Here is a 576716-nt window from a genome sequence, read left to right as displayed (position 1 = left end):
CATAGCTAACATGCATGTGGATATAATTCAGTCATACAACACTGGACTGAAAGTGATTATGGCATAAGCTCTGACAGAAAAACATCCTTTGTTCCACATGATGGATGAAGCAGTGATGTTTACGTTGTATAAGCCTTGTATAATCTTCATAACCCTGTTGTGTTATATTAAGATGAAACAAACCAACCAACAAATATTAAATGTGTATTTACTCTAACAGTTGAATTCTCCATGCCTCTAAAAAATATTACACAAAGGAGCTCTTTATAGAAGCATAGGATCACATGGCTATAACTATGCATTAATGTTGCATTTTCTTCAGAACATATTTCTGTCATAAGCTGTAAAAAAAGTGGTGGAAAAGTAAAAATCTTCACATAAACTACAGTCATACTGGGCAGCTTTACAGCTGAGGTGCCACTGCAGTAACAGCGAGTGCTTACTTCCACTTAAAGCCCAGATTAGTCTATAAATTGTCTTTTACATACTCAGCAACTGCTCCTGCTAAATAAAGTGTTTTGTGCCGTCAATATAAACTAGCAAAGCGAAGCACATATAAATCCATTTCCTTAGTAATGGCACCAAGCAATTCATACCAAACCAGCTCTAAAACTTCCAGTTACAGTTGTGTTTTTAGGCTGACTTGTCCCTTTAACCAGCTACTGTGATCTTTCTGCAGCGTGTATGTGAGGAATCTGGGTTACAGCAGTAAACATAAATACAGCTGCTCCGAGAAGGTGAGAGCACGAGAACAGGAGCTGTGTCTCCAATTAGAGAGCATGATCCATGGCCGTGAATACACACACACACACACACACACACACACACACACACACACACACACACACACACACACACACACACACACACACACACACACACACACATACACAGCTGGGACGGAGTGTGTCTCTAAAAGAGAGAGAAGCTGCACACGTGTGACCTGAGCAATGAGCAGGTTTCTCACTAATGAGGCCGAACTCTAGTTTACCTCCCACAGAGATTCACCTTCTGACGGAATGAGGCCTCTGTTCACACACACACACACACACACACACACACACACACACACACACACACACACACACACACACACACACAGCCACACACACAGGTGAGCAACAACAAAATGGAGCGACAACAACAGCAGCGCAGTCCCTACCTGTCAGCCCGACTGGACACAGATGCGAAGCAGACAACTTGTGTGTTTTTGTGTGTAGGTGGAGATAAAGCCCGTTATGGTGTGATGTTGCAGTGCAGGGCGAAGGTAGAGCAGTGCCACACCCAGCCCTCCCAGCCATTCACAAACAGATTCCAGCAGCACTAAACACGGGGTGGCAAAGTGCTGAGTCAACAGTGTGCATCTAAGAGAGATGATCGGGGAAACAAGGCAAGGTTCACAGAGAATTAAAAACCACAAACACCACTTCATTTCAGGAATCAGAAAAAATGCCCAAACAGAAAGACTCTTTCACTTCAGATTTTGCACCTCTAATCTGAAACAGAGATAGCTAGAATATCCTGTTAGCTGATACACCATCCATCGTTTGCAGCAAAACCAGTCTGTAGCTAATTACACCACTATAAAACTGTGCAATTTCATTTAGGTGCAACATAACTGCTGCGTGGATTACACTACCATTCAAAAGTTTGGGGTCACCCAGACAATTTAATGTTTTCCATGAAAACTGTGCTAACATAACTGCACCAGGGTTTTCTAATCCTCAATCAGCCTTTCAACACCATTAGCTAACTCAATGTAGCATTAGAAGACATAGTGATGGTAGAGGGTGGCTAGCTCGTGATTGACGAGTGATGATCATATGGGTGTGCATAGTGTACACTGTAAGCTGCAACGTCTAGTTTAAAAAGAGCACCACTGGCCAGATTCCACAGCCAAACCTCCAAAATAGTGGCCCATAAATCAATCTGTCACATAACAATGGCTACATCCATCTTTTATATACAGTCTATACTTACTCCGCTAAGGAGTTATGTGACGACCGGCGTTGGTTTGTCTGTGGCGGTGGTAGGAAACACCCGCAAAATTTAATCAGTTGTTCTTTGTTTGATTTCCAACCGATAAGTCCCGATGGGTCCACAGCGGTGGATCACAATCATGTGATCATCAGCAGGCAGCTGACATAGTGTTCACTTGCTGTCATGGTTACAGAGACGCCGTGCCGCTATTTCACAATGATACAGAAATCTTTAACAAATCTGTGGATCCAGACTATGAGCTGTATCACTGCCAAAATCTAATCACTTGGTCCTTGTGTCATTTCTGACCTTCCCTGAAAATTTCATCCAAATCCGTTTTGGATTTAATCTGTTTTTGAGTAATGTTGCTAACAGACAGACAGACAGACAAACCAACACTGATCGTCACATAACTCCGCCATGCTCCTTGGCTTGGAAACAAGTTCATTAAAACAAATTTGAAGTCCATACCGTAGTCTGATGACATGACATACACACGTGGACAAAATTGTTGGTACCCCTCAGTTAAAGAAGGAAAAACCCACAATTCTCACTGAAATCACTTGAAACTCACAAAAGTAACAATAAATAAAAATTTATTGAAAATTAAATAATCAAAATCAGCCATCACTTTTGAATTGTTGATTAACATAATTATTTAAAAAAACAAACTAATGAAATAGGGCTGGACAAAAATGATGGTACCCATAACTTAATATTTTGTTGCACAACCTTTTGAGGCAATCACTGCAATTAAACGATTTCTGTATTTGTCAATGAGCGTTCTGCAGCTGTCAACAGGTATTTTGGCCCACTCCTCATGAGCAAACAGCTCCAGTTGTCTCAGGTTTGATGGGTGTCTTCTCCAAATGGCATGTTTCAGCTCCTTCCACATATGTTCAATGGGATTCAGATCTGGGCTCATAGAAGGCCACTTTAGAATAGTCCAACGCTTTTCTCTCAGCCATTCTTGGGTGTTTTTGGCTGTGTGTTTTGGATCGTTGTCCTGTTGGAAGACCCATGACCTGCGACTGAGACCAAGCTTTCTGACACTAGGCAGCACATTTCTCTCCAGAATGCCTTGATAGTCTTCAGATTTCATCGTACCTTGCACACTTTCAAGACACCCTGTGCCAGATGCAGCAAAGCAGCCCCAAAACATTACTGAGCCTCCTCCATGTTTCACCGTAGGGACAGTGTTCTTTTCTTCGTATGCTTGGTTTTTGAGTCTATGAACATAGAGTTGATGTGCCTTACCAAAAAGCTCCAGTTTGGTCTCATCTGTCCAAAGGACATTCTCCCAGAAGCTTTGTGGCTTGTCAACATGCATTTTTGCAAATTCCAGTCTGGCTTTTTTATGAGTTTTTTTCAGCAGTGGTGTCCTCCTTGGTCGTCTCCCATGAAGTCCACTTTGGCTCAAACAACGACGAATGGTGCGATCTGACACTGATGTACCTTGGCCTTGGAGTTCACCTTTAATTTCTTTGGAGGTTGCTCTGGGCTCTTTGGATACAATTCCAACGATCCGTCTCTTCAATTTGTCATCAATTTTCCTCTTGCGGCCACGTCCAGGGAGGTTGGCTACTGTCCCGTGGGTCTTGAACTTCTGAATAATATGAGCCACTGTTGTCACAGGAACTTCAAGCTGTTTAGAGATGGTCTTATAGCCTTTACCTTTAAGATGTTTGTCTATAATTTTTTTTCGGATGTCCTGGGACAATTCTCTCCTTCGCTTTCTGTTGTCCATGTTCAGTGTGGTACACACCTTTTCACCAAACAGCAGGGTGACTACTTGTCTCCCTTTAAATAGGCAGACTGATTGATTATGAGTTTGGAAACACCTGTGATGTCAATTAAATGACACACCTGAGTTAATCATGTCACTCTGGTCAAATAGTTTTCAATCTTTTATAGAGGTACCATCATTTTTGTCCAGGCCTGTTTCATTAGTTTGTTTTTTTAAATAATTATGTTAATCAACAATTCAAAAGTAATGGCTGTTTTTGATTATTTAATTTTCAATAAATTTCTATTTATTGTTACTTTTGTGAGTTTCAAGTGATTTCAGTAAGAATTGTGGGTTTTTCCTTCTTTAACTAAGGGGTACCAACAATTTTGTCCACGTGTGTACCTGTACAGGTATTAGCCTGTACAGAACAGTCTAATAATGACAGATCAATAATTAACACTCACTAGAGAAAAGCTGGAAGGTGCCTGCTGCCTTTGTGGTCCACTTTGTTCTCTTCCCTTCAACACTGAATATCTCTGTGTCCGTCACACTGCCACTGGAGACTAATCTGTGTGTATGTGTGTGCATCATAATTCATAAAAAAGGGTGTTTTCAGAAAGCATGTGTGTGAAAGCAAAACAGCTTTACACTAGCACACACTATACACAAATATCATCGCTTCTCAAACCACAGAACACCACACAAAAACATAAAACGCATGCCTGTGGTTTACCCAAACACACTGCGGGTTGTTGTGTAAGTGGGTGTGAGTGTGCATGTGTGTGTATTTGACAGGTGCTGGTGCACCAAGGGAAGTGAGTTAGAGCTCAGGAATTCAGAGAGGTGCCTTCACTTTCGATGGCGGGAAAAGGCAATTTGCACGAGCGTACACAGACACACACACAAACACAAAACACGCTCAAACCCATCATGATGTGGCATGAATAACTCTGTATGTGGGTGTGTGTACATGTTGGTGTTTGTCCTACCGCCCTCCTGCTTGTGGTGAACCTTCACCCAATTACGCATCGTTTCATCATCACCCCAGGTCACCTGATACCCTCGTGGTCCCAACTTTTTACCCACAATCCCAAGCTGCCAGTCAATATTTTACTACCATGTGTTTCTCAAGGCTTATATTAAAATGAAAGGTCTCCTATCCACAAAATATTAACAGATTGACGTGTTGGTCACAGATGGAAACATGAACCATATGTTGTGAGCCTTAAGATCTGAAACATCTCACCAAGCCACAAGTAATAGAACCATACCTAAACACTAAATATTTACCACTAGAGCTCTATGACGAGTATTCCTTTAGATTTTTCTCAAAAATAGCTCCAGTCATAGCTTACTTAGTACTCAATGACATTTAGTAATTCTATATATATTTATTTACAGCTGCCTTTATTACAGTGTAAATCTAGGTTGTCTTTTCGTGCAGTTGTTCTTTACTCAAATTTCACACATTTTTGAAGGAGATAATCAATTACTAGCTGAGGCAGATAAAAAAATATCCTATGCTTCTTGTTGTGAGGTATTTAAATTACACTTAATCATATGAATAACACCACAAAGGAAGAGTCATGACAGCAACAATATATTATATGCAGTGTATCAGAAATACCACTAATAATAAGGGAGATGCAAATACAATCTGCTACTTCAGATACGCTAAAAAACTGATTTCCCAGTCTGTGGTAAGAGTAACTATAAAAGCTGAAAATTTAACATTATAAATGTAAACATAGCAAAAAAATATAGCAGCAAAAAATACCTGCCACGTAGCGATGCAGAGAAATAGTGGCATCCTTAGCAGAGAATGAAGGCAGACTAATGTGTGTATGTGTTGTAATCTGAGTTTCTCTGTTCTATGTTCTACCAGCTGTCTGGCTACTTGTGCATATTAGTGCATGATAGTGCATGTGAGTCCCTCCCGTTGAAACTACTGGTCCCCCTTGCATTTACAGACAGAATAACCTTCCACTCTGCACTGTAAAAGGGAACGTGCGGTTTAGTGTTCAGCCTGTACCCTAAAAAAACTCCAAAATGAAAATTGAAGCATTGTATTTAAGTTATTTTTTTTTATTATAATCAGAGTATTGCAGTTCATGCATAATTCAAAAGCATACATTCTTACAGCTGTCTGTGTTTGATGTTAATAATCTGGGTTGCTGAACAGTTTCAACAGTTACCTCCCATCTTCATTACCGTAGACCACAATGCTCCTCTTTTTTTTTTAAAATAACAGTTAACATATAACATAGCATAAGAGGGATGTATAAAACCAAAACGAAAGGAGTGAAAAAAGAACACCAACGAGGAAAGGAAGGTAATAGTGGAAAAAAAAAAAAAAAGTGGCTGTTTGAAAATATTGCTGTCAAGACGAGCAAATATCTATTCTTTTCCTTTTCCACTAACAGGTAAGACATGTTTTTAGTCAATCAGATGTGTTCTGGATACTGTTCTGTGTCTTTTCATAAAGGAAACCCATTTCACCCACATCTTTGTAAACTTGTCCTTTTGTAAATTAAATGAATATGTAATTTTTCCATTTGATATATTTCGTTTACAGTATCTACCCGTTCGCTTATTGTAGGAGGTTCTGGGTGCGTCCATCGCCTTGTAATATTTTTCTTAGCTGCCAATATCATTATTCTAAATAGATGTTTGGTGAGACAGCCCATCAAAATCTCATTAAACATTTCCATGCAAACTCTCGCCACAGGTGTGAGCTTGTGCTTTTCCATAAATGTTCACAGTAACTGTACCATTCTTCTTTTGTTATTTTAACAGCTCCTTCTTTTTCCCATTTGGTCTTAACATAATCAGTGGAGTATATTTTTTTGTCTGAAAAGCTTTGTACAATCTTGAAACGGCACCTTTGCTGGATTCCCCTGTATATGCCCTTAGTACTTCTTTTAATATTGGGTCCTCCAAGTCAACAGAATACTTGCTTTCACATTTTTCAAAGTAATTACGTAACTGTAGGTACCTGTAGAAATCCTGCTGTTCCAAAGGGAAAACTTGTTTAAGAGTCTGAAAATCCTTTAGTTGTCCATCCTTTATTAGTGAAAAAAAAGTTGTGATACCCATGTCTGTCCACTTTTTAAATCTATAGTCTAGCTGATTGGGTTTAAAGTCTGGATCATGTGCAGTTCATCGGATTATCCAAAATTTATCTAACATTTTATATTCCATTTTGATTTTATTCCAAGTTTTAGTTTCCCAAGACTGCCTGTATTGGAAGGTCCTCGAATAAAGCATTTTCTAAGTCCTTCCATCTAGCATTATAATGCTGATTACATAAATTTAATAGAGGTTTGATCTGAGTCGCATAATAATAATCTTTTAACTTTGGGATTCCCATTCCACCTTCTTTTTTTGTAAGCTGTAGTGTTTTATATTGTACTCTCGGTTTTTTCCCTTGACAGATAAATCTGGAAAGAATTTTATCCCATTCCACAAATTGCTTTGAGTTAATATCAACTGGGAGAGCTGAAACAGAAACAGAATTCTGGGGAGGACATTCATTTTAATGGATTCTATTCTCTGGGTTAAATTCATAAATGGGTTAGAGTTCCGTCTTGATATATCAGTTTTTAATTCATGGAAGAGGAGGTCATAGTTCATGTTTTTGATTGTGGCTAATTCCTTTGGTAACCATATCCCAAGGTATTTTATTGCTTCTTGATTCCATTTCAGTTGATATCTGTCTTTAAGATCCTTTGGTGGGATATAGTTCAGTTGTAAAATTTGTGTCTTTCGGACATTTAACTTATAACCAGAGTAGTTACCAAACCGTTCTAATGTTTTAAATAATTCAGGAAGAGATTTAGAAGGGTCATTTAAATAGACCAAAACATCGTCAGCGTATAGCGCCACCTTGTGTTCATCATTTTTTATGCATATTCCCTTATGGTTCAGCGGCCCGCGGGCAGGCCGTTTTGATATCTGCATAAGCATTTTTCGAAATAGAACGACACTGCCAACTTGATGATAGAAACATTATACACTGATGGAAACTTAGATTCTCATGAATCCGCCGGTATAAACCACTTTCAGATGTGATTACCACAGCGGGTAATATAAACACATTTGTCCGACAAACAACGAATATCCATCCATCCATTCTCTATACATGGATTTAACGTACACAGCGCGACTCACATTTGCGGGTTCATTACTACACACAGATGAAAACATTCCACAAAAAACGGCCATAATCCAACCTTGGACATCCAGACGAAACAAGCCAGTAAACTATTTGTCCAAAACATGTCTTGAAGTCGGTATATAATCCACGAATAGGTCATTTTTGAGGAAATGCACCTCGCGATGCGCGTCCAATATTCCCTGTATTTCTCGTCATATTTTTATTCACAAATAAAATATTAGCGATTTTTTTGTACTGAAAATGGCTGGAATTGACTGTACCTTATAGGGCTACTACATTCTTTTTGCCTAATCCACTGAGCAAGAGGCTCAATAAAAAGTGCAAATAGAAGTGGTGACAGCCCACAACCTTGCCTAGTACCACATTCCAGGATCAAGGTATCTGATAAGTGTCCGTTAATTTTAATTCTGGCTGTAGGGTTACTATACAAAGCCTTTATTGCATTAATAAAATTTTCGTAAAAACCATACCTTTGTAAAACTCCATACAAGTATCTCCAGCTCACGGAGTCAAAGGCCTTCTCTGCATCCAAACTGACTACTGTGCCTTGTAATTTTTGTTCTTGAATGTGGTTTAGTATATGTAAAGTGCATCTAATATTGTCATGTGTTTGTCTTTGAAAAACAAAACCAGTTTGGTCAGTATGGATGAGATGAGGGAGAATTTTTTTCTACTCGTCGAGCAAGGATGGATGTATATAGTTTATAATCTATGTTTAGTACTGAGATTGGTCTAAAGGATCCACAATTTAATCTAATCTATCTCTTCCTTCTTTAGGTATGATTGATATTGTGGCCTCCTTCCATGTTTGAGGCATTCTTCCTTCTTTTAAGGCCTTGTTTAATATGTGGAGAAGATTTAATTTCAATTCTGGCTTGAAAATTTTGTACCATTCAGATGTGAATCCATCTGGACCAGGTGATTTATTTGTTTTTAATCGAGAAATTGCATTACTCAGTTCTTCTTCAGTTATATCTGCGATTAGTGTTTCATTTTGTTTCTCTGTTAGGATAGGTAGATTAAGAGCATTTAAGAAGTTTCGGGTATTTTGTTCGTCTTCTAATTGCGGTTGAGTATATAAATGTTTATAGTATGTTGGAAAACCTATTTGTATTTCCCCTCTTTTATATACTATATTTCCTGTGATTGGGTCTATAATTTTATGTATAGTAATATCTGCCTTTAATTTTCTGGCTAGTAATTTTGCAAATTTTGAGCCAGTCTCATAATATTTTTGTTTTGTATAACTCATCTTTTTTTGTATCTCCTGCATGTACAATTCATTAATCTCTTCCCTGATTTCCTTTATTTTAGAAGTTATTTTTGGGTTTAAACCTTTTTGTGTTTTGCCTCAAGCTCCCCCAGTTTTTTCCCCCAGTTTTTTATTAAGTTCATTTAATCTCTGTTGTCTTTTCCTTTTTTTATTTGCACAGTAGGAGATTATTTTACCTCTTATGACTGCCTTTAAAGTATCCCATACAATTTCTGAGGCAACCTCATTATTATTATTCTCTTTAAAAAAGTATTCTATTTCTTTCTTAATATATTCTTTAAATTGTGTATCATTAAGAATACTTGTGTTCAGTCTCCACCGAGTATTACCTGAGTACTTGTTTATTTGGATTGCTAGTTGAATGGGGGCATGATCTGATAAATCGATATTCCCATGTTCACAGTTAAGCACTCTATGACGATCCCTCTTAAAATAAAAAAATAATCAAGTCTTGCGTAATCATCATGAGTACAATCCCGATCCGTTGGATGCATGTCTCTCCAAAGATCTATTACTCCTAATTCTGATATGAGTATCTTTAATTTTTTGTGGAGTGGGGTTTGTATACACCATTTAGATGAGTCCAGCCTTGGATTAATTCTTTTTTCCAGTCCCCCCCACATATTAGAATACCAGTGGCCTCTGACATCAAGTCAAATATTTTCCTGTAAAAGGAAATATCGCTACCTGGGGGGATATACACATTAAGTAATGCTATTTCAATATCCTCAACCTTGCCTGCAACTAAGAAAAACCTTCCTTCTTTATTTTTCCCCTCCCTTGTTTTCTCAAAGGGAAGCTTCTGAGAAATGAGAGTGGCCACTCCTCTTCTACGGCCAGTTTTATATGACGAAAAATATACTTTTGAAAACCACATCTTACCCAATTTTTCATGTTCTGCTAAATTTAAATGTGTTTCCCGTAACAGTGCAATATGTGCTTTTTCTTTTTTAAGTTTACTCAAAATTTTACTTCTTTTATTCTTCATTTATATTATATGATATAATCTTAAGATTGTGACTGTCTGTCATATTTTTTGTTATTCGTGCCTTCCTTCACCCTATATCGAATTATGTTTTGTATGAACGTATACATCCCAAAAACAATCAGAAACTTAAAGAACAAATCTGAAAACAAATGTACTGTAAACATAGAACTTGTGAAATTGTCTTTAGTGTCTTTTGTTTCCAACAGTGAGACTCGATCTAATCGAGCCTTCTCGGTGCTTGTGTTGTTTTGGCTCATGAGGATAAAAACCTCTCCTCATCCAGAGAGGGGTCCTAACAGATGGACGCATATCCTCAAATGGCATGTCCTCTACATTTCCGTGTCCCGACTACACTGTATATTTATATTCAGAAGTCCTCAGGTCCAACTTAAAAACAGGCAGGTCGTCTGCCATCTTATTTATCTTTTTATATGGTAAATCAAAAGTGATATCCCATTTAAAAAACAACATTCACAATTAAATATACATACATACCTGAGGCTTTACAGCTCTAAACTAAGAATCAGGAGTTTACTTGGTTGTATATGGGGCTCGCTTAAATTCCTGCAGCTTTTCTTTGAATGTTTTTTGCGTAGTTGTCCCGTCCTGTTGTTTTCCTCTGGTCCCGTCCGGTGCTCCTTTTGTACCTCCAGCCATCTGCCATGTTAGGAGTAGTTGAAGCTCTCGGTGGTCTTTGTCAGTTGAGGCTTGAATGATGGGAACTGGGATTCCCTGTGAGACCATGTCCTTCATAGCCTCCGTTGCACTGTGGTACATCTGGATACCGTCTTCGTAGTGGACTCGGAGTTTAGCTGGATAGGGTGCCTGAAATTAAATTTTCCGCTCCCTTAGCACTTTCTTCGCTTCTGTGTACTCCAAGCGTTTTTTTGAGGATTACAACTGGATAATCATGGTCTACGAAGAAGCGGTTGTTGTTATAATACACTGCTTTCTTCTGCCAGGCACAGTTGATCACTTCCTCCTTTACCCTGTAACTTGCAAACTTTGCAATGATGGGTCGTGGTGTCCTCCGGGCCTTCTCTGTGTTAGCCGTCTGGATCCTATGTGCACGCTCAATCTTCAAGTCGATGTTTTCAGGAATGTCCAGTGATTCTCCCAGTAGTTTCTCAAGAAAAGCACACATGTCATCCCCCTCTTCTTTTTCCGGTATTCCATAAATCCGTAAGTTGTCTCGGCGAGCTCGCCCTTCCTGGTCAGTCAGCTTGGCTTCTAAGCTGTCCTGGCGAGAGATCAACCTTTTCATTAACGTAGCCAGGGCCTGCAGTGCTGTCTCCACTTCCTTGATTCTTCCTTCCGCTTCTTCGAGTCTATTGTTCGTTTTTTGCAGTTCATTCTTGATCTCTGCCAGTTGTTGGTTGTTATCTTGCCTGAAATTCTTTATCTCATTTAGAATACCACGCAGTGTAGCATCCTCAGCTTCACCATCTTCATTAGGTCCGGTGAGCTAGCTGGGCTAGCACCAGTCAACGGGGGCCATTCTTCTTCATTCTCAGACGCTTCTACATTCTGAGTTCTTCCTACTGACTTCTTATTAGCCCTACTCCGTGTCATGATGATTTAAGTACGCTGTTCTACGTATTTTCAGTGTAATAGGGCTATTTTCTGTACCTGTCGGAGAACACCGAAATCAGGCTGCCATCTTGTAGGTGACCCGGCTGTATTTAAGTTATTTATCTGATTTATGTGCACTTCACTTCATTTCTGCTCAGTGTCCCAAATGCTGTTTTGAGGCTCTCCTCTCCGCTTTCTCCACGTCTATTTTGCAACAACATATTATGGCCACACGTCTCCAGTGGATGTTGGACTCCACCAGGGCTGTCCCTTGTCTTAGATACTTTCTGTGGTCTCCATGGACAGGATCTCAAGGCGTTGCCATGGTGAGGAGGGTCTCTGGTTTGGGGACCTCAGGATCACATCTCTGCTTTTTGCAGATGATGTGGTTCTGTTGGCTTTCTCAGACCTTCAGCACGTACTGGGGAGGTTTCCAACGCGGACCAACTCATGCTTCACTTCACCCGTGGTATTAAACAGAAGACATAAGCTGAAGACGGAGATACACATGCTAATGCCGTTGGACTCTGACAATAAACACTCTGAGAAGCAAGATTAAAGTCCCCAAACCCTAAGCTCAATGACCGATGAGCCAAATATTTGGATATTGGTCATTAATTGGGCCTGAATATCTGGAGCCCAAAAATTGCTATTCGAACCAGCCTTAGTTTCAACCCTCACCTATAGTTATGAGCTCTGGGTAGTGACTGAAAGAACATGATCGGTGATACAAGTGGCCAAAATGAGCTTCCTCCGTAGGGTGGGTTTGTTTGCGCTACTGTTCCACTTCAGTTAGTAAGCTAGCATCAACATTTTTATTACACCAATGTTTTTTGGCAGAAAACACAGACTTAACAGATTGTATGTGCTAACAGGTTAAGGACAATTCATGCTTTCTGAGTATGTGTGACAAAAATTCTGTCATCCACCAAAGTCCATAATGGTCTACACAGACCTCCCTGTGTATGTGTTAAGTCCAAAATTTGTGACTCTGCGGCTGTTCGCACTGCACATGTTTAAGGAAAACAAATAGTGCTTAAAACAAATCCATGTTGTGAGGAGACACCATGTGAGAAGATCCACACCTTTATAATTCTTCATTAAAAGATCTGTAAGTGTTGAAGCTATTGCTGCTTTGATTTGTAGCTACACAATTTCCATCAATGGAGCCTAAACACACGTCTATCTGCTCTTCAGAATCCATACTGGTCGTGACAAAACCATGAATTAGTAAGTGATTCACTTAATTTATAACTTTACCAACAGCCCAGCAGAAATCAAAACTTCCTGAGTGACCCACAGTGATCAGGGTGCATCCACACAGATTCCCTGAGCAGCAAGTCACTGCTTCAATTCCCAGATGATCGAATTATTTGCTGCATGTCGTGCCCACCGGTTCCTGTTTTCCCCACTGTCACTATCAAAAGATGGCATAAAATGTCCAACAAATATTATATGAATCTCTAAAAGAAAGAAATGCAAAATTTGTGACACATTTGGACCAGCTCCATTGTTTCAGGACAAATCTAGGGAAACACCTATTAAAACAAGACCTCTGCACAATAGGCTTCATGCTCCTCATTTCCTCCTCTCACTCATCTCTCTCCGTCTCAACACTTTCATCCTCACATCCCGCTCGTGTGCCTGTCAGCATACATCAACGTCAGGTGACTCCTGCCAGAAAACACACACACCCAGGATGAGGCTGTAAAGGCCACGTGATGCAGTTAGGAGGCAAAGTTCACAGCGAGAGGGAGCGGCTCGGTGTGGAAGGGCCAGAGAAAAACCACACACTCAGTGTTTCACAACAGGTAGGATCACGCTGTTCGCCCACACACACATTCTTTTCGTTCCACAGCCAGGTAAACAATTCGGTCCAGCACAAAGAGGATAAACCGTACGCACTTCAGCTTTATGCTTTTTTGCTTGAAATCTGGATTTACGTGAATCAGAAATGTGAATACAAAGTTAAAAAGCACAAACACACTCACACATATAGATGGAGAGATTCAGACCTTTTTGCCAGTGGTGTGTCATTCCAATGCTGCCCGCTAATTTGAAGCCCATAGGCATCTGCAGCATACATTAGCTTCCAGGACAGCCTGCAGAGAGAGAGAGAGAGAGACCACACGGTTACATAAGAAGTCGCTGTGAAATGGACAGCATCTCTTTACTGCCTGCCCTTGGTGATCAGCATCCAGCCAGCCTCGCTGTCCCGGCACAAAAAATAAAAAGACGTAGACGTTACATAAATGGCATTCAACATAAATAAACACAGTGAAGCCATGAAATACACACACGCCTGCTGTAAACAGATTAATAGGATCATTTATCTGCATTTCTCAGATTTGACTTTCAACTCTGCTTCCTCAGTGCTGCTCTCCTACAAGATCCATCTCAGTCCAAAAGAATGCAACCATCAGCTCTGACCTTTAACCTTTTTTATGCAACTCATAAAGCAAGGATGTTGTTTAACATATGTGCACACTAAAGATGGAATACTGATGAGATGTAGAGCATAGCATGTTGCTCATAGAGACCTTTGAACAGGCTGGACAGATTAAGTTAAAGCCAGCACGTGAAAATCTGTTTTCACAGAAAATGTGTTTGATCATTTCATTTCAGTTCAAAGCAGAATATTTTCCTGTATAGTTTTTCTCCAACTAGAGGTTGAACAGAGACAGCTCAGTCAGACGGACTCAAACTCAGACAAGTAAATGATCTGTTCTTCTGCAACACAATCAATCTTAATCGCTTTGGCAAAAAAAAAGAAGTAAGACTAAGAAAGTTTGGCACAGTGCTGTGTTTATGATAACAGTACCACAGGTGGATGTTTAATAGGTACAGCTGTCTGACTGACACTTTGCCATTCAACATCAGCAAAACCAATCATATGTAAAATAGATGAGATAGAAATAGAAGTATTTCATTACTCTTTTTTATTACTCTTAGAAAGGAATATATGTCTTTATTTGTTCACATTTGAGTTGATGTTTAAGGAGTAGATTTTGGAACAAATGACTGATTATTGCGTGTTGCATTTGTGGTTGGACTGTACCATCAGCAGCCAGCAGGGAGCGACTCCTCCAGACAGACAACGACATTAGGTTATATAGAAGTCTATGAGAAAATGACTCTACTTCTCTCTTGATCTGTTACCTCAGGCAGTATTTTGCTAATGAGTTCATGGTCTCATTGATATTTCCATTGATAGCCTCCTTCAAAATAGCATGATGCACACATTTGGGGGAAAAAAAAACTTTTTTTAAGGCGAACTTGTGATCTGCAGGTTACTACTGTGTTGCCATTCATTGTGTCCTTAGGTTCCCCAACCAGATCAACGTCTTCTTCATTACATCCAGTTTCAAACCAACATGATCTGATTCAGCACAGCTCTGTTCTTCTTCCTCCATTATTGGAGAAAATACAATGGGCCATGAAATGTAAAGACCTACTGCCTTGTATTCCACCTACTGGAGTACAAGGCAAGCTACTAGTCCCTCATTGGACAATTGTCTCCTGGGTTTTCACTCACTGTTTACCTTTGCTGTAGGCTGCTGTTTGCTTCTCTTTATGCTACAAACTAGTTGGTTAAACTTCGGCACAACAATAACCGGGTTAGATGTAAGACTGTGGATGCTGGAGAACCTGGAGAAAAACCACACATGCACAGGGAGAACATGAAAACTACATGCAGAAATATCCCGGACAGGCCATGATGCGAACTGGGGATCTTCCAGCTGCAAGACGATGATGCCAACCACCAAGACACTGTGCAGCCCCGAAAATAATATGTTACGTATTAATAAAAGCCCAGGCTGACGCTGATATCACTAGAGCCATGCTACTAAGACAGATTTTTTTCTTTTAATTGGTAACTAGAAGCTGTCTTCTAGTGCCATCCTAAGGCTAAAGGATCATCCACATCTTGGGAATATGATATCTAACACAAGATACAATGTTTGATGTCAAACTGCTCCATATGTCAATCAGTAGCCAGCACTCTCGTAATATGCTGCCAGCTTGTGTTAAGTGACAAACAGATGGATTAAATTCCCTTTTACCCAGGTCAACCAAAGTGCAGCTGTAGACACACCCTCTAGTGGATGGTGCAGGAGAATTGTACTGTTCCTCCTCCATTAAAGGCCTACTTTCTGGGTTGTCAGTACAGGCTCTGCATAAAGACATCCTGTTGGGCTCTTATCATGGGCACTGATAAATACCACATTATTTAAGAATGTACTATGTGGGCACATGGGCACTCTACAACACACAGCCACAGCATTAGCTGATACTGCAAGAAATACCTGTTGCTATTGTAAATGAGTAGTTTGAATTCTTGTGAAATTAATCAAATGATCCAAAATGGATGAACAGTCGGAGTCTGCTGAAGGGGCCCTGGGTTTTCTACGGCTCCTAGTACAGATAGTCTCCTATCATTGGCTGCTGATGGTTAAAGCTGCACCACAATAGAACTGTACGTAATCTTGTTTTACATTTTAAGAGTAAATACAAACAGCAGTTACTTCTTGCAGACACCAGAGGTCACTAGTTTGCAAACATCCCTTGTGCAGCTTTAAGTGTCTCACTATCAATCACTTCTAGCTTCCTTTTACTCTTGATTTGATAAGAGTTTGAATCAGGCACCTTCTTCTGTGACGTATGGTCCGTCAGGGCATCATGGACATATATCTCGTCACAATAAGCTGACAGAGCTTTCATGGCCAAATGTCATCATAATGATGATCTGCTGAGTAATTTGCGTATTTACCTCAAAAGCCTGAGAAATGTTTTGTATGCAGTTTCCCTAAGCAGTGCAATCTAAGCAGCAGTGCTTAGGGAAACTGCAGAAAGCACTGTCTGAGCTTCTGCATAATGGAAACACAGTGTGTGCATTCACACATCACACAGAACTGTAGAATACACACAAATGCGACCAACTGGATATTTATTGATATTCATTTTGTAATATTGCAGAGCTAGAGACAAATAGGAGCTGTTTTATGGACTCTATAGAGGCAGTAGACAGAAATATGTTCTTAGACACAGTGACATGTTTTATGCAGCTGCAGTGACTTTATTTGTACTTTTATTTAAGTACATTGCTAAATGAGCAATAGTTGGAAGCCAATAAATTCTTAAACTACAAAAACACCTGTGTTGGTACTGTGTGGAAGCATGTGGCTGACATTTCATTGCTGACTTTCTGTCATTCCATTTCTCTGAACAACGGTTAGCAGAGGTACCAGAACGTCCAGAAATGTGGAAATGCAAGGAAGAAGAAGACTACTAGCTAAGGAACAAGGATGTAAACGAGGTCTGCAATGATTAATCAAAGAATTAACTAGCTGTCAAATATTAACTTAATCACCAGAACTTTTGATAATAGATTAACCAGTTAGGAAACAATGACTGACATTTTTCACCAATTTGTGACATGTAAAAGATCAAACAGCTTACTGATTAATCAAGGAGATAAGAGACAGTATAAGTAACAATGACACAGATTTTTAGTTGCTGACCAAATGTAAAAACTGATACAAATAACTTTTTGTTACTATTATTGACAATACTGATTATGATATTTGAAAGCCCATTAACATTTCTTCTACATTTAAATGGAAACTTGAGTCTAACTGCTCTCCATGGCTTTTCAAAAGTGCCATGAAATAGCACAATGGAGATGCAGTTTTGGAGTAGATCTGCCCTTTAAACAGTAAATAACACTCGCAAAATCTATATACAAAATGCAATATGAACAAGACACTGGTTTGTTTTCAAAGTGCGTGAAGTGTGGACAGTTTAATTTCAGACTGCGTCACCAGTAGGTCAGTCCGTGGGACAGTGGCACATGGGATTTTAAAGTCAGTGTAAAGTCAGCCATGTCTGCCCACTACTGGCTGCTGGTTTCCTCACTGAGGGGACAAACCTGCAGAGTGTGACTGACAGACAATGAGGGGAAGCGGGGCCAGCAGGGAGCACATAGGCCCTGGATGTGGAGCCACACAGTGGTGGCGTTGTTCCTGCTGCCCTTGGACTCAGAGACATTTATCCCCTGGGTCTGACAGACAAGGACCAGAGCCAGGGGAGCGTGAGAGTATCCCATTGGCTGAGGGAACTGTCACGGCTCGAGTGACTCTTGAGCATTAATGCAATGCAACAACTGCACTGTTAACACGATTGCAAACAGGAGGGCAAAGTCAGCATCTCACTGGCTGGAGGGAGACATCAATCTGCACCAATGCTAAATAAGGCACTACAGTTTCCTTAATGATGTAACCGCAGCGCTGTGACACGGCAGCTTTTCTGCCAGCCACGTCACAACTGTGTGCATGTCTGTATGTGTGTGTGTTTGTGTGTTTTAATCTCCAGGCGCTGGTGTTGCTGCATCCAGAGCGCCGCACATCGTGTTCCTGAGTGGCGTCTGACAGCAGCTGTGGATGCTGCCAAAGAATGTGCTTCCTGGCATCGACCAGCACCTCTGACTGCACAAACACACACATGCGCACACACACACACACACACACACACACACACACACACACACACACACACACACACACACACACACACACACACACACACACACACACACACACACAGACGTTGGCATCTCCTTGCTGTCCCTGCTTTTTCGCGTTTGTGGTTATTTGATTTGGCGAGAGAAGAAGAGCAGCTCGGTCTTTGATACACACAACAACAATCCTCTTCACAGATTCATCTGCTTTCTGTTATTCCCCAAGTATGTTTCATAACTTCCTTTAAAACTGCGTCACCAACTTTTGTTTCCAGAGTGGATTGTACTCCATTTCCCAGAATGCATTTGAAAGCTTTGCTGTCTTGGCTGAGAGATAGTGTGCATAACAAGTGTCGAGGCTGTTCCTCTAATGCACTCTTGATTAAGCCTATTCAAAAACCCTGCAGCTGTACTGAAGTGAAGGGGGAAAACCCATGGCTTGTGTCCTAACATAGTCCACATGTTTTCACTAAGCAGCTACAGTTTGCTGAGAATGCTGGAGAATGGTTAGCTTCTGTACAGTGACAAAACATTTGATCCAGTACTTCAGATTTGACTGGCTCGCTCAAAAAGTGGGTCCAGCTTAGCAAAAACGTCACGTCTCACAGTCTAAGCTGTAGATAAGGCTGCCTGCCTTACTCTACAATAAATCCGAGGATTTGACTGCTAGCTTGCCACGCAAATGAGGTGCGCTAGTACAAGTGGATCAAAGTTAACTGTAGAGCTTCTTCTGACTGCCTACACTTATTAGCACCCTCATCCTCACAACTCTCGGCTGAAGCTCGAGAAAAGGGCAAAGCAAGTATCGATAAGATGGAAAGATTTAAGGTTTAGCAGGACTATAAGGTCCAATTATATACCACCTCAAGGGAAAACACACAAACTGTACTGAAAGATACATTTACTCATTATGTGCCAGTTCCCATTCATTTGAGTCGATTTTTGTGAAAATGAGAGCCTAACTTCAAAAGGTTTAGAGCCCATAGCTTGGTGCAGTCACACAGAAGGTAAACACAGCGTGTGTCAGAACATCACCAACATCACTGCTGCCTGTGATGGAGCATCTTCAGGCTTATTTCAGATGAACTGGACGGTGGACGGCAGCATCAGAGACAAACAGCTGCTGTGACGTCAGACAGTTTCTTGCAGCCTTCTGTCTGTACAGGACATCACACTAACACACTGTTCCATCTGATTGCAGTTTGTAAAGCATTATCAGATCCACATATCAGTTTGTATTCTGTCTGCGATAGTTTTATTCTGACAGGTTAGCTTTTTAAAATGTTATACTGTACAGGTGATCTGGGATTTCTGTTCATGGTTGAGTCACCAGATCGGTTCAGTTTCTACTACATAAACTACACAAATACACTGAAAACACGAAGAAGAATATCTTTCACTTTTTTCTATTAGATGCTGTTACACTGTAAATTGTCCCGCTGTGGGATCAATAAAAGTTTAATCTATCTATCTATCTGTCTATCTATCTATCTATCTATCTATCTATCTATCTATCTATCTATCTATCTATCTATCTATCTATCTATCTATCTATCTACACCACTTAATCCTCATTAGGGCTGCAGAGGGCTGGAGTCTATCCCAGCTGACTTAGGATGAAGATTCACCTGGACAGGTCACTGTTCTATCACAGGACTACATATAAGGCACTTTTCCACTAGCACCTTCTCAGCTCGACTCGGCTCAGTTTAGGTCGTTCTCCATTACAATTGAACATCACCTCATCATGGATGGAGACCCAGAAGTCCCTTAATGTCATTTGTGTGCAACACAACAATGGAGGACATCGAAGTTCAGACTATGAAGCTCAGACTATGAATCCATCCATTTTCTATACACCGCTTTATCCTCACTAGGGTCGCAGGGGGAGCTGGAGCCTATCCCAGCTGACTCGGGCGAAGACAGGGGACACCCTGGACAGGTCACCAGTCTGTCGCAGGGCTACATATACAGACAAACAATCAGACTCGCATTCACACCTACGGGCAATTTAGAATAGTCAATTAACCTCAGCATATTTTTGGACTGTGGGAGGAAGCCGGAGTGCCTAGAGAAAACCCACGCATGCACAGGGAGAACATGCAGAAAGATCCCAGGCCCACCCCAGGATTCGAACCGGGATCTTCTTGCTGCAAAATGAAAGTGCTAACCACTAGGCCACTGTGCAGCTCCAGCTCAGACTATGCCTTTTTATTTTGCCAAGTTAGGTGAAGAGCAACGCGCACCATCGCTGTTGCCAGTTTTTTGTAAAAATGGCGGGTTTGGTTTCGTGAAGGAGTCGTTCTTGTGTGTCGTCGCTCCCTGTCCAATCAGTGGCCTGCACTCTGTAGACGTCACATTACCGGCTCGACTCAGCTCGACTGGAAGCCTGGTCGAGTAGGCACTAAAATAATAGCTGGTGCCAGGTACTGGGAAACCTCAGAAACCCGAGCCGAGAAGGTGCTAGTGGAAAAGTGCCTATAGAGACAAACAATCACACTCAAATTCACACCTACTGACAATTTAGAATCACCAGAAAACCTCAGCATGTTTTTGGACTGTGGGAGGAAGCTGGAGAACCTGGAGAAAACCCAACATGAACAGGGAGAACATGACAACTAGCTGCAAGGTGACAGTGCTAACCACCAAACCACTGTGCAGCCTCCTTCAAAATCAGACAAATTAAATCAATATTTCTCCAATTCAAATTAAAAATTCCTATTAAATGTCTTGTTGTTGAGTCAACATCTAAACCAATCAGCTGCTAGATCCGTTGAGAATTAGGTGTTTCTGTCATGTCCCAAAGCCTTGTCTTAATCCAGGGAGGTTATTGTTGTCTATTTTAGCATAATGTCAAGGTAGATCTGTAAGGATTAATTGATTAGTCAATTAATCATCAACTATTACATGAATTGCCAAATATCTTTTAAAATCGATTAATCTGTTTAAGTAGTACTAAACAAAACATTTGTCATGTTGGATTTGGTAAACACTGAACCCCACTTTTCATCATTTTCAGACAATTTATAGACCAGACACGCAATCAGTTAATTCAGAAAATAAATGACAGATTAATCAAACAATGAAAATATTCATTCTGCTCTTTATCAGAGCAGGTTGGACATGAATCTGTGCAGGTTGGCTCACCTCAAACAAGCCTGTCCTTTAACATATCCATGGTTGTGTCACATACAGTATACTAGGTCCAAAAAATCTGCTATCAGACTCCACTGAAATAATAAAAATAGCTGACTCATTGGATGATGACACAAAATCATCACACAAAATACGACAAAATAATTGTGTAGTGTAGATTAAATCCAGTCAGATGAAAGTCTCTCATCTTGCTGGGTGTGTCTACATACTGCAAGATCACGGTTGGGTATAGTGCAACAGAACTGAAACTTTCATTCAGAAGAGGCTTTGGGTCCCCACCTCAGCCCCATTCAGACCCCAACCTGGTGAACAAATTGTGGCTTTCTGGCTCCAAAGCATCAACCACATGCTGGTTCAGTGACGTTGCATATACTAAGTCCAAACTGAAAAATATGCTCTCCAAGTTCACTGAAACTACAGAAGATATCTGATTTATTGCATGATGATAGATTTATTTTAAGAAATATAAATATATATATATATATAAATATTTTACATAAATACAAAATATATACATGTATCTACAGAGAGAACAGGGAGAAATTACCAATTTTGGTTTGAGTAATCGTGGAATTTTCTTTAAATCTAGTCTGATGAAAGTCCCTCTACTAGGGTTTTTTTTCTTCTTTTTTTCTACTAATATGTGAGTTACGAATTAAGATGCAGAGAAACATAGTACATAGATGAGACCGAGAGGTCAGCTGACCACACTATCACTAAGTGTGACAGTTGAGTGGAAAGCTGACCTCTCGGTCTCATTTACGCACAAACTGTTATTTTCATAATGACGTCAGAGTAGAGTTTTGACTGAGGTGAACACAGTCCAAGCGGAGAGCGTGGCCTCATGTACGTTCTCCCCGAGGAGGATGGCTGTGAAAGGTTTGATAAATAAATATCTGTGTATGTGGTTCCAGATCATCACACACCACTACTTGCAGGTGAAAACCCCAAAGCAGGCAGTTGATCTGCTGACACGGAGCACAAGAAACAGCACAGCAGCAGTTTGAGTCATAGCATGACAGATACTCATTACAATAGTTCTCTTATGGCTATCTTGCTGCTTGTGAAAGTTCCTCGCCCTGGAAGGTGCTAAACTACTAGAGAGGAACAAGTCAAGAGAGAAAAAAAACTATTCTAAGTTTCATTTTAGGATTTTACAGAAGGATTGTGAGAAGCCAAATGAGATCAGTTGAATTGTTCAAGGTCAATGAAGTAATTCAGATTTATCACAATTCACTTTATACACAAAACTATTCAAATATAGGGTTCTAATTTCAGTGACTTTCACTGGGATTCCATAGCTAGCCTCTCAACCCATGCCAATTTTGTTTTGGAATATAATCTTATCCTGAAACTTGTAACATGAGATTATCTTTGCTAGTGGTCATTTTAACTCCTTTAACTCATCACAAGAAACATCATACTTATGGTCATGCATGAGCACAGAAAAGGACTTAAGAACCCACAAATGCACAGTCGTAAACACAGTTTCCATAAACGTGTAAAGACCATGTATATCGTGGCAGTCTTGAGTTTCCAATGACTCCTATAACTCAGAATTTTCTATGATGGAATCATTGAAATTAATCTGTTTGTCACAAACAAACAAACAAACAAACAAACAAACAAAAACATCATGCATTTTGGTTCTTTCATAGATTGATTATAGGTTTTCTGGAAATGTAACAAAATCTACTCTGTCAAAAACATAAATTCAACAAATTGAATTATCAGCTTTGGTGATGTAAAAAATGTTCTTATTGGCATGACGTCTTAACTTCTTGAGAGTGAATATGATTGACCACAGCTGCTGATTCCTTTGAGTCAATTTAAATGGAACCTATTGGATAGCTCATTAGACACGGCCACAAACATTACAGTGGGAATGTCTGAGAAGCTCAGCAAAGATCTGAAAACACAAATCATTGACTTAAACAAGTCAGGAGTCATTTGGAGCCATCTGAGAGCTGCTACAGATCCCCAAATCAGCTGGGAAAACCATTGTTTGTAAGTATGAAGTGAATGGCATAGCTGTGTCACTGCCATGATTAGGATGAAAACACAACCCGCTGCTGAGAGACAATTGGTCAGGAAGGTCAAGCGTCAACCAAGAATCACCAAAAAGCGGCTCTGCAGTACCACGTGTGCCAGTGTCCACAGTGTTTTATATCACCATGGGCTGAAACTAGTAGGTCACACAGACCAGAAATATAATTAGAGTTGAGAAAGTGAGACCCAAGCCCAAGAACACAATACCTACCATCAAGCAGGGTGGTGGAAGTATTATGCTTTGGGGCTGTTTTGCTGTCAGTGGAACTGGTGCTTTACACAAAGCAAATAGAAAAATGAAAGTAAATAGAAGGAGGATTACCTGCACATTCTTCAGCATAAGTCTAAAATCATCAGCTAGAAAGACAGCTCTCGGATGCAGCTTGGTGTTCTGACAAGACAGTGACCCAAAACACACAACAAAAGTGGTGCAGAAAGGGCAAAGTCAGGTTGAAGGTTTAAGACTGGTCTCCCCAAAGTCCAGACTTCAACCCTATCAAGAAGCTGTATACTGTGCTGAAGAAAGAAGTCGCTGTCTGAAAGCCAACAAACACCTAAACTGTGTCTATTCTTCAGGAGGAGTGGTCAAAGATGAAACACGAAGCTTGTAGGGACATGTAAATGTATATTAGCATATTTCCAGAAGGCCTACATTACAGTATATCTGTGAAAGAACAAAAATGCATGATGGCATTTATGATATATTTATAAATGTATGTAAATTTTAGTTCAATACAGTAGCTGCAGTTTGCAAGTCGCAGTCCTTAATCAAACAGGATGCTGGCGTCGTTTGTGATCAGCGTAAAAATAGCTATCGCAAATTTTGTGAAACTGCCCTGAAATCTTCAGATTATAGCTACAGCGTGTCAGCACTAAGGAGTCAGTATACTACAAGTAACGTGCTAGTCAGATTGGTAAACGCTTTGACTCTGATATAATTCGACGCTCACGGCTATTTCATGCAGTAATGGTCTTACAATGAAGAGGAGAAAAGGTAAACAGGGTTTGAATTTTCTCTTTTTTTCCACTCTTTAATTGATAACTACATCACTTGCTGTAAGCAAGACTATGTGATTCTTTCAGGGGCAAGGTCCTAATCAGCCCAGTCTATAAGATGGCAGGCATTTCACACTGCAGCTATACCTGGCTGCTCAGGACACATGTAACAATTTTGTCTTACATACAGGCATAAACTGGATTCCACATAAGGTTCCCTTACAGTATATTGATAGAAATACGGTGCTCCCTACATATTTGAACACACCAGGACACAGAAGTAGGTCGAGTAAAATGGTACTTCAAGCTAGACGTTACGGCGCAGCAGTTGAAAAGATGTACCCTAAGCCCGCCAGTGGTCTTAACTGCATTGTTAGGACTAAGCTGTTGCGGGCTGTACGCAGCATAGAAGACTGAAGAGTCTGGAGGCCCCATTCAGAGGAAAGATCTGCTGTTTGATAGCAGTATGTGTTGTAATATCACCTGTCGTGAGATGACGGACTACTCTATCTCGTGACAGGTGTCGAAGAAACTGTGGACACATCATGTAGTCGAATCCTGAAGATGATAAGCAGTCAAATTTGAAGTATAATCTTTATTCATATGGCTAATAATGACTTTATTTTTGCAGGTTCATAAGGGAAGTGCCACCATAGCAACCTTCCACCTACAGTATGCTGTTGTTTACGTATATTGATACCATCTCTCCTGAGTCTCCAAAATGCAATAACTGATCACATTGAAAAGGCAAAGCAAGATTCAGATCAGTTAAATCAAGAGCAAATGACAGTTTTTCCTTAATAAAGAAACAAAAACAATTTGACTGGCCTGACAGGACCCAGAGCCGCCATCACTGGTCAGTGCTGTTTGTGGTTCTAGAGAAAGGATGAAGCTCCGCAGCACCGTTTTTCAACTGGTGGAACAACTGGTCTCATGCTAAAGTACTAAAAATTTAGCAAAAACCTTTGTCTCATTGATACAGATAGCTGAATTTATACACTTACCAAGTAAAACAACACTATAGCATTTAAATTGTTTCCGCAAAGAGAAAAAAGAAGCTATAATGGCAACTTCCTCCCTTTTGCAGCTTATTAAGAAGTAAAACCGCATGATGCTACAATGAACCACGTGAATAAAACAGACTAGGCTTCAAAGTAAGGGCAGTGTGTAGGAGCCAAGGGCAATAAGCCCAACCTGAGATCATGCACAGATAGCTAAAAACCACAGAAAACTCCTGCTTCAGCCAACTGATCTGTGAAGACGCATCCTCCCAACACGTGTGCTCTTTGACCCTGAAGCCCTGCTCCCATGCTGCCTGAGAGGGACAAAAAAACACAGTCCAGCACCAGACGAGACACTTTGATCTTTAAATAACAGACTGAGAAAGAGCCACGAGGCAAACAAAACAACCTGCGTGGTCTCAGGGTACTCACAGCGGTGTTTTTTTTTACCCAGCATGCAGCAGAGAGGGAATAAAGACTCCATCAGCTGTGATGTTCTCCCTGTTCTCTTCCAATCTTGTCCTCTGTTTTAATCTCCTCTCCTCGCTGCTTTGACATCACAGTAGCGCTTGCTGTGCCTCCATCATGAATGAAAGAGGAACATGACTCACAGATAGTCCCACTCAACAACCACAAACGCACACACAAACACTTCCATGTAACCCAGTGTGCTTGCGTATACGTATATATATATATATATAAACATTTTTTGTGTATGCATGCAGTGTTCCTTTGAAATGTTACCCTGGGTGACAGGATGAGTCACAGCAACGAGGCAGAGAACAGATGACTGTTCAGAGGACAGGGTCGAACCCTTGCTTTAACACAAAAACACACTCAAACATAGATTTAAAAACAAGCAGAAAGGAGACACTGTAATTACCTGGATGGCTCAGTGTGGTTGGCATCACAATAAACCCCTCAAAAGATTTCACGACAAAGTGAAATCAAATTAGTAACTGAGAGGAAGACCAGTGGAGCTCATCAGCACGACCTGAACTTGACAAAGAAGGAAAGTCCCACATGCAGTCAAAGTTTCTTCTCAGAAGAACTGCTGAGAGCATCCTCCAAAATCACGCTATGAAAAATGTCAACAGCCACAGCGCCACATCTTATTGGATCAGGACAGCCAATGAGCAGAGGGCAGGGTGGAGCCTCAGCAACCTGTCAGTCATATTACCCAACTTGTTGTTCATGCAGAGGATGGTGCAATCTGGTTTTATTACAGTGCACAGCGAAACAGGAGATCACACAGCAGCTCAGGGCTACACAACATGAAAGCACCTGTCACTACATTCAGGTATCAAGCTAAAAAAAAGGCAAGGGACGACCAGCGACGAGGAAGGAGAACATGAACAGAGATGTGTTTATGTCGCTGCTTCTGCTAACAGGAGGCTGACACCAGCAGAAGAGAGATGACAGGACACGAGGGCAGAGAGAGGTGGAGCCAACATGCACAAAAAGATAGGTTGATGGTTGGTACCTTAACCCTCCAACAGCCAGGTCTCCATCACTTCATATCCACTCATGAAGGCAGCCCAACATAAAAACATACATTGCACATCTGTGTGACAGGATGAAAAAGGCTCATGGAGTTTACTTCAAGTTCAGGTTCATTTCAACAACTAATTACATCCTTTATTCCAGATGGAGTACCTGTGCTGCAAGTGTGGTGTTTCAGCTACACTGTGTTCACATGAAAAGAGTGTTTCCTCCAACATAAGCTGGTTATTTCATTAATAAAACGATTTTTTCCTGTTGTGGCAATATGTTTCACCTCTCATCTAAGAGGTTCATCAGCTAGAACTGAAGTCACAGAATGACAGAGTCACAGTCAGGGCATCACAGAAACACAATGAAAGAGTCACAGAGTCACAAAATAACACGTCACAGAATCTGAGTCACAGAGCACATTAACAGAGTCCCAGAAAAGTCTTTTCAGACCCAGGATACAGAACATTACTGGCTTCATCAATCTGTTAAAATGATGACATTCTGCCATTCAGAGATAGACTACCGTTCAAAAGTTTAGGGTTACTTGGAAATGTCCTTAATGTTGAAAGAAAAGCAGTTTTTGTCAATTAAGAGTGAATAAATCCAGTGTAGACGTTGTTAATGTGGTAAATGACTATTGTAGCTGGAAACGGCTGATTTTTAATGGAATATCTCCATAGGGGTACAGAGGAACATTTCCAGCAACCATCACTCCTGTGTTCCAATGCTACATTGTGTTAGCTAATGGTGTTGAAAGGCTCATTGATGATTAGAAAACCCTTGTGCAGTTATGTTAGCACATGGATAAAAGTGTGAGTTTTCATGGAAAACATGGAATTGTCTGGGTGCCCCCAACCTTTTGAACAGATGTGTATGTGACTTTTCCAATCATGAACACCACAGTGAGAGAGAGACCCAGAGGAGTCATGTGATACTTGTCATCCACCTTAGATTGAACTCTTCTTCTTCTTTTCCTTTCGGCTTTTCCCTTCAGGGGTCGCCACAGTGAATCAGTTGCCTCCATCTAACCCTGTCTGCTGCATCCTCTTCTCTCACACCAACTACCTTCATGTCCTCTTTAACCACATCCATAAACCTCCTCTTTGGTTTTCCTCTCGGCCTCCTGCCGGGCAGTGGGAAACTCAGCATCCTTCTACCAATATATTCACTCTCTCTCCTCTGGACATGTCCGAACCATCTCAGTCTGGCCTCTCTGACTTTATCTCCAAAGCCTCTAACATGTGCTGTCCCTCTGATGTACTCAATCCTGATCCTATCCATCCTGGTCACTCCCAAAGAGAACCTCAGCATCTTCAGTTCTGCTACCTCCAGCTCTGCCTCCTGTCTTTTCCTCAGGGACACTGTCTCCGGACCAAACAACATGGCTGGTCTCACCACAGTTTTGTAAACCTTTCCTTTCATTTTAGCTGAAACTCTTCTATCACACATCACACCTGACACTTTTCTCCAGCCGCTCCAGCCTGCCTGTACACGCTTCTTCACCTCTTTTCCACACTCTCCATTGCTCTGTACTGTTGACCCTAAGTACTTAAAATCCTCCATCTTCTTGATCTCTTCTCCCTGTAACCTCACTCTTCCACTTGGGTCCCTCTCATTCACACACAGATACTCCATCGTGCTGTGGCTAACCTTCATTCCTCTCCTTTCCAGGGCAAACCTCCACACCTCTAGCTTCTCCTCCACCTGTTCCCTGCTCTCACAATAGATCACAATGTCATCTGCAAACATCATAGTTCATGGAGACTCCTGTCTAACCTCGTCTGTCATTCTGTCCATCACCATAGCAAACAAGAAGGGGCTCAGAGCTGATCCCTGATGTAGTCCCACCTCCACCTTGAACTCCTCTGTCACACCTACAGCACACCTCACCACTGTCTTACAGTCCTCATACATGTCCTGCACCACTCTAACATACTTCTCTACCACTCCAGACTTCCTCATACAAAACCACAGTTCCTCTCTTGGCACCGTCTACACAAGATGTAGTCTATCTGTGTGCTCCTACCTCCGCTCTTGTAGGTCACCCTATGTTCCTGCCTCTTCTGGAAGAAAGTATTCACTACAGCCATTTCCATCCTTTTTGCAAAGTCAACCACCATCAGTCCTTCTGCGTTCCTCTCCTGGATACCAAACCTGCCCATGACCTCCTCATCATCTCTGTTTCCTGCACCAACATGTCCATTGAAGTCTGCACCAATGACAATGCTCTCACTTCTAGGGATACTCTGCATCACTTCATCAAGGTCCAACCAGAATTTCTCCTTCTCCTCCAGCTCACATCCTACCTGTGGAGCATACCCACTAACAACATTGAACATCACACCTTTGATTTCTAGCTTCAGACTCATCACTTGATCTGACACTCTTTTAACCTCCAGGACATTCCTAACAAACTCCTCCTTCAAGATAACTCCTACTCCATTTCTCTTCCTATCTACACCATGATAGAACAACTTGAACCCTGCTCCTAAACTTCTAGCTTTACTACCTTTCCACCTGGTCTCCTGGACACACAGTATGTCCACCTTCCTCCTCTGCATCATGTCAACCAGCTCTCTACCTTTTCCTGTCATAGTTCCAACATTCAAAGTCCCTACTCTCAGTCCTAGACGCTTGGTGTTCCTCTTCTCTCTCTTCCTACGAACACACCTTCCTCCCCTCCTTCTTCGGCCAACAGTTGTCCATTTTCCACCGGCACCCTGTAAGTCGACAGCACCAATGGCGGTCGTTGTTAACCCGGGCCTCGACCGATCCGGTATGGAAGTCATACATTTGATTCGCATGTTTGATTTGGCCAAACTTTACATCGGATGCCCTTCCTGACACAACCCTCTGTATTTATCCGGGCTTGGGACCGGCACAATAAGACACTGGCTTGTATCCCCTTGCGGCTACATTCCACCTTAGATTGGACAGAAGTTAATTATTGGTTTTTACTAGCGATGCTGTACTGTTGTTCCACAGACGGCGTGGCACGGTGCGGCAGCGGAGGTGCGGTAGTGGTGACGGCGGCGGCTTGTGACACAGACGGCCCAAAAATTCGGATCCGTTTTCATTTTTAGAAAGTTCTGGCCAACATTTCCTGATGACAGATTGAACCCAGTGTAAACCGACCTTCGTTGCCTTCATTTTGTCTTCAGCAGAGGTCTTCGGCATCTTGTCTTGTGTTTATGCAACGAAGTGAAGCGTGACGTCAGAGTCGGCAGCCACACGGCCATTCGGGTGGTGTTTACAAACACGAATGGAGGAGCCAAAATGAGCCGAAGAACATGGCGGGATGAGCTGAAGTGGGCCGAAGGCCGAAGAGACGAATATTTTCGTCTGGGGGGAGGAGGGAGTGATCACATAGACATGTGTGTATATGATATAGTCATATGTGTATATGTTTATGTGATCACATGATGAGATGAGCCGATGTGGGCCAAAGGCGGAGGGAAGACAGTAACGCGGCATATACTTTCTGCCCGGTAACGTCCGACGGGGGGTGGGGAGGGCGAATATTCGGATACCAAATTAATATCCGGATAGTGCCGTAGCGAACGAATATCCGGATATTCGGGATATTCGGGATATTCGGGTCCAGCCCTACTCTGTGGAGACGCTCATCCAGATCCTGCTGCAGGTATTAAATCAGAGGAAAGACTGCTACAAACAGCAGAAAGCAACAAACTTCAGCTCCTATTAATCTAAGCTTTTAGCGCCTGTTTTTGTCACGATAACATTTTATTTATACATAGATTTCAGCTTGTATCCTATCAGATTTAAAAGTGTAGAGAAAAAGGAATGAGAAAAGGCTTTTTTTTGTTTGCTCTGTGGTTTTTTCGCACCAATATTGTTCCTGAAATTAGAGGGAATCCCTTCACACAGCTTTAAGTCGCTTCTTGAGCATGTCTCCATTAATGTAATTTGGTGTATTTCAGACTTGGGCTGTGTTTAAAGAGAAACAGAAATGCAAGATTTCCTAGTAAGATTACCATCAAAGCTTCTATGGAAGTGTTGAGGGTGCTCATTCAGACATTAAGCAAGACACTTTCAGATGCTGTCAGATTAATGGAAAAGAGTGCATGTCTGAAAGGGCTTCACAAAGTCACAGAACAATTGAGTCAGAGGAACAAAGCCAGCATGATATAATGTTTAACATACTGTGTGCCATGGTGTTGGGACATAAACACATGACGGGAGATAAATCCCAAAGCAAACTTCTCACCACTACTTTTACTTTCCATTATGCTCCAGCAGTCATTAAAACAAGCATGTGCAAGTTTGCATGACAGTTTCTATGAACTTGAATTCTTTTTTTCTAAACCTGCTGCCTTACAGAAAGTTGGATCAATCAGCTGGATAGGCACTGACACAGAGCGTGTTGTTTTAGGAGGTGTAGGTACAGTTCTAATGGGATGGTACTAATGAACAAATGCATCAGTGAACTGTGCCAAGAATTAAACCAGGAAATTAAGATGAGCAATGAGCCAACATGGACATCACTAAGGGGAAAATCCAGTTGTGTCTTGAATACCCTACCAGTCAAAAGTTTGGACACAGCTTCTTATTTAATGTTTTTCTTTATTCTCATGACTATTTACATTGTAGATTCTCACCGAAGGCATCAAAACTATGAATGAACACATATAGAATGAGAAAAGCACTCAGAGAGTGCAGACCTCTGCCAAGGATAGAGAGGAAAACAAGAAACCCATGCAGTAAAGGATCATGAGCTGGAATCGAATCTACATCTCTGACACAGTTCTGTTTACAAATCACCTTCTTAACCAGTTGAGCTATCTGGACACCTTGCTCCAATTTGTTGGACGACATACTAACCTATGATGTTTTTGTTTTGGCCCACATACTAAAACATACTAGAAAAATTCAAAGTGATCCAGAATCCAGGATACTTTCCGGATTGCCACCAAAATTAAATCAGCTCTTCCTCTTACCATAGTCTACATACTCTCAAAATTTCATGTGAATCTGGCCAGGCGTTTTTGAGTTATCTTGGTAACAGACAGACAGACAGACAGACACACAAACGCCGGGTGTCACATAACCTCCTTGGCGGAGGTAATAATATAGTAAAGAAAAAAGTGTGAAATAAGTCAAAACATGTTTTATGTTTTAGATTCTTTTATATAGCCACCATTTGCTTTGATTACTGCTTTGCAAACCCTTAGCATTCTCTCGATTATTATTCTGCCAAGGAACGCAGAGTTATGTGATGATCGGCGTTGGTTTGTCTGTTTGTCTGTCTATTGGCAACATTACTCAAAAACAGACCAAAGGATTTGGATGAAATTTTCAGAAATGACACAAGGACCAACTGATTAGATTGTGGCAATGATGCAGCTTATAGTCTGGATCCATGGATTTGCTAAAGATTTCTGTATCATTGTGAAATAGCGGCATGGTGTCACTGTAACTATGACAATATGAGTGTGATCCTACTACAAATTCAGCGCTGCAGACTGATCAGGATTGATCCAAAATCATACAACTGAGCAGCCTTGGTGGAGTGCAGCGTTCTCTGAGTGCTTTTCTTGTTCCATATATGTTCATTCATAGTTTTGATCCCTTCAGTGAGAATCTACAATGTAAACAGTCATAAAAATAAAGAAAAAACATTAAATGAGAAGGTGTGTCCAAACTTTTGAAAAAGGAAAACAGGCACCCGAACATCTAAAATTAATGGACATCTAAAAGGTTCTAAGTAAAGGAAGCAACGTGAATCTGAGGAGTTTCTATATAAAAGGAAAAATGTACAAACCACTGATATCCTTTTAAGTGTAAGCAGTGATGAAACTCACACACACCCTCTCACACACACACCGGATATTCAAATCGAAGGGACTAAAATGGTGAGAATGCCCTTTAAAGTTTATAAAATGTCATTAAAAAATAATGTTGCAAAAACTCCAGCCATGAGAAGTAGTGGTTCCTCTTTGTGCATTCCACCGTTTTTACATCATTTCCTCTGATGTCCAAGTCAACGCTGACCAGACATTTTGGGTGAGAACACCAGGTGTGGAGGCTGAAGCAGCAGAATACGTTGGTAACACAGACGCTGCATCAACGGCTGAAAACGCATCTGAACTGAATAACACCATGAACTAAAAGCCACATCACAACCACCCTAACAGTCCACGTCAAAGCAGGGGCCATATCCTGATCACTTTATGAGTGGTGAAGGTCTGGTTGATCTGATCGTGATCACCAACAGGCAGTGAGAGGTTGAAAACAAAGACCTGAGCTTACAGGAAATGGTCTGAGGTTTCTCAGTTCTCTGCTCTTGGCACACGTTCCCAACTGGACTTCATTTTCTTCTCTCCGCATCAGCGTTTGCCAGACACCCTTTGATAAATCACAACAGCCTCTCTGATTCCCATCCTCTCTTCCAGATTTTATTCAATTTCCACTTACTTTTTCTGTTTCTGGCTTACTTCTGCCACTTCTTTCTTCAGTGATTTTTGTTCCAACAGTACTGTTGGTGCATGACTGACCATTTAGATCCCACTTATATGGTGTTAAAGTGTGATCTGAACCTGGATAACACAAGGCCACTGAGTGCATGCAGAATTTCTGAACCACCAAATTCAGAACTGCTTCCACTGACCTGGGTTAATTTAGTCAGCCGAGCTGAAGTATCCCGGATATCCTGCAAATTGCAGGAACAAGAATGCATTTGGTTCCACAAGAACACATTTTCAGGATTGTAAATACAAAGACCCTTAAATTGATCAATTATCCAGATAATGCATCCAGAATTATTAAAGCCTGAATGCCGTGAGCCAGTAGCCTAGCCGCGCTAGACAACCCACGGCAACGAATTTAATTCTCTGCCAGGGAGGGTCTAGTTACCCTCCATAAGGCTCGAGGCTGGATTCTCCTAAAACTGGCCGGACCAATCACCATGAAGTGTAGAGTCAGAAGGCGGCCGTAACGAAGTGACGACAGAGGCGTGACGATTCTGACAGAAACAACCAGCGCACAATAAACAGTTATCTTTCGACACGGCTTTGGCCACAGCCCTTAAAGATTTGAAGCTAAAATTCAACTTGAAAGATAAACAAAGGACGGCACTTAAGTGTTTCATTGAGAAGAAAGACATATTTGGACTTATGCCGACGGGATATGGCAAATCCTTAATATACCAGTTGGCTCCGCGGCTCCGCTGGTTGGGAAGCTAATGGGACTTAGCCACAATCCGCCGGTGCTCTCGGAACTACGTCAGCCTATTCATTGCGTTGATTGGTTGTATACCTACCCAATTGCTGCAGAGGGATTTGATAGACAACCTTTTAGCCCGCCTCCCTCCCCGTCGAGCTTCCCTAGACCCTTGTGCCGTCAGAAACATGGGTGTAGCATGGCTAGGCTAGTGAGCCAGCACAGTAAGCTGTAAACTCAAGGCTGGCATATTATCACTTCATACAGATGATATTAGTGACATGAACAGGAATTTGGAGTCATGCTTCTGGTATCCACTGAATGTAAGTTCAATATCCATTGTGCTTTAAAGTCTTACATTTGTTTGTTTGATGGTCAGTGCTGAATAGTCATGTTTTACCTTATAATCAAAACCTGTTTAAAACTCCAAATTAATGCTATTTTATTCATTACACAAAACATTTATTCAGCAATAGTTCTCTGAAATACAATGGGTAATATAACAAAATCACTCTGCTCCAAATTTTTTCCTTATGTAAAACTACAGATAGTTTTTCGTAGTTTATTCTTTCATTATGTGAACTGCAGGAGTGTAATTTGTATAAAACAGCATCTTTATAGCTAAAAATGCATACTCCCAAAAGATAAATTGAATACTAGCATACAGTTTTGCTATTTTTAACAAAATGATGATTCTGTGGTGTTCATCTAAGCTCTATTCTAGGTCCACTATTATTTCGAATTTATACACTTCAAAAGTTTGGGGTTACCTAGAAATTTTTTTTTTTCTAAAGAAAAGCATTGTTTTTCAATGAAGACAACATTAAATGAATGATAAATCCAGTCTAGACATTGCTAATGTAAACTATTCTAGCTGGAAATGGCTGATTTTTAAGGTAGTGTCTACAGATACGGACCGTACCCGTAGCCTGTGGCCTACGGATACGGCACTTTCCCTTACTATAAATATTAATGAAACGGACATGAATATTAATGAACCGGCTGATGAACGCGCTTTGTGATTGGCTGGTAATCCGACGTACATAAATATTAATGAGCCGGCTTGGTAATCCGAGTGATGAAGGCGCTTCCGTGATTCGAGGTGAATCTGCGTGCCGAGCCTGTCATGTCAGTCATCTGCTGTTCTCTTTTCTATCATGCATAATGTCTTATAAATATCATTATCTGACTTTTTCACGGACAGCGATTTGGGGGTTGAAATCAGCACTACTATTAAAAATAGCAAAACTTTTTATTCACGTGACCCTGTTCTAATAAAGCACAAACAGCAAACAAAACAAATGGCGGAACTAACAGCCAGCAAATTACAAGTATTTTTTTACCTTCAAAAGTAGCGACAGACTATTACATATTAACAACCTGAACAAAACCCTGACATATTTTCTACGTCTGTCAACACAGACACTGTCACAGTCACTTTAATGTTAGCGGACTCTGTTGAATGGCTAAATTACATAAGATTAAGATTAAGATTAAGATAGACTTTATCAATCTCACAAAGGAGAAATTTAACATTACAGGGCTCTTAGAAACAAAAACAAAAAACAGGAGTTCCATAACCACAAACAAATCTCACAATATCACAGTAAATCGAGTTTGTGGGTTTTTTAAATTCATGCCGAATTAAAGAGCTGCTCCTCACCATTCACGAGTGTTTGTTTCATATTCGACATCCTTAACTTTATCTTGTAAATTAGCGTCCGAAATTAAATGGGAACATTTGCAATGGAGTTCGTCAGCTGCTTCCACCACTGAACGCGGTAAACTAATTAATAGGAGCTGGACTTCAAACAATTTAGACGCGGCGTCTAAAAGCGTAAAAACTGCAATGTCTAAAGTGTGAGAGGAGACGGTGTATTTTTGGTTAAATTATACAATGTTCGCCGTCAAAGTCATTCATATAAACTGCCTGTAATGTGCAGCAAATAGTAGTTAACCGGCGCCAGCTCTTCAGTGACCTTAACGGGTCCGTACCTCTAGTATAGATGCTACGGGTACGGGTCCGTACCTGTAGCATCAACCGATTTTTAATGGAATATCTCCATAGGGGTACAGAGGAACATTTCCAGCAACCATCACTCCTGTGTTCTGGCAAAGAAAAAAAAAGAAAAGAAAGAAAAACTGTTTGCCAGACATAAGATTTTGTTAAAATACCAGCCAAATAAAATCTATCCTCTTTGACAACAGCTTCTAAAATGTTGTGGTATGGATGGAATCTAAAAAAAAATCACCTTTAAACATGAGATTATTTGAAGCAGGAAATCAATCATGCCTATTCTTCATACAAATTCCATGGTCATGATATTGATTTAGACTAATATCTGATTTAACAGAGGTAACTTTGCAATAGAATTTCTAAACTGAAGAAGCCTTTCAACAACATAAAGTCTTTTCCAGACTAGACTGGAGACTAAATTCTTCTGTTCTCCGTGTTCCCATCAGTATAAATGTGTTTTTGCTACCTCATCACTGACTGAAACCAAAATTCTTCACATGCTGTTTTCACATTCTAAACACGCTGATCTGACCAATTCCAACAATCTCGTTTCTGCAGAGTGAAATAAAACCTTCCTGCAACTACACTGACCTCTGAATCAGAACCAGAACCTCTTTTACATATTAAAAGAGGACGCAATGACAATAAAGGCCTACTGATGACACATTGAGGGAGGGAAAGAAACAAAGGGAGCTCATAATGGTCTTTTATTACTGACACATCAGACGTACTTTTTCTTTCAGTGCAGCAAAGAACAGAGAGTGAGCTACTGCTGTGGTTTAACCAGTAATTACCAGTTCAGGGAGGTGAATGTGAAGCTGGTCGACCGTTAGAGATGTTCTGAGGATAAGTTTCTGATTGACTGCAACCAGAGACACGTTCAGACTGAAACAGTACAGAACTAAAATGAGGCAGTTTTGCAACAAGAACAAGCTTCAACCTTATAACATCGCAAGAAGTAGAAGAACTAATTCTAATTCAAGAAGGATCCATTTCAAAAATAAAAGTACACAGACAAAGAGAGAGTACTCTACTAAATGAATTGGCTGCACTCAGCAAACGGCTTCACATTTGGACTCTACTTAATCCAACGTTTAATCAACGAGTGCTGCCTGATGCATATGATCTGATGTGAAGTATTCCACTTCAGCTGAAATATACCTGATGAGAGTCGAAATACAAATAATACATCAAAAAAATACCCAACTTGATAATGACTTAGGTTTCATTTCAGACGTGGCTGTGACATTATGACTCACCAAGGGAAACAAAGCTGTGTGAAAATATGTGAACAGTATTTCTAATTGACATCAGGATGGTAAATGTATACATGATGATGAAAAGGCTGGTAGGACTTTCACTCAATTCAGTTTAAATGCAGCACATGGTTTTCTGATCATATTAAATGGTTGTATTTATATAGCGCTTTTATCCAAAGCACTTTACATGATTCGTCACATTCACACACTGATGGTGGAAGCTGCCATGCAAGGCGCTAACCATGACCCACCAGAAGCAATTAGGGGTTCAATGTCTTGCTCAGGGACACCTTGACGGGCTGAGGATCAAACTGGCAACCTTCCAGTTACAAGACAGCCACTCTACCCACTGAGCCATGCCCCCCGGCCAGGTTTTACTGTTATGCTAATAAAATCAGCACAGCTTTTTACTGTCTTGATGGTGGGTGAAACATTTTTAGAACAGGATTCAATTCTATTTTATATCCAAAAAAATTGATTTTAGCAGGCTTTCTGACTTGAAGTTGGGTCTACAGGTATTTCTCTATGCTTCAACAAGCTCTTGTTGCTTGTATACAGTCTAAATACTCCCTGTCTCATAAAGCTGACGTTGCTCCATATCCTGTACACCATGTTGAAAGCCAGCATTTTCACACACTGAGCTGGCCTGCTTTTCATTTCTCCTGTGCTAGCCAGATCTGTAATTCTGACCCGAGTAATCAAATTGCCCTTTGACAAAAATAATCAGCTGTTAACGTTAATCAAATAACAGAAATTGTGAGGATTTGATACTCGGGTGGAGCATGAGGACAAACAGAATATCCTAACAGGGTCGACAAAGACTGGTTGACAGAACAAGACAACTGAAGACATCATTTTAGGTTGTAGGCAATTAAAACAGGAATATTCATGACATTTTCATACAAAAAAGAAGAATGCCTTCCAACCTGGCGGTCCATGTACTAGTGAAGGTCATATGTGTAACACAACCCTGGAGTTTTTCAAACCTCTCTTTGGCATGCTGACGGGGACACATTAACAGCACAAGGTTGTTCTTTGGCAGCTGTGGAGGTGTTACTAACTGAATCTGTGGGATGCTTTTCAAACGATCTGAACTTTTCTATGGAAATGTTGGTCTGACTAGATGCCAATATAGATTATTCAGATAAACAGAAAGAACATGTAATATATTTTTTTAAAAGAACTAAGATAATGGAAAAAATGATTTCAAAGCTAAAAGAGACATTAAGGGAAATGATTTAGTTCCACTTAAAACAAAAAGTGTTTGCTCAATTATACACGACCGTTCAAAAGTTTGGGATCACTATGAAATGTCCTTATTTTTGAAAGAAAAGTTTTTTTCAATGAAGACAACATTAAATTAAACAGAAATCTAGTCTAGACATTGTTAATGTGGTAAATGACTATTGTAGCTGGAAACGGCTGATTTTTAATGGAATATCTCCATAGGGGTACAGAGGAACATTTCCAGCAACCATCACTCCTGTGTTCTAATGCTACATTGTGTTAGCTAATGGTGTTGAAAGGCTCATTGATGATTAGAAAACCCTTGTTCAGTTATGTTAGCACATGAATAAAAGTGTGAGTTTTCATGGAAAACATGAAATTGTTTGGATGACCCCAAACGTCTGACTGGTAGTGTATTTCAGGGTCATGAACTTTTCTGTGTGTCTGCAGTCTACATCTGTGTCACATTTGTAGAGAGTTTTTAGAAGAAATTCCAGTCTGCAATAAACTCCCACAAACATGCTAGTAATGTTCTCAAAGCATTTAAAGGAATTCCCTTTAATCAGTCTCTTTGAGAATTCACAAGAAATTCACTTGAGCCCTTAGCGTGGACGCCTTGCCAAAACGGCCCCCATCAGTATCATTACTGGCTTCCTGTCCACGCATGAGTCAGCCCTATTCAAGCCAGACTTACAAAACAGCTGATGATTCATAGGTAGATTACTGTTTAAGGAGAAAATCGACTTGCGTTCCTGTAAAATTAAGACATAACCACAATAGTGACCTTCTTGTTTTTCTGAAAGAGGAATAAACAGTATGACTACTTTAAAGGGCAGGTCCACTATTTTGTCCAAAAACAACAATGAAACTCTTTTGGGTTTTTTTGGTTTTTCAGTTTTATAGAACAGATTCCTCCTGTTTCTACTAACTGTTAGGAAATGGGGGCCAAAAGAAACACAGCCCTTTTAGCACAAAAACACACTCATAGGTTTATCAAATGCTAATATAATGATAGAAGTCTGAGTAAGACAAATGTTTGTATTCATTTAAAAATACAGTAGCTGCTTGGCTCTTTTGTGTGTTTTCCTGTCATTACTCTGCCAAGGAATGCAACAGAGTTATGGTCGACGGGCCGAGGTCGGTCAGTCTGTCTGTTTGTCTGTCTGTTAGCAACATTACTCAAAAACGAACTAACAGATTTGGATGAAATTTTCATGGAAGATCAGAAATGACACAAGGACCAAGTGATTAGATTTTGGCAGTGATGCAGCTTATAGTCTGGATCCATGGATTTGATAAAGATTTCTGTATCATTGTGAGATAGCAGCACGGCGTCACTGTAACCATGACAGCAAGTGAATTCACTCTTTCACACAATTCACTCTTATTTTACCCATTTTTGTGATAGCATAATAAAATAACTTAAAAACATAGTATTTGCCGAGTGCAATAACTCGGAAGAAAATTAATAGAACCATAAGGTCCAGGTATGCTGGAGCATAACTTCAAAATGCAGGCCATCAGTGTCAGATTTAAAAACTCTTGATGGTAAAGTATCTGACAGTTTTAATTTTTTTAAACATCCAAAAGTACTATGAGGTAACATTTACTGGCCAGTTTGAGGAACCTTCATAAGTATGAATGAAGATACATTCCAGAAGATACCAGTGTAACCAGTTGGTGGAAACGTTCACAACTTTGTATAAGAAACAAACATGAACATGTTGAATTATGTTTGTTTCACACTAATCTGTTACTCTTCTGAATATATCTGTGGTACTGATTTATTGAAATAATATATATTATTTGGATTACAGACTTTTCATTTGTTTCCAAACTTTTGGGTCACCCTGTAATTGTAATTCTACTACAAATCCATCGCTGTAGACTTATCAGGACTTATCCATTGGAAATGACACTTGGCCAAATCCTTCTTATAAAAAGCTTCAAACACATCTTTTCCATGGATGAAGCGGAAGATTATCACAGAAAGATGGATGTAGTCTCTGGGTCTGAATACTGGCCAATTCTGAAGTGCCTTAAATTTGCATTATTTCCAGCAGCCAGCAGGGGGCGACTTCTCTGGTTTGATCATATAAAAGTCTATAAGAAAATGATCCTACTTCTCTCTTCATTTGCTACCTCAGCAGACATTTTCCTAATGAGCTTATGGTCTCATTTGCTAATTTCAAGTCTAATTCAGTACTGCATGGTGTTAATTTAGTAAATTCTGGTCTGATTTACAGTAAAAAAATGCAGGCTATATCTACCTTGTGATTGAGAGGTCAGTGTGGATTAGCATGCATGGTGTCTTTGAATTCTCAGTCAAAGCCACTGCTCACTCGTTACACTCGCTTTCAAAAGGTCAATATGGTGATGGCCAAGGGACAAACTGACGTCAAATTGTGCACACATGTCGACAAACAGCTTCAGTTGGTCGATGGGTTGTTGCCATTGGCGGCTTGCTTATTTCAGATTAGATAAAGGTTCAGACATGTTCCACCATGTTTGAGGAGCTTTTATTCCGCAGAGGCTGGCCAATCAGAGCAGAATGGATTCATCTGGTTACTGAGACAGGAGCTAAACTGGCCTGTCAGACTGAGAGATCAAATCAAATCAAATTGTATTTATATACACCCCCTGTCAAAAGTTTTAGGACACTTTCTCATTCAAGTAAAGTAGAACCTGTCGTACAACTTTTGGCAGGGGGTGTATCTACCAAATTTGGTACACATATGCAGCACATCAGGCTGAACAAAAAAGTCAGTGACAGCCACATTCCAAACCCAACAGGAAGTGAGCTACTTTGCGTTGAATGTCAGATTTTGCCCATTTTTCATTTTTTTCTAGAGCGAACTCCTCCTAGGGGGAAACTCCAATTCACCTCAAATTGGGCCAGTACATACAGGTGGCCTAAATGATCAAAAGTTATTAAAATCTTTTTCCAAAATCAAAGGGCGTGTCCGTGGCGGCTTCTGGAATTTTGATCCTTCGCCATGAAATTTCAAATGCTGTGTAAATGTCCTGAACATGCTCCAATCTGCCTGAAACTTTACATGTATGATCAGAGTCCTGCCCTGATCACATCCATATGATGAAATACACCCCCTGCCAAAAGTTGTAGGACAGGTTCTACTTTATTTGAATGAGAAAGTGTCCTAAAGCTTTTGACAGGGGGTGTAGCACTTTTTATACAAGAAATTGCGATACAAAGTGCTTTACAGATTAAAAAAATATAACCAAAGAGCTGCCAGAAGAGCTGGTGGATAGTGAAGACATCTCAGTAGAGCCCCAGAATAAAAATATAGACCCGAGAGTGATGCAGACTGAGCATCTACTGTAGTGCTGCAAACACATTCTGAGATCTTTCATTGGCTAATGTGAGCAAAAGAATTGTCACAACAACCTTTTTGAGTGTTTATATAAGCACCTAAACATCATTTTACAGCACACTGAGAAAAATAGTGAAGCAGTCCTTTAAGAAAAGGGAAACAGAACACGATGGAGGTAGATGGTCTATGTAACAGGTACATGCAATACAATAGTGATCGTGATAGATGATGAAGCGTCACCTGGAGCAGAGCGAGGGCGGATCAGATGGGGATGCAGTGAGTCAGATAAAGTTACCTGTTCTACTCTGATGACAAGAACAGCTTCACATGCCTCCACATCCCCGCAGCTTCAACAAATCAGGCATCAAGGAACTGTAAATTGAGATGGAAGCTGAACAAGAAAGAAGATTGCCTTATACACCTTGTGTCTTTATGAGGTGACTGAGAGACAGGTTAGGACAAACAGTCAAAAGAACTCCCACACAAGGGCATCAACACACAACGATCCACTGAACTCATGCACAGAAACCGTTGCCTGATGGTTCACTCAGCTGTATGATTCTCTCACAGCCTTTCTGCACAGTAGATCCACGTATACCCTATTATGTACTGTATCTTTGATCTGTGCTGTGAGGACATGTTGTGCTAAAAGATGAAGCTCTTATGACAATCACAGATCTTAATAACATCACTCCACTAATAGGATTTAGAAATTACTAATTGCCCAAAATATGAATCAACAAACTAGCAATAGTTGCACCAAGTACAGGTTTTATTCTTTTGGAATATTTTTAAAGGTTGTTCTTTAGTACAGAAAGTTTAGTACACGAAGTTTGGGGTCACCCAGACAATTTCATGTTCTTCATGAAATCTCACACTTTTATCCATGTGCTAACATAACTGCACAAGGGTTTTCTAATCATCAATGAGCCTTTCAACACCATTAGCTAACACAATGTAGCATTAGAACACAGGAGTGATGGTTGCTGGAAATGTTCCTCTGTACCCCTATGGAGATATTCCATTAAAAATCAGCCGTTTCCAGCTACAATAGTCATTTAGCACATTAACAATGTCTACACTGGACTCATCATTCATTTAATGTTATCTTAATTGGGGGAAAAAAACTGCTTTTCTTTCAAAAACAAGGACATTTATAAGTGACCCCAAACTTTTGAACAGTAGTGTGTGTAGACTTTTGTGTTACACAAAAGGGAAATACATGAAAATTGGTCAGTATATTTTCTTGCTTAAAGAAAGGCTGGACTTGTGCTTAAAAAACGATGGCAGCCTTTAATATATACTGTATTAAATAGGTCTAATTAGTGCACCTCAAATAATCCATCATTTGCAAGGTGAGATTAGTTCTACTGTTTGCATTTATACAAAAACATAAAGGGAAGAGATGTGTCATAGCTAGTAGCTCATTTCTGTCTGTAGTCCTTCAGTGGGCAAAGACGCAGCTACAAGTAATACTATCAGTAGTCACTTAAAGTTCCTCTCTGGTCATTGATTTAACCTCCAAAAACTCATCTATGTGCATCAAATTTTCATGTTTAATTTTCTTTTAACAATCCCTTCCTGCCTTAGCTCTGAGATGTAACTCTGTACTTCCTGTTGAATGTCTGAAGTCCCCGCCTCAATCTCTGCTTGCCCTGTCCACTAACTGCAGCTCAAGCACACCAGCTCACCTGCAACTTTACTCAAAAACTACTCTATGCCACTCAGCAGCGAGTGGTATTATTGAAGTAATTTGTCCACACATGTTGGAACAAGTCACTGATTCTGAAGAAAAGTAATGATACAGACAGATCCAGCTTGGAAGTTGTCAGAATTAGCGTCTTTGGTTTGTTACATATGAAACTCCGGAGGTATGAATCTGTGTTTTTGAGACCGTCATCAGTGCACTGCAGTTTCAACTTTGAAATACTCAGCCATGGCAGTGGCTACTAATTTCGATCACGATGTGTCTTGTAGCATATAGAAATACCATCTGGAGAGCTTAACAAGATAAGGAGTTTGTTTTTCCCTGTAGAGGGTCTTTAATATTAGCGGACTAGCCAACCTTACATCTAAATAAACTCCTTAAAGCAAGTAATTAAATCATAAATGATTAATATAAAACGGACAACAAGGAGGAGAACACTGAAGGGATTACAGGTAAATTATAAAATGCCATTGATTCAATGAAAGAAGATTCAACAGATTCTGTCAGAAAACGATGGCAGAAGGATATGAGGCTGGAAATTCCCAAAGAGGCATGTATGCAGGCCTGGAAGTCTCAGTGCTCCACTACTACACACGTGGACAAAATTGTTGGTACCCCTCAGTTAAAGAAGGAAAAACCCACAATTCTCACTGAAATCACTTGAAACTCACAAAAGTAACAATAAATAAAAATTTATTGAAAATTAAATAATCAAAATCAGCCATCACTTTTGAATTGTTGATTAACATAATTATTTAAAAAAACAAACTAATGAAATAGGGCTGGACAAAAATGATGGTACCCATAACTTAATATTTTGTTGCACAACCTTTTGAGGCAATCACTGCAATTAAACGATTTCTGTATTTGTCAATGAGCGTTCTGCAGCTGTCAACAGGTATTTTGGCCCACTCCTCATGAGCAAACAGCTCCAGTTGTCTCAGGTTTGATGGGTGTCTTCTCCAAATGGCATGTTTCAGCTCCTTCCACATATGTTCAATGGGATTCAGATCTGGGCTCATAGAAGGCCACTTTAGAATAGTCCAACGCTTTTCTCTCAGCCATTCTTGGGTGTTTTTGGCTGTGTGTTTCGGATCGTTGTCCTGTTGGAAGACCCATGACCTGCGACTGAGACCAAGCTTTCTGACACTAGGCAGCACATTTCTCTCCAGAATGCCTTGATAGTCTTCAGATTTCATCGTACCTTGCACACTTTCAAGACACCCTGTGCCAGATGCAGCAAAGCAGCCCCAAAACATTACTGAGCCTCCTCCATGTTTCACCGTAGGGACAGTGTTCTTTTCTTCGTATGCTTGGTTTTTGAGTCTATGAACATAGAGTTGATGTGCCTTACCAAAAAGCTCCAGTTTGGTCTCATCTGTCCAAAGGACATTCTCCCAGAAGCTTTGTGGCTTGTCAACATGCATTTTTGCAAATTCCAGTCTGGCTTTTTTATGAGTTTTTTTCAGCAGTGGTGTCCTCCTTGGTCGTCTCCCATGAAGTCCACTTTGGCTCAAACAACGACGAATGGTGCGATCTGACACTGATGTACCTTGGCCTTGGAGTTCACCTTTTCTTTGGTTTCTTTGGAGGTTGCTCTGGGCTCTTTGGATACAATTCCAACGATCCGTCTCTTCAATTTGTCATCAATTTTCCTCTTGCGGCCACGTCCAGGGAGGTTGGCTACTGTCCCGTGGGTCTTGAACTTCTGAATAATATGAGCCACTGTTGTCACAGGAACTTCAAGCTGTTTAGAGATGGTCTTATAGCCTTTACCTTTAAGATGTTTGTCTATCATTTTTTTTCGGATGTCCTGGGACAATTCTCTCCTTCGCGTTCTGTTGTCCATGTTCAGTGTGGTACACACCTTTTCACCAAACAGCAGGGTGACTACTTGTCTCCCTTTAAATAGGCAGACTGACTGATTATGAGTTTGGAAACACCTGTGATGTCAATTAAATGACACACCTGAGTTAATCATGTCACTCTGGTCAAATAGTTTTCAATCTTTTATAGAGGTACCATCATTTTTGTCCAGGCCTGTTTCATTAGTTTGTTTTTTTAAATAATTATGTTAATCAACAATTCAAAAGTAACGGCTGTTTTTGATTATTTAATTTTCAATAAATTTTTATTTATTGTTACTTTTGTGAGTTTCAAGTGATTTCAGTGAGAATTGTGGGTTTTTCCTTCTTTAACTGAGGGGTACCAACAATTTTGTCCACGTGTGTAACTCTCTGACCTGGAGCATGTCTGTTGGAAGTCATTGATAGGTGTCTTCATAACACCAAAGCAGAAATCTGAAATGGCTATGACTCAGTTACCGTGCTGGAGGCAGCGTGGGTCAATGCAAGTAGCCCATGCTCATGTATATTGGCTTTGTCCATATATTAGACCTTTGTGGGTAAATTTGAGTCATCTGCTGTCCAGGACTGGAAAAAATGCCCCTCTCAAAACAAGAAAAAAAAATGTATTTCAAAGAATTTTTACCTTGAAATAAGTGAAAAAATCCACCAATTGAACAAGTGAAAATGGTAAGATTTCTTGAAATAAAATATGATATTTAGAATATTGAGATCTTAACATTAGCCAGAAAACTTATTTTAAGCTTTATTTTACCAGGATTGTCAAGCTTAAGTGTCTTAACCCTGCTGTTGTCCTTATTTACGGCACCAAAAAATACTGTTGCCTTGTCTGAAAAAAAATCCAAAAATTCAGCAAAAAATTCCCTAAATTTACAAAAATTTGAAAAATCTTCATGAAGTAAATTCCTTAGAAGTTTTATTTTTTTAAAAAACAAATTTGACAAGAAATAAAAATTTTAAAAAAAAATGAAAATTGTAAATCTTTTCAATAAAATAGTAAAAATCTTCCAAAAATCCTAAAAATATCTAAATAAAGTTTTACTGATATTTAAATATCAGTAAAACTTTTAATATTTTCTTTAGGAACATTCGGGAAAAAATTAACATTTTTTCCAAATGTTCTTAAAGAAACATTTTTTTTTAACTTTTTTTTTCCAGCGAAAAATTTTCAAAAATTTTCCTGCAAAAAATTGAAAATGTGTAAGTTTTCACTATGAAATTTTTTCTCCCCACATTTTCAAACTTTAAAATGGATCAATCTGACCCGCAGGACGACACGAGGGTTAAAACAAGATCATTTCAAGATTGTTTGACTTAATGAGATATTTAAGATTCATTGTCTGAAAAAAGGCCCTCCATCTTGCTGAAATGTCACTTGTTAAGTCAATTTATCTTAAATCAAGTGAGATGAGACATTTTGACAAAAAGTAAGACAAACAGACTTGGTAAGATTTTGAGTTTTTGCAGTGAGGATTCTGAGAACCAGTATTCATGTGTCATTTTTGTCATGTGTCCCCTCTTACAGTTTCATGCAAAAAGCAATGTTTGCCCTGGAACATATAAGACATTCTCTCGCATTGATTATTTTTTAGTCTCTGCTACATTGATCTCTAAAATTAATAACTGTTTTTATGATCCTATACTATTGTCTGATCATGGTCCATGCGGCTTTATTTACATAGATGAGGCTCTTGCAAGAGATCCACCGAGATGGAGTTTAAATCAAAAGTGGTTACTGGATGATAACTTTATTGAATACATTGGAAAAGAAATAGATAACTACTTTAAAGACAATACAACTGAAACAACTGCTGCAGTTAGATGGGATGCTTTCAAAGCCGTTTTGAGAGGACATATAATAAGTTATACCTCATCCAAATCAAGAGATTTTCATAAAAAGAGATTATTATTAGAGTCAAAAATTAAAACTTCCCAAGGCCTTATGATTAAGGACAACACACCTAATACACAAAAGGAATTGTTAACCCTAAAAGCAGAATACAATTTAATGTCAGCAGACAGAGCGGCTGCGGATATTATTAGGCTTAACCAAAACTTTTATGAACAGGGCGAGAAAACTGGGAAACTGTTAGCATGGCAAATCAAACAATTAGAAACAACAAAGGCAATAACTTCAATCAGGAAAAGCAATGGAGACATGATAACCAATCCTGTTGAGATAAATGAAGAATTTAGGGAATTTTATCAAAAACTTTATAATTCAGAAACACAAAATGACTCTTATAGTCAAAATACTTTTTTAGACGATTTGGATATTCCACAAGTTCCAAATGATTTTTTGAACACTTTAGAAGTTGATTTGGAAGAAAAAGAACTTAGCAAGGCTATTGATGATATGAGGGCTGGCAAGACACCAGGTCCTGATGGACTCCCTATTGACATTTATAAAAAATTTAAATCCAAATTGCTAAAACCCCTTTTAGAAATGTTTATTGAGTCCTTTCAGAGTGGAAGCCTACCGCCATCGCTAACAGCTGCATTAATAACATTATTGCCAAAGCCTGGAAGGCCAAGTAATTCTTGTGGAAATACGTATGAGACCAATAAGCTTATTAAATGCTGATTTAAAAATTTTATGTAAAGTTTTGGCAAAACGACTTCAAGAAACATTACCTAGCATAATACATAGGGATCAAAATGGATTTATTCTTGGACGACAGGGTTTCCACAATGTTAGGCGTGTTTTGAATATTCTCCAAGGGTTGGATGAAACTACAGACAAGGCCTTTTTATCTCTTGACGCTGAAAAGGCTTTTGATAAAGTTGAATGGCATTATCTTTTTAATGTCTTAGAACGATTTGGATTTGGAAACAAATTTTTAAAATGGGTTCAATTACTGTATTTAAATCCAACAGCTCAGGTTTTGACAAACAAAAACATCTCACAACCAATTAAAATAAAAAGAGGATGTCGTCAGGGCTGCCCACTTTCGCCTCTCTTGTTCACTTCAGCAATAGAACCTCTGGCAATAGCCATCAGAAAAAATGCTAAAATAAGTGGAATATCGATCGGTATTACTGAGCACAAAGTTGCACTTTATGCTGACGATGTTATCTTATTTGTCTCACATTTGAGCAGGACAATTCCTGCTATCCTAGATCTGATTAGGGATTTTAGTAAAATCTCAGGTTACACAATCAACAATACTAAATCTTCTATTTTATTGCTCAATGAGAAAGAGGCGGAAAAACCAGCCCCACAAGCTCAATATTTTAAAGTGGTGGATCATTTTGAATATTTAGGAATAGAAATTAGGCGCAAACTAAATTTGATTGTTATATCTAACTACGAATCTTTAATGAATGATATAACAGGATTGGTGGATCAGTGGATGTCTTTACCTCTTTCTTTGATTGGTAGAATTAGTGTAATAAAAATGAATGTGCTCCCCAAAATGCTGTATATTTTTCAGAATCTACCTTTGCCCCCACCAACTGAATTTTTTGAACAGGTTAAAAAATTATTTACAGGATTTATTTGGAAAAATTCTAAGGCCCGAATTAGATTGTCTTTATTACAGTTACCATATAATAAAGGAGGACTAAAATGTCCAAATATAAAGTGGTATTATTGGGCAACTCAACTGAGGTCAATTAAATTCTATTTCGAGACAAAAGACATCCCGCAGTGGAGGGAGATGGAGTCGGAGGGTCTGATTTTACCATTACCACAATACCTTTATTCAGACAAAATTTTTAAACTTGTTAAAAAAAGTGAAAATCCGATAGTTAAAAATATGATTCAAATCTGGTCTAAAGTACGTAAATTTGTAAAGGAGTCTTGTGATTTATCTCTCTATTCTCCAATTTGGGGTAACCAAGATTTTAATCCTGGAAGGGCAGACACTGTTTTCCGAGAGTGGGCATTGAAGGGATTAAATACTATAAAAGATCTCTATAAACCAAATACAGATGCCTTAATGTCCTTTGAGGAAATAGCAAACAAATATAATATTAATAAAAAATACTTATTCAAATATCTTCAACTTAGGAGTTTCATTAGAACTAATCAGAATAATATGAACAAACCTCAAAAAAAAGTTTTAGAAAAAATTATTACTAAAAATAGTCTGAGTAGGGGTGCTATTTCAGAGATATATAATTTATTATTGTCTACTTCGACTGATAATACAGACTCCAAATTGAGAGCATGGAATGAGGATTTACAAACAAATATCTCAAAAGAGGACTGGGAATTGGCATGTGCCAGTGTACATAAACAATTAGTCAATACTCGATTTAGGCTTCTCCAGTACAAGTGGTTTATGAGAGTCTATGTTACACCAGTAAAACTGCACAGATATAATCATAATGTACCTGATATATGCACAAAGTGTTTAAATGATAAAGGAACATTGTTCCATTGTATGTGGACATGTCCTGAAGTGGAACTCTTTTGGGACGAGGTTAAAATAGCAGTAGAGTCAATCATATCAAAGGATATTCCAAAAAGTCCTGCGTTTTTCATTTTAGGAATATATCCAGAAAAACACAATTTTTCAAAAACTGAAAAAATAATGATTAATATGTGTCTGATACAAGCAAAAAGAATAATTGCAATATATTGGAAAAAAAGTAAGAGACCCAAACTGGTGCACTGGGTGAAACAGATGCTCACAGTATATCCTCTAGAAAGAATTACATGTTTTAGGAAAAAAAAGTTGTCTATATTTGAAGAGGTGTGGGGACAATTTAAAGATTTTGTGGGAAATTTTGATTTGACAGAAGATACTGATTAAATTGAAATTAATATTTTGCTGTGGACCTATACAATATAATTTGTGCATCTAAGTATGTAAATGTACCATTTGTTTTCATGTTTGGTGGCATGTTAAGGTTTTAAGCTCAATCAATTTCTGGCAAGGTAATGTTTTTGTTTTTTTGTTTTTTTTTTGTTTTTTTTTTGTTGCTGTTATGTTATTTGTTCTTGTGTGCATGTTTCTTTTTCTTTTTTTTAAAAAAAAATCTTTTCTAAAATCTGTGCAATATATAAACAAATGTTTTACCTGCAAACCTGGGACAGGAAAGGTTGGAATACTGTTCTTGCAGAGATTTTTATGTGAAAACCAATAAAAACATTGTTATATAAAAAAAAAAGCAATGTTTGCCTCCAAAAAATCTTCTGAGCTGCATTCAAAAAAGCCAAAACCAAATGCTGGTTTCAGAGAGACCTCCCAACTATGGACCTTTTCATAAATATTGTCAACCACATACACTCCATGGAATGACTTACACCCTTCGTCTACAAAGGGACAAAGGGAAAGAACTTTGGAAGAAATGGGGGGGGGAGGAAACGACTAAGAGACATGACCATCATTTAGGCCTTTTATGAATACAAATTACCACCTTTAATGCCAGCTACCCATTCTACGCATCTTTAAATTGAAAAGGCACTCTAGTGATTCTGTAATGTATTTTAATAAGGTCAGAAATTCACAAGAGATGTTTTAAAATTTTGCAAAAATCAAGACATCCTAAATTTTTTAATTTGGATTTCATCTAAGTTGCTATCCACAGACATGCCAGACATTATGCAATTGACCAGGCTGACCAGAAAAAGGGAACTCTATGCATAAAAATGCTCAAGTGACCTTTTAACACTGTGATGAGTAATACCAGTAGTAGTAATTCACAACTTTGGCACCTCCACATCAAAAGCGGAAACTGTGGCACATCACAATCACATCATCACTCATTTTCTTATTATTTCACTGGAATAAACCTTCTATATATAGCTGCTAAAAAAGAAACACAAGCTGCTTCATATTCCAGTATTAACATGAGGGCTTCTTTCGTGACAGTGATGCAAGAAATACAGAAGTCCTCCAGTGGCTTCAAACACCAGCATCTCATGGCACTGGATGCACCCACTGATCCACAAAGACACTCTGAACCTGTGACCTTAATCCCAGCAGCCAGCCTCCATCCCCAAACAAATGCTCCCAAATGAGAAAATGATATAAATTAGAGGCTTAGCAGATCATACCGGCAAAAACAATTTCCAACAGACTTGAAAATCGCCAGAGCGAGATGGTCCATCAGCCAACTTTCTGTTTTCTCATTATTCTGTCGTGCCTCGGTTGAGAGTTTTCATATCAGCTGCATTATGTTACGCTCTACTTCCTGTCAATCACTTGACACCCACAGGAAGAAATGAAAGTCGTCTCCACAAAAATAATCCCTTAATAACACACGGGAAACAAGAAAATGGCACATTTGCACTTAAATAGCGAAAGGACTGCTGTTTGGACTGAGATCAAATATCATTTCAAGGTAGACTTTAAGTCTGGCAGAAACTAAACAGATTTTCTTCTGCAGTGTTGAAAAGGCAAGAGGAAATCTTGGCAAAGAGCCCTTAAAACGTCATTTTCTTAAACTTCATTATTTAGTACTTTAACAGTAGCAATGTGACTAACAAACTCAGCATCAGAACTCAGGTTTTCTGAAAAGCATTTTTCAGGTGTTTAAGACAGTTTGAATGATTGCATTACAGAAAAAACCCAGTGTAAATAAACTGTAAAGCTGTTGCATTTAAAGGAAACATTAGCTACAGAGACCACAACCATTTTTGGTACCAGACTGCATACATGTTTATTTTGCTGTGATGTTGGACATCTTAACGTGGGGATTGATGGGGGTTGACTCACTTTTGGAAACAGCCCCTGGTGGACATTTGAGGCAGTTTCTAGCACCTAAATGCTGGCTTCATTTTTCAGCCCTGGAGGTTGCTGCCTGTTCATCCTTTGAACTTAAAATGTTATAATAATTAGTGGTGGGACGCCATTTAAAAATTAATCTAATTAATTTGAGGCTTCGTAATTAATTAATCACGATTAATCACATTTTTGTCAAACAGCAATATTTGACACAGTAAGCAAAGATTTTCAGTTTAAATAACTTTGAGTTGACTATTCAATGAATAGATGAACAGACATACCTGAACTTCAACAACAAAAATGTTCATGTTTTATATCAGTCCTTTGCCGTATCGTGGCTCACTTTTTGCAGTCACACTGTATCGTTGATTTTTAAATTGCATTTGGTATCACGGATGTTTCCCTATACAGTGAACCCTCGTTTATCGTGGGGGTTACGTTCCAAAAAGAACCCGCAATAGGCAAAATACGTGACGTAGTCAGCTTTATTTTTTGCAGTTATTATACAATACTGCCCTGGGGGAGCGCTGCAGCTGCAGCCAGGTGGACGCAGCGGCCTCCTCAGAGAGCGGGCCCGGCTGAATCAATTGGAGCAGTCGGGGGTGGGGAAGGCTCACGCCGGCGCTCTTCTCCTGGGGAACGCGGCTGCGGTGGTCAGAGACGGCTGGGGACCACGTCCACTGTCCGGTTGATGGTGGGGGGAAAAGAATAAGGCTGCTCCGTCGGCTCCATCTTTCAGGGTGTCTCACTACATGGAGACCAAGGAGAGAAATGATCCAGCAGGCAGCGCTGGCCTGTATGGCAGAGGAGACAATGGGTGGAGACCATTCATGTTGGTCAGTCCCTTAGCCAATCAGGATGCAGAACACAATGCACTGTTTAAAAAAAAGCATAAAAAACTGCACTAAAAAAATCTGTGAAACAGCGAAGCCGCGAAAGGTGAACCGCGTTATAGCGAGGGTTCACTGTATTGCAGAATTCTTCAGTATAGATATTATTCTATAGTGATTATTGTGGCAAGCTGGGTTGAAGAATGCACTATGCAACTGCCAGATGCTTTTATTTTGACACAGAGAAAACAGCAATATAAAAAATGTGGCAAGAAGTCATCAAACTCACTACACTTTACACTCACAGTTCTGAAAACAAAACACTGAAGCAAACTAAGTAGGCTGACTAAACCACAAAACACAATAAAATAGAAACACTAGTGACACTGGAACACGAACATAAACCACAATAATGGCATTTAAACCCCCAACAGCCTGAAATTCCATGGTGCATTGCAGTCATAGCGAGCGGCTCTGCAATCGCTACATTATTTGAATTATTTTTGCAGTAAAATAAGCATTTTCTACTGAAGTCTTGAAGATTAGTTGGTCATCAATCATGACACCCAAGGTTCTGGCAGACGTGACTTTTCTCATATGGAAACGCACTTCATTGGAATATTACTCACTTGGTGGATCCTGTGAACACGTATCTTGTCCATCTTCACAGCAACATGTTTTACATTGGGGTGATACCGTCGGTTTGAAGTGCTGCGGTGATCAGAAAACCTTTTTTCACGATTTGTACACAACCACGCTTTAATCCAAGCTGCCATCAGGAAAAGTTTTAAAAGAAAACTTTCCACCCAACAAGCTCAATGCTTCTCATCTTCCTTCACTGTTCACCAAACTTTCTTGTGCTGACATCACTCAATGTGTCCTGTGTATTTTCTTCACGACTGCAAACAGCCTTTAGGTTCATTACCGCCACCTACTGGACTGGAGTGTTCATCAATGTTACTGGTGTCCCAGAAATTTGGGAACTGACAAAGGTGTGATTAAATGTGTTTTTTAAAAGCATAATTTTTTCTGTAATTACTGAAAATTCACACGTTGAAGTCTCAGCCCTAGTAGTAACACATCAATATGTCAACTTGAACCTGCCGCCCCAAACAGCCCATTAAAATAGAATAAACCTTGCAGCTTTCTTGCATTTTCAAAGAGTTTTCAATTGTGAAATTCCTCCTGACCAAGCAGGCAGGTCATACGAAGAGTGGGATCCGTGGACAGAGGGGCAGACGACAGAGCAACATTTATAAAGTGAAGGACAGTGAATCTAACGTGTAAAAAAAAGTCTTCCTCCCTCCAAACACGCCTTCATGTCCCCTTTTCTGCCTTTCTTAGCTTAAGGCCCGTTTACATTTCTCACAGGGAAAACAGACGTAGAGACAATAAAACCCAGTTTATTAGGAAATGGCTTCTGTGTGCTTCACCAGCGCCTGACCCCCCCATACGGTTACTATGGAAACACGCCATAGGAGGCAGTACTTGTGCCTCTCTGAGCGAACTGAGTCACCAAGAAAACCTGTGGATCAGGGCCAATCAGAGGCAGCCAGGAGGACTGAGATCAGGAGACAGAGATTAGCACGTGGCAGCTCTGCTTTGCCTTTGACTTATTATTTCTAAGTATGTGCGGACATGGCATTTTCACTTTTTTCTCTCTTTTTCTGTCGCTGTTTCTCTAGTTAGCACCCGCCTCACGTCATCCTAACTCAGTGTCACCATGACTCAGGTTAAATGGTCCTGACAGCAGGCTCCTCAGCTCACAGGTCACTGCCACCTCCAACTCCCCGCAATGAGGAAGTGATACAAAAATAAATAGCTCTCTGTCACACGTCGTCTGGGACACATGAAATGTGACACCCGGAAGAAAAGTGTTTACCCATGAACCGTTCATATGTTGCCTTTTAAACAAAACCCTCGTTAACGGTCACAGTCAGATTTAATAAGTAATTCATTAATGGAGTTATTCGGCTGTAAACACAAACCAAATCCCAATTTTAATGGAAACACATATTGTACACAAATTTTCTGTTTTTAAAAAAGTGTGTAGGAAACTCACTGACATTATCTGTAACTAAACACCAGTCGTTTTATGTATTTATGCCAACCATGCAGAATCACATTCATCTTTCTTTTCTAAACACAAAATTTAGAATACTTTTACACAATCTGCTTTCTTAAATTACACAAAAATGGCACTAATTATCTGTAATTAAAGATGTAGCTCTTACAAAAAGGTTTACTTCTCCACTTCATGTGTCAGCCCACGAGTCAGGTCATACCACAGAGAAAGACTATTTTTATTTTTCAAACCTCTCCTCATGGGTTCTGCAGCACTATCCGTGAATAATTTGTTGATATTCTACATTTTCATCTGAATAATTTAAACAAATACACTTTGCGAGTACTTTGATTCAAAATAGGCTATTTCACATTCTAGAGCATGTTGTAATACTTTTCTATTTACTGATGGTGCTTGCGGCACAATCGGGACATGTTTACGAACGGAATATATTTGTACATTTACAGTTTTTGAAATTTAGTTGAATTACAGAACTCTAATTTTACAGCTTTTCTCTTGCAGCTGTTTTTCTCCAGTGTAGGGAGCTAATCCTGAGCCGGACTTTGAGATGTCATGCAGATGTTAGACCTGATATGTGCCCAAAAAAAGATAGAGCACAACAGTTTCAGCCTATTGACCTCAGTAAATTTTGAAAATCAACTGTCAGTGTTTAGAGACATTGGTGTGGTTACATTAAAGCAAATCCTTTTAAAGCAATCCACAACCATAAAATCATTTGAAAAATTTCCTGTAGTGGCTGTAAGGATAAAATTGTAGGAATAAACTAGAAAAGCACTCAGAGAGCACAGTACTCCACCAAGGTCGTTCATTCCTCCATATGGCATTGTCAGAAATGCTGCATTTTTTAAATGCTGCATTTGTTTATTAGTTATTGATGATCAGAAATTACAGCAACACAGAATGTGTCCATTTTAATACACATGTACCCACCCACGTGCCATTATCTCTCAATAATACAGAAATCTCTAACAAATCCATGGATCCAGACTATAAGCTGCATCACTGCCAAAATATAATCAGTTGGTCCTTGTTTTATTTCTGACCTTCCCTGAAAATGTCAACCAAATCTATTAATCTGCTTTTGAGCACAAAAAACTGCTGAAATATCTGAAATGAACCATATTATAAAATAGACCGTAATTTTTTATAATTAAAATACCATAATCAAGCCTTAATTGTTATACCCTTTGTTTAATGTAAAATATTTACATGTGTAAAAACAGCATGGATAGATAATCTTATTATAATCTTATTGTAACAGTTGGGCGTTAGACTGCAGAAAAGTGCCATCACTGGTTAGGTTTATGGAATAATTTTATGTAAAACACTTTGTATAAAGGGCTGTGGAGTGGTTAGCACTTTCGCCTTGCAGCAAGAAGATCCCCAGTTCAAATCCCGGAGTGGGCCTGGGATCTTTCTGCATGGAGTTTGCATGTTCTCCCTGTACATGCGTGGGTTTTCTCTGGGCACTCAGGCTTCCTCCCACAGTCCAAAAATATGCTGAGGTTAATTGACTATTCTAAATTGCACGTAGGTGTGAATGTGAGTGTGATTGTTTGTCTGTATATGTAGACCTGTGACAGACTGGCAACCTGTCCAGGGTGTCCCCTGCCTTCGCCTGAGTCAGCTGCGATAGGCTCCAGCACCCCCCGCGACCCGAGTGAAGATAAAGCGGTGTATAGAAGATGGGTGGATGGATGGATGGATGGAAATCACCATCATTAAACACTTATGATTGGAATTAAGAAGATAAATGGTTCATGTTAGATTATTTCCAATATGATATGAAATATGTAACCTTACTCAATCAGTCATATTTTTCAGGTTTTTAACATAATTCATCTGAATTCATAATCTACTTTTGTAATTATTGCTGCATTAGCCTCAGTAGAGATACGTGACAATCGGTGATGATTGGTGTCTGTCTGTTCCTCTGTCTGCTATAGGCCTAGGCTGCTGGGGGACTTTTCTTGACGCACTGAGCCCTTCACTGAAGGTGTCTCTCTCTCTCTCACACACACACACACACACACACACACACACACACACACATACACACACACACGCACACACACACACACACACACACACACACATACTATGTTTTTCTATCTTTGTGGGGACTTACCATTGACTCCCATTCATATCTAACCCCTAACCCTTAACCTAACCCTAACCTTAACCCAGACCAAAACAATGCCTAACCCTAAAGAAACGTTTTTGCACTTTTACTTTTTTCAGTAACAACAACATGACCAAGAAAACATTGTTTCCCCTCATGGGGACCCAAATGAGGTCCCCACAAACGACATTTCTTTTGGTTTTCCTATGGTTGTGGGGACATTAGGTCCCCACAACCCCTATAATTACCAGTCCACATACACACACACACACACACACACACACACACACACACACACACACACACACACACACATGCAAATATAGTCCCAGCCTGTCCTGAGTCAACATTTCAATGCTCTAATCTCTCATTTTCTTCCTAAGTTTTTTCCCAAGCATGAGCAAGCACTAAACATTCAGTTACATATCTGAACACAGGTCCAACATCTATCTGAATCACATATTTTACTAAAATGAAAACGCCCCCCTGGGACCGGTGTTTATGTGTTGATGTATTGCTTGTATTCATCTCTCATAAATATGAAATGAGCTCAATTAGGGCGAGCGCTGCGTGGGATCGCTCCTTGACATGGCTCTAATTGAAACGAACAGCAGCTTGGCCTCCCCTGCTGAGGCCTGGCTAATGCCATTAGAGGTGATCTGAGGGCACGGCTGTGTGTGTGTGTGTGTGTGTGTGTGTGTGTGTGTGTCCGTGTGTGTGCACTCATCTGACACCCCCCCACACACACATTCACCTCACTTTTTAATCATACACTAATCCTCATTCATACCACCAACAACAGCAAGGACGCGCAGTGAACGAAGTAGCACACACACACAACAATCGCACACACTCACTCTGCGTGGGAGAAGCTGTTAAATAGGAATAAGGAGTCAGCCATCAGCACCTTGGACTAACAGCCCATTACCCAGCATCCATCACTCATCTCACTGGACTCTAATAAGCAATAATAACAGCGAGAAACCGAAAAAGCACATGTCTTTTATCTACTTGCACATTGTTCCCACCTAGTGGAAATTAGACAGACTGCAGCAAGATGAAGTGAGAACACACACATACATGCACACACACATGCACAGAGCAGGCGGTGTGTGCAGGCTGCAATCAGTGTTAACACTATCAATAATGCAGTTGCATGAGCCCAAAGGCTAGTGAGCTGCATGTTGGTGTTTGATTTCCCAAGGCCAGGGGCAACTGCAGGGACACATACACACACACACACACACACACATATGTGCCGAGAGCTACTGTTATGTAACCAATAGCCACGTGTTGCCGTGGGAACGGGGAAGGAGCGGGGTGGAGGGGGAGAGTGGAGAGAGACAGGCCAGACAGAAAGAGAGAGAAAGGCTAAGATAGGCGTTGAATCAATACGATGACACTGTAACAATTTGGTGACAAAGTGAGCCGGCGCACTCCTCACTGCAAAAACACACTTTAATGTGCTCACACACCCCATGACCTGGTAGAGCTGTGGCTCTGAAAACACTACAGGGGCAACAACAGGGTTGAACATCACCTACTCAAGCACAAAAACAGAAAAAGGGGCAGACTGTTATTGGAAAAAGTCATAGTTTGTAACATATTCGACAGCGTTTTATATATATATATATATATATATTTTATAACAATGTATTAAATGTATTAAATTATTGTGCGTAAATACAACCCAACTCTGTACTTCCCCTAAGACGAGCATCTTTTAGCTTTTGGTTTCAGGGTGTGTGACTTTAACGTCTTGGTTCACTTTCCATGCTCTTATCTCGGCCTGGGCGATATTTACCCATGACAGACACTTCAGCAGGAGTTTGGGACTAAATGGCTGCAAATAGGCAACTCCACCGTAGCTACGACAATGTATAAGGAGATTATATGTCAGTATTGTGTTTTATTGATTATGCTGCCCCCAAGTGGCTATAAAATCCATTAAAGCTGCAGTAGCAGGAAAAGGCATTGTTTGATTTCTCTTTGCTTCAATGTGTCGTGTGCTCTTGGTGGAACAACCTGTGATTGGCTGGAGTCTCCCATCATAACCTAGATTTTCTCAAGTCTGAAAATAAAATTAGGGTGAGGTGCAGAATTACAATATGCTGAAAGGTTACTATAGAATATCTGCTTATACTCAGCTTTAACGCAGGTACTGGCTGTGCATCTTCTCAGCTCCAGATTTCATAGCTTGAAAACTGATTTGTCTGTGCTTTTTGAACACTGTTTTTAAACTGCCATTTCTCTAGATCAGTTTGTTAATATTTATCAGGCAATTCTGACATCCAACTGAAATCAGATTTTTGAGGTGATAATTTACATAATTTAATACTAATATCAGTATTTGAGACTGTTACTAGGGATCCCATGAATTAGTTTTTTGAAGAGAATAGGTTGACATTTAAGTAAATAAGCTTGTTTGCATCAGTCAGCAGACTAATTCGACAGACAGACATGAGGGAAGAATCAATGCTCTACATTAGCAAAAAAAGTTTTTATTATATAATCAAAAAGCAGCATCATTTGCAGTAGTAAGTGTGTTTATGTCCGCACAGCATAATTTAGGGAGTGTGTGGACTTCCTCTGAAAAACAGCGTGTATTGCTCTGAACAAGCTTGTTCCTGTGTCTCTGCTTCTTTGGCACAATGCTTTGAGTTGGTGCGCGTTACACAAGCAAACATAGTTTGTGGAGTCAAACTGGAAGTGTTTTGTTATTCAAGAATGTGCACAGATGACTGCATTCTCTGAATCAGAGGTAACATTTTACTTTTGGACAGAGTAGTACCCAGTGTGAGGCTGGAAAAGAACGGGCCTGGACTGTAAAGGCAGTCTCTTTTCTATTGTTCCGCATCTCGGAAAGGGCAGCAGAAGTTTTTCTGGGAAAGTCGTGCTCTGCTGTTACATCAGGGAGAGGCAGAGGAAAAAGGCTATAAACGGCAAGTGTTCCAGGTCCATTTTCAACAATCTAGGCCAGTCATTCTGACGTAAAAGCCGGCGAGGAAGAGGGGAACTGTTGCATCGTTCATCAACGTGTACAAGTGGAAGTGGTTGACAAGGGATGAACAACTGTGTGTATGTTAGTGTGTAAAAAACATTACAATGTCAGCAGCATCACCAGGCCCACATCAAGAGGCTTTCTGAGAAACCAAAGCCTTCTGCGTGCTGTTTGTTGTGAATTCGTAGGAACCAGAGATCTTGTGTTATCCCCAAGTAACCCTAGCACTTCCTCCTGCAGAGGGAACTGGTATGGCTGGTCTATTTGGTTCCAGTCACTGGGGAAACTGGTGTCTCCTCCTCCCTGTGCTGGACAAAGACAGATGACAGAGCAGAGAAACTCTTCCCAGAAGCGGATGTACAAACAGACAGGAATAAATCCATGAGCAAACAGCCATGTCAGTAGCAGGGTTCGATTGGTTTTCCTATGACCTCACAGCTGTTCCTCTAACCCTTCACACATATTTAGGTTTTTTTTCTCCCTACTTTTTTCACTCCCTTCAGGCCTGGAGTCGGCATCTCTTCTGTTGCCTTGGGGATGTATCTCACTTTAGTGGGCCTGCAGGGTGATGGCTGTGAGAGAGTGTCAGAAGAAGAGGAGGAGGAGGAGGAGGAGGAGGTGAAAGCCTGCCAGGCGGCAAACAGACCAAAGAGTTTTGTCACCACTGGCTGCTGTGACACTGAGTCCGGGTCAAACTTCCTGCGGCCCCCTTGACCTCAGTCAAAAGCTGGAGCCGGCCCAACTCGACTCAACCCAAAGAAGTTCCCCGGCCCCGCTGACCTTCAGCGCTGGTTGAAGTGGTTAAGCAGAAGGTCAGTGCGGTCTCCGGGCCGATGGAAATGAGCACTTCCCTTTACAGCAGTGTGGTTTTGGGTGTCATGCACAGACGTCAAGCAGCATGGGATACATGACGCATGCTAAGTGCTCCCTCTCCCTCTCTGTCTCTTCCCATCTGTGGCTGAACCAGACACTGGAGGATGGCTAACATAGCAGCGTTGGTTCATGTGACACTCTCCTGTGCCTTTGGCCTACTTAGCTGAGCCGACTCCACCTCTCCGAAAACGACCTCCTCTTCGTCTAACTCCTCACTTACTCAGCTGTCAAAGATCCAGGTAGCAGTTCATTATCTGACAAAACATCCCTCCAATTAAGTTTACATCTCCACAGTCAAATGTCACCTAAACAAAGTCTTATTGAGCGACCAAACTTTCAAGCTCACAAATCTGTAGCCACAAGGATAAGGTGAAAATCATTTTTAAATTCCACTGCAGCATCGTTAGCAACACCTCAAAAGCAGGAAGCAACAACCATTTCTTTGGTTAGGTAAAGTGAGTTTACTTCCTGCTAGAGCTCAGTGATATAACCACGGAAATGTTTATCTGTGATGCACTAAAGCACACAGTCTGCAATATCTATCAGCTGTTCGGTAATGTTAGCTTACGTCTGACCAGGTCAAGCTTTGTTTCAAAAGTGATTTAAATTCTGTTATAGACAGAAAGTTTACAAATTTAGTTGATAAAATGCCGTAAAAACCTTGCTGCAATGCTGGCACCTCATTTCATTTATTTTACATAAATGCATATATATGTATATATACACACGTGCATGTATTGTATATCAGTGAGCAAAAATGTGTTTTAACCCTCCTGTTGTCCTCATTTATGGCACCAAAAAATATTGCTGCCTTGTCTGAAAAAAATTTAAAAATTATGCAAAAAATTCCTCAAATTTATCAAAATTGTCAAATCTTCAGGAAGAAAATTCATTTAAAGTTTGCATTAAAAGTATTATTTAAAAAATCCCCAAATTTGGCAAGAAATAAAAATAAAATAAAAATAAAAAATTTGTAAAGATTTTTTAAAAACGAATACAAATCTTCAAAAAAAATCCTAAAAAATATCTAAAATAATTCCATATATATCAGCAAAACATCTAATATTTTCTTTAAGAACATTCACAAAAAATCTACCAAAATCCAGCGAAATTCGCTGGATTTTGGTTGGTTTTTTTTGTGAATGTTCTTAAGAAACATTTGTAACATTTCTTTTTTCCCACCAAAAAAAATGTTCAAAAATTTCCCAAAAATATTGAAAATGTGGACATCAGAAGTTTCACTGTGAAAATATTTTTTTCCCCACATTTTCAAGTTTTAAAACGGATCAATTTTGACTTGCAGGACAACACAAGGGTTAAAGTTTGCTAACATTAGCTAAAGCAAATGAATAGTCATGCCAGGCCAAAGAACTGAGAAAAAATGTTTTATTTCTTATTCATTTATCATTCTTTTTCATTTCATTCATTCAGTTGTGTTACTTCGCTTTTTAAAAATGGCACAGTTGAGTATAATTCGGTTAAAGATAGAAAATTGGCAAACTTGGGGAAAAAATGCTACCTACTGTCACTAAAATATTTAGACCTGCTGAAATGCTGGTAAATGTAAAAGGTAAATGCAATGAAATGGATATAACAAGTGTAATAATATACAGTGCCTTGCGAAAGTATTCGGCCCCCTTGAACTTTTCAACCTTTCGCCACATTTCAGGCTTCAAACATAAAGATATAAAATTTTAATTTTTTGTCAAGAATCAACAACAATTGGGACACAATCGTGAAGTGGAACGAAATTTATTGGATATTTTATACTTTTTTAACAAATAAAAAACCGAAAAGTGGGGTGTGCAATATTATTCGGCCCCTTTACTTTCAGTGCAGCAAACTCACTCCAGAAGTTCAGTGAGGATCTCTGAATGAGCCAATGTTGTCCTAAATGACTGATGATGATAAATAGAATCCACCTGTGTGTAATCAAGTCTCCGTATAAATGCACCTGCTCTGTGATAGTCTCAGGGTTCTGTTTGAAGTGCAGAGAGCATCATGAAGACCAAGGAACACACCAGGCAGGTCTCAGATACTGTTGTGGAGAAGTTTAAAGCCGGATTTGGATACAAAAAGATTTCCCAAGCTTTAAACATCTCAAGGAGCACTGTGCAAGCAATCATATTGAAATGGAAGGAGTATCAGACCACTGCAAATCTACCAAGACCCGGCCGTCCCTCTAAACTTTCACCTGGAACAAGGAGAAGACTGATCAGAGATGCAGCCAAGAGGCCCATGATCACTCTGGATGAACTGCAGAGATCTACAGCTGAGGTGGGAGAGTCTGTCCATAGGACAACAATCAGTCGTACACTGCACAAATCTGGCCTTTATGGAAGAGTGGCAAGAAGAAAGCCATTTCTCAAAGATATCCATAAAAAGTCTCGTTTGAAGTTTGCCACAAGCCACCTGGGAGACACACCAAACATGTGGAAGAAGGTGCTCTGGTCAGATGAAACCAAAATCGAACTTTTTGGCCACAATGCAAAACCATATGTTTGGCGTAAAAGCAACACAGCTCATCACCCTGAACACACCATCCCCACTGTCAAACATGGTGGTGGCAGCCTCGTGGTTTGGGCCTGCTTTTCTTCAGCAGGGACAGGGAAGATGGTTAAAATTGATGGGAAGATGAATGGAGCCAAATACAGGACCATTCTGGAAGAAAACCTGTTGGAGTCCGCAAAAGACCTGAGACTGGGACGGAGATTTATCTTCCAACAGGACAATGATCCAAAACATAAAGCCAAATCTACAATGGAATGGTTCACAAATAAACATATCCAGGTGTTAGAATGGCCAAGTCAAAGTCCAGACCTGAATCCAATCGAGAATCTGTGGGCAGAGCTGAAGACTGCTGTTCACAAATGCTCTCCATCCAACCTCACTGAGCTCCAGCTGTTTTGCAAGGAAGAATGGGCAAGAATTTCAGTCTCTCGATGTGCAAAACTGATAGAGACATACCCCAAGTGACTTGCAGCTGTAATTGCAGCAAAAGATGGCGCTACAAAGTATTAATGCAAGGGGGCTGAATAATATTGCACGCCCCACTTTTCAGGTTTTTATTTGTTAAAAAAGTATAAAATATTCAATAAATTTCGTTCCACTTCACGATTGTGTCCCACTTGTTGTTGATTCTTGACAAAAAATTAAAATTTTATATCTTTATGTTTGAAGCCTGAAATGTGGCGAAAGGTTGAAAAGTTCAAGGGGGCCGAATACTTTCACAAGGCACTGTATATACATAAAATATATATATAGCTGAAAAAAAGGATGTGCTGGATTTTTAATAATGTTTTCATGCATCATTCATTTCAGTTGTTTTATTTTTCTTTTCAAAAGGTGCACGGTTGAGCTTGTAAAGTTTTCACCAATAAAACTAAAGTTCTTGAATGCAGACACTGAAAATAGTTTGATTTGATGTAACTGTGTTTCTTAAGCCTCAGACAACAAAATTTATGTGACGTGAAACCATGGGAGAGTAGGCATCACCAGCTCTTTATTTTTGCAGATTTACTCAAAATTTTGTTAAAATTTGTGCCATGTTTAGATGCAAACCTAGTTAACATAATTTAGATGGTATCATTGTGTATCCAGTCACCCCACCAACCTCTGCTCTGTGCATTTGATAGCTGGGTGGTAGGGCTCTATCGGTCATGCTCTGTGATGCCTCGTTCTGGACACGAATCAAAGCAAACAAGTAGAGTGTGTATTTCATGTTTGTGCGCATGGGGTGGGGAGGTAGAGGGAGCTAAGCTGAAAACACACAACTATCAAGAGCTTGTGGTCTCTAAACCACATCTACGACCCAGACCATCATTTTATCGCTCTTCTTCTTAACATTTCTGTGTTTTCATCTCGCCCCCGCGATGCATTTCCTTTCCTCGTCTTATGGTTTAATTGCTGTGACCAGCAGACATATGGGCAGTGGGCTGCTGCCAGAAAATGTTATGTCTTTGTTAAAGCCAGACCTGATGTTCCCACAGTGCTGCAGCTTCACCAAATGAGACGTAGTAGAAGAAAATCACCAACATGCAAACTTAGTAGAAGTCAGATTCTGTAACTTACTTTCTAATCAAAGCTTCTTTTATTTGCCTTTGGTCTTTTTTTCTAATAAAGACGTGGGCAGTTTTCTCCTCCATTACCCATGTCCTGCTGAGGTTTCATTTCACGTCCTCCCCAGGCCGGTTGTATGCCAAGCAGCTTGGTGGCAGGCCAGACGCTCCCTGCCAACTCACCCTCCATCCTGCAGGCTGCTTAACAATGCAATCTGCCCCTCACCTCTGACCAGATCAGCTCTATTCACAGTTTTATCACAAAGCTTCAAAGAAGGCACGCAATGCAGTTAAAAACCTTCAGAAGTTTAGATACCACAGCAATGAAAGAAAAACCACGACAACACACTGGGATGTTTCACCTGTTTTTGAGGACTTTGGTCTATGAAAACATATCTCAACTGAAACTGTCCACATTGTCATGAAATTTGGTGACTCTTAATGATTTTAACATTCCTCATCACTAAAAGTTCATCCTTAACCAACTGTAATAAAATCTGAAAGTCCACATTTCATCAAATTTGTTTTAGACGTGGGCTACACAGTGGTTCAGTGGTTAGCACTGTCGCCTTGCAGCTAGAAGATCCCTGGTTCCAGCCTTCCTGGGATCTTTCTGACTGGAGTTTGAATGTTCTTATTCACACTCTAATTTACAAACGAAACTTAGCATTTCTCAGTTACAGACAGCTCATAAGTGTACAGACTGACTGGCATAAAAATGTACGGTAAGCACATTCTTGCTCCTCAGGAGATGACCCTGTTCCATCTTCAGCACTAAAAGAGCTCTCCTCTAATGAAATCCTGCAAATCCTGAGGCAGATTTGAATTTTAAAAAAAAACGGAAGTTGCTCTTCTTCTAAAGAGGATGCAGACTTTCCATTTTAGATCTTTTATGTGTTATTACAGTGCAAGGGGCCAAAATCTCAACTTGGGACATCAGACGTTTCCTAATCGGACATAACTTGCTGACCACCATGGAATTTGTCGAGCACATTCAGCCTCCAGGGAATGGACTGTTCCATGTGGACAGCAAATAGGCTGCCCTGTGTTGTCACCCTCAGGCCACAGTGTTAACATCGGTCATAAGATAGCTCATAATCTCACAGAAAGACTGTAATGAACTGTACTGAGCACATGCAGGCCAAACACGGAATAAATCCTTTCCATTTGGAGCTCTCTTCCATTGTAACTCTCAAGCTGCAATGTCTCAAAATCAGGCATACAGGGAGTCACCAAAGTCTGGACACATAGGAAATCTCATTAACTATCATTTATTTGCCTCCACAGATTAAATATGGCTTTGTTGAAAGAATAAAGAGCTGAACTGGTACTTCGTAGTGGATGTGAAGGATGGACATGTCAAAAGATAGCAGATTAATTTAATGCACGCCATCCAAGGAGGATTCCACTTGGCTTTTCCACGGTGGCAAAGGTGGTTAAAAAGTTTAAAGTAACGGGTATTGTCAGGAACAAACCCCGTTCTGGACGACCAAATGTATCAGCCCAAACTAAAGTACTGGTCATGGCTAAAATTCATGCTAGTCTCAAAAGTCACTTTCCTAACCCTAATCCTATCTTTTGATATGTCCATCCTTCACGTCCACTGAAAAGTACCAGTTCAACTCTTTCGTCTTTCAACAAAGCCAGATTTAATCTTGGAAGGCAAAAAAATATGGTTAATGAGATCTCCTCTGTGTCCAGACTTTAGTGGCACTCTGTAGATGGTGAACCATTTTATTTACTAGGGATCAACCAACAACTGGATCTGAAATTTTACATTTTTATTTAGTATCGATATCGTAATATGTAGAACATAAATAATGTGTCTGTGTTATTCTACATTCTGACAACAATATTTTCACTTTTACTGGAAAAATACACCAGTGCTAAATATCAATTATTGGTCTCCTTGACTACTAATAATTATCATCGTTATCAGCACTGAAAAAAACATCAGTCTAACCCTAGAATTTACTAAAGAAATTCATTCTTCTCGAAGAGGAGTTTTTAAAATTTGGACACCAAATAAACTGAAAATATGTCAACACTACCTGACATTTCCAGTGCACCTTTATGCTCTCAAGAGGTTTAACCCTGTTTGAGTTTGACAACCTGACAACCTTTACTTGCTAACATCACTAACAGGACAAAAGTTGAGGTTCTATGAGTAGCCAAATACTAATTAAAGGGTTTGTTTGTCTCCTGTAGCACAGTAGGAACACTAGCTTTCCAGTGTGATACTTAGAGAACCTAGAAGGGTCCAGTTTAAATAATATTAATGTCAGCCAAAGAAGGTGAGTACACTCTGAAGCTAATCACTGAGTAAACTGATTTTCGGCAGCTTTCTCCTTCACCATTTCTCTCAGATAATACATTCTGTCAGACGGATCATTGCGCCTTTCATGAGCGGCTCTGGGAACCCATCTCCCCATGTCCATTTTCCATCCCTTAGGAAGCACACAGTTTGCTGAGGAAATATTTGAGGAGTGTCCATTACCGAAGCTGTTATGAAAGTCTTCGAAACGCCAAGAAAGTTCGAGTCTGCTCCAGTCTGGGATGGCAGCTGGCCAGAGAGATGATGAGGTCACTTTGAATAGCAACCGGGGAGGCTGGCTCAAAGCTGGAACAGGCAAAGCACTGGACAAACAAAAGCCTGTGTCACTACTTTTATAGTGAGCGAAGGGTAAACACATTTCATAATCAAATGTGCACTTGCCCAGCCCACACGGACACTGACTCATTTTTACTGCATGTCTGTATGTGTTTACGGTGGATCCAGCAGCAGAGGCGGGGCGATGATCCTGCAGTAAGCAATCGCTCATTACTTTCTTTGTTCCTGTCGTACTCTTTTATCTGTCTGTGGTTTTCCTGCCCCTTCCCCTTCCCCCCCCCCCCCCCCCCCCCTCTCTCTCCCCCTCTGCAGCAGTGTAATGCCTGCCTCTCTCACCCCTCCGCTGTCTCCTGCGTCACTTCCGTTCCTGGTCGGCTGTCATGTAAACACAAGCACACCCCTGCTCACAGGCGTGCTCCAACACAGACACACACACTTACACCCAGTCACATGGGAGCTGCTAATTATGACCACATAAGCCCAGCGGAAACACAACTTTCACAGCTGGCTGTTTGAGCAGCCTTCACACTCATGCACATAATTCACAGACAAAAAAATAAAAAATGCACCATTTACCTCAATTATTCAGCAAGCGCACGGCACAGAAAAAGTGATAGGCTCATTTCTCAGATTAGCCTCCGATGCTGGGGCTGCAAATAGCAAAGATTGCTCAGTGACGCTGCTCATGGGGAGGAAGGACTGAGAGCCAGATACAGAGATTTAGCAGCAAGAACCAACGGAGGAAGGTCTGGCTGCATAAATCGTTGTCAGCGCCGGCCATTTACATGTGGTAGCAGAGGAAAGGATGAAAACAACACATACTCATTTATATCCAAATGAAACGGGTATATTTGTTGAGACAAGGCAAACACAAACATCTGACAGACGTCATGCATAGTCTGTGACGCAGGTTGGAAAGTCTGTCTTCACTAAGCACATGCATGCACCCGCAAAAACAGGCACAGATAAACAGGAACACACACAAACCAGCAGGCCATGTTATCACCGCTGGACTCCTCTGACACACTCCAGCCATTTCAGGCATGTCACTAATCTGAGGTTCAAGCTCATTGGTGGAATTCTGTGCATATAGGTTTGCCAAGAAATGCTCTCAAGGGCGGAAATAACAGCTTAGAGCTGTGAAAGCTTGCTTCAAAAGGCTGATGGATTTGTTTTCAGCTAATAAGGCCAAACACAGCAGGATTAATGCTGGTTAATGGTTAATGCCGCAGGATTATTGCAAATTTGATTATCATGCAAGTGCCGGAGAACAGCAAAGCTCATGTTCTGCCCTGCTTGTACTTGTCAGGGCACAGTTGTGGATTTGTTTACTAAGGAATGAGAGATAATTCCTACATTCAAAGTAAACACATTTGGTTGGTTTGGTTTCAAGCGAGGGGCGGAAGTGCGAATTCAAAGGTGACGCAAACCTGCGTGTTTCTACTGAAGAAGGAACCAGGGATCACATGAAACGTTCAAATACCAGCACAGCGCTATCAGTTCACTTTATGTAAGCACTTTCTTGATATAATTCATACTGAGAAAACATCGTGTCAGAGCTTTGTTGCTGGTTGATTGTGCATCACAGAGTTACTGTTTTTCTGTTATGTAACGTCTGTCCTGGACTCTAAAGCTCATACCACATATTTCACAGTGCATGCATTCAGTGTGCTGCCTACATTAGCACTAGCTGTAAGTGGGGAAACTGCTGACCTTACACAAGGGGCCCATAAAAAACAAGGCCATGGGTCATTTGTGCGAGCTGCTTATTATGACCTATAGTTACATTTTATTGTTATGTGACTTCTACTAGATGTTCCAGAAAAACATGTTTATGCTCTCGTGACAGCTCCCTCTAGTGGCTCTAGTTACTATGACAGGAGCGGACCGGAGACATCAGGTGATGTTGTTAAAGGGCCACAAAGCTGGCATAGATAGGAGGATGGGGTGGATGGATGGGTTAACAAAACAAGACTTGGACTTCAACATAGGAAACTGCTTTAGGGATAAATGGTAAATGGTCTGTATTTATATAGGACTTTACTATACCTGCAAGGTACCCAAAGCGCTTTACATGATACATCACATTCACCCATTCATACACTGATGGCAGAAGCTACCATGCAAGGTGCTAACCATGACCCATCAGGAGCAATTAGGGGTTAGGTGTCTGAGCACAACAGGCCGAGGATTGAACCGGCAACCTTCCGGTTGCAAGACGGCCACTCTACCCACTGAGCCATGCCGCTCAATATTGTAGTTTGTTTTAAGTACAATATTGAGCATGTTTATGATAGTAGCAGTGATGACAAGCATCACTTAACAAAGCCTTAACAAAGCATTTACTTTAACCCAAACCATGGGTTTTTGTGCCTAAACCTAAACAAACCTTTACTCTAGCTTTGCCACATCACAGTTAAATTAAATTACATTTTCAACATAAACTTTCAACCATTTATCTGTCCTGTTTCTTCTATGGCTTGTATCAAATGACGGGGTTATAGCACCATATGTTTATTTAGGTCGGAGCCTGTCCTCCGTCATGGGTTTAAATGACGATAACAAGTAGTTGGTAGGAAGGAGGTCTGGGTGGATGTGTGGGCCAAACAAACATTTGATTTCACAATGTTTGGCCACTTTTCATTTCCTGATTCAAATGAATCGTCAGCATCATTTCTTTTAAACAAGTCTGATCATGATTTATTTTTTTATTGATGACAAGGACCCTCTAACCTTAACGAATGATCGTTCCTTGAACCCAACAAAGTGTTGAAACCTAACAAAGCCTTTACCATAGCTCCGTCACACCATAATAGGAGAAGTTATTCAATATTCAACAGTGATTTTTAACAGCTAGTGTATAGCTTATCAGATGGTAAGCCACCTACATGCCAGAGGAACTGAGTTCATATGTAGACCACGAGTGCAAGACTGAATTACTGAATTAGATTGTTGACTGAAGTGTTACAGAAACAAGTGTGTGCTTGTTCTGTTGCTGTTCTGTTTTATTGAATCTTGTGATCATTTTTAAAGTTGATTAAAACTGCTTATAAGAAATTACTATATATAATGAAAGAAGATTTAGAAGCAAACTCTGCAGCTCCCCTCAGCTCTGAGAAACAATTGAAGAGTTCATTTGCAAAAACAGATAACTCCGTTTTGATAAATTTTCAGAAAACTTTTTTTTTATTGTTTACTTGAGATAATATCAATCAAACTGAAGTTGAGTGGATTTTCACTCAGGAGAAAAATACATGACAAAATAGAGAAAAAATAAATTATTAGTGTTATTATTATTATCTCAAGTAAACAATAAAAAAAATGAGTTTTCTGAAAACGGAGTTACCTGTTTTTGCAAATGAGCTCTTCAATTTAACATTTTTAGCTCATTATTTGGGTGTTAGGTTCCAAAAATTTGCTGTTTTTGTACAAATTAGCCCTCATTATCTGACTGTCCACAGCCTGCCTTCACCAAAGTGTAAACAGACAAAATCAGCCACCAGTTGGTGACATCTGTGTTGCATTGCTGTTCAATATCTAGCTGTTAAATATTTCCCTGCAGATTGGGTGAAATAAGAATAAATCTTGAGCTTGTATTCCAGCTATAAAGACAGTCCCTACTATATTTACATTTGCCAAATTACCTTAAACATTACATTAAAGTCTACTATGCACTAGAAAAATGCATAAATATGGAAATGTTTTAATAAACATGTTCATTTATACAGCAATAATGTGTTATTGTTGTAGGCAAAAACATCTCAGTTCAGCTTTAATTAACCCTCAGAAAATGATTACAGAAGCCTGTAAAGTCTTCACAGCCCAAATATATTGAATTGTATTTCTCATACAAAGTTAGAAGTGATTGATTATCATTATTATTGTTGTCAGTCATATTTCTTGTCAGCCAACCAAGTGATTAATTGGCTAACCTAATTATTTCAGCTTTGCAGTCTAAAATGGGTTTCCTCTCTCCTCCTGCTGCTCAGATCTGACAGGCTTTCCTATCAACTGGTGCTTCCTCCAGTTGGCCCAGTATGAGAGCAGCTCCGGATGAGACACTTGCATTAAAACAGTGAATACTTCCCCTCACTGCGGCCAGAATTAGAGGCTGTTTGAACTCTCTGTGTCACATCCACACACACATGTCTGACCTGTTATGAATCAGCAAAATGCTGGCTGGTGTGTGCATGTGTGTGTGCGTGTGTGTGTGTGTTTGCGCAATCTCCAGAGCAGCAGGCAGGTGGCTTTCTTGTTTTCTTCGCTGGCTTGTATTGAAATATTGAAGCGCTGACGGCACCACGGAGGCACGTTTCCAAACATCCCGCAGGATAAATGGACGGCTTTGTTCAACAAATAGGGACGCTGCTTAAAAGCCACACTAACATAAATTACATTTACAGTCTGAAAACTGCAGACACGTTTAATACGCAAGTTTGCAAAACGTAATTCCTCGCATCACTGCGCATTAAGACGCAGAACTACCAAACATTACAATCCTTTACTGTCCAACTTGTTTTAGAGATGGTAATAAAACTACATAAGTCTCTCAGACTTAGTCACTGCGATTCTTGCTGCTGACTTGCTGTAAATGTCGCACAAAATCATCAACAACTTGTACTTGTTCTTGGCATCCCGACGCAGAGCTCCAGGTTGGGCGGAATGTTTCCAGTCCTGCCTGGAGCGCCGAGCTGAACGTGAAAACGCTGTTGTCAGCCTCCAGAGTCTAGCCCTTATTCCCGCTTGTTTACTTCAACTTCAATTTCTATGTGCGCAACACCACCTGGAATGCAGACACTGGCGGACAGACAGTGCGCGAAAACGCACATGGCCCGTGATCAAGACTCTCCCCTGCAGGGTTACTGCGCTCTCTCCAACAAACACACTTTTCCAAAAGCACAGAGATGCGGCTCCAGTACAATACAGCACAACACCAGCGCGCAAACGCACCTGCAGCAGCAACACGGAGCCGATCCCACATCAGCCGAGCCATTAGACATAACTTCACTCACGCTGAGGCGCTCCTCCGCTGCTCCGGGACCACGGCGAGATACGCGCACTGACAGGCGACATTTTCCTCCTCTTTTAAAGTGCGTGTCAGAGCTGGCAGGTGCAGCTGCGAACACAGAGGTCCCGTCCGATGAGGCGCAGTGAGTCCGACTCGGCCCGCCCCGCTCAGGATCGGCCGGGCTCGGCCCCGCTGGCCTGCTCCCTGTCGGCAGACGGCTGCGTACATTTCTGCTCCATTCTCCATCAGCAAGAGCTCAGCGCACTCTGGCTGGCTGTTCCTGCCTTTTCATTATATCATGTCCATGTGACACGCTCAGGCCTCAGTCAATGGAAACTTAAAGGGACCTCCCACGTGATGGCGCTTCGTGCGCGCTCACGCCAACCCCTGCGCGTCCCGGACACATAAGATGCTGCGGCCTTCTAAAAAGTAAAGCAGCGAACTGGAACACTGTCCGACAGGTTTCTGCCGAGTTTTTACTGGACTGATGACGAAGAGGAATGTAATATTGATATGAGCAATGCTGGTGATCACTTAAAGATGTGGTGATGAAGATAACTATTGTAACTGTGATGATGATGATGCTGATGATGATGCTGATGCTGATGATGATGATGATGATGATGATGATGATGACTGGTAGTGGTTATGATGAAGATGAAGATAACTATTAGTGGTTGTGATCAAGAATATGACACAAAAGATGAAGATGGTGATTAAAATAACTGTTGGCCGCTGTGATGATGAGGATGAAGATATCTGGTTGTGATGATGATGGCGGTGATGGAGATGATGAAGATAACTGTTAGTATTTGTGGTTCCAGTTCCAGGAACAGTGATGAAGATGAGGGTGATGCTGCCTCTCTGTTGGCCCTTCCTTTCTTTATTTCTTTCCCAGTGAGATCATGCTGTATGTGACATCATCATAGGGTGACTAATGTTGCCAGGAAGCAGTGCTGATGTCATATCAGGGCTTTTTGCATTTGCTTCCTGTGTTTACACTGAATTTACATGTTGAATATTTACTCTTGCTTACATTAACATCTCCTGTGTGTGTGTGTGTGTGTGTGTGTGTGTGTGTGTGTTCTTGTACTTGCTACATTGTGAGAACCATTTTCTGCATTTAACTATCAAAATGAGGACATTTTTACAAAGTGAGGACATTTTGGCCGGTCCTCACTTTGAAACAGCCATGTTTGAGGGTGAACACTTGCTTTTAGAGAACAGGTATGAATTGAGGTTTGGTTAGGGTTAGGGTAAGGATTAAGTTTAGGCAATCAGTTGTGATGGTTAAGGTTAGGGTAAGGCTCTAGGAAATGCATTACGCCTATGGATGTCCTCACTAAGATAGAAGTACAAACATGTGTGTGTGTGTGTGTGTGTGTGTGTGTGTGTGTGTGTGTGTGTGTGTGTGTGTGTGTGTGTGTGTGTGTCCCTGAGGGATACTACAAATGTATAGTACATTTCCTGCCTCGTAAATAAAAAAAATATTGCATATTGCTGGGTAATGCCCTGCAGTGATAATAAATGAAAATTAAACTGCTGTTCTGCTGAACAGAAAAGACTAACATCAAAGTACAGCTGAGGCTGACTGGAATTTAGTCAGCAGTTTTAAAGGTACAACCCTCATGAACTTAAAGGTGCTCTAAAAATATTTTTCTTGTAACCTTGGATCAAATCAATATACAGTGGGTACGGAAAGTATTCAGACCTCTTGAAATTTTTCACTCTCTGTGTCATTGCAGCCATTTGCCAAAATCAAAAAAGTTCATTTTATTTCTCATTAATGTACACTCAGCACCCCATCTTGACAGAAAAAAAACAGAAATGTAGAATTTTTTTGCAAATTTATTAAAAAAGAAAAACTGAAATATCACATGGTCATAAGTATTCAGACCCTTTGCAGCGACATTCATATTTAACTCACATGCTGTCCATTTCTTCTGATCCTCCTCGAGATGGTTCTGCTTCTTTATTGGAGTCCAGCTGTGTTTAATTAAACTGATTGGACTTGATTCGGAAAGGCACACACCTGTCTATATAAGACCTTACAGCTCACAGTGCATGTCAGAGGAAATGAGAATCATGAGGTCGAAGGAACTGCCCAAGGAGCTCGGAGACAGAATTGTGGCAAGGCACATATCTGGCCAAGGTTACAAAAGAATTTCTGCAGCACTCAAGGTTCCTAAGAGCACAGTGGCCTCCATAATCCTCAAATGGAAGAAGTTTGGGACGACCACAACTCTTCCTATAGACCTGGCCGTCCAGACAAACTGAGCAATGGTGGGAGAAGAGCCTTGGTGAGAGAGGTAAAGAAGAACCCAAAGATCACTGTGGCTGAGCTCCAGAGATGCAGTCGGGAGATAGGAGAAAGTTCCACAAAGTCAACTATCACTGCAGCCCTCCACCATTCAGGGCTTTATGGCAGAGTGGCCCGACGGAAGCCTCTCCTCAGTGCAAGACACATGAAAGCCCGCATAGAGTTTGCCAAAAAACACATGAAGGACTCCCAGACTATGAGAAATAAGATTCTCTGGTCTGATGAGACCAAGATTGAACTTTTTGGTGTTAATTCTAAGCAGTATGTGTGGAGAAAAGCAGGCACTGCTCATCACCTGCCCAATACAATCCCTACAGTGAAACATGGTGGTGGGAGCATCATGTTGTGGGGGTGTTTTTCAGCTGCAGGGACAGGACGACTGGTTGCAATTGGAGGAAGGATGAATGCCGCCAAGTACAGAGATATCCTGGAGGAAAACCTCTTCCAGAGTGCTCAGGACCTCAGACTGGGCCGAAGGTTCACCTTTCAACAGGACAATGACCCTAAGCACACAGCTAAAATAACAAAGGAGTGGCTTCAGAACAACTCTGTGACCGTTCTTGACTGGCCCAGCCAGAGCCCTGACCTAAACCCAGTTGAGCATCTCTGGAGAGACCTCAAAATAGCTGTCCACCAACGTTCACCATCCAACCTGACAGAACTGGAGAAGATCTGCAAAGAAGAATGGCAGAGGATTTCCTCTCCTTTTTTTTGATTGCTTTAAACATTTTAGTTTTTGTGGACAGGGATATAAGGCTTTTATTTTTTCCATGTGGGGATGAATAAAGTTGTTCTGATACAAATTTTTCAGCATGATGATTGCATTTTTGGGATGCACAGTGACCTGGTGGTTAGTACTGTCACCTTGCAGCTACAAGATCCCTGGTTTGTGTCCCTGCCTACTCGGGATCATTCTTCATGGAGTTTGCATGTTCTCCCTGTGCATACACACGTGGACAAAATTGTTGGTACCCCTCAGTTAAAGAAGGAAAAACCCACAATTCTCACTGAAATCACTTGAAACTCACAAAAGTAACAATAAATAAAAATTTATTGAAAATTAAGTAATCAAAAACAGCCATTACTTTTGAATTGTTGATTAACATAATTATTTAAAAAAACAAACTAATGAAACAGGCCTGGACAAAAATGATGGTACCTCTATAAAAGATTGAAAACTATTTGACCAGAGTGACATGATTAACTCAGGTGTGTCATTTAATTGACATCACAGGTGTTTCCAAACTCATAATCAGTCAGTCTGCCTATTTAAAGGGAGACAAGTAGTCACCCTGCTGTTTGGTGAAAAGGTGTGTACCACACTGAACATGGACAACAGAAAGCGAAGGAGAGAATTGTCCCAGGACATCTGAAAAAAAATTCTAGACAAACATCTTAAAGGTAAAGGCTATAAGACCATCTCTAAACAGCTTGAAGTTCCTGTGACAACAGTGGCTCATATTATTCAGAAGTTCAAGACCCACGGGACAGTAGCCAACCTCCCTGGACATGGCCGCAAGAGGAAAATTGATGACAAATTGAAGAGACGGATCGTTGGAATTGTATCCAAAGAGCCCAGAGCAACCTCCAAAGAAATTAAAGGTGAACTCCAAGGCCAAGGTACATCAGTGTCAGATCGCACCATTCGTCGTTGTTTGAGCCAAAGTGGACTTCATGGGAGACGACCAAGGAGGACACCACTGCTGAAAAAAACTCATAAAAAAGCGAGACTGGAATTTGCAAAAATGCATGTTGACAAGCCACAAAGCTTCTGGGAGAATGTCCTTTGGACAGATGAGACCAAACTGGAGCTTTTTGGTAAGGCACATCAACTCTATGTTCATAGACTCAAAAGCCAAGCATACGAAGAAAAGAACACTGTCCCTACGGTGAAACATGGAGGAGGCTCAGTAATGTTTTGGGGCTGCTTTGCTGCATCTGGCACAGGGTGTCTTGAAAGTGTGCAAGGTACGATGAAATCTGAAGACTATCAAGGCATTCTGGAGAGAAATGTGCTGCCTAGTGTCAGAAAGCTTGGTCTCAGTCGCAGGTCATGGGTCTTCCAACAGGACAACGATCCGAAACACACAGCCAAAAACACCCAAGAATGGCTGAGAGAAAAGCGTTGGACTATTCTAAAGTGGCCTTCTATGAGCCCAGATCTGAATCCCATTGAACATATGTGGAAGGAGCTGAAACATGCCATTTGGAGAAGACACCCATCAAACCTGAGACAACTGGAGCTGTTTGCTCATGAGGAGTGGGCCAAAATACCTGTTGACAGCTGCAGAACGCTCATTGACAAATACAGAAATCGTTTAATTGCAGTGATTGCCTCAAAAGGTTGTGCAACAAAATATTAAGTTATGGGTACCATCATTTTTGTCCAGCCCTATTTCATTAGTTTGTTTTTTTAAATAATTATGTTAATCAACAATTCAAAAGTGATGGCTGATTTTGATTATTTAATTTTCAATAAATTTTTATTTATTGTTACTTTTGTGAGTTTCAAGTGATTTCAGTGAGAATTGTGGGTTTTTCCTTCTTTAACTGAGGGGTACCAACAATTTTGTCCACGTGTGTACATGGGTTTTCTCCAGGTTCTCCAGCTTCCTCCCATAGTTCAAAACATGCTGAGGTTAACTGGTGATTCTTAATAGTCTGTAGGTGTGAATTTGAGTGTGATTGTTTGTCTCTATATGTAGCCCTGTGATCAGTTGATGGATTGGACTTCTTGGATGAGAAATTTAATTTTTGAAATGTTTGAGCACCAAAATGATAGAAATCAGCTTGAGGGGGAATAAACTAATTAGGTTCAGGTGAGGCTCACTGTGACGGCACCATGGACTGTAAATAAGGATGGCCACCACCATCATGTCTGATTATTCCCAACTCCCAGGTAATCCAAGAATGAGTAAAGAGGCGGAGTCGGAGTTGAGTTGAGGCTGACCATGGACTGTCCTGTTATGACACTCACCTGTTCATCAAAGCACATAATCAAATATAACGTGATGCCTTAATACAATGTGAACATGTGAGTTATATAAAAAATCTCACCTTGTACAATTGTAATGAACAAGGACCAAAATAGTTTTTGTAACAGCTGTTAGCATGTGTATTGCCGCTGTAAAGTTGGACATTTGGACATGGGTGTCTCTGAAGATTGATCAGCTTTTGAAGCCAGCCTCAAATGGACATTCAAGGAACTGCAGCTTTTGGCTTCATTTTCAGCCTTGAAGGTTGCTGCTTGGAATGAACTCAATTTAAATCATCATCTAACCTACACTCAGACATACAATAAAACCTTTCTCAAACTCACATTATAGAACACTTGCCAGTGTTACTCAATAATAAAATAATTCTCGCTTGTGTCTGGGTTTACATCCCTACAAATGAAAATTGACCAGTGCCCTTCAATTTGCAGTAAGTGGAAACCAGGCTCTGCCAAGTGCTGGATGTGCACTTAAAAGAAACGCCATTATCATTCACTTCACGTCATCAAACCTGGAAGAGGTCCACTTGCAGATGATTCATCAAAAACTCACACTTCTACAGACATTTGGCAAAAATATCAAATCCAAAGTAAGGCTTGAGCATGCTGAACAGCTACTGGCTGCTACCTGAACTTTATCCACACTCTGTCCTCTTGGTGCCTTCATGTTAATTTCTACTTTTAGAAGTCCTTTACTATATAATTATCAACTTAAATCATCATTTTTCTTCCTGCTGTTTTGCAAACAAATGAATCCACTTTAAAACAAGCACAGTGACTGCTTTTATTATTATATCTTACACTTCAAAATGCCTGAAATGAAAGAAACTGCAATCATCTCAGCTATTTCTTAATTTTTTCTTTGGCTTTATATTTTGTAATGTTGGACTGTTGCCACTTTGACAAGGTTGTTGAACACTAGGAATATACGACCAATGACAAAATCTGTTATGCTGTATCAATTTGCATAAACATCGTCAACTAAATTAAAGCACAGTGGCTGCATTGTTTAAAGAAAAAACAAGTTTGATCTCTGAATATTAACCAAAATTACTTAACTGATGCTAAAGAATGGAACAAAGAGCCCAGCTCAAATGCAAATCGTTTATGGTGTCACAAAGTCAAAAGACATGCATGCAGTAAATAAAATTCATAAACTCTGCAATGAAAACTATTTGAGTCAGCGTGATGGAGGGGCTTGATGGCAGTCAGGACCGTGTGAACATACCAGAGGTCCGGGGGTCTCAGAGGCTCGCAGACCCCCTGTGGTTTGAATTAGAGCGGATTACAAGTCTCACCAACAAAAGACACCTCTCGGCTCCCCCTGCCTACTTTTCTTGTGCTGTCTGCTCTTCTGTTCAAGCAACATTGCCAGCTAAAAGTGGCTCCTTTTGTGCAGCCAACCCACTGTGCTGAGAAAGTCTAAAATAAGACATCCATCGCCCGAGTGTACAATGTACTCACTGGAGATAAATATTCAGACTCAAAGTAACACTCATCGGTTCATTTATTTTAATTTATTGATCTACAAGACGTTAAATATAAGAGACCACCACCACGTGTTGTCACACATTACACTGAAAAGTGCTCAAAATTCCAAAGCAACAACCTCTTGAGTTTGGGGGTTTTAGACTGGAACATTTCTTCAGTAGGAAAGAAAAAATGCAAGCCCTGTGGGTTTAAATGTTATTAATATAAAATGATACAGTGAACTAAGCTAATCCTGACCACCTATAGGTAGCAGGTGAGGGAGGAGGGGCTGGAGAGATTAATTTTTTTTATAAATATAATGCAGGGCACTGCAGTGGACTTGTGTCTGAGGATATTATAGGGCTTGTACAAAGTCTTTACAGTTTGAAAAATATTTCATTTTACCTAGTCTTCAATCTGTTTGAATTCAAATATAATCCTTGACAGTATGATTTTGTACAAACATTCTTTTAAAATCTGAAATGAAATAATCTTGTCCTCCTATTTATTGCCTCCTGCTGTTAACATTAGCAAGCTTTAAATAATCATGATCAAAACATACAAGAAAGTTAACATGAACAGCGAGTAAAATAAATGAAGTGGCAATACACATTAATAGCTGTGGATATTCTCTAAACTTTTGCAGTTTCAATTATAGTAACATTTTAGAGGTGACAATTAAGGCTTTGAGAGCCTGAGAAGGTGTGGGACCTTAAAAGTGCTTGAATTTTACTCTTAAAATCCATCTCTGATTGTTAATTCTACTGAAATAAAATACTAAAATACTCAGCTATTGCTTTGACTGCTTATTACTCCACCAAGGATCGCGGTGGAGTTGCCTGACAGTCAGCATTGGTTTGTCTGTCTGTTTTTCTGTTCGCAACATTACTCAAAAACAGACAAACGGATTTGGATGAAATTTTCAGGGAAGGTCAGAAATGACACAAAGACCATGTGATTAGATTTTGGCAGTGATGCAGCTTATAGTCCGAATCCACAGATTGTGAAAGATTTCTGTATCATTGCGAGATAGCGGCACAGTATCACTGTAACTGTGACAACAACACAATCCTACTACAAATCGACCACTACGGACTTATCAGGACTTTTCCATCAGAAATGATACAAGGAACAATTGATTAAATTGTAGGGGTGTTTCTGAGTTCCATCAATTCCTGCCACCTGCTACATAATTAGATCATGCAATTCAGTATCCGTACATAATATACATGTCTAACACACGCCTGTGTTCAGCACAAGGTCATTTTGTTTGTGGGTACATCTATATTAAATGGACACATTCTATGCTGACATAATTTCTGACCATCAATAATTAATAAATAAATGCTGCATTTCTACAACAAAATGCTGCATTTCTGACAGTGTCATATAGGGGAATGAACAGCCTTGGCAGAGTACTGCGCTCTCTGAGTGCTTTTCTAGTTTTACTCACGCTAAAACATCACATGGACATGTCAACAGGGTAAAAAAATGAGATTTTCACTGGATGGGGTCTTTAAAAGCTGTATGAACCCTACTGTGATTATGTACAATTAAAATAGGCTTGTAGTGACTACCTCTGCCTCCTGATTGAGTTTTTAATATGAGGTAAACGGAAGTCTGAGTAGGCACAAAGTTGAAATGTGTTTGTAGGAAAACTCACAGGAAATAATATTTGACTTTTCAACCACAAACCCAATCTTGTTAGTATAAGATGTAAGAATATAAGGGCAGCTTTGAAAATTCTCTTCTTGACATCAGAGTAAAAGCAATAACACTTATCCTTTAAAATGGATTTTAGCATCAATAAACTGTGAGGGAATATAGCTGTAACATAAATATATTCCTTACGAGCATAGATTATAGTGATAATTAAGAGCCTTAGCTTGCCTCCGGTTAACTGGAACAAAGCTACGCTCACATTACTCACCAAATGATTCATCCACCCTGTATGACTCTACATGTAGAGAAACTCTGAGGTCACCCTCAAAGTTGCTTTTAGATAAGGGACTCTGCAGTCATGCTGTTTTTGTTTCAGAGAGGAAACACTGTAATCTACAGTCTAGTAATGGCTATAGAGAGCAGATGATCGAATAATCAACTTAATGTCTAGACGAGGCAAGATTGGACATTCTATATAGCAGAGATAACTATGACTGTATGAAAATCCACAAATTTCGGAATGTACATAGATAAACATGCATAAAGACACAGTACAGTTGTACACTTTTAGTAGTACATTTAAATGGTTTTTATTTACTGTTAGATTTAGAGAGAAAACACTCAGGTTCTACGCATCACTGAAACATGATATAACATCAGCTGGCATAATTAGTGCCATAAGGCGGGGACTTCTTTACCTCCTTTTGAAGTCCTGTCTTCAGACCAGTTCATACTTTCTGTGTCTGCATGCCCAACAGGGTCCCCGAGGGTCCATGGCATGCAGCCCAAAATTTGTTACTGCACAGACTGAACGCACTGCAAGTGTGCCAGGAAAAGAAATGATGCCTAAAACAAGTGCTTGTTATGAGGAGAGACTGCACATGGAGATTTTCAGTCATTGATACCTTCAGAATTCTTTGTTTTTTTAATTCTTCATTTTACCAGGTAAGATCAGTTGAGAACAATTTTTCATTTACAATGATGACCCAGCAAGAGACCCCAGCAGGAAGAAAGATAACAAATATAACAAAGAAAACCCAAAAACAATACATATACAAAAAAGGACAAACAAGTGTTTAGACAGAGATTAAAAACAGCCTAAATTAATGCTAGCAATTCAGTAAAAACATCACTGAAACAGCTGTAACTGAAGCTGCTGGACTTTGGAGGAGCTTTGGTGTGTTAATGCTTTCCATGGACTGAGTTCAAACAGTCATCCATCTATTATCTTTACACTTCTTATTTCTCATTAGGGGCACTGGGGGCTGGAGCCTATCCCTTTCGGGTGAAGGCCGGGGACACTCTGGACACGTCACCAGTCTGTCACAGGGTTATACACAGAGTAACACTACTCACATTCACACCTACGGACAATTTAGGGTCTCTATTAAACATCCGCATGTTTTTGGACTGTGGGACGAAACTGGAGAACCTGGAGAAAACCCACTCATGTACAGGGAGAACATGCAAACTCCATGTAGAAAGATCCCAGGAAGGCAGGGACGTGAACCGGGGATCTTCTTGTTGCAAGGTGACAGTGCTAACCACCGTTCCACTGTGCAGCTCTCGAACACACTCAGAAGTTCTAAATTCTCCAGAAATCCTGTGCTACGTCTGCCCACTGGGCTTACCACACCTGAGAAATAAACATACTGGCATGCTGCTGCAGGCCAATCACGCTGTTACTTCCTGTAAAAAGAGCAAAGTCACAGTCTTTCAGAAACATGTCCAGGAACCCTGTATGTTTTTCTGGGACTGATATGGCAGACAAAGTTAAACAGGGTCTGTGTTGCTCATTTTTGCCCTGTAGGGCCAGAGGCAGATGTATCCGGCCATGACACAGGGAGATTTGTGAACTTATAGATATCACGTCATTGTTTCTGGAAAGAGAGCTGAGAAGTACAGCCCAAAGTACTGGAGTACACGCTTTCATATTATTTGGGTACTCCTTTAGCTTTGAAGTAGCACTTTGGCGGCTAAAGCTGATAAATTATTGGAGAAGATGTAGTAATGTAGTGTTTTATTACCTCCGCCAAGGAGGTTATGTGACACCCGGCGTTTGTGTGTCAGTCTGTCTGTCTGTCTTTTAGCTATATAACTCAAAAACGCCTGGGCAGATTCACATGAAATTTTGAGGGGATGTAGACTATGGTAAGAGGAAGAGCTGATTTAATTTTGGTGGCAATCCGGAAAGGATCCTGGATTCTGGATCACTTTGAATTTTTGGTATGTTTTAGTATGTGGTCCAAAATATGACAAAAACATCATAGGTTAGTATGTCGTCCAACAAATTGGAGCAAGGTGTCCAGATAGCTCAAATGGTTAAGAAGGTCATTCGTAAACAGAACCGTGTCAGAGACACAAGTTTGATTCCAGCTCATGATCATTTACTGCATGGGTTTCCTGTTTTCCTCTCTATCCTTGGCGGAGGTCTGCACTCTCTGAGTGATTTTCTAGTTATTATTTAAATGTATACATGCAGGCCGCTGTGTACAAACCAACCACAGGTGTAGTGTCTCTTTAAGGCTGTCACTGCTCGCTCCTGCTAGCCTCCTGCTGCCTGTTATTTTCTGCAACAAGATGGCTGTCGTTCCTGAGAGCAGGGTCCTCACTTTCAGCGTTTTTAAATGGAGCTCTTACTCCTCTACATATTTACCTGAGTGAGTACTGCGCACATAAGCTCGCCCAGCGTGTGCATTAGGTGTTGCGCCTATATGTGCTGTTTTATCGCCTCAGTGCAGTAGGGTGTTTGTTCCAGCCGGCCCGGCTGGCCTAGCTCGTCTGCGAGCCCAGCCAGCTAGCGCTAGCTTTGTCATCAGCGGGAGGGACGTTCGGTTTGGAGACTGTACCGCCCGTCTCGGATGTTGTTAATGCACTGTGGTAAACAGTCGTTGGTGAAGGATCGTATGTCCGAATAAACATCGTTTGGCTATTTCTGGGGAACATGTAGTTAACTGGCAGTGACGCCTGGCTAATACAATTAATTACTTGATTTGGTGCATTTACTTAATATGTAAACAAAGCAAAATGAAGTGATAGCATTTTCTTACCAAGAGCATATTTTGAATTCGCAGGCCCCAGTAATTATCATTGAAACTAGTTCGGCATATTTTATGCAACGCCCGACTAATAAATTGATTAAACTAGATTAGATTTTAGTGTTTCTTTCTGCTGAGTGCACTTCGGTACCCTATTGTATTAAAAACGAGCGCCCGCGTTAGCTGACTGGACCCAGAGCTAAAGTAGGTAACTAGCTGCTGTTATCTAACCAACGAGCCCTGCTTTAGCAGCTATGCTAATGAGGTTGTTTACTGGCTACGTGAGACTGGGGTTACGAAACATCATGTCCCACTTTGTGGCTCGCTTACACATGTTAACACCCCTAAATGTTGTAATTCATTGTGAGTGAAGTCACCTACAGTTTGAAAGCTCTCGCCTGTTGCTGGTTCAGCACTCAGGCTGCACTTAAGCTGTAGCTTGTTGGCGGGCTAACAAAAACAACAATTTCTTAGCGGTAATTAATTTCTTAGCAGTAATAATTTTCAAAATTGTCCTTCGAGCGCGATCTTGCTGGACTCTATACGCAGTAGTATTATTTTGTGATTTTTGTACAGATATAGCTAGTTTATATATGTATAGGAACACACATTTATTCTGCCTAATAACACATTGTGAGTCCAGGCTCCTAACTTTGATGCAGTGTTATATAGGTTTTATCATTGTGGTGCTGCTGTAATGCATTAAACTTGCACGGGTGTAAATAAACTCCACCTGTCTGTATGTGTGTTCTTTAGGAATATCTTGGTGGATAAACCTAATGATCAGTCTTCCAGGTGGTCTTCTGAGAGCAACTATCCTCCACAGGTAGGTCTAAACTGGGTCAGACAAGTTGTTCCCTTCACTGATGGCAGCTTTCCTTCAATGCCGTTTTTTAATTGATTTGTGTAGGCAAATATAGGTGGTTCCAAATAACTGGATGAGAGGTCAACAATCTAGCTCCATCTGCTTTTTTAAAGTTTAATAGCTGGTCTGTATGATGTCGAAAAGTGGCATGTTATATTTTCCCAAATTAATCAGAAATGATGTATTCATATTGTTTGCTGTATATAACAAGCAGTCAAAATCTGAGAACACAATTCTGCAGTAAGTTGTTACAAAGATAAGCATCACATCATCAGATCTGAGGTGTTTTAACTGGCAGATGTTTTAATCTTTTGTTTGAAACATGACAAAATAGTTATTGTTACATCTGTAGACAACCAAATACCTTGTGTGAGTAATAGACTGAGAACAGTGTACAGAAAGGCGGATGGGAAAGATCAAATGGTGAAATGCAGGGCGGTCTGTGCGTTGCTTTATTATACTACTGATTTATTCTCAGTCTTCTGTTGAAACTAATACGTGGGGAAAGCAATAAAGATGTCCCAATGACAGTTTCCTGGCTTCTTTGACAAGCTCTCATTGACTTTCTTTTATATTTGAATCGTTCAGATAAGTATGGGAAAGCTCAAGGCTCACTGGCTCTCTGACCTGTTTACATTTAACCTCGAACTACGGACAGCCTCAAACCCTGGGGAAAAACATCTTAGACTAATAGCAGCGATCAATTTCATGTCTCTGGAAAGTAGTTTCTATGAAAGTGAAAGTGTTGGGAGCTGTGGAGTGGTTTCTCTATGCACTGCAACAACTGCAATTTTGCAATATAGGAACATACCACCCAGTTTAACAGTATATTTTTAGTGTGTTTGGCAGTTTTTAAAAATACTTTACACAGAGGACTAAGCCATATCAGGCTTCATATACATAAAAGCTGTAAAAGATATAGAAAATAGGGGAACATTACACTAAACTAGTTCTGCAAATCCTACAAATGTAATCATATTTCAGCATTTAATAAATAAATGTGCACTCTGATAAATTAAAAACCAATGTTGATGTTAGATAGGTGGACGTCAGAGCTAAAGTAAGTAACAAGCTGCTGTTACTTAACCAAAGCACTCTGCTTTAGCAGCTATGATAATGATTTTGTTTATGGCTACCTGGGTGTGGGGTGATAAAATATTGTCCCATTTTATGGTTCGCTTACATAAGGGTTTACTTGCATTGAAAAATTTCTGCGCACCCAGAAAGGTTTTAGGTGCCCCACAAAAACATTTTATCCAACATCCAAGGAAAATCACCTGTGCCAAAATAATAACAATCAGAAATATTGTTTCTGAAGTCAGTTTAGTTGATTGGTGTTTCTTTTATTTAAGCATAATAGACATTATTGTTTACCACATGTTCAGAAATAACAATAACATGCTTAGATTCTGTCAAATAAGACCTTTTTTTTTTTTTTTTTACTGTACAGAGACCTATGACGCTTCCTGTTGTGTCTAATCATCACCCAAAGGCCCATTCTGAACCAGGAAACCCCTGTTGCATAAATGTTATCATATACTTGAAGTCACTTGAGTAACAGTAATAACTCGTATGTTCCTGGAGAGTGGATTTCGGGAATGGAAATGATGTTGTTATTAGTGTGTGTGAGTAAGCTACAATGCCCATATTTTTTTAGAATGAGGAGGAAACTAAGTGCAGCAGTGTGATTCCCTGTTGTGTTGTGGAGCAGAGGACTAAGATAGTTTTGGTGTTTGGATACATAGATAATACTTGTTTTTGGTTTGGTGCTTTTTAAGATTTATTGACTGTAGAAAAATAAGAGACAGTAACCAAAGTCCTCTTTTTTACTATATGCAGAAGTGCAGTGATAGTTTTGAATTGATTAAGGCTATAGGCATCCAATATCTAATCAATTATTGGTCCTTTAAGTGGCTGTGGATTGAATAAGGAAATATCTCACATACAGGCTTCCCCTTTGAGAGCCCATCTAGCAGTACACAGGACTGAATAGTTTACCTTCACACAATGAAACAACTTGAACTCATTGACAGACTGCAGCAGACAGCCAGAGTTTGAGATTTAATCTCAAAGTTTGCATTTTACAGCAAGAGGAAACGAAACAGTGCAAAAATCTGATGACATTAAACACACCAGGCTTAAAGCACAGGTAAAATGGGCTTCACAAATTAGTACTATTATACGACATGAGTATAATAACACAATAATTCATTAAAATTTTGTCAGTAATCTGCCAATAATTTCTGTTAGGATTATTTACTCTGCACATTCTGATAATTTGCTGATATCAGTTTTTTAAAAACAATGTTTAGGTGATGAATGGAATAGTCCAGCTACAGAAATATGTTCAGTAACTCATAAATAATTAAGTAAAATCAAGCAGAAATGCTAAACATCCCCCTAATTCCATCTACTGAACTTAAAATTAGTGGAATTTCTTTTGTTATGGGAAGATAAACTAAATGTTTTGAACTGTTGATCGGGGAAAAGCAAGTAATGTGAAGACGTCCTGCTGGGATGTAGGAAATGTTGATGGACATTATTCACTATATTTTGACAGTAAACAGTTAACAAACTGAGTCACTGTGGGAGGAACTTGATGTCTGTGAAGTTTTAACCTGCTGGGTCATTCCATGTCAAATCAACCATTATCCAAAAAAGTTCCAGCAGCACCACCTTTGATTTCCACCATATTCAGTCTGTGTGTGCCATTAGGTCCCAAAGGAAGGTAGGAAACAGGTTCTCTGTCATATGTGTATGCATTTTGCTTTTACACCCCATTATATGGGGGTAGGTTTAGGCCTACAATTGATAGCCGTCATTCTGGTAGGTACTTCACATTGCCATAATTCTTGAAATATAACAGCTAAAGGCCTGGAATTCACAGGATCATCTCATTTTTCACTACTGATTACAAAACAGTCAGACTTTTAGCCCTAGCCTGAGTGTGAAATTTTTTTTTGGAGGGTTGATTTCTTGAAAAAAACTGAAAATCTTAATTTCGCCCATGTCTTTATAGCTCTCTGTATGCCATTTAAATCAGTAAATTATGACTCATAGTATTTAATCATTGAGTGTGGGTCTTGACTGACATTTTAGAACCACTGTTGAAGTACTCAGCTGTTTAGTTTGTCTGCAATACCTATTTTAATTAGGGACGAATCTGGAATTTTGTGAAATTCAACCATATTTTTCACCATGTGTGATAAATAGCAGCACTCTGAAACTTTTAGCAGTGAATCTTCATATTCCAGTAATAAAAATTTCAAAATATTGAATTGGTGTTCTGGCTCCTTCATATAGAAAATCTATGTCAAATAGGGGCCTAAAAGTGCCCTCGAGCAGCATTTTTGCCATATATTATTTTGAAGTATCAAATGTGTCATATTGCACCTCAGGTATATCAGCAGATGTTATTTAACCACACTTATTACCTGTTGAGGCCAACACACCCAGTCTAGGGACACCACAACTATTTATACTGATGTTGTACTTTAAGGGGAGGGTTTGGTACAAGTTCTGAAAATCTCTACCTCAGTCTAATAACTCTCTGCTCTTCTGTGTCTGCATGTAGTCTGACACTAAAAAAAAAAAGCAAACATTCCCCATTCATTCAAGTCAACTCACTGCTCTTATGCATACATGTATATGCCAGGCTGAATTGATGAAACTGTTTTAAATATGTGTCCTTTGGCTAACATTAGACAAAAAGAATCTGATATGATGCAAATTTTTTCATCAATGAAAACTTCTCTTCTTTTTTGCTGCCACTGGTCAGTGACTCTGCATATGACAAGCTATAGATGTCTGTTTTCACAAAGGAATTTTGAAGTTTTATCTTTTATCTTTAGAATTTCGAAGCTTTATCTACTTTTCTTTAGGTGTAAGTTTTTCTTAAAAAAAAACAAACAAAAAAAACCCTGGAACAACTAGCCGGCCTTGTCGTGGCTCCAGGGCTTCATGGGAATGTTTCCATAACTAACAGGCTAGAGTCAGTGAGTGCAGTATTTCAAACTATCTCCATATAGGCTTAGATGGAGTGTTGCAACCATCTTATCATATATAAACAACAAAGAAACCTGTATCCTCTAAGGGCCTATGACACTTTCTTTGCCCTAAATCTGGCAAAAATGATGGCCAAGGGCATTTTAGGCCTCCTTTTGGCCTAGATTTTCAATATGAAGGTGACAGAACACCAATTCAATATTTTGAGTTTTGACAACTAGAACACAAAGATTCTTTGCAAAAAGTTTCAGAGTGGTGCTATTTATCACACATGGTGAAAAATGTGGTTGTATTTCATGAAATTTCAGATTCGCCCCTAATTAAAGTAGGTCCTGCAGCCACACTAAACAGCTGAGTACTTCAACAGTGGTTTTAGCATGTCAGTAAAGACCCATACTAAAGAAAGAAATGCTGTTTTAATATTTTTTTAGATTAAAATGGCATACAGAGGCCTTTCAAACATGGGCGAAATTAAGATTTTTATTTTTTTTTTCAGGAATTCCACCCTCCATAAAATTTTTCACACTCAGACTAGGGCTAAAAACATGACTGTTTTGCAACTAGCAGTGAAAAACGAAATGTTCCTGTGAATTTCATGCTTCTAGCTTGCACATTTCAAGAATTATGGACCTCTGAAGTATGTACCTGAATGAAGGCTATCAGATTTAGGCCGAAACCTACCCCCTTATAATTGGGTGTAAAAGCAAAATGTGTACACATATGACCAAAAACCTGTTTGCTATCTTCTTTTGGGACCTAATGGCACACTGAAACTGAATATAATGCAAATCAGAAATGGTGCTGCTGGAGCCATTTGTTGACTTAAGATGGAATGACCCTGCTGTGTGGCACCATTGATTTGTATTGACATACTTAAAAAAAAAAACTACATATTGTAGCTGATGTGACTGGAGAAAAAAATTACATGTTGGTTTTGGCTTCTGAAAATCATGCCAACTTAACATGATACTGAATCCCAGAGTGGAAGAACATTCACACAAAGTAAATACAGCCACAGTCCTTGAAAACGGCTCGTGTATCTTTTCTTCAAAGGGAAACTTCCACTGTTGGCTGGTTATTCGGCTCATAGTACACACACTGTCACTGAGCCATGACATTCAAATGACAGGAATAGTGTGTTCCCTCTCATCAACCAATTAAAACAAGATGTGGGTCAAATTACAGGCAAAGGGCTGTAAATATTGTGCTTGAACATGTGACTCATTGCAGGAGCTTGAAGGAAGGATCAGGCTGTTTTATTACATGTTGACTCATTACTGACAGGATCAATGCCTGACAGGAGATTCAAAAGTCAAGTCAGGAGAGCTGCTTTTAGTTTTTACTGATCACAAAAAGCTAGAAGGAAAATTCATGTGAATCTTTTAGCTCAGATGGATATTGATATACTCTGATGACATGGATTTATAGAATATTCACATCTTTTATCAGTGGATATCAAAATGTCATTCTCTGGGGTCTGTTAAGTGCCTGCTTTCCAGTGGCCCATTTAATCAATGCTCCAGCCTGTGGCCTCCACTCGTTCTGGCCAAATGGCTGCCGGCGATTTGTCATTTGATGTCCTGGCTTGTTAGAGTGCCAGTGACATGTGGACATGGCTCATAGATTGTATGTAATGCCACTTACCTGATGCAGTAGATTGACCCTGCTGTAGTCGTTTAGATAACGAGCAAATCTTTTCACAGCGCCCGACCTGCCATAATCACAGGCACTTTCCTGCTGTCCTCCACACACACTAAGTGCATCCAAACTCTGCTCTGTGCTTTCAGTGTAATTCATGCCTCTGTTTCTCTTTTCCTCCAGTTTTTAATATTGAAGTTGGAAAGGCCGGCAATTGTTCAGAGCATCACCTTTGGAAAGTATGAGAAGACTCACGTCTGTAACCTCAAAAAGTTCAAAGTCTTCGGTGGGATGAGTGAAGAGAATATGACAGAGCTTTTGTCCAGGTGAGACATCCCCATTGATGCAAATCCAATTTTGTGACTACTGCAGTCAGAAGTGACTGTGTTTGCAGCAGCCTTTACCACATTTTTTGAGGTAAAACAGTGATTATTTGGAACTCACTGCTGGTTGTACACAGCCTCAGAGTAAGCTCTGCCCACAAAGACAACTTCAGGGGAAATAAAGTCCCATAGGCAGTAAAGTTCCTGCAAGGAAGCTGGATTATTGATGTCTGGAATTGATTTTTTTTTTTGACCTGGTCTCAGATTCAGTTCTGAATCTGAGGCCGACAGCCAGTTGTTATTGGTGTCAGTGCTGACCCTTAAAGGCATTTCTTCATGTCAAGCACAAATGAATCCCTGTAAGGTGTTTGTTCTAGGTTCCGCCTCATTTCCAATGTATATCGAGCACTGCTATGTTGATTTCCTTTCATTACTTTTAAGCATCAGTGTACGTAAATCAATGAATTTTCACCAACTGCAGTAAAAGGTTGACAGAAAGAAGAAACGATAATGCAATGGTGGCAAACAGTGCGATCATTTTTCAAAACAAAATATGTAAAAATCTTTAAAAATTACCGTGAAAAAATATTTAATTTCCGATGATATTGATAATTTTATTTACATTTTAACAGTAAAACCAGCAGAAACTAGAGTTTAAATTGAATGTAAACACTTTATTTATCAAGGTACTCATAAGAATTTAAGTGCTACCACAACACATAAATAGGTAAATTTACTTCTAAATAAATGATGAATAGCCGAAAGACATAGGAATGATCTCACCTTGAAACACAAATACAATTCAGAAGCATATGCCTCGAGAAGATGCTGCACCACACTGAAGTGGATGCTGCTGGTGAGAAGAGCTCTTTATGATGCATTTGGATGTTTTTCTCCAAACACGTCAGTTCAATATTCACTGTGTTAAAGATGTAGAGAATTACCCCATGAGACACCATCAGAAGCGTGACTCTCGCACAAGAAGGTCGGCAGTAATTTGTAAAAGCACCTTGGATCAGGCGCACTGTGAAATGGACGAGGTGTGGCTATAAAATAATGAGTCTGGACTTATGTCAGTTCAAACCACAGTGCATGCCTGAACCACGTAGCGTACACTGATCAGTGGACAGCGGGAACGACCTTTGAAAGTTTTAAGTTGCCTCAGTGGAAAAAAATTCAATTTCAGTGTTCGAATCATTTTTAGTAGCCACACCTCATATACCCTAAAGTGCAGTCTTTGTTATTATTAATGATATAAAATTCTGATTTTACCCTTTGTTTACACATAAACGTCTATGATGCTGAGAAACAGAGAAGTCAAACTCAATCCACACATATGGTTCCCTCACCTCTTGATGCTGATGGTATATCTGTCTGTCTGTTTGGCAGCACTTCAGGTCTGTTTTTGCTTTAACATGTGGACAGATTTTTTTTGGAGAATGATGGAGCAAAAAGCTTGTTTTAAGAAATACTTTCACAACCGTTCCAAAGGTTGAGGTCACTTAGAGAAGTCCTTATTTTTGAAAGAAAAGCATTTTTTTCAATGAAGATAAAATTAAATGAATGATAAATCCAGTGTAGACATTGTTAATGTGGTAAATGACTATTGTAGCTGGAAACGGCTGATTTTTAATGGAATATCTCCATAGGGGTGCAGAGGAACATTTCCAGCAACCATCACTCCTGTGTTCTAATGCTACATTGTGTTAGCTAATGCTGTTGAAAGGCTCATTGATGATTAGAAAACCCTTGTACAGTTATGTTAGCACATGGATAAAAGTGTGAATTTTCATGGAAAACATGAAATTGTCTGGACAGTAGTCTGTTTCTTTTTGACTTGACTAAAATACCTGCACTGGGACATTTAAACAAGCAATCCACTTCCTCATACTATGCAAAACACACAAAAGCACACTTTACATGTCCTGAACCAGACAAGGAAGCCCAGGGGAGGACAGTTCTCCAGGGCCGAAGTTACTGTTGTTACTTCAGGGTTAGCCCCCTTCACTTCCTCAGCAGTCGTAGAAGGCAAAGACACAGGAGCCTGGCCTTATTGAAGAATATTGCAGCCTTTATTGTAAATTAACAGTGGCTGAACCATACAGTTGCGCTAACCCAGCAGCTACACACCTCTTTTTTTTTTCTTTTTCAATTTATTTTATTTAAGTATACAACGTATACAATGAAAGTAAACATAAAAATAAACATGCCAGGGGGTATGGGGTACAGTTACGTTACATCATTTATAAATAAATGGTATTTTTAGCCACACACCTCTTCTCTCTTCCGCCTTGAACCGACTGTGTCGTCTTCCTCGCTCACGCTGCATTCAGGGTAGCTCAGACATCTTGCTCTCCCCCTCTCTCACACACACACACACACACACACACGCTGCTCTGTCTCCCTCTCTCATAACGGAGCCACTCTCGGAACGCTTATCTCCTGTATAAGAGCATTGCATTTTTTTCATGACGGTATTGGAACTGATACCGCTGCTATTTTTAAACACCGGCAGTATACGGTATTACCGTAATACCGCCCATGCCTAGAATACAGTTTCTTTGTCCATATTTTAAAAGAAAACCATTTTACCTGTCATCACTTCCATTCATCCTCTTGTGGCCATCACAGCTGTGTAATGTCACCTTATGTACAGCTTTATGCAGTCTTAAATCAGTAGTCAGGTGGGGTATCACAGTGCCAATAATGTAGTAGTCAGTAACAGTACGGTTGTATTTCCATGGGCCCTGAGAACAACTTTAACCCTCGTGTCATCCTGCGGGTCAAATTGACCCATTTTCAAGTTTAAAAATGTCAAAAAATATATATTTTCTTAGTGAAACTTCTGATGTCCACATTGTCAATGTTTTTGGGAACTTTTTCAACATTTTTTGGTGGGAAAAAGAAATATTAAAAAAAAAAGTATCTCCAGAACAGTCAGAAAAAAATCAACCAAGAACCCTGCGAAATTCACTGGATTTTGGTTGATTTTTTTTTTTGGTGAATGTTCTGAAAGAAAATAGAAGTTTTACTGATATATATGTAATCACTTTAGATATTTTTAGGATTGTTTTTACTCCTCACATTCTGAGCCATTTCTACATTAGCCTAAATAAGCTAACATTGTCTTTGCGACCATTGTGTGTGGTGCTTCAAGAATCTGTGTCACTGTGTTTTCACACAGCAAAATTTTGATTGGTGACTCTCAACTTAAGATATAAAGTAGAAAAAGAATCGCTATATAGAGATAAAACAAAATACTCCAAAGATATAAACATGTAAACAGTGTAACATGAGCAGTGAGATTGGTGGTAAAGTACAGTTCAGTGCAAGACTCACTTCTTTATTGCACATAGTGTTTGTGTGCAGAGGGGAAATGGATTGGACAGCTCAGGGATAAAAACTGTTTTTCAGTCTGGTAACTTGAATTTTTATGTTTCTGTACCATTTTCCAGAGGGAAGCTGCACTACAGCACAATCACTACGACAGATACAGCTGCCAGCAATTCACAAACAGTGCTAACGTTTCTGGATGTACACATTGTGACGACATGTTATTATAAAGTATAAACTGAAACTGTGTCACTTTGAACTCTGTGAACAGATGTGGATGTCCGTCTTTTTGCTTAGCTACTTTAAGTTTGACTTGTTTACTCCTTTGTTCTAAATGCTCTGTGCTTTATTCAGCATTGAGTTCTTGTTAAGTCCAAACCCAATCTGAAAACCCATTCTAAAACTATTAATTATCCCCTTAGCTGACTGAAAAAAAAATAGCAACAGTTTATATTATTAGCATAATCGTCATCCGGTTCCATCTTCTTCATTGGCAAATTGTGTCCCGCGTTTTTCACTGTTTTCAGAATTTTTTTGTTTTTTTTTTTGTTTTTTTTGTTGGTGATTCACACCATTCAGTTAATCGTCTACGCTAGCAGACAGCCTGTTTGTTAAAAAGAGAACAGATCAGAGCTGCAGCTGCCAAACCCACAGATGAAGTGTGCTTAATTCCCAGAGTTAGAGGGCTGTCCAGAATATACCAGCATATGGATTGAGTTGGCATCTCAACACAGCAACGCAATTGGTAAAACAGCTGCATCATCCTGATTCTCTCTGTCTCCGTCTGCTAGTGGCCTTAAGAATGACTACAACAAGGAAACATTCACCTTAAAGCACAAGATCGATGAGCAGATGTTTCCCTGCAGATTTGTCAAAATAGGTAAGAGCAGATGCAGTTTGGCCAGCGTGTGTGCTTTGTTTTCTTTGCTGTGATCATGTTTTACATGTTCCTCATCTTTCTTCCTTTTTGTCTTAGTGCCTCTGATGTCTTGGGGTCCCAGTTTTAACTTCAGCATCTGGTACATTGAGCTGCACGGTATTGAAGACCCCGATGTGGTGCAGCCTTGCCTTAACTGGTACAGCAAGGTAAGAGCTAAGCCTGGAACTTGGAGACGTGCAGTAGAACTGGAAGAGTGGATTAGAGATACAGCAGGCTGAATCTCTCATTAGATGGATTAATCAGCTGGCAGGAGGGCTAAACTTCTACAAAAAGTACCTCTGAGGTGTCTGTTAGCTCGACAAATGTCCTTAAGTGAGGCTACCAGTGGCAGCTAGTTAATATGGGTCAAAACAAGAAAGACGACTTCAACATATTGAGCATAAATGATTGTATATTTCAAAATAGTCATGAAATTAAATTAAGTCCTGCTAGGAATGTAAGGATTTATTAAAAATAGGTTTCAAATTACATTTGTTTTGTGTTTCTGTGTGAATACATGTGCTTTGTATGTGCAGGATAACTGCTGAATGAATGTGTATGTAGCTCCTTCAGCTTCTGGAAAGAATGTGGATTGAGGCTTCTGCCTGTTTGGTTGCCTTGATTTTTCCTTGGGATACTGTGCTCTGCACCTCAGGCACGCCCTTTTTTCTGAGTAGCAAATCTGTTGTTGGACTTCCTGTGATTTGGACAACTCCTGATTCTGTCTCTCTCTCATCCACATCATAACATTAATTGTCTGCCTCCACTCTTGCTCTACTCAGCCAGATTTTGGCAGCTTCTCGGCTTTCAATCTTTACAAATTCTGTGATGGGTGATTTTAGCCATCACAAGACTTCTTCCAGATCTGCTGAGGTAGTATAGGAGGCATCAAGCTCCTCAACCAGCATTGCATATGGGATAGATGGAGGATTTTCATTCAGGAAAGTAGAGTTTGAAACCTCGGTGAAGCCACAAATTTAGGTTGACTATTTTGTGCTTTGTGTGCTTGTGCTTGTCTGTAGAAGGGTTTGTATTTATCAGACATGTTAAAACTGTAAAAACTGTGAAGAATATAATTGTGCCTAAAGTTGGTTTTCTTTCATTAAACTTGAGAGAACAAGGTATATACCGTTTTTTTTTGTAAATTGTAGCTTATTTACAGCTGAAAGCCACATAAACTCATATGTAGCTCAGTTTTGGACAGAGTTTCATAACTTGTCATCCCACCATTTCCTGTTCAGTCCTGTTACGTATTCAGCTAATCAAGATGAACTTAATATGAACTCCTGTCATGTAATTTACTGATACCACAGCTCACTGCATCACTACGTAGGACAGTTTGGCCTATGTTGTGTTCATGTTTGTGCTACACCTTCCAGCAAGGGCGTCAGTTTGTTTTTAAAAGTGGGGGGGGATGGAGACCACAGCACTTTGAGAAAATGTCAAAGAAACGGCGGCAAAATGCCACAAGCTAGGCTCGAACTCACAACCACCGCACCAAACACGAAGCCTCAACCTGTTAAGCTATTGGTACATACAGGTAGAGGGATCTGTGGGCCGCTGTAGTACTAATTCTCCCGGGCCGAAATTTGCACGCCTCTGGTCGGAGCTTCCACTTGGCACGGGCGCAAATTTAGCATTCTGCACGTTTTTTTAACCTCACGAAGGTGTTGCTGCATGTCTGTGCAACTCTCGCAGATGCGGATGGTGCGTTCAGGAGCGTCGGAATTTTCTATGCTTCTGAAAATAACTGGGTTTACAACGCTTACATGTGAAGAATTGATTGTGTTGGAGACAAATGACCCCTGACAAAAAGTGGGGGGGACACGTCCCACCGTCCCCCCCCTAAACTGACGCCTATGCCTTCCAGGCATGAAGTACTGAAAGGCAAGATGAATGAAAAGATCCATCTTCTTATGGGGGTCGTTCTTAGACGGCTAATGGCTCTCGTGAAAGTTTTAGCAGGGCTGGCTTTTATAGTCAGATATTATTTTCTTTACTGATGTAGAAGTACAAGTCCCTTTTAGCAATGCCAAAATGGAAACATTTTTGAAGCATCATTTTGCTAAATATTAGGGCTGTTGAAGAAGTAGGGATGCACAAATGCCACTATATTTGTAGACCAAGTTCAAGTACTTACATTTGGATACAGGCTGAAACAATTTCTGAGTAATTCGATCACCAAAATGCTCAAGGCTTCGTTTGATCCAGTACGTACTACATACTAGACCCCAGGTCACTAACTGGTGGGCCATGGTCTGAGTGTGGACCCAGACTTCATCCTATATGGACCCGGACCTATAATCAATAAATTATAAGGAGATTTTACATTTGATAGGACGCTTCTGTTTTGACTAAACACAGCTTTTCTGGTGTTTATGCTATTGGTTTAACAGAGCAGAACGCTGAACTATGAGGGCAGTTTGACATAATCAGACTTTCCTTAAGTCAGCTTAACAAAAACTAAACCCTCAGTCAGAGTTAACAGGTTGTAATGTGGTTTCAACTTTGTTAACTTCACTTGACAGGCTTCAAAAAAAAGGAGTGTTTAAACATCATTTGATTCATTTTCTGCAAAAAATAAACCAATGGTGTTCAGCTGCTCTCAGTCAACAGGTTGTTTTAATGGAGAACAATGAGGAACATAAAAATTTATGATGGAAAAAAGCTGCTACTAGAAATCATGCTGGACAAGAACGCTGGTAGAAAACTGTGTGTTATGTATTTAGTTTACCAATTAATGCCAGCTGATTATTGACAACAGACAGATTGCACAATAAAACTATTAAACTGCATACATTCAAACATGATGCTGTACTGAAGTACCCATACCCAAGTACCCATAATGAACAAAATCACTTTCATTTGTGGACAAGAGCTGCTGGTATTTTTACGGTGCACAGGTGGTCTCTTAACATTTTCTCTTGCTTTTCCAGTGTTGGTTGCACAGTTTGGTATTGCTATGTCGTGCTGGTATCTAGCCACTAGAGCTAGCAAACCAGAAAGCATCCAGATTTAAGAAACTGGAATCTGAGAATTTTTGCTTTACATTCTTAAACAAATACTCGACTGTATAATCTGATCATCAAAATCATTGATGAATATTTGACAGTCAGTTAATTGATTAATAGTTTCAGCTCTACTGCTAGCATGCCTAAGCTCCTTAAGGTCTGCGTTTGTTTGGATTTCAGATGTTGTAGTTCTTTGCTTGAGGAAAATGAGCTGTTTCTCAGTCCGCCTCCTGATCATTTACCAAAGCAGAGCTTGCAGTCTACTTTGTACTTTACTTTTGTCGTCTTAAAATATCTCCAGACTGCTGACATTTCTACTCCTCCACCTACCTGCTCGGTGTAAAGTGGTATGGGGTGGGCTGCATCACAGAAGTTGTAGATGAGAAGCTGTACAGGAGTCTATGTTTGTGTCAGTGAATCCTTATATAAAAGCCTGTTTTCATTTAGCTAAATATGTCAAACTTTTAAGCAATAAGTGCAGATGATTTTGGAGGATAAACTGTTCTAATTTTTTGGACATTATTCCTGCTGGTAATAAGAGCACCGTACTCACCAAGCTAACAGAGCATGCCAACAATTTTTAACATTGATGACTCTGTTTGTTTGAGGCCACAAACACATCAGATATCTTTTAATTCTGTTTGTTGTTTTGCCTTGTCACGACTAGATCCTGGGGTTATTCAGTTGCAGAATGACTAAGGTTTATACCACAGAACCACAACATCCACAGCTCAGCTCTAGAAACCCTAGCTCAGGGGTGTCAAACTCAGTTCCTGGAGGGCCACTATCCTGCATGTTTTAGATGTTTCCCTCTTCCAACACACCTGATTCAAATGATCAGCTCATCATCAAGCTCAGCAGAAGCCTGATAACGAGTCTGATCATTTGAATCAGGTGTGTTGGAAGAGGGAAACATCTAAAACATGCAGGATAGTGGCCCTCCGGGAATGGATCTTGACACCCCTGCCCTAGCTAATGCTAGCTCCTAGTGACATCACATTAGGACATTTATCACACTTTCCTTTTATATATGGTCTTCTTGAAAAACAATTATCCTACGTATATAATATTCTCTGCAAGTTTGCACTGTGTGTTTCTAATTTATTCTTGTGCTGCCTTTATATCTTTTCTTTTTGGAGCTGCTGTAACGGTGAACTTTCCCCACTGTGGGATCAATACAGTTTATCTTGTCTTATCTTTGATGATACTAAAGGCTTTGCACAGTTTTCTTTTCACATATACAGTGATACCACCTTGTAAACACTGATGTGTAAAACGTGATCCCTTTAAATACTGAGGTGCAGGAACACTGTTTCTGAGAATGTTTATCGTTCCCAGACAAAAGTCCAAAGTATAAAAAATCAAATTATCCTTAACCCTTTAAGCTTCAGTCAATTCCAGCCGTTTTCAGTACAAAAAATCGCTAATATTCTATTTTTAAATAAAAAAATTACGGAATATTGGGAATATTGGACGGGCATTGCGAGGTGCATTTCCTTGAAAACGACCGATTCGGGGATTTTATACCGACTTCAGGACATGTTTTGGACAAAATAGTTTACTGGCTTGTGTTGTCTGGATGTAAAAGGTTGGATTATGGCCGTTTTTTGTGGAATCTTTTTTTTTGTGTGTAATAATGAACCCAGGAAGTGAGTCGCGCTGTGTGCATTGAAGCGCGTGTATAGAGAACGGATGGATGAATATTCGTTTTTGTCGGACAAATGTGTTTTTCTCACCCGCTGTGGTAATCGCATCTGAAAGTGGTTTATACCGGCGGATTCATGAGAATCTAAGCTTTCCATCGGCGTATAGAGTTTGTATAATCGTGTTTGCAGCCGTCGGACATTCTTGAAATTCCTATGCAAATTAGTAGGTGTACCGCCGGCGGTACACTGAAGCTTAACGGGTTAAACTGTCCATAGGACATTAACCTAAATAAAGACCTGTAAATTACTAACACAACATTTTGACCAGTTTAGGGTCAACCTCATGAAGAGTCAGCAAGCACATCTCAGATGTTAATCAGGTGTTTGGTGGCATCATTTGGTGCTTTCCATATTTGGGTTCTTCTATTTACTGTCACCCAGGTTCAGAAGTTGCCTGTCTGACTGGTTTGGATTGTAAAAACTTTGTGTATTGATTTGAGCCCTCTGCTTCCTCTTCTTGGTATCCTTACAGTACAGAGAACAGGAAGCCATCCGCCTTTGCCTCAAACACTTCCGACAACACAACTACACAGAGGCCTTCGAGTCGCTGCAGAAGAAGACTCGGATAGCACTGGAGCACCCCATGCTCACCCACCTGCACGACCGGCTGGTGCTGCAAGGAGACTTCGACGCCTGTGAGGAGCTCATAGACAAAGCTGTGAGAGGTAACGTACTAAACATGAGCACCACTGCTGAGTGCCAGGTTGTTTAATGATTTTTTTGAGGTGTGGAGTACAAATAATTGAGTTAAGCTTGTTTCCTTCAAATGGCCATTTTGCAATATTTGAATCTCTTCTCTCCTTGTTAGATGGTTTGTTTAACCAGTATATCAGCCAGCAGGAGTACAAGCCCAGGTGGAGTCAGATCATCCCAAAATGCAACAAAGGTACAAGCGCCCAAGAAATCAACCGAGACGACATGAACAGTGAGATCATCTATTCACGTGGGAGATACTCCCCATTTGTGACTCAAACATTTCAGTACATTCTGAAGCCTCTGTGGCCTTGATTCTAAAACACTGCCTTCACCCTTTGTTTCCCTTCGGCTCCACCCATTTCACATTATCCATTCCTTCGCTTTCCTCTGCGTCATCCTCCACCCATCCCACGCTCACACGCCGTCCTTGTCTCCTCCCTCCTCTCCTCTTTGCAGGTGACGGCGATGACAACAGGCCAGGGATGAGGGGAGGACATCAAATGGTCATTGACGTCCAGACTGGTGAGACCCACGCAGCCAGTGTTATGACTTGGCTATGACTCACATCCTCCTACTCAGACTCAGAACGCAAAGCTCTATTGCTGTTTAATCAAATTAACCCTCCCTCCTCGTCCCCTCCACCTCCAGCCAATCGCCTTCAAAAGAAAGCCATCCAGAGGGCATTTCTCTTTTAAAAGCACATAAATCACAACTTTGCTTTGACAGAGACACATAACTATTGTTTTTTTTCTGTATCTGGCGACTGTTGGTGGTGTACTTCCCCGCTGGCTATCAGAAAAACAAAAGGCTGCATTGTGTGCTTGTGTATGTGAGAAAGAGTGATGCAGTGTCTGTAACTGGTGTCAGAGCTGGGAGAAAGCATTGCATCCCTCTGGTCTGTGTCTCAGGCCGCACACACTGACCTCTGTGTTTTGGTTGGAGGAGTCAATAGAACAAGTTGATACAGGAGACACCAAAGGATTTCTTTGTACTTTAACAGTCCTGCCCTGTTCCTCATCCCATTCAAATTCTCACATTTTTTTCCTTTTATGATTACTGTGGAAATTCTTGCCAAAGAGCATGTACATGTAACACAAGGAAGGCATGGCTTTAAATGTAAAATCATTCAAGTTGTTGCAAATGACTTCTTTGCCGTCATTCTGTCATTGTCCGTCCGGTTCTAATTTTGTTGCTTGTCACTTTGAGCATATTTTCTGAACAGTAATGATTTTACTGGACAAAGCTAGCATGTGTCACAACGCCTGGTTTGTCTTCCAAGTGCTTAGGCCTCGAGAGTGACTTGTTAAAAATAGATTTTGAGTGCAAAAGGAGAAATCGTCACATTAGTTGTGGTTGTCCGCAGGTTTCTGGAAGACTGAAGTGCTATGGTTGTGTGTAGCGATGTTGGTGTTTGTGGGGCTGATGTTATTTGATAAAAAAAAAAATGCACTTTCATGTCTTTCTGGCCTGTCATCATTGCATTTCTAAAAATGCAACTCAGGTTGTAGTTCTTCACCATACACTCAAGACATTAGCCACATAAAGATTAAACAAATTGAAGATGAAGTAAGCACTGCATCCCTACGTATTCACAGTGTGCGGTAGAAAACAATCACAATGCAACAATTGTAAAACAAGGCTTAGAGTGAACTGATTAGAACTGTGATTTCTTCATCTTCCCATAGTCAGGGTGTAACCACAAAGAAACTGTTGGGATTTATTATCTTTATCTTATTGATGCTTCTTACTCTTTTAGCCATTGTTGAAAATGTTAATGTTGAAATAAGATAATAAATTCACAGCATGGATGTCACTGATTTATATTTTGCTATCTCAGCCAGTATCTGTGATAATAAGAATTTGCCACATTTTAAGATATATGGCAAGCTAAGCCAGCAGCTCCCCTACACACACACTAGCTTGGAAAATCCAAACTGAATCTCCACGTAATCTCCTATCTCCATGTTAGGAGATACAGGAGAAACAGTTTGGCATTGGGCAATTGAATCGCGTTTCCCTCCTGGGAAAGTTTGGTACGACCAATCATAGCACGGGAGGTGGGAGTTAATGCTGCGTCATCTTCCGACGATGAGGAGGCAGTGGATGGCTCGTTACTTTCGGCTTCTTGCCATTGTTTGTACTGAGGAAAATCCCGTTCCAAACGTGTGAGTAAATTTAAGCAACTTTTACACATACGCACCGACTTGGTTTGGCTCCGATTTAAAGTTATTCCTAACACCGCTAATCGTTCGGAAGGAGTCTTTTGTTGCGTAGCCTTTTCAAAAATAAGTGTTGTACTTGAGAGTATCCCATGTATTCGCAGATTTTTGTGACAAAAACGGCAGTAATCATTCACCGCAATGCTTTCTCGGCTGCATCCGTGTTACGCTGATTGGTTCTTTCTCGTTCAAGCTGCATTCGTTAGCCCCTCCTTTTTGAAATCGTCTCCTATCATCACAATGCCAGACTGCCTTTATTTGTATTTATATTAATACATAAATAAAGTCAGTCTGGATTTTCCAGGCAACACACACACAGCTTCTGTTTGAGCTTGTATCAGTTCACAATTAACTGGTGTATTGTGTACTGGTGATGGATGGTAGACTGCAGTCAAAGCAGTTGAAAATGTCACTTTTCTATGTGTTGCTGCAAGGTTTTATTGCACTCAAAGTCCAGAGCAAAGTCATGTTTTGGTCATTTTCACTTCACCTTACCTAGGTTCACTGTCTCTACCAAAGACTCTTTTCTGTGTGTGGTGTGACTCAAAAAGAGAGGAGATGCTGCAGCTTGCTCATAATGACACCAGAAGAACATCTCAATGTAGTTTGCATGTTCATTTGGCTTACGCACTGTGAAAATGCTTAGAAACTGCATTTAAGAGTCAAGAATCTTTATTGTCATTATGTAATTACTTTTCACCAGTCACATAGCGCAATTTTGTTTGTATTACCAGCTTAAAAGTCAACATTAAAAGACGTGGACAGTAAAACATACAGTTATATGTAAGACTTTAAGTCTTATAATGGTGAAGAAAACACTACTAAATGTTTACAGAAAAAGAAAACAAAAACTAATACAGTCCTTAGGACATATGCAAAATGAAAACATTTTACATGCTGCATACTGTCCAAAAGAAAACATGCCTAGCTGATTATTTAATATAGTTGCGTGCTGTCAAACATTCCCAAACTGACGCCCTAGACTAGTTCTTTCTGGTGTGTAGACACGAATAGACTGCTGACGGTAATTCATGAAATTACTGAATTGAGGAAGCCTCATCTTGAGCTGAACCTCATGTTCTGAACATGTTTGGGACAAATACAGTCTTGTGTTTATGTGTATAATTGTATGAACTGAGGAAAGCATATTAACTAAATGGATGAGAGAGAGAAGGTAACCATTAAAAGAAAAACACAACCAACTACATAATTTGAGAAGTGAGGTTAAACTGATCCTTGTTGCCAAACCTGTTCTGCCCTGGTCCTGTCACTTTGGCTCCTCTTTGAAGTCTCAGTACAATGACAGTTGAACCTGTTCAGAATCAAGCATGTGTTTTGATGCCAGGTATGTTTTTTTTTCAAAGGTTTTCAAATCTTTATTGTTATTTCTTTAATAGTTCAGTCCCAAACCAATCACTTCTTGCTTGGTCCACTTTGATTCTCAGTAGTAATGTCCTGTTTTGGCTGTTGCTGAACCAAAGTCTGCTTTTAAACATTTAAATGCATAAGCTTGTCTACTGGGCTTATTTCAGCGATGTGACGTCAGCTTTGGAAAACAAGCCACTGAATTAGTGATTTCCCTTTATTGAGCCTTATACTTCATGATCTCATGCTGGAAATGATGCGGTCCATAGGACCGTTCATGATAAATCCCTGTACCCTTCTGAGACTATTTCCGTTCCTGACCATATCGTGCTCCGCAGGAATCGTTTTCATTCAGGTGTTTAATTCATGTAAGCTGCTAGGATCATTATCTACTACTGTAGGCCCAGCAGTCACACATGTGGTCCATCGCCCTCTTAGACGTCAAACATTACCAAAGCACTGATCACTGACAGGCACAGTTACAGCCATGCAAAAATGCAGTTTCTTGCTTATGCCTTAGCACAAATGGCCTCAGTTGTTGATCATTAGCCAGTCGGGCTCAGCAGATATACTTCAGACTTTACAGACTTGTTACTGTTTTGCGAATTTGCCTCAGTATTGGCATCACTTATTTCCCTACCTACATGAGTATCTGATACAAAGTCACAACTTTCCCAATCTTCCCATCTGCCCTCGAGCCACAGTGGCCTGTATTTTGGACCCAACAGTGATGTTTTCATAGCAGAGAGAGCAGCTTATTACTTAGAAGTAGTATATCACAATGCATAAACTGTTGGTTGCTTGTTCTCTTTTGCAACCTTATGACTTACCCTTTCTCAGACGTTCATATTTTAAAATGACAGAGGGTGGGGAGGGTGTGTTGCAAAGAAGAATCAGGATTTGAAAGGCAGAAGATCGTCCAAAAAGGAATGAACCAAGGCTGCTCATGGGATCGGGTTGGGGCTAGTCCAGGCATGTTTTATAGGTTCACAAACTGAAGTCTGCTTGATTGCCAAATTTCATATTGCTTAATTCTTTTTAATGGTACATTAGCTTTATATCAAATTCCTTAGTTTCCTTTCTGTTTGTCAGTCAAGAAGAGCCACATCTGGTTACCAAGAAAGACTCAATCGTTGCTTTATTTTATGTCGGTCTACAATAAAATTTTGAAGTATCCATTTATTCACATCCTATATTTCATGTCTAGTACAGTTTAGTTCCTTTGACGAATCTTGCTGGAATAATTTTTACCTAAATTATGATCTAGCTGTGTGCCTCATGTTAACCATCGTCAGCAGCCCAAAATGAACAACCATCATCATTCCTGCCTCAAAAAAAATTTTTCCTGCTTCACCACTAAAGGAATTCTTTAGTATTCTGTTTTCACATAACTTGATTGCAAAATGCTGTTGAAATATGCAATTATAAATTCAGGAAGTAGAAATAGGCTGTAATGAACATACTAATGTTCAAAGAATAAAAGCACTCAGAGGCTGCTCAGTCGTTGTGTGATTTCCGACGGATGAAATATTTCAAAAAAATTTGTGGTCCTCAGCTGTGGATTTGTAGCAGGATCACAATCACGTGATCATCAGCAGGCAGCTGACGTAGGGTTTGCTTGTTGTCATGGTTACAGTGACGCCGTGCTGCTGTCTCGCAGTCAGTGGATCCAAACTTTAAGTCGCATCACTGCCGAAATCTAATCACTTGGTCCTCGTGACATTTCGGACCTTTCCTGAAAATTTCTTTCGAATCTGTTTGTCTGTTTTTGAGTGATGTTGCGAACAGACAGACGAACGTATGCTAAGTCATATAACTTGGCGGAGTAATAAACCTACCTTCAACTGAAAATTATATAATTAAATAGCATACAATACACATACACACACACACAACACATACATACAATACAGCCATACACTTAAGCTTTTCAAAAACCTTTGGATCATCCCTTACTTGGACCACAGACGTGTATAAAAAATGGGCGTAGTGATGTCACACAGTGATTTGTAGGTGTTTGTGTTGAAGACTTAAGTTTGGATCTTAACTGTTGTCATTTTAGGCCACGTGACAGTAGCAGTCTGCCAGTCTTGAGATAGCCCCACCTTTAAGTGTTCCCAGAAAGTGGGTGTTGTATTCCCACCATTGGTCAGGATTTCTTTCTTAGCTCTGCTGTTCTGCCAGCTGCCTGCATCAGGACTGACCTCTGGTGACATGTCTCATGCAAAACAGTCTATAATGTCAATAGTGTCTCCGTAATGGATCTTTGGGATCTCTTAATAATGGTATAAACTATGACAATATGGTCCAAGCCTAGTCGCCTGTGTGGATGTATTGCATAAAACCCATCAGCAGGACAGGTATCTGCTCCTTTGAGCAAGGAGGAACAGGGTGAGCACTGCAATAGCTCTACAAAATGACCTCCAGCAGACCACTGGTGTGAATGTCTCTGACCAAACAATCAGAAAGAGATGTAATGAGAGTGGTCTGAGGGCCCAGCGTCCTCTAGTGTCCGCTGTGCTCGCTGACCGGCACCGTGGAGCTCGGCTGGCATTTGCCATAGAACACAGGAATTTGCAAGTCCACCACTGGTGCCCTGTGCTTTTCACAGATGAGAGCAGGTTCACCCTGAGCACATGTGACAGACATGAAAGGGTCTGGAGAAGCCGTGGAGAACGTTATGCTGCCTGTAACATTGTCTGTTAGCAAGATAAGTCAAAAACACCTGGTCAGATTCACATGAAATTTTGAGGGGATGTAGACTATGGTAAGAGGAAGAGCTGATTTATTTTTGGTGGCAATCCGGAAAGGATCCTGGATTCTGGATCACTTTGAAATTTTTTAGTATGTTTTAGTATGTGGTCCAAAATATGACAAAAACATCATAGGTTAGTATGTCGTCCAACAAATTGAATACTAGCAGATTTGTAGCATGTTGTACAGTAATAATGATACTTTATGTCTGAGGACATAGCTGAATTGTTGTGTTCTCTTTTAGTCCTGGACTGAAACAGAAGCCTCATCTACTTATTCAAAGTAGCTGCTTCAGTGTGTGACAGTTTCTGCTGACTTAGATAGTAGAGGTGTCCTAGTTTACCTGATTCTGGGAGTACTTTAAAAAAAAAAAGAAAGCATATGAAGGGAAAAGAATCATTGTTGTGTAGCGGCAGTCTGCCCTCTTACCAAGCAGAGTCTGTGCCCTGCAGAGACGGTGTACCTGTTTGGAGGCTGGGACGGCACACAGGACCTGGCTGATTTCTGGGCTTACAGTGTGCAGGAGAACCAGTGGGCTTGCATCTCCAGAGACACTGAGAAAGAGGTGAGGACGACTCAGGAAAAACATTTGGCTGTTTTTCCAAATATTGGTTTGATTGGTAGCCTCCATGAGCTGCTTAAATTGTTGGTGGTTTAAATATTTGTGAATAGTTCTTACAGTCTCCTCTTTAGACACTGACTCTTAACAGACACACTGCTCAAGATAGTCACTACTTTATGACACTAATCATATGTTCATAAAAGCTATGTAAGCCTGTTTGCTGTCTATGAATCAGAGTGGTCCTAGTGCTCGCTCGTGCCACAAAATGTGCATCGACTCGCAGCGACGTCAGATCTACACACTGGGCCGCTACCTGGACTCCAGCGTCAGGAACAGCAAGTCTCTGAAGAGTGACTTCTACCGCTATGACATTGATGCCAACACCTGGACACTACTCAGTGAAGACACGTCGGCTGACGGAGGGCCAAAGTTGGTGTTTGACCACCAGGTAGCTGCAAAGCCAGACCTCACACACACTTTTGACACACAGGCTGTGAAACTGGCACTAGCTGAGTACAGTTCATTACTGCGGTTTGTTAAGACTCTCCATCCAAGCAGGTTCCTCAACAGGTAAAGTGAAGTGATCCTATTAAATTCTAAATCCTAATTATCCGAAATGATTTTGATAAAGGACTCCTACAACCTTCAGGGATTGGAGACTGTTAGTTTTTAGTTGGTCTACCTTATAAACTTGAAATTATTTAAACTGCATTTGAAAAATTTGTGTCATTTGTTCATCTTCTCAAATGGGAAGGCAGCATGGTCAAACAAGTAAATGTCTGACACTGCAGATTAAATACATGCAAAAACACAACCAACCAGAACATGCTTGTGTCAAAGATGCTCATTTAGATAACTTAATCAGTGAAACATAAAGCATATGTAGAAACTATCACATATTTTTATACATATAGACAAATACTGTAATTAAGCAGTGGAAATCACAAACTCCTGCTGCTGTCTGTTACATCCTTTCCTCAGCTTCTCTCTGACCTGAACCTCTTCCTGTGTCCTCTGCTTCTTGCCCCTTTTGTCCTCTTCCCGCTCCGCTTCCTGCAGATGTGCATGGACTCAGAGAAACACATGATCTACACATTCGGCGGTCGGATCCTGACGTGTAACGGCAGCGTAGAGGACAGCCGGACGTCAGAGCCGCAGTTCAGTGGCCTGTATGCCTACCACTGCCAGGGCGGGACGTGGAGCCTCCTGCGGGAGGACTCATGCAACGCTGGGCCAGAAGATGTCCAGTCCCGCATCGGGCACTGTATGCTCTTCCACACTGTGAGTGTGAATGCAGATGTTGTGTTCAGATCTGTTACTTCTGCTGCTGAGTGTAATCCTGCCAGACTAAGTGTTTTCTTTATTTGACCACCAGAGAAATCGTTGTCTCTATGTGTTTGGGGGTCAGAGGTCGAAGACATACCTCAATGATTTCTTCAGCTACGATGTGGACGGAGACCACGTAGAGATCATATCTGATGGCACTAAGAAGGACTCAGGGATGGGTAAGAACACTGGACAACCTAAACCTCTCTGAACTGATGGGGTGCACTGACTTAGGATACTGCAGTTGTCAGTCTGATATTGTTGTTTTAGTTAAAGAGTTTACAATGAGTGGCTGTAACACACAGAAATTCAATTTCAAGTCATCTTTTTACTTGGCCTTATTAGTTATAGGATAGGATAGGATATTAGTGAAAGTAGCTTTCCTTGTGTTTGGCCTCGTTTTGAATTCTAGTTATGCCTTATTTGTGGCTTATCAGTTTTGTGAAGCACTTTGAACTGCACTGTAACTGTATCAAAAGGTCAGATTTATAAGGCAGATTAGACCATCAATAACTAACATAAAGGATACTTTTGTGTTCTCTGAAATTTTACAGTCATTGATAGAACTCAAAAACCGTGTTTTTTGAAACAAGATTTGAAACAATAAGTAAAGTTTTTCGATTCAAATTAAATTGGGGTTACTTCACAAAGTATTTTGCCAGCGTTGATCAGACCTCTCGGTATGGGGAGTTTTCTCACTTTAAAATGTGCCGTCTTGCGCTCTGATATGTTCCGACAGCGAGTCTCGTCTCCTCGGTTTTCAAAATCTGTAAACTCCAAAACTTTGAATGAAAACACGCCCACAACTGATGTTTAGATTTCCAGATGTCCGCCATCTCCTGGTGTACAGTACATGAGGCACATGAGGCAGTATATTTGAAGCTATGGCTTGTTATGTTCAGCAATGTTGCTTGTCGCAATATTGTGACTTTGGCGCTTAAAGGGTTAAATTGCAAGTTTTCCGAACTGACTAGTTGCCAATAAAATTAGCGACTAGTCGGTTCAGAAATTAGTCGAAATTCCCATCCCTAGTCCAGATAGCTCAACTGGTTAAGAAGGTGATTCATAAACAGAACTGTGTCAGAGACGCAGGTTTGATTCCAGCTCATTGTTCCTTTACTGCATGGGTTTCCTGTTTTCCTCTCTATCCTTGGCGGAGGTCTGCACTCTCTGAGTGCTTTTCTAGTTTGTTTCTGTAATTAATTAATCAAAATTAACGCGATAAAGTCCCAGCTCTAATGACAATATAAACAGTATGAGCTGTATAGCAGTATTGATAATGGATATACAGCATGAACACTTTGAAATAGTGAATAGGACATAAGATAAAGAATGTATGCATGAAGATGTAGAATAATTGTATTTTATTTATGTTATTTCCTTAATTTATGTGCATTCCTTTCATGTCCACATATTGTCAGTCCATACTGGTGTTTTGACGCTCGTAGCAGAGAGAAAGGGGTGTGTGTGTCACAAATGTTGTGTACCATTGCACGCCTAGAATTAAACTGTTACCTTGATTAAAGTGAGCTAACTTTACCTCTGTCTGCCCCAGACACGTTCAGAAACAAATCAGAGAACCAGTGATCTGTTTCTTCAGACATTATGCAGTTCACAGTGTTTGATGTGATTCCACACAGCTGTATGTGTTGCTTTCTGTGAAAAATCACAGTTAATGATGCACAATTAGCTCTCCAGAAGGGCAGCGGCTTCGCCGCATTCACTGCTAAGATCTTCAGACTGCTACTGCTCTGTGGGTTCACGTTATGCAAAACAACACTACTGGAATTTTGTGGTTTCCTTCACAAATGATACCTTTCAGTTATATTTTATTTACATAGCACCAATTTACAACATAATTCACATAATAAGGTTTAATATTATAGAGAGGAACCCAAGAAGTCCTTTTGAGAAGCACCTGGCTAGAGTGACTGAAAAATCTCTGGTCTGCATCATTTTACTCTGTAAACATGTTAAACATCAGTTAAATGAAATCCTTTCTTAATCTATAGCCTTCGTAAGATACTGCTGAGTCCAGTTGCTTCAGAAAAATCAAGTAGAAACCTGTTGTTTTACTACGAGTGTTTTACAAATTCACCCACAAGATGAAACAGTTTTTGGGAACCAACTACATTTGATTTAATTGACAATTCAACAAATAAGATTGATTTTATTCATTGAGGAACAAGGATAGACACTCTACAGTACAGTGTCTTGCTGTTTTGATTTTATACATCTTCAGATATTTATTTATTCAAGTGTTCATATCTTGGAAAATAGACACATTTTTAAATCACTCCAACCTAGCAGGAGCTGAGGATATTACTTGGTGCTTTCTCTTTGTTAATACCTTATCTGCTGGTTTGTCCTTTGGCTAGAACTTGTTTATTTCTCCCTTTTCAATTTGTGGTTAAACACAGACAATGACTAACAAGTGAATTTTTATCACTTTGTTGTTCTGTATTGTTTCTATCCTTAATGCTCTTTTTTCTTTTGTGAAACATGGCTGATTCATAATGATAGTCACTCCTTGAACATGCTTTCTGACCTCTGGTATCGGTGTATTTTGCGCTCATACATATCCAGTTTCACTTGGCATCACCTGACTCCTGTGGCTGTGTTTTTGGTTAGCTGAGCCATAGCCTTGTAGATATTGTTTTACTCAGCCAGTGGCTCCATCAGATAAAATAAATAACGGTTCATGATCATGGCAGACATCTTTTCTGCAGAGTCTAATGGGTTCTGTTGGCTTCTGCGCCTCTGTCAGAGGAGAGGTGACAGATTCTTTGGTTCAAGATCTCCGGCAGCAGTCAGACACTTCCTGCCAGATTGACTGAAATCTCTGCCGCAGTCCCAGCTCCACCTCAAACCCATTATAAATAGACCTCTGTCTTCCCACCACTCACCTCCGTCCTACCCAGGGAGGCAGGGAGGAGAGAATCTGGACCAAGTGATAGTAGGGGGATAAGAAACTGAAACAATTCAAATGGGTGTGCAAGTGAAACAGAGCAAGAAAGAACAGAATGTGATTTGGCAGGAAGGAAGCAGCAAGCCTGAACAGTTCTCTTTTCTTCTCTCTGCTTCATAATCAATCTGGTGTGCGGTTGTTGCTGAGGCTCAGGCCGAGCTCAGCACTGCAGCAGCAGCAGCAGCAGCAGCAGCTCGTCCTCTTGGTGCTCACATGCTGACCTGTAACCTCAGCCTCTGTCTAGGAACCCAGATGTCTGCCATCCAGCCTGGGCTCTGTCTGTCTGATCTCACCATATGGGTTTTGTTAGAACATCAAAATACTGAACCCTTGTTTGTCTTACTATATCATTGAACTAAATAACCCTAACTCTTACTCATCAATAATAGTTGTTCACCAATATGAGTTTTCAGTTGCCAGTGCTGATGTTTAAAGAACAGGGCGACCGATGTGCAGTCTGCCACAACGTTACAGCCCCCTTTAAGTTGAGGTCAATGAGACAGATTTTCTCATTACTATGGCACCTGTCAGTTGGTGGGATTACAGGGTTTCTGCAGGGCATTAAAAAGCATTAATAGTCATTAAGTTAATTTTACGAAAATTAAGGCCTTGTCATTAAAAATTATTCAATTTAATTCTCAGTGGCATTAAAAGTTCTTTCTGCAGTTTTCAAGAAAGGTTTTTGACAATAATAATATATAATTATAGACTGTGATTCGTCAGATATGTGCATCTGCATAAACATGCTGAAGCATTGCGACAATTGTTCCGGCCGGTGGGGTACAATGGCCAAAAACTGCATGTTTGGAAAGTGGCCGGAAGGCTGGACCAAGTGGAGGAGAGCTGGGGAATGGGGAAATGCAAAATCAAGCAAGAATGGCTAGAAAACATGGATTTCAGAGAATAACTGCAGCTCGTGAGTGGTCATGGGTGGTTTCCGGATTCAGAAATGTAAGGACAGTTTTCATATAAACATCATCTTTTACAACAAAAACAAACCCGTGTAATTTGTTGAGTTCACGGTCGTGACATAAAAATTTTACAGTATGGCATTAAAAAGCATTAAATCTGACTGGCTGATTTCTGCAGAAACCCTGTATTAATTAAGCATGAGACGAACAGTTCTTGAAGTTGATGTTTTGGAAGAAGGACCAAATTGTGATGCTAGATGAGTGGGTCAGAGAGTCTCCATAACAGCAGGTCTTGTAGAGTGTTCCATTATACACTGGTTCAAACCTAAAGTGGTCCAAGGTAGGACCACCAGTGAACCAGTAACAGGTTCATGGGTGCCCAAGGCTCACTGATGTTTGTGATGAGTGAAGACTGGCTCTTGTATTCTTATCCAACAGCAGGGCTACTGTACCACAAATGGTTGAAAATCTTAATGCTGATTGTGAAAACTGCTATGAAAGCCCCTCCAATGTGCATGTGAATGTCACAGCTGGACTATGGAAGAAGGTGCCTGTTCTGATTAATCTAGTTCAATGCAACAGCTTCACTGAATTCTAGTTTTATATTCAGTTTTCACTGTCAAAAACGTGATGATTATGCTTCATGTTTATTGTTAAGGTCAAAGTGGATCACTGCATTAAATACAGTACTGTTGAAAAGTTTGGGGTCACTTAGAAATGTCCTTATTTTTTTTAAAGAAAATCCGTTTTTTTTTTTCAATGAAGTCAAACAAAATCCACATATGATTCCCTCACCTCTTGATGCTGATGGTATGTCTGTTTTTGCTTTCATATCTTTAATATGTGGAATTTTTTTTTTTTTGTAGAATGATGATGCAAAACCCTTGTTTTAAGAAATGCATATACTGTTCAAAATTTTGGGGTCCCTTAGAAATGTCCTTATTTTTTGAAAGAAAAGCAGTTTTTTTCAGTAGAGATAACATTTAATGAATGATAAATCCATTCTAGACATTGTTAATGTGGTAAATGACTATTCTATCTGGAAACGGCTGATTTTTAATAGAATATCTCCATAGGGGTACAGAGGAACATTTCCATCAACCATCACTCCTGTGTTCTAATGCTACATTGTGTTAGCTAATGCTGATGAAAGGCTCATTGATGATTAGAAAACCCTTGTGCAGTTATGTTAGCACATGAATAAAAGTGTGAGCTTTCATGGAAAACATGGAATTGTCTGGGTGACCCCAAACTTTAGAACAGTAGTACCTTATATATGTCTCCCCATCCATCTGAGTTATTAGTGTAAAACCAACATTAATAACTTATTTTATCAAATAGCCTTACAGCTGTTAGATTCAGTCTCAATAGTTAGAATTTTAAATCATTATCCTGCATTTAAAGCAGTGGATCCCCACAGCAGCTCTCATGCTGAGTCAGTTGAGTGCCGAGCTGCTGGCAGCGTATCATGAATTTCATGCTCGTTGTGCTTCCTCCTCTGTGTGCACAATTCATGGGAAATGCAAAATGCACTGTTTCGGTTTGACTGCTGGAAATGGGTTCAGTCTTCAGCATTGCTGTGCTGAGCTATAGGAGCTGTCTGCACTTTGTTTTTGGTTTCTGATGAACCGATGTGGAGCTGGTCTGTCAGTTAAACTACAGGGAATTTTAGTGTAATTGGACACCAAAATGTGGAGTCCACATTTATAAATGCTGTTTAACATATTCAAGTAAGAGTCTCATGTACACAATGAGGGCCATGTTCTGCCGTTTTATTTGCACATCATTTGATAGTTCCACTTCCAGGACGGCCTTTGGTCTTCCCTGTTCTCCTGCATGTTTTCATCTGATCACTGACCACACAGACCCTCATCCCTGTTGTTTCAGTGCCTTGCTGTACCCACCGCCGGCCTCCAGTCTGCAGTAATCACGGCAGAACAACACTGTGTGTCTCTGTTTCTCATCACACCAAGCTGAATTTGCATTCTGTTCGCTCGTTCTGTTGGTTCTTGTTGCCATGGTGGCACGTTGCTATGTTATCAAGAAGTTTTCTCTGATAGCTTCGAATACTGCTGTCTGCTGCTTTACTGTTTTTTCATGTTGAGGACAAGAAAGTTTTATTATTAATTGAACTCGTCAAACTCATGTCTACATTTGCACACTTTTCCTCCCCCAAAGCCAATCAGAAATGCTGACATGCATGACTTGTACTCGGTGTTATTTCCTTATCGCAGCTGAATCAGACCTGTAGAGATAAATGTTTATATCTGAGTTGAGCTCCCTGTTGATTTATTTGTTGTTTCCTCTTTTGCAGTTCCTATGACTGGTTTTACCCAGAGAGCTACTATTGACCCCGAACTCAACGAGATCCACGTCCTGTCAGGCCTCAGCAAAGACAAGGACAAACGTGAGGAGAACGTTCGCAACTCCTTCTGGATCTACGACATCGCCCGCAATAACTGGTAGGAGGCAGACTGACAAATAAACACACACTTTGTGCTGCTGCGATGTTTCTCTGGTCGTAACCACAACAACACTCGCAGGAAGCACTTTCACACACGCCAGCTCTTTGTAGCCAAGCTCTTCACCACAACAGATAGCAAAGAGTACATGCATACGCACATGCTCCTCACACTCACAACATTTTTACACAAATGTCAGCACTGCAGACTGTGACATGTCAAAGCATTTCAGGACCTCCACACACAGCTGGTAATCCCTCAGCCATCTACCAGGGAACTGCTTGTTCCCTGTGTGTGTCTGTGTGTGTGTCATATGTGGATTGGTGTTTGTCAAAGAACAAGCTGTCATGCTGCAGCCGTCACTGTTCCAGTACATTGATTTCAGTTACTGTTCTTGTACTCGGTGTCCAGTCAAATAAGACTGTGAAACACTTAACAGCCTAATGTGAACCTGTGCTTCTTCTTTGTGATGAACACATTCAGTTTTAGACTGTGGAGTGGGAGCATTTCTGCTGATCCTCACTGTCTAAGATCGCTTCAAAGGGCTGTTTAAGGGTTTAGACTTGGTTTCATGATTCAGGTTTGCATCATGCTTAGATTAGGGTTTTATAAAGGGCTAATGAATGCATGATGACACAGATTGTCCCGACAAAGGTAAAAGTACAAACGTGTGTTTCTGTTTGTACAAACTGCATTTGTCGAATAGTTTTTCCTTGAGGGCTACAGGAAGTGCTCAGTTTCTTGTTGTCACTAATGTAAATCTGCTTCCTCCCTCGCTTTTCTCATGTGTGTTTCTGTGCAGGTCATGCGTGTATAAGAATGATCAGGCTGTGAAAGAAAACCCAAGCAAGGCTCTGCAGGAGGAGGAACCGTGTCCACGCTTTGCACATCAGCTGGTCTACGATGAGATGCACAAAGTAACATACACACACGCACTGTGTCACACAGTATTCATGTCAAAAAAATAAAACAGTGACACTATAAAATGCTCAAAACTGTATTCAGTTAGAGACAAGTAGCCATCTCTCTGTTACTCTTTCACACACCTGACTCTCTTCTATTGACAGCTAAAATGAGGGTGTTCCCCTCATTAGTGCTGCCAAATGATCATAGAATGAAGTACAACATGGTGGACAGCTTTGGACTTATCACTCTTTACAAATCACGGAGTACAGAAGTTGCAAATCAGAACGTGGAGGAAATGAAAAGCCTGGCTGTGGCTCAGCTTCTGTTGGAATTTGAAATTTTAACGTCAGAAACAAAAGCACAAATTCAATTATTCATGCGTTACAATGTTCGTGGGAGCTTCGTGAGAGCACAGTGTCCTTTTGAAAGGGCCAAATTAGAATTAACAACTTTGTCTTTTAAACAATTATTTTTTATTAAATTACCACAGTTGTTTGCAAATACTGAGGCCAGAAACGTGAGTAAGCGTTATGTGGCTGCGTTGTTCACAGTAAAACAGAAAAATTCTTTCTGGACAAACCACTGAATGTCACTTCTAGTGTTAAGGGGTACTCCCTAAATGTCAAGACTTAGAAGAATCAGTCTAAGACCCATCATATAACTTCTTTAAATGAAGCATTCTTTTATCCACGGGACAACATGCGCTAAATTTGTGGTTAACTTGTGAAACCTGAGGTGGAGTGATGCTCTTCCTACCACCCGAGCCTTTGCCTGCCAGGGACACAGTGTTGTGGGTGACTTGTGTGTCCTGTATGCCCTGTGGTGTGGGAAAGAAGCCACTCACGTGCATCAAAGAAGTACCATTACATGCACATGCATGCGAACAGGGCTTTGGTCAGACGTGAAGTGTGTAGATAGACTGACGGTTTAGTGTAACAGCTTTTCAATGTGTACGTATAGTGGTCGTTGCCCTAAAATGAAGCAAATGAGGGACTGGTCCATACGACGTTACTACGGTGCCTCTCTGCCTCCCTGTCATTATTGTAGAGGACAAAGATCACCATCTAGAGCTGGGCCAGAGGTCAGACAGAGCCACAAGTCTGCCAACTACAGAACAAAGCAAAAAGGAATAAATAAATGCTTGAATCATCCTGAATCGACTGACAAAATTCTGATTCAGGGTCAGTCCTGTTATGTTTATTACCTTACTTGAAATAGTCATTTCCTCTTTGCCACACATTTGATGTTAAACGACGTACAACAAAGCTCAACGCTTTATGATGTGTTTTTGGTTGTTTGATGTTAGAAACTGCTTTAAAATGAAGAATTTTCAAGTGCAAATTCTAAAGGAAGTATAAAGTTTCATTTCGTACTGTGAACGTTAGCTTGGCTTTGTTATGGCAACAGATAGACACAGAGAAAGTTTGCAGGAAGCCGGGGAAGCCAGAAATAGGCTTTTCTAGAATCTAATCCTGACCCTGGTGGTCTTTGCCGCTGCTGGGGTCAGTACTTTTAGGATAGTTTTTTTTCTGGCTTGCTTGCGTTGAGCTAGATCAGAAGATCAAAAATACTTTCATAGCAGAATCACTTGACTCTGTTGTAAAGTAACAGTAAATCTTCTTATGGTCAACCAATTATCACATCTGATATTTAGCTTTTTTCTGATTACTGGTATAGTGGTTTTTAACAGATAGATTAACCCTTTACGCTTCAGTGCGTAGTAGGTGTACCACCGGCGGTACACTTACTAATTTGCATAGGAATTTCAAGAATGTCCGACGGCTGCAAACCCGATTATACAAACACTACATGCCGATGGAAAGCTTAGATTCTCATGAATCCGCCGGTATAAACCACTTTCAGATGTGATTACTACAGCTGGTGAGAAAAACACATTTGTCCGACAAAAACAAATATTCATCCATCCGTTCTCTATACACGGCTTCAACGCACACAGCAAGACTCACGTTTCCGGGTTCATTATTACACACAGAAAAAAATGTTCCACAAAAAACGGCCATGATCCAACCTTTTACATCCAGATGACACAAGCCAGTAAACTATTTTGTCCAAAACATGTCCTGAAGTCGGTATAAAATCCACGAATCGGTCGTTTTCAAGGAAATGCACCTCGCGATGTGCGTCCAATATTCCCTGTATTTTTCGTAATTTTTTTTATTTAAAAATAGAATATTAGCGATTTTTTTGTACTGAAAACGGCTGGAATTGACTGAAGCTTAAAGGGTTAATGTAAATGCACTGTTTTGGCCTTGCTGCCTCTGTCTGTTGTCACCTCTCTGTGGTCTCAGTCTGATTGGTTACAGGTCACGAGCAATAGCCTAAAATAGGATAACTGTTTAAAAAGTCTCCTTTAAACATATGCACAACATAGTTTTTTTTGTTGTTGTTGTTTTTTTTAAAAAAAAGGCAGTATAAAGACATTTCATGTCATTCTGTCATTCTGAATTTTGACACCAATATTTTTTTCCTGCAATAAATTCTGTAAACTCACAGAGCCCGATGTGAGTGGTGTAAATCTTCTGCATTTTGTTGGGGATTTTTCAGTGTGACTTTGTGGGTATTTAGGGTGTGTGCAGCAGAAGATTTCATCAGTTGTTTTGTTTCCTGTGTGTCTCCAGGTGCATTACCTATTTGGTGGAAACCCTGGCAAGTCTTGCTCTCCGAAGATGCGCCTGGATGACTTCTGGTCCCTTAAACTGTGTCGGCCCTCCAAGGAGTACTTGCTCCGCCACTGCAGATACCTCATCAGGAAATACAGGTCTGTAGCCGCAGCCATGCTTCTCCCACCACTGCATCGGTTTGCAAAACTGCAGTACTGCAAATTGAGAAGGTACTTATTTTATCCATCATTCAAATAAATAAGGGCTCGATCACATTCTGTATAAGGAGTCCTTTAGGGCTGCACCCGAATAGTCGGTCATTAAGGTTTTATCAGAATATTTATTTTGAGATCCGAATATTTGGAGCTGGAAGAGCTGGAAACAGATCAGTGCTGTAGAGTTATGTTTGAGTAGGACACAATGAAACTTGGAGTACTCATGACTGTGTTTATGTGGACTTTAGCCTCCCGGTCATGATTTTTAAGTATATTGTAGATTTCCATACTTATGTAAACACCATTAGTTGATTTCTACTGACTACTTCCTCAGGTGTGGCTTCTGCCAAGTGACGTAACAGAAACACATACTGTCTGGGGAAGACTTCCTCTTGTCTTAGGCCTTCATGAAGCAGCTGATAACTTTGTCCCTGACAGCACATACATGCACTTTTTGTGGCTGTGCTTCTTTGAACCCCAAACCGATTAGCAAACAAGCAATATTCCCCACAGCAGCTGATGAAGTGGAGCCGGTTCTTGTACTGTTGTTTGATCTGTGCCACACAGCCAGTAGGAGTCTCTTCTACTCACACAGAGATGTTCTCTCCACTCTGGGTCACTGGACCCCATCATGATGCCTCTATCCCACCAGTCAGCTGCATATCTTCATCCACTGCTCATCCCTACATGGTGACAGTAACAGCCTGTAATATTTTTTGTCACTCTCTTTTCCTATTGCTGGCAGTGAGGTGGATAAGCCAAATTTCAAAGTGATGCTGGCATTTAATAGCACTAAGCCCCCTATGAGCCAAAGTGGCCTCATTTATATTACCCACATTCAGCTTAATTTAAGGTTAGGCGAACAGTCGTAGTAGGAATGTCAGATTAAATTGCTGGGTTGTGTTGTAAACATTCTAGGTGTGAACAGCACACAGTAGTCTGTAAGGTGCTGCTAGTATTTATTTTATATAGAGGGGTATGAATAACCAGATTTCTCAGTGTCTCCAAAACACAGTCAGAGCTGAGATGGAGCTCATAAAGAGGAAAATGTAAACTCAGTCCATGGGAGTTCACATTTCATTCTTCATTTGTTGTTGCTCGATGTTGTTTCCCTTTCGTACATTTGTCAGCAACGGTGCCAACTGTTGAGGCGTTGACCTTTTTCAGATGGAAAGTAACACCTTAGGGGAGAGTAATTTATCATGAAAAACCTTTGACTCGGCGATGGAAAGTCATGATGAAGCTGTAGAAGCTTCCATCAGGGTCATTGTTTCCTGCCTGTGGAGCCGTGGACATGTAATTGCCTTGCTGCTGTTGCCATCTAGTGGATGATAGTTGTAACTCCAGCCCCTCTTCTGGGTTTGTTTGCCATTGCTGTGCTTTGTTTGGGCAGGTTCGAGGAGAAAGCCCAGTCAGAGCCACTGAGTGCACTCAAGTACCTGCAGAACGACCTGTCGCTCACGGTGGACCACACAGACCCTGATGAGACCAAAGAGGTACTGCATCACACTCTAGCACGTTCTACTTATTTGAGAATCAGCTTCAGGTTTCAGTATTTCAGAAATATGCACATATTAAATAAAGCTGACCTTGTAGAAGAAAAGACAAGAATAGAGAGAAGCAGGGCGAGGATGAGAAGTGACACGAGCTCTAAATGAGGTCCTCCAGGTCAGAAAAGAATGGTGTGAATGTTGAGCATGTCTGCGTTTGTGAATAATGCAGGAAGTCCCATTAGGTTGGAGCTGAAACTGTAATTTGTAACCTCCATCTGTCCAGACAGATCTGTGATTAGAAGGTGTATTCTGCCCTCATCTGTATTCAGAGGGGCGCAGCAGCTACTGCAGCAGCAGCAGCTTCGTCTGCTCAGGCCGTTTGTTTGTTCAGCGCTGTTGAATGTTAAAGTGACTCAGGCGTTTGTGCTGTGCTTCAGTTCCAGCTCCTGCCCTCGGCGCTCTTCAAGTCCAGCTCTGACTTCATCCCTCTGGGTAAGAGCTTGATCACTGTTCATAATAACACAGTGCAGGTATACGTAGGAAAGCTACTTCAGCTAGCCTCAGGCTGTCTGCATGCCTGACATATAGAATGTTAAGCTGAAATCTGCTAAAAATTTCTCTAGTAGCTGTTGTTCCACAGTGTTTTCCTCCGTTTGAAATAAAGTTTAAATACAAAAATAGAATTAGCAAACTTAAATGATGCTTTGGATTCAAGCTGGAGAGCCAAACACTTCACTGTAGTGGAACCTCAGTGTTTGTTACAGAAGCTTCACTCTTGGTCTCAACTATGTGAAATGAAAAACATTGTGCATTGAAAATGTCAGCAAAATATCTCTTCATTTAGAAAATTACCCCCGAGTACTGCGCTGTATTTTCCTTTTGCAAAATAAACGCCTCATTGAGATTAATAAGAGATATCTGGTTCAAAATGAGTGTGAAAACTATAAATACAAACGACTGCCTCAACTTATCAGAATAAGCTTGACTCCTGATGAATTCATGTGGAGGCAGCATTCTACTGCTGTTGTTGGTCTAGATTTTGCTAATTTCAACTATTGTCTGTAGTCTTGTCCAGTAGACGAGGGGATGCATCACATTTAATCACCTCATCATAATTATAAGTATCAGCTGATATAAGGTAGAGTGAGACATTCAGTTAAGGCTGACAATGGGATGAAAATATGAAAAATAGAAGAGAGGACATTCTTTAGAAAACCTGATGATGATAATTCCAGCGTTTCATGTGATTCACTGTTTTCTTCTTCTACCAGATACAAAGGTTATGCCAACAGGGCTGTTGTGGGACAAACGCTCCATGCATAATAATTATTATTTAAAATATTATGTTGATTAAGAAAAATGTTCCCAGAATTACAAGAGACACCAATGAAATAATAATACCAAAAAATAATACACCAAAAAATACATTTTAACAGTTTTATTTGAGATTTAGTTTGGTCATCAGAGGGGTGGGACAAGAGAAAAATTACATTATAGGGGGAACTCCAGACCTATTACGTATTTTTAAAAACATTTTCAAACATTTATTTCTACCAGTTATTTAGATTTGGTCTCAGGACAAGAACGTTTACACAACAACTGCACGTTTTAGCATTTTGTACATGGATGATTTGAAACTTGATGAGTGGGATGTGAAATGTCCTCCATTTCTGGAATGACCCATAAACTGTATGATTAAAAAGAAAAAGACCCTTTCTGTCATTTCTATGTAGGGTTGGGCGATAAATTGAATTAATTCGATTAATTCGCCTTTTTAAAACCTGACGATTTGAAAATTTGCCAAATCGTAAAGTCGATATGGAAAATATGGAAGTGGTTCGGCTTTGACAAGTCTGACACAGAGCAAACTACAGTCATGTGCAAGGTTTGCAAAAGTACTGTAAAAAGGAAGAGTAGCAGAACAACTAAATTGATTAATGATGATTCTCTCTGTCAGGTTTTTCAGACGTAGACCAGACGTACGCTCAGCGGACGCAGCTCTTCGACACGCTCGTCAACTTCTTCCCGGACAGCATGACCCCACCTAAGGGCAACCTGGTGGACCTCATCACCCTCTAGCCCCTCCCACCTGTGACACCTCACCTGCTGGACTGACTGAACACCTGCCCCATGTGGAGACAGACACCAGTTATTTTTCTATTCCTGAACCCTGCTGGTGGGATTACACCTAATCCACCTCCACTACACTGACCTGCTGCTGTCATGGGCTGCGTTACCACGGCGACGAGGGTCATAAACACACACAGCAACACTGCGCTAGTTGGATACGAGCGCAATTCCACGACAGCCTGAGGTGTGTGTGTGTCTTTCCTTTTGTTTTTGCCGAGCACACACAGCCCTGCTTGTGTTTTTCATTTTCACTTGTTTTTTTCTTCCCAGAAAAGTTGAAGCCAAAAAAGAGGATTTGCACATTTGTTTGCAATCTTTTTTCATTGATTCTTCCTGTTTTTTTGGTTTTGTTTTTAAAGCTCTGGATTTGTGCACTCAGACTCCCACACAGTAGACCACAGGCGTCTATCCACATGTTTGGAGCAGAACAGATGAGAATGACGTCGGTTGAGGCCAGTTGTTGCAAAAGTTCAATTCAGATTCCCTTATTTATTTGAAGACAGGGCGGTGCCAAGCTCCCCTGTTTTTTTTTCTTTTCTTTCTGCATCTCTACTACAAAACATTTTTGGCTCCATTTCAGCTTCCTCATTGATGGTTTGGTTAGTTTGCTTTTCTGTAACATACCCTCCTATTTGTGATCGTGACAGCCACGCAGATGCAAAAAAAGTGAACCATTTTAATAGTGTTGTAGGAACCGTAGAGGAATGATTCTATGAGATAAAGTTTAATATATATTGAAATATACATTTATATTGGTTTTGGTTGTTATCCCTGTAAAACTGGCTGATACAAGTTGTTTCCTCAGTAATTATTGGACTGCTCCATGGTGTACAGAATATGTAAATATACTTTAGGAATTTTTTTCAAAGTTTCCTGGATTGAACAGATCCTCTGCTGAATCACATTCTTTCTCCACATACAGAAACTTTCTGGCTCTACATTTAACACTCATCGTTGCTGATGGAAAATAATTCCAAATAGTTGGTGTGTGGGTGAAGTGCTGCTGCCAGTTTTCCAGTTTGATCAACGTTAGAGCGGCAGAAATCTGTCTGAGCTGAGAGGAGGTTCCTCTAGTGTGATGAATTTTCCTGTTTTCTCCTCAAAGTTCCAAATGTCCACCTGAATAGATTTGTGAATTAGCAGGACTGAGAGGACACAGCCTGAAGCCTTATTTGCCTTCAGTCTGTTACGGTCCTATAACACCCAGTTTGCAGGTGTTATACGACTTCTACCCGAGCCGTTGGATTAGAAATGCTGGTTGGTTTTACTTTGAACAAGTATTGATCTTGCTTTTCAAAAAACAGATCTGTAACTAACTGTTAGTATTATCATTCCTGATTGATCTGGCCATAGTTTTTTAAAATAATCCTTTAGTTTTTCGATTTGTACAATATTAAAACGATAGTTTTAAAAAATACTGTTCACATTTTGCCACATCCCAAGAAATTGGAAAAAAAAACAAACAACTGTAGCAATTTTGCCTAAAAATGACTTGAACACCTGATCAGTTATCTTCTGTTTAACAGGCTGAATTCCACTGGGATCCTGAGGTCTCCTCAGAATTCCTGCTGCCACGTTTGTTACCACATTAACACAAATATGAAATGATAGAAGTGAAGTTTGTGTAATTTTCTCTGAGTCGCCAACCATCTACACTACCGTTCAAAAGTTTGGGGTCGCAGAAAAGCAGTTTTGTTCAATGAAGATAACATTAAATGAATCCAGTCTAGACATTGTTAATGTGATAAATGACTACTGTAGCTGGAAACAGCTGATTTTTAACAGAATATCTCTATAGGGGTACAGAGGAACATTTCCAGCAACCATCACTCCTGTGTTCTAATGCTACATTGTGTTAGCTAATGCTGTTGAAAGGCTCATTGATGGTTAGAAAACCCTTGTGCAGTTATGTTAGCACATGGATAAAAGTGTGCGTTTTCATGGAAAACATGGAATTATCTTGGTGACCCCAAACTTTTCAACGGTAGTGTTTGTTATTGATCAAACTCATGATCTTCAGCTGAGCCTTGTTATTCAGGTAAATCTTTCCATAGTCATCAGGGTGACAGGTGGTGGAGCGGGTTGTCCTCTAAATGTAAGGTTGGTGGTTCGATCCCTGGCCCATCATGCATCAGAGTGTCCTTAGTCAACACTCTAAAGATTATTTACTGTTTCTTATTCCTAGAGGAAATGTGTGAAACTGATGATTTTCAGTTCAGTTAAAGAAGTGGTACACGTGAATACAGTCCCCCTGAAACCAGATGTCAGATGCTGGGTGTGAGCTCACTGAAAAGGAAAAAACACGCGAGGTGGCAGCTTAAAATCAGGTTTTAAATTGATAAAATGACAGAAAAGTAGTTATCCAGCCCACAGGTGGAAGGTGAGACAGCTGTTTGAGAGTGGTGCTGGTAGCAAATTTGGGTTCTTGCTCAGACACAGTGAATGGTGGGAGGGGTTCGGCTGCAGGGCTGCTTCCCTCTTCACTTTTAGTCAACATGTTTACCTCTGCTGTCACCAAATCATGTTGGGCGGTTTGGGATTCATGTCCACTGGTGCTTACTGCTCACTGAAGGTCCCACCTGTAAGTGTTCCTGTTTGTTGTCTTCCATGACTCTCAGAGACAAACTGATTGTCTTTCATAGGAGACGCCGTCACTAACATCCCACTGGAGTGTCTGAAGGTCAGGTGCAGCAACACCTCCAGCACTATGTCGAGAACATCTGATGCATCACAACACTACATGAATTGTCACCGTTGGCACATCTGCTGCGACTGTTAGCTGGACTTTGTAGATAATCTGTGTGTATTGTACAGGATCAACATTTTTCTATCTCTGAGCTTAAAGAACACTGAGAACAGACCGAGCAGATCAGTGGGGCGGTTAACCAAGACGACAGAATGGGGTAAAAATGTAATTCGTAAGTTGTGTAACTTGTTTAAAGATTGTGTCATGTTCAACTGTTTTCTCAAACTAAGTGTTTGAGTGACAGACTTTAAGATCATACAGAACTAATTATTGTATTTAAGTCTCTCTTTAGCATTGTATAGGCAGTTGTTAACAATTAATGTGCTTATTCTGAAATTAAAGGACCATTCTGGGGTTTTGCAAGTTTAAACCCAAAACGTAATAACCTTATGTAACTTTTAGCCGTGTTTCCACTAACAAAAAAACAGTCAAACAAAACTGGAATGTGTAGTTGTAGGGGCTGCTTCTGGACATTTCCCATGACATTTCACTCAGTACTTCGTTATCTGCATTTACACCCTGGTATAAATACGTTGGAATATTAGGCATGTTAGTCAGCTGTTGTACTACCTCATTTATGAGCAACAGTATGAAACAATGACAAACGTCACATTTAGCAAGGCCTGGATTTTGACATCAATTTATCTACCACACTGTTTTTCCTCTAGTTGCACGATGTTGTGTCCAAACACAACCCCATGAACTTGGCTGCAGGTTTTTAAAATGGCTGCTGAGTATTCAACCTGTAACCAATACTAATTCAACAGTTCCTGAAGCTTGAAAAAGTAGTCACCCATCAGCAGGAACTTTATGCAGCCTGAAACAGTTTAGTTCCTGCAGTGGAAACACGGCTTTAGCTAAACAGCAGCCACCGTTGCCTTGAGTAGACAGGATATGTTTTCTCATCATAGTTGAGTCAGATCTAGTAATTGGTTTTTCTGAAAGATATATTTGTGTTTATCTTTGAAAACCCCAGAGGGTCTTTTACCAACTGCTGAAAATGATATATCTCATTGCTTTTGTGTAAAACAGAAAATCTGAACATGAAAATATAGAATAATGAAAGGCACAAACTGAGGAAAGATGAATTCTAAAATGCAATGTAACCATAGCTCTTAGACAGGAAGATTATCTGTTACACAGCAGTGTCTCTCCAGTGCTAACCAATGCTAACATTAGCCACCCTAAGTTATTGTTCATACCAGGCTTCAACAGTAAAACTACTGAGTACTGAACTGAGCGAGGGTGTGTTTCCTTGCTAAAGAATTGAAATTTTTGTTTGTATGAGTTAATATGTTGTTTCTTTGTTCTAAACTTACTTGTTCGAATGACCACTGACTGTTGATTTCTCAGTGTGTGCTGCTTTGCAGACAGCTGTAATGTTTATTTCATTATGCTGTGAAAATCAGCTGGCAGATACTTGAAACAGTACTGTCACTTCAAATCAGAACAGGTCGTATCTTCAGTGTAATGGCTCATCTGGACTTCTGCTTTCTTACTTAGTTAGCTGAGATGTTTGATACCACACTCATATAGGTACCTTCATTATGATGCTAGCAAGTTGTGAGCGTAGCTTAGCATATAGCCTGGCCTTTCCAGAGCGGATCTGGATCATTTGTAAAGCTCACCAAGAACCCAGTGGAGTCCACTGGTTGCAGACTGTTTGGAGGCTCTTGGCTAAGCTAAGCTAAGCTAAGCTAACCACTTTCCATTAGTGTCATTTTTAGCATGCAGATATTAGGGTGGTTTCATGAAATCTCTGCAAGAAGAGAGCATGCATACTATTAAATTACAAAGGATGTGACTTGTAGCAAATGGGCTGAAATGTACAGAACCAAACAAAAAGCAGCGGTGTCGTCCTTTAAACGTCTGACACGAGCTCTTCTCCTGCTTGACGGCCTTCGATGTGCAGTCTGTATCCGATGAATTCAGCCTCACTTCCTCATTTACTTGATCCTGTATTTAAATGAATACTGAGCACATTTACCCTGTGACAGAACGTCTCATTAACTGCTCTGGTGTAACATATAACCCCCCTCTGCTGCCCCAGAAGGCTGTTTACTGATTGTGAGTGCTCTGCTGCTGTTCCCATCATCCCTGTAAATACTGTTGTTGCTGCATTTCCCTAATTAGCAGATCCCATCCCTCTGCATTTACATTTATTCTTACTAATACTTTTGACAGTTTAGCATGAGCAGGAACCAACAGAAGCTACTTAGACATTTAATTCCCTAAATCCAGCAGTTGAGGAGAGTACAAGCTGTAAGACTTTATGCCAATATGTGGTCATTGGGCGGTTCACGTTTTGGTGGATGAGGATGACGGCATGTGTGTGTTCATGTATGCTTTGCCTCTGTTGCTCCGATAATGGAATCAATTATGGGATTACTTTTTTTTTTAAATCACCAGATTAAAGCAACACGAGGGATTATTTATGGCATTTTGATGATATTTAGGGCTTAGCACACTTTGCCGTAGCATTTCTGTTTGTGCCAGAAGAAAGATGTGTTGAAGAAACTGAAAGCACCTTTGTAAAAAACAAAAAGAATAAAATAAAACACACAATGCCAAATACTACTTTTCTTTTTGCTTTTTTAAGGTAAATATCCTCCACACATCGACATTGACTGTGTGGAAAGTTATTCCTTGTTTTCCTCTTTGTTTCGTCGTTAGGCCTGGGTGGGACTCAGGAGTCTAAAGGCTGGTACTCTCAGATCTGTGAGCACTACTCTGTGGATACAGTGAATGTGTAGAAAGCCTTGTAGTATTGCATTGTATGTAATGTATATAATGAATAAAGATTGTATTTTGTTCAAGTTTTCTTAACTGCTGTCTCTGTGGTGTTTCTGCCCCCTGGTGGCTGTGTGCAGGTACTACTGAAGAAAGCTGCACAATCAAAGTGGAAAACACTTCCTTTATTTGCAAATCTGATCAGATACAACAACACGACGGCCGCAGCCATCCACAATTTACAGCTTCCAGTGTGTCAGACCCCTGTTGTCTGCCTTCAGCAGCAAACAAACCATAAATACATAAAATACTGATAACGTACTTTGGTGAACATGGCACAACTATAATAAAAGTGAAACAGTAGACGCACACAAACACAAGAAGGAATAGGTTGAAGTGGAGTGCCCAGTGTGAGGGATTCACTTGTATATAGGTGGAAGTACATATATATTAACGTCTTAATTGGTTTAAATGGAAGAAAATGATTAGACAAAGTGTTCAGATCGTGCTGTGAGGGTTTTATTATCCAGCATCTTGAAAATGTCAGATGACTTGACCCCTCCAGCATCAGACACAATGAAACAACACAGAACTATTTACAGTGTGACATGATGTCTGCTCTTGAAAGCACAGTCAGCCTCAGTCCAGTGTTAGTATGAATGCTGAGCTGACTGAGGAGCAGGCTTTTACTGGTATCCATGGTAACAGTGGACAACGGGCGGAAGGTCTTAACCTGTCAGAGTGGAAAATGTTTGTTGGTGCTGGCCTCAGAAAATAATGTCACAGCAGTTAAAGGATCATTTGGGGTAGTTGTAGCTGGGGTGTTATGTCAGTAGTTTTCCTGTTTCTCCAATCAGCAGTGGTTATATTGTACAAACAAAAAGATACTTAAACTAACCCCAAATAAACTAGATTTCAGTTTCTATTATAAATCTGTTTAACTTGGTAGTAAAAACTCTGGTATTTGGAAAAAGTCTGTTTTATTACTCTGCCAAAGAACGTGGCAGAGTTATGTGATGATTGCTGTTGGTCTGCTTGTCTGTCTGTCTGTTAGCAACATTGCTCAAAAACAGATGAATGGATTTAGATGAACTTTCTAGGGAAGGTCAGAAATGACACAAGGACCAAGTGATTAGATTTTGGCAGTGATGCAGCTTATAATCTGGATTCATGGATTTGTTAAAGACCCCTGTATCATTGTGAGATAGCGGCACGGCATCACTGTAACCATGACAACGAGTGAACACTACATCAGCTGCCTGCTGACGATCACATGATTGTGATACTACTACAAATCTTGAATTGTTTAAAGACTTCATCTGTCTGAAATCCTACACTGACTGAGCAGCCTTGGTGGAGGACCGCTCTGAGTGCTTTTCCAGTTTTCAGGATGTAAAGTCTAGAGTCTCGATGAGAAGCTGTGGGAAGGTCAGCAGGTAAACACTGATGTAGTGGACTGCAGCATGCAGATACAAACTGGAAAGCTGAAAAACATTTGGTTTACGCAACAATGAACTATTTCCAATAGACAAATGCCATTTTTGAGTGCTGCATATGTAATGTAACTAGCTCTAAGTAGTGCTCCTGGTCAATGGGTCTCTGGTTCAATGCTGATGTCTTGTACCAGCCATACTCTTGTCATTTGCTTCACAGTGGGAGGCTGTTAGGTAGGTTTACCCCCAGTGCAGTGATTTAGCAGACAATGACTTCACCCATTGGTTTGTGGACTATCGTTTTGAAGCCTTGGGTCTTGAATGAATCTTGCTCTTGTGAAACTAGAAGTTGATGAGCAAGGGGTGGATCAGACTGAAAACTACACTGCCTCATCATCTATTTTACCCGAAATGGGACCATAGTTTTCTCAATGAGCATCATGCTGTAATTAATTGAGACCATGAACACATTAGGACAGTGATTACTGAGGTAACAAATCAAGTGAGAAATGTTCTCGTTTTCTCATAAACCTCTGTACAAGGACTTTACTGCTGGTTGTTACAAAGAATGCAGGTTTAATACTCTTCCATCTTTTACATCCATCTATTATTAGAACCTATCTGATTATCTGATTGCTCAAGCTTTTTGCTTTTTCTGTTCGACTTTAAGTGATTGTAATGACAGCAAAAAACACAAAAATCGGACTGAAGCTGTACTAAAGTCCTAATTACCCTTTATCTTCCAAAATGAGTCATTTCAGTGACACAGCCTTCTTTTTTTCACTGAATACTGAGAAATTTCCTCCATTTTCTACAAGTGTAGAAGCAAAGACCTTTTTCAAATGATGGAGCTTTTTCTTCACAATCCCAAGAAACCAGCTTCAATAAACAAAGAGGAACAGACACAACAAATAGAGCCATCCCCTCCGTTTTGGATGAAAAACCCTCATCTGTCTTCTTACTTTTGACCCATCTATCATCAGCAGCGTCTCTATGGGCATGTCCTCTCTTTCAGTAAGGTTCATGTACCAGTGTGGGATTTCTTTGACTTTTGCTGGCAGCTTCCTCCGAGCTGAAACACACTAGTGGAAAATCACCAGGATACCTTAAACTATCCTGAGGTCATCTGTCTATATTAGTAAATCTAGAACGGCCGAGGCAGCTGACGTTTTCGTTCCACCACAAGATGACGCAAAGTGATGAGTTTGCAACATCACCTGGCTCCTTTATCACTTCACAATAATATAAAAATACTCTATTTACAAGTGCCAATAAAAAAAAGGCACAGTCCTCTCAGGGTTTGGGACACTTTCTGAGTTTACATGAGTGTAATAAGTGATATTAGAAATTTGGAATTGTGCTCTGCATGAAGTCACATATCAAAGATTTGTATAAAAACTACAGTATAAACTCAGCAGTGATTGGTTTAGTGGTTTTTCTGAGCAGGCCACTGTGTCAGGTTTTACTGCTGTATCAAACTGCAGCAGAAATGCATCCATCAGAGCAGCTCAGAAACACCAGTGTTCTGTAGGATGTATTTCTATGTGAGACTGTCCAGGTGGCTGCAGGGACATGCTCCCAGGGTTGAGATTGTTTGGTTACTTTTGTCGTGGCCGGTCCTGTCAGCATCCTCTTCTCTTCTCTGTCCCTGTCCGTCCTTACAGGTGGGTGTCCTCTTCGTCAGGGATGTCCTCCTTCAGCAGGTTGTCGATGGGGATGATCCAGCTGTCGTTGAACTCTCCATTCAGCGCCATCTTCTTCTCCTGCATCTCCGGCTGCACCTCCATCACCTCCAGCGTGGGGTTGTCATGGTAACCGTTCTCCACCGTGTGCAGCTCCTCCGTCAGGTGTTGCTACAGAGATTAAGAGGTCAAAATCTCTAAAATGATCTGTATTTTCTGGAGCGGCTAAACTGAATGCGGTGTGGTTTTACAAAGAGTTAATATCTATTTTTAAAGGTTCCCGGTTTTCTCCTTGTTACTTTCAAATTTATCGCTTAACTGTGAAAATAGTGAATGGAAGCAATGTGGCTTTAAATTCATGTTGATTTACTCAGATCATCTTCATGAAGCTTCTAATGTCACCAAGGTGTATAAGCTCCAGTTTCATTCATACACTTTAGTGGCACTGACTGCAGTTCTTTGCCCTAAAAGAACTTCTGCTGACTACAAGCAACTGACACTAACTGTATCTGGCAGCAGGCAGTCTGCTCTGCATGGCATCAGGTTTGTGCCATCTGCTTTCCAGAGTTTCTGCAGGCTCACTAAGTTCATTTAAAGACCTTAGCTTAAGGCTTTTGTCAGTATCTCAGTATCTTTTTTTCATCAAATGACCAGAAATACCAGCCAAACGAAGCAACAGACACCCACTTCCTTCATGGAATATTGACTGATTGCGCAGGGAGGTCAAACATACGGCCCGTGGACCAAAACCAGCCCGCCAGAGGGTTCAAACAGCCCGTGAGATGACAGTTGTAAAAATTACAGAAGTGAAAATGAATACTTACTGTGAAAATATGTAAAGACATTGAACATTGTGCAGCATAATGTCAATCAGCAGTTTCACCACGACAGAGTTTGGTTTGATTTGAGCCCTGTTGTTGATGCACTACCACAACTTTTATGTGTTTTTTTGTATAAATTTTATACATTTTCAAGGCAGGAGAATAACTCAACCTTCTTCCTTAATAGTTCCTGTTTAGTTTATGTGGCGTGTCAGGATTACTACACAGATGTGGACATGAATGAGAATTTTAAATGATTTCTAGATCTTGACAAGTTGTAAAATACTATATTGTTCAGTTCCAGATGTGACTAAATGTTTTGTGCCTTCGTAGACACGCTGTGATCTGTAAGTTGTAATGTGTAAAAGATAAACTGAGGCATAATGTTGTCAAAATTTCTCCTATTTTTCTTCAGAAATTTCAGGTTGTTCATAATGTTCTGTAGAAAGATAGTTCATTAAATGTGAACATTTTCAGAATGTACGTTTGTTATTTATCAGTTATTATGTTATGATTTTGCTGGTCTGGCCACTAGAGATCAAACTGGGCTGAATGTGGCCCCTGAACTAAGATGAGTTTATGAGTTTATAGTCACCCCATAGAGGCCGTTCTGAGGCAGGTAAACCCTGGACAACTTTGCCTTCAATAAGGTGCTATCTGAGCAGGAAAGAATCATCAACTTTATTACAAATCATCATTAAATGACCATTTCTAAACCAAACTGTCAAATATGCTGTTGAATTCTGAATTTAAAAAACTGAACATGAGTGGGAAAGTAGCTGACTTCATAGTAATCACTTCAGGTACAGACTACTGCTGTCCCTGGAGCTGCAGCATCATACAGGAAACAGACCCCAAAAAACAGAACCACTAGTAAACTGCAGTGAAAAGCCTGAAGCCTACCTGGTTCTCGTTGTAGGGCTTGCGGTGGTGGGAGGCACAGACAGCCAGGATGACGATCATGATGAGCAGAGCGCCACAGGAGGCCAGGATGGCTATCAGGGTTTTGTTATCTGTTGGTTCCTTCAAGAGCAAAAGAAAAGGAGAGAATTAGTCAGAGCCACGCTGAAGCTCTAAATGTGGAACATGTCACATCCTCACCTTGGTGATTTCTTCATAATACTGCGCTGCGACGCTGGTCGACACTGTGAGATGAATTATAATTCATTAGTTTGCAAAACCAAAAATGAATGTTATTGAAATTGATAAATGTGCGTTTTCTGAAGGGAGGCTGCTGTTGTACCTTTTCCGCTTATCTCCACACTGTCAAACTGTTTTTTGCCCATGTGGTGCCTGTATGTCAGAGTGCATGTTCCATTTTGCCAGTTTTCCATCAGCAGCTTGCACACCTTGGCCAGATCCTTTTCTTCCTTAGTCTGAGGTCAAACAACACACAATGAAGTGATCAAAGCCACACGACATTTTCATTTTTCAGAACGATTAATGAGATGACAGGACTCTGCTGTGCTGCCAAACGGACAACAGGAAGGTCAGAGGTGGCGGCTGAGGCCGTTTCTTCCTGTGCTGTGATGTGTGGATTATTTGTGGTGAATTATGGAAGGGTACAGCAGTCAGAGAGAGAGAGAGGGTGAGTATATGAAAGAGGTGTGGGAACGAAGGAAACTGTGAAAGGCAGGAAAGGTTCCCACTAAGACACTTTTTCCACCCTGTAACTGGAATCCTTTATTTATTTTTATTTTTTTATGTATCAGGCTTCACAGCTTCCTGTCTTGCTGCTGGAAACACAATGTCTGGACACTCAGAGATCCACCCAGAGCCTCGTCCAGTGGTGGAAGTTTAGATGTCATTTTGTTGTTTTGTTTAACCTTGTACACTAATATGAACAATTTCTCATCAAACAAAATCCACTGTAAGGGTTGAAAGGCATGCTGTCTTCAAAAAAATGACCATAATGCTACCATTTGTCAGCCAGTGTGTCTGCTGCTGTCTTCCTGAAATGGATAGAGTAGCAGCTGAGCTACATCTGAAGCTACAGACACTGGAACAGAGCGGACAGCAGGGATATTATACTCTACCGTTCAAAAGTTTGTGGTCACTCATACAATTCCATGTTTTCCATGTAAACTCACACTTTTATTCATGTGCTAACATAACTGCACAAGAGTTTTCTAACCATCAATGAGCCTTTCAACAGCATTAGCTAACACAATGTAGCGTTAGAACACAGGAGTGATGGTTGCTGGAAATGTTCCTCTGTACCCCTATGGAGATATTCCATTAAAAATCAGCTGTTTCCAGCTAGAATAGTCATTTACCACATTAACTATGTCTACACTGGATTTATCACTCATTTAATGTTATCTTTATTGAAAAACACTGCTTTTCTTTCAAAAATAACAACGTAGCGAAGTGACCCCAAACTTTAGAACCGTAGCGTATCTACACTATCAGTCAAAAGTTTGGACATTCTTATTAAATAGGGTTTATCTCATTATTTTCTACATTGTAGTTTAACACTGAAGACATTAAAACTATTAAAGAATACATATGGAATTATGTTAAAACAAAAAGTGTTAATCTACAATGTAGAAAATAACACAAACTAGACAATTCCCGCTCACAGAAATCGCGTGAGGGCCCGACGGGCGCCCGGCCCGAGCCCCTCCCGCAACCCCCATCCGGAGCGGCCGCGGGAGAGGTGTATTTCGACGTTTTCCGGTCCGTCGCAGGCTTTTATTTTGAAATTGTGCTGTGCTTTTATTTTGAAAGGCAGAGACAGGAAGATGTAACCTGGTCAAAATTTGGATTGGAGTTACTGTAAAGGCTGTGTGAAGCTGAGAGGTTTAACTCATTTTCAGGCTGACATGCAGCTCCTGTGGAGGTATTGTATGGAAGCGAATGTGACTCAAAACTCAAATTCAAAAGCATTAGCAGAAATGCTTTTGCATTTCAAAGTCATGGCTGCACTTTTTGACTCAAAACTAAAATGAAAAAGCAATATTCCAAAATGCAATTTCATTTTCTTCTTCAACACTGCTCATTCTGTGACTAAATGAAAAAGCAAAAGCAAACTCAGAAATGCTTTTTCATTTTCAAAACATTCACCAGCAAAAAGGTAACAAAATTCAATTTGAAATGTCAAATTCGAAAATGCAAAAGCATTAGCAGAAATGCTTTTGCATTTCAAAGTCATGGCTGCACTATTTGACTCAAAACTAAAATGAAAAAGCAATATTCCAAAATGCAATTTCATTTTCTTCTTCAGCACTGCTCATTCTGTGACTAAATGAAAAAGCAAAAGCAAATCACATTTGGCATTTAATTTTCAAAACGTTCACCAGCAAAAAGGTAACAAAATTCAATTTGAAATGTCAAATTCGAAAATGCAAAAGCATTAGCAGAAATGCTTTTGCATTTCAAAGTCATTGCTGCACTATAGACCCTTTATTTGTTTACAAACATTGTGACGGTTTTTGTGGGCGGGGCTTATGCTGGAGGCAAAAGCGGAGCGAGAAGTCAAGCGGGACTGGGAGTTTGCGCTGCAAACTCGAGCATTTTTAACCTGTTAAACTTCAGTGTACCGCCGGTGGTACACTTACTAATTTGCATAGGAATTTAAAGAATGTCCGAAGGCTGCAAACGCGATTATACAAACACTATATGCCGATGGAAAGCTTAGATTCTCATGAATCCGCCGGTATAAACCACTTTCAGATGTGATTACCACAGCGGGTAATATAAACACATTTGTCCGACAAACAACGAATATCCATCCATCCTTTCTCTATACACGGTTTAACGTACACAGCGCGACTCACATTTCCGGGTTCATTATTACACACAGATGAAAATATTCCACAAAAAACAGCCATAATCCAACCTTGGACATCCAGACAAAACAAGCCAGTAAGATATTTTGTCCAAAACGTGTCTTGAAGTCGGTATATAATCCACGAATCGGTCGTTTTCAAGGAAATGCACCTCGCAATGCGCGTCCAATATTCCCTGTATTTCTCGTCATATTTAATGGGTTATTGTTTTTGATTGTATTTTTTTCTGTGTCTTGTTGTGTCCTTGTTCTTATGGTGTGTGCATTTGGACCCAGTGTCTGGAATAAAGCTGAACTGAATTGAATTGAATTGAATATTTTTTATTTACAAATAGAATATTAGCGATTTTTTGTACTGAAAATGGCTGGAATTGACTGCAGCTGATCATCTCTGTCCAGTCTTTTCGCCTCAGTGCATTTAACCACAACTGTCTTCGTTCCCTCTGAGCACGAGTGTTCGGTGGAATCCTACAAAACTTTAATTTGCGTTCGCCAATGTCATTCCTCCTATTCTGGCATCCAAAAACACAGCAGGACGACATTTTAGAAAAGTTGACAGAGCCTAGTCCCTCAGTCTTTCGCCTTTCGGTCACGGCCGCGGGCTTCCTCTTTTCCCTCCAGCTAAAGCTGTGATGTCATTCGTGACGTGGGTCATGAAAGGGTCTATTTGACTCAAAAATGAAATGAAAAAGCAATATTCCAAAATGCAATTTCATTTTCTTCTTCAACACTGCTCATTCTGTGACTAAATGAAAAAGCAAAAGCAAACTCAGAAATGCTTTTGCATTTTCGTGTTCCCCCGCAAAAAGTGTCTCATAATTCAAATGCAAATGCATTCTCAAGTGGCGCAGGAAAGTGACGTCACGGACCCCCCCTCGTTCTGGCCCCTTCTGCATTTTACGGCATTTTAAACAATGCCGGCTCATTGCGCTGCATTTAATTGCACATTACGTCGAACGTTGGAGACAAGGAAACTTGGAATAACTTTCCATAGGTAAGAATTTCTTTTGGTTCTTTTTTCATTGTTAAATCTTATTCGGAGTCTATGAGAGCTAACCAGTTAGCCGCTAGCAAAACACTAACGCAAGCTAACAGCTGGACAACCAAACACCAGACGATTATTAGTAGCTGTAGTATAGCTGTACAAGCAGTAGTAGTAGTAATACTAAAAGTACACGCAGCAGTAATAGTAATACCAAAAGTTCAAGCAGCAGTAGTAGTATAAATAGCCATTAGAGTAGTAGAAGTGTCAGCATTTGTAATAGTATTACAAGTTGTAGTAGCAGTGACAGTATCAGCAGCAGTAGTTGGTGTATTACTACTACTACTAGTAGTCGCATTACTATTAATACCACCAATACTACCAATAGTAGTTATAAAGCCTAACTCGTGTATATATATATATATGTATACATATATATATATATATATATATATATATATATATATATACAGAGGTGGACAGAGTAGCCAAAAAATCGTACTCAAGTAAGATTAATGTTAGTTCAGAATAATATTGCTCAAGTAGAAGTAAAAAGTAGTCATTCAAAAAATTACTCAAGAGTATAAAGTATTTGGTGGAAAGACTACTCAAGTACTGAAAGTACTGAGTAACTGTTTGACTGTAATATCTGATTTATATCTTTAGAAATGATGTGATCAGACAGACAAAAATGTAAAATAATGTGCAAATTCTGGTATTTCCAAATAATAAAATAAAAAAATAGCAAAATTAAATAACATCTTTAAAAAATGATGAGTTCAGGCACAAGAAACACAAATTTCCAAATCTTGGTTTTTCATAGCATACAGCCAGTCAAACAGTTACTCAGTACTTTCAGTACTTGAGTAGTCTTTCCACCAAATACTTTTTTACTCTTACTTGAGTAATTTTTTGAATGACTACTTTTTACTTCTACTTGAGCAATATTATTCTGAAGTAACATTACTCTTACTTGAGTACGATTTTTTGGCTACTCTGTCCACCTCTGTATATATATACATATATATATATATATATATATATATATATATATATAGAGAGAGAGAGAGAGAGAGAGAGAGAGAGAGATTAGCATCTATGTTCTTCCTCCAAACCCATTTTATGATTGGGATTTCAGGCAATTCTTTAGGACTGCTCTCACATAATTGAAATGTTACTAAACAATGTTATACTGATCAAATTAAATAACTTTGGTCTCCAGAATATTGACTACTTCTGTTCTTTGTCCTTAATTTAGTAGCATGATTTATTTTTAGATATGCTGTTGTGTACAGACATATTTACTTTTTTGTCTATTGTTTTTACTCCATGTAGGTTTCCCAAAGACTTTCGGCTGAGGAGGAAGTCACATAGTGTCATAGAGTCCTACCCACCCACTTACTTAAAAATACAGACAACTGAACATCTGACTGTAGAATAGTTTGCAAACAAGGTTATTCACAGTTTAAGCAGTTTTGGTTCATTATCTACAGATATGCATCAAAATAGGAGTTTTGTTGAAGAAAGGTTGTAAGAAATTTGAAGGAAGAAAACCTCTTGACCTCTTTTTCTGTTTTGATTTTGAAGGTGATGTGATGTGTGCCGTTCAAGCTTGGTCAGAGATGCTGTACCATCATTTAACGAAAGCTACCACCTTCTAGCTCTGAAAAACAATGGCGGCCTACTGATTCCATCACAAGGCACAGTGAAGGTTTGATTTTATGATCTTGTATTATTTTTTATCTTTGCATGTTAAAGTTGCTTTGTTCTTTGTTATTTTCTCTGTACTGTAAACTGTCTTTTAGCACTGTGTAAAGCGCTATATAAATATAATTATTTTTTTTATTGAGAGTTGCAGAGAGGGTGATTCGCCAGGCATCAACAAAACAAGCTCCAAAGGTGTCAACAGTCACACACATCGTCCGAGAGGAGATTGGAACGGAGGATGTTTTTCTGCTTGGGGAGCACATTGAAGAAACACATCATTCCAGCTTGTTGTCATTGGTTGTGTTTGCCAAACTTACCCGTACCTTGACCTGCAGAAAGGGAGCACGAGAAAGAAGCTCGGCAAAACAGTCCTCTTTCATCGGTTTTAGCTGTAAAACGTTTGTACATGTGTAAATGTGGTTTGGGGCAGGGATGTCATGTTCTTGTGTTAATACAATAACATCATCATAAAACAACCAAGCCATAAAAATTTCAGACTTGTTTATTAAAGTACTGTTTGAGTTCATTTTCAAAGTATTTTCCATTTGGTTTTTCTTTGCCCATTTCGTTTTGTGAATATGAAATTTGCCCAGCATGATGATAGTCTGCAACAAAAGGGAAAGGCTGGAAGGTATGGAGGGATTTTCAAACTGAAAGAGGATGTGGCTCTCCTGGAGGCTGATCCTGTGTCCAGTTTTGTTATGGATTAGGGTTTGTATATAATTCCAGAGGTTTTTACTGTATGAGCATTGATTAAAGAGGTGGATGATGGTTTCTGGTTCTGTTTGCAAAAGTCGCAGTTGTAGTCTATATTTAATTTAAACCTCTCCGGGGTTTTTTTGCCGGATATACATTGTGACACATTTTGTATGATATTTCTTTGACCTTATTGTGAATGAGCAGCTTCTCTCCAGTTTATTTCCCCATACAGTGAACTCCAGTAAGAGTCGGCTGCCGGTCGATTTGAAGGTTAAATGAGATTCCTGATAAATTTATTTGAGCAGACTTTGGTTGTTATGTCTATGTTATGGATGAATAATTTGGCATCATTTTTCTGAGTAAGAGGGTGGAATTGGGAACCTTTCAGGAGCTGCAGAATTTCTATTGGCATTGCGTTGGAAATTGTAGTGTATTCTATTTGTGAGATGGTATTTGTTAATAAATTGGTTGTACGGTAAGATTTGTCCTTGTTCATCGATTAACTGATTGACCCATAATACTCCCTGATCAAACCAAGATTTGTAAAATATGGTTTTGTTTCTGTGCTGTATATGTTGGTTGTTCCATATGTAGCAGCTGAATGGCGAGAAGCCGAGTTTGTAGATCAGCCCCCAGGAGAGCAACGCCTGTTTATGGAAGTTTGATAATTGAATTGGTATTTTGTCAATTTTATAATTACATTTAAGTAAAAAATGAATTCCTCCTAATTTTTTGAATAAATAATTTGGTATTGCATTCCACATATTAACATTTTCTCTTATGAGGCGACATAACCAATTAATTTTGAACATATTATTCATTGTTTCAAAACTTAAAACTTCCAGCCCTCTATTTCCCCTCTGGGTACAGAGAATCTCTTTTTTTAGATTATATATATATATATATATATATATATATATATATATATATATATATATATATAAATATATACATATAACAAGGAGCTAGACTAGAACAGGATAGAGTTTATTTACATTTACAATAAGCACAATTATTATTAACTATTTTTTTATACCTCTCTTTAGGATAATATATGCATATAACAATGAGAGACTAGAACAGGATTGTTTAACTTTTACAATAAACAACTTAAGTAATAATATTAATCAATTATTTAATTATTTCTTTCTCTCTCTCTAGGCTGTTATATACATCTAAGAAGGAGATTAGAACAAGATAGAAGCAGACTGGAACAGAATACAGTTTATTTACATTTACAATACACAGGTACATTGTTGTGTGTTTCCCTGAGTAAGTAACCCCACTCTCCTCAAAGCTGCTTCTTACTTTCTCCTCAGCCGAAAGTCTTTGGGAAACCTACATGGAGTAAAAACAATAGACAAAAAAGTATATGTCTGTACACAACAGCATATCTAAAAATAAATCATGCTACTAAATTAAGGGCAAAGAACAGAAGTAGCCAATATTCTGGAGACCAAAGTCATTTAATTTGATCAGTATAACATTGTTTAGTAACATTTCAATTATGTGAGAGCAGTCCTAAAGAATTGCCTGTAATCCCAATCATAAAATGGGTTTGGAGGAAGAACATAGATGCTAATCTGGATATATATGAGTTAGGCTTTATAACTACTATTGGTAGTATTGGTGGTATTAATAGTAATGCGACTACTAGTAGTAGTAGTAGTAGTAATACACCAACTACTGCTGCTGATACTGTCACTGCTCCTACAACTTGTAATACTATTACAAATGCTGACACTTCTACTACTCTAATGGCTATTTATACTACTACTGCTGCTTGAACTTTTGGTATTACTATTACTGCTGCGTGTACTTTTAGTATTACTACTACTACTGCTTGTACAGCTATACTACAGCTACTAATAATCGTCTGGTGTTTGGTTGTCCAGCTGTTAGCTTGCGTTAGTGTTTTGCTAGCGGCTAACTGGTTAGCTCTCATAGACTCCGAATAAGATTTAACAATGAAAAAAGAACCAAAAGAAATTCTTACCTATGGAAAGTTATTCCAAGTTTCCTTGTCTCCAACGTTCGACGTAATGTGCAATTAAATGCAGCGCAATGAGCCGGCATTGTTTAAAATGCCGTAAAATGCAGAAGGGGCCAGAACGAGGTGGGGTCCGTGACGTCACTTTCCTGCGCCACTTGAGAATGCATTTGCATTTGAATTATGAGACACTTTTTGCGGGGGAACACGAAAATGCAAAAGCATTTCTGAGTTTGCTTTTGCTTTTTCATTTAGTCACAGAATGAGCAGTGTTGAAGAAGAAAATGAAATTGCATTTTGGAATATTGCTTTTTCATTTCATTTTTGAGTCAAATAGTGCAGCAATAGACCTTTTTCCGAAACGTCATCATCGAACGTCACCGCCGGTCACCACCCCTAGCAACGCGAGTCCGCCATTTTAAGAGGGGTATGCTTTTGCCTTGACGACCATTACTTTCCCACCTTTCCCTCCCGATTTGAACGACCAAAAGCAGATATGCCCAAAACCTGCGCTGTTTTTGGCTGTAGTTCTCAGTCATGGAGCAACAAGAACATTTCCTTTTACAGGATTCCGACTGAAAAGGGCCAGAAAAGGACTTTATGGCTCAAAGCATTGAGGCGGATTAACAATAATGGAACCACATGGAGCCCACAGTCAAAATGGTCCTATGTTTGCAGTCAGCATTTCGTCAATGGTATGTTGTGTTTCATGAAATTATTACCCCTTAACTGATTTTCTGAAATTATTAATTAATAAACTTAACCCGTTGCGCTTCAGTGTCCCGTCCGCGGTACACTTTGAGATCTGCATAAGCAATTTGCTAAATGTCTGAAACTGAAAATGCGATTATACAAACACTATACGCCGATGGAAAGCTTAGATTCTCATGACTCCGCCGGTATAAACCACTTTCAGATCTGATTACCACAGCGGGTAATATAAACACATTTGTCCGACAAACAACGAATATCCATCCATCCGTTCTCAACGTACACAGCGCGACTCACATTTCCGGGTTCATTATTACACACAGATGAAAATATTCCACAAAAAACGGCCATAATCCAACCTTGGACATCCAGACGAAACAAGCCAGTAACATATTTTGTCCAAAACATGTCTTGAAGTCGGTATATACTCCACGAATAGGTCGTTTTCAAGGAAATGCACCTCGCGATGCTTAGGCTAGTGCAGCTGTGCTTCCCACAAAAAGTCAGGGGTCTTTCTACTCACACTGCTATTGTTAAACACTCTTAAACTCAATACTGAACAAACAAGTCTCCCTTCTCTCCTCCCTTTCGTTCTGCTAACTACTATGCTGTAATCAGCAGCATTGTCCTCATTATTGTTAGCACCTCATACCCTTGGGCCTGGGGTGGGTAGAGCTCATTTACAGGTATCTGACTCTTAGTTTTGATAATGCACATCTAACTAACATACATACACTACTTCCACTTGAAATTAAAAGGTGTAATGGCTCACCCCGTTAGCTTAACATTAGATTAGCATAGCGGAGCTGGTGTAGCCGTATCTTACAAGTCATTTATCATTCTGACATTGGCCTGTATGCACAAAAACATATAAATATAAGCATACCTCAACGAAAACGTATGAGTCCAGGCTTTTATAAGTCTTCATCTTCTCCATTGTGTGGATGCCTGGGCTGTTGATAAGGTACTCGTAAATGGAGTGCCATTGAAGATCTGGCCACGTAGTAGGGTCGTTTTCCCATGAAACCAGAGGAATTTGATACGGACATGATTGCAAACCAACGAGTTCTAATTTTTCTTGATACCGTACCTTTCCTTTTGGCTCAAGATTTCCGAAATAATCAGCAGACATTGTTCTCCTGATCAAAACTGCGCGGTTTCGGCGGTCAAATCGCGGTTGCTAATGACTTTGTTGCCACCTCTTAAAATGGCGGCGTGCGTTACTAAGGAAGGTATGGTCACGTGTCCCAGACTCTGACGTCATTGCGAAAAGGTCTATGACTTTGAAATGCAAAAGCATTTCTGCTAATGCTTTTGCATTTTCGAATTTGACATTTCAAATTGAATTTTGTTACCTTTTCGCTGGTGAACGTTTTGAAAATTAAATGTCAAATGTGATTTGCTTTTGCTTTTTCATTTAGTCACAGAATGAGCAGTGCTGAAGAAGAAAATGAAATTGCATTTTGGAATATTGCTTTTTCATTTTAGTTTTGAGTCAAATAGTGCAGCCATGACTTTGAAATGCAAAAGCATTTCTGCTAATGCTTTTGCATTTTCGAATTTGACATTTCAAATTGAATTTTGTTACCTTTTTGCTGGTGAATGTTTTGAAAATGAAAAAGCATTTCTGAGTTTGCTTTTGCTTTTTCATTTAGTCACAGAATGAGCAGTGTTGAAGAAGAAAATGAAATTGCATTTTGGAATATTGCTTTTTCATTTTAGTTTTGAGTCAAAAAGTGCAGCCATGACTTTGAAATGCAAAAGCATTTCTGCTAATGCTTTTGAATTTGAGTTTTGAGTCACATTCGCTTCCATAGTATTGGGTGTGAGTGGTTCTTTACAATAGGTCCCCATATTAATCAAATAGGACATTTTCTCTGTCTTTCTACATAAGCACAGAAGTATAATGTTACATTTTTGGTAAAAACACAGATACACATCATGGTATTGTAGTCTGGCCTTACCTCTGAGGAAATCCAACTGTGGTTACCTGCCAGCGAGCAGCCGAAGGTAGGTGTGGCACACCAATGAGTGTGTGTGTGCGACCACGCCTGAGTCCCGGTCGTGCGCGGTGATAGACAGCGTTTAGCTGCAGCTCCTATATGTGTGTATTGCACTGAGTGGACACAGTGGTGTGTATTGGGCGGTTGCTATGAGCCAGCATAGCAACGGTGCCTGCCACAGTGTAGTGCTTCTCAGCAGCAGCGCCCGACGTCGTGTTGTTGTGCTAATGACGGGCTAACCGTGAATGCTAGCTCAAAAGTAACCAGCTGGTAAGTGGCAGGATGAGTCACGGAAGAGGTCGGTATGTTTAATTTTTCTGTAGAGTGAAGAATGACCGAGAAATGGCAGTTTTCAAATCACTGTGTGTGAAGACGCAGGAGGCTTAAATTTGCATTGAGCCTTATGGGGCGCGATTGCGGATCCCACGTCAATTAAGGGCTGGCGCGTCACCAAACACTGTGCCAGGTGAATAATGTCGGACTCATATGAATATAGAGATTGTTTACTATAGTCTGTGAAAGGATTGTCCATGTAGTATGTACCGTTTGGCCAGGATGGCGATTTAACCCAAATAAAAGACAACTCTTTTCGTCCCTCTGTACACATTCTACGACCAGAGGAGCACACGCTCTAAGAGGGGCTTTTTTGCTCAACCCAGGGGTTTTTGGAAGCTTCTCTATGGAAAACCATAAATCCCATCGTCACAATATATATATGCCTGAAAAGAAGAGACTTGGGTTTTTTTAAGACTAAAATGAAGTCTGTAGGTGAAAGTATGGCGAAGCAGTAGCGTTGTGAAAACAGGTGACTTTTAAGTCTGAGTGATTGAGTCTCCCCATTCATTGTGTATGTGAAAATCAATGCAGTTTTTTGCTCATGACTCTTCCAAATATGAATGAATGTCTTTGAAAGGTCATAGCCATCGATTCCCGATAAAACCGCACGAGCTGATATATAATTTGTGTGTGTTTTCTGAAAGCCCTAGGAGGAGTAGCGAGCCAAAGTTTTAGGCGGAAGAAGAATAAGAAACCCCGCGGGAGAGCAATAGTGGCTCGGGGCATGTTCATGCCTGAGCCCCTAAATAAAATAAATAAAAAGCACTTAATAAGAAAGCGTGTCCAAACCGTTGACTGGTGGTGGAATGAAGGATCGATGCAGTATTGTTAGCTAAAATAAGCATTTTTGGGGACTTGTGAGACGCACAGTAACTTGTTAAAAAAGATAGAAAATGGGACCTTTCATTTTTAAAATTCTTTCTGCATGATATGATGCAATTATTCTATCCAGACAATAAGACTTTGCTATGTCTTTTCTTTTCTTAAACGTGACTTGAGGAGGTCACAGCGGACAAAGCAGAAATACAGACGTTTAGTATAAATGCTTACGTGAATGTAATGCAATGCTGTGAGCTAGTTTGAAGCGGTTAATGTCAAAGTAGAATGGAGTGGAAAGGGTGTGGACCGGCCTCCCTTGGACAGGACAATGGCAGAGGTCTGATGAGAGTCAGAAATGTGAATAGAAGTGGTCTGTATGTACGTTAACAGATTTAAAGATACACAAAACAAAATAAAGGAAAGTCTTACCTCCTGCTCACTGAGTAGAGAATACTGTGGAAAGAAATATGTGTCAGTCAGAGATATGATTGGCATGTATTTTCTTGTTAAAGTAAAAGCAAGTGGACCTACTGGCTATATCTGCTCCCCTTTGTTACTTACAACAAACTTCTTTGGCTGAGGTGGAGTGGAGCTGGTTGGACTTGTGGTGGTCGCTGCAGCGGTGGGTTGCAGAGGGGTGGTAGTGCCTGTGCTACCTACAGTCCCTGCTGAAGGTGCTCTGGTCTGGGTGTGGCTGGAGGGGATGCTGGTTTTCTCTACGTTCCCAGGGAGCTCTGTGGGCTTCGGTGATGTCAGCTCCTGACTTTGTTTAAATCCTTCCGTGGTAACTGCAATCAGGAATAACATGACAAACATAAACACATCAGCCAAGATTCTACAGTTCTACAGTTTCATTTAGCAAATGCTTTTGTACAATGAAATATACATTTAAGAATAGATAGAACACAAGCAAGGATCTAGTGAGAAGAAAACAACCTGGATAAGAACCAGAAAACAAGTTCAAGAGTGATAATAGGACCGTGGTGTTTAGAGGCAGTTAAGACGTAATAGGAGTTTGTTTTTTGCAGTCTGTCAAGTGCAAAGATCAGTCCCTCCAGGAATTCGCGATGTTGCGATCGCGTGAATTCACGCGAAATCTGTTGATATATAGCGTACTTTCATCAATAGAGGGCGCTGCTGGTCTACCTCTGCTTCTGCTACCTCTGCAAATCCTGTGTTACGTCACTGTTGTTGTGTTCCGGCACGTTGTATTCACGTTCAATGAAGCCCATTAAACTACAGGTTATGGGCCCAGAGCGTTGCTAAAAAGCTGGAGTACACGGAAAACGGTATGAGATAAACAGTATTGTGGGAATTCACAATGGAAGACAACCTGTTTATTGACAGGCTAAGCGGACCAGAGAATTGGGCAACATGGAAGTTTCAGATGGAGCACTTGCTAAAGGCTAAAGGACTGTGGTGCATGCTAACGGAGGAAGACGTGCTACTTGGAGATGCTAACGCAGCAGCACAGGCTGAGTTTACAAAACGGAGAGAGAAAGCATTCTCTATGTTGGTGCTGAATGTAAGTACACCACAGTTGTATCTGATAACAAGCTGCTAGACTCCTAAAGAAGCATGGACTACGCTGAAAGGCCATTTTGAGAGAGACACTTTGTCAAAAAAACTATTTCTGAAGAAGAAATATTTCAGATGTGAGATGAAAGAAGGAGATGGTTTAACTGAGCATCTTAAAAAAATGAAGGAGCTAACTGATCAATTAGCAGCAATAGGATCGGTCATTGAAGAGGAGGACCAAATTGTGACACTCTTGGGAAGTTTGCCACCAAGTTATGCAATTACTGTCACTGCACTTGAAACAAAGATTGACAACCTAACATTGAAGTTTCTTCAGCAAGCACTAATCAATGAAGAACAAAAGCGAGTTAATGCTAATGATAACAGTGGTGCTATGTCAGGAGGTGCAGCAGCAATGTCATCACAATTACGTGGAAATCTGCAGGATGTCTCCAAAGCAGTGGGAGCAGCAGGACAAAGCACGTGGAGATGCTGTAAGTGTGGGAAAGAAGGCCATATTAAACGTGACTGTCCAAGCTTGAAAAATAAACCAAAAAAGAAAACCCACAAGGCAAAAAAATATGATGCTGGAGAATGAAGATGACTCATCAGAGAGTGCATTTGTGACTAGAAGGGAAAACTCTGACAAACCACAACAAGGTGAATGGTTAATTGATTCTGGAGCATCAAAGCACATGACATATGATCAAGAAAGTCTTCAGGGATACCAGCAGTTCTCAAAATACAGTCAGTGAAACTCGGTGACGGCAGGGTGGTTGACGCACTAGGAATTGGAAATGTCAACATGAAGATGACTTTCAAGTCAAGTGATGCAAAAAATGTCACAATGTATGACGTGCTATATGTTCCAAAGTTGTCTGGGAATTTATTGTCAGTGGGAGCTGCTACCAGAAAGGGAAATACGGTTCAGTTCAAGAGGTCTCGCTGGTACATTCGTGGAAAAGATGGAACTCTTAAAGGAATGGGAACACAACGAGCTGATGGACTATATCAGCTGGATGTGGAAGGAAGTGAATCTGTCTTTCACAGTGCATCAGTAGCTGCTAGCTTGTGGCACCAGCGCCTTGGACACACTACCAAGCTGAAGGAACTAAAAGATTTGGTGAATGGAGTGGACTTCTCTGCAGATAAAGAGGTTCCCTTCTGTGAAGGATGTGTGGAAGGCAAACTGGCTAAAAAGCCATTCAAGTCGATTGGTGAAATACGTTCTAAGCGCAGGATGCAGCTGATCCATAGTGATGTCTGTGGTCCCATGCAGACGGAATCTATAAGTGGGTCAAAATATTTTGTCACTTTCATAGATGACTTCTCAAGATGCTGCAAAGTGTACTTCATGAGACAGAAGAATGAAGTGCTATGCAAATTCAAGGAATTTGAGAAAACTTTCACAAACGAGTGTGGGCTGAGCGTCTCAAGGCTGAGAACAGACAATGGTGGTGAGTACACCTCAAAAGAGTTTCAAGAATATTTGAAGGCTCAAGGCATCCACCATGAAATGACTGTACCCCACTCACCACAGCAAAATGGTGTCGCTGAAAGAAAAAATAGAACACTTGTTGAAGCAGCTAGGAGCATGCTGTTTCACGCAAAGTTACCAAAGATGTTCTGGGCAGAGGCTGTAGCCACAGCAGCCTACATACAGAACAGGCTACCCACTTCTGCTCTGAAGGGTGAAACACCATATCAGAGATGGTGTGGCAAAAAACCTGATGTGAGTCACATGAAGGTGTTTGGCTGTATTGCTTATGCACATGTCCCAGATGAAGAAAAGAAAAAGCTGGACAAAAAGGCTGTGAAGCTTCGCTTCATGGGATATGCAAACAATGCAAAGGGCTATCGCCTGTATGATGAAGACAAAAAGAGGATTCTCATCCGAGTGATGTCGTCTTTGACCAATCAAACTTCAACTGGAAGCAGGAAGTGAAAGTACCCTGCACAGAGAATGAGATAACCGTGACAACAGATGATGAGGTCCCTGTCAAGAGCACTGTCAGGAAAAGTGGCAGAAACAGAAATGCTCCAAGAAGATTTGGATACGATGAGTATGCTGATGTGTGACTGTTGATCATTATGCCAACATGTGTCGTGTGACAGAGCCACTCTCACTGAAAGAGGCAATGGAGAGTCCTGATGCAAAAAAGTGGCAAGAAGCGGCTGACTTGGAATACGAGTCTCTGATGGAAAATGAGACATGGGACTTAGTGGACTTACCAAGAGACAGAAAGGCAGTAGGATCAAGATGGGTGTTCAGAGTCAAGCATCATAGTGATGGAAGAGTGGAACGATACAAGTGCAGGCTCGTTGCCAAGGGCTACTCACAGTTGTATGGTGCTGACTATGATGAAACGTTTTCACCAGTGGTACGATTCAGCTCTGTTCGTACATTACTGTCCTTTGCTGCTCAAAACAATCTGCGTGTGCACCAGCTGGATGTTGTTACTGCATTCCTTAATGGGCACCTGGAAGAGGAAATATACATGGAGCAACCAGAGGGCTACATCAAACCAGGGCAGGAGCATCTGGTATGCAAACTGAAGAGATCAAGCTGTGGACTGAAGCAGTCTCCTCACTGCTGGAGTAAGGCTTTCACAGAGTTCATGATGGAAATTGGATTCAAACGGAGCACATCAGACCCCTGCGTGTTCGTGAGATCAAGACATGAGCTTAAGATACTTGCAGTTTACGTGGATGATTTGATTCTGATTACAGAGTCAACTGAGAGCATGAATGAGCTCAAAACGGCTCTCAAGGAGCGCTACAAGATGAAGGACATGGGTGAGCTGTCTTACATCCTGGGCAGCTCTGTGATACAAGACAAAGAAAAGAACTGTGTCATTCTTCATCAGAAGCATTACATTGAAGCCATACTTCAAAAATACGGAATGGATAATGCCAATCCTGTAGCAACTCCTGCAGATGCCAACATCAAGCTGAAGAAGAGTGATGGTGTCAGTAAGCCAGTGCACCAACACACTTATCAGTCAGTGGTTGGAAGTCTGCTGTATGCTGCAGTGGCCACACAACCAGACATAGCTCAAGCTGTGAGTGCTGTGTCAAAGTTCAACGCAAATCCGGATGCTTCACACCTGACTGCTGTAAAAAGGATACTTCGGTACTTGAAAGGGACAGTGAACTTTGTTCTCAAGTATGAGAAGTCAGACTCTGGAGTGTTAATCGGATACTCAGATGCTGACTGGGCTGGAGATCAGGATGATCGCCGCTCAACAACAGGCAACGTCTTTCTACTGAGTGGAGGAGCGGTGAGCTGGCTCAGCAAGGAACAGGCAACCGTTGCACTTTCAACGGCAGAAGCAGAGTACATTGCACTCAGTCAAGCGGCTCAAGAAGGAACCTGGCTGAGACGACTACTGCATGATCTCGGAGTGCAATCTATGTCAACAGTGATCCTGGAAGACAACCAAGGAGCCATCGCAATCGCAAAGAATCCTGTGAATCACTCCAGGACTAAACACATAGACATTTGCTACCATTACATCTGTGAATGTGTGCAGAATGGACAGATCGAACAGCAGTATTGTTCAACAACTGACATGAAAGCGGATATCCTTACCAAGCCACTGGCGAGACAGAGATTTGAATATCTCAGGGGAGAGATTGGACTTTTCCCTATGTAAAAATGCTTGACAGGTGTACGAAGAACGCTGCCTGGTCAAAGCTATTCTCTTAAAAAATGTGAAAAAGAGTTCCAGCATAATGTATGTAAAAAAAAAAAAAAAAGGGTTCCACAAAAACTATGTAAAACAAGTGAAGTTTAAAAAGGGGAGATTTTTTTTTGTTGTTTACAGATGTTTTGACATGACTTTTTTTTTTGTAAAGGAGAGCATGGCTCTGACATATTACTTAAGGGGACTTGTAAATCCTATTGTAAAAGTAAGTGGGAGTGTTGATTATATAGAGTACTTTCATCAATAGAGGGCGTTGCTGATCTACCTCTGCTTCTACTACCTCTGCAAATCCAGTGTTACGTCACTGCTGTTGTGTTCCGGCACGTTGTATTCACGTTCAGTGAAGCCTATTAAACTACAAAATCAACCAATTTCCACGAATTTTGCGCGACCTTGCAATTTTGTCCAATCACCGCAACTTTCTCGCAGTTTTGGCCCGCCTCCCGTGAGTTCCACCAATCAGAGCAGTCCCCAGCGCAAACCTAATGCATGTATGTCACCGAATTCACTTCCTTGTTTATGGTTTGAAGATGCAGACATGTGCGATACTAATGTCTCTCATTTACCAACAAAAATTACTGCTGAAGACCGTGATAAACAATTAATTCACTGATGTTCTTCACCAAAGCAGAGCTAAACTGTTTTACACCCGTGCAATACTGTGGTGGAATACAAAAAAAAGAAAAAAATCATCGATTGATACACTTAAAAAAAACCACGAAACATATTAGAACGGCTGAAATGATCAGAAAACAGACCACATAAATCATCATGATGGAAACTGTTGCATCCAGATCCATTAGAGCACTGAAAAAATTAAGTTAAATTGGATTATTTATTCCCCCTAAGAACATGGCGGAGTTATGTGACGATCAGCGTGTGTGAATCCTTCCTCTGTTACCAACATCATTCAAAAACAGACTCGGGGATTTAAATGAAGTTTTCAGGGTCGGTCAGAAATGACACAAGGACCAAGTGATTAGACTTCGGCAGTGATACGGCTTAAAGTTTGGATCCACGGATTTGTTAAGGATTTCCCATTGAGGTAGCGGCACAGCGTCTCATAGCGGCACGGTAACCATGGCAACAAGTGAATGCTACCTCAGCGGCCTGCTGATGATCACATCATTGTGATCCTACAACAAATCTACCACTGTGGACATATCGGAAATGACACAAGGAACACCTGATTAAATTGTGGGGGGTGTCTCTGAGTCCCATCAATTCCCGTCGCCGGCTACATATTTAGGTCACACGATTCGGTATGTACACATGCAGAACACACACCTGTCTTGGTGGAGTGTGATCCGGCACAAGGGGGTGTGGTATTTTATTCCTGTGTTTTTCTTTATACCTTTATTGTTTGCTGTGTATTTATTGGGTTTATTGGATTGCTGTGTGTTTTGGGTTTATTTGCATGTGTAATTAGTAGTTGCCACCTACCTGCCGTTGCCATGACCACCCTAAATCACATGATGTTTTTCCCCAATCACTGAGTCCCGGGCAATCACTCTCAGCTGTGTGTGGTTGGAGCCCAACCCGGTCTCACGGGGATTCGTGAAACTGTCACGTAAGTTTTAGTTTCGGTTTCGTGCGCACCAACACGATTTCGTCATGTTTTTCGTGCCGCTCACCACGAAATGTTTTTTGCTGTGGTAATCACATCTGAAAGTGGTTTATACCGGCGGATTCATGACGATCTAAGCTGTCCATCGGCGTATACTGCTTGTGTGATTGCGTTTGCGGCCGCCGGCCGCCGGACATTCTTGAAATTCCTATGCAAATTGGTAAGTGTACCACCGGCTTATGGTTAGGTTATGGTTATGGTTATGGTTAGGGTTATGTTTAGGAACGATGTCATGCAAAATATAGCGTTGGATTCGCCACGGTTTTACATTAAAAATATAATATACACATTCTTTTGAAATACGTTCTGAGTGGCACGAAAAGTCCGCCGTTTAAAATACATTGGTGCGCATTTCGTGGTGAGCGGCACGAAAAACATGATGAAATCGTGTTGGTGCGCACGAAACCGAAACTAAAACTTACGTGACAGTTTCACGAATCCTCGTGAGATCGGGCTCTGGAGCCAGGGACAATAAAGCAGCTAACCAGGAGCAGATGAAGAGAGCAACGGGAGACGCAGAGAGTGCCAAGCCACATTGCAACCGTGCTAAAGGGCTGAAGGAAAGGCACACGCACCGGGGACCTCGAGCCTGCAAGTGTTACGACGTGATTCACACGCAGCGGCAGGGAGAAGTCCCTGCCTGTCGTGTAAGTACTGAGAGAGAAAGTAGTGGCACTTGTCGGACACGAGCTAAGCTAACATTGATGTTGTATGAGAACGCATACTGCCGCTTGTTGTTGTGTCCACGTAAGGGTTCCCAGCGTGCCAGAGGAGAGGCCAGCCGGGTGGAATTCCGAGACGAGTGAAGCAGTGTCGTGAGCTGACACACATAGGGGCAGCGGTTTCCTTTGCCTCCTGTGCAACCTGGTGCGTGTGACCGAGGGGACCTCACCGACCTGGATCGGAAGGCTGCCTGCATCCCCAACTGCACTTTAGCCCCCCTGCTCAAGGACGGTGCCATTTTTAGCTTCTTTAAGCATTTTAACTTACATTGTGCATTTTTGGCCCACTTGTTTTTATTGAATTTTAATGGACTTTTAGTATAAAACTATTTTTATTCGTGGGCATTTTTTTATTTGATTTAATTGCATTCTGGATTAAATCCTGATAATCTCACGTCCCTGTCTTGTCCTCCTTGGCAATTTCTAAGTGTGCTCCACCCGGTCATTACTCAAGGTTTGCAATATTTGCTTCTCTGGTCATTTACTTATTTATCCCATAATTCAATTCTTCCCATAGCCCCCATTACAGGAGGACTGCGCTCTCTCAGTGCTGTTCTTGTTAGTTGACGTGACAAGCTGTGAGCTTGTGTGTGTGTGTGTGTGTGTGTGTGTGTGTGTGTGTGTGTGTGTGTGTGTGTGTGTGTGTGTGTGTGTGTGTGTGTGTGTGTGTGTGTGTGTGTGTGTGAACACGTGTGTGCCAGGATGTGAAATTAACTTTTTAAGCCACTGACAGATATGTCCGAATGTGATTCATTCTATAGTAAATTAGCATTTTGTGCCGCAAATCTACCAACCACGTCATGTTAAACCAGTATCTGGCTGCTGTTAATTTCCCACCATGGTGTGCCAGCTTTTATGGAAATAGGTTGGAACGCAAAATAATTAATTTCGGAATAAATATTGTCAATTACAGTGTTGAAACATGTTCTACAAGCTGGAAAAAATGCAGCTTTTTAGCAGTTGTCACTGTCTCCCGCAATTTCATCACAATAAATAAGCTTAAAACATCGCAACTTTTTTCGCAATTTTTTTAGAATAGCTGCCGCGAATTCAGGCATTTTCGGCCGCAACAATCACGAAAAACGCCCGCGAAATCCTGGAAGGACTGAAAGGTGTTCAGAGAAGAGCTGTTTTTTAGTCTTTCCTGAAAGACTGAGAGCGATTCTGCACATGAAACAGAGTTTGGTAACTCGTTCCACCACTGGGGAACCACAGAGGAGAAGAGTCCAGCCATAGATATACTAGATGCCTCACCGGCCAATGAGCGATGCGTCAGTGCGCCGCCAACTTGGAACGGGAGCAAGCGGGAGTAAACAAACCAGCGATAAGCGTGTTTATCACACACCGATTGCCAAAAAGCTCAAAATGCCACAGTCTTGTGCGGCCTGGGGCTGCACAATACAACGCAACCCAAACACAAGGGCACAAGGAATCACATTCCACAAGTGAGTATGCCCTTTCCATTGAACTTTTCACAGATTTTGCCAGATATTGTAGCAGAAACCCATGGTATGATATCAAGACATTGTCAGTCTGTGGCTATATCTTTGGAGAAGTGCACACAGAGATGGCAAATTGGGTTTCAGAAATAAACTCATACTGAACTTAGAAAAGGATATATTGTTTTTGATGAGCAGTTAGTGAAATCAATATTATATCTAGCTTTTTTTCATGCAGGCATGGAACACAAGTAAATTGAAGAATTTAGGCATGGTTCCAACTTTGTGCTAGCTATGTGCTGTTATTGTCGTTCCCTTTTTTCTGAGTGAGGAAAATCTATGCCTGTGAGTACTGAATTACTTACTGTTTGTGTTATTGAATTGAGCAAGTACGATGCTGTTGAGTTTGATCTTGTACTATTTTCCGCGACCGCAATGCTAACCGTTAGCATGTCAATGGGTTTTCCCATCGGAATTAGCATCAAGCTAGCGGACTTTGTTTATACGCATATAATTGTTCAAAGATGTTAATCCCATATGGAAATGCGGCACAAAAAAGGAATAATCAGTAGACTAAATAAATAAAACGTAGAAGCTGCTTATCATGGTGATCAGAGAAACCTGACATCACAACAGGTCAACACAACAAACAGTTGCAAGCGGCCACATCACCAGGCAGCATCACAAACAAATAAATAAATGGAAATATAAGGCGGAGTGGCCGCATCAATAGGCGGCAGCAAATGATTAGGCTAAATAAATAAATAAAGCGGACCGGCTGCGTCAATAGGCGACCGCAAATCAATAAATGAATAAATAAAAATAATAAAAAATAAAGCGGAGCTGAAGGCGGCCACAAATAAAGAGGGAAAAAAGCAAACAAAAAAAACAGCCTGTTAACTCTGACAAATAATAGGCCTACTCAACTAAACAATAATAATGACGTTTTTATTTTTCCTGTAAAGGACAAATAGCGTGAATTTATCTAATGTCTAATCTATTATAAGGTTTTTTGAAAGTTTTTCGATCGTCAGTGGATTTTCTCGCGATTGTTGACCTGCTGAGATGACGGGTCAAATGACAATTGAATGATGGGTAATGCGAGCAGGTCAACAACACGGAATGAAATAAAATGGATCGAGGAGGGAGAAAACGGGGAGTAGAAAAGGGTGGAGCAGAAAAAAAGAGAGAAGAAGCGTAAGGCTGTATTGGCTGAATCTGGGAAAAGTGCAAATATTGTGGAGTTATTCTCTAAAAAGCCTGTGCCCGACGATGTGCCCAGCAGCGCTCCTGCTGCTAGCACGAGTGATAAAGGTGAAATGATGGCAGACAAGAGTGGGAGCAGGTCTGAAGAGGAAAAAAGACAGGAGGAATTAGTGGAGGAAGAGTCAGCAACACAGACTGTAGGCCAAGAAATGGACGCTGCCGTCACACCTGCACCTGCTATTGCAGCCACAAGTAGAGAAACAGCTGCTCCAGTGACAGAGGTGATCCAGGATGAATGTAATTATTTCAAACGTCCAAAATCCAACGCACTTGAATTATTTTTCAAGTTTCACCCAAATCAGCCTTCTGATGCACAAGAATCTGTCAAGAAATCATACAGACATAAAGATGGAGCACAAAGAAAATGGGTGAGTTATGATGCTGAGAACCACTCATTATTTTGTGCAGTTTGCATGGCATTTTCTAAAAAGACAGACACAAGTGCCTTCATTCAAGGATGTTTCTGTTGGTTGCAGATGACGAAGAAAACGAATGTGGCCTCTCTCTGTCAAAATTGCCAGGGCCTCTTTTTGGTGCCAGTCCGCCACTGGTGCTACCTGAAATGTTCATTAAAAAAGCATAGCTCCGGCTAAAGAGTTAGAAGCCTCCTGAACAGTCATTTTACAAACTTCACTCCCGTTCCAAGATGGCGGCGCACTGACGCATCGCCAGCCTATGCTGGACAGTGGCGTGAGGCATCTAGTACAAGGGCATCAGTTTGTTTTTAAAAGTGGGGGGGATGGAGACCACAGCCATTGTCAGATGGAAATGCACACCCTGGGTGGTGTGCTGGGTAATTGGGAACACCGGGGATATCCCTGGTGGGCCGCTTTATTGTTGGGCCGCTCCAGTCATAAAATAATAATAATAATAATAATAATGCTTTAAATCATGGGTCTCAAACTCGTGGGCCAACTGCGGCCCGTGGGACGATATTTTGTGGCCCTCTACTTGAGATCCAAGTTTAGCATTGGTGCGGCACGCCTGCTTTTCTCATATGCTTCCATGTCGTTGGTAAGACAGCACTTTGAGAAAATGTCAAAGAACGGTGGAAAAATGCCACAAGCTGGGTTTGAACTCACAACCACCGCACCAAAGGCAGAGGCTCAACCTGTTGAGCTACCGGTACATGCAGGTAGAGGGGTCTGTGGGCCGCTATAGTACGAATTCTCCCGGGCCGAAATTTTGCCCCTGCATGCTTCTGGTCGAAGCTTCCACTTGGCACGGGCGCAAATTTAGCATCTGCATGTTTTTTTTAACCTCACGAAGGTGTGCTGCATGTCTGTGCAACTCTTGGCCGAGTGCGGATGGTGCGTTCAGGAGCGTTGGAATTTTCTGTACTGCTGAAAATAACTGGGTTTACAATGGCTTACATGTGAAGAATTTGAATGTGTTGGAGACAAAATGACCCCTGACAAAAAGTGGGGGGGACACATCCCCACCGTCCCCCCCTAAACTGACGCCTATGATCTAGTATATCTATGAGTCCAGCTATGGACTTATAGATATACTAGATCAGGAGGGAGAGTATATAATGAGCAGGAGGGAGAGTAGAGCTTAATGAGAGAGTTCAGGTAGGAGGGAGCTGTTTTCATTCTAGTTTTGAATGTGTCAGAGTTTTGAATTTAATGTGGGCAGAAAGACGGCTGCCTTTGTGGCTTCACATAATTCTTTAGTTTTAGACGTTATGTGAGAGCTGACAACTTGTGAGTTGTACTACGGCTTGAGTGTCAGCAGGAAGCCACTCTAGACCTTTGCATGTGCAGTGCTGCTGATGACATGAAATGACCTCATATATCCTGGAATACAATGAAGATGAAGCATGTCAAATAGGACATAAAGATTTATGGAATCAGCTGCTTTTTTTGATGTGTTCATTGTATTCTTCAGGTAATGTACCTTTAGTGGTACCAGGCATTAAAATGAACAAGAAATTGAAGACAACAAGGGTGGTCTAATAATTATTTCCATGACTGTATACATAGATACACCTAAATAGGTAGTACCATAATTGTATATATTTTTATGGTTGATGCTACGGGTACGGACCCGTACCCGTAGCATCTGTACTAGAGGTACGGACCCGTTAAGGTCACTGAAGAGCTGGCGCCGGTTAACTACTATTTGCTGCACATTACAGGCAGTTTATATGAATGACTTTGACGGCAAACATTGTATAATTTAACCAAAAATACACCGTCTCCTCTCACACTTTAGACATTGCAATTTTTACGCTTTTAGACGCCGCGTCTAAATTGTTTGAAGTCCAGCTCCTATTAATTAGTTTACCGCGTTCAGTGGTGGAAGCGGCTGACGAACTCCATTGCAAATGTTCCCATTTAATTTCGGACGCTAATTTACAAGATAAAGTTAAGGATGTCGAATATGAAACAAACACTCGTGAATGGTGAGGAGCAGCTCTTTAATTCGGCATGAATTAAAAAAAAACACAAACTCGATTTACTGTGATATTGTGAGATTTGTTTGTGGTTATGTAACTTAGCCATTCAACAGAGTCCGCTAACATTAAAGTGACTGTGACAGTGTCTGTGTTGACAGACGTAGAAAATACGTCAGGGTTTTGTTTAGGTTGTTAATATGTAATAGTGTGTCGCTACTTTTGAAGGTAAAAAAAATACTTGTAGTTTGCTGGCTGTTAGTTCTGCCATTTGTTTTGTTTGCTGTTTGTGCTTTATTAGAACAGGGTCACGTGAATAAAAAGTTTTGCTATTTTTAATAGTAGTGCCGATTTCAACCCCCAAATCGCTGTCCGTGAAAAAGTCAGATAATGATATTTATAAGACATTATGCATGATAGAAAAGAGAACAGCAGATGACTGACATGACAGGCTCGGCACACAGATTCACCTCGAATCACGGAAGCGCCTTCATCACTTGGATTACCAAACCGGCTCATTAATATTTATGTACGTCGGATTACCAGCCAATCACAAAGCGCGTTCATCAGCCGACTCATTAATATTCATGTCCGTCTCATTAATATTTATAGTAAGGGAAAGTGCCGTATCCGTAGGCCACAGGCTACGGGTACGGGTCCGTATCTGTAGACACTACGTATTTTTATTGTATCTTACATGTATAAACAGAAAAGCTATATTATATAAATACTTAGGAAACTGGAAATTATCAATCAATAATTTATGGAAAAGGAGTGGGATTAAATAAGTGTTTGTTTACTCCTTCTTTCTCCATTTCAAATATGTAGATCTAATCCAGAGTTGTGGAATATTTGTAGTGCTTTATGATTTTGTGTGTGTGTGTGTGTGTGCGTTTTAGCTTTTGCTACATTGTGGGGACCAAATGTCCCCACAACTGTAGGAAAACCGAAAACTATGTCACTTGTGGGGACCTCATTTCGGGCCCCACAGTGTTTTCTTGGCCATGTTGTTGTTACTGAAAAAAGTAAAAGTACAAAAATGTTTCTTTAGGGTTAGCCATTGTTTTAGTTAGGGTTAGGGTTTGGTTAAGGATAGGGTTAGGGTTAGGGGTTAGATATGATGGGGGGCAATGGTAAGTCCCCATAATGATAGAAAAACATAGTATGTGTGTGTGTGTGTGTGTGTGTGCGCGCGTGCGTGCGTGCGTGCGTGTGTGTGTCTGAACTTTCACTCATTAGGTTCACATTAGGTTAACTGACAGTAATTTTGATGTTAGAACACAGTGGATAATAGTCCTTACCTCTGATGCTGTCCCCCTGCCTCATTGATGTGATGGAGATGTGAGGCTGCTGGGACACTTGTTCTAGTGTAGTAACATGAACATCTGTTGGGACCACTGAGGTCTTGGAGGCCTCTACAGTGACAGAACTCCCTACTTCAGAGACTGTAGTGGGTACAGGCGCTGCAGTGAGCTGTACTGTGGTAGCCCCGGAGGTCACCCTCTCAGTTGCTGGATTAGTGGTCTTGGGTGGGACGGTGGTAGGAACAACAGGAGTAGTGACATCGTTCACAGAAAGAGGGTTTCCAGGAGCGTTAGTTACCGCTGGCGTTTTTTTTGTGACAATTGTTGCTTGTGGCTGAGTGGTTAGGACAGCAGCTTGGGTGGTCACAACAGCAGGTGTAGGTGTTTGTGGAGGGTCGCTGTTCTTTCCGACACCAGTAGCTGTTGGTGTAGCAGCTGGAGCTAAGGGAATTCCATCATTATTTGCAGTCGATACATCAACTTTGGTTGTGGGAGCAGCAACAGTTGGCCCAGATGTGGCATCATTAGCAGAGCCAGGAGGTTTTTTGGTCATAGGAGTGTCATACTCCGAACAAACACTGTAAAATAGGAAACCTAAAGAAAAAAAGACATGAACTATTACTGTCAGCACACAACTGTATGTGACATGGAAACAAACCAGTCACTGGCGAAGACTAATCTGGCCGAGGCATGGTAAGTTTGTTTCTATAACACAGCTCATGCACAAGGCAATTCAAAGTGCTTTACAGTGGCAAAGAAAGTAACTACAAAGAGGATTTAAAAGATAGACATTAAAAACATGAGTGAAAATCACAGAAATAAAATCAAGGAAATTAAAACTAAGATCAAAAGAGCTCAAATAAAATCACTTTGAAAGTTACAGAGCAGCACTGGTATTAAGACCGTCATTAATCAAATGCAGCAGTACATAAATGAGTCTTTAACCCTGATTTAAATGAGCCGAGAGTTTCAGATATGTGAAGTGTAAAAACTGAAAATTGCTTCTCCATTTTTGGTTGTGACTCTGGGGACAGAGAGCAGACCTGGACCAGAGGACCTCAGTGATCTGGATGCTTCATCTGGGCCCTAAGCCATTCAGAGCTTTGTAAACTAACAGAAGCATTTTAAAGTCTATCCTCTGAGAGACCAGGAGCCAGTGCAAAGAGTTACACTTTCAGCAAATACAGAGTAACACAGACAGTCTGAGTGTGTGTCAACTGTGATCAGCAGGCAGGTCCTATTTATCGCTGGGCATAAACTACCATTCAAAAATGTGGGGTCACTTAGAACGGTAAACGGTTGTATTTATATGGTGCTTTTATCCAATGCACTTTACATGATATGTCACATTCACCCATTCATGGCGGAAACTGCCATGCAAGTGTAACAGTGTACATGTGATATATAATTCCACTTGCTGGATTCTGCTTCTGGTTGTTGTTTTTGGCTCAGTGGCGCCCTCTCTGGAGCTGTGGTGTGCGGCTGGTGTTGGGGGCACGCCGTCAGTTCCAGAGAGACGTCAATGAGGTAGGTCAGAGAGCACAGCACGGGATCACAAATTGTTTCTTTCGTGTTATTATTTTGTTTGTATTTTGGGTATGTGTTAAATATGATCATCTGAATGTCGAGTGGGGAGTGTTTGCATATGTTTTATGCTTTTATGTGTTCTCTTATGTGTTTAGACATGAGACACTCGTTGAGCTAGCTATGTAGCGACCATTAGCTGAATGAACGTGCTCTTTTTCTTTAGTGTACCGTGCTTGAGATGACTGACCTGCTGACCAGTGGTTCTCTGTTTTACCAGGTACATATTGTGTTTTAGTAATTTGTTATATTGTATAATGTGTGGTATAATTGGTATAGAACGCCGTCAGTTCCAGAGAGACGTCAATGAGTGTACCGTGCTTGAGATGACTGACCTGCTGACCAGTGGTTCTCTGTTTTACCAGCATTAAATGGCACAGAGCAGACGATATTGGCCTTTTTGACTCCTTTATTAAAAATACACAACGCAGAGTCGAGGGGTTTGGACCAGCCAGTGATAGAGTGTTGCTGTGCATGGTTACACAAGGCACTAACCACTACCCACAAGGAGCAATGAGGGGTTAGGTGTCTTGCTCAGGGACACCTCAACATGAGCACAACAGGCCGAGGATCGAACCAGCAACCTTCCAGTTACAAGACGGCCACTCTACCCACTGAGCCATTTCCTTATTTTTAAAAGAAAAGCTTTTTTTTCAATAAAGACAACATTAAATGAATGATAAATCCAGTGTAGACATTGTTAATGTGGTAAATGACTATTCTAGCTGTAAACAGCTGATTTTTAATGGAATATCTCCATAGGGGTACAGAGGAACATTTCCAGCAACCATCACTCCTGTGTTCTAATGCTACATTGTGTTAGCTAATGGTGTTGAAAGGCTCATTGATGGTTAGAAAACCCTTGTGAAATTATTCTGGTACATATATATAAAAGTGTATGTACTGGTGGTTTCTTCAGGTTTTTTTGTTTGTTTCAAAAACAGTGGTCTGATGCTGGTGGTAGCAAGGTACAATAAATTATTAAAATAAACATCAAAGGTGCAGCTAAACATTCAGCATGAAGATTCTTAACCTGCACATTCGGTGATGATGCTCTTTGTCACCACAAACTCCACAGTTATTCCATCTATTCTTATGATTAAATTATTGATTGGTGCAGCTTTAATTTCAAAGCCAGGACCACTGTGAAGTCTGAGCTGTGGTGACCTCTGCTCCTGGACTTCCTGCTATTGGTACAGCTGTAAACTTCAGCCACAGCTCTCCATCTTCTTCTGTTCCTCTATTAATAGTGACCAGGACAGGATGCTGCACACAATAAACTTGGAGGCACCACACCCGTGACCGAGGCCTGCTCTGAGAGCCACAGTGAACAATCCTCACTGGACTCCACGGCCACAAAACAATGGCCTTATCCAGGCACACCACCCCTCCTAGTGACCTCCTCCCACCCACAGCACAGCCACACACAGCCGATAGATTTTCTGCATACATGTGTCATGACACATGCAGTCTTGCTAAAGAACACACAAATTATGTAATTCTCAAGATCATGCTGAAAATGTGTGTTTTTCCTAATTTCTAGGCATTAATTGCTTTCTTTTATTGCAGCAGAGCATGAAAATGCATGCTGTAAAGGCCTCAAACTCATCATTCATCACATCTATCACATCGTGTCCATTATTTTCATCACTAATTCGATTACGGTACTTCATGTCTCTATGACTATTTCACACACACAGCAAGTCTGGAGATAGATCTTTTCTTTAGTAAATTAAAAAGTGCAATCCTTGTGGTGCATAGTAGCATCATAATAAATAAGTAAAAAAAACGAATATAACAAACATACCACACAACATTCCTATCACAGTTTATCACCGTGTTTCTGTTATTGCTCAATTGTGTGTGTCTGTGTATCCAGTTTTGTCCGTTGAGTGCAGTTATGGCCCTGGCGTCAAAACTGTTTTTCATCCTGCTTGTTCTTGCTTTCATTGTCCTGAAGCGCCTGCCAGAGGGCAACAGTTCAAAGAGAGAGTGGCCTGGGTGAGATGGGTCCTTCAGTATTTTGTGTGCCTTCCTGAGACAGCTGGAACTGCACAGATCTTCTAGAGAAGGCAGAGGGCAGCCGATGATCTTCCCAGCTGTGGTGACGACCCTCTGGAGTGCTTTCTTGTCTCCAGCCGTGCATCTGGAGAACCATGCACACATTCAGTGCGTCAATATGCTCTCTATGGAGCAGTGTAAAAACACATGACAGTTTTTGATTTCGAACCCCATGGTGGCCGCGTGCATGGATGCAGCAGCTCAGTGTTATTCTTTTCTGTGTGTTTTTTGTTTGTTTGTGTGTATGTTGCTCGTACGGATGACAACCTGTGGTGCGAACAAAACTTTCAACCGGCGGACTGTCTCCACACACAAAATATTTCAGATTTCACAGTTTACCCAGCTACCAAGGGACACACGCTACCTCCTCACATGTCTGTGACTTCAGGTCATGTCAGTAAGTCTTGGATATTTGGGTTATTTTGGAGGATAGCCCCATATGAACTAACTTTTCAAGGACGAGCCTATTCTGTGTTTTCTTATTGTCAAATAATCCCATTAGTTCCAAGAGGACTAAAGCCACTGTGAAATTTTTGAGTTCAAAGTTTTCTTTCTATGAATTTCCACTTTAAACTTTTGCTAAAACAGTCAGAATTCTGACTTGAAACTAAGAATTTTGCTTTTTTTTCACTCGAAATTGCTAGTCAGCACACTGAGAAAAAGCTCAGAACTCTGAACTTACAGCTTCTGACACAATCCTTCATTTCAAATCACAGTTCTGACTTTTCTCTGAAAGCTGTAAAGGTCAGAAACATAAGAACAGGGGGCTGGAGTGTATTCCAGCTGATTTAGGGTGAAGACAGGAGACAGCTGTCCAGTCTATTACAGGACTACATATAGAGACAAACAATCACACTCACATTCACACCTACAGACACTTTAGAATCACTAGTTAACCTCAGCATGTTTTTGGACTGTGGGAGGAAGCTGGAGAACCTGGAGAAAACCCACACATGAACAGTGAGAACATGAAAACTCCATGCAAAAAGATCCCAGCAAGGCCGGGATGTGAACCAGGGATCTTCTGTCTGCAAAATGACAGTACTAACCACCACTCCACTGTGCAGCCCAACTTCCATACTCAGTTTTTTATATATATTTTTTCAAAATTCTGTACAGAAGAGACTCAAGTCAACAAGGTGTTTGTCCTTCTCTCACTGCTGTCAGACCTCTCTACCGTCCTGTAGCTAGAAACCTGCTTTTCCTACTGAAGATGAAAATATTTTAGAACAGTCCACATACACAGCATACAATCTTTTTGAAAACATTTTTCCCCAGGTCCAGTACTTGGTGCTGCAGCTTTTAACAAACACACAGTAACTCCAACTGGAAGAAGCAGTGATATTTATAAGGACTATTTTCAACATCAGAGGATTTAGTGTGTGGGGGATTAAATCCAAATAACTGCAGTGTGTGTGTGTTTATGGTCATGTAACTTTATAGTTTTTGGACCATACAGGCTCAGGAATATTATGTTCAGGAAATTTTGATTATCTCCAGACCTAAACCTCACATGTGGGGTTTTTTTACGCAGCCAAGTCACAAATACCTACAACAATTATTCTGACGAAAGCAGATTCTCCTGTCAACAATCATACAAGGTGTCATTTCACAATCACTCCAACATGAGCCACTCTTCTTTAGCTGCTTTACAAGAATCCCTAAAAAACTCCAGAGTTCATGCGTCTGGATCAAACATTGATGTGAGACTTTGATGGACAGCACGCAAACCAAGCAAAACCAAAGCCTTTAAAAGCAGAATTCCCAGCAGCAGATAAGAGCTGTAGCGGCTGGTAGAGACGAGCCTGTCCTGTCTCACTTTAACACATCACTTATCAGCTGTCAGCCTGCTGCCCTCAGCCCTGCTACTAAGAGAGAGTCATGTCAGAGCTGTCCAGGCAGAGGAGCCCCTTAGATGGAGCAGAGGGCACGGGTGCTGTTTGATGGCAGATACAATCCACCTGCATCTTCCTCCCCAATAGTCTCCAGCTCACCAGAATGACTCATGACCAGTTTGTTTACCGATGAGAGTGAAAACAAATGAGGTTTATTCCTCCAGCCTGTACCATGGCTGTACTGTTTGTAGGTTATGTTCTGCTACTGTCAGCATAGAAACAGATCCATAATACAAAATATATCTGTATTAGTTGTTTTAAAACTATGTTCATATGCAGTCAGAAACATCTTATACAGGGGATTTAGCTGATGGAGTTCAGTACACTAAAGAAAATCCAGATTTTACAGTACTTATCTAGTTTATTTTAATGTATGGGAAAAGTCTGTAAATTTACAGACATTATGTGTAACTAAACATCCCAGCAGGTACTGGCAAATTACATTTATTATTAATTTTCAGCAAAACGTTTACTATAAGGACTGCACAGTGGATTGGTGGTTAGCACGGTTTATGTCCTGGAGTTCATAAAATCTTTCTGCATGGAGTTTGCATGTTCTCCCTGTACATGTGTGGGTTTTCTCCGGCTTCTCCAGCTTCCACAGTCCAAAAATATGCTGAGGTTAACTGGTGATTGTCCAGGCCCCCATGACCCTAATGAGGATTAAGCAGTGTATAGAGGATGGATGGATAGATAATGGATGGAATGATGGATTTACTATATCACTTATCAGGTTTTTTTTTTTGCTTTAACTTAACTCTCTGGTGTATATAGCAGTCCCCAAGCCGGGAGGTTACAGAAAAAGGCTATTTCTATTCTTTCAGTTCCTCCTATGGGGCTGTACAGATTCATAAGAGCAAAAATTAGTCGATATTGTAAATTTTTACTTGGAAAAATTAAACAGAAGTGCATTAGAATCAGCAGTGGTTATTTTACTTCTTAAATAACACTGTTGACAAGCTTGAGCATGTCTTAAAATCTTATTAAAGGTGTCTAATCACAGTAATTTCTGTAAAAAAATGTTTCTCTGCAAAACATGTAATGAAAATGTGTGCTTTTTTAGTTTGCTTAAATAAGGATATTTCAGTGTTACAGTTTTGATATAACTGCAAATCAACATTCAAGTCAACATGGTGAGCAGATTTTTCACATCCTAAGCTGACAGAGTTTCACCGTTTCTTCTCAGATGTTTCTATTTCTCGTTGTCTCCGTCCACTCGATGCTTTCCACCCTCTCCTCCCAGGTGTGCCGTCCTGTTTGGTGTGACCCCCCTGGCCCCAGCTGTCACTGACGTATCTGTTTCTTAGCGACACACAGCACCCAATGATCCTGCTCTTATCAGCACCAAGGCTGTTTTTACCTCACCCACACATTCCTCTCTGCACACCCTTCTGGAAAACACACTTTCTCTCTCTCTCTCTCTCTCTCTCTCTCTCTCTCTCTCTCTCTCTCTCTCTCTCTCTCTCTCTCTCTCTCTCTCTCTCTCTCTCTCTCACACACACACACACACACACACACACACACACACACACACACACACACACACACACACACACACACACACACACACACACACACACACACCACCTGCAGTCTGTCAAACCCCCTTACAGTACACCCTGGTTTTGTGCTCTGTGTCCTTCTACAGAGACTTCCTTTGATGGGATCGGAAAGGTTCTCTTATTAATGTTTTAATTGCAACAGTGGAATGGGTTAAATGTACAGTACAGTGTGAAAGCTGCCATTCATAGTGACAAAATAAAAAGAATTATCTCCAAACTCCCCTCTAATGACCAAAGTCTTTGAGCCTCTTTCTTTGGTTTCTTTGGTTCTTGCTTTGGTTCTACAGACTCTAACTTTACTGCTTTGGTTCACTTTCACAGCTCTCAATAACCTTAATCCCAACAACAGCAAGCAGCTGTTTTTCAAATAAAAATAAAAATAAAAAAAGCTGTGATAAATCCTCTGTATACTCCAGACCCAGCACCAAACAGTAGACAGACGCAGCTAACAGTTAGCTGGTTCTTCACTTAGAGTTTCGTGAAGCACAGCTACAAGACAGGAAATTTCAACTGGGTGAGCAAACTGGCAACAGTTTACTAACCCTTTACTATAAGCGCAATTTAGGGTGAAAGTACATCAAGTTTGGGGCACCCTGCTAGCTCAACTGGTTGAGCAGGTGACCAATAAACAATGCCTATAGTCCCTGACAGTGGTCATGGGTTTGAATCCAGCGTGTTGACATTTACTACATGTTCTTTTCCCACTCCTCTCACCATGTTTCCTGTCTCTCTCTCTCTCCACTGTCCTATACAATCAAGGCTAATAGGCCCCCAAAAAATCAAGTTTGTTCCTTTTCCCTCTGGTCAAAGGGCTACAGTAATACAGAAGTGCTAAATGCACATTTTTCAGGGCCGGCTCTCCCTATTTTATTAAGCGGCTGCTTAGGGCCCCGCCGCCAATAGGGGGCCCCCGAATTAACTGTGTCTGATGGTCTGACCCACAGACTGCCATCTAACATTACTTGCTTCGGACTAACCTGGCAACCACCCAACACGCGTTGTAAGTTCAGTGTCGCTGATTGGGCGGCAGCCGCAGCCCCAGACATGTGTCAAAATATTTGGTTGGTTGATCAAAAACTGGTATCAAGGAGGATGTTTAGAAGAAGAACAGAAAAAAAACAAGATGAATCGCATTTATCCTTCAGGTGCGGAGAAAAAGGAAAAAAAAGAAAAAAAAAAGGAGGACGAACAAAAGAGAGATACACAAGGTAATTTTTGAAAACATCAGTTGATTGTTTTGTGGATACTATGATCGTGAATCTCATTTTTAAATGCACTTGTTGTCCTTGATATATTCAGCTCAGCTGACGGTAACCAAATCGTTGTTGCTAATGCTAGCGCTGTTTAGCTAATGGCGTGTCAATTTCTAGGTACAGACAGCTTCTATACTGATGTGTTTTCTTGTATTATAGATTAAGATTAAGCTCGGTTCCTGCAGCTTTCACATTGTTTATAGGATGAAGTAGAACAATATACTCACCCAGAAGGCTTTCCTGATCCAAACAGTGCTTCAGGAGACCATGATGAAATATTGGTGAAACTAATGAGTTTTTGGACGATTAATGCAGTAAGTGGCGCTATACATGCCATCCGAGCTCCTCGACTTTGGAGCGACCTGCCAGGGGAAATAAGGCGTACGGAGTCTGCTGCTTCTTTTAAGTCACTTTTAAAAACATGCTTTTACAGAACTGCTTTTATGTGATGTCGTCTTTTTAGTCTTCTATTTTATCTTCCTAATATATATATATATATATATATATATATATATATATATATATATGCAGTGCCTTGTGAAAGTATTCGGCCCCCTTGAACTTTTCAACCTTTCGCCACATTTCAGGCTTCAGACATAAAGATATAAAATTTTAATTTTTTGTCAAGAATCAACAACAAGTGGGACACAATCGTGAAGTGCATTTATATTGAGACTTGATTACACACAGGTGGATTCTATTTATCATCATCAGTCATTTAGGACAACATTGGATCATTCAGAGATCCTCACTGAACTTCTGGAGTGAGTTTGCTGCACTGAAAGTAAAGGGGCCGAATAATATTGCACGCCCCACTTTTCAGGATTTTATTTGTTAAAAAAGTTTAAAATATCCAATAAATTTCATTCCACTTCACGATTGTGTCCCACTTGTTGTTGATTCTTGACAAAAATTAAAATTTTATGTCATGTTTGAAGCCTGAAATGTGGCGAAAGGTTGAAAAGTTCAAGGGGGCCGAATACTTTCACAAGGCACTGTATATATATATTGTATTGTCTTTTATATTGCTTTGTTTTTGTTTTCTTTTTAACTTTTTATTTATTTATTTATTTATTTATTTATTTATTTATTTATTTATTTATTTATTTATTTATTTACTGTATTTGGTCCTCATGGTCTCATTTTATGTAGCAGTGTTCCTGTATTGCCTGGGTTCATATGGCATGTGTCTGTGTTTAGTGACTGGGCCTGGACTTATTTATGTGTTGGAGCCTTCTCAATTTCATTCTGTCATTGTGTTTGTCTTAAATGTTCTTTGATTTCTTGTGCTTTGCTTTGTTCTGTTCCTGTCTGCTGTCAAATGGCAATACTCTACTAACCACCGCAAGGCAGGGCCACAAAGTGATCCTGCTTAGGGCCCCCTGATGTCCAGAGCCGGCCCTGACATTTTTGTATGTTTTACAATCACATTCATCCTTTGACACATTCACTCAGCAGTGGCTCTAACATGCTGGTGTGAGTGTTCAAAGGCAGTTTGGCATGTGGACAGGAGTACAGGAGTACAAGCAAACACCTCCTGAGCACAGTATCAGACTAGAATGTAGCTATAACAAGCCTTACATCTGAACTTCTAACAATAGCGGCATGTTTTCTGCATATGATTTCTTATTTTTGAGGAGACTCTAGGACTGAAACATTAACTTGTATTTCATCCATCCATCACCTGTACATCACTTAATCCTCATTAGGGTCATGGGGGGCTGGAGTCTATCCCAGCTGACTTAGGGTGAAGACAGAGGACACCTGGACAGGTCACCAATCTATCACAGGACTATATATACAGACAAACAATCACATTCACATTCACAGCTACAGACACTTTAGAATCACCAGTTAACCTCAGCATGTTTTTGGACTGTGGGAGGAAGCTGGAGAACCTGGAGAAAACCCACACATGAACAGGGAGAACATGGAGACTCCATGCAGAAAGATCGCAGGCCAGGAGGAGATCTTCTAGCTGCAACAGTGCTAACCACCGAGTCCCATTGTCTAGTAATAAACCTTCCAACTGCATTCAAGTTTGTGTCCCTTTGGTGGTAAATCCTGCCCATAATAAAAACACTACCAACAAAAACTAAATGTAACAGTCTTCAAATTAAAACACAGACCTAGTAGAAGAAGTAACTACCACAAGAAGATGATGAGTTCACCAGCAGTGACTATTTCACTGCAGGGTACTCTCAGATTTAAGCTCAGGATCTCAAAATAGTGTGTTTATCTGTTGATGCTTTGTTCCTGCTTTGTGGCAAACCTTCACAGCTCTCTGACCCCTGGATGCTCACTGACCATCAGCCTGACTGTAGATCTCCTCCCTGCCAGCAGACTGAACACTCTGATGCTCTCAGCGAGGGTCAGACAGCAGCAGTGTGAGAACCGACCTGCTGTCCTTTCCCTGGCTCTTCTTCCTCCCTCTTGGCTCATGTCAGTGACGGGAAACGGCCCAGTTGATTCAGAACTGTGTTTGACTTCTAATTTTGATCAACATTATTATCTTTAGGTCAACATTATTATCTTTAGGATAGGAGGGCAGCGGTGTTCCAGGAAAACACGCAAACCGCCAAGTGTGCTGTAAATACCACATACCACATGCTGCTGGTGTCTGCCGTGTAAGTATTGATTTAAAAAATGTCTGTATTTAATCATTTAGCCTCAAATTATGAAATTAAAATCAGCTGCATTTGGACAAAAGCATTTAACAGTCACACAGTATGTGAAAACCTTTTTCTGACATGTGTCCAGCAGAATTAGCACCTCTTCCTCTGTTTGTTCCAAAGCATTCCAAGACCTGAGACACATTAGATCCTGTGTAAGAGACCTGGCTAACGGACAGAGAGTGTTCACAATAACAAATGTAAGATCTTACACAGACTGTCTTTAGCTTCAAGTATCAAGTATCTTTGGGATGGTTGCTGGAAATGTTCCTCTGTACCCCCAAGGAAGATATTCCATTCAAAATCAGCCATTTCCAGCTAGAATAGTCATTTACCACATTAACAATGTCTGGACTGAGAGTGACCCCAAACTTTTGATCTAACTCTGCCGCATTCCTTGGTGGAGTAATAATAATACAATAATGTTTGTGACTGTTTTAAGTATTATTATCATTAATTAAATTCCAAATTGTTTCAATAATTGTCAGTTTTGATCCACACACAGTCATTATGTAGTAGGATTGTAATTGTCAGTCAACTCATCATTTAATTCATTACTTTGTGGCACTAATCAGGTCTACAGGATTAAAGGACCGTTTGCACCAGAAGTAAAACATATCCTCAGATTGGTCTGTCCTCAGAGACCTGCTTTAGCTTTGAAGCTGCTGCTATAGTGACTCTGTGGAGCATGACGGTGTTTAGGCTGTATTCACCGACACTAAGGGGAGGATGGAGGAGGTCAGAGGGCGACTCTGTCTCTCTGGCCTCCCAGCCGGGGTCCCACTGTGTGAGTCCTGCTCAGTATGAGAACCACCATCATACGCAGTGAAGGAGAAAGGCTGAGCAGCCAGAGGGGGACACTGGCTGGCCTGTCGTCCCTTCCTGTGACTGCCATGTTGTAAACAAATGCCCAGAGGAACAAGGTCCCACACAGACAGAAACATGGAGAGGATAGGAAAGAAGAAGGGCCAGTTTTATTGCTTTGTCTCAGCAAATACTGCACACATCAGCAGGGAGTTCTCATTTGCTCCCATTCAGATACAACGCTGATATTAGAAGATAAGACCTTAGCGGTAGAAGTTGTGTTTCCATATGAAGAGCTCATTTGCAAAAACAGGTAACTCTGTTTTCAGAAAACTCATTTTTTTTTATTGTTTACTTGAGATAATAATAATAATAATAACACTAATAATTTATTTTTTCTCTATTTTGTCATGTATTTTTCTACTGAGTCAAATCCACTCAACTTCAGTTTGATAGATATTATCTCAAGGAAACAAGAAAATAAAAAGTTTTCTGAAAATGTATCAAAACGGAGTTGTGTTTTTGCAAATGAACTTTTCATAAAATTGTCAGCCACATCTGAAATGAACTTTTGAGATGCTGCAACGAGTTCTAAAAGGAAAATGTGAATTTGGCGTCTTTCCATGAACTGTTTTGTAGTGAATTAACTAGGCTGTGCAGTGTTATCAGACTGATGTAGACTACACTACTAATCAAAAGTCTGGACACACCTTCTCATTCAATGCTTTTTATTTATTTGTAATATTTCTACATTGTAGATTCATACTGAAGATTCACACTTTTTAGTTTACAACATAATTCTGTATGTATTCTTTTATAGATTTGATGTCTTCAGTATTAATCTATGATGTGTACAATACTTAAATAAAAACCAGTGAATGAGAAGGTGTTTCCAAACCTGTGACTGGTAGTGCATGCTTGCACATGGTTATAATGAACAGAGTAGAAGAAGCCACAAATAAAACCATTTGTCAACCTAAAAAAGGACAAGAAAAAATGAACAAAACTTTGTCCATCTATGACAGAAAAATGGAGCAAAATCTTCAGAAATGATTGTCAGTTGTTGTAACGTTAGCTGATATCGAAGACCTTGAAAGAAGCAGGAATCAGCCCAGCGGTCATGTTGCACGTCCGCTACGTCAGAAAAGCTGTTTACACCTCTAATCAAGTTTATTCACTCTTTTTGAAAAAAAGAATCAAACACCACCTTAAGAGAGCTTGGTAGCTGTTTTTGTGAAATTCAAGAAATTGCAGTTTTGCTGTTTCTGTGTTAACTTTTTCCAATTATCCATCCATCCATTCATTCTCTATACACCGCTTTCTTCTCACTAGGGTTGCGGGGGGTGCTGGAGTCTGTCCCAGCTGACTCGGGCGAAGGCAGGGGACACCCTGGACAGATTGCCAGTCTGTCGCAGGGATACATATACAGACAAACAATCACACTCACACCTACGGAAAATTTAGAGTAATCAATTAACCTCAGCATATTTTTGGACTGTGGGAGGAAGCCGGAATACCCGGAGAAAACCCACGCATGTACAGGGAGAACATGCAAACTCCATGCAGAAAGATCCCAGGCCCACCCTGGGACTTGAACCGGGGATCTTCTTGCTGCAAGGCGAAAGTGCTAACCACTACTCCACTGTGCAGCCCACCTTTTCCAATTAGATATTTTAAAATGTGCATAAAACGTGTCAGCTAGTGTTCCATTTCACTGTAAGGCTGAAGTCAGGACCCTCACATTTACATGCTGAAGCAGGAAAGACACAAACACAATCTCTTCCTTCAACATTTCAGGCACACGGCAGTCTGACATATGGTTTGCTGTAGAATTAAAGCAGCTGAAATCCTGCCAGATATTACTATTGATATGTGTGAGGGGGTTCTGCATCATAAAACACTGTTTTCTGCCACTTAGATTATTTCATAAATTTCTGTATTTGTTTTTTTTAAATAAGAGCATTAATCATTTTGGAGCATTTCGTTCAAAAATGTTGTCAAATAATTTGCTCACTAAAGTACAATATTTTACACAATATTGGACCAATGTACTGCTGAGCTGATGTCTGAAGAGCAGTAAGCTGTCTGTACATGGTGTCATTTGAGCTAAGTAATAAGATCATGTGACAGCAGCATTGTCAAGACATGTACTATCTGGCCCTGGTCTATCCATCCATCCATTCTCTCTACACCGCTTTATCCTCACTAGGGTCGCGGGGGGTCCTGGACCCTATCCCAGCTGACTCAGGCGAAGGCAGGGGGCCCTGGTCTAACATTCTGTCAATAGAGCAATATCGACAAATCGTGCCCTCTAGTGGCTGCATAGATGATGACATGAGGAGGAGGTCAGGGTTCATGGACAGGCAGCACATTATACGAATGTAACACAGGAGACCACCATTTGTTTTGTGTTTAATGTTTTTCTGTGAACCATGATTACTCTAGAGACTGTTTAATCCACCAAGGAATGCAACGGAGTTATGTGACGATTGACGTTGGTTTGTCTGTCTGTCTGTCTGTGAGCAACATTACTCAAAAACAGAATCATGGATTTGGATGAAATTTTCAGAGAAGGTCAGAAATAACACAAGGACCAAGTGATTAGATTTTGGCAGTGATGTAGCTTATAGTCTGGATCCAAAGATTTCTGTATCATTGCGAGATAGCTTCACAGTTTCACTGTAACTACGACAAGCGAACACTACATCAGCTGCCTTCTGATGATCACATGACTGTGATCCTACTACAAATCCACTGCTGTGGACTTATCAGTACTTATCCATCAGAAATGATACAAGGAACAACTGATTAAATTGTGGAGGTATTTCTGAGTCCCATCAATTCCTGCTGCCCACTACATATTTAGGTCATGCGATTCAGTATCTGTACATAGCGTAAACACACATAACACACACCTATGCTCAGTGCAATAATTTCTGATCATCAATAACTAAAGAATAATGTTGCATTTCTGACAATGTCATACGGGGGAATGAACAGCCTTGGTAGAGTACTATGGTCTTTGAGTGCTATTCTGATTTTGTTATTGTAATTGTGACGATGACTGTCTTATTATCTAAACAAAGTATGTACTTTAACACCCATCTATAAAATATATTTTCCTGTGACTTTTAAAGACTATACTGGAAACAAATAATACAAACTTGATAGTATCTATTGCTTTGGATTTCTTATGTTGAGGTGTTCCTGTTTTGTATTTCGCATTCGAAGGATGTATTATCAAACCACACAATGGATTCAGAGACACAGAATAACAGACTGACTGGCTGTGTGTGTGAGTTATCCAGCCAGTTATCCATCCAGCCTGCCAGGCCCTCCGACTGTAACCCGGATTGATGTGCGTCTGAGCGTGAACATGCACTGTGCGCGCCAAACGGAGGAGAGTAAATAAATAAATGTAGCTGTCGCTCCAAAGCACCAGCAGGACAAAGCTGCCCTGTTAGCTTGGTGACAGTCCACACAAAGGCCCCTCCAGCCCCACGTGCGGCCATGCAAGGATGGGCCACTCCCTCACTGCAGACCCCTGCTGCAGCCGGGGCCTTTCAGGGCTCCGGCCGCCCCCATCCCCATGGTGGGCTGCTGGGGGCGGGTGGGTGAGAAGGGGACGGGAGGCGTCTCTGCTTTACATTGTGTGCTGCAGTGGAGGGTGGTGAGGAACTGTGAATGTAAAAACACTCGGCGGGAATAAAAGAGAGACAAGTGAATGGGAGGAGAGAGGGGGGGGGGTGAGAGGAGAGAAAGTGAAGAGGGGTCTGAGGTGCTGTAAATCTAACGGCCACATGGGAACGACTGACCACACACACACTAACACTTTATCGGTACACAACACACTCCCTGTCCTTAGAAACCAGACTGGTATGTGTGTTTATACAAGCTGTGAGGCACACTGGTGGTAAAAGTTCAATGTTAGAGCTCCGTCACCTCCCATCACACACACACACACACAATGAATTAACAGGGCTACGAGAATTCAAGATACACGTTATCCACTGTCAGATTTACAGCACAAGTCAACATAAATTAGTGAAACCTCTGATTATTGAAGATTTCTGACACACTGCTGATTTTGCATGTCACTGGTGCTCACTGGTAAGTTGCCATTTAAACAACGTGTAGCTGAGCTGTGATTATTGCTACCCAACACCTAACCAAAGTTATCATGTTCCCTGCGTGTGGTCACTAAGTATTTGTGCATTTTACAGAGAACATTTCTGAGGTCAACATGGTCATTTACAGGAGTTCTGGTGGTGGGAGGTCAGTTTCTTCAAAGTCAACTTTGTTCTCACACAGTACACCACACATCTTCACCTCAGCAGCATTTACACACATGAAAGCATAAAATTTTTCCCTGTTTCTGCTCTGAAGTTTCGTTTTTGTTCATATATGATTCACAGTCTGATTTACACAACATTTTACTTCAGTAAACACATTTTCTGGGTTATGAACTGATAAAAAGAGACATTATAAACCCTCTGTGTAAAACACATGTTCTAATATGTCAGCTGTCTTTATTTATTGATCAGATTTCTGTTCTGAAAATAGATGCGAATTACATGTACAGTGCCTTGCGAAAGTATTCGGCCCCCTTGAACTTTTCAACCTTTCGCCACATTTCAGGCTTCAAACATAAAGATGTAAAATTTTAATTTTTTGTCAAGAATCAACAACAAGTGGGACACAATCATGAAGTGGAATGAAATTTATTGGATATTTTATACCTTTTGAACAAATAAAAAACCGAAAAGTGGGGCGTGCAATATTATTCGGCCCCTTTACTTTCAGTGCAGCAAACTCACTCCAGAAGTTCAGTGAGGATCTCTGAATGATCCAATGTTGTCCTAAATGACTGATGATGATAAATAGAATCCACCTGTGTGTAATCAAGTCTCCGTATAAATGCACCTGCTCTGTGACAGTCTTAGGGTTCTGTTTAAAGTGCAGAGAGCATCATGAAGACCAAGGAACACACCAGGCAGGTCCGAGATACTGTTGTGGAGAAGTTTAAAGCCGGATTTGGATACAAAAAGATTTCCCAAGCTTTAAACATCTCAAGGAGCACTGTGCAAGCAATCTATTGAAATGGAAGGAGTATCAGACCACTGCAAATCTACCAAGACACGGCCGTCCCTCTAAACTTTCACCTGGAACAAGGAGAAGACTGATCAGAGATGCAGCCAAGAGGCCCATGATCACTCTGGATGAACTGCAGAGATCTACAGCTGAGGTGAGAGAGTCTGTCCATAGGACAACAATCAGTCATACACTGCACAAATCTGGCCTTTATGGAAGAGTGGCAAGAAGAAAGCCATTTCTCAAAGATATCCATAAAAAGTCTCGTTTGAAGTTTGCCACAAGCCACCTGGGAGACACACCAAACATGTGGAAGAAGGTGCTCTGGTCAGATGAAACCAAAATGGAACTTTTTGGCCACAATTCAAAATGATACGTTTGGCGTAAAAGCAACACAGCTCCTCACCCTGAACACACCATCCCCACTGTCAAACATGGTGGTGGCAGCCTCATGGTTTGGGCCTGCTTTTCTTCAGCAGGGACAGGGAAGATGGTTAAAATTGATGGGAAGATGAATGGAGCCAAATACAGGACCATTCTGGAAGAAAACCTGTTGGAGTCCGCAAAAGACCTGAGACTGGGACGGAGATTTATCTTCCAACAGGACAATGATCCAAAATATTAAGCCAAATCTACAATGGAATGGTTCACAAATAAACGTATCCAGGTGTTAGAATGGCCAAGTCAAAGTCCAGACCTAAATCCAATCTGTGAGCAGAGCTGAAGACTGCTGTTCACAAACGCTCTCCATCCAACCTCACTGAGCTCCAGCTGTTTTGCAAGGAAGAATGAGCAAGAATTTCAGTCTCTCGATGTGCAAAACTGATAGAGACATACCCCAAGCGACTTGCAGCTGTAATTGCAGCAAAAGGTGGCGCTACAAAGTATTAATGCAAGGGGGCCGAATAATATTGCACGCCCCACTTTTCAGGTTTTTATTTGTTAAAGTTTAAAATATCCCATAAATTTCGTTCCACTTCACGATTGTGTCCCACTTGTTGTTGATTCTTGACAAAAAAATTAAAATTTTATATCTTTATGTTTGAACCCTCAAATGTGGCGAAAGGTTGAAAAGTTCAAGGGGGCTGAATACTTTCACAAGACACTGTATATAACCTCATCTACATATTTAAACCTGTATTTTCTGAAAAAGTGCAATACAAAAAAGTCATTACCTTCCTGTAAGTAGCAAACTGGGGAAGTTTCAAGATGACATTTATAGTTACAAACAACTCTATGTCTTGATCTCTCATTAAACATAATAATAGTAATTAAGTAATCTAAGCAAGCATGAACTAACAAATGAATTACTTAGCTTTATTTTCATTATTTGTGTATTAAAATCACTAAACTTCTTCCAATGGACAATACCCTCCACACCCTTACTAGATTTCTTTTTTTTTTCTTCTTTTTCGTGAGGAATAGTTTGACTCTAAAGCTTAGCAAAGTAGTTTCTCTGAGAGTTAAGGCTATATGGCTTCAGTAAAGCGTCATGAGTCTATTTGAATTGTAATTTGCACTGTATAAACAAAATTTAATTAAATTGAATAGAAAAGTAGAACATTCCCTTGCTTTGCTAAAGTAGCTAACTAGCATATTTTCCTACTTTCTAAAGTAGCTAAGTAGCATGTTTTTCTATGTTCTAAATGACCCAAGTAGCATATTTTGCTACTTTCAAAAGCAACAAAATGTGCTGCTATATAAAATAATACTTAACATCTTTATAAAGTAGCTAAGTAGCATGTTTTTCTACATTTTAAAGTAACTAAGTAGTATATTTTGCTATGCTTTAAAGTAGCTAAGTAGCATGTTTTGCTACGTTTTAAAGTAGCTAAGTAGTATATTTTGCTACGTTTTAAAGTAACTAAGTAGTATATTTTGCTACGTTTTAAAGTAACTAAGTAGTATATTTTGCTACATTTTAAAGTAACTAAGTAGTAGTGAGGCAGGTAGCTGGCTAACACCAAATTAGCTGCAAAATAATGTCAGTGCATCCAGAAACACTGCACACCTGTGCTATCTAGCTAGTGTTACTTCACAAGCACATGTGACTGTAGAAGGTGCTAACATAAATGGAAAATATAAAAAATAACACAAAATATAGATAATAATGTATCAGCTGGAAACACTGATCATTGAATGTATGGATGTTCCCATCCTTTGAGGTTTCTACAGGAAATGAAACAAAATAGTTTTCTGAACAAGTAAAAGTTTTAAATTATTTTTGATAAAAGTAATTTAGGAAAATAATAATTTAAATAAAAATCAGCCTGGTTGACCCAACAGCACAAATGGAAAGTGAGATGTTTTTTAGTAGACTCTAGCTGTTGTAGATTTGGATGAACTAGTCCTATAAAAGAATCAGGAGTGTATAAACATGCATCATGACACACACACACACACACACACACACACACACACACACACACACACACACACACACACACACACACACACACACACACACACACACACACACACCTACCTAGTGGAGCGACAGCCTGTGGTGTTTTCGCTGAAAGCTGAGAAGTGAGGGGAGTTCACTGAAAGTGATGAGGTACATGAAAAGAGTGCTGAGGCAGTAAGGAGGAGAAGATGAAGAGAGGTAAGGAACGAGGGGAGGAGAAGGTCCACGACGGTACCAGCCACTGGTCTGATTAATGGACACCAGGGTGTGCAGCATGGCATGCTGGGTAGAGGGAGGGAGTGTGAGGTTACAGTGGAGGTGAAGGCGAGCGGCTCTATCAGCAGCATTGGACAGTGATGAAACACTGAGCTTCACACAGAGCAGAGGTTCCTCCCTGAAGGAAACCTGTGTCCACATGCCAGCCATGCCTGGCCTTTAGAACAAGACACACTCCCTCTGGACAGACAGACCCTCAGGTCCTCTAGGGACGTTGATTATTTCAATTCCACAGTTATTTTGTTACTGAGGTGATTGAATAGCTTGAAAACAAATATTACTGTGAATAATGTTGCTGGTGTTATGTTTTCACAAGGCGGACAAACCAACGCCGATCGCCACATAACTCCGCTGTGTTCCTTGGCAGAGTAACTAAGTTGCTGATAACTACAACTTTACAAGAAATATGTCATCTAAATTTTGTGTGAGCATCATGAAAAGATATTGTGAAGTTATGTTTTAATGTAATCGTCTCCATTGTCCTTGATGGCACAGCACTGTTGGGAAATTTAACAAGACTACGATTAGCAAATATGTGCTGATAGTGAAATGCAGTAAGTGTTTTTTTTTTTTTTTTTTTTTAAATGCCAGTGTTTTTTCCCCCTGAGGTCTTCCTGGACTGTTTCACTAGCATCCACAGTCTTCAGGTCTAGTGAATTTTGTCATTTTTCCTGAGCACACTACAAATTCTGCTGAAAGAAGTTTTCTGCTCACAGCTAAACACTGTAACTGATCAGGATTTGTTTTTCTTTCCTTTGTCAGAACATTGGCACACCTTCAGTTTTTACTTTAAATGAAGGTTACTTGTGTTTGCAAATCAGAATACCTTCAGATAATCTTCAAACTGCTGTGAATTTTTCACTGAAAAGGGGTCTGTGGCTGAAGCAGCTCTACAAAGAAACGCCTGAGCAGGATAGGCAGCTCAAGGCCGTCTGCTGCCACCACACCCTCCTTGGGAACCGGGATGTTGATGAAGTTTTTTCCCTCCTATTGTTTCTCAGTTCTCCCTCATGTGCTGGCCTGAGCAGACAGCAGACGAGTGTGCCAGGCCGGCTGCTGGTGTCCGGACAGGACTGCCTGTTATCTTGTAGGAAACGGACAAGTCGTGAACCAGAGAACGCTCTAGAGAGACACTCTGCATAGAGGTTAGGAAGTCCTGGAGGGGACTGATAAGTGATGATACTGACTTTTCTTAAACTCCAGGATCCAACTGATTTATTTCAGCAGTGACATCATCTTGAAAGCAGTCAGTTGCAGTTAATAAGTATGCTGTTGCTGTTGAAATGGTATGTTAAAACCAGCTGAAGCAAGTAAAAACAAACTAAATACAGCCATTATTATATACATTTTGAATAGGTTTAAGGGTTTACAGTTTTTTTCGATTGCTAACACGCATTGGTCGAAACTGAAGTCACATGTTCAAAACTCTTAACACGGTCTGCAAAACTGTGAATCACTTTCCATTGCTTTTACACAAAATGCATTCAGTGACCACAGTCACCAAAATTCATGAACTCTTTTCTCAGTTTCTAGTTCACCACCTGCAAAACACTAGACTTTTACAGCACATTTTTCAAATGCTAACACTTCATTCGAAACAGTTAAAACCACAATCAAAACAGAATGATGGGGGGGGGGGGGGGGGCACGGGGAATTTCTGCTGCAGCCACGCTGAAATCTATTGAAAATCATTTCAAAATATTGAAAATTAAAATAAATGAAAAGATTAGGTAATTACACACAGCTGAGTGTAGTTGTCAGCTGAAACCCAATTCAGGTGATCTGTGTTTGGTCTCATCAGAAACCATACAGTTTTTTTTCGATTGCTAACACACATTGGTCGAAACTAAAGTAAAATGTTCAAAACTCTGAACTCAGTCTGCAAAACAGCAGTCCATGTGGACCAAACTGTGAATCATTTTCCATTGCTTTCACACAAAATGCATTCAGTGACCACAGTCACCAAAATTCATGAACTCTTTTCTCAGTTTCTAGTTCACCACCTGCAAAACACTAGACTTTTTTCAGCACATTGTTCAAATGCTAACACACTTTGTTCAAAACAGTTAAAACCACAATCAAAACAGAATGATGGGAAAAACATGGGGAATTTCTGCTGCAGCCACATTGAAATCTATTGAAAATAATTTCAAAATATTGACAATAAAAATAAATAAAAATATTATGTAATTCCAAACACAGCAGAGTGTAGTTGTCAGCTGAAAATTGATGATGGTTTGCTTTTACATAGATTTCTCATTGGCCCATACAAGACAGAGAGACTCATTTGTTTTTTTGATGACCTCCATATTCAACTTATGCCAGCAGTGGAGATTGGTCAGAGGGCAAGAAATACTACATTTGTTGTTGTGTGGAACAATGTAGCATTCCACCACTCTGCTGCAGTGACTGTGTGGTTCACTGCACATCTTAGGATGTCTGTGCTGTTTTTACCTGAGACTGTCCTCGTTGAAAAAACAACCACATAGGTCGTCTGTACACGCCCTTATTACGATCGAGTGTTACGTTTTGATGTTAAGCAACCTCTAGCGGTTGAGTAAATATCGACACTCCGGTTTCTCAGCTGAAACGTCACCATGAACAAACTTTGACCTAACACTAACTCTAACCCTAACCATAACCCTAAACCCGTCTTGCAAAAGTGAGGGAAAAGCCGTGTCGCAAGGGAAAAGCCGTTTCGCAAATTAAGTCTCGTAATGCCTTCCTGTCTCCCGCAGGGGCACTAACCTAAATACGCTCTCATGGGTCGTATTCAGGGGCACGTTACATACGACCTGTGTGGTCGTATGAGTTTGAGGGCTTGTTGTTTTACCTCCATACTCACCCTTCTTGAACCCCACAGAAGAATTGTAAGCATGGAGGTGGAAAGTTTATGATCACTCTCCACACAACCAGCTTTCCTTGCTGGATGCAATGAATGCTGGGTGTGGAGATATTTCTCCTGAGGCCTGCCAGGGGTGGATCAGACACTCAAAAAGGTTCTACCCACAGTGCATCAGAGAAGATCTAAGATGTGATAAGATGTGACGTGAATGGAAACATGAGGCCAAATGCAGACATCAGGAGGTGAATGTTTCAGTAGACATGTGTTGTTGGTTTTTGAGTTTTATCTCTTGATTTCTATTCTGCTCCCTGAATTCTGAGATTCTGCTTTTTTTTTTGTTGACAGTAAACTTTTTATTTTTTGTAATGTCCCAAAGTAGCGATGCAAACACAGAGAGAAAATATGTAAATGTTGTTGAAGTAAACTGCTGCATTCCCGATTCATTCTTGCTGCAATATATTACAATAATTTAGAAAACTCAAAGTGCAAGGATCTTATTTTATAATAAAATACTGATTTATCTAAAAAGAAATCATTCAAACTTTAAAGATTACAATTTATTTCATGTAATGCTCTCTGTTGTTAGTATTTTGCAGTTTTTGCAGTAAGACTGACAGCATTTGTTTCCAAAGTGAGACTATTTGCTAGTGCTGTGGTTGAATGAGCTTATTTTGAGACATGTATGAAGTGTTTTGTTGGTGAGAAACAGTTTTGGGGACAAGATTAACTGTTTAGCTGAGATACATGATGGAAATGCAGGCTGTGTTAAGAGTTTTGAACATGTGACTTCAGTTTGGACCAATGCTTGGAGGCTATGTTTTTTTTTTTAGCCCTGCTACAAGTCTCCATGCTAATCAAGCTAACTAAGCTGTGAGCTGAAGATATACATTTACCAGACATACTGACAGATGACAATCTAAAGGCAAACCCACAGTAAGGTGCTGTCATATATTCTCTACGTCTGGAACTCTACTGGGGGAATGAATGCCATTCTTCAACGAGATATTCCCTCATTTGATGTTTTGATGATTGCTCCTCTGTTTTTTCTTACATCTTGCGCTAATAAATGAGCATCAGTCATCAAATGTGTGCTGCTGACCACAAACACAGACCATGTTTACTGATCTCTTTTCCATACATGTAAATGTAGATGCCCTTTAGTCACTGTTGCTATTGAAACAGCAGAAAGCTGAACAGTCGTTACGCCTGAAGCTCCTGCCATCCGTGCACCAACGATGAGCATTTAAGGCACTGTGACCTTTTCCTTTTGTTTTCTTGATCAATATGAAAATCAACTCAGCGTCCTCAACTCTTTTAAAAATACATGGAGCATGCAATTCATCTGTGTGGAAGCATCTGCATTTGTTGGGCTTCTCTCCTTATTTATTCAGGGTTTTCCTTTAATGTGTCAGCTGTCTGTTTATGAGATTGGTTCAGCAAATGAATGTGTATTTGTCGAAATGCCTAATGATTAGTAGGTTAAGTAAAATACTAAACCTAATAAAGCGGTTGTTACTTTGAAGACTGTGAGAAACAATTGCTTCATGTAGCCATGTGAATAAACTAATGCTGCATCCGCACTTCTGGTGTTCACTGCTGACTGTTTTTTTCCACACAATCAGCAGTCTAATAGGAAAAATAAAAAATAAAAAATCAGAACTGTCCACTTTAAAAAGATGTCAAAAAGCACAAAAAATTGCAATACACAGCGCACATGTCCACGTTCACCTGTACTTGTGATGCCAGGGCGTTGAACAAACAGGCCCAGATGCTCGTTCACACGCACTAAAACATGCCGGGCTTTTATTTTTAGAAAACAGTGCTGACCGCCCTCACACGGACTTTTGAGGCTGTGTCACTCATTTTTGTTCACACGCTCGAAAAAATAAAAGCCTCCTGTCTGCATCCACCGACTGCAGTGGTGAGAGAGCGGCAGGTGCATAATTAAAGAAAAACACTTTCGTCGCCTTTCAGCCGGGGAGGGAGGTCAGGGGTGCACTTCATTATTCAGGCTCCTTCTGTCTTTGGACCAAGCTCTTGGCGGACTGTGTGTGTGTGTGTGTGTGTGTGTGTGTGTGTGTGTGTGTGTGTGTGTGTGTGTGTGTGTGTGTGTGTGTGTGTGTGTGTGTGTGTGTGTGTGTGTGTTTGAAGGGAGGGAGGCGCATCATTGGGGAGTCCTTCACTGTGGGATGGTGGATAGAGGGGCAGATGTTTCAGCTCTGAGTCTTACTGTGCCATTAGGAATGATTAAAGCGGCTTTCTTACAGGTTTTATGCAGAAACAGTGGAAAGAAAACAGCCCAGCAGAGGCACAGAGAGAAAAAGGATGGGGAGCTGTTCAGTTCAGAGATGGGATCAATCCGTGTACAATCTGAAGAAACCAAGTGGCCAAAAGATAAAAAATAAAAGCTGTTGTCTAGTTTTGTTGCAGTGAGTGTCATCCACCGTCATGTTTTTCACTTCTTTGATTCTGCATTTGTGCACAATTTGAGTTGGAATTTCTCCTTTTGCTTCTTTAAAAGAATCAAATTTGGCCCCACATGTATGGTAATGAGGGGGACTCAATATTAAGAACACGTTTAAACAGTCTAGCACACCACCAATACTCCCTTCATGGTGAACGTCAAGTAGAATCTGACAATGACAATTCATAAAAGTTGAATTTACGAAGATATTATACAGAGTATCCCATAAAGTGGCTGGATAGTTTTATCTTTTATATGACTGTATGATGAAAAATTTGGGGTCACTTAGAAATGTCCTTATTTTTGAAAGAAAAGCAGTCTTTTCAACGAAGATAACATTAAATGAATGATAAATCCAGTGCAGACATTGTTAATGTGGTAAATGACTATTCTAGCAGGAAACGGTCAATTTTTAATGGAATATCTCCATAGGGGTACAGAGGAACATTTCCAGCAACCATCACTCCTGTGTTCTAATGCTACATTGTGTTAGCTAATGGTGCTGAAAGGCTCATTGATGATTAGAAAACCCTTGTGCAGTTATGTTAGCACATGGATAAAGTGTGAGTTTTCATGGAAAATAGGAGATTGTTTGGGTGACCCCAAACTTTTGAACAGTAGTGTATATTTTTGAAATTATGTACATGACATCAACCTACAGCAAAACCATTAACTACACCCCGTCAAAAGTTTTAGGATGCTTTCTCATTCAAATGAATGAGAAAGCATCCTAAAACTTTTGACAGGGGGTGTATATAACATGAGAAAACTGCACCATTACTCACACAAAACAACACACATGGACAAACTGAAATCATTAAAGTGGAGATCACTGAATGCATTCAATGACCAGTACTTGAAAGTTCAAGACGTGTGTTCACTGAAGTGACAAGCTATTTCTGAGGAATGAACTAGACAGCTATTCTGTCAATGATGAAATGGACAAAAATCAAAATACTGGATTTTGCATAGAAATTATTATATGATCACACTGAATACAATGCAATTGTGGCTACTGACAAGTTTTAGAGGGATTCTGCTCACTTTCACCTTTCCAGGGCTCTAAAAGTCCCTTCAATCATACAAGCTGAAAACACTCTTCGACTAAACTACACACAATTGTTGCCATTCGGGGTCACAATCAGACAACCCCCACCCTCACAACAATTAATTACTTAATTAAACCACCTAAAAGTTTAGAAAGTAGTTGAAGTTATTCAAAGTTTAAATAAAAACATTGCAACTATTGTAATTTATGTTGTTTGTCACATTTTGTGTGTGCATCACACAATATGAATCATAATTTTGACAGTCTTCATATTATTGCTCTCGATGAGTCCTCAATCACAGCATAATGATTACTTGACTTGTTATTTTCTTTAAGAGAATTTTAAAATACATCATTTTAGTTTTTAGTATTGAGATACAGGAGGCTCGTTCCACCCCTGCCTACATCAGATGTCTGCCCACCTGTTGCTGCATCACTCTGTCTTTTTAAACTAGTTTAAAGTGAAGCAGCACAAACACAGACTACCACATGTCTTCTCTTTTATTTTACATTTTAGGGAATATTCCACCACCATCCCGAACCAGCAGACACATGCAGGGTCTCCAGTCCCAGGTGTACGTATGTGAAATAAAAGCTTACTCACTGAGTGAAAGTAGCAGCCACGTGATCCTCAGAGTCGCTCTCATCCTGTTTCTGCTCGGTTCTTCTCCCAGATGGATTTATCCTTCATGCAGCGCAGAGCTCCGATCCCTCACTTTGTACCAGGAGATGTTGCTGATGACAATCCTGAGGCTGTCACGCCTTTCTCCTTGAATTTGTATCTCAGAGTAAATGATCTCACCCCGGTGTATTGTTATTTTTCTTCTTCTTTTAAAACTGCAAGCCAAGAATGCTTTTGTTAGCCTTTGCTGCCTTTTTCTCTTGGTTGCCTCTGCAGAGTTGGGGATTTGGGGGAAGAGTGTTTCTGTGGTCTCCTTGGCTGCAGCGCTGATCCTCAGTCTCTCTCTCTCTCTCTCTCTCTCTCTCTCTCTCTCTCTCTCTTTCTGTCTCTCTCTCTCTCTCCCTCTCTGGGCTGTATTGTGCTCAGTCGGTCCTCACTCTCCTGCAAAGTTGTTCAGCTGTTTGCAGACCAGGAGCGCTGCCCTGCCTCCCTTATCATGAGAACACAGGGGCAGACCCAGCCTGGTCCAATCCCACAGCCCTGGACTCACTGCTGCTCGGGACACTTTGAATAACAAAGGAAGCTCTGAGACAATGTGTTCCCCTGCTTTTGATTCATTCCTAAAATGGTCCATGACTCAAGGACGTGGGGTGAAGTCACATCAGCACTGATGTGGTTTCATCAGGGGAAAGGCCTGCTCACATTCACAGAGTGGTAACTTCACGTCCTTCCACCGCTCAGCAGTTAACTCAGCTACACTAGAATACCAGACCAGACTCTTGTAGAGACCTGTCCCTGCAGTCACAAAAACTTTAAATGTAGAACGGCTCTAAGGTTGTTTTAACAGTGGGCAGTTACAGATTTACTCCCATTATTGTAGCCACTTCACTAGCTCAGTTGACGGTCGCCTCTGATTTCTGTGAAAATTAATTGACTACTGGAAAAACCATAGACTGTATTTAAAGAGTCTATGGGAAAAACCCACAAACACTTACTGTTTTTGCTCTGAAAGTATCTCCAGAAGTCACAAAGTCTCCTCTAACCATCTGCATGAAAAAGCCTTTTATCCACCAAGTGATAACAGTTTTTAAAGAGCCACATCGTTTTCACCTTGTTAATGTGTCCTTTCTGTGTTTTTTGATGTTCATGATGTGTATTATGACCAAAATAAGCAGTCAACACCATGGCTGAACTTTTCTACCTTAAAACTGCAGTGCAGTGATGACGGTCTCAAAAACACAAATTCAGACTTCAAGGGTTTCATATATATATATATAAAAAACCAACAGAGCCACTCCTACTGACCTGCAGAGTGAAAGCTTACAATGTCAGCCATTGTGTGGTGTAGAGTGGTTTTGCAGTGTTTGCTGGTGTGCTCGAGCTGTGTATATATATATATATATATATATACACACACACACACACATATACAGTGCCTATCATAAGTATTCACCCCCTTTGATGGTTTACCCTTTTATTGCTTTCATAAATCAATCATGGTCAATAAAATTTGGCTGTCTTAACAAAAAAATTATTGGAAAAAACTCTTTAATGTCAAAGTGAAAACAGATTTCTATAAAGTAATGTCAATGAAAGAAAACTATATAAATAAAATAATTGTTTGCATAATTATGCACCCCCTTTTTAATTTAATGGTCTAATTCAATAGAGGTCCATCAAATTGTTGCCAGTAGTCTCACAATTAGTGAAATGAAGATCACCTGAGTGGTGTGGGTGTGTTTCAAGTGATTGAGTTGTAAAACACCTGTGTCTGAAGGGTCCAGAGAGTGGTTGATCAGTATTCCTGGCTACCATTACACCATGAAGACAGAAGAACACTCTAAGCAACTCAGGGGAAGGGTTATTGAGAAGTACAATTCAGGGGATGGTTACCAAAAAATTTCCAAGGCACTGAACATCCCCCGGAGTTCAGTGAAATCAATTATCAAGAAATGGAAGGAATATGGCACTTGTGTGAATCTGCCTAGATCAGGCCGCCCTCGTAAACTGAGTGACCGTGCAAATAGGAGACTAGTGAGAGAAGCCACCAAGACCCCTACAACTACTCTGAAGGAGTTACAAGCTTCAGCTGCTGAGATGGGAGAGACTGTGCATGTAGCAACTGCTGCCCGGGTTCTTCACCGGTCAAAGCTTTATGGAAGAGTGGCAATGAGAAAGCCACTGTTGAAGAAAAGTCATATTAGATCTCGACTAGAGTTTGCCAAAAAGCACGTGGAAGACTCCATGGTCAAGTGGAAGAAGATTCTTTGGTCTGATGAGATCAAAATTGAGCTTTTTGGCCATCAGACAAGACGTCATGTTTGGCGGAAACCAAACACTGCACATCACCAAAAACACACCATCCCCACTGTGAAGCATGGTGGTGGCAGCATCATGCTGTGGGGATGTTTCTCAGCAACTGGACCTGAAAGGCTTGTAAAGATAGAGGGCAGAATGAATGTTGCAAAATACACTGAAATCCTGGGGGACAATCTTTTTCAGTCTGCAAGAGAACTACGTCTTGGGAGAAGAATTATTTTCCAGCATAACAATGATCCAAAACATACTGCAAAAGCTACACAGGAATGGTTAAAAAAGAACCAGGTAAATGTTCTGGAGTGGCCGAGTCAAAGCCCAGACCTCAATCCTAAAGAGAATTTGTGGCTGGACTTGAAAAGGGCTGTTCATGCCCGATACCCACGCAACCTGACAGAGCTTGAGCAGTTTTGCAAAGAAGAATGGAGCAAAATTGCAGTGGGCAGATGTGCAAGACTGATTGAGACCGATCCACACAGACTCACTGCTGTGATTGCAGCCAAAGGTGCATCTACTAAATACTGACTTGAAGGGGGTGAATAATTATGCAAACAATTATTTTTATTTATATAATTTTCTTTCATTAACATTACTTTATAGAAATCTGTTTTCACTTTGACATTAAAGAGTTTTATCCAATACATTTTTTTGTTAAAAAAGCTAAATTTTATTGACCATGATTGATTTATGAAAGCAATAAAAGGTAACTGAAACCTTAAAACATGCCATTTAAGAAACAATTACGGAATTTTCTGTAGATGGTGTCCTCCTGTACAAATGCATTCTTGAAATCTACCTGGGGCTATCTCAAGAGTAAAGTGTACATGACTCAACCAAGAACTCTGGATGAGTTAAAACAGCAGAGAATTCAGGATGAAATTCACAGTATTCCAGCTGAGATGTTGCAGTGGTCAATGAGGAATCTTAACAGCAGATCTCAAGAATGCATTCATACAGGAGGACGCCATCCAATGGCGATTTTAGGGGGTGGCCTGGGGTGGCCGGGGCCACCCCTGAAATCTCATTGGCCACCCCTGCGGCCACCCCAGATCTGATAGGTAGTTGGTCACATGGGCGTAACGGACGCGGGGTACGCGTGGGACATGTCCCCCGCACTTCCCACATCTGTCCCCTCTGTCCCCCGCTCTTTTTGTAGCCGTTACAACCATAGATATATACAAACGCTAGATGTCTCGAGACGGAGTCGGCGTCGTCGTCACTTGGCGGCCATCTTAGGACAGGGGACTGCTCTGGCGCACTGTACTGTAGTCAATGGTAAGGTGGATGATTTCCTCACTTTAACACTCATAACTCGCTCAATTCTTGATTGATTTACAAACGGTTTAGTTTATTACAAACCTTATTAACGTGGCTATGATTCAGGCTCAATTCCGAAATCGCAGCTTTTCGTTTTGAAAAATGCGGCATAGTTGTGTGTCTTTTCTGCCTGGCTACTCACATTGAAGATGGTGTTACTCACAATCTGATTTTCAATTATTAGGTTTTCCTGAGACCAACGTTTTTTGAGAACCGAATCTTTAGGCGAAATTACATTCTTTGTGGTTGTGGTTGTATTTATTTGCTTGTTAAGAGACTTTGATTGAGACCTTAGACTTATTGTTTGTATACATCTATGCCTGGATTAGTTAGCCTGCAGTCGAAATGCATTGTGGGTAATGTAGGCACCAGGTTCATGAAAAGAAAAGACATCATCTCTTTTTGTTGTGCATTGATTTTGGTTGAGCTTTGTTTTTATCTGTGCATTAGAAAGCTGATAGTAATAAAAAAGCGCAATGCTAAATCTTAAAATTACATTTACATCCATTTATGCTGAAAAAAGCTGATATCTGTGTTCATTATTATATGAATTCAATGGTTTTAATTATTCTTATGTAAGCAGTAAAACAAGTACATCTCTGACGTTTATAACAAACCAAGCTGTTGTAAAATCGGTTGAAAATTGAGCAATCTACAGTGATTTTAAAATCCATGCTCCATTGACTTTAATGTTATGAGTGATCGAGCAGCCCTGTCCCAAGATGACCGCCATGTGGCGACGTTGCTCCCCATAGGCTGACAGCGCTCATGAGCCATCTAGTGTTTGTATATATCTATGGTTACAACAGCTAAACCCGTTATTAGCATCCAGTAACGTGTTTTCCCGAGCCGTCTTTGAATGCACCATGAGCGCATGCTAACGCAGGTGTTCCACAGGAGACGTGCTGCTGTGCTGAGCAGTGCTGAACGTGCGTCTGGAGTAATGTTTAGCAAACCAGTCAGAGCTAGCAAGAAGCAAAGAACTTTACACAGTTCTTTCCAAACAAACCGTGTAAGTTGTGTGACCTTGTTGGATGCAAACAATGTTAGACTTGTTAGCTAAATGATGACAAGTTAAACGTGGCAATATATCAATATGTTATGCTAGTTAACAATAATTTAAATGTTGTTGCCTCTGTTACATTACTGCTAATTAGTTTATTCTTGGAATAAACCCAGTCCTCTTTAATTTCTGGGCAGAAGATGTGCTCACAATTGCTCTCCATGTATTTAAGTCTTTTGGTCCCAAAAGAGGAGAGTCAGGGAGGAGAAAAAAGAATAGGCTATCTATGGTATAAAATTACAACTATTTTTACTGCTTCTCTTTCTAATTCTATCTCAGAATTTTGATTTTCATTTTTTTAATGATTATTTCCATAACAAAGAGCAGAGTCAGACAGGAGATGGACCAGAGGCGGCGGCCAGCAGTAATGTTGACCATGCAGGGTCTGCAGAGGTGAAAAAAATATATAAGTGGCTGAGAAAAAAATATGTATCTATGGGTTAAAGTGATTTTGAGGTTAAATTCTACTGCAATTTTTACTCTTCCTAATGCTATTTCAGAATTTTTCTTACCACATTTTTTATGTTTATTGCCATAACAGAAAGAGCAGAGTCAGGGAGGAGATGGATCAGAGGCCAGCAGCAGGGACAAGAATGTAGGGTCTTTACAGGTAAGGAGAGATTATAACTTCCTGAAAATAAGATATCTATTGCAGGGAGAAACCAGGCAGTACTGATCATTTCATGTTCAGTGTTTGGCACCTTTGGCTACTCGTCCAGTAGATGTTCAAGGGACATTGTTGTCAACTCAACTAGAGTTTGGCCACTAAAACTTTAGATTTTATAGTTTAAAGTTTTATACTTTATAGTTTAAAGAACTAGCCTAGTTGGTCCCCTGGTATTGTACTGTGGCTGTTAGGGATTATGTGGTTCTTTAGCCACTAAGGACGGTGCAATTAAATGTAAGAGAATGATAAATCGCTCTGAAAAATTTGTCCCCCTCACTTCTGAGATGGTGGTTACGCCCATGGTTGGTCAAGTTCGTCAACACGAGAAACAAGAGAAATTCTGTCAATCAATGATAGAAACGTCACACGTGTAGTTACTATACAAGGTGCTCGGATATTTTTTTACAATGCTGGTTTTGCCACTCAACACTTAGATGCCGGACTTCTGTTCAGCCTATGGATGCTCTAATGAGCGCTGTAAGAAAACAAGAACTCGTGGGGTTACTTTTCACATATAAGATGTATGTAAGGAATAATATATTGTTAGCAGGTTGTCATAGCTAGAGTGAAATAAACGCCAAGAAGACGGATAGAACCCCTCAGCTCCGTGTCTGGCTTCTACTACCCATGATCTAACCAGCTCTCTACATCATACTGTGTATTACACAGCTGCTTACCGGTGAAATAACTAATCTGAGACAATTTTTTGTTTAAAATTTGATGTTATGAATCTAGCATTCCTAGCAACTTACTGCAGTAATTGGTACAAGATGGCGCTTCAGTTAGTAAAGCAACAGTACAGGTGACACAGTTGATGAGCTGATGACTGATAATGTTATTCTACAGGATGAGTTGAGAGCCGTTGAATTTTGCTAATCTAATCTAATTTGTGAAGAGATGAGGACTTTAATCCAAGGAAATGGCTCTTAGAAAATTTGTACCCTATCCTGAACATATTTTACTGATTTAGAGTAGTTAAAATAACCAGATATAATTGAGGACTGTAATAATGGGAAATGGAATTTAAAAATAAACCAGAATAGACACCTTTATTCAACACTTATGAGACAGGAAATCATGGGAGAAAGAGGGGATGTCACACGCAGCAAAGTACTGGGATTTGAACTGTGGTCGGCTGCGTACATGACATTAAACTCCGCTATGCCATAGCCACCCCACACTACCTTTGTGTCCCATCAAGGCCACCCCGGTAAAAAAGTCCTGGATACGCCACTGACGCCATCTACAGGAAGTAATTTTTAAAAAATGAAACACATGCCTGTGCTCAGCTCAAGATGGATAAGATTAGATAAAACTCAATTAATTCCGAAGGAAACTCTTGAGCTTGTCACAATTTTTAGGAAACAAGAAATTATGATACCAATTTACTGACCAAATGTGTTTGAGTTTTTTGAGCAATGAAAATTATGGGGTCACTGTCAAGTAGTACATTTCATAAGCAGTTAGCAAATTCAGTTGTAAAAACCACCTGACTCTGCACCATGGTCTGCTCAGCTTTGATATGTACTCTGCTACATGTGCTGCAGACAATGCTGAAAGTATTTTAAACAATCGAGTTGGAGTCACTCTGCTGGGCAAAGTATATGATGACACCATTTGTATATTACCCCAAACATCTCTTTCTGTGTTATGTTCTGTAAAGGTAACAGTTTATCTGTTACAAGCCAAGATCTTCTGATAACATCTGCTAACCAATATATTGATTAGACTCTAGTAGAGACTTTGGGAGTGGTTTAGTATCATGAAAGAGCACAGATACATTTCCAGTCTCCTGAGTAATTCTCATAACTTTTGCTGCCTAAAGTCCCAAATGTGTCTCGAGAGTCTCACGAGGTGAAAGCATACTATAATGGGACTGACTTGATAGATTGATATCTTTCAAATTCCATGTTCTTACACAGTCGACATATGATTGGACTTTCTATTAAGACTTTCTACCCTTCAGTACAGCAGCACATGCTGAAAATATAAATCCCTTTTATGGTTAATGGTAAATTTAGGATGTAGAGTTGAGACTTGAGCTGAAACGGTTTAAGAGACTGAAGACTTGACCTTCACTGGGGTCACGTTCAACATAGGGGTGCAAAAAAATATCGATATGGCGATATATCCCGATACTATGCCACCCAATACAATATTGATTTTTCAGCTCCTAGTATCGATTTTTAATGAAAGCAATGATTTGTGTTTCCGACGTCTTGTAAATACAGTGAGACTTCCGCATCTCCACTCCAGCAGAGGGCGCGGAAGAGTATCTGTGCGGAGTAGTGGCATTCCTGCAGTTGAGGCGCGCTTAGTGGATAAAGTATATGGAAATATGGCTAACAATATCACGACGCCTTCACAGTATAAAGCCGACGTTTGGAAGTACTTTGGCTTCAGATTTGTACATGGAAGTAAAACCGAGTTAGACAAAGAAAACGCTGTTTGCAAGCTTTGTCTGGCTGCCGTGAAATACTGTGGGAACACGACAAACTTGCGAACTCACCTAGCAAGACATCATGCTGAGGTACTGGCACAGAAGCAGCTCCCTAAGAGTCCTGAACCAAACCAAACTACGCTGGATAACTTTCTTCCATTTACCTCACCTCGAGCTCAGCGCATCACAGAGTCAATTGTGCATTTTATTTGTAAAGATTTGCGCCCGTACAGTGTGGTTGAAAACACTGGCTTCAGGTGGATGCTTCATACATTGGAGCCGCGTTACAAGATCCCGCAGCGCGTCCACATTGTGGATACAGCTGTGCCCAAAATGTACGACCAGGTAAAGAAAGCGGTGAAAACGTCGCTGAACGCTGCGCAGAGAGTTGCCCTGACTTGTGACGGTTGGACGTCCAGAGCTACCGAGTCGTACATTACCATAACATCTCACCACATCTCCAACGACTGGGAAATGGTTACGCATGTTTTGCAGACGAGAGCAATGCATGAGAGCCACACCGGCAATAACATCGCGGATTTACTGAAAAGGGCAATAGAGGAATGGGGCCTACAAGATAAGGACCCAGTCATCGTCACAGACAACGCATCAAACATGAGCATCGCAGCAGAGCTAGCCGGTATGATGCATTTTAAATGCTTCGCGCACACCCTCAATTTAGCTTCCCAGCGCGCACTAAAGTTGCCCGCCGTCCAGCGCTTGCTGGGAAGAGTGAGACGCATTACCAGTTTTTTCAGACGCAGCACCATTGCCAGCCACGTACTGAAAGAAAAACAAAAGCTGCTGAATCTGCAACAGCACAAACTTCAGACTGACGTTGTCACCAGATGGAATAGCGCACATGACATGCTCCAGCGCTTCCTCGAGCAACAGCCAGCCGTCACTGCTGCCCTCCTCTCAAATGAGGTGAGAAAGAATGAAAGAGACATCAGCACTCTAAGCGAGACCGACATTACAGCTGCAGAAGAAGTAGTCTATGCTATGAAGCCCATGAAGATTGCCACTGTCGCCATGGAAGAAGAGAAATCTCCAACATTGTCAGCAGTTGCACCAGTCCATGCCCAGCTGATTGAAAAACTCCAGGAGAGCCCAAGTGACTCTAATATGACAAAAGAGATCAAATCTGTCATATGCCAGGATCTTAAGAAGAGGTACTTAGATGAGCAGAGGGAGACACTTCATGTTTGTGCAGCTCTGGATCCCAGATTTAAGGCCTTGCCTTTTCTGTCTGAGGATGAACGCCAGGCCGTCTATGATAGAGTCATCACAGAGACCGCAAGGATCGAGGAGCTATTTCAGGTAAGCTAAATAATTTGATTAAACATTAGACTGTTTTCACATAGTCTTTCATTATTTTTCATAAAGAGGCCTCTGGTACAGTATAAATATTACAGAAATATTTTTAAAAGTGCAGAAATTTAACAGTGGTGAATGTTAGTAAACATTTCTGATCCATGAACAACAGATATTATTATTTAACTGTCATTTAATGCATTTGGGCTTATATAATTAACTAAATTTCATCTAATGTCGTTTTTCAGCAGAGAGGAACTGAAGAAGATGAGACAGTGAAGGCAGAGACTCAGGCTGATGGAGAAGAGGAACATGAGGATGCAGGGCCAGAGGTACTAGATGTTAAGGATGAAGGGAGCAGTCAAGATCCTGAGGAGGAGGATCTTAAGCAGTCAAGATCCTTTGCAGCCATGTCCACATCTAAGAAGAGATCCAGGGATTCTTGTGGCCTTGCTGACCTTCTTGGTCAAACATATGCTTCAGGTCAGTGGAGGAAATTTAAATGTCAAAAAATAGTTTTATTTCTGTTCAGTTGAATATTTGGGCCTCACTAAGCAGAGCAACATTTGTTCAGAATTTGCTTTTTTTGTGACACTGTTCCAGGGGCTGCAAAGAAGGTGAAGACACCAGAGAACCAGGCACAGGAGGAGATGGCAAGATTCAAGGACACTGCTCCGATGCCAATTATCAAAGGGTCCAATCCACTGAACTGGTGGAAAGAGCATGAATGCGATTTTCCCCTCCTGTCAAACCTTGCAAAGAGGTATTTGTGCATCCCTGGGACAAGTGTCTCCTCTGAGAGAGTTTTCTCGACTGCGGGGGACATTATCACCGCACAGAGGAGTGTACTTACCCCTGATCACCTTGATCAGATTCTTTTTCTAAACAAAAATCTAAAAACAAAAGAAGTAAAGTACAAGTACTAGGCCAATTCATTTATCAAAATGTGTATAGTTCCCACTGGTTAGTGTCCATGGACTTTTCAAGTCAGGTGATGTTTGTAACACCAAGTGTCCAACATGGACAGTAAATATTTTACTGTTAAACACTGCTGTTCAAAATCCAAACATAAAGTTACACAATTTTAATAGCACTGAATTTATTACAGTCATGAGTTTTACATCTAGCATCTTGTTTTCTGAGAGGTTAAATGTGATCATCTATCACTGTATCAATCCTCTTTTTTTATTTTTATATATATATATAAAAGTATGGTTTGTACAGATTGCTGTATTTTTTCACTCATGAAATGGGCTCTACACAAAGCTGAAAAAACATCTGCATATGCATTGCCAGTGTTTCAGACCACAAAACACTAAAGTGTGATAGCATTTTAACACTAAACATGTTGCAATTCTTTATCAATTCAAAGCACAAAGCTTAGAGCTCATTTTACTTGAACTGTTAGCATACTGTAAAACTATGATTGATGTTGCTTTTATAAGAACTAATGGTACCTTTGTCTTTAAAATGTGCCTTAATTCTATAGAAACAGATTACTGCTATCTTCATGCCCATTGTTGTTCAAACAACTTGCTTTGCACTGTATATGTTGCTGTAGTTACTGTTCAACAATACCAAATAAATTTTTTGTTTTATTGTTGCCTACAAATTTATGTATTGTGCTGCAAATCATCCAACATATACTCCTATTTTTGCCCAGTTGGTCCAGCTGGTAAGGTAAGGAGGCATGGAAAAGAGTACATAAATACATAAAATGCTAATATTTTGAATCAAACAGTTTGGACTCAATTTGTACACTGATCAATGTAATCTGATATACATATACAGCAACATGTGTTTTCATCTCCATTTAAAAATTTCAAGTTAATTATGGTAATATCGCAATATTGGGATATCGGGATATATCGTGATACTATCATATCGTGACCCAAGTATCGTGATACGTATCGTATCGTGAGGGGCTTGCCAATACTCACCCCTAGTTCAACATCAAGCACTGACCACTGACATTAGTCACACAAAACAAGACAATCGTTCTTTTTCTGTTTGTGTATGATAATGATGCTTCTCAACGTTCAAAGTATAAGAGCATCATTTCTACACATCCAATGGAAACATTAGAAACACATCCAGGCTGTGTCCTTTCTCATGCTGACAGTTTACATTGATGAATATTCATTGGTTTCTTTTTAGCCTACAATGACAGATTCATTTACTCTTGAAACTGGCACACTGGTCCAGCTGGCGTTCTGTTTGACTTTTGGATTAAAGTCAGGCAGTTGGCCGAATTGTTACCCTGCAGGAGCCACTGAGTTGACTCAGACGCTTGTAGCCACGACGACGGATATTCAGAAACGTTCCAGGAATGGCTTTCAGGTCACTTTTACTATGCCTCCATTCATTTGGCTCCAAATCTCTCTTGACTGACAGTGCACAACTGGATCTAATCCAGATCCTTCTCTCAATGCGAAAAGCATCAACTCTGAGCAAGTCCACTTTTTTAAGGAGACCTTGTAATCTAAAGGCTATTGTGCTTTTAGAGACGTAATAAGCTCCACCGGCTGTTGATGGGAAGTCTGAGGGAAAAACATAGACAGGAGAGATAAGATCAGGGGTGTGGAGCTTTTTGTGGGTGTTTCCTGCCACTGGAAACAGTTATGAGTCATTAATAAAAAGCTTTGGAGACTGAGCTTCAAAGACGCAATCACGATGTCAGGAGTCACGCTAGGACGACAGATCTGTGAGTTACACTCAGTGATCCCAGGATTAGAGTGTAACTGTGTGTGCACATGTGCATTAAGATCATTCATGCTAGTGTTGTGGGTGTGTACAGACACTAGGGATCTGCTTCACTGTTGTCATTAGCGTGTTCATTCATGGGGATCTGCCTGATTATAGGTAACAAATGTGTTCGTGTGACATTTCTCAGTCACAGTTATTTATTTGTTAAGTAATAAGGTTGTCAGCCTTTGGGACATCTACATGATACAGTGGCTGACGTGAAAAAAAAAGTGAAAAATTACAAGAAAAAGACTTGCATTTTAAATCCAAAGCAGATATGATCAATATTTTTCTGTGCATGTGAGGGCAGTTGATTTAGGTGGCAAAATGTAGAAAACAAGAAAAGCACTCAGAGAACACAGTGCTCTGCCAAGTCTGTTAATTCCTTGTATAATTTCTGACAGATAAGTCCGCACAGGCTGACATAGTGTTCGTCATGGTTACAGTGACGCTATCTAGCAATGATACAGAAACCTTTCACAAATCCGTGGATCCAGACTATAAGCTGCCAAAATCTGATCACTTGGTCCTTGTGTCATTTCTGACCTTCCCTGAAAATTTCAACTGAATCTGTTTTTGCGTTATGTTGCTAACAGACAGACAGACAGATGGACAGACAAAGACAAACATACGCCGATTGTCACAAAACTCTGCCGTGTTCCTTGGCGGACTAATAAGCCCCAGACTCTACGTCTATGACACGTGTTTTAGCATCCTTCAGCTCATTGTTTTGGTTTCTCTCCTTCCTCTCAACAGTCATGTCTCCAGCAAACAGCAGTCAACAATTTTCTGTTTTAGAAGCTCTGTACACTACCTCAGAAGATGTTGGACTTATTGAAGATTACCATTGTATTTCAACCTGACATGTTTCATGTTAATGAGGGCAATGTGTCCTGCTAGCTTTTGCTTCCCGAGTTACTCCGTGATTTCCTGCAGCTTACCCTAAGAAAGCTGATTTTTGCAAGAATCATTTTAAAAGTTTGTTTTCAAGTCTGACTGAACATAAACAGTGGCCTGGAAGTAACCGTGCATTAACATTCATCAGGTAGATCCAAACAACTCCACATGAGTCTGATTCAGTTATCATTAGAAGCATTCATTTAGTGCTGCCCTGAATTCTGTTTTTGAGCTTCAAAGCTTCAGTGATGGTTATCAGCTGGGCTGGTGGGAGTTTGAGTGGAGAGCTTCAAGTACCTGGGTGTAAACATCATACAGGACCTGACATGGATGCCTGAGCTCCTTCTTAAGGTGCTCAGGAACTTCTACACCTGCACCATTGAGAGTGCTTTGGCTGAAAGTATCACCACCTGGATGGGCAGCAGCACCCAGCAGGACTTCTTAGCCCTGAAGAAGGCGGTCTGCTCGGCTGAAACCTTGATTGTATCCAGACAGTAGTTCAGCATCTTCCTGGTGTGGTTGTAGCTTGTAATCCTGTCAGACAGTCAAGTGCCACTGTTGGTAGTGTAAGATGAGAGCTATGATGCACGGACATTAAATGTTGTTGTCTGAGAATAGCCAATAATTACCAACACTGATGCGTTATGAATAATGTAAAAGCACTATTTCTCATTTGACAGGCTGTTTGTGATTATTGTGGAAATGCATATATAATTCAAAACAGCTCTAAAGATGTGAATACTGATCAGGATAAGGATTACCATGACAACAGTCAGGGCTTTGGTCTAATATACTTAATGAAAGTAAATGTCATAAAATTTATCCTTTAGGTTTTATTTTCTTAATGGGTATGCAGCTTTGCAAAGCTGTAGCTGGTGGAGGTGGAGGTGGAGCTCATTATGTATCCTGTTGGCCTTTTGTTTTGTAACATTCATGTTGTCAGGACTGTACTTAAGCTCAGAATCAGAGTAACAAGACTGGTAAACTGACTTAGTGTACACTTGTGATGATTTGTATGGACAGTCAGTGGTTTGTAGATGTTCAAATGTGGCCTGAAATGTCTCCTAACACCAACCAACCCGGTCTCACGGGGATTCGTGAAACTGTGACGTAAGTTTTTGTTTCGGTTTTGTGCGCACCAACACGATGTCGTCATGTTTTTCGTGCAGCTCACCACGAACGAAACCGGCTGTGGTAATCACATCTGAAAGTGGTTTATACCGGCGGATTCATGACGATCTAAGCTGTCCATTGGCGTTTGCGGCCGCGGCCGCAGCCGCCACCGGACATTCTTTAAATTCCTATGCAAATTCGTCGGATTCATGACGATCTAAGCTGTCCATCGGCGTTTGCGGCCGCCGCTGTGGCCACCGGACATCCGGCCGCAGTGGCGGCCGCGGCCGCAAACACCGATGGACAGCTTAGATCGTCATGAATCCAACGAATTTGCATAGGAATTTAAAGAATGTCCGGTGGCTGCGGCGGCGGCTGCGGCCGCCACCGCGGCCGCAGCCGCCAATGGACAGCTTAGATCGTCATGAATCCGCCGGTATAAACCACTTTCAGATGTGATTACCACAGCCGGTTTCGTTCGTGGTGAGCTGCACGAAAAAGAGTCGCCGCCTAAGGCTGGTGTTCAACTTTCAGTGAGTAGGTGAAGGGTAGCTGAACTTAGGGTCCTTGTGATGTAAATTTCATCATCTACCTACACCCATTAGGGTCCATGTGCAGCCCAACGTGATTACAAGCTGAACAGTGCACATGTAGTGGATATGCAGAATGATATGCATGTATGTCTCAAGTCATTAAAGCAGAATCCTGCAAAGGAGAAAAGAAGAGCAACAGCACTACATGTCCATGAGTGTCCATGTTGCATCTTAACTCTGTGAACTCATGAACAAAATATTTGAAGTTTTTAACTTGGAGCAGTACCTTATTCCCAACAAAAATCTCTGTCGAGGAGAGCCCCAGCTGCAGACCTGGAGGTGCTGAATCTTAAGCCTGGTGCTTCGTAGCTGGTGCCTCATGACTGACAAGTCACAACCAGATGCTGATCTACAAACAGCAGTCCTTAAGCAGCCATAGGAGTCACCCTTTGACCGATGGCTGTATTCTGAGATTCAATGAGGGAAACCCTCATCCAGAGGGAACATGTTTGAATTTTGCCCCAACTAAAACTGTTTACATTGGCACTGAGTGGCTTCCAGAGATGAGTTGATATCTGAACACAGCTGGGTTTAATTCAATCAGCACAAAGCTGAGGTTAAAACCTAAATACAGTTTTATGTCTGTCAGTCTCTGACTGTGTGTCTGGTCTCGTTATCTGATTTTGAACACAGTATGCAGACGTGGTCGGGGTGAGCTGTTGGAGTTATGTCAGTTGTGTTTACACTCTCCACGATTAGCTCTGATGAATGTCCAAATTTGCCCACAGGCATGACAGCAGCCAGCAGCCATCCTAATTCTGCAGCTGGTCGCAGGAATGTCACATTAGCTTTAGCACCTGCAGAGCGGCTCGATCCTGGAGCTTCACAGAGATTTTACCCTCCATTACCTCCATGTGGCCTGGATGATGCACCTCTTCAAGCCAGCTGGATCCAGGACAGACACAGACATGAACTCATTAGCAGCTCAGTGAACTGAGCTCAGCGAGAAAATGACATATGGAGGGAGGGCGAGAGGGAAGGATATGTCACAGAGCTTCCTGAATGTGATGGACTTATGTTGTCTTGTCACTGGTCCGCCTGTCAGCTGTGATCCACAAGTAGGAAGGATGTTCTCCACTTTGATGTTAACTTTAGCTCCCTGTAGACTGCTGATCAGGACTGATTTGGGTCTGGGGCTGCTCACTGACATTTGCCACTGCAGGCTGGAGTAATGATGAGTGGCTGAAGGCTGATGCTGATGTAACGTAAATTATTTGTGACTTTCATGCCAAAATCAATAAACAGCTGTTTATTGTGTGGAAAAAATCTTTTATAAAAAAAGAAAAAAGTATTCAAATTTTGCATCATATCAGTACTGCTTGTTTATTTATCTACATTTTTGGAAAATTGACTAAAAAATTAACTGTAAGTATCATGCTTCTTGGGTTTTCCAGAGTTTGTGTGTAAATTTATGATGATGAGTCAGTTACTCTGCAAGGTTAATAGTGTGAATATGTAAGATACATAAATACTGATTTGCTGTTCAGGTATGGAGACCTCCAAGCAAACACCAAGTGGATTAGAAAGTCTGAAAATTTCATCCATTTCTGTTTTTGAGTAATGTTGCTAACAGGCAGACAAACAGACAAACCAACGATCGTCACGTAGTAGATCGCCATAGCCACAACTTCAAATGTTTTCCTCTGTTTAAGTGCAAAAAAGTACATTCTGAAATCTTTTTGCTAAATATTATGAATAACCTGGAATGTCTTAACAAAAATAAATGCAACTTCAACAGCATTATGCCTCAGTTTACCATTTACATATGAGCTTTACAACTTACAGATCACAGTGTATCTACAAAGGCACAAGACATTTAGTCACAGGGATCTGGAAGTAATATAAAAAATAGCAGTAAAAATAAAAGTTGTGTTTACTGAAAAAATGCAGTTAATGCCTTCTCTGTAATTTTTACACTGTACAAAGTCATTCCTTGGGCTGGACAGGACCCTCTGGTGGGCTGGTTTTGGCACTTCTGCTCAGGAATGCAGGATATGTGTGGTAGACATCATACTTGCACACATGCAACTCAATGTAAGGATACTCTAAGACTAAGTTTGTGTTTTCTTTGAATAGATCTGTATTTGTAAGGAGCACACCATTAAAGTGAAACCTACCATCTAAACCAAGGTTATTTTTTGTGACAGATCTTTTGGTAACACTTTCCAGCATGGTACATAAAAATAGGACTCATTACTAAGAAGCAAATGAGGAACCATCAATAAATCATTACTGAGTATTTCCTAAAAAGCAAAGTTTTTCTTCACAAACTGCTCCTGATTAACTAGCAACAGCTCAATCATTGCTAATTACTGAATCAGGAATGCATTATAAAGAAAGTGATGCTTAATATTATGATCTGCGGCTTCATTAATATAACATCTCCCAGCCTGTTCTGTAGTGACTCATCATTATCTGCTGTAAAGTCTTCAGATCAGCGTTGTTCAGGAATTATCAGAGTGTGTCTATTTATATTTTGCCTTCTGAATTGTTTACTTTCCACTGAGGTTTACATGCACTGAACATACACCCATCAAAAGTCTGGGGTCACTTAGAAATGCCCTGATTTTTGAAAGAAGAGCAGTTTTTTTCAATGAAGATGGCATTAAATGAATGATAAATCCAGTGTAGACATTGTTAATGTGGTAAATGACTATTCTAGCTGGAAACAGCTGATTTTTAATGGAATATCTCCATAGGGGTACAGAGGAACATTTCCAGCAACCATCACTCCTGTGTTCTAATGTTACATTGTGTTAGCTAATGGTGTTGAAAGGCTCATTGATGATTAGAAAACCCTTGTTTAGTTATGTTAGCACATGGATAAAAGTGTGAGTTTTCACGGAAACCATGAAATTGTTAACCTGGCAATAGCCAGATTAATAATTGTGTAGTACTTGATAGTACTCTACAATATCAATCTGGGACTGCTCCATGTAAATCCGTTCGGAGGAAAGAGGCACGGATTGGACAATGCAACAGTGTGTCCCGCCTCTGACAGGTTTGTTTTTAGCCAATCGCGGGATCTTCACAACGAGCGGAGCCAATTGGTAGATTAAACTCTTACCAAAACCCTTAGGTAAAAAAGCACAAACATCTTTACCATCCAGAAATGCGCAAAGCGCCTCTCGTTGTTCTTCCTTCAAAGAAGCGATAGGAGATTCAGCTAAAACTGACTTAATAGCAGCATCTACACGATCGTTGTCCTCCGTTGCCGTGTTTGTTTTGATATACTGGCGCTTGGTGTCGTCTTCACACCCGGATATCCCGCCCCACACACGAATACTGCTGCGTGATTGGCCCATGCCAACTTGGCTCTGTACGAACAGTGAATGTGGGAGCGGTGCAAGATGGTTTCTTGAGAGATTTGTGAACTCACAAATATCGCGAGAAATCAACTTGCTGGCAAAGTTATGAAATTGTCTGGGTGACCCCAAACTTTTGAACAATAGTGTACCTCATCCTGAATTTTTGCTGTTTATTAGATGCCTTTTAAAGTTTTCTATTTCTGCTCTATGACTTCTGTGCTGTTAAATTAAGAAACAAACTCAGGCATAAACCAAGTAAAGAGAGCGTTTTTATTTTTCTGCTCAGGCAGGAATCTCCATGCTGTCCATGCTGTGGCTGTCAGAACTGGCTGATGTGTGACTTTTCTCAGCGGCCTGGCTTTGGTCGTCCTGGAATCGACGTGTATTTTCTGTTGGAGAGGTGCTGGCAGCGAGCCGTGCCCTCTCATGTCCGGCGTTTGGAATTCCTCAGCCGTGAGCTCAGCCGCTCCGTGCTGGCCGGCCCTCGGCTGGTTTTGTCCTCTCTCTGGGTTCGGGGCAACAGCACAGCTCCCTCCTTTGCCTCATTAGCCTGCTACAATGAGGTGGGCATGCCAGGAATGTGAGAGTGCATTCTTCCCTTACCCCCCAACGCCCCAACAGTAACCTCCTCAGCACCTTCTGCTCTCCTTTAAACACTCACTGTCCCCCCTGCTGCCCTCCTCTCCCCTCACACTCACACTCCTCCACATCTTGCATAGCATCCCTCTTACACAGCTCCTCTCCCCCTCTGTGACTCTCCTCCTCACCCTCCTCAAACCTCCCACCGTGGTGCTCCTCGCTGCTTCTCTCCAGGGCTATCACACAGCTCTCTGACGTTCCCATGAGACGTGGTACCAATCGCAGGCAGATAAGATGCTAATCCTCCCTATAATTTAGTGCATTTTTTGCTTCAGCTCTGAGCAGATTTATTGTGGCTAACGCTAAGTTTTCTCAATAGTTATGACATGCACTGAAGCTTTTTAACTTATGCTATCTGAGTAATAGCTGCATGGACATCTCACAGATCAACAGGAAATAAAAGACAAACATTCCTACAGACTTAACAGGTGAAACTACAGGGCTGAGTCACTTAAAAACATCAGGGATTCAGATTCTTCGACTTAAAAACTTGCTATTGCAGATTTGACTTGTAATAAAGTGCAGTCCCCACAGGTTTCCTCCTTTTATTGCTTTTCAAAAGTGAATCATGGTCAATAAACGAATTTGCAAGACTCTTTAATGTCAATTTAAAAACGATTTCTAGGCTTTGTGATTGTTTTAAAAAAGCATCTTGGACACCCAGAAGGCTCAGCTGGCTGAGAGGGTGACCCATGAAGAGGGCTATAGTCCCCGACACAGAGGTCAGAGGTACAAATCCAGCCTAGAGCCATTTACCACATGTCATCCCTGACTCTTCTATTCATGTTTCCTGTCTCTCTCTGTCCTATATAATAAAGGCAAAAAAGCCCAAATAAAAACCTACAAAATAAAGAGCATCTTAGGAGAGTCTGTTATCTACACATAAAGCACTACAATGCAGCAGCGTATAGCTACTATACACTGTATGGCTCAATCCCAGTGTTTAAACCCAGACTTTGAGTGTCTAACTCCATGAGGGCTTAGAGCTCTGTCAAATTACCAGGTCCACAAGAGCTCTCTCACAGACATGTTGAGCCCTTTATGTACATTTTCCGTAAGTCCTCCCCTCTGCAGACTTTGCCTGAGGGAATTACCAGCTTTTCATAACAATGCAACTTTAGAAAAATGTTTGGCTGCACAGGATGAATTTGTCCTGACTGATCCACTAAAGAGTTAGTGCCTGGTGGAGAAAACAGTTGTTTATAAGAACGGATTAAATTCCGCTCTGAAGTTCAATTCCACCGCTCTGCCTTTGGACAGACCAGAGCATCGAGCTGATTCCAGCCCACTCAGAAATATACCTGTCAAAATACGCATAAACACCATTTCTCATGCAGCTCCTGACTCCCAGTGAGCATTTGCATATTTGCATGATCTTAGGAATCAGAGATTTGGTAGTTTGAAGTGTGAACTGCAAATCTTTCGTCAGGAGACTGTTCTTCAATGTTTGCATGTCCAGTGTGGGAGGAGGCATGACATGAGAGTAATGAGGACGCAGAACACTCCACACCTTGTTATCAGAAGCCTGGTACCAAGTGGAGCTGCAGCCTGAAGTACAGCATGTGTGTGAAGGAGAAGGAGCTTTTGGTTCAGTGTCAGGGGGTTCTGCTCCGTGTAAATGTGTCTTTCCTGTTCTCTGACTGTGAAAAGCTTTGTTGCTAACCCTCCTTTGTTCACTTCACTCAGCACCACGCAAACCATCTTCCCCTAGTTGAGCAGATCAGGAGGACAAGAGGTCAGAGGTTAAAGGGAGGAAGGAGGTGATGTAGGATAAGAAGGAAGGTGTGTGTGTGTGTGTGTGTGTGTGTGTGTGTATGTGTCCTGCAGGAACATTCTCCAGACATGAGGCCTGCGAGGAAGCTATCGGGGCGAGGAGCCTCGGAGGAATGAGCGACAGCAGGGGGGGAGCTGATGGACGATACCTCTATCTGCCTGTGATAGGACTTATCTGGAGGTGCTACTATATGGATCCATCTCTGACTGACACCACGAACTGTCAGCCTGATCTACTGCAGACATATAGTGTCCCTATACAGTTCCCTTATGAATAGCACTGTTCTTGGGAAGAGGAATCTCTCGTTTTTCTATCAGACATCAGCAACAATGAGATGCTTAAGTTTGAATAATGGCGTTTATGTCAAAACTCTTTATCACTTTGTTTCCTTCTCTGTGTTCTGTCAGCATCTCTCAATATCTCTATTTTAGAGGTTTACTGTCATTACCAGCAAATATCACACATTTACTTTGTACATGAAACACGAGGGGGCCGCAGAGTGGTTGGTGGTAAGAACTGCCGCCTTGCAGCTAGAAGATCCCTGGTTTGTGTCCCGGCCTTCCTGGGATCTTTCTATGTCATTTTAGCAGCCACACCCCCTCACGCAGCCCTTCTCAAGTGGAAAGTTTCCATGCCACGCTCCTCCAAATTTTTCTCACAACGCATACGGAGACACATGAAAAACACACAGTCTATGGGAAAACATGGAGGAAGAACTAGAGCTCCTAGCAACAGAAGTTCAGAAATGCAGGCATCTATACGATTCATCACAGAGATCACTGTGGTAACTGGGTTATGAACAATTCTTGGCGTGAAATTAAAACTAACTGCTGAAATGCAGCTATTTGGTAAAATGCTGTTGTAAGAGGTGTAACCGATGGCAAACTTCTTCTACTCTAGCTTAGTGCTGTGGTAGACATGTGTTTATGATACACTGCCCCCTGCAGTTTGGGACCAGACACCGCACAGAGTATAAAAGCCACACACATTTTCTCAGGAGGAGTCCGAGCGTCTCATTTCCGCATATCACGTTCGTTCGGAAAGCATAACCCAGGAATTGGTCAGCTGGGATAGACTCCAGTCCCCCCACAACCCTAATGAGGATTAAGTGGTCTATAGATGATGGATGGATGAATGAATAAAACACGAGTAACAAACACTAATTTTGACAAAATAACTGATGCTTACGGTCTCCGTACTTGACAGCTCTCAAGCTTTTGAACAAATCACAGTTTTCTGTAACAGATTCCAACAAAGCAGTCCAATTAGCTCCGTCCTCTACAGAACAATAAAAGTTGACCCAGACCTTTCCTTCTTGACTTTAGAAGTAGCCGTTTCCTCCAGGTCTACTTACTTGAGCTGTTGACTGCGTTACATGGCCTTCAAGCTTTGAGCTCACTGTAAAATCTTCAAATCACTCAGAATAGATAAAGTGGACTTTGAGTGGAGTGTTTGGTCAGCTGTCCATGTTTCTCAGCTTAACACTGAACTGTCAAGCTTAACTCCAGCACCTTTGATATATTCCTTCATTCAGGTTAAACACAATAGCCTTTGGTTGACCTTCCAGCAGTGGAGCAACACGATGTTTGGTGTTCATCTGAGCACTATTTCATTGACTGATCCACCTGACAAGTCCTCATAATGTTACTATTTGTATATGCCATCTCTATATTTACTGGCTAGTTATGTTTAGACAGCTGGAGCTAACTGGTTTCAAGTTAAGGAATGATCATGCGGAAAAAATGTTATGACTCAGTTGACCTTAAAAAATACAAGAAACTCTTCGCTAGCAGTTGAAAGTATGAATCTATTGCAAGCTGGAGAAAGACAGAATTTGTCCAGCAAGACAAGTATAAGTTTATTTATAGGTTGACAGTCACCACACAACTCTTTCCATTGGCTTGTTTCAAAAATTGTGTGACGTATGAGCTGTGGAATCCTTCTGCCCATATCAGAAACTCTAAATCTGCATTTCATACATCAACAAAGGAACTTTACAGACTGGATCCTCATGCTTCATAAGAGCCTGACACCTCTTTTCATCCTACTTAGGAACTACTTGTGTTATGTAACACAAGTCACATTACAGAGAGCAGTGGTTGAGTTTCTCTGAATATGAGTAAACACATAAGTACTTGACTATGAATAGATGATTAGCATAAATAAACGATAACCAGGTCAGTTTGTTTTGCAGTTGTAACCGTGGCAAAGAGAAAGTAACGTTGGCTTATTGTTAGGAGGGCTAGAGCTACATCCAACCACTCTTACCTTTACGTAAAATACCCGTTATTTCAGCTTTGTTTCCCTGATGATTCTGCTATTTACCCATAATTTCACATATCACACCTGGGTGTAAACTGTCTGTGAAAGCTGTACTGAAGCCTTTGTTTAGGAAGGCTTCAAGGAGGGTAGTAGTGGTGGATGGTTTAGGGGATTTGAAATATTTAAACTAATACATGATGTCCGTCCATCTGTCTGTCTGTCTGTCTGTCTGTCTGTCTGTCTGTCTGTTAGCAACATTACTTAAAAATGGATTCACGGATTTGGATGGAATTTTCAGGGAAGGTCAGAAATGACACAAGGACCAACTGATTAGATTCTGGCAGTGATGCAGCTTATAGTCTGGATCCACAATTTTTTTTTAAAGATTTCTGTATCATTAATAATGGCACAGCGCCACTTTACAACAACAAGTGAACACTAAGTCAAATGAGTGCTGATGATCGCATGATTGTGATCCTACTACAAATCCACTTATCGGGACTTAAATGTGAAAAGTTCATTTGCAAAAACATAACTCCGTTTTGATAAATTTTCAGAAAACTTTTTTTATTGTTTACTTGAGATAATATCAATCAAACTGAAGTTGAGTGGACTTGACTCAGTAGAAAAATACATGAGAAAATAGAGAAAAAATAAATTATTAGTGTTACTATTATTATTATCTCAAGTAAACAATAAAAAATTAGTTTTCTGAAAATGGAGTTACCTGTTTTTGCAAATGAACTCTTCATGTGTGTAGATATGCACATTTTCGGTTAATTTTACTAATTTTGTGTTTAACGTTTTGCCTTTTATACTCAAATGAAGCTGCATGTGCAACACCTAAGACTGTAATTTATTTCTTGAGCACGAGCAAGGTATTCTGTTTGCATAGACCTCCGTTAAACTGCAGTTGTAGAATGGGGTTGAATTCAATTTATCAGGCATTTAATGATTCCTATCATTTCTTTCTTGAATATATCGTTGATAAGCTGCTATGATTGCTACACATAGCTGTGAAGTTAAGAGTTTCTCTCTGAGTTTAAACTTGCATGCTGATTCCAGTTTTTGTAAAGTTAATCATTTAGGAAAATCACTTTTTTAATTTATGGCTTTATAACTATATTATACTGCACCAAGACATTTTTAGTTCTCTCTCCTTCTAGCCATAGTTGAGCTGTTTTAATGGAAGTGAAGGACTTCATGTTGCTGTGAAAATGAGCGGATAGAGATGCTGATGAAACCAGATGGTGATGTTCCACAGGCAGACATTTTTCCATAAGATTCCCATGAAATTTGATAATAAAGTTCATAGTCCCCATGGTGACCTCGCCTGACCAGTATTTTTCTTCATTTTTAATTAGTCAAAATGTATTAGCCAGGTTGCTTCCAACCTGTTGTGGATATTTATAACTCACAGAATGCAAATGAATCCTAATGGTTTTGGTTAGTTCTTGACCTTCTCTTTAGTGCTACAGTCAGGTCTACTTTGCCCTCCACACAGACATTAACTAAGTTAGCAGATGCACTCTCCTCAGATGTGAAATTTCACCTGTTTACACACAGGAGTAGTCTCATCATCACCACAGGCGTTATCCAATGAAGTACAATAAAGTAAGAATTCTTTAAAACCTAACTTTAATAACCCCTTGTCCTGGTCTGACATTGTTGTTTTTCCAGCAGACGTGTGACATTGACTGCACAGCAGCACTGTTCCATCTACCTCTGGGATATAGGAGTGCTGAACCAGTCGACACTGGCTCGTCTGTAGCGCTGTCAGAGCTTTGGTCAGGGGCTGTTATGTGTCACAGAAGTCTTTGTCATGATAACCAGTTACCAGCTAGTTAAACCCCCACGATGCTCTCTGCTTGTCGACATGAGACGGCCTGTAGTCTGAGTAACCAACACCCTACATCACTGCAGTGTACAGGCTCCACTAAGCAGCTACTACAGCTCATCTACAAAACGTGAAGTGTGCATTCTCTAGGAAAATAGTGTCAGACTGGGACTCTGTATTGGGAGATAATAAATACTAAATGACTCTGACCAAATTGAGAGCAATGAACTTCCATCTATCCATTATCTATACACCGCTTACTCCTCATTAGGGTCATGTGGGCCTGGAGTCTATCCCAGCTGACTGAGGGTGAAGACAGGTCACCAGTCTATAACAGGACTACATATAGAGACAAACAATCACACTCACATTCACACCTACAGACAATTTAGACTCACCATTTAACCTCAGCGTGTTTTTGGACTGTGGGAGGAAGCCGGAGAATCTGGAGAAAACCCACAAATGCACAGGGAGAACATGGAGAAAGATCCTGGGAAGATCGGGACACTGTAAAAACTGAAAATCTAACAAAGTCTGTGTGTCTTATTTTTAGTTAAAATGTGTCATCCTACGGAAGCGTATTGCATTCACCTGAAAAAAAAAAACTCCGGTTTTTCTGAGTAATTTATTTTTTTAGCTTGTTTTTCTATTTTTTTCTGTTTTTCAGACTGATTTTTTTTTCTGTTTTTCGGACTAATTTTTTTTCTGTTTTTCGGACTAATTTTTTTTCTGTTTTTCGGACTAATTTTTTTTGTTTTTCGGATTAATTTTTTTTCTGTTTTTCGAGCTAATTTTTTTTTTTGTTTTTCTGATTAATTTTTTTTCTGTTTTTTGGACAAATTTTTTTCTGTTTTTCAGACTAATTTTTTTTCTTCTGTTTTTCGGACTATTTTTTTTCTGTTTTTCGGACTAATTTTTTTCCTGAATTATCAAGATACTTCGAAATCCCGCGAGAACATTCAATCTGCAACTTCCGCGGATAGATGGCGACTCCTGTTCCTTACCCTACCTATATGCCTCATATTCACCTTTCTACTAATTCCGGGACAATTAAGGTAAGACATGTAGCCTAATTAGTTGCACATAGGGTATGATACTAGTATCCTTCTATTGTTAGGCTGTGGCTTTATGTAACACGTAAAGAACGGCTCCTTTTACTTGTGCCAAGTGATATGCTAATAGTATAGGCTACGCTACCAGTCGAGCAGTGGTCGGTAACTGGCGGCTGTAGAAGCTCCGCTGCTCGCGGTATCGCCCCCCCCCCCCCCCCCGCTTGCGGAATCGGAGCGCACCCCCCCGCATGTTGGCCCGCTGTTCGATTGTTTACAAACATTTTGGCCCGAAGCCACATCTACTTGCCGACCCCTGCAGTAGAGAGACATGACATAAGGATGCTAAAATAGAAGTTGTTTAACATGTGACAAGTAAACATGCAAACAAACATACTAGCCAGTAGATTAGTCACTATTTACTGACACCATTGAGGCATCATGAGTTTCTGAGGTTGTTGTGGTTTGCTTGTGGGCTCCATCTCCTTTGTTGTTTCCCATGTATGAATACCTGATATGCAATGTATAAAGACCCTACATAAAACGTCTGTGCACATATTTGTATAATCTAATCTGTATCAGTAATCTGGATTACCTGGATACCAATCTGGAATACTTGATATACCGATATTGACTATTTGAATAGTAACAATAATAGACTACAAACACTTAGGCTACTTTTACTTAACTCTGAGCTACTGAGTTTAGTTTTCTGTACTATTAGAGTAATGTTTTGTTTATGAATAACCAGTGAAGGCTTTCATCACAATAGAACACTAGATAAATCCGTTTTGATGGTGATTTGAGTGAGTACATTCAAATGTTTAATGACGATGGTCGACTTTCAAGACATGAAACATGTATTCAAACAAACTTGCTTTGTGCTTTCATATAATTTGACAATATCATGACATAATCGACCTTGACAGTTTTCAACGTGTTAACTGTTGATGCAATAGATACTTATATAGATTCTGCCTTTTTCCTACATTTTTGCAGTGCCAGCAATGGCTACATCCTCAACCTCTGGCCTTCCACAAGATGATGGTCTGTGGATATTTCTTCGCAACAGAGGTGTTCCTGAGGAGAGTATCCAGAAAATGCAGCAGGATCATGTAAGTCACAGGAAATTTGTTCTTGCAGAAGTATAATCATTTTAAATTATTTTCTGGATATTGTGTAGTTTTGAATATTTTTATATTTTTAATGTATTTTCAAGGATTTTACATGTACCTATACATTTTAAACCATCACATGTGGTTCCAGCAGTATTTTCATTTGTCAAGCAACCCTTCCAACAATGCAGACTGAGTTTGAGACAATGTACTGTCTCATACTGTCCATTGTGTTATCATTTACATTAGGCATTTATAATTGTTTGTCCTGGAATTTAGCACAGAAGTAAATAGCCTTGGAGGTAATGTGGTTTAAGCTGTGTTATGTCTAATAGATACTTTTGTTTTTATTGCAGATCGACATCTCGCTCATTGGAGAGATAGATGATGCCATTATGGCTTCTTACATTCCCGCATATGGTGACAGGATTGCCACAAGGCGTTTCTGTATGGACAAACAGAGAAGAGGTGGAAATGAGACAAAAAGACTGTCCTTATTTGAAAAACTTAAAAAAAAATGGGCACAATGAGCAACACAGACAGCGATCAAGATTTTGAGAGGGAAAATACCGTGCAGTCAAAAAAATGCATCTAAGAAGTAATAAGAGAGCCTGGAATACAACCAGAAAAATAGAGTTAGGGTGGATACATGATAACATACAAGTCAGAAAACGCAGTGGTGGAGGAACCAGAGTTCTTGATATTAACAAGAGTGCCACCAAAATTGAGATTTTGTCACAAGCAAAAAAACTGTTTTTCCATAATGAAAAGTCAGTGATGGGAAAGTGGGAAGAGTTCAGTCACGATGTAGTTGACTTTCAGGAAGCACAAGTTGATGAGGATGTTAGTGTAGGAGAGTACTACGAAACCCACAAATTTGGGTTGTTAAGATTTTATTTGTTCACAAAGACCCTGACCAGTGAAGATGACCCAGAGGAAAGAGCTGATGTACTTACAGATGAGCAACATGAAAACACAACAGAATCTGGACAAGAGAAGCACACAATGGAAGACGTCGAGCAACTGACACAGGAAAGACATAACAGTGAAAATGAAATGCACACAGTCAAAGATGATGAGCAAAGTACTGCTACAGTGTCAGCTGATGTCTCTCCTGCAGCTATTCAGATTATTGACCTTACATCTTTGTGTAATACATCAGAAGTCGTTTTTGGTCCTTTGACAGGTGGGCCGTTTTTAGGTGCTCTTGATGATACACTCATATATGAGCCAATCCTTGCCATAGAAGACGAACAAATAAACACCCCCACCTCCACCTCAACTCCTATTAATGCTGGCACAGCTTCTGCTACACCACCAAGTCCTGCCTATGAACTTTTGCATGTGACTGTGAAACTTCACAGAGTGACTCTCGTAGATGAACTGATTGCCCAGTTCAAGGATGAAGCAATGATGACCTACTCTTTGAAATACAGCTTCATTGATGAAATGGGAGCAGATGCTGATGGTGTGTCCAGGGATGTATACGCTGCCTTCTGGACAGAGTTTTTAGATTGTGCAGCAGAAGGTGCAGATGTGAGGGTGCCATCACTCTCCCCAAAATGGCAAGAGGAGGAATGGAAGTCTGTTGGCAGGATATTGGCCAAAGGACTGAAGGATCATGGATATTTTCCATTTCGGCTGGCACAAGCCTTTACAGCAGCAGTCATATTTGGTGAACGCTCTGTTTCACCTGATTTACTGTTTGACTCTCTGATGTTGTATCTTAGTCAGTCTGAGCGTGATCTCTTGTCCACTGCTTTGCAAGAGGCTGTTGTCAGCGATGATGAGGAAGAGCTTCTTGATCTTATGGATCGCATGGGAGTAGGAACAGTACCAACACAAGATAACTTGAGAGCTGTGCTTGTCCAGGTCGCCCACAAGCAAATGATCCAGCACCCAAAATATGCACTGGATAATATTGCAGAGGTTGCAGGGCCAATACTCAGGGAGTTTTTCCCCAGTGTAGAGGATATGAAAAAGCTGTATGAGGACATTAAACCAACAACACGAAAGGTCATTAAGATGATAACAGCTTCTCCCACCTCTTCAGCAGAGAACCAAAGTTTGCGATTTTTACATCAGTACATAAGGGGATTGGATGAAGTAGGTCTCCGCAAGCTGATGAGATTTCTGACTGGGTCTGATGTCATCTGTGTAAAAGAAATTCAAGTCACATTCACCTCTTTTGAAGGGCTAGCACGGCGGCCAATTGCCCATACTTGTGGCCCAACTGTGGAGCTGCCATCAACTTACAACAGCTATCCTGAGCTTCGAGCTGAAATGGAGGCCATCCTGTCCAACAACTGTTACACAATGGACATTGCATAAAAGTGAATGAAAAACACAGACACATTTTTCTCTTCCCATCAGTGCCAGCAATGTAGGTTTAGGAGAAAATGCAAAATTATTTCTATTGCATTGTGAATATTTTGGTGGTATTATATCAGGAAAACAATGGTTTACTTTGCCTTAAGACTTTTTCTGTTATCAGAGCATGTGAGGAGAATATGTGACTAACTCAGGGCCTATGTGATAAGCACTTTTTTTTTTAAATTTTGGATATTTTCTTTGTATTTTAAAAGGAAACAGTTAATTTACTTTTATTTATGGCATTTTTGTTACCAGTCGGAATCTTTGGACATTACATTATACTTTCATTATAATATCACTGTTAAATCATAATAGAATTTGAACCTCTACCTCATGTCAGATGTTAATACTGACAGTGTTTGTGAATCTGTCCGTTACATTAAAAGGTCCTTGGGTTTTTGTTTTTGTTTTTGTTTTGTTTTTATAAACAAAGAGAATCACAGGTTGCTGTCTTGTTCTGTGCAACTGTCTTCAAACAGATTGTGTTTTGTTGTTGAGTCATGTTGTTCTGCTGGTCAGGCATGATGTATTTCCTTCCACAATCTTAAAATTGGACACACTCTTTGTTATGGATTGTGTTGGCTTGTATTGTGAAATGTTAAAGTTATCAAATGTGTTTAAACTCAAGTAAAGATGCATACCCTGCAAAAAGATCATCATATGCTTCATTTGCTGAAAGTTTAATAACAACTGCACTTCAACATAAATTTAGTGACATTGACCGTGACATTTCATTCAAATACATAAGAATAGTTGACGTTATTTGTGTATGTTTGAGAGATGACATGATGATCACCAACTAGTTTTAGATACATATTTACCAACTACTGTTGCATGTAATTGTTTCACTGCAAATGACATACAACACAGGAAGGTATACTTCCTAAATACTACAATAAACAATAACTAAATATCAAAGAGAAAAGGTTACACTGCTCGGTATTAAAAGGTATTTTGTCTGTGAGAGAAATTTGGTATACACACCAGTGAGGACAAGATATTATAACTTGTTTGATTTAATTCTGACAATGACTGTCCTTTTTGCAACGCAGATTTTCCATTTCTTTTACGCAAAATGTCACATGATGTGATATTTCATACACAGCTATTGGACTTGCAGCACTTGTTCTGATGTGTATTTTTATGATAACGAATAGAAATAGGATATACAAACCAGGGGAGATGCCCAGTAGTAAAGAGTTCACTGTTATTTACTGTTTACAAACAACACCCTTTACAGTGAAATTCATGGTCCATATGATTTTCTACCCTTATGTGTGGTGCCTTACATCCAGTCATTTGATCTAGTAGAGCAGGTTGTGATTATTAAATTTGAGCTTGTATGTAAGCACGTAAGAGCAAGTAAAGCTCAATGGCTTCCTCTGGAGAGGTTGGTGGATGAAGGCTGTTTTCTGCCATGGCAAGGCAGCAAATCTCAAACACTGTGTCATCACAGGGATATGGTCCTCTCTGAAGGCATTCTTCTCGGCAGGCTTCTATCTTTTGTTGCGATACTTCTTGCAGACACTCTCTGGCACCAAAAAGTTGGGGTAGGGTGTACATCAGCACTGGGCGCCCACCTGGAGACACAGCATTCCTGCTTGGGCGGATTCTGTGACTGTTCCAGAGATGAACAACTTCCTGCAATTCTTTCTAAATATAAATAAAAATGGAAAGTGAGAAAATCAGTTCACGCATTTCCTATTCCAATTGCAGGTGATGTTACAATACATTGAACTAGCCATGTAGTTCAAATCAGCTCCAACTTAAACAAATGCAGGAGTAAACTATTATGCAATTAAAAACATCAAAATACTGATGGAACGTTTTATTGCATTTCATACTCGTAAGTACTTTGAATGCTGATATTACTGTCCCTTTATTTTAGCTTTTCATATTACCTCTATCATTTCAAGGCATGTGAACTGAATGAGACTTTTGTCCAGGAAGTCACCAGAGAAGGAGTCTGAGTCTTTTAAGTCTTGGAACAGGTTCATCCAAAACTGTGCGTGTTGCTTCCTTAAGAAGCCCCACCAGTTCTCGATTCGCTGGTTGTGATTGCTCGATCCATACAGATAACATCTGTGCGAAAAGTTGTCCAGATGATCGTGCCTCAAGAACATCTGCATTTGTTCAAGGTAACAGTTCTCGGTTCCTAGGTCCGAACGAATGCGGGAAGCAGTTCCATTCCTTGATGACACCTCATCAATGAAGTATTGTGCAATTATCTTGGGATCACTGTTTGTACAGTAAGCATGTAGCCATATCACCATTCGTGAAAAGCCATCTATTGCACCATTGATGCAGATCCCGTACGGTTTAAGCTTATCATAAGAGTCTACATGCCACATAAAGTTTGGGCCTGGACTCCGGTACATACGCCGCCGAAGGCGATTCCGGCGCCTCAGTCGCACACCATGTGGATCCAGTATCTTCAGCAGTCTCCTGATCGTGTCTTGAGTGACCACATAGCCAGCCTGAATGCATTTCAAATGCATCATTTTATATCCATGGAACATGCCATATCCGTGCAGCTGATCCTGGAGAAACAGTGCTATGTCCAGCAGATCTGAATGGGCTTTCCGCCTAAACAAGTGCAAAGTCCTCAGGTGCCTGCGTAAAGTGGACAAACTAATGATAATGCCATCTATATGACTTAAAGACGTCACTATCTCCCAGTGTCTTAAACCCAAATGAAAGTACAACTTGATCAAATTAAACAAGTTGGCCATGTTTGCTCGCAGTAAAGAAATGAATGCGTCTATTGTTTCAAATGCCCTCTACAATCAGACAAAAAGATTAGTCCGAAAAACAGAAAAAAAATTAGTCCGAAAAACAGAAAAAAATTAATCCGAAAAACAAAAAAAAATTAGTCCGAAAAACAGAAAAAAAATTAATCCGAAAAACAAAAAAAATTAGTCCAAAAAATAGAAAAAAAATTAGTCCGAAAAACAGAAAAAAAAATCAGTCTGAAAAACAGAAAAAAATAGTCAGAAAAACAAGCTAAAAAAATAAATTACTCAGAAAAACCAGAGTTTTTTTTTTTTTTCAGGTGAATGCAATACGCTTCTGTATCATCCAACATGATTTAAGATAAATTTGCTTAACAAGTGACATTTCACCAAGATAGAGGGACTTGTTTTAAGACAATGCATCTTAAATATCTAGTTAAGTCAAACAATCTTGACATGATCTTGTTTTGAGTTGAATTTTACAAGAAAACTCAAAATAAGTTTAACCCTCATGTCGTCCTGCGGGTCAAATTAGCCCCTTTTAAAATTTGAAAATGTGAAAAACACTATGTTTTCACAGTGAAACTTCTGATGCCCACATTTTCAACATGTCTTGGGAAATTTTTTGAGCATTTTTTGGTGGAAAAAATATGTTTAACATTTTTCTTAAGAACATTCAGAAAAAAATCAACCAAAAATCCATCAAATTTCACTGGATTTTGGTTGATTTTTCTGTGAATGTTCTTAAAGAAAACATCAGAAGTTTTACTAATATATATGTAATCACTTTAGCTATTTTTGGGATTCTTTGGAAGATTTTTACTCATTTTTGAAAATATTTACAAGAATTTTCTTACAAAATTGGGGAGATTTTTAAAAATAAAACTTTGAAGGGAAACTTTTACGGAATTACAGTGTGCGCCAATGACGTCGGACCATTGGTCAAATCCGATTTGTGTACCAAAAGTCCAGTAAAACTTACTACATTACTGGTCTCATGTCCGGTGTAATTTTTTTCCTGTAACCCCGAAGTTCCACATAATGCGATCGCGTCGCGCCCCGCAACGGAACGAAGCGCCGCTGTCTTGCTCCGAAAGTCAAAGCACACAGCAAGCACAGCGCAGCGGCGCGCCGTCCGGATGGGGAGGGCTGCTCCTCAGAGAGGCTCTCGTGTGAACAGCGATATCACGCGATAAAAACGCATGATATAAACAGAAAATAAATAAACCACACCTCATTTCGCTTCTACAAGGTCGCTCTGCTTGACCCAGCCACATTGCTCTGTGATTTATAGTACTTCTAGCATGGTTGAGTACATGATTTATGTTTTGATCTCAAATGAGTGCTTTTCTTTATCCAATAGTTAATTTTGTATGGTTTATTCTATATAAAAACGGTAATTTCTCTTCGCCCATGGTTTCATACATACCTGCAAACATAATTAATAAAGTAGTAAATTTGTATAACAATTATTAAAATTAAATTATACATCAACTTTTGGTACATTTGTGCATAAAATATTCGGTCCAGTAAAAACTGTTTCGGTCCCGTAAAAAATTACTGTTAACTGGTCCACGGTCCAGTAATAAATTGTGCCCATTCGCGCAGACTGGAATTATTGGAATTTTCTTCCTGAGGGTTTTGCAAATTTTCAGAAATTTGGGGAATTTTTTTGCCGATTTTTTGGATTTTTTTCGAACAAGGAAACAACATTTTTGGTGCCCAGTGGCGGCTGGTGAAAAATATTCTAGGTGGGGCTGTGCCATATCAAGTCAGTTTCAGTAATCATCCCGATACAACAGAACAGAATATCAGGATATTCTGAGTGATTTGAACAGGATATCAGTGCTCTGTGAAATACTAATTATTTAATGCCAATATTAATAACTGGAGGCATTTTTGCACAAAACATGCACAACATATTGTGTAACCGCAATTTTGGCAATAAATTATATACACACGTGGACAAAATTGTTGGTACCCCTCAGTTAAAGAAGGAAAAACCCACAATTCTCACTGAAATCACTTGAAACTCACAAAAGTAACAATAAATAAAAATTTATTGAAAATTAAATAATCAAAATCAGCCATCACTTTTGAATTGTTGATTAACATAATTATTTAAAAAAACAAACTAATGAAATAGGGCTGGACAAAAGTGATGGTACCCATAACTTAATATTTTGTTGCACAACCTTTTGAGGCAATCACTGCAATTAAACGATTTCTGTATTTGTCAATGAGCGTTCTGCAGCTGTCAACAGGTATTTTGGCCCACTCCTCATGAGCAAACAGCTCCAGCTGTCTCAGGTTTGATGGGTGTCTTCTCCAAATGGCATGTTTCAGCTCCTTCCACATATGTTCAATGGGATTCAGATCTGGGCTCATAGAAGGCCACTTTAGAATAGTCCAACGCTTTTCTCTCAGCCATTCTTGGGTGTTTTTGGCTGTGTGTTTCGGATCGTTGTCCTGTTGGAAGACCCATGACCTGCGACTGAGACCAAGCTTTCTGACACTAGGCAGCACATTTCTCTCCAGAATGCCTTGATAGTCTTCAGATTTCATCGTACCTTGCACACTTTCAAGACACCCTGTGCCAGATGCAGCAAAGCAGCCCCAAAACATTACTGAGCCTCCTCCATGTTTCACCGTAGGGACAGTGTTCTTTTCTTCGTATGCTTGGTTTTTGAGTCTATGAACATAGAGTTGATGTGCCTTACCAAAAAGCTCCAGTTTGGTCTCATCTGTCCAAAGGACATTCTCCCAGAAGCTTTGTGGCTTGTCAACATGCATTTTTGCAAATTCCAGTCTCGCTTTTTTATGAGTTTTTTTCAGCAGTGGTGTCCTCCTTGGTCGTCTCCCATGAAGTCCGCTTTGGCTCAAACAACAACGAATGGTGCGATCTGACACTGATGTACCTTGGCCTTGGAGTTCACCTTTAATTTCTTTGGAGGTTGCTCTGGGCTCTTTGGATACAATTCCAACGATCCGTCTCTTCAATTTGTCATCAATTTTCCTCTTGCGGCCACGTCCAGGGAGGTTGGCTACTGTCCCGTGGGTCTTGAACTTCTGAATAATATGAGCCACTGTTGTCACAGGAACTTCAAGCTGTTTAGAGATGATCTTATAGCCTTTACCTTTAAGATGTTTGTCTATAATTTTTTTCGGATGTCCTGGGACAATTCTCTCCTTCGCTTTCTGTTGTCCATGTTCAGTGTGGTACACACCTGTTCACCAAACAGCAGGGTGACTACTTGTCTCCCTTAAATAGGCAGACTGACTGATTATGAGTTTGGAAACACCTGTGATGTCAATTAAATGACACACCTGAGTTAATCATGTCACTCTGGTCAAATAGTTTTCAATCTTTTATAGAGGTACCATCATTTTTGTCCAGGCCTGTTTCATTAGTTTGTTTTTTTAAATAATTATGTTAATCAACAATTCAAAAGTAATGGCTGTTTTTGATTATTTAATTTTCAATAAATTTTTATTTATTGTTACTTTTGTGAGTTTCAAGTGATTTCAGTGAGAATTGTGGGTTTTTCCTTCTTTAACTGAGGGGTACCAACAACTTTGTCCACGTGTGTATACAGCTGAGCACATGAAACAGTGCATTAGTGTTGAATTGACTACTCACGTATTATGTTAAGAGTTAAGTATATTAAGAAATTAATACTAGAACGGAAAAATACTGTACAGTAATTTATGATAAAGCTAAATGTTACTAACTGATCAGAACTGCAACAATTAAAGGCATTATGGAGGATGTTTTTTTGTGTTTAATTTGTGTGATTCTCATAAAAATGAATATACTGACCTTTAGTGGACTTGTATGTATGGTCTCTAAAAGAATAATAATAAAAAAAAAAAAACTGTGGACATGGCAGGACCTGAAAAACATCAGCCAATCAATGCACTCGGACCGAGGCATTTGGTTTGCTCCCTTTCTTGTCAATCAAAAATCTTCCGGCTCAGGCCTAGTTACGTAGATTACGTATCCTTGGACTTACGTGTTTTCTGTATGTGTTGCTTTGGTACAGCTTCGTAATTAGCTGGTGATTTGTTTTGCTCATCTTTTTTTACATAATGGCAGATAAAGATCCAGGGGGCCCAGCCGTAAAAGACAACTTAACGAGTCCTACGCAAGTTGGAGGGGGGCGTTTCTTCGTAAATGTTAAGAGGGGGGAGGTTAGAGGGGGGTGAGGGAGAGGTTGCATGTGCGCATGTGCATGCTACGTTCAAAGTCGTAGGAAATTAAATCTCCTCTAATGCCTTTAAGTGTCAGGGCTCCTCCCTCTCCTGTTTGGCTCTCAGCCTAATTAGGAACTGCAGAGATCACCACCGGCCACTAGGGGTCTCTGGTTATGTCAAGGCCAGGTTAGGTTTTATTAAGAGAATAAGAACCCGCTGTTGCGATGTTGTCGTTCATTCATTGTCATCCATGTTGGAGTGGACGTACTGAGCTGTTCTGCCCGTTACATGTAAGTGCTTCTTTATTAACTCTGTTCTGAGGAAAGTGAAGGTTTAGCTCACGTTGCTGCCTCTGTATCATTTTAGGGCTTCTTCATCGTTGTCATTAAAACATCTGTCTGACATCGAGAAGCGTGTTTCTTCATGAAGAAGCCATGTAGATCACCACCGGCCACTAGGGGTCTCTGGTTATGTCAAGGCCAGGTGAAGTTTTATTAAGAGAATAAGAACCCGCTGTTGCGATGTTGTCGTTCATTCATTGTCATCCATGTTGGAGTGGACGTACTGAGCTGTTCTGCCCGTTACATGTAAGTGCTTCTTTATTAACTCTGTTCTGAGGAAAGTGAAGGTTTTAGCTCACGTCGCTGCCTCTGTATCATTTTAGGGCTTCTTCATCGTTGTCATTAAAGCATCTGTCTGACATCGAGAAGCGTGTTTCTTCAGGAACGGCTGCGAAGGAGCACAGCTGGCCATGATTATCAATCTGTGCAGCATAAAAACCGGATTCTTCCCACAGCTCAATGCTGGGCCATTGTCTGAGATCTCTTGCATGGATTACACTACTGTCAGGACTTACCAAACTCTGGATATCCTTCGCCTGCTCCGTCTCCCCCCTCGCCCAGGATCTCTCGTCTGTTCGCCTCCCTTCCCCTGCTCCGGCGTCTTCCCTTGGACTGCTCGCTTCTGTCTAAGCCATACTCTCGCCTTCAGTTCCCTCAACTACGTCAACCCTCGAAGCTGGGACATTCAGTAAGACACCATTCTCCATTTAGTTTTAGTTAGTTTTCTTTGCGGCTCCATGCTGTCACCTTTGTTAGTTTCGCTTTCATGTTTTGTAGTTATTGCTTAGCTTCTTTCCCATGCCTCCTGTCAATTATTCTGTTTGTTTATGATTAAAACCTCACTATATATATCATCCACCTGTCTGTCTGCCTGCTGCTTGGGTTCTACACGCCGGTTTCTTAAGTGATTTTTCAATTAGCAGACAAAGAAAAATACGATCTGCAACAATTTTGATGATTTCAACATTTCAGTGAACAAGCCAGAAAATGATGAGCGGATTACATAAGCAAACACATACTATTTAGACAAAATATCCAAAAATTACTCAGTACAATACATTGCTGGATGATGTGCTAAAGTCAACTTTATACAAAGAAAAATCTGGTCAAGGGAATAAATGTGTGTGTATACAGACAGACAGTACTCTTCTGTTGAAGATTACTTTGCATGAATATGAAACAAGCCAGGACAAAAATGATGGTACCCTTAACTTAATATTTTGTTGTACAACCTTTTAAACCAGGCGTAAACTAACCGTGACGTCACCCGTTGGTTTCAATGCCGAGAAAATGAAGCCCGTATTTTGCCACTTCCTGGTCGCCGTTGTGGATTTTTTGGAGCCAGTGACGTAAAAAGCGTCATCAAACAGGCTGGACTGGGGAGCAACTAGGGGCAGAATTGGCTGAGGACTCTCTTATCCCGCCCACGTTTTACCGCAGAGGCTTCTGTTGCTGTCCATCAAGTATAGCCACGCCCCCTGGCTCCGCCAAATTTAACGATTTATTTAAAATTCAGTATTGATTTATTTTAAGATCGGCCACCTGATCTCTCATTTTGACCATGAAAACTAACGGGAAAAAAATCCTGAGCTGTAGAAAATCAGTCTATCAAATTTTATTTTTTCCAAAAATGAATTGGGGTCTATGGAGAAAAAGCTTTTTGGAGCCAACCCGAGCGGACGGCGGGATATTGCAAGTTTTTGACACTTCAATTCTGGAGCCAGATGCTACGTCCACTTTATATACAGTCTATGTTTTAAACCAGTCACTGCAGTCTGGTGATTTCTGTAACTCTCAGTGAGACTTCTAGCCTTGCCGCGCTAGACAACCCACGGCAACGAATTTAATTCTCTGCCAGGGTGGGTCTAGTTGCCCTCGGTAAGCCTCGAGGTTGGATACTCCTAAAACTGACCGACGAATCGCCATGAAGTGTAGAGTCAGAAGGCGGGCATAACTAAGTGACGACAGAGGCGCGACGATTCTGACAGAAACAACCGGAAACAACTCGCCTAGCCGCACTAGACAACCCACGCCAATAAATTTAATTCTCGCCCAGGGTCGACAACAAAAACGACAACAGTCGTTGAGCTCCATTAGCTGTAGACCTGGGTCTAGCGCGGCTAGGCTATGAGACTTCTGCATGTGTCAACTCCTGGTGAGCAAACTGCTCCAGCTGTCTCAGGTGTGAAGGCTGTCCTTCTCCAGACCGCATGTTTCAGCTCCTTCCACAGATGTTCAGTAGGATTCAGATCAGGGCTCATTGGAGGCCACTTCAGAACAGTTCAGTGTTTTGTTCTTCAGTGTGTAACTGTTACACTTCATCTCTTCATCTAGCTGCATCACGATGTTAGCCTTGCCTAGCATCGTTAGCTTAACGGTGTTCTCCATATGTGCCCTCCTACTCTCGTGTTTATTTATTTTCTCGGATAAATGTTTATCTCTTACTCCTGAAACAGTCCATGCCGTGTCTGTCCCAGCCATTTTATAGAGTGCGCCCGAGCGCCCTCTATTGGCCAACCGCCACTTTTGGTGCCCATAAGTGAAGACAGAAGGAAGGTTAATACATGTCAAATTAGGAGGTTACATGAAAGCAAAAATGTATTTTTGAGTGAAAAACTGTTTTTTAAAGCATATCTGCCATATTTTAAGACGCCTAACCTTGACAATCCTGGTAAAATATAATTTAAAATAAGTTTTCCCAGCTAATTTTAAGATCTCAATATTCTAAATATCATATCTTTTTTCCAAGAAATCTCACCAAGACATTTTTCACTTGTTCTATTGGCCGATTTTTTCACTTATTTCAAGGTAAAAGTTCCTTGAAATAATTTTTTTTCTTGTTCTGAGAGGGGCATTTTTTCCAGTGGACCCGAACCAGAATTGAGCGATGAACTTGACCAGGACATCACAGCTTTTGTACATTGGGGTGTAATGATCACAATGTATTTTCTAAATGCTCCCTCAGTTTGTGTAGCAGTTTGGAAAGTAGCCACAGTAAAACTTGAACCTGGGCTGTCTTTCTTAGGAGCTTGTTTGCAGTTATTTACAGTCTTAACCTTAACAAAGGGGTGGGTGGAGGGTGAGGATGAACAGACAAATAGGTAAAACTGCAGAAAAGGAGGAAAAGGAAAGGGAGGAGGCCGAGTTGTGTCTTTGTTGGGAACAGCTCCTCAGACAGAAGATTGTGGTGCAGCTAGCACATTGTGAAAGCATGTGTCTGTTTGTGTGTCTGTCAGGGGATGTGAGAATTTGTAGGCAGACCCCGAAGTGTGGTGTTTATTCACGGAGTGGGAGCGGCTCAGGAAACAGCCAACAGGAGCTTCCCGGGGAAAAGGACCAGGGGCGATCCCTGCAGTTCTATAGGAGGAAATGAGCCATGTGGGCGTGGGCCTGACGGAGACCACTTCCAACCCATGGGCCCTGAGGTGGGGCCGCCCTCAGAAAAAATGACATTTTATGTACATTGCACGTACATTGAGGTATTTCTCTTATCAAGAATGACTGAGTAGAAGAAAGCATAATGTAACAGATCGACTGAGATAAACATAGAATGGTGACTTTTGCTGTGACCTCAGAATGCTATTTACACTGGTCTAGAAAGGACACAAGGTACATTTAACACACACTGTGAATATTGTGTATTAAAGACAAATTTCAACCTGCTGTATTATCCATCAATTATCTATTGCGGTTAGTGTGATACTGTTACTCAGGCTAACTTTACACTCTTCACTGCAACACAGTTTGTACCTATAGATGCAGATGTTTCTCTCAGGAGTTGGTGGAGACATCAGAGCAAAAAGGACAAACTTTTTCTTTTCACTTTACATACACTATCGTTCAAAAGTTTGGGGTCATTTAGAAATGTCCTTATTTTTGAAAGAAAAGCAGTTTTTTTTCATTGAAGATAGCATTAAATGAATGATAAATCCAGTGTAGACATTGTTAATGTGGTAAATGACTATTGTAGCTGGAAACAGCTGATTTTTAAGAGAATATCTCCATATGGGTGCAGAGGAACATTTCCAGCAACCATCACTCCTGTGTTCTAATGCTACATTGTGCTAGCTAGTAGTGTTGAAAAGCTTATTGATGACTGGAAAACCCTTGTTCAGTTATGTTAGCACATGAATAGAAGTCGAAGTTTTAATGGAAAACATGAAATTGTCTGAGTGACCTCAAACTATTGAATGGTAGTGTATGTACTACAGCTGTCCTTACAAAGTATGCTCTATTTCATGCAATATATTGGCACATTAGCCTAGCCATGCTACACCCATGTTTCTGACGGCACAAGGGTCTAGGGAAGCTCGACAGGGAGGGAGGCGGGCTAAAAGGTTGTCTATCAAATCCCTCTGCAGCAATTGGGTAGGTATACAACCAATCAACGCAACGAATAGGCTGACGTAGTTCCGAGAGCACCAGGGGATTGTGGCTAAGTCCCATTAGCTTCCCATCCAGCGGAGCCGCGGAGCCAACTGGTATATTAAGGATTTGCCATATCCCGTCGGCATAAGTCCAAATACGTCTTTCTTCTCAATGAAACACTTAAGTGCCGTCCTTTGTTTATCTTTCAAGTTGAATTTTAGCTTCAAATCTTTAAGGGCTGTGGCCAAAGCCGAGTCGAAAGATAACTGTTTATTGTGCGCCGGTTGTTTCTGTCAGAATCGTCACGCCTCTGTCGTCACTTCGTTACACCCGCCTTCTGACTCTACACTTCATGGTGATTGGTCCGGCCAGTTTTAGGAGAATCCAGCCTCGAGCCTTATGGAGGGTAACTAGACCCTCCCTGGCAGAGAATTGAATTCGTTGCCGTGGGTTGTCTAGCGCAGCTAGGCTATTGGCACATACTACTTCATCATAATATTGCACCTTAAGTTTTGCCCGTCTTGGTCACATATCCATCGCAGGCTCACAGTTTATACTCATACAAGACACACCATACAGACTGTGTGTGACAACAATCAGGATGGAGAACCTAAGAGAGTTCACAACCGATAACAAAAGTCCAGACTTTGCTAATACTAGCAGAGGCTGATGTTCAATCTGAGATGACTTTGTTCAAAAATGCAGGTTCTTTAGCCCTGCTATCCAAACACAAATCCAAAATCTGGAACTTTTAGAGCAGGGAGAGTTCCCACATATTCTAAAGAAATTCAATTTAATTCAATCTTTAATTGTCATTGTCATAATAAATATAACAACAAAATTTCGTTCAGAGCGTTCACACACTTTATAGCAAATAATGCAATAAAGTGCAAAGACTCTTCTCCAAGTTCCATAAACACTGACTGTGTAAAATTAGCACAATATGCACAATAATATGCAACAGATGATTCAGTGCAGTCACAAATGTAACTAGAAAAGCACTCAGAGAGTACAGACCTCCGCCAAGGATAGAGAGGAAAACAGAAAACCCATGCAGTAAAGGATCATGAGCTGGAATCAAACCTGCATCTCTGACACAGTTCTGTTTACAAATCACCTTCTTAACCAGTTGAGCTATCTGGACACCTTGCTCCAATTTATTGGACGACATACTAACCTATGATGTTTTTGTCATATTTTGGACCACATACTAAAACATGCTGAAAAATTCAAAGTGATCCAGAATCCAGGATCCTTTCCGGATTGCCACCAAAATTAAATCAGCTCTTCCTCTTACCATAGTCTACATCCCCTCAAAATTTTATGTGAATCTGCCCAGGCGTTTTTGAGTTATCTTGCTAACAGACAGACAGACAGACACACAAATGCCGGGTGTCACATAACCTCCTTGGCGGAGGTAATAAACAGTAACAGTGGTACTGTGGCATGGAGAGGGCATATCAACACACAGAGGGAAGGTACAGACAAGCATTGGAATGATGCTTAACAATTACAGGGATCAGCGGTGACACTGCAGCGCAGGAGTATTTAAATTACTGAAACTCCTCAACTGCTGATGCTAGAGAGAAAATTGAAGCGCTTCCTGAAAGAAGAGAAGATACATTTTATGGGATATTATGCTGTGTCAAAGGAACCACATGCAACAACGCCCATCAAAAAATCCCACAGGAGCGGCACCGCTCCCATTTTACAAGTGTTTTAAAATCAAAATTTTTGTAAATACTTATTATAGTTCATATTTTACATTTTCGTTGTCTAATATTTTATTCATGTTTAACTCCAATTTCTAATTTAGAAAAATCCTGAAAAATTCAAGTTAATTTTTGTCTGTTTTTTCCACTTTAAACTATTGTTACATTGTCTAAACCCATATTTTATGTCAGACATTGCCAGACATTGAAAGCTTAGGTTGTTCTGAAAAAAAAGGGTAAAAGCAATCACTCATCGTATGATTTCTGACTCTTTTACAGCCCAGATAAAAAAAAATCCAGGGTACCTGTATGAGCCTTAGGTCATGGGCGTAACGGACGCGGGGTACGCGTAGGACATGTCCCCCGCACTTTCCACATCTGTCCCCTCTGTCCCCCGCACTTTTTTCAGCCGTTACAACAGCTAAACCCGTTATTAGCATCCAGTAACGTGTTTTCCCGAGCCGTCTTTGAATGCACCATGAGCGCATGTTAACGCAGGTGTTCCACAGGAGACGTGCTGCTGTGCTGAGCAGTGCTGAACGTGCGTCTGGAGTAATGTTTAGCAAACCAGCCAGAGCCAGCAAGAACCAAAAAACTTTACACAGTTCTTTCCAAACAAACCGTGTAAGTTGTGTGACCTTGTTGGATGCAAACAATGTTAGACTTGTTAGCTAAATGATGACAAAGTAAAACGTGGCAATATATCAATATGTTAAGCTAGTTAACAATAATTTAAATGTTGTTGCCTCTGTTACATTACTTGCTAATTAGTTTATTCTTGGAATAAACCCAGTCCTCTTTAATTTCTGGGCAGAAGATGTGCTCACAATTGCTCTCCATGTATTTAAGTCTTTTGGTCCCAAAAGAGGAGAGTCAGGGAGGAGAAAAAAGAATAGGCTATCTATGGTATAAATTTACAACTATTTTTTACTCCTTCTCTTTCTAATTCTAATTCTATCTCAGTTTTGATTTTCAGATTTTTTAATGATTATTTCCATAACAAAGAGCAGAGTCAGACAGGAGATGGACCAGAGGCGGCGGCCAGCAGTAATATTGACCATGCAGGGTCTGCAGAGGTGAAAAAAATATATAAGTGGCTGAGAAAAAAATATGTATCTATGGGTTAAAGTGATTTTGAGGTTAAATTCTACTGCAATTTTTACTCTTCCTAATGCTATTTCAGAATTTTTCTTACCACATTTTTTATATTTATTGCCATAACAGAAAGAGCAGAGTCAGGGAGGAGATGGATCAGAGGCCAGCAGCAGGGACAAGGATGTAGGGTCTTTACAGGTAAGGAGAGATTATAACTTCCTGAAAATAAGATATCTATTGCAGGGAGAAACCAGGCAGTACTGATCATTTCATGTTCAGTGTTTGGCACCTTTGGCTACTCGTCCAGTAGATGTTCAAGGGACATTGTTGTCAACTCAACTAGAGTTTGGCCACTAAAACTTTAGATTTTTTTTGTATATAGTTTAAAGAACTAGCCTAGTTGGTCCCCTGGTATTGTACTGTGGCTGTTAGGGATTATGTGGTTCTTTAGCCACTAAGGACGGTGCAATTAAATGTAAGAGAATGATAAATCGCTCTGAAAAATTTGTCCCCCTCACTTCTGAGATGGTGGTTACGCCCATGCCTTAGGTGTTAAAGGGTACAAAGCAAAGTCCAGTTGACAGCTGGTGTTACAGTGAGGTATGGTGAGTGTCTCTGGATGGGGCAGAAAGAGGATGGGGCAGTCTGGTGGTTTGTGCTTGTATAGTAAAATGAACACTGAAAGTAAATGAAAGTTCCTGGAACTTTTGATAAGAACAAAAAACAGCTGTGGCCATTTAGTGGAGAGAAACCGCACCCTAAATAAATGTTGTTTGGTGTGTGCTGTGCCAGTAGAAATCGGTGAGCGATATCCTCTCTACGAGGTGACAACACGTCAGACATCAGTGATGTTGTTGTGCTTCCCTCAAGTGGCAAAAATGTATAATTCTAAACAGTTTTAAGGGGAGACGTTCCTGAAAAGGCCACCTAATCAGAATGAAAACAAGTCTTTTCTACTTTTCTCATCACTCAAGAAACACTGACTTTGATCTGCTTTCCCACAATTTTTTACCTTTTTTTGTTGACAGTTGAATATCTGTGATGTTAATAATGATGTTTTCACAGATTTTGTGATAGAAATGACTGTTGTCTGATTCACTGTGATATGGAATACAGCAATACAGATTTACTGATAAATAAAACTGTTGTGCTGTAGCTATCCATGCTATGTGAGCTCACCAGGGTCAGATGGAGGAGGCTGAGAAGTTTCCATGTCTTCATGATTCTGGAGTCTTCTCTTCTAAGATGTCAGGTTGGACCTTTACCATGCCTCAGAATTCACTGCTTATCACACACTAGGGACAGCTCGCGGGTCTTTTTGATGCAGTGACTTGTGCAATCATGTTTTCTGACAGCTTGCTCTCTGATTTCCGTCTGCTGTTCTTCTTAAAGAGAGTCATAGATCATGCAGGATCACACTCAGGAAGCCGACATCCTGCGTCCCACAGGTATTATGTGATTGTATCAGGATGTTATTTTATTTCCACTCTGCCAAGACAGAGCAGAGCATGCGATGATAAACTGAAAAATGTGCACTTGTCAGGTTTTTATTGTTTCTGATAGCAGAAGTGTTGGAGTGAGACTGGAGACAGAAGACTTTAACTCAGCTGTGTGCTCTGTGTGTTGCTGCAGATTGATGCAGACACATTTATCCAGAAGATGAACGTTGCTGAGTTAAACAGACAACCATGTATCCTACAGAAACTGGTTTTAATGTGATTCTGGCCCAGCAATCAGAATCGATTCAATCAAGCCATCAAGGCGTTTGACAAAAAGCCACAGTCATGTCATCGTTGTGCAATCTTAAAGAAATACCAATTCCTAAGCCTTGAGAATTTCAAATCATTTAAAAGTGCTTGCTTGATATGTAAGTCTATGAATGGGATGGTCCCACTGCCTCTGGTGGATTTTATCAAAAGAGAAATGGTATTACTAATGAGGGGTGATTGTGACGTAAACTGTAGAAAGTCCTCCTTTGCACAGATTGCCTTATCTATTAACCCTTTAAGCTTCAGTCAATTCCAGCCGTTTTCAGTACAAAAAATCGCTAATATTCTATTTTTAAATAAAAAAAATTACGAAAAATACAGGGAATATTGGACGCACATCGCGAGGTGCATTTCCTTGAAAACGACCTATTCGTGGATTTTATACCGACTTCAGGACATGTTTTGGACAAAATAGTTTACTGGCTTGTGTTGTCTGGATGTAAAAGGTTGGATTATGGCCGTTTTTTGTGGAATCTTTTTTTCTGTGTGTAATAATGAACCCGGAAATGTGAGTCGCGCTGTGTGCGTTGAAGCCGTGTAAAGAGAACGGATGGATGAATATTTGTTTTTGTCGGACAAATGTGTTTTTCTCACCCGCTGTGGTAATCACATCTGAAAGTGGTTTATACCGGCGGATTCATGAGAATCTAAGCTTTCCATCGGCGTATAGTGTTTGTATAATCGTGTTTGCAGCCGTCGGACATTCTTGAAATTCCTATGCAAATTAGTAGGTGTACCGCCGGCGGTACACCTACGACGCACTGAAGCGTAAAGGTTGCACAAACTGGAATACTTTGCCTACAGCTATCAGAGAAAGCTCCACCTTTGTCAGGTTTAACACACAGCATTAGGCTGATTGACAATCAAACTTGTGAATGTTGAGAAAATCATGCACTTTAACTGTAAGCACTAGAAAGCACTTTATGACAAGCTCTGCCTAGAAAGCACTTTAGGGTAGGTTTAAACCAGCCAGAATCATTTATTATCATGGTCTTTGTTTTACTATATTGTTTATATACATCTGGATCCCTGTATGTTTTTCTTTTATGCTTGGGACAACGGATGGAAATTAGCCTTGTGCTAAATCCGACTTATTAACTGGAACCTTGTGTGAACTTATGAGATTGTACGTCCATTAATATGCACCGTCCTGTCCAAATAAGTAAAGAAATGAAATGAAAGTTGATGGTCAGAAAATCAAACACTGATTAATGGTATTAGTCAGAAAAAAGTGAAACATTTGCAAAGGATTTCTGGAGAATTTAGAACTTCCTTCTGTGTTTGGGCTCCGTCAATGATAAGTCTGTACAAATCGAGGAACCTCCAAAGTCCAGCAGTGACTACTTCACTTACAGCTCTCTGAATGATGAATTATAAAGGCATGGGTGAGGGAGAATCTCATGTCTCATGGTCACAAATGTTTGGTTAAATCTAAATAAATTAGTGAAGCATTAAAGGCTCTCCCGGTTTAATCTGGACATTCCTGATTTTGTTGCCTTCTAGTAAAAGTATAACAAAACAGTTCCTCTATGAAGCTACAGCTTGGGACAGTGAAAACAAAGGGCTGAACACATTAGGACCATACTCTTTTGTTTTCTTCATACAAGGCCATTTTTCCCCAACTAGAGCATGTAATTGATGTGTTTTTGCCACAAGGTGCCAGCGTTTCACAAACCACAGGAGACAGATTGTGGTCTTCACCAGGTGTTAACTAACCGTGACGTCACCCGTTGGTTTCAACGCCGAGAAAATGAAACCCGGATTTTGCTACTTCCTGGTCGCCATTTTGGATTTTTTGAACCAGTGACATAAAAAGCGTCATCAAACAGGCTGGACCGGAGAGCAACTAGGGGCAGGACCAGTCAATGGGACTGTCAATCAAGTATAGCCACACCCCCTGGCTCTGCCAACTTTAACGATTTATTTAAAATTCAGTATTGATTTATTTTAAGATCGGCCACCTGATCTCTCATTCTGACCATGAAAACTAACAGGAAAAAAAATCCTGAGCTGTAGAAAATCAGTCTATCAGATTTTATTTTTTCCAAAAATTAATTGGGGTCTATGGAGAAAAAGCTTTTTGGAGCCACCCCGAGCGGACGGCGTGATATTGCAAGTTTTTGACACTTTCAGGTGGGCTTCAATTTTGGAGCCAGATGCTACGTCCATCTTTATATACAGTCTATGGTCTTCACGAATCCTCAGCTTACACTGCAAAAACGCTAAATCAATTTGTCTTATTTTTAGTCAAAATGTCTCACCCCACTTGATGTAAGATAAATTCACTTAGCAAGTGACATTTCAGAAAGATGGAGTGACTTGTTTTAAGACAATGCATCTTAAATATCTTGTTAAGTCAAACAATCTGGAAGAAAGAAAACTCAAAATAAGTTTAACCCTTGTGTCGTCCTGTGGGTCAAATTGACCCGTTTTAAAGCTTGGAAATGTGGGAAAAAAAAAATTTTTGATGTCCACATTTTCAACATTTTTGGGAATCTTTGAACATCTTTTGGTGGAGAAAAAGAAATGTTTTTTCGGAACATTCACATGAAAATCAACCAAAATCCAGCAAAATTCACTGGATTTTGGTTGATTTTTTTTATTTTTTTAAAAATAAAACTTTAAGGGAAACTTTTAAGGAATTATTGTAATTTTCTTCCTGAAGGTTTTGCAAATGTTCAGAAATTTGAGGATTTTTTTTGTTAAATTTTTGCAAAAAAGGAAACACTTTTTTTGGTGCCGGTAAATGAAGACTACAGAAGGGTTAAAACATCTCAAATTAGGAGGTTACATGAAAGAGACAATCTACTTTTGAGTGAAAAACTACTTTTTTCTTTTAGCATGTCTGGCTTATTTTAAGACACCTAAGCTTGACAATCCTGGCAAAATAGAGCTTAAAATAAGTTTTCCCAGCTAATTTTAAGATCTCAATATTCTAAATATCTTATCTTATTTCAAGAAATCTCACCAAGCCATTTTTCACTTGTTCTATTGGCAGATTTTTTCACTTATTTCAAGGTAAAAGGGTTTTTTTTGTTTTGAGAAGGGCATTTTTCCAGTGTACCTCCAGCTGGTATTTGCAGAAACTGAAGAGACATTTTCTGGTGGAAATTTCCATGGAGTGCATCCAGCCAAGGTAAAGTCCCAGTGAACAAACTAATAAGCTCTGCCTGATTTATTGCCCTTCGTCCTCTCCTGTGTCTGCGTCTCCCCGTGTTCTGTGGGGTGATGGTGTTTGGGTTGGCAGACGGTGTGGAGAGGAGAGGACATACACAGTCAGCAGCTTAATGCTCGTAAATCGTGTCTTTTTCTGGCAGTGCTTCATCTAATGCTGGCCGCTTTGGCAAAGACACTGAGTGTAATGTCACTAAATGACACGGTGGAGGAGGCTGGAGATTTCAAAAGTTAAAAAGCTGAGTTGGGACAATCAGATAAATACCACAGCCCTTCCATTTCAGCTTGTAGCGCTTCTGTCCTTTTTAGTAAATGTGTGTTTTTTGTTGTTGGCTGGTGTACGTGAGAGGAGGATGGAGATGAAGTGCAGGGCTGAACTGTGGTTTGATGATCACACTGCTGCTGCTTCAGATGCGTCTCTGTCATTTTATTGCTGTTATAGTTAAAAACCCATACTGTTTACGGGGGATTTTACCATTTTAAAAACTGCACTGACAATTAATTTATTTTAGAGGAGATTGGATGCAAATTCAAACAGTTTTTCCTTCTGTCTCGGCGGCCTACAGTTTCTCTTTACTGTTTCAAATCTAACGGCATAAACCTAAATTCACAGAAACAAAACATCTCCATGGACCTTCAGTCGTCTTTCAGTTTTTGTGTTTTTTAAAAAAATATTTTCTGGTCAAGACTATGACTAGAATAGACTCAAACAAAGAAGAAAAAGAAGCCAATCTGAAACAGAAGATACATGAGTGGCATCAGCAGGTGTGTGAATCATTGGATTAAATGCTAACCAAATCATTTATTCACCAAACATTTTGATTATCCATTAATCAGTTTGAGTCATTTTTAAAGAAGAAAATGCTCTCATTGCAGCTGTCTAGATGTCAATAATTTCTGCCTTCTTTACTCCTCTGTGACAGTAAATCGTGTATCTTTGCGTTGTGGACAAATCAAGAAAAAACTAAATTTTTCATCATTTTATGGTATTTTTAGAGCAACAACTAGTTCATTAATCAACAATAAAAATAATAAATAATAAATAATTAAATTGAATAAAATAGTGTAATTAAAATAATGAAATGTCAGAAGAAAATCAAAGTTATTTCAGTTCATCCTGAGGGAAACATGCTTTTCATGAACCTGTGTTTTGTGCATCGTTGTGGGATCCTGTCCTGCATTCTTTGTCACTCAGACATTTTCTTTCGCCAGTTTTCTGAAATTCTTGGTAAAATTCGAGTACATTTGGGTGGAAATTTGGCTAATGTCTGTCTACACACATTACTGTTCAAAAGGTTGGGTTCACCAGGACAATTTCATGTTCTCCATGAAAACTTATACTTTTATCCATGTGCTAACATAACTGCACAAGGGTTTTCTAATCATCAATGAGCCTTTCAACACCATTAGCTAACACAATGTAGCATTAGAACACAGGAGTGATGGTTGCTGGAAATGTTCCTCTGTACCCCTATGGAGATATTCCATTAAAAATCAGCCGTTTCCAGCTACAATAGTCATTTACCACATTAACAATGTCTACACTGGATTTATCATTCATTAAATGTCATCATTTTTAAGTGATCCCAAACTTTCAAACAGTAGTTTTTGGGTTAACCTCTTGGTGGCGTTAGAGGGAACGTAACGACATCAACAAAGCCTTTTAAAACAAAATCTAAGTGCCAATCCATGTAGGAGAAGTCTAGGTGTTTCTGCATGAGTGTGGACACTGCAACAACTGTTCCATGTCAGTTATAGATATTACACAAAGCCAAACATTCTCTGTGGTCAGTCAGTATACTTTTTCCTCTGGGGAACATGAACGTCTGCAGCCGAATTGGTTGTACATGTGTTGAATTATGTTGATTATTTTAAAGGAGGTGAATACTTACAGTCACTTCTTTCATATTTTAAATTAACTGGCATTACCTTGTTGAAATTTGTCTTCACTTCCACATAAATAAATAAAAGCCAGATTAAACTGACCAGGATTTAATGCTAAAAAACAAAGGGGGAAACTTCCAAGGGTTGAATTCTTTTTATAAGCAACGTCGGTTCCCAAAACTAACCTTTCACTACAACATGGAGCAGCATAGCATCGTAACACAGTGATTTCACTGATCAGGAGTGTTTCTTCTTTGGGTCTGGAGGACGGTTCAACCATACAAATACAGAAAGAAGCTACAAAAATAAAAGCTGCAGCTCTACTTCATGCCATTCATGCAAACTGGGGCTGTATGCAATAAAGACAAATGAAGTTTTAAACATCAGGTTTGAATTTTTATTCAAAGGATTTCCATAATGTTCTAGCACATGGTAAACTGTGTGAACTTACAAAAGAGCTGCATGATCTAATATGACAGTAACAACGTGGTTTCTCTTAATTTAAACAGAGAAGACGTTCAAAAATAAGCATTGGATGCAACACTTGCCCTGACTTCCCCTCTACCCAACCTGCCCTAAAAGAAAATAAATGCATAAAAGCAAACACATTAACACACGCACAAACAAATTCCACCACTAAATCAGGTACTGTAAGAAGACTAGCCTTTAAAATAAAGCCTTGAATTACCCAGCTGCTTTGGAAGCTCTCCAAAACATTTGGTACCTCACAACTAGAAACTATACTTTCTACTGAACAGGTAGTGATTTCTCTGTACATGAGGGTTTCTGCAGATGCCCCCTCCCTCCTGTCCGTCTAATGACCTTCACCCCGTGGCGGAGTCAGAGGTCATCTGGTGAGTGAGGGCCCCATGTGGAGCCGCTGTGTTTGGGCCCCAAGTAAGGCCTCGTCATGAGAACTGGATCTGCTGTACAGTGGGAATCTGGAACACAGAAGATCTGATAAGCTCAGTAATAGTCACTTAATGGTTATGCTAACAGAGCTGTTGCCTCAGTGTTCTTTACTTGTGGTTTAACTAATCCAGACCAGCATGCTGTGATTTAGGCTAAACTTAGCTTAGCTTAGCTTAGTGTGCCCCGATTACTCACTACAGGCTTAGTATGGTGTTTTTGTAAATTTGGCAGAAAATTAAACAGACTTTAGAGTTTTTACTAAAAGAAAATCCTGCATTAAGTTGAGAGTTTCACCTGTTGATATGAGGTGGTGTACACCATGACGTTCTGCTGCTGACCGTCTGCTGTGATGATCCCAGCCGGCAGTGGATTTGCTGATGAGGAAGAAATGGTGTATTTTAATACAACGGATTGAGAACACAGTCACAGAAACTAAACAGAAGTATGTGATCAGAAGAGGACGGCCAAACCACAAACAGAAGGTCAAATCTAAAACTATTTGTTCCACTTACTGAAGCTGTCATCTGTGAGCTCCTCACCCAGACTCTCACCCACCGCGACCCCGGGCATCCCCTTCTCCCCCTTCATCGCCTGGAAAGCAACCAGAGATACCAGGAAACGTTACATGTGTGACAACAGCAACACCTGAACTAAACATGAATGTTGTCTTGTCTGGAGATGACGGAGTCACATGGTACCTATGAAACGAAATGACAATACAGAGAAAGCTACTACACTCACTCTTTGTGAGTGAGTGTAGGCAGCAGGCAGATGGGTCCCCCCTATATAGAGCCGGGTTCTGCTCGAGGTTTCTTCCCTGTTAAAAGGGTGTTTTTCCTTGCCACTGTCGCCTTTGGGCTTGCTCTGGGGGTCAGGCATTTGGGTTCTGTAAAGCGTCTTGAGACGAGTTGACTGTAATTGACGCTATATAAATAAAATTGAATTGAATTGAATTGAATTTGTTTTAAACCTTCATTTCATCACTACTTCAGGATTTCTGCCAAAGACCCTTTTAACCCTTTGCGCTTCAGTTGTGCTTCCGTGTCCCGCCGGCGGTACACCTACTAATTTGCATAGGAATTTCAAGAATGTCCGACGGCTGCAAACACGATTATACAAACACTATACGCCGATGGAAAGCTTAGATTCTCATGAATCCGCCGGTATAAACCACTTTCAGATGTGATTACCACAGCGGGTGAGAAAAACACATTTGTCCGACAAAAACAAATATCCATCCATCCGTTCTCTATACACGGCTTCAACGCACACAGCGCGACTCACATTTCCGGGTTCATTATTACACACAGAAAAAAAGATTCCACAATAAACGGCCATAATCCAACCTTTTACATCCAGACAACACAAGCCAGTAAACTATTTTGTCCAAAACATGTCCTGAAGTCGGTATAAAATCCACGAATAGGTCGTTTTCAAGGAAATGCACCTCGCGATGTGCGTCCAATATTCCCTGTATTTTTCGTAATTTTTTTTATTTAAAAATAGAATATTAGCGATTTTTTGTACTGAAAACGGCTGGAATTGACTGCAGCTTAAAGGGTTAACCCTCTAATTGTCAAACCCTGCCAGCAGGGCTGATGATGATGATGGTGTAGCACTATTGATCTGATTGTGTTTAACTAGCCTCATATAGCGAAGAAAAGAAATATTCATTTTAAAAACCCATCTCTGAATATCAATGTATGTGTGCTTTGATGAAAAATAGTATCTTAATGCCTCAAAATGTCTTAGATATAACTTTATGCTGTTAATTTCTCCAGAATGTGCAGATTTATCAAATCCTTGCCTCTCTTGCCACACATCTTCCCCCTCACTACAGCTCAAGCACAGCAGCTCACCTATAAATCTGCTCAAACACTGGAGCATTTCCCTGTGGGCCACAACAACAAGTTATGACACTGGAGTAATTCCATTAGAATGGAAGCTGATTCTGAAGAAGATTAATGATGCGTGAGGCTCCAACCTGCCAACTGATACGATTAGTTTCTCTGTTTTTTTTTTTTTTTTAAAGTAATTCAATGTTATTTAAAGAATTTCAAAGACCTGCAGACACCCTGAACTTGAACTTGCCAACACCTTTGGCCTTTTGGTTTTAAAAGAATCAGACATTTAAAACCCTATGGAGTGCTACCATGATCTATTTAAGGTGGTCAAATTACTCTAGATTGTAAATTAAAAACTCTACTGGTGTTCTTGCAGAAAATCCCAGACACATCTTGCAGCCCAGGTGCTTCATGGTCCAGCCAGGCTGCACTGCTTTTAATCACAACTGGCAGTTAAGACTCAGATGAGGCACCTAAGGGTGATTACAGATGTTAAAACTACACCATTTAGCTTTGCACATCCTAAACACTGGGTTACTTTTTAACAGTTTATTCAACAGGATTCCTGTCAGATAACTCTGGCAACATTCCTTCTAACTCTGCTCTGATCAAAGAGTGATTTTGACAGATAAATAGATAATGAGAGTAATAAACTGTGACAGAAAGGCACTGGAAAGCTCACAGTCTGTGTTAAGCTATACATAAAAAGGGCTCTGTGCCATGGATGGAAACAGAAATTCTTTACCTGTCACTCGTGTCTCACCTCTCTGAACTTCTGCAGGTAGAGCTTCAGCGGATCCACGTACATGTCGAAGCCCAGCGTGGACATGGCGAACAGGATGTCCTCCCCGTTGATGGTCTTCCTCTTCTCCTGGTGGCAGCGTTCGCTTGCCTCAGACGTGATGAAGCTGATGAACTCACTTACACACTCCTGCACACACTCTTTGGCATCTTTTGCAATCTGTGGAAAACAAAGCCCACACACATTACAAAATGTTATCTCATGATGAAATGGATTTTGGCAATAAAGAAGAATTTGTTAGATTCCATGGGGCAAAAGCAAAATATTTACAAAATATGTAATTATTTTAGTTACTGCCTTCATTAATTTATTCTAAACCTTGATTTCAGCATAGAACTATGTCTCCTCCTCTCAGTGTGAGAAAACCTTGCTATCTGCTGCTATTTTGAGAAACATTGAAGAAAAAAGTCACATTCATTTCCTTACATCAAACCGGTCGGAAGCTGCTCAGCTGTTCAGAGAGACAGGCTTACACTGCGTTTAACCACACCTGAATCTACATCCTCTCCTTCAGATTGGATCTTTTTAAATGCCTGATCACATCTTTGTAAGCTGTTTGTAAGTTCAAAATAAAATGCACAGATTTAATTGAATTTATGTCGATTTTGTGAAACTAAAGATATAATTTCATATCTGAATGCCTAGCTTCTCTTCTTCTAATCATTTAGCAAGATAATTGGCCATCTTAATTGTGACCAACGAGCAGCCAAGCATGACTCTGACACTAATAGAAACCGCAGTAATGAATTCATTAATTTCAGCAGCTGCATGAGAGGACCTGACACAATTAGGAAATATTAGCAGTACAGCTGGCAGCAGTGTGTTTGGAGAGCCGCACTGTGCTCAGCCACAAATGGATGCTAAAAGATTTAACACGGACAGATTCAAATAACATCCCTCTAAAGTGCAGCAATCCGTGACAAATATGAGAGGTGATCAGTGTGGAGCCTACAGAGGCTGATGCTGGACAGAGAGAGAGAGGGACAATATTCCAACAACTACTGAGCTGTACAAGAGTGTGTGCTGAAATAAGCCAATAAAAAAATGTAACATGACATTTCATATTTCATCCCACGATTGAGCAGGCTATGTTTAGAGGGTTTCTGCAGATATCAACCAGTCAGATTTAATGCTTTTTAATGTCATTTTAGTGCTACACTGTAAAAGTTTTAATGCCACGACTGTGAACTCAACAAATTACACTTTTTTTATGGAAAAGATGATTTTTATACGAAAACTGTCCCTACATGTCACTACTTCTGACCACCCATGAGCTGCAGTCATTCTCTGAAATCCACGTTTTCGAGCCATATTTTGCTGGAATTTGTGTTTCCCCAATTCCCAGCTCTCCTCCACCTGGTCCAGCCTGCCGGCCACTTTAACCCTCCTGTTGTCTTCATTTACGGGCACCAAAAAAGATTGTTTCCTCGTCTGAAAAGAATTCAAAAATTCAGCAAAAAAACAAAACAAAACAAAAAAAAACCCAACCCAAAATTTCTGAACAAGAAAATTCCAATAATTCCTTCAAAGTTTCCATCAAAAGTTGTATTTAAAAAAATGGGAAGAAAATTCTTGTAAATGTTTTCAAAAAAATGAGGAAAAATCTTCCAAAAAAATCCTAAAATATCTAAAGTGAATACATATATATTAGTAAAACATAATAGTTTCTTAAGAACATTCACAAAAAAAATCAACCAAAATCCAGCAAAATTCGCTGGATTTTGGTTGATTTTTTTAGTGACTGTTCTTAAGAAACATTTTTAACATTTCTTTTTTTTCCCCACCAAAAAAATTTCAATAATTTCCCAAAAAATGTTGAAAATGTGGACATTAGAAGTTTCACTGTGAAAAAATATTTTTTCCCTACATTTTCAAACTTGAAAACGGGTTAATTTGACCTGCAGGACGACACTAGAGTTAAAAACATGCAATTTTGGCAATTGTGTCCAGTCGGCTGGAACAATTATCGCACTGGTTCAGCATGTTTACACAGATGCACATATCTGATGAATCACAGTCTATAATTATATATTATTATTGTCAAATGTTTTCTTGAGAACTGCAGAAAGAATTTTTAATGCCACTGAGAATCAAATTTAATGATTTTTACTGCCATTTAAGGCCTTAATTTTCGCAAAATCCACTTAATGACTATCAATGCTTTTTATTGCCGTGCAGAAACCCTGGTTTAGAGGAGTCCACACGTGTCTGAAGCAGCTTTGGACTTCGTGACACCAACAGTCATGTCACTTTAATACGTCACCCAGAGTGAGATGGCTCAAATGAAGTCTGTCAATCTGATGCAGACTGAATCATCACTTTGAGCTATGTCAGGCTGTGTGATGAACGCAGCCACGATATAAATAGAATAAAGTGTGGAAGCAGAGACACATCATCAACCTGTGTCATCTCTGCACTAACACACAAACTCCTGGGCTTTTTTCCACCCATTTCCCTCCACTGTTCTGGCCTGTGTGCATGTTTTCCCCTCTAAACGTCATTCAAAAATGGCACGTATGACATGTTTCACCAGCATCATTTCACACAGCATGCTGAATGGATGATGGGTGATTGTTGGATGCAGCAACTGTCACATGCACGCAAATTTGGTCCTAAATTTGATCTCACAGCAGACTTGTTAAGTGTCAAAACTCTGACTTTAGCTGCTAAATGTGTCTGTTGGTGCTGTGCTGTCTCTGTGCTGCCACCATTTGGAACAGACATCTAAACATTTCACAACATTTCTCACACGACTGCCAAGTTCTGGCTGTTGAATGAGGCCCATTGTTCATTAAAAAAATGTTCATTTTAAGGTTCAAAGCTAAAATTTAAAAATTTCCACTCCACACACACACAATCCTACAATTTCCATCCAAATAAACAGGATGACCAGTGTTCCTGCGATGTACCAATTAACCATCCTAGTAAATCTAATGCCAAAAAACCTCTCCTCTCCCTCACAAACCTTTCCAGTCTGAGGAACAGCGTTCTTCATGATGCGAGCCACGTTGGCAATAGGAAGGTAGATGTCCTGCTCCCTGTAGTTCTCCTTGATGCCACCATCTTCATGGTCGTTGAGATTCTCCTCTCCATCATCTGCAAAACACACACAATCAACTCTATTCCACCTACTGCAAACAGGACTGCTCACTGATCAGGCACTTCAACAGCACTCTGATTGGTTCTAATTTCATTCATTCATTTCATTTATTCTTTATTTCATTCATTTGTAAAATAAAAAAATGTTGTATGTAAATACAAACAGTCTCCAAACAGAATGAAAGGGAGCAGAAAGAAGACAAGTCGTATTTTGTCTGCCCCTTTATCCCCAGAAATCAATTACAAAAAGCAAACTAATTTTTATTTTTTAAGAGACAAAATGAAACAAATTAAGAACATTTTGTCTTTTAAAATTCATTCTCTTTAATTTTTCCACTAGAAAGTTAAAAAAATAAAGAATGCAGGATTTATTTTTTAATGTTAGTATTTCTAACTGCTGTTTTACTTTTTTAATATTGTTTTACTGACATTTAGAAAAAGGGTTAAAATAAAGCAAGGCAGAGTTTCCCTTCAGTCCCCTAATCATAAAATCCTTCCTGCCTTGGTAACTGAATTTCTGAACAACAGTTTTCAGCGTATGCTGAAGGTTACTTTTTCATCATTAACCCATTTGTATACATTTTTCTTAACTGTGCATTTGTCCATCTGCATGTGGTGAACTTTTACTGAATGTTTTGACAGACTGATTGTTTCTGCTTTTACATCCAAAAGGCTCGCTGTACTTGTAAAGCAGAGCCAGACGTTTGAGTGTTAAATTCTGTCTACTGTAAGTAAAAGCAGAGGTTGTGTGTGTGTGTGTGTGTGTGTTGTACAGTATTGTAGTGTGTATCAGAGAGCGAGAGCTGTTCCGCTCACACAAAAGCTCTGAAAGAACACGGTCTTCTCATTGGAAAATTTCAAATGCATCATGCACAAATTAGAAAATGAGTTGGTTCTAGAAAATGTGTGAGAAAACATTTATATAGCAATACTAAATAAAAATCAAACATGTTTATATCGGAGTTTGGCACCCAGCCCCAGCTGGTGGTGATGGTTGCTTGGTAACGCTTGTTCTCCTCACCGTCTTGAGACTGGAGGACGTAGTGACTGGAAGGCATGTACTCTCCGGTGATGCCCAGCTGGGAGGCGTCGGTGGTTGAGCTGTCTCCGTCCATCTGCAACACAAACAATCCCATATCAGCATCTGGAGCTGCAGCAGTACAGCATACCTGCAAAATCTGAATGTACTCAGCATCTCTGAATCACCTCTTGGAAACAGTGAAGGCCTGACTTGAAAGTTATTTACAAAGGTGCTTACACGCAGACTACTCAGGGAGATGTTCTCCTTTGGGATTCAACAACATGCTGTTTTACTAAGCTCTGAACTGTAAAATGAAATAAATAATGAAAGCCTGTCTTCTTTCTCTGTAGCTACACTGTGGATTCTACACTCTGAAACACCTGACAGACTGACCTAGATACATAACTCTGATGCAGGGAAGTACAAAACAGAGTACAGCGTAACGGTTATGGGTGGCTGACAATGTATTTATGCACGTAAGATTTATTTATTTATACTAGTTTGCCCTACAGTAGCTTAGTTTGACCCAGAGTTGTATCTTGTTGTTTAAGCAAAAAAAAAAAAAATTCAGCATTTTTAAATGGACAGTTTATTGGTTTATAGATTAAATGTGAAGTTAATTAGACTACAATAATAATTTAACTGACACTTTGGGACTGCTGTTATACAGTTCTCATGGTCCTGGTCTGTCTGTGGGTCATCTGCATCTGGATTACTCAGTAACAACATCAAAACATGACCAAAACTCAACTGCATTAATGAGGGAAATTGGAGACACTATATGGCACTCATTTTAAAATAAACTTTAAGCGACACTACTCTTTGCTGTCGTAGCTGCACTTCTTACCGCCAGCTGGAAAATCAAGTACAATGTCAATCAGCATAACTGAGTACGACTTGAAACATCCATGCATTATCTATACACCGCTAAATCCTCATTAGGGGCTCCTGACAGGTCACCAGTTTATCACAGAGCTACATATAGAGACAATTACACTCACATTCACATCTACGGACAACTTAGAGTTACCAGTTAACCTCAGCAAGTTTTTAGATTGTGGGAGGAAGCTGGAGAACCTGGAGAAAACCCACACATGTAAACTCCATGCAGAAAGGCCAGGAAATGGATCTTCTAGCTGCAAGGTCAAAGTACTAACCACTGATCACTGTGCAGCCCCATCTGGCAACATCCATAATTATAATCTGAGCATGTTTGAGTTTTTAAAATGGTCAAAGTTTATTGGAAAACTTAATCAGCAGAGAGAACAATCATTGACTGCATCATTACATTCAGCATTTAGATGCTACTACGGATCTGCCTGCCTCTTAGTGCAGTCACTGTTGTTGGTGACTCCTGACAGTTTATATTCACTTAATTTAAAGCCATTTTTACACTGCTGGGAGCAGACTTTGCCCTTTCATGCAGCTTTGGTTAAGAGGTTATTACAGCCCCAGAGAACCTGGAGAGAATTTGTCTTGGAGTTACCTTTGGTCTATGAAATCTGCGTGCCAAGTCTTCATATCATGAGGTTTAATCATTTCAAGACAGCCTCAAAATGAACATCCGGAGGGCATACGGTTGTTACAATGATTACGTGAATGCTCGTAAACAACTTGGACATGCCAACAACACTAAATGGCTGATAGCTGTTACAATTAACTCTTAAATCGTCCATTTTTGGTGTAGGCCAGAAGCTATCTGTATCTGACAGATGAATAAATGTGTTTTGCTGTGTTTCTGAGGACCTGTCTTCTCTGTATCCACCGACTTGGCGGGTCTGTTGGTCTGTAGTCGTGATTCCACATTATTGACTCCAAATGGCTTATCTGTGTAGTGTTTATAAGAGGAAGGACATATTTTCAGAGAAATATGAGCAGCCTCCTTCATACCGCATACATGTTTTATATGTTTCTGTGTCGGTACATTCTGGAAAACACCGAATTTGGCAGGACACAGCTAGCTAGCTTAATTACTGCTGTTAGGACATAACTTTAATTGAAAATAGCGATGGTTATACCCTGGTAAAACCACGGTGAGGTCAGTTTACGTTAGCAACACGCTAAATACACGGATATGTGTTTGGCTACCGAATGCTAACGGGCAGGTCCAGCCGCGGGTAAGTGAGATATTTAGCTAACGTTAACCCAAGAACCGGGTTAGCTGGTCGGCTCGCGGGTCTTCGGAAAACTAATGGCTTCACTGTGATGAAGAAAGGCTGTCCAGCGGGCTGTTACCTTGTGTAGTTAACATATTCAGGCACACAGTATCCCTTGAATAAATTCTCATTGTGAATCCGCTGCAATTCGCCTCAGCGCTGGCCTGTTCTTTGTCGCACAGAACACAGCAAGACGTGGCCGGGGCCGAAATGTTAAATTCTATTTTTTAAACTTTCGCCCGCTGGATACTTCCTGATGAGCAGCCCACACTCAGACAACAAATAAAAAATCAGACAGAGACGGACATTTCCATTCGAGCTAACGAGAAATCGGTTAGCAATCATTGGCCGGAGCCAGGCACAAACCTGCAATGAAGCCCTGGTTGGTTACCTTCCTGAGACGGCTGTTTGGTTGGACAGAAAATGGCTGCGAAAGGACCAGTCCCAGCGCGGAGCCGCGGCTGCACTACCGCGTCTGATCAGGAGAGGGCTGTGCTGTGTTCAGGGACTCCTCACAAGCTCATAATTCACAACTTTTAGTCTAATCTGAAAGGGAAGCTAGTAATGGCCTTAATCGAAAGTTTAAATAATTACACCAATTTCCAACCTTTACAGAAATGTATTTTGTGGTTTCTACCTTGTCAAGCACAGCATGGCATCAACTTGACAGGCTTAATATAATGTGGCTTTTTCATTGTCTCGTCGTTTTGTCATGAGTTGCATATCAATTCCTACATTTATGGCAGTACCTGAATCCATCTCTTCTCGTCTGCTGGTTTCCCGCAAATGTTTCACCCTCCCCTCGATTTTCCTTTCACAGAACCGCTCTGGCTGTTTACACAAGTGTTCACACTCCCACCGACTGCCGGAAGCCAAACAGCTAATGAAGGGACTAAATTAGCCAGTAGGTTTGTTTCACGAATGCCAGAATTATTTTAGCTGCATGGTTAATAATTAATTACTTAGATAAGTTAAAAAAAAATGTGTGTAGAAAACCATTCAGCGAAGTGCTGACATTTCATCTTAGTCATTATTGATGAAAAATAAGTTAAGCCGTGTTATTCCGAGCAGCGTTTTCTGCCAAGAAAAGTCGAGGGGGGTATTTTGTTTTCCACAAATTCTGGTGGTATTTGTATTGAATCTAAGCACTGAATTGCATTTATTGTATTTATCTGCTTCGGAGTCCTGAAGCATTGTTATAAAGACTCCTTAAATGCAGCTGTTGTGTTCAATATGCAAAATCCAGGTTGATATTTAAAGGTTTCAGCACAAGATGGCGCTCTGCTACTGTGCCAGTAAAGCTGCCAGGTTTTCTCTCTGGAACACCCTTTTCTTTGGCTCTGCTGCTCAGTGATATTATTAAACCCTCCTCTTCAAGTGTCAAAATCAAATCAATATACACCACAGGGACAGTAGTAGTTAGTCATTTAGCTTTCAATCATTTCTGATGTCCTGCTTGTTTTTGGTTTTAAAGAATCAATGCTATTGATCAGTGGCTTTTATTCAAGAACAACTGACATAAGTAGTTTAACCACCCATCAAGTATTTTGTCTTACTCCATTGTCTTGGCATACAGTGTCTGAAAATATTTTTACCACACTGTGTTGTGTTAATAGCTCGTAAAACTCTTTGAACTGCATTTGAATTGTTGGTGTAGTAATTTTGACTACATTCTGCAAAATAGCACTGTGATTATGTTTTTACTCGATCCTACCCTAACATCAAAAGTAACATGTCTTTTCCATCCTGGCAGGGAACCCCAAAACAAAACTACTTTCCAAATTTTATGTATAGAAAAGCACTAATTTGAACTTTTATCATAAAATTTGGCAGCTGTTCTTCATAATGTTCAATACTGAGACTTGAACGCTCGTTTCAGCTGACGTCATTCAGTGCAAAAGAGCGTAGAGGCCAAAGTCCGTTCTCTTCGGGGATGTTTGTGGTTCTGATCTTTGTGTCTGTGCTTCTAGTTTACAGCTCTTAGTGTCCAGGCTTGAGGCAGTGAAACATGGACCCACCAACAGGGCCATCCTTGGGCCTCTACGACTATGACCTGCTGGTTATTGGAGGGGGGTCAGGAGGCCTGGCTATGGCAAAGGTTAGCTCACTTCTTATTCTGCTCTGTAGTCACTTACAGACGTCTTGTAGCAGTTGGGTTTGTTTTCCATCAGTCAGACCTTCCAGATATCCTTGAACAAGAGAAATATGAATTAAAGGATGCATCACATATTTATTCTTATATTCACCATTCAATATTGCATATGCGTTATACAACAAAAATGAGTACGCTCCTGTGCAAAGCTACTGAAATGATTCAAAATTGCATTATCTTATAGTAACTGTCAAATTTCTGAGTTGAAAGTGTTGAAAGGGCTTTTGCAGTTATGAATACTAAAAAATGAACAGGTTATAGAGACCATTATAGAATTGAAAGCAACAAAGGTCAGTTATCTGCAAAGACTGCAACAAAAGTGTCACGTGTAATTTCCAATTGTTGCACAGACACTGTGAAGAACCAGATTTAGACAGTAAGCCATTAGATGTTATTGGGTTTATGGAATCAGATTGCAAAAATAAAACTCTATAATCAGACCAGATTACCTTTGAAAATATGTGCAATTAAATTATAGTTAAATTATCAATGTCACATGTGGCCTTTGATTAAAAAAAGAACAAAAACTTAGACAAAAGAACAGCATTGCACATGTTATGGAATAGATACAACACACCTGAAGTTTGTGCTAGCACTGTTTTTGTAACGAAAATTTGATTTGTAAAGGCTGAATGTGCAAAATGCATTCTATTTGCATTAAAAGTGTTTTGAGACATTTGAAGAGATACAGAGAATGTGGTGCTCAAATTTTTGTCCATTCTCTCAGTATGATGAACAGTATTTTCAGTATGTGATTTTAATATAGGCTGCACAGTGGTGTGGTGGTTCAGCCCGATCTCACGAGGATTCGTGAAACTGTCACGTAAATTTTTGTTTCGGTTTCGTGCGCACCAACACGATTTCGTCATGTTTTTCGTGCCGCTCACCACGAAATGCGCACCAATGTATTTTAAACGGCGGACTTTTCGTGCCACTCAGAACGTATTTCAAACGAATGGGTATATTATATTTTTAATGGAAAACCGTGGCGAATCCAACGCTATATTTTGCATGACATCGTCCCTAACCAAAACCCTAACCATAACCCTAACCATAACCTAACCATAACCCGGTGGTACACTTACCAATTTGCATAGGAATTTAAAGAATGTCCGATGGCCGCAAACGCGATCACACAAGCAGTATACGCCGATGGACAGCTTAGATCGCCATGAATCCGCCGGTATAAACCACTTTCAGATGTGATTACCACAGCAGGTTTCGTTGTGAGCAACACGAAAAACATTTCGTGGTGAGCGGCACGAAAAACATGACGAAATCGTGTTGGTGCGCACGAAACCGAAGCAAAAATTTACGTGACAGTTTCACGAATCCCCGTGAGACCGGGTTGGGTGGTTAGCACTTTCATCTTGCAGCTAGAAGATCCCCAGTTCATGTCCCGACCTTCCCAAGATTGGTCTGCTTGGAGTTTTCATGTTCTCTCTGTGCATGTGTGGGTTTTCTCCAGGTTCTCCAGCTTCCTCCCACAGTCCAAAAACATGCTGAGGTTAACTGGTAACTCTAAATTGTCTGTAGGTGTGAATGTGAGTGTGATCATCCATTTCCAGGAGGATCACATCTATCATCAAGAACACAGGCACATGTACAAAGTATGGGTTTTGTTTTGGGCTGGTGTCTTCAGCCTGTTTTTTTTTTTGTTTTGTTTTTTTTAAAAACACAAGTTATAAAACCCTGCATTTCACAGTAGGGCTGTAGTTATCAATTATTTTAGTAATCGAGTGTTCTCGCGATTATTCTGGCGATTAATCATGTAATCAGATTCCGTGTTTGACATGCGTGTTGCAGCATCAAAAGCAGAAGTGAGCGTGCTGTGCAACAGAAATAACACGGGTAGATATCTGTGGTGTATTATACATCTATAGTATAGTACAGGGGTATTTAACTAAAACTAAAGCAATGGGAATCTACATGTATTTAGTTGGTGATGCAGAAATCACATAAATATATTTTATGTTTAGTCGTTTAAACTGCTGCTACTGCTGCTGATAGAACACAAATAATAAAACTGAGCAATTTATTAGTATTTATTATAGAGAATATTCAATCAGTAACTTTAGTTTCACTTTGATTTGATTAAAGTGATTTCCTTCATTATGAGACGGTGCCAGACCTACATGCACTTCAGTATAATATCATGTTTGAATATGTGAAGTCTGATAGTTTTATAGTGCAGCTGTCTGTTGTCAATAATCAGCTGCATTGTTGTTTAGCAGTTTTCTACCAGCATTCCTGTCTTACATCATTTCCAGTCACAGCTTTTTACCACCATAAATGTTTGTTTCTCGTTGTTCTCCATTAAAACAACTTCTTCGCAATTGTTTTATTTTGTACAGAAAACGACTCAAATGATGGTTGAATGCTTCTGTTTGTGTGACGTTTGAAGCATAAAGTCTGAGCTGACAATGAAAGCTGAAAACCTCCTTCATACCTATTAACTCTGACTAAGAGTTTAATTTTTGTCGAACCAAACGTCTGACTGTGTTAAACTGTCTTCATAGTTCACCCTCTGATTTGATAAATGCCGTAAACGCTAGCTGCTGTGGTTCAAATAGTAGTGTCCCGACAAATCTAAAATCTCCCTATCATATATTGATTATAGGTCCGGGTCAGCATAGGATGAAGTCTGGGTCCAGACCGGTTTAATGACTCAGGGTCTTGCATGTAGTGGATTAAATGAAGCCTCCATTCAGAGAATTTTGCCTCGAGGAATTTTAGTATCAAATCAAAATACTTGAGTGACTCCAGAAATCGTTTCAGCCGTACTTCACAGCTCACCTGAGTGTGCAGTTGTGTTTCTACCAGGATTTTTGTGGTGGAAATGTTGCCATGTCCATGTAGAAGAGAAGAAGTGTAGAAGCAGCAGTGTATATGTACCTTTTCTTTTTATTGTCTGGGTTATTGTTTGCTGCAAAGACTCTGTTTATGTGTCTCCTGATGATTTCCTGCTCATTATTTACACACATCAAAGCTATCGTGTCATCGTCTGACTGCTGTCCGACATGGATAACTCTCCATTTATTTATGTCTGTACTTTCCCAAGTTCCTCTCCACATCCTAATGTAACTCCTGCATCACTCCCAGTGGTAGAGGACACTTCACCAACTGAACCTCATAATTACTGCTAATCTGGTCAATAAAAGCGCTCTTTGCCAACGCACAGCTCAGATACTTATCATATTAAGGGGCTTTATGGTAATGGGATGATCTGTGAGCAGCTCTAGAGGAAAGTGGAAATGAGATGAAGGGGCAAGAGCTGGGACTGTTGAGAAGGACAAATGCTTAACCCGTTTAAATATTTAATTGCTCACCTCTCCATTGCTGTCTGAGTGTCCCTCTCAGTCTGTTTTTCTCTCCTCTCCTTCCTTCAGGAAGCAGCAGGGTTGAGGATAAAGGTGCTTATCCTTGACCTTCTGGCTCCATCTCCAAGAGGAACCGAGAGAGGTGAGCTCAATTCTCAGACTGTCAAGAGCTGTGGTGATAATTAATCCATTCTCTTCTCTTCTCTTCTCTTCTCTTCTCTTCTCTTCTCTTCTCTTCTCTTCTCTTCTCTTCTCTTCTCTTCTCTTCTCTTCTCTTCTCTTCTCTTCTCTTCTCTTCTCTTCTCTTCTCTTCTCTTCTCTTCTCTTCTCTTCTCTTCTCTTCTTTCTGCAGAACTGGGAGGATCCAGTTTCAACATGGACAGCATCAGGAAATTTCTACAACAGGCAACACTGCTGGGAAAAGCTGTTCAAGATTCTCAAAAGTACGGCTGGAGGTTCAGACATGAGGGTAAGTTGGTTAGCGATGATGTTTTCGTTGTTTTGTTTGTTAAAATCAATCACGTGACCAAACATTTTATTTGTTTGTCATTCATTTATAGATAATTTAGAAGTTTTACTGCAAGATTCAAACAAAAACAAACACAATAAAATTCATCCAAATTAAACACAAGCAGTTTTAGCAATTATATGATCATGTGTCAGACATGTACACAGATGTTCTTCTGCTGGTTTCAGTGTCACATGGCTGGAGTGAGCTTGTGCAGGCTGTGCAGGAGCAGTTAAAGTCTGCCAGTCTAGAGCTGACGAGGGAGCTGAAGAGCTGTGGCGTCTTTTACCTCAGAGCTCGAGGGGAGATAGTGGCGCCTCATACAGTGGAGGTAAGCGCTGACTGGTTAAAACACTTACAGGCCAGATGCAGCAGAAAAATAAATGTAAAAAAATCTTTATGTATTTTTTTTTAGCAAGTTCAGGACATACAGTGCAATTGGGATGCAGTCAACATTCAGAGTGTAAGAGTGGACAACTCTCAAAGATAAAATACAGTAACATTGGCAGGAATGAATATTGTTTCGTGTATAGAGCACAAGTACAAAGGAAAAACAGTATGGCCTATAAAAGAAACAGAATCAGACTCGCTGCTCAACTTGATCTATAAAAGGAAAAGACAACAGCTGTTTGCATCCAGGCCATCACCTCAGTGGATGAAGAACCCATGCTTAGGAAGGAGTATAGTCAGAACCTGAAATTTGGTAATTAGTCACGTACAGGTTTGCTTTGACTAGGGGAGGAGGAGGGGGACGAACAGACGGACGGATGGTCAGACAGGTGCCAGAGGAAAGAATGGGTATCACAGGTGATGGTGTACTACCACAATACCTCATCAGATGAAAGTTTCTCAAATTATTGAAGCGGAAGTCTCCAGTGAGCATAAAACATATCAGAGTGAATTTAATTTTCTCCAACTTAAGGAGATATAAGACACCGTGCAGCCATGCTTTGAAGGACTGGGGTTGTGAAGATTTCCATAAGAGAAGGATCCTCCTGCAGGCAATCAAAGAGGCCAAGGCAACAACATTGTCCTGAGTGGTCGAGGTGGTAAAATTATCAGGTGGCCCACAGAAGAACACTATATGGGAGGATGGATTGATGTTTAAACCTAAAATGTGAGACATGGATTTAAAGAAAAATTGACAGAAATTAACTAATTTCAAACAAGACCAAAACATGCGAGTAAGATTGCAAAAAGCCTGGGAGCACCTACCACAAGCTTCTGGCATTCTTGCAGTTATTGTTCCAGCTAAAATTGGCAGGTAGACTTGAGCTGATAACTGTATGATTACAGGTACGGTGCTTTATATCTCTAAGTCAAAAAGATGCCCTAAATATTAGCATTATTCAACCACTGTTGGTGATTTGTTCATGAGATTTACATAAACACGGCTTGCTCTCTGTGGTCAGTTACTTGGTGCCAGTTTGTGCTTTCTCTTCATCAGTTTATGGTGGAAACTATGGAAGCGAATGTGACTCAAAACTCAAATTCAAAAGCATTAGCAGAAATGCTTTTGCATTTCAAAGTCATGGCTGCACTATTTGACTCAAAAATTAAATTAAAAATCAATATTCCAAAATGCAATTTCATTTTCTTCTTCAACACTGCTCATTTTGTGACTAAATGAAAAAGCAAATGCAAATCGGACAAGGGACAAGGTACGGACAAGGACGGACAAGGTACGTTTTATCCGTTTGTTTCCTGGCTATAAAAGACACAAGCAGAAACAAAAAATCAAGCCGTTTTTTCGTTTTGAGCAAAAAACAAAAAAACAGGAAACGGTTCGTTTTTTAGTTTTTTCGTTTTGAACAAAAAAACAAAAAAAAACAGGAAACGGTTCGTTTTTTCGTTTTCACCCCCAAAATGAAAATACGACTCAATATTCCGTTTCATTGGTGGGCGGGGCTTCGGAGCCTGCCAGTGAACAATAAAGCTCCTGCCCATCACAATAAAGCTCTTGCGCTGGCATTCATAGACAGACTGACTTTCATTGTATTGCCTGCCCCCACTGCACTTCCCCTAACTCTAAATCAAAGCAAGTCGTGTACACAGTAATGACAGTCATAACCAGTGGTGTAGTCTAGTTTTTTCTACTGGGTATACTCCAACCTCATAAACCAAAGCCAGGTCAGGTTCTCATATATGTGCGCGTGCACTCACATGTCCATGCGCGCGCGCACACAAACACACACACACACACACACACACACACACACACACACACACACACACACACACACACACACACACACACACACGTTTGTACTTCTATCTTAGTGAGGACATCCATAGGCATAATGCATTTCCTAGAGCCTTATCCTAACCTTAACCATCACAACTGATTGCCTAAACTTAATCCTTACCCTAACCCTAACCAAACCTCAACTCATACCTGTTCTCTAAAAACAAGTCTTCACCCTCAAACATGGCTGTTTCAAAGTGAGGACCGGCCAAAATGTCCTCACTTTGATAGTTAAATGCAGAAAATGGTACTCACCATGTAGCAAGTACAAGAACACACACACACACACACACACACACACACACACACACACACACACACACACACACACACACACACACACACACACACACACACACACACACACACACACACACACACACACACAGCAGCAGCTCCTTTATTTCAAACTACCAATTAGATACTTATAGACATTATAGCGTCAGCAGCTCCTCCTCCTGCCATCAGGTAGAGCTGATGTTTCCTCTCCATCAGGTAGAGCTGATGTTTCCTCTTCATCAGGCTCCCTTTCCTAAATGTTAACCTTAGCTCCAGCTGTAGTGTTCCCTAAAGCGGCAGTATTCACAGGACAAGCAACAGGCTTATTAAAACATTGAAATAGTTTCATTTAGCTTTGCTTTCTTTTTCTTATTTTTTCTCCACTGACTGATGTTGGGTCATTAGAAGTTCTAGACTCATGTCCCTCTTCTTCTAAGCCAGGGGTATTCAGCTAAAATTCAGAGAGGTCCAGTCAGCAAAGGTCCAGAACATCATAATGTCTAACTTGAGTTACTGTGATATATGCTGATGTAACCTGGTAGCTTTATTAGAGTCTGCCTGTTATCAAAAACTGACCGTCAAATAAATTCAGTACGGTTCAAAAACATTTTGACATTTATTAATAAATAACTTATAACTGTATATCTTAAAATAAAGTGCAGAACTTAAAAAAGCATGACTGAACAACCTGAATCAACTTCTATACATCTTTAACAATACCTAAATCTCATAAATGTAAACATTTGAACACTTTTACATTTTTGTCTGTCTCATATCACTCCCCTAATATCTCTGCAGCTTAATGGGAGAACTGAGCTGCTGCTTGTTTGAGCCGTTCTCAAAACATATTTTGATTATGTTCATAGTTGAGAAAGCTGCCTTACAGCTGTTTGCTGAGCCAAACATGGTCAGCATGTGACCACAGTCTGTCCTCTAGAGATGTATAAGGCACAAAAGATACGACTCTCAGAGTCGATGCTTTGTAGTGAATCTGAAGAGCCGACTCCTAACGTATTTAATGGAGTATGGAGTTTAACACTGTCCTAGCAGAAAACATGTTACTGGATCCTAGATTAAAGAAGCTTGCCTTCAGTGACAACAGAGCTGTTGATGAGACACTTCAGAGAATATGAGCAGCAGCAGCAGCCTGACACCTCCACCATTAGAGGACCAAGTGGAGGAGGAACCTCAAACTTCTGCTGTGTGGAGGCTCTTTGATGGAAGAGCTACAGGAGATGATTCAGGAGAAATCCTACAGCTGATGTGGTAATGGAGGATCATATCTAGAGGAACCCCTCATCCAACCAGCAGACGACCCACTGAGCTGGAGGCAGGACAAGGCCTCGGTCTGCCCCACCTGGTGAAGGTGATGGAGGAGAGACAACTTCTTCCATCTGAGAGAATCTTCTCAGAAACACGGCAGATATTCACTGAAAGAAGAAATGTATCAGCCCATCCAAGCTCAGCCATCTGATTTTTCTAAATGTCAGCCTGCTCTGAGGACATTTATACTGTTTGAATACTGAGTCTGGTTCTGTTTCTGTTCTGGTTCTGTGGGTTCATGTGCAGAGTTTTGTTCATTTATTTTTTGTGCAAAAAAGTTTGGTTGAAATAATAAACAAAAGCAAGAATACCTGTTTTTGTAACAGAGCAAATGTACAAAATGAGTCAATTATAAGGCTTCTCATAAAAACACTGAATGAAAAAGAGTTTGTCAAAACGATTCATATTTGCCTGGTTAGGCAAAAACATGAGGCTACAAAGAATAATAAATTAGGAGCCATTTGGGAGCCGAAAGAACCGGCTTTTCTTTGGAAGCAGTGCCAAAAGCTCTCTGAAAAGAGCTGAACTTCCATCACTACTGTCCTCTTTGTCGTTCATCTCTCAGCTGCTTTTTGAAGGCAGAGCTGCGATGCGATTCAGCGACGTCATTGGCTGAGTAGCGTCACGTGGGATGCCTGAACTCCTACATAATTGGTCTGTGCGTTTCTAAGCTGATAGACCAATGATAAACACTGGAAAGCTGCACCGGTAAAATAGAAGCGACCTGTCAAATTTACACCCGTATAGAAGGCGTCTGGGTCCGGATCCGGACCGCGGTCGGCCTTTAGTGAGCCCTGTTCTCAGCCAGACACCTTCCCCCGTCCCATACAGCTTCACCGCTTCCTGACACAGAGAAAAATGAACGTTATGTCAAAAAAACATACTAATACATGTGTTTGCGCATTTTAAGTGGTTATATGGAAATTCGGACCGTATCTTTTGTGCCTTATACATCTCTAGAGGACAGACTGTGGTCACATGCTGACCATGTTTGGCTCAGCAAACAGCTGTAAGGCAGCTTTCTCAACTATGAACATAATCAAAATATGTTTTGAGAACGGCTCAAACAAGCAGCAGCTCAGTTCTCCCATTAAGCTGCAGAGATATTAGGGGAGTGATATGAGACAGACAAAAATGTAAAAGTGTTCAAATGTTTACATTTATGAGATTTAGGTATTGTTAAAGATGTATAGAAGTTGATTCAGGTTGTTCAGTCATGCTTTTTTAAGTTCTGCACTTTATTTTAAGATATACAGTTATATATAAGTTATTTATTAATAAATGTCAAAATGTTTTTGAACCGTACTGAATTTATTTGACGGTCAGTTTTTGATAACAGGCAGACTCTAATAAAGCTACCAGGTTACATCAGCATATATCACAGTAACTCAAGTTAGACATTATGATGTTCTGGACCTTTGCTGACTGGACCTCTCTGAATTTTAGCTGAATACCCCTGGCTTAGAAGAAGAGGGACATGAGTCTAGAACTTCTAATGACCCAACATCAGTCAGTGGAGAAAAAATAAGAAAAAGAAAGCAAAGCTAAATGAAACTATTTCAATGTTTTAATAAGCCTGTTGCTTGTCCTGTGAATACTGCCGCTTTAGGGAACACTACAGCTGGAGCTAAGGTTAACATTTAGGAAAGGGAGCCTGATGAAGAGGAAACATCAGCTCTACCTGATGGAGAGGAAACATCAGCTCTACCTGATGGCAGGAGGAGGAGCTGCTGACGCTATAATGTCTATAAGTATCTAATTGGTAGTTTGAAATAAAGGAGCTGCTGTGTGTGTGTGTGTGTGTGTGTGTGTGTGTGTGTGTGTGTGTGTGTGTGTGTGTGTGTGTGTGTGTGTGTGTGTGTGTGTGTGTGTGTGTGTGTGTGTTCTTGTACTTGCTACATGGTGAGTACCATTTTCTGCATTTAACTATCAAAGTGAGGACATTTTGGCCGGTCCTCACTTTGAAACAGCCATGTTTGAGGGTGAAGACTTGTTTTTAGAGAACAGGTATGAATTGAGGTTTGGTTAGGGTTAGGGTAAGGATTAAGTTTAGGCAATCAGTTGTGATGGTTAAGGTTAGGATAAGGCTCTAGGAAATGCATTATGCCTATGGATGTCCTCACTAAGATAGAAGTACAAACATGTGTGTGTGTGTGTGTGTGTGTGTGTGTGTGTGTGTGTGTGTTCTTGTACTTGCTACATGGTGAGTGTGTGTGTGTGTGTGTGTGTGTGTGTGTGTGTGTGTGTGTGTGTGTGTGTGTTTGTGTGCGCGCGCGCATGGACATGTGAGTGCACGCGCACATATATGAGAACCTGACCTGGCTTTGGTTTATGAGGTTGGAGTATACCCAGTAGAAAAAACTAGACTACACCACTGGTTATGACTGTCATTACTGTGTACACGACTTGCTTTGATTTAGAGTTAGGGGAAGTGCAGTGGGGGCAGGCAATACAATGAAAGTCAGTCTGTCTATGAATGCCAGCGCAAGAGCTTTATTGTGATGGGCAGGAGCTTTATTGTTCACTGGCAGGCTCCGAAGCCCCGCCCACCAATGAAACGGAATATTGAGTCGTATTTTCATTTTGGGGGTGAAAACGAAAAAACGAACCGTTTCCTGTTTTTTTTTGTTTTTTTGTTCAAAACGAAAAAACTAAAAAACGAACCGTTTCCTGTTTTTTTGTTTTTTGCTCAAAACGAAAAAACGGCTTGATTTTTTGTTTCTGCTTGTGTCTTTTATAGCCAGGAAACAAACGGATTAAACGTACCTTGTCCCGTCACGGACCCCAACTAAAACTAGATTTGACTGGAGACCATTGGAGACTCGACGTGCAAGCAGATGGCGACGAGTATGTCCGGTGTTCAAATTAACTGGTGTTCCCATCAACTGGTGATATTCGGTGAGCGACGCAGCTGTTACACATAGCATAGGTGATTGTACCGATGCCTGTTCAAAACACACAGACGTCAATAAACTGTTCCGAAATGTTCTTGTTGTCAGCTTTAACATTGTCGTTATTGCTCTGTTTGGACTCACGGCTGTTCAGTCTACCAGTAAAATACTCGGTTTAATGAGGACTTCCACCGAACGGAGTGGAAATATCGCTTCACTGCGGCAGTGTGACGATCTCCATCACATTAACTGGTGACAGTCTGTGGCCTCAGTCCGACAAAAACATCAAGAGAAGTTCTAATACCGTTTACTGAGAAAAGACACCAATTCCTTTCAGTATAGCACATATACTGGGGCAAGTACAGTACAAAAAATCGCTAATATTCGATTTGTAAATAAAAAATATGATGAGAAATACAGGGAATATTGGACGCGCATCGCGAGGTGCATTTCCTTGAAAACGACCTATTCGTGGAGTATATACCGACTTCAGGACATGTTTTGGACAAAATAGTTTACTGGCTTGTGTCGTCTGGATGTAAAAGGTTGGATTATGGCCGTTTTTTGTGGAATATTTTCATCTGTGTGTAATAATGAACCCGGAAATGTGAGTCGCGCTGTGTGCGTTGAAGCCGTGTATAGAGAACGGATGGATGGATATTCGTTGTTTGTCGGACAAATGTGTTTATATTACCCACTGTAGAAATCACATCTGAAAGTGGTTTATACCGACGGATTCATGAGAATCTAAGCTTTCCATCGACATATAGTGTTTGTATAATTGCGTTTGCAGCCTTCGGACATTCTTGAAATTCCTATGCAAATTAGTAAGTGTACCGCCGGTGGGACACTGAAGCGCAAAGGGTTAACCAGCCCATCCTTGAACTATATAGCTAGCTGCTGTTTCAATCAACCGATCTCAAAACTCAAGATGTGAAACAATAAAATAAGAATGAATAAAAACAGACCAAATAGATCATCTTGCTGAATTGTTCCACGCTAAGTTCCATCTGCAGATTCCCTCTGAGTAAAAACTGCCTCTTGACTGAACACCTTTACACTTATATATACTTATAACTACCAATAGCTGTGAATAAATGTTATTTTTTTCCTTTTTATTAGCTTTATTTGACAGGTAAGTAGAGAGACAGACGGGAAAATAGGGGGAAACCTACAGCAGAATTGAACTGGAGTTGAACCCGGGCCGCTGCGTCGGGTTTATAGATCTCCTGTTCAGTCACCTGAGCTATTGCCCCAGTATATGTGCTATACTGAAAGGAATTGGTGTCTTTTCTCAGTAAACGGTATTAGAACTTCTCTTGGTGTTTTTGTCGGACTGAGGCCACAGACTGTCACCAGTTAATGTGATGGAGATCGTCACACTGCCGCAGTGAAGCGATATTTCCACTCCGTTCGGTGGAAGTCCTCATTAAACCGAGTATTTTACTGGTAGACTGAACAGCCGTGAGTCCAAACAGAGCAATAACGACAATGTTAAAGCTGACAACAAGAACATTTCGGAACAGTTTATTGACGTCTGTGTGGTTTGAACAGGCATCGGTACAGGCATGTGTAACAGCTGCATCGCTCACCGAATATCACCAGTTGATGGGAACACCAGTTAATCTTGAACACCGGACATACTCGTCGCCATCTGCTTGCACGTCGAGTCTCCAATGGTCTCCAGTCAAATCTAGTTTTAGTTGGGGTCCGTGACGTCACTTACCTGCGCCACTTGAGATTGCTTTTGCGTTTGAATTATGAGACACATTTTGCGGGGTGAGCACGAAAACGAAAAAGCATTTCTGAGTTTGCTTTTGCTTTTTCATTTAGTCACAAAATGAGCAGTGTTGAAGAAGAAAATGAAATTGCATTTTGGAATATTGCTTTTTAATTTAATTTTTGAGTCAAATAGTGCAGCCATGACTTTGAAATGCAAAAGCATTTCTGCTAATGCTTTTGCATTTGAGTTTTGAGTCACATTCGCTTCCATAGGAAACAGCTTTAATTATGTAAAGGAAAACACAATATTCAGATAGTCGGTAACAATTTAAAACATACTGAGGTATGTATGGGTCTTATAATACTTTCCACAAGAGGTCGAGTAGGCTCATATTTCATTTTCATATTTTTTGGAGTAAAATGGACCCAGCACTGGAGAAAAACAAGCCTGTGTTGAGTGCATTGCTGCATATAATGTTGTAGTGTTACTTCAAATAAAAGTCTGCTTCTTTCACGGTTTTATTTGAGGGGACAAACGCTTGTGTTGTAAATATTGATATCCCCTGTATAAACCCTGACATCTGTGTTTGCCCTTGCCTTTATCCCAACATCAAGAAGGTTTTTGGGGTTTCAGATGCTTTTCAACATAAATCCAGTTTGCACAATCTGCTGTATGACCTGTTATGTATATCACGACTCTTCTCACTCATAGTTTTGCTCATCAAGGGCTTGCAGCCAACATTTCAGTTACAATTACTTTGACTTTTAAAACAAAATAAAGAACCCTGCGACAGACTGGCGATCTGTCCAGGGTGTCCCCTGCCTTCGCCCGAGTCAGCTTTGATAGGCTCCAGCACCCCCCGTGACCCTAGTGAGGATAAAGCGGTGTGTAGAGGATGGATGGAACAAAATAAAGTGTTAACAACCGATTTGATAATCTGTTTTCTTGTTTTTCATGTGTCTTGTAATTGAACAGTTAGAAGAAAGTCGAATTAAGTATTGAAAGGCTGAACTTGGGGAATAAATAGCAAGCTCTCCATTTCTAAGAAAAGTTTAGAGACTTTCCATTCATGCACATGGAAATGTCTGCATTTAGTGGCATTCATTGGCTTTGACATGTTTTGCTGGAGAGCCTTGAATAATCTAATTGGTTGAGTGCATTGCTGTATTAATTGAAATACTGTTGACAATAACTGTGTACCTTCAACATCTAAGCAAACTTGGATAATTTCAGCTGTAATGCAAGCTTTCCGATTTGTGTTTAATCAGGTGACAGATGTGAACGGGAGGAAAAGGCATCTGACAGCAGAGACTTTAGTCGTCGCTACAGGAGACAGACCTCAGTATCTGGACATACCTGGAGACAGAGAGTACTGCCTGACCAGGTCAGCTCATTCTTATCCACCAGATAGCACATGCACCTGAATAAAGAAAACTGCATCCCCTGCAATGCACTGCACAGCACATATAATAACACCCTATCCCCTCTTCAGTGAGGATCTCCTCTCCCTGCCTCACCCCCCAAATCGAACCCTGGTCATATGTGGATGTGCTGAAGGATTAGAGTGTGCTGACTTCCTGTCCAGTCTGGGGCTGCAGGTCACCGTCATGCTGCAAGCTGACCTGCAGGGGTTTGATCTGAAAATGGCAAAGAAGATAGAAAACTACATGTTTGTCGGAGGAGTGGACTTTCTTCATCACTGTTCACTGAGTAAGGTACAGAGACGCACAGAGACACACAAAGAGACACATAGACACACATACAGAGACACATAGACGCACATAGACACACACATAGAGACACATAGAAACACACATAGACGCACAGAGACAGCAACGCAACGTTTCAGCATCATTTTAAATTCTGTCCGTCTGTCCATCTGTCCGTCCAGGTGGAGCAAACTGAGGGTGTCATTTCAGGTAAGCTAACTGTTTACACCTATTACATTAGGACTGTGATACAAACAGAATATTCAATTGTAAAAAAAAAAAAAAACCATAATGCAAGCTTCCAGAAAAATCTGCACAAACTCTGTGCATGTGCATTTTTATGCCTCCACACTGACGACAGCTGAGGGTTGTATGCCAGACTGTATGTCCCAGCACTGTTTTGATGGCAGTGCATCATGTATGAGTGTAAATGGGTGAATAAGAAACATTATTAAAGTGCTTTAAGTACCACTAATTTGAAAAAGTGCAATATACAAGCACAGGCCATTTAAAGCTGGGGTAGGCAGTATTTTTTAGGCACCACTATGCAAAAAAACAATACTAGCCTTTCAGCATATTGTAATTGAAGTAGTCTGAGTGGACTTAAGGACGTCCTCCTTCTATGCTTTTTTCAGGTTTCTGCCTACTACTGCTTAAATCAAGAAGTCAAAGGTCCTGTCTCCACAGACATGGATGTACACTACCATTCAAAAGTTTGGGGTCATCCAGACAATTTCATGTCTTCCATGAAAACTCTCACTTTTATTCATGTGCTAACATAACTGAACGAAGGTTTTCTAATCATTAATGAGCCTTTCAACACCATTATTAGCTAACACAATGTAGCATTAGAACACAGGAGTGATGGTTGCTGGAAATGTTCCTCTGTACCCCTATGGAGATATTCCATTAAAAATCAGCTGTTTCCAGCTAGAATAGTCATTTACCACATTAACAACGTCTACACTGGATTTATCATTCATTTAATGTTATCTTCACTGAAAAGAAACTGCTTTTCTTTCAAAAATCAGGACATTTCTAAGTGACCCCAAACTTTTGAACAGGAGTGTAACTGCAGCTTAACTGGTTGACAGAGGCATACAAATACAAGACACTAATTGTGGTTTGTATTGAAGTATCCCCCAAAATCAGCCTAAACTGTGTTCTGCATAAATCTCTGACTTAACCTACAAGTCAAAGGCTGTGGTGTAAAATACAAGTAAATATACTGAAGTACTGCACTCTGGTACAGTCTTGAGGAACCATTTTACACTGTAATACTTGACCTGCAATTGTCATTGAAGGGTAAATATTAAACATTTATCTCTGATTTAGAGTAGTTTCTGACTACCATGTCTGCTGAACTGTGCTGTTCTGTAAACATTTGGAAAGAAAGCCTGCACTCAGCCATCACAGTGTATAACAAACTGAGTTGGTCCCGAGAGAAACTGAGATATGAAAGCTGTAAACATATTCCAACAGAATTCCCAATCTGCACCAAGTGCATTGCAAAATCCCTTTATCACTGTAAAGTCAGCTTTTGATAAGTTGTCATCTGATTTCCTTCTTGTCAGTTCCTGCGGTTGCTTTCTCATAAATGATCCTACAACCCAGTGTTTCTGTGCACCCTGTTTTGGAAGCAATCATTACATGAATCTTTCCAAGAACTTCATTCTCTTTAGCTTGTGAACATGCTGAGTACTTTCGAAGAGGATTGTATTTACCAATTTTACCAATCTATCTGACACCTCCTGTACTGACATTTCACTGTTATGCAAAGAAGCCCTGTGCCTCCCAGTAGTTCACATAGACCACATCATTATGACATTTACTGTCCTGTGATTATGTTATCATTATATTTTAGAATATGTAATTATAGACTACAATGGTTATATGGTTATATATTTGATAATGTTTTCCCACATTATACTTAATTGAGTCAACAGCTGCTCTTACTAGTTTCAGATTAATTTGCATAGAAGCTAATTATAGATAAGCATAAAAAATGGGACACATTTTTACAGATAAAACCAGTGGTTTTCAACCATTTTGGCTTTGTAAAAAATACATATTTAGGTTGAAAACTACTGGACAAGACTACCACCTGTAAAATAATACAATATAGGAATGTATTTGTATGTAGAGTACTAACTATATAGGCACATTTAGTATTTCTCTGATTACTTCTCTTTAATGTAGTAGTCGGAAATTGTGGAACTGGTAGGATCTGAGGACTGACAGGATCAGACTACTTTTTTTCACTATTTCTGAAAGACTCTTTGATGTCCAGCAGTGTATCATTTATAGATGAAACCTGCAGAAGCTGACCTTCAGTCTTGGTCCAGAATACATTTTTTTTAAAATTACCATGCATATCAGCCTGAAAAACAGAGAAACATCAATATTGCTGCAAATAGCTCGGTGTTTTAATTCACAGAAGGCGTAGCCGTTAAAAAATGGAACTGGACTTCAAACTGCAACTCAATTTAAAAGTAATACAACTTCACTGATGGCTACAAACATACAATGACCTTATTTGACTGGCAAGTATTGTGTGCAAGTTTGTCCCCAAAGCCTGATATATCTTCCTCCTATGTGCCATAGAGCGCTGCCCTCTATTACCACAAACATACACTGTAGTTTACACCCTGCTCTGCTGCAGGGAATACAAACTAGTGCATCAAATGTGGATTAATTACCTGAACATAGTCCCCAACAAATGCACTGTTCCCTCCTGTTTCAGTAATGTGTGTTAAAAGCTGCAGTGGCCATCTGTTTTAGAAAACTATGGAGTCATTTTTAAAGATGAAAGCACATATTTGTGAGCTGTTTTGAAAGATTTATGGCTTCAGTAAGAACTAGTGTGCTCGTAGCCGAGAGCCATAGACTGAGCAGAGGTCAGAAAGTTTCTAAATTTTTGAACAACACCAGCTGCAACCTTTTCTACAGAAACTATTACACCGGTGTGGATTTTCAGTGACAGTCTATGTCAATCTAGGGTCTGAATGTGTCATTTATTAGTTGGTGATTTGGCTACAACACCACAACAGGCATCTAAGGGGAGACTTCAAGTGACTATTATCTCCAAGGACGGCCAAATTAAACAAGACCACTTTGATACAGTACGTCGTCTTCTTTTTCTCTCCAATATTTTTTCCTGACACAAAAACCAGCAGCCTTGTATAAACATGAATGAAAATGGTTTGTAGAGTCTGTTGTTGGTTATGCTGTGTGTTGTGAGCAGGTGCTGCTCGCTGTCGGGAGGAAGGCCTGCACCAGTGGCATCGGCCTGGACAGCGTCAGAGTGCAGTGCAGCCAGGAGTGGGTTTAATCCTTCCATGTTTCAGCTCTCAGTTCGTGCATGGCAGATTTTGTTTTGTCGTGTGAATATTTGTGTGTGTGTGTGTGTGTGTGTGTGTGTGTGTGTGTGTGTGTGTGTGTGTGTGTGTGTGTGTGTGTGTGTGTGTGTGTGTGTGTGTGTGTGTGTGTGTGTGTGTGTGTGTGTGTGTAGCACTGGCGGGATTGTGGTGAATGAGAGGGACCAGACCAGCGTAGATCACATTTATGCCATTGGATCAGTGCAGCATGGACGCCCCTCCACTACTGGCCTCTCAGTGCATGCTGGGAAGCTGCTGGCACGCCGACTCTATGGATCAGACAGCATTTTGGTACACAATCTGGAAAGAGCACTGCAAAAACTCAAAATCTTACCAAGTCTGTTTGTCTTATTTTTTGTCAAAATGTCTCATCCCACTTGATTTAAGATAAATTCACTTAACAAGTGGCATTTCAGCAAGATGGAGAGACTTGTTTTAAGACAATACATCTTAAATATCTTGTTAAGTCAAACAATCTTGAAATTATCTTGTTTTGAGTTGAATTTTACAAGAAAACTCAAAATAATTTTAACCCTCGTGTCGTCCTGTGGGTCAAAATTAACCTGTTTTAAAATTTGAAAATGTGGAAAAATATATATATATTCACAGTGAAACTTCTGATGTCCACATTTTCAACATTTCGGGAAATCTTTGGAAAAAAGAAATGTTAAAAATATTTCTTAAGAACATTCACATATAAATCAACCAAAATCCAGCGAATTTCGCTGGATCTTGGTTTTTTATGTGAATGTTCTTCAAGAAAATATGAGAAGTTTTACAGATATACTCAGATTTAATCACTTTAGATAATTTTAGGATTTTTAAAAAGATTTTTACTCCTTTTTTGAAAATATTTGCAAGAATTTTCTTGCCAAATCTGGGGATTTAAAAAAAATAAAACTTTTAAGGAATTTTCTTCCTTTCAGAAATTTGGAGAATTTTATTGCTGAATTTTTGGATTTTTTTTTCAGACAAGGAAACAATATTTTTTGGTGTCCATAAATGAAGACAACAGGAGGGTTAATACATCTCAAATTAGGTGATTACATGAAAATCTGTTTTTGAGTGAAAAAAGCATATCTGGCATTTTTTAAGACACCTAAGCTTGACAATCCTTAAAATAAGTTTTCCCAGCTAATTTTAAGATCTTAGTATTCTAAATATCATATCTTATTTCAAGAAATCTTACCAAGCCATTTTTCACTTGTTCTATTGGCAGATTGTTTCACTTATTTCAAGATAAAAGTTCCTTGAAATAAGTTCTTTTTTCTTGTTTTGGGAGGAGAGTCATTCCATCTCATTTCAACAAATCTGAGGAAATTTTGTTGCATGACCTCCTCTGATCATCTCCAAACTTTTTTTTAACTATCCCAACATAAGAATAGATTACTTGCAAAGTTTTAACATCATATGATTGCTATTTGCTAAGTTATAAAATATTTAAATCCCTATTTTTCCACTCGGAAATTGATATGTTAGGTAGAAAGGCTTGATTTAGGAAGATAATACTGGGAACTGACTGATGATATAGACTTACAAGTGATCTGAAGGGTTCAAACACCTTAACAATAGAGCAGGAAAAAAAATTTGGAATGAATATACCCATTTCTCTGTGGTACAGGGCAATTTAAAAATTTGGCGAAAATGGCATTTTTCAAGAATTTAGGCATTTTTTTCACAAATTTTAATAAGTAACAAGGTTCATATGTTATAAAAATCTCAAAGTACCTTAAAAGTTCTCTCTAACCTAAAAATATCCAAGAGCTAGCTAGTCTCCTTAGACCTCAAAACGATGCCTATTTATGAAACAGACTGAAAAACACCATACATATATTGGCACAGAAACCAATGTGGGACATGGAGTAGAAACATGAAACTTTGTCTGTATAACAATAAACATCCGAATAATTGATATCTGAAGTATCAACATTGTTTCTTGAATCCTTCATGGCCAATTTAACCAAGAAATGCACTATGTTTTATAGGCGTTTTTTTAGGAATTCTAACTAATATATTGCAGTTAAAATGAGTTATATTGCCTTAGGTCCCATGTAAAACATGTAATTTGTCCCCAACTTATCACACCACTATTTCTGTCCTTTGAACTGCTTGAATTTCTCTGAAATCAGGCCATCATCTGCACCAGATATGTGGTACTGTCCACCACGGCGTGTTGAAGGAGCAGTGATTGGACAGAGGATGTGGGCTGTAGGCACCCACACTACGTCATCCTTTCTAGGCCATGTGAACTTCTTGCTGGGACCTTTTGGGTGCATGAATTTCACTTGCAAATCTTCAAATTCAGCTGATAAGTCAAATACGATACCGAGGCTGTCCTGAGAATGCAGTCTGGGAGTGATGCCATTTCTTCTTATTCAGTTACTGTATGAAAGACAAAACAATGTCTATATAATAATTAACTTCAGATATGCCCTTTGTAACTTATACTACGATGCTGATGCTTCAGATTCATCTTTCATCTTTAGTTGGTCATGTAAATGGTTCCTAAAAACAAAAACGAGGATCAAAATGTATAGTAAATTGATTCAGCAGTTGCTCATCTTTGGCACAAGAAACAAATATGAAAGTAAGTTCACACATACTTCACACATACTAGTTCCTCCAAAAAAAATTTGAACCGCGTACCATGTATCCCACATGCACTTTTTAATGCCTAAAGTTAGGCTATTTTGGGTCTACACCTGAGTTCAACAGCCTATAAATCAATAAATAAGCTTTATTTTAATGTTTTAAAACTTTTACCTTATGCAACTTTCATTAGTAAAGAAGAAAATTCATTCTTTCAATGTCTTTTCACAAGAATAAGTCCTAAAATAGAGGCATGAAAAACCCAAAATAAAGTCGCCCATGAAATAATAAGGATATTTTGGGAAATTCCACAGTCCAGTATTTTTTTATTTTCATTCATTTCTATACTTTTCTCACCAGAAGGGTAAAAGTTTTGGAAGGGGAAAAAATTCTGACCATGTAAAAGGAGTATAAATTGCTTTTTTTAGTAGTTTAAAACCCTAAAATCATAGGCGAGGATTAAGTTTGGACTGACTATGGGTATTAGATTAGATCATTACTGCTTATACTGTATGTTTATAACCATAATACTTTGCATTTGTTCATAAAATTACCCAAATAAAGCCCAAAAAAAATTTTGGGAGGATCTGAGAAAGTGGTGCAACAAGCATTTGTTGAATTGACATGGAATGACTCAGGAGCATTTTTTCCAATGAGGAACCATCATTTGTATAATGAATATAGTGTATACTGATAGACTTTAGAGGACAATCATTGCATGAGAAAGAGCATAGATAGAAGTGATTTGAACTGATAGAGTTTTTTTTTTTCCCCCAGTGTGATTACACCCTTGTGCCAACTGTTGCGCTCACTCCACTGGAATATGCTGCCTGTGGGCTGTCTGAGGAGAAAGCCAATCTGACATTTGGAGAGGACAGCGTTGAGGTACACCCACACACAGGCATGCATACTTGAGCAAACAGGAGTTATTAGCTTGTAGAATTATCTGAAATCAAAATGTCCTTTTGCAGGTTTATCACAGCTGCTACTGGCCTCTGGAGTGGACTCTGCCTGCAAGGAATAAAAACTCCTGCTATGTTAAAGTCATCTGCCACGTCCCCGATCACGTATGCATCATTAAGATTTTGTCTCGTATCCATACATTTTAATTTAAATATGACCAATAACTCAATTTATCTTGTGTAATGTGTTGTTCATGTTGACAAACCTACAGGCAGTTGTCACCAGTTCTGCAGTTCCCTCATCTCTACACAGCTTTTTAGCAAATTGTTTTGCTTTATGTCCTGTAACCTAAAAATTAAATTCACTTTCATCAAGTGTTCAGATACAGCAGGTCAGAGACAAAGCTCTAAAAATTCACTGAACACCACCTACACGGTGCCAGACATTAGGCAAAATTAGCAACTACATAGTGAGCATAGTGGAGCATTTAGCAGCCAAAGAAGCAGATATCTTTCTCAGGAGTTGATGGGGCCAAAGCCAGAGATAATAGTAGGGTGAATATCGGACTGAGATTAAAATAGTGGGGAGAAGACTAGTCCTTAAATAATGTGAGTGTGTCTGTGTTTGCCTAGATGGGAATTCAGACAGACAGAATTCATCATTCATGGATCCTGAAATGGTTTACATCTACAATCAACAAAAATATAAATGCAACACTTGTTTTTGCTCCCATTTTTTATGAGATGAACTCAAAGATCTAAAACTTTTTCATCATACATAATATCACCATTTCTCTCAAATTTTGTTCACAAATCTGTGATAGTGAGCACTTCTCCTTTGCTGAGATAATCCATCCCACCTCACAGGTGTGCCATATCAAGATGCTGATTAGACACCATGATTAGTACACAGGTGTGCCTTAGACAACCCATAATAAAAGGCCACTCTGAAATGTGCAGTTTCATCACACAGCACAATGCCACAGATGTGGCAAGATTTGAGGGAGCGTGCAATTGGCATGCTGACAGCAGGAATGTCAACCAGAGCTGTTGCTCATGTATTGAATGTTCATGTCTGTTATGGCCAAAGAACACAGGTGCATTTTATTGATGGCATTTTGAATGCACAGAGATACCATGATGAGATCCTGAGGCCCATTGTTGTGTCATACATCCAAGAACATCACCTAATGTTACAGCAGGATAATGCACGGCCCCATGCTGCAAGGATCTGTACACAATTCTTGGAAGCTGAAAACGTCCCAGTTCTTGCATGGCCAGCATGCTCACCGGACATGTCACCCACTGAGCATGTTTGGGATGTTCTGGATCGGTGTATACGACAGAGTGTACCAGTTCCCGCCAATATCCAGCAACTTCCCACAGCCATTGAAGAGGAGTGGACCCTGCCCCGCCCCCATAAAAAAAAAAAAACTGCACCTTTCAGAGTGGCCTTTTATTGTGGGCAGTCTAAGGCACACCTGTGCACTAATCATGGTGTCTAATCAGCATCTTGATATGGCACACCTGTGAGGTGGGATGGATTATCTCAGCAAAGGAGAAGTGCTCACTATCACAGATTTAGACAGATTTGTGAACAATATTTGAGAGAAATGGTGATATTGTGTATGTGGAAAAAGTTTTTAGATCTTTGAATTCATCTAATAAAAAATGGGAGCAAAAACAAAAGTGTTGCGTTTATATTTTTGTTGAGTGTACATTTGATGTGCATCTTTAAAGCTAATGTGTTTAATGTATGGATTTGCAACACAAGCAAACAAAGTAGCAGCTGATACTATAATGCAGTACAAATGTAACACTTCGACTGAGTTCAATTAACATCTCTAAAGGCCTCAACAATAAAACTGACCTCAATAGGCTTCACAAAGGCAGTGTTTGTTGCGGACATGATTGTATAGCATGCTGATAGGTGTTTGTATTATTTCATCCACTCTCTGTCTTGTTGCCGCCAATTAAGTTGTATTGGCTAAAAGTTTTACCGACTATTAGTTTGCCCTCTATAGTCTGCATTTTATTTTTACATTGAAGACAATACTAACCACCCAATGAAATGACTGGTAATAGACATTTTCAAACCACCAGAATCCCCCAAACCCACCCCCCACATGTTTTTAGGTGTAATATACTTTAGCACAGCTAAAATAAAACAGAGGTTTCTTTCATCCCTCTGGGAATCCTTAGTCACAGTGCCACAAGTTTTGTAATGTCTCAAAACTCATTAATCTGCCCACCCTTTTGTTTTATTTTTAGCTCTTTCCACTATTGACTTGGCATCACTGGAGATAGCTGCATTTCATAATGGATCTTTGTCAAGCTGGTGATAACCGTGTTAATGTCAGTGCTCTCTGCTCTTTTCACTCATTAGCTTTGTGTAGATGAATTATACTGTGATCTCGCTCTCAATTACACTTGATTCCCTGACTACAGATTGAAAAATACCACAGCCACCATAACAGCTAAAATGGCTTTTTAAAATGTATTCATTTGTTTGTGCCACTTTAAATTTGTTCTAGTGTGCATTACTGAGTCATTTCATGAAACATTATTCAGTGCTCCCCAACTGGCCCATTTCAGCATCAGCTCATTTTTTTTGTACAATAACTTTAACATGAGCATTGAAACCATGTAATAGGTAACTTTCATACTATGAATATTTTTAGAGTTACAGGTTCTCGAAGTACATGGGTCGCCTTTTAATTTGCATGATTTTCTTTCTCGCATTTTTGAGCCCTATGACTTCTTAAGTGGGCCCTACTGGAGTATGTGTAGACACACATGCTCTTTTCACAACCAAATCTCAACCAAATCAATTTTATATCCACTCCAAATGTCACAATCTAAAGCCAAAGTCTTGTTTTTGTTCAGCACAGTTTTGTCTATAGCCTACATTGTACATTGAGCATCAGTATCATGTGATATATCACAGTTGCAGCTGCAGAACTGCCCCACTATATCTGATTTCACATAAAATAACTGTGACTCCATTTTGATTATGGTGACCCAGATAGCAAACTATGGGTGAATCAATGTTGAATCTATGTTGAGACCTAACGTCGAAATTATACAGAAAGCGCAAGGTTGATGAAATGTTGAGTCAACGTTTGCTTTTCAACCATAAATCACACTTTACCCAGATAGCAAAATATGTTAAATCAATGTTGAATTAGGGTTAAGAAGGTTGAATTGTGGTTACGGTTGAAGACTGATGGTTGGATCAACGTTGATTCAACAACATTTTGTCAACATTGAAGTTTGTGTTTAAAAGATACCATTGAATCTACATTGTATTTTGGTTTAATTAAAATGTTTGACGGGTCAATGTTTAATTAATGTTGAATCTATGTTTGCAAGCATGTAATCTATGTAAGCAAACGTTGACTCAACATTTTATCAACCTTGTGCTTTCTGTATAATTTCGACGTTAGGTCTCAACATAGATTCAACATTGATTCACCCATAGTTTGCTATCTGGGGACTCTGACTTACAGTAAGGAACTGTGACTTGGCCCCCGACCTTGGTGTTTTGGGGCTAGACAATGAAGAACGCATATGTGACAAAGGCTATGTTGACTTCTGTTCGTACACTGAGGAACTCGTACCCAGTTTAGAAGTCAAGGGAATGATTGTAACATGGCAGACAGACTCAGCGCTATATTAAGGATATTAGGAACTGAGGATTCGGGACTCTGTTCAGATGTGAATTGACTAAGACACTGAGGAGCTGGAAGTCCACTCGAATGTGACCTTCATGAACTTCAGAACTGAAGAAGCCTCTTGGATGATTGGATGAGAGGTGAAACGTCTTCAAGGAACTTTCTTAAAGTCCAGTGGATTGATTTAAACAACCTTGGATAACCATGACCTGGATGAATAAGAACCTACACAGACTTCATGACTAAAGTTCACATACTGGCTTGAGAACTCCGTAGACATGACTCAAGATTACACACTGAATAATGACTGTGTGATGTGGAAAAGACAGTGGTGAGACTCCACTGCAGGGACTCAGGGCGGGCCTGGAGTGGCATAAACATTTACAGGAATGGCCCCATCATCTGCCCTTTCAGCTTTTTTTTCTATTCAGGAGTTGGTGCTGCTTTCTACCCACGAAACAACTGTGAAAGAGGTTGTACAGGGATAGTTCTTGTGATCGGAACACACTCAAAAGTTGAGGCTGTCCAGAAATGACCCACATGTTCATGCAGTGCAGAACGCTCTATTGTGTTAACTATCAAGGAACTTGGTCTGTACTAAACTCAGACAGGATCTTGGGGACATATTTGAGGACGTGAGATTTCATTTAGCCAGGCTCCTAATGAATAACTGACACATATAGGCTCACATTTAGGAGCTGAAGACCTGGTAATCGAGTTGTACTCAACCTTTGTCTCTGTAGAACACTAGCCAAATCACTCAACTTGAACTTAGATTTCGAGTTGGATATTATTTTTCTATGTAATCGAAGTGACCCACAAAAATATGGAAATGGTACTCAGTTTGGATGTGATGTTGAGAATTCTCACTTAGACCTCAAGTATATAAAACCAAGAAGACAGAAAATTGACAAACCAGGTTTGAACATTTTGAATTTGTTGTGATATATGTGCTTGAGCATCTGTAACTTAAACCTCAACCTTTGAACTATCTACACCACTGCTGTGTTCCAACAGGAGCGTGTTGTTGGACTCCATGTCATGGGCCCCAACGCAGGAGATATCCTCCAGGGTTTTGTTGCAGCGATGAAATGTGGTCTCACCAAACAACAGCTAGATGCCACTGTTGGCATCCACCCTGGAGCAGCCCAGGTCAGCATCCTCTTTTTTCTACATTGAATCTCAAAAATAACTTCAATTTGAAGGCTTTTAGGACAGAAAATGACTAACTGCTGTTTTTGGCACCTATTGATTTTTTCTTCACCGTCGGTGTAATTCACTGTTGCCTCCTTGTTGTCCTGTTACACTTTCAGATACTATGCTGAGAGCTCAGTTTTGAGACATTGCCTTAAGAAAACTCTGCTGTCTGGGGTCAAGAACAGAGCAGCCGATTGAAATGAGTTTCCTGCTCTGAATGCTGCCTGTCTGAATTATTCATGGACAGTGTTTAATAAAACTGTCGCTCACATTCTATCTATGCAGAAGTTGACCCCGTGGTGCATGAGCGGGTTAATACTTGACATTTTCTAAAGTTAATTAATAAGGCATTCAATAAAGTGTTAAGTATAGGTCACTGGTCCTGGCAATGCCAAGTAAGAAGTTATTTGGGGGCACTGAGTAATTTCTAACCATATACTCCCCCTGGACTGATTGATTGGGTGGATTGATTGCTCTGAGGGACAGAAGAGTCTGTAATTATGCACCCTATATTGACAGCATGTTTCTATAGGTCAGAGTTCAGATTTGTTAGTCTCACATATCAGATGTTTCTAAATTTGTGTTTGGCATACGGTATCATTTTTCTGGCTTCATACATAGAATCATTTTTGCATTGTTTTGAACTAATGTAGCTACAGTTTGGACACATGTTTCGGCTTCCTTGGAGCTCAGTCAATAACCTTTTGTTGATTTTAGAAATCCTCAGGGTGCTAATCTCTTCTATAGTTTTCACATGCAGGCAGTTGGTAATCACTGTGTCATGATATACCACGTAGGTACTAGTACAAGTCTATTTGTCTTATTTTTAGTCAAAATGTCTCATCCCACTTGATTTATGATAAATTCACTTAACAAGTGACATTTCAGCAAGATGGAAGGACTTGTTTTAAGACAATGCATCTTAAATATCTTGTTAAGTCGAACAATCTTGAAATTATCTTGTTTTGAGTCTAATTTTACAAGAAAACTCAAAATAAGTTTAACCCTCGTGTTGTCCTGCGGGTCAAATTGACCTGTTGTAAAGTTTGAAAATGTAGGAAAAAACATATATTTTCACAGTGAAAACTTTTACATTTTCATTTTTTGGGGGAAATTTTTAAACATTTTTGGTGGAAAAAATAAAATAATAAAAAAAAAGGTTTCTTTATGAACATTCTGGAAAAATCAACCAAAATCCAGCGAAATTCGCTGGATTTTGGTTGATTTTTACAGAATGTTCTTAAAGAAAATATTAGAAGTTTTACATATATATATATATGGAATCACTTTAGATATTTTTAGGATTTTTTTTGGAAGATTTGTATTAGTTTTTTGAAAATATTTACAATTTTTTATTTTTTAAAATTTTTATTTCTTGTCAAATTTTGGATTTTTTAAAAATAAAACTTTGAAAGAATTTTCTTCCTGAAGATTTTGCAAATTTTTATAAATTCGGGGGATTTTTTTGCTGAATTTTAATTATTTTTTTTCAGACAAGGAAACAATATTTTTTGGTGCCCGTAAATGATGACAACAGGAGGGTTAAGACATCTAAGCTTGACAATCCTGGTAAAATACAGCTTAAAATGAGTTTTCCCAGCTAATTTTAAGATCTCAATATTTTAAATATCGTATTTTAAGAAATTTTACCAAGCCATTTTCACTTGTTCTATTGGCAGATTTTTTTTCACTTATTTCAGGTTTTCTTGTTTTGAGAGGGGCATTTTTTCCATTAAGAGATTTACAGCCGCCATCTGTGGACTTATGTAACCAAGCATATTGATTCCATAAATTATTCTGATCAGTTAAGCAGCTGCACCAATCCATGTTTAAAAAAATAATGACCAGTGAACCAAATGATTGAGTAATGTGAAAGGTGTCACAATGAGAAAATTATCTTCCTCTGCAGGTTTCCACAGTTGAACACAGCGTTGAAGCATCTTTCAGCTTACTGATTTGATTTTCAGCCCATAAACCTGCTCACATCAACACCATTTTTGCAGCAGGCAACAAAAAAATTCTCAGATTGACCCACGATGCACTACCTGCTCTGACAGACAAAGTTAGAGATAAGCTAGTGAACATAATGGGAAAATAATGGATGTAAACAAAACCAAATGAAAGAGAATGTTCAGTTTCAGTTGATCAAGAATGTTGATAATGTTGTCTAATAGAAGCACACATAAGGATTTTCAAGCACTTTTCCCATAACAGCTATATAATTTGCCACCTGTTGTGTTCACATCTGTTCTGTTTTCCTCAAGTTGCCGGAATATTATGTTCAAGGTTTTTGATTGTGGAATAATTAGACCAGCTCAGTGGGGAAGTCCACCCAAAGAAGTTTTGAAAGGTTAAAGCCAATTCTTTATTTCTGCTTCTGGTAGTGTATATGTATGAATGTATTCTGCTAAATGTCCGCTGAAGGCAGGCTCCAAGACCGGGCTAATTGTCTTGTTAAAAGCAGAAATAGACATATTTCCAGTTTGGTACAAAAACAGTTTTGGCTTTGATAGATAATGTCACCGTTCATGACAACTGTATAGGAGATGAATTTTTAGACTTTAAATAGTGTTACGGCTTAAAATCATACATAATTAAGGATGTGGCACTTTGTGTATGCATGGCCTTCTCCTCCACTCCTCTTCCACCTCTTTTCTCATCTTTGAATTAGCCCAGAATTAGAATGAGTCAGGCACTGCCATGACAGCAACAGTCACCACACTAAGCTTCAAAACACCTCTTCCCAAAACCACCAAAGGTCCATCAATTTTAATAAACAGTCGGTGATATTGTTGTATAAATAAAACCATGTGACTGTCCATGTTCAGGTCTGCATCAGTCAGCACACAGGGATGTAGAGAACTTAAATTTGCCCTCACATAAAGAGGCTTTGAGCTGTCTATTTACTGAGTAAATGATGGAATGAAAACTCCAAACATCATCCCACACCTACAGACCATCATCTTTCTTTTATAGGTCAGGCTTCATGCTAAATATGGTACAATTTTCTCGAGCTATACTTTTATGCAGACAAAGTATGATAATTTTCTCAAACCTTAACTTTCCAGGCCAGTCCAGACCCTTGACATGTGCTCTCTGCTCTCCAGGTGCTCACCTCATTGACCCAAACCCAGCGTATGTCTGAAGCCTTGATGCTGAGGGGAAACTGCTGAGGTTAACTCCCTGCTGTCAGTCACTGTTGCCTATGGCAACCGTACAGGACAGCAGGGAAGCGCCTGTGATCTTCTGAGTAGTGATGGCAGCACGATGGTCAATTGACCATCCAATGACGTCTTCACCTAAAGCCTGAAGGACAGGCGGGCGATGGCTGATGATCTGCTGCTGACACACTTCTTCATTTGTGTGTTTTTGTGTCTGTGTTGCTTTTTAGGTTTGTTTGCATCTTTATGAACCATTTGCTTCGAGCATGGCTTTGAAATATACAGTCTCATTGATGCATTTTTATGGCTCTCAACTTTAGGGAAGATAAGATGCTCCCTAAGGTTCTGCCTTTGAAAGCCTCTGTAAGCTTGAATATTGCACAGTTTTTAAAGGCTGCAGGAGAGTGATAAGGCTCTGGGATTTGATGCATTTACATGGAGTAAAAGCTCTGGCTTATACTTGGTGTTTTTATTGCTATGGCATGAGCCTCAGGGGCTTTACAGCCTTAATTTCATGTAATGAACTAGACGGGGATTATGGAATTACCCAAATTAATAGTGTTTATCGGCAAATGCTCTCACTTTAATTGATGCATATGGTCTTTATTGAGACATTAGGCCAGAGGTTCTGATGCGCTTCCTTGTTTGTTTTCCCTCTTTTATATTCTCTGTCTGATTCAGTGCTGCTGAGCATAGCAACCGTCTTTAAACAACTGTTGAATATTCATGCAGGTCATTAAGTGGAGTGCCTCATACAAAAGAAGGTAGGACTAGAGGGCAGATATTTCTTAAAAGCATGTCTCTGACCCTTGCCATCTCAGCTCTGCACTCCGCATTTGGATTGGAAAATGTACATTTGTGAACTTACAACACAGATGTGTCCTGAGCAAGGACGTCATTTTAATTCTCTTGGTGCGTCGCTGCTTGTCACGAGTGCGCGGGTTCCCGTCCACTCCATGTTAATGCCTGCACATTGCACTGTTGCCTGCTCAACGATTGTTGCAGAATGATTAGATGCAAATTTTACGAGGTTATCCTCCAGACCACCTTCTGATTCTCTCCCTGACAGACCTGCTTGTGTAAGTAAGACAGATATCCTAATTAGAAAAAGTGCACAGGACTGTTTCTTTTGGCGTACGCCTGAAAATGCCATTAGAGCATAATTTGATCAGAGCAAAGCAGCTGCTATGACTTTGTGCAGATCTCACAGCAAGGTTAAGATGCTGCATATAGGTCTATCTATCACTGCCTGCTTGTCTTGGACAATGTTCAGAGGTTTCACCTGATCCTTGTGAGGTGTGCGCTCCTCCTCCACTAGGTGGCACTGTAGCTGTATGTGGAGTAGGTCAATGGAGCAATACTGTACTCCTACAGTGTTTAGTGATTCCTGGAAAGACAGAAAAATAAAACGGAGACAGGTGTTTGGGTTGAACATATATCTTTTTTCAATAATAATACTGCTCCTATAATGTCTGCAGCTACTGATCTTGATGCAACTACTACAAGTAGTCAGGGGTATCCACTTACTATACTTTGTACAGCAATGTAAAAATACTCCATTATGAATTCAAATCTTAAATATAAATCCTATATATCCTCCTTGTGTAAACATACTTAAGTGCTATCAGTAAAATGTACTCAAAGAATCACTGGAGGGCAGATAAGTGAAATGAAAAGATATGTTCTGCTGAAGTTTTACAGAAGCATAAACTCAAGGAGTGCTACAATGCAACTAAGTACATTCACTCAAGTATTGCACTCAGTATAATATTGAGGTACTTGAGTATTTTCATGCTACTTTATACTTCTGCTTCACTTCATATTAAAAGAAAGCATTCCACATTCTCTTTAGTACATCCACTGAACTGTGCAGATGTAGATGTTACAAACATAAATGTGTTGCATGGTTATGGCTTATATTGCAGAGACAGACTGACCTCCTCAGCATTGAGCTAGAATACTCAGGAGTCACTTAAAGTATAATAAATTGATTGATTGATTGATTGAAATGTTTATTTTGAATAAAAAAAACAATTCAGAAATTAAACTAATTACAAAACATATTATTCGAAAAGGAGTAGGTTGAAGTTAAACTTATAGAAACCTACCTCCTGTACAATCTTATATTCATGAAATTAAATTGGCATACAGTTTTAACAGATAAATAAATAAATAATAATACATTTGGCCAGTGATATTTTTGTGCTTTTGCCTGAGTTAAATTTTGAATGCAGGACTATAATTTGTAGTGGATTTTGAAAAACATTGTTCTATCGTTATGTACACTGTAAATCATTTTCAGTTAATTCAGCTCAGAAAGCCAAGTTCCATTGCTGCCTTTAAAAGGGTAGTTAAACACACTTTGGTTGATTAATTAGTTCCGTACTGATTTGAACTATTTTGTGTCCTTTGCAGTTTAATCTGTAACAGTGTATCATGTTCTATAAGCTAAGTATATATTTTGTATGTAAAATTCATATTAATATTTGTTTCAATATGCTATAATGTTAGTGCATTAATAGTAGTACACCACTGTTCAAAGATTTGGAGTCACCCGGACAGTTTCATGTTTTCCATGAAAACTCCCACTTTTATCCACGTGCTAACATAACTGCACAAGGGTTTTCTAATCATCAATGAGCCTTTCAACACCATTAGCTAAAACAATGTATCATTAGAACATAGGAGTGATGGCTACTGGAAATGTTCCTCTGTACCCCTATGGAGATATTCCATTAAAAATCAGCTGTTTCCAGCTAGAATAGTCATTTAGCACATTAACAATGTCTGGACTGGATTTATCATTCATTTAATGTTATTGTCATTGGAAAAAAAAAATGCTTTTCTTTCAAAAAATAAGGACATTTTTAAGTGATCCCAAACTTTTGACCAGTAGAGTAAGTGTATAATATTAGTAATAATGCAGTTGTCAGATAGATGTACTAACTGTCCAAACAGCTTGGAGTTATTTTTTTTTAATTAATGCAACACTTTGCAGCAGTCTTTTTGAGTTATTCAAACTTCAAATGAAATTATGTTCAACCAACAAAATACCTTGACAAATGAGCTTTCCTTTACAATCAAACATATTTTTAATTACCAGTCTTTCCTGTCTGAAATGATCCATTCATGTTGTAATAGGAGAGGGGACTTGAAGTCCTGAATCCAGGGTGAAAAAAGTAGTTGTGAAGCCAATTCATGAACTTACTACTACTTCCATTTATTTTTAAAATCACTTAACACAGAAATTGAATTTTAAACACACATACAATATTAAGTTAATGTAATTACTATGTCAGCTCAACCCCTTAAAATAATGTCTGTGACTTAAAAAGTTGAACTAACTCAGAAGATGAGATTATGTTTTAGGTTGCAACCTTGCATTTGATAAGGTCCACTGAATAGAGCATTGTAGAATACAAGCAGCACAATATCTCAGTTTATTTACCTCAAAATTGAATTCAAATGCTAAACCAGATGCTACAAGTGTTAAAATTACTCATGTCCCTACTGTGTAAACACATAAACATGTTTCACTTCAGAAGTCCCTGTTAGCAGGAAGAAGTGGTGTCTGACAGCAGAACTTTATGAAAGAAACACAACAAATAGGATGTAATCCACTGGATCAACACATCTTTAACCCATAGATGCACGAGTCATTGGACTCTTCCATAAATGGGTCAAAGATGACCATTATAAGAGTCAACAAGTTTTTGTACAATTTTTGTCATTTTGGTTAAGAATGATAATTTTTGTTATTGTTTGTATTCTATTTTTGTTCACACAAAAATGATTTCATGCTTGAATTGCGGTAAATTTTCACTTTAAAACAGATTTTGAACAGTTTGACAATTGAAAAAGCAGAATATGACACAGAACAGCAGTAGAAGAATGTCGACATCAATATTGCTAGCATTTTTCCACTCTTTTCCTCCAAGTTTGCACATTGTATGATGTTATCAGTGATAAAGGGCTATATGACCTTTTTTAAAAGTATAGAAGGTAACTTAAAAATTAAAATAGAAAAATAATAAGAAACTATTCGGTGCTCGGACCCTAATGATAACAAAAACCTGTTTTTGAGGAGTAGCTGGAATATGAAATAATAAAAATTATTCATTACAAAGATACTATACCTTGTCATTTTGACCACTCATGCATCTAAGGGTTAAAAGCATCTAGAAGTACCACATGGTGATGGTTGTGTAGTTGTTGCGTAGCTCCTGTAACACCTCAGTATTTAGTTGTGTCGTAGAACCAACAGGTTTGACTGAATAATAACGCACACGTGGACGCGCCCATTCTCTCCGAGCGGGGGTGCCAGCACGCCGTCCCTGCCCAGTCCCCCCTCCCTCTGGCCGACAGTGGTACGCTCCGTGCTGGATGCGTTCAGCTCATTGACCGGCGGACAATCCTCATCAGTACCAGCGGAGCCCCCGGAGCTTCCCACAGACCGGCCTTTCATCCCGACAAAGCGAGCCGCAGCCTCCAGCCTCCGTCCTGCCCGACATGAAACAGGCTCTGGCCGAACTGATGAGGATGAGCAGGATATGCCGGATGGTATTTGCCACTTGTTTGGGATCCTTTATTCTGGTCATCTTTTATTTCCAAAGTATGTTCCAACCAGGTAGGATGTCGTTCCTCTGATCTGTGTGTGCGTGCTGGTGTGTGGCATCTTGTCTGGCAGCCTGCTGGCGTGCTGACACATCCGTTTGTTCGGACTGTACACTAACGCAGCCGATAAATAATTGATAGCTACTTGTTTGGTGTGAGGGCATAAATCACCCAGCGGGAGTACACGCTCTTAAATCAATCTTTCATGTGGTGCAGTTCCAGCACTCCGGGCTGCTCGTCTTGTTGCGCTTTTGTCCGGCTTTTGTTGAGCGGTTCTCTCCCGGTGGAAGCGTCGGGGTTCGTGCGTTTGGATGTGATTGGACGTACCGGGCGCTGTTCACTCGCTTCCTCTCAAGTGACAAGTGTCATGGATCTGCTGGTGCTGGTGCTGGTGGGGTGGGGTGGGGGGGCTTTTTGTCTCCAGAAACGTGGCTTGGCGCTGGGAGCCGCTGCTCGAGCCGGCACCGTGGCTTTGGCACAGCGAGGGCACCGCTGGCTAAATGTGGTCCTCCCGATGCTGCTTAGCATCTGGATAATAGAAAAAAAAAATCAAAGTGGGATCCATATCTAAAAATAAGGCATCTTTAGGGAGCATTTAGGAGCCATGCTCTCTCTAATCTGTGCGCGTTTGGAGAATAATTAATCGCACAATAAAGGGAATCCTCTCCGTATCAGCGGGGTGGTTCCGTGGGAGAATTTGCATTAAATTCTGCTAAATTAGGTGATGTGATTTGCTGCTTTGCCAAACCTCAGTTTTAACACATCAACGCCCCTGATGGATGAGTTCTCCGTGCGCCGTACAGCAGCGTCTCGGTGCGTCGAAATCAAAGCAGCCTGCGCTCCGACGCGCACAAGACATGGAGAGTAGAGTGAGTGCTGCTGACCTACTGTACAACAGGTTTACTGTGAAGCCATACAGAGGAAAGATGTGCTCTCTGGGTGTTTGCTTTCCGTTAAACTGAGAAGCAGAAATAATAATCCCATAATGCTGCTGCTGCTGCTGCTGCTGGAGACACACTGTCTGCTGAGTGGAGATATCCTGGATTTCTGATTTGGGAAAGTTCAGGCTGCACTAATCATCTTTGTATTTGGGTTAAATGCAGCAGAGTCCAGGAGTGAAGTAGACCGTCCAGAGGCAGAGCATGCAGGCATCAGTGTGTAGGTGATGTACTGTCTGAGTGATTGAGGAACCATGAAACATGAGAGAGCATCATCCCAGCAGCATCACATGAACAGACCTGCTGTCACATCTCTCACACGGCAAGTTTTTTCTGGAGATCCACTGGTTCTGTGTGACTCACCAGAGCTGCTGCTGCTGATGGCAGTGATGGACAATTATTATTTCTAATCCCCTAAAGGAAAATCGTCACAATGCACTGTGAAACCACAGGCAGTTAAGACGACTCAAATAGGACACCGGTGCATTTAGTTTCTGATCACTGGAAAGTACATTTACTCAAGTACACATGACGTTGGTTCACATAAAACATGAGCTTGTCCTGTGTATTTGTGTGTCTTAGAGCTCTGGATCATTGTGACATAGCAAGTATTACTGTTTCCTGATGAATGGAAGCTCTAGTTTCTCTAAAATGAAATTAAAGCTACACATGAATGCATTAGTCTTCTGTACATGAGCACCACTGAATATTGGAAAAGAGTTACTCAAAGGGGACATTTGGGATCATTTCCTCATCATGCTTACATACTGTTATTTAATTTAACAACATTAATGGAGTATTTTGGCTGTGTGATATTGGTTCTGAATAGTTCCTACTCCCCTGCTATCATTAATATGTCTCTGTCAAAGGCAGGAAAGGTTCGATCGGTGGGTAATTAGCTTTTTAATCAATTACTAGATTGAAGGAAGATAATGTGCAGCATTTTTGACAGTTTATTTATCGTCTTAGTCATTTATCAAGTAAAGAAAATGTGAAAAATGCCAAATATTCTCCGGTTCAGTTGTATGTTAGTCGTGTATCTCTGTAGACAGCTCATCTCTGGGGTTTGGAGGTTTTATCAGACAAAATAAGAGTTGTGAAGTTTAGAAACCATGTTTTTACATTTTATGAAACAAATGGTTATTCAGAAAATCTGCAGATTATTAGACAATGAGAATAAATGTTTGGTATCGCCCTGTCAGCATGCTACATTAAGGTTAATGATCAGTTCATCCAATTTACAAAAAGTACTTTTGTCTCCAGTCGAGTTGAAATGAATTCCATTTGTTGAAGTTGCTTCATTAAAAAGTTGCAGCTACTGACTCAGAGAGAGACGGTCAAACTAAAAACTGCTGATGGAGTTGTGTGGATGATCCAGAGGGACAGAAAGCAGATGCTCATGTTGAAACCTCAAATAAAATCCCTTTGACCTCCACTGTACTGGGTGGCAGTAGAACTCTCTAACTGTGTGGCCACATTCCAAGCGAGAAGATAGCGAGAAAATGTGCTTTTTTTTTTCTTCATTTCATTTGGACAAACTGACCCCTTAAGCCATTAATAAGAGCCTGTCCTTAGGAAGCCTTTTTCATGAAGGCCCCATAGACAGATGATTTATTTAAGAATTACATAACTGTATCCTGTAGCAGGAACATTGCACAGAGTGAGACCTCTCCTCTATTGTACATCATTAAATTAGCTTCCAGGGAGGGAATTGATTTTAAAAAATTGAACCAAGACTCCATTAAAGCCTAGTCAAGGACCCCTGGATCCTGCTCTCACAGTTGTGCCAATCTCCACAGATGTTGCGTCAGATTCTGCCCAACACACACACACAAACACACACTGATACACACAGGTCACAAAGTGGATATTTTATTTAGCAGTGGTGATGATAGGGTGCTTCTCCCAGGATGCTCTGATTGAAGAGGAGATGTCTAAAGCAGGGTGTTTGTGCAGCAGCTTGGATGTAAGTTTTAATGCTGCAGTGTGTGTTTATGTGTGATTACCAGGTGAGACTGATACTAGAGAGTAGCATTGTGTGTTTGGTGTTGCTTACTTCCGTGTCTTTATCTCTATCTTGGTCTCTTGACCTTCTTTCTGAAATGACTTTATCATGCTCTCCTGCTGGTCCTCCCTCTCTGACACCCACAGCAGCAGCTCCATTGTTGTCCATCAGTTCCAGGCAGTGTCTCCGTGGTTCAGGCATGTTTAGCGGCCCTGGGAATCCCGTCTGGCCTCCCAGTGTAAACTCTCACCTCTCTTCCAGAACCCATGGGGTGGTGACCTCTTGTAGAAGAGACAGGGGAGGAGGGGAAGGAGGGACATGGTGTGACGCTTAAAGGCTACAAGTATAGTCAGAACACAAAAGGATTTGGTGCATTCACACCGCAAAACGCAGGTTCATGATTAAAAAGTCATGCCACATTTGGCTTGATTGAAAGTGTGCAAATGCAATTTTCAGCTCTGCGGTGATTTGAATTTTACCTTCTCTACTCCCACTGCGACACAAGATCAGGCGTGGAAGCCACAGAGGGAACAGACCTGGAGTTTCTGCGAGTGCAGCCTGCAGCTCTGTATTCAACAGCAGTTTGAGAGCACGCCAAATTAGATTATGTTTGCAGTGAACTGCCAGGCTTAGACAAAGCAGACAGAAAGCATGGCAGCACTGAAACGTTGCCAATTCTCATGTTTGGAGTCCAGTTAGGCTATTTGCAACCCGTGTGTTAAAGGAATTTGCCAGCTTTTTGGTAAATAGTGCTGTCTGTGTGATGAAGTGTCGTGACGGTGAAGTAATCAGTCAAAAGCTGTACTCTAAAGGACATGTTTTCATTTATTGATCATTTACTTAAAGGGACAATTCACCCAGATTACGAGGATCTACACCACTGTACTGAAAAGTCTGGGGTCACTTAAATGTCCTTGTTTTTGTAGAAGCCTGCTGTTTGAATCAGCCACTGAAACACATCCGTGATTGCAGCAGTGAGTGAAGTGGGATTCTGATGAGGTTCATGTTGCTGATCTAGAAGCATGAAGTTATACTGCTGTTGTAAAGTTTGGGGTCACTTAGAAAGGTCCTTTTTTTTTTTTTTTGAAAAAAAAAGACTTTTTTTCAATGACAATAACATTAAATGAATGATAAATCCAGTGTAGACATTGTTAATGTGGTAAGTGACTATTCTAGCTGGAAATGGCTGATTTTTAATGGAATATCTCCATAGGGGTACAGAGGAACATTTCCAGCAACCATCACTCCTGTGTTCTAATGCTACATTGTGTTAGCTAATGGTGTTGAAAGGCTCATTGATGATTAGAAAGCCCTTGTGCAGTTATGTTAGCACATGGATAAAAGTGGGAGTTTTCATGGAAAACATGGAATTGAAGTGACCCCAAACTTTTGAACAGATGTGTATTTGCATAGGTTTAATATTGTTTAAATCAAAATGCAGAATGTTCTGGCATTCCAACTTGGCAAATCTCCACATATTGCTGCTTTTCTTTATAATATGTGATGATACATAGAATATCTTTAGCTTCTGGATTGCAGATCAAACTGAACAAGACTTCTGAAGGTATCACTTGAACTACTAACCCTGAGGTCCGTGAAGTGGGACCAAGTTGTATCTGTTGTTAAAATGCAACTCGCTTCCATTTTGAAGGTTGCAGAGTGTGGCACATTCAATTGCAAATGCTGCAGGGTAGCCTGTGCTTCACTTCAGTTGCATCAAATTTGGTAGCGTTGCTGTTGTGTAGTTTTAAACAGATGTCACTAAGTCTTTGTTATAAGGTTGTTGTTTATTGTGTTTACTCAGTTTTTACAATCTAACTCTTACCCGGTTGTTTCAGGATGAAGAGGATAGATATCTTTCACGTACTTTATTCAAGGAATTTTGTAAAGCAGAAAACCTGTCAAAACTGGAAAAACAGCAAATATCTATAAAATAATGATATTTTATACCAAAACATTATGGTTTTACATTGAAAAGAAGAAATTAATTCAGATTTTTGATGAGGGCATTTTGTACAGTTTTAGCTTGTTTTTTATGATTGACATCTAAACTTATAATTCTTTTTACCATGATTTTGCTAGATTTTATTTGTAATTATCTCTAAAATATAGACCAATTTCATATTAAATGCCTAATTTTTCATCCAAATAGTAGCAAATATATGTAAAATACAGATTTTTTGATGTGGGTATTGTTTGCAGTTTTTATTTAACAGTTAACATGTAGTATTTTATTTTTGTGAATTTACTTGCTAATATCTGTAATTTAATAAAATCTAGGGGAAAATAACAGTAAATTGTTCAAAAAACTATAGTAAAACAGTTTTAAATTTTTACAGTGTAAAACAAAGCTTTAAGTTATTATTTAAGAATATAACATGAATTGCCTTCACATATTGCCAACAGTTTTCTGGGTTGGGGCTGTAATGTTCTGTCAGGATGTAGGGACACCGTGAAACAGATGGGCTGAACCAAAACGCTGCACACTGGAGCATCAGTCACAGCATTTTATTTGCCAAACCTCTAATCACGTATTGGTTACCAGCTGGCAAGAATCCTAAGAACTTTGATGGACTCTTTCAAAAGTTTTGTTCCAGATTGAAATTCAATATCCAGCATGTGGAAAAAGGGGAAATCTAATCTGACCAAATGAGTGCTGGCGTCACAGAAAAGCCCTCATTAGAATAGCAAGTTCCTTAAGATGCCCACTGACAGGAGCCCTGCTGCCTGCCTGAAATATAGACTCATGAATTTCAGACAGCAAAAGCTTTTTCAAAAATGAACATGCAGGGTTTTAGAAAGCAGAGATTCATGGTACAGAGCACATCCCTGCAGCCACACAGAGCTCAGGTCATTCAGGCTGAATGGAGATTGTTGTTCCTGTTGTTATATTTCAGCCTAAAGGACCAACTCGTTTAGTTCAGCTGCTGTCTGCTGACAGCCCAGAGCGAGGAGCTGTGCCCTTCCACCTCCCCTTGTCTCTCTGCGTTCACGTTTGCCCGAAGGTTGCTTTGTGCCGGTGACAGATCTCGTCTGCCTCGTCAGGCTCAGCTTGGGCTGCTCCTTTAAAGGCATCAGCGCTGCAGAGATCAGCACGGCTAATAAGGCAGTTTGCTCTGTGGCCTGTCTGTTTGGTTTCTTTGTAAAGTGCCTCTGGGATATTTTTGAGTCTGCTGTGTATATGTGTGTTGGGACTGCAGTGTGTGTCTTTTTTCAGCCTAACAGCAGTAACCTGCTTGTGCACCCAGGCCTCAAAGTCGCACTCTCACATTTCACGTCTGCCACAAAGATCTCATGCCTCCTGAGCGGTCAGCTGCACCCAGAGACTGGCTTGGAAGACCTCTATTGAAATCCCAATATCATTTTTATTCCTTCTCCTGAATGAATGTGCCGGTGTGTGTGTGTGTATGTGAGGGACAAATTGTATGCAACAGCGGAAATTAATGAACACCCATGTAATGTTAGCAACTGTCATGTGCAAATACACCAAAGTAAAATTCCTTTTTGTATACATTCTTAAATTTGTGTTGTTAGTGTCCTTGTGTTCTTCTGTTTTTCTTATTCATATTGTACATATAGTACATATGTCTCACCTCTTTAGTTTATACTTGTATTTTCTTGATTTTCTTATTTCCTCTTGTGGGACTAATAATATTCTATTCTATTCTATTCTAAATTGAACAACGTGTGCTGGTTTGAAGCAAGGAATGGGAATGTCTGGAGAAAGAATGAAATACTCCTGGCTGGAATTTCTACAGGAAACGTGAAATTCCTCACCTTCATTTGTGTGTGGTGGCAGCATCAGCTGTAGCTGATACAAAGAGAGAGTGCTGAGTCGCTGGGGTCTCTGACCTCAAATATGAGAGCCTGTAATCTGAGAAATGGGCTCTGATCCTCCAGCTCCATCCGTGGAGGTTTTCACCCCAACAAGATTAAACTTTCAATCTATGAAGGTTTAAGACGGAATTGCCTCCCAGATGGTGATTCTTTAAACTGCTTGTTTTGTCTAAATTGTAAATCCAAGGATATTGACTTTAGAATCATATAAAACAGACAAATCTCTGTCTCTCTTGTCATACACATCACAGTGATTGAGATTTTATTGAGTGAACACCTTTTTGATTAATGGTAAAAAACCTCAAACAGGAAGGGCCACAGGAAAGTAGCTTTAATCATTCCTCTGCCAGTGAACACGGTGGAGTTATGTGATGATTGGTGTTGGTTTGACACTTGGTTGGATTCATTAGCTTCTGTTAAAGGTCAATGCTGCCATATTGGTTTGCAGTTTTTTTTAGTGATGCAGCTTTCTTTGTTGCAGTTCACCCATTTGGTGTCTACAAGAAATCCCTGAGCAAATTTACTGTATGTTCATGAGTGAATATACTAAGGTGGACTGTATTAGATAGAGATGTTGCTGCTGTAGCTACCAGTGAGTCTTAGCTCAGAATAAAGTACCTTTAGAGGAACATTGTGAGGATGAGCATAGTGCGGCGAGTTCATGCTTTCTGCAGGTGTACATGTAAATGTTGTCATCCATCCAAATCTGTGTCACAGTGCATGTGACAGGAAACCAAGTGGTGCTTAAAACCTTTTTTTTGCAAGAGGAGACACTTGGTGCTGTGATTCTACATTATCCACACTTTTAAAATTCCACATTGAAAGAGTAATAATTAAAGTGGTCACTGCTGGACTTTGGAGGAGCTTTGATTTGTACTTGCTTTCCATCGATGCCATCCCAATACAATAAGATGTTCTAAATTCTCTGGGAGCTGAGCACCGTGGAAATGTTTTCCCACGGTGCTCAGCTCACCTCAGGAATAATCACAGTAACACAGTGCTACAGTGTAATCTGTAACCAGCTGCTATGTCTTTGTGTGGTTTACTGTGTTTAATATGAGCAGCAATAAGACCATGTCCATTTAGCAGATCGATGTGTATCCATTGTAGTTTGAATAGAAGTGCTTGAATGTCTGCTCTCTGCTTTTAAAGACCACATTTGTCTCTGCACACCAATGCATAAAGCATGAATTGGCCCTATTTCATCACTTGATCACTTCAGATCTTGCTCATTTAATTTGTTGTGTTCAGTTTAGGTTAAAGATTCATCGCTACTGATCATCCATAATTTTCCCAAAGCTATGCAATTATATTTACATTCAAATACATCTTATGTGGCCTCATGTTCTGTATTGCACATGGACAACTACATTAGGGTCTTGCAAAGGTCCAAGAGACATGAAATTTCATCATCAGAGGACGTACATGAGGCTCTGTGCAGAAATACACTATCATTCAAAAGTTTGGGGTCACTTAGAAATGTCCTTATTTTGAAAGACAAACACTTTTTATTTGAAGAAGATAAAATTAATTGAATGATGAATCCAATCTAGACATAGTTAATGTGGTAAATGACTATTCTAGCTGGAAATGGCTGATTTTAATGGAATATCTCCATAGGGGTACAGAGGAACATTTCCAGCAACCATCACTCCTGTGTTCTAATGCTACATTGTGTTAGCTAATGGTGTTGAAAGGCTCATTGATGATTAGAAAACCCTTGTGCAGTTATGCTAGCACATGAGTAAAAGTGACAGTTTTCATGGAAACCATGAAATTGCCTGTGTGACCCCAAACTTTTTTAATGGTAGTATATGTATACTATCCAAGTTTTCGACCATTTTAGATGGTACATGCACTGGAAAAACAAAACAAATCTTTTTGATTAGATCTGTCAGACCCATATTAATACGTAGATGCCATTCTACTGCAAATGTATGGTGCTTGAAGTGAATCAGAAGACCATAAGATTTCAAACAAGTATACGTTCAAAATGTCTGCAGCTGTCTGCATGCACATCCACATGGAAGTATAGCTTACTGAAAGATCAGTGCAGTCAATACTGTTTGCAGCTGTCAATAGTACATATTCCCATTTCCCACAAAATTCTAAGTGTTCACTGCACAGATTTACTGCACCTCTAAGAGCAAAATTCACCAGTCGAGGAAAATCCATTTTAATGATTTGGTTACAGTTGAAATTATTGCTTTAAGAAATGCTAGCGTGACCAAACGCTCCAAGTCTCACTACTCCTTCCACCAGCATCCACTCACTTTTTCCCCTGGTTCTCCTATGAGGATTTAGTTCGCTGCCTCTCAGGTTTCCTCTGCACCACAGGGCCGTCCCCTGGTTTAGGGTTCCTCTCCTAGCCTGTTGGGAGGAGATGACCCAAAGAGGTGAAATAAGATAGCTGCACTCTTTGTTTGTGTGTGTGATTGCTTTCATGCTGTGTTTGTGCTCGCTCTTCTCCCAGCCTCAGTCATTGTCCCCATCCCAGCCCACTCCTCTGCCTCTGTAAGTGCGTGTGTCTATTGTGAGAACGTATCCCGGACGTCCTGTTTGTATAATCTCACTGCTGCTGCTGTTTTCCTGCCCCTCTCCTCTGCTAAATCCTGGATCAAACATCCCAGCACATCAGAGGGGAGGGGTGGATTCCCTGCTGGGTCATACTGTGACTTTAACGTCCTCACTCAGTTCCAGTATCCACAGATTAACTCCCACACATAACACACATTCTGTTTCGCAGGAAAGCGTTGGATGAAAGACGATTTTCATCAGCTTACCAAACTAGCTTTGGAAGCTGTGTTGAGACGATATTACAGATATTTTTGATGACCAGTAGCACCTAGAGATGTCACCGCTTTGAATTTGCCACATTTGTACAATGGTTTGTGTCAAAAATCTGTTGAGCATCAAAATGTTTGCTGAATTGAAATGTGAATCGCAGTAAATTTTTATAATTTGTGAAAGACACAGCAACTTTGCATCTCTTAAATTAGTGTGAGAGTATTTTGCTTGTGGGAAATAGTGACATGTTGAGGGAACATTGGTATCGTTATGTCTTGCTTTCTCTGCTTTGTTGGAAATGCTTAGAATTTACACACAGAGGCTTTGAAAAAAGTTTGACAATCAGGAAAATATGCTCATTTGCTTTCTTCAGCACAAATCAACAAAGCAGTTTGTGGTTTAGCAAGGTGTTGCTTGGGGGTGTAACTGTTCTTGACGAACAGCAGTTTATCCATCTGCGCTGTTCTTCTGTGCAGCTTGTTTGCTGGTTGCCTGGCAACTTCATATATTGATTTATTTACTCACTAAGAAATAGTTCCAGCAGATTAAACCACAAATAGAGCTACACTGCGCTAATCAGTGATACAGGAGCTATCACACTGAGGTCCCAGATTGCACTGCCTATCCTTTATAATGCTCAACCACAATTAATAATAATAATAATAATAATATGTTCAATTTATATAGCGCCTTTCACACACCCAAGGTCGCTTTACATAAACAAAGAGAACAACAACAAAACAAAAACAAAACTATAAGGAGGAGGAGGCAAAATGATTATTGAAAAGATGAGTTTTGAGCAGAGATTTGAAAGTGGAGAAGGAGTGACAATCACGGAGGGATTGGGGGAGTGAGTTCCAGAGCTTCGGGGCAACAGCACTGAAAGGCCGCCCCCCCACGGTGGAGAGTTTGGTTTGAGGGATGGAGAGGAGGTGGGAACTGGAGGACCGGAGAGAGCGAGAGGGTGAGTAGGGGGTCAGAAGTTCATTGAGGAACCTGTGGGGTTTAGGTACCTGTGTCTCATTCCTTTGCCTGACTGAGCTTCATGGGTGAAGGTCTGACCACCAGATCCACTGGTCAGTCCACTCACAGGTTTTGCTCCAGGTGGAGGTCTCCAGAATCAGGTTTTAGGTTTTTATTTTACTGGGGTCTTACCTCTCACCTGTGGGCATGGACTTTGTGTGTAGACACTGCAAACAAAGTAGACAAATGAGCTTCTTCCATCGAGTGAGCAGGCTTTTCCTTGAAGATTGGAGAGTCCGGACAGACAGAAGAAGCTTGGATTGCAGTCAAGGAGCAGGGTGAGGTGGTTCAGACATCTGAGCTCAGCTAAGCTATACCACCTTAGTTACCGGTAACAGCTTAGCTGAGCTTAATGCTCTAGTGTAACTCTCGGAAATAAAGCAAATGAGTTTCTACTTCTATAAATCAAACAAGTTTGCGGTAACAATGATAAGGATTAATATTTAGGTGATAGATCTAAATCCTTGAGGTTTCAACAATGTCACCAAGGCATTTGTTTATAGCATCTTGTCTGGCTGCTCTTCTGCTGAACATGCTTACATTATCCAAAGTATAGACATGACAACATAGGCTGACTGTCCTTTGTGACCTGGATCTCCTTGCACAAACTCCTACAGACTTACTATAAATTTAAAAAACAGTCAAACATGGCACCCTCAGTGGGGCTCTGTTATCTGACTTGGACTCATGTCGTGTCTTCCCTGCTATAAGTGTCCCTCATTGTCTTCTTGATTCTCTCCGTTAGTCACTTGGAGCAGAAGGACTATGCCACTCTGCCGTCTGGACTTTGGTCCAAGCAACAGCAACGGGCCTGACGCTGACGATTCATTTACCAGACTGTGTTGGTGACCATCTGCATGAGCGTCTGGACTTCATTAGAGAGGCGATGAAAGGGCTGCCACATAGAAAGACACACAAACACACACACACTTATTGGACCTTCATTGAAACCTACACTATACTGTGAAAGAAGTTAACCAAGACCGGAAAGATTTCCTCGTTGCCTGGCCTTGTGAGCGCATTTTTGTCCTTTCCAGTGTAGAAATAAATCACACACCCAAACCAAATCACAGCTTTTATGACCATTAGTCGACACAGTGAGACATTCCCGTAGAACAGAACAAGAAACAGGCTTCTTCTGAGGGTGAACAATAGACAGACGGATACTGTCTGCCTTTTGGTGTGAACAAGTGTGTATGAGTCCTCTGCAGACTGATCTGCCTCCACTTTTGCATCCCTAATAACTTCATCTTCGCGTCATCAGCGAGGCCTCCCTGCCTGAAGGGATTTGAAACACACTCGATCTCTCATAGCCGACACATACCGGTTGAATTGCACATGGGAAAACTGCTGTCACCCCGCCTGCTTTCCCCCCTTGAAAAACCGCCGTCTGTCTGGTGAACAGGAGTCTGCTGCGTATGTGGTCCTCCTGATCCGAGGGCAGCTTGTACGAGTCTGTGACTGCAACCAAACTATGTCACACAGTGCAGTAAAATTGTATGCAGGAAGTGTGTGCCCTCATGTTAAGACCCAAACGGTGAAAAGTGCAGTGTGTTGCGGTGCAGACATTTGCATTTAACAGGGAATGGTCTCCCAGATGTTTGGGGATCTTTTATCTGATTTTACCTAGAAGGCAGCAAAAATCATGAGAAACTGGATGATGTACACAAGCTCAGTGATTCCCCCTTGACTTCTGAATGTTGCCCCAAAGGTTTAGCCCCAAACATTGCTCATGCCAACATTTATAAGAGAACAATTTTGGACCAAGTGAGTCTTAATCACTGATATCAGGAAATGTGTTCATGGAGGTAAAGTGACTATAAGCAGACCTTTCTCATCAACCTCAGTGAACTTTCACGCATGATTCCTTGAATTCTCAAGCATCATTTTCTCCGTCTTCCCATGAAACAGAGGTGGGGACATTAATGATAGGAAATATCAGCCTCAGCAGTGCTGCCTGCGCCTCAACATCTGCCGGCTAGCCTAGCCGCGCTAGACAACCCACGGCAACGAATTTAATTCTCTGCCAGGGAGGGTCTAGTTACCCTCCATAAGGCTCGAGGCTGGATTCTCCTAAAACTGGCCGGACCAATCACCATGAAGTGTAGAGTCAGAAGGCGGGCGTGACGAAGTGACGACAGAGGCATGACGATTCTGACAGAAACAACCAGCGCACAATAAACAGTTATCTTTCGACTCGGCTTTGGCCACAGCCCTTAAAGATTTGAAGCTAAAATTCAACTTGAAAGATAAACAAAGGACGGCACTTAAGTGTTTCATTGAGAAGAAAGACGTATTTGGACTTATGCCGACGGGATATGGCAAATCCTTAATATACCAGTTGGCTCCGCGGCTCCGCTGGTTGGGAAGCTAATGGGACTTAGCCACAATCCGCCGGTGCTCTCGGAACTACGTCGGCCTATTCATTGCGTTGATTGGTTGTATACCTACCCAACTGCTGCAGAGGGATTTGATAGACAACCTTTTAGCCCGCCTCCCTCCTTGTCGAGCTTCCCCAGACCCTTGTGCCATCAGAAACATGGGTGTAGCATGGCTAGGCTATCTGCCGGCCACACATCATAAAATGCATCTCAGGTTGATTGGGTTGTTTAATGCATGTTTTGACGGGTATCCATTCGTCTCGTGTTCAGTCAATTTCCCAAAGGCAAGAAGTGGATTGTGCCAAAAAAATCTTGTCTTCTCCGCAAGCGTGTGTGTGTGTGTGTGTGTGCGTGTGTACTTGTTTCTGCTATACCGGTGGGGACTTTGACCTGACTATTTGCTATAAAGGTGGAGACTTGTCTTACGGTGGGGACCTAAAATGAGGTCCCCACGGGTGGCAACACCGTTTTCTTGGCCATATTGTTGTTAATAAAAAAATGTAAAAGTGCAAAAATGTTTGTTTAGGGTTAGGCATTGATTTGGTGATGGTTAAGGTTAGGGTTAGGGTAAGGGTTAGGAGTTAGATATGAATGGGAGTCAATGGTAAGTCCCCACCGGTATAGAAAAACAAACGTGTGTGTGTGTGTGTGTGTGTGTGTGTGTGTGTGTGTGTGTGTGCTTGTACTTGCTACATTGTGAGTACCATTTTCTGCATTTAACTCACTTTGAAACAGCCATGTTTGAGGGTGAAGACTTGTTTTTAGAGAACAGGTATGAATTGAGGTTTGGTTAGGGTTAGGGTAAGGATTAAGTTTAGGCAATCAGTTGTGATGGTGAAGGTTAGGGTAAGGCTCTAGGAAATGCATTACGCTTATGGATGTCCTCACTAAGATAAAAGTACAAACATGTGTGTGTGTGCGTGTGTGTGTGTGTGTGTGTGTGTGCAGTCGAGTTAAAACATTGCTCGGCAGTAAAATGAAACATGGCTACCATCTGTCAGATGTCCATGTTCCACAATGACATCTGGACTGTCTGTGGTTGTTTTTGTGTGTGTCGGAGTGTCTGCTACTGGAAAGGGCCAGTGTTTAATGAAGAATCCAAACACAAGTGGATGTAAGGACTTTTAAAAGCCAGCAGCTTCAAACGCAGCAGCATAAATGCAGGTTGTAAGGATTTTGGATTTCCAGAAGTAATGAGAATCGGTAAATGCTGCACTTCAGAGACACACGGTGGTTTTTCTTCCTAATGGATGAGTGAAGAGGTGCTGCTTTATGTGAACGACATGCTCACACTGTTCTATTAAGAAGTGGTAAAAGTGGAAAGGGAAATGTCCTTATATGCTAGAATAGTTGAAATAAGTAAAAATGGGGACAATTTTGTCGAAAAGGCTGGAAAAAAATCAACAATGAAAAACAAAGAAATACAGCTACAGACATAAATCTAAAATGAATAAGGAAGAATGATTGATTTCACTTTGACCCACACTGAATAAAGAAAGGTGGTGCACAGAGAGTGACCAATGTTACACTGTGATGACTGGAAGGTTCCGGGTGGCCAACCAGGAGTGGGTGTCACTGGACAAGGACCCACCCTGGTCTCAGTGGACCCAAGTGTCGTGTCCATCAGCCCTTGGAGCAGGTTGCTGGAAGGATGCCGCTCAAATGGAGGTGGTGGTCACATGGTGTTACATGTCCACGGGAGCATTACTAGATGTGAGGGGTTACACTGCTTTTCAGCATTGCACACTTGATGGCTGCATAGCTCCTACAAACTACACCTGAATGAATGAACACTTGAGTTGTAGGCTGCCTGGTGTTGGATTTTAAATCAGGCAAATACGGTAGCTTCTTTGAACACTTTTGCTTAAATTGTGGTCTTATCTTTAAAAACTTTTGTATTTATAATCTCTACACACAAAGCATAGCTGCTCGCACAGAAAATGAATCAGGAGATGACTTCTCCTGTGGTCAGTACATTTAAGTAAAGTTCAATCAGACGGTTTTCTGATGACGACATAGTTCTGATCAAGTGTCTAGCACTGGTACGTACACTACTGCTCAAAAGTTTGGGGTCACTTAGAAATTCCCTTAGTTTTTGAGAGAAAAACATTTTTTCAATGAAGATAACATTAAATGAATGATAAATCCAGTGTAGACATAGTTAATGGGGTAAATGACTATTCTAGCTGAAAACGGCTGATTTTTAATGGAATATCTCCATAGGGGTACAGAGGAACAATTCCAGCAACCATCACTCCTGTGTTCTAATGCTACATTGTGTTAGCTGATGGTGTTGGAAGGCTCATTGATGATTAGAAAACCCTTGTGCAGTGTGAGTTTTTGTGGAGAAAATGAAATTGGATGACCCCAAACTTTTGAACAATAGTGTAGGTTTTTGCCCAAATTTAACGGTGTGAGCTTGTTGGTGCTGAAAGGCTCATTGATTATTAGAAAACCCTTGTGCAGTTATGTAGGCACATGGATAAAAGTGAGAGTTTACATTGCCAACTGTTTTCCGGTGTCTTTCCTGGGTCGGAGCTGGAATGTTTTATCAGGATGTAGGGACACCATGAAAAAGAAGGGCTGAACCAATATGCTGCACACTGGAGCTTTTAGTGAGAAGGTATTATCCAAAATGTGAAAAAGCTCCTGTAACAAGCAAAATCCCAACATACTGTTTAATTTATTGGACCAATTTAATAGAAACGTAGGATGTTAATTATGTGGAATGAGGCAGGTGTCCGTGTTCTAGACCCACTCTTTAATTCAGACTGATAACATCGTTGTGTAATCACAGAAAAAAAATGCTTTAAATGAGATGCATTAAATTGGGATGAGGTAGGAGGATCAGTGCTATATCTTGTCTGAGGATCTTAAGGTCCTTAGCTGCACCACTGGGTGTGTGTACATACTGGCTGCTGGCATGCCGATATGTGTATAGCAGGAGTGGAATGGCTATCCGTGGTCATTATCCATGGCTGCCCTTGCTCAGCAGCAGCAGCAAGCAGACATGGGAATTTAATCACACTGCCGCTGCCGATAAATATTGATTTGGTTGTTAGGTTTCAGCCCGAGCAGTAAGTTGAGAGTGCAAGCGTTGTGCGTTAGCCACATTTGGGCATTCAAAACTGTAAAGGGTGGGGAGGGGGGGGGGGGGGGGGGGGGAGAGGCATATTTAGGAGGTGACAGAACTGCTTTCAGACCTGATCTCACAGCCAGTGTTTACTCCTGGAGTACAAGGAGCCACAGGAGTGTGTGTGCTGGTGTGTGTTCTCAGGATGTTTGAATAGCCATCCAGCAGCCTGAATGTGACAGTGTCCAGAGGATGAGGCAACAAGTGTGTGTGTGTGTGTGCGTGTGTGTCTGTGTCTGTGTCTGTGTGCTTGCATGTGTGCCTTGAGTCCTTATCTTAGAGAATGTCAACACATTGATTTAGGAATTAGGGAGAGTAAGTGGGCATGGTGAGGCACTGAGCTCTTTGAAAGGCAGTGTATAATGTCTGTGTATATGTGTGAGAATATAAAGAGGGTGACAGAGTGTATTAGTGTCTCCGGCTGCCAGATGTACTGTAGACTGCATGGCGTAAGAGAAGTGAATCATGGCTTTAATTAAGTGGAGGTGGGCTGAGCCGTGTCTCATTAAACGGCTGCTGGAAGAACATTTAAACTTGCCTGCTGTACACCAGCTACTGGGACAAATTTACAGAACTACTGGGAGGGATTTTCCACTCCTCCTCCTACTCTTCCTCTTCCTCCTCCAGGCTCTCTCTGGATTTCAGCTCATTCCGTTCAGCGTAGAAAAGGAATTATCCCCCTCTGTAGTCTTTAAACACTTCTAAATGTCATCAGTCTTTGGTATCCTGGCCATTCTTCAAAGGGTTTTGTGATAAAATGCAGCAATTAACTTTTTTAGTATACCTACTTTCTTTCAGTGTGCCCCATCTTGCTCTGCTTCAAAAAGAGATTTCCAGATTATTAGCAGAGCAAGAGATAAAATTTGAGCCCTGGCATCTGCCTAAAGGAAAAGGAAAAGGTCTGTTCACCTGTCATGGACTGTGTTACTCATGCGATGTGTTATGAGTAATATACAGGGTGACCCAAAAGTTTGGAAACAAATGAAAAGTCCATAATCCAAATAATATAATGTTATTTCAATAAATCAGTACCACAGATATATTCAGAAGAGTAACAAACTTTTTTTCAACTTTTATGTATATTTTTTCTACATTGACAAGGCATGTTGACAACTTAACCTTCTTCTGTAATAGTTCCCACTTTAGTTTGTGTGGTGTGTCAGTTCAGGTGGTCAGGATTACTACACAGATGTGAAAATTAATGTAAATTTTCAGTGATTTCTAGATCTTCACAAGATATTTTGATCATAAAGTAAAATACTAGATTGTTCAGTTCCAGAAACCTGCAACTAGCTGTTTTGTGCCTTTGTAGATACTATGTGATCTGTAAGTTGTAATGTGTAAATGATAAATTGAGGCATAATATTGTTAAAATTGCTCTTTTTCTTAAGAAATTTGGAAAATGATTTTTCAAGTTCTGTTTCATTTATAATTGTGTTTTGTCTTGCTTTTTTCTTCTGCCACTTTGCTGCTGTGACATTGCAAATTTCCCCCTGTGGAACTAATAAAGAACATAAAGGATATTCTATTAACTGCCTATCCCTTGAAAAATTTGGAATTGTCATTTTTTTGTTGGTTATTATGCTGTGATTTTACTGGTGCAGCTCACTTGGGCTGAATGTGGAACCTGAACTAGAATGACACCTCTGGCTTAACTGTTGGAGTACGCCTTTGAAAATGGTCTCATTCTACTATTACTGGTGTAAAAAAATTGCTGTTTCTTCTTGTATTTCCTCCTGTATGGTAGCTGAAGGTTAGTTTCGGTGCTAGATATAACACTGCCAGCTCATCCAAAGGAATACAGAAATACCAATCCACAAAAAAGCCTTCCAAGTGGAAGGTGCATCAGGGACGGGCTGTAGGCTTTTTTCATTAGTTGCACTGATTGGAAGCTGTTTTCTTGCTCCTCTTTGCTACTTACATTAACATCTCGACAGTTTCCAGTGGCCACCTCATTTTCTGTTGTAGAGAGTGAAATTAGTTTTCTTTCAGAATTGCTGCTACATCAGTCCAAATCTGTGAAGAGGAAGTCATGTGCATTTCTACCTGATTAATTGTGCAGCCATACTCTATTTCCCCCCATCATTCAACACTCCTTTTTTCTCACAATGCTTCTCTCTTACTCCTCTCTCCTTTAATGCATCTCACTTTCCCATTATCTGTCCGTCTGGGCTCAGTGTCTGGGAGGTTTTTCCAGTCGTGGCTATTCTGCCAGCATGGCTGGTTTGGCTCATGGAGCTGGTGGATGCTGCCACCGGCCTCTCTGCATATTCCACGGTGCAGCATGGCAGCACAGAGCCTGCAGTTGGCAGCTCAGATGAAGTCTCAAAGACTCCTCTCATGTCCCTACAAAGAGGTCAGCGCGGACATGTTGGCAGTGCCCAGCAAACAAAACTCTCCTCATCACTGACTCAGCAAGAAGTGAGCATAAGCATGCACATACTCACACATTTGCCTCTGCGAACCGTGGAGATGGAACTGCAAAGTGATTTGACAAGGTAATCTTGCTGCACAAATGTGCCTGTTCTCTCAGAAAGTTCACTTCTGCCTTTGGGAGCATAAGTCAATGAGTCCATTAGATTATTGTTGACTCTGGGCTGGAGGAGGAGCTAAACAGTGACTGGTTAGGAATCCTGTCCGAAAGTGGAAGGATTCATCCTTTGGAGAGCATGACCATGCATTGTCCTTTCAAAGGAAAGCTGGGCAAGAAAGAAGCTACTATGGAAAGGAAATGGACATCAGCAAAACAGATTTATCCTCAGTTGACTTTAAATATGGAAATTCTGCTCGTAGATCTGGAGCTACCGTGACATAGACCAAAGTGCTGGTCAGGGTGAGAGTTCTGGCCTTCAGCACCATTACAGCTATAGCTTGATAGGAACTGACTTCTGACTAGTGTAAATATCAATACTGTAGCTCCTGCCACGGATGTAACAGAATTGATAAAGATCAGGGTTAGAAGACACTTTTAAAATATTTTGACCAAAGATTTTTCTTTTTTTTTTTTGTTAGTGGAAATACTGTGATCAGTGAAATTGCCCATGGGTAAATGGAATTTGGGCAGAACTTTCTAGTAAAGTTAAACTTTGATGAACTTTAACAGGATGAATGTGTCCTGTTGATGTCTTGTAAACTAACAGGGACAGTGCCAAACTCTTTCAGAACAAAACAAGCTCATCAGATGGCAGCAAGAACTACAGCCATGGCCATAAGTTTGGACACAAGTACCATGACGCTTGTGAATCTTAGAAAATACCACAAAATTGTCACTTACAATACAGTACACAACTCCTGAGAACTATATTAAGTTTCATATTTAAAAAAGAACATCAAAAGAGTTTGGTCTCATTTTGTTATTCTTACCAAATTCGGTTGTGAAAGTACTGCATTTTTTTTTGTTATTTTCTTCTAATATTATGTTTTGGGAACAAAGTTGTTCCAATTGTTGGAATTTATTGATAATATTATATCCCTTGTTGATTTGTGGACTAATTAAACTGGTGCTGTCAAAAAAATATTAGTTATGTTCTGTAATAGACATCAAAACAGACATAGGAAGTCATGCTGTGTCCAAACTTATGGCCATGGCTGTATAAGAAGTCATAAAGCTTCATTTGTGACTGAGAGGCTGCACTAATTAGTTTTGAACTGCATTCTTTTGGGAGTGACCAGTTTAACACAAATCTCATGGGCAATGAAATATACAGATGGACTGAGTAAATAACTTACACCAAAACTTCTTTTCCACCCATGAATACATGAATAATTGTTTCATTTTCTGACATATCTGCGGTGGTGTCCGGCTGGGTCATGCCAGGACATGAACACGGCAGATGGAATAGACAGCAGGAAAAGGAGGAAAAAGGAAGGATGAATAAACACAGAGAAAGAGAGGAAGAGGAGAAGGGAAGAGGAAGTCATGGAACAGTGGAGAGAAGAGAGATCACGCATTGGTGTGGAGGATCCCTGGAGGAGTCCAGCAGAAGAAAAGAACAGATGGGAAGAAAATAATAGAAGCCCAAACTGATGGACAGTATTAGAGCTGAACAGGCTTCTTACACTTCCTGTAGCAGTAGAAGTAAAGCTTTAATAACTGAACTCATCCATCGATGGAGGTGTTGCCTGGTCCTTTAACCTGCTGTGGAGATGATTGGCAGCTTCTAGTGCTCGTGGTTGTCAAAATCAGGATCACCTTTTCTCTCAACTCACTGACAGTTTCTACCATCTCTTGCTGCGCACAGTCTGTTTTCTCTCAGACTTTATTGAAGGCAGATAAATGTGGTGGAAGAGATTTCCTGCTGACTTCCACCATCTGCTTTGTGGAGGAACTCAGGCTAGTTCAGATGAAAGTTTAATGAAGACAAAAGCTGAAACTGGCTGCGCCCATCACATGGATGTAAAAAGTTATGTAACTCAGCAGCTCTCACTGAAGAAAAAACAGAGATGCTGTTTACAACTGGACTTGTAATTTCTTGCTACTGTGTTTGTAAAGTAAGTTTTTTTGGAGTGTGAAGTCAGCTTGATTTAATTTAGCATGACTGGAAACAGAAGGACTGTACAACACAGCAAACTCTGTCTTTTGATCTGTTGTGTAGGACTAGATGACTGGAGGACTAAATGCATACATGAGACACCTACTAAGACTCTTTGGGATGATCCAGTGAGTGAGGGCATCCTCTGGGTTATCAAGTGGGCGCCCTTTTTCCTGGGCTTTCGCTGATAGGCCCACAACACCTCCAGAGTGGATGCCATCTACTTACCTGAAGGCCCAGGTGGAGTCCTTTCTCTTCATCCACAGCCACTGGCTTCCCTTTTCAGTGGCTCTGAGAGGTCCTTGATTGCCTGCCGGTGGGAGATGGAGAAGCCTGGATGTCGAGGTGGCCACGAACCCTCTGCAGTCTACTTCAACTGATCGGATCCTCACCTTCCAGCCTCACTGTTTTGCATTGGCAGGAAGCTCCATATACCTCAGCTTCTTGCTCTCATAGGCCTTCTCTGGTGAGCTCTCCCAGGGCTCTGTGAGCTCGACGATGTAGTTGTGCCTTAGTGAAGCTGACCATAGCACTAGGTCTTGTCACAGGTTGGTGGATGCGATTTGAGTTAGGAAGCAGAGCTTATGGTCCAGGTCTACCATCATCTTCCATTCACAAGCCCCTCTCAACTACCCAGATCTGGTCTCGAGGTGATGTGACAGGCTTGACCCTCACTCTCCCAGACTACAGTTTCTTGCCGGTGGAATGACTTGGGTGGAATGGTGTTGACACTCATGCGCTGCGTTTCTAGCACTAGTGTCAGACACTTTAGCATCTGGTTGTGCACCAGGTGTATCAGGCTTGGGTGAGGCTGGTCTTTCAGCCCACTAAGATGTGTTTGAGTGTAGATGGAGCTGGGTAGAGTGAGCATGAAATAAGATTAAAACTTCAGTTGAAGTGAGTTAAGTTTTATCAGACAGATGTTTCGTAGAGTAGTTATGGAAAATGACAACTGTGTGAGTGTCCTTTTTGTGACTGTTATACATCACATTGTCACTGACGATGATATATTACAGAGTCCTACTTTCAAGTCAACAAGAGACTTTCACAACCAAAGCAGCTGGCTTCAACATGGATTTTGAAATTGGTGACACTTGCATCTGCAAAGCCTGAAAAGATATTTGACTCCTTGCAACTCTTTGATATGAAGTAGCCTCAAAAGTCTTGATTTTGAAACAAACAACAAAAAAAACACCTTCATCCATTAACATTCAGACTTGTAGGATGGTGAACTCTGGTGCAGAGGCTGCTGGAGGCTGACAGACATTTCAGCAACAGCCTTTCCTCACAGTAATTATACTAAATAATGCCTGAAAAATGAATGTATTTATAGCTTGTTGACATGAAAATGCTACACGTAGCACCTGTAAAAGAAAAGGCAGGGTTGTCTGTCAGTGTGCTGGAGAGTCAGAGCCGGACAGCGGCCAAACCACATCCAGACAAGCACAGCAGAATGTCATAATACCAGAGGGTTAATAACAGCTGTCTGCTCCTCTGATCTCTGATGTAGTCTGCTCACACTCTTCTCTTTAATATTTTGATTTCCCCTGTGGACTCACCTCCTTTTTCATCCATTTGTAGTTGATAGGAATCTATCAACATAAGTTATTATTCAACCAGGTGTTGGATTTTACTTTCATATAAAAAAGTAAACACTGGGAGCTATTGGTTTTCTATAGAAGTGAAAGCAAATATAACCTCTTTCTCTGCCATAAATGTTGATGTATCACATATTGTTGCGTGATGGCAGAACATCCAGTGCTGTATTGGCTCTAAATAGTGATTGCATAAAGAAAAGAGATCCCATTTTGCCTCTTTGGATAAAACCAGCACTGCAGCAGCCGTTTTTTTATTTACGTTGGAGCGTAACCATTTTGTCTATGCGTCAGAGGAAAACTTCATTTAAAATCTGTCCTTTGAGTGTACATCCAGCCCAAGCAGTTACACTGAATTCCAATTGTGGCGCAGAATCACTGGGGGAAAAGGATTAAAGTGTCCATAAAACTTTACAAAACACTTCTGCAGCACCAATACACTTCTCAACAACATAGTTAAAAACACAACTTTTGTGTCTCATTCAGTGAAGGTGGCATAGTTGTTTTTCTATTAGTGAGTAATGGTGCAACAGTTCATTGACCAATTGATTAGTTCTTAACTAAAAACTAATAGCCAACTGTTTTGATAATTGGTTCATCTGTTCGAGCAATTATGAAAGAAAAAAAATCTAAACTCTCTGATTTTAACTTCCTTAACATGAATATTTTCTTCTTCTAGAACAGTAAACTCGATATCTTTGGGTTGGAGACAAAAGAAGATGATTACGACCCAACTGCTAGAGTCAGTTTGGTGTAAAAACCAGATGTTATTGGTTAGGTAAAGCAATTTATTGCTATGTAACAAAGTCAACATAAAAGTGATCAGACAAAGGAAAAGAGAGCTGCTGGATGTTGCTAAATCAAAAAACAACAAATGAACCAAACAAAGGCTAGCAGTTCTTCAAGTAGCTAAACTAAAACAACACAACTAAGCTCCTTAGCCAGACCTAAACACAACAGCAACACCCACCACAAACAACAGAAACTAACAGAAATGAGTGCAGAGTGCACAGAATTAACTAAATAAAACTGGTGCCTCCAAAACATGCATTTTCGAGACACTAATCACCACCCCTCAGTGGCTACAGGACACAAACAAGAAGCTTCTCACCAAATTAGCCAGCTGCTAACAGAAACTACATTCCAAGTAGCTACGGAACACACAAAAGACGAACTGGTCACGTTAAATCCCAGCCGTCCTGACTGAAATTTTGGTTGAGAATTTATCCTCTCCAGGTGTGATAATAGCTGCGACTGGTTGGATGAAGGTGGAGGGAGCTGGGTGGTGGTCCAGTCAGACAGGTCGGCAGGGGGGAGAACAGAAGCTGGAGTCTTCAACTGCAGACTCATTATCTTAGATGACTGGCAGCTGGGGTTCTGGAGAGGCTCTCAATCCAGCCACGGCTGGGCCTACACCATGCCATCTCCCTGTACAAAGGTCCAAAAAATCCACTACAGAAGCGAGACGGCCCACAGTCACCAGTGGCTGTAACAAAGACATTTGAGTTAGCATTTTTTCACCATATTCAGACATTTAAAAGAACAGTTTAATCCACAATGAAAATAACCATTCATTTTTTTAATTGCTTGAAAAATACTGAACAAAATTAGCCTCCTACAGAGTTCTTGTTTTACTCATTTTTAAAGCAAAAATGTAAAAAACAAAAAAAACAAAAAAAAACAAAACAGGACTTGTGCCAACAGTTCATACATAAACATGAGCTGCCTCTCTTTGCTTTCCATGATTATAATCTTGGAATTTCATCCATCATATTCTGCTCTTTCACTGAATTAAATGCAAAACAAAAAAAGGCCTTGTTTTCTTCATGAGTCTGAATGGTAATTGTATCCTTTGCTGTGAATCCAAACAGAGCCGACTGTCACCTCCACAGGGAGTGGGCATTTGATGCAAATGATAGATTTTCAGTGGAAAATTAAAAGTGAAAAGTGATGTGGTTTGGAAATAAAGGGTGCAGACCAAAGTCTAACTGCATGGGCAACCAGGTATTTACCTCTGAATACTGTAGTCTGGTATGAATGGTCAAACAGTGGTACGAATGTGTGTGAAACTGATATTACTCTCATTTTCTCTCTGCTTGCCTCTGGCTTTTCCTGTCCTTTCTTGTGTTTTCCACTATGATCCTCATTCTTTTTCCTCTCCTCTCCTCTCCTCTCCTCTCCTCTCCTCTCCTCTCCTCCTGTCGTCCCTCATTTTGTTGCCCATGTGCTTTTACCAGGCTGCCCAGGAGAACCTCAAAGTAATCTGTCACTCTGCCTGAGAAGGCCCAGCTGTCCTCTGCTGGTGTGTATGTGGGAGAATTGCATATGTACCCGAAGGTTATCCATCTGTGTGCTTCATGAATCACCAGTGATGGTGATTAGAAGATATTTATGAGCCCTGGCTGGGCATCTGTTGCCTGCTGATAGGAGGAGAGAGCGGATGGAGGGAGTTTCAGGTAGAAAGAGGTGCAAAGAGTGACAGAGAGAGATGGCAGAGGGGAGAAACAAATGCACAAGGCTTTACGCCTTCCTCCTACCACTGGCTTGCTTTTCAGGCGGGATGGGGTTGCCATGGTGATGAGGAGTTATGGCTGCGATGGGAGCCAAGCGGCTTCCTCCTGACACGGCGTCGTAGCAGAAGTGTGACTTCTGACAGCAAGTGTGTCTGGAAGCGCTTTGTCGGAGTCTATTTTCACCTCCCGCTTTTTTGTGTAGGTGTTTGAACAAAATGTGAGGAGATGAAGACAATGAATAAATTATGGTCAAAGTAAGAGAAGCTCGTGTTTACTATCACTGTCAGATAAAATCCCACGTCAGCTTTTCAGAGACGCAGCGCAGCAGCCTTGTTTACTGCATGACCACAATGCATTTTTGAGTTCATCCAGTGGCGTTTGAAAGGATCTCGTTAGCACAAACACGTATAATTTTCTCAACCCATAGAGACAGCATGATCCTTTACGTAGGCTTTATATATAAGTATGACTAAAATTAGAGTCATAAGGCTGCCATGTGGTGTCATGGAGCCATTTTATATCTACACACCACACCACACCGTGTATGAACATTTACAACATCGTTCAAACATTTGGGGTCACGTAGAAATGTCCTTATTTTTGAAAGAAAAGCATTTTTTTCAATGAAGATAACATTAAATGAATGCCTAATTTCTCATCAAAATAACAGCAAATATCTGTAAAATATAGTTTTTTTTAAAATGTGGATGTTATTTACATTTTTTACAGAACAGTTAACATGTAAATTCATATTTTATTTTTGTGATTTTACTTGTTAATATCTGTAATTTAACAAATCTTGGGGGAAAGAACAGTAAATTGCTCAAAGAACTACAGTAAAAACATCTTTTTAAAATTTTTAAGGTTTAAGTTATTATTTAAAACATTAGTTGCCATCATACACTACGATAAAAGTTTGGAGTCACTTAGAAATGCCCTTTAAAAAAGATTTTTTTCAATGAGATAACATTAAATGAATGATAAATCCAGTGTAGATATTGTTAATGTGGTAAATGACTGTTGTAGCTGGAAACGGCTGATTTTTAATGGAATATCTCCATAGGGGTACAGAGGAACATTTCCAGCAACCATCACTCCTGTGTTCTAATGCTACATTGTGTTAGCTGATGGTGTTGAAAGGCTCATTGATGATTAGAAAACTCTTGTGCAGTTATGTTAGCACATGGATAAAAGTGTGAGTTTCTGAGCACCCAGGTAGCTCAGCTGGTTGAGCGGAGCAACCCATAAACAAGGCTATGGTCCCTGATGTATCATGGCCATGGGTTTACTATTTACTGCATGTCATTTCCCCGCTCCTCTACCCATGTTTCCTGTTTTTTCTCCACTGTCCTGTACAATAACAGCAAAAATTCCAAGACATAACTTTACAAAAGAAGTCTTGAGTTTTTATGGAAAACATGAAATTGTCTGGGAGACCCCAAACTTTTGAACGGTAGTGCATTTTTGCATGTACAGTTAATTGTGCTGCAAACTGCAGAAACAACTGTTTATTTGCACAGTGTGCCTGTTTTTTAAGTACATTTTATTACATTTCAGGAATATATTTCCCTGATTTTGTCTGTGCTCTGTTTTAATTTTTTCTTACTGCAAACTCAAGACTTCTTCTACACTTTCCTTTTGTTGTATTAAATTCAATGCTGTACGTTTCCACAGCACTAATCCCATCAGGACAGCAATGGCCAAACAATCTGTCTCTCTGTTTTTAATAGAAATATTCTTTTCCCCTCATTCAAACAAATTCTACTGTCTTTCTACGTTAATAAAGTCAATAAACCTCCACAATTGATGCACAGTTCTTCTCATTAAAAGTCTCCCAGCTGCTCAAAGGACAGCTTACCCTTCAATGATTGGCCTTGGATGTCAAATTCCCACAGAAAGTGTTACATTTTATTGACAATGGCATAACACCAATAAAAACGACGCTGTATGGTCATAGAGGTGACTGGATGCGTTTTCAAATTAGTTCCTGCTCTTTTGTGGCTGTAGGTGATGACAGTTTTGTAGCCTCCATTACACACAGAGAGAGTTACCACATTTACAACAAAGTGGAAATAGTCAGCCATGGCTTTGACTGCTTATGTCACTCATCATGTGTCTTTCAGTACATAAAAACAGCTTATAGACATGTTAATAAGATTAACAAAAAAAGGATGATTTTTACCACAAGGGCTGTTTAGTAGCTTTATTAGACTTACACTGCTTGCCCTGATATACATATCTGAACAGGGTTATGTTGAATTTCTACAGCAGCAGTGCAAGGTCTAAAATTACCATGACCCACAGTCAGAATGACCGATATTAGGAACTTAAAAAGCACTGATTTGGCAATATTGTTGGACCCCTGGAGAGCAGTTTTCAAAAAAAGGCTCCAAATGAATGCAGCAGAACTAGAAATGCTGTCTTTGTTCCATACGTTCTTCTTCTTCTTTTCAAAATCTACCTAAATCTTCCTACATGACTCACAGTGCAGCTCGGTGGATACTGGGTCATCGTTTTGGGTGTGAGATGCTTGTAGCAACAGGGAAACTAGGTTGTGGTTTCGGTTTGAATCTTAGCAGTGATTCAAGTGATATCATTTGAGTCATCAGATTTCACACAACTATTTTCATATATGCAGTGGCTTTCCCCAACTATTTGTGTACAAATCAGCAAAAATCTTCTTTAAAACACCATTTGCATACTCCTGGAATTCTGCTTTAATGAATGGACTGTACTTGGTGTGAGAATTATTTTCAGCTAAACATGTACACTACATTCAAAAGTTTTGGAACACCCCAATTTTTCCTGTTTTTTATTGGAAATTATTCATGTTACTGTCTCATTGTATTCTGAAATTAAAGCTGTTGTGACTTTGGGTCTTCCAGAACTCTTCCTGTCCAGTTTCTCAATGACTTTTAATCTTCAAGAAAACTGGACTCACTGACACCTTGACTTTCTTTTCTCTGACCTACATTTTAAGTGTTATGATGATCTGTCTCTCTGCTATTGTTATTTGTCTTTTCCTCTCCATTTTTATAGCAACACACTACTTTCTGCAGTATAATACTGTTCAAATAATGTTCTGGAGGGTTTGGTGCCACGGTGTGTTCTAGCACTACTTTTATGCAGACAGAAGGGGTTGGAAGTAATCAAGAAAAGTTGGGACACCTGTAGGATTTGGTAGCACCAATTTTCAAGGCTTGATGAACCTCCATTGCTGCACAACAGCTTTAAGTTGTTAACTAATTTCTTGTTTCCTGAAAAAGGTGTTTTTGTATAATTCTAAAAAGTATATTATTTGTACCATTTCAAGCTATTCGTTGGACTTGAACTACTTGAATTTCAATAAAAAATTGGAACATTCCAAAACTTTTGTATTGGACCTCGGTGAGTCTTTACCAGGGATTTATTAGGTTGTGTTTGTTAGCAGAACATACTGTATGCCTGGCTGTTATTGAAATGCTCCCTTGTATCTCTGTCTACCTCTATATCTTTTCACTTAGATTGTGAGATGTGATGACTTGGACACATGTTTTCTGTCTGGGTGCTGTCCTGAATCGATTTCCTGCACAGCGCCCTGCCAAGTCACTTCCGTGGTCAGCTATAGACCTGACTGGCAGCCTGTAGAGACACCTCAGAGGCTGCTTCTATTCCCTGCTCTTTGTCTCTCGGGGTCCGGCGGCTCATTGAATCATGCTCAGTCACTCACACGCACTAACACATGGGCACACAGGGCCATAATTTCCTCTGCTGTCTATTTTAAGAGGACTTGGAGTCCCAGGAAAAAAACAACACATGCACACTATAATTTAGCGGTGCATAACTGCAGTGTTGCAAGAACAGCCAGCATTAAAGGTATCTGAGTGCACTGGGAGAGAAGGCCAGGCAGACGGAGCAGAACAGCACACATCCACATGACTCAGTGCTTCTATCCTTCACTTATCTCCAACTCAGGCTAATGCTATGTTCTTGCAAATAGGCTCTTTGCATTTCCTGTAAGTCGCTGTGTAAAAACATAAAAATAACAGCAGCCTCTGAAGCTGCTGTAATGGTTCGGTGCTCTCAGACAGACGGGTTGGTTGCAGGTTCTGGTTGTCATTGTGTGTCCTCTGCCTAAAGACGGCATGCAGCAATAAACAAATGAAGGCTGGAGCTGACGGCGTGTCCGGTAATCAGTCTTCCTGCTTCTGTATGGGCGTCGTCGAGAAACGAAAGATTAAACAAAGGGACAGAAATGCGCAGCCGTCTGCCCCTCTGCTTCGTCATGTTGTGATTTTTGTGACTACGTGTGAAAGTGAGCAGTTGTGCGCCTGACACAGAGAAAGAAGTGAGAATAGTAGCGCCTAGCAGCTGTGTTAATGTTGCCGTCTATTTTGGCTGGCTGCTAATGAATCAGAGCTGTTGCAATAGACTTTCAAAGGCATTGTAATGTGGCAACACAGAAGGGTTTGAAGTGTTTTGTTTTGTCAGTCCAGAAACAGACACACACAAGCTGTTCAGCATCAGGAAGTTATTAAAGGTTTTAACTAATACAAGCCTAACATGGTTTCATTTGTGTTCTTGCCAGGAATTAGTTGAGAAAATTGATACCATGAAAAGGAGGTGGCGTTCTACTGACTAACATTTATAGGAACATCACTGTAATCAGCCCTCCCAGCCTTTCTGTTTCCACTGGGGTGTTGGATCTGACAGCTTTTACCTTCACTTCACTTCCTCAAACTCATCTTTGACTTATAAACAAATGCTGCATTTCTGACAATATCATATGGGGGAATGAACAGCCTTGGAGGAGTGCTGCTCTCTGAGTGCTTTTCTAGTTTGCATTGCAATACCAACTGGATAAAATGACTGGAAAAATTAGCAGCAGGGCTGGCAGACAGCACTGCAAATAGAGAAACAGTAACCTGGTTCCATCTTTTTTAAATTAATAATGAATAGATCATTTGACTATGAAAATAGTCGTTAGTTGCAGTGGTAAGGGAGCGTGTCATATGTGTTCATACACCCTGAGCAGCTGGACCATGTCTGTCCCCTGTTCTCTCTGTCTTTACAGTAGAGCCTCAGGAACTAACCAATTATTGTCAGCTGTTAAAATAATCAGAAATTATTATCATAATCACTCTGAAAAAAAAGTAAAATTATTTTATTGCTGCTACCTAAATGTGAATATTTTCTGGTTTCTTTCCTCCTTAATGACAGTGATCCAGGTTGTGAACAAAATAAATCATCTGACACTAATCAACATTTTTCACCATTTTCTGTCATTTTGTAAACCAAACAAAAATCTGATCTATCTGTAAATTTGGCGAAGTGGCACATCATATCTTGTTTACTGTTAATTTATGGTTTGAGCGGCTGCTGCTCATAGCTTATATTTGGTGAACAGGCATGAGAACAGTATCAGTCTCACCTAAACTTCCAGCTAACACAAACACCGCTCTCATTAACACTGTTTAACTCATTTAGCTGTGTTAGTTGGCAAGTTTCCCTGCAAGCGGATCCCTAAGAGGTGAAACTAAATGTACTGGTTTATTTTAAAGGCACAAATAAGACCAGTTATCTCTCTTGAATATCAGCAGTCAGGTAAAAAAAAATAAAAAATGGAGCTATAAGCTTGATAGTGATCCAACTCATTGGCACTTCTCTTCTCTATGCAGCACACGTCAGTTCCTGTGTATGCATTAAATTAGCATAATTGTCAAGAATGAAAGCCCAGGAAAGGACATAGGGTCTATGGAGAAACGCTCGGTGTGAATGCATTAAACAGCTTAACAGTGCCAGGTGGAGAAGAGATAGAATCAAATGTGGCATTTTTTATTTAATATAATTATTTTTTTACATTTTTTAAATGTAGCCGCAAGGGGACACAAGCCAGTGTCTTATTGTGCCGGTCCCAAGCCCGGATAAATACAGAGGGTTGTGGCAGGAAGGGCATTCGATGTAAAACTTTGGCCAAATCAAACATGCGAATCAAATGCATGACTTCCATCCCGGATCGGTCGAGGCCCGGGTTAACAACAACCGCCATCAGTGCTGTCGACCTACAAGGTTCCGGTGGAAAGTGGACTACTGTTGGTCGAAGAAGTAGGGGAGGAAGGTGTGTTCGTAGGAAGAGAGAGAAGAGGAACACCAAGAGTCTAGGACTGAGAGTAGGGACTTTGAATGTTGAAACTATGACAGGAAAAGGTAGAGAGCTGGTTGACATGATGCAGAGGAAGAAGGTGGACATACTGTGTGTCCAGGAGACCAGGTGGAAAGGTAGTAAAGCTAGAAGTTTAGGAGCAGGGTTCAAGTTGTTCTATCATGGTGTAGATAGGAAGAGAAATGGAGTAGGAGTTATCTTGAAGGAGGAGTTTAATAGGAATGTCCTGGAGGTAAAACGAGTGTCAGATCGAGTGATGAGCCTGAAGCTTGAAATCGAAGGTGTGATGTTCCAACACGGTCTCACGGGGATTCGTGAAACTGTCACGTCAGTTTTTGTTTTGGTTTCGTGCGCACCAACACGATGTCATCATGTTTTTCGTGCCGCTCACCACGAGCGAAACCCGCTGTGGTAATCACATCTGAAAGTGGTTTATACCGGCGGATTCATGACGATCTAAGCTGTCCATTGGCGTTTGCGGCCGCCGCTGCGGCCGCCACTTCGGCCACCGCTTCGGCCACCAGACATTCTTTAAATTCCTATGCAAATTCGGCGGATTCATGACGATCTAAGCTGTCCATCGGCGTTTGCGGCCGCCGCCGCCGCCGCCATTGCGGCCGCCGGACATCCGGCCGCTGGGGCGGCACATCTGAAAGTGGTTTATACCGGCGGATTCATGACGATTTAAGCTGTCCATTGGCGTTTGCGGCCGGACGTCTGGCGGCCGCAAAGGCGGCCGCAAACGCCGATGGACAGCTTAGATCGTCATGAATCCGCCGAATTTGCATAGGAATTTAAAGAATGTCCGGCGGCGCAAACGCCGATGGACAGCTTAGATCGTCATGAATCCGCCGGTATAAACCACTTTCAGATGTGATTACCACAGCGGGTTTCGCTCGTGGTGAGCGGCACGAAAAACATGACGACATTGTGTTGGTGCGCACGAAACCGAAACAAAAACTGACATGACAGTTTCACGAATCCCCGTGAGACCGGGCTGGATGTTCAATGTTGTTAGTGGGTATGCTCCACAGGTAGGATGTGAGCCTGAGGAGAAGCAGAAATTCTGGTTGGACCTTGATGAAGTGATGCAGAGCATCCCTAGAAGTGAGAGAGTTGTCATTGGTGCAGACTTCAATGGACATGTTGGTGCAGGAAACAGAGATGATGAGGAGGTCATGGGCAGGTTTGGTATCCAGGAGGGGAATGCAGAAGGACAGATGGTGGTTGACTTTGCAAAAAGGATGGAAATGGCTGTAGTGAATACTTTCTTTCAGAAGAGGCAGGAACATAGGGTGACCTATAAGAGTGGAGATAGGAGCACATAGGTAGACAACATCTTGTGTAGACGGTGTAATGTGAAGGAGATCAGTGACTGCAAAGTAGTGGTAGGTGAGAGTGTAGCCAGACAGCTTAGGATGGTGGTGTGTAGGATGACCCTGGTGGTGAAGAAGATGAAGAGGGCAAAAGCAGAGCAGAGGACCAAATGGTGGAAGCTGAAAAAGGAAGAGTGTTGTATGACTTTCAGGAAAGAGTTGAGGCAGGCTTTGGATGGTCAGGAGGTGCTTCCAGATGACTGGACAACTAAAGCAAATGTGATCAGGGAGACAGGTCGGAGAGTACTTGGTGTGTCATCTGGAAGGAAAGGAGATAAGGAGACTTGGTGGGGGAATGAGGAGGTGCAGGAGTGGATCCAGAGAAAGTGGTTAGCTAAGAAGAAGTGGGACACTGAGAGGACTGAAGAGAGTAGACAGGAGTACAGGGAGATGCAGAGTAAGGTGAAAGTAGAGGTGGCAAAGGCCAAACAAGGGGCTTACGATGACTTGTATGCTAGGTTGGACAATAAGGAGGGAGAGACTGACCTGTACAGGTTGGCAAGGCAGAGAGACAGAGATGGGAAGGATGTGCAGTAGGTTAGGGTGATAAAGGATAAGGATGGAAGTGTGTTGACAGGTGCCAATAGTGTGATGGGAAGATGGAAAGAGTACTTTGAAGAGTTGATGAATGAGGAAAATGAGAGAGAACGAAGAGTAGAAGAGGTGATTGTTGTGGACCAGGAAGTAGCAAAGATTAGTAAGGATGAAGTGAGGAGGGCATTGAAGAGGATGAAGAGTGGAAAGGCACTTGGTCCTGATGATATACCTGTGGAGGTATGGAAGTGTCTCGGAGAGGTAGCAGTAGAGTTTCTGACTGGGTTGTTCAACAGGATCTTAGATAGTGAGAAGATGCCCGAGGAATGGAGGAGAAGTGTGCTGGTGCCCATCTTTAAGAACAAGGGAGATGTGCAGAGTTGTGGCAGCTACAGAGGAATAAAGCTGATGAGCCACAGGATGAAGCTATGGGAAAGAGTAGTTGAAGCTAGACTAAGGGCAGAGGTGAACATCTGTGAGCAGCAGTATGGTTTCGGGCCAAGAAAGAGTACAACAGATGCAATATTTGCTTTGAGGATGTTGATAGAGAAGTACAGAGAAGGTCAGAAGGAGCTGCTTTGTATTTCTGTAGATCTGGGGAAAGCTTATGACAGGGTGCCCAGAGAGGAACTGTGGTTTTGTATGAGGAAGTCTGGAGTGGCAGAGAAGTATGTTAGAGTGGTGCAGGACATGTAAGACAGTGGTGAGGTGTGCTGTAGGTGTGACAGAGGAGTTCAAGGTGGAGGTGGGACTACATCAGGGATCAGCTCTGAGCCCCTTCTTGTTTGCTATGGTGATGGACAGGATGACAGATGAGGTTAGACAGGAGTCTCCATGGACTATGATGTTTGCAGATGACATTGTGATCTGTAGTGAGAGCAGGGAACAGGTGGAGGAGAAGCTAGAGGCGTGGAGGTTTGCCCTGGAAAGGAGAGGAATGAAGGTTAGCCGCAGAAAGACGGAGTATCTGTGTGTGAATGACAGGGACCCAAGTGGAAGAGTGAGGTTACAGGGAGAAGAGATCAAGAAGGTGGAGGATTTTAAGTACTTAGGGTCAACAGTCCAGAGCAATGGAGAGTGTGGAAAAGAGGTGAAGAAGCGTGTACAGGCAGGCTGGAACGGCTGGAGAAAAGTGTCAGGTGTGATGTGTGATAGAAGAGTTTCAGCTAAAATGAAAGGAAAGGTTTACAAAACTGTGGTGAGACCAGCCATGTTGTTTGATCTGGAGACAGTGTCCCTGAGGAAAAGACAGGAGGCAGAGGTGGAGGTAGCAGAACTGAAGATGCTGAGGTTCTCTTTGGGAGTGACCAGGATGGATAGGATCAGGAATGAGTACATCAGAGGGACAGCACACGTTAGAGGCTTTGGAGATAAAGTCAGAGAGGCCAGACTGAGATGGTTCAGACTAGGGATGTGCGGACTAGTCGTTTAATCGTTTAATCGTTTAACCGCCGACTCATTTATTAAACGTTTAGTATTTTACTAGTCGGTTAAATGCTAGTGTGCCCCCCCACCCCGACCGGGCGCTGCCATGCAGCTCTGCGCTCGGCCGTGCGCCGCACGCCCGTCCAGTCTGGGCTACTTGGTTGATCCTGCCAGTAGCATATGCTTGTCTCTTTTTTCAACCCCCGCTATCCCCCTCATCATTAGCGGTGTTTTGACCACTCCAGCTACACCCACCACGTCCCTTCCTGCCACCCCAAAGCAAAGCATCGGCTCCAGTATGTGCTGCTTGTGGACTGTCATGGTGCACCGACCCGCTGCCGTTACGCACAGACGCAGTGGCACTTTCTGTCTCAGTGGACGACTGAACATCTTCATCAGAGGGTGAATATTCCTCTTCAGAATATGAGTAAGCCATTACTTGACAAAGTACTTTGTCAGCGTTGACCAGATCTCTCAGTACGGGGAGTTTTGTCACTCTAAAATGTGTCGTCTTGTGATCTGATACGCTCCTACGGCGAGTCTCATCTCCTCGGTTTTCAAACTCTGTAAACTCCAAAACTTTGAATGAAAACACGCCCAAAATTGATGCTCAGATTGAAGTTCCAGATGTCCGCCATCTCCTGGTGTACAGTACATGAGGCACACGAGGCAGTATATTTGAAGCTATGGCTTGTTATGTTCAGCAATGTTGCTTGTCGCAATATTGCAACTTTGGCGCTTAAAGGGTTAAATTGCAAGTTTTCCGAACCGACTAGTCGCCAATAAAATTAGCGACTAGTCGGTTCGGAAATTAGTCGAAATTCCCATCCCTAGTTCGGACATGTCCAGAGGAGAGAGAGTGAATATATTGGTAGAAGGATGCTGAGTTTCCCACTGCCAGGCAGGAGGTCTAGAGGAAGACCAAAGAGGAGGTTTATGGATGTGGTTAAAGAGGACACGAAGGTAGTTGGTGTGAGAGAAGAAGATGCAGCAGACAGGGTTAGATGGAGGCAATTGATTCGCTGTGGCGACCCCTGACGGGAAAAGCCGAAAGGAAAAGAAGACGATTCTACATTTTAAAGATGAATGATGGAGACTTCAAAAGGCAGATATACAGCATTTAAGCTGAGTTTGATTCCAAGTGTCAAAGCATCCTGAAGTGAACAGCTGTTTGACAAATAACAGATCTAATCAATTGTGTCAGCTGTCTCATAAAAAGAAATGTGTTAAATTTACACTACCGTTCAAAAATTTGGGGTCACCCAGACAGTTTCATGTTTTCCATGTAAACTCACACTTTTATTCATGTGCTAACATAACTGCACAAGGGTTTTCTAATCATCAGTGAGCCTTTCAGCACCATTAGCTAACACAATGTAGCATTAGAACACAGGAGTGATGGTTGCTGGAAATGTTCCTTTGTACCCCTATGGAGATGTTCCATTAAAATCAGCTGTTTCCAGCTACAATAGTCATTTACCACATTAACTATGTCTACACTGGATTTATTATTCATTTAATGTTATCTTCATAGAAAAATGCTTTTCTTTCAAAAATCAGGACATTTCTGAGTGGCCCCAAACTTTTGAACGATAATGTATGTGTCTTTGATTTTAAAAGAAATGTTTAGAGTTAGGATTTTAGGGTTTTCTCAAATAATTGTACTGATTTTTTACTTTGACATTAACAGTCTTAAGAGTGAAAACTATACTGCGAGATTACTGATTGCAGGAATAACTGCTGCAGCTTTACAGCTCTGTAAATATAAGTAATACCATAAATCAGGATAACGTGCTGTGTTTCCAGGCCGATGCTCAAAGTGAAAACTGCGCTAATTTAACTGTGAACAGCACAAATCTTTGTTTGATCATTCTGGGTTTACACTGCCTCCAGGAAGTAGCCATATGCTCTCACATGACAAGATATTTCAACCTCCCAGTTTTAGTTTTTCTGTGTTACTGCCAGCCACATAAACAGAGGCATTATTCAGCCCTAAATAGTCACTCAGTAATGTGTGACAAAGTTTAGCTTTAAACAGTAGCAGGTGGTGACTAAAACATTTTTCCCCCTCAGGCCTATCATAGCTGTTTGCACGCACTGCTGCTCAGACTGTTCAGCACCACAAGGATGCTGAGGCTGATACCTTTCCTCATGGAGACTCCGAGGCTGATACCTTTCCTCATGGAGACTCCACACCTTCCATACATGCTGATCTGAAGCCACACATGAATCCCAAGTAGACGTAATGTGAGCTTTGGGGCTCATCAGATTGGGTCATGCTCTACAGTCACAGTTGACTCTGTGTTTGTCATACATGTTGGCTGTCAGCCTGTGGACTTTGTCAAGCCTCACTGCTGCAGTTTGGGTGACAGACAATGATTAGTGTCTCCAGTGTGTGGCATGTTGACTGAAATACTCTCATTATCTTTAGGTATTTAGTGTTTCTGCTGCTTTCATGATACAACATATGTATGAGCTGGTAGATTTTTACTCTAGAAAGAAGGCAGAGTTATGTGATGATTGGCGTTGGTTTGTCCGTCTGTCTGTCCATCTGTCTGTCTGTCTGTCTGTCTGTCTGTCTGTCTGTCTGTCAGCATCACTCAAAAACAGAACAACAGATTTGGATGAAATTTTCAGGGAAGGTCAGAAATGACACAAGGACCAAGTGCTTAGATTTTGGCAGTGATGCAGCTTATAGTCTGAATCCACTGATTTGTTGAAGATTTCTGTATCATTGCCAAATAGCGTCTCTGCGTCTCTGTAACCATGACAACAAGTGAACACTACTTCAGCTGCCTGCTGATGATCACATGATTGTGATCCTACTACAAACCCACCTCTGAGGACTTATCAGGACTTATCCATCAGAAATGATACTAGGAACAACTGATTAAATTGTGGGGGTGTTTCTGAGTCCCAACAATTCCCACTGCCTGCTACATATTTAGATCACGGGATTCAGGATCCATACATAACGTACACATGGAAAACACGCCTGTGCTCAGCGCAAGGTCATTTTGTTTGTGTGTACATTTGTATTAAATAGACACATTCTATGTGGCCGTGATTAGGGATGATAATCGAGAACTGGTTCCTTGATGCCATCGATAAGAAATGGATCGATTTCCCGGAATCGAATGCCGTTTTGAGAACCGGTTCCCGTTATCGATGCCTTGACGTCACTTTCACAGCCCTTACTGCTTTCACTTCATCCTGCCGTCGCAATTTCTGTCGGCGAATTTCCCAACTAACAACCTCCAAACCACAACTCTAAAAACGACTTACACTCTGCCACACTTCACATACATACCTGTGCTACATCTGCGATTCCCCTTTTTCTCTGCTGGAGACCACAGCCAGCTGAACGTCACCCTCATTTCCATCTCAGAGCTAGCATGATATGGCTAGCTTCCATGCACGACCGTTAACACACGTTACTAATACATTAAAACGTTGGACCCAGAGAGCTGGTGGGCAAATACAGACCTATGGACATTCACTGCTGCCCGTATGTCATTCTTTTAAAAAATAATAAATAAAAAACTTTCTGTCTCTCCAAACTGAACTCTGTCACTAGCCTCGTTGCGAGAATGGGGTGGTAATGCACCAAAGTGATGGATGCCAACCGTCATTGTGACAGATCACCTGTCCATGGGTCCACTCAGTGCAATAACCACGGCAGTTCGTCAATGCAACACAGATTTTATTTAACACAAACCACCAGCATACATGCACAGTTCTCGGCGCTACACCGGACCTCGTCCGGTAAACAGTCTCAACGTCCGCCCAGCTCTCCGCCGGTTCTCATCCGGTAAACAGTCTCAGTGTCAGCCCGGCTCTCCACAGGATCTCGTCCGGTAAGCTGCCCGCTCCACCGGACCTCGTCCTGTCTGCTGTTCTCCCGTGCGTCTCTTCGTCCTCTCTGTCCGCATGCCTTTTATCCTCTGCTCCAGCCTGCTGCTGCAGAGAGAATCAGGTCAGTCTGATCGCTAACACCTGCATCAATTAACCTGACGCTGCTCCCACGTACTCTCCTCCACGCCTCTCTCCCCTGCAGCTGAGCTCTCCCATGCCCATCGCCACAGTCATAAAACCAATGAAGAAGAAGAAGCCTCGCGAGACCTGCCATATTCAGTTGCGTGGGTGCAGTTGTCGAGAGATTAGAGCCCACAGCGGGAACAATCCATGGAGCGGAAGAAGCGATCGCGGGCATGGCTTCACTTTTTCAAGAGAAACGAGGAAAAGGCTGAATGTAATCACTGTGACGCTGCATTGATAAGAGAATCGATAAGGAATCGAATCGATAAGTGGCATCAATAATAGCATTGACATCGATAATTTGTTATCAATTATCATCCCTAGCCGTGATTTCTGATCATCAATAACTAATAAACAAATGCTGCATTTCTAAAAAAATATGCTGCATTTCTTGATAATGCCATATGGGGTAATGAACAGCATTGGTGGAGTACTGTGCTCTCTGAGAGCTTTTCTTGTTTTAGTATTGTGCCAGCTTTATGTAGACTGCAGCTTGACAGTTTGGGAGGATAGTGAAGCATATTGTTTAACATCTAATGGAGGTCTTGTTGGTGAGCCCTACAGTCTGTGGTCTGAAGGCAACACCCAGTACTCAACTCTCCCTAAAATACATCAAATGACGTCACCTTTCTAATCTTGCCTGCAACGACTGTTTCATTAAACCAGTCAGAAGTAAGTGACATATCCTTCTCAGCGGCTCACACAGAAACTCTTAACTGAAGAAGTCGTTTTACAGCCCCTTTCTCGTCCACGCTTATCATAATTTTCCTGTCATTCAGCACAGCTACAGGAAGGTGATGTTCCAATCTTGCCTCCAGGATCGTCTCTTTCTCTACACCTGCCTGAGGAAGCCATCAATGCACAACTTCAGCTCTATTCAATAAAGCAGATATATGTGGACTGTGAGTCACAACTTATCACTCCACCAGAAATATCACACAGCTCACTGAACTGGAACAAGTCCTCAACTTCTCACAGGAACAAACTGCAAATCACTTATTAAAGGCAAGACCTATCTCATCAATGGCGAGAGTTTGTGTGAGCACAGAGGATCGTGGGGTATAATGAAGGGGGAATGGTGATGAAAGCCAAAAAGGTAATAGGTTCATTTCATTTGGAGGCGTAATGAGGAATTGATTTCCCTAAATGTAAGCGGAGATGAAAGCAAAGTGGCATCTCACTGCTGAGGAAGTGCCAGCTTTTAAAGGAACTAATGAAGAAGAAAATGACAACATGAACTCCTGCATGTGAGGGGAACGCTGCGAGATAAACAAACCATTAAAGGAATTATGCTCCACACACACACATATGGCCGAACACACACTGGCGAGTGTGTCAGCAAGTTGTTGTCTTTTTTTTTTTACCTGCCTGGAAAACAATTTACAGGTAATGAGGAAGAGAGAGAGAGGGAATAAATAATGTGACTCATCTTGTTATCTTTATAATATGCTCTGCTTGTTGCGGTGTTCACACATTTTAATGCACGGACACATGCAGTCCTCCTGGCCACACGCACCTAAATTAATATTTTATACCCGTCGTTGGCTAGCACAAAAAGACAAACACACACACACACACACACACTGAATCACTTTGACCAGAGCACATGTGCACAACAATGTGAGGACATACACTCTCACTTTAAGATGGTTTTCACCCCCAAACACACACATGCACATCATACTCATCCATTTAGGACTATTTTCAGCCGTGCACAGTCATTTAGTGGCATATACACACTCCTGTAGCCACACACTCACACACACACACACACACACACATATTATTCAACACTCATTTTGTATCCATTTTCAACCGTGCACACACACACACACACACACACACACACACACACTCACTTTAGGTCTATTTTCAACCACACACATACATCGTCCCAAACCATATGCACTCATTTTAAACCAATTTTCAGTGCACACACACGCACTTATGCGCACACACACACGAATACACACACAATCCCCGCCACACAGACACATTCATTTGTAATAAGTGTAAGGTATCTCAGAGCAGCAGAAAGCAGCACTATCTCAGTTAAAGTGTTCGGACACACACACACACACACACACACACACACACACACACACACACACACACACACACACACACACACACACACACACACACATGTTTGTACTTCTATCTTAGTGAGGACATCCATAAGCGTAATGCATTTCCTAGAGCCTTACCCTAACCTTAACCATCACAACTGATTGCCTAAACTTAATCCTTACCCTAACCCTAACCAAACCTCAATTCATACCTGTTCTCTAAAAACAAGTCTTCACCCTCAAACATGGCTGTTTCAAAGTGAGGACCGGCCAAAATGTCCTCACTTTGTAAAAATGTCCTCACTTTGATAGTTAAATGCAGAAAATGGTACTCACCATGTAGTAAGTACAAGAACACACACACACACACACATACTATGTTTTTCTATCATTGTGGGGACCTACCATTGACTCCCATTCATATCTAACCCCTAACCCTGACCTTAACCCAGACCAAAACAATGCCTAACCCTAAAGAAACGTTTTTGCACTTTTACTTTTTTCAGTAACAACAACATGGCCAAGAAAACACTGTTTAAACTTGTGGGGACCGAAATAAGGTCCCCACAAGTGACATTGTTTTCGGTTTTCCTACAGTTGTGGGGACATTTGGTCCCCACAAGTATAGCAGCACCTGACCACGCACACGCACACACACACACACACACACACACACACACACACACACACACACACACACACACACACACACACACACACACACACACACGCTTTCCCCCTGCTCCCTGCTGATTAAGGCTTTTATAATTACACCCCTCCCACTGCCTAACTTGTTCACACTTCAAAGCTGGCCAGCTGTGATTGGAGGAGCAGAGGAGCCACGGCATTACACAAGAGCTGTCCTATGATTGCTGTCCAATCAGTATGTCATCATCTTCTTCTGGTCTTCTTTTTTTTCCCCTCTTTCCTGAGCGTAACATGCATTTACGGTCCAATCCTTTTTTGACAGAGCCTGATAGATGAGTGCAGCGATCAAGGAATTAAACACACGCGTCCACTTCAAACGCGACTTTCCAAACTTACAGGTTTTAAGGTTTACTCTGGTGGAGATGACTTTGATTTCTGTGCCAGCCGTCCTTTTGCTATACTGGAAAGAAAAAAGCATCAGCAGTGAGAAGCTGTTAAAAGAATCAACTTTTGGTTTTAGTGCTAAATTAAGTTCTTGTTTTGTTTGTTGTTCTCTTGTTTTTTTCCGTTCTGTTGTCATACAGAAATTGTAGCTCTTTTTTTTTCAATAGTGGCAACATCTTCCTCAAATTGTTCAAACTACATTTAGACTTGCTGCAGCACAAATACTGTACAAACAACTGCAGACCTCTGCAATTAGGCAATTCACAAAACATTTCAAATCTTTTAATGCACCCTGTAGATGATAAAGTCTGATTAGATGTTGATTTATGGGAGTTATAAGGTTGGCTTGTTCTCAGTGATGCTTGGCCCAACTCTAGCTGTCAGTAACACATAATGGATATGCAAGAATGCCTCAACACAACTTAGCAAGGGGCCGGCGATAGAGTAGAAAAATGTATAACAATAAAAAGTGTTATTTAAGTTGATATCAGTAGACATTGATCATTTTGATGTCTATCGCTACTACATATTGCTATCATATGCTATCATAATGAGTCATTTGTCACAATACAAAGATGGAACTAGTCTTTCAGTCTTACATTTTCAACCTGATTTTAGCTGCTGTTTGAACATCAGCAGATATCCTAAACTGCTGAGTCACTTAGGATTAACATGACCTGGATGACTGAGAACCTACACAGACATCAACAACGTTAATAATAATGTGCTGAGTAGGATGTCCTGCTCAGTGAGCATTTCCCACACTGCACCCTGAGACTACTGCATCAATATAAACTGTCCAAAACTGGCCGATAGAAGGAATGATTACAACGATTAATAACTCCTTCAGTGTACTGATGGGTATGTGTTGCCATCGGATTTCCCCATGAAGACCTCCCTGTGAACGCACAGCCACATGTGAATGTTGCATCAGGTCTAACAGGGTCAAAGTTTCAGGATGCGGAGTTGAGTTGAGTTCAAACTGGAAGAAATGTCCCTCTCAAAACAAGAAAAAAGAACTTATTTCAAGGAACTTTTACCTTTAAATAATTGAAAAAAAAAATCTGCCAATAGAACAAGTGAAAAATGTCTTGGAATTTTTGCAATGAGATATGATATTTATAATATTGAGATCTTAAAATTAGCTGGGAAAACTTATTTTAAGCTATATTTTACCAGGATTGTAAAACTTAGGTGTCTTAAAATAAGCCAGATATGCTATAAAAAATTGTAGTTTTTCACTCAAAAATAGACTTTTTTCATGTAACCTCCTAATTTGAAATGTATCAAACTTATTTTGAGTTTTCTAGTAAAATACAACTTAAAACAAGATAATTTCCAGATTATTTGACTTAACAAGATATTTAAGATGCATTGTCTTAAATCAAATCCCTCCATCTTGCTGAAATGTCACTTGTTAAGTGAATTTATCTTAAATCAAGTGGGATGAGACATTTAGACGAAAAATAAGACAAACAGACTTGGTAAGATTTTGAGTTTTTGCAGTGCAGTTAAATCTTTACTTCAGATGGTTCACCAAAAGTTTTTTATTTTTTAGATCTTTGATTTTAGATTTTTAGATCTTTGTTTCCTACCAACTGTAACTATTTTGCTAAATGGTTCATTCATAAAGCTTTAGCACCAAGGAGGTACGGTCTGGGTCAACTGAGACTTTAAACTTGTAGAACTATTGAGGTAGTTTTGCTCTCCACTTTATTACCTTCAGGGAATTGACACCAACACAATGGGACTGTGTAGACAGATATAAACAGAAGTACACACTACACACACCGACATGTTGCTGCTCAGCGTGGCAGAACTGACGCATGTTCGACTTCCGTGAGAAATGTGGTTTGCATTCGTGCTGCAGGTCAGATCAAGCTATCAGACATTTAGTAGCCGATTGGGAAGTCCCTCCACCTCTGAAGTGAGCCTGACTGCTGAGCTAGTGTTAGTGCAAAATCAATCTCATTTCTCTTCCTGTCAGCGCCGTCACCACATGGGCTTTGTTTTTTCAGCACATGTTCGATTAGTGGAACTGGCCTGAAACTGGCTCCTCCCTTCTCCATTTTATGCTTCAGCAGCATCAGTCGCACGTGCAGCAAAGCAGGAATAGAGCTGACACACGAAGTGAGCTCCAGTAATCTGAAGAGAAGGCAGATTTCACTCCGTTTTCTGCTGGCAGCCTCTGATTTTTTTTGGCAGGGGAGGATTTTCATTTTCAAGAAAGTTTGACTGGGCCGTTACTTTCATACCTTTGTGGAATGTGGGAATATTTTTTCTTGTCTGTGCTTGTTTAGTGTACATGGCCACATAAAATTCTGTAGGGAGTAGGGAGGTGTGGGTGGCAGCTCCTCTGCAAGCCTTTGTAACTGAGGTCAAACCATAAAGGCCAATTTAGGGTTTCTGTGTCCACACACAGGTGTGGACTCAAAACAGCATGCATTTCTGTACATACTACAATACTACAATCAGGGTTATGTGTAGGCAGACACATTCCACACATGCACATATTTTTCTCATATAATTGTCGCTTTTTATTTTCCTTCTGATTTAATATTAAAAACTTTGGGGCTCAGTGACTACAGGTCACATCAATCATAGTTTATATTCATTGTAGGACAAGTGTAGTGAAATGTTTTTGGGTTCCTCATCATCTATGTTTTTGAGTAATTTATCCTCTTTTTTAAAAGTAGCTTTTTTTTGGCCTTTTGTTGGCTTTATTAGACAGTAAAGTAGGGAGAAGAATGGGGGGAAGACCTGCAGAAAAGACCAGTGAGCTGGAATTGAACCTAGGTCGCTGCATTAGGAATATAACCCCTGTTTATGGATCTCCCACTCACCCAGCTGAGGTTTCTGGGGGCCCTAATTTATCCTTTTCAACAACACATGTAATTGATACATAGTAATCATTATTTCCCTGTACTTCAGTCTCCTCTTTTGATTATTTTTTTCTCAGAAAGTTGCTTTGTCGTCTGGTAATGTGGCTGAAAGCATGCATTGGAGTCTCATTGATACAGCAGAAGTGGAAACACTCACCTAAATGTCAAATTATTCCAAATGGAATCATCTCTCAATAATGGCAATATTTAGAAGTTGAACTGTAGGGTATTTCCTCTTACAATCAATTAAAGACAAATACTTCAGTCAGTCAGTCTGTCTACAGTTGCTGGTTTACGATTGGGGTTCACCTGTAGCACATGAAGTTCCCTATTGGATGAGGCTCCTTCCCTGGAGGCTCCATTCACATCAGTGACCTTAAACACTGACTGGAGTTCATGACTGTACTAGGAATAAATACTGAAGTTATCTTCCGCTGTCTTCTTCAGCTGCAGTGTCCGTGCTGGACTTGTAACCCTGGCCATTGATCTATAGACTCCTCAGCTCAGCGCTATGATTATACAACCATATAGTCACTTTATCTGTCTCTGCTCGTACAATCATCCATCTACTTGCAGGTCAAGTTTCATGTAACTCTGGTCAGGAGGCAGAACAGGTGCTACACCTTGACCTGTAGGCCATTGGACAGAAGGATGGCCTTACACCTCCTTCTGCTGTATTAGTGCAGAGCAGTTATACGACACCAATACTGTGGGACTGAAAGGGACTGACAACATGGCTACACATAGAAAAAACAGACAGATTAGATGGAGAGAAATGATCACCTACACTGAATAGTACGGAGCCCCTTAGGGGACATCCTTCATGTTGTATTTTCTTTCCTTCCTGTTTGTGTTTTATTCCTCCACGTTGTATTTTCTCTCCTTCGTGTTTGTGTTTTATTCCTCCACATTTTATTTTCTCTTCTTCGTGTTTGTGTTTTATTCCTCCGCGTTTATTTTTTAAGAAACACTTTTGTCATTTTTGCTGTTGACAAGTTGTTTTTCAAACACGGACTTCGTGTTCAAACACAGACTTCGTGTTCAAACACGGACTTCGTCTTTAAACACGGACTTCGTCTTTGGCCCGAGCGGTTTGTTTTGCCTGGCAGACCGGCTGATCATCACCCTGGAACATTACACGCCAAACGGTAAATAATGATTTTAATGAATACCGCAGTGCTTCGTCTATTGTTCTGAACTCTGCTTATCTCAAGTCACATTAGCCCTTTCTGTATTTATAGCAGTTGGACTGCTTCGGTTTGCGCGCTAGCATGAAGCTACCACACATTGCACGGGCTAGCATTACTGAAAGGAGCGCTCGTTTTTGTTCAGTGTGACCGCGCGCAAGGTGGTGCGCTTTTTATACATTCAGAGAAACAGTTGCAGTTTGGTCAGTAGAAACGGTGAACAAAAACTAGCGCTCCATGCTAGCCCGTGCAACGTGTGGTAGCTTCATGCTAGCGTGCAAACCGAAGCAGTCCAACTGCTATAAATATTCACCTTATTCAGGAAGTGAGGCAGGGCGGCGCCATTTTTGAGAGCGACTTCCGATTGACTGTCTTTGCCCTACAACAACATCGAGTCCTCTCGCTACTGTTGCTACTTTTAACTGTTCTTTTAAGCAATTTTAACATGTTTGGCATCAATTGCGCTGTCCGTGGGTGCCACAACAACTGGGGAAAGATGAAGCTTTCTCTCTCTCAGAATTGTTTAGAGCACGGAAAGGTTAGATCTGAATGCTGCGGACCAGCTCCTGGCTATGTAAACATACAGCTCGCATCGGTCACTGTCAGCGCAGCTACAGCAATTCTAACAAAGTTCAGTTTCCACTAAAGACCTAGCTATGCCATCAGTGAGGTAAAAAGACACTCGCTGCTATTTTGAAACGTTGTTATGACTGCGGTTTGGTCAGAATCAGTTTTTTGTTGCTCCAGGGAATTAGCATTAGCTTGTGACAGGGCTAATAACACAGTAAACTGCAGGAGCTGTTTCAGAAATAACAATACCAACCTCCGTTTGCACAGCCACATCGAATATACATGAATCAAATTAAGTTTTATTCAAATCAACATACCTTCCATAATATCGCAGCAGCGTGACTGCAGGACCGTCCCAACCCAGCGATACAGGAGCATCCCGTGGTCTCCACCACTCCATCAGCTGTCACCAACACCCACGCCATGTGTGAGGAGGTACTAGCCTGACTCGGGCTGACATTAGCTTTAAGAAATGTATATTCCCGTTCTTGATGTAACAGAACAGCGCCGACTTTACTACTGTGCAAATATTGATAGGCTTCAGTGCTCTTATAATCCCTCATAGCCGAGCGATCAACGCCAAGAGACAACACGAAATAGTTAAAAATATCGCCATACATGACTTGTGGCCACTTTTTCATGTCATCCTCCCACTCTGTAATAAGTCGCGGATGAGGCAGACTTGATCCATTTCTGTTTTTTTAAAGAGGTTTTCGTTTCTTCCCGCATCACTTTCTCAGTTGTAAACACCGCCATGACCGAGTTACCAGAAGTGCTACTCAAAACAGGAAGTCCCGCCCGTTGGAAAATGGGCGGAGCTGAATAAGGTGAATAGAAAGGGCTAATGTGACTTGAGATAAGCAGAGTTCAGAACAACAGACGAAGCACTGCGGTATTCATTAAAATAATTATTTACCGTTTGGCGAGAAAATACAACGCGGAGGAATAAAACACAAACAGGAAGGAAAGAAAATACAATGCGGAGGAATAAAACACAAACGGGAAGGAGAGAAAATACAACACGAAAGATGTCCCCTAGGAGGTCCGTAGAATAGCATGGCACTTGATTGATTGACTTCAGAAAGAATATGATTAAAATTCAGGCCCAAAAGTTTAAATGTAATTCAACAAAAGTAAATGTAACTGTGAGTACGCTAAAATGACCTGTGAACATGAGGACATTCTCAGTTTTGGGTCTTTGTCCATCTGCATCATGGCTTCACATGGAAAACAACGGCCAGAGGAGCTGAAAAATCTGACTGAAACTTCACAATGATGGAAGAGTATACAGGAAGATCAATGACCAAGTAAATATCAGTAATCAAGTAGCATAGAACGAGCCCTTGTACCCCTAATCAGAGCTGCAGTGAATGTTCTTCTAAAATGACACTACTGACTGTGTGATATTTGCACAGTCTACCTCTGCTTCAGACCTGGCATGATCGAAATGAGAGTTTCTGTGACAGCTCACAAAGTACAAAGGATGGTGCATTTGGTCAACCTCTATGGATGGCGTCCAAAAAAACTCTTGTTTGCCCTCAGGTACAAAACTGCAAGGTGGAATTTTGCTAAAGAACATAAAAGTATCCTGATGGATACATTCTTTGGTCAGATAGAGCCAAAATAAATCTAGTTTGTCTCTTAAGGGTTCCAGCATGTATCACCCAAACAAGAACTGCCCCAGTGAATGCATAGTCCTGACAGTGGGTGTGTGATGATATGGGACACTATAAATGTTAGTGGATATACCAAAATATTGTCCAACAAGATATCTCCAAGTCTGCAGAAGTTTGGCAGAAGAGAAATATTCCAGCTTGATAGCAATCCAAAGCACAGTGCCAAAATCACACAGGAGTTTTTTAAAGAAGGAAAAGGTGAAAAGTATGAGTTGAATCCAATAGAACACCTCAAAGGTAGTCTGAAGAGAAAAATAGAGAAACACAGCTAGAGAGTAGAACATATCTCCAGGAATTTAGATGGACAGTAGAAGTGTTGAAGAAATTAAGGATATGAATCTCAGTGTTGACTCAGTTTTGTTGCATTCAGTTTCAGAGCCTGTGTTTTTAATTGGCAATTCCAAATTGTTACATTTTTATTCAGTTTTTTCAATTCGGAAGTAATGCAGTTACTGTAAGCTGATGCTATTCAGAAGCGTTTTCCAGTTAAGTGATATTGCACAGCGATTTACTCACTTCTGCTGTCTACTGTTAATACAATGCAATAGAAGAGCAGTTGTCTAAATGAGCTCCTGGTGCCACTGACTCTGGCCCTCTCCATACTGAGGTTCTAATGTATGTGTGCAGTGGGAATGACCACAGTGCTGCTATTGTGATATACTTAGCCTTTTCAGCCACGAGCCAGAGAGCACAGATAGATAGCACAGCTGGGGCAGGACGAAGCAATGTGTCTTAAATCACCTCCATCCACTGAGGAGGTCAGGATAGTAAAACATGCTCTGTTAGCCTCTCATGCTCCTCTCACCATCTTTATTATATTCTTTCTCCTCCCTTTCTGTGCAACAAGCCTTTGGGGTTTTATCTAAATCGATCTTCCTTCTTGCTGTCTTAGCGCCTCTTTCTGCCTCTGTTTTTTCTTCAGATTGCCAAAGCCTAAGCTGCCTCTCTATATTTAGTCCCTGAGGCCAGCTGTGGCTCCAGAGGGGGCTGATCTGGCTCACAGCAGCCCTCACTGGGGCTCAGCTCTCCCACAAAACCCTTAATCGAATGGGCCGCACCCCGGAGAGCATGAATGAGATGCTGGCGAGGGGAGACAGAGAGAAAAGACTGGAAAAAGCTGAAAAGTAGATTTGAAAGAACAAGTGTACAAAGAGGGGGAATAAGGAGTGAGAGAGAAAAGCAGAAAATGAGCCTATAAAAGCAGCTCATTAGCTTTGTGTAGAAATCTAATTTTCAAACTGTGAATGGAACAAAAGGAGAAGAGAAAAGAAGGAAACCTGGCATACAGAATAACAAGGTTTACCATAGGAAAACACAAACAGTCATTTACATCCTTGTGAGGATCCAGTTCAGTTCACTTAGTTTTCATTTTGCTGCAGATCACTAAAGGTTCCATTTACCATTTCTGTCAGATAATGTGTTATTAGCATACCATTCGTTGTACATTTATTTTTAGACTTGTGCATCATTCCAAACAAGTCATAGTGTTTACATCCACTGAAGCAGCTCCTTCAGGCTGTGAGCTTAAATATTCAGTACGTTCATTGTCTTTGTAGGGATTCTATCATTTGAAAATGGTGACTATGTTCAAAGTACTGAAGATCATAGGTAACTGGTAGCACATTAGCTAGGTTTCTATTCAAATATAGCACAAAGTTTAGCCATATGTGTGCTAAACATAACAATTTGAAGGGCTTTGATAAACAGCTGGTCATGCTAATTGTTAATGTATTGAGTCCTATTAAGTCACTGCAGAAGAACCAGGTGTGACAAGATGATGAAACTGAAAGAATGCAGTCAAAGCTCAGGTGAAACAGCATGTAGAAAGCATGGCATTTGTTACAAATATTGCAACAAGGTCATATATTCAGATGCAAATTAGATTCTGACTTAGATTGGGCAACTTTGCAGTTGACTTCTGGCAAACTGTGTGAAAATCCTATAGAAAACAGCTAACCAGCAGGTTCAAAACACAAACTACTTATAATGAGGGAGGCAGTAGTACTACTAACTCAACTCAGATCAATCTGGAGATATAATAACATCCTAAACATGAGTTGGTGTGAAAAGTTGCTGGAAACAGTAAACACTTCAACAAACCTGCAGCTAACCTGCCATAGGTCTTCCGCAACATTGATTGAAAGTCCACCACAAGTTTGTCACAGATCTACCATCCATCCGTCCGTCCGTCCATCCATCCATCCATCCATCCATCCATCCATCCATCCATCCATCCATCCATCCATCTACCATTTATATACCACTTTATCTTCATTTGAGTCATTAGGGGGCTGGAGTCTATCCCAGCTGACTTAGGGTGAAGACACCTGGACAGGTCACCAGTCTATCACAGGACTACATATAGAGACAAACAATCACACTCACATTCACACCTACAGACAATTTAGAATCACCAGTTAACCTCAGCATGTTTTTTGGACTGTGGGAGGCAGCTGGAGAACCTGGAGAAAACCCATGCTGCAGATTTGCATATAAAAATATATCCTTTCTGCAGATTTGCAGCAACATTGCCAAATGTTCATTTTAATGGTTTAACACAGGGGTGTCAAACATGCGGCTGATGACTTTGTAAAGTGTAATAATTACAGAGAAGACATTAACTGCAGATTGTCAATTAGTAAAACTATAAATTTAGAATAATTTCTAGACCATGACAAGTTATTTTGATCATAAAGTACAATACCAGATTGTTCATTGTTCTTTTGTGTGTAATTTTTGTAATATTTTGTCTTTTATTGTTGTTTTTTTAGTCTGACTTTTGTTGTTTGTCTCATGTTCTTGTGGTTTTGTGTTTCCTTTTTGTCTCATTTGTGTTTTTTGTTATTTGTCATTTTGTGTTTTGCTTTATTTGTTGTTGTGTATGTCGTTTTTGTTGTTTGGTGTTGTTTTTGTCTCACTTGTGTAGTTACTAATTTTGTTATCTTGTTTCTTTTGTTGTCATTTTTGTCTCATTTGTGTCATTTTTGTAATTTTTTGTTCTGTTTTTGTTGACTTTTTTGTCACTTTCTAAGTTTTTAATGATTTTTGTGTCTTTTTTTGTTTTGTGTCATTTGTCTCATTTTTTGTCATTTTATTTCTCAATTTTGTCATTTTGTGCCTTATTTTTGTCATATTTTGTCTCATGTTTTTGTAGTTTTGTTTCTTTTTTGCCATTTTTGTCTTGTTTATGTCAATCAATCAATCAATCTTTATTTATAAAGCCCTTTTCATGCCAGGGAGCAGCTCAAAGTGCTTTACATAAAAACAATACAACAATTAAAAGCACTTAATACAAGAGATATAAAAACAAACATACACACACATATACACATACACATAAACACACACTCACACAAACTCGGGAATTAATAACATTTGAGGAAACACTATCTCACACAGTGGGGAAACAACAGAGAATAAGGTATAGATTAAAATGGTATGTGATTTGTGTGATTTTTTTGTCTTTTTTCCGCTTTTTTGTTTCATTTCGTGTCGGTGTCACATTTATTTGTCATTTTGTTTCTCTATTATGCTATGATTTTACTGGTCCGACCCTCTTCAGACCAAATTGGGCTGAATGTGGCCTCTGAACTAAAAGGAATTTGACACCCCTGGTTTAACAGAAACCTGGAAAATGATAAATAATACCGCATTGCTGAAAATGTTTGCTATTACAAACGTCAACTGACATGTTTCCTACTAATGGCAAGCTTGATATCAGATGGTTCCTAGAAGTTAAGCACTGCTGGCATTAAACACCAGTGAACATGTTTGCCACAACTCTGCTGCAAACGTTGTGCTTTTGTTTCCTCTCTACACAGATCAGGTGTCTTGGACTATTTGTCTTCTCTCTGAAGTCACATGCTTCATGAATATATCCATTTATCTAGTATTTTCCCACTGCACTTGCATTTTCTTGAACTTGGATGCTAACTTTTCTAGGTGTAAAAACCTTTTTTGTCACAATGCATAATAAAGCAGGTGGACTGAAACACACCTACTGTATCAGAGCTCAGACACTGACAAAGCAGGAATCAATTGCCTACTTACAGTATACACTTGTATACTGTATTTTGACAAGTGAAAACTTTACACCGGTGAGAACCTTGAATGTAAACATCTAAATACCACTCAGGTTTCAAAGTCACAAAGTGGTCTAATGTGACACGTACAGCGGCGCTTTCAGCAATCAGCATCTGTTCCTAATAGTGAAGCTTCTGTCCAGAGCCACCATTTTGCACCAGCAGTCAGCAGTCATACAGTGAGAAATCCATCAAAGAGGAGGCAGAGAGCCATTTCTCCAGCCTCAGTAGCAGACACGTAGGCCAGAACACAAAACAGCCACAAGATGTGTTTTGGATGAATAACTATAGTTTGGAAAACTTGCTTTTTCGGTTCTGCCATGCCATCACTGCCGCTCCCTCCACCTACGTATCTCACCCACAGCTGAACGGATCAGATTTCAGGGTGTCTAACAGTGTGTAGATACAAGGCTGGAAGTCCTGTTGTGAATGTTGTGCATGTACACAATCCCGCTGACTCCCAGCTCCCTCCATAAATAGATGCTGACACACCCATATTTAACCCTGTTTGGACAAAAACTGTAAGCCGTTGTGTCCTAACACTCATCTATAAATGTTGTTATATAAAAGGCTGTTAAGGGACAGCATCCAAATTTAGATGTCACTGAAACACTCCCAGTGAACCACAGCTAGCTCTTGTATTAAAGCTGATTTGTTTAAAAAAAAAAAAAAACAGTCTCGGGATATTCTTGTTCTGTTTTTATACCCGTTTCTATGCAGAGAGTGCATGTGCATTATTGTTTGTGTATCCATGTTCCTACATCTGGATTCAGGCCTACACTCTGTGGGTTGATGAAAAGCACTCTGGGAAGTGTAGGAAACCACCAAGCTGAAGCAGAAACAGATGGAGGAGGTTGGGGGAATGTGGGAATCTCAAAAAAAAGCAAATTACAAGATTTCATTTCAGAAATAACTCGTGGAATTCTCTGAACATTGCAGAGTGTTGATATGCAGCACAACAGGCAGATTTCTCCTGTATCTTCAAAAAGATGTTGGCATGTGTCCAGGAGCTAATTGGCAGGTTCAACATTAAATATACAGTTACTAGCCACAATATTAAACCAGCTGACAGGTGAAGTAAACATCACTGATCACCTTGTTACAGTGCAGTGTTCTGCTGGGAAGCTTTGGGTCCTGGCATTCAGGTCGATGTCGCTTTGGCACCACTCACCTAAACATTGTTGCAGACTAAGCAAACCCACTCATAGCCACAGCACCCAAAGGATCCGCTGTCAGCGTCCAGGTACCAGACATCACAGGACACCCACATAGTCCTGACAAGCCAGAGCTGTTTTGGCAGCAAAATGGGTTCTACACAATGTTAGGTAGGTGCATTTATAATGTGTGTAAACAGTGTAGAATGGGCATCGAGTGTGTTTAGGCAGGTTAACCAGAGGTGTTCAGAAAAGGTCTAAATCTCCGTCTACCTACCAGCCACGCAACACACTCATCAACAACCTATCAACTGAAGGCCTGAATCTTTTGCCCTGTTTTGTTCTGGAAGTCGGTACAACCCTTTGGTCTGCAGCAGGTTATAACCTCAACTATTGTTCAGACTGCGGGGGAAAAGAACCCTCAAGTTGTATTCCTACCACTGCTGTCAGGTTAAAATGTTCACTTTTCTCCTGAACAAATCAATTAAACAAGACCCTCTACATGTAATCGATGGCTAAATGGCCCCATGATTCATGTATTTCATTGTCCTTCTATGACAAAAGGGAGATGAACCAGCTTCAAAACCTTGTAGTGTTGCATGTTACCAAGCTAAAAGTAAAACCAAAAAGAACAGCACATGTGCTCACGTAATATACTTAATCATTTCTAGGTATCTACACTACCGTTCAAAAGTTTGGGGTCAATTTCATGTTTCCTATGAAAACTCCCACTTTTATACATGTGGTAACATAACTGTACAAGGGTTTTCTAATCATCAATTAGCATTTCAACACCATTAGCTAACACAATGTAGCATTAGAACACAGGAGTGATGGTAGCTGGAAATGTTCCTCTGTACCCCTATGGAGATATTCCATTAAAAACCAACCGTTTCCACCTAGAATAGTCATTTACCACATTAACAATGTCTACACTGGATTTATCATTCATTTAATGTTATCTTCCTTGAAAGAAACATCTTTCCTTTCAAAAATAAAGACATTTCTAAGTAACTCCAAACTTTTGAGTGGCTACTTCATACTTCTCCCCCACCACTTTTCAAACTACTGTTGAACTACTTTTATCAGCAACTGTGCGGACTCTTCAGATTAAGCTTTCAACATTACGACTGAAGATTTATCACTGAAACAACATGAGCTCGTAGCTTACAACACGGCCTCGTAAGTCAACTAAATGTTCATGATTATTACTCACCATTCTCTAACCCTTTTCTCTCCTCTCACCCCATCTGGCTGAGGCAGATGGTCGCCCACCCTGAGCCTGCTTCTGTCTGGGTTCTTCCTTCCTGCTGTCACTGAGGGCTGCTCGTGGTGGAATTGTTGGCTTTCTGTAAGGTCTTGACATTACCATGTAAAGTGCCTTGGGATGACATATGTCACAATTTAGCACATCATAGAAAACTGAATCGGCAAATTGAATACAATTTTAAGGATTCACCAACCATTTTAATAATTACAGAAACAAAATCTCCTTGGGCTCCAGTGTCTCGTATTATTATCTCTTATTAGTGGGTCCTCTAAAAAAGGAGTTCACTTAAAAAATCTCACATGGCTCCATTTATGTAACTGTAATTTTCCACATTTTCACAATAGATTTAAAGATTAGAGAAATTTGTCAGGAATCATCTCCTGATTCCTAAGATTTGAGAACTACGAGACAAATGTCAATTTATCTTTCATGTTTCCTATGAAAACTCCCACTTTTATCCATGTGCTAACATAACTGCACAATGGTTTTCTAATCATCAATGAACCTATCAACACCATTAGCTAACACAATGTAGCATTAGAACACAGGAGTGATGGTTGCTGGAAATGTACCCCTATGGAGATATTCCATTAAAAATCAGCTTTTTCCAGCTAGAATAGTCATTTACCACAATGTGTACTCTGGATTTATCATTCATTTAATGTCATCTTCATTGAAAAAAAATGCTTTTCTTTCTAAGTGACCCCAAACTTTTGAACGGCAGTGTGTGTTTGATGCTTGGAGTGTGCTTGTTCTCCCTGAGTACCTCTACGTCGATACTTTAGACCAAATGAATTTTCTCTTTTGGGTAATAAAGTTGAATTTCAGTTTAACGGGCGACTGATAATCGTAGTTGAAACTGCTCATGTGCAGGAAAATTATCATGATACTGCTGTCCTCTGACAGTCTCCGCTCCCATAAAACTAAATTTTCCAGTTCTAGTCCACAGAAAATACACAAATGACATTTTCATGCTCAAATGACTTCATGACTTTTCTTCTCCTGCTGTTTGAGGAGACTGCAAATCCTGTGTTCTCCCCCTGAGGTCCACAGACTCCACCTCCTGTGAGTGTCATTAAACAAACTAAGCTGACGTTTATTTCAGGTTTGAGCATCGTTTTGAGAACATGCCAAGTGTGCTTTTGTGTGAAGCATCATAGCAGGTTCTGCACTGAACCACATTAATTCTAATCTTCACCCTGGCATCAGGTCCAGACTTTAATCCTGCTCCTTGAGAATCAGCAAACATAACCTCACACTTAAACTGTTTCTCAAGGGGATAAAGACACAAAAGGTTGATAAAGTTTACCTTTATATGGCTCAGCCTTCAAAGAGTCTGAAGCCCTTCTTCGACACTCCTGTCACTATCACTTAATTAAATGCTTGCTTGCAGGGTAAACATTTAAATTATTGATCCAGATAAAAATTTAATGATGCAAACATTGTTTTAATGAGTTCTGCTGAGATAACGGTATTGGTCATTACATAAACCTATAGCACCGATGCCTTGCAGCTAGAAGATCCCCGGTTCACGTCTTCGCCTTCCTGGATCTTTCTGTATGGAGTTTGCATGTTCTCCCTGTGCATGTATGGGTTTTCTCCAGGTTCTTCAGCTTCCTCCCACAGTCCAAAAACATGATGAGGTTAATTGGTGATTTTTAATAGTCTGTAGGTGTGAATGTGAGTGTGATTGTTTGTCTCTATGTGTAGTCTTGGGATAGACTGTTACCTGTCCAGGTGTCTCCTGCCTTCACCCTAACTCAGCTGGAATAGACTCCAGCCCCCCACGACCCTAATGAGGATAAAGTGGTGTACAGATGATGGATGAACATAACCCTGTTATATTGTGTAATATAAACAACATTTACATTTTATTCAATTAATTAAATTGATAACTTTATTTTTCTTTACCATTACTTCGAGATTTCAGGTCCCTAAATATTATGTCTCTGCTACCTACCAATTTAGTATTAAGTCACTGATAACTTAAAATGTGTTTGATTATAGAGGAAAGACTAATTCTCCAAACTCAGTGTAGTTCATTAGCTGAGCTTAATTTCATTAGAAGTTGTCATCATTCAAAATGATTAATGCCAAATTTTTCCAGATTTTCTTTAGCTGAGCCTAAACATTTATTTTTAGAGTGTAAGCAAGCCAATAACTGAGATTGTAAGCTTGAAAAAGAAGAGGGACAGTGATGGACTCTAAAAGAGGCCTTCAAGTGACGTATGGAAAAAGGAACGCTGCAGCCTGAGAGAATAATAATACGTCAGCGCCTGTCAGCCGTCATCTCACCTGAAGGCCTGACATTGGAGCGACACTGGCTTCTGACAGGGAGAAATACTGTCCGCTTCATTGCCTTGTACGGCCCTGATGTGCATGCACGCACGCACGCACGCACGTACGCACACACAGTTTTGTCAGAATGTCATCAGATATTTTACACCCAGCCTTTTCTGCTGACTCCAGCTTTCCGCTGCCCTCCTTTTTCTCCCGTTTCAAAGCTTCGCTGTGCCACTCTGTGACGTAGATCAAGGCGTCGTGTCAACAGAACACTAACGCCGAGGTGACGCCAACCAAACAGCCTCTTCCACAAAGAGCGCTTGGTGAGCTGGAAGCACTGAGCTCGTGCCACGTGTCGAGTCTGTTAGTGTTTTTAGTATGTCCTACAGCTCATTAAGCCGGAAAATCAATAAGTTCCAAGAAAAGGATTTGATTAGGAACATTTTACATATCTTAACAGATTAATTAAGAATTATCAACATGTTATGCTCCTCTGATCAACTTTTCAAACCATGCTGAGTCTTTCTCATACAGTGTTATAGTCTGGAGGTTTGCCTTCTGCCCTGCCATCATTTGTGATATAAATATATCTAAAACAACATGAGTCAACTCTTTCTCATGCAGACTTTACAAAATACCCAAAACTGGTGCAGTAAAGACCAAAATGTCACTAGTAAGATCCAAAAGTTTAGAAATGTCAGGTCCTACATTTCCCATTCTCCAGCTCAACCTTGTATCTGTTAGACTGCTGGCTGGTAAAAACCTATGGCTCCTGTTTGTCACACAGGTTTTCTGTCATTAATTCCAAATCTGTTCCAAATTAACCCTGATGGTGTCATCAGAGGTTAGAGTCAAACTGATTAAAATGACCTGTTCTGCACTTCCAAACCTAATCTAACTTTTTCTAATGTGGATTTAATGTCGACTGTGATAAAATGAACAAAGTAATCAGGATTCAAGAATTGGACGGATTTTCAGACTGTCCAGAAAGTTAAAAGAAACAAATTATTATCTGCAACATCTGAAGCAATACAATAAAACCTAATGTCCCAGGAGCAAGATCTGGCTGGATTAGAGTTACTCTGAATACTTTGTTTGAGTTGTGACTTTTTTTTTAAAGAAATCTGAGTTCACGTCAGAATTCTAAAAATAAGTTAAAAATCAAATCAGTGTTGTACAGTACAGTGGCCCTGCTAACAGGTTAACTGTGTTGTAAGAAAGCACATCATCTTCAAACCTGATCATGTAATTTGTAATTAACTGTCTAAAACATTTCTTTTACTTAGATTTTGGCAGTGATGTGGCTTATAGTCTGAAACCACTGATTTGTTAAAGATTTCTGTATCATTCCGAGATAGTGGCACAGCGTCACTGTAACCATGACAACAAGTGAACACGACATTAGCTGTCTGCTGATGATCACATGATTGTGATCCTGCTATAAATTGACAGCTGTGGACCACAAATTTTTTTTTAAATTTCATCTGTTGGAAATCCTACAACGGCTGAGTAACCTTGGCAGAGTACTACTCTCTCTGAGTGCTTGTCTTGTTGTATTTATATTGACACAATGGACGTTTTTTGAAACATTCATTCTCCTTACAAGTGAAAGCAGAAATAAAACACCCAGTTGCAGAGCAGTCATGGCTTTTCCTGCTACCTGCTCTGGGGTGACCTATAACCCATTGGGGGTAATGTTACTAAACTTTAGAAGCTGTCATCCAAGGTTACACTACATTTTAGCCTTTACCATGATGCTGTAATTGCCTCTCATGGTCACAGACACAGAGGCCACTGCTCAGTCAGGTTGCATCAGCTCTCTGATGCTGAAACTTTGACCTTTACTTGTGGTGCCCTCCATCAGTCCAGTCAGTGTAATTCCTTAAAGCCTTTAAAGCCAGGAACAGTCATGGCTCCGAGGCCTGACATGGAGTTTGAAGGGCAGACGGACTCAGCCTGGTCCTGTGTGGGGCACAAGGACAAATCCTCTTTCTGAAAAATGTTGGCTGGCATGAGTATAAGACTTGCTGTTAAGTATGATTGAAGCTAATGGATTTTACAAGCCATTACGTATGGTGATGTATTAGATGGTCCCCTGCTGAGCCTTTTACAGGCCATCATCACATCGCGTGTTTGATGGATGGTGCAGGTGGTGGCAGAGTTTCACATCCAACCAAACAAACACATTTTGATTTGATACAGTTAAAGAGCAGTTTGTACAGAAGTGGGTCCCTGTGCAGAAGGGTCACCTGGAGGGGCGTCTAATGTCTGCCTTGCTCAGGGAACACTCCAGATATTTGAATTGGAACCCAGACACCTTTCCCACTGCATTATGCTTCTTTAGCAGATTCAGAAAGTGCTGCCGTGGCACTGTGGTTGGAGACCTCCTGCGTTGCGATTGGCTTTAACTTGCCCCAGAGCACCGTGGGAGGCCTCATGAGACAATGGCCTCCTCCACAGGGTGCAGGTCATAAACACAGCAGCTCTGTGGCTTCATTTGAGGAGCGTGTGAGCATGTTTGTTCAGCCAGGACTCAGGAAACGTGGAGAAACAAGCACGGCCTCGTAAAATGCAAATAAGCTGTGTAGTGTGCAAGAGGTAACAAAAATGCATTTCTACGCAATTAAAGGATTATATGGAGGAGACACGGCTATAGAGAGATCTGCACTAAAGCAGCCTGTTAAAGAGAGCTGTCATGTGAAACTCAAGTTTTACTCACTGTAAAACATTATAAAGACGCTGTGTTGATTTGACGTGTACTAATGCATCAATACTGGTTAAAAAAACTGCCAAAATCACGAAATATCTTCTCACTCACTTTGCCCTACAATTTTAATATCTATTACAAACTAAAATGTCCATAAAAATAAGAGTTTACTGAGATGAGGACAAAAACTGTAACAGGTCAGATTAATGAGACACTTCTGTTACAAAAGTAATCCAGGATTTGACCAAACAGTAACAGGAGCTGAAGTTTGTTGCTTTCAGCTGTTTATAGCAGTCTTTCCTCTGAATTTATTAAATACCTGCTACATCAGACAGCAGCAGGATCTCAGCATTGCAAAAACAAGAGAATTGTTCACATTTACACTCATGGAGTAACAACAGGAGCTTCATGAAAGCAAGGCAAGTTTATTTGTATCGCACAATTCCTACACTAGGCAATTTAAGGTGCTTTACAATGGCAAAGAAATACATTCAGAAAAAATGATTTAACGGTTGACATACATTAAAATCATAGGAAAAAAAACATAAAAGTAGACATTAAGATCATAAAAGTGCATGAAAAGACAAGAAAATACACTGAACATCTAAGAGAAAGCTGCAGTAAACAATCTGATTTTCAGGCCTGATTTTAAAGAGCTGACAGTATGAGCAGATCTCAGGTGTTCAGGAAGTTTGTACCAAGCTGGTTCCACTGCTAGTTCAGAGCACCAGTTCTTTGTGTTTCCATCTACTAAACACCAAAAACTGGTGCTTTTCAGGCCCCAACTCTTTACTGGGCCAGAGTCAAGAACTGAGTACGTCACGGGCTGGGGGCGAAGTTACGGTGGCCAACCACCAATGGTGAAAATGCCACTGTCGGGGTTGCCTGTGACTACGATGAAGAAACATAGCTACAAACAATTTGATTATTTGTTTCTGGATCACAATGTAGGCTAGCAAAGTCAGGACCAGCACTTCCATGGTTACGGTGTGCGAACGTTGTTCAACGGCTACACATGCAGTGACGTACTGATGTTTTACGGTGATGCAATGACACGGCTCTAACTTGGCTCCTTGCCAGTTGAGAATCAAACTGGTTCTTAGGAGACACGAGACTTGAACCAACTAAGCACCAGCACTGAACTAGCACCGAACTACCACCTGGTTCTTTTAGTCAAAAGGGGTAATAGTACATCTGTCCCTGATGACCTGAGGGCTCTGGATTCTTTATATGGATCTAATAAGTACAGGATGTATTTTGGTCTGAGACAGTTGGAACAGGAGTCAGATTTTGAACTCTATTCTTCTTGTAAAATACAGAAAATTCTAAATGACCCCACCAGTGAGACAGGATTGATCAGGGTTTAACTGCAGCTCTCACTTTCCTTCAGACATGTCAGTCGTCACACAGAGTCACAGTTTATCAGCTGCAGCTAAATCATTTGCCACCATCCTCAGGTTGAGTTCTGAGCTTTTGTTAATTAGTGCTTTATGAAGAGTTATACATCACCAGATGTAAGAACGTCTCAATGAAGCTGTGAGAAACATTAGTGTAATGTAGCATCACTTTAACAGATTGATGAAGCAGCAGTCTTATGTATCCCATGCCTGAGAAGAGCTTTTCACACCTTATAAAAGCAGCAATGAGAAGTTCTGACCAACACATAGTCATGACCACTCTACTGCAAACATGATGATGATTATTTAAGCCACATGAAGATAATAATAAGTGCTTATGATGGGGATTTTATTTGGGGGATCTGTGCAACAAACATTTGAAAATGTTTTGGGAATTTTTGTGGCTTTGTAATAATATTTGAACTGTTCAAAACTCTCAGTAAATCAGGCTGTGTGTGCTGGAATAGTTTGCGTTGTGGTCGAGCAGAGGCATTGCTGTTCATGGACTGCTTTCCATTTTGTTAGACCTAGTGTTTTTGAAGTGACAGCGCTAATAGATGGAACAGAGACTCAGCTCATTGTTTCAGTTTTATAGCCTCATTGTTTGGTTCACTTGCTATTCTTTCATCTACTGCCAGACACAGCAGGCAACTATTTGCAGTGAAAAAGTTCAATCTACTGCTGACTAAATGCCCAACACCAAACAGCAGATGGACAGTTAGTGACTGGCTGGTGAACATAGTGGAGCATGTAGCACCATAAGTTATCAGAAGATAAAATAGCTAAAGGGAGACTGAATATTGAATTTACATTAATCATGTGATCACAGCATAACCCTTTAAATGATTGGTGATGTTGTTACATTTGTTGGATGTCGTCGTCAACCGCTTGCTCACACGTTCTACCCAACATCTTCAACTTTTGTCACATTAAGTTTGCAGTATTATTGTTATGTGTCCACAGTGGCTGTCTTTGCCTCAGGAGTTTGATTGATGTGTTGCTGTTGCCATGTGATCAACGTGTTAACCCGCAGCCACTCACAGTATCACCGCTCTGTGCTATTTTCTCCATAGGTTGCCCCAGTGGGAGTTTAATTCGTAGTTGCAGTGCTAAGGTCTTAACCCATTAAGTCAATGAGAATCATTTGGATTATACAGAGCTTTTAGTGTGTGTGTCTGTGTGTGATTGATGTGTGTGTGTGTGTGTGTGTGTGTGTGTGTGTGTGTGTGTGTGTGTGTGTGTGTGTGTGTGTGTGTGTGTGTGTGTGTGTGTGTGTGTGTGTATTACCCTTGTGTGCTACAAAGAGCTTATCTCTGATTATCAACAGCACGATGAAGCTGTTGTGTGGGAGTCGGACTCCGTCAGGGCATTAACCGGCATAATTTTTAATTATCCTGCAATCAGTGTACCTAATGAGCCACATTAAGACAGAACGGAAGGTCAGATGTCAGAATTCAGCTCCACTGACGGCATAAAACATAGAGAAGAGGAGCAGATGAAAAGTGGCTAGCTTTCATGTCATGTAGCCTCTGCGTGCTTTGGACAGCGATATTGACACATGAGTCAGAAGTTTTGAATGATTTTTATGTGCTATGACTATTTTTCAAAACTCATTCATGAATACAGATGTTGTGGCCTCTAGTATTAACATCAGAAACAGGCTTACCTCTGTTGTGTTGAATGAGCTCCATGAATCTTTCAACACTTAATTCTTGCATGTTTGTTTTTATTAGTTTGTCTGTCTGCAAGATGTTTCCTAAATTATTGAATGGATTTGTGTGAATACCATCGAACAGTCAGGCTCTGAGCCGAGGATCATTGACTAAGTGCTACCTGCCATCCAAATCTATTGTTTCCTCCATAAGACCGCTATAAATCGTTTGTCCTAACAAAGAGACACAGGCTTGATTGTTTGTGGCACTCTAATAGGATTGATGCATTTAGATGTATTGGATGTGTTTTCAAGGTCACATGATGTCCCCTCTGATGGCTCTTAAGAAAGTTTCTGTAAGATAATTATCAAACAAAGCAAATGAAAGCTGCTAAAACTTTGCAACATTCACCGCAGAAGGTTTTGATGCTCTCCAGAGGAGTGGAGCTGGAGCTGCAGGATCCTGGAGGCCCAGCAGTGATGGCTTCTGCCCATTGTTTGCCACGAGAACAGAGAAAGCCAATTAACAGAGACAATGGTGGAAAGCCGCACATTTCAGCATCTGTTACACCTACACTTCCATGTCTCCATCTCTGTCCCTGTCTGTACATCCGTGAGTTTTCATCTGCCTCTATCTCCAACTGGCTGCTTTTCAATTCAGAGAGAGCTTTAATCATTCGTCCTCTGGGATCCGTGTGTGTGTCTGCGTTTATTACAGCCATTTATGTCTTCCTATATGCTGCTATTTCTGTCTGTGAATTATTTAATTAAATATGGTGCTACTTTCTCATTTAACATTAAAACTATCAGCATTGTACTGTATTTGTACTGTTCATCTACCAAAACAGCTCTGACCATTGAGACATGGACACAGGACCTCTGGGGGGTTCTGTAGTGTCTGCCACTGGGGCATTTGCAGCAGGTCCTTTGGGTCCTGCATATTGAGGGTGGGGCCTCCATCAAATCAAATCAAATCACATTTATTTATAAAGCACCTTTAAAACAACCACAGTTGACCAAGGTGCTGTACATAAGCATAAACAACAAGATTAAAAATAAAATAATAAAAACTAAGATAAAAACATTAACCAGGATAAAAACAATAAGAAGTAAAAGCAGACTACAATAAACAATAAATAGACTAAAAAAACTGGACTGCCCCTCCCCGATATACAGGTCCTTCTCAAAAAATTAGCATATTGTGATAAAGTTCAGTATTTTCTGTAATGTTCTGATAAACATTAGACTTTCATATATGTTAGATTCATTACACACAACTGAAGTAGTTCAAGCCTTTTATTGTTTTAATATTGATGATATTGGCCAAAAAGTAAAGAAAAACCTAAAATCCCTATCTCAAAAAATTAGCATATTATGAAAAGGTACTATAAACGAGCTATTAACCTAATCATCTGAATCAACGAGTTAACTCTAAACACCTGCAAAAGATCCCTGAGGCCTTTAAAAACTCCCAGCCTGGTTCATTATTCAAAACCGCAATCATGGGTAAGACTGCCGACCTGACTGCTGTCCAGAAGGCCATCATTGACACCCTCAAGCAAGAGGGTAAGACACAGAAAGAAATTTCTGAGCGAATAGGCTGTTCCCAGAGTGCTATATCAAGGCACCTCAGTGGGAAGTCTGTGGGAAGGAAAAAGTGTGGCAGAAAACGCTGCACAACTACAAGAGGTGACCGGACCCTGAGGAAGATTGTGGAGTCTGGAGTAGAAACATCCAGAGCCACCGTGCACAGGCGTGTGCAGGAAATGGGCTACAGGTGCCGCATTCCCCAGGTCAAGCCACTTTTGAACCAGAAACAGCGGCAGAAGCACCTGACCTGGGCTACAGAGAAGCAGCACTGGACTGTTGCTCAGTGGTCCAAAGTACTTTTTTCGGATGAAAGCAAATTTTGCATGTCATTCGGAAATCAAGGTGCCAGAGTCTGGAGGAAGACTGGGGAGAAGGAAATGCCAAAATGCCTGAAGTCCAGTGTCAAGTACCCACAATCAGTGATGGTCTGGGGTGCCATGTCAGCTGCTGGTGGTGGTCTACTGTGTTTTATCAAGGGCAGGGTCAATGCAGCTGGCTATCAGGAGATTTTGGAGCACTTCATGCTTGCATCTGCTGAAAAGCTTTATGGAGATGAAGATTTCATTTTTCAGCACGACCTGGAACCTGCTCACATTGCCAAAACCACTGGTAAATGGTTTACTGACCATGGTATTGCTGTGCTCAATTGGCCTGCCAACTCTTCTGACCTGAACCCCGTAGAGAATCTGTGGGGTATTGTGAAGAGGAAGTTGAGAGTCACCAGACCCACCACTGTGGATGAGCTTAAGGCCACTATCGAAGCATCCTGATCCTCCATAACACCTCAGCAGTGCCACAGGCTGATTGCCTCCATGCCACGCCGCATTGAAGCAGTCATTTCTGCAAAAGGATTTCCGACCAAGTATTGAGTGCATAAGTGAACATAATTATTTGAAGGTTGACTTTTTTTGTATTAAAAACACTTTTCTTTTATTGGTCAGATGGAATATGCTAATTCTTTGAGATAGGGATTTTTGGTTTTCTTTACTTTTTGGCCAATATCATCAATATTAAAACAATAAAAGGCTTGAACTACTTCAGTTGTGTGTAATGAATCTAACATATATGAAAGTCTGATGTTTATCAGTACATTACAGAAAATACTGAACTTTTATCACAATATGCTATTTTTTTGAGAAGGACCTGTATATACATGCACATGAAAAACAACAAACCTACGTGGTGTGAAATGGCAGTGAGAAAAGGTGGGTTGTAAGAAGGGCTTTAAAATTAGGCAACAAGGAGGCCTGTCTAATGTGCAGTGGCAGATCATTCCAAAGCTTTGGAGGTGCCACGGAAAACGCTCGATCCCCTCTGAGCTTGTTTTGGGGATCCTCAGGAGCAGCTGGTCAGCTGACCTGAGGGATCGGCTCAGAGTATATGGATGAAGAAGCTCACACAGGTATTGGGGGGCGAGACCATGTAATGATTTAAAAGCAAATAAAATAATTTTAAAATGAATTCTAAAAAGGACAGGCAGCCAGTGTAGTGAAGCTAAAATCGGTGAAATGTGCTCAAACTTTTTTGTACCAGTTAAAAGACGTGCAGCGGCATTCTGAACTAGCTGCAGACGAGCGATGGAGGACCCACTAACCCCCATATAAAGAGCATTGCAGTAATCCAGCCGAGTGGTCACAAAGGCGTGGATCACTGTTTCAGATTGCTGTCTCTGCAGAATAGGTTTGATTTTTGCCAGTTGCCTTAACTGGAAGAAGCTATTTTTCACCACAGCTTTAATCTGGTTGTCGAACTTCAGATCTGCATCCACTTTTACCCCTAAATTATTAACAATAGGTTTGGCGTACTGTGCCAATGAATCCAGATCAATTGGAGGAGTCACAGAAGTGCCACCAAAGACCATCACTTCAGGCCTTGAGGTCATCCAAGCAATTTAACAAAGGTTTGAGGGAAGATGACTTGGCCTTTTTGAGAGGGACATAAATCTGGCAGTCATTAGCATAACAGTGGAATGAAATGCCATGCGTCCTGAGGATTGAACCAAGGGGGAGAAGGTATAGAGAAAATAAAAGAGGGCCCAGCACCGAACCCTGAGGAACCCCACATGAGAGAGGAGCAGTGGAGGACACAGAGTCACCAAGGCTTACACAGAAAGTCTGATGAGAGAGGTAGGACCTGAACCATTTCAGTGCCGTGCCACTGATGCTCACCCACTGCTCCAGACGAGCAACCAGGATGTCATGGTCCACTGTATCAAATGCTGCGGTTAAATCTAAAAGCACAAGGATCACACAGTGACCAGAGTCAGTAGCTAAAAAGATGTTGTTAAAAACTCTTAAAAGAGCCGATTCTGTGCTATGCAGTCTTTTAAAACCAGACTGAAAAATCTCCAGAACATTTTGTTCATTTAAAAAGTCCATGAGCTGGGAGTACACAATTTTCTCCAAGATTTTGGAGAGGAAAGACGGTTTAGAAATGGGCCTAAAATTTGCAATAATGGCAGGATCCAGTCCAGGTTTTTTAATCAGGGGTTGCACAACCGCATGTTTAAAGTTTTCAGGGACCACTCCAGAGGACAGACTGATGTTAATGATGCTGTGCAGATGTGGCCCAACTGTAGGGAAAGCCTCCTTAAAAAATTGAGAAGGAACAGAATCATTGGGTGAACCTGATGGGTTTAAATGAGCCATAATCTCCTGCACAAAAGACAGGGTCACAGGCTCAAAGGAGTCAAACACAGCAGAACAAGGAACAAACACAGAGGGGTCATAAGTAGGAGGTGAAATAAGTGCTCTGGTAGAGGAGACTTTAGCAACGAAGAAGTGCAAAAATTTTTCACACACGCGAGAGGAGGGCTCAAGTCCCACAGTCTGCGGTGGATTCAGAGCAGAGTTAATCACTTTAAACAAAACACGAGGTTTGTGACAGTTTGAGTCAACCATATCAGAGAAATATTTCCTTTTAACCTCTTTCACAATGGACTGGTAACAACGCCAACAATCCCTCAACCATTGAAAAGACACTTCCAGTTTATCTTTCTTCCACTTGCGCTCAGCTCTGCAACACTCCCGTCTGTCAGTGCGGGTTGTTTCATTCAACCAAGGCTCTGGTAAAACTTTATGCTTCCTGCTCTTTAATGGGGCCGCAGCATCAATAGCAGATTGACAGGTATCAAGAAACTGAGAGCACAGAGCCTCTGTATTGTCACACACAGGACTGGGAGTGATGCAGTACTGACTGAAAGCGGCTGAGAAGCGAGCGGCAGTGGAAGACTTAAAAACCCGGCATCTGTGAGCAGCAGCGGGAGGTTTAACTGTGTTATCATGTACAGTAGCTTCAAAAAGTACAGGCAAATGATCAGAGAAAAACACTTCACAGATCTCCAAGTTAAAAACAGGCAGACCATATGACAAAACAAGATCAAGTGTGTGACCACGATCATGTGTCGGGCCTAGCACAGACTGAACAAGATTAAAAGAGTCAATTATATTGAAGAAATCCCATGGCAAGGGGATTTCCGGACAACATGCGTGAATATTAAAATCACAGACAATCAGGACCCGGTCATATTTCGGCATGATGTCGGCCAAGAACCCCGAAAAGTCAGTTAAAAAGTCTCTGTTATATTTAGGAGGTCGATAAACCACAGCACACAACACCGTGTGAGAACTTACCAGCTCAAACAGAGTTAATTCAAAGGTTGTTGCGAGAGGTACGTACCCGTAGCCTGTGGACTACGGATACGGCACTTGCCATTTGCCAATCAGATACGCGAGATCTGGTCACGTGACTCCCGGTAGACGCTAGCGGTACGGACACGTAGCATCGGTACTACAGGTACGGACCCTAAACCTGACCCTAACACTAATCCTAACCTTAACCTTTGCTTACCTTTCAACAGTTTGCAGTGGTTAGCAGCTTCTTGACTCGCGAGACTCGCGTACGGGTCCGTATCTGTCTGGCAAATGGAAAGTGCCGTATCCGTAGCCCACAGGCTACGGGTACGGGTCCGTATCTGTAGACACTACCTAATTCAAAACTGGTGAGGGTCCATGACAGGAACATCTGTTTACATTTAAAATCGCTTTTAAAAACAGTTGCAATTTCTCCTCCTCGAACAGATGTCCACGGAGAATTAAAATAGCAGCACTCCTCAGGTAAAAATTCTGTGAAGGCACTGGACTCACCAACACTCAGCCAAGTCTCGGTGACAAAGAGGAAGTCCAGATCCCGAGATGTAAAGAAATCCTTCAGGATGAATGTTTTATTCGCAAGCGATCTTGCATTAACCAGGCCAAACCTGGCAGGAGCTGGCGGGTCTGGAAGAACAGCTGACAGCGAGTCCCTTCGCCAAGGGAGTGGCACTGGCATACGGCAGAGGTATGTCAGGATGTCCAATAGGAAAGAAGGCAGAGATCTCTGTCCATAAAGCTTTAAATTGACTAGATGATTTGAGAAGACTCTCAAATTTAGCAAAGTTTGATGATCATACACCAGCAGAGCGTTGACTTCATGTGCAACAAGGGATACAAACAGCACAAATACACATAGCATTCGGAACAGCTGGAGCAGCTGACCGCACGCCTCACACATTGGCGCCATCTTGCATCTTCAAGATGGCGCCAGCCTGGTCCAGCCTGGTCCATGGACCAGGCTGTTCTGGCACGTTCTATAGATCCTTGACCAGGTTGAGATGTGGGAAATTTGAAGGCCAGCTCATTGTATTGGGCTCTTTGTCATGTTTCTCAGTAGTTTTCGGGGCACTCTGTCCTGTAGTGAGGCAGTTGATGTTGGAGAGTGTTGTTGCCATGAGTGGGGTGTGCTTGGTCTGCAGCGATGTTTAAATGGATGGTACATGTCAAAGTGAATGTGAGGACCCAAGATTTCCCAACAGAACATTGCATTGTAATGAGATGATCAATGTTATTGACTTCACCTGTCAGTGGTTTTAATGTTGTGGCTAATCAGTGGATATCTACCACAGGAAGATACCCCAGAACACATTCCTGCAGCTTTAGTATTAAAGTATAACAAAAAAGTAATAGATGCTGATGTGCCAAAGGTAAATTTGACCAAGGAAAAGGATTGTCCAACTATGTATTCCTTCTATGATCATTTCTATCAGTATAATGTCATCAACCAAACACAGTCAGCGAGAAGAAAAATTACATGTCTACTTAAATTCACTAAATGAGGTTTGAAGATCTGTAAAAGTCAAAAAGTTGACTGCAAATGATCTTATTGCATAAACTTTAGTCTTTTGTCTGTGTAAAAAAAATCCCACAAGGTCATACATCCCATTAAAACTATGCCAATCAATATTTTATATATGCCTTTTCAGAAGCTTTCCCACCAGAGGAAATTTGAGGGGAAAACTCTTGAGTCTGCTTTGATTTATGCGACGCCAAGAAAATGCTTCAAATTAAAGATATTGACTACTGGCACAAAATATAATTCACAAATCTAAATTGCTGGAAGGTGTGCTTGAGCGTGCACTGTGCTGTACATGTAGAGGCATGTATGTTTGCTGCTTTGTCCTGTATGTGTTACAGCTCTATGGAGTTCAAATAATCTCTTAAAATGCACACAAACAGATACAAACACATTTGCCATTGATTGAACCTTACTGACATCACAGCACGTTGAGCAATAATAGAAACACTTCATGTGAGATGTCTACAGCAGAGTGGGGTGCTTATTGCTGCAGGCAAGCATGTTCAGATCTGGACAGACAGCTACAATCTAGTGCTGTTAAATATTGCATGCAGACATTTAAAGAACTGGAAAGAGCGAATAACACGAAAAAAGCCAGAAGCACACCAGAAGGCCCTCGAACCTGACATGTTCATGACATTAAAACTGCTAAAAGTTCTAATTTTGTTGTCGAGATGGCACTACAGGAAAGACAGCAAGCCTATCATTTTTAGTCATCCCCTGGGAAGCATGGCAGCAAATTTCATTCAAACAGTGAAATTTATTTATATTAGTTTTGCCTCTAGTACAATTAATGCTGAACTATTCAATATTTGTCTATCAACACTAGATCTGATAGATTTGAGTATTGTGACAGGTGATGCATGTCATGACAAACACACAAAAGTTCTCCCAGCTTTGGAGTTCTCCATAGATGCAGCTCGCTGTTCAGATTTTTTGGAGTGCAGCTTTAAAGGTTCCACATATGAGATTTCATGTGCTCTGTTTCATTATGTGTGTCTCCTCTGATTCACGGTGAAACAGACACACATGGACTGGAGTGAAGCAGAAAGAGCACAGATGGATGAAATGGCGCAATCTTTTTGGTTGTAGGCAGGGTGAAGTGTGGCCAACACACCTGTTTGTTATTCTGCCAAGGAACGCAACAGAGTTAGGTGACGATTGGCGCTGGTTTGTCTGTCTCTCTGTCAGCAGCATTACTCAAAAATGCTGCACTTCTGACAATGCCATATGGAGGAATGAGCAACCTTGGCAGAACACTGCGCTCTCTGAGTGCTTTTCTTGTTTAGATCTGTGATGCTGGCATTCTAATCCTCTAATGTGACAACCGACACTCAAAAACCCATCGTGCACCACTTTTACAGCGCAAAACATCAAAGAGATAAAGTCACCAACTAGCTAGCGAAGCATTTAGCTGCTATAGAGCTAGATATTTTTCTCAAGAGTTGGTGGAGCCCAAAAACAGAGCTCAAAGAACTTACATTCACTAAGTATGTTTTTACATACGTATTGCATTTACAGCATGTTTTGTTTTCCCAAAGTGGTCCAAGTGTCCAACATGACTGATTCTGATTTCCAATATTGTCAAATTAAGCTTGTGCAGCAGTCAGTGCTGTCTGAGTCAGGAAGAACCAGTAAAATAGATGATGTTCCTCAAGTCTACAAAACATTCATTCCAACTTTACAGTTTTTTACAATTGCTTAAACACGATTTTGAAAACAGGGCTCGGAATTTCAAAACACTACACACAATTAGCACAACTACACACACAATATGGAAAACACTTCAGATCCTGTGCAAAATGAAACACTATTGTAAAAACTATATACACATTTATAAAAACCATACTATGTTACCATATAAAACACACACATTTCATAAGGCTTAGTTCTGTTTGAACCAGTTACACACTGCTGTGTTTAACTTAAAACACTTTTGGCAGTTCTACCTCTGGTATCTCAATCTCAATTCTACCTTTGGCAATTCTACCTCTGGACCTCTCAGTGAATAGATTACTGTAAGTGAAGTACACAGAGAAAGTGCAAATATACAACATAGTAAATTCAAACACATCACTAGATCAATGCTGCAGACTTTTGAAAATATGATTTAATTTTCTTCATATAACCACATTCAGTCAACATAGACAATCACAAGAAAACATATCCCAACACTGTAAACCCACAAAATAGACAAATAAAAATACTGTACTACCAGTACAGGTTAAAAATATGTAAAGAAAATGAAGAAAACAAAAAGAAATCTGAGTAAAATAAATTAAATACTAAACATCTCTTCGCCTAGATGGATCTGGCCAGAGAATTTCATCTACATCACAGGCAATATCTTCGTTGGCAAGACAACGTGGGAAGAACCGTCTTGAATGATGGATCCATCCTTGCACAGCTGCAGCGTCAATTTGGTCACAAGCCTCTTCCATGGCCTGAATGAAGGGCATCTGAGTCTGGGGCCGGAGATCATAAACTTTCCACTGCCATGCCGAGAAAAATCCTTCGATGGGGTTTAGAAATGGAGAGTATGGTGGAAGGTATAGGACTGTAAACAGTGGATGGTGCTGAAACCAGTTCTGGACCAGAGCAGAGTGGTGGAATGACACATTGTCCCAGATGACAATGTAGTGGATCTGGTGCATTTGGTTATTTACTGGGAGGAGGTTGTGCAATCTGTCCAAAAATCTGATAATTTGATCTGTGTTGTAAGGGCCCATATTGGCATGACGGTGGAGGACCCCATTCAAGGAAATGGCTGCGCAAAGGCTGATGTTACCCCCACGTTGCCCTGGGACATTAATTATAGCCCTGTGGCCAATAATGTTTCTGCCTCTCCTTCTGACTTTACTGAGGCTGAACCCTGCCTCACTGATGTAAATAAATTCATGTGGGATTTCCTCAGCATCCATCTGTAAAACTCTGAAATACCGTGAAAGACAAAATTGTGTAGTTCAGCATAGGTCTAGTATGCAGTAAATTTACATGTAAAAATTATTACGTGTGCAGTATGTAACATCACAATGTTAAAGTGAACAATACATACCTCCACATACTCATGCCGCAGCTGTTTGATTCTCTCTGAATTCCTCTCAAAAGGTACTCGATACAGTTGTTTCATGTGAACTTGATGTTTTTTCAGGATGCGTGCTATTGTTGTCAGAGAGACCTGATGGACATTATTGAAAATGGTGTCACTAATAATTTTGGCTTGAAGTTCTCTGAGCCTAATGGCATTATTGGCCAAAACCATGTTTATGATTTCTGTCTCTTGCTCTGGTGTGAATATAGGTCCCCTTCCTCCTTGTCGTTCTCGGCCCTCAATCCTATGTAGAAAAAAATACATGTAAGCTATTGTAAAATGACACAGGAAGAGGTATCAAAAGTGCCGATATGGTGCATACAATACAGCAAGCAGCTGATTACTGTAACTGTTGACAACTTTTTTTTTTTTTTTTACCCATTTTCTTGTCGAAATGTCCTTATGACAGATGCCACTGTAAATCTGCTAAGATTTGGCTGAACTCTTAGTCCAGCTTCCCTCAGCGTCAATCCATGATTCACGACGTGATCAACTAGTGTTGCTCGAATCTCATTAGACAAATTTGGTCCTCTTCTTCTTTGAGGGTGTTCTCCTCCTGCTTGAGGTCTTCCTCTTCCTCTTCCTCGACCTCTGCCTCTACCTCCTGCTCGTCCTCCACGGATTCCCCCTCTCATCCTCACTCGTCTTCCTCTGGCTGCTTCCATTTTGGTGGAAAGCAGGTGAACTCACCTGTTGCATTTTTATAGTGCTCAAACCTGATTGGTGTGTCTACAATAAATCAATCATATGTTTGCACACCTGATGTGGGTGTTTAACCAAATGGCTCATGGGTGTGGTGATTTGTCCATCAGTGCTGTGGAATTGCAAGGAAGTGACATCATGATATACGTCTGTGTCTAATGTATACAAGTGTGTTTAGTTTTTTGCAAATGACTGTGTATTGTTCTGCAAAAAGTGTGAGGCTGACTTTGTGTTTATAGTGGTGAAAATCTGGTCCCATGTTTTGCTCCTTGAGTGTAAGGTATTGATAATTATGTGATTCTTTTGTTTTTAGTGTTTATGCAATCATAAAAAACTGTAAACAGGACACTGGTGCCAACCTATTTAAATATAACCAAAACCGAGGTTCACTGTGTGCTCTGTGTTGCTGTTGTTTGTGTGTGTGTGTGTGTGTGTGTGTGTGTGTGTGTGTGTGTGTGTGTGTGTGTGTGTGTGTGTGTGTGTGTGTGTGTGTGTGTGTGTGTGTGAGTGCGCGCGTGCACGCACACTTTCCTGTGCTAAGCCGTTTGCAGATCAGAGTGCCATGTAAGGTTTTAAAGGGTTTTAACCAGCAAGTGTTGTCTTTACACTGATGAGCTGGCAGCTATCAGATCTATGACTATATTGAAAGGGCTTCACTCAGTGTGTGTGTGTTCAGACTCCCGTCACTAAAGATGATTCTCTGTCGGCTGCAGGCTTTTTTTTACCCTGTAGGCGTCTTTGTTTATGACAGATCTGTACCGTTCTAAATGTTTGTCTTTATTGTTACCATTCTGTCTTTCTTAATATATCTGTATATCTGCGTGTGTGTGTGTGTGTGTGTGTGTGTGTGTGTGTGTGTGTGTGTGTGTGTGTGTGTGTGTGTGTGTGTGTGTGTGTGTTTTCCAGCTGTGGCAGTGACCTCCCTCACCCTGTACTTTAATCTGACCCAGTGAACTGATTCAGCAGTAGTAGCAGCACAGGCAGCGTTTAGCAGCGGCGTCCAACTGCTGAAGGCACGTCCCTCCCTGCTGTGTTTGTGAACACAGCTCAGCCGTGCAGATTACAGTCAGCAGTGTGTAATGACAAGGCCTCCTGCTGGTTTGTGGTCAGTTTCAGGGCTGCATTGCTAAATCATGCATCATACTGCAAACACTTAAAAATCAAGAATTAATTGCATCGGCGATTTAAAAACAATTCATACGGACACCATACAGCGGACACTTTCATCCACAAAGGCTCTGTAGTGGAACAGGCATGTATTTTTAGCATGGGTGGCCCCAGTGGAAACAACAAAAGCAATGCAGAGGAGCTTCAGACTGATGAAAAAGGCATCATACAAGGTACTGATGATCACAAACTCGTCATCCATCCGCTGGGAAAAGTAAATTACAAGCAGGCGGTTAAAACATCAGTTCTTTAGAATGCCATACTGAGAAGCTGAAATTAGAATCCTCTAAAAAGAGGCTTAGCCTGATTTACCAGTGGTCCAAGAACTGGAAAAATAAACACACATGGCTCATCTATGGCTAAAACAGGCCTAAATCCTGTATTATGCTGTGTTTTTGACTGCATTGGTGAACTGCTCAGTAACTGTTCTCATTTTAACTCCTGCTGACAGCAAGTATGGACTCTGAACATAGTGAAAGACAAAAGTGTTCACTGCCACTGCAAAAAAAGCTGCATCGGCACACCTCACCATTAGTCTCAAACAATGCTTTAGAGTGTTTATCAAATGATCTGTTTCAGTAAGTTATAAAAAATAAATCATGAGACACAGACAGCTGAACTGCTCTCTCAGTTCCATTTTAGGAGAAATGTTTTTTCTGCTAGATGATGCATCAAGGTATCACAGATATGTGTCTTTTCCACAAGTCTTTGCCATTTATTTTACTATTTGCCAATAAAGCATATGTTAGATATATTAGAAAATAGAGGAAGTGCTTCAAACATGTTGTTAATAGTTCCTATTTTACTTCAAGCCATGCTGTTATCCTTTTCTTAACCATTTTGTACTGATGCCCAAACTTAACCTTAAATATAGACTGAAAAAGAAAGTGAACAATGAATGAAACCAAGACCTAAGTCTAGTGGTCTCCTTGGTGAAGGCTCTGTTGCAGACTTATGTCTTCATTGTCCCCCTTGTTGCTTTTTCAAACTGGGAGCAATTCCTACAGCACCACAGGTGAAAAAATGTTTTAATTATATTTCCCTCTAAACAAATGCAGTTTCACCGGTATGAACATAGCATTACGTTTCCATCTCTATGTTTTTGTTCTGGAACTCCACTGAAGTCACTTTGTATAATTCACAGGTTTCAAAACAAATCCTTGTTACTCTTCCAAGGAATATGGCGGAGTTATGTGACGATCGGCGTTGATTTGTCTATTTGTCTGTCTGTTAGCAATGTTACTCAAAAACAGACTAATGGATTTGGATTTAACCCTAACCCACTAACACCAGGAAAGTAGCTGGTAAAATGTTAATCTGTTGTCTATACATGACTGTGTGGTAACGCCCTTCACTGTTGGTTATTTGCATGCTGAAGTACATTAAATGCCTATAGTGCTCAAAGAGTAGACCCTCCAGAAAAACACAGGCAAAAATCCTTGATTATGCGGGCTAAAATCCTTGATTATGCGAATAAATATGCAGGGGTTTTATGCCATTTTATACAGGGAAATTGCGGAAAGTTGCAAAGTATGCGAATAGTTGTGACATATTGCAAAAATATGCGTGATTCACCTGCCGTCTGGCCGCGGAGGAATGTGCCCTCTAATCAGACACTGGGACTGCTGCGGGGGTTACTGGCCTGTGCTTTGGGAGGGGGAGAAGCTCACAGCAGCATCTGCTGCTCGTTGAAAACAGTAACTGCAGAATGATCCGAGTTTTCCTGTCAGTCTCCAAAACGGCAGAAAAAGTGGCTAGATTTGTGGCTAGTCACTTTTGACAAAAAAAGTCGCTAGGACCCTTTGGAAAGTCGCTAGATTTAGCGAGAAAGTTGCTAAGTTAGCAACACTGGCGCCACGCTCCGCATCAGCTCGTGCTTCTAGTGTGTGTGTGAATGCGCGAACTGATGACGTCAGGCTGGGCGTCACATAAAAACTCACTCACAACTCCATTTATATTGGTTATAGTTTTCTCATTTTATGCAGAAATTGTGAAATCAAGCGGGACCCGCATATTTCTCTTTTTTTTCATGGACGTGAGATTCTTGCGGGAATTATGCACTGTTTTGCGGGGATTATCCGGCCTTTTGGGAAATAATTGACCCCCGCATAATCAGTGACATTTTGGTGATTAATGTGGGAATTCATGCGATCGCATAATCGCGTTTTTCTGGAGGGTCTAAAATAGACCAAGAAAGCCATAGTTCATCTTGGTGGGCGTGCTGTGACTGGAGCAGATGAAGAAAACTGGGATGAGCAGACATCATATTAGAAAAAAACATAGGAGTTGAGAACTGTCTGAGGCCTGAGCTTTAGGCTCACAGGGATTACATATACATATGTTTACCTCATTATTAACCACGCCTGATGTGTACGTCAGCGGGGTTACTGCATTCGCTTCGGTATCTGGCTGGCTGGGTAAGTATGTATGTGTGTATGTCCATTCAGATATCTCTGCACCTGCTGAAGTCAGGATAATCAAACTTGGCACTGAAGATCGGTCTAAGGTCCCCTGCTCAGTTGTGGAGTTAGAGGTCAGCAGATCAAGGTCAAGGTCACAGGGGTCACTTAGCACATTTCTTGCATATTGCATCATTTGTATAGGAAGGGATATACGTAGGATGATTAAAATTGATAGAGTATCATGCATGGGCGTGGTTCTGCCATCTACTGAGGGCTTGTCTAGTTTGAGTCTTTGGTCAGATTTAATATGTACATCCAATACTGTAATATACATTCAAAGGAAAATATGGACAAAGATAATAGTTCCAATTCAAGCAAACATGTTACCATTACGTACTAACTGTACACCACATTAATGTCTCCACCACTTCCTACAGAAACAAATCCAACATTTGGTGTGGAGCCGAGAGTCTGCTATGGGTTTATCACTTCTTCTTAGATAAAACAGCAGCGTTTGGCTGTTGGTAACTACACTGATGATACATTGAAGCTGTGGGCCAAACATCTAAAAGAATGAGCTATTAAATGCTACAAAGCTCCATGGAGCTGAGGGAATCTGAAGAGCTGGGTCATAACTTTGACCCTTTTCATATTTAATCTAGCAATTTGATCCATTGCTGATGTAAAACTATTGATTAGAGCAGATTTAAGCTTAGTTTGTTTGTAATGTATACATTTTTCAGAGGACGTTGTCACCTTTTCAAGCGTCGAAACATCCACAAAAAATGACTCAAATCAGCAACAATCCAATGAAGTTATCTCAGTTATTCATGTATGAAGCACAGGTCCCTGATGATTAGTCACCACAGACACCATCAAATGCTTTTATTCTTGATTTCATGCTAATGTATTCAAATAACCTGGGAGCAGCTCTCAGCATACTGAATCTCTTTCTCTTCGTATCGTGTTTTTCTGCCCTGCGCTTGGTTTACATCAGTTACATTATGATGTTCAACATGTTTCCAGTCCACCCAGAGGGAAACGTACCTGGAGTCGGCCCTGCTTGTATTTGTTGTGCTGCGCTCGCTTTGCACTGCATCAGACTTGTCATTTAAATTAAACTTGTCAAGGTGTTAATATTAGTTACAAATAAGCACAGTAAAATATATGTTCCTAAAGTCATCAAAGTACTTGATGTGATTTATAACCGTCATGCTGTTAGTTGTGGTTAGTCAGTTTTATTCTGCAGATACATGTATCCTCCCTCTTTTTCTCTCTTTCTATCATTGTGACTGATGGAGGAAAATCTACTCTTTAGCACTCCAGCACTGTTACAAAAAAAGAAAACCTGCTATTTTGGACCGTTTTGCTGTCTGGTGGCAAATCTTGGGAAACGTTTCCAGAGGCCACAGTGAAGTCAACAGGGTAAAATATTACCAGTGAATATGACATTTTATTACCAGCAAGTCAGACGATGAAGACAAAACCGCATAGAATCAAGACAAAATAAGGGAATAAAAGACGACACATCAAAAACAATGACTTCACTGACAAATGTAGTGGTAAGGACTTAAAGACAAGAAGCTGACATTTAATCTTACAGGTAATCTGCTAAATTGTTTTATGAGACTCAAACAGCAAATTTTGTGCTGTAAATCACAAAAAGAAGTTGAAGATGTTGAATTAACAATACACAGTTGGGGTTAAATCAAGACGAAGGCATAAGCCTCTATCAATTCTCTGCCTGTTTTAGATGCCAGAAAAGATTGTTTCTCTGTAAAACCGAGCAAACATACAGTATGTTATGACGTAGCACATCTTTGCTCCTTTTTAACAGCTGGAAAATAGTCGTGCTGCTTGTCCACCACACAGATGAAGACATACCAGAGCAGCTTAACTTGTCAGCTTGGTTAGCTCCAGAGGTCTGTGGTAAGACATCACTGTCCTGATTTCAGTCATAAATCTTAAACAAATCTGATGGAAACAGAAAAAGACTTAATGGCATTACATTCATTAGTTCTAAGCAGCGAACAACAACTGATTCCAAAATGACGAGAGGTAAAAAGCAGCGAAGTGCAGCTATTCCAGTAGAGAACTGGTTTCACAGAGTAGAGGTAGCAATATTTATTGATTTATTAATTTTTTATGAGTTTATTTGACAGGGACCATGTACAGAAGAACATTAAAAACAACGTAAAGATGCTCTGGACCAGATTATAAAATACTTGCTAGTTTCCATCTGCAGTCCCTGAGACAGGCAAGAGAGAAACAAGAAAAGGTAGAAAAGGAATTAATCTTCTTCTTCTTTTCCTTTCGGCTTTTCCCTTCAGGGGTCGCCACAGCGAATCAATTGCCTCCATCTAACCCTGTCTGCTGCATCTTCTGCTCTCACACCAACTACCTTCATGTCCTCTTTAACCACATCCATAAACCTCCTCTTTGGTCTTCCTCTAGACCTCCTGCCTGGCAGTGGGAAACTCAGCATCCTTCTACCAATATATTCACTCTCTCTCCTCTGGACATGTCCGAACCATCTCAGTCTGGCCTCTCTGACTTTATCTCCAAAGCCTCTAACATGTGCTGTCCCTCTGATGTACTCATTCCTGATCCTATCCATCCTGGTCACTCCCAAAGAGAACCTCAGCATCTTCAGTTCTGCTACCTCCAGCTCTACCTCCTGTCTTTTCCTCAGGGACACTGTCTCCAGACCAAATAACATGGCTGGTCTCACCACTGTTTTGTAAACCTTTCCTTTCATTTTAGCTGAAACTCTGCTATCACACATCACACCTGACACTTTTCTCCAGCCATTCCAGCCTGCCTGTACACGCTTCTTCACCTCTTTTCCACACTCTCCATTGCTCTGTACTGTTGACCCTAAGTACTTAAAATCCTTCACCTTCTTGATCTCTTCTCTCTGTAACCTCACTCTTCCACTTGGGTCCCTCTCATTCACACACAGATACTCCGTCTTACTGCGGCTAACCTTCATTCCTCTCCTTTCCAGGGCAAACCTCCACGCCTCCAGCTTCTCCTCCACCTGTTCCCTGCTCTCACTACAGATCACAATGTCATCTGCAAACATCATAGTCCATGGAGACTCCTGTCTAACCTCGTCTGTCATCCTGTCCATCACCATAGCAAACAAGAAGGGGCTCAGAGCTGATCCCTGATGTAGTCCCACCTCCACCTTGAACTCCTCTGTCACACCTACAGCACACCTCACCACTGTCTTACAGTCCTCATACATGTCCTGCACCACTCTAACATACTTCTCTGCTACTCCAGACTTCCTCATACAAAACCACAGTTCCTCTCTGGGCACCCTGTCATAAGCTTTCTCCAGATCTACAAAGACACAATGCAGCTCCTTCTGGCCTTCTCTGTACTTCTCTATCAACATCCTCAAAGCAAATATTGCATCTGTTGTACTCTTTCTTGGCCCGAAACCATACTGCTGCTCACATATGTTCACCTCTGCCCTTAGTCTAGCTTCAACTACTCTTTCCCATAGCTTCATCCTGTGGCTCATCAGCTTTATTCCTCTGTAGTTGCCACAACTCTGCACATCTCCCTTGTTCTTAAAGATGGGCACCAGCACACTTCTCCTCCATTCCTCTGGCATCTTCTCACTATCCAAGATCCTGTTGAACAACCCAGTCAGAAACTCTACTGCTACCTCTCCGAGACACTTCCGTACCTCCACAGGTATATCATCAGGACCAAGTGCCTTTCCACTCTTCATCTTCTTCAATGCCCTCCTCACTTCATCCTTACTAATCTTTGCTACTTCCTGGTCCACAACAGTCACCTCTTCTACTCATCGTTCTCTCTCATTTTCCTCATTCATCAACTCTTCAAAGTACTCTTTCCATCTTCCCATCACACTATTGGCACCTGTCAACACACTTCCATCCTTATCCTTTATCACCCTAACCTGCTGCACATCCTTCCCATCTCTGTCTCTCTGCCTTGCCAACCTATACAGGTCAGTCTCTCCCTCCTTACTGTCCAACCTAGCATACAAGTCATCGTAAGCCCCTTGTTTGGCCTTTGCCACCTCTACTTTCACCTTACTCTGCATCTCCCTGTACTCCTGTCTACTCTCTTCAGTCCTCTCAGTGTCCCACTTCTTCTTAGCTAACCCCTTTCTCTGGATCCACTCCTGCACCTCCTCATTCCACCACCAAGTCTCCTTATCTCCTTTCCTTCCAGATGACACACCAAGTACTCTCCGACCTGTCTCCCTGATCACATTTGCTGTAGTTGTCCAGTCATCTGGAAGCACCTCCTGACCATCCAAAGCCTGCCTCAACTCTTTCCTGAAAGTCATACAACACTCTTCCTTTTTCAGCTTCCACCATTTGGTCCTCTGTTCTGCCTTTGCCCTCTTCATCTTCTTCATCACCAGGGTCATCCTAGACACCACCATCCTATGTTGTCTGGCTACACTCTCACCTACCACTACTTTGCAGTCACTGATCTCCTTCAGATTACACCGTCTACACAAGATGTTGTCTACCTATGTGCTCTTATCTCCACTCTTATAGGTCACCCTATGCTCCTGCCTCTTCTGGAAGAAAGTATTCACTACAGCCATTTCCATCCTTTTTGCAAAGTCATCCACCATCTGTCCTTCTGCGTTCCCCTCCTGGATACCAAACCTGCCCATGACCTCCTCATCATCTCTGTTTCCTGCACCAACATGTCCATTGAAGTCTGCACCAATGACAACTCTCTCACTTCTAGGGATGCTCTGCATCACTTCATCAAGGTCCAACCAGAATTTCTGCTTCTCCTCAGGCTCACATCCTACCTGTGGAGCATACCCACTAACAACATTGAACATCCAGCCCGGTCTCACGGGGATTCGTGAAACTGTCACGTCAGTTTTTGTTTTGGTTTCGTGCGCACCAACACGATGTCGTCATGTTTTTCGTGCCGCTCACCACGAGCGAAACCCGCTGTGGTAATCACATCTGAAAGTGGTTTATACCGGCGGATTCATGACGATCTAAGCTGTCCATCGGCGTTTGCGGCCGCCGCTGCGGCCGCCGGACATTCTTTAAATTCCTATGCAAATTCGGCGGATTCATGACGATCTAAGCTGTCCATCGGCGTTTGCGGCCGCCTTTGCGGCCGCCTTTGCGGCCGCCAGACATCCAGCCGCAAACGCCAATGGACAGCTTAAATCGTCATGAATCCGCCAGTATAAACCACTTTCAGATGTGATCCGGCCGCTGGGGTGGCCGGATGTCCGGCGGCCGCAATGGCAGCCGCGGCGGCAGCCGCAAACGCCGATGGACAGCTTAGATCGTCATGAATCCGCCGAATTTGCATAGCAATTTAAAGAATGTCTGGTGGCCGAAGCGGCGGCCGAAGCGGCGGCCGCAGCGGCGGCCGCAAACACCGATGGACAGCTTAGATCATCATGAATCCGCCGGTATAAACCACTTTCAGATGTGATTACCACAGCGGGTTTCGCTCGTGGTGAGCGGCACGAAAAACATGACGACATCATGTTGGTGCGCACGAAACCAAAACAAAAACTGACGTGACAGTTTCACGAATCCCCGTGAGACCGTGTTGGAACATCACACCTTCGATTTCAAGCTTCAGGCTCATCACTCGATCTGACACTCGTTTTACCTCCAGGACATTCCTAACAAACTCCTCCTTCAAGATAACTCCTACTCCATTTCTCTTCCTATCTACCTCATGATAGAACAACTTGAACCCTGCTCCTAAACTTCTAGCTTTACTACCTTTCCACCTGGTCTCCTGGACACACAGTATGTCCACCTTCCTCCTCTGCATCATGTCAACCAGCTCTCTACCTTTTCCTGTCATAGTTCCAACATTCAAAGTCCCTACTCTCAGTCCTAGACTCTTGGTGTTCCTCTTCTCTCTCTTCCTACGAACACACCTTCCTCCCCTCCTTCTTCGACCAACAGTAGTCCATTTTCCACCGGCACCCTGTAGGTCTACAGCACCGATGACGGTCGTTGTTAACCCGGGCCTCGACCGATCCGGTATGGAAGTCATGCATTTGATTCGCATGTTTGATTTGGCCAAAGTTTTATGTCGGATGCCCTTCCTGCCACAACCCTCTGTATTTTTCCGGGTTTGGAACCGGCACAATAAGACACTGGCTTGTGTCCCCTTGCGGCTACATTAGAAAAGGAATGAATCACATTTAAAAAAAAGAAAGAAAAAAGATCTCACATTCTCATGTTTACGTGGTTAAAAAAGGTTACTTGAAGGACTGTCAGTGCTGACATGTTTGGTTTCTCCAGATCCATTTTTGTCTCTATGGAAAAGTCTTTGAAATCAGTTACTGTCTTTAGTTCATTTGGGAGCTTGTTCCAGTCCATCATCGCTTTGTAGGAAAAAGCTGATTGTCCAAAGACAATTTTAGAGGGATACAACACTGCCACCTAGAAGAAGCCTTTATTGTCCTGGTAGTATTTCCAGAAGCATAATTAATGAAAAAAAACTTCAGAGGTGAGGGTGCATAATCAGGAACAACCTTGAAAACCAAACGTACATTTGGATACATGATCGTGTTTTCATCTAGTGACAGGGGAATTGCTTTGATGGACCATTTTCACGCATTGAAGTGAACATTGTCATCAAAATGGCAAAGTCACTAGCAGGCCTGCCTTACTGCAGGACCCAAATCTTCTGCAAAACTCCTTTTTTAGCGAGGTAGTTTGCTAGCCTGGGGTTTATTGTTGTTTCTGAAAATGATAACAAGTAGATAGCGGAGGAGAGAGATGCATAAAATGAGTGGCCAGAAGCAGGTTTATACCCACAGCCTATCTGGTGAGTCAGATTAGTGAAGCCACAGTGCTAGAGTTAGTGGAGGTGTAGTCTGAAAAAATGGTTTTCACGAACAACCTGAGATTTCTGAAGAATAATAAGTTCAATTTCAACAACATTTTACCTTACTTTATCATTTACACATTACAAATTACAGATCACAGAGTGTCTGTAAAGGCACGAAACATTTAGTTGCAGGTATCTGGAACTGAGCAATATAGTATTTTACATCTTGTTAAGATCTAGAAATCATTTTAAATTCCCATTCATTTGCACATCTGTGTAGTAATCCTGGCACACCACACAAACTAAAGTGGGAACTATTAAGGAAAAGTTTAAGTTGCCAACCAGCCTTGTAAATGTATAAAATGTAGACATAAAAAAAAACTAAAAATTGTTTCAGTGCATCAACAGTAGGTTTCCATCAAACCAAATTCTGTCATACTGAAGCTGCTGACTGGCATTATGTTGCACAACGTTCAATATCTTTAAGTATTTTGACAATAAGGATTCATTTTCACCTCTGTAATTTTTAGACTTTGCGAATCATTAGACCCCCTGGTGTGCTGGTTTTGGCCTGCGGGTCGTATGTGTTTTTTGTTTTTTTTTAATATTTTGTTTTTGCCATTTTCAGTTTTATTTGGATAGTTGTAGTGAAGGCAGACAGGAAACAGGGGACAAAAGTAGGGGGAAGACATACAGCAAAGGGCTGCGAACAGGAATCGAACCCAGGTCGCTGCATCGGAGACTAGCCCCTGTACATAGGTCGCCCACTTAACCTGTTGAGCTATACGGGCACCCTTGTGGGTTGTACGTTTGACACCCCTGGTCTAGACAGAGAGGAGCACAATGGTTGCGATGCTGTGATGCTGGATTCAGCTATGTCTGGGAGGCAGAGAGAAGCATCGTGACTCTGTAGGCCAGACCTAAGCTGAACTGGATGCAAGCACCAACAAAGAGCCAGTGTAGCAAATGTAAATGAGGAGTGCTGTGGGACAACATCCAGAGGTTACACCTAAAATAGGCAGTAGGATTCAGGAGGGCTGGAGTTAGATGCAAACCACCAGAGGAGTTGCAGTATTCTGAGCAGGAGGTGACAAACAGCTGGGTTCTATAGCATTAACTCCCTTAAAAGGAGGAATAAATCCTCCTGAAGATGATCCAAAAATTCTAGTCCTCAAACATTGCTCGCTTGACCTCAGATCACCAGCAGGAGTTTCAAACCACGAGACAGAACTTGGTCTATAGAGGTTAGATCAGAGTCCAACTCACAGACAGACCTGGCCTAGTGGTTGATTCTCAGCTGTCAAACACTGCCCTCTGTGTCTGAAGGCCTTTTCTCTGCACATAAAATCTATCCCAGTATAAGATTTTTAGGGATCGTTCAAGGTAATGTGGAAAACCATTAATTGGAGAAGAAGCTGAGAGAATTGGTTTGCTGAAAAGTAGATCCACGCTATCTTAAAAGAACTCCTGTAGTGAGCTGACCAGCACACATTGATTATCTATCAGTGTGAGTGTGTTCGTGGTGGGATCTCCCGAGGGCCAGGCCTCTACGGGAGCTGCAACCTTTCACTTTCAGATGAATTTTGCACTTAAACTTTCCTGAACTGGGCTCTTAGCACATCACCATCCTGATTCGCCTGCAGCAGCTGGGGCATCGCTCCACCTGGGCCTCATTCTTCTTTTGAGCTTATTGCCACAGGCAGAGCTGCAGTCGCGCCTTATGTTCAGCTTGAATTGATAACTCATCTCTTTAAGAATCGCTTCACGTCCTCTCTTCCTCTGCTTGTGTCTGACTCATCTTTCTTCATGTGGCACTTCTTTGTCTCTCTAAGGACACTGGAATATTCAACTCCGGTCCGTACATCTATTATCAGACCTCTGTGGGTTTGATCCTTGGCCTCCTTTATTGTGCGTTAGTAAAATTTGAAAATTAGGTTTTTGTAAGTTTGCCATTACTGTTGAACTCTCTAGACACTGTATAGACAAGAAGCCAGAATGTAATGTAAATGCAGCTGTATTTCTAAGATTCCCTCTGGCTTTCAGCCTCCGGCCTCACTCAAAACTTTAGGAAAAAGACTTCTTCTAAATGCTGTAGGAATAAGATCACACCCACAAGTATGAGCACAGAATTTATTCATTAATTTTCTCGTTCTGAAAAACAGCTTCCTCAGCTGAAGACTGAAGGTGCCCTTCTGTTGAATATAATATACATATTATAATATCAATCCAGGGTCTCATCACACAATTAAATCACTACTATTTGAACAATGTGACCCTGGCCTGGAGGACATGATTGCAGAGCTGGGGGTAATAGGGATCATTAAAGATAATAGCTATATCATTAAGCCATTCATTTAAAGACAGCAACATATTGGTGAATTAACTTTTCATTGTGTTAATCGTATGCAACAAAAATCAGTAAGTCATCGCCTCATAGTACTTATAAGGTGTTTGAATGAATATGGGGTAGATGAACCATCGTCTCTACTTAAATCATTAGGCAACATATTTTTATCTGTGTTAGAGGCACGACTCCATGGATGGATGTCAGTTGGTTGAACTGCTGCTTTGGTCCAGACTGAATTATCTCATCCTCTGCCGGCTATGTTGCTATAATGAATCCTCAGAGGACGAACCGTGTCATGACTTTGATGATCTACTGACACAAGCAGCATGAGATGACAACGTTGATCGGTCGTACCAATTTCTCCACTGAACTATCAACAATGACATGACAGATTTACATTGAAGTTTGTACAGACATTCATGGTTCTCAGAGAATGAATTCTAGTGTCTGCTTTATGACCACATACCATCTGCAAGACCAATGACATTTCCATCAGCTCATCCTAGTGCTAGATAACAAGTTTGAACTTCCTGACATACTGAACCAAGATCTCATACCTGCAAAACTGCTGATGTTCTTCTCATTATCTACACTATTGTTCAACAGTTTGGGGTCATCCAGACAATTTCATGTTTTCCATGAAAACTCACACTTTTATTCATGTGCTAACATAACTGCACAAAGGTTTTCTAATCATCAATGAGCCTTTCAACAGCATTAGCTCACACAGTGTAGCATTAGAACACAGGAGTGATGGTTGCTGGAAATGGTCCTCTGTACCCCTATGGAGATATTCCATTAAAAATCAGTCATTTACCACATTAACAAAGTCTAGACTGGATTTACGGTCTATTTAATGTTATCTTCATTGAAAAACTGCTTTTCTTTCAAACAAAAGGACATTTCTAAGTGACTCCAAACTTTTGAAAGGTAGTGTATATGCCTAATTTGGCAGGTAAGACACTCCATCCTTAAACTCTAAAGTTGTGGCTGCATGAAAGGCTTCTGAGGGCATCACAAACACAAAAAACACCTTATTAAAGTGCTCAGCTCTGTGTCAGTGTGAAGGACAATGAAAAATAATGGTTCACCAACAAGAGTGTCTCAGAAATATTGTTTCTGAAGTAAATTCTTTGTGTTTCTCACATTCATTTTAGGCTAAGAAGGTTGTATGGACTCTTTACAGTCAGTGTATTATCAGGGTTAATGAGCAGAAGGATTAAGCTTTTTAAACTCTACCCAACAAGCAGTTACAGACACGATATTATGAAGTCTTACTTAGGTTCTCAAATAATGTGTTTACCTTCTCTCTCTCTGAATTCATCACTAACTATTCACCTGAACAGTTTATGATGTTGTGTATGGTATAATTGTAATTCTTCACCATCAAAACACATGGACAGACGTCACCTTCTCTGTTTTTTGTGTTTGACCACTGTGAGGCATTTTTTGCACCTGCTTCATTTCTGTACAAGTTTCGTGCTTTAATGTGAACTACAAAAATAAACAATGACGTGTTAGCATGGTGAGGTTAGAATGTAACTAAATAATTGCTGTTTCTAAGTGCAAACTTAATACCAGTAAGCAGTAGTGTAACTGTAGTGTAACACTATGAATAAATGCATTCATTTTATCTTACAGTAAACCCTTTATAAAGGCCTTTTGAATTGCTGCTAATGACATCAATAATTAATTAATAATATTGTACAAGCTGTCGAGGCAGAAAACACAGATGACCAGTCTGTATGGTGTTAATAAATGAGCCCTTAACCGTTACTCTAGTGACTAGGGACTAGAATAGCACCATTTTTGATAATTATAGTATACAGCGCCCTCCATAATTATTGGCACCCCTGGTTAAGATGTGTTCTTTAGCTTCTAATAAATTCTGTTTTTTTTCTAAATAAAATAGGACCACATTGAAAAAAAGAGGAAAATCCAACCTTTAATTCAAGTGCATTTATTCAGTGGGGAAAAAATCACACATTAAGAAATTATTCTTTTACATCAAATCATGTGTGCCACAATTATTAGCAACACTGTTGTTAATATTTTGTACAACCCCCTATTGCCAACAAAATAGCACCTAATCTTCTCCTATCATACATTTTTCTACAATTTTCAGTGTGAGAGTATGCTTCTGCAATAAAAAATTGAGTTTATTTTAAGGCTTTTAACACATCTTAATCAGGGGTGCCAATAATTATAGAGGATGCTGTATGTAGACAACCATTACTCTATTTTTCTTTGAAATCATGCTCCTGATAACAGATTTTAAAAACAGCTCCAATCATCTGAGTACAGCCATGTCCTCATCATTACAGCTCAATATCTCTCCTTTCTTGAAGGAATTTCATGGCTAAAACCCCTCATGAATTACTCACCATCTTTCGTCTTCTGAGAGCGTTTCTCCAACTTTAGATGTTTTATGCATAAGACCCTGGAGTCCAGGCAGAGAGCATCAAGGAAGACAAAGATCATTTCACTGGATAGTATGCTGAGAATTTAGTGGCTTCGTCGCCGCCTTTCGCCGTCTCACTGAGTTTGCTCCCAGCATGCCTTGTGTCTGCGCCTGCCTGCCGGTCTGTGATGGTTTCCGGATGACAGCTCGACTTGTCAGCTTGCCGTCAAGCCTCAGGGATCAGATACCTCCGTCTGATCGCAGCACGTCTTTCTTCTTCACTTAGCTCACGTTTGCTTCCATTCATGCTTTTTATTGCAGGGAGTGTGTGTGGAGGTGGAGGGTGCCAAGCGTGGAGCGTGTGTGACTCCCACAGGGCATGTGTGAGGAGGTTCAGTGAGTTCATTGTGATCTCTCCTGTCTGTATCCAGGCAGAAGTCTCTCCTCCGCCGTCTCTCTCCATCCTCATGACTCCCCCCCTGCAGCGCTTGTGTCCCGTGGTCTCGTGGTTTTCGCAGTATCTGCCCCCACTTGGCCCTTCTCATGTGATTGTGTCTGTCTCCACGCTTGGCCACCTTTCCACCAAATTGGCCTACGCTTGACCGCGTTTCACCACTGCTCCATTTCCACTCAGTCAGATTGTCTGTGTGTGTGTGTGTGTGCGCGCGTGCGCATGTGCGTGTGTGTGTGTGTGTGTGTGCTCAGGTGCTGGCTATACTTGTGGGGACCAAATGTCCCCACAACTGTAGGAAAACCGAAAATAATGTCACTTGTGGGGACCGAAATGAGGTCCCCACAAGTTTAAGCAGTGTTTTCTTGGCCATGTTGTTGTTACTTACAAAAGTAAAAGTGCAAAAACGTTTCTTTAGGGTTAGGCATTGTTTTGGTCTGAGTTAGGGTAAGGGTTGGGGGTTAGATATGAATGGGAGTCAATGGTATGTCCCCACAATCATAGAAAAACACTGTGTGTGTGTGTGTGTGTGTGTGTGTGTGTGTGTGTGTGTGTGTGTGTGTGTGTGTGTGTGTGTTTGTGTGTGCGCGCGCGCGCACCCCAGATTAGGGGCGGGCTATAAACAGTCATCACTTGTTGACTTCCATCCATCAAAGCCTTGAGCTCCGTTAAGCCTGCATGGCTTCCGTCTCCCTCCACCCACTGCAACCATTATATTCACTGCAAACTGATATGATGGAACTCTCTCATAAAATTTTATTCTGTTTGCATATTTTATTTCCTCACTCGCTTATTCAATAATAGTTCTGGAAAAAAAACGCCTCATATTTAAGAACCGTAATGCATCCTGGAATTTTCCTATAAATAAAATGTCACCTAACATTTTTAAGTATTCATTGGGGAGTTTCACCTTCATGCAATGGTCTAAATTCTGGTTTAAAAGCTTTTCCTTGTGAATTATTAAAGTCTGGATACTGCTTCTAAATGTCTGGCACGGAAACCTTGAGGTTTTCTCTATCTGTCTGACTCAGTTTCCACACAGACATGCGTTCTGCTTGGCGACTGACCACATGTGTCATTCTGCTCTCATAGTCGAGTCATGAAGACTTAAGTGAACATCTGAGGTCTTGGTTCCCATCTTTAGGCTCCTGGGTAAGAATTTCTTTCCTTTTTAGTTAAGGGAATGTTGAGTCAGTGAGAAAGAGCAGCTATGACTCAGGGGTCCTGGGACACTGGAAAAAAGCAGATGTGAAAGTGGGGAGGTGATGTCATGGACAGGAGTAGATGGGAGGTCAAGCTCTTTATTTGACACTTGATGCTGCTTTTTATTACTGCTTTTATTGAGGCTTTTGTTCATATTTTATGGACTTCTTGACCAAGGAAAAACATGCAAGCAAGTTCAACGTAATGAAGAAGACGTGGGTTACACCCAAAAGCTAAGAACTTGGCATTGAATTTGAAATATTTCTTTTGTTACAGACACTACGCAAATTTCTGTCCACCTGTTTCTATGCACCGGAGCATTTTGTTGGGTGTACAACAGCCAAGATCTATAAAAGCTATGAAAGTATAACGGTGGATTGGCCCCTGCAAGTGGCGAGAGACTTGCTGTTCCAAACAAGAGAGTTTAAGTAGACAGACTGGAGCTCTTTCTTCAGAGATTCTGTGGTGAACAGGGGTCTGAGCCTAAAAGTGAAATTTGTGGCGCACCAGTAGATCTATGATGCTGTTCTCATCTATGACCTCTGCAAACTGATGAAGACTGCAGATGCAGGCAACTGAAATGAGTTTCCTCCAAGAGGTCTGTGGGGCTGAGAGTAGAAACGCTGTTTCTTTGCATAGAAAGGAGGTCTAGGTTGCCCTCTAGATGCTGATCCGGGGAGGAATTCCTGGTGCATCCACAGGGACCGAGCTTACACTGCATGAGCTGGATATCCCCTCTGGCCTTAGAATCCCTCAGGAAGAGCTAGAGGAAGCAGTTATGTATCAGGACACATGTGCTTTGAATACTGCCTCTGTGATTTTAGATAAACAGCAGAACATTGTGTTTGTATGTTTTATGTGCTTTTGCCATTTCTACGTTAAAACCCCTGAGTAAAATGTCAAAAATTCAAAGAAATTACCCAGACATTTTGGTTTGGTTTAGCTGTGCTGTTTTCATAGAAGTGCAGGACTTATTATTGCAGTGAAAAACGAGCACTCAGTGAGGAAAAATGTGACAGGAGCAAGAAAATACCCAAAACCTGCTTGCAGTTCAGAGGGGTAATTACTGGTCTCTGCTTTAGCATGTTGTGCTGTAATGGGTAGAAGTGACTCTAAGTGGTTGTGAGTTGTTGTTGCTGTTGTTGTTGCCTGTTTTTTTCTTTTTTTGCTAGTTTTCCCTTGCATTTCTTAATCCTTCATCATGGAGAGCAATTCTGTGTGTGTAGGTTGCACGACGTGTTTTGTAACAATACTCTGTTACTGTAGCATATAGTTATTCGATATATTTTCTCAAAAAATGTAATTTCTGCTTCATTTCTCTACAAATCATTTCAGCAGAGTTCCCAACCTGCAAATTGCTCTTTAAATACCAAGTGATTACTGCATTTCCCCCCATCATGCTTTAATTATTGAGCTAATTAATGGAAACAGCCTTGGAGCTGCAGATGTATTATTTATTATTTCTCAGGAACAACATTTATCCCAAAGATTCTAACATAATAATGACTTTATTCATTAAACATGCTTTCAGGATCCATAAATTTTCTCATCGCTCTTGTAAAGTCGTCCCACACTTGCATCCAGTGGCTGCAGGGTTGTGCTTGCATGTGTGTTATCCATGTATACATACAGTAGCATACAGTTGCAAGAAAAAGTATGTGAACCCTTTGGGATTGCATGGATTTCTGCATACATTAGTCATAAAATATGTTCTGATCTTCATCTAAGTCATATAACTAGACAAACACAGTCTGCTTAAATAGTACAGCACAAAAAATGTATAGGTTTTCATGTTTTTATTGAAGACAACAGGTAAACATTCAAAGTGCAGGGTGGAAAAAGTATGTGAACCCCGAGGCCAATTACTTCTTCAAGAGCTAATTGGAGCCAGGTGTGAACCAACCTGGACTCCAATCAATGTGATGAGGTGGAATGTGTTGATTAAAGTTGTCCTGCTCTATAAAAGACATCCACCAGTTTAGAATTTCTGTATTATTGTAGTATTGCCTGATGTGAACCATGCCTCGCACAAAGGAGCTCTCAGAAGATCTTCGATCAAGAATTGTTGATTTGCATAAAGTTGGAAAGGGTTACAGAAGTATCTCCAAAAGCCTTGATGTCCATGTGCCAATGGTAAGACGGACTGTCTACAAATGGAGAAAGTTCAGCACTGTTGCAACTCCCCCTCGATGTGGTCATCCTGTTAAGATGACTGCAAGAGCACAGCGCAGAATCGTAAATGAGGTGAAGAAGAATCCTAGAGTGTCATCTGAAGATCTACAGAAATCTTTGGCACATGCTCAGATTATTGTTGATGTATCTACTGTAGGAATTTCCCAAAGGCCTAAGACAAACTCAGATGAGCCAGAACTCTTTTCCTACAGGAAGATTGGAACATTTGTGTTTCTGTGTGTTTTCATCCACAGGAAAATGGAGTCCCTGCTGAACCTTTAAACACCTGGAATAACTTTTTCTTTTTAAAAGACAATGACTTTCACCTTTATGCTATGGATGTTTTGTTTAATGAACTTTCATGCTAAAATCCCTTCCCAGCTTTAAGAGACCCTCAGCCAGAGATGTCTCCACATTCCACCGAGATCAGATAACAGCCATAAAATTTATGACTGCTGCTGAAGCACACAGACACAGAGAGAAACTCTTCCAACTGAAGGAACTGAACCTCTTCAAAATTAATATTTCTGATATGTATTTTGAATTTTCATGTTTACCAAAGTTACTGAAAGTGTTTTCGCTATGACATATTCAAAAATCACACTTCTGTCTTTCACAGAAGTGGATGTATTGATTTGTGAGATTTAATCTAATTTCTTCTTTATTCCTACTATTTAGGTTGAAAGGATGAATTCTTGTGTTTATTCTCTACCATATGTATGACATGCCATCATATCTTCACTGTGACATATATTGTTAATGTTAAAGCACATAAACATATAGTTATGAATGGAATAATTCACATAACTCTACACATGCTTCTCTTTCACTCAACTAAAGTTTGGTGAAGGAAATGACAGATCGCATTTGGTACGTTTAACATCATATTTTTAATCCATTTTGGGATTCTTCCTTCTTCTCTGCCCCTCTCCTCTTGAGAACAAAGAGAGTGAAATTCCACCAGAGATTCACGCTGAAAAAGCTCCCCTCCGCCTTGAGGTCCTCCCATGACCCTCTTGGCCTGATATAAGCCGGACAATGCCCGGTCCCCACTCTCTTCCTTCCTTCACTCTCTGCGGAGCCTATACTAGAGGTTCCCACTATATTTCTATAAAAAGGCGCGTCTCTTCCTATTCCTTGAATTTTCTTAGTTTCAAAATTTAACTCTTTACTTTTTGTAACTTAAAGCTAGACATTATGCTCATTTTTAAGCCGAATTTTACTAGTTTTATTCCGAAGAACTGATTAAGAACCAGCCTGTTTAAATCAAGTGACTCTCGATCAACCGACTCCATTCAGCTGACCACACCGGAAATCTGCTGGCCCAGATTTCTATGCCCGGAATCAATCACTGACGGCAGGACATCAATGCTTTGCCATAACGACGATACCACGCACAGAACCAGCAAGTCCAGGTGCGTTGTTGAAGCGTCGGCTGCAGGCTCGCAAGGTCCCAGCCAGGAGTCAACTCCGACAGATGGTTCCGTTACCGTAAGGCCGGCTGAAAGGCTCTGATTCTGATTTCTGGGTTGATACTACTAATCACTTGATTAATTAATTCATTTAATCCGTTTATTCCTTTACAAATCATTGATTTTAATCCAAATTACCGTTTACCTCGTCAGGTTAGTTATCTGGCTCTTCTCTCACCATATCTCCAGTCTCTCACTCTACACACACACACAAACCTCACTCTACAAACACACACAAACCTCACTCCACACGCACATACATTCCACAGACGCACGCACACACACACCCAATTAGTCACGCATGCACATACACACTCACAGGTCACTGTAAGTAGGATCTCACTTGTTTATTCAATAGAATAGCAAATAAATGCTTTCATTTAGACCAAATTACAGCTTTGTGTGTTTCTTTGTGCAAGAATGTGGTCAATTTAACCGAGGATTCAAGCCTTTAAGATATAAGACTGATCAAAATTTAAATTAATAAAACATTTTTTATTAATGTTAATTAATTATTTCCCTAGGACTCTAGGGTGGTGCCCAAAACGAGTGCAATTATATATGTAGTGTCTCCTACACTACCATAAGAAAAACACTTAACAATAATGGAGTCCTTGGGAGGACACCACGGAGGAAGCCATTGCTGTCCAAGAGAAACATTGCTGCACGCTTGAAGTTTACAAAAGAGCACCTAGATGTTCCACCGCACTACTGGCAAAATATTCTGTGGACGGATGAGACCAAAATTGAATTGTTTGAAAAAACACACAACAGTATGTGTGGAGAAAAAAATGCACAGCACACCAACATAAAAACATCATCCCAACTGTGAAATATGGTGGAGGAAGCATCATGGTTTGGATGTGCTTTGCTGCCTCAGGGCCTGGACAGATTGCTGTCATCGACAGAAAAATGAATTCCAAAGTGTATCAAGACATTTTGCAGGAAAACCTCAGACCATCTGTCCGCCAACTGAAACTCAAGAGAGGATGGGTGATGCAACAGGACAACGACCCAAAGCATAAAAGTAAAACAACAACAGAATGGCTTCAACAGAAGAACATCCGCGTTCTGGAGTGGCCCAGCCAGAGTCCTGACCTCAACCCGATTGAGATGCTGTGGCATGACCTCAAGAGAGCGATTCACACCAGTCAGCCAAAGACTATTGCTGATCTGAAACAGTTTTGTTCAGAGGAATGGTCTAAAATTCCTCCTGATCGTTGTGCAGGTCTGATCTGCAACTACAGGAAGTGTTTGGTTGAGGTTATTGCTGCCAAAGGAGGGTCAACCAGTTATTAAATTTAAACGTTCACATACTTTTTCCACCCTGCACTTTGAATGTTTACCTGTTGTATTCAATAAAAACATGAAAACCTCAAATTTTTTTGTGCTGTACTATTTAAGCACTGTGTTTGTCTAGTTATATGACTTAGATGAAGATCAGAACATATTTTATGACCAATGTATGCAGAAATCCATGTAATCCCAAAGGGTTCACATACTTTTTCTTGCAACTGTACATCTAGTGCATGTGTCTCTGCACCGGCATGATGCATAATGAAGTCCCTCATGTTAAATGAATAAAAGCCAGTGGCAAGGTGATGTAGAGGTATCTGAGTTACTGGATGTGAGCTCCACCAGTGTTCCTCTTCTCCCCACTGCCTCGCCCTGGTCTGCTGCCTCTGCTGCTGTGCTTCATGCTTCGCTGTCCTCAGTGATGGCTCTGATGTGTTAAAGGAGGCCTGAAAAGCCCGGTTCTTGTAGCACAATGTAGACATTTTAGAAGCTGTCAGGTGCTATCTTTGTCTCTGACACTTCTGCTTTCAATCTATGTGCCTAGTCTTCTATTATCACACATGTTTTCAGTTAGAATCACTTTGCCAGCTACAATTGATGCACAGATGTTTGTCTGTGTGACATCAGTGCAGGAACATGCAGGCAGCTATGGATATATGTGGAAAACTCAGTGACAGAGGATTACAAAAGCTTACATTCAATGTAAAGAGGCAGTGAAGGATGTGCAGTGAAGCAGACAGAAGACGTGCTGTAACTGTGTGCATGCAGGCAGTAGTCCATGCCGCCTGGTGCAACAGCAGGTGTAACCTATAAAAATGGAAATATGAGAAGTTACTCTTCTCATCCAAGACAAATAATCCTGTCAAGAACCATTCAAACATGATTAGTGTGGGTTCATTTTAACTGGCCTGGATTTTTCTCAGTAAGAAAGCAAAGAAATGATGGAACACAAGTCAGAATGTGACACTCTCATCTTTACTATATATTAAGAGAAAATCCATGTTATTTTCCTGAATTGGTTAAAGCTAATTGCCAGGCTTCTAAAACTATCTCACAACTATATATGACAGGAATAATTTGACATTTATATTTTAAATGTTGTTTAGGCAGAGCTGGATTTCTATCAAATTCAGTGGACTTAACCCTTGGATGAATGAGTGATTGGACCACACTATAAATGAGTCAAAAGTGATCCGTAGAAGAATCAACAAGTTTTTATGTCATTTTTGTCATTTTAATTAAGAATAATCATTTACATTATTGTTTGAATTAGATTTTTCCCCACACAAGAATGACTTCATGTTTGAAATGTTTATTAAACACTTTATAACAGATTTTGTACACTTTGATAATTGAAAAAGAGAATATTTCACAGAATCACAGTAGAAGAATGTCATCCATTCTGTAGACATTTTTCCACTCTTTTCTTGCTGTCTGTCGCTCCAAGTTTGTGCATCACCTCTTGTATGATATGACCAGCGATAAAGAGCTTGGAGTAGTATTACAAATATTGCAATTTTTTTAAAAGTATGAAAGATAAGTTAAAAATTGAAATGGAATGATATGAAAATCATGTTTTTTGAGGAATAGCTTGAATATAAAATGATCAAAACTTTTCATAACAAAGATACTATAAGAAAACCACTTCACTGGATCATTTTTGTCCCACTTATGCATCTACAGGTTAAACTACATCCACTTTAAATTTTATGAACAAAAACAACCTCCATCTGAAGGAGTGTTTCAGCAATGCTTCAGAAATAATCTCTGTTCTTAACACACCTATGAACACGCATCACATGACCCTTCATGTACATTGAATCATGCAGGAGCTGGTGTAAACACGAAGCAGGGAGCTGTTTGCTTAGTAGCAGAAAAAAGTACAGCAATGGTGAAACATTGAACCACAGATTTCCTCAAGTGCCCAACAGCTTTTCAACAAGGTCAGCAACAAATGTGACTTGTTATCCTTGTTGAATTAATCACTGGTGGTCAAGGCTGATGTCTTTTTTGTCTTCAGGGAAACATGATGAGAGGGAGGATGAATTGGCAATGACACATAGTGACATTTAAGAATCAGAAAATGCATACTGTGTCATCAGTTTCAAAGGTCATCATCTACACTAAAATGTTTCCAAAATTCCCTGTCTTAAGGGTCCTAAAACTAGAGGCTAGATGTAGCACGAGTTGCGTGTTGTAAAATAAAAATAAGTCAGCATAGATGTAGCTTTAGGTGAGATCCACCCCCTGACTGTCTGGCAGCCGCTGGCCTGAACACTAATTAGCTTTATTAGGCTTAAATGCTCAGACTGTATGTCCCTATACATCATGCCACTGGCATTATTGTATTTCCTACATTTTATGGTAGTTTCTAGCCTTATTAGGTGTTAAATTCATTGCATACTGAGATATTTACAGTGGTGGAAAAAAGTTTTTGGGCACCCCATTAAGAATCACTCTTAGGTCTTCAAGTGTAATTTCTTCTAGTACAATCACAGCCATAGTACTAAAGAAATCATTAAAAAGTCATGAAATACTTCAAATTGATTGGTTCCATAATAAGGAGAAGTTTTCAGTGTTGGGTCATTTTGTTATAATTTAGTTTTGTCAGTTTTCTTGTAAACAACAAATTAAAAAATATATAATTTGTGTTCGTTTGTGTCTGTCTAATGAAACACAAAAAAAGATTTTTCCACAACAATCTCATGATAATAATTTTTGAGACTGTGTAATATTAAAGGGCGTCTGAAAACTTTTCTTCACCGCTGTGTATATATGAAGACAGTTGCAGTTCCAACATGGAGAGAAAATGAGGGGAATATGTCTCAGTGCAGAAAATGAGCAGTTATGTGACAGCAGCAGACAGAGAGCTAAAGATGCTCACCAGAGGGCAAGTGGTAAGCAGAGGGAGTCAAGTTAAGGTCGACCCATTTGTCAGTCACCTCAAGAACTGTGTCATAATCAGACGTGGGCAGAGCAGCCAAAAATTGTACTCACGTAAGAGTATCGTTACTTCAAAATAATATCACTCAAGTAGAAGTAAAAAGTGGTCATCCAAAAAACTACTCAAGTAAGAGTAAAAAAGTATTTGGTTAAAAGAAAGGTGTAGTGGTTAACACTTTCGCCTTGCAGCAAGAAGATCCCCGGTTCAAATCCCGGGTTGGCCTGGGATCTTTCTGCATGGAGTTTGCATGTTCTCCCTGTGCATGCATGGGTTTCCTCCGGGTACTCTGGCTTCCTCCCACAGTCCAAAAATATGCTGAGGTTAACTGATTACTCTAAATTGCCCGTAGGTGTGAATGTGAGTGTGATTGTCTATATATGTAGCCCTGTGACAGACTGGCTACCTGTCCAGGGTGTCCCCTGCCTTCACCCGAGTCAGCTGGGATAGGCTCCAGCACCCCCCACGACCCTAGTGAGGATAAAGCGGTGTATAGAGAATGGATAGATGGACTACTCAAGTAATGAGTAGCTGTTTGATTGGAATGTCCGATTTAATTTTTAGAAATGATGTGATCAGACAGACAAAAATGTAAAATAATGTGCAAATTCTGATATTTTCAAAAACTAAAATAAAAAATATCAAAAATAAATAACATCTTTACAAACTGACAAGATAAGGCACAAGAAACACAAATTTCCAAATCTGTGTTTTTCACAACATAAAGCTTTTGAAACAAATATCTAACATTTTTATGTTTGAACAGTGCAAACTGCTTCCAGTGACAAGATATATACTGTATTTCACTTCCCTCCAAATGGCACAGGCTCAGTAGATAGAAAATAACATTACAATTAAGGCTGGACCCCAAAATCCGAATATTCGGACCCCTGTCTGCTACGTGTGTAGAGTTTGTGCCGCTATAATGCCACAGTTCGTATGTGGTCATGTGACTGCAGGATGACATCTGGTGAAACGGAGTCACGTGATTATTGTTGCTGCGTCTGATTGGTGAAACACAGTCATGCGGCAGATTCACTGAGGGCATCTCTCCAGCAAAATAAAGCAGATCTAATGTGGTAAATAAAAAAGTAACAAGTCGAGTGTAGCCCAGTGTAACGGAGTAAGAGCAGCATTTTTTCTTCACAAATCTACTCAAGTAAAAGTAAAAAGAGAAAAACTACTCTCAGAAGTGCATTTTTAAAAAAAAAAAAAAAAGTTACTCAAGTAAATGTAACAGAGTAAATGTAACTCATTACTACCTCCTCTGGCCATAATGCATCATATGATCCATATGGGTGGACCAGTGCATTCTTCTCTCTCTCTCTTGAAAATAAAGAGAGATATTCCACAGCATCAAACTGACATTCAGTGCTAATATTACATACTGTAGGCTTGTATAGTAGTGACACAACCCTGCCAGGGACCACATTGTGTTGCTTCCTGGGTCAAACTCCGCTGCAGACAGTGACATACAATAACTGCAGAGAGATTCTTGTTGAAAACTGAAGGATTCATTAAAAAATAAGTGTTGCAACATCCACTTATTTGGCTTTTTATGAAAACTATAGTATATCATTTCAAGAATACTCAGTACTTCAGTACCATTCAAAAGTTTGGGGTCATCCAGGCAATTTCATGTTTTCCATGAAAACTCTCACTTTTATCCATGTTCTAACATAACTCCACAAGGGATTTCTAATCATCAATGAGCCTTTCAACAGCATTAGCTAACACAATGTAGCATTAGAACACAGGAGTGATGGTTGCTGGAAATGTTCCTCTGTACCCCTATGGAGATATTCCATTAAAAATTTCCTGCTACAATAGTCATTTACCACATTAACAATGTCTACACTGGATTTATCATTCATTTAATATTATCTTCATTGAAAAAAACCTGCTTTTCTTTCAAAAATGAGGGTATTTCTGTGACCCCAAATCTTTTGAACGGTAGTGTATGTATTATAACCAAAGCTTTAAAATGCCTCAGAAGACATGGCCTTGCTTCTGAAGGAATTTTCAATAACCCTTGATTTCTTCTTCTTACATTTCACAGCCCTTTACATCATTCTCGAGGTGTAATGGTGTTTTATGGTGGCGTTATTCTTGCGCTAGTTGCAGGACTCTTACAGGCATAATGGCCTATGCAAGGCATTACAAAATGTTTCTTTTTTAGTCAGTCACTGAAACTGTTTTTGAAACTGTGTTCGTGTAAATTTCGTCATGTCGTCAAACTGTGGTGACGTTTCTTGCCTCCTGCTGCACACAGCTGTCAGTCAAAGCCTCCACGGATGATTATGGGGATGCAGACTGGCGATAAGACTGAGTGGAGCAGAAATGTAGTTAAGACAAGTATCAGGAGTTCTCTCTCCTCCTGACTCTGTCTGTGAGCCTGAGGTGAGGACTGTCGGAGCCATAATTGCTTGTGTATTATCGTCATGTTAGTAATCATCATTAAGGGGATTAGAGTGAGCACTCTAACCAGGAAGAGACACATGCAGCCAATCATCACTGGAGACTTGATTGGTTTTATAGGCTACACACTCACACACATACTGAGAAAATCACTTCCTCAAGTTCTTATTGGGCTTTGTTTAATGAAGTTGTGCCAACACTGCTAATCACCTGTATCTCTACTTCTCTGCTCTGCTTGCATTGTTCATTTAAATCCCAATTAGGCTGCAGCACTTCAGTTTTCTGGAGGACGATAACAAACCTTATACACACATACACAGCTGTAAAGCGGCAGCAGTGTGTGACATTGTTCAGAACCAATCAATGCTGTGTGTCTGTGTGTGCTGGCTGATGTGCAGCCTGCCCAGTGTGAAGTGCATCTCCACCCTCTCCCACTGTGAAGGTAAGATTAGTGACAAATTAATCCTCCTCCAGTGGCCCATAATCCTCTGCTGATAGATGACGGCAGATGTTGTGCGTGATTGCAGGCCCACACTGAGCATGTGCAGGAGGGGCCCCGCTGATTATAAGGCGCCTTGAGTGTAATCAAATGCTGAGAAAACACAGTGCTCTGTAATATTTACTGATTTACTTGTTTTGCATTAGGTGACTTTGAGGTGTTACTACTGAGTCTGTAGCAAACACACATCATGAGGTCCAGCAGATTGATGTTTACTGCACTTTGAAGGGTTTCATTTATTTTTCCACAGTCCCTCCTCATGACATGTTTCAAGTGAGAACAGAGTCCATATTTAAAGAAGAACTTTTGAATTAAACTAAAAAATGTTTCACTTTAACTTCAAGTCAAAGAAGCAATAATTAGTTTTTGGCAACAACGGATCTGAGGAACAAGCTGTGAATTTACGGTACGCAAGAGAAGTACATCCAGCACTGTGACATATCACTAGACTGTTTAATTATTCCAAATTGAATCATTTCCAAGTAATAGCATTAGTTCTAATTTGATAAATGGAGTATTTCCATTTATGACCAACCAAAAGCAAATCATTACAAAGACCCCCAAATTAAAAACTCAGTGAATTAAAGAATGACTACACCTGTGATCACTGAAAACCTCTGATGACCAAAGCCAATTTTAGTACACCTGTGTTTTCTAGTTAGCGAATGGACATACACTATAGTCATTTACAACATTAATAGTGTCTAGACTGGATTTCTGATTCATTTAATGTTATCTTCACTGAAAAAAATGCATTTCTTTCAACAATAAGGACATTTCTAAGTGACCCCTCCTGAATGGTAGTGCATGTTTTGTATTGTTTTTGTTACCTTTAATTTTCCTTTTCTCGGCAGAAATAAGCTTCTCCACAGGATGGTCACAGCATCCTTTTTGAAGGAAGAGCTGGATAATGTACAGTGACACTCTTTATTCTGAGCTCTCCGTCTCTGCTCATGAACCTTTCTTCCTTGAATGCTGTTCCTTGGCAGAGGCAGCTCTTCGTGGTGCTCTGCTCTCACTGAAACGTCACTGTTTTGTCCTTTTCCCTCTCAAAGCCAACAAATACATTTTGTTCTGTGTTTGAGGTAAATTGTGAAATCGGTCTGCTTGTGACCTTCCTGGGCACAGTGCTGCTTCATTTAGAGGAGCTGTGCTGGAGGCTGCATAGAGGCATTAAGGTTTACTAGGGAGGACTTAAAGTGTTCACTCTCCTTCTTAGCACATGAAAGAGAGCTCTGCTTGTATCGAGCTGGAAGCTTACCAGGTTCTCTCCACCTGCTTTTAGAAGGACTAATAAACTTTGGATCGAAACTTTTTTTCAGCAGTAGGGTGACGGTGACAGGGAGGAGGAGGAGGAGAGGCGGAGGAATGTCAGTGTGACAGCATCCCCACTGCCTCTGATGAAAGCAGAATAGTGTGTGTGCTGTTTGTGCTGTGTGTGGATATTTGTGCAGCACACAGAGCATCTCTTACCTTCAGCATACATGCTGCAGACTGAGTGGGCCGCTGGTGTTTGGGCTGGCAGGGGCGTCTTACAGAGAGGAGGAGGGAGGTAGGGAGGGTGATGAGGGGGGAGAGGGGTGGGAGAATGGTAAATGGAGTTCTTTAAAATGACTTCTCGGTAGCTCAGACAGCTTCCAGGAGCTTCTGGTCAAAGTTCTGATTCATGTGAGCTGGATTCAGTGCTCAGCCAGGGAACGAGGCAGAGCTACGTGATTATCGGTGTACGTTTGTCAGACAGACAATCCAGCACCAATCGTCACATAAGCCCACTGCATTCCTTGGCACGCTAATGAAGATGGTTCTTTTACAGCAAATCTGATATCAAACATGGTATGTAACCATGGTAACAGCCATCAAAGATGGCAACTGCAGTAACCTTTGAGGGGTGTCTCCACATGAACATCTGTCACACCGTGATAGGTCACCACCAACAGACAACACAAATAGTGTTAAGAACGTGTTTTGGATGGCTTCATATTTTCAGTAGTTCTATGAATTTATATGAGTTTTTAAATGTTGGGGTTGTTAAATTATTCACAATCATTTTAGGTTTTCCTCAGGAGATGATAAATCTGATGGGGTCTATCAGGTCTATCAAGAAATACTCATGCCAGTTTAATTTCAGTGTGTAGTCACAGTCACAAACACTCATTTTTAAGACAGAAGGGAATGGAACTAAGATTTACATATCTGTAAAAACCTGATTCCAAAATGAGAGCTTGTGCAATTATTTACACACCATTTCTTGTAATTAGCTGGAGTCCTGAAGTGCCTCTTGGCTTAATGCAGCAAACACTAGGTACTGGCTCCAATTAAGTCTCCACGATCTCAAATATACAGTACGCTTTTCTGTGACTTCAGTTCTGCAGTCTAACACTGGGTTCCTTAAACAGCCCAATCGAGGTTCTAGAGCTGTCATATTACAAAGGTTTGGGCTGTAAAACAAAGTTATTATTTTGCTTTGTAGCAGTACTATGTCATTATTATGAAAAGATTCACTAGTTATAAATAATACAATAATAATGGATTTTTGGGGCAGGAACTAGCTGACATATTGCCAGATTTTGGGCTTGTAAGTTGAGTGAATAAAATAGATTTTGGGTAATTGTTGTAATTGGTGCGGTTTTCACCCACAGTAAACTTTCAACCTGCAAATTCTGTCTCTTTTTCTTTTTGTCTCTTAGTGCATCATTTTGGGTCTTTACTGTTATTCTGTGACTCTCATCGTGTGTTCATAACCCTACTTAGAAATCAGTGGAAAAAGAGGCTTCAGCTCTTGCAGGAGAATTAAAAGAATTTGATTCAGTTATAACTGTCTGTTCGTCTAAAGCAGGTGTGTCAAACATGCGGCCCACGGACCAAAACTGGCCAACGAGAGGGTCCAGTCCGGCCCTCAGGACGACTTTGCAAATAGCAAAAGTTACAGACAACATTAACTGCACATTGTAAATTTATAAAACTATAAATTTCATATGATTTCTAGATCTTGACAAGTTGTTTTGTTCATAAAATGTAGTACTGTATCACTGAGTTCTAGACACACTGTGATCTATAAGTTGTAATGCATTTATTTAAACAAAATGAGGCACAATATTGTTGAAATTGCACTTCGTTTTTCTTAAGAAATTTCAGGTTGTTCATCGTGTTTTGTAAAAAGTTGTCTTATTAAGGGTGAACATTTTCAGAATCTACTGTTTTGCACAAAATCAAAGAGAAAAATGGGGTTGTCATTATTAATCAGTTATTGTACTGTGATTTTACGGTCCAGCCCACGAATAGCAAAATGAAACTGTCAGTAATAAATTCTACATTTTGACATTTCCAAAGTATAAACAAATAAATGCTACAAGCATTGATGAAGTTGAAGTTTAATCTGTTTCCTGTGTTCGTATAAGAAGCTATGAGCTCCACATCTGGTATTTATAAGTTAAGGGCTCAGTTTCTGTCTGTACTACATCCATCATAAAATGCTAAATCTGTTTCTGCACCACACATTAGTGCCACACTATCTATTGAACATTTAAAAAGGACATTTGCATAACCACTTGGAGAATCAGCCTGTCACGTTCAAGCCGTGCTGACTCCAGCTTGTTTTTCCCACCAGAGCTCTGTTCCAGCTTCCTGCCTTTCCTTAAATCTGCTGGCTCTGCTAGCATTCTCTGGACCTGAAAGGGCATTTCTGTTAAATTCCAGCACTTGTGTTTTTTCTCCTCTAAACTCAGGGGGGTCCTGCATTATTCAACGTGCTCTGCCGTCTCGAGCATCAAAAATGTACGCCCTCATACAAGGGAACAGCAACAGTCTGCAACAGCAGCATCATTTAACTTGATACTGGAGCCTATTACATCCTAATTATGAGTGTGTGTGTGTGTGTGTGTGTGTGTGTGTGTGTGTGTGTGTGTGTGTGTGTGTGTGTGTTCTTGTACTTGCTACATGGTGAGTACCATTTTCTGCATTTAACTATCAAAGTGAGGACATTTTTACAAAGTGAGGACATTTTGGCCGGTCCTCACTTTGAAACAGCCATGTTTGAGGGTGAAGACTTGTTTTTAGAGAACAGGTATGAATTGAGGTTTGGTTAGGGTTAGGGTAAGGATTAAGTTTAGGCAATCAGTTGTGATGGTTAAGGTTAGGGTAAGGCTCTAGGAAATGCATTACGCCTATGGATGTCCTCACTAAGATAGAAGTACAAACATGTATGTGTGTGTGTGTGTGTGTGTGTGTGTGTGTTGCAATAGTGCACCTGTCAGCACTGAGGAAATGAAAAGGTTCCCCTTTCCCATGACCTTACCTGATTCCAGAGCTGAGGAATCCAGCCAGCCGGTGCAGGTGAGAGGATGGTGAAAGCTAGTGGTTTCCACGGTAACGGCTCCGTTCCCACCAACCAGTGAGCCAGGTGTTGGCGGGGTGACCTTGTGTTCCCGTTGGCTGCTTGGGTTGTAGGCTGGTTACGCTTCCGAAGCCGGTTTTAGGCTCGGCCCCAGTGGTTTCCCGGTGTGAGAGGGATCAACAGCCAGTCAAAGGTAGCAGACAGACCACAGACAGGATTACTGGCAGATTAAACATTTCATCTGTGTCTGCTCGCTGTCTGTGCGTATCATGCGTTTATTTGTGTATATACCTGGAGGCATCAGAGCAGACCAGAGCGCTCAGATAAGACCTGTGTGGATGGATTTAATATGGCTGGCATGTCAGGGTGTGTGGGTAGTTATTCACCATGTGAGGACAAAAGGATTTAGAGAGATGAGCTTTTCTCTCTCATCTCTCTGTCTTAAGGGTGGGTCACATCAGCATAAACCTACATAGAAGTTACTTTCACTTTACAATTGTTTGGATATACCAAGAAGGATGGATAAAGCTGATATCTGTGGTCCTATTTGTTGAACTTTGATCACCAGGGCTTTGTAACAGATGTTTTAAATCAGCACTGCCCCAGAAGTTGTATTTTTATTGATTTTTCGGAGGGACTGTCAACAATAAGCACACTAAGAAAGATCAGCAGAACCTGAAAAACTGAGATTTTTAAAGCCAGGTGCTCAAATTCCCACAGTCAGGGCTTAGTTCAGTGTTTCAAAGCTGATAAATTGCTAAAGAAAAATCAACAACTAGTTAATTTTTATTCCTTGTTCCACTTAATGCTTGATTTCAATTAAAAATTATTAGGAGGATACTTTGAATATATTTCCAATATGTTAAAAGTTGAGGATTTTCACATATTTTGCATATTTCCATCTCTCTGCAGTCTCTTTGTTGATGTTTTATTTCACTACATGTGTACAACACTGAAAGTATATCAAAAAAATCTCTTTGCATTAAAGACCTTTTTTATTTTACGTAGTATTCACTAATGTTTATTTAATTAAAAATAAAATCCTTGCACAGATTCTCAAGTGCCTCTCATTGTGATTGATGTCTTTTCAGGTGCAGTGTGTGTCTTTGTCGTTGTTTTGTGGGATTGCATGGAGATTTATATCTCTTTGTGGTTGTTTTGCATCTCTTAGTGGGCATTTTTGTGTTTCTTTGTGGGCTTTTTGTGCTTGTTTTTTGTCTTGATGTAGTCACTTTTTGTCTCTTTGTGTTTAAATTATGTGTCTTTGTAGCCCTTTATGGTCGCCTCACATCTCTTGTCTGTGTAGGTTCTCATTTATCCAGGTCATGGTTATCCAAAGTAGTTTAAATATATCCACTGGACTTTAAGAAAGTCCCTTGAAGACCTTTCACCTCTCATCCAAGAGGCTTCTTCAGTTCTGGTGGTGGTTGGTGTTGTCTCCGCTTTTAAACCTCTGTGAGGTGTGTCAAACTCGTCTGACTACTCAACGATGGTCGTTGTGAGTATCGGTGGGGGTCGTTGAAATGCACAGATGTCACTGATCCCTTGTGTGCTAATGGTGGTCATTAGCATGAGTCTGCTGAGTAGTTCTTTTGGAAAAGAACTAACATCTGTGGATTTCAACGACCCCCACCGATACTCACAACGACCATCGTTGAGTAGTCAGATGAGTTTTGATATCGGTCGTTGGAATAATAGCCCTGGACACACCTCACAGAGGTTTAAAAGCTGAGGCAACACCAACCACCACCAGAACTGAAGAAGCATCTTGGATGAGAGGTGAAACGTCTTCAAGGAACTTTCTTAAAGTCCAGTGGATTGATTTAAACTACTTTGGAAGACTCACATCTCTTCATTTTTATTTTCATATTATTCCATTTATTTGTCACAGACCATGCACTAAAAACGTGCTGCATGTCATGTATTTATAGCCCCAGTAATTATTCTGTGGATCAGCAGTAAAACCCATGCGATGCATTACAGTGCCTCTGCACAGATAAACAAGTGAGCTGCTGCTGCCACAGTAACAGTGCTTCATTTACTTGTACAACAAACTGCCTTTTTCAGTGCAGTGACTCTAACTGGACTGTTGCTTAAGGGAAGGACAAATAAAGTGGATGGATCGCGTCTATTGGTGTTCACACTCAGCTGGCCTTCACCCTGATTTATTTTGGCACCCGACGTCATTAGCGTTGGGCTTACTGGTGCTAGCAGATAGATATCAACCTGGCTCTGTGACCCATCAGTGCCACGCTGTCCAATCACACACACTCACTACCACAACTGAATCCTCATTACTTTAGCTCCAGGCTGCGTCTACAGCAGTCACCGCTGCTCTGCTGATTCAGCCGGCTGCTAGTGGGAATGTGTATGCACGTGATGTCTGAGGTTTTTTTGGAGCAAGCGAGCCTATAAAGCAAATATCCCATGATTGCATTATTGCGCTGAGGGCTTTTGTCTTCTGAGAAAGCAGTAATTGCCTGTTTACATTGTCCACAGTAGGACAGAGTGCTGAACTGCATTATTAAAGACCAGCTTTAGCAGCAAGGTTATCAATCACACTGTCTTGTGTGTGTGTCTGTGCATGGTTAATCATGCATTGACAGAGGTGTGTGTGTATGCGCATGGAAGGTGTAAAGGCATCCCTCGCCTCTCTCTATCCTCCCCTCGGCGTTTGAAGGTCACGGTTGTCTGTTGGGGCTCGTTACACTAACAAGCTCTCAGCCAGCTCCCCAGGGTTCCGTCAATGGATCAGGTTCAGGCCAATAGAGGGATTACAGTTCTTACATAGCGATACAGCCTGGATCTGTGGTCAGCAGCAACATCGGCACACTCCATTCTTAAATTTTTAACCAGGATTTTAAAAAATCAACAGTCTCCTTCTCTCTTCTTTGCTTTGATGCTCCACTGATGTGAGATGAGAGGAAGAGAAGATGAATTCTATTGATTCCTGAAGGGGAAAATGACCAGTGCAGGAGGAACAAGTGAGGCTGTAAGAGTTGAAAATACTCACAGTCACAAACGACATCCTTATCTTGCTGATATTGTGTGCACTGGCCAGAAAGCAGAGACAGATTTACATGTTTGTGGTCGACAGATTTGTCAGAGCATGAGCAGGTGTACAGGCAAGCAAGTATGGATTCTGACATTATCAGCTTTGCACAGCAGATGTGCAAATTTGCAGCCTGTGCCTCTGCCAAAATGTGCAAAGTAGAGACAGGCAAACACACATACGGAACTATGTATGTCCAATAGTGATCTTTTTATGTCTCTTCATATTCATTTTACATTTATCAGCTCATTTTGTTGTTCTTTCTGTCTGCTTTGTGATCATTTTTGCATCCTAGTGTGGTTGCTTTGCATCTCATTGTTGTTAATGTGTGTCTTATTTGTCATCGATTTGACTCTTTTGGTTGTTTTGTGTCTCTTTCTGGTCACTTTTTGTCTCTGTGTATTATTTAGCATCTTTCTGCTGTTGTTGTTTGACTCTTTGTTGCCGGTTTGCATCTCTTTTCTGTTTTTTTTTCTCTGTCTTTGTATTTACTTTGTGTTTCCTTGTAGTCACCTTCTTGTCATGTTAGATTTCTTCACAGCTGCTGTGTTTCATTGTGGCACTTTAGCCCCTAAAGCATTGAAACACTTATTTTCATGGTTATCTGTTTCATTGTGCTATTGTTTGATACTCCATACACCGACACTCCATCATGTAGTCCATACTGGTGTATAGTTTTCATATCTTAGGATGTGAATGCCAGGTCAGTATTGTATCTTGACTGGTAGGTTATATGATGGGAATGTACTGAACAGAAATGTATCCAGAAGTGTGAATGTGCGTCATTTGTTACTGTCATTATCAACTTTCCTGATGGCAGGGGGACATGTTCATCCATGAACATGAGGCAGATGAGGTGTGGCATAAACTGCCATTAAATCCTTGGCTTTCTCGTTAGCGGTTCGTTTCCTTTCCTGTCGGTCCTGTGCCGTCCTTCAGCGCTTTTCCGTCCACAGTAATTGAAAAGAGTGTGTTGGCGGAGGCAGAGTGTAGCGCTGGCTGCTCCCACTGAGCTGCTGCCAGCAGCTACTGCTCTGTATCGAGTTGTGTAAAGAGCTGAGATGCAGCCAAACAAACGCTGAACTGTGGCTTTGCCCTTGGCATATAGTCACTCTCTCATTATTTATCCCTGTAGCTTTCTGCTTCCTACTTGCAGTAGCTGGTTTTTTAAAGTGATGTTTCCAAACTCGATGTTCCTGTGGAGGTGCAGGGAGTGAAGAAGTTGGATTCAATCTTGCACCAATCACAGAAGTCTGTCCCATTAATATGTCAGTGTGATCAATTCAGTGCTATTATCCAGAAATGACCACGTTTGGCTACAGTGGCTGATTTGATGTTGTGTGGCTGTATTAACTCTAAATCTAGAGCTCTTTCTGGGTTGTTCCCACTCCCGTCACTTTTTTCTCATCATGGATTCATTTTTCACTCCAATATGAAGTCCTGCACCTCTATGAAAATAGCAAACCATGGCTAGAAGGAGAGAGAACTGTAAGATGTCTTCAGTGCAGTATGATACAGTTTTAATGACAAAACCATGAAAAGAAAAAACTAAAGAAAGTTGAGTTTCTTTATTTGTTCTACAAAAATCAACCTACAGTCATCATTTACATTAAGGGCCTTCAGTTGTTATAAATACTCAGAACAAAGACTCTGCATGTTATAAATATTTTACTATTTTAATTTGTTTCCATACATGTCTTTTATCTGCTCCATGTACACTACTGTTCAAAAGTTTGTATTCAGTGACAGCAATATTTTCATATTTAGGAACTAAGATTCTACAAAGGTAGCGATCGTGTTTAACTATAGCTAAATTATGGATAGGATTAAGCTCCTACAATCCTTGGTTAAGATGAAAGCATTCACTTCAGTCACTGTTCCTAAAAATTAATAACATTCGACTCCCTTGTGAATTATGTCATTTACTAGGGGTGTAACGAAATGGTCAACTCACGAAACAATACAAAATACAAAACAGGGCTCATGATACGAAATACTCACGATATGAAATAAAGATTAAAGAAAATCCCCAACAGTAGGAAGTTATGCAAAAATCTCATTTTCTTTATTTTCGTCCTTATGCAGACAAAAAATACAAAAAATAATGCTGCATCAGTACAAAACAAATGCTCTTTGAAAAAAAACAAAATTGTATTTTTTTCCCCTTATTTAGACTACAGTGCAAATACAAACATAAAATCTCAATAAAAAAGTGCTTTGTTGTTGTAATAATCAGGATAACTATATACATTATTGAATGAAAAGGAAAACGAATAGCAGTCCTAGGAGCTGCAGTCTGGACCTATAAATGTCTGAACTGTGAACTCGCAGTACACGGCGAACTGTAGTGGCATATTTTGCACACGGATTTTATTTTATCCGCAATCTTCTCACCGTTCTCTCGTCGTTTACATAGGAAGCCACAACCGAGGGGTAAGGAGGCAAGGAGGGTCAAAAATCATCAGTCTCAGTGGTGCCCCTTTGCCTTTTTATTTCGTGTTTTAATTTCGTGCGTCTTTGATTTTTATTTCGTCATTTTTTTTATTTCGCGAAATTTTGTTACACCTGTATCATTTACTCATTTAGTAATTTGTGTCATCAGCAAACAAGTTTTCCTTGTCGTGGACAACACTGGTGTTCTGGATAGACAACAGCACTTTTCAACACCATTTCTGCTGAGGAACACTGAGCTTTGATTGGGCTCTTCTTCTACTAATGCTACATTGTGTTAGCTAATGGTGTTGAAAGGCTCATTGATGATTAGAAAACCCTTGTGCAGTTATGTTAGCACATGGATAAAAGTGTGAATTTTCATGTCTGTGCGACTCCAAACTTTTGAACGGTGGTGTGAATATAGCCTGCAGTTCAACTAAATAATTTCAGACTTTGCCTCACCTGATCGTTCATCACAGCTGAGTTATTTTTGGCTTCATTTTGAGCTCAGGAGCGCAGAGTTCTTGTTTGTTTTTTTATAGAGTCTAGTTAGTGCAAACAGTATATAAACAGTATGATTTATACCTTGGCTGTAATTCATGCTGCATCCGGACAAAAACATTAACCTCAGAATTTTGTTTTATGACAGAGCTGATTGGTCCGTGAATCCTCAGTTCTTACTGTTGTCTCCTCTGTTTTGCAGTCATGCGGAGGAACCCCTTTGTGGTGGATGGCTGCTGTAGGAAAGGGTCCCGCAATGCCCTGCAGGAGCTCTACAACCCCACACAGGTAGGACAACACGCTCCCTTCACTGCCTTTACGTCTGTCTCAACCTCATCTGTTCTATTCCTACTCTCCTCCTCACCCAGCTGTCAGAGGTCTGGCCCAACAAGGCCCTCAGCTAGCTTCAGTTTAGCATTTGTGTTTTTGCCTGTCTGTGTGCAAGGACTGCTGCTCAGCCTTTATTGTCGATGACATACAGTGGGTACTGAAAGTATTCAGACCCCTTGAAAATTTTCACTCTCTGTGTCATTGCAACCATTTGCCAAAATCAAAAAAGTTCATTTTATTTCTCATTAATGTACACTCAGCACCCCATCTTGACAGAAAAAAACAGAAATGTAGAAATTTTACAAATTTATTTAAAAAGAAAAATTGAAATATCACATGGTCATAAGTATTCAGATCCTTTGCAGCGACATTCATATTTAACTCATATGCTGTCCATTTCTTCTGATCCTCCTCGAGATGGTTCTGCTTCTTTATTGGAGTCCAGCTGTGTTTAATTAAACTGATTGGACTTGATTAGGAAAGGCACACACCTGTCTATACAAGACCTTACAGCTCACAGTGCATGTCAGAACAAATGAGAATCATGAGGTCGAAGGAACTGCCCAAGGAGCTCAGAGACAGAATTGTGGCAAGGCACAGATCTGGCCAAGGTTACAAAATAATTTCTGCAGCACTCAAGGTTCCTAAGAGCACAGTGGCCTCCATAATCCTCAAATGGAAGAAGTTTGGGACGACCACAACTCTTCCTATAGACCTGGCCGTCCAGCCAAACTGAGCAATGGTGGGAGAAGAGCCTTGGTGAGAGAGGTAAAGAAGAACCCAAAGATCACTGTGGCTGAGCTCCAGAGATGCAGTTGGGAGATAGGAGAAAGTTCCACAAAGTCAACTATCACTGCAGCCCTCCACCAGTCGGGGCTTTATGGCAGAGTGGCCCGACGGAAGCCTCTCCTCGGTGCAAGATACATGAAAGCCCACATAGTTTGCCAAAAAACACATGAAGGACTCCCAGACTATGAGAAATAGGATTCTCTGGTCTGATGAGACCAAGATTGAACTTTTTGGTGTTAATTCTAAGCAGTATGTGTGGAGAAAACCAGGCACTGCTCATCACCTGCCCAATACAATCCCTCGAGTGAAACATGGTGGTGGGAGCATCATGTTGTGGGGGTGTTTTTCAGCTGCAGGGACAGGACGACTGGTTGCAATTGAAGGAAGGATGAATGCGGCCAAGTACAGAGATATCCTGGAGGAAAACCTCTTCCAGAGTGCTCAGGACCTCAGACTGGGCCGAAGGTTCACCTTTCAACAGGACAATGACCCTAAGCACACAGCTAAAATAACAAAGGAGTGGCTTCAGAACAACTCTGTGACCGTTCTTGACTGGCCCAGCCAGAGCCCTGACCTAAACCCAATTGAGCATCTCTGGAGAGACCTCAAAATGGCTGTTCACCAACGTTTACCATCCAACCTGACAGAACTGGAGAGGATCTGTGTCACAGACTGACGTGTGAACCCAAGAAGCAGGCATAGACAGGGTGGTGAAATTAATAACGATTTAATGAAAACAAATGAGAATTTGACAGGACAGAAAACACTGAATAAAGAAAGCCAGAGGGGAATAACGGGGAGGAAAATAAAACTAAACTAAAGGCGGACCCGAAGGCCGCGTTTAACTAAATATAGAACAAAACTAAATTACGGCAAAGGGAGACTCACTGAGTGTCCAGGCTGTAGAAGGCGGAAGCGGGCAGAACGGAGGGAGCAGATGGAGAGAACGTGGCAAGAGCAGGGGAGCAGGTAATAGTCCAAAGGGGGACTCGAGTCCAGAAAACGGCGTGCAGGAGATGTTGAACGGAGTGCAGGGTATAGCAGAATGCGTCGTGGCATGGGTGATGGAGCAGAGAAACGGAGTGCGTGGACTGGCATGAACTGGATGCAATGAAGCGGCAGTGAGTTCTGAGGGGAGTCAGGCTTATGTGCCGCACTGATTGGAACTCACGGCGGCTGTGCTGATTCGAAACTTGAGCCAGCTGTGCATCAGCACAGCCGCTCGTGGTTTGCTTGATGAGCCGGATCACTGGAGCAGGCGAAGCGTGACAATCTGCAAGGAAGAATGGCAGAGGATCCCCAAATCCAGGTGTGAAAAATTTGTAGCGTCATTCCCGAGAAGACTCATGGCTGTACTAGCTGAAAAGGGTGCTTCTACTCAATACTGAGCACAGGGTCTGAATACTTATGACCATGTGATATTTCAGTTTTTCTTTTTTAATACATTTGCAAAAATTTCTACATTTCTGTTTTTTTCTGTCAAGATGGGGTGCTGAGTGTACATTAACGAGAAATAAAATGAACTTTTTTGATTTTGGCAAATGGTTGCAATGACACAGAGAGTGAAAAATTTCAAGGGGTTTGAATACTTTCTGTACCCACTGTACATCGCTACCTGAAGTGACAGCTGTCTGACTGGCTGTGAAAACTCCAGGGGATAGAATTAGCATAATGGATGCTGATGATCCTCCGTCTGGTAGTCGGGGCCTCGTGGCAATAAAGCCATTTTCAGTCTGTTAGGAATGAGAGCAGACAACAAGGGACAAAAAAGGACGGAGATTACTCCCAAGTTGAACAAAGACAGAGAGGAGAGAACAAACTGCTGCGGTGAGAGTTTGGAATCAGCAGGTTGTTCATCACACGTCTCCACGAATAGCTGTCAGTGTATGCTGCAGTCAGTGAAGCCTCACTTCATTTAGCATTTTACAATTTTGATTTAAAGAGCTTCACAAGCTGGCAGCCATTGAGAACATGACACCTGCTATAACTATGTGACTGCTGGCATGAAATTAAAGCATATTACAGGATGCAGTTTTAATGACTTTGGTGTTTTATTGGGCAGTTTACGGTGAAGAGACACTGAGGGAGGACGGCAGGATGAGATGGAGATGGTGACAAAGGTCTCAGCTGCTGAGTTAGCACAGCACCCTCCGTTAATAATTACTATTACAGCTGCACTAGGCAGGATTTTATGGGAAAACTCACCCATATTAACACCTTTAGGAGTCAAAGTGTGTGGGAGGGAAAGCTTTGTTATGAATCTGATCAAAATATAAAACATATTCTCACTTCTAAGTAATCCTATAGAACCGTATCTGTGGTTTTGCACAGCTGTGTTTATTAACTGCAGATCTTGTGTATTTTCTGCACGTTATTGCTGACCACACACGGGAGCTTATGATGTGTTTGAGGATGATTTCCAGCCTTCAAAGCAACTATTGGATTTAAGGGTAAAAAGAAGCTTTTTGGCAGACACATCAGATTAGATGTGTCTGCCAAAAAGTATTGCATTCATAAGCTATAGTGTAAGAAAATCAGATTTGGAAGACAATAAGCAAATGTTGTTAAAAGGATGATGCCAATCGAGTAATTGGTAGCCTTAAAGCTGTTACGTGCAGAATTGAAAGCTTTCTGTCAAGGTTTTGTTTTCTTGAGAAATGAGACAATATGCAGACTGTTCTTTCTCAGAGTGTGGAGGTACCAGCATTTTGATCTGATGACAAGGAGTCTGAAATTCTGTACATACAGGAACTTTAAATGGAAAACTAGTGTATTATACCAGCTCCAGAATCTGAATTTAAATAATGGAGTCATGGGTATCTCTCCCTCTTGGTTATATGTAGATGTAGTCTATGATCCAGTGCAAACCCAGTACAGATGGATTTGTATTGTTGCAATTAGAATGAAACAAGGCTCCATTAAAATACTGTTAGTTAGCCCCTAATTTACCCATGAGACAAGACAAAACACCTTGAATCTAAATTAAAGCCTTAGTTTTGTAGGTATGGGACTGACTCACCAGATGTGGACTTCAGGGATCAGTCTGCCTCATGCTGCCTTCTCCTCCCCTACTGCTATCTGTGGCTTACTGTGTTCAACAACCCCTTTCACAAATCAACAGCCGCAACCTCCAAGCAGAAACTTACACACTAACAATGGCAAGTTTTGAAGAAGATTTGGACTGTGGAATAAGGCAGTCCTGCTACGTTGTTTTGATAAAATCTAAATGCATGCAAGCGTTTCACCAAAACAATTCCTCCGTCACTTTTTTGACAGGACATCGTCGCTGCATCCTGGGCTAAGCACTGCCGAAGACAATCGTTTAGAGAAATAAAAGTAATCATGGTTGTTCTTCCTCTGTAGCAGTATGACAATAAGGTACAGCCAGACCATTCTCTAGCACCGACAGATGGATAATGGTGAGATTGGTGATGCAACCTGTGCTATGAAATAGGGGCTCCATCCATTATCTATTTATCACTTAATCCTCATAAGGGGAACTGGAGTCTATTCCAGCTGACTTGAGCTGGTTTTGTGTTTTAGCATCCCATAAAATAGAGGATCACTTTCCATTTTCATTTCTAGTATTTCTTCCTCTTTAAAAACACTTGTCAGTAAACAGGATTTTAATCCACTAATTTATTCTTTAGCCATTCCTCTCAATGCCATTAAGATCGTTGATGATTGGAGATCAAGGCATTTTTAAAGTGAAAAATGAAGCGATCTAGTTTCCTACTGAACATACACTTCTACCCAACTTCACCTAAAATCATTCAGCTCTGTTCTGATTTCAACAAATTTCTTCAGTTTGTCTTTCAAATGTTGAATCATGCCATCAGTACTGCCACATCAATAGGAAGAAACTCTGCAAGCAAAGACTTTCATGTTATGTCTAATGGCCTTTTCAGTCTCACTGCATGACAGGACATAGCTCAGGAACAGTTTTACCCTCAAGCCAAAGAGGAGTTAGAGACCAGTTAGAAGAAGCTTTAGCTGCTATCATTAACCCACTGACTTCTGCTGTCTGTAACTTAACCATCAATACAAATGGCGTTTTATTTAATGAGTGGCAATGATGTCCAGGAGCAGCTGTGTGACTGGAAAAGAAGTCCAACAGGAGTTTCAATTATTGTTTTGTTCTCTTTTTATAGACTTCACTGTGGTTCAGACTGACAAGTTGTATGTTATGGTGGGCGGCATGCCTCAGTGGGTAGAGTGGCTGTCTTGTAACTGGAAGGTTGCCGGTTCAATCCTCGGCCTGTTGTGCTCATGTCAAGGTGTCCCTGAGCAAGACACCTAACCCCTAATTGCTCCTGGTGGGTCATGGTTAGCGCCTTGCATGGCAGCTTCTGCCATCAGTGTGAATGTGATGTATCATGTAAATTGCTTTGGATAAAAGCGCTATATAAATACAACCATTTATCATATTATATTGTACATACTGACAAATGTTGACACGCTTGTTGGGAATGATAGACTTACACTCAGTTTTGAATGATGAGTTAAAGGTTTGCATACATGTCAATTTATACAGAAAGTTTCTAAATTGCACACTTTTTCATCTATTTAAAATGCCCAAAGTCATAAAGAGTATGAAGAATCAGCATCAGCATATGTTTGGTAAACGATCAATCAGTCTGTCCTCTGTAGCCATCAGCAGATTGTGTTGCACTATGAAATTGAAAAGCAGAACTTCAGCAGTGGATTTTGGATGCGCAAACATCATCATCTGTGACTGATTCTCCTTCTGATGTGTTCTCCTCTGATGCATTTTCCATTTAAAACGTTCCTTTGCATCACACACACAAGGCGCTGCTCTCTTGATGTCTCACAGACTGTTAATGTGCCTATTTTTTAGTGATAATGCATTACATTGTTACTGCTGATTTTTTAAATAAATTATTAATATCTCTTACATCTTTCTGCTACTTATAGATCTTACAGATTTTCAATGGGTTTTGCAAATTTTCTTTAGGAGATAGAGATGAGCTTCTAAAAGGGTTGCTACATATGGATTTGATAACATTTTAAAAAATGTGAATCCTTTTCAATCTTTTTAGGTACTTAGGCCTTTCTGAGAAATTAAAAACATCTGTTTTCACTCAGTGTCATAGGCATACTACAGAGACTCCACTGTAGGACACCACCAGCTTTACCCTCCTGCAATTTAACAGATGTTTCATTGACTTTGGTGACTTTTTTTTCTGTACAGATGGCTGAAGTGTTTGAAGGAGGTACAGGAGACCATCCAAGACAGATTATGGATGAAATATTTGACAAGAGATTCTTTGGCCACAGGCATTCATGGTTCTGGGAAATTTACCAACTTGGAACTAAAATGGACTCAGTTATCTGAGCCCATCATTTTGGTAATAGGTCCTCTTTGTCCATGAAGAGTGTAACTAGAGCAAGCTAGGAGGGTCAGAATTTAACCAGTTGAGGCTTCAAGCTGTGGACAATTTGGGCTGGGAGTTTTGTCTTTTTCAAATGTTGACTTTCAGAATGAAATTATGCTTTTTGACCTCGGCGTGCCCTTGAATGCATCACTGAGAACAGCTTCAAAGCAGCGGCTGCTTGCAGTAATACTGTAATTATGACAAAGAACAAAGTGACTTAATGTTCTCTGTGATAGATAACCAATCTCAAACAAGTGAGCTGAAACCAATGGATGCCTGAAAGGTAGGAAATCAACAACTTAATGCTCAAAAAAGCCTGGGACAGCATGTAAAGTAGACACATTTTGTAGTTTATGGACTCATTTTCACCAAAACAAAATAGACATTTTAGAACAGTGTGGATATATATTTTCAGAAGCTGGAAACCAGGACTTTGTGTGGTTATAGATGTGTTTGAGTCTGTCAGGAGTGCAGTGGAGCTACCGAGGGGAGCAGCGAGACGGGACACCGCTGCCGGTGATGCTATCATGGTGATAGATTGGGTAGTTTCTGCTCCTCTTCTCGTCTCTCATCACTGTCTTCCTGACTATCTATCACACGTGTCTGCCTGCTGCTTTCTTCTGCAGCTAAGCCCAGCCTGTCTCTTCCTTCACACCTCCAGCTGTCCTTTATTCCCTCCGCTCTGCCTCTTCTGTCCTCTGCTGTCTCCTACTGATCTCTCTTTCTCGCATCCTCTCCAACTGTTTCCATTTCTCTGTGGGCCATTTATCACTGTACACCTTCTAAAAGCATACATGGAGCTTTAAGTGGTTTTCTGGACAGCTAAGATTAGACCAGGTGCACGTGGACTCACCAGACGTTCATTTTCTGCGGAGGATTTTTCCACACGTTCTCACTCATGTGAAGTCCCATTGATATATTTATGTGTGCACAGGGGGGTGTTACTTCAGTCACAGTAAACTGTAGCAGGGTGCTTGAGGTCAGTGGTCAGTGTGTGTGTGTGTGTGTGTGTGTGTGTGTGTGTGTGTGTGTGTGTGTGTGTGTGTGTGTGTGTGTGTGTGTGTGTGTGTGTGTGTGTGTGTGTGTGTGTGATATCGTGCCATTGATTGTGAAAGTCATTTGAATTGTAGAGCGAGAACATTTTTGCCATATTTTCACTTTACTTAGCTTAGTTGGTTACTTGGTTCAAAACAGATACACTACCCTTCAAAAGTGATGAAAACTCACAGGGTTTTCTAATCATCAATGAGCCTTTCAACACCATTAGCTAACACAATGTAGCATTAGAACACAGGAGTGATGGTTGCTGGAAATGTTCCTCTGTGCCCCTATGGAGATATTCCATTAAAAATCAGCCGTTTCCAGCAAGGATAGTCATTTACCACATTAACAACGTCTACACTGGATATATCATTCATTTAATGTTATCTTCATTGAAAAAAAATGCTTTTTCTTTAAAAAATATGGACATTGCTAAATGACTCCAAACTTTTGAATGGTAGTGTAGATAGATAGATAGATAGATAGATAGATAGATAGATAGATAGATAGATAGATAGATAGATAGATAGATAGATAGATAGATAGATGTTGGAAACATTCTCTTTTTTGCACATGGCTTCACAGTGGCTGCACAGCATCCCAGAGTGTTTCAGAGTGCTGAACCCTATCTCCAGCCTCACTCACTCTATCTCAGTGTGTTTCGACCTACTGCATATATGTTCCTTTTCAGGGACGGCTGGTATAAATGGGCTAACAGGGCTAAGTCCTCCCAGTCCAACACAAAAAAGATGAGAAAATTGTTTTTCAAATAACTTACAGCAGATTGTTTTAAGTTTAGGTGAAAACAAAGGTAGCAACAGCACCAATCAGTCAAAAGAAAAACATAGAATATCTCTAAATGGGCTTATTTTTTACAGCCCTAGCAGATACAGTCCGCTTTCATTCATTTCATCCTTGTAAGTGATTGACAGGTGTCATGTCCCGCCCCCGTGATTTACTGATCATTTGGGCTACCTTCAGGCAGCCCACAGGCCTTTGACGCAGCGAGAAAAGGTTAAGCTATGGCGGGCGTTAGCATGAACCAGATGGATTATTTGCTTTCATGTCCATTTTCCTCAATGTCTTTGGAGGAAAAGCTGGAAGTTAAGAGACTGGGATCACATCGGCCGTCGATGTGAGCTTCTTTTCAAATAAGGTAGGCCCATGTTGACCTGTTAAGGACTATGACACCTTGTTTTTGCTGAGGTCATCTGTTGTACTGAAGGCGTGTTTTGCACTACATGTCGCCAAACAGTTGTAATAAGACAGTTGCAGCAGGCTATCTGTGGGCAGTCGTTGCAGTTGGAACACGTTTTGTAGTGGTGTGTGTGACTGAGAGAGTGAGTGAGTGAGAGAGACTGTTGATGTAGAGCACTAAGAAAAGTATAGTGTACCTGTAATTGATGTAACTGTGTGTATCATAGATGATGTTGCTTTTGCAGCTGTGTTAACCATTTAATCGGTATTATGCATTTGTTAACCCACCCAACAAATTTCACCACCAGCCGCCACTGCTCCTTTTTCATATAAACACCGGAGCGGGAATGCAGCAAAAATGTGAAAATACCAAAATGTTCTTTAGGCTTGATCTACATGGAACTGTTGGTATATTGATATTTGTAGGGTACATAAGTGATGAACCATCAGATCTGCAATACATGGCACAGGCAGGTCAGATTTCCATCTTTCTTACTACATTGTTTTCACTGCTGAAGCTTTGACTGACACTTTTTTAATCATATGCTCTTCTTCTGCAATGATTTAATGGCTCCCGATTGGAGAATTAGCACCACCAGCTGTTTATCTCGATGAACCAGCTCCTTGTAATGAATGGAAACAGGCATTCATTTGCATTTTCTTCTGCCAATTTTCTTGAAATTCAGTTAAACTTTGCACTACATTTGGATGGAGGCCCAGCTTCTGGCAATTTGTCCTGAAGTTGGAGCTGCAGACAGAAGTGCTGTGTGGATGGATAAATTGTTTCTGTTCGTGCACGGCTTAAACAGATAAGTAAGTCAGCTTTAATGAGTTTTTGTAGTCAGATTTTTGTACCTTGGACCGCAACATGCTACCTGCCTTCCTTCTCTTTCATTAAGACCCCTTCATGTTCATTATAGGTGTCATGTCGGTCGTATGTACAGTTCTTCATGTTGGCAAAGGAGAATCGAGCAGAGTCCCCAGCAGCACCTAATTTTTGACAAGTCCTGCAGCTTCAGCTACCTAATTTGCATACACTTATAGGAAGTCAAGCATGTGCAGGATGTTTGTGGAGTGCAATATGGGAGAGTTTACTGAATAAAAGTAAATAGGAACCTCCCTCCCTGTTCTGTGATCTCCCCCGTCATGCTCTTGCAGCCCTTTAATATTCCACTCCCTTCTAATCTGCACTCCCTTCCTTCCTTTCTCTCTGTTTAGAATGTTCTACATTCAGTTACAACACGTTCTGTGGTTTTCTTACAAAAACCCTCACTTTGAATAAATCCTGGAGTCAAGTGTTCAATTCAAGGCTTAGCGTCCCTCTGATTGAGCGCTGGAGGCACAGTGGGCAGGGAGCAACGAGGTGTCTTTGAGGCTTCCAAAGCTCAGACACCTTCTTCTATACAACTCTATTCATGGGTGTTTAGAATGCATGACTGTGAAGCAAAGCTCTGCATCCTCAGGGCTAATGCTGGTATCATCAATCACATTTAAAATCAGATATCAAATGTAATAAAGTAAGTAATCTGATGAGGCCACACATGTGGAGAAATCTCATCTGTACACAGACCCTGGTTTCCTTACACTGTAATGACCCTTATGGAAATGTTTCTTTCCACTCCTACCAGTAATCACAGACTCAATGAGACATGCAGACACTATTATTACCAAGCCGGGGCTTGGCTCACTCTCAAATTGCTTGAATCAGAGATCAGAAGTGAGAAACTGGTGGAAAATTATTTTCAGATTTGTGCTGAGACCCACAGTGGTTTGGGAACAGGCCTGAATGACTCAAGTTCTAATGTGAACATTAATGACGAGGCATTGTAGTGGAACTGTGTGTTCACATTCTGTGTGTGAGTGTGTGTTCAGTATATGTGTGTTGGATGTGAAAAGAAATGACAGACAAGGGGAGTCCAAGTGAAGATCGTTTGATGATCTGTGTTTCACCACGATGCAGAAACAAAGGGGAAACATGTCAGCTGAGTTTGTCCAAAGGTTAAAAAAATCCACCGACCAGAAACTGCTTACCATTTTGTACCATGTTTGTTTAGTAACCACCGAAACCAAATGAAACTAGAAAAGCACTCAGAGAGAGCAGCACTCCGCCAAGGCTGTCATTCCCCCACCCCACTTCTCTCAAACAGTGACTCACTGATGGACAATAATCATTTTAATGTGCAATAACCATTTCATCCCAAGCGTTTAGCTTGCATCAGACACTTTAAAGCAGACGTTGCACCTAATTGCACAATTACACTTTATAAAATACTTGTTCTATTTGCTTGTATATACATATTTAATAGTTTTTGTTCAGTTGTTCATTGTTTTGTTATACTATATTGTTTGTTTTTGTTTTTGGAAGTGCCAACAAAGTTTCATTGCAGAAATGCTTTGACAATAAATATCCTTGAATCCTTGAATATGGCATTGCGAGAATTGTAGCTTTTTCTAGAAATGCAGCATGTGTTTATGAGTTATTGGCAGAAATCACGACAACGTAGAATGTGTCCATTTAATATAGATGTACCCACAAATAAAATGACCTTGCGCTGAGCACAGTGTTATGCGTGTTTACGTAATGTACAGATACTGAATCACGTGACCTAGATACACTCAACAAAAATATAAACGCAACACTTTTGTTTTTGCTCCCATTTTTTATTAGATGAACTCAAAAATCTAAAACTTTTTCATCATACACATTTCTCTCAAATATTGTTCACAAATCTGTCTAATCTGTGATAGTGAGCACTTCTCCTTTGTTGAGATAATCCATTCCACCTCACAGGTGTGTCATATCAAGATGCTGATTAGACACCATGATGAGTACACAGGTGTGCCTTAGATTGCCCACAATAAAATGCCACTCTGAAAGGTGTAGTTTTGTTTTATTTTTGGGAGTTGCCATCCCCATCAAAGCAGGCTCCTCATACAGCAACATGTCGCTCCCAGTGCTCCTGACACATTTCTACGTCTATATTCTCTAAGTGTGGTGAGTAGCATTTGTGATGACTGTAGAATGTCCTGAACTGGGTCAAAACAGCGATTCTTCAATGTAAAAGTCCTTTTTAAGGAAGAGGAAGCAGTTTCAGGGACAGAAATCCAGCAAGTTGGTGTAACCTGTATGATTGTTAAGCCCATTCATGTTGTTTAGATGTAGTATCTCAGCCCCACCAGTAGGTGGCACAATAGCCCTATGTTAGACTTTGGCCATGAACGTGATCTCGCTCTTATTGAACGTGATTTCATCGCTAAATGCTACCTCAGAGCAGAGCTAACCAGAGCACATGGTCATGAACGAGCTGAAGAAAAGATCAGGGAGAAAGCTGTGTGAGCGTACGAAAGAAAAGGAGCCAGTTTTCACCGTGTAATCCTCTGACACTGGGAACTCCGGTAAGCAAATTGCCATATGCTTGATGTTTAGGCCTTGAGGTTGGTTGTTGCTATTAGCATTGTCACGGACAAATTCCTTTTATTAGTTGTTCATAAAACCAGTTGGAGTCCCAGATCTGTTTCTCTAATGTTTTTAAGCCACTGTGATGCTTACTATGTCATTGTGTATGTTGAAAAGAAGCTTTTAAAAGATCGCTAACCGCGCTAGCGGGCGGCTAATGCTAATCGCTTTTAGCGGTGCATGTTAATCCAGGCATTACCTATAATGGGATGCTATGGTGTAGATAGTTAAGTCAAAATACTACCAATGCAATATATGAGTGAGGAAAATGCAGTACGTGCAGCATTGCTGTGTGCACATGATGCCTGTTGACAAAAGGAAGTGTATTTTGTTTAGTGTAATGTGCTGATTGTGTTTATTGCACAGATTTTGTTACAATTTTACTGTTGTTGCAAAGCATGACTTAATACAGTTAAATTATGGTTAAAGGGTGATACAATCTATGGTTAAAAAGATAAATACTGACCAGTAGAGTTGTTTAAAAATACAAGTAAGTGTTTATTAAAATAGATAAATGCATTTATGTTTAGATGTGAGTCATGATAGGTAATTGTCATGGTTGGAACGTTGATGTTGTGCTGTTGAATTGTACAAACTTGTTACAGTGCTTGAATGCTGTTTCCCACATTTGAGTAGAAAAAATAGAGTGAAAGAAGAGTGAGAAGTGAAAGTAGATGTTCTGATTTGAATAGAGAGTAATAGATATTTGTTCTGCACTCTATGCGTAGACTGGTTTTTTGTCTCCCTTCCAATTACCGGATTTGGACTTGATTGAGATTCCGAGCTGAGGCTCTGTGGCGAGCCAGAGAAGACGAACTACTAAGACGGAACGGTGCACAGTCTGGCCAACTGTGGGCTCCACTCCGAAGAACAACGGACATCACTTTGCTTTACTCGTACACAGATAAGAAACGCATAACAAACACTACCCGGGTAGCAACGATTGAACAAGACATTACACACAGAACATGAAACCGAACTGAGTACTCGCTTTCAGACAGAAAGAGGGACAATTTATTTTGAACTTTTTTCCATTTTTTAAAAAAAAATTTCAACAGTTGAAAAGAGCTCTATTTTGCTATTTTGTGTTATTTTGGTGATTTGTTTTCATACATTGCAGCCAGAATTGTGTGGCAATAAAGTGTCTACTGTTAACTTCATGGTATCGTGCTGAATTTACACAACCAGCTCCTTGAACCTAGAGGGAATGTAGAGTCATGTTTCTACTGGTCCACTATAGGCGCTACATTAAGCAGATTGATAGTTTTTGTGGGTGGAAAAACAGTGTTTCCCTCAGATACCTTGAAATGTTCCAGCAGTCTGGCCTCGGGGTTTCAGTTCATGTTGGAAGAAAACAACAAGGATGCCCTTAGTGTACACCTGACCCAACACACTTTCTCTGGTCTTGGTAACAGCAGATTTCTCACTATAAAAAACGTTGTTTGTTCTCTTGATGGTAGCTACAACCCCCCTCTCATCAGCAGTGATGATCTTAAGATCACTTGTCAACTGCTGGATCATCTTGTGATGCTTTCTTCTCAGCTCCAGTGTGAGCTCCACAAAAATAAAAAAGCAGGGTGCATTAAGAAAGTGCATTAAGCAGTGGGCTCAAAAATGTGTAAATCCTGATGTTGACAGCGTCTCCTGATTTGTTACAATTACTGCTCCCTTATGTTGTGACGGTGACGTACCCCATGCATGTGGAACACTGTCTCTAAACTCTTTTTACTGCTCTCTCTTCATAAATCATAATGTAAGATGAGATTTATTTTTGAGAAGATTTATTTTATTTGATAGATGACTATTTTATTCTATGATTTATTTAGACAAATGATTTAATTTCATTAAAGGTAAAATTCATATACCATAGAGTTCAAGTTAAGTTAAAGTATGTGCTACACAATTTGATGCACCTCCCCTATAAGGTCAAGGATGGTTGAGATCACAAGATGAAAAGTGACCAATCACCTTGCCAGTGTTGCCAACTTAGCGACTTTCTCACTAAATCTAGCGACTTTCCAAAGCGTCCTTGCAACTTTTTTTTTTTTTTGTCAAAAGCGACTAGCGACAAATCTAGCGACTTTTTCTGCCGTTTTGGAGACACTGACAGGAAAACTCGGATCATTCTTTAGTTACTGTGTTCAACGAGCAGCAGGTGCTGCTGTGAGCTCCTCCTGTCCCAAAGCACAGGCTGTCAGTTCAGTAACCCCGCAGCAGTCCCAGTGTCTGATTAGAGGACACATCACTCCGCGGCCAGATGGCAGATGAATCGTGCATGCGCAAAGTCACGACAGATAACATCCAGACTTATGGAGCGGGATATAAATGAAAATGTTTCTTCACTGTCATGCTAAAATAAACCCCAGCATTTATTCTCTAGTACTAAAACATATTTTGAGTGTTTTATAAACACTTTTTGGTCTCTTCCACAACGTTATTCCTCTCTCCTACAACATTGATTACAATTACATGCAAACTGGGAAATGTGCAAATTAGGCGATGACGTCATTTAGCGACTTCTAGCGACTTTTAGGACAGCCAACAGCAACTTTCCTTACTGAGGAGTTGGCAACACTGCACCTTGCTATGTTTTGAGTGCTAAGTTGTTGTCTTCCTGACTATGCGGACATTAAAGTAAGAGTGAGAAACGGAGAAAGGTTGTCCCCGTGCTTTCCTTAAACCCACACCCGTGAGTATTCCAGCTTATCAAGCTAAGGCTGGAAGAAGGCAGCGTTACACTGGTGGCAGCGGCTTTGTGGAGTTTCTAAGTGTTGCCGGGGATTATACCGAAAAGGAGCGAACTGCATGTGCCATGGCTGGCGCCGGAGTTTTTTTTTTTTTTTTTTTTCTTCGCCTCGTGGCTGTGGACTGCTCCTGCTAACGTTTAGATGGCGACTCGGTCTGTGTACACGTGGGAAAAGAAAGGACTACTGGAACAATTCATCAAGATACGTGCAAGTACGGACGTTTGTGAGTAACACGGCTAGAAGTCGTGGATGGAACTGTACTTTTTCCTGCTCTCTGTGGATTTTGGTGCTGCTCATGTGTGTCGCCGATGAACCTGTCTGCCTGAGACGGATGGTAAAGTCGTTCACCCATTTCTGTGGTTACTACAGCTTTCAAGTGGAACTGCCTAGCTCTTAGGAACTAAGACAATTCGGTAACATGTGCCCATTTTGAACTTTTCCTGCATTTTTGAGAGTTTTGAATGTGCATGCTGTAACGTAAGAAGCTATGGCCAGTCAAAATTCTTTTTGGAATGAACTACCTTTTCATCCTGGTCCTACCCATGTCATACCACAATATTGTAAGGGAGATTTCCCCCATATTTTCATGGGAGATGGAAAAGAGGATTTTTCTAAATGGTGCAGACACTTTGAAGTTGCTGTGGAAGCTACTCCAAATTATGATGCAGACAGTTTGGCTAAACTGCTGCCCACACGCCTGGGTGGCGCTGCTTTTAGTTACTGGGATAGCCTGCCTGATGCAGTAAAATCTGGCTATAATGCAGTGAAAGACAAACTGAAAACTGTTTTTGGACAAACTGCTTACCTGTCTACTTTCCAAAGTTATGTCAATGCACGAACTCACCTACCTGGTGAGGCCCTCCCAGTTTTTGCTGCTGAAATTAGCCTATTAGTGGAGGAAGCTTTTCCCACATATGGACAAAATGCTAAGGATGGTGAAAAATTCAGACACTTCATTGCTGGAATTGAACCATATCTTTAATTGCGAACAAGCTGTAAAGACACTAGATGCTACTGTTCAGTTTGCACTACAGATTGAGACTGCCAATCATGCTAGCAAGGTGTTTTCACCTCTCAACACTGTGCAAAGTTTTTCTCAGTCACCTTTTTCACCTGCTGTGCCTTCCTTCATGATCACTCACCTTCCTGCATCTTCAACTGCTCTCGATGTTTGCTCTGCCACCTCAAATGACTTTCAGAAAATGCAGAGAACACTGGAGAGACTTTCAGAAAGAGTGGAACAATTACAACTAGAGGTGCAACGGCAACAAAACGACACACGACACAACTCCTCAGACTACAGATCTCATCAGTGGAGCCCTACTCCTGATAGTGACAGACGCCACAGCCGTCACTATTCCTCAGACACGGCTACAGAGATTCTTCCTACGATAGATACTCATCACGTGACACCTCCTACAGACCTCCAAGGCATGAAAGAGACCGGTACGACAGAAGGGATTCCTACACTCGTTCTGGATCATCAGAGCGCCATGCACGTGGCTACAGCCCATCATCTAGAGACCACACACTGCGTGGCCGCTCTCCTGAATGCCATGAGAAAAGACGTCCCACTTATCGCTCTCCTGAACGTCATGAGGAAAGACATCCCTCTCATCGCTCTCCAAGTCCTGGACATGTGAGGTTCCATTCTCCTTCTTACCTCAGCTCGAACAAGGTCTTGGGACTTGGGATACAAGTAGTTGACAATGAGGGCCAATTGCCAGCTACTGCCTTCAACCAGGCCCACAAGGACAGTAATTCCCCTTCTATTGACTTTACCAGAGACAGATTATCTGAGGTTGATGTGTCAAAACGATATGTCAGTTGTGATTGAGGACACTGTTGTACATGTTTTTGTTGACTCAGGAGCAGATGTTTCAGTCCTCAGTGAAGATTTTAGAATGTCTGTAACTGCTCTTCACAAAAAGCCCATCATCAAACAATTTGCTCCTCTCACTGCTGTTACGGGTGACCCCCTTGACTCAGTTGGCTTAATCTCAGTCAATTTAAGTGTTGCCCACAAGCCAATGACACATACTCTACAAGTTGTCAGAAACACCACAAAACCACTGATTTTGGGCTGGGATTTTCTGATTGCTAATGGCATTATTGTTAACACCCGCAAAATGACTCTCATTCTTGATGACAACATAGTGCCACTGGTTAGCCCACACCAGTATGTCCCAAAACTAACCAATGTTACAGTTTCTTCTACAGTGACAGTTCCAGCCATGTCAGAGGTGGTCATCCCAGCTAAACCTGATGTGCCACTTAAAGGACTCATACCTCACAACTATGTAGGTGTGTTTGAACCACACTACACTAATCAGACATCTACTGGCTTTGCATGGACTGTAGCAAAAGCTGAACAAGGTTCCATCTATGTGAAAATAGCAAACCCCTCCAGCGTTGGCAGTCGTGTTACATGATGGTATTCAGATAGGAACTTTTCATTCTGCATCTGACAAAGACAACGACAAATATACTGTGATGGAACATTCTGTTTGTAATATTAACATTCAGATGCCTTTGACATCCAAGCACGCTATGCTGCCTCATGTTGTAAACCCAGACCTTACAAATGCTCAACAAAAGGCACTGAGTGACACTTTAAACTCATTCTCTGATGTGTTCAGTCAACACCCACATGACTATGGAAGGACACACTTGGTCACACACAAAATCCAAACCAGCTGTGACAAACCCATCTCACAAAGGGCTTACCATACCTCTCCTTCCATGAAAACAGAAATTCATCGTCAGGTGGAGGAGCTTAAAGCTCAAGATCTCATTGAGGACAGTACAAGCCCCTGGGCCAGCCCAGTGGTAATGGTGAAAAAGAAAGATGGCACCTACAGATTTTATGTTGATTTCCGAAAAGTAAACTCTGTCACAATCACCGATGCACCTCCTCTTCCATGAGTAGATGATAGTTTGGATGCACTATCTGGCTCTCAGTTTTTCTCTGCCATGGACATGTCGAGCAGGTACTGGCAAGTTGAAATGGATCCTGCCAACTGACCCAAAACAGCTTTTACCTCAGGTGATGGTCTTTACCAGTTTAAAGTGATACCCATGGGTCTGAAGAACTCACCTTCAACGTTTCAGAGACTAATGGAGCTTGTGTTGAGAGGCCTTCATTGGACAGCATGCGTCATTTATCTCGATGACATCATCTGTATGGGAAAAGACTTTGATGATCATCTTCAAAACTTGACGGACATTCTCACACGCTTTAGATAAGCAGGATGGGAACTTAATTCAAAGAAATGTGACTTTGCTAAATCTGCAGTCAAATACATGGGACACATAGTTTCATGGGATGGACTGGCACTGGACCCAGTCAACAGCCATCGTATTCGTGAATGGCCTGTCCCGAGATCACCTACTGAGGTACGAGCATTTCTTGGACTGGCTCAGTGGGTAGAGTGGCCGTCTTGTAACCGGAGGGTTGCCGGTTCGATCCTCGGCCCGTTGTGCTCATGTCGAAGTGTCCCTGAGCAGGACACCTAACCCCTAATTGCTCCTGATGGGGTCGTGGTTAGCGCCTTGCATGGCAGCTTCCGCCATCAGTGTGTGAATGTGTGTGTGAATGGGTGAATGTGACGTATTCTGTAAAGCGCTTTGGGTACCTTGCAGGTATAGTAAAGCGCTATATAAATACTTACCATTTATAGACGTTTTGTTCACAAGTATGCATTTATTGGTCATCCTCTTCACAGACTCACACAAAAACTTGTGCTATTTGACTGGACTGAAGAGTGTTCCCTTGCATTCCAGACATTAAAGGATGCACTCACATCCCCTCCGATAATGGCATTTCCAGACTTTCATCAGCCTTTCATTCTCAGCACAGATGCATCTAACTATGCAGTCGGCTCAGTGCTCTCGCAGATTCAGAATGGTAAGGAACGAGTTGTAGCGTACGCAAGTCATCTTCTGACTCACACAGAGAAGTAGTAGTCTACATATGACAAAGAATTCTGGGCCATAGTCTGGTCTGTTAGATACTTCAGACACTACTTGAGTTTTAATCCATTCACAATCCTCATTGATCACCGTCCACTCCTCAGTCTACGTAAACTTGATGTCACACAGGACCCTACAGGTCGAAGAGGTTGTTGGGCATTGGAGTTGGGCCCATATCAATGGACAATAATACACAAGGAAGGAAAGAAACACACAAATGCTGATGCTATGTCACGGATTCCCCTCCCAGGACAAGACCCAGTGGTTCTGGAAGACACAACGTCTCCTTCCCGACACAACCACTCCTCTTCTGCCGAACTTAACATGTCACCTCTGGACCCTAAGTTGCATGATCTTCCTGTACAATCTTCTTCAGTCACGAACATGACGGCTCAGGTTTGCAGTTCAGGGAAAGACACTGCTGCTGTTCAGACAATTGACTCAGGTCTGGACATGTTGCAAAGCACACTTTCTAGCCAAGGAAACTACATTGTGGCTAAACAACTTTCAGACCCTATTGTCTCTGACGTATATGAATGGGTACAGCAAAACAGACGTCCATATCTCAGACATGTTAAAAGTACGACTCAAAGAAAAAACTGGTGGCAATTTCCTAAACTTGTATTGTATAATGACATACTTTGTCGAAAGGCTCACACAGCCCCAGGACAGCCAGTTGTCTATCAAGTACTGATTCCAACCTCACTCATCAGAGACCATGAACATTCTTCATGGCAATCCTTGCTCTGGTCATTACAGTGCTGAGTGCACATTCAAGAAAGCCCTGTCTATGTGCTATTGGCCGAGCATGAGGACTGACATTGATAACTTTTGTGATATGTGTCAAACGTGTCAAGCTTACAGGAAACCTGTGCCAAAACACAGAGCACCCCTACAATCCATTCAAGCTGAAAGACCATTCCAGTTTATGTGCACTGAGATTACTGAGCTCCCACTCACCTCATGTGGACATAAGTATGTACTCGTAGTTCAAGATCATTTTACAAAGTATGTAAATGCTTTCCTCATGTCAGATCAGAAAGCTGCTACTGTAGCACAGCTACTTTGTGAAAGATACATTACTGAACATGGAGTTCCAGAAGAGCTGTTTTCAGATCAGGGCCGACAATATGAATCAGACATCATTCACACAATGTGTCAGATACTGAACATTAAAAAGAAAAGGACTTCACCATACGACCCCCGTGGAAATGGGATGGTTGAAAGATTTAACAGGACTTTAAAGGAACAGTTGGCTAAACTTGTTCATCAGAATGGTGGTGAATGGGACCACTATTTGCCAGCAGTGGTTCTCTCCTTCAACTCTACCCCACACTCCAGCACTGGATACTCACCTTATTTCCTTGCTCATGGTAGAGAGCCTCATGTTCCTGCAAATGTTGATCGCTCTATGCCAACAGTATCATGTTCTCCACAGAACTACGGCTTAGAACTGGTAAATCGTCTGGCCACAGCTTTCCAGGCTGTTCGCTCTCATCGTGAGGGACAGAGATTCAAGCGTGAGTATTATTTCAACAAACGTGTCAAGTTTCATCCTTATCAATCTGGAGATCTGGTATGGATGGATGATCCCACTACGCAGAGAAAGAAACTTGACCCAAACTGGACTGGACCTTACAAAGTTGTCTCATCAGACAACAATGGACTTGTCTACAAACTCTTGGATCTGAGACACCCTCAAGCTGGATCAAAAATTGTACAGTATGATAGGTTGAAGCCTTATCGATCCTCTTGGGATACTGCTTCAGCATTTATGTCTGAAGTTGTGAGCCAAATGCCTACGGACACTCTGCCAAGGGATACAGCACTATCTGGTTCACTTCCCCTACACGCAAGACCAGCTGACATTGAACAGGCTTCTGCCCCTGCCTGCCCCTCATTTCCCCTGCTGTGAAGACCTTCAGGTCGGGTCTCTCAAGTCCGCACACAACAGAACCAATTGACTGACACTGCTACCGCAGTACCTTTTCAGACATGTTCTAGTGGCCCACTAATGACTCGTTCAGGTCGTATAGTTCGGCGGCCACAGAGACTCTTGCAGTAAGCACACTCACACCCATGTGCTCAAGGGACAAATATGAACTGTTTATGTTCATTTGTTCATTTATTGAGGTTTCCTATGCTGATGGACTGTAAAAAAAAAAAAAAAAAAAAAAACATAAGGAAAAAGAAATACTGTATGTCATGATGTATTGACTGTCATAATGTTGTTACTTATGTTTTGTGAGTTCCTGATTCAGGTATTTCATTTTTTTTTTTACGAGTACTGATAATTCAGGTGAATTTGCGATGGAAGTAATATGTTCAAGCATATGGTACATATTTAGGCACTTATTACAGGATAAGTTCGCCAGTTATTTCTGTTCATGTGCCTGTTGAGTTGTGCAATTATTTCCATTTGCCCTGCAGTTATTAAGAACGTGTAATATTGGTGTTTACTTTTCAGGTTGAAATGAGATTTATTTTTCATGAAATTTTGAAATGAGGACATTTCATCTGAAGAAGGGGAAGAATGTAAGATGAGATTTATTTTTGTGAAGATTTATTTTATTTGATAGATGACTATTTTATTCTATGATTTATTTAGACAAATGATTTAATGTCATTAAAGGTAAAATTCATATACCATAGAGTTCAAGTTAAGTTAAAGTATGTGCTACATAATTTGATGCACCTCCCCTTTAAGGTCAAGGATGGTTGAGATCACAAGATGAAAATTTACCAATCACCTTGCTATGTTTTGAGCGCTAAGTTGTTGTCCTCTTGACTATGCGGACATTAAAGTAAGAGTGACAAATGGAGAAAGGTTGTCCCCGTGCTTTCCTTAAACCCACGCCCGTGAGTATTCCAGCTTATCAAGCTAAGACTGGAAGAAGGCAGCGTTACAATAGCTCAAAATGTGTTTGTTTTTTTTTAACTAACATTTTTTATTACTTAGTCATAAGTGCTATAGACATATACTTCTCAGGCCAAGTTTTCACAGACGTTAATCATGTTGTGGAGACGTGTAATTTTAGTGCTTCATATGTAATCAGTGAAGGACGAAAGTGTGTGCGTGTGGCTGTGCCACTAGATAATACTTGTCTGGATTGTTGCACCAGCTGCACATATCCTGCTAACCCCACAATCCCTTCACTTTAGTCGAGTGTGTGCGGGTGTGTGTTTGTGTTTGTGTGTTTTCTCATGCTTCCCCTCCCGCCCTCCCTGGAATTGGCACCCTGGGCCAGATTATGCAGGAACACAGCAGCTGAGACTGGCACAGACTTGAAAGGAACGTCACACCTTTCACCCACAGCAAAGAAGCCAAAGCAGCTGTCTGAGTGCTGCTCTGCTGTGGAGGCATCAGACCAGAGCGCAGCCATACGCCGTGGGTGTGGGCTTTAAGATGTGTGCGCAGGAAGCTGGATAAGTCATTCTGGGTTTAAAGACAAAGGGATTTAGAGGAGGAGGCTTTACTCTTTTTGTCTTTGTCTATCTCTGGAGGCTGCATATGAACAGGGCTGAAGAAAGGCTGTGAAAGGAGAGAGACAAAGGGATTTAGAGGAGATGAGCTCTCTGTTTTGCTCTCTGAGAAGATAAACTGTGCGGATGGAGGAAGCCTATAATATAGAAGGCCAAAGCAAACATGGATAAATAAGATTTTGCGTTTCATCAAGATCAAAGGGAAATTGGTTCATGATCCTGACATTACAAGCTTGTTTGCTTGAAATCATGAAATAATTAAATTGTGAAACTACATACAATATGGCCCGTTTAAATCCAGTAAGTACCCAGCGGAGGCCCTTTCCTGCGTGTCATCCCCATGTCTCTTCAGAAGGCATCAGACTTATTGTTTTTGTTACCAATTCTCACTGAGAAATACCCACATATCTGCTGGGATTTATGTCCACGCTTATCTAACACCCAACACAGTGATGTTGACAGCTAAGAAATTGCTTCTGGTGTAAGAAAATGAAACAAGAATCAAAAGAAAAAATGAATATGGCGTTGATTAAACAGCAGCATCTCTCAAAGTATATATATGACAGAGAAACTAAAATTAAAAAAATAAAGCTTAATAAACCAGAGAACCATAAATATCCAATCGGAGCAAATACTGTCCCAAACAAAATAAAGTCACTCTGTCACAAATGCTCTGTTATGTCTGTGTCCTTATATATTTATTCTTGAAATGAGAAGCCTTAAATGAAGCCTGTGAAGAACACAATATTTTACGATGATAGAATTAACGGTGATTAGTATAAGAAGTATATCGCCTCCTCTCCATGAGGCCGATGCAGCTCTGGCACAGGTCCATTTGTGGCCCTCAGTGTGGGTTGTGTTGCTGCACAAGTCTTCAGACAGGTCAGTAAATGTTAAGGTCTCTCTCAACACTTCTTGAAAACAGCAATTACTGTCTAAAAAAAAAAATTACATTTATTTCAAAAGGCAGCGACATCAGCTTACATCCCCAAGTTAGTTTACCCGCACTGTAGGATCATATTTCTAAGTTTCCCTCCTCATATCCGGGATTATCGGCTTTTCTTCCAGTTTTCTGCTGTCTTGACATTCCATGAGCACAACCATATATCTGGCAGTAAATCAGTCTATCTCTGTTAAAACAAACTGGTTTGTCCTTAAACTAAAAATAAGGGCCTTCATTTATCACGCGTGTTGGTCTCTTAAGTATTCACCAATTCTGGCTGGCAATGATTTTTCACATACTTGTGTTTCTGTCAATCAATTAAAATCTTACACAAGGCTGCATTATTTCCCATCTAGCATTTTCTACATTACATACCTGCATTTTCTGTCAAGGTCAGTTGGTGTCAAATCAGGCAGATTCCACCAAAGATATTCAATTTAAAGTTTTTAATGGCTTTTTTTAGGATTTTTTTTGTTAGTATTTTTGCTGTGACTGCACTAGAAGAAATTATACTTTAAGACTTAAGAGTGATTTTTAATGCAATATTTCACAAATGCATCGGGTGTCCGAAAACTTTTTCACCATTGTATTTACACTACTGTTTGAAAGTTTGGAGTCACTTAGAAATATCCTTATTGAAATATCCTTATTATTTTTTTTTTTTTTTTTTTAATGAAGATAACATTAAATGAATGATAAATCCAGTGTAGACGTTGTTAATGTGGTAAATGACTATTCTAGCTGTAAACAGCTGATTTTTAATGGAATATCTCCATAGGGGTACAGAGGAACATTTCCAGCAACCATCACTCCTGTGTTCTAATGCTACATTGTGTTAGCTAATGGTGTTGAAAGGCTCATTGATGATTAGAAAACCCTTGTGGAGTTATGTTAACACATGGATAAAAGTGTGAGTTTTCATGGAGAACATGAAATTGTCTGGATGACCCCATATACTGTAATTGAACAGTGAACGGAGAAACTGCTGGTCATTTAACACACATCATGATAAATCTCATGTTCACTGAAATACATCATACCAAGTGCTACTCAGCAGGTCAAGTGAGACAGGAGGTCAGTGCCGTAGTAAAAGCGACAAAAGAAAGCAATGCAAAAGAGCCATCATTCCTCAATGAATGAATAAAATCACTCAATGAAAGGAAATTCTCAGAAGCCTTTTCAGCGTCTCTGTTAGTTTTACTGTCCAGTTTCTACTGATATCATCAGATGGAGGCCACTTGAGCAACGTTTTCGACAGTAAGTGGTCGCTGAGATTCACTAGATACAAGGATGAAGAGGAGCAGAATGAGAGAGTGAAGTTTATTCTAGAAATGGGACGGCTGCGTTGTTCAAGTGGCCTTCATCTGATAATAGCTGTCGTAGAAAATTCATTCTTTTGGATCTGCTGGAAGCAAGCTTGTCTGCGTCCCTTCCATATCTGATGATACTGAACACTTAAACGTCTTCCGAGTGAAATGACAAAAATTCTCAGCTATAAAAAAAAATAGAAAATTCTAACAAAATATTGTGAAGGACTTAGTCCTGGGTCCGAAATAGCAAATGAGTAAACTTTGTACCAAACCTGAGAAGGTAGACACAGTTATCTGCAATGACCCAGACTGAACAGCAAATTATGAACAGACCTTTTACATAAGACTAGCTTCTTATTGTTGTCTTTGGACTGGATGAAGTATATTTTGCTCACTTTCTTCTCTAAATTGCACAGCAGTTGCCATTTGATGTTTTTTGTCATCTGATGTTTTTTGTTGTGGTTGTTTTCTGTTTGAGTTTGGAAAAAAGACTGGGGTAGGAGTTAAAAAGACTTATTCTTCATCCTACTCCTGTTCTTGTACATGGGATGTGTGTATTTTGTGCTTTATAAATTGTATCCATTTGTTGTTTTTTTTTGTTTTGTTTTTTTACGCATTACCATGGAAAAGAATAAATGAAATGAAATGAAATTTAGGACTCAACATTTTGTTTTGAAAAATTAGATTTCAGACAAAATTGAAGCTTTAATAATGGTAAAAGACAGAAGTTATGCTGACAGTCAAGTGATTTACGCCTCCGCCTGCCCCTCCAACCTTCAAATGTGGAGTTTTATTGGCATTTGCAAATGCTAAATCACACATCCGCCACCAGTAAATGAGCCTACTGGAAGGTGGAGGAGATCCTTAATGGCCTATATGTGTGGGAATGATGTGTGATCCTAACAGCCCTTTAATGGACTGCTAACATCTGAAATAGGTGACTCTGGGCTGCTTAGGTCAACTGATTGTATTGATTGATCATGAGGTAATTTCCATCCATCCATCCATTCTCTATACACCGCTTTATCCTCACTAGGGTCACAGGTGGTGCTGGAGCCTATCCCAGCTGACTCGGGCGAAGGCAGGGGACACCCTGGACAGGTCGCCAGTCTGTCACACGGCTACATATACAGACAATCACACTCACATTCACACCTACGGGCAATATAGAGTAATCAATTAACCTCAGCATATTTTTGGACTGTGGGAGGAAGCCAGAGTACCCGGAGGAAACCCACGCATGCACAGGGAGAACATGCAAACTCCATGCAGAAAGATCCCAGGCTCACCCGGGACTCGAACCGGGGATCTTCTTGCTGCAAGGCAAAAGTGCTAACCACTACTCCACTATGCAGCCCATGAGGTAATTTAATTAATGTAAATTAACTTGAATAAAATGACTTGGTATATGGAAAAATGATCAAGTAGATGTGCAGATTGTCTTTGATAGTGACAAAGATTGTTGATTCAAAAATATGCTGATTTTATAGGAACTTGTTATGACATTTCACCTACAGGTGTTATTCAGGATTCAAATAAAATCTGTGTGCAAATGTTGGAAATATTGCAATGCTTTCATATGTAAACAGTCAAGGGATGTGTGCACAAAGGTGTCAAAAGTATTTGCATTCATTACTCAAGTAGAAGTATAGATAATGTTCAAAAAGACTTTTGTTGAAGTATCAACTCCAGCTTTTTACTCAAGTAAAAGTATAAAAGTGCTGATTTCAAAACTACTTAAAAGTATTAAAGTAAAAGTAAGCAGCACAGAATCTCTGCATGGTCTGGGAGTTAAACCAGTGAAACTGCGACAGTGTGCTGTCCAGCAGTCTGTTGTTGTTGTTGCTATGAACTCAATTTCACTAAGGGCCGCTTTCAGTTTGCTTTGCTTTTCAACAGCAGCATTTGTGACTTTGTTGACAACAGTATTGCGTGTCGTGACATTTGTATTTGGCTGAAGATGTTTCACAAGATTAATGAAGCCCTGTTGCTGAACAATGTGTGGTGGGTGCAAGCCTTGGACAATGAATTTGTGAACTAATTTGTCCACACTTGCCTGGGAAACTTTTCGAGTCTTCCACAGCTTGGTTTGTTTGGAGGGTGGGGCCAAAGAACCTTCAGCTGATGTCTTCCTTTTGAGGGATGCTGAAGTGAGTTGCTTGTACCTCTCCAGATGAGTAGGGTGTTTCTTCTGTGGAGAAAATGAATGCACAGGCACAGATTGAGATTTACATCATTGAACTCAAACCACAAGCTCAGACTGTATGGGACCTCTGCTGTATTAAATGTCATTCTTGAAGTTCATGAATGAAGGTTAGACTACAAGTTAGGGAGTAGTTTCATTTGTCAATGTAATTATGTTAAGCGGACCAGACTCTCTTGCCACTCAAAGCTGTTTTAGGACCACAGGCAGGTGCTGGCATTGCTGAGATAATGGGACTTTAATTAGTTTTAAACATTTTAAACACATCAGCATTTGGCTGAAAGTTGTGCCTCTTTACAATGACTCACATGACCTGCCCAACACAGGCACGCGCACGTTCAAACACAGACAGAATTATGCAGATTCTTGTAAATTGTCTGCTTTATTTAGCAGCTGCGGAATAGCGCCGCACAGTTAACTTACAAATATTGCATATAACAACAATACAAGCTCAGAAAACATTTGGCTAATGTCGAATTTTAAACCTTACACGGAGCCCACCAAACAAACTTGCAACATTGAATCATAGGCTACCATGCAAAGCATGGCATGTCTTGGCATTTACCCAGCCATAGCAAACATTGCAATTTTACTATTAACAGATCAGCAGATTACAACTGAATCTTAGAACTTACCTCAATATGCTTCTTTAAATTTGACGGTGAGTTTTTGCTCATGGTATTTCGGTGCGCACAGTTTGCATTGCATGCGGAAAGAGTTGTTTTTGCATCCTGTTATATCAAAAAAATCCTCCAGATAAGGCCAGGGATGAACGAGGGTTGGTTGGTTTTCCTTGCCCGCACCCTCCTCACTGGTGCTTGGTTGGGAAAGTTCCTCCTCTACCGCCATTTTCACTTCTACCATTGACTGTATTTGACAAACACTTCTACATTCTGCTCCGGTGTGCGGGTGTGTGACGGAAATTGTAATGGCCACGCGCGTTGCATTGCTTTAAAACCAATGGGGTATAGGAATGGTGTCACGTTGAGACTTCTCATCCAACCACAATTAAATTAATTCTATTCGGATGGCGGAATTTATCTGGATAGCCGGAATAAAAACAAGTCGAAATGAAGTAACGAGGCAATTTTTAAAATGTAAGGAGTAGAAAGTACAGATAATTACATGAAAACGTAAGGACTAGAAGTAAAAAGTCGTTCAAAAAATAATTACTCCAGTAAAGTATAGATAACTAGGGGTGCAACGGTTCAGTTAGCCCACGGTTCGGTTCGTACCTAGGTTTTGGGATCACGGTTTCGGTACGGTTTCGGTTCGTGTTTTGCATTAAAAAAAACAAGAAGTTTCACTTTCCATAAGACTCCTTTTATTTTGCTTTTAAGAAAACTAAATGATGAAATACGATTTACTATGTATTGTACATGGTATACACTATACACATTACACAAACAGTAGTGAAAATCATTTCAAAAGAAAAATTGCACATTAACTTGAGCAACTGCTTGAACTGACACAGCCATATAAACAACAGTTTAGGGGAAACAATAACCAAAAAATAAAATAGCCAGCAGCAGCAACAAATAAATAAAAATATTGCCTATTTTACAAGTAACAAATACTTCAGTACAGTACAGGCTATGTAAAGTCAAAAGTGCAACATCAGTTACAGTCAGATACTGTAGATACTAGCTAATAGCTATTAGCAATTATTTCTTTTGTTCTAGTTTTCTGTTTTCTAGTTTGAGATTCTTCTGCAAAAACACAAGCCTGTCAACATTCTCTGGATCAAGGCGAGAGCGGCATGCACTTACAATGTCCCCTGCAGTGGAGAAAACTCTTTCGCTTGGAACAGAGGTTCCTGGGACACAGAAGTGCCTTTGAGCAACTTTTGCCAAATGGGGGAACTTGCCCTCTTCCTTCTCCCACCATTTAAAAGGATTGCTATCCACATTGAGGCAGTCCCCTAACATGTATAGTCTGACTTCCTCCTCAACTAGCAGGTGAAGGGGCCTGACCTGTGCCTCTTGTGTTTTAAAGACCTTTCCAAATATCTCTGCCATGGCTGACTTCTTCTGGGCAGGGGGGAGGATGGATTCCGTTCCTCTGTGGATGATGTGGACGGCCTTGCCTCACTCTCTGTCTCTGCTGCTTTACTCTGCAAGATAGAATAATAACAAATGTTTTAAGATATAAATATAATAACAGCCAATCTAAATTTATATTCTGCTTCTCTGAACTCAACTAAAGGACCACAATGGAAATAATGGGTTTTTTTAGTGTGTATGTGTAAAAAAAAAAAGTACATTATTTCTATTGTGGTCCTCTAAATTGATTTGACAGATGCAAAATATATGCATCTGTGACAACAAAAACATCAAATATAATGAAATCATAAAATTACAAAAAACGTGATAAATAATACCTGCTGTTCATGCTCCAGGATTTCTGTGGTGAGATCACTGAAGAGTTGGGAACGGGATGGTTCATCAATGAATGGCAGGGATTTAAACCTGGGATCCAGGGCTGTGGCTTTTAGAAGGTACTTTTGGAGGTCAGGGTCTGTGTACCTTTTTCCCAGGTCCTTTGTAATGGCTGCTTTAGCATCTCTGATTGCTGTGGTGTCCTCTCCTGGCACCATTGCTTTGAGGATAATATCCTTCAGAGGGAGGATCATTGAAGTAGTGGGGATTGTTTCGGTGCTCATGATTTTTGTCACTTTCTTCATAGGTTGCAGTATTTGAATGAGTTGTTCTGCCAGTCTTTGCTCATCATCATTCAATACTGCCATGTCCTTGGTGACATTTTTCTTCACTCTTTGGTCCATTAATGCTGAATAGATGGCAGGCTGCTGTTCCATATATCGCTCCAACATGTCATGTCTTGAATTCCAGCGAGTGCTGACGTCATGGACTAACATCAGTTCCTTCAAACTGAGTGATTTTTGTTTCTCTGTCAAAACACTATTGGCTGTGGTGCTTTTGTGAAAGAAACTGACCACTCTCCTCACTTTCACCAGGAGGCGGGACACAGCAGGGTTGTTTGAAAGTGCCCTCTTGGCTGCGAGATTAACTGTGTGGGCAAAGCAGCCTATCTGTGGCCCTAGTCCCTCAGCTTCATTTACCGCGTTGACAATGTTAGATGCATTATCCGTGGTGACTGGGATGCTAATATTTGGCCGCTTCAACTTCCACTCATCCACTGCAGTGCACAATTCGTCAGCTAAGTTGGCGCTGGTATGGCTTTCATACATGGGGCGTGTTTGCAGGACTGCACTTTTCATTTCCCAATTCAACATATACTGTAGTGGACCGTCACGGTGAGGTAACTCTCTGTTGCACGGGACGTCCAACTATCAGTCGTCAGTGCGAGGCTATGTGCTTTAGCCAAATCATCCTCAATGCCTTTGCGTGTCGTTTCGTAGATGTTGGGGATTACGGTGTCGGAGAAATATGTACGAGAGGGAACAATGTAACGTGGATCAAGCGTTGCCAGTAAGTTAACAAAGCCCGCATCATCAACCACAGAATATGGCTGCATATCTTTAGCAATGCACATCCCAACTACACGTGTTATTTCAGCCCGATCTCACGAGGATTCGTGAAACTGTCACGTAAGTTTTAGTTTCGGTTTCGTGCGCACCAACACGATTTCGTCATGTTTTTCGTGCCGCTCACCACGAAATGCGCACCAATGTATTTTAAACGGCGGACTTTTCGTGCCACTCAGAACGTATTTCAAAAGGATGTGTATATTATATTTTTAATGTAAAACCGTGGCGAATCCAACGCTATATTTTGCATGACATCGTTCCTAAACATAACCCTAACCATAACCATAACCATAACCTAACCATAAGCCGGTGGTACACTTACCAATTTGCATAGGAATTTCAAGAATGTCCGGCGGCCGCAAACGCGATCACACAAGCAGTATACGCCGATGGACAGCTTAGATCGTCATGAATCCGCCGGTATAAACCACTTTCAGATGTGATTACCACAGCGAAAAACATTTCGTGGTGAGCAGCACGAAAAACATGACGAAATCGTGTTGGTGCGCACGAAACCGAAACTAAAACTTACGTGACAGTTTCACGAATCCCCGTGAGACCGGGTTGGTTATTTTCTTGTGTCTGTCTGAAATCATGCTGTAGGGCTTTTGGAAAGCCTCTTCGATGGACCCTTGTGTTTTCGCTGGTGTTACCTTCGTTGCTGTCCTGGTCCGAGAGAGCGATACCTCTGGGTGATGATGGCTGAGGTGCTGACTCATGTTAGAAGTGTTCCCATTAGCATAGGGGACTAATGCTGAGCAATGCTTGCACATAGTTTTATTTTTGTCCACTGTTTTCTCTCCTCATCGTTATATTTCACAGGAAAACCGAAATGTCCCCACACCGCAGATCTGAATGAAGCCGGTGCTTCTTCAAACTCCGGTCTCTCCACCCCTCCGCTCGCCATAACTTTTTTGTTCTTGTCTTTCTTCGTCTGTGTGAGCCGTAAACTGAGCTGAGCTCGTAAGTGAGACAGGCTGCTGCTCGGCCATGTGCTCGGCTCATGTTACACAGCAGGTGCTTGACAGCGATTGGATATTTACTCGCAGGGCGGGGTTTTGTCCAGAGCTGTGCCAGGAGGAGGAGGAGGGGTTGTCTGCAGAGCCGGAGAGCAGGCGCTGGCTAGACAAATCCATCTCACAGCTTTTAGAAATGAATTAATTGCAAAACCGAAAAACCGCGCTTCATAAAGGCGTATTGAGCCGTGCAGGGCGAACCGTACGGTTCGGTTTTAAACTGTGAACCGTTGCACCCCTATAGATAACCAAAATATCTACTTAAGTAAGGTAACGAAGTATTTGTACTTCGTTACTTGACAGCTCTGGTTGTGCAAAATATTGTGATTTCTGGTTATTGCATGTGAGTCAGTGATTTAGTAGCCTGATGGCCTGCGGATAAAAACTGTCCTTTAGTCAGACGGCGAAAGTGTGAAGAGCGTGTGCATCTGTATCTGTATGTACCTGCTTATTTGGTCCATAATGTTCAGTAGCAGTTTCAGCGAGGTGCTAATTCACTCAAACCTTACAGGTCTCTGCACCAGCTATGTTTGAAGTGTTGGCATTGAGTTAAGCAACAGAATTAAAATATCAGCAGGCTCATATTTTTTATCAGCTAGCTTTGAAACTTACTGGCATCCAAGGGTGTGATTTCTGGTTAATGAAGCCTTCAAATCCCAAGCAAACGCTTTCTTTTTGCCATTTGAGGCCACCAATCTGTACACGCTCCCGATGCAGCTTTAAAAACAGGGAGTGAGTCTGAGTGATAAGTCAAATCCTCTTTTTCCCTTTTTTCCCCTTCCACTTCTCTTTATTCTCTGATTTTTGCTCCCTGAGGGGTAAAACACGCCATGCAGAGAGAGAGAGAAAAAAAAGGGTAAAGTGCTCATGAGAGAAGAGAGAAACTTTGATGGCTCTGAGGGGAAAGTCAGAGCAGTTTGTCATTATCTTGTCTGTGGTGCTGTAATTATACCCCCACTTTTCTCTTTGAGATGTACTGCCACACACACACACACACACACACACACACACACACACACACACACACACACACACTGAGACACGTTGGTCCCTACACAAGTTGTTGCACATGCACAACTCGTTCTGGTCCACAGATGTACGGCAGCACACATGTTGTAGTCTAATAGTTAACACACATTACAGCCTACATGCACAGCCCTGGGGGGCAGTATTAACTGTCCTGTGTCACTTCGCTCCCTGTGGGATCTAACTATTTTTTCTGAAAGTTTTTATTTTCCTGTGACGAAATTTTAGAATATAGTGTGCAACAGACATGGACATTCTGCATAAAAAAGCCAAAAGAGTCAGGCTGAGCAGGTGCGTCAGGTGAGGGCAGCACCAGGAGCATCGATGTTCTGTCAACAGTCACAGGGTTGTGCACCAGAAATGTGTTTCCAGTGTCAGACTGTTAATGTAGAGTTCTACTAGGTGTTTGAAGGAGAACATCCAGTGCAAACAGCCTGAATGGTGATAACACACATGTTTTTTGGCCACAACAACACAGCCGTTACTCCCTGCCCACCCTGTTTGTCAGATTTGTCTCTCTGTCACTTCTTCCCAGCAATGAAATTCAAAATTAAGTGCTGCCATTTTGACACAGTTCACAAGATCTATCCATCCATCCATCATCTATACATCACTTAATCCTCATTAGGGTCATTAGGGGGCTGGAGTCTGTCCCACGTGATTTAGTGTGAAGACAGGGGACACGCTGGACAGGTCACCAGTCTATCACAGGATTACCAAGATGGCGGCCCCACCGCTCGTCAGCCCCAGTAGGCAGTAGCGGTCAATGCGGCGTCTACTCTTTATTATGTCTATGGTGCTGAATGCTCTGGGAGCAAGTCTGCAGTGAAAACACTTTTGAAGGGGTCAAGGGTCACTAAATCAAGGTTCAAAGGTTCAAAGGTTCACTTTATTGTCATATCATTCCACATTTGCACATGAAACAATACGAAATTTGACCCTGGTCCCGGTTTCAGCCATCAAAAAAATATTAAAACACTCTCATAAAGACAATATAAGTATAAAGAGACACACTAATATATACAAATCTGCAACATAGATGTATGTGCAGTGAACCAACAGTTTGTGCAATATTTAGTAGGTAAATGAATAAAGAGCCTAGTGCAGTGTGTGTATGAATGTGTGTATGCTTGTGTGTGTATGTGGGGATGTGTGCATGCATGTGTATTTGCGGGGGAGAGGTGGTGATGATATGAAAACAGAGTCTACAGAGACCGTTCAGTAACCTGACAGCTTCGGGGAAGACGACTTCAAATGAAGGAGACATTTTGTGCAACATATCAAGTATCATAAAAGTTATTCCCAGTGGAATTCAAGTCTGATATTGTGTGGGACTATTCAGAGCAGTCACATGATGCACTGTATCTGTTTTCAAGGGTCTAGCCCCATGGGAACCTGCTTTTTTCAGCAGTGAGGCCTACTAGTACTGATGAAGCCTGAGGCCTTCAAACATGTAAAAAAATTCCTGCTCGGTCATTTTTGGGTCTAGTGACACCAAATCGGACACACTCCTACTAGACCACTCCCTGACCTTGCATATTTTTTTTCCAGAGAGTTAGCTCAAAAGGGGCCCGAGCACGGCCAGGTTTTTCACTGGACGATTAACCCGTTAATGTCCAAATGCTTCAAAACGGGCTAAAAAGGTCAAAATCTCACACATTCCTTAACCAATTTGGACCAAACTGCACAGGTTCTATATATAGAGGCTAATGTGAACGCTCATGCACGTTTCAGACTTCCAGGGGCCCTGAAGAAGGAATGAGGGCCAAAAAAAAAAACACGTTTTTTCATAAATGTCCCTCTTTTGCTCTCATTTCTCTTCTGTAACACTCAGAGAGCTGAAACCTGGGATCTGGTACCTCTGAAACATCTAAAATCTAAATCCACTGGAACTGTTTTGCTAGCCCCTCCCAAACTGGAAGTAGCTCCAGGAACGACCTAGAGAATTGTGCTTCAGATCAATTGTTCACCAAGGTCACTTAAATCACTCCTAAAAGTTTCAGCTCATTTGATGCAAAAATTACCAATTTATGGTGCTTCAATGTCCAAAAATGTGACATTTTGACCCAGCGCCAGGGGTCACAGGAAAGTTATAGAGACACCAAACCACCACAGTTCAGCTCCAAATATAGCCTAGTATAGCATACTAAAAGATCAGCCCCAGGGTCCCAGTAGAAAAATCTGACCAAGTGTTCATGTTAGGAAAACCCTAACCCTTGTCAGACTCTTCGACCCTGAGAGCCCCCTGGCCCCCTGTTGACCTAGGAGGCTGAAATTGTATATATCGACTCATGGGGGGCCCTAGTACTTGTGGTTAAGATTTCGTCCCGTTCGGGTAAAAAATGAGGGTGAGGGTCTAATTCCACTGGCAGAAGACTCTCAGGGTCGAAGAGTCTGACAAGGGTTAGGGTTTTCCTAACATGAACACTTTTAATGAACACATATTTTTATATAAAACAATAGATAGAAGTGATATAAATCATGGATGGAGTATCAACATCATTCACATATATATATATATATATATATATATATATAATAGATAAAAGTTATATATCAGAGAAAATTATTATATAAATCACATATAGACTATCAATATAATTCATACATATATATTAAAAAGATATGTCAGAAAATGATATTATATATATATATATATATATATATATATATATATATATATTGTTTTATGTAGAAATATGTGTTCATTAGTCAGTATTTTGTTTATATATGTATGTATAGCGTAACAATATATTGTCTCTTCAAATTATTAAAATAATTGACTTTACTGCTATTATCTGCTTCTCTAACATATATTAGTGTGTGTGTGTTTACAGTGTTTGCAAAATACCTGTCTACAGTCGAGCTTAATTTTAGAATATTCTATTACCTATTATTATTATTATCTATTATTCCCGCTATGAATATTACTATGTTCAGCACCCCATTGATTTTCACCTGCATTTTGTGCTTCATGGCGCTAGGTGTGCTGTTTGCATGTTAGACATTGTTTTACACAGACACCACCGAAAAAGAAAGGTGCCGAAGTGCTACACGTTTTTTGTTTTTTGGGTTTTTTTTTTTTGTTTTTTTAAATTGAAACAGGAGTCTGTCCGCATGAATGTCCAATGGGTTAGGAGTTGTCCATGAGTTTGATATCTTCAATCATGTTAAAAAGTTTTACAGCAGTCCGTTTTTTCATATGATTCAGTGATGAGAAGAATAGACACATTTCTTTATGAAACGTATTAAAAATAAGTTTACATTTTAGACATCTGCATTTGTGTATGAAAAATTTCCCTAATATTATAATACAGCGGACCGGAATCAAACCTGCATCAGGGACCAGCTCCTGTACATGAGTCGCCTGCTTAACCTGCTGAGCTATATGGGCATCAGATACCCACTATACAAAATTATTTAATAAATACCAGCGCACTGGCCCTTTGGTCAAATGGCCGAATGATGTTTACACAAATTTTGGCCCGAAGCCACATCTAATTGCCACCCCTGCATTAGACATTATAAATATGGGACGATGTAATGCAAAATATAGTGTTGGATTCGCAACGCTTTTACATTAAAAATATAATTACCCATTCAAAATGCCCTAACTCGCTTAAATCTGACCGAGGAGAAATATGGCACACGAGGAATATTTGATTAATTAAACGTTCTATTCAGGTGTGATTAAGATTCAGATATGAAAATAAAATCAAACCCGTAGTTGCAGTAGTTTTAAATACGTTCTGAGTGGCACGAAATATCCTCCGTTTGAAATACATTGGTTTGAATTTCGTTGTGTGCACCACGAAAAACATGAGAAAATCGTGTTGGTGCGCACGAAACCATAGATTAATTTACGTGACAGTTTCACGAATCCTTGTGAGACCGGGTTGGGATTACATACAGAGACAAACAATCACACTCACATTCACACCTACAGACTATTTAGAATCACCAGTTAACTTCAGCATGTTTTTGGACTTTTAGAGAAAGCTGGAGAACCTGGAGAAAACCCACACATGTACAGGGAGAACATGCAAACTCCATGCAGAAAGATGCCATGAAGGCCGGGATGCGAAATGAGGATCTTCTAGCTGTAAGGAGAAAGTGCTAACCACCAAGCCATTGTGCAGCCTCACAAGACTCAGCACTTCCATATAGTGCTTGAAATCTTTACATAATAGGAATTCCAGGGAGTCCAGGCAGCCTTGCAAGTGCTGCAGGAGCGCTGGAACACGATGCTGACAGAAATGGTGGGCATTTTGGTGTCTATAAGTAAAGCTTTCAGTGTTACCATGTCCCCATCTGTCTAGTTATCAAAATTATTTTTTTCCCCCTTTTTTGCACATCCGTTTCAAATGGGGCTCATTGATCGATATGGAGCTACAACATGACTGACACAGTTTCTTCTCCCACCGTCATGTCTCATTCAGAAGTAGGGGGTCAGAGTCAAAGATAAAGTAGTGTACATGTTTACCTGTTTGCCCTGGCATGGAGGCATGTGCCAAAGTTCAGGTTTCAGGTTTAATGTTACTGTGAGACAGCGAGAATCAGGTTTGTCCCAGGTATCCGATATCCTGAAGTGACCCACTGAAGAGTTCACTGTCCTTAGTTAACTCTGTTTACGTGGGATGTGTGCTTCATTCTGCATAGTACTTTAGCAAAAGGATACTGTGCCTCTCCTAAAGTTCACCCACTGTTAGGGTGGAAAAGCATCAGTTAGGCCATCATGGGACATTAAAAACTGTCCATTAAAACCTCTGCTAGTGAAATTCTTATCCTTACGGCTCCTTTAGGGAAGCTGGTGCTTTCACTGCTGCTTTTACAGACTAGACTCTGGGTGGTTTCTTCAGTAAAATTATATCTTAACTACACAGAAAGCTTCAGAAAGCTTCACCCAGCAAATTGACTGGATTGTTTTTAAATTTGTTACATATGGAGAATTTGAATGTGTGTTACTGAGACTGTCACCACTAAATGATCAGCCAGTCAGACTTTAGCATATAAAAACTCCATGTGGACATGTTAGCAAGGTAAAAAATTTCTCCTGAGGGGGTGTTTCACTGGTATTGGGAATCGATTGCAAACAGAGCTGTGACCCTGCAGCAAAAAGCATCATGTCTTGTGTATATCTGTGTGTGTTTGCATGTTTGACCTTATTGGCCTCCGGCAGGGAAACCTGGTGCTGTTGGCTCCGGCATTACACTGTATCCATTCACTGGCTCCCTGCAGTGGCCTTATGTAACAGCAGTTCAAAAATCATGAATCAGTAGATTCACTGCTTTAAAGTTCTCTTCATTGCTGTTTTTCTAAACGTGTTTGGGGTGTCTGGAGGTTAGAAAAGCTGGTTTGTGGTCATGGGTTTGTGGGATTTAGTCCCTGTGCTTTGTGGCTCCAGCCATGTGTAAGTATAGCTCTATTTTAATGAGAGTAGGCGCTGCATCAAGTGACAGAATTGAAGCATTTCTGGGTCTTGGTAATAAGACAAAGTGGCAGATTGGTGTCAGCAGTAATGTGGGCGTTGTACCAGATGGTTGTGGATAACAGGGAATTTTCCATTTACTAGTCAATTTATATTCAGACCATCAGCTATGGACATGAAAGGAGATTACCAGGAACAGGCTGACGTGATTCAGAGTCTGATCAGGATGCATTCTGGGCATCTTCCATGGCTGGCTTTCTGGGCATGTCCAACTAGATGGATGGATGTTGGATGGATGGATGGATGGATGGATGGATGGATGGGAGTTGCACTATAACTTCTTAAAAATCCCTTAGATACATCATTGAATTGAGGTAAAACTTCAAGTTGAGATCGTCCCAAACAAATGAAAGTTAATAAAGAATCCTGAACAACAACAACCTGGCCTTACCAGGAGTCTGCATGGAGTTTCCATGTTCTCCCTGTACATGTGTGGATTCGGCTTCCTCCCACAGTCCATTAACATGCTGAGGTTAAATGGTGATTCTAAATAGTCTGTAGGTGTGAATGTGAGTGTGATTGTTTGTCTCTATATGTAGTCCTGTGATAGACTGGTGACCTGTCCAGGTGTCTTCTGCCTTTACCCTAAGTCAACTCTGTGACCTCAGTGAGGTATATGGTGTATAGATAATGGATGGAACAAGTAGATTATTGAAGACATGCATGACATGGCTAATAAATCAACAAACTCTTTTATTTTATTCACTATATATTAGTAAAATGTTAAAAGTAAAGTACTGTAATTTCCATCAACCACTATTTGGAATGCAGAGAGAAAGGAATTGATTTTTCTGATGCATGCACAGTTGCTTCTTGCACCATTTACTTGTCTTTACCAGAAACATATATTTCAACCTGGCATAGTTCCCATAAATGTGGCTCCTGTGACTCTGACTTGTACTAACCTCATACATCTGTGGTAGAAATTTGTGCAAAACAACATGTGTTGGGACAAGCTTCACATTTGAAAGATTGTCTCCGTTGCCAAAACTAGAACCCATGGAATAGCCATGTTTGTTAACTAAATATACTGCAAATTATTGTCAAATCATAGAAGCTGAAGGAAAACGTAGAACCAGATGATACTGTATATTGCTAATGTGTTTCATACAATGCAATCTCATCTGCTAAAATTGCCTTTATTAGCCAAATAGAGACAGGTTTGTTCTTTTCTTCGTGTTGATTTTGGTTAGTGGAGGTGTGTATTGTTTGTCTGTTTCTCTTTGCTATTCTTTTGTGCCTCCCCTTGACCCTCATCCCTGCCAGTTGAGGCAGATGGCTGCCCTCCCTTAACCTGGTTCTGCTGAAATGTTTTTCATGTTGAAAGGGAGTTTTTTTTCTTCTCACCATGCTGCTCAGAGGGAATCTTTGGATTTGTTCAGTTTCTCTCTTTAATGTAGTATTGTAAGGTCTTCACCTTATTGTCTGAAGTGTTTGTTAGACCCTTAAGGTGTTTACTTTAAAGGGTTACCTTTATTTTTTATGTAAATAAGCTGGGGATGTTGTAATTATGAATCATGACTACAATTCTGTGTGTCACGGCCATCCTCGTCTCTATCGAAGCACAACAAAGCACAGCCCAAACATTTAAATTCATTATTTCCTGCAGTTTCCCATATTTACCACTGAGGCCCTTTTAATTAGTTCTCCTACTCTCTAGTGCTTCCTTCAGAGCTGCTGAGGACATGTCTGTGGTTGCACTGAGCTGTTTCCAGGTATGAAAGTGTGAAGCTGCATGAATATAAAGCAGGGCGTTACAGAAAAAGAGCATGTGTTCTCAGTAGTTTCCCTGGATAAATACAGGTAAAGAAACATTTCCTCGGGTCTTTTCCGTGTCGCGGTGGGAGCAGACAGTCGGTGTGTCATGGCCCGGTCTCTTTCCATCGGCTCCACTTCTCAGAAATTACATATTGGAAAGTTAATGTGCTGCTGGCCTCAGTGGAAGGGATGAATGTGCCTCATAAACTGTCAGCATTGTCAAGGTTTTATAGCAGGGCCTCACCTTGTTGCCTTTTACAGAGAGTCAGGTGAACCATAACACAGTTGAAAATCGTGTGTGTGTGTGTGTGTGTGTGTGTGTGTGTGTGTGTGTGTGTGTGTGTGTGTGTGTGTGTGTGTGTGTGTGTGTGTGTGTGTGTGTGTGTGTGTGTGTGTGTGTGTGTGTGTGTGTGTGTGTGTGTGTGTGTGTGTGTGTGTGTGTGTGTGTGGTACAGTCGTGGTACACTGGCAGCTTTATCCCTCCCTCCTCTATGAATGCCAGCCTGTTAGCAGAGAGACAGACTGCCTTTAGTGCTCTCTGTGTGAGAAAGAGAGGTGCTTTGATGAGTCCTATTGATCTTTGTTTAGTTGACTTCACAGCTAGCGAGCACAGAGAGAAGCTGATACACAAACACAAGATGAGGCGTGCAGACGGATCACGTTTTAGGAGACAAAACGGAAAAAGCATCCTTCCAACTTTACCACCATCAAACTAAATTGAGGATAAATTCTGCGGCAGCACTTTACCTTCACTCTGTTCACTTTGGACGCGACAATTTTCCAAGACAGTCACTTTTTTTCTATCTATCTCTGTATTGCCACTGTGACACCTTGCAGAGAGAGAGGAGTGTAAATAGTGAAGCGCTGCACCACAATATGACCATACAGAAAACAAACAGGACAGTCCAATTAAATGAGAAAATATTTAAATATCACTACTGACTGCTGCAGTGTTTAAATTGCAATAGGAGGCAGTATTTTATTTCTTGGAGGAAAATGTTTCTGGCAGCTTCTCTAAACAAAGTGCTCTGATGCTCTGCAGAATCACTCGGCTACAAATCACGATGCATTAGCATCTCATTTTCTCCCCAACAGTATTAAGAACATATTTCTCAAATTCTGAGGAATACATTATCAACAGATAGCTGTTGCCATATGTATGGTAATTCAAAGCGTAAATGTAGCATTCTGCAGATATATCTCTGGATGAATTGCCTTGAAGTCCTAATTCTTAGTCTGGGTATCATCTCAAGTGGCCCCACAGCTAATATCTGCTGCATTCAGACCTTTCGGTGTTTTCTTTATAAAAAAAAAACAATAACGACTGAATTATCTTTAAATTCAGCATATCCCACTTGTGTGTATCTTTATACATCTAACAGATATGCAGTGTTCCCGCATTATTTGTAGCATGTGTGTGGCAGTTGCAGAAGCACTAATTAAAGCACTTTATAAAGCCCTTAACATCCTGGTCCAATCTGACCACACACATATTTTTAGATATAGTGTGACTTACACTTTCCAGAGAATATCATTATCACTGATATGCATCACATATGCATAAATCTGCATGGAATAAAGCAGTAATTATTATTTTCCAGAACTTACCTGATGGTCACTTTATATTTAACGTTGTGCAATATTAGAAAAATCCAGTGAGCGCTGTATGCACATATGTGGTTACATTGCTGTTAGTAATTATTTCGAGCCTGTACTCATCGAAAAAAACGACCACATAGGTCGTCTGTACAGGCCCGTATTACAACCGAGTGTTACATTTTGGCGTTAAGCGACCTCTAGCGGTTGAGTAAATATCGACACTCTGGTGTCTCAGCTGAAACGTCACCATGAACAAACTTTTACCTAACACTAACCCTAACCATAACCATAACCATAACCCTAAACCCGTGTTGCGAAAGTGAGGGAAAAGCCATTTCGCGAGGGAAAAGCCGTTTCGCGAATTAAATCCCTTAATGCGTTCCTGTCTCCCGTAGGGGCGGTAACGTAAATACGCTCTCATGGGTCGTATTCCGGGGCACGTTACATACGACCTGTGTGGTCGTATGAGTTTGAGCACTTGTTGATTATTTCTGCATAGCTGTATAGTTGCCGTGTCGCATGGTTAGTACTGCCATCTTGCAGCTAGAAGATCCCTGGTTCATATCCAGGCATAGCCTGGATCTTTCCGCATGGAATTTGCATGCACTGGAAAAAATGCCCCTCTCAAAACAAGAAAAAAAAAGTTATTTCAATGAATTTTTACCTTAAAATAAGTGAAAAAAATCTGTCAATAGAACAAGTGAAAAATGACTTCATAAGATTTTTTGAAGTAAGATCTGATATTTAGAATATTAAGATCTTAAAATTAGCTGAAAAACTTATTTTAAGCTATATTTTACTAGGATTGTCAAGCTTAGATGTCTTAAAATAAGCCAGACATGTTAAAGAAAAATACACTCAAAAACAGATTTTTACTTTCATGCAACCTCCTAATTTGAGATGTATTAAACTTATTTTGAGTTTTCTTGTAAAATTCAACTCAAAACAAGATAATTTCAAGATTGTTTCACTTAACAAGATATTTAAGATGCATTGTCTTAAAACAAGTCCCTCCATCTGCTAAGATGTCACTTGTTAAGTGAATTTATCTTAAATCAAGTGGGATGAGACATTTTGAGTAAAAATAAGAAAACAGACTTGGTAAGATTTTGAGTTTTTGCAGTGTGTTCTCCCTGTGCATGTGTGGATTTTCTCCAGGTACTCCAGGTTCTTCCCACAGTCCAAAAACAGGTTGAGGTTAATTGGTAACTCTTAAGTTGTCGGTAGGTGTGAATGTTTGTCTATATATGTAGGCCTGTGATAAACTGGTGACCTGTCCAGGATGTCCACTGCCAGAAGAAAACAGAAAAGGCAACCATTGATGACGTTCAAACTGAAACTTCAGGCTTTGCCCTATAGGTGCTTTTCAACTAGCACATATCAGTTCAACTCTCCTCGACTCTACTCAAGTCAACTCAGTTTAGGTTGTTTTCCATTACAATTGAGTACCACTTCATTATGGGTAGGGTCATCATAACACGGCGGCCCAGAAGTCCCTTAATGTCATTTGTGTGCGACACAAATGCAACACAACAATGGAGGACATTGAGGCGATAGTGTACCTGCTGCTCAGTCTATGGCTTTTTATCAGATTCAAAGTAAAAGAAGAGACTCAGAGAAAGCATCGTCGCTGTTGCCAGTGCTTTATTAAAAATGGCAGGTTTGGTTTACGTGACGGAGCCGCTCTCCTGTCCAATCAGTGGCCTGCACTCTGTAAACGTCACATTACCGGCTTGACTCAGCTCGTTTGAAGCCCCGGCCGAGTAGGTGCTAAAATAGTAGCTGGTACCAGGTAGGAAAACCACACAAACCTAGTGGAGTCGAGCCGAGTCGAGCCAAGTAGACACCATTGGAAAAGCACCGTAACTCAGCTGGGATAGACTCCAGCCCCCCTGTGACCCCAGTGAAGATTAAGGAGTGTATAGATAATGGATGGATGGATGGATGGATGTAAAGTTGCCAGTTTGTTCGATTGTATCCAAATACTGGCCTAAAAATGGAGCTGATGTTATGTATTGGACCTCTGCTCCATAGACCACAGGGTTAGAAGTTCACAGGACACCTTCAAGCTCACAGCTGACCATGTTCTGTGTGACTGCCCCATTATTTTCACTGACATCCACGAACTAAGTGAGCAAGATTATATAAACAAGATTTTCAGGCATCCACCTGTCCATCCATTACAGTATCTATACCTTCTTCTTTATCTTGTAGAGGGTCACAGGGGCCTGGAGTTTCCCTCAAGCTGACACTAGGCGAGCTGTGGAGGAAACCCTTGACAGGCTGCCAGAGTATTTTAGGCCGGTTTTCTGTCAGATTGTGGTAATTTTGATTTAACACAACTCACTTCAGAAATATGCATGTTTAATCTAAAAAACGTAAGCTCATAAAGAGAGATTGATGGGCCCACTGCAGTACATTCAATTACCGAAAATCAGCTGACAAATGAACGGGCACAGCAGGATTTATTGGAGGTCCCAGGACAAGCAGTTGTTGCTGGACCCCTACTGACCTCCATTATAGATGGCAGTTTCATTATTTCTCCAGGCGCCTATAAACTAACCAGCAGTCCACAGATTAAAAGTTGATTGACAGAAAATTAAGGGGCCACAGTTTTTGAGAAAATTCCTGTAATTCTCCTGTTTCAGCTTCTCAGGTGTAAATGTTGGCTAGTTTCTCAGTTTTCAGTGATTTGACATCTGTGTGTTAATCAGACATGAAGAGCAACATGAATATTTGTAAGACCCTGTACACTGAAGTACTATTTTTTTGATGATTACACCTTCCATTCCCCTTTCTTCTGTAAGTTTATTCTTCCTTAATACCTCCTTTGAGGATCCTAAATCTTAAGGAAAAGGTTATGTTTGCCCCTCAGTGAGTATTTGATCCTCTCCAGCAATGACAACATGAGCAACTCCCTCACTCAGTAACCAAATCATTTCCATTTTCAAAGAATGACCCTTGGAGCAAAGAGTGTGAAAATCAAGTTCTATATTTTGTTAACATGTCCATATGGTGTTTTTTATACACAGGAAAACTGAATGAAATAAGCAGTCCATGCCATGCCTGAGTGTTTCCACCCTGAGTCTGCAGAATACTGATGACAGAAACAGATTCAGACAGCCAGAGCTCCACTCAGAACAAAATGAAGGAACCAGTTCTGTCAGCTTGTACTGTAGGAGTTTCTGTATCATTATTCTTCTTTAGAATTAGTTTCCAGTGTAGACATGAACGGCTGAATTACAGAGGTGGGTAGTTACGAGTTACATTTACTCCGTTACATTTACTTGAGTAGTTTTTTTTTTTTGATAAATTGTACTTTTATTAGTAAATTTAAAGCACAATACTTTTAACTTTTACTTGAGTATGTTTGTGGATATGAAACGCAACTCTTACTCCACTACATTGCACTTCACGGCTCGTTACTTCTCTTGTTATCCAAGTGATAACGCCTATACTTTATTATTTTGCTAGATACACACTTCCGCAAAAAGTTCTACCACATGACTGTATTTCACCAATCAGAGGCCGTCATTCAGTCACATGACCGCACAACTGCGTAGCTGCCGGGCTCGTATCTGTGGTGCGCACAGACCGAGCTGATGGACAGAGGAGAAGCACACGAAAAATGGCAGAGGCAACCACGGTGTTCGCTGCGGAGGAACACCCGTGGCCTCACATACGGAGCATGTTTAGCCTACACGCGTCGCAAAAGAGCAGCTACACTATGCAGTGTCTTCTGTGTCTGCCGAAGCAAACATACACATTTGTTTGCTTTCTCTGTCTGTCTGTCTGTCTCTCTGTCTCTCTCTGTCTGTGTCTGCTTTGTCTGTCTCTCTCTATCTCTCTCTGTGTCTGTCAGCTCTGTCTCTCAGTCAGTCTGTCTACTCTCTCTTATTTGGACACAGACACCTGTTATATGTAAAGACTGCCTTGTTACCTCCGCCAAGGAGGTTATGTGACACCCGGTGTTTGTGTGTCTGTCTGTTAGCAAGATAACTCAAAAACGCCTGGGCAGATTCACATGAAATTTTGAGGAGATGTAGACTATGGTAAGAGGAAGAGCTGATTTAATTTTGGTGGCAATCCGGAAAGGATTCTGGATTCTGGATCACTTTGAATTTTTTAGTATGTTTTAGTATGTGGTCCAAAATATGACAAAAACATCATAGGTTAGTATGTCGTCCAATAAATTGGAGCAAGGTGTCCAGATAGCTCAACTGGTTAAGAAGGTGATTTGTAAACAGAACTATGTCAGAGATGCAGGTTCAATTCCAGCTTGTGATCCTTTACAGTAAAGAATCATGAGCTGCAGTAAATTACTGTATGGGTTTCCTGTTTTCCTCTCTATCCTTGGCAGAGGTCTGCACTCTCTGAGTGCTTTTCTAGTTCTAAATATAATCTACCTGGTTAGCCCTGATGTGCCATTTGGAGGGCAGGTTAAAGGTATCTTTTCACTGCAAGTTTGCAGGGTTGTTACCTTTGTTTTGGTTTTATGTTGTGGAAAAACTGCCATTGAAGAAGGTTTAGAAATTGGTAAACCTTAAGTTACATGTTTGGTTACAGTCATTCAGTATGTCTAATATTTTGATGTTAAACCTCACGGACAGTCTTAAAGAATATTTTAATAAGAAAATGCTTGAAACCTGCAATGCTGGCAAGAGCGTGTTTCTTGGAATATAATTTGTTTTTTCATATTTTTTTCATATAAAGATTTAATTCATTATCATTTTAGTTAAAGAGGTTTACCTGAATTTCACTTTATTGAATTTACATTTATATTGTACGTCTGATTGAATTCATGCACAAAAGACAAATAAATCTGATGTTTCTGTTACTCACTACTTGAGTAGTTTTTTCACCAAGTACTTTTTTACTCTTACTCAAGTAATTTTTTAGATGACTACTTTTTACTTCTACTTGAGTCATATTTTTCTAAAGTAACATTACTCTTACTTGAGTAAAAATTTTGGCTACTCTACCCACCTCTGCTGAATTACTGCAAGATCACAACTTGCTATAGTAGAGCACAGCTGTAGGGGATTTTTGTTTTATTGTAAAAAAAAAAAAAAACAATACTAATTATGTGACTTAATACACAGAGATTAGATTTTAGGAATTTAGTGATGGCTTTCACCATGATGAACTGAAAATGAAAGAAAAGCATTTTAAAATGCATTTCAGTTTTGTTGCTGCTGCAGCCTGATACTTCTCCTCTGATAGAATAAGATCATATTCCTGAAAATTCTCTTTGTCTTTGTTGCTGTTCAACAACAGCACAGCCAAGATGAAGGACGAGGAGCATGTCATAGCAGACTTTTGAGGAACCCTTTTATATCAATCAGATCAAATACAGTAATGGAAAAAAAGTTTTCGGACACCCTTAAAATTTTACACAATCTCAAATATTATCAGGAACTATTTGTGAAAAAATATTTTTGTGTTTCAAAAGACACAAACAAATAAAAATGATATTTTAATTCTTCTAAATTCTTTGGTTTACGATTTCAATCAGGCCTTTTGATGATCCACCATAGATTTTCAATGGGGCTCATGTCTGGGGATTGAGCTGGCCACTCTTAGACCTGGATACTGAGCTCCTGCAGCCAGGTTCTACTGGTCCTGGATGTGTTTCAGGAGCATTATCTGGTAGAAACATTTGGTTTGACCTTGACGTAACAAAGCACATGCAGAAAGGAGCATGTGGGTTTGGAGAATGGAACAATACTTGGCAGAGTTCAATGTGCCATCACAGACAGAGAGATGACCAACACCAGCAGCACTCATGCATCCCTAAACCATGATACTGCCTCCACCATGCTTGACAATAGGTACTGTACATGCTGGAGATAATGCTTCTCCTGGTTTTCTGCGTACCCTCACATTAGCAGGAGGAAGGTAAAGCTGGAAACTGGACTCACCTGACCACACAATCTTCTTCCATGATGTCATTTGGCGGTTTTCCCTACATAAGTGGATCAGGATGTGATCGTTTCTTGCTGAAGAAACCGGTGGACCCCCAGATCTTGGTTTGTCTTCTAAGCTGTTGGTTCGTCTGTATTTCTTCAGAGTGTATCCAACTGCTGAAGGACTGCGTCTGCACTTCCTGGCTATGTGGAGGCAGCTGTACCCATCCTGGCTGAGAATCTGTATCTTCAGGCGTATTTCCTACGTTAAGTTCCTTGTTTTAGCCATTGTTGTCTCTGAAGAACTTTCAAATACCTGAATTTCCCCTCTGGGGATCAATTAAGGATTATCTTATCTTATCTTAAATATACTGGCTTTATATAGACACGAAGCACGGCAACAAAAATTGTGTCTTTTAATAAAAAAAACACAACCTTCCTTAGTGGATCACTGGCACCAACATGACCCAATACTCAAAATTTCTTTTATATTTTTATGGAACCAATCAATTTTAAGCTTTTAATTGCTTTATTAGGATTTGTTTAGTATTTACTCTTGAAGACTTGATTCTTAATCCAGTAGTTCACAAATGCATATGGTGTCCAAACACTTTTTTCTACCCTTGTAGACCCAAATGATAGGGAGCAAACCTGGAACCTCAGGGGCCTCTCGGGGTCTGGGGGCCCTGTTCATTTGTCTGCTTTGGAGGTAGCTCTATATGCAGGATTTCATGAAAATGATGTAGATTCAAAGTACATTCTTTCTTGCTTCTATCTTTCTATAATCTCTTCCTGGCCTTCCTCTATCTTGTGTTCTTTGCTGCCATCAGCAGATCAGTAGGAAGCTATTCATTACCACTCTTGCGACAAGTGCGCTCATCACTAATCTTCAGATCATATTTCAAACTCATAACAACTTTCAGAGAGAATAATACTGCCATAGCGAGGAAACGAGGCCTTGAAATATGGAAACACAATCTCCACATTCCCTGTCATCACTTTCTCACATATTTTAACAACAAATGTGCAGCGACGAGAAAAGAGCACCGCCATGAATGTACAACGGGCTCATCTTGAACTCCTCCCGACATCTGAAGATAACAAAGTGGAGGCTTCCCTGTTTGTTATACAATGCTGACAATGACATTCTTAGGGAGATTAAGTTTAAATGTATGCGTAAGGATTTTCTGTCCCTCTCCTCCGTTTTTATTTCTCTCAGTTTTGATGAAGTTTGCCAGAGAGAATGGATGCAGTTGCTAACAGAGTGCAATATCTGTCACACCCACACCTTCACATCTGAATCAATATATACTATCTGTACGCTGTAACACTAAGTAATTCATCATATAGTGCAGCTGCTTTGGGAAACTGCTGAGCTGAAGCTTTGAGCCCCTTTATGGGACCTTGACCAATCGGAAGAGATCAAACTAAATTGACCATATCAAGTGAAGCTGCTAACTCCTTTCCTAACTGTGGTTTTATGACTTTTGCTGGCTCTTTTCCGATGCTGACCCTCCAGTTCATGTCCACAGGGCATTAGGTGAGAAATGTGCACGCAAATTGTTGAGTAATGACATCTGCTCTCCCTTGGGAACAGCTTGACATGGCCAGAGGTCAGTGACCTCCATCACCACTGTATCGACACATCTCCTATCTCATCTCCTCCTCCATCTCTCTCTCATCCTCACCCTTTCATTGAAACAGCACAAGGGACTTGACTGAGCTGCTTGAAGAGGAGATAAAATGGCAGAAAGTAATCCTGTGCAAAGGGAGATAAGGGGAGGAAAAGTGAGGCAGAGCAGGAGATGACAAGATTCCTCCCTTGTCCCTTTTTTCCCCTGTTAATTACAGTGTTTGTCCTCCTCTGGGATGGAGGGCCGCACGCTCGCTGCGACATTTGTGAGAATCCCAGCTTGATGCCTCTGCTCAGATGAAAAAGGGAGATATTTTCATCAACAAAGAGCTGCTATTCACTCAGCGCTGTTAAGCCTTAGTGGGCTTTGATGTTTCAGTGGAGTGAACACAAAGAGTGAAGAAGTGGAAGAGATGCAAAATGAGGCCTTCTTAGGAGCAGAGACATTGATAATCCATTATGCCTTGTCAACTTCCACTTCCTTTTCCCTGAAACACCTCAAACAGGGGTAGCAGTGTAGAGCAGGGAAGCCAGCATTTGCATAAATTCTAATAAAGAAATAAAGAAAGTGATAAAGTTCTAAAGTAAAAGCTAACTTCATCTTCCCCATTAACAGTGGGGGAAAGATTATATTTTTTATCTGGTGAGAACGGGATATTAAATTTTCCACATAAGATATTATCTCGTGGGAGTAAAATATTGTGTTTTAGGCATAGTCTTGTGTGAACTCCATCCAACAGTTGAGCACACAAATTATTATTTTATGAACGAGCCAGAGCTGTTGTGCACACAAATAGCTTTAGTTGGTGGGGATCTTTACTGTATGGCTCAAGATCCAATCAGTGTGTTGATTGTAGAAGCAAGTTTGTGTCCCATGTGGAAAAAAAAATCAGTTTTTCCGCAGAGCTTGTTTTCGTATGTGAGCCACAGCAGTATGATCTTGCCAACAGCTTTTTTATTTCGAGAGACAAAATCAATATGTTGTACGTATAACTTGCATTTAGGATCATTATTGTTTCAGATAAGAAAATTCAGACATATATTGTGTTAACATGCTGTGGGAGCAAGGTTCCTGTGTTGTTGATTTGCTTTGTGTGGGAGATGTCAGTCTGTAGTAGAGTGTTGTGGAAACAAAATGAATATGTCATGCATCGTTTGTTTTGGAAGAAAAATCCCGCTCAAATTTTGGGGCCAAATCCTTTTTTAATAACATTTTCTAGCAGGAGTTCTTTAAAATGGGCACCTTATATTTTATTGAACTGACACTGAAATAACAACTGTAGCCATCTAAATTTGACATGCTGGATTCTTCTAAAGCTGATCAGCTTAAATTATTAATTTGATATATATATATATATATATATATATATATATATATATGTATGTATGTTTAAAAAAGGTTTAGCTGGAAGTACGTGACTGCTGGACATGAGGCAAAAGCATGAGGATGACAAAAGACGAAGCTACTAGGACTACAGAAACACAGCAGAATAATGCTTCTTTCAGGCTGCAGATCTGCACAGACGCAAACCAAATAACAGATAACTTTTATTTTTACACCGCTTAATCCTCATTAGGGTTGCGGGGAGCTACTCTATCCCAGCTGACCTAGGGTGAAGTCAGGGGACACCTGGACAGGTAACAGTCTATCACAAGACTACATATGGAGACAAACAATCACACTCACATTCACATTTATGGATAATTTAGAATCATCAGTTAACCTCAGCATGTTTTTGGACTATGGGAGGGAGAACCTGGAGAAAACCCAACATGCACAGGAACAACATGAAAACTCCATGCACAAAGATCATGGGAAGGCCGGGATGTGAACCAGGGATCTTCTAGCTGCAAGGTGACAGTTCCAACCACCGCTCCACTGTGCAGCCTTAAGTTACACATGATAGTACTTATTCTTTTAGTTTGCTGTATTATTTTTTACTTCATTTGATCCTTTATTAGTTACAGTAACAGCATAGACAGACAGAAAAAATGAAGCAACAGCATGAGAATGACATGCAGTAAAGGTCTTGAAAATTAAGGATCCAATCAGCTTCTCACTGTTTGAGACATTTGCGTCCATGTTTAATGCTCCCTAACTCCTATTTCAAAGTGTGAAAATAGCAATCAGCTCCAGAGAAGCTGCTTCCTGAATGTTTTGGACACTGTTTGTTGATGATAGCACAACATTATTAATCTAAGTGGCTTCGTAAAATGTGCAAATGCAGATGTCAGAACAGATCAATCCACCTCCTTTTTCACCACTGAACAAAACTATAATCTCGGCATGCAAATGGTCTTTTTTATTACTTACAGAGAAAGTGAAATATCTCATTTATATTGTTCTGATAGTGCTGACAATCTCATTAACTGTGTGTGTTATAGATAGTGTGATACTAATGCAAATACAAATAGTGGACAGACTGACTTGTGGTTTCTGGTCCATGACAAATCTTTTTGTGTGCCCGTTGTCATTTCCAGTATAGTTGTATTTCATACAGTCATAAAACATTGTGGAGATAAGTTATTTACAAGACTGATAAAACCGTGTTTATGGATCTCCATCATGACTGTTTTTTCAAATACCTCTATAACTCAAATCAACCCATGCTCCTCCTCCAGAACCAGTGTGTGTCTGTTTTTGAAACCTTACCAGAAGGTTTGAAGGTTGCTGAATTGCTCTTATCCAGGTGGTTTCCTCCTGTCTAGATCCTTGCTTGTGTGGTATCTACTCTCAGATGTACATCGCTTTGGATGAAAGTGTTTGCTAAATGAAATTGTACAAATGTGGAATTGTGTTTCTGTGTTCGATAACATGGACGATGTTATTCAAATGTGAAGTCACGGTGGGAAAGCCGCTTCCTCTCACCTCTTCACCCTATTGATTCTTCAAGCATATAAAGACAGAGAGCATGGACCTCTGAGCTGTAGCCCCACATGACTGTAAAATGATGATGCTGATTGAGAAGACTATGAAGCGTAACTTTTACAGACATCCCTCTGAAATATCTCAAGATTTGATGTCATGCGTTTGACTGGTTCCTTTGTGACTTCTTAGTTATGGTATTTTCATGCTGGATAGCAGATGTACAGGTGTGGAAGACATCACATAGCTACTTTTGTACTTTGTCATCAGAGAAAATGCTGTAGAAGATTGGTTTCCTCCCATGTGCTTGTAGCCAGCTGTGCGCATGATGAATTACCCACTTGGAGACATTTTTGAAGACTGGCTTCAAAGAGAAACACACACAGACCTCTTTAGTCAAGCTGTCCTTCTGTACAGCGCCTGGTGGTGGTCCCCGAGCTGTTTCATTACTTCATGTCAGCAGTTCTCCCACCCTCTCAGCCCCGGCTAGTGTATCACTGAAAGGCCACACTTGTTTGGAGTGGGACGGAGCGCTAAAGATGCAGGCCACAGTACAATCAATTTGGATTCCACGAGGAAGCCGGGGCACTGCCCTGGAGGGGAATTCAGGCCCAGAGGAAAAATAATCAAGAGGCATAAGAAAACATTTCTGCCCCTCACATACAAAGCCCTCAAGCTGCTCTCAAACTGTTCTCATTCCCTCCACCAGCCTCCTCCCTTCCCTCCTGCCAAGGTCCACTTCATCACAGGCATCATGCTGAATATGAAATACATCTCAGGTGAATGATAGCAGACTGGAGCTACGCATGTTGAACACTCAATATCTGTAGTCCTCCAATATCATTATTATTTTCTCCATACAGACTAATCTCTATCACAGTCTGTGGGGAAAAAGACTGAGTCAATAAAGAGCTGAGTATGATAATAAAGGTTGAGATTAATAACTCTGTCTGTCTGTTTGCCCATCTACCATCTATCTCTCTTCATCTCCTACTCTCTCTCCTGATTTGGTTCAGATTCATTCGTTCTTGAATGTTTCAGAGCCACTGTAATACTCTTCTTACATTGCCAAGGTAATGACACAGTAACATATAAATTGTCAGATCTTGAAGGTGCCTTAAAAGGATTAAAGCAGTATTAAAAAGTCTTCAATTTAATTTATAAAGGTCTTGAATAGTTCGCCTTTCTTCTGCAGAGGGTAACGGTAGTCATAAATGTTTCTGTATGTCACTGAGAGGAGAGATTCTTCACTTGAACAGGTTTTCTGTGATAAATTAGGATCAGTCAAGAGCATTAAAAAGGATTTATTCTGACTTGCAGTCTGAATAAAAAAAATCAAGAGTTGGATTTTTTAAATTGCACATTACATTTACTTTTTTGATGTGGACATGGTGTTCCTCTGGTTGTTGTTATTTTTAATTATTCAGGATTCAAAAAGCTTTAACTGCTCAATTACCAGTCTAAGACAAAGATATGTTCACTTTACTGTGGTTGAAAAAGCAGACAATCTAAGGCACTAAAGGGGCTCTAACCAGTAAAAACAATGGATATTTCCATGTTTCTGTGTGTGGTTGTTGTGGTTACAGGATGCTGTCTACCTGTTAACTAGCAGAGAGATTGTTGGAACAGTAGACTGTGGTGGAGGAAACTGTTTACTCCTTTTTTGTGGAATTTCTATCAAACACTCATCAACTTACTTTATGTCTTATAACAGTTTCAGGTCCTGTTTGTTGATTTGTTTTATCAGTAAAATGACTGTTTAATACAGCATGACCTATATGGTATAAATGTCTATAAATCTGTGCACTTAATGAATAACTGTAGGCTTTAATTTCACTATTTTTTTATGAAACAGATATTAAATTGCAATTCAAATGGTATTAAGAAGGTCTTTAAAGGTCTTTCACTTAATTTGGTGTCTAACAAATATATTTAGCATGATATAGACACAACATTTTATAAATGCAATTATTGTTATTCTGCCTATATCATGTGTTTTTCATAAATTTTAAATATTAACTGTAGAAAATATATGAAAACATTTGGTCAATTTAAAAATTTGGAATTAAATTGGTATGTATATGTGGTTCTTTAATATATCTTCACATTACAGTTCATTCAGTGTAGAGAAGGTTTGTTTTCCTTTGTAGTAAACGTCTTTGTTTTACTTAAATGATGATTACTGTACTCCACTGTAGTCCAATAGTCAGTTTTCACTGTTTTTAGCATCTAGCCAGAGGCTAATTTGCCCCGTGAGGTACCAGGTTGCATCTGTTAATAAATATAAATTAGGGATGTCCTGCGTTCCTGGAATTTAAGACACTGGCCATAGTGTCCCTGGTTTAACTCTGGCCAGGGACCTTTTTTCCTGTCATCATTCATCTTCCCCTCATTATTTCTTATCAACTATCTGCTGTAAACTCCGTAATTAAAGTAAAAACACCAACAGCAGCAGCTCCAGGCTTATATTATGCTCACCGTTCTGCCTTTGTATGAATTTCACAGCAATATCCCTCTTCTGTCCCTCCCTTTTCTGTCTCCTCCTGTCCAGCCGGAGTTGTCAGGAGCTGCTGTCCTCCACCAGGCCAGGAGGGATCAGGTAGTGGACGCCTGTCGAGTTTACAGTGCGTCCAGTCGTAAGCGGAGAGTCCTGACACCTGGCGACCTCAAACACCTAGTGGTGGACGAGGACCACGAGCTTATCTACTGCTATGTCCCCAAGGTGGCCTGTACCAACTGGAAGCGCGTTATGATGGTTCTCACAGGCCGGGGCAAATACAGGTCAGTCTACTACCTGGAAGACAGTAAAACGGCAAACATACTTTAGGGACCATTCATTGTTGCTCTTTGACTGAAATTTCTTGTGCAGCAGTTCTCACTGTCCTCTCTTCCACAGTGACCCAATGGAAATCCCTTCCAATGAAGCTCATGTTCCCTCCAACCTGAAGACGCTGAATCAGTACAGCATTGCTGAGATCAACCACCGCCTCAAGAACTACCTCAAATTCCTCTTCGTTCGTGAGCCCTTTGAGAGGCTGGTCTCTGCGTATCGCAACAAGTTCACCCTCAAGTACAATTCATCTTTCCACAAGCGCTTTGGGACCCGCATCGTCCGACGCTACCGCAAGAACGCCACGCAGGAAGCCCTGCTCAACGGGGCTGACGTCAAATTCAAGGAATTTGCCGAGTACCTGGTGGATCCGGCCACACAGCGCGACGGCCCTCTCAACGAGCACTGGCAGACCGTCTACCAGCTGTGTCACCCGTGTCACATCCATTACGACATGGTGGGCAAGTACGAGACGCTGGAGGAAGATGCAAACTACGTCTTACGTCTGGTGGGTGTTGGCGAGTCTCTGCGCTTCCCGAGCTACGCCAAGTCCACTCGCACAACAGACGCCATGACGGCTCAGTTCTTCAGCAATATCAGCACTCAGCAGCAGATCCAGCTCTACCAGCTTTACAAGTTGGACTTCCTCATGTTCAACTATTCCATACCCAGCTACCTGCGGCTGGACTAATGGAGGTCAGAGCTGGGACTCTGAGAGTGGCTACCAACAATAAGAGCGAAGGGCAGAATTTTTTTGGAAGCAAACTTGATTTATTAAACTGTCGTACCTTACAGGTTTGAAATTGGTATGTAAACAGGTGCTGAAAGGTGGAGGTGATGCGTGTTTGTGTGGTGTAAGTCTGAAGATCTTCAATCAGCAGATACAGAGGGCACTGATTGGATGAGAATGTGGGCTGAATGGACCAAACGCATGCAAAGAGAGAAATGTGTGGGTGAAGCAGGTCTTCAAGGTGTTTAAAAAGGGGAGCTTATCCTCAGAGGATGGACTTGAAGAGGGATTCTCCTGATGATGTTCGCTACATGTTTAAACAAAGTGCAGACAAATTAGGCTGCTTCAGATTCTGCAAAGCAAACAGCGGCCTCGCACGCGCCCTGACCCCAATGCATCGTGGGAACTAAGCTTATCTCCCCCTCCCCCTGATCAATAGAGAAACTCCGTCAAATTGTAAAACACAGTTCATGTCCTTCTGCGCTGTCAGCGTGGTGAGTTAGTGCCCATTACCCTTGCCCTCATTAGATTCATACATTTCAGAGGGAAATTGGCTCATCACCACCTCAAGGATGCCCTGTAATTGATGGCTACTGATTTCACTCTCAAGACCTCTACAGCTGTACCTGGTGGTGTAGCCTTCAGCCAAAAGTTCGAACAAAACAAATCGGGACTGCTTTCTGTCAATACGGTGTTGGCAGAAGAGACTCCTTCCCTGAGGACTCGGTGACATCAGAGACTCCTGCTGCTGCTGTGAAGTATGGAAGTGCTTTTTAAACCATCGCCTGTAACACCCAGCATCCCTAACATTCTGAACTACAGGACGAGGTTAGAAAGGTATGGGAGCGCTCCTGAGGACGGGCTCACCAGCTGTGAGCCACAAGTCTGCCGAAAGAAAAGAGACGCCTGTGTGGTTGTGAGGAGGGTTAAAGGCACTGGATCTCATAGCCACCGAGTCCCACACAGGGGCTCCGTGGACACACCCAGGGCCCACAAGGCCTGCTCCAACAACCAAACATGTCTTTTAGTAAATTAAGATTATCCTTTTGTCTTCATGCTTATTCTTATTTTTATTGTCTTATGAATCATTGCTGCGAGCAGCAATAACAAAATAATATTTAATTTGCTTTGTTGGTTAATCTAAGAGAAAAAAATTTAATATTTGTTTTCCTGAGCTGATGAACATTTTAGGACATTTTTAAACTTGGACTGTTGTTACGAGTTTTGTTTCTTCATGCTGGTTTCTTTTTTCACAGTTTGCCTCTGATACATTATCAGTGCATCGCAGCATTTCCATGTCTTAAGGATGTATGGTACACTTCATCCCGTGGCTTTGTCCTTCTGTGCCTGACATCATCACACATTTATGGGTTAGTTTGCATTTACTGTTCTCAAAGATTGCTGCCAAAATGGTTGAGAGCCTCAGAGAGCCACAGTCGGTGTTCAGTGCACATTACTGCCATTAGGCAAATTCATGAGAAGATCCCCCCTCAGTCTCCACCTCACACATACAGCCACAACCTGAGAGCTGCTTCTCTCAGTGTACATATCAGCAACTGACTGCCTCATCACAGAGCCAGACTGTAACCCATGCTGTACTGGGATTAATGTTGGCAATGTCAAGGTTAATAACTGCACTCCTCGTACACACAGTATAGTCGAAACCTCTCCAGCTTCAGAGTAAGTAAAACAGACATTTCTTGTAAAATCTGCATCTCTTTGTTGCACGTGACGGAACTAGAAATATCTCCAGCATTAGTGCGTAACTGTACCTCTCTGACTGTCCGTTACACTGAGAGGAACAAAGCCCCAGTCTGAAAGGAAAACTGAAGTGCTTTATTTCCGTAGCTCTGTGGGTAGTGATAACATTGAACTCACCAGACTCAGTGTAGAGAATCTGGATTGCCAAATGGTAAAGTCCTGGATCCCACAAGGCCCAGACTCTGTGTGGGACGAATGGCTAGTGGTGATTTGATTAACTTTGCCTGGAGATATGGGAATATGCATCACTACAGAACATTATCAGGTGAGGTAATTGGAATGTATGTGTGGCACCATCAAGCACAGTATCATCTGTGTCCTACTCAACCTAAATCATGCTCAGTGTCAGCTGGAATTAGCTCCAACCTTCTGAAGGACTCTAAAAATGAGATGTTAGGTGTAGCTAATGAGTGATTGGTTGGATGGATTGGTGAGGGCTTTAAAGGTGGAATAAGCAAGTTTAATCTAATACAGCTTATGTCAAATCCAGTGAATATCTCCTCGTAGTCTGCTAGCTATTTGTCCTGTGTGTGTGCTAGACAAAATTTAGTGTTTGTTCGCAGTCCTGGATCTGTAAATGTGAAACAAATAGCACTATAGCAGTGTGCACAGTACATGGGGTAAGAGAGGAGGCGACAAGGTGGGGAAAGAGGCACGCCACCTCTAAGGTGTGTCTTGATTTACTACCCGATCTTAAAGCCCTGATAAAGATTTTTAGAAAATGCACAAAGAAACACGACTCTCTGAATAACAGAGGAGGGATGAAATGACATGCAATATGCAGTACAGGTACAATATGAAGACCCACAATTACAATATTCTGTCATTTAAGTACACAGTTAATATTGTTCAGACATACACTACTGTTCAAAAGTTTTGGGTCACTTAGAAATGTTCTTATTTTTGAAATACAAGCAGTAAATGTGCTAAATGACTATTGTAGCTGGAAACGGCTGATTTTTAATGGAATATCTCCATAGGGGTACAGAGGAACATTTCCAGCAACCATCACTCCTGTGTTCTAATGCTACATTGTGTTAGCTAATGGTGCTGAAAGGCTCATTGATGATTAGAAAACCCTTGTTCAGTTATGTTAGCACATGGATAAAAGTGTTTTCATGGAGAACATGAACTGTCTGGATGACCCCAGACTTTTGAACAGCAGTGTAAATGTAAAGTGTAGTAAATCAAAGAGAATACAGTATAAAAACATCTAGGTTGAAGACTTTCTTTTTTCAGCTGATACTGTGCTAATGTGCTGCATATTCCTTTATTAGTTTTTGTCCAGTCAAATTACCACACAGTACGTCTGTATAGGTGCGTTATACAAAATGCTTTAAAGGTATTCCATTCAGGTTATTTCAAAAAAGAGATCGGCCATTCTACAGATTTAACACATCAAGCTCACTTTCCTCATCACTGTTTGTGTCGCTCAAAATGTGAAGAGTTACATGGTCTTGTATGTCATAGAAGGAGCTCTGCACTCCTGAAGATGTTACTGGAAAGTCATCAGCATTATGTGGTTCCAGTGATGGTGTCATGGTGAATGACATGTTGTATTTACCAGACTAAAGCTAAAACAGTGTTATAGGGCTGCACTGGGGGCAGTAGGACTTAGTGTCTGCTATTGCTGACTTAGACTACAGGTCAGGATATCTTAGCCTTGGCTGCTTTCATCGTTTTTAAATGTCCCCCAGGTTTTGGAAGTGCAATATGAAATATCTGCAGTATCACCTGTCAAGTCAGTTGTAAATAAACTGTGCAACTTGAAATGTTTCTGATAGATAGTTTACTTTGATATTTTAATTCTGGACTGATGTTTGGTTGGCTAGTGCTGCAATTCCAAGTTTGCTTTTCTTGTGGTGATGCCTTGTCTGTAAAATGAAGCTGGTGAGTGAAATGTCAGCAAAACTAGTGGTCTAATGACCTCAGATTATGAAGAGACATATATTTCCTTCAGGGACAAATTCTGGTGGGTGTTTTAGCTGCAAACCTCTTCTTTTAGCTTTTGAAGTATTATTACTGTACATATGTGCACATGCCTGTGTGTGGGGTTATAATGAGAGAACAGCCTTATTTTTCCTTTTTTTTTTTTTTGCCCCCGCACAGACATCTGGCACTAATAAAGGAGAAGCTACCAACCTGGCCTGTAGCCCTGGCCCTGGTCCTCATGCAGAAACAATGGTTTTGTTCTCAGCACGGCCTCAAAAATACAACACATGCATATTAGCACTAATGCCATGAAGCATCTTACTCAGCAGCTGCAGAACTGGACACGGGCAGGAACACCTCTCCACTTTAGCTCAGTGTCTGAGGCTGAGCTTAAACTGTTCATTTAGCCTCCAGAATGGAAGAGCAACGATACACAAAGGACCTCTTAGCCCGCAAACAAGCCATTACAGAGATCTCTCCTTCTCCTCGCACCATTTTCTCCTTTCCCACCTCGCTCCTAAAGTGGCCTCCTGTATTAAGAAAACACAAGCAAGTCAAAGTCGATGATCCCTTCTGTCGTTGAAGGGAAAGGGCAGCCAGCTCAAACAAACAGAGCTGCTAAAAAAATGCCCACAGGGAATCAGACAAGCAGTGAGAGGCCTCAGCAGACTCTGCCCAGGATAAAACCCAGCAGCCTCACTTGGAGTGTTTTTGTCCCTATTCTTAACTCCACAGTCTGCAGGAGATGTGTTCACTGGCCAGCCGTCTGACTGTGTAGGAGGCTTTATATTCAAGTCAAGCCGATGGGTATGTTTACGCTGTTTTTGAACGACGTCTAGTATTAGACTGAACTACATATTTGCTTTCTTTTGCTGAAAGGAACACAGGAAGTCTTCTAAACATATCTTACGATGTTTTCCCCTCAAAGAGGATTGGATGATGAAATGTGTGTTTATTTTGTTACTGATGCACAGATTAATACATTTTGTAAATACAGTAAAGAATAATGTCACAGGCAGGGAAACACCATTTAAAGTGATGGTTAGGTATTCACAGCATTTGGGTTCCTGCTGAGAAATAGATTAGAAGATTGATTCTACTCATATGTTTCCATCTCTACTCCGTCAAGAACGCAGCGAAGTTATGTGACGATCGGCGTTGGTTTGTCTGTTTGTCTGTCTGTTAGCAAAATTACTTAAAAACGGATTAATGGATTTGGATGAAATTTTCAGGGAAGCTCAGAAATGACACAAGGACCAAGTGGTTAGATTTTGGCAGTGATGCTGGTACGACTGAGCAGCCTTGGTGTAGTACTGCGCTCTCTGAGGGCTTTTCTTGTTTATATATGGAGCTACAGCTATTAGCCAGTTAGCTTAGCTTAGCATAAAGACAGGAACCGGGATCAAATGAAGAAACCAGATGCAGGATAAGTTGAAAATTCAGACCAGCAAAGTAACAAAATACAAGAAAAGCAAAATGACAGACAAGAGCAAATATGTCAGAATGTGGAAATCGTCAGATAAAAAAATGTTTTATATGAAAATAAACCAAAATCAAATACAATCAATCGAATACTAGACTAAAAAGGTAGGTTTTGGGTTTGGTTTTAAAAATATGAACAATCTCAGCTGCCCTCTGGTCTTCAGGAAATGCGTTCCAGACATGTGACCCATAATAACAAAAAGTTGCCTGGTTGTGGGTTTTTGTTTTGCATTTGGATATAATTTCAAGGTCGCTACTAAAGACCTGAGGGTTCTAAAGCGTTCATAGTAAATTCAGTGAATACATAGAGCCAAGACCATTAAGAGCTTTAGAAACCAATAAAAGGATCTTAAAATAAATTTTAAAGCAGACCAACAACCAATGCAGAGACTAAAATTGGTGTATTGTGCTCTCTACTTCTGGTCTTAGTCAACATATACGCAGCTGAGTGCAGCTACTCATAGAAGTGGACTTCCCTCCTAACCCTAATGGAATTTAATTGTAATATTAACATTTAAAACAACGTAACATTCTTCCATGTAAGTCCTCATGCTGCTGTTCTACAGGACAGTCATGCCTGTATGAGCAATGATAACAGTAAGTAAGTTTAGTGACTATTTGGTCTACAGAGATATATCTTGCAGAAATAAACAACCTTGGCGGAGTACTGCGCTCTCGGAGTATTTTTCTTGTTAACAAGAGTGGTACAAGTTGAGCATCAATCTTCTTACCTAACTCTCAGCAAGACAGCAAAGAAGTGTGTTCCTTAAATGTAAATGTACATCTTTATATCAGATGAATTCTACAGAAAATGCTTTCTGTAGCTCCAGGGGTTTTATTTTTCTTCATTTTTAGCATCAGCCACGCAACATTCAATAAACATATTTAAAATCTTATTTTCATATCATCAGCACAGAGGGACAAAGCCAGGACCATTTTTTATACTTCTTCTCTGCCTGTTACATGTGGGACATATCTACAGTGGCAGTGCAGGATGTTTTTGTACAGTGTAGACATGATGTCATTCATTCTGTTGTTCTTTGAGCTGTATGTTTGGATGTGATATCGATTCGTTGCTTTCGGTAGCCTCACACACACACAGACACACACTGCCATTGTGTGGCACTCTTGTTTCTCTGTGCCTTTCACTCCCAGCAGCACAGAGACACTGGAAAGACTCAGAGCAGCTTCTGTCTGTGGTCACCTCAGGCATCAGGACGGTGACTCACAACTCAGATGCAATCAGAAAACGACTGGAACCACTCAGACCTGAAACCGATTCTACACTCCATTTAATGTTTGTTTCATATGGAGGAAATGATTACAAAATTGATTTTCTTTCATTTAATGTCTAATTTAGGAATGCTAAATTACCATAGTACAGCAATGAGTTTGCTAGTTTCAGCTCACAGATACAGAAGTTAAATTAGTGGGTCCGGTTGATGATTAGCCAGATTTGTTCATAGCACAAAAGAGATTGAAAAAGGTTTCATTTTCACAGCCTTTATTCCAGCTGAAAAATTCATACTTTCTGTTATTTGGTTTGCTATCTTTGTCCGCTTGACAAACTTTCGACAGTACAGAGCAAAGCAGCCACTTTGCAACGGTAACACCTAGAAGGCCGTGTGTTTTACTTGAAGAGCACTCTATTCACGCTCCTAAAATTCAGTTTTCACAGGACAGAGTCCCACAGTACTTAAACACTCATGTATCCACACACAGTTCAGCTTCTGCAGAGGCCCGTGTGACTGCAGCCAGACGATTAACAAGCTGAGAAAAGCTCCGACTCCCTGCTGTCTCCTGGGCCCTCAGGTCATGTTCACACTAATGCGGCTGAATGTTCTCAAACACGGATAAGAACAGTCCCATGTTTGAGGGGAGAATGCTTTAGTGTAATTGTCATGTGACCCACCTTTGACACCCTTGACTCACACTGCTCTTAACTCCGTACACCATAGGAAAAACTTTGTAAAAAACTGTCAAAAGTCTCATTGTGCAGATCAAAAATGAGTTTACTTTTAGAGGAAATTTCGGCTGATTAAAACATGGATCACATCTTCAGCTTTTGGCCTCCAAATACAAAACAATGCCACAATTGAGTAATGAGGAAGATACATAAGCAGCCACAAGAATTTAAAAAATGTAAACTATTTATCCAGGTTATGTACACCACTTTATGTAAAGATAAAGTACAAGTGACTCAGCTGTATACTAATCATAAAATCCCTTGTTGCTCAGATAAACTGTGTGCATAAATATAGCCATCTGAATTACTGCCCACTTTTCATATTTAGTTAATAAAACCTTCCTGTTGTTGTGCCTAATGAGGGCTATTTGGTATTGATAGAAACAGCTGATCAATCAAAACAATAGTCTGTATGTAAAAGATGGATGTAGACCTCCAGTGTCAAAAGTGAAAACAATATTTAAGTGCCTTAAAGCTGCGTACTTTCTAACAGCCAGCAGGGGGCGACTCCTCTGGTTATGTAAAAAAGTCTGATTATATTGAAGTGTATGAGAAAATTTGCCTAATACTCTTATGATTTGTGGCCTCAGTAAACATTTCACTAACAAGTTTATGGTCTTAGTCACTAGTTTCAAGTGTCTCTCAACACAGCATGGCATAATTCCTTTATTGTTATCGTAAGGTGTAGAGTGAAATAAATCCCTAATCCTTTGAAAATAGAACATATAGAGATCTAATAGTATGTACAAATGTAGTCCATGAAAACAGTGATAAAGCTTATTGTTGTAAGGATCAGCATGATGTTCATTTTGTAAATTGTGGTTCCATTTAGAGTAAAATAGACAATAAAGCATTGTATGTTGTGCAGAGGTGCTGCTTTCTGACTGACAGGTCACTACTGTATCATCATGCATCATGTCCTCATCAGTTGTTTCTTAATTGGAGTTTGGTTAAGTTTAGGCACCAAAACCACTTGGCTGTGTTTAGGACAAGATTTTGATTTCAGTTAAAATAAAACCTGTCATTATATTTACCACATTACGAAGGTCTGTTTTGATATTATAGGTGTTATACTCTGTTTATCAATGATCAGAGCGGGTGATGGTGAGTCTACTGAGCCTACCAGAAGCTAGAGGAGGTCCCTTCAGCCCCTTATATGTAGGAATGATGTGCATTGATATTGGGGAAATTAATGGGCTAATAACAGCAAAGTCAGGTCCGAAAAGTGACAGTTGTTGCTCTGTTGTCCTGACATCACCATGCCCCAAGAACTCAGCAAGTAACTTGAAGAAAATAATATTTTTATCACAAATATAACAAATATATTTATAACAAATAATTACGCCAAGTGTACAAGACCGAGGCTCACTTTCTAATAAACTGAACTGAAAACTGCTACACTTACATGATCTCTACCAAGAATCTTTCTGCTGTCTTTGAAAAGGTCTTAGTTGCACAGTGTACAGAGTAGGATGTGCCCCGTGGGACACACTTAACTGATTTTCTAAGTGTGGGCGGAAGGCTTCGTCCATGCTCACAGAGCTTTCAGATTTGTCCACATTCCAGTGGCCGTGGCCTCAGCCGTCCCGCCAGGTCTCCAGTGTCTCTGTGTTGCCCTGACATCATGTAGGTCCTCCTGCAGGGGTCACACACCTCCTTAGGTTCCAGCTGCCTCCTGTGCTGCTGTAATCTGTGTGTGTGTGACCTTTGAAGGACGAGTCCGAAATCAGCTGCATCTCGTACTCGATTTATTCATCAGCATTTCTCACATGCATGTTAAATGCTCTTGTGCTGTATCTACATACAAGTGAGGTGGCTGGATGGCAGCTGTGTGTAGGTGGTGTGTGTGCATGTGCGTGTGTGTGTGTGTGTGTGTGTGTGTGTGTGTGTTAACACTGTGCTGTACCCGCTCTGCCTTAGAGGGAAGGTCTCCAAGGAAGGCGAGACACTCATTCTAACGTGCGCCATTTATTTATTTATTTATTCTCAGATAAACTACCCATACTGCTTCATCGCTATCGCCATGGAAACACACCTAAACTCTCTGTATCTCACTTTTCCTCCCGGGACAGCCTCTCGCTGTTCTGTTTTACTCTTCATTTTCAGGCGTACTTACCAAAACCATGAATAATTGACTGTGTACTGAACACTGAGTGTGGGAGAGTGGAGGATCCTCCAGCAGCGCGACCCGTGGTTCATTCTGTCTGATGTTTTCACAATAAAGTAACACTGAAACTCACAGTGCCTCCCACCGCTTCTTTCGTGTGTGGATGTCAAATATGCACCAGAGCATAGCTGTACATGACCTCTGACTCAGAAAATTCTGTGCAGCACTTAAACACACCATACAGAACCAGAACAAGACCCTGAATTCATCTCACATAGTCTTGACTGTGAGTGTAAAGTATGTATGCTAAGTTTGTTCAAGCGAATGGGATGATAATACTGTAATTTCATCCTCTCAGTTATTATCTAGTAATTTGCTCATGAGCAACAGGACACTACTACAGTATCTACACTACATTCAAAAGTTTGGAGTCACACACAGACAATTTCATGTTTCCCATGAAAACTCACACTTTTATTCATGTGCTAACATAACTGAACAAGGGTTTTCTAATCATCAATTAGTCTTTCAACACCATTAGCTAACACAATGTAGCATTAGAACACAGGAGTGATGGTTGCTGGAAAAGTTCCTCTGTACCCCTATGGAGATATTCCATTAAAAATCAGCCGTTTCCAGCTACAACAGTCATTTACCACATTAACAATGTCTAGACTGGATTTATCATTCATTTAACATTATTTTCATTGAAAAAAAATGCTTTTCTTTAAAAAATAATGACATTTCTAAGGTTCTTCACTGAAGAATACTAATATTGCACTGCAGTAATACTCCCATTGCAAGTAAAAGTACTGCATTGCTACTCACAATGTTGCATTGTAGAAGTATTTAAGTATAATCTGGATCTGATATGTATTTAAAGTATTTATGGTAAAGGTACTCACCTCAGAATGCATTTCTTTCATATATGAGATCAATATTAGTAATGCATCAATGTAAAAGCTGCATTTTAGTATTGTAGTTGCTGACAATGAAGCTAGTTTTTTTTATCATGTCTAGGATTCATTTCATGAAAGATTCATCTGCTGATCATTTTCTAGATTCCAGATTTTTCTGTCTAGTCTTCCAGATTTTTCCATCTAGTCAACCAACACATTTCTAACAGAATTTATTTAAACATTCATTAAAGAAATCATTGTTTATGGCAGACTGGAACCTTGAAACCATGTTGCTGTTTTTTTGTTTTTTGTTTTACCTTGAAACAGCATGACTTCAGTTTTATCGTTATGTATGTTTTGCACATAAAATCCTAATTTATTAAATAATGAAGCAGTCAAATAAATGGAAAATGCATTATACTTTTCTCTGAAATGTCTTGCAGCATGAGAAGAAAACACACAAATAGAATATAGTTCCCTCACTGTCACTGCAGTAGGTACCACCTCCCTCCTCCACCATTCCAGCACCACCAGTCCTATCAGTGGTTCACTAATATAAACTCATCTAACTGACCACTTCTCGTGGTTTATTAAACTGAAGTACAGTAGTGGTTTGAATGGACGACTTATCACTCCTGATTTATTGTCATTTTGTGTTATTACACACAGGTGTAATGAACATACTGTGTGAATTTATCAGGGCACAACTGAGTAGATGCATTTCACGCCTCATGAATATAGCAAACAACGTAGCGTAAATATGACGCACCACATGGTAAACAAGCACAGACATGGATATATTTGATCTTATTATATAAAGATGTTTACTGTAAACAGCAGAAATCCAATTAAGTTATTTGGATATATTTAACGACATATACACTATATATATATATATATATATATATATATAAATAAATCTACAATGTAGAAAATAATGTAAATGAACTAAAAGCATTGGATGAGAAGATGTGTCCTAACTTTTGACTGTATGTTAGAAAAAATAACTTAAAAATAGCTGCCTCATTTTAGAGCAAAATTTGCAGGCCAGAAAACCAAACAATGAGCTATGAGACACTCTGTGGGTGCACCACTATGATACCTTCCCCACATAATCTATTGCTTATGTAAAAGTATTCATAAGTGCAACTTTAAGTGTCTTACACAATACAAAAAGCATCAGTTTAATTACAGTCTCAGTCTGTGCAAAACAGATATCTCCAAACGTGCTGTTATATACAATAAACATTAAGTTATGAAATATCTTTTTGAGTGATTTAAGTAAAGTAATCTTAAAAAACATTTGAAGAATTTGTTTGCAAAAACAGATAACTCCATTTTATAAATTTTCAGAAAACTTATTTTTTATTGATTACTTGAGATAATAATAATAATAAGTTCTTTTTTTATTTTGTCATGTATTTTTCTACTGAGCAGTAGCGTCATTAGGCCTCTTTTAGGGGGGCTATAGAGGGTATGAATATGATGTAAAAACATGTCTGTTAGCATGGCACCATTCCATCAGCAGCTAAACCCGTGGGATTTCTGAAGTTTTTGTTGAAGGTTCAATTTAAATTGTGCACAGTTTAAATGTAAACAGAAAATGAAACCTTCAGATTGCACATTGACAGCACTCGATTTAGACGGTCGCCAGGTCGCCGCGAGCACTGGGAATCATGGCAGGTTGATGACATCATACAAAGTGGCTGCTTCCATGAAGAAAACATGATAGGCGGTTCAGCTCGATGGAGCGTTCGATTTCGACGGTCGCCAGGTCGCCATTTACGACGTTTTTGTCTCTGAAAAAAAGCAAATCTCGTTCCGAAATCACACGATTGCTCGCGCCAAAACCGGTGTTTTGGCGCGAGCAATCGCGTGATTTCGGAACAAGATTTGCTTTCTCGCGTCCTGAGATTTGGATACAGACCACAACAAAGACCGATCACCAAGTAATGTGGAGGTTTTCGTTCACTTCTCATCTCTAGTATGTTGTGGGACACTCGAGACTATCCGAGCCGGTCAGTGTGGGGAAAAAAGCACGTGAGGGTGGACTTTGACGTGGGGGGGGCAAGTTGCCCCATACTTTTCGCTAGCTGAGCTGCTAGCTGAGCTGCTAAGCTGCCTGCCTGGCTAAATACTGGAGCTATGTCGAAAATTCATTTCTCCATCACTGACATGTATGAAAAGACATATGAAACCCCAGGCTGAAAAAAAACGAAGTTCCCCTTTAATGCTGTCCTGGTGGCTGGTAGATTTTAGCTGGAGCTGTAAGCTTTGTCATGTTTCTGCCGGTGATGCACCTGCAGGTTCTAACTCCTGCTCATTACAGCTGCAGCAGCTGTGTTTGTATCTCAGCCTCCGTCTGTGTCTCTGCCTCGCTGCAGAGACCCCCATCTTTCTCATCACACCAACACTGAGCTCTACTGCTCTCTGCGGTCGCTTTAAAGTGGCATGCTTTAAAGAAACGGCCCGGGGTCCAAAAATACCACATGAAAAAAACAGAACAAGCCAGAGAAAGATTGCTCTCATCCATGAACACTGCAGACTTGAGTGTTATTAGTAAAACATACAACCCACTGACTGACCTTCTGTGGCCTCCCACAATCTGTGTGTCACAGTGAAGGAGCTGCAGGCCAGATTTAACTATTTAACAGACCTCTTCCCCCTCTATAATGAGTTCAAAATAAATAAATAAATAAAATTTACATAAGAATTGAATATTAAAATCTTTTTTCATGCTTTTCCAGCTTTCCTGGATCATTTACAATGCAGAGGAGTGAAAAGAGCCTCCCAGCCAGATGAGGACTTTGGATCTGTGGTTACATGCTTTCTGTCTCTGGACGCTCCACTGAGGACTGATTTAGAAAAGAGAAGCTCAGAGAAAAATAATTACATATGAATAAAATATATGTGCGTATCTGTTGAAGACAGATGAATTAGCTGTTCATCTGTATTTAACTCTGAATTTAAAACATTCAAGTAAATTTGAACACATTTAGCACATTTTACATCATGAGTTTATTGTGCTTTTCATGGTTTTACAGGGAGATACATGCTCAAACTTTAATACCTGACATTTGACTAATTACCATTTGCTGTTATTTTGTGAAATTAGTCACATTTACCAGTTGGTACATCTCACATTTTTTACAGACTTAGAACTGCTACAAAGCAGACTTCTGTTACTTTTGGACAGCCCCATGCTAGCTGTTTCCTCCTGTTTCCAGTCTTTATGCCAGACTAAGCTATACGCAGTGTTGGGCAGTAACGTCACTACAAATAGTGTCGTTAGTAGTGTAACTACATTTTCCTGTAACGACGTGATAGCGTCGTTATTTACAAAATCAGAAAACGTTTCAACAGCTTAGCTGATCTTTTGGTCATGTAGCACGGTAGCGAACGCAAAAAGCTGCATTAAAAATGATTAATGTTGAACTGCTTGAAGCGGAGCTTTGATGGGACTCAGAAACACCTCCACAATTTAATCAGCTGTTCCTTGTATCATTTCTGATGGATAAATCTCAATAAGTCTTCAGCTGTGGATTTGCAGTAGGATCACAATCATGTGCTCGTCAGCAGGCAGCTGATGTAGTGTTCACTTGTTGTCATGGTTACAGTGATGCCATGCTGCTATCTAGCAATGATACAGAAATCTTTAACAAATCCATGGATCCACACTATCAGCCGCATCACTGCCAAAATCTAATCACTTGGTCCTTGTGTCATTTGTGACCTTCAATAAAAATTTCATTCAAATCAGTTACTCCGTTTTACAGTAATGTTGCTAACAGACAGACAGACAGACAAACCAAGGCTGATCACATAACTCCGCTGCATTCCTTGGCAGAGTAATAAACAGTTGCAGCAGATTTAAAAATTTTGGGCCCCAAGAATCAACAGGTGAGGAGGACTAACAGTGATATAACAATGCTTTTCAGAACTTTGCACAGTAGTCACATAAAATCATCTTTTTAATCAGAAAAATCTTTGGCTGCCACTGTCCAGGCTCACTGTCAGACCACCAGCTGGCTGTCCATTAATTATAGGGGCAGTCGACTAATCCTTGGCTCTACATGTTGAAGTGACCTTGAACACTGAAACAAAAACTTTCCAGTGATGATCAGGCACAGTGTGTGTGTGTGTGTGTGTGTGTGTGTGTGTGTGTGTGTGTGTGTGTGTGTGTGTGTGTGTGTACTTGTTTCTGCTATACCGGTGGGGACTTTGACCAGACTATTTGCTATAAAGGTGGGGACTTGTCTTACGGTGGGGACCTAAAATGAGGTCCCCACGGGTGGCAACACTGTTTTCTTGGCCATATTGTTGTTAATAAAAAATGTAAAAGTGCAGAAGCGTTTGTTTAGGGTTAGGCATTGATTTGGTGATGGTTAAGGTTAGGGTTAGGGTAAGGGTTAGGAGTTAGATATGAATGGGAGTCAATGGTAAGTCCCCACCGGTATAGAAAAACAAACATGTGTGTGTGTGTGTGTGTGTGTGTGTGTGTGTGTGTGTGTGTGTGTGTGTGTGTGTGTGTGTGTGTGTGTGTGTGTGTTCTTGTACTTGCTACATGGTGAGGACCATTTTCTGCATTTAACTATCAAAGTGAGGACATTTTTACAAAGTGAGGACATTTTGGCCGGTCCTCACTTTGAAACAGCCATGTTTGAGGGTGAAGACTCATTTTTAGAGAACAGGTATGAATTGAGGTTTGGTTAGGGTTAGGGTAAGGATTAAGTTTAGGCAATCAGTTGTGATGGTTAAGGTTAGGGTAAGGCTCTAGGAAATGCATTACGCTTATGGATGTCCTCACTAAGATAGAAGTACAAACGTGTGTGTGTGTGTGTGTGTGTGTGTGTGTGTGTTTTCTCTCCTCAGGTAGAAAGGCATTGTGTCAGTGCAGTCATTTACCATGCTGATTAGTGCAGGCCTCCATTGGAACTGCAGACAGCCCTGTTCATCTCCTCCACAGCACCACTGTAGTGGTAGTGCTGCCATGGAACATGCAAACACTCCATGTGCTCTGCTGTAAACAAGGCCCTCTGGAATGACAGGGAGTGGTGTTGTTGTTCTGATGGGCGACCTAGTGTAGACACTTGCCTGACCCTTCCTTAGCACACACACACATTCAGACACACTCTGTTGGCAGTGTTCCTCCTCCTGGCTGACCTTGTGGTCCTGACTCTGAAATACACACTGCCCTTCCTACCCTCTCCAACTATACACCCTGTCATTAGAGGGAGGCTAGCAGCAACTGGTGTGTGTGTGTGTGTGTGTGTGTGTGTGTGTGTGTGTGTGTGTGTGTGTGTGTGTGTGTGTGTGTGTGTCTGTGTGTACTTGTTTCTGCTATACAGGTGGGGACTTTGACCAGACTATTTGCTATAAAGGTGGGGACTTGTCTTACGGTGGGGACCTAAAATGAGGTCCCCACGGGTGGCAACACCGTTTTCTTGGCCATATTGTTGTTAATAAAAAATGTAAAAGTGCAAAAACGTTTGTTTAGGGTTAGGCATTGATTTGGTGATGGTTAAGGTTAGGGTTAGGGTATGGGTTAGGAGTTAGATATGAATGGGAGTCAATGGTAAGTCCCCACCGGTATAGAAAAACAAACATGTGTGTGTGTGTGTGTGTGTGTGTGTGTGTGTGTGTGTGTGTGTGTGTGTGTGTGTGTGTGTGTGTGTTTAAGTGAAGGCTGAAAAACAGAAAAGCAGCCTTTTATTCCTACCAAGAAACCCTAAAGGGAGGGAGGCAGGTTCCCTAAACAAGCTGCTGGTTCCATGGTTCAGAGTAGTGCTAGTTTAATCCTCGTGTTGAATTCCTTGACTAAATCTTCTCATGCTGCAATAAACCTCAGAGAAAGCAGGTAAGATCGTATCTACCTGTGAGATTAGTGGAGCGATGTTTCTTTCTTGAACATGACCACCACTAGTGTGTAATGGCTTAAACACAATGTCCTAGCAAGTCTATGTTAGTTAGCTTAGCATGCCAATTGGGCCTAAACCAGATACACTACCGTTCAAAAGTTTGTGGTCATTGTTTTTGAAAGAAAATCTTTTTGTTTTCAATGAAGATAACATTAAATGAATGATAAATTCAGTGTAGACATTGTTATTGTGGTAATGACTATTCTAGCTGGAAACTGCTTATTTTTAATGGAATGTCTCCATAGGGGTACAGAGGAACATTTCCAGCAACCATCAGTCCTGTGTTCTAATGCTACATTGTGTTAGCTAATGGTGTTGAAAGGCTCATTGATGATGAGAAAACCCTTGTGCATTTATGTTTCCACATGGATAAAAGTCTGAGTTCATGGAAAACATGAAGTTGCGTGTGTGACTCCAACCCTTTGAACGGTGTCTATCAAACCTGCCAACAGGTTTTGAGTTCAAAGGATTGTTTAGATCTTCTGTAATCCTGCAATATCTGGAGCAGCACAAGTGATAAAAACAGCATTGACTTATGGCCTTGTAAAAACTATTTTGCTAACAAACAGAAGCTTATTCACACCATGGATTTAATTAGAAGAGTTCTATTATAAGACTGGGCCTACTTTACTCAGATAAAAGCTGCTCAGTGATACATACAGTCAAAGCTTTTCAAGCTTCGTCTATGAAATACCTGGAAGTTCCATGTGCCTCCTCCATTTGTGTCTCATAGAAAATGCACAGCAGTGTTCATCTCAGTCCAGTCAGTGGAGAGACTCCCCCTGGTAGAGCTACTTCATATCTGGTTGGATCCCTGCACACAGAAATGGGCTTAAAGTAATCAGACACTTCATCTCCACTTTTTGAATGTTAGCTGACAGAAAGGATGAAATGTGTTCGCAATTTTACAGCCACTTCTTTTTGTATTTGGGGTAAATGCTCTTTGGTGCATCCTCTGATGAACATGTAAGTTGTAGTGACACAGCTTCATCACTATATACGGTTTTCACGCACTGTTTCAGTTGGGGAGAAGCTGGCTGCAACACAACAGTGGAAGATACGCATTTGAAAAGCTTAATGAGGTGTTTACATGACATGACAGGATTTACACATCTAATAGCTACACACCTACATTAGCATGTCTACTTTAAATCTAAGTGTTGCCCAGCAAGTGGTCCACAATGTGTTTTGTTGGAACCACTCAGAAACACTCTGAAACCGAAGCAGGTAAATGGAATGGCACCATTCATGTATTGAAAAAAAGAGCAGCTCCAGGCAAGTAGCACCCCTTACGTGGAAGTCAAATCTGTGACTCATCTCAACCATTAGACACTACAGTCTCAGTTAAATCTCCATCCACAATGTTTATGCAGCTTTATTGCAAAAATCTAAGTGATTTTTTTCACTTCCTTCCATGCTCAGTCAGATAGAAGCATTTAATGTTAACGCGATAAAGTGTAAAGTTCAGATAAGACAGATCAGACACTGATCATGTGTCCTCCTACCAGAAAACTTGCTGTACAGGGATATAATGATATTTGCAAAATGTGCAGAGGAATTTGAACACTACCGTGAAATCTGAACTGAGGTACAGCAATAAATAAATGCGATAAGATGGTTTTCATGCCTCGTTAGCACAGATAGCATCAGCTTCCCATGACTGGAATGAGCAGACTCGTGACCAGAATGTTGTACGTTGAGGTTCACACCAGCAACCTTTAAGTTCCTATATTTCAGTCACTAAAAATAATGCAAATAAGAGTTGCTTTACCCTGCCTTTAAGGAAAGCACTTCCTCAACAGCTGCTGCACACTGGTCAGCAGTATAGAGTTGTCAATGCATAAGTGTGAAGGAGGGTTTTGCTGTTAAACATTACACATGGTTAGTCAATTTTTATTGCATAAAGATAAAAAGTGTTGGCAGGATTTGCAGACAGAATGGATTATCTGATGTGGTGATACATCACCTGCTGATTTACGCAAACGATGACATTTAGAGTTGAGGGCTAAATGATCAGAATAGGCGGCGCCCACATCTCAGGCATTTTGTGTGCTGCATGAGGGTAATGTCGCCATAAAAATGTCATCAGTCATAAAGAGGCGGAATTTACAGTGGAAGATGGCTGCTGGACAGAGAGGACTCCAAAATGGAAGAAGCTGTCCTAATAGCTGGCTTGTAGAATACGGTGTAATATTGTGCTCTGCTGGAGGAACTGTTCCACACTAGAGGAATGGATCAATTATGTTCCCCTGAATTAACAGCATTTTGTTTTTTTCTGTCTGGTTAGCATCCAAGTGTCAAGTAGCACCACATACTGTAACATGACAGGACACACAAAAGAGTGCCGGTGCACCACTTTCTAAAGTTCCTCTAAATCCTCTAGATGCTAGTTTCTACAAAATCCTCCCTGTTATTGTCAATGTGTGAGCTGCCAATGCCTTTTGGAAAGCATTCATTTTACACGTAAAGAGTTTTTTAGTATGGATTTGAAAATATGTACATAAAGTACCACTGTAGTCACTCATTAAACTCCTGAAAACTCATCTGTGTATGTCCAAGCTACTTACTCAAATGCAACTCTGCTCAAACATTGTAAAACTATATGATGCACACAAGAGCAAGTTGTAATATCGGCTCTGAAGAAGAATAATGATACAGGAAGTCCTCTATTGTAGGAAGTCCTCTATTGTGTATGTGGTGTGTTGTTACAGTTCAGCATAAGTGCCGGAAATCTGAATTTGTTGAACTTGAGCTGTGCTGCCCTTTGAAGACATACATTGCTAAACACTACTGACCACTGCTTAACCGGAAAAATGACTAACAAGCCTCCTGATTTTCTGAATGTCAGAAATATAAAAGAAAACAACCTGAGACCAGACAAAAAAAAAAGAATTTTTTTGGATGAACTATTTGCATATAAACGCAGCTACAAAAAATTGATTGTTTACCAATCTAGTGCTAACGTGACAAATGTAGCTAAGGTTGCACCAGCGGAGGTTTTAGAAAGGTAAATATTGCAGCAACCAGTGCAGCACCATTTTTTTCCCGTTGTAAGATAATCATTTAATGTTTAGTATTTATGATGTTTACCAGGTTGGTGTGTTTATCACGCTTAGAAAGGACAACCGAGGCTACTAGCAATCAGTGGCGGCTGGTGAATTTTTCTCTTGGGGGGGTAAATGTTACCAGCTAGTGAATTTGAATTTATCTCCCCAGTGTTTGATATGATTTGCTCCAGATAAGGTGTAATTGGTACACACAAACCCTTAAAAATCTCCTTTTCTATAATTAAACAAATTAAGAATGTATAAATATGCAAATCTATTTTTTACTTCAAAAGTAAAAAAAGAAACAATTCATTTTTCCAGCTTCAAAGAGGGCCAAGTGCTTCTTCTGTCCAGCAAAATCTTTGGAACAACATATTTATATTTACATACTCAAATAAACAAAAACAAATCCATACCTGTGAAACCAACAAACATTGGACATTTTGTTAAAAAAAAAAACTAACTATAAGGCTTAAAGCAGACAGTGCTTCTGTGAGCTAACTTTTACATTAACAACCTTACATGACAATGAGAAAACAGCAAATCTGCATATTTAAGATCAAAGCAATAAAAATTTGTCACTTTGCCTGAAAAAAAATACTGAAACCATTTGGCATTAAACTATGTATAACTGTGCATGTGACAAATAAAACCTATCTTATCTTATCTTAGGCTTTGAGCCCAAAGTGCTTCTGTCAACTAACATTAAATATTTACAATGAAAATAAAGAAAAACAGTAATTCTTCAGATTTCAGAACATATGAAAATCAACAGGTTTTCAGTCTAAAGTGCCACTTGTGTCAACTAACATTCCTATTTACATTATTAAAAAAGTAAATCCTCACATTTTAGAGATTAAAGCCAGCACCTCTACATCTTTGTTATTTTTTGTATGCAAGTTTTGCTCTTCTGTCTTTGAGACATGCAAGTTTCTTTTCCATAGAGAGCATGGCCAGTGCATTAAGACGATCCTGCAACATCGTGTTCCTGAGGAAGGTCTTGATTCTTTTTAGTGTTGAGAAGCACCTCTCAGATTCAGCTGTCGTCATTGGAGTCGTGATGAGGATCTTCAGGAGAGACACAGTCTCTGAGAAGGTGTCCTGAAGATTGTTGCTCATGAAGAGCTGGTACAGAGCCACAGCACCATTGCAACTCCTGAACTCTGTGTTGCTGAAGATGAGCGACAGTTCAGTTTTCAGCTTGCCCTTGTTCAGCATTGGATAGGCCTCCATGGTGGTGTTGAGAGCTGCTTCAGGGAACTGGCTGTCATACTCCTGGAATCTGTCTCCTTGAAGCAGTGTAGCACTGATTAGGTGTTTTGGTGAAGGCAAATCTCTCTTTTGCATGGCCCAGGATTGTGTCACAAACCTATAAAGAAAGACACACATTATATCACACAGAACCTACATAAAAGTGTCTTGTCCAATTGTTCACATAACAGCTTACTATGATTATAAGACTGTAAAAGACCATACAACACACTCAAGTCATGTCCATATTATTGAATCTTATTTGGAAAATGTTTACCTACAACAGAATAGCATATACTTTATTGGAGAAATTGGAGGTTTGGGAATATGGTTGTGGACACCCTCATGTCCCTCTTTAATTTACCTGGTTTCAAACATGTTACTTTACAGAGGAAAATAACAGACTTCAGCCTTGAATACCAGTGTTAATTCAACACAGATAATTAATTATTGTTGCTGACATATGTGTATGCACTAGCAGCTGTTTTGCAGTTGAATTCTGTGTTTCATAAATGCCCTGCTATCTACATGTGGCAGTTTGTGCAGCAGGTTTATCAGCACTACATGGAGCCATGTTGTTCAAATTGCTAAGGCCAGGAGGAACCGCTGCCAGTTGATATTAGATTTATTTATGAAGCTGTGTGTCCTGATGAGTGGTGAGAAAAGTTTTGATTGTTCAGGTCACCACTCATCAACTTCAGGGAGAGACGACGTCCACATATATATAGAAAGGAATAACAACAGGAAGGACAACAGTCACAGACATACACACGTGGACAAAATTGTTGGTACCCCTCAGTTAAAGAAGGAAAAACCCACAATTCTCACTGAAATCACTTGAAACTCACAAAAGTAACAATAAATAAAAATGTATTGAAAATTAAATAATCAAAATCAGCCATCACTTTTGAATTGTTGATTAACATAATTATTAAAAAAACAAACTAATGAAATAGGGCTGGACAAAAATGATGGTACCCATAACTTAATATTTTGTTGCACAACCTTTTGAGGCAATCACTGCAATTAAACGATTTCTGTATTTGTCAATGAGCGTTCTGCAGCTGTCAACAGGTATTTTGGCCCACTCCTCATGAGCAAACAGCTCCAGTTGTCTCAGGTTTGATGGGTGTCTTCTCCAAATGGCATGTTTCAGCTCCTTCCACATATGTTCAATGGGATTCAGATCTGGGCTCATAGAAGGCCACTTTAGAATAGTCCAACGCTTTTCTCTCAGCCATTCTTGGGTGTTTTTGGCTGTGTGTTTTGGATCGTTGTCCTGTTGGAAGACCCATGACCTGCGACTGAGACCAAGCTTTCTGACACTAGGCAGCACATTTCTCTCCAGAATGCCTTGATAGTCTTCAGATTTCATCATACCTTGCACACTTTCAAGACACCCTGTGCCAGATGCAGCAAAGCAGCCCCAAAACATTACTGAGCCTCCTCCATGTTTCACCGTAGGGACAGTGTTCTTTTCTTCGTATGTTTGGTTTTTGAGTCTATGAACATAGAGTTGATGTGCCTTACCAAAAAGCTCCAGTTTGGTCTCATCTGTCCAAAGGACATTCTCCCAGAAGCTTTGTGGCTTGTCAACATGCATTTTTGCAAATTCCAGTCTGGCTTTTTTATGAGTTTTTTTCAGCAGTGGTGTCCTCCTTGGTCGTCTCCCATGAAGTCCACTTTGGCTCAAACAACGACGAATGGTGCGATCTGACACTGATGTACCTTGGCCTTGGAGTTCACCTTTAATTTCTTTGGAGGTTGCTCTGGGCTCTTTGGATACAATTCCAACGATCCGTCTCTTCAATTTGTCATCAATTTTCCTCTTGCGGCCACGTCCAGGGAGGTTGGCTACTGTCCCGTGGGTCTTGAACTTCTGAATAATATGAGCCACTGTTGTCACAGGAACTTCAAGCTGTTTAGAGATGGTCTTATAGCCTTTACCTTTAAGATGTTTGTCTATAATTTTTTTTCGGATGTCCTGGGACAATTCTCTCCTTCGCTTTCTGTTGTCCATGTTCAGTGTGGTACACACCTTTTCACCAAACAGCAGGGTGACTACTTGTCTCCCTTTAAATAGGCAGACTGACTGATTATGAGTTTGGAAACACCTGTGATGTCAATTAAATGACACACCTGAGTTAATCATGTCACTCTGGTCAAATAGTTTTCAATCTTTTATAGAGGTACCATCATTTTTGTCCAGGCCTGTTTCATTAGTTTGTTTTTTTAAATAATTATGTTAATCAACAATTCGAAAGTAATGGCTGTTTTTGATTATTTAATTTTCAATAAATTTTTATTTATTGTTACTTTTGTGAGTTTCAAGTGATTTCAGTGAGAATTGTGGGTTTTTCCTTCTTTAACTGAGGGGTACCAACAATTTTGTCCACGTGTGTATGGTAGGATGCTAAGTTACCAGAGCCTCAGCTTTGATCTCACCTCTGTAGCTATCCTCTGTAGTTCATCTGGTCCCAGTGTGCAGCGCTTCTTGGCCAGCTGCTGCTGAGGCACACAGCTGTGATGTTCTTCACTCACAGTAGGGAGGGAGTCTCTGACCAGGCCCAGAAGAGAAAAAAATTAAACTTTAATTGCCAGGAAACAGAAAGAAATTAAGCACATTAAGTATCATAAATAATGACTTATTATGGTCAACATTAATCAGAAGTTTTTTATATTACAGTCATGTGATGCGCACATGACTGAGTGTGAGTTTTTCATTTCACACAAATTATCCACAAATAATGATGGAAACAAAATCATTGTCAAAATCAATCATTGTTACTCTTCACTAATACATCCAAGACTGCATTAGTTTTAAATATTTCCTTTAGCATTAAGTGTTTGGGTAAAACTCAGTTTATTTTATTTTTTCACAATAAACAATAGTGATATAATGTAAATGAACTGGGAATTAAAGGTAATAAAGAAAATGTTAATACTCTGAAAATGATCAGTTCAATCAAAACTTTTATTATCTGGACTGATGGTTTAAAAATCTAACTATGTAAGAGGAAAATGACATCATTATATAATAATTTTATTACAGTTTTTGACTTGGACATTTTTGTCCCATAGTACTGCGTATGACACTTTTTGTGAGACGATGCATAAGGGTTTAATATGGTTACATACAAATGTATTTACCTGATCATCTGCACGTTGTTGATGAAATGCTGCGTCACTCTGTGGACAAAGACCGAATCGATGGACCTCTTCTGGAGTTGGCTGTAGAGCATGTCCACATGAGGCATGATGCGGTGGAAAAGCTCCAGGAAGAAGCAGAAGGTAGCATCCTCCAGGAGTCTCACAAAACCTTAAGCTTCACGGACAGTGGTAGGATCAAAGTCACCTGAGTCCCTGATGGTTTCGAAGCACTGAAGGAGGTCGTCTTTGTGCTCAAACACAGTGTTGACAGCACGGCTGTGGAAGTTCCACCTTACTGTGCTTGCTCTTGGAAGCCTGTGTGTCACCACTCTGTCAAGCACACTGGTTCTCTTGGGGGATCTTGAAAAAATCCTGAGAATCCAGCTAGGTCAGAGAAGAACTGACCAACTTTTGGGATACGGGATGTCACCTGCTGTATGATAATGTTGAGCTGGTGAGCATAGCAGTGGACATAGTGTGCATTCGCATACACATCACTCACTTTCTTCTGTACACCACCTGTGGCTCCTCTCATGACACTCGCACCATCAAAGGCCTGGGAGATGAGCTTGCTCTTTTGGTCATCAGGGAGAATGAGGCTCAGCCTCTCCAAAAGTGCTGTGGCAATGGACTCAGCTGTGGCAGATTGCAGAGGTATAAACTCAAAAAACCTCTCCTGCACTTCATTCATTTTGTCGATGTAGCGGATCACAAGAACAAGCTGACACTGGGTGGAGATGTCCATTGTTTGAGGAATTAACAAACGTTGTTGCTTCTTTGGACGTAGTGGAGTTTCGGGTGTAGATATTTTTAAAGGCGCGGAGCAGTGCGCAGCAGCATCTGTAACCAAGCAACCCGCGACCTGGGATCTTTCTGCATGGAGTTTGCATGTTCTCCCTGTGCATGCGTTGGTTTTCTCCGGACACTCTGGCTTCCTCCTACAGTCCAAAAATATGCTAAAGTTAATTGGTTACTCTAAATTGTCCGTAGGCGTGAATGTGAGTGTGTTTGTCTATTTGTTTTCTCTTGCTGACTTCAGCCAACAGGTTTATATTCTCAACTCGGTGTGAGTGGAAAACAAAACACTCAGCGCCTTCAGCAGCGTCTTCATGAGACACAGCAAACCATGATGGAGAATGAATAAAGAACAACATGGATCAAAGCAGCCACATTGCCAGACAGATTTCACTGGGGCACGTGCCCCAGTATAGACGTTTTTCCGAAACGTCATCATCGAACATCACCGCTGGTCACCGCCCCTAGCAACGCGATTCCGCCATTTTAAGAGGGGTATGCTATTGCTTTGACAACCAGTACTTTCCCACCTTTCCCACCCGATTTTAACGACCAAAAGCAGATATGCCCAAAACCTGCACTGTTTTTGGCTGTAGTTCTCACTCATGGAGCAACAAGAACATTTCCTTTTACAGAATTCTGACTGGAAAGGGCCAGAAAAGGACTTTATGGCTCAAAGCATTGAGGCGGATTAACAATGATGGAACCACATGGAGCCCACAGTCAAAATGGTCCTATGTTTGCAGTCAGTATTTCGTCAATGGTATGTTGTGTTTCATGAAATTATTTCCCCTTAACTGATTTTCTGAAATTATTAATTAATAAGCTTAACCCGTTGCGCTTCAGTTGCACTTCAGTGTCCCACCCGCGGTACACTTTGAGATCTGCATAAGCAATTTGCTAAATGTCTGAAACTGCAAACGCGATTATACAAACACTATACGCCGATGGAAAGCTTAGATTCTCATGAATCCACCGGTATAAACCACTTTCAGATGTGATTACCACAGCGGGTAATATAAACACATTTGTCCGACAAACAACGAATATCCATCCATCCGTTCTCTATACACGGCTTCAACGTACACAGCGCGACTCACATTTCCGGGTTCATTATTACACACAGATGAAAATATTCCACAAAAATAGTTCAACCTTGGACATCCAGACGAAACAAGCCAGTAACATATTTTGTCCAAAACATGTCCTGAAGTCGGTATATACTCCACGAATAGGTCGTTTTCAAGGAAATGCACCTCGCGATGCACGTCCAATATCCCCTGTATTTCTCGTCATATTTTTATTTACAAATAGAATATTAGCGATTTTTTGTACTGAAAATGGCTGGAATTGACTGCAGCTTATGATGTCTATAATTATCTGAAATGTTGAGGGCTAGCTACTTAGCTTAGGCTAGTGCTAGCTGTGCTTCCCACAAAAAGTCAGGGGTCTTTCTACTCACACTGCTATTTTTAAACTCTCCTAAACTCAATACTGAACAAACAAGTCTCCCTTCTCTCCTCCCTTTCGTTCTGCTAACTACCATGCTGTAAACAGCAGCATTGTCCTCGTTATTGTTAGCACCTCATACCCTTGGGCCTAGGGTAGGTAGAGCTCATTTACAGGTATCTGACTCTTCGTTTTGATAATGCACATCTAACTAATATACATACACTACTTCCACTTGAAATTAAAAGGTGTAATGGCTCACCCTGTTAGCTTAACATTAGATTAGCATAGCGGAGCTGGTGTAGCCGTATCTTACAAGGCATTTATCATTCTGACATTGACCTGTATGCACAAAAACATATAAATATAAGCATACCTCAAAGAAAACGTATGAGTCCAGGCTTTTATAAGTCTTCATCTTCTCCATTGTGTGGATGCCTGGGCTATTGATAAGGTACTCGTAAATGGAGTGCCATTGAAGATCTGGCCATGTAGTAAGGTTGTTTTCCCATGATCCCAGTGCAATTTGGTACGGACATGACTGCAAACCAACCAGTTCTATTTTTTTCTTTATACCGTAGCTTGGCTTTTGGCTCAAGATTTCCGAAATAATCACCAGACATTTTTCTCCGGGTCAAAACCGCGTGGTTTCGGCGGTCAAATCACGGTTGCTAAGGACTTTGTGTCCCCCTCTTTTAATGGCGGCGTGCGTTGCTAAGGAAGGTGTGGTCACGTTTCCCAGATTCTGACGTCATTGTGAAAAGGTCTATTGATCTGCAGTGCCCCAGTAAAAATTTCACCAAAAAAAAAAAAAAAAATCAATTCGGAGTTTTAAGTCTACATAGCATAGACTACAGCGCACATACTACTTAGTATGGTAATTCATTGCTACTGTATTGACTCCACTTAAACAATGTGCACATGGCTAATTAATATGGTAATTTATTCACGTGTAGTGACTTCAGCTGATCAACTGAAGTCGAGAGAGAGAGAGAGAGAGAGAGAGAGAGAGAGAGAGAGAGGCGATGAGAATCACTGCGTGAGGTAGGTAACGTTAGCCGACAACTTGTTAAATATATTTTTTGATTTTGATTTGACTCGAACTGTAACTCCAGAGCCCTAGAGATAGTAAGAGTTGCGACACTCCCATAGGGTGCCGTTGTACGCTTTCTTTCAGTCTACGTCCGGGTTGTGGAGGCTTGTTTAGTTCCAAGCACCGCTTCGACAGTGATAGCCACCGTTCATTTGCACTGCAGGTTGTTGAGTATATGTGGAGGTAAGTTGATGAAATGCCTACCTCTTTTGAATTGTCAACTGCCTATATTTTATCAGAGGCTCTTTATGATGCATATGCTGAGCTTTATTTGTATTTGCACAGCGTAATTATATATATTTTTTATCTTGGTAGACGACCGAATTTCTGCTACTTTTTTTTTAGCTCGACTCTGCTGTTAGCTGTGAAGTTATCTACAGGGATATATTGACGGATTAACTGTTGATGAGTCGCTACCTCTTTTTCATTTTAACGTCTTTATATTATATCAGAAGCCCTTTGTGGTGCATACATTTATCTGTATTTGTGAATATTGGCAGATGACCGACTTTCAGGCATTGCCATGTGCTTGTTAGCTCTTCTTTGAAAGCTACCTAGCTACATCGCTACCTCTTTTTAATTGTCAAGACTACGTCCTTTATATGAGACCCTTTATAACGCATAAACTTATACTTGTAAGTATTTAACAAATATATTTATTATCTATCATATCTTATCTATCCACCAGTATCCCGAGAGCCCTCACTGAAGACACGAAGACCCTCATTGTTTCTCCCATTGTCAATAAAACATACTATTTCATTCATCAAAGCATAATGAGTTGTTATTCTTGAATATATATTTTGTGCATGTCTTAAAATGGTTATAGTGAGTCAACTCCTGCCTCATCAGAAGTGGCTGGACACTACTGCTGAATGGACTGTTGTTACTCTGCTTTTCAATAACTCCCAGACTACGGGTAAGTGAATCAGAAAAATATAGACATTGTCTGGAAATACAATAATCCAGCTGGGCAAAAATTAACATCTTCAATCATCTTACATTTCTGTGTAAAAGTCGATTTTCCATGCTAACACGAATGTAAAACATTCCCTCCAAAACCCCAAAAGTGTCTTTAATATGTCACCTTACAGCTCAAAATGTAAAACTGACATTTACATACATACTCCAATGAATTAATAATCAAACAAGTACTTGGAGGTACTTGTTTGATACTTTTCACATTATACATGCTTCCTTTAGGCAATATTATTAGGAAGCATTGTATTAACTTCCATTGTTTTGCAGATGACACACAATTGTATTTATCTATGAAGCCAGATGAAACTGATCAGTTAGCTAGACTGCAAGATTGTCTTGAGGACATTAAAACCTGGATGACTTTTAACTTCCTACTGCTGAATTCAGACAAAACTGAAGTCATTGTATTTGGCCCCAAACATCTTAGAAACTCGCTTTCAAAGCAAATAGTTACTCTGGATGGCATCACATTGGCCTCCAGTACTACTGTGAGGAATCTTGGAGTTATTTTTGACCAGGACATGTCCTTTAACTCACACATAAAGCAAGTCTGTAGGACTTCCTTTTTTCACCTGCGTAATATTGTAAAAATCAGGAACATTCTGTCTCAGAGTGATGCAGAAAAATTAGTTCATGCTTTTGTTACTTCCAGGCTTGACTATTGCAATTCCTTATTATCGGGTTGTCCAAATAGCTCTCTCAAACATCTACAGTTGATCCAAAACGCTGCTGCGAGAGTACTGACAGGAGTTAGCAAAAGAGATCATATTTCCCCTATACTTGCTTCTCTTCACTGGCTTCCTGTTAAATCCAGAAAAAAATTTAAAATCCTTCTTCTGACATATAAAGCTCTTAATAACCAATCTCCATCATATCTTAAAGATCTGATAGTACCTTATTATCCTAGTAGAACTCTTCGCTCTCAAGCTGCAGGCTTACTTGTTGTTCCTAGAATTTCTAAAAGTAGAATGGGAGGCAGAGCCTTCAGTTATCAGGCGCCTCTCCTGTGGAACCTGCTCCCAGTTTGGGTTCGGGAGGCAGACACCCTCTCTATTTTTAAGACCAGGCTTAAAACGTTCCTTTTTGACAAATCTTATAGTTGGGGCTGACTGGGTGACCCACAGGGGTTCGGCTTGTGTCTTCATTTGCACAGCTGACTCCCTCTTGGACGTCCCTTCGTTCTGCCTCTAGTCATGCTGCTATAGGCCTAGGCTGCTGGGGGACTTTTCTTGATGCACTGAGCCCTTCTCTATCTACCTTTACATTTAATATATATACCGTTATTGCAGTACATTCACTCTGTTTCCCCCTGTGTTATTTCTCCGAGTGTCCCTGGTCCCAGAGCTGGATGCTTCAGATCTGCGGTTGATGTTCCACCAGCTGGTCCAGTCTCCATCATGTCCACTGTGGGATGCTGCTGCTGACCTTCCTCCAGCCCTCTGCTTCCAACTCCCTTTTTCCACCAGTCAACTCTGCATTGCCTTCACTATACTGTTATGCTAACTTACACACTGTTTGAATTTTACTGCTAGCTATATATGGAGTATGTTTAATGTCAGAGCCGTACATCATAAGAGTAAACTATGAGTCAGTTTTCAATGTTAGCTTATACTTTGTCTGTGTCACATATCCTGTCATGCATGTATCCAAATGTGTGTTGTGTTTTCCTTGCTTTCCCACCCCTCCCTCTTCTCCCATCCTTCCCCCTTGCCCTCCTCTGTCCTTCTCAACCCGCCCGGCCAGCAGGCAGATGGGTCCCCCCTATATAGAGCCGGGTTCTGCTCGAGGTTTCTTCCCTGTTAAAAGGGTGTTTTTCCTTGCCACTGTCGCCTTTGGGCTTGCTCTGGGGGTCAGGCATTTGGGTTCTGTAAAGCGTCTTGAGACGATTTGACTGTAATTGACGCTATATAAATAAAATTGAATTGAATTGAATTGAATTGAATTGAGGTGTGATTTTATTCCTTTTTTACCGTGAAATCGCCACTCTCAGTCCCATAGAAGGAAATGACAGCGCTGCCTGTTTGGAACTATTCAGGCTTACATGAACCACGTGACCGCCCCGCTGCGAGAGCATGAGTGTCACAACTCTTACTATCTCTAAGGCTCTGTGTAACTCCTAGATGGATATCAGAAAGTTATTCGCCCGCAGCAGGGATAAAGCAGCGAGGAATGAGAGAGGTAAGTGAAGTCCTAGCTAGCTAGGCAACATAAGTGTGTCTTAAGTTAATGCTAAGTTAGCTAACGTTATTCACAACGCCTCTCACCCCCTCCACCACACTGAAGGAGCTTTGAGCAGCTCCTTCAGTAGCAGACTGACTAACTAACTAACTAACTACTGCCGCCACCATCAAGGAGGGAGCACTACCACAGGTCATTCATACCTGCTGCTGTCAGACTGTTTAACAGCAGCAGCTCAAGGTCTTTTCCTGTATATATATCACCTGTAAATAACAGTGGAAGAGCCTTCCAATCACAGACATGCAATGTGTTTTCAGCTTGCTGGATCAAGTCATGTTCCCAACCTTGACACAGGTCATTCAGATAGCTCTGACCATCCCAGTGTCCAGCTGCACTTGTGAACGGACGTTCAGTGTGCTGAGATGGCTCCACACTTGGCTGAGAAGCACAGTGGGGCAGGATAGGCTTTACCATCTTGCCATCATGTCAGTGGAGAGTGAGGAACTTTCCAAGTTAAGCCACAGCCAAGTGATTGACCACTTTGCAAAAATGAAAACAAGACGTTACAGTTTACTCCCCAAAAAATGATTGCCTGAAGTGACACACAACAGTTCATTTATTCTTCTACTATGGAAATAAAAGAACCCAGAGATTTTAGGGTGCTTTATTTTATTTTACATTTGTAAATGTTCAATTTGCAGATGTTTACTGAAATAAATATTTCAAAAAGATTCATTACTCTTCCTACTTGCATTTATCAGTAATGGTTTAGAAGTCGAGAGTAAAGTGCACAAGTAGGCCAAATGCATTACCGCAGTACATTTCAGATGGTTAATCAAAGATCTAGACAACAACATAGTCTGATATTATTGAATGGTTTAAAGAACTATTTAGTTGTTTTATGTGAATAAGTGCTGAATATGTTTTTTTTCTCGCACACTTTGCGCACTCTCATGAATGCTTTGTGCTCCAGGTGTGCCCCAGTACAGTATTAGGTCTGGTGACACCCCTGGATCAAAGGACACAAATAAATCTGACATTTAATTAATGATTTCGCTGCAGTAACTAAATGCATCGTAACAAGATACCTAAAACATTCTTACATATATAAATATATATATATATATGTATGGCATGCCGTTTAGGAAATTATATATTGAATAAAAGTCGATATGTATATAATGAAAGTTGATATGTATGGAATTAAATTTATATATATTGAATGAAAGTCGATATATATATAATGAAAGTCGAGATATATTGAATTAAATTTGATATATATTGAATGAAAGTCGATATATATAATGAAAGTCGATATATACTGAATGAAACTTGATATATATTGAATGAAAGTCGATATATATAATGAAAGTCGATATATATATAATGAAAGTCAATATATATTGAATGAAAGTCGATATATATATATAATGAAAGTTGATATATATATAATGAAAGTCGATATATATATATATATATATATAATGAAAGTTGATATATATAAAGAAAGTTTATATATATATAATGAAAGTCGATATATATATATAATGAAAGTTGATATATGTTGAATGAAAGTTGATATATATATAATGAAAGTCGATATATATATATTGAAAGTTGATATATATTGAATGAAAGTTGATATATATATATAATGAAAGTCGATATATATATATAATGAAAGTTGATATATGTTGAATGAAAGTTGATATATATATAATGAAAGTCGATATATATATAATGAAAGTTGATATATATTGAATGAAATTTGATATATATTGAATGAAAGTCGGAATATATGGAATGAAAGTTGGAATATAGAATGTTCAGATTTTCATTCCATCTATTCAAAGTTTCATTCCATATATTCAGACTTTTTCCTACTGAGCCCCAGAAGGACATGGCAAACAAAAACAGGAACCTTATTGGACATTTGCTCTTCAGATGAGCTCTTCTGTGATTAGCTATCTGTCTTCATGGTTGTCACAGGGAACGGCGACTACATTTGAGAAAACAGGTAATTTTTAGAGATGTTTTGATTCGGAACACTGAATGTGTTAGCATTAGCTTAGCTACTTAGCTTCAACTACATTTGCATCCCTACATAGCTTAAAGGTTAAACACATGCACCATATGTTGATGATAATGATATCTATGTTTATCTTTATAGCTGGTCTTAAGGCTAATTACGAGGCAGAGGTCAGCTGCTGCGTGGACACATCCATGATCACGCCACTGGTGGGACACAATTGTACTGGATTTCAGCTGAAGGCTGCTGTTTTGTCCAAACTGAGACATTTTTATTGTGACATACCCTCCACTGTTGTTAGCTTTTGATTCAATAAAATTTTTTGAGATGAGGAAATCACTATTGCATGTTTCTAGTTAAATACCCTACTTTTATGATATATCACTACAGCATGCACTTTTTATATTTTCCATCAATTTCACCCAAAAGTTGAATAACTATTTGTGAGCAGTGTATGTAGACACATAATAGACCCTTTATTTGTTTACAAACATTGTGACGTTTTTTGTGGGCGGGGCTTATGCTGGAGGCAAAAGCGGAGCGAGAAGTCAAGCAGGACTGGGAGTATATAGTTTGCGCTGGGAGTTTGCGCTGCAAACTCGAGCATTTTTAACCCGTTAAACTTAAGTGTACCGCCGGTGGTACACTTACTAATTTGCATAGGAATTTAAAGAATGTCCGAAGGTTGCAAACGTGATTATACAAACACTATACGCCGATGGAAAGCTTAGATTCTCATGAATCCGCCGGTATAAACCACTTTAAGATGTGATTACCACAGCGGGTAATATAAACACATTTGTCCGACAAACAACGAATATCCATCCATCCTTTCTCTGTACACGGCTTTAACGTACACAGCGCGACTCACATTTCTGGGTTTATTATTACACACAGATAAAAAATATTCCACAAAAAACGGCCATAATCCAACCTTGGACATCCAGACGACACAAGCCAGTAAACTATTTTGTCCAAAACATGTCTTGAAGTCGGTATATAATCCACGAATCGGTCGTTTTAAAGGAAATGCCCCTCGCGATGCGCGTCCAATATTCCCTGTATTTCTCGTCATATTTAACGGGTTATTGTTTTTGATTGTATTTTTTTCTGTGTCTTGTTGTGTCCTTGTTCTTATGGTGTGTGTATTTGGACCCAGTGTCTGGAATAAAACTGAACTGAATTGAATATTTTTATTTACAAATAGAATATTAGCGATTTTTTGTACTGAAAATGGCTGGAATTGACTGCAGCTGATCGTCTCTGTCCAGTCTTTTCGCCTCAGTGCATTTAACCACAACTGTCTTCGTTCCCTCTGAGCACGAGTGTTCGGTGGAATCCTATAAAACTTTAATTTGCGTTCGCCAATGTCATTCCTCCTATGCTGGCATCCAAAAACACAGCAGGACGACATTTTAGAAAAGTTGATAGAGCCTAGTCCCTCAGTCTTTCGCCTTTCGGTCACGGCCGCGGGCTTCCTCTTTTGCCTCCAGCTAAAGCTGTGACGTCATTCGTGACGTGGGTCATTAAAGGGTCTATAGAAGCACATTCAATGGTGATTTTAGGGGGTGGCCTGGGGTGGCCGGGGCCACCCCTGAAATCTCATTGGCCACCCCAGATCTGATAGGTAGTTGGTCACATGGGCGTAACGGACGCGGGGTACGCGTGGGACATGTCCCCCGCACTTTCCACATCTGTCCCCTCTGTCCCCCGCACTTTTTTCAGCCGTTACAACAGCTAAACCCGTTATTAGCATCCAGTAACGTGTTTTCCCGAGCCGTCTTTGAATGCACCATGAGCGCATGCTAACGCAGGTGTTCCACAGGAGACGTGCTGCTGTGCTGAGCAGTGCTGAACGTGTGTCTGGAGTAATGTTTAGCAAACCAGCTAGAGCTAGCAAGAAGCAAAAAACTTTACACAGTTCTTTCCAAACAAACCGTGTAAGTTGTGTGACCTTGTTGGATGCAAACAATGTTAGACTTGTTAGCTAAATGATGACAAGGTAAAACGTGGCAATATATCAATATGTTAAGCTAGTTAACAATAATTTAAATGTTGTTGCCTCTGTTACATTACTGCTAATTAGTTTATTCTTGGAATAAACCCAGTCCTCTTTAATTTCTGGGCAGAAGATGTGCTCACAATTGCTCTCCATGTATTTAAGTCTTTTGGTCCCAAAAGAGGAGAGTCAGGGAGGAGAAAAAAGAATAGGCTATCTATGGTATACATTTACAACTATTTTTACTGCTTCTCTTTCTAATTCTATCTCAGAATTTTGATTTTCATTTTTTTTAATGATTATTTCCATAACAAAGAGCAGAGTCAGACAGGAGATGGACCAGAGGCGGCGGCCAGCAGTAATGTTGACCATGCAGGGTCTGCAGAGGTGAAAAAAATATATAAGTGGCTGAGAAAAAATATGTATCTATGGGTTAAAGTGATTTTGAGGTTAAATTCTACTGCAAATTTTACTCTTCCTAATGCTATTTCAGAATTTTTCTTACCACATTTTTTATGTTTATTGCCATAACAGAAAGAGCAGAGTCAGGGAGGAGATGGATCAGAGGCCAGCAGCAGGGACAAGGATGTAGGGTCTTTACAGGTAAGGAGAGATTATAACTTCCTGAAAATAAGATATCTATTGCAGGGAGAAACCAGGCAGTACTGATCATTTCATGTTCAGTGTTTGGCACCTTTGGCTACTCGTCCAGTAGATGTTCAAGGGACATTGTTGTCAACTCAACTAGAGTTTGGCCACTAAAACTTTAGATTTTATAGTTTAAAGTTTTATACTTTATAGTTTAAAGAACTAGCCTAGTTGGTCCCCTGGTATTGTACTGTGGCTGTTAGGGATTGTGTGGTTCTTTAGCCACTAAGGACGGTGCAATTAAATGTAAGAGAATGATAAATCGCTCTGAAAAATTTGTCCCCCTCACTTCTGAGATGGTGGTTACGCCCATGGTTGGTCAAGTTCGTCAACACGAGAAACAAGAGAAATTCTGTCAATCAATGATAGAAACGTCACACGTGTAGTTACTATACAAGGTGCTCGGATATTTTTTTACAATGCTGGTTTTGCCACTCAACACTTAGATGCCGGACTTCTGTTCAGCCTATGGATGCTCTAATGAGCGCTGTAAGGAAACAAGAACTCGTGGGGTTACTTTTCACATATAAGATGTATGTAAGGAATAATATATTGTTAGCAGGTTGTCATAGCTAGAGTGAAATAAACGCCAAGAAGACGGATAGAACCCCTCAGCTCCGTGTCTGGCTTCTACTACCCATGATCTAACCAGCTCTCTACATCATACTGTGTATTACACAGCTGCTTACCGGTGAAATAACTAATCTGAGACAATTTTTTGTTTAAAATTTGATGTTATGAATCTAGCATTCCTAGCAACTTACTGCAGTAATTGGTACAAGATGGCGCTTCAGTTAGTAAAGCAACAGTACAGGTGACACAGTTGATGAGCTGATGACTGATAATGTTATTCTACAGGATGAGTTGAGAGCAGTTGAATTTTGCTAATCTAATCTAATTTGTGAAGAGATGAGGACTTTAATCCAAGGAAATGGCTTTTAGAAAATTTGTACCCTATCCTGAACATATTTTACTGATTTAGAGTAGTTAAAATAACCAGATATAATTGAGGACTGTAATAATGGGAAATGGAATTTAAAAATAAACCAGAATAGACACCTTTATTCAACACTTATGAGACAGGAAATCATGGGAGAAAGAGGGGATGTCACACGCAGCAAAGTACTGGGATTTGAACTGTGGTCGGCTGCGTACATGGCATTAAACTCCGCTATGCCATAGCCACCCCACACTACCTTTGTGTCCAATCAAGGCCACCCCAGTAAAAAAGACCTGGATACGCCACTGGACATGTCACCTCAGAATCGTTCCAGAAGGCAAAAATCACACCATGGTACCATGAATCCAAATAGATTTGCTACGATGGAAGCTTTCTTGCTTGTTAGTAGTGTCAACATCAGTTTGATTTATTTAACTTTAGTTTTTCTTGTTGTGTTTTCACAACATCTATTAAGCACATTCTGAAATATTACATTAAAAACATCCCCATTTTCGCAAGAGTTTTTTATGATCACAACACAGTGTTTAAATTTATACTAAAGAGTCAATGTGCATAACAGGAGATGGAATCATCCTTTTAAATCAGTCCTGATGTAGCAAACATTCAATTCATGTGATTCACTGCTTTGGCTTACAGAAGAGAAGAGTAAGAAAATAAAATAAGGAAAGCTTTTAGCATCTTCCTAGATATTCCAAGTGAGTGTGAAAAGTTGCTGGTTGCAGCAACAGAATTGTGTGGACTGATGAGGTGAACAAATTATTCCCCTGCCTTTTCCATGGAAAAATACCCCAAACATAACAGCCATTTTAGATAGAAAACAGCAACAGAAAAGTTGGAAAAATTAAAAAATAAAATAAAATAAATACATGAGCCTGTGGGCAGATAATAGAGGTGATACTGTGGGCATATCACAGATCCACACATCTTTGAAAGGTATAACTCCTGAGGTTGCTTATTGTTCAAACTATAGTGCTGGGACATTTTTAGGTCTTGGTTGGTATGACATGTTCACATGAGTCAAAGAACTATGATTAGGAAGGGAAGGAATGTTTTGAGAAATCTTTCCAGATCATGTGCACCATGGTTCTGAAGCTGCTTCATCATCGTTGTTTTGCTATCAGATCAGGCTTGCACAGTGGATTGGTGGTTAGCACTGTCGCCTTACAGCTAGAAGATCCCAGGCTTGCGTCTCGGCCTTCCTGGGATCTTTCTGCATGGAGTTTGCATGTTTTCCATGTGTGGGTTTTGTCCAGGTTCTCCAGCTTCCTCCCACAGTCCAAAAACATGCTGAGGTTAATTGGTGATTCTAAATTGTCAGTAGGTGTGAATGTGAGTGTGATTGTTTGTCTCTATGTGTAGTCCTGTGATAGACTGGTGACCTGCTTTCACCCTAAGTCAGGTGGGATAGACTCCAACCCCCCAAACCCCAATGAGGATAAAGCAGTGTATAGATAATGGATGGATGATTTCAGACCCTCTTACCAAACATATGTAGCTACAAATTAGCCAGCTGGCTAACACTGGCTAACCCATTGCTACCTCACTTTTGTGATTATACTTTTTATTTGCACTGTCAAAAGAGCATGTACAAGCAAGATATGGCCTAACAGTGCACATAAGAGCAAACAAAAACAAAAACAAAAAAAGGGCAGATCAAATAAAACAAAGCAAATGATCAAACATAGCAAAGACATCTCAATAGACTCTAACTGGTTAGAATGTCCTTAATTCTCGAGCAAAGTCCCTTCCATGCATTAACCGTGGATAAACTGGCGTTATTCAGTCGAGCTGTGGTCTCCTCTAATGATGCAATGTCCAGCAAGGATCTGATCCAGTAACATTTTACATTAATATCAGGTTTAAACCACAGCTGGAGGATTGTCTTTTTGGCAGCTGTGAAGCCAGCAAATGCCAGACGTTTTTCACGAAGAGAAAGCTCAATTGAGGAATCATCATTTAATAAACAGAAACAGGGGTCTAATACAAGAGTAGTATCAAGAAACTTGGATAACATCGCAACAACATGTTTCCAAAAAGTACTTATAGTTGGGCATTCCCAAAACATATGAAGAAAGGTACCTGTGGCATTCTGGCAAAGTATGCATTGTGGACTTTGAGAGATATTCATTTTAAAACGTATATATGGTGTTGTGTATGCTTTATGGATCATCTTATAATGAATTAATTGGTGCGCCAAACACTTAGATGTTGATGGTAGATTGTTCCATATCTCCTTCCAGTCAGGTTCCACACCCAATGATTTTAGTTCTCTATCCCATATTGACATAACAGAGAGAGGCTTCATGGAGTTCCTCATAAGAAGGTTGTACAGTTTTGTTACCAGGCCTTGTGAGAGGCTACCAAGAGAGATATGAGTAGATAGGGGATGTGAACGTACTGGGTGCCAGGGCACTCCATAAGCTTTCATTGCGGATCTGAACTGGAGATAAAGGAAAAAGGAAGAACCTGGGAGATCATACTGGTGCTGGAGGTCTTGGAACGTGCGCAAGGAGCCGCTACCTCGCTTTTGGACTAGACCTCTAATGGTGCCAGACATCATCAAACCATGTTATACCTGAAGCCTTAAATGTTCTCTGTGGAGGTTTGATCACTGGCAGCTCTACAGTGGCTCCCTGTATGTGAGGTGATACATAACCATTATTGATTTCGGGCATTTCCGCTGAGACATGCTTAGCTTGATTTGATGACACACCAGCATGGACAGGACTTATAGACTCCTCTTGGGACCACCCATGTTACAGAACCACACACCTCCTGTCATGGAGCCAAATGAAATATGAGAGTGAATCTGCTTTTCTATATAAATCTGACTTTTCTGCATGTCTGAGTTGAGGCTGACACCAGCCTGTGTTCTTGTTGGGTAAACAGAGACATTCCTCACACCTCAGGGTGACATTCCTCCGGAGCCAGTCTGTATACTCTGAATAATTCCCTGTTGAATTTATTGGGCTCTCATGTTGATCTGCTTTGACCTGCAGTTCTCTGACGTCTACAAAGAGTTGCTGCTCACACAGGCAGCATCCTGCTGTCTTAAATGTTGAGTCATTATTCAGAAGAACCCAGAGACAGCTGTTTGCCAGTCTGGATGTGACACTGTGACCTGTGCACCCCCTCCACAGCGTCGTCTATCCTTTACACTGACAGTAACTGTACTTTCAACAGGAGAAGATCGATAGCGCTGTTGTCGAGGACGGATGAGTCAGCCTGTAGTGGGTGCTCAGTGCTCTTGAAGTGAAACGCCGGTCGATTCGTCTTTATTTAGCCAGTTATCAATCTCATTTGGCACCAAACCCAAACTGAGACAGCACGAGGAGGAGGCTGACAGCCATTACTCTGTGAGGAGATTCACAGCTGTACATGTGCCAACCTGCGAACACCTCAGACACACTAATTTCACGTCAACGCGGAGGAACACGGAGTGAAGACACATTTCAGACGGAGTGACAGCGTCCTCTTAATATGTCGTCACGTGACTCTAGAAGGAACGTCCACTGGATGTCCTCCACCCACAACTGGGACGAAACAAAACATTTCCTGCTTGCATATGAATCACATATCACATACAAGAAGATCCATCCATCCATTATCTGTACACCACTTAATCCTCATTAGGGTCATGGGAGGCTGGAGTCTATCCCAGCTGATTTAGGGTGAAGGAACCCGGAATATCTGGAGAAAACATACACAGGAAAAACATGCAAACTCCATGCAGAAAGATCCCAGGAAGGCCGGGACACGAACTGGGGATCTTCCAGCTGCAAGGTGAAGATTCTAACCATGAAAGAAGATGCAACATTTAAGACACAATGTTAAAGTGACTGATCACTGCAGTACAGGGGTGTGCACTGCTCTCTGCTCATGCAAACACTGTAACTCTATATTTAATTGAAGTAGTACAAAGGCAAACTATCAAGTATTAAAAAATGAAATGTCATTTTGAATTTGATGCTAGAAACAAGATAGGAAACATTTGGGACATTTACCACCGCGTTGCATCACCTCATCACAGTCTGGGAACTGAGGAAACTGTTTTCCCTTTTCTATCATTAATATTACATTTCAGCTGCTCAACACTTCAGGGTCTCCTTTGCCATTATTTTCATTTCATGAGCTTCCACATGTTTTCAGTGGATGAGAGGTCTGGACTTCAGGCTGTTTGTCAAGAAAACAAAACAAAACAGAGAAATCATTAATGCCGCTTTAAAGAAAACAAATGTGCAGCAGGTTATATAAGAATTCCATCAGAAAACTATTTTTGATTCCATCCGAAGCTCGTTTAGTTTGTTAAACACACCTTGGTGTGCAAAGCCATTCTTTTTTGATTATGTCGAGTAAACATCGTCTTGTGTGGGTAGTTTTGCAGCCCTATACCAAGAGCAAAACCAGAGATATGTGGGCTAACTAATATTCTTCTTCCCTAGCCAAACCTCACAGCTGCTTCACCCACAGTGGCACTTAGCCTCTCGTTCTGACTCCACTCCTCAATATTGACACCAGGGACATCACTTGAGGACATTTCTCAGATTTCACAGAGTTCTTCCTGAGACACTAAAGGCTTTATACAACTTTTTCACATAATCAGCAGCTCACCCCAACACCTGGAAACACACTTTGATGTGTAAAGTCTGCTTTAAGAGTCCAGTTAAAACACTTTTAAACAATCCCTGTCTGAGTTCTTTCCATAGCTCTTCCATAGCGCACGGTACTCAGTTTTTTCTGTAGGTTTGTACAGAATAGTGTGTTTCTTTCTGAACACCCTGCTCGGCCTCTAAGTGATACAGTAGTACTTTGCAGTCTTCTGTAGCTGAATGCAACAGTAAAACCAAACTTTGATCTGACATGTACTACATCTCTATCCATACATCAACTTAAGGGAAGATTGGCTGCTCTCACCATCTGTTTGTCCAGCGCCTGTGCTGTCTTAAGCTCAGCCTCAAGCTGGAAACTGTCTCGGTGCAGACAGCTCATCAAGATGAGTGGCATCCACGGAGCATCCTGAAGGTGAAAAGCAGCGTATTACAGCTTATAGAGTAATTATTCATGCTGAATATGTAGCTGTCCACCCTCATATCCAGTCTGGCAAACAGCTTGTAATTGCAGACCTGCTGCTTGGGGATTCTGTGTCCTGACCGAAGCTAAATTCATGGGCAGCAAACAGCCATTAAAGCAGGTCTAGTCCAGCTAAGCCATTCCCTAAGCATCAATAACCCTGCTTTAACAATATATAGGCGGTCCTTAGTGGAAAGTCATTTTCCAAACCCCTGAAAAGAATTGTTTTATTGGTTTTCTCCCTCTAAGGAGGTCAGAGATCACCTTCAGAACCCGACTGAGGCCGTACAGGATCACAGACTGTACCATCTGGGATGTCAATTAACCCTTAAAATCCTCATGTTTGCTGACATCTTTGTTGAGCAACCAGGCATAATCACTCTCAAGTATCATAATCTCATACCTATAAGAACAGTCAAAGCCAGCATGCTATAAAACATATACTATTTGTAGCTGTACAATGCTACGTACCAACAAAATGCAATTAAGCACCCTGACTAGGGAGACAAAAAATATTGTTGTGACCTCAGAGTCTGAAAAGGGGAGCCCTAAACCTGGATTCTTTAGGACATTTAGAAGGAGGTGACTTCTCTACCTTCAAAAAGAAGTGCAATGGTATAGAAGTTTAGGTAAAAAATATTCACTTCTTGGGCTGCACAGTGGTATAGTGGTTAGCAATTTTGCCTTGCAGCAAGAAGATCCCTGGTTCAAATCCCGGCCTGGGCCTGGGATCTTTCTGTATGGAGTTTGCATTGTTCTCCCTGTGCATGCATGGGTTTTCTCCGGGCACTCTGGCTTCCTCTCACAGTAGAAAAATATGCTGAGGTTAATTGGTTACTCTAAATTGTCCGTAGGTGTGAATGTGAGTGTGATTGTTTGTCTGTATATGTAGCCCTGTGACAGACTGGCGACCTGTCCAGGGTGTCCCCTGCCTTCGCCCGAGTCAGCAGGGATAGGCTCCAGCACCCCCCACGACCCTAGTGAGGATAAAGCGGTGTATAGAGAATGGATGGATGGATGTTCTCTTCTCACTTGATTTGCTTTCTCAATAAACATTTTCCTAATGTCTTTATGGTCTTGATCATCCCTTGCAAGTCTCCTTCAGTACAGCTTGCTATTCATTTTAGATATTATGGATCCATTCGCAGTAGAGTAGAAGATAAAGCAGGGTCTGTTTTAGGACAGGGCTAAGTCCTCAGTTAAATCCACCACTGACTCCCATGTCCACTTTATAAAAACCAAGACAGCACTGGCTAAAGTCAAAACTTGAGGCTTTAGAACTAAGTGAATAGATTACTTTCTCTGCTAATGATGGGTATCACTTAACTTTTCATGTAGCAACATTGCTAGCAGGGGCGGCTGGTCAATAGAGGGCGCTAGGACGCCGCCCCCTCTGTCTCACATCATGTAGAGTCACAGCCCTTCCTTTAATAAAACATTTTTAAAATTACATTTACATGTATATCCTATGTTTTTAACAAGCAAAATGGATAATAGAGTGTAGTGAGTTACTAAAATGTATAATTTGTAATAAAAAGTCAGATTAGAAACGTCCGACGTTGTCTACAATTACTAATAGTGGACATATATAAGCTCATTTTTCCCCATTGACTCTCGTTATAACTTTGACATGCGCAGTTCGTTCCTCTTCAATACAAGAGATAGGAGACAGCAGGGCGCAGGCTGACTGCCCCCTGCTCTCTCCCTCTGATTGCTTTACACACCACCAGCCATGGGGTGGCAGCAGAGAGAGAGCGGTTTGTTCATCCGCTTGCCTTTAATTAAAACCGCCAAGCGAGTGAATGATGTTGAATCAGCTTCCTCGCTGGCTCAGACAGCGTTAGTGTTTTGCTAGTGGCTAACTAGCGGTAACAGCTGGACAACCAAATACCAGATGATTAATAGTAGCTGCAGTATAGTTGTACAAGCAGTAGTAGTAATACTAAAAGTACACACAGCAGTAATAGTAATACCAAAAGTTCAAGCAGCAGTAGTAGTATTAATAGCCATTAGAGTCGTAGAAGTAGTGTCAGCATTTGTAACAGTATTACAAGTTGTAGTATAGTGCCAGTATCAGCAGCAGTAGTCAGTTTACTACCACTACTACTAGTAGCAGTCGCGTTACTATTAATACCACCAATACTACCAATAGTAGTTATAAAGCCTGACTCATATATATCCAGATTCCCATCTATGTTCTTCCTCCAAACCCATTTTATGATTGGGATTACAGGCAATTCTTTAGGACTGCTCTTAAATAATTGAAATTTTACTAAACAAGGTTATACTTATCAAATTAAATAGCTTTGGTCTCCAGTATATTGGCTGATTCTGTTCTTTGTACTTGATTTATTAGCATGATTTCTTTTTAAATATGTTGTTGTGTACATACTCATTTACTTGTCTGTCTACTTTTTTCTTTACTCCATGTAGGTTTCCCAAGACTATCAAATCAAATCAAATCAAACTTTATTTATATAGCACCTTTCATCCATTTAAAATGCAACACAAAGTGCTTCACAAAATAAAAGAATAAAACAACAGAGAGAATAAAAAACATAGTGTAACCAACAATATATATATTATGGGTTGAGGAAGAAGTGGGAAGCAGCTCTGAGGAGAGAGGGGTTTGGAAGTATTAAAAAATTATAATTGTGTTGTTTATTGTAAATGTCAATAAACTATACTGTTCTAGTCTAGATCCTTGTTATATGTATATAACAGCCTGTGTGTATATATATATATATATATATATATATATATATATATATATATATATATATATATATATGGCATGCCGTTTAGGAAATTATATATTGAATGAAAGTCGATATATATATAATGAACGTTAATATATATTGAATGAAAGTTGATATATATTGAATGAAAGTCGATATATATTGAATGAAAGTTGATACATATTGAATGAAAATTGATATATATATATATATATATATATATATATATATATATATATATATATATAATGAAAGTTGATATATATTGAATGAAATTGAATGAAAGTTGATATATATAATGAAAGTCGAAACATATATAATGAATGTTGATATATCTATAATGAAAGTTGATATATATTGAATAAAAGTTGATATATATATATAATGAAAGTTGATATATATATATATATATATATATATGTGGCATGCCATTTAGGAAATTATATATATAATGAAAGTTGATATATATATAATGAAAGTTGATATATATATAATGAAAGTCGATATATATATAATGAAACTTGATATATATATATAATGAAACTTGATATATATATATAATGAAACTTGATATATATATAATGAAAGTTGATATATATATAATGAAAGTCGATATATATATAATGAAACTTGATATATATATAATGAAAGTCGATATATATATAATGAAACTTGATATATATATAATGAAACTTGATATATATATAATGAAAGTCGATATATATATAATGAAACTTGATATATATATATAATGAAACTTGATATATATATAATGAAACTTGATATATATATAATGAAAGTCGATATATATTGAATGAAAGTCGGAATATATGGAATGAAAGTCGGAATATAGAATGTTCAGATTTTCATTCCATCTATTCAAAGTTTCATTCCATATATTCAGACTTTTTCCTACTGAGCCCTGGAAGGACATGGCAAACAAAAACAGGAACCTTATTGGACATTTGCTCTTCAGATGAGCTCTTCTGTGATTAGCTATCTGTCTTCATGGTTGTCACAGGGAACGGCGACGACGTTTGAGAAAACAGGTAATTTTTAGAGATGTTTTGATTCTGAACACTGAACGTGTTAGCATTAGCTTAGCTACTTAGCTTCAACTATATTTGCATGCCTACATAGCTTAAAGGTTAAACACATGCACCATATGTTGATGATAATGATAATATCTATATTTATCTTTATAGCTGGTCTTAAGGCAATTTTCGAGGCAGAGGGCAGCTGCTACCTGGACACATCCATGATCACGCCACTGGTGGGACACAATTGTACTGGATTTCAGCTGAAGGCTGCTGTTCTGTCCAAACTGAGACATTTTTATTGTGACATACCCTCCACTGTTGTTAGCTTTTGATTCAATAAATTTTTTGAGATGAGGAAATCACCATTGCATGTTTCTAGTTAAATACCCTACTTTTATGATATATCACTACAGCATGCACTTTTTATATTTTCCATCAATTTCACCCAAAAGTTGAATAACTATTTGTGAGCAGTGTATGTAGACACATAATAGAAGCACATTTCAATAATATGTCTGCTGCAGTAGTGCAGTTTATCTACCTAGATTGGTGTAACAGTAAAAAAAACAAAACAATATATGCTACTGATGTTTCTGACTAAAATCTGCTTGAAAAGCACAACTGCTTATCTGTCAAAATGTGTGTAACAAAAGTGTGCACTGAACACTGAATAAAGTCTCCGTAGATTATAGACAAAATTTGCATCTCTCATCACAAATTTCTGTTTATTCACCCAAAGTGCATGGGTAAAATACAAAACAGGTGAAGTACTAAAAAAGATTTATTTTCTAGAAAAGCCAATAGTCAACAATGCAGTTTAATTCTGGGACAGTTGCTCCAGCACCGACACCATGCGTCCCATCAGTGCAACCAAGGTTTTCATTCATCTTCTGGATGTTCTGGAGAATGGCAGAGGTCACGTCTTGGTGTCTTCCGATCTGTTCCAAGAACCATTCCTCTGACCTCTCCAGATACTGCAGAGGATCCACAGCAGCTTCCTGGTTCCCTTTTCCTGCATAAAAGCACCAAAAAGTACTAGTGGTCAGTAATTATTTTCTATTTTCATAAACACAGTTAACTTAAAGTAAATGTTCTATTTTGTGATTTTAGGATGGGTCAAAAGATAACATACTGATCATGTTGATGTCTGCATAGTCTAAACAGATCTTACTTGATTTGGTCTGTAGAGAGGAGGACAGCGTGGAGGAGCTGCAGGACGGAACCAGTAAGCTGCAGACTAGTGCTCCTGGTAACTGGACCTCATCATCCAAGGCCGACAACTAAATAAAATGAACAAGACATGCTGTTGATAGCATCTGTAATACAAATGATTTTATCCATTAACTGATTAATTATTGCTTTGTCCATACAATGTTAGAAAGTGTTACAAATAATACCTGTAATAATTTCCAACAGTGATAAATGCCTTGTTTTATTTTACAACAAAAAACACCAAAAGCATCTGTGTATAAGAAATCAGTGTATTGGATTTCCACATCTGCAAAGCTAGAAAATCACACATCAATCAGCATTTTACCTTAGCTGCAGATTACCAGTACTCTTTACTTCATTGTGTTAACTTGATCATTTGAATCAGTTTTTTAGACTTGTATTACTGATACAAAATATAATCAACACATAAATTAAAATGTGTTCGCAAAGAGTTCACTGGTTCTTCAAGGAAAATTTCAATCATAACCATATGATTAATGGGTCATTGTGTAACAGCGTGGGAGGTTCTGAATACAGGTCTGGTAATGAAATATTGCTGCTGCTTTCCTCCGGTTTTATAAGGAGTTGTTTCATAGCTTGTTAGCTTACCAGCCAGCCCGATCTCACGAGGATTCGTGAAACTGTCACGTAAGTTTTAGTTTCGGTTTCGTGCGCACCAACACGATTTCGTCATGTTTTTCGTGCCGCTCACCACGAAATGCGCACCAATGTATTTTAAACGGCGGACTTTTCGTGCCACTCAGAACGTATTTCAAAAGAATGTGTATATTATATTTTTAATGTAAAACCGTGGCGAATCCAACGCTATATTTTGCATGACATCGTTCCTAAACATAACCCTAACCATAACCATAACCTAACCATAAGCCGGTGGTACACTTACCAATTTGCATAGGAATTTCAAGAATGTCCGGCGGCCGGCGGCCGCAAACACAATCACACAAGCAGTATACGCCGATGGACAGCTTAGATCGTCATGAATCCGCCGGTATAAACCACTTTCAGATGTGATTACCACAGCGAAAAACATTTCGTGGTGAGCGGCACGAAAAACATGACGAAATCGTGTTGGTGCGCACGAAACCGAAACTAAAACTTACGTGACAGTTTCACGAATCCCCGTGAGACCGGGTTGTACCAGCGGCTAACTGGCTGGCAAACAATAGTTCAACGCCAACCTCTGATCACTGATCCGGTGTCTGGACCACGCAAGCTGACGGAACGTTCATAATACTGATGTAGGACTGTTGCAGCTAGCATATTCATAGCAGGCTAACAGCAGGATGTTGGAGAAATAAAACTTACCATTATCAGGATCGCTGGTCTGCATGGCAGACTCATAGTGCATCGCACTGCTTGAATGTCTGTGTATTTCAGGCCCATTTCAAAATAAAACTCAATAAAACTCTCGTCCGGGTCCGTGTCCTCCATTGTCGCTTCGCTATACCGACATGTCCCTTCTGGGGCTCAGTAGGAAAAAAAGATTTGATATATATTGAATGAAAGTACGAATATATATATAATGAAAGTCGGAATATATTGAATGAAAGTCGGAATCTATGGAATGAAAGTCGGAATATATGGAATGAAAATCTGAACATTATATATATATATATATATATATATATATATATATATATATATGGCATGCCGTTTAGGAAATTATATATATAATGAAAGTCGATATATATATAATGAAACTTGATATATATATATATAATGAAACTTGATATATATATAATGAAAGTCCAGTTACCAGGAGCACTAGTCTGCAGCTCGCTGGTCTCATCCTGCAGCTCCTCCACGCCGTCCTCCTCTCAACAGGCCAAATCAAGTAAGATCTGATTAGACTATGCAGACATCAACATGATCAGTATGTTATCTTTTGACCCATCCTAAAATCACAAAATTGAACATTTACTTTACGTTAACTGTGTTTATGAAAATAGAAAATAATTACTGACAACTGGTACTTTTTGGTGCTTTTATGCAGGAAAAGGGAACCAGGAAGCTGCTGTGGATCCTCTGCAGTATCTGGAGAGGTCAGAGGAATGGTTCTTGGAACAGATCGGAAGACACCAAGACGTGACCTCTGCCATTCTCCAGAACATCCAGAAGATGAATGAAAACCTTGGTTGCACTGATGGGACGCGTGGTGTCGGTGCTGGAGCAACTGTCCCAGAATTAAACTGCATTGTTGACTATTGGCTTTTCTAGAAAATAAATCTTTTTTTTGTAAATTCCTTTAATTTTCAGTTATTTAACTTCACCTGTTTTGTATTTTACCCATGCACTTTGGGTGAATAAACAGAAATTTGTGATGAGAGATGCAAATTTTGTCTATAATCTACGGAGACTTTATTCAGTGTTCAGTGCACACTTTTGTTACACACATTTTGACAGATAAGCAGTTGTGCTTTTCAAGCAGATTTTAGTCAGAAACATCAGTACCATATGCTGTTGTTGTTTTTTTTACTGTTACACCAATCTAGGTAGATAAACTGCACTACTGCAGCAGATATATTATTGAAATGTGCTCAGTGGCGTATCCAGGGCTTTTTTTACTGGGGTGGCCTTGATGGGACACAAAGGTAGTGTGGGGTGGCTATGGCATAGCGGAGTTTAATGCCATGTATTACACAGCTGCAGGAACAGATGTGGAAAGTGCGGGGGACATGTCCCACGCGTACCCCGCGTCCGTTACGCCCATGTGACCAACTACCTATCAGATCTGGGGTGGCCGCAGGGGTGGCCAATGAGATTTCAGGGGTGGCCACCCCCTAAAATCGCCGTTTGTTCTCCATGTCCCTCTCACAACCCGTGTGCTCCTCTGCTTTATGGTGCAATTTAACATCCCTGTTTTCAATAAGGTCTTCTGTTGGAACCGTCTGAGCCCCTCAGTTTGAGTGGCAGGACCCACAGGCCTCTGGAGAAATCTGTTTCTAATTAGACTGTCTATGAAACATCTATTGTTTTCCTGAGCGGACCGGAGTGCTGCTGGGGGATTTATGAGGAGGCTGCTACCCGCTGCCAGAGCTCCCAGAACCCCCTCCGACTGGGGGCTCACTGCTAATAGCCCCAAGTGTGGCTGGCTGACTGGTGGAAGAGGACGGGGGTTAGGTTTCACAGGCCCTCTGGTTGTCTCTGGGTCACTGCTGCTCAGCTGGCAGCCCGTCGAGTGCGTACATAGCCCCAAACCCTCACTGCTTGATTTATCAAACTAGCCCTGCGTCCTGATCAACCTTGTTAAAAACAAACCATCTAGACACTAACAGAGGTGCGTTGTTAAACACGACACGTGCTCGCGGCCCTGCTGAAATATATTAATCATAGCTTCCCCCTTTAATAAAACACACAGCACAACCTGATGCATGCCTGGCATAAAAAAGGTATGTTTCTGATGTCCTAGTGTTGTTTTCCAATGCAAACCTCCTGAGCCAAAAGAAATGTTTCATCAGAACACATCAGGTTCTCTCAGCCAGCAGGAAATCCATAAACATGAATAATCTAGATCTACTGCCTCTGATCACGAGAGGTAAGAAAATCCATTTGACGATCCTGAAAAGTTGTGAAGAGTGTTAGAATGCTCCTCACTGTGTTCAAAGAGAGATGGGAAATCCATCAGTTATACAAGCCAGGGCTTTGAATTTAGATCATGCACAAGGTCTGTAAGTGCCCTCACTTTCTTCGATGCTGTAACTACCTCTTCCTGCTTCCAAGAAACGCACACCTTGTGACATTCAACTTTGAACTGCATCTTTATTTCCATGCCACCAAAGCAGCTGTTTTCATTAGAAGGCACACAGTTACAGAGACATGTCTGTGCCTTTATCAGTCCCTGCTTGGTACCTTATCAGCTGGTGGAGGTACAGCAGCGTGTCTGCCTCAGTGAATCGATTCTAAGGCTGCTTCTCAACCAACTTTGATGTTCATCAGCGCTGCAGCCACAGAGAGATGAAACTGATCGGTTCTCATCTTAAATGGCAGCTGTCATGCTTATCATCATTATCAAGCAGAAAATAAAGGGTGACAGACATGGAGGTGTGTAGAAAGGAGTTCAGGAATACTCAGATCACACAATGCAGTTCCGGTAGTTTTTTTTTTATTATTTTTTTTTTTATGATGACGCTGTTTTCGCACCACCAACAATACCAACCTGATCTTGGTGAAATACTAATAGATGGTAGAAAAACAGACCTTCATGATCATGGTGGATATCAAACCCTTATGGAGTGATGAGAACATTTTGACATTTGTAGGGACAATATTAACTTAAAGCTCCACAGTCTTTTTTATGACCCTGTAAAGTCTGAAAGCATTCAGAGGAACAAACCAAAATGTGTTTCTAGTACACAAGCTCCTCTATAATTGTTGAGTTAACCCTTAAAAACATATCTGTGTCTCAAAGTTACATACACTACTGCTCAAAAGTTTGGGGTCACTTAGAAATTCCCTTAGTTTTTGAGAGAAAAACATTTTTTCAATGAAGATAACATTAAATGAATGATAAATCCAGTGTAAACATAGTTAATGGGGTAAATGACTATTCTAGCTGAAAACGGCTGATTTTTAATGGAATATCTCCATAGGGGTACAGAGGAACGTTTCCAGCAACCATCACTCCTGTGTTCTAATGCTACATTGTGTTAGCTAATGGTGTTGAAAGGCTCATTGATGATTAGAAAACCCTTGTGCAGTTATGTTAGCACATGGATAAAAGTGTGAGTTTTCATGGAAAACGTGAAATTATCTGGGTGACCCTAAACAGTGTACTAATTTTTTGAATCTGTCTGAATCTGTGTTTTCACACTGTCATCACTGTGCTGCACTTTCAAAGTGGAAATACTCAGCTACTTCCATAACAGGTTATTTTGCTCATGATGTGTCTTCTAAGGTACAAAAGCACCATACAGACATATGAACAAGACAAAAAACTTGATTTCCAATAAAGGGAGTCTTTAACAGTTCATCCATCCATCCAACCATTCATTCTGTATACACCGCTTTGTCCTCACGAGGGTCACGGGGGGTGCTGGAGTCTATCCCAGCTGACTTAGGGTGAAGGCAGGGGACACCCTGGACAGGTCGCCAGTCTAGTCTTTAACAGTTAAAGGGTTAAAGTGTTAAAGGATAATTCCAGTTTAATTCCAGTTTACTTCAACCAAATTTAACACCACAAAAGTTGTAATGCAGTCAGCTGAATGGCCAAACCAGGTAACCAATTCCTGTTTCTTTTCAGTCAGACTTGAAAACAAACACCACAGCGTCATCCTCTCTACATCAGGTTTAAGGTGAATTTCAGCCTCATTTACATCAAATTTAAATGTCTCAGCCTCTCCTCTTGTCATGTGCTAGCTTAGTGCCTTTTGAAGTAAACCGTCATGACCTATTGAGAATAATACATTCTCTTCCACTAATCCAGGGTTGGTTGTGGTGGCAGCAGGTTAAGCTGGGTATCCAAGACTTTTCTCTCCCAGCAACATTTTCCTTATGGCGTGATCTCAAAGTGCTCCCAAACCAGATCAGATGTGTAATCCCTCCAGGGGGTTCTGAGTCTACTCTGAGGTCACATCCCAGTTAGACATGACCAGAAAACCTCCAAAGGAAGGGCTTTAGGAGGTATCCTGATAAGATTCCTGAACCACCTCAACTGGTTCCGTTTCATCAGGAAGGAGTGGAATTTCATTTAGCAGATGCTTTTATCCAAAGCGACATACCTCTGAGAGTAGATACAACGCAAGGATGTAGTCAGGAGAAAAGTACCTGGGTAAGAGCCATAAAACAAGTTCAAGTGTGATGATAGGACCGTGGTGTTTAGAGGCAGTGAAGACGTAATAGGAGTTTATTTTTTTTCTTTGGTCGCTTGTTTTCATTTTCATATTCATCTGGTTGGAAAATGAATAAGACCAAAATTAGCATACTTGTTTCTAAATTACCTCAGATCATTCCATTCTCCAGTGCGAGGTATCGATACTGGCACCCAGCCCCAGTTGTTTTTGTTTGGCTAAAGATTTTGTTTGGTACCATTTCTGCCTTTATTGGACAGGACAGGTCTCCCTCTGGAATTAAACCAGAGAACTATTGCTCCTCAACAATGAAAGCTCAGCAGTAGCCCTTGATTAATTGCTTTATTTCCAAAGGGGAACCAAATTTAAATACACTGAGCCTGACCATGTTGTTATCAGCCTATAAATGGTAAATGGTTGTATTTATATAGCGCTTTTATCCAAAGCGCTTTACATGATACGTCACATTCACCCATTCCCACACTGATGGTGGAAGCTGCCATGCAAGGCGCTAACCACAACCCACCAGGAGCAATTAGGGGTTAGGTGTCTTGCTCAGGGACACCTCAACATGAGCTCAATGGGCCGAGGATCAAACCGGCAACCTTCCAGTTACAAGACAGCCACTCTACCCACTGAGCCATGCCGCCCTATAAAATACCCATAATGAGTATGTTTTTTAATTGCACGATATAAACTCCCCTGAGGCTGCTGACTGTCCCTAAAACAATACTGAACATAACCTCTGTGTCCGAAGTGGAAGCTTTAGCCCAATTAATGATACCGTTAAACTCCACAACACTAGATAGAACCATGTAAGTCATTTTAACAAAGCCGTCAGTCAAACCTGGAAACTTAATGGGTGTGTTCAACAAAGGGCCTCAAGTGGACGATCTTAACTCTCGTGTCATCCTGCGGGTCAAACTGACCTGTTTTAAAGTTTGGAAATGTGGAAAAAAACAAACAAACATATTTTCACAGTGAAAGGTTCCACATTTTTAACATTTTGGGAAATTTTTGAACATTTTTTGGTGAAAAAAAAATATTAAAAAATGTTTTTTTAAGAACATTCAGAAAAAAATCAACCAAAATTCAGCGAATTTCGTTGGATTTTGGTTGATTTTTTTCTGAATGTTCTTAAAGAAAATATTAGAAGTGTTACTGATACATACATGATCACTTTAGATGTTTTTACAATTTCTTTGGAAGACTTTTACTCATTTTTTGAAAATGTTTACAAGAATTTTCTTGCCAAATTTGGGGGATTATATATTAATAACTTAACAAATTATTGCAATTTTATTCCTAAAGGTTTTGCAAATTTTCAGAAATTTGGGGAAATTTTTTGCTGAATTTTTGGATTTTTTTTCAGACAAGGAAACAATATTTTTTTGTGCCCGTAAATGAAGACAACTGGAGGGTTAAGCCTCCCACAGAATTCATTACCACTACCCAGATCATCTGGTATCCTTGCATGTTTGATGATTTGATGGTTCTCCATCACAGAACACATAAAAGACTGAAAGGGCTCAGTCTGGAGGGGCCACATTTAGATTCAGCCTTTACAGGAAAAGAGAAAATCCTGCCATGGCTCCATTCCCACAAAACAGCGATTTGCCACCAGCTTCTACAGGGAAACGAGCTGCTCACTGTGCTGGAGGTAGGCGTATGTGTGACATCTGTGTCGAAATGCATGTTTTTCCCCAAACGCTGAGGTCAGGAGAAGAGGATGAGCATTGCCTGGTCGTGTTGTCATGGAGACCATCGGAGAACACAGATTGTATCTAGGGCTTACTTCAGGCAAACAGAGATGGGATAAAAATGACTTCTACAGCTCTCTTCAATCATAACTCCTGTTTGTCCTTTCTGGCTCAGCAGCCGAGCTTTCATCTGCTGCATTCAGAGCTCATGTGATGCTGTCTTGTTCCTTTCACTCCCGTAATGACTGCCGCTGTGTGCCCATTTGGACAAGAGGATGGCTACTTTGTCAGCTAAACCCTTCAACAGAAATACCCAGAAATGAGATGCTTTTCAAATCAAGGACATTTATTTAGACAATTTTGGCCCGTACGAGCCACAAAAGCAGAAAGAGTTCCATTCCGAAAAGAAAATCTCTCCACAATCCAAAATTGGCATCACCCCTCAGGATGTCTTGATATCTGCAAGTTGTTTCCTGACAGCAATTAAAGCAGTGGACGCGTCATTTTAGAATGAAACTCTTGTTGTGTCAGAGCTGAAAGAGTACAAAAAGAAAATCATTGCACAGTATTACAATGCAGTAGAAAAGAAAATTGCATTAATGGCATGACAGAGAGAAAGGTACCTTGTCAACCAGTGAATCTCAAGAGGCACATATTGGAGTTTAAGAGAGCCACTGGCTGCGTTCACATGCGCACAATATGCTGCTTGATAATTTGATGGAAGTGGAATAATTGAAGAGTGTATTTTTAAGCAAGAGGATTTCCCCCATGTCATTCCTGCTGGAGCTAGGAGGGCTGATTTATTTGCTTCACTAGATTCTCAGACCCTTTAAATGCAACACGTTTGCAGAAAGTAAACAAAGTCAAGCAGAAATCTGGTGGCTAATCAGCTCACACCGATTCTGAAAACAGCTTGTTAACTGTGTGCATGCATGTCGACACTATGCATACATGTAAACAGCATATGACTGGCATGCAAATACTCATGTGGTCCTGGTCAACGTAACCCCCCACCCCAACCCCTGAACACAACGCAAACAAACAGAGGAAATGAATGAGAGGGAACACAGGGGACTGACAAGATACACAAAGGATCATATGGTTGGTTTCAGATTAGAGAAGTGCTGCTTTCATTTACACAACATGACAGGGCTCTGAAAGTAGAGTTTGGAAGGTTATCGGATCTGATATTTCGAGCACGGCTATTATTAAATTTTCCCAACAAAATAAATTAGTTAAAAAATGTGCTCGATTGGCTCCGATACAGCAATGTCTCACTGTCGGGTTACAAGTCATTACTAATAGCCAATCGACACTGAAGGGTAGATGCTGGAAAGTTATTTTCAATTTAACATATGCAGAATATAAATAAAGGCATTTTTGTGTTGGAGTTTGTGTTGTTCTAAATTTTGACACCAGGACTTTAATTATCAGTATATATAGTAAATCTCCTTGATTACTAGTGATCAGTATTAATGGTCGACCCGTTGGTGACACACTGCAAGAGACACCTCTGCGTTTGCTAGGCCCCGCTGCCTTTAGTTCCTGTTGAGCTGTCCGTTCTTATACAACACATATGCAAATGACTGTGCTGAAGCAACATGTCTTTGTTTTCCGACAGTGGGAGACAAAAGCAGCTTCTCGTTTCTGGAAACCGCCTCTTGATTTTTCTGACTGATGGGATAACGGACGCTGCACTGGCGATACGCTGACTAATGTTCCCAGCAGCTAACTAGTTTCGAACAAGAAGTCTCTGATATTCATTGCCATGGCTACAGGGTGGGCCAAAAGTAGGCGAACAGTTTTTCTTTCACGTTTTCGATCTAATTTATCGAAACCATAATTCCAAATCAGTATTCCACATCCCTTATTCATGTTTTGGAAATGTTATTAAGCTATTTCTTCCAGTTTTGGTTTTGATTTTTTATAGAGATTATTTTGTTTGTTTTTTACAGGAACTGTGAGCAATGGGAACCAAATTAAATCAAGAGCAAAGAAAGTGGACACTAAAGCAATATTGGAAGTGTGAAAATGCCAAGCAGTTGCACACATCATTGTAAGGAGCCTTTAACACTCCCCCGCCTTCACGCCGGGCATTTTATCATACCTACTAAGCATACCTACTGAGTGTAAGCCTACTTCTGGCCCACCCTGTACACGTTACACTGCTGAAAGACTGAAACTAAACCTGCCTGGCCCAGCTGACACAAACTGCATCACAGAGCTACTTCATCTGAGTGTTACTTGTACGATAAGAGAATGTAAGATCAGGCTCTCGGTCTATGCATTTTTATCTCTAAAAGGCTCCTTAAATGATTTTACAATGAGGGTTAATCAGCATGTGTGGTAACTGTAATGCTGTTGGCTTCAATGTAAAGAATAGGGCCTGTCTTATACAATCCATAACGGTCTGCGTGACATAAAGTTCACCATCGCTCCAAGTTCCTAAGGGTCGATGCAGAGCCGTCCACGGATATGTGCACGTGTGCAGCCTAAAATCTGTGGGAAAGTAGTGTGTGTGGGCAGAATACACTGATACGTACAACCAATTGCACATGTATGCAGTCGAGTTTTCAGGTGGACTCAGCAGACTAGCAGAGTATAACAGCTACCACTATGGCTCTGTGGGTGTCAGGCGTCTGTCCATGTCGAAGCACAAACAGGGCTTAACACAGAGCTGCTAGTTTTAACCTAAACTAGGGTTGAACAGTTAATTGAAATATTGTTAAAGTAGCAACAAGACCAAGTGTAATATCCAAATGGACAAAGGTAAAATGTGCCACAGCATACTATTTGAAATGAAGGCTAGTAGTCCTACATGCTATATACAGACTACCATTAGCTAACACAATGTAGCATTAGAACACAGGAGTGATGTTTGCTGGAAATGTTCCTTTGTACCCCTATGGAGATATTCCATTAAAAATCAATCGTTTCCAGCTAGAATAGTCATTTACCACATTAACAATGTCTAGACTGGATTTATCATTCATTTAATGTTATCTTCAATGAAAAAAAATGCTTTTCTTTCAAAAATAAGGACATTTCTAAATGACCCTGAACCTTTGAACGGTAGTGTGGATATGATGACCAAAGCTTTAAAATGCCTCAGAAGACATGTCTTTGCTTCTGATGTAATTTTCAACAACCCTCAATGTCTTTTTGTTACATTTCACAGCCCCTTACGTCATTCTTGGGGTGTTATGGTAGTGTAAATCTGATTTTCCAAATCAAAGGGAACATGGTTCTTTGATACCCTAACAGAAGTCTTATCACCATTTTTAGATTTGTTGTAATGGAAAAGTGCAAAAGTGACCATTAACCATCAAAATTGTGACCCAGATCCCAAAATCTGTCTTAAATTGATAAATTAATTACTATCGCAGAAAGTTAACTAGTTCACCAGAAATGCTAACATCTTATTAGACACAGTTTCATTCATCCACTCTTATGGCTTCTCTTAAGAAGACACCCCCATTCAACTTTTTAAACACCAAGTATTGCTCCATGCTGCTGTGCCAACTTACACCTGCTAAGCTATTACTGGTTACTTCCTCTTAGGGGAGGGGCTTAGCAAAGGCTCACTTCTCAACAGTGTAGTACAGTGTGCACAACACTTTTCAACTGACTGACAAATTCCATTTACTGTAATCTTTGTCTATTTCATTCATGTTCCTGTGCAAGAATCTTTAGTAAACTGAATGTTGCAAATAAAATCATGATTTGTCTCAATTTAGAATAAAGACTATTACAAAGTTGGCTCGCAAAACTAGACTTAATTTACTTGCTGGTCCCCATTTCCAAAAACTCTGAGAGCCCCTGATAAAGTTAGAAACATAATGAGAAACACAGATATATCATATATGAGACATCCCTGCATGTTAACTCAGATGCAGCCTAGGAAAAATGTTCCTTAAATGTATAGAGAACATTGCAGGATAACTCAACATATGAAACAACAAAACACAAATATAAACATGGGAAGGAAAGTAGACCTTTTGTAGCATCACTAAAAGTCTATGTTATTCCCTTTAAAGCTGGTATTGGCAGCGTCTGCATGACTTAACCTGGAACACAATGACTCCAGACCTCAACTCTCTGGTCCTCCATCCCTACTGTCCCTCCACTGATGATGATGCAGAGACAAGGCAGGTAGCACATATTATGAAACGTTAGGTGGTAAATCCCCAAAATATGTTCCAGGTCAAGAGATGACTTCAAACTGATGCTTGGTGTACAAAGTAGACCACCTTGCACACAGCAGCAGTTTCATCAGCGCTATGGGTGGTGGCTGCCATTTTCCTGCTCCTCTTAACAAGACCAGCAATATAATATCCAAGTGCTTTGGTGCAAACGATTGCAGATCAGAATTGCTACAGAGAACAGTCTAAATTTAAGGAACATAATGTTCTTTGTGTGTAGAAAAAAAGCCATGAGCAGAAAATAGTTTCTAAACCATCATGTGGTTTCAGTATCATCCAGTATGTGAAGCTGAGGAATGTGCTGGCCAGCGACAGAGTGCCCACATTCCCACAAGGCTTAAGGGCGTGAGAAGTCGGATGGCAGACTGCAGGGTTCCTGTCACCTTTGCCACATTATTGTCAAAGGCCTTTTCAGTCGCCCACATCGCTGTCCTGGTCTCCTATGAGCCACAGGAAGTGGAAGCTGAGCGCCAGTAGGGCAGTGCCCAGCAGGTCACCTAGAGCTGTCAGGTAAGGGATGGAGAAACTGTCTGGGTCTTTGCCGCTCCGCCACATGGAGTGAACCATCCAGTCTGCTATACACAGCAACAGCAGCACCTGGAAGAGAAGAACGATGGAAGCTTTAGAATATTAATGCTGCAATATGGAGCAGAGAACCAGCTGGGTCATTCCAGGTGAAATGACCAGATATTCCTTGGGGTTGTTGCTGCACCATTTTCAAATTAGTCCTAAATTTGCATGCCATTAGATAGTCACAAAGTTCTTTCTTATGCAAAATTGTAGGCCTGTAGCTCAAATAGTTTCTGAGTTGTGGGGGTCTGAATTTTTCAGAATTTGAGCTATAAAAAGCCTCACCAGTGTTTTTTGTATCTTTCAGAGGTTATTTCTCAACCTCTAGACATACCAGAGAGCTGTGAGTTGGTAAACAAGGCCTCTGTATGTAGCTAGTGCCCCACAAACATCCCCAGGTGTTTCCCTACACTCTGCAGGCCATGGGGGCTTGCTAAAAATGCTAAAAATTAAGAGATACCTACTCACGAGTGGGGTTTGGGACCTAAAAAGTACTAGAAATACTGCACAAAAGTGTTCCAACACCCCTGGGTTCCATTCTATGCAAACTTGTGTGATAACTTAGCAAACTGGAGCTTTCTAGGTACCTCAGTTTGGAAAATATGAGCTCCCAAAGTTGGACGAGATTTTTAATTGGCTATTTTTGGTGGCAAAAATCTCAGTGTGGGACAGGTACCAGAGACCCCAAATTTTTCTACAACAGAGTTCATTACACTTTTTGAAGGTAGTCACCTTTAACAACTAACATTTCAAAAAGAACAAAACATACATAATACTACCATTGGAATGACTACTAATACTTGTGTCCCAATTTAAAGTACTGAAAAGCAAAAAAGTGTAATGCCCTTTTTGTGTCACAAGGTCTAGTTTAGAGGCATACCTGTAGATATCATGACATGTTGACACCCATTTGCAATGCATACATGTAATTATAACATACACATACAAATTACATGTACTAACTTGAATTCATGGAGCTCTGTAGTAGTTTATGGTTGATTAATTTAAAAATAACAACAATAATGTTCAATTTTACAGTATCAGTGCAGTGGGATTAAACATGTTAAATTTAATTGTACAATGTCATGTTACAAGCAAAAGAACCTATACCTAAGTTATAACTTAGGTATACCTAAGGTATACCATTACACTTTTTGAAGGTTGTCACCTTTAACAACTAACATTTCAAAAAGAACAAAACATACATAATACTACCATTGGAATGACTACTAATACTGGTGTCCCAATTTAAAGTACTGAAAAGCAAAAAACGATTTTGACATTACCCATGCCATTTTGAGTAAGAATATCTCAGTAACTACAAATATAACCCTGCTGCTTTTTTGTACAGTGATAGAAGACAGATGGAACTGTCTTGTAGAAAAATTTGGGGTCTCTGGTACCTGTTCCACACTGAGATTTTTGCCACCAAAAATAGTCAATTAAAAATCTCATCCAACTTTGGGAGCTCATATTTTCCAAACTGAGGTACCTAGAAAGCTCCAGTTTGCCAAGTTATCACACAAGTTTGTGTAGAATGGAACCCAGGGGTGTTGGAACACTTCTGTGCAGTATTTCTAGTACTTTTTAGGTCCCAAACCCCACTCGTGAGTAGGTATCTCTTAATTTTTAGCATTTTTAGCAAGCCCCCATGGCCTGCAGAGTGTAGGGAAACACCTGGGGATGTTTGTGGGGCACTAGCTACATGCAGAGGCCTTGTTTACCAACTCACAGCTCTCTGGTATGTCTAGAGGCGGAGAAATAACCACTGAAAGATGCAAAAAACACTGGTGAGGCTTTTTATAGCCCAAATTCTGAAAAATTCAGACCCCCACAACTCAGAAACTATTTGAGCTACAGACCTACAATTTTGCATAAGAAAGTACTTTTGTGACTATCTAATGGCATGCAAATTTAGGACTAATTTGAAAATGGTGCGGCAACCACCATCTGGTGAAACCACACGGAATGACCCAGCTGTCTGTTTTACTGCCATTTGACCTCTTGAATTTGTTGCTGAGAGTAAAAAGAGAACATTTCTACCACTCATAAAACCTGTATAGTTAAGATGTAGCTTGACCTACAGTTTAGCTTAGCTTAGGACAAAGCCTTGAAAAAAGAACATCCTAGAGTTTCTGCTGACCCTGACCTACTAATACTGTTATGCATATGCCATAGTGTGGTAAACCAAAAAAAAAAGGCAAATAATATAACCAGTGAACTGTAGCAGTGCTTAGAGGCAGATTTTGTTTTTTTGGAAAGAGTGAGGCTGGCTGCTTCCCTCATTTCTAAGCCTTTCTAAGTTAAGTCAACTGTCTGTTGGCTCTGACTTTACTTCAATGGTATCAGCTCTTCATCTGTCAGCAAGAAAACAAATATGTGCCTTTGTACATTTCCTAAAATGTCCAACTTTTCCAATTCCTAAAATTAAGCTCAATCGTGGTACACACCCAACAACAGAACAGCAAAAGCATTTTATTGTAAGGACTGGATTATTATGGGCACCATAGTTATTCGGTTGGATTGGGTTGGAGGGCTAGTTGCTGCCCCAAGCGAAGGAGTCAAAGTATCTCAGAATCTTGTTCATGAGTGACAGAAAAATGGAGTGGAAGATGGACAGAGAGACTGGTGCAGCGTCAGCAGTAATGCAGGCGTTGTCCCAAACCTAGGTCTGGGCGATATGGCAAAAAAATGATCACGATTTATTTTGTCATATCATTCGATCACGATTTTTTTCACAATATTTTATATTTTTTTTAAACTGCCAGCTTAAAGCCTCTGTACTGAAAACTAAAAACTCGAGATTAGTTCAACTTTTTATTAACAAAACAAATTAAATATGAACATAGACAAATATAAAAGCAATTTCCACTCACAGTGCAACAAATGTAATAAAAATATATATAAAACTAAAAGTGCAACAGTTAACAGTCCTGACTGACTGTTTTTGGAGGTATACGAAATAGAAAATAAAATAAACTGTCCTCTTGGGGTAAGAAAGACACTCATCCCAAAATAAACAAACACTATTATTTTCAGTTCTGATGCAACATATGATGTGTAAACATTATTGTTACTTGCATCAAATGTGCAATATTTTTAATAATGGCACAGATTAGCTAGTTTCAAGTTAAATAATATCAGTACAAAATAAATACCAAGATATAAAAAAATAAAATAGCAGCACTGAATACTCTAACAGCAACACTCCTCATTGTCAATATGAAAACAATAATATTAACAAAGCAAATAAAGCAAGTTAAATAAAATATAGAAAAAAAACAAAACAATTTTCACTCAACCGTGCAATGAATCTAGAAAAATATAAGACACTAGTGCAATAAATTACAGTTCTGAGAATTTTTGTTAAACAGGTAAACAAGTTAAAAAATAAAAACAAACTGTCCCTTGGGGACAATGAAGACACCTTAAACAAAAAGTGCAACACTTAAACATGCTGAATTTAGTGTACATTATTAAGGGCTATGGCCAAGGTTTTTTGCCAGAAAGACAAGCCTGTCAACAGCATCTGGCTTTAAAGCTGCCCTGTGGCAGGACACAATGTTGCGCCCTGTACTGAAAGCCCTCTCTGAGGGCGAGCTGGTGGCAGTAATACAGGGGTATCGCTTTGCTAAGAGACTAACTCTGGGATATGTTGTGAAGTGGGTCTTCCACCATACCAATGGATTGGTCTCACTGTCTGCTTTTGGCGTTTGCAGGTAACTGTTCAGTTCTGCTTCAACAGCCTGCTGGTCTGTTAGACCAGAAGTAGAGACAGAGTAAGGCTTTTTTAAAAAGCTGCCAAGTGTCTTCTTCTGTATTTTCACTGGTGTAACTGAAGTTGCTGCTTCTGCTGAGGTAGAAGGCTTAGACTGTGATGTCTTCCATTCATCCAGCATTTGAGAGACAGCGTTGGCCCTCACAGCCTCTACTTTGTCAGCCTGGATGTAGTGGATCTTGAAGCGAGGATCAACAAGGGTTGCCATGCACAGGAGGTTATCAGTGGCAGCATCATCAAATTTTTCATTTAAGTGGCTGATGACTGAATTCTTGATGGTCTTGGTAAGGTCTGTGTCAGTATCTTCTGGTTTCAAAACCTCTTCATTGAAGAGTTGAAGGACAGGTTTCACACAAGAAACACTGACATAAGCTTCTCCAGAAAGGGCATCAGTAAAGTCAACAAGTAGATTTAGAGTCTTGTGGACAGACTCCAGGACATCAATATCCTGCCATGAGGGAATTAGATGCCTGTTTTTTCGATCATCTGATAAAATCTGATAAATATAGCTGTGGTATTGCAGTTTGAGAAAAATATTTTCTGCCGGGTATTTCATACCTCGGGTCCAGCACTTTGATTAAATACCTAAATCTGTCTTTCTCCACTGAGTTTAGGGGCATCATGTCTTTTGCAAGACAAAAATAATCGCTTGTGTAATCGTTTTCTTCCTCTTGGAGTGATGCTTGTATGGTGCGGTGGCCATAAAAGATGACACTATTGACTGCTGCTTTGGTCCAGTGGCTGCACGGCTAGTAGTGGCTAAACTGCTTATCCTAGGTGTGCCAGAAGTAGCAGTAAAAGGCCGTGCAGACTCCGTTCGCGCTTTCATGCTCTCTGTGTAATGACTAGGGTGGTACTTCTTTAGATGATTGAAGAGATTTGTAGTGTTGCCCGTTTTTGAGGGCACCGACCGCCGACATACCTTGCATATCGGCTTTGTTTGCTCCACGTCATTTTGAAGGTACCCAAACCACCGCCACACAACCGACGTTGAGGCACCTTTTCTCTCAACAATATCCTCATCTGTGGAGGATAATTCCAAATGGCTAACATCCGTTTCGCTGCCCTCGGGTGCGCGTTCTTCTCCTTCCTCGGCCATTTGTTTACACTCACCGGTAAGTTGGAAGCGGTAGTGGAGCAGGAAAAGGTCGACCCTGATTGGCTGACGCTGACACACATGCATTTCCTTCTTCTTCTGATGCGTTTTTGGCAGACTCGGCGTCTCATTGCGCATTGCTCCCTTAAATGGTTGAAAACAGTACTACCACAGAGGAAAACGACACGTCTGCTATGTCTGATCGCGCAAATATGCTCACAGCTGATCACCGCGATCGACCTGAAATTAATCGCGATCAGCAATCACGATCATGTAATCGCCCAGGCCTACCCAAACTGTTGTGATGAAAAGGCAGCTGATGAAGAGTCAGAGGACGAACCTCTCATTTTACTAGTCAATCTACGTTCCAACCCTTACCTATGGCCATGAGCTGTGGGCAGTGACCGAAGGATGGATGTCTCTAAGTATGGATAATTTGACACAACAGTTGCATTGGTAAATCGTAAAGGGGATATTGGTCTGTCTGAAGCTGGTCATCCATGTTGATCCACTGATAGTGGCCCACTAAGTAACCACCACTGCTATCAGTCATATGCTGTAAACTGAATCTAATCAAGGAATGCTATTTTATGAGAAAATTCAGTATTGGCTTTAAAAGCAGCTTGGGAACGGTACTTGGCGATGATGGTGCTGAGGACAAGGTTTTGATTAAGCAAATGCTTCTTTGCATGAGAGATACTGTATTGAAACCAATCCAATATAAAGTAATTAATAGGCTGTAATGGTCTTCAATAAAATGATAAGCATCAGGTCTGCTTCCCTCTAATTATTGTTGGTGTTTTGATTCCACCTGAGTGACAAGGTCCGTATGATTTCCAGCTGCCAGCTGGGACCATGTTGTGTAAAAAGTCAGCAAGAGTTTGGGTACTGAGATTAATTTCACACATCTTTGTGTTTTAGTAAGACTTTTTTAGCTTCACTAACAGTGGCTCACTAGGGAGGGCTCTGTCAGTCTGTCCACCACTTTGGTCCTGACAGAAATAACTTTGCAACCATTGACAGATGTCCATGAAATTCAGTACAGACTGCAGTACATAGTGCCCAGAGACTGAATTCTTATGACTCTGACAATCCCCTGCCTTCATTTAATGAAATCTATATATTGAAGTTTCCACTTTCCATTTTCTGTCCTGATTGATTATGGAAATATCTGTAGGATGTGCACAGTTTCAGGACAATATGTTCTAATGACGAGACATGCTCTAACCCAATCCCAAGGATGGGTATCAGGTTGGATATTTAGGCATGGCCTGGTATCAGCTATAATTAAGATGATGAAGTTTGGACCCCTTTTAAACCAAACTGCACCGTTCTTCACCCTGCTACAGTTGCAGCACTGTTCTCTTCTAATAGCTCAATCCAGCATTTTATGGCAAATTATGCAATGAAAATGTCAAACGTTATTTGAGATAAACAGATTTGCAAACTCTGAAGTTAACACAGCTGTTATCTTACATCAGTCCTTCTCAATAGAGAACAAAACATTCAGCTAGCAGCTTCTCATTTTTAGCGAGCACTAATCATTACATTCACCTTTTAACAAACATTGCTCAGTGTGTAAGGTTCGCGGTCGCCCGAAGCGACCAGAACGATGCCCGGGCGATAAACAGATACAATTTATACATTTCTCATCACCCGGTCGGACGACAAGCATTTTATAAATAAATAAATAAATAAATAAATTGAAAGATTTCTAACCTTTCGCTTTGTTCTGCGCAGGCAGTGTTGCCAACTTAGCGACTTTTAGCATCCTAGCGACTTTTTTTGTCAAAATCGACTAGCGACAAATCCAGCGACTTTCTCTGTCGTTTTGGAGACTCTGATAGGAAAACTCAGATCATTCTGATCTGAGTTTTCAATGAGCAGCAGGTGCTGCTGTGAGCTTCTCCCCCTCCCAAAGCACAGGCTGTCAGTCCAGTAACCCCGCAGCAGTCCCAGTGTCTGATTAGAGCACCGGTCCCCAACCTTTCTTGCGCAACGGACCGGTTTAATGTCAGACAATATATTCACGGACCGGCTTTTAAGGTGTGGCGGATAAATACAACAATATAAAATGATACCACCGGCTAGGGTGACCGTATGTCCTCTTTTGAGACGCTGTCCGGCCTGTCCGGTCGGCGTTTATAAAGTCCTTCAAATGTCCGGGTTTTTGATCTTGCCTAGCTTGAGCGCGTCACAGACCAGTGTATTTATCATTCACGTTGAATGGTTCCTTTGGAAACACGCTCTGAGAGGCAGAGTTTGTATTCCTTCATTCACAAATCCGTACAGAGGCGCTCCACACTACCCCTTTTTCAACCGAGGCAGTTCCGGTTCGAGGCTGGAGTCGGTGCCTGATTCGGCCCCGGTTTTTTGTTTTTCGACAGGCGGTGAGCCACCTCCGGGCTCCAAAAACTGGGACTCGCACTGGCCCCAACTCGTTGCTGGGCCGGAGGTGGGCCGAGGTGAGAGCCCAGTACGTCAGGGGCTGGGGGCGGGGTTACGACCGACCGTCAACAGCGGAAACACAGAAGTGCCATTTTTAAGCAGCCGAGCGAGCAGCAGTAATGTTCAGTGTTTGTGTTTTAAAAACCAGTAAATATAGAAGCAAAATCCAAGCTGCGACGGTCTGAGGAGGAGACCCAAAGCTTCCTGGAACTGTGGTCTTCATATGAAATTCAGTGGAAGTTAGATGGAGCCTTTTGGACTACACCAGTGTTTGAAACAATCCAGTGGGAGATGGCTACAGCTGTACGAACAGAGCCTGACTAACTCCTCAACAACTAAAAAGCTCAAAAATGACTACAAGGACCAGAACAGGTAGCCGGGATGCAGCAGTTTTTGGCCAAAAAGAGCCCCCATTTTGACCGGCTGCATGCCGTGATTCCAACCGGGTCTTTGAATGCCACAGCTGAGCAGGAGTTGATGCAGGCTGCCGTACAGACCACCGACTTTAATCCTGGTAAGTTTTATTTCTCAAACACCCTGCTGTTAGCCGACTATGAATACGCTAGCTACAACACTCCCACGTCAATATTATGGACGTTACACCAACTAACGTAGTCCGGACACAGGATTAGTGATCAGAGGTCGACTATTGTTTGCTAACCAGTTAGCCACTGCTAAGCTAACAAGCTATGAAAAACGTCTTATAAAACTTGAGAAAAGCAGCAGCAATATTTCATTACCAGACCTGTATTCAGAACCTCCCATGTTGTTACACAATGACCCATTAATCATATTGCTGAACTATATGATAATCATTGAAATTTTCCTTGAAGAACCAATTCATTGTTTAACATTATTAATACGAGTCTAAAACTTATTCAAAAGATCAAATTAACACAATGAAGTGAGGAATACTGGTAATGTGCAGCTATTTTTATAATTTCAAGGTAAAATGCTGATTGTTTTGTGATTTTCCAGCTTTGCAGATGTGAAAATTCAATGCATTCATTTCTTATACACAGATTTCTTTGATGGTTTTTAGTTGTTGCTGAAATATAAAAAGGTATTTAGCACTGCTGGAAATTATTGCAGGCATTTTTTGTAACTTTTTCTAACATCGTACGGACAAATTAATAATTAATGGAGAAAATGGTTTTATATTACAGATGCTATCAACAACATTTCTTGTTAATTTTATTTAGTGGTCGGCCTTGGATGATGAGGTCCAGTTACCAGGATCACTACTCTGAAGTTTACCAGTTCCGTCCTGCAGCTCCTTCATGCTGTCCTCCTCTCTACAGACCAAATCAAGTAAGATCTGTTTAGACTATGCAGACATCAACATGATCAATATGTTTTCTTTTGGCCCATCCTAAAATCACAAAGTTCAACATTTATTTTAAGTTAACTGTGTTCATGAATATAGAAAATAATTACTGACAACTAATACTGTTTGGGTGCTTTATGCAGGATAAAGGAACCAGGATGCTGCTGTGGATCTGCTGCAGTATCTGGAGACGTCAGAGGAACGGTTCTTGGAACAGATCTGAAGACACCAAGACCTGACCACTGCCATGCTCCAGAACATCCAGAGGACGGATGAAAATTCAAACACCTTGGCTGGACTGATGGGATGCATGGTGTCGGTGCTGGAGCGACTGTCACGGAAATAAACTGCATTGTCCACTATTCCTGCCTTTTTTAGAAAAAATAATAATATTTTTTGTAAATTCTTTTCCTTCTTAGCTATTTAAGTACACTGGTATTTTACTCTTGCACTTTGGGTGAATAAAAATATATTTGTGATGAAAGATGCGTGTTTTGTCTATAATCTACAGAGATTTTATTCAGTGTTAAGTGCACACTTCTACGTACACACATTTTGACAGATAATCAGTTGTGCTTTTCAAGCAGATTTCAATCTGAAACATATCAGCAACATATATAGTTTCTTACAACATATGTCACACCAAGCTAGATAAACTGCACTACTGCAGCAGATATATTATTGAAGTGTGCTTACATTACATGTCTACATACACTACTCACAAAAAGTTACTCAACTTTAGGTGAAATTTATGGAAATTGTAAAAATTAATGCTATGGTGATATTAAATCATGAAAGTAGGGCATTTAAGTAGAAACATGCAATAGTGATTTCCTCATCTCAAACAATTTATTGAAACAAAAGCTAACAGCAGTGAAGGGTATATCACAATAAAAATGTCTCATGACAGTTTGGACAGAACAGCAGCCTTTAGCTGAAATCCAGTACAGTTGTGTCCTACCAGTAGCGTGATCACGGATGTTCCCAGACAACAGCTGACCTCTGTCTCTTAATTAAGATCATCTATAAAGGTAAATATAGATACTATCATCAATTTAATGCGTTTGTTTACCCGCTATGTAATGGATGCAAACGTATTTGAGGCTAAGTAGCTAAGCTAACGCTAACACGTTCACTGTTAAGAATCAAAACATCTCTGACAGTTACCTGTCTTCTCAAATGTAATTGTTGTTACCCGTGACTACGATAAAGACAAGTAGCTACTAACAGCCAGATTATTTGTGTCTGGATCGCATTGTAGGATGGAAAACTCAGCAACAGTACCTCCATGTTTACGGTGCGCCACCATCGCGGAACGGCTACGCATGCAGTGACGTACTGACGTCTTGCGGTGACAACGATGCTGCCGCAACTCGGCTCATAGCTGGTGGAAAAGCAAATGGGGATTTCAGCGGCACGAGACTTGAACCAGACCCGCACCGGCCGTTACCTTGAACCAATGGTTCTCATCCGGTTCCCTTGGTGGAAATGAGGCTACTCATTCACTCCTCGCAGGCTGACAGGCAGGTAGGCACACTGCGAGAGAACACTCGAACAGAAAGAATATGCCGAAATGCAAATGTCATTTCACTGATGAAATGCGATAAAAGTACATCAGTGAGTCACAGACAGATGTGGAGGAGAGAATTAATTTAAAAAAATAAAGCATCGTTCAGAATCAAATAATAAATAATAGGGAAATAATGTAAGTTATGCATTTTTTCTGTGCGGCCCGGTACCAATTGACCCACGGACCGGTACCGGTCCGCAGCCCAGTTGAGGACAACTGGATTAGAGGACACATCACTCCGCGGCCAGACAGAAGATGAATCGCGCATGCGCAAAGTCACTACAGGTCCCATCCAGACTTACGGAGCGGGATATAAATGAAAATGTTTCTTCTCTGTCATACTAAAATAAACCACAGCATTTAGCCTCCAGTACAAAAACATATTTTGGGTGTTTTATACTCACTTTTTGGTCTCTTCCACGTTATTCCTCTCTCCTACAACGTTGATTACAATTACATGCAAACTAAACTAGCTCTGAGAATGAATGAGGTTTCAGCACGATGAAACTGGTAAAAACTAACAGGAGAACCAGAATGGCTGCCAACACCCTGGACAACATTATGACAATCCAGATGTGTACATCCTCAGTCAGAGAGTTTGACCTCGATCTATAGACAGCTGGCTGAGTGGTGCCAAAGCACCCAGGAGACCAGCTCTGATGGAGAGACTGAGAAAAAAGCGTAGGCTGGTGGTCCACAGTCAGCCCAGTGCAACTGTGACTCAGGAAGCACCAGACCAGCAGCTGGAAGCAGAAGACCAGCAGCAGGAAGCAGAAGTCCAGCAGCAGGCAGCTGCTCAGGAAGATATTGAGGAGGAGGAGGAGGAGGAAGTTCAATGGCAAGAGGAAGGCATGGAGGATGATGTTGATGAGCGGTTTCTGGATGATTTCGACCCAGAAATGACTGAGGAAGATGTCGTTGCTGGGCTCAAGAGACTGGCACAATTTGAAGACGTTGATGAGTTGATGTAGATGGACATCTGGTTCAACTAAGTTGTGATTGTAAAGATGAATATAGACTGATTTTTTTGTAATGAGAGACTGATTATTTCGATTCTAAAGGTAAGCAGGTTGTAAGAGAAGAGCTCATTAAAAGAAATTGACTTCCTCAGAAGTTATATTATTTTTTTTATTTTATGTAAACAACGCGAAGTACGGGCCACTAGTTTTTTGTACGGGCTACCAGAAATTTAGATTTGGCAGGAGTTGTTAGCCCGTATTTTCCTGTATGGGCCACCAGAGATTTTGACGAAGCTTACACACTGATTGTTGGCAGCAGGTTTTATCAACGGTTACCAATTATGCTTAATTCTGAAAGTAACCCGATGAGAGGCCAAAATGAAACTTCTGTCGTCAGGTCTGGGTGCTCTCTGCAGCTGGTGTCTGAACCCAGCCAAAGATTGTGGCGTCCACTCTGCAACAAAACTGTACAACTGCAAATGGATTAAATGTTTCTTAAGCTCCAATATCTGTAACATAATCTTCTATGTCATATCGATAACTAATCAAATGTCTAATTTTGAAACAGGCCCTTCAGTATTCCATAGTAGTTCAGGAAAGATGTGGTGTATTGGATCCCAATGGCTAAAATTCCTGTTTCAGTGCGTCAGAAACATATTTAATTGGCATTGGAAAACAACAGTCTTGCACAGGACTCATCATTACCGCTCTGAACCCCGAAACAGTCCTTAAGCGTATTGTCAGAAAAAGAAACCAAAAATAAGCAAAGAATTGCAATATTTCATCAAAAATACCTTGGTCTACATGTGTCATTCAAAAAACTGGCAAAATAAATCTTTTGCACCAGATCCTGAAAAAGAAAAATAATTCTGCGGTTGTCAATATAACCGAGAAGCTATGACTTACTCAGCTGTGACCAGCATGTGACCAGAAAAATTCTGAGACTGTTCAAACAGCAGCTTGTTATAACAGAAAGGAAAATGTAGACAACACTGGAGATTGAGAGAAAAATAAAACATATTTGATTGACAAAATAAATGCTCCATTTTATCCAGTATTGAGAACGCCTGTGAGCAGACTGACTGTGTTCATTTTATCGACTTTTCAGTAGATTAGCGTTTTCGTTCATTTCGACAACTTTGCAAGAATTATTAAGGATGTTTTTACCTTTAGAAAAAAGGTAAAAACATCCTTTCAACTGCAGTCGACTATGAAAATGTAAAAACAACCTAATAATCATTCCAAAGTTGTCGGATGAAAAGAAAACGCTAACCTGTGAATATTTGGAACAATGTTGCATAAACTGATTCCAGTTCAGTTTATGTAAAAACAAAGAAGCGCAAGTTACGTTTTTTTATGTGTGTTTTAAATTAAGTATGGCTACTACTATATATAATAATGTAATAATGTACCACAAAACAATTCTCTTTACTTCTAGACAATTTTGTGCTGCTTCATAGAGGTGCAGAGCAGTGACAATATTATGAATTGCTGTTCATTAGGTTCCTTTATTTCCTACTTTTTTGAACCAGTTAGTAGTCTTCTTTCTCCCATAACAATAATCAGGAATAATTTGACAATAGAAAAGCAGGCAATGAAATGGCAATCTGGGCAGGATTTTACACCCAAGAACAGAAAGAAAAACAAGATAGAGAAAAGAAGGGGCCTGGAGGGAACAAGTGCTTCAAAATGCCTTGCAGAACGGCATAAACACTTAACTGTAGTGGGAACAGGGAGTAGATGGAGTAATGGACAGAGCAGCAGACCGAGAGACGATTTAAAGAGTGTTTTTCATAATTCAAGTTTCCACGCATGGAGGGAACAGTGGCAAGAGGAAAAGAGAAGTCTATTAAAAGATAAGGACTAGCCTATAATTTAAGGGGAAATGAGCTGTCCAGAGCTGGCAGTTCAAACATTATAAAAACAAAAAAGCATTGCAGTCATTGAGCGATACTGACACATAGAGAATACAAACAGGTGGGACTGTATCAAGACAGCGCAGAGAGAATCAATTATGATCATATATCATTCTGTGTGTTGGAGAACACACTATCCATTCTGATAACCTGTTGACAGCCCTGCGTGTCTCTCAATGTAAAGGAATTCCTGTGATGGAACGTGTAATACTGCTTTCCCACCCAATAATGTTCAGTCACGACCACATTGAAAGCATCTCACAGGCGAACAGCAAGCTTTCAAACCCATTCACAGAAGTGGGTGTCATGACTTTGTCTTTTATTCATGGTGACAGGGCAGCACAGTTGGACATCCTCTCAGTTGTTGCAATTGTTGCTTTCGTATCGCCCTGCCTGGAACTGTCAACTACAATCAATCATTCACAGTACACAGCTTCCCATTTTGGATAATAGTTTTGTTTGGTCCAAAAAAACAACCTCCACCCTAAATGATAAAATAAAACTATGAAAGAGACTTGTGTGCAAAATTTCAGGGTGAGGGAGCCACATTCCATTTCCAAAATGCAACAAAACAAATGAAAAACGAGTCAGACCTAACAGTGTGCAGTTAGATAACATCATCTCGTTCACTGTTTCTGCATTAGCTTCTTTAATCATATCAGAGTACAGAAAAAGACCAGGCGCCTACACAATAAAGCTATTTGATCTTCTGAGACGGCCATGTTCGCTTAAAGCTGCCTTTGTGTCAATTTCTTCAATTATTGTTCACTTAAACAAGTGACAGAAATGAGCATACAGCTGAAAATGAGCTTCTGAATGTTGTTCAGTTGAAGAATAAGCTGATTGCCATTCTTCTGGCTCTCAAGCGAACTGTGTTGGACAGACTAGAGAACAACTGAAGCACTCTCAGGTTCATGCTGATCTGGTGCATGCACAATCACGCAATATTTTGGTAATTTCCTTTCATGCAGAAACTTCAAAAAGAACAAGAATCCTTCAGTTGTCTCTACAAGTCTGCAGCTCTTCTTATCCTAAAGCTCCTTTACCTTTCTCCCTGAAGATGCTTGTGCTCCAAGTCACCGTGAAAAACCCTTTAACTGCAGGAACATCACACATTGTTCATTTCAACTTGATGAGCCACACCTTTAAATTAGTAGCTCAGCATTCTTCTGATTTAATCATTAGCACAACTGATTCCATCTTAATGTAATTAAAGGCTACCCATTCTGCTCCATATGTAGCTCATTTTTATTCATAAAAGTTCCCAGAAAAGTAAAATATGAGAGAGTTTTTGGTGCCACAAAGTACCACTTGCTTGGATGACAGTAAAACAACTTGACACTTGTCTGTCCCAAACAGGTGGAGACTCAGCATGGATTAGGCTCCTAGAAAACTTGACCTGTACCTGTCTCCAACAACCTAAGACTTGACTTGGACTTGTGTTGTTGGCGTTTTGCTTTCATGTGCGTATAAAAACTAACCTGAAACCCCTGGCAAATTAGATTATAATATGGGACGCTGCCGGAATCTCTGTCTGTCCTGAAAATCCTATAATCCTCTCTCTAATTGGATATTACTTGGTAGCAGAAATTCAGACCGAAAGACACAGCTGGCTGCATTTGAGAATCTCTTCTGGTATTAGTGAAACAATGAAGCAAGTTCCAGAAAAGCACAATAACGTATCCATTAGTTTGAAGGCTTGTCATATGTGAAAACTCGACACTGTGGTCTGTAACACTAAGATAAAGAATTTTGCAATTGTGAAAAGTTAACACGGCAGCCTTCAGTTAATCCTTTGCCTCAGTGACTGCAAGGTAAACAGCAGAGATATGAAGGCACATGTCTATGAGTGTGTATAGGAGTACTGACAAAACTGATGTTAAAATCAGACAGTGAGGAGTCAAAACACCTGCCCAATATGCTGTTAGAGCTTTGCATGCCGCCAAAACAGCTGTCACACCGAGGCACGGACATTAGCAGCAGATAGTCCAATAAGAAGTGAGTGAGAGCTGCTTAGGTCAGACTTCATTGTAGCATATCTCCCTGCTTTCACTCGCTGCTTCAGACGGGACATCCAGCACAGGAACTCCGATCTGCCCTTGCACTTTTCTGTTTCCATTGCAGTATGTTCTATGTGCAGCAAAACATCGACTACAGATAATTAGAAAATAGAAAAATGAGGGTTTGTGATGTTAGCTTATATTGGGAATTTAATATTGCCATTTCAGGGGTGCTCAGAAGTACCTATCACAAAGATTTGGGATGCCCTAAAGCAGGGGTGTCAAACATGCGGCCCGCGGGACAAAACTGGCCCTCCAGAGGGTCCAATCCGGCCCGAGGGACGACTTTGTAAAGTGTAAAAATTATAGAGAAGACATTAATTGCAGATTGCAAATTTGTAAAACTACAAGTTAAAAATATTTTCTAGACCTTGACAAGTTGTTTTGATCATGTAAAATATTAGATTGTTGATCGTTCTTTTGCCATTTTGTGTCTCATTTTTGTAATATTTTGTCTTGTTTTTGTTGTTTTTTTGTCTGACATTTGTTGCTTGTCTTCTGCTTTTGTAATTTTGTTTCTCATTTTTGTCGCTTTGTGTTTCCTTTTTGTCTCGCTTGCGTCGTTTGTCCATTTTTTGGTCATTTTGTTTCTCGCTTTTGTCGTTTTACATCTCATTTTTGTAATATTTTGTCTTGCTTTTGTTGTTTTTTTGTCTTTTATGAAGTAGTTCCAGATGACTAAATGTTTTGTTCCATTGTAGACACTCTGTGATTTGGAAGTTGTAATGTATAAAGGATAAACTGAGGCATAATTTTGTTCAAATTGAACTTATTTTTCTTCAGAAATTTCATGTTGTTCATAATATTTTGTAAAAAAAAACAAAAAAAACCCAACAACAATTCTTTAAGTGTGAACATTTTCATTATGTACTTTTTTGTAAAACAGGGGAAAGGTTGGAGTTGTGGTTATTTATAGGTTATTATGCTGCGATTTCACTGGTCCGGTTTACTTGAGATCAAATTGGGGTGAATGTAGCCCCTGAACTACAATGCGTTTGACAAACCTGCCCTAAAGCAAGTTCCCGTCTAATTTGACCCTTGTCAAAGTCACTTAGGTCTTCACACCTGCCCATTTTCTGCTGATTCCACACCTAAAGAGCCAACAGTTCAGCTAAATGGTAAATAGCCAATATACTGCACTTATTTGATGCTTTCTTTCCTAACGGACAAAGCAATTCACAATGTTTTCCACCACATTTACCCATGGTACTAACTCTGGGAGTGTTTTGGGGTTCAGTGTCTGTCCTATGACACCTCAGCATATGGACAGGAGTAGTTGGATTGAACAGATAACTTTGTGATTGGTAGACAACCTGCTCTACCTCCTGACATGTAAAGCTGAAAAGTTGGAGATAATCAATGTTTTTGCTTCACGTATGAGTGGTCTCACTGGTTTGTGTGTGGGCTCTGTTGTTATCCGTGTGGCATATTTATGCTTTTTTTGACAAATACAGTCCCTGCTTCAAGCTCTTGCCAGCCAGGGACATAAAGTTCCCTCCTCTGTTTACTCAGATTTACTTCCCTGAGCTCCCTCTGCCTCCGTTAGGTATGCAATTTACACAACCGTCAATCCTGCGCTCAAAAAAGCCCTGCAAATCCCGCCTGAAAAGAACACACACTATATCACTTCATGTCACTCTATTAGCTACTTTAGAATACTGCAGGTATTTATCATGTGGGCAAACATAATTGGATTTAGTCATACTCTTTGAAATAGCTGCACCCTAAAATGCTTGATTTGCAGACCGTTACAAGCTGTTTCACATCGTTGATCCGATATTACAGAATAACTTATTCTCGTGCCTGACTACAATAAAATTAAGTTCAGGGATGACTTGAATACACATAGACTCAGGTATTTTGTTGCAGCATTTTCCATTCTATTAGAGTTTGTTCAGTGAATACATTTAGGAAGCAGGAAATGTGGTACACAAACTAAACAGCCCTCCTTGTGTGACTGATAGAAGTGATTTAAAAGAACTTGTTGCATTCAGCAACATTCTGCACATCTATTATTTTCTCTTAGGCACAAACCAAGTGCTTTCTTTTGCACACCTGCTGGACGGATACACAGGGAAATGCAATCATGTAGAAGAAAAGGTTGATGTTTTTGCACATTGTAAGCACAAATGTACACAACAACAGATTTGTTCCCTACAGTTATGGCTCAGGCGATGCTGGTTTTTCCTGACATTTTTCATGTTTTATAGTCAGAAATACCTGTCTATAAAGAGCCACAATCACATGTCAGACTTGTTTCTTTGTCTGACAACATAAACAGAAAAATCTAGACATGAAAACAACTACATTATGAATTCAGCTGCACTGAAACGAAGGGGTAACTACAGAGAGCAGAAAGACACTTGACAGAGGTTTAATGGTCCACCTTCCTCCCTCCAGGATACTCAGGCTACAGAGGACACAGGCTCACTGAGACTAGACAGCAATTAAATAATAATGATAATAATCTGTTGTGGAATGTAAAATCACCACATCTCTAGATAGAATTTTGGCTGTTTGTGATAAACTGAAGGATTAAGTGTTCCTTTATGGACTGAGAACATTTTCCTTCTTCTTAAGCTAAATGAACAATTTAACAACCCTCCAGGATTAGCTGGAAAATGCACTGACACAAAGCTGAGGAGAGGGCTGTTTTTCTGAGCTCATTAAAAGCTGACTTCTTAGAGATACATGGCTCTCACAGGACAGTGATGCTACAAACGTGGCCTGGGTGATGAAACGATAATATGCGCCACAGCACGATAGCAATAATGTTTTTCATGTTTTGAACAAACTCCCAAGCCGACATGTCTGTGCACTGTCTGAGATTTTCAGTTACCCAGCTCATCTTCAGTTCTTCACAACTGAAAAAGCCTCATAGAGAGGTGCAAAGACTTCAAGAACCTCAACGAGAACCTAAAAGAGAAGTCTAGCTGCTTTCTACTGAAGCTCCTAGGAAAACTCTCCATGACATTCGATCATATCGCTTAATAACGAAGCCTCTGGTGGAGGCTGCAGCCATCAGGAATCAACTCATTCAAAATGCTGCCACTAGAATGCTGACCAACACCAAAAAGACAGAACACATTACTCTGATTCTTAGAGTGCTACACTGACTTCCAATTAAATACAGAATTTTAATTAAGACGCTGCTTTTCGTCTGAAAGACTCTGAATGGTCTGGGTCCAAAACACATCAGAGAAATGTTTCCTGAATACAAGCCTTGACCAGAAAGGTCTGTAAAATCGGCAGAAACATGGTAAAATGGTTTGTAGTCATTATGCTGTCCACTGCTGGAACCAGCCGCCCATGGAACTTAGATTTGACCCATATATAGCCATCTAAAAAAAAAAGGGGAAAAAAAGGATTGTTCTTTTCTTCACTGCTATAATGTTTTCTTTGACTGATTGATAACGCACTAACCTTAAACATCTATGCAGTAAATAAATCAAAGTTTACTTCTATAGCCCTTTACAACAGCCCAAAGGGTGACCAAAGTGCTTCACAGTGAAAAACAAGAGAATAACTTAAAAACAATCCAATGTAAAACAGAACAAACAATCACATTCACATTCACACCTATGGCAAATTTAGAATAATCAATTAACCTCAGCACCTTTTTGGACTGAAACCCACACACATTGACACAGTGGTCATATTCATCCAAAATCATCATATACGATAGCAAAACACAGAAAGGGAACATTTTTCTGCACAATAGTTACTTTTGCTTCTGATACTTTAAGCAGATTTTGCTGATGAACGCAGGAATTTTTAATAGCAGTGGAGTATTTTACTAGTGTGGCATTAGTAGCCTAAATGCCAGGCCTAAATGTCTTTTAATATTGTTTAGAAATGTTCTTGCTTTCACATCTCAGTTGAAATCTTCAGAGAATTGACTCTCAGAGCAGTCAAGACGTTTAACACCACCTGGGTTATGCTGGCAGCTGATGGTTGGCTGAAACCTGCCTTGCCCCACATATTACCTCCAGTCAACAGATCCATTCACTGCAACCAGCCTTTTAAACTAGCTACACCTTCCCATAAAGTCTTTCCTGAACACTGTGCTACGACAGAAAACATGACTCAGTCTGAATTCGTGAATTCTTTTGATGCGTCTACATTGGGAATGCAGTGTGTCAGTCAAGTAGCATCTGATAATAATTCAATTTATTACTCTGGTTTAGGCAAATTTATGTCTTTTTTACATTGTACTTTATGTACACTGTGCTTTTTTCACACAGTACTTTATATACTTGTCCTTTTACATATAGTACTTCAATTTATAATTTTTTAGATTTTGATGTTTAGATTTATTCTCTTACTGTCTTGTTGTGGCTGAGTACCATAACTCCATTCACTACGTCAAAGTCCTTGTGTTCGTGAGCTCACTTGGCAATAAAGGCTTTCTGATTCTGTTTCTGACAAGTAGAGAATATTATTTTCCAACCTCAGAAAGCTGTGATATATGAAGTTTTTATTGCTCTTGAGCAGAATTGGGTGGTTTGAGAAGCAAAAGCTCAGCTGACAGATGATCAAGTATCATTCTCACAGCTTAGATCTTCAGGATTCTTGATCTGTCAAGATAACACTGATCATATCTGGCACGTAGCCTTGACTCAAATAATGAGATCTGGGTGTCAGAGCATGAGGTGTTCACTTTTTCTGAAAGTGCCTCTGACGCAGCTGGTACCGGTTATGTATTTGCCCATATAGTGACCATAGACTGTATATATAGTGGACGTAGCATCTGGCTCCAGAATTGAACCCAACCCGGAAGTGTCAAAAACTTGCAATATCACGCCGTCCGCTAGGGTTGGCTCCAAAAAGCTTTTTCTCCATAGACCCCAATTCATTTTTGGAAAAAATAAAATTTGATAGACTGATTTTCTACAGCTCAGGATTTTTTTCCCGTTAGTTTTCATGGTCAAAATGAGAGATCAAGTGGCCGATCTTAAAATAAATCAATACTGAATTTTAAATAAATCGTTAAAGTTGGCGGAGCCAGGGGGCGTGGCTATACTTGATAGACAGCAACAGAAGCCTCTGCGGTAAAATGTGGGCGGGATAAGAGAGTCCTCAGCCAATCCTGCCCCAAGTTGCTCTCCGGTCCAGTCTGTTTGATGACGCTTTTTACGTCACTGGCTCCAAAAAATCCAAAACAGCGACCAGGAAGTAGCAAAATCTGGGCTTCATTTTCTCGGCATTGAAACCAACGGGTGACGTCACGGTTAGTTTACGCCAGATAGTGACCCCTGAAACCTTTGGCCTTTGTGTTATTAAATGTCCCACTACGATGATTCCCATGAATGTTACATTATCATAGTCATGCGTATTCTCCACTGTTGAACTTTGTGTAACCTTTTCAGAGGTAGTTTCTTGAATCTCAAACTGTCAAACTGCTGTTCTCTCATTTCCTATGACCCCTCCAACAATTATTCCACTGTGTTTTCTTCTTTTTCTTGCGTTGCCTCATTCTTAGTCTTGCTATGCCGTGGGTTAAAATGATGTCCTGTGGATTGTTGAAGCTGTTGAAGCTTTCTACTTGTTTGGATTGTCCTGGGTTTTTATTCACTTTGGATTTGTGTAAAATTATGAATCACTGTACACCAAAATATTCAGAACTCTGGTCAGTGTAAAAACATTTTTCCTTTCTGCTCAGTGAGTGCACTGTGAGGCTTGCAGTAATATCACAATGAGTCGGGCCATTCTGCAGAAATGTTTCAATTTCTCCCCTAATTTTCTATGGCTTTCACTTTAAATGGAACATTATCAAACCGCACCATACGCAGTTTCTGCTTATCACTGCTATTAAAGAAACAGACTGTTGCAGTGCTTTCTGCTTTAACTGAATGACATCAAATTCCACCATGTTACCCACATTTTTGCCAAATGGTGTCTCGTACCATGTCAAATAGAGAGAAAATTTGAAACTACATTGTTAGGTCTGAGTAAAATGGGGGCATATTAAATCTCGATATGAGTCTATGTCGGGCAATTTAGTATTTGAAATGTGGGGCCTGTTGTTATTTAGCATTATTCCTTTATGTAGAGTTGCTGGCAAAAACCAAATGAAATGCATCAGCATGGATAAAGTGATTTCAGTTTCAGATATGCACCGATACACCAGGGTGCTCTGAGTGCACTGACTGAGGCTGACAGCCAGAACTAATGCTGCTGTCTGCCACAATCAAGTGTCTAAACTGAGAAGTTTTGATGTCTCTCTTATTCACTGCTCAAACAATCTAATCCAAACACAAACAAAATATATTCAAATAGGGGCTCTTCTTTAAATAAGGGATTATATAACATCAGAAAGGCAGATCATCCAAAGCGTTGCTGGGGGAGGGACGTCTGGAATAACCTGCTTCGCCTGCTGCCTCCGCGACCTGGCCCCGGATAAGCGGAAGAAAATGGATGGATGGAGACCATCCCACATCTCAATTATGCACACTCAAAAATGTCAAGCTTGTGTGTACATTTGAGTTCATCTCTCCGGCCAAACGATGAGCGGACAGAATTTTTATCATTAGTCCCTGGGTTGAAGTACAGGTGCAGACTCACTGGTGCAGCGACTGCTCAGATTTAACCGGCTCATTGTCCTAAAACATCCATACCTTTGTTTTCAGAGAGTTAAAGACATTAGTCCTGCATTGGACCTGCTCTGTAACTACTCATTTTGTCCAAACGGCAGTGAATCCCTGCAGCTCTTCATACAAAGGGGCAGTAGAGAAAAAGACAGATGCTGCAGGAGTGGTTCAGCTTTGGCTGGACTTTTGTCGCGTTAGCCATAGCAGCTTTAAACCTTTACCAACTGATCCTTTTGGGGTATTTTTCAGGTTGTGGCAGAAACCCATTATGAATAAAACACTGACATATCATCAGCTTTTTTGGTTGATATCATAACCTTGTTAACAGTTATCAATTTTGTCAAGTGGGGCCTAGTTATTTGAGATCCCAGGAGCAACCACCACCTAAATAAAAGCTTTAAGTAAACCAATGAAAAGTTAAAATGAGAAACTATATAAGTTAACCACATGATTATGCTTATGCTTGATGCAAGAATGATTTTAATAGGCTGATATATATTCTGGAAATGATGATTGCTATAGAAGAGAATGATTTAAAATAAGTTATTTGATCATGCTAAGAAAAATGATTTAAAGAAGTGATTCAGTGTAACTAAGTGAGTTTTGACTTGAAGTAATCTGTGCTGTTCTGAGCTGTGTGCAGGGCAAAAAGCAGAAGTCACCATGACACTGCAGAAAGGAGGACATTGAGGAAGTTCTGTGGCCAAATATGGTCTTGGCAACATGTCTCAAACAATGTGTGTGTGTGTTAACAACGGAAGGTGGATGCTGTGTACTTGCTGGAAAAACATGATTTCTGTGTAACTGATGTATGTGTAATAGGAAGAAGGTTGTGTCTTAAACCTATGAATTAATTAATTGGGCGTACCTACTAGTTAGAATTGTGTGTGAAAATGTGTATGTGCTAAGCTGAAGTCGAGCTAGGGTATAAAACCCAGAGACACAGACACTGAGTTCGGAGTTCTCCCCCGGAGGGGAGAGATGCTGCTCGCCGGAGCTGCCGGAGAGCATTGCCAAAGCAGGGTATCTGCAGGTTTCAGTAAGTCAAATTTAAGACTTTTTAAGACCTTTTTAATGCCGTCTTGAATGAAATTTAAAACTGAATTTTTTTTTAAAAATCCTATAAATGCAAGCGATGGTTAGGGATCCCGCTGTACTAGAACCTCAATGAAACATCACACGAAAAAGATCGCCAATCCCCTCATTTGAGGTGTAGGATTGAGGTTTCACCACAGTGTTCAAGATCCATAACACCTCGGATTTGAGTGTTGCTGTCCCACCAAAGATAACCGTCAGGTCAGTGCTGCTCGCACCGGCGGTAGCAGCACCGGTAGCAGCGGCGGTTGTTGTTAGCTGGGGCGCTGGACCCACACAAAAATGAGAGATGCCTGGGTTTTTTCTTTGGCTCTCTGTCGCCATTTTATGCTTAGCGCCCTGCATGTGCGATTCGACCGCTTTAATTCCCATGGTGCCGAGTTTGAAATCCTTCTTGCAAAGAATGCACCTGGCCTCCTCGAGATTGGCAACAGGTTTCAACCAGCTTTGAAAACGACTGTTCTCCAGCCAACACTGCTTAAACTTGCACTTACCCATCCTGACTGACCGGTGACGCGAGGAAGAAAGGAAAGAAGGAGTCTGCGCGCGACTGAAATTAAACTTCCGGCGCAACTTTTACGTTACTCAAAGTCCCCCTGAGTAAAAAAAAACAGACCCGACAATTTAAGACCACTGACTACTGTATTTAAGGAATTTCTAATGAATTTAAGACATTTTAATGCCTTAATTTTAGATACACGAATTTAAGACTTTTTAATACTTTTTAAGGATCCGCGGGTACCCTGCAAAGTTCTGAAGAGCCGAAATCGGACCTTTCGCCCAAGAGACATGAAGACAGCGTGGGACTTAGGCTCCAGAGTTCGCTGAGAACATCGTTGGAGGCAAGTCTTTTTCTGACTTTGTTCAACAAGCGAGGACCACACTCTGCTGAAAGGAGAGTCCTGAGAGGTCTGCAGTTGTCCAAAGAGATGAAGAGAGGCAAGCACCCATGGCATCCAGAGAGGCACAGGAGGCAGCAGCAGAGGGCTGCTCCACTCCAGGGGCTGGAGGACCCAGTGACCCACCGCAGCCTGATGAGACGGGAGCTTTCCACCACCACCATCCAACTGAGAAGACAGCTGAGACGCCCGCACTTGTGTTCCAGCTGCTACTAAAGATAACTGCCAGACCAACAATTGGCTTTCAGGACCTTTCCACTCCCCCTGCCTAGGAAGAACACCCTCCGCCCACAAAGAAGACTTCGTACCGAGTCTACTGGTCGATCGAGTGGCTCTCCCAGATGCAGGTCAAGACTGGGCGTGGCAGCTTGGCCACGCTGTCCACTCTCTCTAAATTTACTAATTAGAGAAGATTCTTAGGTACGCTCAGCTTAGTTTAATTTAGTTAAGTTAGAAATAATCAGAAATAATTAAATTGTTTAATCATGAATTAATGCTGTGCCCCTGCTAATAACTGCTTAATAAAACGCTATATTGCATTTAAAGAGAAGTCTAATGAAATGATTATGATTCACCTATTCTGCATAGTGGTAAAAAGTTAAGTTGATTGTGTGCATTAAATCTAATGGTTCTTAAAGGTTACTTTAATCCAACTAGTTATTTAAACATTACCCCTGAGGTTAGTTTTCCAAACCTCTAAAACGAACCTAGGAATATCAACAAGTGCCACAGTTTTAAGAGGAAAGCTGTCGTTAACAAACGTGGTCAATAAATCAATTCTACTACTTAGGAGGGCTGCTTAGTAAGAGATTATTTATTGGAGTAAGAGGGGTAAGACGTTTGGAAGAAGACAGTTAGGACCTAGGCGAGTATTCCTCGACACCAGCTTAATCATTCTGCTGAAACCTGTTAGGTGGAATACTAATAGGCAGATAGAATCTAACCCTTTAAACGGAGAGCTGGTCCTGATTTAACCTGAGGCAAGAGTTAAAGAAGGCTATACTGACCGACAATTTACACATCCAACAGAAATGGCGTAGCAACTATCGTCGCAAAGGTGTTTCTTTAAAGCTGGCAAAATTAAGTGTAATATTTACTCTCTTTCAGCTTTGATGTTGGTCTCGACCAAAGCCTGAAAAAAAATATCTGGCTCTGACTCCTAAATGCTGTGTTTTGTGACAGACAGAGTGTGTGTGTGTATAGCAGCTGTGTAGTGCAGTGTAAAGTAGCCATGTTTCTATAATGTGTCATTCTGTGCATTTTAAGGCATCATTTTAGAAAAGCTCCTGGAAATCACAAATATCTAAATAAAACGGCCAATTTAAAAACAGATTTTTACACTTGAGAAGAATCATTGCATATAATTGGAAGATAGGAACAAATGTTGCGATTAAGTATTGTCTTTGCCTCCCAACACCAGGAAACTGTCCAACACAAACTGACATAAAGCATTAACTACAACTTCTAGACTGAAAAAATTCCAGAAAACATTTCTCAATTTTTCTCTGGTATATAAACAAAGCTTTATTTGCATTTTCTTCTTTGTGCTTGTTAAGTGGTAGGAAAACAACTGGTTTTCTCCTCTTCTACTCTGGTTATTTTATGTTGCCAAGATGGTCACCATCTAATGACGCCGCACAGTTAAATTTGCTTGTTCCAAACCAGCTAATGGAAACAATTTTTGCATTTTGTAATGAAATGTCAAGGGCTTGCTTCAAATAAGCCTAACAGTTAGATGGAAACGGCTCGCAGCTCGTTGCAGTTACTGTTCTTCTGAAAAGGGTCGCCTGCTGAGACGTGCAGCCATTGAAACCAAATTTCCAAGAACAATGCAGACTGAAACATGACAATTCTTCATTGTGTTGTATTTTCAGCACTTTCCCCTGCTTAGATTAATACAATGTTGACCAGTAGGCAAGACTTCAGCTTGTATAGAACCTTGACATTATCTACATTATTTAGCCTAATAATTATCTGCCATTCTGTTTGTGTCTGCACAATGCAGATGCAATTCTGTGAGCAACTTCTGTGGCATTCTTCAATAAACAATTATTCCATAATAAACTCGTTGCTGTGGAGCTGTGAAGAAACCTGCAACCAGAATTCAGTTCTTGAATCCAATCAGTAAACTAATCAGTATTCTCGCTTTATTGCTGACAAATATTGAGATGTGAAAGAGGTTGGATTCAACTCCTTTTATCCTTCCAACCCCATGGGCTTGTCTCTGACATTTCATGTTCTATCTGGACTGAAGGACCCTTAAAGCAGCTCTACTGGCTATGGACTTAATTGATTTGGAAAGTCTCCAACTCCTCAGTGGCCAGGATTACATCCTAATGTTCCATGTCTGCATTAAAGATTTAGGGAGTTTTAAAAAGCCTTCAAGCACAGCAAGAGGCTGACACATACACAAAAACACACCAACTAGATTCCTAAAATTCCAAACTTACAGACCGATCACAGTGCACCTGAAGAAGTAAAAGCAGCCATTCATAATTCAAATCTCTTCTTTGCAATTATCTTAATTGCTGCCAAAACAAAAATGCACAGAAGTCACATTCCTTCAGGCATTGCCTGAAACCACAACGCTCTAGGAATTCACAGGATACACACACCTGCTTCTTTTCCTTCAAGACAGGGGGCAAGGAGGAGACACGCATCCGCAGAATCATGTTCCTTAGGAACTCATTCATATTCTCAGTGGGGAGAAAATTATGTTTGCATCCAAATAATTACGGAATCAGCAGAATGCAAGATGAGCTTGGGCGAAAATTAACTTTGTGCTGAAGATTGTATGGCAAATCTGCATTGCATAATCACAGATAATGTGGAGTGATTGACGGCAAACACATACACAGACAAAAAACACATCAGCATATTTGTGCAAAAAGATATTCATTTCTCTCATGTTTAAACTATAGAGACTGCATCATGCGCAAGTTCAAACAGGGACACAAGTTATTTTATAGCCACATAACCTCAAATCATGTATTCCTTTAACACTATCTCTGAGGAGGCTCTGTGGGGGTTCTGCAGGAGGATGGGGTACTGGGTTCGCTGATACGAGCCATTTGGTCCCTGCACAAACAAAGTGAGAGCTGTATCCTTATACTCGGCACAAGTCAGACACATTTCCAGTGGGTGTTGGACTCCACCACAGCTGTCCCTTGTCTTTGATCCTGCTGGTGGTCTTCATGGACCGGATCTCAAGGCATAGCCGGGGTGAGGAGGGTGTCTGGTTTGGAGACCTCAGGGTCGCATCTCTGCTTTTTGAGGATGATATGGTTTTATCGGCTTTCCCAGACCATGACCTTCAGCACGTACTGGAGTGGTTTGGCGGGGATGTGGATCAGCACCAACGAAGTCTGAGGCCATGGTTCTCTGCTCCCTTTGGGTTGGGGGAGTTGCTTCCCAAAGTCAAGGAGTTCAAGTATCTTGGGATCTTACTCATGAGTGATGGGAAAATGGAGTGAAAGATGGACTTGGTGCGATGTCAGAAGTAATGCGAGGGCTGTACCGAACCATCGTGGTGAAGAGGGAGCTCACCTATGGTCATGAGCTCTGGGTAGTGACCGAAAGAATGAGACTGCGGGTACAAGCGGCAGAAATTAACTTCCTCCATAGGGTGTCTGGGCTCAGTCTTAGACTTAGGGTGAGAAGCTCAGACATCTGGAGGGAGCTTGGAGTAGAGCTGCTGCTCTTTCGGATCGAAAGGAGCCAGTTGAGGTGGTTTGGACATCTGATTCAGATGCCTCTGAGGTTTTCCGAGCACATCCGCCTGAGAGGAGACCCCGGGGCAGACCCAGAACCTGCTGGAGGGATTATGTATCTCATCTAGCCAGGAGCACCTCGGGATCCCCCAGGAAAAGCTGGAAAGCGTTGCTGAGTGGAGGTGATGTCTGGAATGATCTGTTTCGTCTGCTGCCTCCGCGACCCGAACCAGGTAAGCAGAGGAAAACGGATGGATGGATGGATGGACATTTGACTCTCAGCCAGTCTGCATACAACAACATGCTGCGCATTCTCATTGCTTTACTCCTGCCTCCACCTCTACTACCCCCTCCTGTTCTAGCATATTAGGACTAGATTGAGCCTAAATATTTTGTTCGGAGTTACTATACTAGAATTCTAAAACCTCTTACATATCTGGCATTAGGGTCATCATGTGCTCACCTGCAGCATAGCAGCAGCCAGGTAGACGGACATGAAAATAGGTGTCAGCGTGGTGTGACCACTCTTCATCAGGTGGATGGTGTAAAGGAAAATTAGGTGACCAGGGATCACTAAAAGCAGAAGCACCTGAGCAGAGCGATGATTGGCTCCTAAGCAAGTACAAACAAAATTGAATGAGGAAAGCTCAAAGTGGAACATGAGAGATTGATTTCTTTTGCAACAGAGAAACATTTGCAGCCTTTCTAAAATACATGAATGAATAACTTGGTGAATTATGCTAGCAGAACCAGTCCACCTACTATCCCCGGGATTCAGAGTCCTGCTGGTTTTCATTTAAGACTTCTGACAAGAAATTAATTTACACCTGGTGTAGCAGAAGATGGATTAACAGAGAACCAGCAGTACTCCAGCTCAACAGGAGAAGAGCTGAAAATCCCAGCGTCAAATTTTCAAGTTAAAGCCTCGTTATAACTCTGAGAGCATTCATATAAACCATTTTATCCAAACCTGCTTTTCACTTGTGTGAAAGCCAAGAAAAATGTGTCAGACTGAAGGCTTGTCAGGAACAACTCGTCCAGAATTCGTAATAGCCTAAATAATTAATGTGTTCTAACGTATCATGTCGGGGTTAGAAAACAATCCCTGATTTTATGAAATGGGCTCGGCGTGCTTGGACTGACCTGTACCACAGAATGTACGGCAGGGGTAGTAGCAGCCCTTGGCCTCGTCAGGAACCTCCCCAGGAGCACAGTGGAAATGCAGGTGGGTAGAGATCCTGCTGGACTGGATGGCCACCAGGTTACCCCCAATACCTGCACATGGACAGTGTAAAAGGCACAGGTTTGACTAATAACATTACAGACTGCATTCTATTTTTGTTTTGTGATTCCAGGGCCATGTCACTGTGACTGGGTCCCTTGGGCCCACGAATTTATAAGGCTCTTATATTTTTTTTTTTTACCACTTACATCACCTCATTACTCTTATAAGTGGAACCTTATAAACATGCTTAAATGATTGGATTATGCTGCAGGTGCTGGCTGCTTTTACTGAGCTTGGGAAATCTTGTTTTATTCACTTTTCCCCTGGAAAAATCTGCATAACAATCTAACACTAGACTCATTTTTATCCTTTAAGCTTCTTATTTGCATGCTGACATCTTTATTTTGTTTCTGGGTCACATTGTAATTATCTATCTATCTATCTATCCATCCATCCATCCATCCCCTCACAACTGTCATGACAAAAGATAAGAGTTGCAGTGGTGAAAACTTTCCAGAGGTGTAATCCCCCGCCTCTTAACGTTTACAAACTATTGTGCTTTGGGGCTTGATAAGCGGTTGTTACTCGATTTTGACTTCCTGGATTGCATTTTGTTTTTGGTCTAAATCCCAGCCCAAAGAGTCAAAATGTTAAGTGTGGAAAAGGGCTAACTGAACATTTTCTTCAGCACTTAGGACAAAGTAGGTGAGATCTATCAGTATGGACAATGAGGAAATCCCATTCTGTAGAGGGGTGGCATCTCAACTGGTTGTGATCTTCCTGAAGGGTCACAAAATGACTAGAAAGCTAGAGTTTAATGATGCATCACAAAGGACTTTTACAGATATTTTGGCCTATTGCTGATACTGATGTGACCACAGATATTTTTCACCCAACTGCTTCCATACAATACGCTGCTTACAACAGACAAAATAAGAAAAGCACTTTAACTTACGTTTAAAATATGCCTTATCTATTTAATGCAACATTTTCAAACAAAGCTGTGTAACATTTAGCCTGACAGGTGTTATCTAACTGTCAGTGAGCACTGCAATTACCTCAGGAGCATCAGATATCACCCACTGGGATCATCATCACTACACACAAACAGATGCGCCTTTCACAATTACGTATTGTGGTTTTGCTCCCCTCAGAACTGTTATGACAAAAAGGTGAGAGTTCCCCGACTGTACCTGTGTTTACATAACATTTAATTTACTAGAGCAATAATGCATTGTCTTACTGCTAAATAAATGCCATTGCTGTGCAGTTGACATGGTTGCATATTTCATCGGTTGAGACTGGGAGAGATGAATGCTGTGTAAGTGTGTTAATCCATAGATGCTATGTTTTTGAGGAGGCACCCATTGACTGCAGCATCTTTGTGCAAAGGCTACGCAGCTACATCAATACACAACTAGATATCCAGCTTTAAGGGCTGCAACATAATTAGTGGAGAAGAAAACAAGAAGAAACTTTCAGTTGCTACATCTAATTGTGTTTTATATATTCTCTCATCTTGGTGTTTTCTTTTAGTTCTGGGTGGTTCTCAGCTCTCATACCTCTCATTTATCTTACTGCTCTAACATTACTATGAATTTAGGGTCTGCTTGTGAGAATGAGCCAAAACTGATTTTTTTCCCCCTGTTAGTAGTCTTCTTGACTACTAACAGCACTACTAAAATGCTGAATATGACATTCACATTCAGCATTTTGTACATTTATCCAAGACTGCAAAATGATCACAGGATTTTTTTTTCTTTGCAGTTCTATTTTCTTCATGTTACATTTTAATTAACATCAAGCAGATGGCCAGTCATGAAAATGTGGAGTGCCATCTGTACTGACAAAATACACCGCTATTTTACATTCATGTGCTCGAGCTATCACACCTTTCCTTTAGCGAGCAACACACTAACTAACTTCCTGTGTTTTTCATCCTTGTTGCCACAGTCTGGTGACTAAGCCCTGGAGGAGAGCTCACATGCATACAGATAGAAACAAGAAACTCACAGGCAGGTGGGCAGAGAGCAGCTCAAAGTAGGAGAGAAGAGAGGCGCTCTGCTAAGCTCGTCTGTATACGTGTAAAAAACTGTTCCGGGTAGAACTGAGGAAAGCTATGAGAGAGGTGTCTTTATGCAGAACCATAAAAAATGCATAAATCAGATGCTGGTAAACAGATCTTCTATATGTGGTTGGTACTGACACTGAAGCGGTTTTGTAGTGAAAACAATACACCACGAAGAAGACGAAGGATGTGTGTCTCAGACCCTCCACCCCCCAATTATTGTGGTGAGTATATTAAATTAGACACAGCCACCACCTCAGGGTGATGTCCACTTAATGCAATCTACTGTGTCTCTTTGTCTGCCTGGTGACATTTTATTGGAGCATTACCACTGCTCCCACTGGGCTTGTAAACAGACATAACTTCACAATGAGCACTCACCCCCATCTGTCTCCATCCTCTCACCTCCTGCCCTCACAATCTCGGTACACCACTGATCTGATGCCAGGCCCTAAATAACACCCTGATAGTCTTTTCTGTCTTCGTACCCAGAGGGAGATGAGAAAATTAATGTCAACCTCATGTCTGTGTGTTAAAAATGGAAGTGAAGGCTGGGGAAAACAGCTGATGTGGATCTGTCCGAGGTGCAAAAAATAAGTAGTTTAATCCAAATCTGTTTTTGACGAACATCAATTTACCTATCTGCCCAGTCAGAGGACACAGGCATGGGTGAGAATCTCTGTACAGGCACAATGGCAACAAATAGAGATGCAAATTTTAAATAAGTTTATTAACCCATAGCTACCAGGTACTACGACTACCTAATTTGCAATATATTTTCATCATTTTCTGCCTTATTGGTTAATATATTTTTAATCAGTTAAATTATTAACGCTAATTAATCAATTAAGGATCATAAACAATGCAAGTAGTGGGATTCTGTTAGTCCAGCAAACAGGCTATTGCCACCAAATCTATTTACAACTTGTAGGCGACATCCACATTAAGGGCCCCCAAACATTCCTGAGGAGATCTCACCTTAGGGAAAAACAAGCTCTCTTCAGCCAGAGAGGCCTCAAACAAACAGACCAAGTGTTCCAAAGAGGATTTTTATGGCCCAGAGACATCTCCACCTTCCACCAAAAGCCTCAAATTCATTTATGATGACATCTGACCCTGGTTAAGAAAACCTCCTTTGTGCAGACTCTCATAGGTATTCCTGTAGGACAGGGGTGGGGAACCTTTTTCATATCAAGGGCCATTTCAATTTTTATAAAGTCCTCCAAGGGCCATACTATTTTGAACACATAACAAGTGATGAAAAAAAGATGAAGAAAGTCTATAACTGCTGTGGTACTAAGCCTCATGATTGCTGCATTTGTAGACTCACCTAATGCGATGGCTGGAACTGTTTCTCTTTAGCGAGGCGTCTGATGTCAGCTGGCAGTGATGATGATGCTACTCAAAGCTGGTTTTCCAAGTTTGAGTCAGTCAGTCCTGAGCGGAGGCGAGTCTTTGCAAGAGTCAGTTTTGAAAAGAACTGTTCACAGCGGTACTTTGTCCCAAACAGAGATGCAAACTTCAGGGCATGTCTCCTCAGGATGGGAAAATCCTCAGCACGGACATACAGTTTGTAAAAGTCCAGCAGAGAGAAGTTGTTGTACTTGGCTTTGAGCTCGTTGTTGTTTTGCAGCTCAATTATTTCCATTTGGAGGTTGTCTGGCACATCAGATGGTTGCACATTAAATGGCGTCTCAAACATATCGAGTTCCTTTTGTATATTTTTCACATCATGAAACCTCTCATCAAATGCCTGGATAAGTTTTGCACACTCACCAGCATATTCAGTTGTAACATCAGGCTTTTGTTCTTGTAGGGTGGGAAAGTGCACAGTGTTTCCCCCTTCCAGTTGTCCTTGCCACAGCCTTAACTTCCCTTCAAATGATTTCACATTTGAAAGCAGAGAGCTGATGAGCTGATTGGGACCTTGCAGCTTCATGTTTAGCTCTGACAGGTGCTTGCTGATGTCCACCATGAAGGCCAGATCACAGAGGAACTTGCCATCACTGAGCTCCACAACAGGTTTCCCCTTCATCTCCATGAAGCGTCTGACTTCTTCCCACAGTGTATAAAACCACGCGAGCATATCTGCACGACTCAGCCATCGCACTTCACAATGATACACCAGATCACCATACTCTGACTCAAGCTCGCTGAGTAGCTCCATGAACTGACGGCTGTTCAGCCCTCTGCTTTTAATGAAGTTTACGGTGGACACAACTGTTTTCATCACATGGGTAAGCTTCAGGGAATGTGCACATAAACTCTCTTGATGTATGATACAGTGGCATACAACTAAATCACTTGGATCCAGACTCGGACGGCTCATTTCTTTTTTGACTAATGCAGTCAATCCTTTTTGCGTGCCAACCATTGCGGGAGCTCCGTCAGTGGCGATGCCGCTCAACTTCTCAAATGGCAGTTCAAAATTGTTCATGGCCACAATAACTTGATTGAACAAATCCTCACCTTTAATAGTGCAATGCATGGCTTGCAAAGACAGCAACTCCTCCTTCGTTTCAAACTCGGTCGTAATCCCACGCACAAAAATGCCAAGCTGCGCTGTGTTTGTGATGTCTGTTGTCTCATCACAAGCCAGAGAAAAATACTCAGTCTCTTGCAGTGTTCTTCAATGTTTTTTCAATATCTTGCACCATATCAGTAATCCTGTCTGAAACAGTTCTTCGAGACAAACTGACGCTTTTAAATAATTTCACTTTGTCGGGCGCGAGAAGCTCCGCGGTGGCTACCAGGCACTCCTTCACGAACTCTCCTTCAGCATGAGGTTTCAGCTTCTTGGCTATTAATTCACTCACCACAAAACTTGCACGCGTAATATTCTGTCAGTCTGTGTTTGTGTGAAAGCTGCTTGTTGCGCATCTAAACTCCGACGAAGAGTGTTAATTTTATCCAAACGCATTTGTCCTCTCAACTCCTGGAGTTTAGCATGTTTCGAGCTGTAATGGGCTCGACATTTGCCTTTTGCATCACCGCCAGCGCCTCGCCACACACAAGGCACACTGGCTTGCCTTTCACTTCAACAAAGAAAAAGTCATTTGTCCATTTTTCCTGGAATACGTGGCACTCTGCATCCACCTTCCTTTTCTTGACAGTCGCCATGATGCATCACTCGTCTTGTGTTAATCACTCCGGCCCAATGCAATGACACGTACATCACATGTTGTATTCACTGACCCTGACGTTGACTTGGACACGTCTGTTTTTTCTCAGAAAACTAATGCCTGGCAATTATTCCGCCCATAATTTTTTATTTATTCATATATGCATAAATGAAGATCTAAAATATAAAAATTGTATTGCATTGCGGGCCATTTGTAATGGTCTCGCGGGCCGTATACGGCCCGGAGGCCGGACGTTCCCCATCCCTGCTGTAGGAAGATTGGGACATGTATATTGTCTTGTGTTTCTACTTTCACAGGAAGGACACCCAGGTCTCTTACAGAGAGCTAGTGTGGACACAGAACTTTCATCACACCTTTCAAAATGACCATTTAAAGAACTGTTGTTCGCAGATCTGGGGGAATGCTTGGATAAATCCCCCCCTGCTGAACCTCCGCTCCGTCTCTGTACCTCTCTGTGATCAGATAAGGGGTCATTAATAATCAATGACCTCCTCGTCACCCTGAGGGGCTGCAGAAAGACTCTCTCTGCTCATTCACAGAACTCTCTCAAAACTCATGTTTCGGAAATGTATTTGATGATCTTGTGATTACCAATGTTATACTAAGAACACGTTATGCATTTTGGTCCAACTCTGATGTTCCTAGCCTTATTATTTTGAAAGTTAGTAAACTTACTGTTTGACATCTAACACCATCTCTTCCACAGCACAACAGTGTCCTCTTTTGACGTCGGAATGCCATGACATTATCAGGAATTTCACTGTTTCTAATACTAAAACTCTGTTTATTCAGATTACAAAGACATAGAAAACTGTTCTATTCGTCATTATATGTGTGTCATATTATTCTGTTTTCACTGTGGTACATATAATAGTAGATAAAGCACACAAACACATATTTATGAACTAGTAACTCCTATATTTGTTTGCTGGTATACTCTGTATGCTATCTTTGATCGTATTAAAATAAGAGTTTAGGGATCATGGTAGGAAAGTAAGCAGACCCCTTTTTGTGCGTTTTTAATATTTCAAATCCACGATTGATTAAATCTCATCTCTCCTCTCCTGGAGACAAGGGGAGGGCTCCAGACCCCGAGAAAGTCGCGCCGAAACTTCCAGCTCTCCGCCTTCTTCACCCACAAAACTATAAAACCTCCATGTGCCTTTGTTCTCTCTCTTGTTTCTTCTGGCTTGCTACAAGAACCACGTCAAAGCGAATCTTCTTTTTTTAAAGGCGCGCCTCTTCTCTCTCTTTACTCTGAAACGCTCCCTCGCGGTCATCAGAGCGGGCCTCTGATAACTCCGACTTCTTTAATCATTGCCTTTTTGTTCAGAATAGATATTTTTGCTCATTTCCAACAAACAGAGCTAAATTTTGTTTACCGGCGATTTTTTTTTTTTTTTTAATAGGAACCAATTCGATCCCATTCCAGTTTTTTCTTCTAGTCTACAGCGGCTCCATCTAGACTTCTGCTCCGTTCCTCAGCCAAACCGGCCGGCAGAAATACAACGTGAGCCTTCAGTTTTGTCAAGTTATTTTTTTATCAACCGAAGAAAAGAGCTGTTCCGGCTCTCTCCACCATCAGCTGAGCACCAATCGAACTGGGTCGAGCCAGACCCAGACAGGCACTCGAAGTTTGAAGCGGGCAGGACGCACCACTGTTGCCATAACCATCCAGCGGCACGGCTCCAGTCTCCCTTCGGGAACCAACTAAGCCCCGTGCGACTCGCAACCGCGTCCCAGCCCCTGAGCTTTTGGGTGACCCCTCTTCAACCAAGTAAGACCAGCTGACGTGTGTTCTGAGCTATTGGTTGATGTCAATAACAATAACTTGGTCTAATATTAATAACTCCGTTTAGCCACTTACCAGTTGTTCATATTCCAAATTCTTAATCACCTCATCTCTTCAGCGGTCTGATTACTCAGTACCATAATCTCAGATTTAAGGCAGATACAAAACATTCACACACACGTACACCCATCTTCTCTCACACACACAGCCTTTATTCACTCATGCATGTATACATTATATTTGTCACTCTCTCAATCACTATGTTGTTATTAGATTAGTCAATAAATGTCCTCCACTTAGACCAAAATTACAGTCTTTTTGCATTTATGTGTGTCTGACAGGTCACTTTTTCGAGGATTCTCGACATTCAGATATTAGAGTGACCAACTGATCCAAATTTAAATCAATCAATTTTTAATTAATGTTAATTAATTTCCTCGCAATCATAACGCGAGGTGGTGCCCCTTATTAATAAAACGAGTGCATAAATTAACTTTAATAAGTAGTTAATCCTACAAACTGAATTATTTCCTTTTTTTGCCTTTTTATTATAATGCACAGTGGAGAGAGACAGGAAATGTGGGGAGAAAAATGGGGGAAAAGCATTTAGACTCGAATTCATTACCACAGCTGAGCTACAGGGGTGCCTGATCTATCTCTTGAAAAACCAAAAACACGCCATTATGTACAACTATGTGTAATAGCGACAGAGGGATGTAAGTAGTGGAATCTTTTGTAATAGTGACAGAGGGGTAGGTGTCGTATAACGATGTACAATGGCAACAAAGGGATATCTGCAATATAATCATGTGCAAATGTTAATTAATTATTGCTTGGTAGCTTACCTTGTTCGACCAACTTTTGTCTGTGTTGTGCACTGTGTTGTTGTTTTTTTCTTTTTTGTATGTCTTTGCTCAGTTATGATATTATGTTATTTGTATTTTTTATTTTTAATCTGCTAATGGGACCCGAGATGGAAATCGAATGTATGGCTATGATCTCTAGTATTTACATGTAAATGCTCATTAATACGAACTGTCCCATTACAAAAATAAATAAAACATAAACCTTCTACGCATCACATTCTCAGCTGTAGAGCTCTAAACTGGTCACAACTAATTAAAGCAATACTTCTTCTTTGTTGTGAAATAGTTTATTAGCTTCCTGCTGAGAGACACACATCCCTTTATCAATGAAAGTGATGTTTGCAATGTCTAAATGTTAACAGTGAACATTATTGGGCATTTATTAATGCTAAAACACACAAAAAAAATCGGTGTAAAAACCGTACATGTGCATAAATTTTAAATCAGTTTTAAATTTATTCTAATTTCTACATACAAATAATATTCATATCAGATTGATTTTTTTTTTTAAATTTTGAATTAACTTGTTAATGCTGGTGTGTGTTTTCTTTGAGAATTTTACATGTACACAATACTAATTCATGACAGTTCTTTTTCACAGCAGTCTTTTAACTTGTCATAGTTATCATTACAAGGGTAACATACTAGCCACATTCATTCATTCATTCATCAATCATTCATTTACATCTGGGCTTGTTTTTCTGTTCTTTTTTAAAATGTATTCTGGGGCAAAGGTGTCAAAAAAATTTTCATCACCCTAAGATTACGTTTTTACTGACTGTCAAATCTAAATAGGAAAAAATATTTTGGGAAAAAAAACACAAAGTTAACAACAAAAGCAAAAATAGTACCTTTTACCAGGTATAAAAATAGCCCCCGTGTAGGCTAAAAGCAGGGGGTGCATTTATTTGAGTCCTCTAAGAGATTGATAAATACATTTGGGGAATTATCCAACTGTGAAAAGTTAGTAACTGTGTTTTTCAAAAGATCGACTTGTTTGTTTCTGCTTTTTAAGTAATAACTCGGATTTTTCAAGCATCAGCAACTCCAAACTGTGACCGACTTCAGTACACACTCAGCATTATAGTGGGGCAGATTAATTCAATATTCCATAAGAATCTTTCACTTGGTGATACAAGCACCAAATTTGACACAAATGATGTTTAGGATGTGCATTTTAAGAAAAGTACGTTATCCAGCTGAAAATCCAAGATAGCCACCAGTTTTCAAGCTGACCACCTCGTTAAATGCAAAGAAATGGTTTTCGAAGTAGAACTTCAATGAACAGAAACGTGTTCATGATCCAAACATCAAAATGAATGTATTCTGACTGGAAAAACTCAATGGTGTGAATTAAGTTCCAATATGGCCACCTGTTTTAAAATGGCAGCAATAATGTGACTGAAAATTAGGGGTTTCAGAAGCTGTTTGATAACAGATATTGCATTAAGTTGAAGGCAGACATCCATGATCATTCATTGAAATGCTGTGGTCAGGCTCTATTGGTGTGTAATATTTTATAAGAGTGATGTCAAAGCACAACCAGGGCACACTGGTGACATCACTGCTGTGAGACTCAGCATGGGGTTCAGTGTCAGCTTGTAGTGTACTAGCTGTAGTTGTAGTTTACTAACCATTGTAGTGGTGTACTCACTGTAGTTTTAGTATACTTGAGTGTCCCAAATGCTATCTGATAAGCCCCTATATATATCTCAACTAGAAGTTTAGTTAGTTGTAGTTTTGTCTTCAAAAAGCTCAGTCAATACCCACCTATCATAAATGATGTACATCAACATCCTTGAGAAGTTTGTCATCACCATGTATGACAAGCACAGTACTACAGGCAAGGTGGACAAGGCAAGACTGGACTTGTTTGCTCGGAAGCAAAGATCTTATGATGCCATTGGGTCTTATTATTGCCATGGGGCAGCTGTGGCTCAGGTGGTAGAGCGGGTCGTCCAATGATCGAAGGGTCGGCGGTTCGATTCCCGCTCTCACCTAGTCATGTGCTTGGGCAAGATTCTGAACCCCGAACTGCCTACACCACTGGTGTATGAATGTATACTGACTGATGTTGCAGGTTGATTAGCAACCTGCACATTAGTGTGTGTGTGTCTGGGTGAATAGGTAATGGTGTTGTAAAAGTGCTTTGAGTACTCTGATGAGTAGAAAAGCGCTATATATTATATATTGAATGCCCTGCCAACTGGGGCTGGCAAAAAGATGGTGACTTCTCTGGACAACTCTTCCACCCATTGCTCAGACTTGTGAGCAGTTGACAAAATGTGGCTGCAAGACTGAATGTCGAGGACGATGCAAATGCTATCGCTTCAGACTGCAGTGTACACAGTTGTGTGCCTGCAAATGTGAAGACTAGAAGAAGAAGCAGTCGAAGCTGCACATAAACAGTAAGTCGTTTCCTGACTCAAACAACACACAAATCTTATAAGTTTTTTCTCACATTGTTTGTAAAACAGAGAATGGAAGTCAACATTACCCTATATATTGGTAAAGTGTAATCATCAAAGTATTCAGTAATTTTGATTTTCTAAATGCAGAATTGGACTTCTCACACTCAAAAACATATTTTGATGTATAGACCATCAAAATAGGACTATTTAATCAAAAAATAGTTCAAACACCGTTTAAACCGCTTTGAATGGCGGCCATTTTGTATTTTCAAGTGGATAACGTACTTTTCCAAGAGAGTAGGTCCTGAAGCACCTGTGCGCCAAATATGGTGCTTGTATCACCAAGTGAAGTATTGTTTCAACAATCTGCCCCACTATTAGAACAGTGGCTAGTAAGTAATTTGATGGTTTGAAACACTGGGAGAACAATTTAGTTGTAAAGTTGTGCATTTATTTATTCTCTGCATTTTTAAGGTTATGCCAGAAGTGTTCTACCACAATTACTACAACCCATTTTATATTAAATTTGAATAAAAACAAAATGCAAATATTTGCATATCATGTAAAGCTTTTCATTTATTACAAACAATACAAGGTCAATGGATAAAATGTTGAAATTGAGAAATTTTATTGTTGCAATTACAACATAATAAATATGCACAGATAGCACACTAGAGTAATTTTAGTGTGCACTTATTCACTTCATTGGCATTTCAAAATATATTTCATGCTCCTTTTTTGCTGTCAAACTATGTCTACAATGAGAATAATTGTCTATGCTGGAATGTGTACTGTTTTAGACTTTCTGGCTTTCTGTCCTTAAGGGTGCTGGGGATGCATTTTTTGGGATAAGGGGGTGGAGGGTGTTCTTACCACCTCAGCAGGGGGCAGAGGTAGTGTGAAGGAGGTTTGGGGGCAATCTGGCTTATTCAGGTCACTGGATGTGACAGGGGGGAATGAGGACGAGGAGAAAGAGGAGGTCTGAAACACAGCAAGGCTTCATGGAAGCTCGAGGGTATGTGCTGCTGTCTACTGAGCCGGAGGGTGGGGTGCAGGAGAGGGCACAGGAGCTGCATGTCTGCTCATCCCAGCTCCTCTCCTCCACGTTTAATTTCACTTTGTTTATTGGAGTGGCTCTAACACGACATGATGAAACAAACAGATAAAATTTAATGAAAGAAAAACATTGAAAGAGGAGGAAAATATTACTTATTGGTGGAAGTGAGATGTAAAGGAGACAGACACCTTATCTCAGAACAAACAACAGAAGGAAAGAAAAAAAGGCAAATATGCCAAGATGACAAGCAAAGATTAAAGACTGGGCTGTCTGTAGAATGCTGTCTCAGAGAAAAAATACAGAAGAAGATGCATAACATAAAATGAAATCTGCAGGTTTCAGAAAGTCAGCTCAAAGGGTCTTTAGGACCCTTCTAACACCTGAAACTGAATTTAAAATGAAGACAAATCAGCGCTCGATTTAGACGGTCGCCAGGTCGCTGCGAGCGCCGGGAATGATAGGAGGTTGATGACATCATACAAAGTTGCTGCCTCCATGAAGAAAACATGATACGCGGTTCAGCTCGATCGAGCGCTCGATTTGGACGGTCGCCGGGTCGCCATTTGCTAATAAAAACATGGCAAATGGCGACCCGGCGACCGTCCAAATCTGTGGTCGCCAGGTCGCCATTTGCGACGTTTTTAGTCATTCCCGGAGCTCGGGGCGACCTGGCGACCGTCTAAATCGAGCGCTGCAAATGAAAGAACACAAGGCCCATTTCTGATGCAATATACTGTACCAGATAACGCAGATGGAATAAGAAGGAGTACAACAGGAAATTAACTACCACACACTCCCTCAGTACCTGCATTAAACATATGATAACATTTCTAATTTGTTATAATATTATTATTTCAGCTCACACTCATACATTCCATTGCAGGACAAATTAACCCCAAAGTATTACAAGAAAATAATGGAGGTCAGTGTGGTAAAAAAAAAAAAAGAAGGCGGCCTTTTCCCTCCATCTTTCATTTAACCTGTTGTTTCTCATCAAGCTCTACACATCTCCTTCCTCCAGTCCTTTCTAATCAAACGTCCACACACCATTCTTTCACTGTCTACCCTGTCTTCAATGGTGCTTTTTTCTTATTAGGACAGGAACAGCAGTGCATTTTAATCTGCTGAAACACACGAGTAGCCCACCTCAGTGTGTCTTCAGCCATCAATAAAATGTTGTAGATGGTTACAAAGTGTGGGGAGACTTTTTTTTTTTCCAAACAGTGAACATGCAGGATTAAACAACCTCATCCTTATAAACAGACATACACTCACTTGACTCCCCAGCTGTTCTGCACTGGGATACGTCTCAACGGAAAACCAATTAGAGTCAGAATCGTACTCCATCTCGTTAAATGTCTCTCATTAATGTCATTTAATTAAAAGCTTATCTCTTGTTGTGGAGGTGCCAGAGCCTTGGCAACCGTGGCTGAGCCCATTGGCAGTGGGAGATGGAAGTGAGAGAAAAGGCAAGAGGACCAGTTTTTATGAAGTGGAGACAAACAGACTGTAGCCGACTGCCTGAACCAGTCTCATTAGGTAACTTATTTATGCTGATGAACATTTGCAGTCTTTTCATAGTAACCTTCATCTTGCACGGTTGCCTCCTCTGTTTTCACATCCACATACGCTCACACCTGGGAGCCGCACAGCACTAGACAAACAGACTGTATGGTGTGCTATCCTTCTTGTGTATAAACACTTTGTCTCCATTTCTGCTCAGGTCAAAGGGTCAAAGACCGCATTAATTAAAGAACTGACAGATAAATGAGACAAACAGCAACAAACAGAGCTTCTTGTACCCAAATTTCCAAGTTAAACGGCTTGTTGCCATCCTCCGTGTGAAATGAAACTGGGGCGTATCACTGCTGCTCATTAAGACAGGATCTCAATAAGACAACTTCAACTAAACACGATAGACAACCAACAAAACAGAAGCAGGATTCTTTTGTCATTCCAAATGGCAGTGTTTTAATATTATTTTGTCCCCTGAAGTGAATGTTTCGTGACACCCCTCGTACCAACTTATAGTCCCCGAGAAAGGAGCTAAAAAAACAAAAAAAAAACAGGATAAACCAAAGAAGGCAAAATCCATACAAAAAACTGCAACATACACTACAGTTCAAGAGTTTGAAGTAACCCAGACAATTTCATATTTCCATGAAAACTCACTCTCGAATATGTTTTCTTGTATTAATCAGAAACCAAACAACCCTCCAACCCATACCACCCACATGCTGCCGAATGAGAAGAAAAAGAAAAATGATATTAGCAAATAATAATAATAATGAATAAATAAATAAATATGAAGACACACCAAAAAAAAGAGAGAACAAAAAAGAAGGGGCACACATCTGTCATGCATGTTTAACAGCACTGTCAGGGCCATATGGTCCTGTAGAAGAGTGCTAAGTCTATCAAACTGCAAAATCAACCATTCCCAAATCATCCTCTGGTGAAAAACTTTATTTTCTCCAATTTCAGAAATAACATAAGTTCGCGGAGTCAAACTGTGGCCTTTGGCGGATCATTAGATTTCCACTATAAAACTATTTTCTACGGGCCAGAAGGGATGCAAAAGCAAAAACATTTTCCTTTTTTGATGCCATTTGAACATTATCATCTAATACTCCAAAGATGGCCACGTCTGCAGAAGGTTTCATTTCAGTGTCAAATGCATCGTTCAAAGGTTTACAAACAGATAACTAAAAGTCTCACAATTTAGGACAAGTCCAGCACACATGTTCCATATCTGCTGGGGTATTACCACAGCCATCACTATGGTGCCATAATTTGGTCAAAAGTCACGTGCTCGTAACTCTCTCTCGCGCGAAACACGTACCCCACGCGCACGTAGCAATGTCTCTGCACGCAAAAAACACTCTGCGCACGCGTAGCAATGTCTCCGCGCGCAAGGAGCCTCGTGGAGCTCTGATCTACGCGCGTGGGGAGAAGACTTTTGACCCTTTGTGGGCGGATACCAGTGCTCGCCACAACCTCCCTATGATTGGCTGTCTGTGACAGCAAGAACTCACCCCCCACGTGGGATGCCACTGTATACAAGAGAGGAAATGACACAGTCCGCTGGAGAGAGTCCGCCCTGGCGAAGCTGCAAAATAACGTGGATAGAATCACTCTTAAACTCCCTGTCAGAATCACTAGAGTAGACACGCTGGGGTTCTGGCCCGATTCCGGTCAGTCCACCTGGGTAACTGCCGTTAGCAATGGATAGCAATAATCGCTGTACTAAAGGCTGACAGCCCCGCAATGGAGCACTGAGACCTCCCGTTTAGAGCCAGAAATACGTGGAGACACTCACTCACCGGCAGTTGGAGATCTGGGCTCGGTTCTGTGTGTGTTCGGCGGAACTGCAGTCCATGGGCACAGCAGAACAGCAGCAGCAGCATCAAAGGGGCTCCAGCGGACTGTGTCATTTCCTCTCTTGTATACAGTGGCATCCCACGTGGGGGGTGAGTTCTTGCTGTCGCAGACAGCCAATCATAGGGAGGTTGTGGCAAGCACTGGTATCCGCCCACAAAGGGTCAAAAGTCTTCTTCCTGCGCGCGTAGATCAGAGCTCCATGAGGCTACGTGCACGTAGAGTGTTTTTTGCGCCCGTGGAGACCTTTTTCCGCTCGCGCGGGGTACGTGTTACGTGCGCGTGACTTTTGACCCAATTATGGCACCATACATCACATCTGTCTTCTACCCTGAGGGTAGATTTTGGATAATTTAGATTTAGTGCAATAGATTCTATGCTAGAAACTTTCAACACCATTAGCTAACACAATGTAGCATTAGAACACAGGAGTGATAGTTGCTGGAAATGTTCCTCTGTACCCCTATGGAGATATTCCATTAACAGGGTATCTGCAGGTTTCAGTAAGTCAAATTTAAGACTTTTTAAGACCTTTTTAATGCCGTCTTGAATGAAATTTAAAACTGAATTTTTTTTAAAAAATCCTATAAATCCAAGCGATGGTTAGGGATCCCGCTGTACTAGAACCTCAATGAAACATCACGAAAAAGATCGCCAATCCCCTCATTTGAGGTGGAGGATTGAGGTTTCACCACAGTGTTCAAGATCCATAACACCTCGGATTTGAGTGTTGCTGTCCCACCAAAGATAACCGTCAGGTCAGTGCTGCTAGCACCGGCGGTAGCAGCGGCGGTTGTTGTTAGCTGGGGCGCTGGACCCACACAAAAATGAGAGATGCCTGGGTTTTTTTTTTGGCTCTCTGTCGCCATTTTATGCTTAGCACCCTGCATGTGCGATTCGACCGCTTTAATTCCCATGGTGCCGAGTTTGAAATCCTTCTTGCAAAGAATGCACCTGGCCTCCTCGAGATTGGCAACAGGTTTCAACCAGCTTTGAAAACGACTGTTCTCCAGCCAACACTGCTTAAACTTGCACTTACCCATCCTGACTGACCGGTGACGCGAGGAAGAAAGGAAAGAAGGAGTCTGTGCGCGACTGAAATTAAACTTCCGGCGCAACTTTTACGTTACTCAAAGTCCCCCTGAGTAAAAAAAAAACAGACCCGACAATTTAAGACCACTGACTACTGTATTTAAGGAATTTCTAATGAATTTAAGACATTTTAATGCCTTAATTTTAGATACACGAATTTAAGACTTTTTAATACTTTTTAAGGATCCGCGGGTACCCTGATTAAAAATCAGCTGTTTCCAGCTAGAATAGTCATTTACCACATTAACAATGTCTACACTGGATTTATCATTCATTTAATGTTATCTTAAATGAAAAGAACTGCTTTTCTTTCAAAAATAAGAACATTTCTAAGTGATCTCAAACGTTTGAACAGTAGCGTACATTTGGTATGTATGGCTTAGAAGAATACTGATTAACATTTTTTACCATTTCATAATATTTTATAGACCAAACAACTAATAGAACAAAACATAGAATAAAACAATCAACAAAATCAGACCTGCCAACCTTGGCGAAATATTTTGCGTACCACTTAATCTCACACACGCACGCAGAGCTCACGCTCATGTCGATAGGAAAAAAAACTCTCGGTGCTTATTTCCCTGATATGACATCGTATTTTCAACGTGAAAGTAACGTTATTAACAGTACATATTTGCCAAAAGAGACACACACACACACACACACACACACACACACACACACACACACACACACACACACACACACACACACACACACACACACACACACACACACACACACACACACCTCGCGCTCATGTCGATAGGAAAAAAAAACTCTCGGTGCTTATTTCCCCGATATGACATCGTATTTTCAACGTGAAAGTAATGTTATTAACAGTATATATTTGCCAAAAGACACACACGTACACTCACGCGTGCCCACACACACACACACACACACACACACACATACACATACACACACACACACACACACACACACACACACACACACACACACACAAACACACCATTTTACCATTGTAACCGCCAGCTGCTGCGGGTGGGGGCACAGGGAATGGGGAGAGAGGCGGAGGGAGGCAGAGGACAGGAGAGAGCGGGCCAACAAGGGTTCGGCAGACTCATTATTCTCTGCTACTCTATGATGATTGGTTGAAATTGCACCACTACACTGCTGCATCCTGTTGTCAGGCATGAGTATTGCACGTCCACATTTCTAACAGCACTCACAGATGTCTGCAGCTTTTTGCGTAGTTTAATGAGGCGGAGCGTACCAGCGTATTTTGATGTCAAATTGCGTACCTGCTACGCAAAATGCGTACAGGTTGGTAGGTCTGCAAAATGAAAAGAAAAGCAGCAGCCCAAAAACCAGGCCATCTTCATGACCTGCACTAGTCTCCATGTGTCACCAAAACTGTCCAATCATTTGTTTACAGTACTGCAACTCAAATTTAACAGTGTATTGATGTCTCCTTGATACCAACCAAGTGAGCCAAACTACAGCTTTATAGGAGATTTAAACCTCCTTTTCCAGGTCAAATATACATATTGATTTGATGCATCCACATAATACAAAACGATCAGCTCCAAATCATATAAAACAACTTGATATTCACCGAACAATCACATCATTTCAGGTTCTTTTGTGCTGTATTCTGGTTGAGGGCACATTGTAATCACAGACTATATTGTTTATGGTGATGAAGCATACAATTAAACAAGCACGGGCACTTATTAGCAAATGAAGGGAATGATAGCTCCTCAGCATGCATTGTATAATGATGAGAGATAAGATAATGCTGTATGTGATGCTGTGCTCCACTGTGCTTTTCTTACACTGCACTAACACACAACTCCTACATAAGCCGAGTAGGATGCTGAAGCTGTCCAAGGGTGTGGATTAGAGCAATCTAACTACAAGAGTACGAGGTTTTCTTTACATATGTGCGTGTCTTTCCTAAATCCCCCAGGATTTAGGAAGCTGTCATGTTAAACCCTTTGGTCTAGCCTTTGACCAAATTCCCCTTGTCTGCTCATGCCCCTGGGGCAAGCAATTGCAAATCAAGCAGCTACACCTCTAAGCCGTGCAGAATAAAGGAGGAAGCAACGTCAGTACTCACCGTTGATAACCGGGGTGTACACTACAATGCCAGCCAGATTTGGGTCAGACACCGTTTTGTCCAGGATGAGCCCTCCGATGCTGCAGAGCACAACATAATTAGATGATTATCTATCGCTGCTGTGTGTGACAGACAAAAAGCAGACAGACAAAAAGAGAAAGACAGGGCTTTGTCTTCATCTGAATGCTGTACACAGCTAAAGTGTGTGCACTAAAAATGCATGTACTAACAGAAACTGATAGACAGTACAATCAAAGGGGAGAAGGATTTTAGTTGCTTTCAGCTGATGGTGTCCACAGCTAATATTTGTAAATTCTCCCTCCTCCATTAAAGCCTGAGAGGACATGTTGTATCACCTGCACTGACTGTTAAGAGGTGAGGGCTGGAAAGAGAAAGAGAGAGAGAGAGAGAGAGAGAGAGAGAGAGAGAGAGAGAGAGAGAGAGAGAGAGAGAGAGAGAGTGAGTGAGTGAGAGTGTGCAGGACAATAATTCTCTTCCTACTGGCGGCATTTGCAAGACCGCGAGACTCAAGGGGACCCGAGGGTGTGTGTGCTCGGGTGCTGCAATTTGTTAGGGGATGAGTCATCATGCAAACCAGACACTGGGAATCTCAGACACAGAATAGCTGTTCTTTCCCCTTTCAAGACTAAACACACACACACACACACACACACACACACACACACACACACACACACACCTGCTGATGACCATGGCAGTGATGACTGGCTCCCATCCGGAGTAGAGCAGGGTGCGGCTGGCTGGGTGCTTGGAGGAGATGACCATCCACAGAGGAGTCAGACACATGAAGAAGGCGCAAACCACTGACGACACATATGGGTAGGAGTCTAAGGAGGAAAAAGACATGCACTATATTTTCCTGTCCCTTTTTTTTTTTTTTACATCTTTGAAAGGAGCTGAAAAGCATTTGAAATGTTTCAGCACCAGTGGCAACACAACTCCTGACTGTCAACACCATTACAGAATGACTCATTTTCAGTAGCTTGGTTTAAGAACTACAAATACAATTCCTACCAAAAGCTTTTCTCAGTTTATTTCAGAACGCATCATGCCTTATACCAGGGGTGTCAAACGTGCGGCCCGTGGGCCAAAACTGGCCCTCCAGGGGGTCCAATCCAGCCCACGGGGCAACTTTGTAAAGTGGAAAAATTACAGAGAAGACATTAACTGCAAATTGGAAATTTGTAAATCTATGACTTTAAACAAGAAAATGATTTCCAGATCATGGACAAGTGTTTTGGATTATAAAGTAAAATACTAGATTTCTCAATGTTGTTTTGTGAGTTGCTATTGTCACACTTTGTCTCATTTTTGACATTTTTTTATCCTACTTTTGTCTCATGTTTTAGTTGTTTTGTTTCTCGTTTTTGTCCCTTTGTCTTTCTTTTATATCTCACTTTTGTGTTTTTTGTCTAAGTTTTATCATTGTGTTCCGTTTCATCCCTTGTTTTTTTCTAGTTTTTTCGTTTCGTGTCTAACTTGTCGTGTTGATCATAAAGTAAAATATTATATCGTTCCGTTCCAGATACTTGTGACTAAATGTTTTGTGTCCTTGTAGACACTCTGTGATCTGGAAGTTATAATGTGCAAAGGTTAAACTGAGGCATCATGTTTTTGAATTAAACTTATTTTCTCTGTTCATGAGGTTTTGTAAAAAGACAATTCCTTAAATGTGAACATTTTCAGAAAAACAAAGGAAGAATTTGGAGTTGTGGTTATTTTTAGGTTATTATGCTCTGATTTTACTGGTCACTTGAGATCAAATTGGGCTGAATGTGGAACCTGAACTAAAATGAGTTTGACACCCCTGGCTTATACTGACAAAACATAAGACACCATACAAAAACTTCGGCTAACTGAAACATTATCTAAAATATGACTGTTTCCTCATGTCCCGATTTAAAGAAACATTTGATTATCAAAACTCTCTTCTCTCTGAGATTGTGTATATGAGTATTTACCATTTCTGTGGGAATGCACACCTTTCACAATTTGACAAAAATAAAGTAACAAAGGTCTCCAAAGATTATAAATGCCATGTTCACACAATTGTGTCCTGGCCTCTCAGCAACAAAGGCATGCAGAATCTAGTGCACCTGGAGGGGACTTCATGTGTTATTGAGCTTTTGTGAATTTTTAAATTACCACAATGAAGTAGAGCCCTGAAGCTGTTGCACTCCTTGACCTTTTTGTAATCCAGTTTTCACATTTCACCAGTGACTCAAATATGACTTCTCTTAAACACAGTAAAAAAAAGTTGAGGAAACACGTTTCCATCCACAACATAACAATGATGTAAACAGACTGAAAGAGAAAATGACTCAACTAGATACTCCAAGCCACTTAAAAGAACTCCTTGTGGTGAAATAAAGCAGTCTGTGGGAGTGGGACTCTGAATGTCTTGACTGAATCTGGAATTCTACTTCTCTGGGCCACATACAGGCGATCATAGGTCACATGGACATATTGGTGTAGCTGCTTTTTCTCGACATGTAGTACTATATTTGTTTTTGTCTCTATTTCGTAGCGCCTCTCTCCTGTCAGCTGAATCGACCAATCAACTTGCATCACGCACCATTGAGAGCACAGCTACTCATAACACCCTCCTCTGCATAGGCTCACGGAGACACTTAAAGGAATTTTCAGAGAAGCACAATTCCAGCTTAATCCTTAGAGCTGTCAGTCAACTGCCACAACTGTTTAAATGAATACGATAAGAATCTACAGCCAAGAAAGTGGCTCAGCAATGCAGTGTTGAGGCACGGCAAAGCTCAGAGCTGCACGCTAACATCAGGGGAGAGGAGGGAGAGCCCGTGTCCAGTGAGGTTGAGGCTTACAGACTGCAAACTGTAGAAACAGGGATTGCTTCATCAGTAAGAAGTAGTTCCAGAAAAACCCTGCACATTGATTGATTCTGAGCATCTAGACTCTCCAGAGGCTCTGTTTCTAGGGAAAAGATGTTGCAGCTGAATTTTCTAAATGTCATTTTTGAAACTTAAAGCCAAATTCCATTCACCTCTACTGTCCTGTGAAATTTCAAAGTCAGACATGTCTGTAGCGCTTTGGATGAAGCAATGTTTTGAAAGAAAAATCAACTCCTTGCAAGATTATGAAACCCCAAATGTAAATAATACAACACCTCTAATCTACAGGGTGGGCCAAAAGCAGGCTTCACTATTTGTTTCACATTTCAAATGCAACTTATCCAAACCATAATTCCAAACCAGTATTCCATATCCTTTAGTCATATTTTGGAAATGCTGATAAGCCGTTTCTTCCAATGTTGGTTTTGATTTATTTGTGTTTATTTATTTATTTATTTGTTTATTTTACAGGGATTGTAGGCTGCACAGTGGCGTGGTGTTAGCACTTTTGCCTCACAGCTAGAAGATCACCACTTCACGTCCCGGCCTTCCTGAGATCTTTCTGCATGGAGTTTTCATGTTCTCCCATAGTGGAGTTTCTCCAGGTTCTCCAGCTTTCTTCCACAGTCCAAAAACATGCTGAGGTTAACTGGTGATTCTAAATAGTGTGTAGGTATGAATGTGAGTGTGATTATTTGTCTCTACATATAGTCCTGTGATAGACTGGTGACCTGTCCAGGTGTTTCCTGTCTTCACCCTCAGTCAGCTGGAATAGACTCCAGCCCCCCATGACCCTCATGAGGATTAAGCGGTGTATAGAGAATGGATCGATGGATGGATTGTGAGCAATGGCAAACACGGCAAGTAGATACTAATAACTGGCAATAGCCAGATTAATAATTGTGTAGTACTTGATAGTACTCCACAATATCAATCTGGGACCGCTCCATGTAAATCCGTTCGGAGGAAAGAGGCACGGATTGGACAATGCAACAGTATGTCCTGCCTCTGACAGGTTTGTTTTTAGCCAATCGCGGCAAACTTTAATATGTCGTCATCGGGTTACGCGCAGGTTGGTAGATTAGACTTAATTGGTAGATTAAACTCTTACCAAAACCCGTAGGTAAAAAAAGCACAAACATCTTTACCATCCAGAAATGCGCAAAGCGCCTCTCGTTGTTCTTCCTTCAAAGAAGCGATAGGAGATTCAGCTAAAACTGACTTAATAGCAGCATCTACACGATCGTTGTCCTCCGTTGCCGTGTTTGTTTTGATCTACTGACGCTTGGTGTTGTCGTCACACCCGGATATCCCGTCCATCATCCCGCCCCACACACGAATACCGCTGCGTGATTGGCCGCGAACCAACTTGGTGCTGTATGAAAAGTGAAGGCAGGAGCGGAGCAAGATGGTTTCTTGAGAGATTTGTGAACTCACAAATATCGCGAGAAATCAACTTGCTGGCAAGGTTAGGATACTAAAGCAGTATTGGAAATGTGAAAACACCAAGCAGGTGCACACATCATGGCAAGCAGCCTTTAACACTCCCCCACCTTCACATCAGTCAATTTATCGCACAAGAAACAAATCTGAAAGCACAGGTTCAGTGGTTGATAAACGTAAGCCTACTTTTGGTCCACCCTGTATAGTCCTGTACACAAATGCACAGCAGCGTACACTATTTTTATTGTTGACATTCTAAATGGATAGCATTAATTACTTGCATTCATTAACATTCCTACCACACAAAAAATATACGTATCCTTGAGCTGATCTAACTAAAGTATCTATTGAGTATAATAAACTCTATTTTCATTATTAGGCTCACTTTCTGTGGCCTTATTTTTTATCTACTTAAATAATTCCGTTCCATGCTTGCAGTAAGGTCACTACTACAAATATTTTTTGTGTTTAAGCAGCAAAACTGAAAATGCCCTGTAATAATCCACTTAACACACTTGAAAAAACATGATTTTCCACAGAAACTACATTTAGAATTTTGCAAAAATTGTCAGATCCATCATGAGAACAACTCAAAGATTTGACTGAAGAAACTCGATCTGTCCAGCAGTTCAGCTTTTTGGATTAAAAAAATGCACAACGCAGCTAAATAACGCTGTGCCCAATCACAGTGACTCGTTAGCAGATGCTAATACTCACTGAAGCTCCACTTCTGCATACATTTCATTCTGAGTTTGAGATACAGTATAGAGCCTGTGTGGTGCTACTGCTGTTTGATGCGGTCAAAGAATGGAAGGTGGCAAGTTTAGGAGCAGATTTCAAGATCCGCATTCGAGTTGGTGATGCTGTGATAAACGAGCCGAAGGTCAGCTCTGGTAGGCTCCAGTCCAATTTACCGTCTCATGCTAACATGATAGCATGTTCACCATCTAAATGTAGGATGTTAACAGCTAAGATTTAAATAAAACTTAATTGAAAATGCCAATATGGCTGAAGGTAATTTCATTAATGCTTCTTGTACTTGATCATAAAGTAACAAAGCTAAACTTACTCTCTCCTACAAAATCTGTGCTTATGAAAACTCTCTCACTAAGATGAAAGATAAGTGACTAGGAACATGAAAGGGTACAGCATTTAGTCTTTGAGCTTTAGTCTTAAATCCATCCGAGTTGCATCTTTTAAAGTTCTTCTCCGGCCAATGATTTAACCCGTAAAAACTGTGGATCAACCGTACACTGCATCAACTGTGACTTTGTTTAAAGAGCGTAAAACTACTTTACACAACACAACAGCAAGTCATCATGTTGGAATAATGCAGCCACGTTTAAACTGGAAAAAAAGACCAACTTGGAAGCTGACAGGATCGATTCCTTAGGTTTGTTCTGCAACAAACTCTGGACGTCTGAATCTGCGTTTGTCTTGTAGTTTCAGGGTACAAACACTGAGCCTGACTGCTCGCTCAACCCATGCTGTGTCATCCTATGTATAAAAGCATTATATGGCCACATTAATAAGGTAAGATAAACTTGAATTCCACCGTAGAGGTCTTTAAATGTAAGAAGAGTAGAACACCACAAAGAAATACACACCAACACAGGAAAGGCTTCTCTCAGTTTCATTACACTACTATACCTCTTTGTATCAGCTAGAACATATTCTAGCACAATTATTTTTGAAAGAGTAATTAGGGTAAAGCACCTGCATAAAGCCACTATCAGATGTTTCCAGCAGGATCCCATTCCAAGTACTAAATAACTGTCATCAGGAAACAGTCCCAGATTGATTATCTTGATGCTATAGAAAAAAGGGGGCTCATTGTTCAACTTGGGATATAACAAACTCTAGCAGACCTTCAGTTCTAAAATAAAAAGCAGAGGCAGAAATGCTTAGGTACACATTTGGGACTGAAATCTTGCCTCACAGCATCCCACCTCCTTCAGGAGCAAAGTTCCAGCCATAAGGGACACCAGCTGAGTTAACATGCTCTAAGAAATGTGACTACTAGCCAAGCTCCCATTAAAGTCTTCTACCGGTAAAACAATGCACACAAATCTCTGACACCCCGCCACTGACAGTCCCTGTTGCTGTGAATAAACCAAAGAACAAACAATTGATATTCCTGTCCATCTCTGGTGGAATACATTTTGCAGAAACACTCTGCCAGGAAAAAGAACGGCGCTGCTGCCAACTATCTCCTTTAGCTGGGAAATGGCACAGTGCTTCTCATCTACGAGAAAGAAGGTATTGTCCCACTAGTGGCGATAAGTACTTGCATGTTTTACAATAACAGACGGGCCACCACAACACAATGTGTGTGAAAAATGTTAAAACAAAAAAAAACAAAAAGCAGCTGAGAGGAGTTAGAAGTTTTCCCGTCAAGGAAACCTGTTTATTAATGGAAGGACTCGTCAGGTCGGAAAAATCAACATTTTTCTTTTAGGATGCGGTGGTTAAGTGTGGGAGCTATTTCAGGCCTGAGACATTCTACAAACAAGTGAAACGCATGTATTTTTCGTGCATAGACAATATTAGGCAGCTGAACGTTGAGCATTTTCAAGGCTTTTATGGACTGAAAACTTTCTGGGTTAGACAAACAGTTTCTCTGTGGAAGTCAGAGATAAATGTGTACGTTTGGAAAGATCCCAGTTGGTGCATATCAAATGACTAAAACTGCAACAATTAATCAATAAATGGATTAGTTTTCAGCTATTAAACTAATCGCCTGTTATACTGAGTATTGATTAATCTGTTTGAGAAATATTTTGTTTTTTGGAGAACAAAATGTCTAAATTCTTTGATCGCAGCTTCTTAAATGTGAATATTTTCTGGTTTGGTTTGTCCTCTATGATAGCAAACTAAATATCTTTGGGTTGTGGACAAAACCAAACATTTAAAGTATCTTCTTAAGGTTTGGAGAGACACTGACCAACATTTTTCACCATTTTCTGATACTTTATACACTCAACAACTAAATGATTATTGAAGAAAATCAACAGATTTATCGACAATGATAGGAATCGTTAGTTTCGGCCTTGTCTTGCACTACACCATTGTAAGATTCATCCAGGATCTATACACAGCTTAATCCTGATTAGAGTCCAGTGGGGTGGGGCTGGAGTCTATCCCAGCTGACTTAGGGTGAAGACAGGGACAGGTCTATCACAGAACTACATACAAATAATCACATTCACACCTACAGACAAATTTGAATCACCAGTTAACCTCAGCATGTTTTTGGACTGCAGGAGGAAGCTGGAGAACCTGGAAGAAAAACTCACATGTGCACAGGGAGAACATGCAAATTCCATGCAGAAATATTGCAGGAAGGCCAGGACATGAACATGCAATCTTCTAGCTGCAATGCGAAAGAGTTAGCCACCAAGTCACTGTGCAGTCCCCAAGTAAGATGCACAATGAAAAGCTTTCAATTGAATAAAAGTTAACCGGGAGCTTTTTTTCCCCCCGTAAAAGCCTGAAGCCCACAATACCCGAGATGAAACTCAAATACAAATAGTTCAGTCAGAGACTTGGGTGTGTAATGGCAGTTGTAGCTAATATAGCCTGTAGTGTGTAGTCAGCAGAGAAGAGGAAAGAGATACAAGTCAGATAATCGTATTTTTTCTTAACTCCACAACAGCAAGCTGTTGGTTTTCAAACTTGTAGTCTTGAATTTGAGTCATGCAGCAAATGGTGGAGAGTAAGCTGGAGCTTAAACTGAAAGACTTTTGAGAACTTCTGAAAACTTTTGAAGCTACTCCTAAAGTGGACAAAAAACCCACCAAAATAATTTAGACAGCTTTAAACTCTGCTGTGTAATGCCACTAATAACAGACACCTGCTAACTAATAAAACGGCAGCTGAAATAGGTCAGTTTTACATGAATTCAGTTACTTTGAGGCATTTTTTTGTTAAAACTGCAACGACAGTGTTCTGAATTTGCTACAGCCCTCAGCAAACCAACAACAGAAGACAATATATGCATCTACACAGCCGTTGGGGGTCACCTAAACAATTTCATGTTTTCCATGAAAGCACCCACTTTCATTCATGTACTAACATAACTGCACAAGGGTTTTCTAATCATCAACGAGCCTTTCAACACCATTAGCAAACACAATGTAGCATTAGAACACAGGAGTGATGGTTGCTGGAAATGTTCCTCTGTACTCCTATGGAGATATACTCTGCTTTTCTTTCAAAAATAAGGACATTTCTAAGTGACCCCAGACTTTTGAACGGTAGTGTACATGTATACCATTTTGGTGAAAACTGCCACTTTGAGTTTTCAAATAAATATATTAGAACATACATATTATTCAAATCAGACATATGTTTGAAAGTTTTTCTGCTTTTTAACACCATTTTGGTAAAGCTTTGTGCATCCTTCTTGGTGCACACTATACTCTGGTGTATCAGTGACTGAATGTCTAACACCTTTGCGTTTGTTCAGTTCACTTCTTTCTTCCTGTTTGTCTCCTCTTATTGACTGCCCTCAAATGAACCAGCCTTGCCATATCAACACACAGTGTGCATGCTCACGAGTTCTGGCCCCATTTCTCAGAGTTTGTGCTCCATCTCATGCTCTCATTATCCCTGCTTTTATCTATTGTTGTACCCTCTCACAATAGCACTCCATAAAGATACTGTTTGTTAAAAGCACTCTATAAATAAACTCAGCTGGACTCGGCTTGATTCCTGCAGCAACTATGTCTCGCTGGCGTCTCTCCTCAGCTGGATTCCCTCAAAACTAGAAGCATTAGACGCATTAAGTTTTTATGTGCATAGATAATCATGTGATTGAAAGTAATCTTAGTTGAGGGTAAACTAACCATTAGTTTCAATTTAGCAGGAAAGTGTTTGTGTGGCTGGGCTCAAGAACAACAGAGGCACTGTTCTGACAGCAGCAGAGCCAGACAGCCTCACTGCACCGCTCCACCATGGAAACATGGAATGTGAAGTGTGTTTAGTAAATTTAGCTCCCAGCACCAAACTGTTCCTTTCATAATGGAGAATATCCATGTCATACAGTTAGACCTGACAGGGTTAGTTATCATGAGGAGCTTTCCAAAGGAAACAGCTTCCAGTGTACGCCGTATTAAGTAATACAAGGTGGTGCAGCTCAGGTCTGGGTGTGACATGAATTAAATTAGAGATGGTCTGTATTGCAATTAGAGGGTGGCCCCACTATAGAGTGAAGCAAGGGGGGCCTCTACTGGCTGACATGGAGAGGTGTCTCAGAACAGATCCAGAAGAATCTAAAAAATGATTTCTAACAAAGAAAACATCGATCAGGCTCACTCCACTACAGAGATACTGTACTAACGGTGTTAAACGTGTGTCTTGTTACTTTAATCCAAATATTATCCTCGCTAAAAACCAGGATATATAGATATATAATTTCAGAATTTACATTATATCACTACATGTGCAGCACACAGAAGACTGCACAGTTCATTTGGTCCTGGTCAGGAAAAGACATCACACAATGTTGTCTTCTGATACAGCTACAGTCTATGTTCACACTTTTAACAGAAATGACAGAAAAACAAGGCAGTCTGTGAAGCTCTGGATTAAGTTCTGTTATGAACTGTTATCAGTAAAGTGCTAACTCATTTCTTTACAGTAAAAACCACCCTGATCATAGATCTAAACGTAAGTACTCACTGAAGTCAGTGATTCTGTGTTAACCTTAATACTGACACATTTTCTAATTGAAACGTACCTTTAAGTCAGAAATCAGTCTGAAATCAAGTTAAGAGCTATGCCTCTGTGGTGAAATTATCTCACGTTTTTGAAAATCAAAACATGGCACTAAACAATTTGCCATAAAAGACCACTGCCTTGCACACAGGTGAAATGTAAATCAATCCTTTTGTGCTTATTGTTTATACCAAGTGGGATCTATGCAATGTCAGCCCTATGCTTGAGACAACACAAAAATCATTTCAGAACCAGACCACCCCTCAGCGCAAAGATAACCAATGGAAAGGGTGAGTTCTGCTGTTTATTTGGATGTGCAGTAGAGTGGTTGTGACCCATCCAACCAAGAAGCAGAATTGTAAAAATGCAAGAAGAAATTTATTCAGATATTACAGAAGTCTGATTTGTCGTCGTATGTGTAAACCTCTGGTTCTGCTCTTTCTAGTCATGTGATATTAATATGGAATGATGACATTGCATAGATATTAATATCCTACTGTTCAAAAGTTTGGGGTCAAATAGAAATGTCCTTCGTTTTGGATTAGATGATCAAACATAGATTTGTGCTGTTCACAGATAAACAAAATCAGTTTTCACTTGCAGTTTTCACTTTGAGCATCAGCCTGGAAACGCAGCACATGTTGTCCTGATTTATGGTATTACTTTTATTTACAGAGTTGTTAAGCTGCAGCAGTTATCCCTGCAATCAATAATCTCACAGTATAGTTTTCACTCTTTAGACAGTAAACAAAAAGTAAAAAAATAACATTACTATTTGAGGAAAACCCTAAAATCCTAATTCTTAACACCTTAACACTTCTTTTTAACCAAGGAACATGTACAGTTTAATTTGATAATGCAGCACATTTTGCTGCAATAAATAGCTCAAAAGCAATTCAATTAAAAAGACGGGAAGGGAATTTAGACACAAAGAGCTCCCGCTGGGTGTTAAGGGTTAAACACTCAGAATTTACTGTGTAAAATAGTCCTGAGCAGAGGTCAGTGCAGTATGTGGCTCTTTCAGAGGAAGCACTTGGCTCCTGACTTCACACTACACAACACACAGGATCAACCAACAAAGCATGCTGATTTCTTGTTCAGTCACTGCAAATAACTTTTATTGCAAAACCCAGTGAGCTGCAGCTTCTGTGGAATCCCACACTGCATCTGCTGATAGCTGAGCTTCCTCTGTCGCCCGACATTATGAAAAGGTGAGCTAATGGTGAGCTTTATTGTTAAATATTACTTTGTTATTGTAGTATCACTGCCAGTATTAGCTCATACTTACAGTATCTATTCTAGTTTTGTAGTAGTATTCTTATTTTTAATAAATGGATAACACTTGGCTATTCTAATAGGAACGACTGTTAGCTTCTACTCCTTTTAGACTTTATATTGACCAGTCTTGATTTATTCTCATTTTATTGTACTTTTTCTTACCAAATCTGGCACAAGTACAGCGCCCTCCATAATTACTGGCACCTCTGGTTAAGATGTGTTGAAAGCCTTAAAATAAACTTAATTTTTATTGCAGAAGCATACTCTCACATTGAAAATTGTAGAAAAATGCATTATAGGAGAAGATTAGGTGCTGTTTTGTTGGCAAAAGGGGGTTGTACAAATTATTAACACCAGGGTGCTAATAATTTTGGCACACATGATTTGATGTAAAAGAATTATTTCTTAATGTGTGATTTTTTTTTCCCCCACTGAATAAATGCACTCAAATTAAAGGTTGGATTTTCCTCTTTTCTTCCTCTTTCCTCATTGTGGTCCTATATTATTTAGAAAAAAATTGAATTTATTCGAAGCTAAAGAACACATCTTAACCAGGGATGCCAATAATTATGGAGGGCGCTGTATTTCCGCGTTCTCTCCCATATTTCTATATCTTTCTAAATTATCTTAACGCTAATCTAACGCTGCAAATGTAATGCATAACATCATATGGACATAATGTTAGCATTGCTTTCAGTTGGATAAAATTTCAGGGAGTGAGTAAAGATAAATGATAACAGATAAATAAAGGAGTTCAGTTGGTAAATGTTTACTTGGTTTACTGAGGAGAAGTCATCCATTGTATTTTACTAAAGAGCAGACAGACACAGATACTGAGCCTTTTCCATGAGCTGCGTCAAAGACCAGAATAACACCTGGAACCATCATAACAAAATACAAAAAAAATGGCAACAGTTGTAGCCTGAAAAAACTGACTACGACTAATTAATGTAAAATTACAAAAATGTAACTGTACCTATTTACGTTAAAAGACTATTAGTATTAGGTCTGACAAAGAACACTGCTTCAGGGTGGAGTAAAAGAGAAGAAGTAGTCATCAGTGAGTGACCAGACGTAATGAAAACCTGTAGTCAGCTGACTCTCCGGGGAGGGACATGGTTGATCCCTCCTGATGTAGTCATCAGCCTGTAAAGGCAGTAGTTATTCACCTACCCAGGCACTTGTAGAGGCCCTGGCTAATCCAGGCCAGGATCGCCAAGGTAATGAGGTCACCGAAGCTGGCTGCAATGGGTGTAGCTACATTGTCCGGGTTGATGCCCGTCTTCTTTGAACCCACAATTACCCCCACCATGATGATACCTGAGTATGACAATGAGAGGGTGGAGCATTTTACATGTGCTCATCACATTACAGTCATAAACACAGTTTTTGTAATACTTGTGCACTTTTTTTGATTCTATGACAGAAGTTCTAAGATGCTTTTATGTTAAAAATCATGGATTTCAATCACAATTTTATTTTTAAAACACATATTGTTCATGTATTTAGACAGTCTTTTGGTTGATGATCACATGATCCTACTACAAATCCACCACTGTGGACTTATCTGTCAAAAATGATACAAGGACCAATTGATTTAATTATGGGGGTGTTTCTGAGTCCCATCAATTCTCGCTGCCCGGTACATACAGTGGTTGAAAAAAAGTTTGCAGACACCCTTGAAATTTTACGCAATCTCACATATCATTAGATACAGGGTTACACAAAAAACGGGAACTTTTTAACAATTCAATAAAACCAAGAGTGATGGGAAAAAAAATATTTTATTCATAGTAATTGAAACCTTAAAACATGCCATTTAAGAAACAATGATGGAATTTCCATTTTTTAAAAATTACTTCCTGTAGATGGTGTCCTCCTGTATGAATGCATTCTTGAAATCTGCTATTGAGATTCCTTATTGACCGCTGCAACATCTCAGCTGGGATACTGTGAATTTCATCCTGAATTCTCTGTTTTAACTCATCCAGAGTTCTTGGTCGAGTCGTGTACACTTTACTCCTGAGGTAGCCCCAGGTAGATTTCAAGTGTCACCCTGTATTTGTGGAAAAATCTGTTCTGTGTTTCAAAGGTGTGGCTGCATTAGACATACACAAACAAATACATAATTATATTTTTTTGTTTATTGTTTACAAGAAAAATTAACAAAACTAAATTCTATCAAAATGACCAAATACACAAAATTTCTTATTTTTATGGAATCAATCAATTTGAAATTTTTATATATATATACATGCAAATGTATGGTGTGTCTGAAAACTTTCTTCCACCACTGTATTTGGGTCATACATTTCAATATCCATACATAACGTACACATGCATAGCACACACCTGTTCTCAGCGCAAGGTCATTTCGTTTGTGGGTACATCTATATCAAATGGACACACTCTGTGTTGCTGTGATTTCTGATCATCAATAATTTAAAAAAAACAAATGCTGCAGTTAAAAAACAAATATCAAAATAAGATGTCTAATTCTGGGATATTTACCATCAAATGACAGTTAGTTAGAGTAGTGAGGACCGTGCTTGTTTGCACTGTTACTTTCAGTCATATGTTTTTGACTGCTCTGGACACACTGCCTGGTTCCAGGTTGCATAAACGCATGAGACTTTCCTGTTACTATGGGAAGGACTGCATGGACAGATTCTGTGTCAGAACAGTCTGACATCTCAGATATGTCTGATCTTCATTGTCAAGTGGAAACTCAACTAGAACAAATAAGCTGTTTTAACTGTCACTTTGAGCATTAAGCATCTGTCTCAAGGCTTTTGCAGAGATAAATCTAGCTATAATTTACTGCAAAACATTTAAGTGTAGTGATTGGCCAGAATTTATCCCCTTTGGTCACTTGAAGGTTAAAAATTCATGTGAGATCAGTGTGTGAAAGGGACAGATGTGACCCACCAACAGTTTGTTTTCAGTGGTGGGACTCAGCGCGATTGTGTGTTTACCCTGTAGCAGGGAGGCTATGAAGGCCGTGGCCACGCTGCTGGAGCAGAGCAGAACAGCATGGCTCATCTGAAACTTTCCCTCCGGGATCCAACCAAGAACCACGGCCGCTACAGCCGCCAGAAAACCCACCACAGTGGCCTGAACCTGGAGCACAGGGGCAGGGGGATTTGTGATTAAAGAATGAGTGAGTACTTAAAAGATTATTCCGAAGGTAGGTAGGGCAATAAATACACACAGTTGTGAAACACTGAACACCACGTCCAGGCCTTCCCTGTCACTTTGTGCTGACAGATGTTATTGCAAAATGTATCAGAGAGACAAGTCGTCATAACACTCTGATGTTACATGGTGTGTTTATCAGTACGGGTAGATAATTACCAGAACCTGTACTCGGACGTGTACAGTCAGAGATCAATGAAAGTCTGAGTGAATGCCCACATGGGCTTACTGTCAGCGGTAACGTGCACAGTACCATAAACGGCATCACACCCGTAGTGTTACAGTAATATTACAGCATGCTGGTGACATTTCTGTGTTGGTTTTCAATATGGAACACAAATCAGTAAAAGTGGTTAAAAACTGCATTGATTACAATAACAAAAACACTCAGGCACGTACTTGTCATATTATTATAAAAAAAGAAGACCGATTCTACATGTAAAGCAGAAAACGTGCGTGATTACCTGCTTCAGTGCCAGGTTGCCTATGATCAGATTCCACTTCTCTATGGGAGAATCCATCTTGCCCACATTTACCTGAGGAGACAGAAAAAGAAGGAGAACATTTTTTATACGTCTATTATTGAGTCAGAGCTCCTTTATGACCTGAAATGTTTGAACCCCTTTATATATCTGGGACCTCAACTTTAGAGGATCAAATGTTAGAGGTACACAATGTCATAAACGTCAAAGGGCTTCTCCATCCAGTCAGTACTGGGATGCCATCAGAGTGGGGGAGTTATGACAGAAATCCCGACTCATCTGAAGGTCCAAAACACTGGACCTCACACTTCCCATCCTGCAACTCAACAAAACATTTCCTCAAACCATCCCAACCTTGCAAACAACCCCCAGTCCTGAACCTGATTTCATCCTCAGGTTTTATTTCTATGAACTTTGGCAGAGCCACAGAAAACACTGTGAAGGACAGCAATAAAAAAAAAAAGTTTTGGGACATTCTTAAAATTTTACACAATCTCAAATATTATCATAAAACATTTGTGGGGAAAAAAAACTTTTTTAGGTTTCAAAAGGTGTGGCTGCATTATACAGACACAAACGATATTTTGTTTATTGTTTACAAGAAAAACTAACAAAACTAAATTCTTGACAGTTTCAATGTCAGTTCTCAACATTGTCGGTATCAAAGTCAACAAATAACAGAGAATGTGTTCAAAAGTGCACAATAAATAATTAAACCATCACATCATCAGATTATTATTTAGTAGTCCTGCCATTAGCAGCAGTAGAGCTCTAATCCTGGCTGGATGTTCCCCACCAGTCTTTCACACTGTAGAGGGCAAATTTGGTCCCATTCTTCTTGAATTACTGCTTTTAATTCTTCTAAATTCTTTGGTTTACACTTTGAAACAGACCTTTTGATGATCCACCACAGATTTTCAATGGGGCTCATGTCCGGGGGATTGAGCTGGCCACTCTAAGACCTGGATACTGAGCTCCTGCAGCCAAGTTCTACTGGTCCTGGATGTGTTTGAGGAGCATTATCTGGTAGAAACATCCAGTTTGACCTCAACAGAACAGAACATGAGCAGAAAGGAGCATGTGGGTATGGAGAATGGAACAATACTTGGCAGAGTTCAATGTGTCATCACAGAGCGATGATCAACACCAGCAGCAATCATGCATCCCAAACCATGATGCTGCCTCCACCATGCTTGACAGTAGGTACTGTACATGCTGGAGATAATGCTTCACCTGGTTTTCTGCATACCCTCACATTAGCAGGAGGAAGATAAAGCTGGAAACTGGACTCATCTGACCACACAATTTTCTTCCAGTTCTTGTGTGTTTGGACTCAACGATGCCGGACTAACCTCTGTCACTCTTTGATCAGGGACTTCTTGACAGCCTTGTAGGACCTGAAGCCGTGATTTAAAAGTTGACCACATATAGTACGGGTGAAACACTGGACACCAGTTTGGTTTGACTACTGCTACTGAAGCTCCTTGATGTCATTCATTGGTTTTCCTGCACATGAGGATCAAGATGCAGTCATTTCTTGCTGCAGAAACATTTTAATGCCTAGATCTTGGTTTGTCTTTCAAGTTGTTGGTGCATCTGTATTTCTGCAGAGTGTATCCAACTGCTGAAGGTCTGCATCTGCACTTCCTGGCTATATGGCAGCAGCTGTACCCTTCTTTACTGAGAATCTGTATCTTCAAGCATGTTTCCTGTGTTAGGTTCTTTGTTTTAGTCATTCCGTCTCTGAAGAACTTTTAAATGTGATGGCTTTATATAGACACGAAGCACAGCAACAAAAATCATGTCTTTTAATAAAAAGCACGACCTTAATTAGTGGATCACTGGTACCAAAAAGACCCAATACTCAAAATTTCACATATATTTTTAAGGAACCAATCAATTTTAAGATTTTAATGTTTTTTTTTAGGATTTGTTTAGTATTTTGGCCCTCCCTATTTTTAAGACCAGGCTTAAAACTTCCTTTTTGACAAATCTTATTGTTAGGGGTGACTCGGGTGACCCTGAGGGGGTCAGTTGGAGTCCGCATGTACAGTGCACAACTGACTTCCTCTTGGATGTCCCTTATTTTTGCCCCTAGTTCTGCTGCTATAGGCCTAGACTGCTGGGGCACCTCTCTGGATGCACTGAGCCCTTCTCTATCTACCTTTATATTTAATATATACTGACAGTCAATAGAAACTTTGAGGTAGAAATGTACGCAGAATTCTACTTGTAGGGGGGTTGTAATTATTCATTGTGGATTTACTGATGATCTCGTGCCCTGGTAGTTGAGATAATGATGAGTTGTCATTTTGTCATGATTCATTGCACATGTGTTGGTCACTTTGAAAAAGTGAACCAAATACACACCAAGCAATACTCAGTGAGTATCTGCACAATTTGAGAATGGGTTTTGAAGGCGTAAAGGCCCAAAAAAGGCCACCATTGTTAGTCCAGTGAACAGCATCATGCCGCGTCTATCACATGAACAACGTCTCCGGGCACTGGGTATGGTGGAGGCCGGTTTGAGCTACAGTGATGTAGCCAGGCGTATGGGCTGTTCCCAACCCACAATCAGAAGCCTGGTCCAAAGCATGTGCTGACGGATTGCTGCCTGCATCGAAGCAAATGGAGGCCATACTCGGTATTGACTGTTGTGACTTTGTGTTTGGCAGGTGCCGTTTTGTGAAATTCTTTATTTTAAAATCATTCTTGAAACTTCAGATTTTTGTTTCTGTATGTCAATATGCTAAACAAATGATTCATATGAAGAAAATCCAGTTTCGGGCTTCAAAATAAAAATTATGTTGAACAATATGGTCTCAAAGTTTCTATTGACTGTCAGTGTGAATACCGTTATTGCATTACACTAACTCTGTTTCTCCCTGTGCTCTTTCTCCGAGTGTCCCTGGTCCCAGAGCTGGATGCTTCAGATCTGTGGTTGCTGTCCCACCAACTGGTCTAGTCTCCATCATGTCCACTGTGGGAAGCTGGTGCTAACCTTCCTCCAGCCCACTGCTTCCAGCTTCCCATTTCCACCAGTCTACTCTGCATCACCCTCACTATAATTGATATTCTCATCTACACACTCTTTGAATCTTACTTACCAGCTGTATATAGGGTTCTACTCAAGGTTTCTTCCCGTTAAAGGGATTTTTTTCTTGCTACTGTCACCTTAGGGCTGCTCTGGGGGTTCAGGCATCTGGGTTCTGTAAAGCATCTTGAGACAATCTGAACTGTAATTGACTTGAAGTGAACAAACCTAATCTGGCTACCAGTTCCAACATGTACACCTACTGCCTGTAGACACCACAGTCCTATTATCATACTTGAACTTGTTTTATGGCCCTTATCCAAGTTGTTTTCTCCTGACTAGATCCTTGCCGTGTTGCATCTACTCTCAGAAGCATGTCGCTTTGGATAAAAGCATCTGCTAAAAGAAAGTGTAGAATTGTAGGATGTATGGCTGAATTACTCCAGTACTACAGTTTGACACTGTCTAATTTACAGTAATTTTACAGAATTTGAGCAGCTACAGGTGAGGAGGTGCACTCGAGCTACAGCAAATGGTGGACAGTTCCACAAAACCCTTTTTCAGGTAGGTCCTCTTTTCATGATAAAATTAAGAGACATGTTATTTAATAAACGATCAGAGAGGGTCATTCAATGAATTCTACTGTGTAATCAAAGTGTCCATATCTGGTGATCTATACTATCCTGTCATAAGTAGGAAAAGTCCTCCACATTTCTGGGTACTGCACACAGTGAATCAGTCTATTTCATAGCTGACAAGAACAACAGTAACATGAAGGCAAACAGTTTTTTAGCATACCACTGAGGAGGCTCTGCTCACGCTGAGCTCCTCTGTCCATGTTTACACAGTGCTGTGAATGTGGAGCTTGTATGTGGAAAGCTGGAGGCCAGCAGGAATCCAAACAAAGAAAGAATTCTGCTCTGTCACTTCTTCTGCTTCCTCTGCTGAGCACAGTTTGAGGAGTGGAGACAAACACAGAGATGTGGATCCACTGAGAACATCTCTGTTTATTAACTTCTTGTGAGGACTTGTGTACAGGACTGTAACAGCAGGGTTTCTGGAGAGTATGACACTTTTATGCTGCTAATTAATGCACTTGTAGTTCGCTAACAGGCTAAGCAGTTGCTACTTTACTGCTCCACACGTTGTACAGTTTGTGCTCAGGGAGGCTGTGGTGGGGCAATAATTTGCCATCTGACTGTTATACCATCCTGGTTGCAGCAGCCTTTTCCACCTCTCTCTGTAGGAAATCATCCCACACTGTGCTACATCAGCAGATTCCTTGGCTAATTCCTAATTCACAACACTCTTACAACAACACCCATTCAAGACGCCCCAAATAACTCTTACTCCAAACTTTCCAAAGTAATATGAACTCAGACAGGGGCAGAGACAGCTGCAGTAACCAACGAGGTCACAATTCCACTGGAAGATAGAAACCTGTTCTGTTTTCTCCCCATTTCACCTGACAGAGTAGAAGACCTATAATTACAGACTAGACAGGCGGTACAGTTTCTCACAAAGATGGCCAATAAGAACTACCCACAGTATGAGTGTGTGTCTGTAGATAGGGCACGACCACAAAAACATGATGCAAGTCCACACAAACCAACACACCATGACATCGAATGTCTAGTGTAGTTTTTGCACCAGGCTGCCAGGAAACCTTTCTAATGTCGCAGCAAAAAATAAAAATAAAACAGAGCAGCTTTCTGTCAAACAGGCGAGAGAGTAAAACAACAAAGACGCAAACAGCAGCTAGTTGAGTTAATGCAGCATGACGTGGATTACAGCCGTCTAATTACAAGAAGTTGTGTCAAAAAATTAAACACATTATCTACAGCACAGGGGTCAAAAATGTGGCCCGTGGGTCAAAACTGGCCCACGACAGGGTCCAATCCGGCCTGCAGGATGACTTCATGCAAAAAAAAAAAGTGTAAAAATGTCAGAGAAGACATTAAGAAATTTGTAAAACTATACATTTTAAATAATTTCTACACTATGACAAGCTGTTTTGATCATAAAATGAAATACTAGGTTGCTCTTTTGTCATTTTGTGTCTCATTTTTGTAATATTTTGTCTTGTTTTTGTCTTTTTCTGTTTGACTTTTATTGTTTCTCTCATGCGTTTGTCGTTTTGTGTTTACTTTTTGTCTAGTTTGTGTTTTTGTCTCATTTTTGTCATTTTGTGTTTTGCTTTTTTCATTATTTTGTGTGTCGTATTTCTTGCTTTGCTTCTTGCTTTTGTCATATTTTGTCTCATTTGTGTCCATTTTTTGTCACTTTGTTATCGTCTAATTTTTTTGTCACTTTGTTCCTTGCTTTTGTCATTGTGTGTCTCATTCTTTGTTTGTTTATAGTTTGTCTTGTTTTTGTTGGGGTTTTTGGTCTTTCATAAAGTGAAACACTGTAACGTTCAGTTCCAGATACTTGTGATTAAATGCCTTGTGCCATTATAGACACTCTGTAATCTGGAAGTTTTAATGTGTAAAATCATAAACTGAGGCTTAATGTTGTTGAAATTTAGTTCAATTTTCTAAACTAATTTCAGTTTGTTCACAATGTTTTGTAAAAAGATGGTTCTTTAAATGTGAACATTTTCAGAATGTACTTTTTCTGCACTAAAACAAAGGAAAAATGTAGAGTTGTGGTTATTTATAGGTTATTATGCTGTGATTTTACTGGTCATGAAATTGGGCTGAATGTGGCCCCTGAACTAAAACAATTTTGACCGCCCGATCTACTGCAATCCAGAAGTCAAAACTGTATCATGAGAATCCATGAGGTGACAGTTCTTCAGTCTTGCTTGCCGACATTTTGCTAAATCAAAATTTATTTAATTGATTTCTTCACACTTCCTATATCACAGAAAGATATTGTTGCAGTAGGGAGTTACAGTGGGCAAAGAGCTTGTAAATAGCCTAGTACATTTCTTACTTGCTAAAGATAACTGCTGTATTTTATTTTGGCGCTTTACCTTTATTTACAATGAGTTAAATGCATTTTCTGGTTGATGCTTTTATTTTGAAGACATTACTTCCTGTTGCAACTGAGCGCGAACTAGCTTATCGGCAATATAATGTCAGAGAAGGAAAAGGACATGGAGAGAAAACATGTATTTTGCACTTAGCAGCCCCATTGAAAGAGGCACAAGGTACGTTTTAGTGTAAAGAAGAGCAATTTTGAATGTTACATGGGACTGAATCTGTGCATGTGTTCAGTTTTATCCCTAAGGCTAAAGTTTATTGAAGATGTTAATGGTTGTAAGAGTATAGCGTTTAGCTTACACATTGCTTTGTGTGTCCTCTAGCTCTTACGGTGAAATTTGAGGGTTTACTGCCGATAAACCTGAAAATCCATCAGTAAGTGCCATCCTTCAATCAAGGGGGTATGCTACAGAGCTGGAGTGTGTGCGCATGCATGTGTGTGTGTGCACGTCTCACCGCTGTGGACAGCCTCGAGGCCAGCGTCATCTCCAGGTTTCCCTTCAGGCCGAGCAGTGCAGGTACCAGGATGAAGATCTCTGTGATGTACTGAAACGCCTCCCAGTGCTGCAGATAGCACAAAGAAGAAACACTTTCTTTAAAGTCTGGCCTCCTACGTATTCCATTATCAGTCCAACTAGTGTGGCATCCAGTCTGTTTTACATAAGGCAAAGTCAGCATTTGCATCTGGCATCTGTGAACCAAATCCAACACTGTCCAAAGTCTAGTGAGTCGCTCTTATGAAGAACCCTGACAGTATGAGGGCCAGTGCTGTAGAGATCAACCAATATGGGGTTGTTTCTTTTCAGGACTCATACTGAGAGCTACTTTTGGTCACCAAGAAAGACTGATGACCAATATTTGGAATTGATACAGAACAAATGTTATATATAAACAGCATGTGATAGCAGGGAACCTCATTAAAAAAGAGGCCAAGCTGTAATAAACTACAATCAGCCTTTAATTCCATCCTGTCTTGAGCATTCAACTCTGCCGGCCAGTGAACAATAGCTGTGCTGTGCTGTGGCTCGGCTTACCTGCACAATATCCAGGACCATTCCAGCTGACACAGTTCCAAATCCAGCTAGAAGGAAAGGCACCAAAATCTGCAAAGCCATAGCCAGTGGTGACTCTTTGGGCAAATTCTGCCCATTAGACCCCAGTCCTTCCTCCTCATCTTCTTCCTCCTCCTCCCCATCTGCCTCCTCTCCTGAGAGCCTCCGTTCAGCTAGCATGGGCTCTGTCTCAGAGTAGCCTCCATCTCCACAGTCAGCTAAAGACAGAGAAGAGCGAGAGGCCCGGTCCAGGACCCGTCTGCTTTCTATATGAGATGTCTCCGGTCTGTAGCCGTTCTGCAGCGAGGCGGCCTCAGGTTTAGCTCCGAGGTCCACCATGGCCAACCGCTCCTCCTGCAGCTTGGTATAACCGGTTGGGACCATCGTCTGGAACATTGAGGTGATCCGTCCAGAGGAAACGGGTTTCAGGGAGAGAGCACTCCACCCGCCACCTGCTCCACTCATACGCACTGTCAGGTTAGAGCCAAGGGACTCCCCTATAGCTCCTCCCAGACTCTGGATGCTCATGATGTGGTCTGGTACTGCAGCGTCTCATCTCCTGTCATCCAGTCTGAGGGTGGCGTCACAGCGGTTTATAAAGACTCAGGTGTGCCATCCATGTTGAATACTGGCCTCTAAGAACAACACACAAATAAAGAAAATAGAGAAATCTGCTGGTAGAACAGGAAAACACAGAAATGCTAAAGATAAAATCCACACTAAGCTGCAAAGGCTGAATCACTTCCTATAAACAGGAACAGAAACAGAAACGTAGAAGGCTACGGCTCAATAGGCTAAATATGGAGCAGCGTTTTACTAATGAATTACAGATGGGCCCTGAGGGAATTCAAGCAATTTGCATTAACATGATTCATACGAGTTTGAACCAAAAGTGTACACAGCATAGGTGTTGTTAGGCCACGAGTCTGGGGCTAAAGCAGTCCCTGGTATTCACAAAGAAATCATTATAATTTAAAAAAAAAAAAAAAAAAAAAAAACAGTCCCAGATCTGTCATTCCTGTTATATATCAAAGACCTCAAGTCATAACTCCATGCAGGCAGATAAGAGGAGAAAAGAACGGGAGGACAGAGAAGAGCAGGAGCGTAACAGACAGAAAGTGAGTGGAGAGGTGAGGGAGAGAATCAGATAGATGAATAAGAAACACGGTTCATATTTCTCACAGTTCTAAAGGAATTCTTGTCACAAAATAGAAGCAGAAGCTATGAGATCAGGCCTTGTCAGGTTTAAAAACTTAAAGCATTAGCAGCAAATGATCCAGCATGTGACGACCTCATCAAAGCCAAGATTCAGACTTTTTTGTAATGGTTTCACTTCTGAGACTTCAAAATGGAGCAGCAATAGGATAAAAAGTTGAAGGTTTCTGGGATAGGCAAAGTCCCAAGTCGTTAATGATCCAAAAAACACCTCTGGTACATATCATGTGGAGAAAAAGAATGTAGCACAAAGAGGGTTTTGCTTTGATGTAAATGAAACTACGACAAAACCCACTTCTGTCTGACTTCAATCACCTTTATGAGTTGACACAAACCACATAACCACATCCAGAGAGTAAAGAGAGCTTTTTAGAAACGTACCTTCAACACAAACGGACAGAAAACAACACAAGCAGCTAGTGCTATTGTTTTCTACTACTATGACTAGAATAATGTCTGCTTAAACTGGTTTCATATCAACATATGTCATAAAACTGGACAAACTGGAGGCTGGAGTTAGTTCAGCTTCTATTTGCACTTCAACATGTTTCAGGCCTTCATATTGCCTATCACTGTCTGTTCAAAACATTTCTGTTTAATGCTATAAATTCTGTTTTACGCCTTCTTACAGCACAAGTTAAAAGTATCGATTAAAAATACTGGATAAAAAAAACCTCCGGCTGGTTTAGTGTATTTATGTTAGCTAACTTAGCTGTAAGCTAGCTGTGCAGGAACCAAAACAGCAGGAAGCACCTCGGCTCTCTAATGCTTAATATTATACAAGAACAGTCAGGGTTACACAGTAAATATAAAAATCGCAAACTACTTATTCAACTTGTCAATGTTATGTATTTTTTCCTCATTCCTTTAAGGTACCTTTCGTGTCCGAAAAAACCCCATCCAGGAGGAGAGATGTGAGTCCAGCCTGACAGCCACCAGCCACCGAGCCGCGTCACAGCTAGAGGGCTGCACAGATCGTCTATAAAGGGAGGATGGACCACTTCGTTAAAAAAATCCGAAAGCCGTTGTTACCAACAGGGGCCAAAAGTATAATCTGTTTTTCTGACCAAACCAACAAACGAAAAAGGGAAAAACGGCTCAATTTTCCTTTTTTCGTTTTCAACCAAAAACGAAAAAACGGTTTTTTCCTTTCTCAATTCAAAACCAAAAACGAAACCAACACAAGCAAATTACGGCCGAATTTCGTTTGATGGATTTCAATTTTCCGTTTTTTCGTTTCAGGTCTCAAAACGAAAAAACGGAAGCACGTGACCCCTGACCGTCACGGGTCAAATGGACTCCCTACCAAAATAAAAGCCTTACTGATAAATGGGTAATAAAAGATAAATTACGTTAAATAGCGTTTTTATTTTTGCACAGTATTTATTAAATACACTACTAGGCTTGTGATAATGTTAGAAAAATAATAATATTATTATTATTAACAACAATAGTACTACTACTACTATAATAATAATAATAATAATAATAATAATAATAATGATAATAATAATAATTACAGGTCTGCTGCTGGGCCTGGATACATCTAATGCGCGGACGCGAGATCGTTAAGTGTTCACCTTTGCCATAAGTGTGA

General features: G+C 40.6%; 7 protein-coding genes and 2 long non-coding RNA genes across 14 annotated transcripts; 5 read left to right on the top strand and 4 right to left on the bottom strand.

Annotated features, from left to right (window-relative positions):
- Positions 1-83765: 83765 nt before the first annotated feature.
- Positions 83766-128267, top strand: mkln1 (muskelin 1, intracellular mediator containing kelch motifs). Of its 2 annotated transcripts, none has more exons than XM_022215445.2 (18): positions 83766-83889; positions 85024-85093; positions 90959-91101; positions 95223-95311; positions 95408-95517; positions 100540-100732; positions 100876-100953; positions 101220-101285; positions 107554-107666; positions 107899-108111; positions 108723-108944; positions 109039-109168; positions 115183-115330; positions 116133-116247; positions 118876-119015; positions 120466-120568; positions 121003-121057; positions 122523-128267. In XM_022215445.2, the coding sequence occupies exons 1-18, from the start codon at positions 83810-83812 to the stop codon at positions 122642-122644; spliced, it is 2190 nt and encodes a 729-aa protein (XP_022071137.1). In that variant the 5' UTR covers positions 83766-83809; the 3' UTR covers positions 122645-128267. The 2 variants fall into 2 exon arrangements, with proteins under 2 accessions (XP_022071137.1, XP_022071136.1); XM_022215444.2 differs by having other exon boundaries at positions 100876-100992.
- Positions 128268-128335: 68 nt separating this feature from the next.
- On the bottom strand, positions 128336-186196 carry podxl (podocalyxin-like). Of its 2 annotated transcripts, XM_051954233.1 has the most exons (8): positions 185692-186194; positions 159123-159719; positions 145706-145932; positions 145574-145597; positions 133351-133483; positions 133209-133252; positions 133011-133130; positions 128336-131457 (listed from the first exon to the last, which is right to left on the bottom strand). In XM_051954233.1, exons 1-8 carry the CDS (start codon positions 185732-185734, stop codon positions 131263-131265), a joined length of 1383 nt encoding a protein of 460 aa, XP_051810193.1. In that variant the 5' UTR covers positions 185735-186194; the 3' UTR covers positions 128336-131262. The 2 variants fall into 2 exon arrangements, with proteins under 2 accessions (XP_051810193.1, XP_051810194.1); XM_051954234.1 differs by lacking the exon at positions 159123-159719 and having other exon boundaries at positions 185692-186196.
- Positions 136387-139346, top strand: LOC127535866 (uncharacterized). Its single transcript, XR_007944749.1, has 3 exons — positions 136387-136891; positions 138215-138590; positions 138738-139346. It is a non-coding gene; the product is annotated as an uncharacterized LOC127535866 (long non-coding RNA).
- Positions 186197-236183: 49987 nt separating the features above from the next.
- nfyba (nuclear transcription factor Y, beta a) lies at positions 236184-246125 on the bottom strand. 2 transcript variants are annotated; one of them, XM_022216371.2, is made up of 7 exons: positions 246001-246125; positions 243479-243572; positions 242324-242454; positions 239320-239517; positions 237225-237303; positions 237007-237086; positions 236184-236741 (listed from the first exon to the last, which is right to left on the bottom strand). In XM_022216371.2, exons 2-7 carry the CDS (start codon positions 243570-243572, stop codon positions 236709-236711), a joined length of 615 nt encoding a protein of 204 aa, XP_022072063.1. In that variant the 5' UTR covers positions 246001-246125; the 3' UTR covers positions 236184-236708. The 2 variants fall into 2 exon arrangements, with proteins under 2 accessions (XP_022072063.1, XP_022072064.1); XM_022216372.2 differs by lacking the exon at positions 246001-246125 and adding an exon at positions 245714-245934.
- A 311-nt stretch (positions 246126-246436) lies between these two features.
- Positions 246437-278116, top strand: LOC110966884 (thioredoxin reductase 1, cytoplasmic-like). 2 transcript variants are annotated; one of them, XM_051954214.1, is made up of 15 exons: positions 246437-246538; positions 247605-247732; positions 251176-251248; positions 251459-251575; positions 251803-251945; positions 261344-261459; positions 261568-261790; positions 261967-261994; positions 264806-264906; positions 265029-265105; positions 265296-265452; positions 268528-268635; positions 268722-268817; positions 273344-273478; positions 276631-278116. In XM_051954214.1, the coding sequence occupies exons 2-15, from the start codon at positions 247643-247645 to the stop codon at positions 276694-276696; spliced, it is 1530 nt and encodes a 509-aa protein (XP_051810174.1). In that variant the 5' UTR covers positions 246437-246538; positions 247605-247642; the 3' UTR covers positions 276697-278116. The 2 variants fall into 2 exon arrangements, with proteins under 2 accessions (XP_051810174.1, XP_051810178.1); XM_051954218.1 differs by lacking the exon at positions 246437-246538 and having other exon boundaries at positions 247562-247732.
- Positions 278117-281090: 2974 nt separating this feature from the next.
- chst11 (carbohydrate (chondroitin 4) sulfotransferase 11) lies at positions 281091-456656 on the top strand. 2 transcript variants are annotated; one of them, XM_022216370.2, is made up of 4 exons: positions 281091-281311; positions 392251-392336; positions 446268-446497; positions 446613-456656. In XM_022216370.2, exons 1-4 carry the CDS (start codon positions 281194-281196, stop codon positions 447235-447237), a joined length of 1059 nt encoding a protein of 352 aa, XP_022072062.2. In that variant the 5' UTR covers positions 281091-281193; the 3' UTR covers positions 447238-456656. The 2 variants fall into 2 exon arrangements, with proteins under 2 accessions (XP_022072062.2, XP_051810306.1); XM_051954346.1 differs by having other exon boundaries at positions 281111-281296.
- On the bottom strand, positions 419839-422972 carry LOC127535744 (E3 SUMO-protein ligase ZBED1-like). Its single transcript, XM_051954379.1, has 2 exons — positions 421297-422972; positions 419839-421029 (listed from the first exon to the last, which is right to left on the bottom strand). The coding sequence occupies exons 1-2, from the start codon at positions 422167-422169 to the stop codon at positions 420868-420870; spliced, it is 1035 nt and encodes a 344-aa protein (XP_051810339.1). The 5' UTR covers positions 422170-422972; the 3' UTR covers positions 419839-420867.
- Positions 456657-474083: 17427 nt separating the features above from the next.
- LOC127535883 (uncharacterized) lies at positions 474084-474897 on the top strand. Its single transcript, XR_007944764.1, has 2 exons — positions 474084-474309; positions 474815-474897. It is a non-coding gene; the product is annotated as an uncharacterized LOC127535883 (long non-coding RNA).
- Positions 474898-500814: 25917 nt separating this feature from the next.
- On the bottom strand, positions 500815-576114 carry slc41a2b (solute carrier family 41 member 2b). The gene is made up of 11 exons (XM_022219791.2): positions 575996-576114; positions 573887-574539; positions 573309-573416; positions 566814-566885; positions 566130-566274; positions 564328-564474; positions 552531-552678; positions 551831-551910; positions 533853-533984; positions 533173-533321; positions 500815-505288 (listed from the first exon to the last, which is right to left on the bottom strand). The coding sequence occupies exons 2-11, from the start codon at positions 574430-574432 to the stop codon at positions 505103-505105; spliced, it is 1713 nt and encodes a 570-aa protein (XP_022075483.2). The 5' UTR covers positions 574433-574539; positions 575996-576114; the 3' UTR covers positions 500815-505102.
- Between the last annotated feature and the right edge of the window lie 602 nt (positions 576115-576716).

The sequence above is a fragment of the Acanthochromis polyacanthus genome, chromosome 1 (genome assembly GCF_021347895.1).
Source record: "Acanthochromis polyacanthus isolate Apoly-LR-REF ecotype Palm Island chromosome 1, KAUST_Apoly_ChrSc, whole genome shotgun sequence".
Taxonomy (NCBI): Eukaryota; Metazoa; Chordata; class Actinopteri; family Pomacentridae; genus Acanthochromis; species Acanthochromis polyacanthus.
The sequence above is the reverse complement of the archived record's forward strand: the minus strand, read 5'-3'. Positions and strand labels throughout refer to the sequence as shown.

Bases quoted from the DNA above. Each gene is read 5' to 3' on its own strand.
- mkln1 (XM_022215444.2), top strand. From the start codon at position 83,810: ATGGCTGTCGTTCCTGAGAGCAGGGTCCTCACTTTCAGCGTTTTTAAA. The intron at 83,890-85,023 runs GTGAGTACTGCG...TGTGTTCTTTAG, and splicing joins TCCTCTACATATTTACCTGA to GAATATCTTGGTGGATAAAC. The intron at 116,248-118,875 runs GTAACATACACA...GTGTGTCTCCAG, and splicing joins TCTACGATGAGATGCACAAA to GTGCATTACCTATTTGGTGG.
- podxl (XM_051954233.1), bottom strand. From the start codon at position 185,734: ATGAGAGCGACTCTGAGGATCACGTGGCTGCTACTTTCACTCA. The intron at 133,484-145,573 runs GTAAGACTTTCC...GTTTGACCTCAG, and splicing joins CTCTACTCAGTGAGCAGGAG to ACTAAGGAAGAAAAGGATCT. The intron at 133,253-133,350 runs GTACAACAGCAG...TTCATCTCACAG, and splicing joins TGTGGAGATAAGCGGAAAAG to TGTCGACCAGCGTCGCAGCG.
- slc41a2b (XM_022219791.2), bottom strand. From the start codon at position 574,432: ATGAGCATCCAGAGTCTGGGAGGAGCTATAGGGGAGTCCCTTGGCTCT. The intron at 533,985-551,830 runs GTGAGTACTGAC...GTCCATGTGCAG, and splicing joins GTACACCCCGGTTATCAACG to GTATTGGGGGTAACCTGGTG. The intron at 505,289-533,172 runs GTGAGCACATGA...CTTCTCTTCCAG, and splicing joins TGGCTGCTGCTATGCTGCAG to GTGCTGCTGTTGCTGTGTAT.
- chst11 (XM_022216370.2), top strand. From the start codon at position 281,194: ATGAAACAGGCTCTGGCCGAACTGATGAGGATGAGCAGGATATGCCGG. The intron at 281,312-392,250 runs GTAGGATGTCGT...TCTGTTTTGCAG, and splicing joins CCAAAGTATGTTCCAACCAG to TCATGCGGAGGAACCCCTTT. The intron at 392,337-446,267 runs GTAGGACAACAC...CCTCCTGTCCAG, and splicing joins AGCTCTACAACCCCACACAG to CCGGAGTTGTCAGGAGCTGC.
- nfyba (XM_022216371.2), bottom strand. From the start codon at position 243,572: ATGGACGGAGACAGCTCAACCACCGACGCCTCCCAGCTGGGCATCACC. The intron at 239,518-242,323 runs GTTTGTGAGGGA...TGTTTTCCACAG, and splicing joins CTGTTCCTCAGACTGGAAAG to ATTGCAAAAGATGCCAAAGA. The intron at 237,304-239,319 runs GTGAGACACGAG...GTTGCTTTCCAG, and splicing joins ACCTGCAGAAGTTCAGAGAG to GCGATGAAGGGGGAGAAGGG.
- LOC110966884 (XM_051954214.1), top strand. From the start codon at position 247,643: ATGGACCCACCAACAGGGCCATCCTTGGGCCTCTACGACTATGACCTG. The intron at 268,636-268,721 runs GTACACCCACAC...GTCCTTTTGCAG, and splicing joins TTGGAGAGGACAGCGTTGAG to GTTTATCACAGCTGCTACTG. The intron at 268,818-273,343 runs GTATGCATCATT...GTGTTCCAACAG, and splicing joins TCTGCCACGTCCCCGATCAC to GAGCGTGTTGTTGGACTCCA.
- LOC127535744 (XM_051954379.1), bottom strand. From the start codon at position 422,169: ATGTTGAATTGGGAAATGAAAAGTGCAGTCCTGCAAACACGCCCCATG. The intron at 421,030-421,296 runs GTATTATTTATC...TCTATCTTGCAG, and splicing joins TCCTGGAGCATGAACAGCAG to AGTAAAGCAGCAGAGACAGA.